The sequence below is a fragment of the Rhinolophus ferrumequinum genome, chromosome 11 (assembly GCF_004115265.2).
Source record: "Rhinolophus ferrumequinum isolate MPI-CBG mRhiFer1 chromosome 11, mRhiFer1_v1.p, whole genome shotgun sequence".
NCBI classification, from domain to species: Eukaryota; Metazoa; Chordata; class Mammalia; order Chiroptera; family Rhinolophidae; genus Rhinolophus; species Rhinolophus ferrumequinum.
In genome coordinates, this window is record NC_046294.1 from 72,430,480 (window position 1) to 73,007,195 (window position 576,716).

Genomic DNA, 576,716 nt, shown 5'->3' on the forward strand with positions numbered 1-576,716 from the left:
CAGAAGAGATATGAACTATTTCCAAGAAAATAATCTGTAGGATTGTGTGCCTGGCTGGTTATGAAGAATAAAGGGGAAAATGAACCACATGAGAATGCTTCCTTTGACTGAGAGAGAATAACTGGAAGGCAGTCTTGGTTTAGAGGTCAGAATAATGAGTTCTGCTGTAGACTTGTTAAGTTGAAGGAGAGCTGACTAGAGGAAATGTTCCTATGAAGGCATGGACTGTATAGCAATACAGATCTGGGAGCATCAATATAGCGCAGAAGGAAGGATAGAGGCTAGAGTGGATTAGCTCTTTGGGAAGACTATAAAGAGTAGAGGCTGGAAAGTCAAAACTGAGTCTGAGGAAATGCCTACAGCAACAAGTCAAGAAGAATGAGAGAAGCTAGAGGAAACAGAGGCATTATCAAAGAGCTGGGCATAATGCATAATGGAATACATAATGTCTTGGAAATCAGAACAGAGGGGAAGTTTCAAGAAGGAATAGGTAGCCAGTGATATCAAATTGGAGGGCATAGAAAGTCATGGAAAACAAAGATCATGAGAGGGCTTATGGATTTGTGTGTGTGTATGTATGTGTGTGTGTATATATATTATATATATAACACATTATATATATGATATGTGTGTATATATATAATATATACAATATATAATGTTATATATGTCATATATTATGTTATATATGTCATATATATTGTATTATATGTTATATATATGTGTGTGTGTGTATATATACACATATATACATGTGTGTGTGTGTGTATATATATATATATATATAATTCTTGACTTTTGAGAGAACATCTTAAGAATATAAAAACAGAAACCAGAGAAGAGAGTGCTAAGAAATAGGTTATTACTGACCCCTAAAAACATAAACGGTTTTGTGACTAGTTTAATTTATATATTTTTAAGAGTTTAGAATGCAAACCACCGTTCACTCACCAGACATCCTGAAACACTTCTTTGTGTTCAAGAATAAGCTGCCAGATTTTGTAACAGAGACCAAAGACCACATTAAACAATTCTCTTAAAACCTCCAAGGTTGAGAAAGCTGTGAAAATCTGCATAGGAAATGTTTTTAGAAGCTTTCCCCATCTTCCATTCCTGCTTATTGAGAGGAATATTTGCAGTCAGTTGTTTTTCTAAAATGATGTCTGCATTCTGTTATTGCAACATGCAAAAAGGCAGCTGGTTGCTTTCTTCCTTTTTGTGTTTGTTTTTAAGTAACTCAGACCTGAAATAGCCCAACTCTCTAGCTATGGCTTCATAAGCTTCTTAAAGTTTTAGAAAACACCTAAACTCTTATTTATTCATTCTAAACCTCTGTATAAACTACTTATTGCTTAGAAATATTTACTTCCTAGATATCATTCAGGGAAATGAAGTAGATGTGTCCAAAAACTGTTTTAAAAATCCTTTTTAATTCAACATTTAATGAATTCTATATGTGCCAAACATTATGCTAGTTTCTGAAAAGATGAACGAGTTCCTGGCCTCAAAGAGTTTTCACTTCAGTTGGGGATAACATAGACTCTTTTTCTCCCATGGGAGGACATGTGAATTCCAAGAGCAGATATGAAGATGTGTTAAGAGTCCCAGCTCAGTTTATCTCAGGAGAGTGAGTTAAGGAGACCTCACTGATTTCTTATATCAGAAAAAAATCTCTGCGCACCATTGCTCTTCCCTGAAAATTACTTTGTCATTACAATTAATAAGTGGGGGTGTATTGAACAGGGTAGAGAGCCAAGGGCTCTATAAAAATAAAAAGTCTTTCTCTTGATTAGGGGTATGGCTTATACTTTGTTCTTTTCACTTTGGAGTGGACATTAATGATCTTTTTCACTGCTTACTGGGAACCTAATTATGATTTCCTCGAAACTATTGTAAAATTGTAAAATAAAGATTATTAAAGGGAGCAGAGAGATTTGAATGACTTTATCTAAATGACCAACACATTCCTGCTTTTAAAGAACTCAGCTCAGTTCACAGATGATTTTATTTCCCCCTACCTTCTGAGGGGAAATTTCAAGCAAAGGAAATCTGCCAAATTAATAAAATATTTTTTCAACATGTTTGATGTTTTCAACAGCAAGTCCAAAATCTTGCCAGGAAGTTAATTCAAAATCTAAATTTACTGTGTACCTTATTTTATCAAATAATATTTAGAGTTGGTTGTTTTGAAATGTCCAGATACTTTTTCTTCTGACAGTGTCTCTTCTTCCCCAAATACTAATTCAGCCATTCAGCATTTGAATATCAATGACTATATGATTCCATGGCATATTTCTAAATTTACACCTTTTTGGAATTGAAAATGTTTTTTAAAGGTTAAGTTTTATTCATGCACTACATATTTTTAATTTATTAGCATGTTGCAACTTCATACTTCTGAGAATCTCTTATCTTTCTGTTCTCAATTAGGAGGTACCATACAATCTTTATATAGAGGTCAATGGCAGAGAAAGAAATTGTGTCCTACCTTCTTGGTAGAAGAATGTTTGAAAATTCAAGGTACATTAGAAATTTCACTAAAATGAAATATTTAGTTCACGTGGGGCTACCTTGCTTTTACTTCTTACATCCTGTTAGTTCAAACAGATCCAAACTGATTGTTCTCTAATTGCTCCATTTTTGTTTATTGAGTCAGATAGACCAGGGATTATATACCAGGTGCTAATGACTCAAAGGCCAATTCAGGAACTCACAATTGACTTACAAATTTAGCCTCTATAGTGAGATTCTGAGCTTAGTGAAGGCAAAAACTATTTTAAATGTTCTCTGAATTATTTCCTCTCCTGAATAACTAGCAGGGAATCAGTACTTAAAGGAATAGAAGAGTCATATGATTGGGGAGCTAAGAGGGACTTTATATTCAATAGAAATATAACATGATCCCCGATGAAAATCACATATGTAATTCTAAGTATTCTAGTTTTCACATTTAAAAAGCCAATAAAAGTGACATTAATTTTGATAACACATTTTATCCAAGCCAATATGTCCAAAATATCATCATTTCAAAATGTAGTCAATAGAAATTATGAATAAGGTATTTTGCATTCTTTTGTTGTACTAAATTTTCACAATCCAGCACATGGTCCATCTCAATTGAGGCTAGCCACATTTCAAACGCTCGCTAGTCACATGTGGCTAGGGGATTTCATAGTGGGCAGTACAGGTCTAAGGTCTAACTTCTGCACTTTACAGATGAGAAAACAGATCCCAAGAAGTGAAGTGATGAACCATTTGATGAACTGAAGAGAAACACAAGAGAGAAGGAGATTGCATAACCTGAAATCACAGGATTTCCCTACTGGGAAAATTGTGATGACTTTTCCCACTTACTAAGCTCACGCAACGCTTCTCTTTTCTCCCTTAGGTATGGATACCTTAACCCAGACCGGTCTGGGTAATGATGATGAAGTCTCTGCCTTTAAGTATAGGCAAGCAACTTGTTCCCAGGAACTGACTGAATTTGTCCTGCTCCACCCACAGATGGGACAGGATCACTTTTTTTTAAAAGATTTTATTGGGGAAGGGGAACAGGACTTTATTGGGGAGCAGTGTGTACTTCCAGGCCTGTTTTTCCAAGTCAAGTTGTTGTCCTTTCAATCTTAGTTGTGGAGGGTGCCGTTCAGCTTCAAGTTGTTGTCCTTTCAGTCTTAGTTGTGTCGGGCGCAGCTCAGCTCCAGGTCCAGTTGCCAGTTTTCTAGTTGCAGGGGGCGGAGCCCACCATCCCTTGAGGGAGTCGAGGAATCGAACTGGCAACCTTGTGGTTGAGAGCCCACTGGCCCATGTGGGAATCGAACCGGCAGCCTTCGGAGTTAGGAGCATGGAACTCTTAACCGCCTGAGCCACCGGGCCGGCCCAGGATCACTTTTTAATGACGGTTGTCCTGACCAGTCTCCAGATATGCATTCTTTGATATACTGACTAACTGCTTTAGAAGATAAATACAATTTCAAAATACTCTCTATATGAAGGTCTCTCTTGCCCCTGTGAAGACAAGATTTCATCTACTCCTGTTCTCTATCTTGCTCTTCAGCCAGTCAAATCAGTGAAGTCAGTGGTCAGAAAGGTAAATGAGAAGTTTCCAAAAGGCCATAAAGGGCAAGGTGGAGGTATGAGGTAAGTTCTTGCTTTTTAGAATTTATTACTCTGAGAGCGTACGGACAGGCAGCACCTGTCTGGGGCAGAAGAGTCATCTTTAAAGAGCCACCCCAGGTCGGACCCTGTGCCTGGCACTGATGAAATCCTGGCACTGATAAAGGATCCAATTTTGCTTGACGGTGTGATAAGTGGAGTGAGCCCAAGCACTCAAACTGGGATAAGGTAAGGGAGTACTACTGGGAACTGAGAAGAGCAAAAATTACAACCAATGGTATTTGTTTTCTGCAGAAGCCTTTCTAGAAAATGATTTGTAAATGTATTGACAATAAGATTAAGGTGTAAAATTTAACTGGGAGGCTATAAATTCAAAATATCAATAGACCATAACGCATGATTTGGGGAATTACAAAATAATCACAGACCATTCTGATGATTGGTAAGGAAGCTGGAGAATAAGAATCTGTCCACGATCTTGGTGTTTCTCTACAGCATTGACACAATAAATCAGGTTATCGCCACTTGATGGCAAAACCATCTCCTGCCCCTGACATACACACAAAATATAGATGTCCAGCTACATTTCCTAAGATTTCAAATTCTTATTCACCTAGTGAACCCAGTGTAAAGATGACTTTTTCTCAGAAGCCTCCCCAATATCCTCAGGACACAGGTAAGACCTGTATTTTATGCCCTGCCTCCTTCTGTCATAGTACCTACTTTACCACAATGGACTTTCCATCCTCCCTGACTGTGGGTGAGAGTCAACTGGTGAGATTTTAAAAATTATTAAAGCAAGGATCCTTATACTAATTAAAATATAATCTTTGTGGGTAGAGCCTGCCCTATCATTGGCATTTTGCTGAAAACAGAGATTAAGTCAAAATCTACATTCAGAACAGAGAAATATAATGGGACTCTCTGTCCCCCACACTTCCCACCATTGCCCTTAGCCCTAGGAACCCTGGCAATCAGGGAAAGGCCTATAGATACTGATATTTGAAGGGTGGGAAGAGGCAGAGGCCAAAAAATAAAAAAATTAAAAAATAAGCAGCTGGCTGAATACCCTGTGGGCCACCAATCAGCCTATTCACACACAAAGCTTCTAATCAGCTTCTTAGTGCCTCACTCTTAAAAATGAACACAGAGCCAAGATGTGCCCAATATTTAAGGAAAGGGTCTAACGAAAGCTAGGAGCCTAAATCTACAAAGGACAAAAAAATTTGAAGAAACAGACAATACAGAAGAAAACTTGAAGAAAAAAATTGTAATGAAAATATTGAAGTTCTCAGAAACGTATGAGTAGTTATTATTGAATTCATGAAACAAGGAGTGGATGTTAAGAAAAAGAAGGAAAAATTAAGAAAAAAATTAGGAGATAAAAATATACTAAAGTATACATTAAAAGACCAATAGAAGAATCAAGAGATAAACTCTGAGGACATTTCCTAGGAAATAGAACAACAACAACAACAAAAACAACAAATCATAAACATAAAAATTTATGGGATCAATCCAGGAGATCTGCCCAAACAAACTTTCTTCTCCAACAAGTAACACCACACACACACAAAAATCAAAAACCTCTTCATCCTTCCACACTACTAATTTTACCTCATAAATGTCTCTTTAATTCATATTTCCATATCTCCTCTGCTAGAGGCCAAAGACATTTTAACTTTGGAAATCCTGGGCATTTTGACTTTCAGGGTCCCCATCCCACACCATCTGAAACATGTAAAAATGCACCCACAACTTCCTAAAATAATATTTCTCTCCATGTACAAGGATAGTTTTTTCAATAATTTTTTTAAAATTATTTGGCTTGGAGTAACACTTTTTCGTTGGCTATGATTTCTCAGCAATCATTTTAAAACTCTGCTCGAGTGAGAAAATCTGGTCCATTAATTGTTTTTGAGAGCAATGAAAATTTTGCACTGTTCCATGAAAATTAATTAAATGGATGACAATGTCCATTTTGTAGAAATTTTAATTAAAGAAATCAATTTTTATTTTTGCAGTTTTTCATATTTTAGAGAACATCCTTTTCTTTCCAATTCTCAAACATTTCCATCGGTCTTGGAACAAATCATAGATTCTCAGCATTGTTCCCATAGTGTCAGACAGATCAAGTCATCCTTTGGGTCATTGCCATAACCTACCCCTGGTCTCTGTCTTAGGGACTTCCATCCCGCCTCCAAACTTGTTAGAGTAATTGTGTACCTTTTTTTTGTTTCAAATTCTTTAATGACATCCACACAAGTAACTTCCTTAAGTACCTAGCTTCTGCTGCCTTTTCGTCTTCAGCACTTACCCTCACCCCCCATGGCACTCCCACCTAAGTGACATAGAATTCTGTTAAAAGGTCAGGTTTTATCTTGCCTGTGTGTCTGTGTATGTAAGGTTTCTGCTGTTTGGATTATACTCCCTCCTCCCCAGTTATTGCTTCACCTAACTCCAATTTTATTTCTAGAACTGATCATTTTTCTTACTTCGAAAGTGTGGGTTTCCTTAGAATAATTTCTCTGTTATCATACTTATATGATTATATTGCTGTTTTTATTTGTTGGCATGTCTATCTTGTCTAATTAAGCCAGCAAGGCAAGAATTATATCCATTTCATATCCCCAGCTCCTAGCAAAATGCTTGGCCCTTAGTAAGTATGAAATCAATTTGGCTGAATGAATGTTTAGAACAGCAAAGTACAATTGATATTGCAACTACCTGATCAATTGTAGTTACTGGCTATTATTCTATCCAAAACACATCACAATTTCACTGCAACAGAAACAAAAATTGAACTTGGAACAAAAAGCCTCGGTCTAGTCTTTGTTTTGCCCTTCTCTAGTTAATTGATTCTAGAAAATCTACATGACATTTCAACCTTAGTTTTTCTCACCATTTCTATAAAATTAAGATGATGTTATCAGCCCCACCTATTTTACAGAGGTGACAAAAAATCAGATGATTTTTTGTGTGAATGCACTTTGTGAACTTTCAAGTGCTCCACAAATCTAAGGCCCTACAATGACTAAATTGGTCACGTGGTGTCCCTGTGAATGATGACCATAGGGGAAGGGCTCCCGCAGGTCTCTCAGCATATTGTACTTGCATCTCTCCCTTAGCAGTAGGGGCAGCACTCCTTTACGTGAGGGACTGAGGAATAGGGCACCGGAAACCCCAAATCCCTAGAGCACATCATTCATTCTGGGCTAATGAAGACCTAACCATAGGAGTAAGGCCTCGGAACAAACAAAACTTGTTTCCCTAGATGACAAATTTATAACCTGCAATAGATTAAAAAGTAAGTCTCCAGCTTGAAAAGAGATTTAGTCATTAGAAGAAAAATAATGTACAAATATGGTCGTTGGCAGAAAGCTTAACTAGTGGAAACCACATTGCCCACGAAGTGAGGAGACCTGTGTGGCCTTGCTGCCCCCAGGCTTGCAGAGCCTCAGCTGTAAAACAGCTTGGCTTGGGGGAACCCGTTTCCCTTCTGACTCGTCAGTTCCATGATCCCAAATGTCCTGGGATCTAACAGTCCTGCCCAGCATTGCTTAAAATTTCCCAGGAACTAGCAGAGCATAAAGTGGTTTTATGCTCAATTGAGAAATATAAAGATGGATCTGTTCATTGTGGGCAGAAAATCACATCATTTCTGACACAGAAAGAAGACAGGGTAAGGAACCAAGCCAGAGCAGTGAGTCTGAATTGCCAAACCAAAAATGATTTTCCTCTTCGAGGTTGGAAGCCAAGCAGTTAGAGGGAGTAATATAATGGTTTCTCACTCCCTTACTCTCTGCCTTTTGCTTTATTATAATGATGCTTCTCCCAGACCACCTCAAAGGTGAAGGTAAAGAGCCCTAACTTGTAACTGAGGCTCTCTCAGTTACAAATCCTCCCATAACCCTACATAAGTCACTTAATCCCTCAAAGTCTCAGTTTCCTCAATTGTAAAATGGTTGAGTTAACCAATGAATAAATTTGTTAATAAACTAGGTGAAAAGCAAGGGACAGAGATCATTAACAGCAGCAGTAAAGTATAGTATGGATCATGTCATCAGGATGTAATTTTTATTAATTCATTGAACAAAGATTTATTTATTATGCCAGGCATTATTACAAGTGCTGTAGATATGGGATACAAGAGAAGAAGAAGGAAGGGGAGAAGGAGAAGGAGAAGAACAAGTAAAGAAGAAAAGAAGGAGAAGAAGGAGGAGGAGGAAGAAGAGGAGGAGGAAGAGGAGGGGGAGGAGAAGGAGAAGGAGGAGGAGGCAGCTATTTCTGCCTTCTTGGAGCTTAAATTCCTGTCAGTGTAATGGCAAATAAGGGAAACCTCGTCTGACAGACAGTGGTGAGTGCCATAAAGAAAAAGGGAAGGGAAAAGACCTAGAGAGTCCAGAAAGGGAGTGGAAGTGTAGGGTCTGCAAATACCTGAAGGAGGAGAAGGAATGAGCCAGGGCTGTCAGAGAGGAGAGCTTTCCCGCAGAGAGAACAAAAGCAAGCACCAAGGAAGCCAGGAACCATAGGAGCACTACTGTGGCTGGAGCAGGTGGGCTAGGCAGAGAATAGTATGAAATGGGGTCAAAATTAATGAGACAGATTGTATAGAGCTTTGTAGGACTTTGGTTTTTACTCAGGACGAGAGAGGAGGAATTGGAGGATTTTGAGCAGAGGCATATCTACAACCAACTTAGGTGTCAAAAAGAACACTGGTGCAGTGTAGAGAACAGACTATAGGGAGAGAAAAACTACAGCAGGGAGAGTAGTTAAGAGATTGTTATAATAAGGAAAGATGATGATGCTGGGATCAGGATGACAGCAGTGCAGGGAGGGAGGGAGACTGGTCGGATTCTGTATATTTAAAAGAGCCAACAGAGTTTGTTAACATCGTAGATTAGATGCATAATCTGAGAGAAAAAGGAGTCAAGAACAACTTCAGTTTTTTGGGGTTTTTTTGGCATGAATAACTGGATGGAAGGGGTTGGCATTTACTGAAATGGGGAAGACAGCAGGAAGAGAGGGTTTGAAGAGGAAGATTAAGGGTTTATTAAGTTTGAGCTGTTAGACATACAAATAGAGATGCTGAAAAGGCAGCTGGTTAAGAATACTGGAGTTCAAAAAAGAGGATGCCAGAACTAGAAACATACTCGTACATTTGGAAGCTTTCTGTGTATAGATGGTGTTTAAGGTGATAAGGCTAGAGGAGATCACTAAGAGGAAAATGGGAGAAGAGTATTAAGAATTGGAATATGGAACATTTAAATTTAGTGGTCAGCAAGATAAGAAGGGACCAGCAGAGGAAACTGAGAGAGACAGATGAATGAGGAGAGTGTAATATCCAGGAAGCCAAGTTAAAAAAAAAAAAAAAAAAAAGTCTTTCAAGGAAGAGGGATTAGTCAATGGGATCAAATGCTGTTGACAGGCAAAGAAAGGTGATGATAGAAAAGTGACTATTGAATTTAGTATGATCATTAGTAACTTAGACAAAAGTTATTTCAATAATAACTTGATTGATGTCGCTTCAAGAGAGAATTGAAAGAGAATTGGACAGATATGGTATACATCACTCTTTCAAGGAATTTTGCTACAGAGGAGAGCAGAGAATTGGGGCAGTAGCTGGAGGGGAAATGGTCAGAGTGCATTTTATTTTTAAGGTGGGAGACTATATAACATACTTGTCTTCTGAAAGCAATAAATAAGAAGGAGGAGGAAGAGGAAAGGAAGGAAGGAAGGAAGGAAGGAAGGAAGGAAGGAAGGAAGGAAGGAAGGGGGGAGAGAGAGAGAGAGAGAGAGAGAGAGAGAGAGAGAGAGAAAGAAAGAAAGAAAGAGAGAGAGGGAGGGAGGGATAGAGGGAGGGAAGAAGAGGGAGGGAGGAAGAAAAAGGAAAAGAAAGAAAAAAGGGAGGGAGGAAGAAAGGAAGAGTAGGACAGGGGAAAAAAAGGAGAATGAAAAGGATAGGGGAAGAACTGAGTAAGTAAGAAAAGGGGAATGGAGAGAGAGAGAGAGAGAGAGAGAGAGAGAGAGAGAGAGAGAGAGAGAGAAATTAATGATGCCCTGAAGAAGAAAAAAAAAGAGAGAAGATGCAAATACCTAAAATCAAAAATGAAATTGGGTACATTACTACAAATCATCAAAAATAAAAAGGATTGTAAGACTTAAAATGACAATAGAGGTACGTTACCATTGTTACTGTCAATTTTACATGATATTCATTGCATTTAAAAAACAACCTAATTGTACATTGCCATGTAAAAATAAAAGGATAAAATAAGACTTTATACACAGAAAAAAAAATTGTAAGAGAATACTATGAACAATTGTAAATCAACAAATTACCTAGATGAAACCGACAAATTCCTAGAAACAAAGAAATTACCTAAACTGATTCAAGAAGAAATAGAAAATCTTAATAGACCAATGACAAGTAAAGATTGAAGAAGTAATCAAAGACCTCCCTACAAAGAAAAGTCCAGGACTAGACAGCTTCACTGATGAATTCTACCAAACATTTAAAGAATTAACATTAATCCTTCTCAACCTCTTCCAAAAAAATAGAAGACAAGGGAACAGTTCCTAACCCATTCTATGAAGCCAGCATTAACCGTGGTGCCAAAGCCAGATAAAGACATCACAAAGTAAAGAAAATTACAGATCAATATCCCTTATGAACAGGTGCTAAGATCCTCAACAAAATACCAAGAAAATTAATCAAAGAGCATATTAAGAAAGTTATACAGCATGGCCAAGTGAAATTTATCCCAGGAATGCAAAAGTGGTTCAATTTAAGAAAATTAATGAATGGAATATATCACATTAATATAATTAAGGGGAAAAAACACATGATCATCTCAATTGACACAGAACTGACATTTGACATAATTCAACACCTGTTTATGGTAAAAATTCTCAGAAAACTGGGAGTATAAGTGAAGTAGGAATGGAATAGAACTTCCTCAACATGATAAAGGGCATTTATTCAAAACCTACAACTAACATCATACTCAACAGTGGATGACTGAAAGCTTTCCCCTTGTAGAGTCAGGAACAAAGCAAGGACGCCCACTTTCACCACTGTTATTCAACATTGTAAAAGAAGTTGTAGCTAGAGCAAGAAAGGAAGAATCAAAATCATCTCCATATATAGAAAATCCTAAAGAAGCCCCCCAAAAGCTAGAGTTAATAAATAAAAACAACAAAGTTTCAGGGTACAAGATCAACACACAAAAATCAATTGTGTTTCTATATGCCAGCAATGAATAATCTGCAAAGGAATTAAGAAGGCAATTCCATTTATCATCACATCTAAAAGAATAAAATACCTGGGAATAAATTTAACCAAGGAGGTAAAAGAGTTATACACTGAAAACTGCAAAACATTGCTGAAAGAAATTAAAGATCTAAATAAATGAAAAAACATCCAGTGTGTGTTCAAGGGTATAAAACTTAATATTGTTAAAATGTAAATAGTACTCAAAGTAGTCTACAGATTAAATACAATCCCTATCAAAATTCCAACAGTTATTTTGCATAAATAGAAAAGTCAATCCTTAAATTCATATGAAATTGCAAAGAATCCCAAATAGCCAAAACAATCTTGAAAAAAAGAACATAATTGGAGCACTCAAACTTCCCAATTTCAAAACTTGTTACAAAACTACAGTAATCAAAACAGTGTGTATCTGCCATAGGGACAGACATATAGGTCAATGGAATAGATTTGAGAATCCAGAAATAAACCCATATTTCTATGGTCAATCGATTTTTGACAAGGGTGTCAAATCTATTCAATAGGAAAAGAACAGGCTCTCTAACAGATGGTTCTAGGACAACTGTATTTCCACATGCAAAAGAATGAAGTTGGACCCCTACCTCACATTATATACAAAAATTAACTCAAAATGAATCAACAACCTAAAAGTCATAAAACTCTAAGAAGAAAACATAAGGTAAATCTTCATGACCTAAGATTCAGCAGTGTATTCTTAGATATGACACCAATAGCAGAAGCAACAAAAGAAAAAAATAGATAAACTGAACGTTATCAAAATTAAAACCTTTTGTGCAGCAAAGGTATTAATAAGAAAGTGAAAAGACAAATTCCAGAATGGGAGAAAATATTTACAAATTATATATATTTCTGATGTATAAGTAACTATATAACTCAACAACAAAAATCTAAGTTTAAAAATGAGTGACAGACTTGAATATATATTTATCCAACAAAGATATACAAATGAGAAATAAGTATATAAAGAGATACTCAAAATCATTAGTCATTAGGGAAATGAAATCAATGAGATACCTCTCATACCTCTAAAAATGGTTATAATCAATAAAACAAAAAATAACCAATGTTAGTGAGGATGTGGTGGGAATAAAAAATGGAAAACAGTTTGGTGGTTCCACAAAATGCTATACAGAGAATGACCATATGACCCAGCAATTCCACTCCTAGGAATGTACTCAATAGAATTGAAAATAGGAACTCAAATAGATACATGTACACCAATGTTTATTGTAGCATTGTTCACAGTAGCCAAAAGGTGAAAACAACCCCGTGTCCATCAACAAACGAATGGAGAAACAGAAAGTGGCACATACATACAATGAATATTATTCAGCTATAAAAAGGAATGAGGTTCTGATACATGCTATAATATGGATGAAAATTGAAAACATTATGCTAATTGAAATAAGCAAGACACAAAAGGCCAGGTATTGTGTGATTCCTTTTATATGAAACACCTACAATAGATGTCAAATTCACAGAGACAGAAAGTAGATTAGAGGTCACCAAGGGTTGAGTGTTGAGGAGAATGGAGAGTTATTGCCTCATGCTTATAGAGTTTCTGGTTGGATGATAAAAAAGTTATGGAAGGAGATAACAGTAATTGTACAACATTGTGGATATAATTACACCACAGAATTGAATGGTTAAAATAGCAAGGTTTGTTATATATATTTACTACATTTTTAAAAATTAATAATGTAATATGCCAAAACAATTGAATCACACACTTTAAATGGGTGAATTGTATGGTATGTGGATTTATATCTCAATAAATCTGTTTTAAAATTAATGATGCAGGAGAGGGGGAAAATTGCTAGAGTCCTGCCCTTGCATAAGCAAGAGAAGATGAGATCTACTACACACCAACAAGGGCATGGCTTAGATAGGAGTGTGGATAATTCATCTATAGTGACAAGGATGTAAGTCAAGGAATATGGACACAAATGCAGGTAATAGATTTGGGAGTTGGGAGCAGGTTTATGAATCTTAGCGGCCTTAAAGGTATTGTCAAGTTATACCTTTCTTACAATGTTTATGTCATTCTGCTTAGTGGACCCTTCCCTATTCTTCTCCTTACCCATCATCACTCAATTGCAAGTTTCTTAAAGGTAAAGAAAATTATTTATTTGTTTTGAATTTCTATAGAACCCAGTATAATATGTTCTGAAAATATTCTGAACGAATGAGTACATGATGGATAAAACAGACAATCGGCTCCCAAGAGTTCAGTCAGCTTTCATCTCACATCTTCAGTTCAGTTCATATTCTCTACTTCTGTGTCACACAGGGCCAAATGTGTTTGTTGATAAAACTTCTTAGCATCTATCCAGTTGTAGTTGTGTGATAGTATTCTCCCATTCCTGTTGTAAAATTTTTTGTTTTTGCAGGATTTTCTGTTCTTGACGGGAATCTCATCAGGTATTGCCCATTGAAAAGAGTGATGTGGAAAATCCCGGAGAAAAAATAAATAACCCAGCCTTTGGAGAACTGGATATCTAGTTGCAGAAAGAGAATACATGAGATAACTTAAAATATTTAGGAATATTATGATGAGCAAATTCTAACTGGCATTAGCTCCAAATGGCTTCTACCCTTTGGGCCTTCACAGTCAGGTGGAATCAGAGAAGACTTCTGGGAGCAGCAGAGTTTTGGCGGGTTGTTAAAAATGGTAATGGATATAGATTTAATCAAAGGAAAAAAAGATCTCACCAAAGTAAACAGCGAAAGCATACAGACGTAATGAGAAAGCCAAGTGAGGGAGAGGGCCTACTGGGGATAAGTAGAATGTAGGTTAAGTTTCTTTTAATAAGCCTGAAAGTTAGTGACTTAATATTTCAAGTTTTATGTCATGACTCTTGTGAACATTTTGTTTTAAGTATAACATATTAAGAAAGTGAATCAAAAAATTATTACTATTCACTACCTACCATATTCACTAATCAAATGGCATAATCCAAGAAATGTTTTGATATACTCAAAGAAACTTACTAAATCTTTATTATTCTGCCTTGTGTTCTTATCTAACTATCGTCACAGCATTTTTTGGAAATGGTATTAGAGCTAACATTTATTGGGTGGTTGCTATGTTCCACACCCTCGTCTATGTAATCCACATGTATTTCAGTTAGTTTTTGCAACCATCCTATGGGAAACTTTATTTACCACGCTTTTCAGTTAAGGGAATGAGGCACAGAGAAAATAATTTAACTGTCTCAAGGTCACACAACAGGTCAGGATTGGAAGCCAAACTAAGTCTGCCTTTCATGGACATGTGACACCTTTCCATCAAAGCAAATTTGTCTGACAAATTTTCCCTCTCAATAGATTCAGTTGGTGAGGCCAATTCATGCAACAAAAACAGAAAATGTAGGGGGCAGGAGAAGAATGAGGTAGGGAAAATTTTCTATACTTTTAGAAAATATAATTACTGGCAAAGTATTACTAAATAAATAGGGTACTGTATATGATAATACCAGATCATTCAATATGAATATCACATATATCTTTTTTTATTTACTGAACTGTCTCAGTTCAGTAAATTTTTTTTACCGGAGAGCTTCTATCATGTAAGCTGGTAGAGGGAATCAAAAGATGCATGAATCAGTTATTGCCTTAGGCATATCTATAGTCTAATGAGAGAGCAAGAATGACAAATAATGAACATTTATCCCAGGCTAACAAAATAAATCCTATTCTTGAGGCATAAATACTGTGAGAAGAATGATTAACTCTGAATGGATGGAGCAGAGAACTTCGCGGAGGAGAGGGCCTTTGAGCTGAGCTTTGGAGGATAAGCAGGACGAACTAGGTTGCAGCGGAGGAAGCAAAGTCTGAGTATGAGCAAAGGGTGGTGATGTGGAAGGTCACAGAATAGTCAGATGCGAATACTGCATGAGTAGAGAAAGGTGTGGAACGGGAGATTAGACAGGCCCTGGAGTTCTGATGATATACGGCCCTGAATGCCACCACACTGAAGCAAATAAGCTTAATTTTTTAGGTAATGGGATTCGGCTTGTGTTTTGAGCTATATATTATGAGCTGTTTGAAAGCAAAAACGTGGTCCATGTCTTAATCATGTCTGAATTCCCAACACCTCATACAACATCTAGAATAAAACACACACACACACACACACACACACACACACACACACACACAGAATGGATGGATGGATGAGGCAGATTCATTACAAGCCTTAGAAGTACAAAGAGTAACAGCATTTAATGATTAAGTGAATATTTGAGCATCAGGAGAGAGTAAAAGATGACTTGAAGTTTCCTAGCACAGATACAAAAGGATGAGCTGGTTTGAAGAGATGAGAAATATTTTAATAAATCTGGCACCCTTCATTTAAAAATGTGGAGGAAGGGGTGGGGACCACACAGCACAGAAGAGACAGAAGGACTCAAAGTTGGTAAACACAACCTGGAAGTTCCTGAGTCTGCAGGTGGGAGTCAGGAATATCATCACTCCGCTGGGCCCGGCAAGCTTCTTCTCGGCTTTGCTCGGGGATATCTGATGAATCAGGGCCCTTGGGCCCAAGGGAAGGGTAGGGAGAGAGGCATTTCCTTCAAAGCTTCCCCTATCCTCTCCTCAGATTTACCTGCTGTGGGGACAGAGCCCCAAAGAGCAGTTTCCAGGCTCTCGGCCTCACATAGAAAGGTGCTGGCTCAGGTACTAAATGGCCATCAACTGTGATCGGATGGCCATCAGCTGTGGCTAGTTGGCCGTCAGCTGTAACCAGTGAGCCATTGGGCACTAATATAACTGCCGTGGCTAGGCTAGCAGAAAATGGGGGCTAGCAAGGAGACGGTGGCTGAGTCTGCAAGCGGCACAATGAGGGTTGAGAATTGTGTTGCTCCTGGTTCCTGTGTCTCCAACCCAGCCGCCAGTGAGAGTATAGTGGTGACTCCCCTACTTATGGCTCCGTTGTTGTTCCTTTTTGGCCTCACCATGTCCTGCGTTCTTGTGTGGGGAGTGGGACCAGAGACCTCGCCTGACACCCCGCACGACACCCGCCTTCCCTATTTGCCTCTTTACTCACCTCCTTGCTCCCCTAACATTACACAGAACCACTTGTGGGGACAGAGCCCCAAAAAGCAGTTTCCAGGCTCTCGGCCTCACATAGAAAGGTGCTGGCTCAGGTAGTAAATGGCCATCGACTGTGATCAAATGGCCAGCAGCTGTGGCTAGTTGGCCGTCAGCTGTAACCAGTGAGCCATTGGCCACTAATATAACTGCCGTGGCTAGGCTAGCAGAAAAAAGGGGGGAGCTAGCAAGAAGATGGCGGCTGAGTCTGCAAGCGGCGCAGTGAGGGTTGAGAATTGTGTTGCTCCTGGTTTCTGTGTCTCTAACCCAGCCGCCAGTGAGAGTATAGTGGTATGACTCTCCTACCTATGGCTCCGTGGGTGTTCCTGTTTGGCCTCACCATGTCCTGTGTTCTTATGTGGGGAGCGGGAACAGAGACCCTGCCGGACACCCCGCGTGACACTTGGCGTAGTCGGCAGGATCCCCTGCACTACACACTGCTACCCCACCGGCCCACATACCTGGGGAAAGAATCAGGCTGGGCAGAAATGTCCTTTTAGGTTACACAGCTTCTCCTAAATTTTATCATATTCTGTCTTGTTTTTCTGGAATTGTGAAAGTCTGCATAGATTACCGTACTCTTTGTAGGAAAAAGGCCAAATATATATGTATCTGAAAAAATGAGGAAGGGGCTTTACTTAAGAGAAAAGCTATTAGCAAAAAATATGGGAAGTGATATACCGACAGTAATACTCTGTTAAATTTAACTGTTTACCCGGAAAAACATTTAACAAAGGGAGGCTTATGTGCAACATAGAGATCGCAGAGAGCCCCAACCCAACAACGACTTGTGGTGTTATTTTGGCAGACCAGGCTGGAATCTTGCCTCTGACACTTATTATCTGTGTGACTTTACGACAGGTAGTTAACTTTTCTGAGCTTCAATTTTCTTAGCTCTTTAATAGTTATTAAACATCTCCCTCCTGATGTTATTGTGAGGATTAAATAGGCTGACTCGTATGAAGTTTTCAGTGCAACGTTTGGCATGAGTAGGTGTTCAGAAATGTTTGTTCATCCTTTCCCTTTGTAAGCTGATTTACCGCAAGCTGGGTCACTCAAGTGGATACATACAAAGAAAGAAATTAAAACAATGCTTGCAATTTATGGGTAAATGCAGACAATATGAAAATAAAAGGGATTAGGGCACTGAATACAACGAAATGAAATACCGGCTAGTGACTAGCATATAGATTTCAAATATCTTTCAAGTTGCTCTTGTCATGCCCTCCTTCTCTGGCTCTCCCCCTTGAACTCTAATTATTAATCACACTTTTTAGACCTCCTCCAAGAGGGAAGAAGAAAGGAAATTCCAACCAACAGGCACTGGCATGCTTGTCTTAATTGGAATTTGGGGATAGGATTGCTAAAGTCACCTAAGGATTTTGCAGATTTTTTTCCCACCTTGAGACTACAATAATTATGTAAAAATCGATGATTGTGTGCATTTTAACCTCCACAATTACATTTTAGCTAATGGAGCCTTTGCTACATTTAAATACGGAAAAAACAGCAAGAGTCTAGTTTGTGGCAAAGCAGTCATTTGGGGGAAAACTTTCATTTTAACCCATTCTCCACAACCTTCCCAGTTTTCCTCCCCTCAAAACCTTTTATCTCTTCTCTGCATCTTTCAGCTAGTAAGTCATAGTTCTTTCTTTCTATATTCATTAATTTAACAAGTACTTACTAAGTGCCTACTATATTCCAGGCACTTTTCTAGGCGCTGAGGATTCAATATTGAGTAAAACTAAGTCCCTGCTCCATGGAGATCAAGAAAGGGGACAGAGAATAAGCAAATAAACACATGAGAATATAATTATTGATAATGATAAGTGGGAGGGGGCTACTTCTTTAGCATCATTTTTATAGACTCCCAGGTGTCCCAGGCTACACGATGGCACCACGTGTCACTGCCCTGTCCTAGTCAATATTTACCAGAAATTGGAGCCCAGATATGCAAATGTAAGGTGTGACGCCCCCACTATCAAATACCATCCGATATCAGTTAATCCCAGAAACTGATATGAGGGCTGGAAACTTTACAAGTGAATGTATATTATATTTATAATTGGAAGACAAAAATTCAAGCTTATGTAAAGAAAAATCGGAATCTAGTACACCAAGATCTAAGAAAAAGGTAGTGTTTCCATGCCGTTGATGCTAAAGTGCTCTCAGTGACTGATGACAAAAGGAGACAGGGATAAGCTGGATACAAAAATGAATGAATACCCCAAACTCTGAATGGGAATAAAATCTTGACATGAATCTACATCAAATTTCTCAGAGGAGCATCATCACACATAGAACAAGATTTCCACACCAGGGAGAGTGAAGATTTGGAAAAGTTAGCAGAGAGAAGCAAAGGAAGAGGTCTAGATAATCCAACAAATTAAATAATTGGCAATCAAATACTTGATTTTAAATCAACTAGTAACAGCTTACCTGGGAATCGAGGCAGTATAAAGTCAAGAGCATGTGTCCCCAAGACAAATAAGGGTTCAAATCCCACCTCCATCCTTTATTGGTTGGATGACCATAAACAAGCTTTTAATCTTTCTATGTTTCACGTCCCACATCCTTGAAGTTAGAATATAATGATGCCTACTTGACAGTGTTACTAAAATGATCATACAAAAAATTTTGCAATGCCTAGAACATAGTAACTGTTAGATGAGTAGTAGCAATTATTATTATTATTATTATTAAAAGTTTTTAGCCTCATGACTTCAGTTAGGATTTTAATAGTCTTTTTAGATGACATCAATATTAATATGATACATTCTTGTGATTCTTAATATTGTTTAAATTAAATATATTTTAACAAAAGTATTGTCAGCTCACTTAAGAGATATTATAATATCCAGATAAATCATAAAAAAGAAATCTTGAAAGTCATAAGCATTTCACTACTTAAATCAACTAGTATAAATATATATGCATATATTTTTTACATCTTTACATAAATCAACTTATAAAATGGAGTCATATTATTCATACTGTGTTATAATTCACTTTTTAAATTTAATAATGTAGAATGAAGATTTTCACACAAGTATTCTTCTAAAACATTATTTTTAGTGGCTGAATTACATTCCATTATATTAAGAAACATATAGCCAGAGGCCTCTAGTTGAGCATTTTAGATTTCTATAAATTATTAGGTGAGAAGAAAAATCTTGTAGATAATCTTGGTGCACATACTTAATATTTTTAAGTCGATTTAATATTTACTTTAATATTTTTAAACAATTGATATGAAAGTTTTTGCTAAAACGATTGCAAATTTTCAAGGTCTTGAAAACATATTGCTAAATTACCTGTCAAAAGGAGGTGACAGTTTACAGTCTTATCAGCAGTGTGTAAAAGTGGTCTTTCTCTGCGTTTTCAATCATGAATTATTTCTTTCTATATTGTTTGTCAGTTTGATAAGTAAAAATAATATGATGTTTGAACTCAGTCTTTTACATTAATAAGGCTAAATTTTTATGTTGATTGGCTACTTGTATTTTTTCTTCTGTATATTGTTAGTTTAAATCTTTTAGATATTTATAAATTGGAGTATTCATCTTTTTCTTCTAAATATATATGTTTTTATATATTAAATAACCTTTTTTCTGTCTTACATGTTAAATTATTTTAGCCCAATTTGTCATTTACTTTTTTAAAAAGATTTTGTTATATTTTAAAGTCAGGTTAATTGAGATATAATTTTAAAAAAGTGAAAATTTCCCTTTTCTATAAATTTTAACCAAAGCATACACTCATGTAACCATCACAATAAAAATATAGAAGAGTTTCATCACCCTCAAAAAGTTCGCTCTTGCTTCATCTTCCTCCAACCCTTCTCCCTCATAAACAGTAATTTGTTTTCTGTCCCTATAGTTTTGCCTTGTCCAAAACGTCATATAAATGAAATCACACAGTATGTAGCCTTTTGAATCTGTCTTCATTCACTTATCATAATGTATAAGATTTATCCACATATCAATAATTGTTTCCTCTCCATTGTTGAGTAGTTTTAATTCTATACATGTTCACAGTTCCTTGATCCATTTACCAGTTGATGGATTATTTCCAGTTTTTGGTGATTATGAATTAAAAAATAAACTCTCCATAAACATTAATATAGAAATTTTTGTATAGACATGTTTTCATTTCCTGTGGTTAAATACCTAGGAGCATGAGAAATGCCTAATGAATTTTATAAGAAATGCCAAACTGTTTTCCAAAGTGGTTGTTCCATTTCGGATTCCCACCAGAGAGTTCCAAATGAGTATGGGAGTTTCATTTGCTCCCTGTGCTCGACAGTACTTACTTGATATTGTCAGGTTTGTTTTCTTTTCCCTTTTCTTTCCTTTATTTTTTATTTTAACCATTCTAATAAGTGTGTGCTGGTATCACATTGTGGTTTTAATTTGCATTTTTCTAATGAATAATGATATCGAATATTTTTTCATGTGTTTGTCATTCTTACATCTTCTTTGGCGAAGTGTTTAAATCTTTTGCCCATTTTTAAAATGAGATTGTTTTCTTCTTCAGTTATGAACATCTTTTCACATTCTACATGCCAGTTCTTTTCCAAGTATGTGTTTTGCAAATATCTTTTTCCCAGTCTGTGACTTGTGTTTTCATTCTCCTAACAGTATCTTTTCAAAGAAGATAAGTCTAATTTTTATTAGGTCAAATTTATCAGTTGTTTCTTTTACAATTCATATTTTTTGTGTCTTGTCTAAGAAATATTTGTCTATCCCAAAGTTGCAAAGATTTTTCTCCTATGTTTTTTTCCAGAAGTTTTATGACATGAGGTTTCACATTTAAGTCTATAATCCCCATTCAGTTCATTTTTGCCTATGGTGTAAGGAATGAGCCAAGGTTCTTTTTAAGTTTTTTTGGCATTTGGATATCCAATTGTTCCAGGACCATTTGTTAAAATAGACTATCTTCTTTCCATTGAATTACCTAAACAACTTTGTAAAAAATCAATTGACTGTACATGTGCAGATCTTTTTCTGGACTCTATTTTTCTATTTATCTCTGGGTTTTTCCTTTTGTCGATATCACATTGCTTTGATTACTCTTGATTTATAATGTCTTAAAATCAAGTAGTGGGTATTCTTTAACCTTGTTCTTTTTTAAAATTGTTTTGAGTATTCTAGTATTTTTGCTTTTTCATATAAATTTTAGAATCAACTTGTAGAACTTGTAGATTTTATAAAAATAGCATGCTGGGATCTTCTTTGGAATTAAATTGAATCCATAATTCAGTCCTGGGAAAAATAATTCATCTTAACATTTACATAGGTTTTTTTTTACCCTCTCATCGGAGTTATGTAGTTTTCAGCACATATTTTGTTAGTTTTATGTAGGTATTTCGTATTTGTTGGTGCTATTGTAAATAACAATTTAAATGTTTCCCATATTTATAATATTTTTGCTTTTATATATTTACTGCAATTTCTATATTTTATGTGTTTAACAATGCTACATTTGTCCTATATGTTACCAGTATTTTTGCCCCGTTTGCCATTTACCTTTTAATCATGTTTATAGCCAATTATTTAAGTATTTTCATTCATGGTTTCTCCTTTTGTATAAATTTTTTATACTTCAAGTAACTTAAATTGTTTTAATCTATATGATGTCATTTTATCTTTACGATAACTATAATAACTACAAAAAGGACACTATTATTCCTCTTCTACAGCTTATTACACTGACATCAAAGGGTTAATTTCTCAAGGTTACACAGTTTGTTAGAAGCATTGTTTAAACTAGACTCTTAGGGACTCTGATTCTCTTATAAATACTTTTTACAGATTCAGCACTCAAGTAGCACACAGTACGAGGTATAATCACTGAATATGGTGAATGTTTAAATTTAAAAAATGTATTATAGTAAAAGACACATTGCCATTAATCCTCCTCAAAATCCTCCCCCTGACTTCGAACACGCTTATCCCATCATTCTTGCCATTTTCTGAAGCAGTTCTGGAAGTCCTCTTTCGTGAATGCTTTTACTTCATCCTCCATCACGACAATGCTCTGAGTCACACATCGCTTCTGGTACAGCAATTTCTGTCAAATTAAAAACATTATGGTGTGTCCTCATCCACCTTATTCACTGGCTCTGGCACCCTGCAACTTCTGGCTCTTCTGAAAGTCAAAATGATTCAGGACATCAAGGCAGCCAACTATAGCACAACTAAAGACACTCATGAAAGAGGACTTCCAGAACTGCTTCAGAAAGTGGCAAAAATGATGGGATAAGTGTGCTTGAAGTGAGGGGGAGTATTTTGAGGGGGATTTGAGGCAATGTGTCTTTTACTGTAATAATTTTTTTTTAATTTAAACTTTCACCATATTTTTTTTCATATCTCATATAATGGGAAAAACAAATAAATGAAATTAATAAAGTTTCAGTGGTAGGCTAAAGGAAGTACAGTACTTAACATCTTATGTGTGGTCAGTTCAGTACTAGGTGAGATTCTAAGCGTGTGCCTAGTAGGAGATGCAGTCCCTGCATCACATGTTAATGTAGTTTTTGATTATGGCAGAACTTATAGGACTGCATTTTATGACTTCTTTTGCATTGCTTTCTGGATTTTCTGATTCATGTATTTTTTTCCTACTAATTGAAGACTAAGAGATTACATCCTGGCATATAGCAACCACCAGATTGGGGTAAGCAAATATTCTAAGTGTAAATTCATACATTTCTTAAGTGAAAAATAAAAAGCAACACTCCAAATAACTCAAATATAAAAGATATTATCATCATGGACAAACTTTTGGAAAAGTTGGCATGTGTATCAAAATGTAATACACTATTAATGGTACCTATGCATGGACTTCCAGTTAAAGATTATTGGTAAAATATATAAACACATATAAAGAAATGCAGCTACTGATTACTTTCAGATTAAGATCACATTAAGCCTTTAAGAGAATGACACATATTCTCCACCCCAGAAAATATTACTATTTATCAAAATACAGAAAATAGCAGAGTACTGTGTATCTGATTTCAGTTAAAAAGTGGCAATTTCCTTAAGCTAAACACAAGTGCTGATCAATGGCCCCATTTAACTCTATTCCCAGAAAATTAGTCTAAACCAAACCTGCCCTCTCTTATGACAAAACCTAAACTGACTCAAGAGGTAAATGCTGGTGGTAAATAAGTCAGAGTTCACAATGATTTAATAGAATATTCTTAGTCTTCTGAGGAAAATAGAATTAGTCTTATAAAATATCACAAATCATAATTATTAAGAAGTGTCCTACTTGGATCTTTGTTGGTTATTCAAATTGTAATAAATCCTCTAGAAAAAAAAAGGCTCTCCATCTGAAGACCACTGACCCACTCATTTGTTTAAATAGAATTTAAACAAAATGTAGTAGTATTGGTTGCAGAGATTTTAGGTTTGTTTTATTTTCGTAGAAAGAAAATATGTTTCTTTCAGCTTTTTTTTTTTAAAGAAATTTTGAGATACAAAATTTTATTTAACACACTTTATTCAATTTTGATCCAAAGAAGGGAAGAATCCAGGTAGAAAAGGAGAAGGATAGGATAGGTGAACTAAAGATAAAAAGAACAAATTCTCAATAATATATTTAGGAAAAACTGTTTAACTTGAAAAGATTGATTGAACCGAAAAAGGAGCAGAAATATGGAGCAAGGAAGGGAGAGGAAAGTGTTGGAGGAGAGAGTACTTGCACAGATGTACAGCCCACAGGGAGGCACACATGGTAATTAGGTAAGGAGACAATGAAGCAAACGTCTAGAAAAACTAATTAAACTGAAGGTATGTTAATAGTTAGGAAAGAAATAGGCATTAACTATAAAAAAGTATGAAAAACTTCACTAGAATCAAGGTGTATTAGTGGATCTAATTTCCTTCTATAACAGGGTTATTATATCAGTAGATCAAGGTAATAGTTCCATTGACTTAGGATGTATCTGACAAACTTTCTCTTGGTATTTTTATGAATTAAAAATGAAAACAAGGATGATGTCATAGAAATGGTGGCGTGAGGTGAGCCTCTTGAACTCTCCTCTGGAATTTACAACAAATTGAACAACTATAATTCCAAAAGGACTCCCTGTGCAGCAGATAGGCAAGACTAAGAGAGCTGCAACTGGAGTCATCTAAAGGGGTAAACAGAGCCACTGAAACACATAGGTCCTGAATCTTATGCAGGAAGAGCTTCAGAACTTCAGAAGGTTTCCACATCCCCCAAGAAAAGTGGTGCCCTGAGACTCAGGCAACCTGCTCACAGAGGAAAAGCCCACCTTCCAGGGAATTGCTCCATTGTTTGAGAAGCCAGAACAGTGCAGAGAAAATATAACACTACAGCATGAGAGAGACTAAAAGGCTGCAGTTGGAAAGAAAATAAAGCATTCTACGAACACCTACTTGAACGCAAAGGAAGGACATCTTTTTACCAACCTGTTGAAGGACCCACTCCTGTAGATGCCTAGGAAGAGAAATAATAATTCACTAATTGCCATGAATAACCAAAGTAACAGGGCAACTAAGAAAGAAAATGAAAAGTCTCCAGAAAATGAAGTTAAAGACATGGAAACATGTGACTTAAATGACAGAAAATTCAAGATTGCAAGTTCTGAAAAAACTCAATGAGATGCAAGAAAACACAGACAGGAAATTTAATGAACTCAGGAACACGATCTACGAAAAAAATGAACATTTTACTAAGGAGATTTTAATTTTAAAAAAGAACCAAATAGAATTTCTGAAGATTAAGAACTCAATAAAAGAAATGAAAAATGAAATAGCCAGCTTGGGTAATAGAGCTGACCAGATGGAGGAAAGAATCAGTGACATTGAAGATAGAAATCTGGAAATGACAAAGATGGAAGAAGAGAGAGACTTGAGAGTTAAAAGAAATTAAAGAACTCTACAAGAAATTTCTGACTCCATCGTAAAGACAAATATAAGAATGATGGACATACCAGAAGGAGAAGAAAGGGAGAAGGAAACAGAGAGTATATTCAAACAAATAGTCAATGAGAACTTCCCAAACATGTGGAAAGAACTGGATCCTCGAATCCAAGAAGCAAATAGAAGACCTAATTACTTCAATCCCAACAGGCTTTCTCCAAGGCACATTGTATGGACACTGTCAAAAACTAAGGACAAAGAAAGAATCCTCAAGGCAGCTGGGAAAAGAAGATCATAAACTACAAAGGAAAGCCCACTAGGTTATCATCAGATTTTGCAGCAGAAACTCTACAAGCCAGGAGGGAGTGGATTCAAATATTCAAACTATTGAAAGAGAGAAATTATGAGCCAAGAATAAAATATCCAGCAAAGATATCCTTTAGATATGAAGGAGGAATAAAAACCTTTCCAGCCATACAGAAGCTGAGGGAATTTTCTAACACATGGCATGCACTACAAGAAATATTGAAGGAGGCTATTCAACCTGAAACAAAAAAACAAAAGAATAAAAAACCATGAGTGATATTACAAACAGACAGACAGAAACACAAAATGGCAACTCCTACACCAAATAAAACACTATACACTTAAACATAACATACAGGGTAAAGAAGGAAAAAAAAAAAACAGAAAAAAGGAAAGAGACAACTTGCCACTGCAGCGCAGTTATCAACTCACAGTATAAATGGGGATTATTTGTGACAACAAACATAAAAGCGGGGGAGAGTAAGGCCTGAACCAGCATAAGAGAATGGAGAAAGTAAGCATGCTGAATAAAATGGAATACTCTAAATATGAAAGTTTCTTTTACATCAACTTAATGGTAACCATTCAAAAAAAAAAAAATCCAGAACTGAAATAAATACATAATAAAAGAGAAACAGAGGGAAAAGAATCATAGACTAGCACTACACTGAAATAATAGACAGCAAGAAAAAGGCAAAGAAACAATGGAAACACAGTCCTACCAGAAAACCAAAGATAGAATGATAGGAAATCCTCATATATCAATAATCACCCTAAATGTAAATGGACTGAACTCACCAATAAAAAGTCACAGAGTAGCAGATTTGATCAAAAAATTAAAGCCAACCATATACTGCCTCCAAGAGACACATTTCAGCTACAAGGACAAATATAGACTCAAAGTGAAAGGGTGGAAATTGACACTCCAAGCAAATGGTATCCAGAGAAAATCAGATGTAGCCTCACTGATATCAGATGAAACAGACTTCAGGATAAAAAAGGTAACAAGAGACAAAGACGGATATTTCATTGTGATAAAGGGGAATATATAACAAGAAGACATAACAGTCATCAATATTTATGCCCCCAGTCAGGGAGCACCAAAATATACCAAGCAACTACTAACAGAACTACAGGGAGAAATTGACCAAAACACAATTATAGTAGGGGACATGAATACATCATTGACAGCTATGGATAGATCATCCAAACAGAAAATAAATAAATAGCAGCCCTAAATGACACATTCGATGAAATGGACATAATTGACATTTATAGAGCACTTCATCTTAGAACACACAGAGTATTCATTCTTTTCTAGTGTACAGGGAACATTCTCAGGGATTGACCATATATTGGGAAATAAAACAAGCATCAGCAAATTTAAGAAGATTGAAATAATCCGAAGCATATTCTCTGATCACAAGGCTTTGAAAAGGGATATCAACTGCAAAAAGAAAGTAGGACAAACCACAAATATATGGTGATTAAACAACATACTTTTAAAGAACAACTGTGTCAAAGAAGAAATAAAAGGAGAGATCAAAAAATACATAGAAACAAATGAGAATGAAACTACATCCTACCAAAATTTTTGGGATGCAACAAAAGCAGTTTTAAGAGGGAAATTTATGTCATTACAGGCCCATCTCAAGAAACAAGAAAAATTCCAGATAAATAACCTCACGTTACACCTTAAAGAAGTAGAAAAAGAAGAACAAATGAAACCCAAAGTCAGCAGAAGGAAGGAAATAATAAAAATCAGAGCACAACTAAATGAAATAGAGAATAAAAAGAAAATAGAAAAAATTAATGTGTCAAAGAACTGGTTCATTGAAAAGATTAATAAAAATGACAGAGCCTTGGCTAGACTCACTAAAATAAATAGAGAAAAGACACAAATAAACAAAATAAGAAATGAAAGAGGAAGTTATCACAGATGTCACAAAAATACAAAGGATCATCCAAGAATACTATGAAGGACTATATGCCACCAAATTCAATAACCTAGAAGAAATGGACAAGTTCTTAGAAACATATAGCTTTTGGGGGGTTAATCATGAAGAACTGGAAAATCTAAATAGACCGATCACCAGTAAGGAAATTGAATCAGTTATCTGAAACATTCCCAAAAGCAAAAGTCCGGGACCAAATTGCTTCACTAGTGAATTCTACCAAACATTCAAAGAGGACCTGATACTGTCCTACTCAAACTCTTCCAAAAAATTAAAGAAGAGACAATACTTTCTAGCTTGTTTTACCAGGCCAACATTACACTGATACCAAAACCTGCTAAGGATAACACAAAAAAAGAAAATTACAGACCAATATCTCTGATGAATACAGATGCAAAAATCCTAAACAAAATTCTAGCAAAACAAATGCAACAATGCATTAAAAAGATAATACATCATGACCAAGTGGGATTCATCCCAGGAGCACAAGGATGGTTCAATATACGCAAATTAAACAATGTGATACACCACATAAACAAAATAAAGGACAAAAATCATATGATTATATCAATAGATGCAGAAAAAGCATTTGACAAGATACAACATCGATTTATGATTAAAACACTTAATAAAATGGGGATAGAAGGAAAATATCTTAACAGAATAAAGGCCATATATGACAAACCCTTACCAACTATCATAATTAATGTTGAAAAACTGAAGCTCCTTGCTCTACGTTCAGGAACATGACAGGGCTGTCCCCTATCACCTTTGCTTTTCAACATAATATTGGAAGTCCTTGCCAGAGCAATTAGGAAAGAGCAAGGAATAAACGGCATCCACATAGGGAATAAAGAAGTTAAATTGTCACTTTTTGCAGGTGATTGATGCTGTATATAAAAAACCCTAATGACTCCACCAAAAAGCTATTAGGAACAATAAACAAATACAGTAAAGTTGTCAGCTACAAAATCAACATACAAAAGCCCATTCCTATATACTAACAATAAAATCTTAGACAAAAACAATTAGAAAAATAATTCCTTTTGTTATTGCAATAAAAAGAATAAAATACCTAGGAATAAACTTAAACAAGGATGTGAAAGACCTATATGCTGAAAACTAGAAGACATTTTTAAAAGAAATTAAAGAAGACACAAAGAAATGGAAAGACATTCCATGCGGATGGATTGGAAGAATCAACATAGTTAAAATGTCTGTATTACCCAAAGCAACACACAGATTTAATGCAATCCCAAAGGCATTTAAAAAAAATAGAGCAAAAATCATCAGATTTGTATGGAACCCCAAAACACCCCGAATAACCAAAGCAATCCTAAGAAAAAAGAACAATGCTGGAGATGTCACACTTCTGGACTTCAGCTTGTACTACAGGGCAACAATAATCAAAACAGCATGGTTTTGGCAGAAAAACAGACACAAAGATCAATGGAATAGAAATGAGAACCCAGAAATAAACCCACATAAATATAGACAGATAGTTTTTGACAAAGAAACCAAAAAATATACAATGTAGAAAAGACAGCCTCTTCAATAAATGGTCCTGGGAGAATTGGAAAACCACATGCAAAAGAATGAAACTAGACTGCTATCTGTCACCATGTACCAAAATTAATTCAAAATGGATCAAAGACCTAAGCATAAGACCTGAAGCAATAAACTGCATAGTAGAAAACATAGGTACTAAACTTATGGACCTTGGGCTCAAAGAACATTTTATGAATTTGACTCCAAAGGCAAGAAAAGTAAAAGCTAAAATAAATGAATGGGATTATATCAAATTAAAAAGATTCTGCCCAGCAAAAGAAAACATCGACAAAATAAAGGGACAACCAACCGAATGGGAGAAGACTTTTGCAAACAACGCCTCTGATAAGGGGCTAATGTCCAAAATATATAAGGAACTCATACAACTCAACAACAACAAAAAAAACCAAACAATCCAATTAAAAAATGGGCAGAGGACCTGAATAGACACTTCTCCAAAGAGGACAAATGGCCAATAGACATGAAAAAATGCTCAACATCACTAATCGTCAGAGAAATGCAAATAAAAACCACAATGAGATATCACCTTACACCAGTTAGAATGGCTATCATCATCAAGACAAATAGTAACAAGTGTTGGAGAGGCTGTGGAGAAAATGGAACCCTCACACACTGTTGTTGGGAATGCAGACTGGTGCAGCCGCTATGGAAAGCAGTCTGGAGGTTCCTCAAAAAATTCAGAATAGAATTACCATATGACTCTGTCCTGGGTTCTACCCAAAACATCTGAAAACATTTATCCCGCAAGACATAAGTGCTCCAATGTTCATTGAAGCTTTATTTATGGTGGCGAAGACATGGAAACAACCAGTGTCCTTCGATAGATGAATTGATAAAGAAGTTATGGTATATATACACAATGGAATACTATTCCGCCATAAGAAAAGATGAAATAGGACCATTTGCAACAACATGGATGGATCTTGAGATTATAATGTTAAGTGAAATAAGTCAGACAGAAAAAGTAGAGAACCATATGATTTCACTGATATGTGGTATATAAAACTGAAAACAACAAAAGAACAAGACAAACAAATGAAGAACAAAAACTCATAGACACAAACAATAGTTTAGTGGTTACCAGAGGGTACGGAGGGAGAGGTGTGGTAGATAAGTGTTAAGGGGTTTAAATATATGGTGATGGAAAGAGAACTGACTCTGGGTGGTGAACACACAATGTGATATATAGATAATGTATTACAGAATTGTACACCTGAAATCTATGTAACTTTACTAACAATTGTCACACCAATAAACTTTAATTTTTAAAAAAAAGTAAGGCAAAGGGATTAGAATGTACAAATTGGTAGTCTCAAACAGTCACGGGGATGTGAATTACTGTATTTGAAAATATAATCAATAATGTTAAAACTATGTATGGTGTCAGATGTGTACTAGACTTATCAAGGAGATGACTTCATAAATTATATAAATGTATAACAACTTTGCTGTATACCTAAACTAATATAAAATAATATTAAATGTCAACTATTATATATATATGTATATATGTATACATATATACATATATATATAAATAGGATGTAAAATACAGCATAGGCAATAGTCAATGCTATTGTAATAACTACCTATGGTGTCAGAGGGATAGTAGACTTGTTGGGGTTATCACTTTGTGAGGTGTGTAAATGTCTAATTATTATGTTTTGTAAAACTGAAACTGATAAATAAAAAGTTAAAAAAAATGTAAGTTAGATGTTGGCCAAGTTAGACGGGTGGATATCTTTTTGAATAATCATACCCAAAGCATATTACTAAATAGATTAATGTCATTTCATCCATTCATTCTACAATTATAAACTCCTATGGAGCAGCTACTATTTGCCAGGCACTATGTTAAGCCATAAGGATACTAAGAAGACTGAGCTAAGGTCACACAATCTGTGAAAGGAGATGCAGTTCTATTAACAATAACTGCAATGAACTTCAGTAGCTATGAGACTAATCAAGATTAGAAGGAAATCTTTAATGAGAAGAAAAGACACTCACAGGGCACCAGTTATATCTTATTCAACATTTTACTGATAATGTATCCAGTGCCAGAAAGTACTTGTTTATTACTTTTGCAGATATCATAAAACTTACAGAGGTAGGTATACATTGGTAGGTCAAAATAAGAAGTTAAATAAATTGCAATGGCTGAAGTGATGGGCTAAAACCAAGATGAATTAAAAAGAAATTCACTATCCACATTTAGGTTAAAAAAAAAAACAACAAATAAATAAAGGACCTGGAAGACCTAACTTGATAGGAGCTAATTTGAAAAGAACCTGACTCTTAGTCAAACACAAACTCAACATAGTTTAGCTGTAAAATGTAATAGACGAAAACACTCATGTAATTTAGGGTTGCATTATCAAAGTAGTGTATCCAAGTCAAGGGCTGTTAGGAGTCTACATTCTGTGCTGGTAAAAATGATTCTGCAGTGTGGGGCCCAGTTGTGGGGCACACATGAAGGAAACGTTCGATACATTAGAGAGGATTCAACAGCAAGCAACCATTTTTATATGAAAACCATCCTTTTTATATTTAAAAAAAAAAATGTGTAAGGAAATGGAGCTCTTTAGTCTACAGAAAAGATGTAATGAGACATGTCATTTTTGTCTTTAACAATGAATAGAATTATTCTATGAAGTTCCAGAAGGTGAAATAGGAACCACTAAGTTTTCTATTGGGTTTTATTCTTTGCAAAGAACTGTCTTATGCTTTATAATTTCGTTCGCATGATGACCCTAAAAATTAAGCAATGCAGGCACAAACAATTACCACTGTTTTACAGCTGAGGAAAGAGATTCAGAAGGTTGGGGCTTGCTTAAAGTGAAAACATTAGGATCCAAATCCCAATGTCCTGATCCCAGACCTATGCTTTCGCCATAATTCCATGCCACCCTTCCACTTAGAAGCAGATTTTATCTCAGTATAAGGAAAGCCTTTCTATAATAATAATAAGGGCCACACAAGTATGAAACAGACTGCCTCACAAATTAATGTTCTCCATTTCCCAGAAAAAGGCAAGTAGGGCTGGAGGACTTTGTACAAAGGACATTTTGGAGGTGACTTCTATTCATAGAGATGGTTGCACCAGGTGATCCCCAAATCCAATCAAATAAATGGTTATCATGGGGAAAAAAGAGGAAGGAAGGAAGGAAGGAAGGAAGGAAGGAAGGAAGGAAGGAAGGAAGGAAGGAAGGAAGGAAGGAAGGAAGGAAGGAAGGAAGGGAAAGAAGGAAGGAAAGAAGGAAGGGAAGAAAGAAGGGAGGGAAAAGAGGAAGGAAGGAAGGAAGGAAAAAAAGAAGCTTTGAAAGATTCAAGGTGATGTTCATGAGTCATCCATGGAATTCATTCATTCATTCAGCAAAGATTCACTAACCACTTACTATGTAGTACTAGATCCTGAAATAGTGATAAGCATACCAGACTTGAAAATAGAAATCTTGGTTGTTAAGTACTAGTTCACTCAGTTATCATGTTTGCCTTTTTGGTTTACATTTTCCCATATGTCAACTGAGGATTATAAAATCCACCTCAAGAATTTTAAGAACTGGATGAGATAATATTTCTAAAGTACTAAGCACATAGTAGGAGCTCAATGAATATTAGTTCCCTTCTCCCCTTTAAGTATGAGGTGGCATGAAGGTCCTTGGAGATTGTTTGTATGAACTGAATATGACAATAAGACAGGGCCAGGATGTAGAAAAAGTGAAATGCAAGCAGAACATTTCTTGGTGTTCACATTATCTAGCTGATCTGAGAGTGATAACTCCAGCTTAACTGAATAAGAATAGGATAGTATTTTAATTCACAAGCCTAGAGTACAACATGCTCTGAAACTTTATTTGAGCTTAAATTCTCAATCTCAAATTTATGTTTTTTAATTGATTTTTGTACATTGTTCAGCGAATTGTACTAATTTCTTATTCTCAGAAAGAACTGGAGAAAAGGACATATTTGTCTGTTGGATGCTCTTATAGATGAAATAGACACAGGAACCTTGTTTTGTAGTGACTTATGCATCTAAAACATTATCCATCTAAACATAATTATAATCAGAGAAAAAAATCATTTACCTAAAAATAAGGAATTTTCCACATAGTAGATTTACCAGTTACACATTTCTATTTTGAAAATTGAGCTTCTTGGCTATATCTAGAGTGGTTTAGGATGTAACATTCTGGATAATTTTGCTAACTTCATGTTCTGGTTAGTAACAAGAAAACATCAGGAGACAATGGCTCAGCTGATTATGAAAGATTTTTCGTTGGTACATAAACTCACCCAGCTATGGAAACCAAGTTTGTAAATAAAAACTTGCTCAGCCCTGATGAGCCAATCTTCCAGAAATAAGATTGGGTGAAAGCTTGTTTTATTTTTTCCCGTTTTGCTTTAATATGTAAATTAAATATTTATCCAGTTCTCACTTTAAATCATTAACAAAAACTGAATTCTTATTGAACACAGAATTGGTTGAATCCCATTCATCTCCTACTATATACCCGGAGGGATAAAAGATACCAAAGAAATATAAGTAAATCTATACTTAGGTGTTTTCCGGTGTTAAGAATATATATTTAATCCACATGAAGCAGTTAAATAGCAATGTAAAATGTGTTTGATGTTTATACCAACAAAAATTTACTGTGTACCTAACCTATGTTATGCCATGCATACACATCCATGAAAAACTTATGGATGGGGGAGGGGGAAGGTGTCAGGTATAGACAAATTTATAGTTAAAAGTATAAGATGGGTTTCATTAGAGCTTAGGACTATGGGACTATTAGGAAGCTATGGCAAGATAAGATTGTGTGTCTGTGCGCGCGCGCACACACGTTGCTAGCTGTCAGAAAAAAAAAAAGTCTTATTGAGCCAAGCAATACTCTATCTGAATAGCTTGACAACTACATAATGCAAAATTTAATAAGAAATGTAAAATACAAATTCACTTTCTAGCATATTAAGAAGCAAAACAACAATTCTCAACTCCCAAGTATCTAAGAATTACCTAGAATCATACTAAATGCAGACTCCCAGCTTCACACCAAGACCTTTTGGTTTGGTAGGTTTGGAATGGGGCACTAGATTCTTCAGTTTAAATACACTAGGTGATTCTGATTTAAATGTTATACAGATCTCATTTTGAATTATTCTTTCAAGGGAATAAAAATTAGAAAGAATGGGACATAGCTTCTTCCATCACAGACTCCAAAGACTTAAAACTCTTTGAACAAAAACACATAAATTCCTTTAAAATTATTATGAAATAAGTAACTGTTCTAAAAATCAAAATAAATAATCGTGATCATTGTCACATTTTCTCCTTTTATTTCATCCAGATGGTAACATCAACAGCAGAAGGAGTGAATTAGGATCATCTCTCTAAGAGAAACTTTCTGACAAAAAGAATATAAATTGGACGGTTGAACGAATTACTAGAGAAAAGTAGAGAACTTTTTTCCTGGTATAATTAGGTTATGACTACATGATATCAAAACAACCATTTGATTGAGGTAAGGTGATTCTACTTATTGAGTATTTCCTAAGGAGAGTCTAGTGTGGGTATAACCCTATTGTTGGCAGTGGGGAGAGGAGACAGGGTTATTCCTGAGTGCGGTCCATTGAGGAACCTGAAACATCACCTTAGATAAAATATCACATGAAACACACACACAGGAATCAATTAATGTATGGTATAGACAATAAGCCTTGAATTAGTTCAACAAACCTTAATGTGCTCTCAATTGATCTAGGAAAAGAGCAAGGGTTGGAACTGAAAGGGTAGATAAAATTTGGATTGTTAGAAACAAAAGGAAAATAGTATTAGCAAAAGTATGGCATATTATTTTATCTCCCAGGCTGCTAAACAACAGGCTAGGTTGAATTGAGCAGCTGTTTTGAGATCACCAAACTACATCTTTAGCTTTTAAACAATAAAAACCAGTAAAAAGAAAAAAGAAAAAAAAAAAAGGCAGTGAGAGTAAGGATAATAAGATAGAGAGAAATAAAGGGAAAAATAAATATCCACGTAGAAAGAATAATTTCTAGTGTTAGACAGATAACACATTTCCTCACCGAATACGCAGGGTTTATTTAAAGTCATAATCAGAAGAAAATACCAAACATTTATTGAGCACTTAATCATGTATCAGACATGATTCTAAGCACTTACATGTATTAATTCCTTTAATCCTCTAAGAACAATGCGAGGTAGGAAATCTTTCTACAATATCATCAAAGTTACTGAATAGCCCAAGACCCTCTAAAACAAGGAGATTGAAATCAAAGATTAATTTCATTCGGTCATTTCCAATACTTCTTGTTTTTGTGCATCAGAGAAGTTTGCTTTAGGAAAATATCCCTTATTTTTCATGAATAGTGTATTCAGTCAGTTGAAATGTGAATTTTTAAGAGTTACAATTGGGAAATGTTATTGAATATTAAATTGAACATTAAATGTTATTGAATAGTAAATACAAACTACATATATTTGTCTATGTACATATTTAAAATTATTAGTATTGATAAGAAACATAGTATATACACATATAGCTCAGTCTAAGAAAATGAGAAGTCAAGTAATGTGGAACAGAAGAAACACAGAGGCCAGTATCAGAAAGCCACTTAAGAATTTAATAAGCAAGGCCAAACAGTAAACTAGTGACCTAATTGACTTGTTACTGATACATCTGATCTATTAGCGTAAGTGCAAGATATCTAGCATAATCTTTCATTTATGGTAATAGCTCAGATCTATCAGTAACAAGTCAAGTGGGTTTAACAAGTCAAGTGGGTTTAAGAATTACAGCTTCTATTACTTAAACTTCCCAGCAGTTCAGAAAAATCAACAGATTTTTTTTTTTTTTTGCAATTGAGTTTTCCTGTGACTCTTTTGGATAACATTTACAATTCCAAACATCGCTAATCTTCTCCCAAATTTACTAAGGAAAACGTTAGTGACTTAAATGCAGATTCCACCCTTGTTTAGTAATTACAAATTTCCCTCTAGCATTAGCTGGAAGGCCTTTCTGGAAAAGTAGTTTCCCCATATATACCACGCAAGTTGTCTCATTGACTGAATAGGTTCAAATGGCTTTAGAAGTTAGTTAAATGGTCGGTAACGTGGAACTCACCGTTGTAGACAATTTTAAAGTGACATATTCATTAGACTAGTTTCCAAGCATGTCTAACAATCAATAATTTTGGAATTCTGTAAATTCACAATTAGTTACATGCATTTCACCTAGTTTATATTGCAGTATTGATGTTAATACCATTTAAAAGTACTGAATAGCATTTTAGATTCTGTAGAGTGCTTTGCCATGCCTTATCTTATTAGGACCTTATGACAAACCCTGGAAATCATCCAGGCAAATCATCTGGCTCCTAATCATCATCTGGCTTCTAATCAGAGCTCTTTCTACAGCTAATAAATAAGGGTTATGAGAAGGCAAAGAAAACAGGGAACTGTCAGTTATTAATGGACAGACTCTAGTTTATAGTGAACTGGTCTTCTCCAGCTTAACTTTTGAAAGGATCAGACCAACCCCACAAAATAGTGTACAAATCCCCCTGTCATATTAATGTAATTCACCATAAAAACATGAACAGATCATTGTCCTGGAAGTATAGAGTTTAACATTTAAAAGAAGTACTTGATTTCTGCTGATCTCTCATTTACTTTCAGATATAATGGGGAGTTTTCTGGATCATTTCTATTTTTACAGTAGTTGAGTAATTTTCTAAACTCGCACGTTAAGTTGAAGGCTGTGTTACTGCTAGAATCATCATGGTTTTCTCTTCCTATTTGTCATTCTTTCCATTAATTACTCTCGGAAATTGGGTTGTAGAGAATATACAATTTTCCAATAAAGTAATACAATAGTATTTGTTCATACTTCTGAAGTACTTCCTGTTTTGTTTTGTGTTTTTTTTTTCCATTCTGTATATATGCATACATAGAAAGTCTGAAGAATTTGCTCATTTTCCCTTAGCCCTACTGGCTTCTTTCATGCCTTTTTCCAATCAAAGAAACAGGATAGACAACTCATAGCACTTATCGCAATAGTTGGTGTCATTTCATTTGCCATTATTTTTTCCATTATTCCCACACACAAATTATACTCCCTATTTCTGTTTCACCTATATCTTGACCCATTCAATAACTACCACCTTTATCTATAGGCATTTGCTTAGATAAACTAAGATGTGGAAGGTATGGAAGGTATTTGTATTTTAATAATTAAAGAAGATAACATTCTAAGTAGTTCTGGGCAAATTGCACATAAATTTATACAAGGTCTGCATTAAATTATAGCTTTTAACTTTTAAGAAAGCTTCTATCACTTTAAAACATAACAGAGTGTTTCTAAATAATCACCTTTAAGTCTTACAGGTAATTAACTTTTTTATGTTAAGGAAATATATTTCATGAGTGTTAGCTGGACCTTGAAAATGAAGTTACCATACCATAAGCACAATCAATTATATTAAAGACAAAAAAGAGGCAAGCATGTTTAACATAGATAAGCATAGAAGACAAGAAGAGGAAGAATGAAAGTGAAAAACAAGCAAGAATGTCTTAGAGAGCTATCTCAGAGAAGGCCAGAAGGCAAAATAAAATTACTTAGGTCCTAATTCAGTTTCTCTTTTCTCTGTTAATGTGAATGGAAATCAGAAATTAAAAGAAGGCATTTCAGGAACAAGGTGAGTAACCAATCCTCTACATCCTACACTGGCTGTATCTCACCTGGAGTTTTATGTTTCTTTTTAGGTTCAATATTTCAAGAGGATTCAAAGGATTATGAAGTACATTGAAGCAATAGTGTTTTCATTGGTTCATCCATTAATTAAATTATTCTTCAATAAACACTTCTTGAGCACCTACTGTGTACCATAACCCATATTATATGCTAGAAAATAGATTAATTCATTCATTCACTCATTCCTGCATGTCCATCATGTTCCAGGTATTGTGAACAAGTCAGTTAAGGTCCCTGCTATTGCAGCCCATAGAGATATGTTAGATAAAACAACAACTTAAAGTACAGTACAAAAATCACTGCAATAAAGGGTGTATAAAACGAAGTAAATCGTCTATAAAGCACAGAGGACAGAGTACAGGATATGGCAGGAAGAGGAAAGGGTTTTAACTGGGACTTGAATGAGTAATTCAGTGTATGGAGAAAAGGAGGAAGGGTACTAGATGCAGGAAGAAGAATGGCATGTGCAAAGTCACCAAAGTGAAAAAACACAATCAGTTTACATCAGGAACAAAGAGTAATTTGGTCATAGTAGAAACTGTTAAAGAAACTAGAATTTTTTTAACCTGGAGAATATTACAATGTGACATGATGCCATAGAAAGTGAGAGAGGAAGTTGGGGACTGGGTGAGGGTGAGGAAAGCCTTCCTAGGAGAAGTAAAATCTCCTATACTGGGGGACTGCCGGGTGGCTCAGGAGGTTGGAGCTCCGTGCTCCTATCTCTGAAGGCTGCCGGTTTGATTCCCACATGGGCCAGTGGGCTTTCAACCGCAAGGTTGCCAGTTCGATTCCTCAAATCCCGCAAGGGATGGTGGTCAGCGCCCCCTGCAACTAAAGATTGAACATGGCACCTTGAGCTGAGCTGCCACTAAGCTCCCGGATGGCTCAGTTGGTTGGAGCGCATCCTCTCAACCACAGGGTTGCCGGTTGGACTCCTGCAGGGGATGGTGGGCTGTGCCCCCTGCAACTGGCAACGGCGACTGGACCTGGAGCTGAGCTGCGCCTCCACGGCTGAGATTGAAAGGACAACAACTTGAAGCTGAACTGAGATTGAAAGGGCAACAACTTGACTTGGAAAGAAAAAGTCCTGGAAGTGCACACTGTTCCCCAGTAGAGTCCTGTTCTCCTTCCCCAATAAAATCTTTAAAAAAACAAAACAAACAAACAAAAAAACTATACTGGAATTAAGGGTTTCGAAGGATAAGTGGAGAGTTAGCTAGCTGAGGACTTTCAAAGTGAAGAAAAAGGCATATAAAGGAAGAATGCATTTGGTAAATCGCACGTAGTGTAGTGCAATGCTGTAATTGTACTGTATCTGTATCTCAGCAGTTGACAAAATCTACATCATAGTAATTTTCATACATCATGTAAATATACCAGGTAGATAAACTACTCACTAGCTGAATGGTCCCTCCCCAGGTGTAAAGAGCAATAATTTGATGTAGATGGGGGGAAAGATTTTAATTGGCTTTGTCTAATTTTACTTATGAGATCAAAATAAAGCAAAAATATAATCTGAGGGAGAAATAGCTTAACAATGACTAACAGAATTAATAGATATGAAGATTTAGTTAACCACAAATTCTATGAGAAAAAGTAAAGCAAATTAAGGCTACTAATTAAAGATATTGTAGAAGAGATACAAACCTGAAGATTTTTCACTTTGAGAATCCATAGTCGTACAAATGAGAGTTTTACCAAATGAGAGGCCCAAGTGACCAGAAAGAACACTGAACTAGAAAGAGAATTTCTAAATTCAAGTCTAGATGTGTCATTTACGATCCATTCAATCTTGGGTAAATCTTTCGGATTCAGTTTCTCAGTCTCTGAAGAGAGAGGTTTGGACAAGATACTCTATTAAATTCCTAGTTTAAAAAATAAATTTCAAAATACTATTAGCTTTCAAGTATTTGACATTTATCCTTATATCCCAGTTCCTAGGCCACAGTAGGTCCTCAAAATATATGTATTTCCTGAATGAATGAATGAATGAATGAATGAATGAATGGAGTGTTACTGTTACCTCTGCATAGTGAGTGCTCCGTTGTATTCTATGACTACCACAGGCAGCCGTGGTGGAACAGGTAGGGAAAAACATCTGCTGCACCGGGTTGAAATAAAAATTCTTATTTTAAAGTTGGCCTCTCTTCCTTCATTTGGAGGATGTGCACAATCAGCAAAGAAGAAAGTATACTCCTTTATATAACCTTTATTGACTTTCTTAAATTACAAAAGTAGTACTCGTATTACGAAATATACAGAGAATGAAGTAAAAATTAAGACTCCTGCTTAATCTGTCACCAAGAAGATACCATTTTTCCTACTTTGGTATATAGCCCTTCAGTTTTTTTTTAATCTATACATTTATTTACATATACACTGGAGTAACCAGTTGTACATTCTACTATAAAACCTGTTTTGATAATACAGCATAAATTTTTCAAGGCAGTGTACTCCACTGTATAAATATACATACTATAGTTTATATAACCAATTTCCTATAGTGAAGCATTTAGGTTTTTTCCTTTTTTCCCTATCTATAAACTATGTTATGATAAAAATCTTTTGCAAACTTCTAATTCATTATGTAAGATAAATTCCTCGGCATAGAATTACTGGGTGAGAGGATATGAACATAATTAAGGCTTTTGAATATATCTTCCTAAATGCCTTCCAGAGAAGTGTCTGACCATTTATATTCCCTTCAGCAAAATATAAAAATTCCTGTTTTCCTGTACCCTTATCGACAATGGGTATTATTATCAAGTTTAAAAAAATTTGTGTCAATTTGGGAGGCAAAAATGTCATAATTGTTTTAATAGGCATTTCTTGCTTTAATTTACATGCACTTAATAACTTTAATAGTAGATCAACATGAAACATAGGGTTGTACTGGAATGTTGGCCATCCAGCAGGAAGAAAACTACACAAAAGATAAGTATCTTACACAAGCAAAATCATTTATTTATCTGTTCATCTTCATTTATTCATTCATTCAATTTTTTGAGTGCTTCCCTTGTAGTACTGTGGATAGTTCTGAACACTGGAGAAATCAAAAGCAAAAATACACAATCCCTGCTCTCAAGGAGATCACAATTTAGTTAAGAAAACAGATTTGTAAATTATACATTAAAATACAGTTATCAACACTCTAGTAAAAGTATATACAAAATTGATAGTGGCTCAAAGATGGACAGCAAGGAAAGACTATTTCTTAAAAAATAATCAGATCTATAATGAGGGGGAAAGCTCCCAATGACTACAGGATATTTCACAGACAACAAAGGTGCTGCAACTTTTGGACATAAATCCAATCTTACATCATAAAGTTAAATACCATGCTTACTACTACCAATTCATACATTCAACGTTCAAAAAGAATCATATTTCCCGTATTCAGCTGGTGGACTGTCGACTTTTATTCAATTATTGTGTAACATAGACAGGCCAATATAACCATCTTATGACCAAAGTTAAAACAAATTACCAGTTAAGGAGGGGAAAAAAATGACTCAGTAAGATGCGAGCAGTTAAAAGCAAACGAAGCATCCATCCTTCCGGAGGAAGCTTTTAGAAAAGCTTTTCTGCACGGTTAGTCATCTGGTTTGCCTTTTTCAATAAATAAAGCAGCAACCTTCGAAATAACGTCAGCATGAAGAGCTCATGACTTATTCACCTCTGACATAACTTTAGAGTCTCATAGGAGTTTCCAACTGATCCAAAACGTCTTTCTCCTGATCATGACATTCAGTGGTTTCATATATTTACTATTCTTCCCGTACGAGTTAACAAGTTTACTGGCAGATGCAGGAGCTAACATACCAGCAGCTCTAGTCTTCTCATTAGTCCATATCACTTATTCTTTGTGATTCAACAAACATTTATTTGGAACCCACTGCATTAGGTTTTACTTAGCATTTTATAAACACTTGGAAGTACAGGTTCAACATGCACATCAGCCTTACCTCCACTTCACAGAAGAGGAAAAGGGAGCTATGGTAATCTCAAGGCCACATAGCCAGTGAGCAGCAAAACAAGGACTCAGAATACAGATCTTCGCACTCCAAGCCCAGGACTTTGTCTACATTATGCCTTCATTATTGGTCTCCTTGTCACCAGCCTCTTTCATCTCCAACTGTCTAATTCATATTCTTAAACAAATTACCCCCTACCTTCATCAAGTCTCACTGGCTCTGAGAAGCCGGTTTGACCATTTCAGTCCACAGAAAGACATGTTTTCATGTTACTCAGCTGGAACTAACTCAGAAAATGCTTAGTGGGATCTCTGTCTTCAATCATGAAATAATTTCTGCTGTCTATTTAGAAGACACTGTGCCAGGTTATATGAGACTACTCTGGTACTGCTCAAACTTAAGTTCTATTCAGTTATACAAACATTTTTGACAACCTACTGAGAGTCAGACACTATGCTAAGAGTTGAAGACATGGTTTCTTCCTTCAAGATCTATTCTAATGGGAATGTAGATATATACATTTTTTATGTACATTTGTCCATTTATTCATTCATTGATTAATTCAGTAAGCAAACTTTAATGTACTGGCCATGTGCCGCCACTGGGCACAAAAAGACAAATGAAACATGGACCCTGTTTTTCAAGTACCTTGCAGTTTAGGAGAGATGAGAGACATATAAATGTTTTCATTCATTCAATAAACATCCGTTAAGCCTTTATTGTGTGGTGGACACAGAATGGAGAACACTTATGACTAACATGATCCCTGCTCACGGAGCTGTCTCCCCTTTGAGGATTATAATCCTTCAAAGGTAGAGACTAGGAACTTTACGCTTTTTTTTCTTTTTAATTTATTGGGGTGACAATTGTTAGTAAAATTACATAGATTTCAGGTGTACAATTCTGTGTCACATCATCTATAATTTACATTGTGTGTTCACCACCCAGACTCAGTTCTCCTCCCATCACCATATATTTGATCCCCCTCACCCTCATCTCTCACCCCCCACCCCCCTTACCCTCTGGTAACCACTAAACTATTGTCTGTGTCTGAGTTTTTTTGTTTTTGATTTTGTTTTTTTTTACTTAGACGTTTATCATTTATATCCCTCACACTGTGGACACCCCTCCCCCATCCACTATCTCTCTGACATCGCACCGAGCCATCCCATTTCCACTATCCCCACTCCCAATGCTGTACTCTGCCTCTTGTAAATGTATACATACCTATATATACATATATATATATATATAATTATAGTTGGCATTCATTATTGTTCAGCTTCAGGTGTACAGTGCAGTGATCAGGAATCTACATCTTCCCTGAGATGGTCTCCCAATGGAACACGTGTCTATCGGATACTCTACAAAATCTTTACAACATTATTGATTACGTTCCCCAGATTAATTTTCAAAACCCCGTGGCCATCTTGTGGTTACTGATTGTTTTCTAATCCCCTCACCTTCCCCCTTACCCCCACCCCCCTTCCCATCTAGCAACCCTCAGTTTTTCCTCTTTGTCTCCAAAACTGTTTCTGATTAGTTCATTCACTTATTCTTTTCTTTAGATTACACATATAAGTGAGATCATATGGTACTTATCTTTCTCTGTCTGACTTATTTCATTTAACATAATGTTTTCTAGGACCATCCATGTTGTTGCAAATGGTAAGATTTCTTTCTTCTTTATGGTTGCGTAGTACTCCATTGTATAAATGTACCACAGTTTCTTAATCCAGTCATCTACCGATGGGCATTTCGGTTGTTTCCATGTCTTGGCTATTGTGTATAGTGCTGCAATAAACATAGGAGTGCATAAAGATTTTTGAATTGGAGTTTTGTTTTTCTCCGGATAGATACCTAGGAGTGGAATTACTGGATCATAGGGTAGTTCCATTTTCAGATTTTTGAGATACCTCCATACTGTTTTCCATAGTGGCTGCACCAATCTGCAATCCCACCAACAGTGCACAAGCGGAACTTTACTTTTTTTATCCTGTGTAATAAGGGGCCATAGTGAAGCTTCAGCTCGTAGACATTCATTCATTCATTCATTCATTCTTTCATTCTTATATCTATTCCAAAGCTCTCTTGGCATTTCTTTCATATCACTCCCTTTTAGAACAACTCTAGATAATGAACCTAAAACGGAATTATCATAAACTTTATAGTTCTAGTATAAACATTTCCAATGATGCTTGAAATATATCTCATCTTATCCCATACTAAACTGTCAACCACTTTTTGGCTTTTATACAAAGAATGAAATAGAAATTTCTAGAGATTCAAAGTTTTCTCCATTACTTTGTTCACATGTTTGATAGGCCATGGTGCTAATGTGGAAAGTGGTTTTCAAAATGTGCTAGTGAGAAAGCTATGGCTTCCTTTGAGGATTCTCAGAAGTGATAGTGGTGAGTAGGGAGGTCTTCAGAGGTTCGTAGTTTAACCAGATTGTGTCAGTTATCTTTCTTTTTAAAATATTTGTATATAAGGAAAACTTCTTTTGGAAGAGAGTCTTGCTACTTAAAAATATTTTTAAACAATTGGTTTAAGAGAATCAAACAATGTAATAAGGCATTATAGTATTTTGGCTTTATAATTTTTAGTATTTGTATTTTTTAAATAATAGAATCCTTCCTAGGATGTCAAATTGATCCACTTTTAAAGATAGCTATAGCAGCTAATTTAGTGAGCACTTATTAGTTGGTGTAAAATGCACTCTAAATTGATTATCTCATTTAGTTATATTTAATATCCCTTTGAAGAACTCTTTCACTATAGTGCACCACATTAATAGAGGAAATAAACCAAATCAGTTTATATGACTGACATTAGAGTAATTTCCTAAGAGATTTGCAATTCTAAATGTATTATATCCAATCTAGTGAATCCTTTTTTATTGCCATTTATTTATTACATTACATTATTATTATTTTTTGCCATTTATTACATTTTATTACATTACTATTATTAATTATATTTTACTATGTAAGTACGCTTAATGAACACAAATCCATCCTACAAAGTCCAAATGATCTGTTTTTCCAGGCAGCAGTGTAGCTATTTACCGCATGTATTATTTCACTTCACCCTCAAAATAGTCTTACGAGGTAAGGAACATTATCCACATGTTATAGATAAGGAAACTGAGGAACTGTCATGTAGGGAGCTTAAAGGATTGGGGGAGCAGAAGGACCATGTGTGGGCACTTTCTGGGTGAAAAGTGGGAAAAATAGAAGGGTGCCTTCATTTTGGAAAGCTCATTTCACCTCAAACTTCTCGATACAAGCCCGACAGGAAGAGTTGTCCATCTTACACATTTATCTTATGTCACCATTTCAGTGACCATAAAAAGGCTAGACCCACCTCCATTCTCTATGGATGCCAAGAGGTTATTTCTACTAATTACTCTTGATCATGGGGATAAAGACTATTAAAAAGAGGGGTGGGAGTAAAGATGGAGGGTTCGAATCATCTCCATAACCACTGTTAGACATGTTTGTTAATAGAAGCTCCTCCCAAAGCATGAAAAGTGTGAAAAGATGTTTACAAAGGCCCCAATTCCCCGAGTCTGTTCTTATTTTTTTCCTCTTTTTTCCCCTGGTCATTTATTCAGAAACTATAAACTAACCTAGGTACCAGGCACTGGATGGGCACTTGGAGGTACCAAAGATAAGTGAGTTGGGATTTCTATTATTGAAGGAAAAAAAGACACAGCACAATATATTAAGTGCTATATGATGCTATACCAAATTTTACTTAGGCAGAGACTATATACGTATTACTCACCTTTGTAGCCCCAACTCTTATTGCAATTGATAGCCCAAAGTTAACAACTCAATACATTTCCTAAATAAATGTTTTCATGCCCAAGATTTCTTCTGACAGGCTTCAAATTCTCTTAGGAGCATATACTGTAGACCTTCTATATCAGATCTTAATATAGTTGTAGTAAACTACACTTGAGTTTCCCTGGACTTCATATGCAAATGTATATTAATATCAATTACCAGTGCTAGATATACTAAAATCAACCATCAGCCTTATATTATACTTTCCTAGCAATAAAAAATATAGTAGATAGTAAACTTGTTGCTTGAGAAACAAGTGCATTCATTCACTGGGATTAAATATAGGAGCTACGTTTGGCTACTAATTCCTTTACTGCTTTTCACAATCTAAAAGCAAGTCTGCCCTCTAGTGCTACAACTCTCAGATTAAATCAGAATAGCAATTTCCAACTTCCAGAAAAAGACTGAGCACTTCAGATATATTTTTTTAAAAAATAACTTTTTATTTTTTCAATTAGTTATCACGTATGTTTCAGATGTACAACATAGTGATTTGATATCTGTATAACTTATGAAGTGATCACCCAGATAAATCCAGTACCCATCTGACACCATACATAATTATTACAATATTGACTATATTCCTTATGCTATACTTTACAACCCCATGACTACTTTGTACCAATTTGGACTTCTTAATCTCTTCCCTTTTCACATATCCCCCCAACTTCCCTCCCACATGGCAACTATCAAAATATTCTTTGTATCTATGAGTTCGTTTCTGTTTTATTTTGTTGTTTAGATTCCACATATAAATAAAATCATAAGGCATTTGTCTTTCTCTGTCTTACTCCACTCAGCACAATACCATCTAAGTCCATCCATGTTGTTGCTGGTGGCAAAATTGTATTCTCTTTTAATGGCTGAGTAATATTCCGTTGTATGTATGTACCACCTCTTTATCCATTCATTCATTCATTCAGAGACATCTAGGTTGCCTCCATATCTTGACTATTGTAAATAGTCTCACAATGAATATATGAAAGCTCATGTCTTTGAAGTAGCGTTTTGAGTTTCTTCCGATAAATACCCAGAAGTGGGATTATTGTGTCCTTTTTTGTCTCGTTATAGCCTTTGGTTTAAAGTTTATTTTGTCTGCTATAAGTATGGTTATCCCAGCTGTTTTGTTTCCATGTTCATGAAATACCTTTTTCCATCCCTTTATTTTCAGTCTGTGTGTGTCTTTCAATCTGCAGTGAGTTTCTATTAGGCAACATATTTAAAGGTCTTGTTTTCTTATCCATGCAGCCACCTTATGTCATTTTTTTTAAATTTATTTTTAATTAGTTTCAGGTGCACAAGACAAAGTAATACTTAGACGTTTATCATTTATATCCCTCACACAGTGACAACCCCTCTACCCCCATCCACTATCCCTCTGACATCACACACAACCATTACATTTCCACTGTCTCTATTCCTAATGTTGTACTCTGCTTCTTGTAAGTATATACATACATATATATATATACATATATACACATATATATGTATACATATATGTGTATATATATAAAATTATAGTTGGCATTCATTATTGTTCAGCTTCAGGTGTACAGTGCAGTGATCAGGCATCTACATCTTCCCTGAGGTGGTCTCCCAAATGGGACTCGTGTCTATCGGATACCCTAAAAAATCTTTACAACACTATTGATTATGTGAGAAATTATTAATTTCTCAATTAATTATGTTCCCCAAATTAATTTTCAAAACCCCGTGGCCATCTTGTGGTTATCGACTGTTTTCTAATCCTCTCACCTTCCCCCTTATCCCTACCTCCCCGCCCATCTAACAACCCTCAGTTTTTCCTCTATGTCTCCAAAACTGTTTCTGATTAGTTCATTCACTTATTCTTTTCTTTAGATTCCGCATATAAGTCAGATCATGTGGTATTTGTTTTTCTCTGTCTGACTTATTTCACTTAACATAATGTTCTCTAGGTCCATCCATTGTTGCAAATGGTAAGATTTCTTTCTTCTTTATGGCTGCGTAATACTCCATTGTATAAATGTACCACAGTTTCTTAATCCAGTCATCTACCGATGGGCATTTCGATTGTTTCCATGTCTTGGCTATTGTGTATAGTGCTGCAATAAACATAGGAGTGCATAAATATTTTTGGATTGGAGTTTTGGATTTCTCCGGATAGATACCTAGGAGTGGAATTGCTGGATCATAAGGTAGTTCCATTTTCAGATTTTGGAGATACCTCCATACTGTTTTCCATAGTGGCTGCACCAATCTGCAATCCCACCAACAGTGCACAAGCGTGCCCTTTTCTCCACATCCTCACCAGCACTTGTTGTTTGTTGCTTTGTTGATGATAGCCATTTTGGCCAGGGTGAGGCGGTATCTCATTGTGGTTTTTATTTGCAGTTCTCTGATGGTTACTGAGGTTGAGCATTTCTTCATATGTCTGTTTGTCATCTGTATGTCCTTTTTAGAAAAATGTCTCTTCATATCCTCTGCCCATTTTTTAATTGGGTTGTTTGTTTTTTTGGAGTTGAGTGAGTTTTTTATAAATTTGTGATATTAACCCCTGATCAGATATATCATTGGCAAATATCAGTTCCCATCCAGTAGGATCCCTTTTTGTTTTATTGATGGTTTCCTTTGCTGTGAAAACACTTTTTAGTTTGATGTAATCCAACATGTTTATTTTTTCTCTTACTTCCCTCGCGCGAGGGGATATATCAGTAAAAATCTTACTCCGGATAATGTCTGTGAAGTTGCTTCCTATATTTTCTTCTAGGTATTTTATGGTTTCTGATCTTACATTTAAGTCTTTAAGCCATTTTGAATTTATTTTTGTATATGGTGTAAGGAGGGTGGTCCAGCTTCATTTTTTTGCATGTGTCTGTCCAGGTTTCCCAGCACCGTTTATTGAATAGACTATCTTTACCCCACCATAAATTCTTGCTTCCATTGTCGTAGATTAAATGGCCATATAGGCATGGATTTATTTCTGGACTCTATTCTGTTCCATTGATCTATGTGTCTGTTTTTATGCCAGTACCATGCTGTTTTGATTACTGTAGCCCTTGTAGTATAATTTGATGTCAGGTATTGTTATACCTCCCACTTTGTTATTATTTCTCAAGATAGCTGAGGCTATCTGGGGTCTTTTATGGTCCCATATAAATTTTAGGATTATATGTTCTATTTCTGTGAAAAACGTCATTGGTAGTTTGATAGGAATTGCGTTGAATATGTATATTGCCTTAGGCAGTATGGACATTTTAACTATATTAATTCTTCCTATCCATGAACATGGTATGTGTTTCCATGTATTTGTATCTTCTTTCATTTCTTTCTTCAGTGTCTTATCATTTTCTGAGGACAGATCTTTTACTTCTTTGGTTAAATTTATTCCCAGGTATTTTATAATCTTTGGAGCAATTGTAAATGGGATTGCTTTTTAAATTTCTCCTTCTGATGTTTTATTGTTGGTATATACAAATGCAACTAATTTCTGAATATTAATTTTCTATCCTGCTACTACACTAAATTCATCTATCAGCTCTAACAGTTTCTTGGTGGAGTCTTTAGGGTTCTCTATATATAGTATCATATCATCTGCATATAATGACAATTTTACTTCCTCCTTACCAATTTGGATGCCTTTTATTTCTAGATTGCTATGGCTAGAACTTCCAGCACTATGTTGAATAGAAGTGGAGAAAGTGGGCAACCTTGCCTTGTTCCTGATCTTAGGGGAATGGTTTCAGCTTTTCCCCATTGAATATAATGTTAGCTGTGGGTTTATCATATATGGCCTTTATTATGTTGAGATATGATCCCTCTATTCCCACTTTCTTAAGGGTATTTATCATAAATGGCTGCTGGATTTTATCAAATGCTTTTTCTGCATCTATTGATATGATAATGTGATTTTTATTTTTCATTTTGTTAATGTGGTGTATCACATTAATTGATTTGTGGATGTTGAACCACACTTGCATACCAGGGATGAATCCCACTTGATCATGGTGTATGATCTTTTTAATGTATTGCTGAATTCTGTTTGCTAATATTTTGTTGAGGATTTTTGCATCTATGTTCATTAGCGATATCGGCCTATAGTTTTCTTTCTTTGTGGTGTCTTTGTCTGATTTTGGGATCAGGGTGTTAGTGGCTTTGTAAAAAGTGTTTGGGAGACTTCCCTCCTTCTGGATTTTTTGGAAGAGCTGGAGGAGAATAGGTGATAATTCTTTTTTGAACGTTTTGTAAAATTCAACTGTAAAACCACCTGGTCCAGGGCTTTTGTTTGTTGGGAGATTGTTGATTACTGATTCAATTTCCCTGGTGGTAATCAGTCTATTCAGGTTTTCTGTTTCTTCTTGAGTTAGCCTTGGAAGGTTGTACGCCTCTAGAAAATTGTCCATTTCTTCCAGATTGTTAAATTTGTTGGCATATGGTAATTTCTTAAAATTTTTTGTATTTCTGCGGTGTCTGTTGTCACTTCTCCTTTCATTTCTGATTTTATTAAATTGGGTCCTCTCTCTTTTTTTAAATGAGTCTGGCTAAAGGTTTGTCAATTTTGTTTATCTTCTCTAAGAACCAACTCTTGGATTCATTGATCTTTTGTATTGTTTTTCTGGTTTCTATTTCATTTATTTGCGCTCGGATCTTTATTATCTCCTTCCTTGTGCTCCCTTTGGGCTTATTTTGCTGTTCTTTTTCCAGATCCCTTAAGTGTGAAGATAAACTGTTGATTAGTGATGTTTCTTGTTTCTTTAGGTAGGCCTGCAATGCTATGAATTTCCCTCTTAGGACTGCTTTCGCGGCATCCCATAGATTTTGGGTCATCGTGTTTTCATTTTCGTTTGTCTCGAGATATCTTTTGATTTCTTCCTTGATCTCCTGCTTGACCCATTCATTATTTAGTAACATGTTATTCAGCCTCCATGAATTGGTGTGTCTTCCAGTTTTTTTCCTGTAGTTCATTTCTAATTTCATAGCACTGTGGTCAGAGAAGACAATTGGTATGATTTCAATTTTCTTAAATCTATCAAGACTTGTTTTGTGGCCTAACATATGGTCTATCTTGGAAATTGTTCCATGTGTGCTTGAGAAGTACGTGTATTTTGCAGCATTGGGGTGAAATGCTTTGAAAATATCGATTAAATACAAGTGGTCCAACGTGTCATTTAAGGCTGTTGTTTCCATATTGATTTTCTGTCTGGAAGACCTGTCCCTTGTTGTCAGAGGTGTGTTGAAGTCCCCTACTATGATAGTGTTACTGTTGATCTCTGTCTTTATGTCAGCCAGTATCTGTTTTATATATTTAGGTGCTCCTATGTTGGGTGCATACATGTTTACTAGGGTTATGTCCTCTTGTCGGATTGATCCCTTTAATATTATATAGTGCCCATCTTTATCTTTTAATATGTTCTTCATTTTAAAGTCTATTTTATCAGATATAGTATTGCAACTCCAGCTTTTTTCTCATTTCCATTTGCATGAAATATCTGATTCCACCCCTTCACTTTCAGCCTGTGTGTGTCTTTTGTTCTGAGGTGAGTCTCTTGTATACAGCATATACTAGGGTCTTGCTTTCTTATCCACTCAGTCACCCTATGTCTCATGATTGGAGCATTTAATCCGTTTACATTTAAAGTGATTATTGATAGGTACATAGTTATTGCCATTTTTAAATTTGTAGTTAGGTTGTTTTGATCTTTCTTCTATTTACAGAAGTCCTTTTATTATTTCTTGCAATGCTGGCTTGGTGGTAATAAATTCCTTTAGCTTATTGTTTTCTGGGAAGCTCTTTATCTCTCCATCAACTTTAAATGATAGCCTTGCTGGATAAAGCAATCTAGGTTGTAGGCCTTTGTTTTCCATCACTTTGAGTATCTCCTGTCACTCCCTCCTGGCCTTCAATATTTCTGTAGAAAAGTCATTTGATAGTTTTATGGGAGTTCCCTTGTATGTAACCCTCTGTCTTTCTCTTGCTGCTTTTAGGATTCTTCAAGCTTTGCCATTTTAACTATAATGTGTCTTGGTGTGGACCTGTTTGGGTTTATCCTGGTTGGAACTCTCTGCACTTCCTAGGCTTGTATGTCGGTTTCCTTCACAAGGTTAGGGAAGTTTTTGGACAGTATTACTTCAAATATGTTCTCAATCCCTTGCTTCCTCTCTTCACCTTCTAGTATTCCTATGATGCGCATGTTGTTGCGCTTGATGTTATCCCAGAGGTCTCTTAAACCATCTTCATTGTTTTTTATTCTTTTTGCTTTCTGTTGTTCTGTTTGGGTGATCTCTGCTAACTTGTCTTCTAAGTCGCTGTTTCAATCCTCTGCTTCACCTAACCTGCTGTTAATTCCTTCAAGTAAGTTCTTTATTTCGGTTGTGTTCTTTAGTTCTAACTGGTTGTTTGTTATGATTTCTACATCCTTCTTTATGTCGTCTCTAAGCTCCTTAAACATTCTTATCATCAGTGTTCTGAACTCTGTCTCTGATAGGTTGGTTACCTCTGTTTCATTTGGTTCCACTTCTGGAGGTTTCTTCTGTTCTTTTATTTGGGACATGTTTCTTTGTTTCCCCATTCTGGCTGAGTCTCTGTGTTTGTTTTGATGTATTAGGTAGATCCCCTAGAGTTCTTAGTTCTTGCTGGGTTATCTTATGTAGCATGTGTCTTTTATATTTGACTTGCACTACTTCGTTCTTCTCCTCTACGCATGCTCCAAAGGTGACTCTTGTGTTGTGTGTATTGTCCTGTTAAAGAAGATCTTTAATTGCTTTTTGCTTGTGTGTAGGTGGGGTTAACTTCTAGGCTGACTAGTTGTGAGACTTGGCTCTGCCCACCGCAGGGTTTTCTGCTGCGTGAGGGTTGACCGCTTAAATGTGGTTTGGCCTCTATGGGCTCTTGTGCCTGTAGAGAATTCCCTCTGGGTGTGTGACTTGTAGGTCAAACCCCGTAGTAGTCTGGTTTGGTCTGGAGTTGGCCTCTGGATATGTTGAATCTTGTGCCTCTTAAGCTGGGCCCTGATAGGGCAATTTCAGAACAAAGCAAATCACCAAGCACAACAACAACAAACAACAAAGAAAAAATCAAATACATTCACATGTAAAAAATAACCGACAACCCCTACTCAACACAGGCAAAGATATCAAAGATATAAAGACAAAACAAAAAGCAGCGTCAGTCTTGGCTTAAACCCACCAAGTAATCTCCAGGTTGTTCTCTGCTGTACCAAAGAGTCCCCTGCGTATTGTGCAGGCAGAGCCAGTCACCTAGTGCCCAGAGTGACGTTGGGACTGCAGATTTAGATGCATGGGGATATAGATGCAGATTTAGATGAGGGGTCTGGATGGTAGTTTTTACAAAGTCAGTGCAGTTTCTGCCCTTGCCTGCACATATGCACACTGAGAGTAGCACCACCAGCCCTGTGTTCAGTTCTCCTGAGTCTTAGGGCACTTCTTCCGTGTGTGTGTGTGTGTGTGTGTGTGTGTGTGTGTGTGTGTGTGTGTGTGGCGGGTGAGAGATTTCTGAGCTGCTGAAAGCCAGGAGCTGCGTCTGCCACTTACTGCTGATCCCTGGGAGTGCCTCCGAAGTTGTACTTGCCCCACGCTAGGCAGGCCAGAAAGGGTGGGGGCTGAGGATGGAGGGGTCTTCTCTCTCCCAGCCCAGCTGTGTCACGCTCTTCTCGCAGGCCAGAAAAGGTGGTGGCTGGGGGTAGAGGAGTCTCTTCTCTCCTAGCCCCGCAAAAATCACACTCTTCCCAGCCTCTTCCCTGGGTCAGAGCTGCCTGCCAGTCTTCCCAGAGCCTGAGCACTAAGGCTCCTCTGTAATCTGACACTCCTCCTCAGTTCAGGGGCCAGTTTAAGTCTCTGGAAGGGCGGGGGTAGGATTGGAAGAGCGGGGGTGGCGGGGAGGGGCCCAGGTATGCAGTTTGTCCTTTTTCTGGCCTAGGGCCCAACTGGAGGTCCCAGCTGAGGTTATTGCCTCAAATGCTGGACATGCTGCCCCCTCGGCAGGAGAGATCAGCTGTGGGATGCAGGGAAAGAGCCCACCTCCTGGCTTTTGTGTTCTCTGTTCTGTCCTGGGATCCCCTGCATCTCTGCAGCTGGATGCCGGCTGCGTTTTCACCGCCGCAGATGCGGGCCGCGTTTCCATAGCCGAAGTTGCGGGCCCCGTCCCCACAGCCACAGGTGTGGACCACATTTCCACCGCCACAGATGTGGACCATGTCCCCACTCTACTCCCTTCCCTCTTCCCCTGCTCGCCCAATTTGCCTGCCTGCAAGTAATCCTTGCACGAGTCACTTAGCTGTTCTGCGTGATGAGCAGAGTCCTTTGATGGGTTGTATGTCCCGTTTGTGATAAGATCCGGAGAACTCAAAAAGTGCGCCCCGCTGCCGCCATTCCTATGACGTCACTCCACCTTATATCTTTTGATTGAAGCATTTAATCCATTTACATCAAAAGGAATTGTTGATAGATATGAAGTTATTGTCTTTTTATTATTTGTGTTACCTTTTCTTAAAATAAATCCTTCTAACATTCCTTGTAATACTGGTTTGCTGGTTATTAACTCCTTTAGCTTTTTCTTGTCTTGGAAGTTATCTGTCCTTCGTCTAAATAACCTTGCTGGATAATCTTGGTTGTAGGTCCTTGCTTTTTATTACTTTTGAGTATTTCCTGCCAATCCCTGCAAAGTTTCTGTTGCGAAATCAGCTGACAATCTTATTGGAGGTCCCTTGTAGGTAGCTAACTGCTTTTCTCTTGCTGCTTTTAAGATTGTCTTTAACCTCTGCCATTTAAATTTTGTGTCTGGTATGGGCCTGTTTGGGTTCACCTTGTTTGGGACTCTGTATTTCCTGGGCTTGTATGTCTAGTTCCATCACCAGTTTAGGGAAGTTTTCCGTTATCGTCTTCAAATAGGTTTTCAGTTCCTTACTCTCTTCTCCTTTTGGTACCACTGTGAGAATGTTGGTGCTTGATGTTGTCTCAGAGGTCCCTTCAACTATCCTTTAAGATTTTTTTTTTTTTTGCTGTTCTGATTGGGTGTTTTCTGCTATCTTATCTTCCAAATTGCTGATTCAGTTCTCTGCTTCATCTAATCTACTGTTGATTCCCTCTAATATATTTTTAGTTACTGTATTCATCTCTGACTGGTTCTTTATTTTCTATCTCCATTTTTATGTTTCCTATCTTTCTGTTGAAGTTCTCAATGAGATAATTGAACATCCTTATAACCAGTGTTTTTTGAACTCTACATCTGGTAGATTGTCTTCATTTTTTCTGGAGTTTTGTTTTGTTCTTTCACTTTGGACATTTCTTGGTCTTCCCATCTTGGCTGCCTCCCGGTGTTGGTTTCTACATATTAGGTAGGGCTGCTATGTCTCCCGGTTTTAGTAGAGTGGCCTTATGTAGGTGTCAGTGGTGCAGTCTACCTGAGTCGGGTGCTGAAGGTGTGTCTCTTGGGTGGGTTGTATGTGCCCTCCCAGGTAATAGTCTTAAAATGTTAAACTGTATTATCTTAAAAAACAAAATAGTATTCCTCCTTTAAATCGGCCATCTAACTCTACATTTCCCTTGGGATATCTAATAGGCCTATTTACCATAACATGTCCAAAACTAAGCTCTTGATTGTCCCCCCTCAGATGCTCTTCTCAGTCTTCCCCATCTTAGTAAATGGTCACTTCATTCTTGGAGTTCTTCAAACCAAAAATCTTGGAATCATTCTTCACCCTTCTTCCTCATACCCCACATGCAACCCAGGAGCATATACTATTGGCTGTATCAAAATATATTCAGAATCTGACACTTACTTCCATTGCCCTCAGCCTCATTCTAACTATACCATTTCTTATCTGGATTACTGTATTACCCTAATACTACCTACTTCTATCCTTACTTTAATCAGAACACTAATAGCTTCCCAGCTCACTCAATGAAAGTCTGTCTTTTTAGAAAGGCCTACATGTCTATGATCACCTACAACCAGACACGATCATTACTCCCAATCTCTCTAATCTTACTTTCTAATACTGGCTAATACTCTTCTTGCTCATTATAGTCAATAATGATTTCCTTGCTATTTCTTGAAAACACCAAGCACACTACCAACTCAGGGCGTTAGTGTGTAATAGTCTTTCTGCTCTTCTCCCAGATATGCATGGCTCAATTGTTCAATTCTTCAGATCTCTGCTCAGTGACACTTTATCAATGTATATTCTACTTAAAACTGCAACACCATACTCCATACATTCCCAAAACCATTTCTTCGCATATTTTCTCTTAATAACCTTGTTACCATATAATAAACTATATATTTTACTTACCAATTAAAATGAAAATCCCGTAAGGGTCAGAGAAACATCGTCTATTCTGTGCTCTGCTATATATTGAGGCCTAGAACACTTCCTGGCATATAGTAAGATGCTTGGGATTTATTAAAATATTTAGTCCAAGAGGAATGTAAGTCTGATTATAAAAGTAAACAGTAGAATAAAACAGGAAATCCAAAACATTTCAGTTTATACAAGATGGAAAAATTTGTTGAAAAAAGAGAACTATTTTAACTAATTGTTTTTTATTCAAATATCAAGGTGTATTCATTTAACATTTACTATTTGTTGTGTATACATCCCTGTTTGAACTTCATAACAATACTGGTACGTATTATTATCACTATGTTACAGAAGATAAAACTGAAGATGACAAAGCTCAAGTGACATGTCTAAAAGTGACATAACAAGGATGTTGCAAAGAGAAAACCAACTAAGGTTTCTCTGAAATACTTTTTATAAACTCTCTCAATATTCAAAGTAATTTCAAGGAATGATAAATATCCAAAACAGGTAAGGTTTCTACATTTGTAGATAAAAAGTACTGTGTATGAATTTGTTATAAGCCATTTCATTTGCATGACAGAATAATATAGGTAAAATACTCAAGGTAAACTAACTTCACTTAATTCAATATTCACAAAAATTAATTTTGCTAAGTTTAATAAGTTAATAATACTGTCTCAAATCAAAAGTTGTTCAAATAAGTATTAAATAGTCTTGCATCTTTCATGGTTCAAACTCAATTGGTAGCAATCATATGAAAGCAAATTTTCTTTTCACCTTCATAAATGTAAAAGACTTTTATCCACAATCTTTTTTCCACATAGAAAAATAAGTTAGGGATAATATTCAGTAACACTCACACACACACACACACACACACACACACACACACACACACAGAGTTTGGGGTAAATCTGGCTTTGTACATATCCATTTGGCTTATTTTTGTTAGCTTTTAAAAATAATTATAAGTACCATTATTTGAATATTTCATAATATCCACAATTTTATCTTAATACTTAAAACAATCCATAAAGTATGTAGAACAATTTTCATTAATACTTTAAAGCTAAGAAAGCCAAAATGCAGAAAGACAAAACTTTAAAATGATACAATTTAGGGAAAAACTAAGAATTTTTTAATAAAACTATTTTACCATAACTCGCCCATTTATGGACCACAGATCCATAAAAATAAATACAACAAAGCTCCAATAATATTGGCATTGTAAGACAAGATCCATACTCATATTAAAGTCTAACCTTATTACTGGATCTATTTTAAAGAACATTTAACACATGGTAAATCAGAATCCATGCAAAAATGAGCCATATTATAAAAGGTTCTAATAAATTACAGACAAGCACACAGAATTTAAAAAAAAAAAGGGTCAAAACAATAACAACTGGTCTAGGAAAGGAGCAAAGGGAAGCACTATCTGTACAGGGTACAAAAGATTGTAAGGTGGACATAGCAAATTTATCACCTTTTATTAAGATTTGCGTTTGGGAAAGGTAAATAAATTGTGCTTTAAAAGAGCTAAAGATTTGCTCCAGTGAAGTATAATTTCACTAGAACAATCTCTACAACTAAAGAGTGAATTAATGATAATTCACCTAAGGCTTGGGGTAGAAATTCATCTTTCCACGATCTCTAATCTATACAAATGTACCATAAATTAGACTGCTTTTTGGGCTTTCACATTTCTACTCACAGGAAACTAGGTCTTGCTAACAAAAAAGGACCAAGTCTTAAGCAATCTTTTTTGTATGGTTGTTACCAAATAGTTACGGAATAAAACTACATTCATTAAAAAATTATATGATCCAGAATATTTAATAAGTCAGACTACCCTTTCCTATTGAGGAAATCAATGAGATTTTGCTATTATTTTGCTTCTTCTGAAGAGAAAATGAATCTTTCTTGAAACGTTTCCTTGTAATGATTTCCAGTATCACTCAAGAAGTAATACTTCCTCAAGAAGGTAGAAGTCCTCTTTAAGAATAAGGATTCCCTTTCAGGAATAAGATTAAGAGATAATTTTGCCTTTTCTTAGTCTAACAAAAAATGCATTTAAATTATGTATTAAAATGTCCCCAATTTATATGATGCTTTAGACATTTGGTAAGCATATGATATACTACAAAACTTTAGCCTATAGGAGCCTTAAAAGCCCCAACAGAATTTTATCAGACGATGAATTATTATCACAACAGTTTTAAGTACACTTTTATAAAAGAGAAGTAAAACATATTAAGTCAACATTCTAGTATTTGCTTCTCAAGCTGAGTACACAATAAATTTCAGAGAGTCCTTTCATAATTTCACATTACCAATTAGGCAGAAAGAACATGTTCTGTTGAAGAAATACTTAGTTCAAATTGGGTGTTTCATTGCTAACGTGCTTCATGTTCTGAATCTAAGCTATGCTACAAAACTTGTATGCCTTAAGAACTAAAAATTCTACTCTCCTCTTCCCCTCACCGCACAAAATGATGACAAATATTGTTAAAGATAAATTTTTGGTTCACTAGATGAAAAGGCATTTGTATTTCAGAGAAATACTATCGGGTCAATCTAACATCCCCATAGAAGGCCCTCAAATTTCAGTTTAAGAAACACTAATCCAGAATATTTCAAACAGTAAAACCCAAATCAACAAAACCTATACATTATACATAAAAATACCATTACTGTCAAAATGTTTTATGTCAAGAATTTTACCAGCAGCATTTAAAAAACAAAAAATCATTAGACAATAAAAGATAAACACTGTAACAGAGATAGATCAGCATACAACACACCAGTTTTTATCTCCAATTCAGATAAAACTACTATGTTAACCTGAATTCCTGGCAATCACCTAAGCATACCAGACCTTGTTAAAAATTACTGGCTCCGAGGGGTGGAGGGACAACCTCTCTATCCTCTCACAGTTGAAAGCGACACCTGGCTCTACTTTCTTTCAGTAGTATTACATTTGTATGCTATTCTATAAGTAGCAAGTCATTTCCGATTATTAAAGCACCATTGAGTATTTCATCCCATACAAAGGAAATAATTCTGAAAAGTTTACAACAGGATTCCTGGGAAGGCACTTAAAGCTAACTAGTTAAAAGAAGATCCACAACAGTCAGGAGACTTCTTCTTCATAGTGCAGGCTCCATAATACTGTCCTCTTTGCTTGTATCATTTAAGCTCTTGATCCTAAGTTTCCCAATAAATTAAATGCTGTTCAAATATAAATTAGGAAAGGAAAGACAAGAAGGGATAAAGCCACATCCTGACTGATGAGGAAGAAGAAATTTGCCTCCAAAGTAAGAGAATATTATGACTCGATGGAGGTCTAAGAGAATTAGGAGGAGCAGGAGAGTAAAGCAAGCATGGCCTGAGTAGGACTGGGCTCTTAAGGGAAAAGGGTAAGTTCCATTTCAGTTTTCAGATTCAAAAAGTCTTAAAGGTATCTTTGGATAAGTAAGCCAAGTAAATAGTTTTCACATATTTTATTTTTTTAAAGGTCATCTATAAGTTTTGAGTGTTCCTTATTTGACTCAAATAGTGAAGATGACAAAACCATTACCATTATTAGTTAGTACAGGCTACAAAATGACAGCCTGTAAGATTTCACCTAAATTACATGTTTTAGAATTAAGCAAAAATGGGCCCTACTCTTCAGGTTCAAAAGTTGTATCTTGGAGAGAAGAGTCAAATTATAAAGATTCAAATGTCTAAAAATCTAAATGCTTTACCTATAATAAACTTGATATTAAAATATCATTTATGATGTTAAACCATAAAAATCTTTAAAATGCTATTCTCACTCAAGTAATCAATACTGAAAACCAATCGTTAAATAAATTCACCATCAAAAATCAACCTTTACCTCAAATCCCAATAAAAAAGTCCTTATTATGGAAAAATATTCTATTTACTTCTCTCCATTCGTACAATGAAATTAGGAATGTTACTGAGGTTGTGACTGGATTGTTAATGTGAACAAAGTTTTCATATCACTGGGAATTGGATGGTGTGAAAAAGAATGTACAAACAGCCCTGCTGCTAGTCCAAAAATGCCTTTTATGTGAATTAGAAAAGGCTGCCCTTTTCTCAAGGTATGTTATTGCCAACAGTCAGAAAATTGTGATAATTAGCAACACTGTGACTGTAATACTGTAAATGGCACCCTTGAGTTGTGTGCAATTATGTCCAGTTTTCTCATGATTCCTTATTCTATTACCTTCTTGTCCTATATGTATCTTAACTAAATCTACATCACAGCTAAGGTTCTCTTAAGACAAAAATAAAGGGGAGGAGAGAGGGGAGCCTGGACAAACTCCCTATATCACAAAATGACAGTTAAAGGGATCATACATATACCACTAATAACAACAATGATACAACTTCAAAATTTTGGTCTTAATTCACTCATAAGGCTGTAATTTGTCTGATTCTGAGACTACTAACATATGAATGTTGCTCTTTCAAATATAAATGGAACTTTTTAACTGACAAAATACAGAAAACTTAAAATTCACATTAAGAATATATATGCAATGCTGATTTATGCTTATCGACAACTAGTTAATGGTTAGAAAACAAAATAACTGAACATCATCTTTCCAATTCTAGCCTTTTCAGATAAACTATGTGCATAAGACCTTGGCAGCTTTCACAGAAAACCAGAGCTGAAAGTTAGAGCACTTCCAAAACCCAAAAATATATCAGTTGCATCAGAAAATCATTATCCCAGAAGTCAAGGCCAAGAAATATTCTTCCTAATTTTGCAGAGATGAATACAATAAGCCATACCATCAGCAGACTATATTGCCAAATACTAAAATCGTTTAAAATCTTTAAAATTCCACAAATTCATGGTGAATAGAACCTCGGAAATTCAAGAATTAAAATTTACAAAAATAAATACCACTCTGACACTCAAGGGACATCTTCACTTAAGGCCTTTGTCACAAATCTGAATCTTTATTGTTCTGAAATAAAAGTTATAAACATAACTCAAAACAAAAATTTCAATATTCAGTCTCAGAAGAGGTGTGGCTCAAGGCCCATCACATGTAACAAGAAAACTTCCTTTAAAAAAAAAGGAAAAAAAAAGTACTATGAGAAGTCTGTCATATGAATAAAAATGCACCCTTTGGATTTTTTTTCCCCTCATCTCATTAGCTTGTATACACGTAGGAATCAAAAGGTTTGCATTTTCTTCACAATAGTTCTTGCTATGATGTTTGACGGACCTTTTGCCATTCCACAAATTCATCAAGAAGAACAGGCCCTAGAAAATAAAGAAACAATTTTTGTTAGAATTCAGCGAACTCATTTCTCCAACTATAAAACAAACTCCCCACAAGCTCTGCGATGCTGTTAGGGCACTGACCCTTCCCTTTTCGGGTGTTTGGCTTCTAGCCTCCGTCTTCTACTTTCTCAGTCTTTTCATTTTCGACATAAGGGACTTTACACGATGGGTATTTGTAGCAACTTCCTTCTCAAGGTTTAAGTGTTCTATGAACTCTTCAATAACTAAATCAATATTAACCTCTCCCTTTTCCTAACTGCCCACAGCCATTTGCCATTTAATAATTAAACAATCTGAAAAGTTTTAAATGTAGCACTCCTATGGTACCTCACCAAGAAGTGTGTAAGCTTGTTGAAGGAGTAGCCATATTAGAGACTTACACTGTTTCAGTAATAGGACCTAGTATAAGTCTGAACACAAAGCAAATGCCTAATAAATATCTGACCTAAGAACTATTCTAAAAAGATATTTTTATCTCGAAGGGTGTCCAAACTCATTTATCTACAGAAGCCAGGTAGGCAATTTAAATGAGTTCACTGTTACTTCTTTTAAATGTAAGAAAACTCATTGACACAAAGGAATATGCTTGCCCTATTTTTATTAAAACATACAACACTGTGGTAGTCCCTATTTTTCTCTTGCTTTTGACAAACTAAGAAAAACAGCAAACAAGCACAATAATAAATGGCAACTGAAAAGCAACCTAGCTGTTGACATACTGTGGGACCAGCAAACTAGAAATCAAGTCCAACATAAGCCACTACTTGGCTCCAGCCACTAATTCCTATGACAGAGTAAAGGTTTTAGAAAAAGTTTTCAAGTTAACATCACAAAGTTTTCCTATAACAGCTGATGTTTTGCTTTCCTATTGTTTTAAATAATGATTGCACTTTTCTTCCATAGGAAAATGTCAGGAAGGCAGAAATAAAGAATTTTTTGTAGATGTAGGAGTTATAAGTTAAATTAAGCTTTAAAATGTTCTGTTACTGAGAAATTGAAAACATTTCATTTATCGGCAAAGAATTTATAGTATTGCTCAATCTAAACTCTCTGTCTACCTTCTACATCTGCCTCTCCCACACTTCCCACATGATTAAATAATAAAAGTTACTGTTAGGAAGTTTAAATTCTTTACGGTAATATTACACAAATGCATATTCTCATTTAATAGTTTATATTTTTTATTTTCATAGGAAAACATACTTACAAGCACCATCTTCATCATAGTTACTAAGATCAGCATGGACTGTTCTGCTGAATTCTAATACATTGTACCACTGATCTTTGTTCATAACACGATACTTTGATTGCTGTAGAAAATTATATAAATACTTGGATTACAGAACAAGCATTAGTTATTAGGGTTTGACTACAATAAATATAGTTATAACATATTTTATAATTTTGTCTGTCTGAATACATTTATTCCTCTTTTAATTAAATTATTCGTGTTTCTAAGAGAATCCTTAGGGACATTTACATGTTAATGTCACCAATTTATTTTTTCCTTTAATTATCGTTAATTTTTGAAGAATAACAAGGGTCTTAAGGGTACTAATAATAAGGTTATACTCAATAAATTTTTACCTATGTACATACTTGTGTAACCACCAATGATACCAAGATATACAACATTTCTTATATCCAGCAAGTTCCCTCGAGCTGCTTCCCAGTAATTCATTTCTTTGCATGAGATTTACTATTTAGCTCCATTTTGAAATTGGCATCTTTGGACGCAGTGGGAGGGTATAAGGTGTGAGTTCAAATCCTACTTCTGCCACTTAACTGAGTGACCTTAGGAAAGTTACTTAACAGAACCCATTTCCTCATCTGCTAATGGGAATAAAATGTAATTCAAAATGGTGGTATAAAATATGTCAAACACCCTCCACATAACAAGTTTTTGAAAATATGCAATTCTCTCAGTTCCCTTTAGAAGTAAATAGTTTTACATTTTACAATTATATTTACTTTTGCTAAAACTACTAATAGGAGGATAACATTCATCAAAAACATCTACCTCATTAGGCTTAAAGAGTTAAGTGTGCACAGAACCCATTCATATGACCTTTTCATACCATTGTCTCTTATCACAAGCTTTAAGCAAAACTACTCTGGGGAACCTGCTATGATAAACAACCAATTTTATGAGAAATTATTTTCAAAGCAAAAAGCAGAAGCACCTGTAATTCAAGAAATGTTAAGAACTATGCAAAATCAAACAAAGCAAAAACAAAAAGAAAAAACCAAACAAATCTAAAATTAAAAAGGCACCAAAAAACAGAGAAGACCAAAGAAAGCAATGGAAAAAAACGAAAAACATTATCTTCTTAAAACCACTTCTTACAGTAGGTGCTATGATGAACCTTCTAAAAGAATATTTTCTTCATAAATTCAGCATACATTTTTAGTAGTCAGTACATTTAAGTACACCATGACAGCTACTCTCATATTTATGGATATAAAATATTAAAAACTTTATTTGAATTCTTTAGATTGAACCTAAGTAAAAGTTTTATTACAATTGGTTCTCATGTGGATTTCAGCCTAAGACCCTGTGTAAGAGAAAAAAAACTGATTTTTAGAAGCTTGAGATTCGTGCACAAGCATAAATCTTCTCCTGCCAAAAACCGAAGAAACTATTTCTTGAAGGTTTCTTTTTCAATGAGGGGCGGGGAGGATGCAAAGGATGGAACTAAAATAGTTTATGTAGAGAATATTTTAATGACCATAAACTTGTGTCTAAAGATGACAGCAGTTATGCACAATTTTAACAGAAATTTTTACCACAGATTTTTGTAAAACAGTGCAGTATTGAAAATCTACTTGTTTACCTTCAATTAAAGTATACTTTCAATCAGATTAAGTTGTAAAATAATATTTTCAAAATAAAAAAAACATACATACCTCTAGGTACTGGTAAAATACTGAAAACAGTGGCCATGTCCTCCCAAGCAGAAGAGCTAACATAGATTTAGCAGTATCAATATCAAGGCTTCTCTGATCTTTATCCTAAAATATAAGTAAAAAATTTTTCCTAAGTGTGGACTCAAGATAAAAAAAAAAAAAAATTTAAATTACAAAACATGGAAATTCCACCTACCCTTGCAAAATCAAAGGCGTATCTGTAGATATTCTTAAACGAAGAAATATCATTCAACTGTGAGCGCAAAAAGTCAAATTTGTTCTGTAACTTTTCTGTGCAGTCACACCTTAAATTTAAAAAATCAAACAGATTATATCATCAAGAAAATTAAGTAAGAGCATCTTTAGCGAGTTAGATGGAAAGCACTAAGAAAAAAAAGTGAGGGCATTTATGAAGTTAATTTGAGTTTAAAGTTCTCTGATATAAAATTTGTATAACAAACTTGTTGCCTTATCTACCAATACAATAAAAAAAGAAAAAAGAAAACCTGGAACTCAATGAACTCACTCCAGTGACTTTTCTTAAAAACATAAAAACTCAATAAAAAACTCCAATTAAATCACAAAAGTCTCTTAAAAAGAGATGTATTAAAATGTGCTTTTACCACATATAAAAAAAACACCAGAACAAATGATGTTAGTCAGGTTCTGTCACATATTTCATTGGAGAGCTCTTAGGCACCAGCTTGGTGAGAGATTATTGGTGAATGGTTTTAAAGTTTAAGATATAACATCGAGAAAATTAATACATTATATTAGTGGTTCAGTCATAAATTCAGTTTCCTACATTTTTAGTGAACAAAAAATCAAGGTAAATCAGTGGCAGCACCTGACTTCGAATAAGGTAACATATGCCAAAGAATGCTAACAAGTTACACATGGTATTTCTAAAGACAAGATTAAATATAAGAAGCTAAATAGATGGAATGCTCAAAAATCTTTACTGACTTTGACTCTCACTGGGTTAACATATTCCACTATTTAGCAAGAAGCAAGGCAGATGAAGCCTTTCATAATTAGCCCAAATCTCTTGTTACATCTCCTGCCAGGTCCCAATATTCTTACTATACTCTAGTTACATTTCACTTACCATTCCCAAATGCCACAACTATGTTTTAGTACATATCATTTTCTTCTACCTGAAATTCTGTTCCAACATTTTCATTAAATATTACTCATCAAAACTTCACTTGAATTTTGCCATCTCTGAGAGACCACCTGACTCCCTTCAATCAAATTAGTTGTGCCATCACTGTGACCCAGTTCTATCACTCAAAACTGAATTTCCATACTCATCAAGTAGTATAGACACATAGCATTCTCAGATTTAACTAAGACTTTCACTATTCCAAATCAACAATGTGACATGTAGTAACTTCTAATTTTATTAAGGTGTAAGTATTTTGAATAAATTTCTAATGTTGCATAAATCTTGCATTACCAGAATAAGTCAAATTTGGTCCCGTTACCTGTAAATACATTGCTAGATATTTTTGCTATGTTCCTACATAAGATTGGCTTGTAAATTTCATTCTTTCACATTCTCCTTGCTAGTTTTGATAACAAGCTTCTAACATAAGCCTCAGGGAAAAATGAGTATTGTCCTTTTTTCTGTTTTCTAAAAAAGTTTACTCAACGTTGGAGTTAGCATTTGTACAAATTCAGCTGAAAAACCACCAGGGTCTTTTCATTGAGGGAAGAAAAGACTTTTAACTATGAAATCAGCATTTTAAATGGTTATAGGACCATTCAGACTTTCCATTTCTTTTTTAATCAGTTTTGATCATTTACATACTTTTCTGATAATTTGTTTATTTCAAACAATTTTAAATACATTAATTAAAATACAACATTTTCTAATATGCATTATAATGTATTTTAGCCTTTTATTTTCTTGGCCATCTTACCAGAATTTCTTAATTCTCTCAATTATAGTTTTGTCTTTTATTTTACTAATGTCTGGACATCTTTTTATATGCTTCTGCCTACTTTCTTTGGATTGATCCTTTTCCTAACTTCTTAAAGTAGGTATTAGTTCATTTGGTTTCAGGCTTTTTTTGCCTTTTAAGGCGATAGATTTTCTTCTCAGTACAATTTAGCTTCAGCCACAGTTTGGTAAGTGTGATTGCTTTAATTATTCACTTGTAAATGATGCCTTGAGGAGTGATTTCAGAGGAGGGATAGGGATAAAAGTCTTACTAGAACAGGTTTAAGAGAGAATAAGAAGAGAGAACTGGAGAAAATATATATAGACAAATGCTTTCAAAGAGTTTGGTTCTAAAAGGGGGCAGAGAAAAGAGGAACTAAGTAGAGTGGGATGAGGGGGGCAGAAGGTTTGATTTTTTTTGCTTTAATAGATAAAAGAAATAACTTCTGCTTCCAGGAAGATGCAGTAAATGTACTTTTCCCTATCTCTCCTGCTAATTCAACTAAAAGCCCTCGATGTTATATATAAAACAAGCATAAGAAGACTCTGAGGAACAATACAGTGGTGAGTTCCCAGGGTTTTCTTTTTGACTCATCTACCCTAGATTGGGGCTAAAAAAAGTCAGCAAACCGGAAATGCCAAGGGGAGCAGACAAAGAAAGAAATACCAACAAAAGCCTTCTTTCCCTGTAGCCAAAAGCAAGGGCAGCCTAGAAAGACAACACATTTAGGGAAAAACCCACTCTTCTCCAGTCAAACACCATAGAAAAAACTTTGGCTCAAGCCTCTCCAATGCCAGCAAAGACTGAATGGGGACCTCAATGGTCCACCCTCACCAGTATATGAGGCCCCATCTCAACTCCTGCAGTGTCAATGGAAACCACATTAGGAACACGTAACTTCTACTCCCACTAGGTAGGTAGAAGCAGCCAATCCTCCTCTGCCCTGGGGTACTGTCAAAGGAGGACTTGTGAAGAGCCAGGGCTTTGACCATCACTGCAGGAACAAGGCCACCTAGTACTGTCACTGAAGACTTTGTGGGGAACAAGAATGTATCAGTGGAGCCTAGTGGGAACCTGGAACTGTCATTCCTGACAACAGTAATGAGGACCTCGCTCTGCAGATGTCAACGGATGAAGAGCAGGGGCCTTCAATTTCTACCTTCACCTGGAAGTAATGAGGCCCTCATTTCTCCGGCCGAAGTGGTGTTAGAGGAAGCTAGCTAAAACAGAAGATTTAAATAAGATCTAGAGTTTCATAATATAATACTCAAAATTTCCATGTTTTAATTAAAAAAAAAATCACTCGTTATACCAACAAACAAGATCTCAAAGAAATGCAAAATGACAATCAACAGATGCAAACAGTGAAATGACAGAGATGTTTAGAATTATTTGACACAGATTTTAAAGCAGCTATTATAAAAATGCTTCAATAGTCAATTATGAACACAATAAAACAAATGAAAAGATAGAAAGTCTCAGCAAAGAAACAAAAAGTCTAAAGAAAGATATGTAACATAAAAAAATAACCAAATGGAAATTTTTGAACTGCAAAATACAGGCCAGATTTAAGCTCTAATGTATCAGTAATTACATATAATGTAAGAAGTCTAAACATTCCAATTAGAAGACAGAGATGGGCAGTGTGCATATTAAAAAACAAAACAAAACTATATGCTATCTAGAAAGAAGAAACTGATTTCAAATATAACAATATAAGGAGATTGAAAAATATAGGCAGTAAAAAATGGAAAATGACATACTGTGGAAACATTAATCAAAAGAAAGGAACAACTATACGAGTATTAATACCAGCTAATGCAGACTTCAGAGCAAAAAAATTATGGGAGCAAAGAGGAACACTAAATGTGTATGTGTCAAACAAGAGTTGCAAAATATATGAGGCAAAAACTAATAGACTTCAAAGGGAAAGTAAACAAATGCAATTATAGTAGTTAGAAATTTCAATACCCCTCTCTCAGCAATAGATAGCACAACTAGACAGATCATCAACAAACATGTTGAAAAATTCAGCAACACCATAAACCAAAAGGATCTAATTGGGAATAATAGAACACTCCACTCAATGACAACAAAATGCATATTTTCAAGTGCTGACAAAACATAAATCAAGACAGACATATTCTGAGCCACAAAACAAAACTAAACAGATATAGAAAAACTGAAATCATATACAATATGATCTTTGCCCACAATGAAACCAAACTAGAAATGACAGAAAGATAACAGCAAAATCTCCAAACACTTAAAAAGTAAACGACAAAATAATCCACAGGTGAGAGGAAGTCTCAATGGAAACCAAAAAATATATTGAAATGAATGAAAATGAAAACACACCATACCAAATTTTGTAAAACACAAAGCAGTACTGAGAGGGTTATTTAATAGCACTAAATGCAACCATCAGAAAAGAGAAAAAGTCTCAATCAATAATTGAAGCTCCTAACTTTAGAATCTAGAAAAAGAAGAGCAAAATAAACCTAAAGCAAGGAGTAGAGAAGATATGGTATATATACATGATGGAACAATATTCTGCCATAAGAAAAGATGAAATAGAGCCCTTTGCGAAAACATGGATGGATCTTGAGATTATTATGCTAAGCGAAATAAATCAGACAGAAAAAGTTGAGAACCATATGATTTCACTGATATGTGGTATATAAAACTGAAAACAACAAAGAAACAAGACAAACAAACGAAGAAACAAAAACTCATAGACACAGACAATAGTTTAGTGGTTACCAGAGGGTAGGGAAAGGGGATGGTAGAAGAGGGTAAATGGGGGGAAATATATGGTGATAGAAGGAGAATTGACTCTGGGTGGTGAACACACAATGTGATATATAGATGATGTATACAGAATTGCACTCCTGAAACCTATGTAACTTTACTAACAATTGTCACCCCAATAAACTTTAATGTAAAAAAAAGGAGAAAGTAAATAATTAAGAGCAGAAACCAATATAATTGAAAACAGAAAAACAAGAGAGAAAAATCAATGAAACAAAGAATTGATTCTTTGGAAAAGATCAATATAACTTATAAGCCTATAGCAAGAATGACAAAGAAAAAAGACAAAAATTACCGATAGGAATAAAACAAAGAACATCATTACAGACTTGCAGATATCAAAAGAATATAAATTTGACATCTTAGATGAAATGGACCAATTCCTTAAAAAACAAAACCTACCGCAAACAACACAATGTGAAATAAATCATTTGAGTAGCTCTATAACTATTAAATAAACTGAATTCAAAATTTTTAAAACTTAAAAAAAAAAAATCTTCAGATATTTCACTGGAGAATTCTACCAATCTTTAAAGACCAACTCTGGACAACCTCTTTCAAAAAATAAAACATAAGGAAAAACTTCCCAATTCATTATATAGCCGGTGCTACCTTGACACCAAAACTAAAGACTATTAAAAAAAAATCATCACGAGAAAAAAAAATTGTAACTATATACAGTAATGCAAGTTAACTATAGACTTTTTGTGATTATTTTGCAGTACATACAAATATTGGATCATCACGGTGTATACTTGAAACTAATATAATGTTATATGTGAATTATACCTAAATAAGTAAGTAGAAAAAAGAGGGGAAAAAAAGAAAATTACAGACCAATACTCCTTATGAATACTAAATATTAGCAAATAGAATTCAGCAGTATATAAAAATAATTATACACCATGACGAAGTGGGATTTATTGCAGGTATGCAAGAACAACTTAATATTCAAAACTCAGTAATCACATTACTAACAGGCTAAAAAAAGAAAAACTACATAATTATATGATTTAATGCAGAAAAAGTTTAAAACATTTAACATCGATTCATGTTAACACTCACAGAAAATTTGAAATAGAAGAGAACTCCTTCAACTTGATAAAGAGCATCTACAAACAACCCACAGCTAACATACTTAACAGGAAAAGGCTGATGCTGTCTTTCTACAATGGGAAACAATGTCCACTCTCACCACACTTACTCAACATAGTGGCAGAAGTTCTGGTCAATCCAATTATGTCAAGGAAAGGAAATAAAAGACATATAGACCAAAAAAAAAAGAAATAAAACTGTCACTATTTCCCTATTTTATGTCATAATCACATGACGATTGCCTAAGCAGAAAATCTCTGGAACACACGCACACACAAACCTCTTAGAAAAAGTGAGTTCAGCAAGGTCATAGGATACTAGACAAACATACAAAAATCAATTGTACTTCTATATATTTGTAATAAACGTGCTGAAATTAAAAGTACAATACTACTTACAATGGCTCAAAATATTTAGATGTAATTCTAAGAAAGCATGTACAGGACGTGCACATTCTAAACTACACAAAACTGATTAAAGAAATCAAATACCTAAAAAAATGGGAACATATCTATCTTCCATGTATTGGGAGACTCAAATAGTAAAGATGTCAATTCTCCCCAAATTCACATGGAGTTTAACCAAAATCTCAGTAACATTTTTTGTAGATGTAGAGATGATTTTTCTGAAATTTTTGTAAAAGCAAAGGAACTGGAATAGCTAAAACAAAATTGAAAAAAGTTGAATCAGTCTACCTGATTTCAAGACTTAGTGTATAAAAGAATATATACAATGGGGAAAAGACAAGTCTCTTCAATAATGTTGTTGGGAAAACTGGACAGATACATGTCACAAAATGGAACTAAACTACTTTCTTACACCATATATAAAAATAAAATCAAAATGGATTAAAGATTTAAACTAAGAACTGAAGAAAACCATAAAACTTCTAAAAGAAAACATAGGCAGCATACTCTGACATCATTCTTAGCAGTATTTTTTTGAGTAAGTCTCCCTGGGCAAGGGCAACAAAAGCAAAAATAAACAAATGAGACTACATCTAACTAAAAACTTTTTGCACAGCAAAGGAAACCTTCAATAAAACAAAAACACAACCAACTGGAGAAGATACATGCAAATGATATATCAAACAAGGGGTGCATATCCAAAATATATGAAGAAATCAGCCAACTCAACATCAAAAAAGAAAAATCCAACTAAAAAATGGGCAGAGGACCTGAAAAGGTATTTCTCCAAAGATATACAGATAAACATATGAAAAGATGCTCAACATCAATAAATATCAAAGAAATGCAAATCAAAACCTCAATGAGATATTACTCCACACCTGCAGAATGGCTATTATCAAAACATTAACAAATAAGCACTGGAAAGGATGTGGGGAAAAAGGGAAGCTTTGTGCACTGTGGGTGGGACTATAAACTAGGGCAGACACCATGGAAAAGAGTATGGAGACTCTTTAAAATATTAAAAATAGAACTACCATATGACCCAGCAATTCCACTTCTGGGTATTTACCCAAAGAAAACACAAACACTAATTTGTTTAAAAGATACATGGAACTCTATGTTCACTGCAGCACTATTTACAATAGCCAACATATGGAAGCAATCTAGGTGTCCATCAATAGATCAATGGATAAAGAAATGACACACACACACACACACACACACACACACACACACACAGAGAGAAGTATTACTTAGCCATCAAAAAAGAATGAAATCTTTCTCCATGTGACAACATGGAGAGGCCTAGAGGTATTATGCTAAGTGAAATAAGTCAAAAAAAGACAAATACTGTATGACTTCACTTATATGTATAATCTAAAAAAACTAAAACAAATGAACAAATAAAACAGAAACAGACTCATGGAGACATAGAACAAACTGATGGCTGCCAGAGAGGAGAAAGGGAGGGGAACACATGAAAAAGGTGTAGAAGAGGTACAAACTTCCAGTTATAAAACAAAGCATGAGGATGTAATGTATATAGGGGACATACATACATATACAGCACAGGGAATATAATCAATAACATGGTAATAACTATATGGTCACAGAAGGTTACTAGACTTATTGTGATGATCACATTATAAGGTATATAAATGTTTATTCACAATGTTGTATATCTGGAACTACTAATAAAATATGTTAACTATACTTTAATAATAATAATAATAAATATTTGGTATATAGTACAGTAAACCAGACTGTGTGGTATTGGCAGAAGGTTAAGACACAGATCAACAGAACAAAGAACCCAGAAACAGGCCCATAAAAATATGTCCAACTGATTTTTGACAAAGATACAAAACCAATTCAATGGGGAAAGAGCTTTTTGAACAAATGGTACTAGAGCAAGTGACATCCATAGGCAAAGAAATAAACTAAAATCTAAGCCTCACAGCTTTTTGAAAAATTAACTCTAAATGCATCACTAATTTAAATATAAAAATATAAGCCTCGAAAAAAATAATAAAATTCTCAGGCTGTAGGACTAGGCAAAGATATCTTCGACTTGACACCATAAACAAAATCCATAAAAGGAGAAATAAATTGGACTTCATGAAAATTAAGAACTTTCACTATGCAAAAGTCCTTTTAAGAGGATGAAAACACAAGCTACAGAGTGGTAGAAATTATTTGCAAACCACATATTCGATATAGGACATATCTAGAATACAGAGAAGATTCTCAAAACTCAACAGTAAAAAAACATCCGTTACGTCTCTTAGCCACTCTTTCCTATTGTCCTCAGATATTGTAGGTCACTGATTCCTACTTTCTCTACACCTATCTCCTTTGTACCTCCTCCATTGAATTTTAAATCTTTTATATTTTTCACTTTTAGAAATTTAATTACTTGATATCCAATCATGAGACCATTCCTCTTTTTACTTTAAACACGTTAAATGTAGGTTATTTTTTAATACTGACATTGTGATAATTCAAAATACTAGTCTGATTCTAAAGCCTAAAATCTGTTTCCCAACATGTTTAGTGATTTTTCATTAAGTAACGATCACTGAATTTTTTTCTGCAGAAATTGAGGCTTCTGTTTAAAATGCATTCTTGTACAGAACTGCTTCCACTACACACATGGTAGTACTGCTTACTTGGGACAATTCTAAGATACACTTTTAGCTTGTGTCATACAAATAATGAATGCCAGTCCTAAACCTGCAGGACCAAAAGCTTGTGACTAGGAATTCTCTCAGAAGCCCCTTACCTCCGATTACATGCAGAACCAAGTCAAAGCAATCAAGTCGCCATCTTTAGGGTGGGTTTGGCATCAATGACCTATTGTGGGCATTTTTGATCTGATTCTACCTACTCAAGATATGCAATTTGTTTCCTGTTCCCAACACACATGACAGATTCACAGCCAGACCCTGACTGGGAACAGGTAAGCATCCTCAGGGTAAATGCCAGCTCCATCGATCCTTACGGAATCACCATCTTATCATTTCTGGCCTCTTATTATTTTCCTTAATTTACAGTCAAGTCCAGGTACGCTTTTCAAAACCTATTTTTATATTTTATCCAACATTTAAGTGTTTTACATGAGAAATGGTGTATTTGCATTTAGTCTGCCATACTGCCAAAAATGGAAATCAAAATTTAAGTTAACCTTTGTCTGGGGGCTAGTTCTTTGTATGAATGAGCATACAATATGTTTCATGCAGAAACAAGAAAACTTATTACTTATGAAAGATTTATTAATATCTCAATAAGTGGCTTCTAGTGGTACAAAAATTCTTCATTAAGGGAAAAATAAAGCTTTAGTGAAAGCTGAAAATGCAATTAACTTCTACTAGAATGATACACAAAAGAAACAAATTCTCAGATTCTATACTACTGTAATGCTGTTTGAAAATTCGGACACGAAGCCATCAAGATCTCCAGTTATTAGCTGAGAATGCTCAGAGGATATTACATTTTGAGCAACTAGTTACATGTACTCCCTTCCTTGTCACGATTTAAAGAAGGGGGCCTCATTTTCTAAAGCTTTGTAGTTCCTGAAGCAGTGTTTTTCACTTTTTTTTGGTAATGTGACTCACATTTTCACACAAAATCTCAAGCAGAATCCTAATAGACTTGAAATTCAGGAGGGCAAAAAAAGATCAAGGATGCCTCCCTACATTTAGAACTTCTTCCTCTCGTTACCACTAAAGTTTGAAAATCATTCTCATAGCACAACACAGGGCCTGACATGAAGAAGCATTCAAACATTATTTGTTCAATAAAAATATGAATACCAAAAATAAACCACAAAGTAGATGATATGTTTATTTGATTATAAGTTTCAAAATTCCTATCTGTGGAAAGGTTACTGGGAAATTGTACTTAAAACAAAAAATTGTAGAGTGTGTACGTTAATGACTGACAGGTCACTAAGGAGAAAACCCAAGAAATTACAATCTTTTCCAAATATTTTATATTCCACAGGTAGACAAGGAAACAATATTACTTAGGATGTGATCTTAATAGGCTTAAGACAGAGATAAAGTGAAGAATGAAGTTTCAAGTCAAAGAGACTGGTTAAAATTCCAACTTCTTCATTTGCAGCCATGTGGCTTGAGGCAAGTTACTTAACGTTTTTTCAGCCTTAGTTTCCTCATTTTAAAAGGACAACAACATTAACAGACAACCCGTAAGACTCAATGAGTACACGTGTTAAATGCTCAACGTGTTTCCCCGAAAATAAGACCTAGCCGGACAATCAACTCTAATGCATCTTTTGGAGCAAAAATTAATATGAGACCCGGTCTTATAACAAAATTATTTTATTATTTTATTATAATATAAATTACTTTATTATAAGACCGGCTCTTATTTTACTATAATAGAAGACTGGATCTTATATAATATAGTATAATAGAAGACCGAGTCCTATATTAATTTTTGCCCCAAAAGACCCATTAGAGCTGATTGTCTGGCTAGGTCTTATTTTCGGAGAAGCAGGGTAGCACAGTTCTTAGCATGACATGCTCCTTTTGAGGCAAAGGGTTTAAAAATCACCTACACATTGGAGGCTCTCTCCAAATTACTTCATACCATCCCTAATGATCTATTTAAATCTTTAGCAGAGAAGGAATCTAGTAGATCTAGTAGATTCCTTCTGACAATATTTTCTAGTTGGAGAAGAGTGAAAAAAAAAAGAGCACAAACTCCCACATTTGTTACCAACATCATAAAGACTGAACATACCTAGCAAACAGTGAATATACCCAAGCTGTCACTAACTCAATACTTACATCTAATCTAGCCCCCAAATAGACTCAGAAGAATTAATAATGTCAATACCTCATAACCTGGCAAGTGCAGAAACACTATTTCCCCTGAATTAAAAAGAAATGCATACTTAATTATCATGTAATGGAAAGTAAGAAATCGTTTTTTTTGAATTAAAAAAACCACACTTATTTCAGAGAACACTGGCACAATGTTACCACTCTCCAAGGCTACTGTAGTGAGAATCAGTGGAAATGGGTTTAAATTTCAACACCAGGGCTTGGAAATTAATTTCCTGAGTACAGGTATTCCCCACTTTTTGAAAGTTCGCTTTACACCACTTCACTTTTATAAAAGACCTACCTAGCACTGTTTTTGATAACCAAAAGATAGCCAGAAGGATTTTTGCTTTTAACAATCAGCCAATATTTGTTTTGCAGCAATCCTTTAGAAGCATTGTGTACACCACACAGAGACAGTGGCACCACCAAGCTCCTTTCCCAAGAACTACACTCAGCATCTCAGCATTAAGTTGCAATAGCTTTGAACTGTGTATGTGAGCACCTGTGCTTTATGTCAATTTATTCTGTGCACCCATCAGTAAGATGTGTCATAAAGTATCAGAAAAGCCTGAGAGAGCTCGTAAGGGTGTTAATGCTTAGCATAAAACGGGACATAAATAAGTGTAATTGGTATGATTTGATAGGTTATTTTCTGGCACTGGGAATGCTCAAATTTTTTTCCATATAAATTAATGCTAATTGCTTCTTCATTTTATCCCATTTCGGCTTACAAAAGGTTTCATAGGATGCTCTTCTTTTGGATTGCAGAGTAAACCTGTATTAACAAGGGAGGCTTTCAAATTCCTGCTTCATTCAAGACCTTTACAATGAGAAGAAATTCTCATTTATGTATTAGATCTAACTGAGGCTCTCTTTTTTAATTAGTAAGTCCCAATGAGTACGCTTTGACACAGCGATGTGTAACAGGAAGATTTTTATTCAAAAGTTCTGCATTTAGGACTTTCTCTGAATCAGGTCTATCAACCAGAACAACACAGTCCACCTCTGGGGTTATTTGGAAATGTGGAGGTGGCATTTTGAAACTGTCATGATGACTCTGGGGGAGTACAGAAGAGAAGGATACTCATGGCAATTAGCAGTCAGGCCCAAAATGCTCAATGACTGACAGGCACACACGCTATGTACCCCATCTACCCCCTCTTCCATGAGCACCAAAAAAAAACAAACAAACAAAAAAAAATCGTACAAATGCTCCCCATTCCTCCCCCCACAAAGAAAGTCAAGCCAGACAATTACCTCTAATCTTCAATGTCCATGGCTCAGTATGGAGACCTGGTGTACAATTTGAAATCTACTGACAGGCAGCTTAGTTACTAACATTCTTGCCAGATGCTATCTTCTTGCCTCTTTTTTCATGATCATAATCATGAACAGTCTTTTCAAAGTTCTGGACTCACAGTTTTCTCCACCATCATGGTATTTCACCCTTGCTCCAACACCAAAGCTAACAGATTTGAGAAAAGCTCTCCACTCTAGTAAGGTATGCCTGAACAAAAATTTGCAAGTATCCCTAGAATCTTGAGTCCATAGATGCAAGGAAGATACATATGCAGTATTCTGTATGTAATAGCATATATGCAACTTAATGGGGAAAAGATCCACAGTTTCCTAATGTTCTCAAAACAGTCTATGACCTTAAAACATTAAAACTACTGCTCTATTGAAAACTATCCCAAGAAACTTTGATGATTCCTATGCTAAAAATTGCTGATGATTTTGCAATATCTATAACATATGCTTGAAACCCTCAACATGTTAGCCAAAGCCCTCCACAATGTAGCCATTATCCCAACTATCAGGAATTTAAACCTATTCTGTCAATTTTCTTCATGTACCACTGATTTTAACAAACCAGACTACTTCCTTCAAACATGTTTTCCTTTCTCAAAGCTCTGATCACAATTTCCTCTTCAGAAAAAACATTTTCCTACATCCTCAACCATCAAAATTCTAATCATTCTTCAAGGTCCAGTTCAAATGCCACACCTATAAACATTTTCCTGTCTACTCAGCTAAAATTAACTTTATTAGCAGCTGTGCTTCCATAGTATTTTGTATTTTTAATCTAGCACTTGTTACATTCTACTTAGATTTATGGTTTTAGCATTGTAATGCTTTCCCTACCGTATTAGAATGTAACTAAAGGGCAGGTGCCATGTCTTATGCCTTAATTGAGATCACCAGTAATTGGCACAGTACCTTACATAATGGAGGTGTTTAATATAAACATCTAAATTACATTCAATTTGAAGGGAAATTTGCGTATTATTAAGCAATGATGAAAGCTACCTAAAAAAAATATGGCAATTACATCCCCTAAAACTTAGAAAATGGCCATTCTAGTCCAGTTATATACAAATTCATATTATATATATCACAAAAGAGAAAAAAAGTTAGTTTTAGGAAGTTTGTATGAATAAATACCCTTAAAATAAAGGAATGGAAAAAGTATTCTGAAAACTTAAGCATCATACAATTACAGATTTTAATTAATCATGATTATTATAGTCCCTCTCCTTGACCATAGTATGTTTCAGCTACCAGAGTGTTTCTATTCTTTAGCAGAGCTCTCCTTAAGTTTTCTAAGGGTTAAAATGAATTAATGTGAAACAAGTGATAACTACATTAAGATAATTTAGGGACCACTAAATAACTATGCCCAGGTTAAATTATATCCTAAAAATAATAAAAATCTATAAAGGGAATCAACTCTGTGAAGTTTTACATTTTATGGTTTTGTCTTATATTAAACCAAGTATACTAGCCAACTGCAAATTTAAAATTTTAGACTTACATAGATTCTTTTGTCTCTTTAAATTTTATACTATTTTATTCCTAGCAAGTTTTTTACAAGATTCAGGAAGTAATAAGACTTAGCCAGTTGAGAAAAGGTACTTTACATAGCTGACCCTTGAACAACGTGGGTTTGAACTATATAGGTCCATTTATATGCAGATTTTCTTCTATATTGGAAAAATTTTTGGAAATTTGCTTACTACCATGGAGCAATCACATCAATTACACTAGGCTACCATAAAGCCATCACATTGCTGCTCCTTCATTATCAATGCATTAATTGTTATACCTGTAAATATGAATTTTTTCACATTATCTTTTCATTTTTGATGTCTAATGTTAGTAATACACAAAACATCCAGTGTTTTGTATCATATAAGATAGTCTCGATGTATGTACTGACAGACAATTCATCTTGTAAACAGATGACGTAAATGTATGGCATGGAGAAATACAGTTAAGGATGGTAAATGTACTTTCTCTTACTTCTGTTTTTCTTTATTCTAGCTTAGTTTGTTGTAAGAATACAGTATATAATACATATAATATGCAAAATGTATGTTAATCAACTGTTTGTATCATCAATAAGGCTTCCAGTCAACAGTAGGCTATTGGTAAAGTTTGGAGGGAGTCAAAAGTTATACTCAGATTTTCGACTGCACGGGAGGTCAATGCCCCTAATCCCTGCATTGTTCAGGGGTCCAGTATGCTTCACATAGCAATACAGAGCGTGGGGAAAAAGCAACTATTTTCCCAGTCAAGTGTGCTTGCCTAATTCGAGTAGCACCAAGGCTCTACAGCAAAGAGGTCTAGGCAGATGGGCAGGAGATAATGAGTGAAACAGAAATTTCTAGGTCAAGTTTACGTGCTAAATAACTGCTTTTATTTTGTATAGCTTGTGACCTTCCTATCGGAAAGATGTGCTAATGAAAAGTATGTTCATGGATTAGTCAATTTCTATTCTTGGACCCAAGGCAATTTCCTGCTAATTATTCAAGAGTAAATATTAGAAATACTTTCTGTACAAACATTTCTGTTATACAAAGGCTCTTTATATCAAGTTATGCAAAAACGTAAATTAGGACTCTAATTTAGTTTAAAAATATACAAATACTTGTGAGCTGGAATATTCAAAAAAAGCAGCATACCAAAAAAAGCAGTAAGAGTAGTACAAAAAGCAGGTATAATGCTAAGTAAAATGTCTTAAAATAATAAGCCATGTTACAATTGATATACATTTCAACGAAACAGACTGAGCTATGTGAAAACTAGTTTATGCCCTTTGCATACTCTTTTGTATATGTATTTTATCTTTCTCTAAAAAGGTAATTAAAGTTGGGAAATAGGCCAAAGAATTTGGGAATTAAAATTATTTTAATTTGGCATGTTATGTATGACACCTAGATAAATGAGAGAATCCAGTCTTGGTTGTAAATACTATGATTTAAAAAGTTAATAATGGCCCTCTATTTTATAAAGAATGCTAACACATATGCAAAAGAATGATGTAATAGGAAGTATAGTATGGTAGACTGGTGATAAAGAAATTTAAATTCTAGGCCCTAGCTCTGCCACAAAAGAGCTATGCAAACTTTAGCAAATATTTTCTTTACCTTTGTGAGTCTCAGATTCCTTATCTCATCTACACATAGTGAAAGTGAGAGGGTTGATTTTATACTCTATTCTAGAAATTATGATTTGGTTCACATGAGCACAGAGTTTTACCTAAGTATAATCTGTATATTAATGCTGGTTAAAAAGGTGAATTACAAAGCATTAGACACTGAAAATTCAAATATGAAAATTTAAGTTCTATATGAACAAATATAATTAAAAAAATAACCAAGTATTATGAAATTTAAAGACAGGCAAACAAAGAGTAGAATAGTTAAGTTTGTTAATAAACACATAATCACAACAGAAAAATCACATGCCGTTTTGGCCTCAAAAATATTATAAATTAATGATCCCTTTATTTTAGAATGTTGATAATTAGTATAATCCTGCATGAACATTAGGAACATGATACGATGTAAAATTAACACCTAATTACTAATTGATTCTGAAACTAAGCCCACTTTACTCTGGAAAGCCAAAATCAAATTATTTTTATAAAGAAGCAATTCTATAACTTACGAAAGTGTTCAAAGGCAGCTTCCTAAACTGAAAGTATACAACTGTAAAATGGCTAAAGGTTGCAGAGGAGCTACAGAACATTTCTACTTTTGTTCTTTGTGAGATTCATTTGGCAAAAAAGAATTAATAAAAGTGTCATGTAACTCTATCTTCAGATTTCTCTTTTAAATCAAGTATAAAATTGAAGAGGAGAGAGAGGAGGCCTCAGAACTTAGGACTACCCAAAGAACAAACTCCTTAAATACCATGTTTCCCCAAAAATAAGACCTACCCGGACAATCAGCTCTAATGCGTCTTTTGGAGCAAAAATTAATATAAGAATGCGTCTTTTGGAGTTAAAACTAATATAAGACCGGGTCTTATATTAATTTTTGCTCCAAAAGACGCATTAGAGCTGATTGTCCGGGTAGGTCTTATTTTTGGGGAAATACGGTAGTAGAATTCTATATTCAGAGAAGGAAATCCCTTATTGCTCAAACAACTTGTGAGTAAATAACTTTGATCATGGACCTCTAATTCACCCACCAAAATAGTCAATGAATTTTAATAGGAACATCCTGAGGTTCATTCTTAAACAATATGGAAAATGGGATAACTGTCCATTTGCCAAGACCACAATATATACTTTGTCAAACCTAAAGTGATTGTAATAGACCAAACCAATTTGATTATATAATGTGAAACCTTACTCCTGAAAATTATGAAGCACAAAATATCAATTAAGATCTTCAAATAGGCCATCAAATTTGTTTTTTAAAAAAATATCTTACTGTAATGAAGTCATCCCTTTTAACCATTCTTCCTTGGTAAAAAATCCCATGCTTTCAGCCTCCAATTTCCACGCTAAAACTAACATAATAATCTGGAAAGAACAGAACATAAAGGATAGGGGAAAAGTCAGCATAGAGATAATAATGTCTATATTTATCATGGAGAGCATTTTTATACAACTATTTCCATCTTTCAAATATTAAAGAGTACAACCTTTGGAATTATTAACTATAAAGAAATTTAGGTGGGCCAATTTCTTAAAAGTAAAAAGTTCTAACAGTTTCTGAAGGTAGAATCTCTCCCACTATTATAATACAAATGACATTTGTATCAAGAAAGAGAACACATGTCTAATTTAAATTCATTAAAAATAACCTAAATGAACATTTACAATAAACGTGGAGAAACAAAATCTTCATATAAGATAGAAGTGTCCAATTTTTAGAAATTTATGAATACACTATACCCCACTTGTATTCCATTTTACTTAGAAATAAAACATACATTTTCAGGTTCAACACCAATGTCTTCACAAAATTTTTCCATTCCTTCTGGCCCTACAACTTCATCAGGACCTTCAAAGACAAAAATAATTTATGTAATTTATTGTTATAATTTAGTATCAACATAAAACACAAGCCACTGTGCTAAAGGCATCTATGAATATACCCTAACTTTTTTGCATATTTGCAAATTTTAACTTTGACATATCTTTGATAAAGTATAAATATTTGCTATGGAATTTAAAATTTTTGAAATGTTCTTTAAACACCGTATTATAAAATGAAGTTAAGACAATAAAAAATGAAGCAATCATTAGTCTGTACAATAACTTGAACCTATCCATTAAAAAATACATTTACTGAAAGCCTTCTCCAAAGAAAATTTTTGGCAATGCATGAATATAAATAAGCATAAGGTTTGAGCTTCTTACTCTACTAGAATGTGCCAGTACCAACCGACAATTCAAGACAATAATCAGAGGAGAATATCTGTTTAGTTACTAAAACAGAAGGTCATTTATTACTCTCTGGAAATATACCCAAATAAAATTTAATACTTTAAAAAGATACATTGTGAAAATAATGACTTAAGAAAATTACTACATTCCAAATTCCAGAATGAGGTATTTTCCTTATCATCTTGGTTCTCAAATAGACAGCAAAGCATTAGTTATATCATCTTAACGTAGAAAGAAAGAAAAGTTTAAAACTTCAGTTAGCTTGTCTGTCATTTGTCCAAATATTAACGACATTAAACTTATTTCTTATTGTTCTCCCTCAGTAACACTAAATGTAAGTCAACACACTAATTCTCATTCTTTTTATGTTATCAGAGTCCCCAAACATAGTAATTACTTTATTGTTAAGTCTTTTTTGTGACCGGGTAAGAGTAAAACAAATTTGTGACAACATGGATGGACCATGAGTGCATTATGCTAAGTAAATAAGTCAGACAAAAAAAAGAACAAAACAAAAAAATGAACGCATAAATACAGAGAACACATTGGTGGTTGCCAGAGGTGGGGCTGGAGTGTGGGTAAAATGGGTAAAGGTGGTCAAAGGTGCAAACTTACAGTTATAAATAAGTCCTGGGCTGTATTGTACGACAGTGACTATAGTTAATATTACTGTATCGCATATTTGAAAGTCACTAAAAGTGTAGACCTTAAAAGTTCTTATCACGCAAAAAAATTTTTTGTAAGTAGATATGGTGACAGCTGTTAATTAGACTTATTTTGATATATAATAAACATATATCAAATTATTGTGTTGTACACCTGAAACTAATGTTGTATCTCAATTTTTAAAAAGACTAAAACAATATGAAATATGATAGAAATATGTTCATCACACTTGGCTTTTGAAAATATAGTCTTGAAATATTGTTAAAGTAGCCCTGAGAAACTTGTTTTCCTTTCTTAAAGACTAAAAATACTCCAGCGTTATAAATCATAGACTAAAATGCTCAGGTGGCATTTTATATCACCATGAATTAATTCACAAGTGCAACATGAAGGCAATGTCCTTAGGTTTTTCTGAATAAAAGAATGTAGCCATCTAGCATGTGGCCATTATATTCTTGCTGTTTCAGATGAGATATAGGTTGCTAAGACGACATGGTCTGAACCAAGATCCTTCTTAAACTTTTCAGTTAAATCGGTATTGCACTTATTTATGCAGTGAGATGTTAACAGGTGAAGGGGGGTTGATTTATGAGAAACTTTCATTTCCTAATTTATACTTGGAGGATTTTTTTAAAAGGAGAACGTGTTAATTTTGTAATTTAAAAAAGCACACATATACAATAAAGGTATTAAAAAATATAACTGAATATGCATCATTATATTGTATGTAGCTTGAAAGTAAATATCATATAAAAAATTTAATAAAGACTTTTTTTAAGGCACGATAGGAATATATTATAAATTTTCATATGCAATAAGAAAGCTGACCTGCCCTTGAAGCTACCACAATTAGTAATTAGAAGACAAAGTTGAAGAATTATGTCAAGAAATATGTTACTGTTATAAAATATAGCCTCCCTAGAAACTGTGGGATTAGTGGTTAAAATTAGATTAGAATCAAGTTAAATTATGTTATATAAAGGTATATAAGATACATATAAGACCTTTCTGTAAATGTTAAGTGACTTTCCCAAAGCAAAGCAAATAGTAACAGATCTAAATCTAAAACAGGTCCATACCAATGTTCTTTTCCCAGGTTGCATGTTAACGAATTCTTCTTGAAACATACTCTTCCAATAAAACTACTTCCAGAGTAAAACCTCTGGAGCTGAATTTAACTCTTCCAGACAAAAAAACAGGTTTCCAATTAATATAAGAAGTTATGGAAATATGTTCACTCTATAAGCTGGATACTTTATCAGAACTATGCAATTCTATCCTTTATTTTTGATTCTTTATAACACTTTAAAAGTGCCTTTTCACTTTCTATGCTTTTGTTTAGTAATATAATGGGCCCAGTATATTACTGAGTCCTTGCTAATTTAAATATCAGTCAAGATGAGAGGTCTTGTGAAAGAGCAAAACCATCATCAGGCTTATCACACATGACCTATAATATCATGTTAACAAGATTAGTGGTGAAACAATTTAAAACTAAAAAACAATCAGTTTTTTTTTCAACAACCATAAAGAAATGTTCACAGCTATACTTGCAGAGCCTAAAACTACGTCAGCCCTACCATGTTTCCCCGAAAATAAGACCTAGCTGGACCATCAACTCTAATGTGTCTTTTGGAGCAAAAAATAATATAAAACCCGGTCTTATTTTAACATAAGGCCTTATGTTAAAGAAAGGTCTTATATGTATCTTATTTTAACATAAGATCAGGTCTTATATCATATAATACTGGGTCTTATATTAATTTTTGCTCCAAAAGACGCGTTAGAGCTGATGGTCCAACTAGGTCTGAGCTCAGGAAAAACAACCATGCTCAATGAATGACACAGCACTTTCAACATGAGCTACATAGGAGCTACACTGTTTATTTTGGAACAGTATTGCAAACACATACAACCAGTTAATCTGATGCTGTAATACTATTACTCTTTTAATAATAGCTAACATTTATTGGGTTCTGATTATATACCAGGTACTACTGTGCTAAGTGCTTTTAAGTATGTTATCTCAGTAGGCACAATTATTATCTCCATTTTAATAGGGGACATTCCCATTTTACGATGAAAGTTACTGTTCATTTGGCAAATAACTGGTTCCTCTTTATCAATTAGGTCTCTGCCCATAGTAACCTCTAGAAAGATCTTTCCTAATCACTCTATTTGGAAGTCCATCCAAACTTTCTGCTTTCTATCCCTGCACCTCACCTTTTTATTACCTTTATAACGCTCCACAATCTGTAATTATCTTGCCTACTCACTATTCACTGTATATCTTCCCGTTATAAGGCAAGTCCCCCAAAGGCAGGGATCTATCTTAGCATGTTCACAACTATATCCCCCCACTTAGCACAGTACCTGACACACAAGTGCTCAATAAATATTTATTGAATGAATCGTTCAATGAATGACAGAAGATAAGTCAACCTCAAGTGCACTTACTAGTATTTTCTTTGCAAAAGGAAAATTAGTTGCCACATACATATTTTTTTAAAAAATAAACATTACAAGATAATAATAGTTAAAAGCATGGGCTTTATAGTCAGAATGACCTAGGTTAGAATCCTGCTTCTTGTCATTGTATGATCTTAAGTAAATTACTTCATCTGGCAGTTTTCTCATCTATAAAATAGGGATAACACTGCTTACTTAACAGAATAGTCCTAAGGAAAAATTTTATAATTAGCATAATTTTTGAAATAACAATAGTAATTATTATGATGGCTATTACAAAAATGGTAGTATAGGAAAGAAATGTTTAACTAATTAGAATCTCATGCTACCCTGGAAAGTCCCTAGGAGAGGTAAAACAAATAAGCATGAAAGTAAAAAATAAAGACTAATTAATTTTATGGTATCTAGTAACCTTCATAAGTAAAATAAGATGAGTGACCTTTCGATTCTGTATCATGCAAATCAGTAAAACTGGCATTTTGAATAATGGGTCAACATTTTAAATGGAGGTCAGTAAGAAAATGAATTATCTTCATTTAATTTGGGTTAGCGGTTGTCTTGGGATGTTAATAATAGCAATTTTTCTGGTCTAGAAAGAATCTGTTCTGTTACTACACACAATTTTTAAATTATACTTTTGGGATCACTAAGCTGATTCCAACAGTGAAATTACTGTTCCCACCCCACCCCCAAGTAGTCTTAATACAGTTAGCCTAAACTTATATCTCAAGTTCAGAATACACTAGAGGCCTTAACTTGATTAGTGCTACATATAAGACAATGACTGCATGTACCCTGTTTTATTTTAAACACTCTGAGAATGACAGTGATGAAAGAGGAGAAGAAAAGAAAAAAACAGGGAGGCACGTAAGGGAAAGGAAACAAGGGGAATAAAAAGAAAGAGCGAGCTTTAAAATCAGTAATTCCAAAAGACCAAAACCATTCTAATGGAAAAAAGCTTTTTTTTCCATATAGGCTTGTAAAAAAGTTAGTAATAAGTGGGAAACAAGTGTTCTTTTTCATATATTTGCTTAACTCTTCAGCCTCATCCCTAGCTTTGACTTTCAGCCCACACTAGGCCTAGAGCTTTACATCCAACACGTAACATAGTTTAGCTTAAGTTAGCTTCTTCAAGAAGCCTTCGCTGACACTTCAAGTCTGGGATACATATTTCTTCTATGAAATTTCACAGCACATCTTCCTAATACAGCATTTATCACACTGTATTAGTAACAGTGTGTTTATTTTCTTCTCGAAGTTAATAGCTAAATAGCAATTATTAAAGGGTAAATGTATTGTACAATTATATATCTGAGCTTTAAATCTTTTACTGTCTTCCAGAAGTTTCAGAGAATGTCAGTTTCTGGTTCAGAAAAAATTCAAAAAAATACAGAAAAGAAAAATAAGAACTATGTATAGTAAAAAAAAAAATGTTTTAGCACATACTTTGTTTTCCAGAATTCCAACTCTACTTTAGCCAATAGATGTAAACCAATAAGTGAATCTGTCTGTTTACAAATTTTATTAATAGTAAATGAGTTTCACTCCTCCCACTAAATATATATTGAATTATATATTTAAAGACATAACCTGAAACAGCACCAAATTCTTAGCCTACCCACAATCCCCAGTATACAGCACTAACACACAAAAAGCATGAAATAAATAATTTGTTAAATAAATGAACCAAACCCCCCCCCAAAACAATCAAACAAAAAAAACGTTTTAAAGCATGTGACTGATATCTTCTTATATTAATTTCATTACCTGCATACTCATAAAACCAAGCCAGGCACTTCTTGCTTGAAAAATGTTCCTCTCCACTTATTAGTCTAGCAGAGGGTTGGGATCTGCAATAGCTTAGAAAACACACAAATACCTAAGAATTTTATCATCTCAACTTTTAGTGAAATGCTAGTTCAACATAAACTACTTCAATTCAAACTTAACAAAGTTTTTTTTTTTTTTTTTTTTTTTTTACACCTGGTATTATAAGAAAAAATTAGAGTTGTTAAGTATTTGCAATTTGGTAACAGTAGTTTATACATTAAAATTTCTGGCTAACAAAACCCAAATGTTACTTTGCTCACCATCAAATTCCAAAAATATCAACTACAATTATTTCCCCAGATTTCAAAAGTTCAACCTAATGGTGTCAATGCAGGACTGGTAATTGGAAAAATATAAAACTTTAGAGTGATTCTTATTCTGAACTGCATAGACATTATATTTGCGTATAATAGATACACATTTGAAAACAGAATCTTACAAAGTATATTTTGGTACTTAATTTAACAATTTTCAAAATAAAATTATATGTTAAGAGCTGTTTATCATCTACCAAGGTTAAACAGATATTTAAAGATAAAAGATGATTTAGGACCTAAGGGTATAATTAAATTCCACAGATGAAAAAACAAACAAAAAAACCCTAAGAAATAATCATAGTACAAATAATTGAGCCAAAGCTATTTAATCTGAATCTATTTATCTTTTTCATAAAGTCATTTAAAGTGGAGAAGTTCACAAATGGCCTCTAAAATTTAATAAACTTCCCAAGGAGCTTGGTTAGTTACACTACAACAATGACATAGAAATGCTATAACTTCTGCAACTGAGTAATGTAATGAAAAATAAGAGTACCATATTTAAAAGTCTAAGATGATCAAGTGTCACTTGAATTCTAATAATGACTGCTCAGCTTTTTTAATGTGCTTAATTTAAATAATTCTGATTCATTATTTACTTAAGGTGACTCAAAGTTAGAGTAATAAAAAACTAATCTGCATGTTTCATAAAAATTGAAGTCAGTGGAGCAACCACGTCAAATTCTAGTGTGAGTTACCAAGGGGTATAAGAAAATAGCATCATCTTTCACAGTAATAACTCAAACAGTATACTTAGGCTCTTATTTCCCAAACAGCGTAATGAAGGAAACAAATCCAACTAATTACAAAAAGGAAGATGCAGACTAAATAAGTCACCAACCTCACGTTTTAAGCCGATCTCTCTTTAAGGAGAGTTGTATAATTATCTCCCCTTTATAATGCTGGCTACAGTCTTCTTTTAATGGTAGCACGTGAAATCGTCACACCAAGTGCCAACCACTGATACAAAGACACCCAATAAGGAAATTTTTAAAAACCCACTTCTCACACCTAAATTACTGCAACAATTCTTTGCAGCATACACTGTTGCTGTGATACCTCAATGACATGATAAATGGGATCAAAGGGCTGTATCGACAATTCTGCTTTGTTTTCTTTTTTCTCCATGGCGACACAGGGCACCACAGCTCTCAAATTATTAATATTTATATTGAGAGCTAACAGCATCCTGAATGCTAGAAAACAAAACGCAGGTAGGGCCTTTCCAACTCGGCACATCGGGACTTGGCGCAGGTGGAGGCCCTGCACTTCCAGAAAAATGGGGCTCCTACGATTTACAAGGCCTCCTGCTGGGATCCTCCGGGTTAGACCACTCCAAATACTCAATGTGGAGGCCAATTACAGCACGGGGAGATTTCCTTTCTGTCATTACCATGGGCAGCTGCCAGGTCAAGATTTCTCATACTCTGCTTCTTCCCCCACACTCTACAAAGAAATTCTAGAAGTGACCCTTCGGCGTATTGGTACTCACTTCTAGGTTTGGAAAGAAGGCGGGGAGGGGTTAAAGGAGCAAGGGGGTAGGGGAAAGAGCGCAATCTACGTACGCAGCCTATTCCCCCCCCCCCCTTCAGGGCACGCAGACTCCAACGTGAGGCTCTCCTTCCAGTCACGGCACGGGCGCCAGGGCTCCCACACCACGAGCACGAGGTGGAGTCGGGCGCAGAGACTCGCGGTGTTCTGCCCTTACCCCCTGGGTGTATGGGGGCCGGGTGGGGGGTCGCCTCTCCCCAGCCCGAGCCTCCTCCTCCTCTCGCCGTCCAGCAAAGGAGGAAAGATCGAAGGGGAGTTGGGGTGGGTGGGGGGAGGTGGTACCTGGAGATTTTACACTTTTTAAGGCCTCCGTCTTCCGCCACTGCCGCTGCCACCCCAGAGGATTTTCTCTTCTTCTTCACCGGCATCTTCCGCCCTCCCCGGTAGGGCGGGCAGGGGAGCCGGGGAAGGGGGTCGCTGTCCACTGAAGACTCCTCAGTGCTGGCACCCGGTTCCCAGAGACAGCAGCAAGCGTAGCAGCAGAGTCGCCAACCCGCAGCAGAGCGGCCCAGGCTGGCCACCGGCCGCTCCCAGGTTTCCTCCTCGTCTTTCTGTGCTCGAGGAAGGGGGACCAAGCCTCGCCGGTGGACACTGCGGCTTGGTTACACCGGGAAGAGAGAACGCGGACAGCTCAGCACCTCCACCAGTCACAGATTCCAAGAGCAAGAGGCTCAGCCCGACCCGGATGCGAATCGCCAAAGGCCGGAAGTGACGCCAGCGCAGAGCCGGTCTCCGGGAGGGGTGTGGGTCTGGTTGCTACCGGCAGACCGGCTCCCATGCTGCACAAGGCTGTGTAGCTGCCGCGAGTGGAGAAATCGGGTTTTGTTGGCTGATTGACGGCCGTTGGTTGTCCAGGGTATCCTAACTTTTCTCACGAAACTTCTACCCCGCCCAAATGCTGGTAAGTCACCTCCAGATAGGTTTTAGGAAACCACTAATATTTTGCAGTTGGCCTTAAAAATAACCGGGTAAAGCAAACCAACTTTCACTTCTGAGCTCTTCAATTCAGTAACCTGACGTTAATTATTATCCACCCCTTAAATGCATGTTCCTTTGTGGGCCGGCGATCAGCCGCAGACTCTCCCACCCCTTCTCTGTCTTCCCTGACCTCTGTTTGTCACTTTTTCCTTTATTAAAACTTAGCTTTCCTATTTCTGTTGCACAGAGCTTACCTCTCAGAAAAGCGACAGTCGTTGATAGGTGACCTAGTAAAGAAGAATTTGGGGGATATTTCAAAGGGCCTTCCCCCAGACTTGATTATCCAAAACACTTGTAATCACTCCACCTACACTTCAGTGAAAATATTGTTTATAAATAAAGGTTGTCGCATGGGTTTTGGTGAGATGACCTCCACCTTGGAATTCTCATCTGGCCAATCTGATTACCATATTTCTGTAGTGCCATTGATTGGTTCAGAATGGACATACATCAAGTCAGGCCAATGGGTACCACTGACATGAAATTGAATCATCAGGAAGCAACTTTATTTCCTATGGACTTGAACCTGAGAGGATGTGGAGAATAAATCCAAAACTCAGAAGAGACCAGAATCAAGCAGAAAGAAAATCCAAAACATGATTTTATGATGTGAGCCCTGAATCCCTGATGTGCCCTGGAAATTTGTTAACATGAGCCACTAAATGTCACTATTTTGCTTATGCAGTTCTCTGATACTTATAACCAAAAGAACGTTCTTGAATGCTGTAAATCTTAAACCCAGTTGAAAATGCTTGAGACCAAAACATCAAATCTGAATAAGATCAAGTCTAAAAAAAATACCATCTGTAAGTAGAGGACAGAGGAACATGTTAATACTCAGTGCAATCAACAAGATCTAAACTGACAGAAAAACCTGCAGGAAAAATGGTCCAGATTCTGCAACAAATTATTAGAAAGAGAGAGAAGGAAATTTTAAGGGATATATCAATCACTCTTCATGATTCTTTGAATCTTGAGTCAAACAATTTGAACGATATTATGACATTTGTGAGACAATTGGAAATTTGAACACTAGCTGAATATTTGATGAAATTCTAGAACAAGCAAAACTTATCTATAGGACAGCATATCACTGATGCTTGGGAACTGGAATAGGGTGGTAATGGAGGGAGAAGACTAAAGTGGCACAAAGGCGCTTTTTGGATAATAGACATATTGTATATCCTCTATCTTGATTGAGGTGGTGGTGTATATACTTGTCAAAGCTCATGAGAAGCGCAACTCCCCTTCCCCCAAAAATCCCATACATACTCAAAACAATGACAAGACACTATTAGAAATAACCAATCTTACTTCTTCAAGAAGTGAATTACAAAGCTAAATATCCCTTTTCCCAAGCAGAACAAAGGAAATGGAATAAACATCTAAATGATGAAGACAAAGACCCCAGAGGTCAATGTTCAAAGGATATTCTTCCAGAGAGCAGAATCAAGGCTGAATCACTGGGTAAGGAACTTTTATAATGCCTGTGTGGCAGGATACCTGCATTGCTATGGCCCAGTGGCTATTGCACATCTTTTCTAAGTAGGAATGTTTATTGTGGTTATCACGTCCCTTCTCCGTTGTTGTTTATTGTACAAGAGAGAAGAGCAGATAATTGTCTCTTAGTTCATAGACCACTGGACCATGAAGAACCACTTCTAGACCCAAGGAAGAAGACCCAGCACACCTGGAGATTCTGGAGAGTCAGCTCAGTGCAGTGACTGGACAGGAGACTACTGGCATCTATAGAATTCTCTGAATCTGTTTCTGGTATTCATTCATTCATTCCGTTGTTCAAACAATATTTAATGATTACTTAAACCAGGAACTGTCCTGGGTTTAGAGATATAAAAGGCAGGTGTGACTCCTGCATTCATAGAGTTTAGAGTCTGGAGGAGGAAATCTATGCAGCCTAATTGCATTTAAGAGTGCTTTATGAACAAATAATAGGGTCAGTAATGTATGCTTGTTACTCATAATAACGGGACGGTGATTTCCAGGGTTCTGTAGATCATTTTCTTCATTGCCTCCTCTGATCAGTACCTACTGCCACCACCATATTATAGTAAAACAAGACCGGTCTTACATTAATTTTTGCTCCAGAAGATGCATTAGAGCTGATTGTCCGGCTATCTTATTTTTGGGGAAACACGGGTATGACAGAATACTTGGTTGTGTAGGAAAATTTTTTTAATGAAAATCATGAGAAGGAAAGGGAGAGAAACTTACATGTTTTAGCAGAAACTTATGTGTCCTCGTTTCAGATCCTAAAGAAGGTAGTGACTTTAGGTAAGACTCATAATTTCCTTTATCTTTCATTTATCCTACTGTTACAGAGAAGGATATAGGAAAAGCAAATATGCATTTCTAATGGCAATGGACACATATTTGTACCAAATAGGGCGGATGGCAGAAGGAATGAGACTGAGCCACATCGTTCGTTGTGTCATCTATTTGACGTGTTGAGTATACACGTGTCCCTTAGCTTTTGGGGGTTATAGAATGAAGCGATGAAACATATCTCTTAAAATAGTTGTATCTGTATCAAAATGGTGCCCTAAAACGTGTTAATTTATATATTTTACACATTGTTTATATTTTCTTAACACCTCTTTAAGATACGGCATTTCTACTTGCCTGGAAAACAAGCAACACAGAAATTAAGTGACTTATGGGATGCCACATGTTATTATAGTCCTGAATCCATACAAATACTTTCCTTTCCATACATTACCATTGATTTTCAAAACAACTCTGTAAGTCAAAATTTTGTACAATATTTCCATACACATAAGCCTTGAGAGAGAAGACTCTTAGAGAAGAGAACAGTAGAACTGGGGTATGAAAACAGGACTTTCTGTTATGGAGCATCAGTAAAGCCCACAGGAACTTCTAGTGTTTTCGAGAAGCCCAGCAATGCAGATGTATGTAACCCATGCCATGTACCCCTTACATCCTAAAGCAGTGTGCTAGAGCATAACAACTGACTGGGAACTCAGCCTGACTGGGAACCAAGCTGAGGGAGTAGTCACTCTCCATTTCCACCCAACTTCTGGTAATGGGGCTTTCCCTTCCATATCATTATAACCTTTTTTTATTCAATGACCCCGTCTTTATTTTTCAGGGATCTTAACCAAGTTCTCAACCATTGAAAACAGGATTGTCTACACAGGGCAGTTTGAATGGGATTCAGCAAATTCTTAGGCCATGATTAAGCCTTAGGAAAATCCATAGGTGACATGTAGGCAGTTACTGAAGTCCCTCATTATTCAGCATGAAGTTGATTAGCTCACATGAATGCAGCAGAGGCAGCAGAGGCAATGACTCATAGAATGGCAGTAAATGATCTGCAAATAGTCTTCATTTACTTGGCACCCACACTGCTGTGGTCACTGGCTATGATGTTGGTGTTTTGTTTTGTTTTTTTCCCTTTTTTATTTTATTTTATTAGTTTTAGGTGCACAAAACAATATAATAGTTAGACATTTATCATTTATATCCCTCACAGTGACAACCCCTCTACCCCCATCCACTATCCCTCTGACATCACACACAGCCATTACATTTCCACTGTCTCTATTCCTAATGCTGTACTCCGCTTCTTGTAACTATATGTAATATAAAATTGTAGTTGACATTCATTATTGTTCAACTTCAGCTCCAGGTGTACAGTGCAGTGATCAGGCATCTACATCTTCCCTGAGGTGATCTCCCTAACGAGACAAGTGACCATCGGATACCCTACAAAATCTGAGTCTGCTCCTTTCCATGTATCTTTGCAGATTTTCCCCCTCATCTCTAGTTTCACAGAGATCTCTGCCAAGTTTGAGCCCTATCCAACTCTTGAACCCTTGTCCTAGCCAAGATGACTTTCAAGTGTTACAGCATAAACTCTGCTCTGCTTCTTTCAGGGCGTACTTATAATTTGCAAGAGACTTCTTGTCTCTAGAGAAAATATGGCTCATGAGAATCAGAAGTTTTGGCTTTCAATTGCGTTTTGATATCGTGAGGTTTCAGAACATATTTTAAAGAAAAAACTAAACTGTTTTACATTTCTTATTTAGCAGTCATAATTCTTGAGGCAATGAAAATTGACTAAGGGTCATGAGCAAGAATGTGCAGAAAAGAAAAGCACAAAAATTTTTTGAAGATATTTTCTCTCTATGGGCTAAACAACCAGGAAATTATCAGACATACTTCACTGAACTCTTACTACATTCTCTATGCAGCTAAAGTTTCCATCTGCACACCCTTCTGGTATAACCTAACACCTAGGACCAACTACATGATTTGTGGAGCCCAGAGCAAAATGAAAATGCAGAGTCCCTTGTTCAAAAATTATTTAATACTCTGTGAAAGCAGACCATTAAATCCAATGCAGGGTCCTTCTAAGCATGAGGCCCTATTCAGTTGCACAGATTGCATGCTTGTGAAGACAGCCCTGTGCACACCTTAAAAGCAAATCAAGCCCTGAGTGACCTACACGTTCACTCAGTGGAGCTCCAGGTTTCTGTGTCAGAGTGCTATGTGTTCTAAACGTCATTCTTATTTCAGAGACACAGTAAGATTACATTTCCCACCTCTCTTGCAATGAGGAATTGCTATGAAAAGCTCCTGTGTAAACCCTCACTCTACCTACCAATCAACCAGATTCAAATAACTCAGGAGAGAATTCAAACATCTTAAGGAATATTGGAGCCGTAAAATGGAGGAAGTTTAAATCCCAGAATCATCACCTGGAATACTGCCTTCCAAATACTACATTGAGTGGTCAAATGAAAGAGAAATAAAATTCTATTATGTAAAGCCACTGAAGTTTTGGAGTTGTTTACGTTTTTTTGTTTGTTTGTTTTTTGATGTTCTATTCTCAGCAACTGGTTGTGATGTCAAAGCATTATTTTATCACAGAATTTATCCAAAAAAAGCTAGCCTGTGAAGCAGAAAGCTCTAATTGCATGTTATTCAACAATCATGTAAATAAAAATGGAAATGAAAATAGAAAATAAAAGACTTAAAATAACAGGTATGTGACTATATTAATTAATAGTTGTCACTTTACATCAGTGGTTATGTGTTTTTAAAAAATGTTAAAAAGCATTTAGTTACAGGTCTAAGCGAGACTGTTTCCTGAAAATAAAAGGTAAACTAGACCATGCACACAGAAAAGAAAGCATCAAAGCACTAAAAGAATAATCATCACTATAGAGAAAAAGATTACCTATTAATATGTTTTGAAATTTTTTAATACTAAGAACCTAGCATATTTCATTACAGTGAAATGCAAAATTGAAAGTACTATGATTATCAAACAAATCACATACCATATTTTGCCATGTATAATGCCCTCCCGTGTATAATGCACATCCACGTTTTTGGCCCAAACTTGTAGGGAAAAAAAATCTTTCATTTTCTTTCAAAATTTTTCAATTTTTGTTTATTTAATTTTACGTACTTGTTTTTTGTATTATAAAGGAATTTTAGCATTTATTTTTTTTAACATATTATGGTACAAGAAATATGTAACAAATAATTACAAAACACAAGAACAGATACAAGGTACAAGAAATTTTATGTACCAGTAACAAATTTACGATATTTACCCATCATAGAAAGCCAAGAACTCTTCATCATTGCAAGTTTGTGGTAAGTTCAACAAAACCAATTATCGTATGCCAGGGTCTTATTTTACATACGGATATCTTTATTGATTTCTAGAGTTACACTTTTAACTCATAAACATAAATAAAAGAATTAAAAATATTTCTATAGATACGGAATTAGTACTATCCATTATAATGCGCACCCTTGTTTTCCCCTCACAAATTTGGGCATAAAAGTACACATTATACACGGCAAGATACTGTAATTTGGTATCGGTGCAATAGACTTCATTAAAACAGCATTCTGTAAAACATCTTTATGAATTCATGCCTACAGGGCTTGGCAGTTTTATGTAAATTAAGAAATGGCCTGATTGTGAGATGGGTGGGTGAGCATATGCCCTATCTGTAGCAGTCTAGATGGACTAGATTAGGCCAGAGCAAAAATGAAACCAATAGCTCTGTTATTGAAGACGACAAACATTTGTTTACTCGCTCACACTAAATATTGGATAAAGATCAGTGGGATCTCTGTTCGTCATTAGAGCAGTTACTATCTAGAACATTGGTGACTATGGCAGAGAAAGAAGAAAAAGCATAGTTTATTTTGCTTAGTCCAAGCAGAATGTTTTCTCCTCTTAGTTTGAAAGGTGTTAGAAGGTATGGTCATTAGGCCTGCTCCCAAATATTCTACAGTTCTCTCTTTTGTGCACAAGGTACAGTTGCACTTACCTGCTCACTTGCAGTTAGATGTGATTATATGACTTCCTTGGCCAATAAAATGTGAATGGAACTGATGTGCAGAAATTTGAAAAGCTAGTATATGCTCTATCACATGATTTCTTTTCCCTTAATACCAATGAGGTAGATTGTCAAAAAAAAAAAAATGTGACTATTCAAGAGAACTGTTGTATTAGGTAATTATAAACCAAGGCTAAAGAAGTAGAAACAATTTTATCAAGAAGTATAAAACATTACAAAACTATACTTAACAATTCTCCCAAGACTGGTAATCTCTTTTTTTTTTTTTTTAAGTTTATTGGGGTGACAATTGTTGGTAAAATTACATAGATTTCCGGTGTACAGTTCTGTATTACATCATCTATAAATCCCATTGTGTGTTCACCAACCAGAGTCAGTTCTCCTTCCATCACCATATATTTGATCCCCTTTACCCTCACCTACCATCCCCCTCCTCCCGTACCCTATGGTAACCACTAAACTATTGTCTGAGTTTTTGTGTCTCATTTGTCTTGTTCTTTTGTTGTTTTTGGTTTATATACTTCATATCAGTGAAATCATATGGTTCTCTGCTTTTTCTGTCTGACTTATTTCGCTTAGCATTGTAATTTCAAGATCCATCCATGTTGTCACAAATGGTTCTATTGCATCTTTTCTTACCACCGAATAGTATTCCATTGTGTATATATACCACCACTTCTTTATCCATTCATCTATCGAAGGACATTTTGGTTGTTTCCATGTCTTGGCCACCGTAAATAAAGCTGCAATGAACATTGGAGCACACGTGTCTTTATGTATAAACGTTTTCAGATTTTTTGAGTAGATACCCAGGAGAGGGATTGCTGGGTCATACGGTAATTCTATTCGTAATTTTTTGAGGAACCTCCACGCTGCCTTCCATAACAGCTGCACCAGTCTGCATTCCCACCAACAGTGTATGAGGGTTCCTTTTTCTCCACAGCCTTTCCAACACTTGTTACTATTTGTCTTGTTGATGATAACCATTGTAACTGGGGTGAGGTGATATCTCATTGTGGTTTTTATTTGCATTTCTCTGATGATTAGTGATGTTGGGCATTTTTTCATACGTCTATTTGCTATTTGTATGTCCTCTTTGGAGAAATGTCTCTTCAGGTCCTCTGCCCGTTTTTCAATTGGGTTGTTTGTCTTTTTGTTGTTGGATTTCATGAGTTCCTTGTATATTTTGAATATCAGTCCCTTATTGGAGTCACTGTTTGCAAATATCTTCTCCCATTCAGTTCTTCTCCCATGCCTCCCATTCAGAGGCAACCGCCTCTTTATTTTGTCGATGGTTTCTTTTGCTGTGAGAAGCTTTTAAGTTTTATATAGTCCCATTCATTTATTTTAGCTTTTACTTCCCTTGCCTTTGTAGTCAAATTCATAAAATGCTATTTGAACCCAAGGTCCATAAATTTAGTACCAATGTTTTCTTTTATGCAATTTATTGTTTCAGGTCTTATGCTTAAGTCTTTGATCCATTTTGAATTAATTTTGGTACATGGTGACAGATAGCAGTCCAGTTTCATTCTTTTGCACGTGGCTATCCAATTCTCCCAGCACCATTTATTGAAGAGGCTGTCTTTCCTCCGTTGTTTGTTTTTAGCTTCTTTGTCAAAAATTATCTGTCCATATTTATGTGGTTTTATTTCTGGGTTCTCAGTTCTATTCCATTGGTCTATGTGTCTGTTTTTCTGCCAATACCATGCTGTTTTGATTATTGTAGCCCTGTAGTACAAGCTAAAGTCAGGGAGTGTGATAACTCCAGTATTGTCCTTTTTTCTTAAGATTGCTTTGGCTATTCGGGGTCTTTTGTGGTTCCAAACAAATCTGATGATTTTTTGTTCTACTTCTATAAAATATGTCATTAGGATTTTGATGGGGATTGCATTAAATCTGTATATTGCTTTGGGTAATATGGCCATTTTAACTATGTTGATTATTGCAATCCATGAGCACGGAATATCTTTCCATTTCTTTGTGTCTTCTTCAATTTCTTTTAGAAACGTCTTGTAGTTTTCAGCATATAGGTCTTTCACATCCTTGGTTAAGTTTATTCCTAGGTATTTTATTCTTTTTGTTGCAATTGCAAAAGGAATTGTTTTTGTGTTTCTTTTGCTGTGATTTCATTGTTAGTATATAGGCATGTAATAGACTTTTGTATGTTGATTTTATAGCCGGCAACTTTATTGTATTCGTTGATTGTTTCTAATAGCTTTTTGGTGGAGTCTTTAGGGTTTTCTATATATAGCATCATGTCATCTGCAAAGAGTGACAATTTAACTTGTTCATTCCCAGTTTGGATGCCTTTTATTTCTTTCTCTTGCCTGATTGCTCTGGCAAGGACTTCCAACACTATGTTGAAAAGCAGTGGTGATAGGGGACCGCCCTGTCATGTTCCTGAACGTAGAGCAAAGGGCTTCAGTTTTTAACCATCAATTATGAGATTAGCTGAGGGTAGGTCATATATGGCCTTTATTATGTTAAGATATTTTCCTTCTATACCTATTTTATTAAGTGTTTTAATCATAAATGGATGTCGTATCTTGTCAAATGCTTTTTCTGCATCAATTGATATAATCATATGATTTTTGTCCTTTATTTTGTTTATGTGATGTATCACATTGAAGGATTAGTGGATGTTGAACCATCCTTGTGCTCCAGGGATGAACCCCACTTGGTCGTGATGACTGATCTTTTTAATGCACTGTTGTATTTGATTTGCTAGAATTTTGTTTAGGATTTTTGCATCTGTATTCATCAGAGATATTGGTCTGTAGTTTTCTTTTTTTGTGTTGATCTTACCAGGTTTTGGTATCAGGGTAATGTTGGCCTCATAAAATGAGTCAGGGAGTACTGTCTCTTCTTCAATTTTTTGGAAGAGTTTGAACAGGATTGGTATTAGATCCTCTTCGAAGGTTTGGTAGAATTCACTAGTGAAGCCATCTGGTCCCGGACTTTTGATTTTGGGAAGGTTTTGGATGACTGATTCAATTTTGTTACTGGTGATCGGTCTGTTTAGATTTTCCAGTTCTTCATGGTTCAGCCTAGGAAGGCTATATGTTTCTAAGAACTTGTCCATTTCTTCTAGGTTATTAAATTTGGTGGCATATAGTCCTTCATAGTATTTTTGGATGATCCTTTACATTTCTGTGGCATCCGTGATAACGTCCCCTTTTTCATTTCTGATTTTGTTAATGTCTTCTCTCTTTTTATCCTAGTGAGTCTAACCAATGATTTGTCAATTTTGTTAATCTTTTCAAAGAACCAGCACTTTGTCACATTAATTTTTTCTATTGTCTTTTTGTTCTCTATTTCATTTAGTTCTGCTCTGATTTCTGTTATTTCCTTTCTTCTGCTGACCTTGGGTTTCATTTTTTTCTCCTTTTCCTGGTTCTTTAAGGTGTAACGTGAGGTTATTTATTTGAAATTCTTTTTTGTCTCTTGACATAGGCCTGTAATTATATAAATCTCCCTATTAAAACTGCTTTCGCTGCATCCCAAAGATTTTGGTAGGATGTATTTTCATTGTCATTTGTTTCTATGTATCTCTTGATCTCTCCTCTAATTTCTTCTTTGACCCGGTCGTTCTTTAAAAGTACGTTGTTTAATCTCCGTGTATTTGTGATTTTTCCTGCTTTCTTTTTGCAGTTGATATCCAATTTCAAAGCCTTATCAGAGAATATGCTTGGTATGATTTCAATCTTCTTAAATTTGCTTAGGCTGATTTTATGTCCCAATATATGGTCTATCCTTGAGAATGTTCCATGTACACTAGAAAAGAATGTATACTCTGATGTTTTAGGATGAAGTGCTCTATATATGTCAATTATGTCCATTTCATCTAATGTGTCATGTAGGGCTGCTATTTCGTTATTTATTTTCTGTTTGGATGCTGTATCCATAGCTGTCAATGATGTATTTAGTCCCCTAGTATAATTGTGTTTTGGTCAATTTCTCCCTTTAGTTCTGTTAGTAGTTGCGTGGTATATTTTGGTGCTCCCTGATTGGGGGCATAAATATTGATGAGTGTTATGTCTTCTTGTTGTATAGTCCCCTTTACCATTATGAAATGTCCATCTTTGTCTCTTGTTACCTTTTTCACACTGAAATATGCTTCATCTGATATCAGTATGGATACACCTGATTTTCTTTGGATAACATTTGCTTGGAGTGTCAATTTCCATCCTTTCACTTTGAGTCTATGTTTGTCCTGGTAGCTGAGATGTGTCTCTTGGAGACAGCATTTGGTTGGGTGTAGTTTTTGATCCAATCTGCTACTCTGTGCCTTTTTATTGGTGAGTTCAATACATTTTCATTTAGTGTGATTATTGATATGTGAGGATTTCCCGTCATTATACCTTTAGTTTTCTGGTAAGGCTGTGTCTCCATTGTTTCTTTGCCTTTTTGTTGTTGTCTATTATTTCTGTGTGGTGGTATTCTATGATGTTTCCCTCTGTTTCTTCTTTTATTACAGTATATATTTCAGTTCTGGATTTTTTTTTGAGTAGTTACCCTTACGTTTATGGAAAAGAAAGTTTGATATTTAGAGTATTCCATTTTCTTCAGCACGCTTACTTTGTCCATTGCCATATTCCGGTTCAGGCCTTTACTCTCCCCCTTTTTATGTTTTGGTTGCCACAAATTGTCCCTGTTGATGGTGGTCGAATAGCCTCCTTTAGTATTTATTGTAGTGCAGGTCGTGTATTAGAAATTTCCCTCAGCTTCTGTATGTCTGGAAAGGTCTTTATTCCACCTTCATATCTAAAGGATATCTTTGCTGGATATATTATTCTTGGCTCATAATTTCTCTCTTTCAATAGTTTCAATGTTTGGTTCCACTCCCTCCTGGCTTGTAGAGTTTCTGCTGAAAAATCTGATGATAATCTAATGGGCTTTCCTTTGTAGGTTACCGTCTTCTTTTCCCTGGCTGCCTTGAGGATTCTTTCTGTGTCGTTGATTTTAGACAGCTTCAATACAATGTGCCTTGGAGAAGGCCTGTTGGAATTTAGGTAATTAGGTGTTCTATTTGCTTCTTGGATTCGAGGATCCAGTTCTGTCCACAAGTTTGGGAAGTTCTCATCGACAATTTATTTGAATATATTTTCTGTTCCCTTGTCTCTTTCTTCTCCTTCTGCTATGCCCATTATTCTTATATTGCTCTTTCTGATGGAGTCAGAAAGTTCTTGTAGAGTTCTTTCATTTCTTTTAAGTCTCAAGTCTCTTTCTTCTTCCATCCGTGTAATTTCCAGGTTTCTATCTTCGATGTCTCTGATTCTTTCCTCCATCTGGTCAACTCTACTACCTAAGCGGCTATTTCATTCTTCATTTCTTTTATTGAGTTCTTAATCTCCAGAAATTCTATTTGGTTCTTTTTTAACATTTCAATCTGTTTTGTAAAATGCTCATGTTTTTTGATTGTGTTTCTGAGTTCATTAAACTGCCTTTCTGTGTTTTCTTGCATCTCGTTGAGTTTTTTCAGAACTGGAATCTTGAATTCTCTGTCATTTAAGTCACATATTTCCATATCTTTAAGTTCCCTTTCTGGAGACTTTTCACTTTCTTTCTGAGCTGTCTTGTTGCCTTGGTTATTCATGGCAATTACTGGTTTATTATTTCTCTTCCTAGACATCTACAGGAGTGGCTTCTGCAACAGGTTGATAGGAAGAGGTCTTTCCTTTGTTTTCCAGTACTTGTTGGTAGAATGTTTTATTTTCTCTCCTACTGCAGCCTTTTATTCTCTATCACACGGTAGTGCTGTTTTCTCTGCACTATTCCAGCTTCTCACACAATGGGGGGATTCCCTGTGAGACGGGCTTCTCCTCTGTTAATAGTTCGCCTGAGTCACAGGGCGCAGTGTCTGTGTGAGTATGCGGAGAGCTTTTGAAGAAGAGCTTTGAAGTTCCAAAGCTCTTCTTGCACCAGATTCAGATCCTGTGTGTTTCAGCAGTTCTTCTTACTCCTGCAGGGATCCACTCAGATAGATGGGGCCAGAGGCGAGATGAGTTGTGAGAGGTGGCCCAGAGCAATGGCAGCGACCACCACCATAGCCAGTCCTGCTTCCGCAGCTCCCTCCCCTATGCCAGAACTAGTTGGGCTGTGAATCTTTGTCTTTGGTCCACAGTTCTCAGAATAGCAAATATTCTTCTGTTCTTTTGATCTGACACTGCTCCTGTTCCGCTTCTAGCACTGGGCAGGTGGGGGCGGCACGAGCTCTGGGAGGATAGGAAGGGGGCGGCTAGTCTCAGTGCCTAAGGCTTCCGTTCTCTGCTCGGCAGTGAGGGCCTAAACCACCGTTTTCAGCCTTCTTCCCTCCGTTTTTTCTCCGTGGTCTCTGCTGTGAGCGTTGGGTTCAGCCGTGTTATATGCTGCCCCCTGAGCCCTGTGGGCCATAAGCGGAGCCCTAGCAGTCCGAGTTCTTCCCTCTCCCGCAGCTGCGGTAGCTCCGGGATGCAGCGAACTCGGAGCACTAAGCTAGGTCTGCGTCCTGCACCCGCGCGACTCTGTCTCCGCACTTCTCCCTTCCCTCCTCCCCTGCTCGTGCAATTTTCCCACCTTTAGCTGAATTCAGTAGTGCGCCTCTTCATCTTGCCTGTCTGCTGTGCAGGGAGTCCTTTGTGGAGTTATAGTTGTTCCATTTGTTGTAAATTCCAGGGGAGCTTTACAGAGGCTCACTTCACGCCGCCATTTTGATGTCATCTGGTATTGTCTTTAAAAGAGGAAATTCAGAGTACAATCTCTGCCATACCTCCTGCCATTAATATTACAATATATCTAAAATTAACACTGATACTTAATTTTTAAATACATAATGGAGCACCAGCATTCAAATAAATAGTATTTAACATCTGATAAATTAAAAATATGTGAACTATTTAATCATAGTGTCTGTATTTTCTCACAATGAAACAAAAGTACAATCAGCAAGGAGGTCCACACTTTGATTTTGTTCTCCTCTAATGTCTATTTCTGGTTCTCTTCATTCTGGAGATTGGGGAAAATCATCCACACATGATCACATTTCTGGCCTATTCCTCTACCTTCTCAACCACGCTGAGGATTAGTTGGGGGAGAGAGGTGGGCAGAACTGCAGATGAAAGAATTATGTTCAGCTGTATGTTATAAACCAACTGCTTTGCTTACATATCTGCTTTCTTTCCCCCTATATTTTCAGTGCACAAGTTACAGCTGCACTTACCTGCCCACTTGCAGGTAGAATTGACTGCAGGAAGAATTGGTTCCTATAATGCAGAGTCTCTGGTCCTGCTCCCTGCCGGTGGACTCAGAATATGGTGAGGCCAAAAAGGAACACCAATGGAGCCATAGAGAGGGGAGTCATACCACTATATTCTCGATGGCAGCTGGTCGAGCCAGAGAAGCAAACATCCGCCAGTACCCCAACAAGGGGTCTTCCTGCACCACAGTCTCGCTGATGGCCAGGCAAGACACAGGAAGCAAACATCCGCCAGTTCTACTACATTGTGGTATGTTCCCAAACAGTCAAGCGGTCCATCAAATTAGGGATGGAAGGTAATTCCCCATAGTCCACAGTCATTTCCCAGGGCTGTGTGTTGGCTTCACAATGTGTGCCCTCTCCACAGGGCAAAAGCTCCAAGTCCTCCCCAACCTGGGGGTGAGGGACGACCTTGACTGCACTGGCATCTTTCACCGAGGACTTAGTAAGCGTTTCTTCCTGGGACTACAAGTCCCGCACCCGGGCTGCCTCAGCAAGCACTTCCCAGCCCATACGGCTGCAGTGATCTTCGCTTTCTCTGGCCTATGCTCGTTGGAGAACTGTCCACGTCTTTCTACCCCTCCATGGGGGTCCAGCTCTCTGGAAGCTGCACGGCTTTTCCTATACTGGTCGGAGAACTGTCGAAAGTTTTCCCACCCTTCCATGGGGGTCCCACTCATGAGAACAGCAGCCACCGGGCACCACTCAGTGTGTGGGGGCCACATGTCCTCCTGCCCAGGGGCAGATGACTTCATTACCTGACCGGGAGAACCCTGCTCACTGCGCCATGTGTCATGCAGTTCCCGCTCCCTGCCCAAGAATGCAGGATATGGTGAATCCAAAATGGAACAACAACGGAGACATAGGTAGGGGAGTCATACCACTAAATTCTCAATGGTGGCTGGTCGAGACACAAAAGGAAACATCCGCCAGTACTCCAACAAGGGGCCTTCCTGCACTCCAGTCTCACTGGCGGCCAGGCGAGACACAGGATGTAGGATTAACATGATCCGCAATCCAGAATCCGCTTGCTAACCACACTTCCTAGTTGCAGTCTGCTTGCTAGCATAGCCACATGTTGTGCAGGGCCTCTGGTTCTGCTCCCCACATAAGAACTCAGGATATGGCTAGGCCAAAAATGAACACCCACGGAACCATAGATAGGGGAGTCACACCACTATATTCTCTCTGGTGGCCGGGTAGGACACACGCAGCAGTAGCCACATGATCCGCAAAGTCTGCCATTCACTTCTCTGCCTGCCAACCAACCAACCAATCAATACAGCCCCGCAGTTACATCAGTAGCTAATTAGCTAACTGGTTACAGCTCATGGCCAACCAATCACAGTTGATGGTCATTCACTACCCGAGCCAGCACCTCCACACGCGAGGCCGAGAGCCTGGAAACTGATCTCTGGGACTCTGTCCCCACACCACGGCAGTTGTATTAGTGGCTAATGGCCAACTTGTTACAGCTGATGGCCATCTGCTACCCGAGCCAGCACCTTTCCATATGAGGTTGAGAACTGCTTTCCTGCCTCTGTCCCTACAATTCCCTATTAGACCCAGACAGAAGTAATGGTCAGCACTACTCAGTGACTTAGGAAGAGTCAGAAAAAGTAGAATTTCATTTATTCTATAGGGACACATAAAGAGGTTAATATATTTAAGTATTTGCATATGAAGTGGTTCAGAACAGGGCCCCCCAAGATGTAATACTTTGGCATGTGGATTATTTTGAGCTGAAGGCAGTGGAGACCCTGTGGGCTCAGAAGAAACTTCTGCCTCTCCCTGAACTACCTGGAAGAATCTAAATTGGGGGCCTTATCCATAATAAGAGTTATTACCAGGAATAACATTTTTATGACCTATCCATAGGGCAGGGCAAACTCTTAATTACTTAACATCTGCTCTTCTTATCATTCTGTGAATGACCTTCCCCTCTCTGTAGCCCTAAGTCATCTTATCTCATCCTTAGCAAAGAATGGCATGTATACATCATTTTCACTTTCTGTCTGTGAACCTCTCATGTTTATGGGGCCTCTGACTCTCTTAAGTATGTGGGCTTCCCATACGTACATATGTAATTAAACTTGGTTATTTTTCTCTTGTTAATCTGTCTTACGATTATTTAATTATGAAACCAGCTGGAACCCTAGAAGGGTAGAAGAAAATTACTTTCTCCCCTACAAGTTGAACACTAAATGTCATATTTGAATGGATATTTTAATATACTATTATTGAAACCTGTAAATACCATGCCATAGTGTAAGTTTCATCTTTTGTAAGTCTGAAGAAGAGGTTCTGAAATGACATTTTTTCATATACTGCCCCCCAGTACTGTCCAAGATGATGATTGATTTAATATGAAAAATGATATAACAATTCTATGGTATTTTTTTCTTTAAATTGAATAAGAGTATAAAGAGTATATTTAATAGGGCAATATCTTATAAACAACATTATCTTTCATATAGTTTGCTTAATATCTGTCAAATATAATGGATAAAAATGAAAAAAAAAAAACCACAACAAAAACAAAACTTTTTCCTCTAGTCACTTTCATGGAACTCACACAGATACTTTAGAGATCATCTAGAACAGTGGATCCCTCAGGAAACTTGAGACATTTTCAGGTGTCTGTGAGGTCAAGCTATTTTCACAATAATATTAAGACATTTTTTAACTCTTTTACTATGCTCTACATTTGTATTGCTGATCTAAAAGCAATGGTGATTGTGGTAGGCAGAATTCTAAAATGGTCCCTAGGTTTTCTTATATAACTCTCTAACCTTAAGTGTGGGTGAAACCTGTGCATATAATGGGATATCACTCCCATGCTTAGTTGACTAATAAGTTGACTTTTGAATTAATAAAGGAAATTATTCATTGGGCCTGATCTAATCAGGCAACTTGAAAGGGAAGGGGTCATTCCTGTTATATGATATTTGAAGCACAAAGGAGAGTTGATGTGTGAGGAAGTTCTCCATTGTTAACTCTGAAGATGGAAGTGAAGAATGTGGTGGCTTCTTGTTGCTGAAAGTGACCCCAACTGACAGCCAGCAAAGAAATGGAGACCTCAATCTTACAATGGCAGAATTTAATTCTGCCTCAACTATATGAGCTTAGAAGAGGACCCTAAGCTCCAGATAAGAATTCAGCCTGGCCATTATCTTGATTTAAGCGTCATGAGACCCTTAGCAGAGAACCAGACACGCTGTTAGCAGATTACTGATGGACAGGACTGCAAGCTAATAAATGGGTGTTGTTTTAAGCCACTAAGTTTGTATAATTTGTGATGCAGCAATGGAAAAATCAATACAGTGTCTAAAACTACTGGCATCTTGGCACACATCAAGGCTGGGGTGCCAAACTGTTCTAGTATTCATCCATTCTTCACCTCTATCCAATCACAGAGATTCCAGTTTCACTTTAGAATGTCCTTGAAGAAGGAGCAAATATTGACTTTTTATCTGCTCTCAAACCTTCAGTACAAGTCATTTCAATAATCTGAATGATGAAATTAAATATGCATAAAGCACTTCTGTGGCATAGTGAAGTACAATGGTTGTCCTAAAGAAAAGAACCTGTGCGGCAGAGTTGTGATCTAAACTAGCAGCTTTTTTCATGGAATACCATTTTTACTTGAAGAATATTAAGGTTTAAGTATTTGTCAGACATTTTTCTCAAAATTAACAAAATAAGCCTATCATTTCAAAGAAAACCACTGATGGTATTTGTTGCCAATTATAAAATTCAAGCTTACATGCAAATATTAGAATTCAAGCTTATATGCAAATTTTGAATTTTGGAAAAATTCAAATTCTTTACTTAGTTTGACAACCTCTCCATACATATAGACCTTTTCTTGTGAGATCAGTGGTATATTAACAACTGTGATTTTTTTTTGGTATTGTAAAATGAAATGTATCAACATTTAGAAGCTTTGCATGATGGCTCAGTGAATCAATTATCTTCCAAAAGACTAATGCATAATGTTAGGAAATTATTCATTAGTAGAAGATCCAGAGTACAAGATAGTGTACCTGGGATTTTAATGTAGCTGAGTATGAAATGGTGATTGATATGTTTCCAGATTCCAAATTGCCAGAAATCTTAAGCAGACTTTGGACTTCCACAAGATATGAAATTTGACAAATGTTAAGAAACTACTTTTAAGAAACTACCACTTAAGGAATTTTAGTTTAGTAACAAAGAATATTCGCAACTATTTGAAAAGGCTATTAAAATTCTTTTCCATTTTTAAACTACATATCTGTGAGACCAGATTTTCTCCATGTACTTCAACCAACACAACATATTACAAGAGATGAAATGCAGAAGAAAATAGAGATTCTAGCTATCTCCTACTAAGGTGTAAATTAAAGAGATTCACAATAATATAAAATAATGCAACTCTTCTGATCAAATTTATTTTTGTTTTTGGAATTATAATTATTTTAATAAAATATGTTATTTATGTTAACAAGTCATAGACTTTAAATAGATGAATAAATATTTTTAAAAGTCTCAGTTTTGATGTCTATTAAAGTAGATATTTATAGAAATAACATACAGAAACAAATTTTGGAAGTCTTCAATAATTTTTTTTCTTTAAAAAAATTTTTTTGAAACACAGCCATACCCATTTGTATATACCATGTTTCCCCGAAAATAAGACCTAACCAGAAAATAAGCCCTAGCATGATTTTTCAGGATGACATCCGCCTTAATGCGTCTTTTGGAGCAAAAATTAATATAAGACCCAGTCTTATTTTCCGGGAAACATGATAGGTATGTATTGTCTATGGCTGCTTTGGGGCTATAAGATAGCACTGAGTTGTTGAGACAGAGACCATGTGGCCCTGAAAGCCTAAAATATTTACTATCTAACTCTAATAAAAAGTTTGCCACCCCTACTGTATAGGCTAATGTAATATCACAGTATTTGAGTGGTGTCATTTTACAGCTTGTATGTGCATAGTAGAAATACCATACAAAACCAACACATAATATAAAGAGTAGACTTTCAAGAAATTTAGTCAGCTCCCTTCTCTATCCCAGCTACTTAAATGTCTTCTACTTACTCAATACAGCAATTGTCTCTAAGATAAAAACTTTAAATCATTATATCTTAACTCCAGAGAAGAGCATTAGTGGTCCAAGATAATTTGAACTATGTTCAAGTTCTTTCACTTGTAATATCTATGTTTCTCTTGATTCACGCTCCCATACCTCTGCTCCCTCCTGGATCTTTTCATGGTGTTCTCTGAAATGAATACTCCCTATATCAGCTTGCTAGGGCTGCCCTGACAAAATACCACAGACCAAGTGGCTTAAACAACAGAAACTTATTTTCTCACATCTCTGGAGGCTGGAAGTCCAAGATCAAAATGTCTGCAGGTTTGGTTTCTCCAGCAATTTCTTTCCTTGGCTTGTAGATGGCCACTTTCTCACTGTGTCCTCACATGGCCTGGTCTCTGTCAATAATTTTTAAAGTATAAAAAAAGCTCTGAGAAATGCCAATACAGACATACTTAGGAAACTGGCTTAGAAAGGTTTTGTCCCTAGTCCTGCTCACATTACCTGTCTTCATGCCACCTGCTGGCCAACTGCTAAATCAATGCCCATCCTATTTTTTTTTTTTTTAAATAGCACCCTACTGCTTTTATCAATTACTCTATTGGGTTGCGTGGTCTAAATTACTGTAATAAATAGACTCACACATGTATAATATAAAATGGCTCAAACAGTAAAGGAATTTCTTATTTAACAATTGCTGATTCAGGATGGTTCTGCCATCTTTTGCAGCTTTGTTACCTATGTTCAATTGGCAAAAGGTAAAGGTACACTCACTTTAAAACCTTGCCTTGGAAGTATCGCAATTACTTCTGCTCACATTCCATTGATGAGAATTAGTTAATGGGCACACCTGGATGTTAGCCATCTATTAGCTGTGGAAGGGGAGAATGGATTTCGGTAGTTGGCTGCCTACTGCTGTGATTTAGTACCTAGAGATTGGTTCAGAATTGGATTGGTTATGAACCTTGGTTCTATAACTTACTATCCTGTGGCCTTGTGTATTATTTATCTCTGAGATTCCTCTTTACTGAAGTTAACTTGGGTAAAGGGGCCTTATCTGTCTTGTTTTCCACTCCATGCTTAATTCTGGATATACCACAGTGAACGGGGTACACTAGATTCTTACCTTCATAGGATTTACATGTCAACTGGAGTTTCTGTTTCTTGATATATGGGTTAAACTTGATTCAAACACTCAAATTTCATGTCATGTGGAAGTCCAAAGTCTATATAAGTTTTCTAAAAATATCTGAAAGCATGACAGTCTCATAATCTCATCAGCTTTCCAGACTCATGTTCCTAGATGTGTTGCTCTTTATTCACCACATTGCCACAGATGCTAAATACATCCGTTTCACACATTCCCACAAAACAACTGACCTAGACTAAGCATTTGTGGGTAATGTAGACTCCCCTAAGGACTTTGGGAAGGGTCTTAATGCTCATTGCAGAGCACAAATCTCCGTATCCTCATTAGCCATTTTTGCTTTTAAAATGCTTTTTGCCTACCCATTCACCCTGAGCTCCTGTTTAGATTTTTTCCATCCAGTGGCCAGCATCCCACCTCACTGATTCCTTTCCCACCTCTTGGATTATTTCAGGAGAATTTCAATTCATTTCCTTTTATAATTTAGAGCATTTTAGCTCTCTTTAGTTCCCACTCCCATATCTTAATATGCTTGGTAGATAAAAAGACTCTAATTCCCAAAGAATACAGTTTTAAGAGGAAGTTGTAATCATTGAATGCAAATAAAAAGTCTGTATATGTTTGTGTTCCCTAGGCTGATGGCTCAATTCAGGGCTGGGATGATGACTGATCAGACTAAAAAACCTGAGGCCAGGACTCTGTCTCCAGGGCATAATTCATTATTTGGCACAAAGCAGCACATACTAAATATTTTTAGTAGATAGTTATTGAATTCAGAGTCTTTGATGAATATTGGGATAAATGATCAGCAGTTTAGTAGTTTATAGTGATGCTATGGGTTAGAAAATGGGGAAGCTTGAATTCATTTCTTTATTTCCTCAGTGTTTTGTTGTGCTTGTCACAACAAACAAGTATCAATGTATGTTTTGGTATTTTACAAATGTGGCTTGTGTTCTGGTAATGACTGAGATGAAACATTGGTGGTTAAAGTTTTCTGACATTAATAATAGTTTAACGAAATAAAAATAATGGTGGGAAATTAACCAACACAGAAAGGAGCAGAGGGAGATTGAAAAAGAAAATTAGCATTGCATTGAACTCGTATTTTTTATTATTCTCTTTAAAAAACGATTTTTATTTCGTAATCTCTTAAATTCTCATTACAACCTAGATAGTATTTCCCCATTTTACAGATGTGAAAACTGACGCTGAAAGAGTGCTTTGCTAACGAGTGCAGGTAGACAAGGAGCACTAGAACCCAGTCCTCTTAAATCTGCGGTATGGCTGCTGCCCTTGAAAACTAGATGTATCCCTTCTAATTAAGCGTTATGAGAAACCAGTAGAAAGAATAAACGTCAGGTTTTGCTACCTAACACAAACTTGTCCGAATTCCTTGCAATCGATGATTGCGGCGAGCAGCTAAGGGACTAGGAGGTGGTCGATCGTCTCCGAGAGCTTTGCGTGCGCGTGCCCGATAGGGTAGCGTACACTGCGCGTCGGCGGCGTTGCCGCCGTATTACTCCGTCGCCATAGCGACTGCCCTGGCAACCGCCAAGCTCTGCGGGCCTCCCCGCGGGCTCCGTTTGGACGAGCTCCGCTCTTCCCTTTACTTCCCACCGGGCTGTTTTTCTTCCTTCCCTGTTTCCTGCCCTCCCTCCCTTCTCCCCCTCTGCACAATCATGGCGGGCGGAACCGAGGACGTTCGGAAGCTTTTCATCTTCACTACTACCCAGAATTACTTTGGACTGATGTCGGAACTCTGGGGCCAGGCACTGCTGTACAACAGTCCTGAAATCAACAACTTTTTGGATGATGGGAACCAGATGCTCCTCAGGGTGCAGCGATCCGACGCCGGAGTCAACTTTTCCAACACGGTATGGTTCCCTGCACCCCTGCCCCGAGCTCCCTTTATGGCCTCAGTCTCAGCCCGAGGGATGTCGGGTGCCTCTTCAACCTCCCTCGTCGGATCCTCTTCTGGAGCCAAAGGCTGTCTCCGCCCTCGCTGAACTGTTCTCTCTCTTGCTGTAGCACGTAGTTTCAAAGCTTGCAACAACCTGACCAAAGGAGGCTACCTGTCCCCACACCTGAGCAGAACAATTATATTCTTTGCTAGATTTTTTTCCTCCTAAAGACAGATGGGTTATAACAAACAAACGAACAAAAACATCCCCGCCCCCAACATTTACCTTATTTAGTTATTAAAAAGTATTTTTTTCTCCTCTTTTTGAGTTTTTTTTTTTTTTGAGGCCGGTTTTAGTGTATCTTTTCTGGGTTACAAGGTAAGTTTAAATGTGCTCGAGGGAAAGATTAGTTAGGGATTCAAATCTTTTACGAAATGATACAAACTTTAAATTATTTTTTGATGTACAATATGTGATATATTGATTTATTTATTGTGCTGCTACCTCCCCTGGCAAGATTGCTTAAAAAATGGTTGCATTTACTATTAGGATGTATATATAAGTTAACAAATATATATGTTAGTAAGTTAATATATATACGAGTATTTGGTATGTATACCATGTACATATATATGTGGGTGTGTATATACCGGTGGTGCCAAAAAATGTATACACATTTTAAGAGATGTTATCTATACTCAAGCAGTAGTTCGCTGTAATCAGAGGTGTCTGGATGCTGATGGTAACCACTTTGAGCACCTCTTGTCATTGCAGAAGTCGAACGTGACTTGTATTCATCTTTTGTTAGCGGTATATGTTGAGTATTACAATTAATAGTTTTCCCCTTTCTTAAAATGTGTATACATTGTTTTGGCACCCTTTTGTATATGTATATTCTGGGTAATATTGAAGATGAAAAGCTTCCGAATGTCCCTGGTATATACATATTACAGGGGTTCAGTAAAAGGATGAAAGATAACAAATCACAAACATATTTTTAAACCTCTTTTTTGGTTGTGCACCCATATCTCTACGTGTATTGGACACAGCCAGCACTGAGTGCATTTTTGTAGGATGATTGAATCATTCACCCTATTCACTGAATCTTTAGTCTTGGATTTAATTCAATTCTATTCAATAAACTTTCATTTTGAACTTAGTATATGCAGAGCACTTTGCTACGCTTGCAGGTTTACAAAAATATAAAAAGGATGGAAATCATAGCTAATATTTATTGTCTCTTTACACTGTCAGGTACTGTTCTAAGCATTTTATGCGTAATGGCTCATTTAATATTTACAACAACACTGTAAGATAGAAACGATTTTTATTTCCTAAGTGTTAACTACTCCACTTCTTTAATGGGTAGTGTAATTCAGAATAGGACTCCCTACTTCTGCCTTCCAGAGCCTCACTCCAGTGGCCTACAATGACATATACTCACAAGTTACAAAATTAGGGCACACTGTTGCAAATGCCACTGAAAGTTTAGATAGAGTGTAATGGGGAAACAAGATAAGGAGTGGTTTGAATTTGTGAAAATGTATGTTGGGTTCAATATTGAAAATCGAAGCTATCACTTTTGAAAGTGAATGCCATTACTAGTAGAGCCCAACAATGTATTAATATTTTATTTTTAGTCATATTCCACACTATAGATTTTTAGTCATATTTGAAAATGTTTTGTTATGTCTTAAATTGTACTTTAGATGTCTGAGAGTTAGCATGATTTAATTAGTTAATAAATTAACAAATATTTATTGAGTACCTAATTATGGTATAGGTCTGGCACTGTCCCAGGTGCTGGGGATAAAGCCATGAACACATCAGAGTTTGTCTTCAAGGAGTAACATTTGAATGGACAAAGATAGGTTAAACACATACACGCAGATACATAATGTGACATAATTTTGAGTGTTGGTAAGTGCTATTAACACTAAAAATAGTATTAAAGTAGTGATGGAGGTGGCATAGGGAACAGTATGAAACTAGAGTAGGAGGGAATATCTGTCTGGATTAGTGACCTTTGAAGTGAGATTTGAATGATGAGTTTATAGGCATACATAAGATTTAAGGGAAGACTGTTTTAAGCAAAAGAAATGGTAAGTACCAAGGTTCTGAGCTGGGTCTCACCTTGGTTTCAAGGGGCAGGGAAAAAAAAATCCAGAATGAATGCTGAAGTTTAATGAATGTCCAGAGAGTGTGGGGAGTTACGTCACAGGCTGATCATTGAGGACCTTGTACACCTGTAGCCAAATGATCCTTTGCTTTAATTCTGACTTTGGCGAGGACAAAGCTTATTGTCCTGATTGATGCTTTAGGGAGCCTTGGCCAGTGGATATAGTTGAAGTTTGGTATTACCATACCAAACAGAGTATGGTAATCGAATGTGTATTTTCGAATTTTCTCTTTTCAGATAGGTAGGAGGAGGAAGTACAAGGGTATGTACTACTTAATTAGTGAATTTTTCAAATCTACAGATCTGCAGCTTGTTATCCCACTTGCTTGTAATTGGAATAAAATGATCATACTAGCAATATAATGCCATTGTGTGAAACTGATAGTTTCATTTTCTGGAAAACATAATGATTGGGATAAAAGAAGGGGCAAGTATCATCTATAAGCTCACTCATCTATAAGGTGTTTTTCATACACAGCAGTGAACTTGTTTGAAAGCTTTTTAATGAATAGACATCTCTTCCTGGACAAAGAAATAACAACTGCGAAAATATGTATATAATGCAAACACTTTTAGACGGTATACTTTTCAGCTAATGAAGTAATTTCTATTAACTGACCTATTTTAAACATGGTTGCTTTAGTGAATTCCAATTTAGCTCATTCAGTTTCAATTTTAAATAACCTAGTTATATGACAATTTAATACAAAAGTTTGATGCTCAAATAATTGGAAAAAATTTTGGTTCAGGTAAAAATGACTTTTGGAGAGACAACTAAGTTCATTTTGATAGTTTTGAGTTTATGCACAACTGAAAAAACATCTTTTAAAATGGTAGTTTCAGGTAAGAGGGTAATTAATTACCATCCTTGTTATAGAATTTCTGGAGTAGAGTGGAGAAGTATACTACTTATCAGTGTGTACCTGGGGCACACAGCTTTGATCTGAATCTGGCTGGAGTGGAATAGTTAGCAGAGTATGTCATCAATATTTATAGTGCTTTCTGTTTATAAATCACTTATCAAAGTAGCTTTATATTACAATCACATGTAAGTGGGGAAACGTTTTAAAACCCCGGTATTCTTAAGGAGCAGAGATAAGTTGGTTATAATATATAATTATTTTAAAGTAACTGTTTTCCCAAGGGGTAAAATTACAGTGATACATTTGAGGGAACATTTCTTTCAAATATTAACTTTTATGAAGATAACATTAAAAATCATTTGTTTTATCACTTTAGATTGATTTTGCTGACACAAAAGATAAAGTGCTGGTGTTTTTCAAGCTGCGACCTGAAGTAATTACCGATCAGAATCTGCATACCAACATTCTTGTTTCATCTATGTTAGAATCACCTATAAATTCCCTTTATCAAGCAGTCCGGCAAGTATTTGCACCAGTGTTGTTAAAGGTAAGTTAATGTAGCCGTATGGTTATTGTTTTTTTCTTTTGCCCTCACCCCCCCCAACCCTCCCATCACCCGGTTTTTTAAGCCGTTGTTTCTTAGTCTAGTTGTGTGGGACACAGCTCCCTGGCCCATGCTGGGATTTTGAGCCTTGCTCTCCACCCCAGCTGGGGCAGTCGGTTGCCAGTCGTGCCAGTCGTCAGTCGGCCGCTCACAGCAGCTCACAGCAGCTTTCATCGGCTGCCAGCCTCTCACGATGGGTCTCGGCTACACGCCGGCTGCTGGCCAGCACGGCCACTGGCCACTCATAGTAGCACACGTCAGCACACGGCAGCTCACAGCAGTCCACGGCAGTCCACAGCAGCCCAAGGCAGCACACAGTAGCTCACACAGACCTCTGGCTGCTCACAGCAGCTCAGCTCTAGGGAGAGCCACTGTTCACAATCTTAGCTGTAGAGAGCGCAGCTCACTGGCCCGTGTGGGAATCGAACCGGCGACCTCGGCGTTAGCAAGGTGCTCCAACCGCTTGAGCCACTGGGCCCCCCTGGTTATTGTTTTATTTAACCTAGGTTATTTGGATAAATGTTTTCATAAATACAAACATAAACATTTATTTTATTTACTGTTAATATCATTAGTATTTTAGTTTTTTAATTAAAACCTTAAATTTAAAGTAAGCTTTGTTGACAAATACAGAAGTTGGAGAAAGGTATAAAATGCATTCCACCTCAGCTTTTACATTGCGATAAAGACTTTTTTCTTCCTTATGAAATGTAGGTAGTGTCAGGCTTTGAGTGAAATAGGTGTACTTCGACTTAGTTCTTTGATTGTGTTTTAGGAGCCTGTTGAATTGACAAGCTTTTGATCAATGTTTGCTCTTGTCTGTTTTTATTTAGGATCAGGAATGGAGCAGAAACTTAGATCCCAAACTTCAGAATCTTTTAAGTGAACTAGAAGCTGGGTTGGGTATAGTTCTACGAAGATCAGACACTAATTTATCAAAATTGAAATTTAAGGAAGATGACACACGAGGTATATAACCATAGCTTAATTACAGAAAGTCAAAATGATTGTCTTATTAGTACATTAGAAAATATATTTCTTCAAAGGTTTCTTTCCACACTTTTGTATCTTTTTTGAGCCTAAGCTTCTTTTAAATAAATAGATGCATATGGATTTGGAGAAGAGGAAAATGTAATCTTTAACAATGGTCAGTTCATGGAAATAGAAAATATAATTGAGTTTTGTTATTTGCAGTAGTTATGTTCTGTAAAGTCACCGTGAACACTGAATTAGCGAATGCTGAACCACAGCTCCTAGGGGTAATACAGAGTTAGGTTCCTGTGAGCCTCGGCTCATAACATTTTTGTCAGTTGCTCAGCACGTAATCTTGTTATATGTGCGTTTCTATTTAAGGACACTTTATTTAATATATATTGTTGATTCATCAACATTGACCTCATGGCCAACAGCACTGTAACTGATGCCTGAATGAAGCTTATCTAACACAAGTGTTTTCTCTGTAAGGCTCAGCACAGTATGCTTGTGCTTAGGAATACTGGACAGCGCTTCAGCTCTATGCTCGGGGTGCATTTTAAACAGCAAAAGCTCCAAAAGAAAGTACAAAATTGTGAAAAATATGCCACTAAATAGATTACAAGTAGGACTTATTTACTAGAAGATAGGAAACAAGAAGGCAGTGCCTCTTCCCAACCTCAACTTGGAGTTGCCCTAAGTGTAGGGAGACTACAGTTTTCACTGCTCTGCACATGTCCGCAGAGGACCACAAAAAGCACTGCGAGTATTGATTTTAGGTTACAAATAAATGTTAGCAAGTAAATGAATTAAATGTTAGCAAGTGGATGAATTCCTCAATACAGAATCCATAAACAATGAGGATTGAGCCTAATGGTGTCCTTTGCAAAGATAATAGGCCATTGACTTTTATTTTAAAATGTATTTTATCTGAAGGTAATTATAGCTTTATTGTAGCTATAGATAAATTATTATTCATATGAACAAGTAATATGAAGTGCATGATATACACAAATCATTATTTTAAAATAGTAGATACACAGTTTTATTCTTTGCTTGAGAAGTAAATTAGATGTTTTTTGAATTCCATAGACCCAGAAAAAATAGTGCATTTATTTCCAGCATGTGATTAGCCAACTAGAGATTGTCTAGTTCATCGGGAAATTTAAAAGCAAATTTAAAAGTAAAACTATTTTAATTTGCTTATATTTTGAAATTGAATTGCAAACATTTATTGATTAAATTTTAATCATTTCCAATTTGGGTAATATCCAATATCATGATGCATTTTTCTGGAATTAGATTTAGGAAAACCTAGTGTTCGAGCAGCAAAATCATTGATGTAAGAAGCAGATTGACAGTTCAAGTATGAATGGTTTATTAAAGCAAATAGCAGTCAACCATACTGAGCAATAAATTTGACATGAAGAATAAATTTGGTGCTGTTATTGTTTCCAGTGGATTTAAGTAAGAACTTTCTGTTGATAGAAATTGCAAAACTTTGTATGTCCTCAGAAAAAAGGACTGTGTATATGAATATATGAAATATGCAAAATCAGTGTAATGAACCAGATAACTTTATGGCTTTTCATTTTCAATTGATACATTTTTTTTTTTTCCCTTTTCACTTTTTCAGGTATTCTTACACCAGATGATGAGTTCCAGTTTTGGATAGAACAAGGTCATCGTGGAAATAAACAGATTAGTAAAGAAAGAGCCAATTATTTTAAAGAATTATTTGAAACAATCGCAAGAGTATGTGATTCATACATAGTTATATATTAGGCTTTTGATAAAAGTACTTTAGGATTCCATTTTTAATAGATTTACCTCTGTTTTAAAATCATTACTTGATGGTTTTGAACAAAATATGTCCTTCATATATAGCAGGGTTTGCCTAAGGTGTGTATTTAACATGAGTACAACTTAGAAATCCAAACTTTTAAAAAAGTTTAATCTTTAGTAAATATTTTTTTCTCAAAACATAATTACTGTAGTAGATAGGGGGAAAAATACTAATACACTAACAAGGTGTATTTATGGAAATAGTACGTTCTTTTGAAAGAATGTTCACTTTATTCAAATTAGCATTTTGAAGTGATGTGTAATATAAAAAGTCTTAGTTTTATATTAATCCTTATTTGATTGGTTATTCCTTGATGTATCTATGGAGAGATTAAATAAGTGACCATTCTAATTATGGTTATAAAAAGTCTTTTTTTCAAAATGAATAAATAGTAATTTTCTATTTATTCCCAATAATATTTCAATAATATAATGTTAATGAAGTGTTTGAAGTGATTTTAAGCTTTTTTTGAAACAGTGATGAAATTACTATAAAATAGTACCTTGTACTATGATAGTATTGGTAACTTTATGCAGCGCAGTAAATGAATAACTATGTCATCTACAATGGGAAGGTATACATGGTGATAAGTCTTTCTGTATTAGGTAAATAAAAGAAATGGATCCACATTTAAAGAAAATTAGGCCAAGGGTAAAATTAAATAAATAGACTTTTTGCAATTTATATTTGTTATGGCTTTCGTGAAATTTATGTTTGTGAAGGAACTGACAGTGTATTTACGTGAATAAGAAATATATCATCTGGTAGAAGGAGGAGAAAATAATATGGCAGATACTAGAATTGTAACAGAATTGTGAAAAAGTCTGAGAACATTTTAACTATATTGCCTAAGGTATGAATTTGATTATGTTTACAAATGAGTGTGTTTTGGTTTTAGGAGTTTTATAACTTGGATGGTCTGTCCTTATTGGAAGTGGTTGACTTGGTGGAGACGACTCGGAATGTTGTTGACGATGTCTGGAGACAAACAGAACATGACCATTATCCTGAGTCACGAATGTTACATCTCTTAGATATCATAGGTACTAGCAAAGAAATCAACTTGTGAAATTTTGGAAGCCTGTCTTATTTTGTTTTCTTTTTTTTTTCCTTTAAGTCCTACTTAAAATGCTCCTTCATGTAATAATTGTTGCTTAAAGTAAGCCTTAAAGCAAATACAGGATTATTTAAATAGACAGTTCAATATAGTTGGTTAATATAAATCATATGTGTCAAATTCTTTGACCAGTAATACAACTAACTTTACATAGATTTTTAGGTCCCTATGCATGAATTAATTTAGACTTTATTTTGTAATGAACTGAAAACTTCTTTAATATTATATTGGCTTATCTGTCAATATTAAAAGTGCCAATACTTTTTGACCCTCTCGTTATTATCCTAGGAAATATTAGACAAGTACATAAAGGTGTATGTGTAAGAATATTTATTGCAGCATTGTTTGTAGTGTAAGAGTAGAAACAAATAGCAATTGAGAAGTGGTCACATAATGCTACATCCATACAGTAGGCTCTGCAGCCTTTATAAAGATGTACATCTTTCACACTTGAAAGATGTACATGATGTATTTATTGTGAGATTCAAAAATACTTAACGTTTTTGAAAAATATTTGTTATGGACATTTCTAGTTTAAGGGTGTGCCTGTGGTATTTCATAGATCCTTAGCTTGCTAATTTGTGTATTATTTTAATTTTGTCACAAGCATGTACTCTATAATTATTTTGTAAAAAGACATGTCCATTAAAAGTTTGCTTTATGTTTTATTAGGTGGTTCATTTGGAAGATTTGTTCAGAAAAAGTTGGGAACTTTGAACCTATGGGAAGATCCTTATTATCTTGTGAAAGAAAATCTGAAAGCTGGTATTTCAATTTGTGAACAGTGGGTGATTGCCTGTAATCATTTAACAGGTCAGGTTTGGCAGCGCTATATTCCTCATCCATGGAAAAATGAAAAATATTTTCCTGAAACACTTGACAAACTTGGCAAACGCCTTGAAGAGGTATCATTTGATTATCTGGCTTTTTGTCTTTAAGTGTGAAGTAGGTCCTTTCTTGTTTGTGAATGGATTTTGTAATTAACAAGCACTACACATCTGATAGAAACCATTTATACTTTTGGAGAGAATAAGAGTTAAAGTTCATGTAAGATAATTTATGGCATCATTTGGTACAGTGCCAGCTGCACAGTGGCTGTTAACTAAGTGCTGGTTTCCATCTCCTTTCTTTGTCTTTGGTGTGTGGCTGTTCACCTCGTAAGTTGTGAACTTCTATTTTAGTCTCCTTTGTTATAAAAAAGATAATCAACCCACTTGGCCATGTATGGAAGCTGCAAGACATTCTCTTGGCTATTGAAATGGTTTTTAATCAGGGACAGCTTTTTCGGGGGTACTCAGTGGAAATATTTGAAACAGCTGCTTAATTTTCGTAAGTTAAAGTTTCAGTATAGGACTTAGATATTTAGCTTGAAGGATTAGGCAAAAATGAGAATATGCAAAGATTGCATAGCTGACTTTTCCCTTTTCTGCTTAGGGCAACTGTACTTCTTTGGGGATTTTAAAAAAATATTTTTCATCACGAAAAATCTCAAATATACATAAAAGTAAAATAGTATAATGATTGCCAGTGTATCCATTACTTAGTTTCAATAGCCATTGACATTATTCAGTACTTATTCCATCTTTGTTTCCCCAGCCTTCCTTTTTTATTGGAGTATTTTTAAAGTCAATACCAGAAATCATATACTTTCACCCTAAAACAACCACGATACCACTATCACATCTAACAAAATTACAACAATTTCTTAATAGTATATTGTATTAAACAATGTTTAATTTTTCTCATTGTCTCAGAAATTTTTTTAAAAGTAGGTTTACTTCAATCAGGCTGCTTCATAGGTGGTACTATATATTTTTTTCTCACTTTTAGTTTGATAAGTGGGTTCAGGTATGTTTAGCCTGATCCATCTGTTACAATGATCTACATAATTTTTTTTCTTAGTGATTTTAGCAGCTATTGATGATCATGAAGGGTTGCAAAAGGGTGATTTTCTAATTGTTCTTTCTGCATTTGTTAGTGAAGATGGAAGAACTTTTTGTCATCAATTTTTTAGTTACCTTGATATTATAGTTTGTATAGGAATGGCAGTATAGACAATTGCTTCTTTCCTTTTATTTAAAACTTTTTAGAACAATGAATAAGTTAGTGTCATAGTAAGTTCTATAGGCAATCAATGAAATGTTTTTTAGCAGTGAATATGAACCCATGAGTTATTATAGTTTATGTATTTCCATTCATTGTACTTATATTCAAGTTGTTTCATGTTTGGGCAGTGAGTGCCCCCTTTAAGTTGGCTCCTATGTCGTTTTGACATGAATCCAGTATTTCTTTAATAATTTCCTTACTTCCAGGCCCCCCAAAATATACCAGCCCATCTTGTACATTTTCTGTCTCATTCCTGGAATTAGTCGTTTCTCAAAGAACCTAGTTCTTTTTAGTGAAAATGGTAGTTATCAATACTTTTAGGCCTTCTCAATAAGGATTATAAAATGGTGTTTTTGCTTTTAGCAAGAGAAAAATAAATCATGAATTTGTACTGATATTTCCAATTCAAATAGATTATAGTGTTTTTACTTAACCTTTTGGTTGTTATGGAAATTTTAAATGCAAAATACAATGATTTGTTTTTCAGCTCTCTGTAAATTATACATAATAGAGTTGTTAACCTATCATTCCATTATCAGAAGTGAAATTTAATGCAGAATTATGAAAATCAGAATTACTGTATTAAGGAGAGGAGAGATGTTAAAACTTCATTTAAATGAGCTTTAAGCATAGTTTAAAAATAGTTAGATTTTTACATATTTTCACTAGATTTGAGCACACTGATAGTGTGATGTTACAGTATATGCCTTTGAATATCACTTTATTGATGAGTAATAACTCTCAAAATTATAGTTTCAGTTTTATTGTTAATTTCAGAAACCTAGTTAAAGAAATTTTTGCCCAGTGTCTTTCGATCATAGACCTTTCAATCATAGACCTGTGCAGATTTATTGATTTAAATAAATTTGTTGTTTTAATATTTTATATTTTAGGTCTTGGCTATTAGAACAATTCATGAGAAGATTCTTTATTTCTTACCTGCTAGTGAAGAGAAAATCACATGCCTGGCTCGAGTATTTGAACCTTTTACTGGCCTGAATCCTGTGCAATATAATCCATATACTGAGGTTGAATATATATGTGTTTCTCTATAAAATTTTTTGTTTGTGTTGTTCTTTTTACCAGCAGATTTAAAAAATATTGCAGTCTAACAATATTGATAATTTGTTTAGCCTTTATGGAAAGCTGCAGTGTCTCAATATGAAAAAATCATTGCACCCACGGAACAAAAAATAGCAGGAAAATTGAAAAATTATATTTCAGAAATTCAAGATAGTCCACAGCAGGTAATATATTGAAATATTTCACTTTTAATATTTCCCTTAATGTTGTCACGCAGCATCCTACCCGTCTGTTCCCTCGTACCTACCCCTAAAGAAAGGAGAGTCTGTGAGACTAATCCTTTCAGGGACTTTGCTTCACCTTTGTGCTTACACCTTATGTCTCCCTGTTTGGCCCAGGGGATGGCTGGTCAGCCAATGATGGGTAAGATTCCTGGGGCTGGGGGTGGGATGGGGGGACAACCCAAGCCAGGCGCAGCTGTGTGGGGACCAACAGGAGAACCCATGGGGTTGATAGAGGTGGGCATAGACCCCCCCACCTTCCCCCCAGCTAAGGAGAGCTTCTGCCTCTGTGGCTATCTTCCTTCCCACAACCTGCTTGGGAAGAGATTCAATGATGTGATAATAACATTTCTCCATCTATTCATATCAGTAAGTTTCAGCATAAAGGTTTTGTCTGTTGGGGAGATACATCCTGAAACTGACAGCTGAGGGGTGCCGCTGCTTGCAGGCAGGGGTAATTAGTTGGAATCAGTTTCTTAGTATAATGTGTGAAATTCACAGACTTTGGAGGAAACAATGTTGCTTTCTTGTGTGTGCATCAAAAGGCTCAAGGAGGCATGTTATAGGGCTACTATGCTGTGAAACCATTGGTCCCCTGTTTCATAACTTTCTTGATTTGTTTCTGAACGCTTCGCTGCCCCTTCTAACTCTTGCCGCCCCTTTTGCCGGAGCAAAAGCCCCTTCCCTTTTGCTCACTGCGTGGGTTGCTCCGGATGCTGTGTGAAATTCACAGACCTTGGAGGAAACAATGTTGCTTTCTTGTGTGTGCATCAATAGCCACAAGGAGGCATGTTTTATGGGTGACGGCTGTGAAACCATTGGCCCCCCTGTTTCATAACTTGCTTGATTTCTGTTTCTTAACCCTTTGCCACCCCTTCTAATGGTCCCCTGCCGCCCCTTCTCCTTCGCTCACTGCCTGGGTTGCGCTGGATGCCACACCTTAAGCTATTTTAGGAGATGCGTATGTATTTACCAAGTTGATCCACTTGGGATGAACATACACTTATTTTATTTTATATCAGCTTCTTCAAGCATTTCTGAAATTTAAAGAGTTGGTGAAGCGTCCAACTATAAGCAAAGAATTGATGTTAGAAAGAGAAACTTTACTGGCAAGACTTGTGGACTCAGTTAAAGGTAAAAGTTTATCAGAGATTACAGTGTTTGCCTGAGAATATTTTTATGGGTTACTTTTTTCTTTGTTGTATATACGAGTATACCATTTATGGTTAAGACTACATTTTATGATATCTATCTGCTGAAGATTAATTTCCTATTTCTGTTACAAGTGACAGATTGTTTTAATTAATTGGTTATTTTCTTTCTCTGTCTCACTTGATATGGTAAGGGACCAGCTCTTAGTATTTTTCTATCTACAATATTTGACATAGTGCTTGGTATATAGAAGGCATTTAGGAAATCTTTGCTGAGTGTGTGTAATCATTTATTTGATTTAAATTTTATAGATTTTCGATTAGACTTTGAGAATCGATGCCGAGGAATTCCTGGTGATGCATGTGGACCACTTTCTGGCAAAAACCTTTCAGAAGTTGTCAATAATATAGTTTGGGTTCACCAGTTGGAACTAAAGGTATTTGTTTTTAATAAAAGTTGAAGAATACTAATTGTAAAATGTGCTAAATTAATGTAGAAGGCACTCTAGAACTGTAGTGAAAACATTAAAAACCATTCTCTATTTTCCTTGGCATGTCCATCTAATTTTCATGTGACATGTAAAATTCTGAAAAGATGTGCTGAGGAGATTCTAATGGTTCTACTCATTCCTATATAGAGATAATTATCAAATAATTTACCATTCCAATTGTAGTTATTCCAGTTAAGTGTCCTTTAAAAAATATTCAAGAGAAGAAGCATCCTTTACACTGCATTAAAAAAATCCTTTGAAAATCTTTTGAAATGTATCATTGCAAAATCTTGGTAGTTGGGAAGTATGTCAACAAGTTATGTTTATATAAGTAAATCATTTTAGGTTGAAAGGTAGTTAAAGGAAAGGTAAAAGGTAATTATGGCATTCATTGCCTTAGGTAGTGGCAGCAATTTATAGATTTAAAGGACTATTATTTTAACATTGTCAAAATTGATGTTAAGACTCTTATGTATTTACTAATCAGTAGGTGGTACAATGTCTTACGTGTAACTCGTATATTGTTGGTTTTTATCTGTGATGAAGACCAAGGAAGCAGTCCTAGAACTTTATAAAGGCTAGCATGAGAGGGAGAGGGAGTTCTACTTAAAGTTGTATTTTTGATTTTTTATTTTCTGGAATATTATGCTTAATTTTCTCAGTCAGCTTTCCAAGGTGCTACAATGTTTTTTGTGCAGTTATGGAGGCAAGGCATTTCTCTCCTTCAATTGCCATTCAAATTGGCCTAATTATTGTTTGAACTATTAACCAGAGCATTTAGCAAAGGACCCATGACTACTTAACATGTTTAGGAGTATTGCTGTATTCTTGGAGATTTGCTGAACTTTCCTTCTTACCTTTCACATTATTATGCCTTTTATGTGTTATCCTCTGTGTTTTGCTATACTGAGGTTGTATAATTCAGAAACAAAATAGGGGTTGAGATTTTTATATTCACTGGCAAATCTTCTATTTTACTGTTTATAGTTGAATGGGAAAATAATTTCTGAATCACAGATCAGAGAAGGGGGCTTATGTTATGCTAATTTTGATAGATTTTAAATAATAAATGTTCCCATAATTTGGCTTTTTAAGGTGAATGATACTATCAAGATAGCAGAGGCTCTTTTGTCTGACTTGTCAGGATTTCGATCTTTCCATCGAAGTGCTGAAGATCTCTTAGACCAGTTGAAGCTATATGAGCAAGAACAATTTGATGATTGGTCCAGGGATATTCAGTCTGGGTTGTCTGATTCTAGATCTGGTTTGTGGTAAGTATAAATAGACTCAAAAGAGAAATCTACACAAGTCTCTTTTTTTCCTATGTTATTAGTCCATATGACAACATGGAATTAATCATCTCTGCTTTGCCCTTTCTTCAAAGGTTGCTGCTGCTCCTTAAAATGTTTTTTTTTAATTCCGTGTTTCCCCAAAAATAAGATCTAGCTGGTCCATCAGCTCTAATGGGTCTTTTGGAACAAAAATTAATATAAGACCTGGTCTTATTTTATTTAATACTATATTATTGTATTATTTGATGTATTATATTTTATATTTTGTTTTGTTTTATTTGTTTTATAGGTTTTTTATTTTATTTGACATATTTTGTTTTATTTTATGTGTTTTGTTTTTTTATGTTTTGTTTTGTTTTATTTGTTTTGTTTTGTTCATTTGTTTTGCTTTTTATTTGTTTTGTTTTATATAATTTGTATGATTGTTTTATTTTTTGTTTTTTTATTTTGTGTGTTTTTTTATTTTATATGTTTTGTTTTATTTTGTATGTTTTATTGTTTTACTTTATATGTTTTATTTGGTTTTATTTTATGTTTTATTGTTTTGTTTTATTTTGTTTTATATGTTATTTTACATATTTTATTTTATGTTATTTTATTTTATATATTTTGTTTTGTTTTATATATTTTATTTTATATATTTTATTTCATTTTATATACTTTATATATTTTTTTATATACTTTATTTTATTTTTTATATTTATTTTATTTTATGTATTTTATGTATTTTATTTTATATACTTTTAATATATTTTTACGTATTTTTTATATATTTTTGTATTTTATATTATATTGTATTACATTATATTACATTGTTTTACATTGTGTTACATTATATTATACTATATTATATTATGTTATATGTTACCGGGTCTTATATTACATTAAAATAAGACTGGGTCTTATATTATATTTAAATAAGACCCGGTCTTGCATTAATTTTTGCTCCAAAAGATGTATTAGAGCTGATGTTCTGGCTAGGTCTTATTTTCAGGGAAACATGGTATAACTTCATGTCATTGAACTCTTTCCCTTTCTACTGTGTACCTAAAATATGAGAGATGTTCTAGGCTAACTAATTAAGTAGTTAACTAATTTTGGAAAATACGCACAGTTTTATTTCTATAGTGCCGGTGGTGATCCACTGTATATGATAGCATACCACAGGATGAGACCTGCTGTAAAGAAGCCTATTTAACTTTGTTCAACCCAGGGTTTCCCATTTGGTGACTAAATTCCCTGACTCCTGTTGCTTCCTCCTCCCCCTGTAAAACCCATTATTGTCCCATAGAATCAGTGTGTTTTGGAACATATTTCGGGATATGCTGGTATGTAGAAACTCATTTTGGAGATTAGTTTCCAATAAAGGCAAAAAGGGTCATAATAATTTTCTGGCAGGCTTTATTTATGTTTATATAGGAAAGTTTAGGTTAAATATTTATGCCATTTTAAAGGATGTACTTTTTAGTACTCTTTGTTTTATGTGTTATTAAATAGGCTGAATAGATTTGTTCTTTTTCGTTTCAGTAGCTTACTTTCTAAGATCTGCAAGTTCTCTTAATTGTGAAAGTGATTTAAAAGAATGAAAATGATATAAATATGATCTTGAAAGCAAGTCATGAAAATATAATACTTTATTCTTAATTTAGCTCAACATTTTTACAATCAGTGTGGACTTGAGTCCCCTAATGTAAAATTTGCTATTGTAGCCTTTACAAGAAACACAAGAAAGGACAGTCCTTAGGTAGTGAAACAAAGAGTAATGAAACATTTGACTATCACTCCCCCTACCATTTTGATATTCATCATTAATCCTGTAATAGAAGGTATTTAAAGAACAAGGTAGGCTAAGTAAAAAAAAATATATATGTTTATATATATATATATATATATTTATATAAAAGCAATTTATATAAAAGCACTTTTTAGAAAATCAAAACCTTTTCTCTTTATGGTGGATATGCAAGTTTTGAGTCTTAGCTGTAGGTTAAGGGATAGATTTTTCTAACTTCAAAACTGGTTGAAATATTGTTGTATTTTAGATATTACAATTTATTATCAAGATCCTAATTGCGAGATACTTTGTGAAAAAGATAACTTGAAAATTATAATTAACTTGTTTTACTTTGAGTTAATGTTGTATCTACAGAAAAGTTGTAAAAACTGGTGTTTTTCATCAGTCAGAAGAGTTAGAACATAAAACTTAAAAAATTATTCATTTCTGGGCCGGCTCAGTGGCTCAGGCAGTTGGAGCTCCATTCTCCTAATTGCGAAAGCTGCCAGTTCGATTCCCACATGAGCCAGTGGGCTCTCAACCACAAGGTTGCTGGTCCAACTCCTCGAGTTCTTCAAGGGATAGTGGGCTCCGCCCCCTGCAACTAAGATTGAACACAGCACCTTGAGCTGAGCTGCTTCCCAGATGACTCAGTTGGTTGGAGCGTGGGTTCTCAACCACATGGTTGCCAGTTCAATTACTCGACTCCTGCAAGGGATGGTGGGCTGTGCACCCTGCAACTAGCAGTGGCAACTGGAACTGGAGCTGAGCTGCGCCCTCCACAATTAAGAATGAAAGGATAACTTGAAGCTGAACGGCATCCTCCACAACTAAGATTGAAAGGACTTGGGAAAAAAAAAAGTCCTGTTCCCCTTCCTCCCCAAAAAATCTTTAGAAAAGAAAAGCTTTTAAAAAAAACTATTCATTTTGTTTTGTAGTATTGAGGCTAATAGTCAAATTATGGAATTGGATCCTAATGATGGATCATTAAAAGTACATTATTCAGATCGATTGGTGATTCTTCTGAGAGAAGTACGTCAGCTTTCTGCACTTGGTTTTGTTATTCCTGCCAAAATACAACAAGTTGCAAACATTGCACAGAAATTCTGCAAGCAAGCGATTATTCTTAAACAAGTAAGAAATTATGTTTTTGAAAACATGTCTATTCTGAGTTCACTGCATTAGAATATTTTAAGGGCTCTGTTTTCTACTTTTGATTTTTTAAGTTAATAAAATAACATCATTAAGTTGTGAAATTATGGTTTGCTAAGTGACTAAATTACAAAATTTGCTTTGTAAACTATACAGAAATTTATTAATTTAAGGTATTATTATTATTATTGCTTTTTCATTTTAAAAGCATTTAGAAAAATAGAAGCTTGTTTTCTCTTTTTTTCATGTTACTTGCATGGGTCTTGAAGGGCCTTCTAATTAAAGGGTCCTCTGCCTGCTTTTGAGGGACAGAATCTTAGGGAATTACCAGGCTGATAAACTGGTCACTGTTTTTGGTCATTTCCTTGGTCTGCCTGTTCAGCACATTGCCATCTATCATTTACCTGTTTAAAACTATTATCACATCATTGTCTATCTACTTATCACGTACAAAAGGCCCTTCTTAATTATGCCCTAACTAACCTTACTGGTTGTGACCTTCCTCTCATATTGCACCCTATGCTTGAGTAATACAAAAACTTGGCTCTTCTATGAACATGTCTCCATGCACTGTTATTTGTTCCCTCTTATTAGAAAACTCAGTCGTCTTTTAATTCCCAACTCGCATTTCACTTTCTTTGTTGTATCTTCTTTTAGTCGATTGTTCCAAATTCTGTGTGCAGTGTGCAAATCACTCTTTTTTTTTCCCCCCATTTTTTTCTCTCATTTCATTATTAGATATTAGAGGGCAGGAACAGTATCTTGTATATTTGGACTTTCACTTACTCTCTTATTTAACTGAGCACCTTTACCGCCAGTCACAGTGTAGTGAGGATATAAAAATGAATACATTACTATCATACTTTGGTGCAGGTTGTCCCAGCCTCATCCCTTTTGACATTTTGGACCAATTCTTTTTTGTGGGAATGGATGCATTGTAGGATGTTTTTAGCAGCATCTCTGGCCAGTAGCATGTCCTGATAATCAAAAAAATCTCCAAACATTGCCAAATGTCAGCTTGGGTGCAAATTAACTGTGGTTGAGAACCATTGGTCTACTGGGAGAGAGCACACTAAACACTGAGTTCTCATTAAGTAGGAAGCTCCTAGAGATGCCTTATTTTTGCTGTTTCAATTAATCCCATTACTGACCTAACTGGGGATTAGATTACTAACAGTGCCACACAGATAGTAAGTTATAAAACTGGGACTTGATACCAAGTCTCTCTGACTCAAAAGCCCATGTTTATTCTATTACAGTTCATATAGTGATGACAGATATGTTATCAAAATAGAAAACAATATTTGATATATTATGGATGTTCAGAAAATCCTGTGAAATCATAGCGGTGGTAATTTTCAGTTATTTTCCTGGATAGTGGTAGAGGTATCAGATAAATCTTTACTGAGGAATGATGTTTGATGTGAGTCTGGAAGAGTATACATATGTTTTCTCAAGAGCACAGGGGTTGGGTGGGTGATAATTTCAGATAGAGGTACTACATACTCAAGAGCGGAGAGACTTGCTCTCTTTTGTATCCTAAGTATTTAGTCTAACACAATAGGAGCTCAAGAGATGAGTGAATGGACATTTAATATTTGTATTTACCCCTGGACGAACAACTGGGAAAATCTACTTATATATACCTTTACTTATGAGCAGATATTTAGCTAGAGTAGGGAGTATGAAGTAGGATGTTGGATAGATAGCAGTAGGATTGGACTGTTGTAATAGTACATGTTCTGTTGTTTCTGGTTTTTCTCATTGGGCTTTTTCGTGGACTGCTATTGTGGTACAGAATAATTAGAGTGGGTATCCCCCACCAAATAAACCGTATTTTAATGCATATTAGTGGAAAGAAGAGGACTCTAAATATTATTTAAATACCTACTCTGTGCCAAGAATTCTATGCGGTGCTGGGGATACAAAAATTAAAAGATAGTCTTCCTAAACTCCTTAGGCTCTCTCGACAGTATCCACTTATCTTCTTCCCAGAATCTCTCCTTTCTCCCCAGCAGACTTGACAGTGTCCTGTTCTGTCTACCACTGTACCTTGTAGGTATCTCTATTTTCTGATTCACTGACTAATTCAACAGACATTTATTGAGTGCCTGCTATTTGCTAGGTATTGTTCTTGGAGCTGTCACTCCAGTATGGGAGACAGAAAACAAAAACATAGACAGATGAGACAGTGTTAGGTAGTGATCAGTACTTTGAAGAAAAGTAAAATGTAGTAAAAGGATTGTGACAAAGACTGCTATTTTATACTGAGTGATCAGGTTAGGCCTTGATGAATGTTTGAGAAGAGACATGATAATAAAGTGAGTAAAAGAACCATGCACATATCTGGATGAAGAGTATTGCCGTCAGCTGGAGTGAATGACATATACAGAGTTCCTGAGAAAAGACTCACTTGGTGGGTTAGAATAACAGCAATGAGGCCAGTCTGGTTGCAGTGCAATGAGGGAGGGTCTTGTGGTAAGGCTAAGGTCCAGTTCATGTAAAATGTTTGTGCCAGGTAAGGACGTGGATTTTGAATTTGCATTTCATTCATAAGTGTATTGGGAAACCATGGGAAGGTTGTAGTTTAAGAGTTTGGGGATTTTGGATTTTAATCTCAAATGTATTAGGAAGTCATTGGAAGGTTCTGAGTAAGCAAAATATGTGATATGATTTATGTTTAAAAATGGACCACTCTGGCTGCTTTAAAGGCTTTGCAAAGACAACAGAAGGCCCTGATTGAAAACAGAGGGACCAGCTAGGAAACTGTAGCACTGGCATTGTCAAGAGAACAGGCTGCTCGGATTGGGGTGGGATGGATGGAGGTGGGTGAAGTGGTTGGATTCAATATATGTTTTGAAAGTATATAGTCAATAGACTATATATATGGGATACGAGAGAAAAGTAAGGACAACCAAGTTTTTTTGTTTTTGTTTTTTGATCTGAGAAATGGATAAATCATTGTGTCATACACTGAAAAAGAAAGTAGCAGGTTTGGAGAATTGCAAGGATAGATTTCAGTTTTTTTAGCACTTAGCATGCTGTACTGGTTTCCTCTATGTTCCCATATAAGACTGTACTTCTCATTCCAGGGACTAAGTTTTATAATCTTTGTTTGATCAGCCCCCAGGGCATGACTTAGCAAATTACAGGAACTCAACACATATTTGTTGATTTTTGTATAATAATACATGCATAAATGCAATAATGGAGATGAAAAACAATTTTTTTAATCTTAGAATTGAGAAAAGTTATTTCCATTCAGACAGTTAAAAATGAAATAAAATTAAAAATTAAGTGTGCTATTTATTATTGATTTTTGCTAATTGGACTTTTACTTTGTAGGTGGCACATTTTTACAATTCTATCGATCAACAAATGATTCAAAGTCAGAGACCAATGATGTTACAATCTGCCTTAGCATTTGAACAGATAATTAAGGTAAATGGACTTTTCATGTTATTATAATTATATTTTACATGTGAAGTGTTTCTTATTTCTTAGTTTTTTAAAATACCTTCAGCTTGATATAGCCATTGATCTAAGGCTATATTTTGTTCCCCAATGACTTACTTTTAACAAGTAACATTTTTTTCCAAATGTAGATTTAAATGGTTATAATATTTCACATATTTTGGTGCTGATTTTGATCATTTGAATTAGTATGTATAATGTACAATTTGTATGCCATTACATTTACTTATTCACTGAAGTGTTAAGTCCTTATACACAAGACTCTTTAGTGTTCTTCCATCACCTCCTGATTTTATAATTTAAGATTATTTGCTCTTTATCTGTGCTTATTGAAATATCCACACATATGAAATTAGGAAAACCTAGAATAGTTTTTAAACTATATGTCACTATGTGACTGCTAACTTTTTGAAATCTACATTTTTAGTCTTCATAAACATGAAATATTTGAGAAATTATGTAGAAGAGGAATATACTCTTTTATTTTATTTAAAGATAAATAACTAATTGTGTCAGGGTCCTCAAGACTAACCCCAGATTCTGTGATATCTTAGAGGACTCACAGGACTTGATGTAGTTGTACTCACTCACAGCAATGACTTATTACAGTGAGAGGACGCATAGCAAAATCAGCAAAGGGGAAAGTGCATGGGGTGAATACCTGGCAAAACCAGGCGCGAGCTTTGAGTCCTTTCCCAGTGGAGTCAGTCACACAGGGCATTTTTGATTCCCCCAGCAATAAGTTGTAACACAGTGAAATGCTGTCTTACTAGGGAAGGTCATTATCAACTTAGTGCCCAGGTTTTTATTGGGGCTGGTAGGAATTTTCAGCCTAGTGGGTATCAAAATTCCATGTTCCCCGAAGAAAATCAAGTGTGCAACATATGCTATATTGTTTAGGTACAGTCAGCCATTCTTAAAAGTTAGGGAGTGGGAAGCCTCCCAAACTCCAAGTACCCAGATGCCCACGAAGGTCCCGTCTTTTAAGCAGGTCTTTTGAGGGATAACAGTCAGACTTTCTATGTTCGCTCTTTCCTGCGTACTAGTTCTCAGGCTTAAAATCAACTAGAAGTTTATATAAATCTACATGAAATCTCTATATAAAGTTATATGAAACCTATAAAAGACTTGCAGATATTATTAAAAACATGTTTTTTTCCTATTGCTAAAGCTCAATACGAGTTTATTATAATGGAAAGATTCAAAAATAAAGGTAAACAAAAAGAAAAAAGGTCTTATAATTGTACCACCAAGAGATGACCATTCTTAACAGGCCATTTCAACTGTTTTCTATGCATATTTATAAGTGTACTTTTGGAAATGGGATCATACTTTATTATTTTGATCTTTTCACCTAATATATAAATTGTTTTCATTGTAAACCTTTAGAGCCTTTTCTAATAAATGTATTCAAAATAATACCTTGATATTTCTGAAGAGGAAACTTATTTTGAGAAATTGGGTTGTGAGAATTTAATAATTATATTTAACATGTTAAATTAGACCTAGTAGTGGATAAAAAGCTAAGATAGGGGGAGAGAGAACACTAAGATTCTCTCTAATTCTCTGGCCACGGACTATATTGTAGAATATTGGAAGGCAGGGACCCTATTTTCATACCCTTAAGCAATACAACAGTAAGTTGTATGTAGTAATGATCAGTAAATGCTTTTAAACTGATTCACAGAGTATTTTATTGAATGACTTAGGGTCATTTACTCATCAGCTATTTGAGGGTCTACTGTATTCCAGCAACTTGCTATGCCTTACTCTTCAAGTGAAGTATACCGGTAGCTCTTTACATGTGTCTCACCACTCTTTCATGTGTTTTAAGTATTTCCTTTACGTAGGTAGAGCACCACATCAGATGGTGTTACATGTTTTTGCTTCAGTCATCAAATATGATTTAAGAAACTCACAAGAAGAGGGTAGTTCAGCTCTGCCAACATTACCTTGGCAGTGGAGAGTACTGCCTGCTTTTGCCAATCAGGCGATGGAAAATCAGCTTGGCCCCACTAAAATTGCAGAGTTGTTTTTCCATTGGTGGTGACTGGAGCTGTGTGTGTATTGCTAGAATGGTTTTCTGTTGTTAGGCCCCTGTTTTCCTAGTCCTTGGGTTAGAGGGAATAGGCTTCTTGTCCCTGTGGGTAGTCCCAGGTTCTCCAGTGCCCTGTCCTGGATGTGTGGGAGACAATAAGGAGAACCAGGTGCCTTGTTCCTCCATTCCCGAGGGTTGTGGGCTGTCTGTCTGCTTTTTGCTACCTTTCATTCTTCCAATGCTTATTCGTTATGTTGTGTCCAGGGATTTTTACTTGTCAGAGAATCTGAAAGGAATGGGGCTACTCAATCTTGGCCATATTGCCTTGTCATTTGTAAAATGGAAAAATTAGTATATGCTCTTTTTATTGCAGGTCGGTGTTAGGGATAATTGGACTTGTGATGCAGAATATTGAATATTTTGGAAAAAAGAAATACATTTAAATACTAAATGTCATTTATTCTACCGTAGAATTCAAAAGCAGGAAGTGGGGAAAAGTCACAAATTACTTGGGATAATCCTAAAGAATTAGAAGGCTACATTCAAAAACTCCAAAATGCTGCTGAACGACTTGCTACTGAAAATAGAAAACTGAGAAAATGGCATACTACATTTTGTGAAAAGGTATACTTTATTTATAAAATTGAATAAGCCATGAATAATATTATTTAAAAAGTAATTAGGATATAATTTTAAATAACTTCTTATTTGGAAACAATTTGAGCCTTAAAATGTAAAAATAGAACAGAGTTCATATTTACCCTTCACTCAGCTTCCCCTGTTGTTAACAACTTACATACCGTAACCGTAGTACAGTTATCAATACTAGGCAATAGACCATTTTTCAATTTTACAACTTCTCCACTAATGTCCTTTTTTTTCCAAGGATCCAGTCCAGGATCCTACTTTGCCTTTAGTTGTTGAGATTCAGTAATCTCTTCCTCCACGATCATTCCTTGTTTTTCAGGACCTTGAAACTTTTGATGAGTACTGGTCAGTTATTTTCTGGAATCTCTCTCAATTTGGGTTATATGAGATTTCTCATGATTAAATTAGGATTATGCAATTTTGGCAAGAATAACACAGAAATGATGTTTTGCCTTTCTCAGTGCATTTGATCAGGTGTTGATATATCTTATTTGAGGTTAACCTTGATCACTTGGCTAAGGTGGTGTCTGTCTCCTTTTTTCCACTGAAAAGTTACCATGTTTAAGGTGATACTTTGAGACTATGATGCTCTTACTTTTAACAGGTGGTAACTCTTATGAATATTGATCTGCTTCGGCAGCAACAGCGTTGGAAAGATGGACTACAAGAATTAAGAACTGGCTTAGCAAGTGTAGAGGCACAGGTAGAATGTGTTTTACTTTGTGTCTACACTTTGAAATACAATCATTTCAGAATGTGAATGTATGAATCCATGAAAAGTTCATCAGGTTTATTTATAAATCTTTATTAATGAATTCCTAATAAATTTAGAATTCGACTGAATTATGCATCAAGAACATAAATTAACAATGCATTTACACTTAAAAATATAAAAAGTTTCTATTTGTCTTTCAGAATGCCAAATCCCTCAATTCAGAGTTTGTAGTTTTTCTGTCTTGGTGCTTAAATATCTATCATTTGTTAGTTTTCTTTTAGGTGATTGTGACATATATACACATATGTAGGTAGAAGCCTCATGATTAAAATAACCATTTCAGAATGTTTTTCTTTTGGGGGGCAAAATTTCAGTTCTATGCACACTTTGATGTGAAATGTTGCATACAAAAGTGGCTAGCACAAAGCCTGCTACATAATAGGTGGTAATGGGATTTTGGTTGAATATGAGTTAGGTCTCTGACACATTTACATATATTTTTCAGTTCTTAGAACTTAAGAAAAAACAAAAATTAAAGTATTAGAATTCACATGTTTATGGATATATGGAAGCAAAAGAGTATATAAACTATACTGAACATTTTCATATTTTAAATTTAACATGTTTTTAAATTTGCAATGGATTATTTAGGGAGTTGAAAATTGTACTTGATGGGGATTTTTGAAAAAGGATTAAAAAGTTCACAAAAAATTGTTCCTGTTACTGTTAAAATAAAATCCAAATATAAAATCTATTTCGTATTAACTTGATTTAAAAAATTCTACTGATCTTTTTGTATTCTATTTAGAAACATGAAAATTAGAGATTTTCGTATTTGACTTTATTATATAAACTCTCATACCAAGTAGCAATTAAGGAGTTACAAGTTTTAAGACATTTAAAATAAGTTTTTTTATTGCTTATAATTTTGCTGTATGTGATATGAAAGCATCAAATGAAAGCCCATTCTACTACCTAATCTTAAATAAAAATGTGAATATAACACATTAGGGATTCCAAGCAAGTGACATGCATGCGTGGAAACAGCACTGGAATCATCAACTGTACAAAGCTCTGGAACATCAATATCAGATGGGCTTAGAAGCACTTAATGAGAATCTGCCAGAAATAAGTATTGACTTAATGTACAAGTAAGAGTTTTTGTAACTCAGTTTAATTTTCAATCTATAATTTTCTAATAATTTATATTTTAAAGTTACTTATTTACTTTCAGACAAGGACGGTTACAATTCAGGCCTCCTTTTGAAGAAATTCGGGCTAAATATTACAGAGAAATGAAGAGATTCATCGGTATTCCTAATCAGTTTAAGGGAGTGGGTGAGGCAGGAGATGAAGCTATTTTTTCTATTATGATTGATAGAAATGCAAGTGGATTTCTGACTATTTTCAGCAAAGCAGAAGATCTCTTTAGAAGATTGTTAGCTGTTTTACACCAACATAAGGTATGGCACATATAGTTTTCCATCTTTCTATTATAATATTTCGTCTGATTTATTGAATTAGTATTAAATGTACAAATCAATAGTTTATCTTGTTTGGCATAAAAGAAAAATATGGCAAACCAGAGAGCCAGAGTTGAGGATTGTTATACAAGCTAGATTTAGGCCACAGATGAGAAAAAACAGTTACATTAAAAATCTATTTTCTGTCTTTGACTATATGAAAATTGAGAAACTAGCTTTTAAACATTTTTTTGGCAACTTGGAATGTGACATTGTTGTGTCAATTTTAATTCCTTTCAGGAAAGTACATCTTGTTCTTCATTCTTTGGAGCAAGAGAAATCCTTGGAGGGAAGCCTTCAAAGTTAATGAAATCGAGATGATTTAATATCTTACTTTTGCTTAAGTGCATCATTACTAACTGACTCCAAAGATAAACTCTAATTGCATTCATTGCTCATTTATATTGATCCTGAGACTATGACTGAGACTTCGACCAGTTTCTTAACTGCCACTACAATGCTTCTATGCATTTTAGATTTCTAGAATCAGTTGAATCTGGATACCTTCAGATTTGTAGCCTGTCGTGGCTCTTGGCTTTAAAGAAGTGATTCTATCTTTGTGTACATCAAATTTGAGAACAGACTCTAAAGAAAGGGTTTTTTCAGTCTCTGCAAAAAGCTTTTATGATCACTGTATTTTTATGTAAATAATTTTTTGCTATCCTTTAGACTACACAGTAATGATTATGTTTACATACTTACATTGAAATTAACTTAAATGCAATAATTGCCCATTTTTATTGGTTGGACACTAATATTAATATTTATTAATAATTGGACCCTAATCTTTAAAATGTTAATTTAATAATATTTTTCATTCTTTGACTAGGAATGGATTGTAATTGGGCAAGTTGATATGGAAGCTCTAGTGGAAAAGCATCTTTCTACCGTTCATGATTGGGAGAAAAATTTTAAAGCACTGAAAATAAAGGGAAAAGAAGTAGAACGACTTCCAAGGTATTAGAAGTTAAAGTAGTAGTACTTATGTACCCTAACAGTTTTGCTGTGGATAGTAAGGGTACTCTTCACTTAGTAACACCGAGTCAGGTTAGTTTTTACCTGCTCTAGAGCTCAGCTATGATACTTGAGGATCATCTGAGTAAAGCATTGTTGAGGCTAGAAGTTTCCCTTCTAGAGGCTCTGTTGGCTGAACCTGGTTGGATGACTAGATTGAAGGAAGAGGCTTCTATCCAGATGTGGCATGAGGATCTAATATATCATATGCATAGGCACAGTTTAAGAAGGGTAAGCGACTGTTGAGAGCATACTAGGATATAAAAGTAATGAGATGTGACTTTCAGAATGCCCCGGGAGGCACACAACACAGTGCTGCATCTCGTATTGCCCTAAATGTGGAGGAAATCCTCTGAGGGGCTTCTCACAACCCAGATACTTGAGAATATATTCCCCTCACTATCTGAAATTCGTATAACTGGAACCACTCTTTAATAAGCTCGATGAAAGGCCTTGTTTAATTGTGCATATATTTATAAAGGTTAATATCACTTTTATTAATTCATTTGTTGATTCTTTCAATAAATATTTTGTGAGCATTTGTAATATATATAAACTTGTCTTATGGGAGTATGAAGATGACAGAGTACCTGAGATCAAGTTGTTTGCTCTCTGATAGTACAATAAGTCAAATATATTGGATGATTAAGTCAAGTACATACAGGGGTTAAGGGAGTGGATTCTGGAGTAAGATGGCTCTTACCAGCTGCATGACTTTGACAGTCAGTTGAGGTAGACTCGGTGAATCTCAATTTCCTCAGCTTTAAAATAGTTACAACTATAGGGGCAGCCGGTTAGCTCAGTTGGTTAGAACACCATGCTGTTAACAACAAGGTTGCTGGTTCGATCCCCACATGGGCCACTGTGAGCTGCGCCCTCCACAACTAGATTGGAAAAACTACTTGACTTGGAGCTGATGGGTCCTGGAAATAGACACTTAAAATAAATAAAAGTTAAAAAAAAATACTTACAACTATAGTATTTATCTCAATGTTTTGAGGATTGAAAATTTTCATGTAAATTACTGGCACAGGATAAGTTCTCAATATAAATGTTAGTGGTTATTAGTTGTTATTAATATCAGTTAGAATAGTCTATATTCCATATTAGAGATTGAACTAAGCTATGGAGATGTATAAGATGATGACATCCCATCCATTTATTGCATGAAAATCAGGGAATGTTTTGTTAAGATAGAAATTCTTGGACTAGGATTTTGACAAGTAGAAATAAGAATTGGAGGTTAAAGCAGAGCTTCTCAGGAGAGGGATTTGTATGCTGAAAACAAGTAGTTGGTTGATTGAAAATTTGATTAGAGTTAATGTTTTATTAGAGACTAGAGGAGATTCTCCTGGAAAGGGGTAGATAGGTATAGATTTGGGAGAGTCTCACATTCTAAATTAGGGAATTTTGATTTTATTCATGTCAGAATGGTTTGCTGTTGAAGGTTTCTAAACAGAAGTGTGTTAGTATCAAAGCTGTACATCAGGAATATTAATTTGGAAATAATGACTTGTATGGCTGAATGAAGTGATTAGAGGAAGAGAGGTTAGTTGGCCATCATCCAGAAGACTAGTAACAAATTGTTGGTACTCCAAATGGGGTGGAGGAAATATGAGGTATTGAGAGGTCTTATTTGTGGAGGCAGATGAGGAATGAGGGATTTCTTTTTTTAAATACAGAAAAGTGCAATGGCAATTGCTGTTAAGATTTGATGTTTTGGACATATTTGTACATACACTTGGAATATTTGGATCATATCATATGCTGCTATTTTTAGTTAACACTATTTTAATTAATATTTTGCCATGTTATTACCTAGTCCTCAAAAACGTGATTTTTAATTGTATACATGTACAATAATTTATTTAGCCACTCCTGCATTTAGTTTGTTTCTAGTTTTTCACTATTTTAATTGATACTTTGATCAAGATAGTTGTGTATAATCTTGGAGTCTGCCCTGAAAAATTTCCTTAGGATAAATTCTGAAGGTGAAGTTATTAAGACAAAGGATATGCCTATTTTAAAATTACTTGACATATAATTGGCAAATTGCTCTTCACAAACGTTGCATTATTTTATAATCCTACCAACAGTTCTGAGAGTTCTCTTTGTCCACATGATTGAAGATAATGAATTAACAATTCATTAAAATTTTGTCAATTTGATAGGTATAAAATAGTATCTTATTGTTTTATTTTCTTAGTATTTAATCTATATTCACTTTCTGTTTTTATTTTCTTACCCTTATCGTTATTGTCTGTACTTTGCAGGATAAATTTGTTTTATAAATATTTTAAAAATTATATGCTGTGATAAATAAAACTTGTAAATATTTATATATATATTCATGTTGATACTTCAGCAATTCATAATTGCTGCATTTTTTTGGTAAACTCATACAATAGATGTTAAAAACTACAATATTTATAACAAAATCATTGTTTAATGAAAAGCTTTATAATAGTATGGGTAAGGCATTTTTGCTAAATGAAATCTAAATGTGCTTAAAGATCACAATTGAGTTAAATTTTGAAATGTATTACACAAAATCACGATGTTATAATGATACTATTTTCTCCTAATTAGTCTTTTTTGTGTCAAAATTGTCCATTGGCATTTTTCAGTGCTGTCAAGGTAGATTGTTTAAATATTAATTGTAGCCCTGTGAAGACTATGATTGATGATCTCATCCAGAAATTATTTGATATGCTTGTTCTTTCTTTGAAGAAGTCCATCCAGGGTAAATACACATTTTTAATTTTTATTTTTACTTAATTTTATATAGAGATTCATGTACTTTGATAGTTATGAAGTATGAATTCCAATAATGGTTAAAAAAAAATATATATATATATAGTTAGTTAGTTTCAGGTGTACAAAACAATGTTATAGTTATAAAAACCGATATGGAGAGTATTATGAATATAATGTGCTTGAAATTATAACTTTAATAAAATAGGAAAGTTCATGTTCAACTCTTAAGAGGTCTAAAAATGAAGGCATTTTAATTATTTGCAGTCTGAGCTAGTATCAGTTTGTTGCATATTTTACTGATTTCTCAGTATGTAATACAGTAGGTAATTCTGGTATTATGTGTTTCTCCTTATCTCTTCAAATCACTACTATTTTCCAAAACACTACACTTTCTTTTTTCCTTTAAACTGAGATGTTTTAGCATAATATTTAAAAGACTGAAAATGTTCCTAATTTTTAGTAAAATTTACTCAGAATGAGTGTATTTTCACTTTTCACTCAAAATGTTTAAGTGTAATGTGAAGCAACTAAACTTCCAGAGAAGAAATTTGTTTACTTATTACACATTTTGAAATTATGTTGTATGAAAGCAAATGATAATTTAGAGTTTAATGTATTAGATTAACACTCCTGATTTAGAAATTATTTAACTGAATAATTTTGGGGTAATAATATTTCTTATGTTTCAATGTTATCTATTCAGCTCATTTACATGAAATTGATACGTTTGTTACTGAGGCTATGGAAGTCTTATCAGTTATGCCCCAATCTGTGGAAGAGATAGGTGATGCAAATTTACAATATGGTAAGCTACAGGAACGGAAACCAGAGGTGAGAATCACAAAGTAAATTTTTAAATTTATTTTTACTGTACTGGATATGTTTCAATTAGGTAATTTTTTGTGACTATTTAGAAATATCATATAATTCCAGTATTATAAGGAAGTCTATATAATCTGGTCAAATTTTATCAGCTCATGATTGGACTCTTGATGGTATGTTGGTATAATGAAACAGTAACAATAATGCTTATTATTGGCTTCAGAAAAATTTGCAGTCTATTTTATAATGTGGCATATTAGAATAAGACTAAACTTAAAAAAAAAAAAATCATGCTGTTAACTTCCAGGGTTGTAATCTGAGGATGCTAACGTATGAAGTTGGAGCTGAATTACAAATTCATTCTCTCTCTCTCTCTCTGTCTCTTTCTCAAATATGATGGAAGAGCTCATAATTAGAGACAAAGGTGAAACAGTGGTAAAGATTCATAAACAGTATCCAGAAGGCTAGAGCCCAGAATAAGCAAGCCAAAAGTTTCATAAAACATATTATGGATGATTTTAGTTATGTTTGGAGGAAGGAGGAGAAATAATTCAAATCAGAATACAAACTTTTATGTGTCCCTACTATATGATAAACTTAAAATTAGTAAGAGAGTTTAAAGATGAGTTGAATAATATACTTTCATGGAGGAATTACAAAATTTGTAATGATATGATAGGCATAGAGAGAGTTTAAAGGCAAATAAAATAAAATAATGTACTACTTCTTTATTAGGAATTAACCAAAGAAGTAACGGCATTATGAGCTGTGGCAGTTAGAGCCTAAGCACAGACGCATTCATTTGTTTATTTACTAGACAGGTATTTATAGATTACCTGATAAGTTCCAGATATTGTGCTAAGAGTTGGGGTTGCAGCTGTGAACATGCTCTGTTTTTATGGAATGCACATTTGTGTGGGGATGGGAGGAGGGGAGGGGAAAGGAGGAGGGAGGAGCAAGAGAAATGAGAGAAGGAGTATGCCCACTTAGGGAAGTGATCCTTAGGGTGGGTAGTCATGGAAGACCTTCTCAGAGAGATGACATCTGAACTGAGATCTGAAAGAGATTTGGGGGCAGATTATTCGAAGTAGAATGAATAGCAAATACAATGATCTCAAGGTAGAGAAGGAACTTGGTGTGCTCAAAGAAGAGGTAAATGTAAATATTGTCAGGAAAGTTAGTTACCATGTTTCCCCGAAAATAAGACCTTGCCAGACCATCAGCTCTAATGTGTCTTTTGGAGCAAAAATTAATATAAAACCCGGTGTTATATTATTTTATGTTGTATTTTATATTTTATTTTACATTTTGTATTTTATTTTATATTTTATTTCATATTTTATATTTTATATTTTATTTTATATTTTATGTTGTATTTTATATAATATTTTATATATTATATTTTATATATTTTATGTATTTTATAATATATCACATTATATTATACATTTGTTATGTTATGTTATATTATATTATATTAACCTGGTCTTATATTAAAATAAGACTGGGTCTTATATTAATTTTTGCTTCAAAAGATGCATTAGAGCTGATGATTCAGATAGTTCTTATTTTCGGGGAAACATGGTATCAAGAAAGCCATAGTATTCAAGGAAGAAAGTAGTACGAGGTGAAATTGGAGAGGTGTGCAAAGGTCAGATTATGAATGTACTTGTACATGATCATAAGGAGTTTGGACTTTTTTCTAAGTATAATTAAGTCCTTAGAGGTATTTAAGCAGGGGAGTGACACAATGTGTTTCACATTTTGAAGCAATTACTCTGGCTGCTCTGTAGAGACTGGATTGTAGTAGCAGAGAGTAAAAAGTAGGAGAGAGTCTAGTTAGTAGGATATTGCAATTGGTAGATAAGAGATGATAGAAACTTGTACCATGTGGTAGCAGAGATGGAAAGAACTAGAGAAATTAATGATATATTTCAATGTTAAAACCAAGAAGATCTTCTAATGCATTCGTTAGAGGAGGTTTAGAGATAGAAATAAACATGTCTCTAAGGTTTCTGGCTTGAGCAACTGGAAAGCTAATGATATTAGCTTCTTTTTACTGAGATGAGGATGACGAGAGAAGGACAGTGTTTGGGGATTGGAAGTGGTGGGGACTGAGATGAATGTCAGGTGGAAATTGAATGAGGAATATGGAATTTAGAGTAAAAGTAAAGACTAGAGGTATAATTTGGAAGTCGTCTTTATATCTATGATATTTAAAGCCATGGGATTGGACTAAGACCATCTGGTTGACAGCAAAGAGTAGAGGGGATAGGACCAGGTTTAAACATTCCAAAATTTAGAGTTCTAGCACAGGAGATTGAGAATGAAGTGGAAGGAGAAGCATGAAGCGTTATCATCACAAAAACTAAGAGGAATAGATGTTGTATGCTGGGAACCACATGAGAGGCAGGAAGTGACAGGAGACAGTACAAAGCGCTAGATCAGTGAGCCACATTAAGGATCTTGGGCTTGATTTTGTGGATATTGGGAGTTATTGCTGGGTTTTTAGCAGTAAGATGTTACAAGATTTGCTTTGATATGTCTCCCTGTTGGTATATATCCGGATTTGAAGGAGTAGGAATGGAGGCAGGTAGACTAGGAAAGTGTTGTAAAGTGTTTACAGGCTAACCCAAGTTCTGTTACCATGTAGGAAATTAGAATCCTACTCTATTTTTTCTCCTTTCTTACTGATTTTTATAATACAGTGTGGCTTCTTGGTACATTGGTTTTCTCTGTTTCTCAGATGGAACTAATCCTGCCCAGGGATTGCCAACTGGCTACTGAGATATATTTGAAGAAATTTTTTTGTTATTGTTGTCTATTGTGTATGCACGGTGATTTTTAAAAAAATCTTTCTATGGCTATTATTGCTTTGTTGATTAGTAAAAACACGGATATTTTATTAATTTAAATGACACTTGTTTTATAGTGCTTTAAAAGGCTGAGAAGCAATTCAAGCATTTTAGCACCTATTGACTTACACCCACACTGTTGAAAAAATTACTAACTATACATGACTCAGGGCATTTCAGGTAGAAATTGAATGTAGGAACTTGATTTTACTTATTCACCTGTCTGTTTTTTACATACCTTTTTTTCATGACTTTCCCTTCTTTATTAAGTAGGATAATTTAATTTACTTGTGCTCTTAAGTCATCATTAATTTCAGTTCCTTTTGAAGCATCTTTAGCATATTCTTAGGTGTGGAACATTTATAATAAGAACTTCGAACAGCTGTAGTATTGTCTTTATGGATTCACGGTTTCATTTAGTCTCACATTACCACTTTTATTATCTTTTAACTCCTGATGTCAGGGTGCATCAGTTGAGTTTGTATATAATAATAAGTAAGCATTAGAAAGTTTATACCCAGGAATTTAGCAATTATTTAAAAGCAAGACTCTTGATTTTTAAGAAGCAAATCATGAAACAATAATTAAAATAAATGGAATTTTAAGAAATTTGTTAAAATAGGTTGTTTTAATGTTTTTTTGTTACCCTTTAGATTTTGCCCTTATTTCAAGAAGCTGAAGATAAAAACAGACTTTTACGAACTGTGGCAGGTAGAGGTTTAGAAACAATTAGTAATCTGAAAGCTAAGTGGGATAAATTTGAGTTGATGATGGAAAGTCACCAACTTATGATTAAAGATCAGGTAAGAACTTTTTAGTCATTTTGTTAAAATGGATACTTAATTTTTTCTCAGTTAAGGGTTCTTATCTTTATTCCATTATAGCTTAGGTTTATAAGAATTTTATATTGCTGGTGAAATTAACCTCCAAGTACTTGTGTATAGTAGAACACTTTATATAATGATCATTTCATGTAGTTTATCTTCACTTCCTGCTATTCAAGAATGCATGTGTCATTATTTTCATCCTTTCTTATGAATGAATATATTTACTGACTATCTGTGGTAACTTTTAAGGGTACAAATTGGAAGTTGCACGTATCTATTGCACTCATATCCCATTTGACAAGAACTTAGTCTTATGTCCTTTAGCTGCATGGGAGACTGGGAAATGCCCTCAGGTAGAACAGCTGGCAGTCATTGAACATTTTTTTTTTTTTTTAAATCACATCACCTTCTGATAGTTGTGATGGGTGCTCTTAGTCACATGAATTAGTTCTTAATGATGATGTTTGCAGATTATCTCTCATTGTAAATTTATGGTTTAATTTTAAGCTTTTGAATTATTTTATTGCATTTGAAATCAATAATTAAAAACAATCTGTTGAAAAGTTGGTATTGAGGGACGACCGGTTAGCTCAGTTGGTTAGAGCGCGAAGCTCGTAACACCAGGGTTGCTGGTTCGATCCCTGCATGGGCCAGTGTGAGGTGCACCCTCTACAAGTAGACTGAAACAACTACTTGACTCGGAGCTGATGAGTCCTGGAAAAACACACTTAAAAACAAATAAAAGTTAAAAAAAAAAGTTGGTATTGATATTTTTTCACCTTTCAGTAGCAAATGTTGGAAATAAAAATGTGAAAATAAAGTGAGATTTTATTCTGAACTAAATGATATAAACTCTATTGGCTTATAGATTGAAGTGATGAAAGGAAATGTGAAATCACGTCTCCAGATTTATTATCAAGAATTGGAGAAATTTAAAGCTCGTTGGGACCAACTAAAGCCTGGTGACGATGTTATTGAAACTGGCCAGCAAAATACCCTTGATAAAAGTGCAAAGTCAATAAAAGAGAAAAAAATTGAGTTTGATGATCTTGAAGTTATAAGAAAAAAGCTGGTGTATGTTTTTTCTTTATCATGTACATAAAATATATTTATATATGTTACCAACTTCACTTTGACTACTTTGTAAAAAATGCATATTAATGAATTTAGAAGAGCCCATGCCTAAGTAAAATTCTCATGTAAGGTAGACTTTATCCCCCACTGTGTACCTCTATTATCAGATACACATTGTGCAACACACACACACACAAACACACACACACACACACACACACACACACACGGAATGCACTTAAGTAACACTGATATTTGACAGTTTTTCTTATTTAAAAATACGATGTTTCACTATTTTTTTTTTTCAATGTATATATTTTTTTTTACTAGTGATGATTGCCATCATTTTGGACTAGAAGAGCCCAACTTCTCTTTGGCATATAGCATCTCTACAGACATTGAGAGCTGTGCACACATTTGGGCCCTTTATGAAGAGTTTCAGCAAGGATTTCAGGAAATGTCCAGTGAAGATTGGATTACTTTTCGGTTGGATTCAAAAACAATATTTAGATTTTTATAGTTTGGTAGTGTTTGTTGGGGTTTAAGTTTCAAAGTATATTTCTGGTATTTGATAGGACTAAGACGTATCTGTTTGAAGAATTTTTGATGAATTGGCATGACAGATTAAGGAAGGTTGAAGAACATTCAGTAATGACGGTGAAATTACAATCAGAAATTGACAAATATAAAGTAAGATAGTTTTACTTATTCTATTTAAAAAATATTTGGAACTTTTATGTATCTTTTATTATGTAGTGACTGAACTGTAATTTTAGTTTATATATTTTTACATTATTCCATTACATGAAAAAAAATAGGAAGTATAGAATAAAGCATAGAAATCATTGGTATTTCTGCTACCAATTTGAAAGAAGTTAGAACTAAAAAATATATGGTAAAGTTATAAATCAGAGTATTTATACTTCCTAGCACAATTTAATATATGAATTGTTTAGCATATCTAGGATATAAGTCTATCCTAAAATAAAAAATATAAATATTTTAGGTCATGTTTTAAATATGTTAAGCTACAAAGGGAAATTTGCATGTGTTCATAGCAATGTTTAATACAAATTTTCATACCATTCTGTTTAAGAATATGATTTCAAGATTGTTAATAAGATGATGGAGTAATTAAAATTTTTATACCTAATAATCATAACAGTAAATAATAATTTTCATTTTGCTTGTATACATATGTATACTATTTGTATACATGTTTCTTGTTTTTATTCTCATTTAACAGATCGCAGTTCCTATCTTGAAATATGTAAGAGGAGAACATCTTTCTCCAGATCACTGGCTTGACCTTTTTCGTCTACTTGGCCTTCCTAGAGGAACTAGTCTAGAGAAACTAGTGTTTGGTGATCTTCTCAGAGTAGCTGATACAATTGTTGCCAAAACTTCAGACCTTAAAGTAAGAATCACTTTTAGAAATATCTCATATATCAAGCCTTTGTTATATTTTGCTTTGTATTTTGTTATTTAAATAAACCCCATATTAAATTTGTTTCTTCCTTTGAAATAGTGACAGTGTTCCACTGTTACATCATTCTTTTATTAGTAATACTTTTCAATATGTCTAGCACTGTCTAAGGGGGTATAGAAACAATATAAATCCCTTTTTTGAGAGAGAGAAAAAAATACAAAATTAAAATTGTCTTACTTTATAAGAAGGGAGTCAGCTTTAATCAAAAAGTAAACAAATACAAATCATTTTACATATAATACATTTAAAATCATGGCATATGTTATAAACAGAAGCTAAGGGATACAAAAATCCAGATAGCCAAACCAAGAACCAATTTATTAATCAGATTTAGAAAAGGTCTCAGGTAAAAGTAAAACTTGTCAAAATTCTATCATAAGTGGCAGACTTTCTGTGTTGTGTTCTGCCCATTCAGTGTAAAAATAAAAGGACTCTAGATATCAAGTTGTTTTGTTTCCTATCTAAAAATGTATATTTTTATGTTTGTTGATAATCCTGGAGCATATTTAGATAATCATGAGGTTATAAAGCGCAACTTCTATAGAAGATAACTTCATGGGATTGCTAACCGCTTTAGATGTATCAGAGCTTGCAATTAAGTTACAATAGAATGTCTGAGGTCTGCAAAACTTTAAATACATCAGATTGTTTTGTGTCTTGTGATGGACACATGAATTTTATTTTTAGAAGTAAAAAGCATAAGGCAGAACTTTGTATATACTTTGACCATGTGAACCTAAATACTTAGTATCTGATATCCATTGATACATTAGCCAGTAATTCTCTTTTATTACATGTAAAATATATCCACTTATGTTGGTTATTTTTTGCTAATGATGAAAAGCCAGATAAAAATAATCTTTTAAAATAGATTTCTTATAGTTTATTTATATGACAATTAATGTTGAAGTAATAAATATGGATATTTTGTGTAAAATAGGATTTAAATAGTCGGGCACAAGGTGAAGTTACAATCAGAGAAGCTTTACGTGAGCTTGATCTTTGGGGAGTTGGAGCAGTATTTACATTGATTGATTATGAAGACAGCCAAAGTCGAACCATCAAGCTGATTAAAGACTGGAAAGATATAGTAAATCAAGTTGGAGACAATAGATGCCTTCTTCAGTCCTTAAAGGATTCCCCTTATTATAAAGGATTTGAAGATAAAGTGTCAATTTGGGAAAGAAAACTTGCAGAATTAGACGAGTACCTACAGAATTTAAACCATATTCAGAGAAAGTGGGTGTATTTGGAACCCATTTTTGGCCGTGGAGCATTGCCAAAAGAACAGACACGCTTCAACAGAGTTGATGAAGATTTTAGGTCAGTACAACTACAAAAGACATTGACACATATGGAAGTTTTTTATTCATATTATGAGGTCCTTAATACAAGTTAATTACTTTTAGATTATTAGTATCATCTGTGTATTTAACCTCTTTTTCTACTGGATCCTTCTGAGAAGTTATTTGCAATCATTCAGCAAGTTACTTTTTGAATCATTTTGGTCTGGTTTCTGTTTTTACTACTCTAATACATATGATAATATATACTAATAAACTAATAAATATATACATATAGGTATATAATATATACCTAATATTTCCTAAAGTCACCAATTACTTTCCTGTTGTAAATTTGATGAGCATTTTTCATTCCTTATTTTACTATATCTCTGACTAATATTTAATAGAATTGAGCATTTCTTCTTTTTTGTAAAGTCTCTTCCCTTGGCTTCAGTGATACTGTCCCCTCCTGGTTTCTCTGGCTCTACTTTAGTTCCTAGTCCTCAGCCCCTTAAAGCCTTTAGATGCGGACATTCTCAAGGTTTCAGCCTTAGGTTCTTTTCTCACTTTATATTTCTCCTGAGGTGATCTTAACCTCCCTAAACACCTGCTGTCTTCTATTTGCTGATCCCTCCTCAATTTGTATATCAAGCCTATATTTCTCTTCTGAGCTCCAAATATGCTAAGTATCTTCAATCAACATGTCAGAAGTAAAATCATGACTTTCTCCCCAATCTCTTTTCCCACAAATCTTTTTCAGATTTCTGTCTCTATAAATGGTACCACCTAATTACTCAAAGCAGAAATGCGATGGATATCTTTGACATCTCCCTCTCCTTCCAAATCCATTGTTAGCAAATTCTGTTGATTTTAACCCACTTAATAGATCTTAATTTATCTTTTATATGTCTACTTCTGAAGTACTTTTGTTATCAGTAATTTGTATTACTGCCCAACCTTCTGACTGATTCTTGTCTTCTCTATTCAGTTTTCCATACAACAGCCAGTCATTTTTTGAAAATGAAGTTTCTTCACTACTTTCCTTCACTGCTTTAAGTAAAACTTTCAAATGGTTTCCTACTGCTCCATGAATAAAGAATGATCTTTTTGTCCATTTCTCTACCTTTATGTGTGCTGTTCTCCTTTTTGTTTTAGTGACTTTAATCGTTAGTTTTTCAAACATACCAAGCTTCTTTCCAGGGTCTTTGCCAGAAACTTTTTCCTTCCTACTCATTGACTTTTTCTTTTTATTCATCATTTAGACCTGAGCTGAAATTACTTCCTCAAAAGAATCATAGGTTAGGGGTTGCCCTATTAGCCACTTTAAAAATGCTTTGTAATTTTCCTTCTTAGCATTTATCATAATTTTATTTAAATATTTTGAGAAATTATTTAATTTTTTTTCTGTCATTGGACCATTATTGTCATGAAGTAGGACTTAATATTTATTTAGTGAATAAGTGAAATAAGAATTTGTAATATGGGAGGTTAAAAATGATAATGGAATAATATTAATTTTTAGCATTACTTGTTAGAAGCATAATGATGTATTGCTGTTATATAGTGTTACATCTAGTTTGTTTTAAGCAGGCGAAAAAAATAAATATCTCAGTATCTGTTAGTCTAAAAACTGTAAAGTAATGTGAAAATGGCGTTTTTTTTCCTTCTGTAGATCAATAATGACTGACATCAAGAAAGACAACAGAGTCACAACGTTAACTACTCATGCGGGAATCAGAAATTCTCTACTAACAATACTTGATCAGCTTCAAAGATGTCAGAAATCATTAAATGAATTTTTGGAGGCATGTTTTAATAAAAATCTTTATATAATAAAGTGTAAAGTAATTAGCATTATTTGAAAAACAAAGGCTATTCTTTTTGTTTTACTTTTATTAGGAAAAACGCTCAGCCTTTCCAAGATTTTATTTTATTGGTGATGATGACTTGTTAGAAATACTGGGCCAGTCTACTAACCCTTCAGTGATTCAGTCTCACCTTAAGAAGCTGTTTGCTGGTAAGATTCAACATTTATTCAACAGATATTTATTGTTTCATCTATCTGCCAGGCATAATGTTAGGATCTTAGGTAGACTATTGAATAAAATGCATGTCATGCACTTAAAGAACCTAAAAGTTCAGTCGGGAAGATTAACTAGTAAGTTGACAAATAATGACAATTCCTGTGGTTGATATAAGTACATGGTGTTATAGTTGCATCTTTGACTGCATTTAGCTCAGTTTTGGGGCATCATGAGGAAGTTGACTTCTAGTGTGAGATCTGAAGAATGTATAGTTCTTAGCTGGAAGAGAAATGGGGAGGGAGAGGGAATAGACCATGCATAGGCTTGGAAGCGAAGGAGAATATGCCCCCTTCATTACTGAGTGTAAGGTCTCCTGAATGATGTCCAAGCAGAGATACTCAATTAGCATTTATTGTCAGAAGAGAGATCGGTATGGAGAAGTAAAATTGGGAGTTATTTGTATATAGATAATGATTATTTTATGGAAACAGGTAAGATTGGTGAAAAGTGTAGAGTAATCGTGCTATATACTTTGATATTATTGAATCATTTTCATTGGGTAATTGCAAATGGAATTGGTTTGTTACAAAAATAATCGTGATTATTTTTTTCTTAAAATATTTCATTTGTTGGAAAATAGCTATATTTCTCAAATTAAGAAGTAAAAAATTAAAAATTATCATCATCTTCACTTATAATCAGGGATCAGCAAACTACAGACCCACAAGCCAAATCTGGTTCCTGCCAGTTTTCTTATTTTAAATGAAGTTTTGTTGGAACGCAGTCATCCTCATTGTCTATAGCTGCTCTTGTGCTACAAGCACAGAGTTGAGTGATTGACACAGAGACTGTATGGCCTGTAAAAACCTAAAATATTTACTCTCTGGTGCTTTACAGAAGTATTTTCTAACCGTTGTATATCTGAAGCTTTAAGGTGTTTATATTTGTAACTGTGATTTGGGCTATAGGAGGTAGTGGAAAGAACTCTTGAAATCAGAAGGCTTGCATTTAAGTTCTACCTCTATTTATTATTGAGTTATTAATTAATTATTACCTCTCTGAAATTTAGTTTCCTTCTTTAAATTGAAAATAATAACTTACGGGGTTTTTCTGAAGATCAAAATTAGCTAATGTGTTTAGGGCTTTTTAAAATTAAATTTGTTTGCAAATTTGGGGGAAGGGAAGTCCTATTTGCCCTCCTCCATTTCTCTTTTTGTCTCATCTTATAAGTGGGATCATCAGTATGTATTCTTATACACTCAATAATGTCTGGCTTTTTTGTGTGTGTGCTTATCATAATGTTTCAAGATACTTACAACTATATTTTATTCCTTTTAATTATTGAATAGCATTTCATTGTTTGAGTATATCACAGTTTGTACATTCACCTGTTGACGGGCTTGGGTCGTTTCCAGTTTTTGGTTATGAGAAGCTGTTCTACGATATTATATAATAGAATTAACATAATTCTATTGCATGGTAGTATGTGAAGTATGCATTATGTGGTAACCATATATGATAGCTAATAATTATGTTTGATAATTTTGCATTTAAATTGTTGCTTTTATATTATAGGTATTAACAGTGTGTGTTTTGATGAGGAATCAAAACATATAACTGCAATGAAATCTCTAGAGGGAGAAGTTGTACCTTTTAAAAATAAAGTTCTTTTATCAAATAATGTAGAGGTAAGGAATTCTTTTTCAAGTATGAAAATAAAAAGAATTCACTATGTGAACTTAGTATAAAAAATTATTTAGTCAATTTGTAGGGTAAAGTTGAGTAATTTAGGCCTTTTAGGAAACTCATATCTTTTAATAAATGATTTGTTTTGTTAGGGTCAGAATGATAGGATATTTCAGAGAATATGGAGTTTTAGTCTTTGGAAGGCAGCATGTAATTATGAAAATGGCCTTTATGTTGGAGTCAAAAAGAATCGAATATTAATTTTAGTTCTAAAACTTACTAGCTATGTAACTTAGAATCTCAGTTTTCTTATCTGTAAAGTCAGACTCTTATTGTTGCAAAGACTTTCTACTGAAAATTTAATAAGATTACTGGCTTCAAGTACACTATATAGTGTTTGGAACATAAGTACTTAATAAGTCTTAGTTCTCTTTTCTCTTTAAAATATGAGTTGTACAAGATGATTTAGGTGAACTAGTAAGCTTGAAACTAATGCAGTTGTAGAACAACTATGATTAGTTGATTCCTCAGGACTGGAAGTGAACTGTCAAAGGTCTATTACAGGTATACAGCTAAAACCGAGTAGCAATAGGTTACATCACATTGAATTTTAATTTCAGGTTCCAAAATTATCCTCCAACTAGAGGTCAGTGGCCATGTCTTATAATGCATGTTCTATACAGTTTAGCAAAAGGCCTATTCTATTTAGACCGCAACATTTTATTGGATATTGAGCACATAAATCAGGTGATTGAAAGCATAGAAGTTTTAAGTAGCTGCCATGTTTGGTGAAGAGTTTTGTTGTTTTCTGTTTTGTTTGCCTTGTCATTTTGTTGGGACCAGATGAACAGCAAGAGGAAGAGGTTAAGTTTTAGCAGCTGGGCTAGAGCAGTTTTGCCAGCAAAGGAACCCTGGAACTCTAGAAGCTCTTGTGATACTTAGCGGAGTAGGTGTCTCTGTTGCTTTGTGCAACAGAGACACTCTTTAGTGTCAGTGGCCTTTGAGCTTGGCAAATGTTCATGCTATTTTTAATATTGGAAGGTGCTCTAAAGATCAAAAGAAAAGCTAGAACTTAAAGGTAAAGTAAGTAATGATGAAAAGCTGTTTAAGATTGTAAGTTTTATCCTTACATTTTATTGGAAATGATACTCTTTTAAAGTTAAGTAGTGGTTCATAAATACTTATTGCTATTTTTGTCAATTATCATTTCAATTAGTTAACTTTTATTATTTTATCTATAATCAACTGAGTGAAGAGAATGTATTGTTTGACCTTGAAACAAAATTAGTTTTATTTGAAGAGGCAACTTAACTTCCCAGATAATATACTTCATCCTAGTGAAGCAGTCTCTTCCTATGGTTGCAACTTTGTGAATATGAGATCACCAGGATGGCATGAATCAGGAGATTTAGCTAGTCACTCTGATTTATTTGCTCAACTATCTAGTTTGATTTGTCATTATGATGACATGAATGGGTTACTTTATAAATGGTCATGTGATATTATATAGATTATAATAGTGATAGCTAACCAGAACTTTGTGAGTTTTTACACTTACCATTATGCTAAGAGGTAAAAAAATATTTTCTCCAAATTACGTAAATCATTTATTGATTAAATAATTATATACCGTACAACACATCTTGGGATGTGAGAGTCTATAAGAAATTATAATCCTTCCTCCTGAAGTAAAAGAATAGGGTCAGTCAATAGATTACATATCTGTTTTATGACTTGTATATATTATTTTCTCCTTTTATTTCCAGACTTGGTTAAATGATTTAGCCTTGGAAATGAAGCAAACTTTGAAACATTTGTTGACAGAATGTGTTACTTCTGGACGAAGTTCTCAAGGTGCAATTGACCCATCCTTGTTCCCTTCACAGGTAAGGGGGCTTATGTCTAGAATATAGGTAGGCATGGTGTCATGGGATGACCCCTGACCTAGAGGTCAGAGGGCTCAGACATCTGGTATCTCTGGTCTCCCTTTATCTTAACAGTTGACACTGACAAATTGCTTAACTTCTGAGTCTCAGTTCCCTCAACTGTCAAGTGTGAGGGAAGAACTGCATGTTAGGAGGTTCTCTTCTATCTCCATTAATTTGGTGTAATTCAAGCAGAAAGCATGCTGAGATTCAAGCAACCCAGGCTGGTGGGGAATACAATGCGGAGGGAGAATCAGTCATGTAGTAGCTTTCTGGTTCCAGATGATTAGTACATCATTGATGGAAAGGCACGAGATCTATAACCCTGTCCCTGATCCCTACCATGGAATCACCTAAGAGGTTGGAGCTGACAGGAATTTAGCAGGGTGTTAATGCAGGTCTGAAATATGGTCACAACACTGAACTAAAATTTGGCAGGGAAGCTGAGAGCATGGTTACATGGTGGGTATGACAGATTGCTGCAGCTCAGTGTTAATAGGAACTCATTCCTGAAACACTGGATATGAGATATGTATCTAACAAAACTTGCTCAAGGCCTGGAGCAATAAGTGTAGCAATAAGTGTAGCAATAAGACTTGTGTTAAGTATTCTATCGTGTTCAGGATTTGTTTTATTGCTGGTTGAGACTAACACTACCAGTGTAGGTCATCAGGAACTTTAGTTCTTAGGGACCATGAAAGGTAGATGGTCCCTAATCTAGATGTTGTGTGATTCTCACAGGAATGTCTACCCAACTCCTCAAAGTTATTTGCTTTTCAGATTAAAACATTTACTAGCAATGGAACAGTTTTTTATGTTAGTTTTTTTTTAAAGCATGAGAAGTTAAATAGGAAGCTTAGAACATTTTAAATTCTTAGCTGTTTTATCATTCATGTCATATGCATCTTTTAGCATTTTGAGTCAAACTGAAATATGTTTTTAAGCTTCTTGTTAGGTTCTGAGGAAAAAATAAGAGAATCATCAATGAATATCAATGCCATTGTAGAGTCAGAGTTAAGTTGCTTTATTCTGGAAATATTTCCTAGTACTCTGTCAACTTTAAAATAGGATTTAAATTGACTTAGAATAAAAGACACAATATTAAAAAATCTACACAAGTAAGAATTACAAAATAATTGGATTGGGGAAATGACAGTTGTATCAGGAGGTATGCTGGGAGATACAAGCCAAAGAAAGCTGCTGGATTTGAGCCTGAAACTTACCACTGGGCTCTTGAGCTGTCAACAGTAAAAATGTGAACTACTGACAATGGAAGTAGTGTTGACCCTTGAACAACATGGGCATTAGGGGCACTCACCTACCGTGATGCCGAAAATCCACTTGTAGCTTTTTTTTTAATTAAAATTTATTGCGGTGATAATGGTTAGTAAAATTACATAGGTTTCAAGTGTACAATTCTGTAATACATTGTCTATGTATCACATTGTGTGTTCACCACTCAGTCAGTTCTTCCATCACCATATATTTGACCCTGTTTACCCTCTTTTACCATACCTCTCCTTCCTTACCCTCTGGTAACCACTAAACTATTGTCTGTGTCTATGAGTTTGTGTTTCTTTATTTGTTTGTCTTGTTCATTTGTTGCTTTTATACTTTTGACTCCCTCAAAATTTATCTGGAGTTGTCCCTCTGTATGCATGGGGGTTTGGTTCCAGAACACTCCCCATCTCCCCCCTCACTACCCACTGCAAATACCAAACTCCATGGATCCTCAAGTCCCTTATATAAAATGACATAGAAACATTATTTTTAATCCATGGTTGGTTAAATCTGCCAGGGATATGATGTTTCGACTACATATTTATTGAGAAATTTCCATGTATAAATGGGCTTGCACAGTTCAAATCCATATTGTTCAAGAGTCAACTGTAGTCTATTATCTACCAAAGCAAGGGATTCTAGTTCATTAGCAGTTAATGCTAAGAAAAATTTATGTCGAGCATTTTCATAAGGGGATTGAATAGTATAACTCGTCACATGGATGTCTGGTACAGGTTACTGTGTACTGTTAATTCCATTTTTTAAAGGTATTTTTGTAAGGAACTGAGAAGAAACTTTCTGGTCTAGGAAGGAGGCAGCTTGGTAAAATTGAACGAATCTGACAGACCTTGGTTCAAATTCTGCTTTTGCCAGTTATTCTCTGAGTGATTCTTTTTGACAGTTACTTAAGAGGGTACAATAATTCTGACATTGCCAACTCATTTTGAAAGTTAAATCATATAATGTTTGCAGAGCGTCCTTAGTGACCATTACATTTTAGGTAATTAATAATGTTAGTGCCTGCGCAGATGTCTTAATGGGAGGGTGACTTGAGAATTAGCTAAGCCTGTACTTTGACTATCATTTCTGTTAGCTTCTCACATAAATTGTATAGCAGACTATAGAAATTTAGATTAGTGACGTGTATTTATAATACAGAAATCCAGAAGTATTGCCTGAAAGGAATCCACGTGTATTGGTATTAGTTGGGAGGTGGCAAGTGAACATTTTCATATGAAAATCAAAGAGCAAAGTCTTTTCACAAAAAGCAGATTTGGATCTGCTTAAATGGTTCACCACCTATCTGATTAAAGAAGCTGGTGAGTTTTTTACTACAAAGTATAGCAGATAACTGTGCCCTGAAAAGTCACTAATTGGCTTTATCTTCCATAAAAGAACCTTAATGTGATATTTATACAATGTTTTAAGTTAGAACAAATAGCAGCTTAGCATGCTATTATAAAATATATATGGATAACTAAGTTAATCTGATAGAGGCATTTGATAATTTTCATATGGATGCTGAAAGGTATGTATCAGAAAAACAATCTGTTCAATAGTAATTGGTCAGTAGGTTTAGTGTTTTTATGTGATGATGGATCATGTTTTTAGTTTAGAGAATATTGGTTTACCTTGTACATCCAAGAACTGTATCAAATTATTGTAATATAAGTTTTCAAAGGCTGGTTTTTAAATGTATAATTTACTTTGTTAGTAACCTTGCTCTATTGGTACTATTACAGAAACCTGTGTGAACATTTCATGTTTTATATAAATATAAAGGTATCTGTCTTGATCTATATATAGCTAGTTTCTGTTTATGAGTATTAGACTGAAAGATTAAGACCAATCTTAATTTAGGATAAAATTGGAATTTGAAATTGTAGACTACAATAGTATACTGAGAGATTATTTGGGAATTCTAGAAGATTATCCTTTTATTAAATAGAATGCATCATATTCTGATATCTTTGCATTGTACTGGTTAAAAAAAAGGCCATTTATAAGGAGAGTCAGGAAGAAAGTACAAAGTCCCTTAGGTTATAGTAAGCTTGGGGGTTCTAGCACCAGTAAATAGGCCTTTAGAAGAGCAGCAGGAGATGGGTTCTGAGAAGTAACCTTGGGGTACATCACACACTGTTTTTTCTGTGACTGTATTTCTCTATTAATATTTGAGGGCCAGTAAGATATTCAGGTAGAGAGATCCAATATACAATTGAAAATTTGGAAAAAAGATGCCTTTCCTTAAATTTATAAAATATTTCTAAATAAGTTAATCTTTAAAAAATACTTTTTCTCTTTATTCAATAGATATTATGCTTGGCAGAGCAGATTAAATTCACTGAAGATGTAGAAAATGCTATCCAAGATCACAGTCTTCATCAGATTGAAACACAACTAGTGAATAAGTTAGAGCACTATACTAACATTGATACAAGTTCTGAGGATCCAGGGAATACTGGTATGGAAAAATGTTCCATTTCTGCCTACTTCTCAGTTATTTGAACATTTTTTGGTATTCTATCTTAATTCATTTATTGTTTTTGACTATCATCTATCTACCTATCTAATCTATCTATCTTGCTGGTTACCTTAGACATTACAATATACATACTTAACTTTTATATTATACTTAAAATCAATAGTTTACTACTTTAAATGAAATGTAGAAAACTTATCGTTTTATAAGTTTGTTTATCCTCCTCTTTTTATGTTTTAGTTGCCTTATACCTACGTTGAAAACTCCATGGGATTATAATTTTTTAACCATCAAATATATTTTAAAGGACTCAAGAGAAGAATAGTCTATTACATTTACCTAGATGTTTACCATTTATGTTGCCCTTCCTTCATTTTGATGCTCTGAATTTCCTTCTGGTATCATTTTCCTTCTGCTTGAAGTACTTCTTTTACCATTTCTTTTAGAGCAGGTTTATTTGTTGGCTATGAATTCTCATAGGTTTCCTTCATCTGAGAATATCTTTATTTCACCTTTATTCTCTTTATGTGAATTGAGATTTTTTTTGATTGTTTGCATGTTGAATGATTTTGGATTGTATCCTGGACATTTTGAATATTGTGTTATGAGAATATGGGTCTTACTTAAATCTTCTAGATAATGTTGATATTTTTCTATTAGCAATTGATCATGTTGGGTTCAGGCAACAAGTTATAGCCAGCCTTCTGTGGGTTGTGGTTCCAGTGTCAGTTTTGTTTTCAAAGTCTGCAATACTATAGAGATGTGTCTCACGTATGTGCCACCTAGTACTTAGTTCTCAAAGGTTTTGTTTTGATGTTTAGGATGAGATTTGCACAGCTTGGGAGTGAGCTGGAGTTTATAAACGAGTTTATGAACTTGTTTTATCCAATCTCCAACCTCTCCACGGTCTTCCCAGTATTTTGTAGTTCCCTTGGGCTCCTATTTTGGTCCTCTGGCCAGAAAACTGAGGTTTCCTGGACTCTACTCTCCTGCACACTTTCTGTGACCACACTCATGTCATGGGCCAACCGACGGGAAAACAGAGAGAGAGATAAAGAGCATCTGGGGTTTGTCCTACTCTTCAGGGATCATAGCTCCTCTGATTTCAGAGAACTGTTCCCTTTCTTCATAGTTTTAGGCATTTCTGGGTCTCAGTTGCCAGCCATGTAGCTGTCAGGACACTCCTTTTCTGCTTTTCAAGTTTGAGCTAGAGGCCTTCTCTTAGAGCTCTCCCTGTCTACAGCAACTTTGGTTTCTGGCTGCATTGGGTCCAAGCCTAGGGACACCAGAGGGGGAAAAAGGGAAGATAAAGATAAATTCACTACTGGTTTGGTGGTACTTCCAATTTTGATCTTCCTGAATTTGTCTAATACTTTTCACTTTTCAGAGTTCTAAGTAGCAGTTCAATGCATGTTGTCCGTGTTTTTCATACCTGCATTCAGAGGTAGAGACAGGTCAAAGTGTGCTTATTCACTTGCATAAGGAACTGGAACCCCTCTCCTACTGAATTTTGCTGCCTTAGTTTTCACACTCAAAATTCTTACTTCTTACTTGTGGATTTGATAGTTTTTTGGTTTGCATGATTTATGTTATTATACCATTCAAGTGTGTCATGCAATTACCATTTCAATTCATTAAGAAATCACTCATATACGTATAATCATAAAGTATATAAGTCATAAGCTACCGTTTTCTCCAATTATATTTATTTGTATATAGAATCTGGCATTCTGGAGCTGAAACTTAAGGCACTAATACTGGACATCATTCATAATATTGATGTGGTGAAACAGTTAAATCAAGTCCAAGTTCATACAACTGAAGATTGGGCTTGGAAAAAACAAGTCAGATTCTATGTGAACAGTGACCACACATGTTATGTTCAAATGGTGGATTCTGAGCTTCAGTATACTTACGAGTATCAGGTATGACATGTGGCAGCAGTGTTTTATTTTCCAGTTAGAAATTATTTACTTTAAATGAAATTTGCTATTGGATGAACGGATTATTTATATTTTAGTTGTAACTTTCAAGATTTTTTCTGTGTTACTGTGTTCATAACATCATTGTGAAAAAGATGTTATATTGGAAAAAATAAAGTAAATTCTATTTGCAGAAAAGTTAAAATAATGGCTGTTGTACTGAATTCTCTAAATGTACCTTTTCATGGACTAGTATTTATATAGAATTTAAAATGTATCTTTAATTCAACCAGAATTGAATATAGACAACCTCAATGGAAGCAATTAGGTTTGTGCCTCCTTGTACAAGGCCAAAATTAGTGCAATTTGGAATATGCTAAAATGTGTTTGCTAAATGTTTTCATGTTTTGTAAGGTGAAAGAATTGTCAAACAAATAACCTAACTCATGTAACTACATTCAAAAAAATCCAGCGGTATCCTCTTTGCCTTTACCCATCGTAATGCATCAATGATCAGAATATTTTGGCAATTATGTTAATAAGCATATGTCTGGAGAGTTGCCAGCTGACTCTTTCAAAAAGGAAATGTATTTTGAGACCCAAATCTGTCTACCTAATTAAGGAAGAGCTGTATAAACTGCAGATGAAATTGGAATTTGTTTTCTCTAAAATTTAGTAGAAATTTTGAGAATCATTTGATAAGTTAAAATTATTAATTTTCATAAGGAATTTTTCAAATTAATTACACTTCGAGGTCTCCAAGGTAATTCTTATTTGTGAAGCTAGTAAGATTTAAGAAAAAAGTTTACATAAATTTTAAATTAAAAAATAAAATGTGGTTTTGTATTTGATTATTGTATAATATATTTTTGGATTTGTTTGCCTTACAAGTATATCTTTGTACCATTATCAAGAACTTAATAGATTATTTGGAAAACCTAACAGTATATTAATGAGGCTAGAATAAACTGCATTCTTGAAAAATAGCTAAGTTTAATTCTAGTTTATGCTTTAGAAAATTTGTTTCACTGAAAATATTTTGGATATTTTTCTGTGTTAAAACATTAATCTTTTTGTTGTCTTTTTAGCTTTTTAACTAGAATATCACACTACATACATATTTGAATAGGACATGAATAATCATTTTATATTTCCCCTCTATAGGGTAATGCTCCCAAGCTGGTTTATACTCCATTGACAGATAAGTGCTACCTAACTCTCACTCAAGCCATGAAGATGGGACTTGGAGGGAATCCTTATGGACCAGCTGGAACTGGAAAAACTGAATCAGTCAAAGCTTTAGGTGGACTTCTTGGAAGACAAGTTTTAGTTTTTAATTGTGATGAGGTAGAATAAATAATTATCAAACTATATAATTGTGTGCTAGTTATATGTTTGAATTAGTTTTTATGCACTTATATATGAAATACTCTATTTTAAAACCACTCTCCTTTTAAATCACTTGAAAACAGAATGTTTTATTTGAAAAGTATAATGGAAAGAGGTCCCAAAATTTTTCTAAAGAGAATTATTGTAAAGAAATAATTTTAAATACAGAATGCAGATTTAATGTGAGGGTTTAGAAAAAAATGTTTTTAGTAAGGAGAATAGTAAGTAGAAAAGGAAAAATCTTAAATTCATTTAAAATACCATTTTTAAAACATTTTGAGTAGTATTTGTAGTTTGACTTAAAGAATAACCAAAACAAAATCTTGTATTTATTTAGTTCTGTGTGGTCTTAAGATTGCGTTCCATGAATTATTTTGTTTATTTCTTGAAATTACCTAGGGTTTTGAAAGATTAGCTATTTAATCTCTACTTAAAAAAAGAGCAAAATAGGCATAGTTGGGTGAAATGATTACTTTAACCAGTAAATGACATAAAATATTAAATTATAATTAGAGTCTTCAGTTATTTTTTAATGAGTACACTTTTTATTGTTATTTTTAAGGGCATTGATGTGAAGTCAATGGGACGAATATTTGTTGGTTTGGTGAAGTGTGGGGCCTGGGGTTGTTTTGATGAATTCAATAGACTGGAAGAATCTGTACTATCAGCAGTTTCGATGCAAATCCAGACAATTCAAGATGCTTTGAAGAATCATAGAACTGTGTGTGAACTACTTGGCAAGGAGGTATAGAATATGTTGGAAATTTAAAGATTAAAATATTATATAAGACTGCATTACTCATACTCAGGCAATATTCTATCTTTATTTCTCCTAACACCCCTGTTTCTAATCTGTGACCAGTGTGTTAAACCTTTTTACTTGTGAGTTGTCTCTGAGTTTTCTCACCCTCTTTTGGTCTCAATCTACCATGCATCTTCCAACTACATTGAATAATTCAGTTTTAATAATATTTGCTAACATTTATTGAGCACTTGCTCTGTGCTGACACTGTGCTTAGTGCTTTAATGCATTGTCTTATTTACAACTCATCACAGTCCTTTGAAGTAGGTTCTATTATAGTAATGATGAGCACACTGAAAGTTAAAAGAATTGTACAGTTATCCTCTTATCCATAGTAATATTGTGACAATGCAAGTTTTTCTTGGTAGGCCAAGAAAGTAAGACCAGTTCTATATTGTTAACATGTTCTTTACATGATGTTTAACCTCTTGAGAAATTATTAAGTTTTTACCTCTCTGTCATCAAAATATGTTTTCTTCCACATTCATTTTTTCTTCTTTCTTTCCTCCTCTTATAAAGAAAGAGTGGTTCTTTCTCTCAACCAATGCTAATCTTTCCACTTATACTTTGGAATCCGCTTCCCAGGGACCTCCTCTTACTGATGGCCTCTACCATGGTTTTCACATTCCTTCCTCTACCCATTCCTCATTGTCTTTCAAATATAATCACACCTCTTCCTTCTTAATAATATGTAATATGATACTATGTAATAATACTATAATATATTGTATTTAATATAATTAAAACATGAGCAAACCTCCCCTTGATTCATCTTTTTTTCCAACCACTACTCTTTCTCTTTTCTTTCATTTATAGCCAGGTTTTTCTTTTCAAGGTATTTCTACATCCTAATTGTCCATTCATAGTTTGCACATTTCTAATTTAGCTTCTGTTCTTGGTGGTTTGTTGAATATGCTCCTCCTAAATACTCTTGTGACATTGTGTTCTACCCTATGATAGCATTTATCACACGATGTTTGCTTCTTTGTGATACCCAACAGACTATAAGCTCCTGAAGGACATAAACTATTACTGACTTTAGTTCAGAGTTGTGTTGTCTCTGTGTGCTTAGCAAAGTGCCTAACACAAGGAAGACTTACAGTAAACAAGTTGAATGAATGAATAGACTAGTTACCATCTCTTAAAGTTTTAGCCTCAAAAAACTGATAATAAGAACCTCTGTAAAGCAGTGTAGTTCCTAAGAAGTTTATGATATGTTGAATAAGGAGATGGTTGGCACATTCGTGGTTACTTTTTGCTAAGGTACAAGACTTATGTGTAGAAACATATCAATAAAATTTTATTGGCAGTGTGTTTTATATTTACAGTTTCAAATATTTGACACCTATATTTTAAATTAATATTTCAGGTAGAAATAAATTCTAATTCTGGAATTTTTATCACTATGAATCCCGCTGGAAAAGGTTATGGAGGAAGACAAAAACTGCCTGATAATCTCAAACAGCTTTTCAGGCCAGTAGCCATGTCTCGTCCAGACAATGAGCTTATTGCAGAAGTTATTCTCTATTCAGAGGGCTTTCAAGAGGCTAAGGTATTAGGCAGGAAATTGGTAGCTGTCTTCAATCTATCTAGGTGAGTTATCCTGTTTTAAATGTTTTTCTATTTTGTGGTTTCCATGATTGATTATGGTTATTAGTGACCATTTTTCACATTTGTCCAATTTATCTATTCAGTGATTTTCATATTGTGTTCTCAAGATGTTGATAGGAAAGATTTTACTTTGAATAATAAAAACATCTGGCACAAAACTACTTGTTTTTCCTAAATATTCTAAATCTTATCTCACTTTTTTTTCCTGCAAAATATTTTTATTGGAGGGCTCCAGCTAAAGGATACTTACTGATCTAATTTGCCAGCTGACCACTCAAAGCCTACTGTTCATTGCAGGGAATCTGTCACAATTTTTCCTATGTTTAATTTTTGATAATAGAGGTTGACTTTTAGCTTCTTTGGGCAACCTAGAATTCTGGTCCATATCATTTTAAAAGATAGTGAGAACTGGAATGTCAGAGACTGAGAGCAAGATAAATTAATTAAAGGTGTTAGGGATAAAGGTAACAGGTAATTGTCATTTAGTATCTTCATTAAGATAATTAGCTAGTTCTTGAAAAGTTTATCCTGATCCTTGAGAACCATCCATCTTCAACATTTTACCTGAGTGATCATTTTGTGTGATTGGTTCTTGTATATAATTTTAGGGAATATCAGTACTCATTTCTATTAGTAGTTATATTCTATTCTTTGGATCTGATGATAAAAAGAATTTGTGATAGCTATTTGATGCTTTCTGATATCCATGTTTTTACTTAAGGGAACTTTTGACACCTCAGCAACATTATGACTGGGGTTTGAGAGCTCTGAAGACGGTTCTGAGAGGAAGTGGAAATCTTCTTAGACAACTGAAGAAAACTGGCGTTAAACAGAAAGGTATGATTCATTATTCCAAATATAATCTTATTTTTTAAAATCAGCTTTAATGTAGAATAGTTTGAGATTTATAGAAAAGTTATAATATAGAGGGTTTCTGAACAGCCTATACCTGGTTTCTCCTATTGTTAACAACTTACACGAATATGGTACATTTATCACAACTAATGGAACAATATTGATACATTATTTTTTAACTGAAGTTCTTACTTTGTTTGAATTTTCTCTCGTTTTTACTTTCTGTCCTATTATAATTTTTGAATGTGCATTAAATATTAATTAGTTTTGGTATAATAGGAATAGGAATAGTCTAGGCCATTTGTTCTCGATCTTTAGTGTACATTGGAATCACCTGGAAGCTTGTTAAAATACAGACTGTTGGACTCCATTCTCAAAGTGCCTGATTTAGTAGTTCTGGAGTAGAGCTTGAGAATTTACCTAGTCTTAAAATGAGAACAGAAACCTTAGAAAAACCCAGGGATTTTTCTCTTTCAAAGATACAGTGTACCAAACAAAATAAGCCTTGAAAACAACTTAAAAATATGAAAAATACCCTTTAACTTACAATAATTTTAGGTATACAGTAAAGTTAGCATCTCCAATGTTTCATCTTACCATGGTACATTTGTCAAAACTAAGAAACTGACACTGGTATATTACTATTAATTAAACTCCAAACTTCATTTTGATTTCACCTGTTTTATTATTAATATCCTCTTTCTGTTCCAGGATTGAATCTAGGGTAGCACATTGTGTTTAGTTGTCATGTCTTCTTAGTCTCCTCTGCTCTGTGGCAGTTTCTCAGTTGGTTTTTCTTTCCATGACACTGACAGTCTTTTAGGATTACTAGTCAGATATCATGTAGACTCTTCCTCTATTGTTTTTTTTTTTTCCTGATGTTTTTCTCATGATTAGACTGAGTTACAAATATTTGGAAAGAATACCACAGAGGTGGAGTGCCCTTCTCATCACATCGTATCAGTGATACCACGTGGGACGTTCACCACGTGGGACGATACCACATAATAACCACGTGATACCTCTGGGGACGTTCACCTTTATCACTTACCTTAGTGTTTGTCAGGTTTCTCCACTGTAAAGTTATTTTCCCCTTTTCCTACTCTACTCTTTGGAAGCTAATTACTATATCTAGCTTATCTTCAAAGTGGGAAGGCAAGGATTAGTTCCACCTCTTAGAGAAGGACTGTTATTTGAAACTCTTCTGTAAAGATTTGTCTTTCTTCGCCATTTATGTATTTATTAAATCATTTATTTAGATCACTGTGGATTCATGTATATTTATTATACTTTACCACTTTTTCCTCCATTTATATGAAATAAATTATTCTCCCCACCCATGGGTCTGTGCCTTCATGAAAGGCTGAATATTCAGCTTCTTCAGGTTACTATTAAAAATTAAGGTAAAACACTATGAAAATAAGACAGCATAGCAAAAAGGACTACATGAAATTGCTTATTTTGACTCTAAAGTATGCATCTTAAAAGGAAGCTACTTTAGCTCGTAGGTGGGCATGTGCCAGGGCAGATACCGTTATTTGGTGAAGTATGAAATAACTATTTTTCAACTGTCTCTCTAATGATTTTTAAGAGATATTTAAACCATACCTGTAGTATATAAAGACTGCTTAGCTATGAGTTCAGTGCATGAAATAAACTCTAGTTGCAGCCAAGTCTCTTTATATATATATATGTATATATGTATATATATGTATATATGTATATATGTGTATATATATGTATATATGTATATATATGTATATATGTATATATATGTATATATATATATATATAAACTTAAACATAGAAATGTTAAGCAATTATAGAGAAATACCGACTAAAAATAGTTTCTTGCCTTTAGTATGTCTTACCAATCAGCAGCTAATAACCTTGACAAAAATAAGAATCTGGCAATCATATTAGTGTTTATGTTTGGTTTAAGAATGGGTTTATGAACCAGTTTTGAGCAAGGCTGATCGAAGATTTTTGCCCCATTTGTTAGTTTTTAGTCGTATGACATAAAATCTCTGGGAGGCAATATTGGTATATTTGATGAGATCCTTGAATCTGGAATTAGTTGATTTGGTTTTAAATCCCAGTTACATAATACTTCTGTGCTCTTTCAGGTAAGTCATTAAACTTTTAGATATTTAATGTTCTCATATGCAAAATTATAATAATAATACTAATGTTTTCTTAGTTCTCTTACTTTATACAGTATTAAAAGGATCCCATCAAAATGGTAAAGTACTGTGCAAATATAAATGATAATCATTTTTTTTAAATTGAAATCTGAGGATACCTGGGATTCAAATTCGATGGAAGAGAACTCATGACTCTACTTAGTGATACTTATTTTTTCAGCAGTCAAAAAGATAGTGACGTAAGCCTGCCAGTTCACTTGATAGCATATGTCTTTACATGCTACTGAATTTTAGTGCATCCTTTAGTTACTAATAATGTATATCAAGGCAGTTAAATACTATTTTTATAGTCATTGAATTCATAACTAGTAATTTTAAAATGAAACTTTTTCTCTAGTTAATGAAAATCATATTGTGGTACAAGCATTGAGGCTTAATACAATGTCAAAGTTCACATTTGCTGATTGCACTCGGTTTGATGCACTGATTAAAGATGTGTTTCCTGGAATTGACTTTAAAGAAGTAGAATATGATGAACTGAGTACTGCGTTAAAGCAAGTCTTTGAGGAGGCCAATTATGAAATCATACCCAATCAGGTAACTATCAAGAATATTTTATAATATATTGATCCTTTTTCCTGGTTAATTCCTTATTATCTTTATCCTTTATCTTTCAACTTACCTTTCATCTTTCAACTTAAATCTCACTTGCTCAGGGAAGTCTTCCCTGATCTTCAAGTCCAGATGAGGTCCCCTCCCTATGTTATATATACTTATTCAATGTTTAATTGTAGATTTGATTAATACTGATTCTCCCTCACCAGATAGTAGACTCCATGAAAGATGGGATCCATGTTTATATTTGCTCACTATTTTATTCCTAGTGCCTAATACAGAGCCTGGAACATAATAGATCATATATATATACATACATATATATATACTATGAGTACCAAAAAATGTATACAAGTGGACACTTTGGTCAACGTTGCTCAAGAAGTAATTTGCCGTAATCAGAAGTGTCTGGACGCTGATGGTAACCACTTTGAGCACGTCTTGTAATTGGAGAAGTCAAACGTGACTTGTATTCATCTTTTGTTATTGGTATATATGGAGTATTACAATTTTAATATAGTTTTCCTTTCTTAAAATGTGTATACCTTTTTTGGCATCCTCTGTATGTACATATATATGTATATATGTATATATGTTTGATTATTCTTAGTTTCATTTTGACATTTCATAGAAGTTCTTTTTTTTTCCTTAACTTTTATTTAAGTGTGTTTATCCAGTACCCATCAGCTCCAAGTCAAGTAGTTGTTTCAATCTAGTTGTAGAAGGCGCAGCTCACGGTGGCCCAGGTGGAGACTGAACCGGCAACCTTAGTGTTATGAGCACTGCGCTCTAACCAACAGAGCTAACTGGCCGCCCCGAGAAGTTCTTTTACTAAGTGTTTTTATGCAGCACAAATACATGTTCAAAATGAACACTTTTTTCACAAGTTTTTTTTCTTTTTGAGGGAGACAGGATATAAATGAACAAGTGAAAAAATAATGAATGTATTATATTTGAATGAATGAGTGAAGAAAACCATGAACATGTTGTATCAAATAACTTGGAAAACATGCATGTTTCTTTTAAAGAAATCTTGGATTTAAAGACCACATAGTAAATACTCATATGTTCAGATTTATTTATGTGTATTCTTTTATTTAAGGCTTTGTCTTCCACTGGAAAAAATCAAAGGCCTTTATTTATATGTTTAGAATAGAATAACTATGATGGAATGAGAGCAGAATTGTGTATGATTGTACACTATAAATGATACACAAACATGTTTCTTTTCTACTAGATCAAGAAGGCTTTGGAATTGTATGAACAGTTATGCCAGAGAATGGGAGTTGTTATTGTTGGTCCAAGCGGTGCTGGAAAATCAACTCTTTGGAGAATGTTAAGGGCAGCACTTTGTAAAATTGGCAAAGTAGTAAAACAATATACCATGAATCCCAAAGCTATGCCCAGACATCAATTATTAGGCCATATTGACATGGATACAAGGGAATGGTCTGATGGTGTTTTGACAAACAGTGCTCGCCAAGTAGTTCGAGAACCTCAAGGTTGGTCTTTGTTGTGTGATTCATTGTTTACTTAATTTTAGAGGTTAAGGTCTTATCTATAATGCTGTTCTTATCTTATACATGACCATAAACTGCTTTATAATGATGTACATTGATATTTTACTTTGGATAAAGTAAAGACGTGCTATCATATTGACCTATACTCTGTAGCAACTTTGATTATAATAGAAACTCAGAGTAATCTGGGTGAATTGAAATCCACCACTAGATTAATTTACTGAATAAATATAAAATCTTTGACTGCTGAGTTGATATCATAATGCCTCATAAATAAGCAAGATGACAAAGTTTTATTTAGGGTTAAAATTGGTATGTGTGCGAACACTTTTAGTTCATCAGTTTGAATACAGTGATTTGAATGATTTTGAAAGTTTATGTCATAAAATAGTAGATTCCTGGTCTAAATTTTATGGTTTGGTGTTTAAGAGAGTTTTGGGCCAGGATCTGAGAAGACTTGCTACTTTTTGTTAGATCATAATTTAATTATAATTGTTATTTTAAGCCAGTGAGTGAAAGGTTTAGAATTCTAAGATACTGAAAGGGATTTTCAATGTAGCCTTTTCTTTTTCAACATAGTCAGTAATATTCCACTAAGTACAACCACTCTCATTTTAGGAAGGATGGATTAAAAAGGTTTTTCTTATAGAAAGGCTTGTGTACAAAACTTGTTCACTACTTCTCTTTGAAGTCACCTTTTTGTGTATCAAATAAATTTGACAGTGGCAAATTTTTGTATTTCTCATACAGGGAACTAAAGAGTGGGTTTCCTATATTTTCTTAAAGAGATACTACACAGCAAGCATTCATAGATTCTTAGGATGTGGTAGAAGACAAAGGTCTGAAGAATGTGGGAATAGAAATAACTGTCTTACACACCTTGTTTTCTTTTAGTGAGATTTCAATTCTGTATGTATATAGATAGAGCATTATCATGGGATATATAACTCGGTCTTTGGCCAGCTGAGCTAGGATTGTCCATGTGTTCTCTAGCACATTTGTAGTACAAAGTCGCATGAAAAATTTCAACTTGTTCAACTTTTTGTTCTTTATTTTTCAGTTTTAGAAATATAAAATAATACTTATGGAAATTTCTTCTAAAGAATGAGATAATTATTTTATTCCTTATTTTTAATTATTATCACTGCATACATTTTTTATTTTACCTCTACTTTTATGGTTTGAAAATAGATGTCAGCTCATGGATAATCTGTGATGGTGATATTGACCCTGAATGGATAGAATCTCTGAATTCTGTTCTGGATGATAATCGACTACTCACAATGCCCAGTGGAGAAAGGATTCAGTTTGGCCCAAATGTTAACTTTGTATTTGAAACTCATGATTTAAGTTGTGCCTCGCCAGCTACAATATCTAGAATGGGAATGATCTTTCTAAGGTAAACCATAAGAGCATTTGCATATACTATATTAGAATATTCTTCAAGTATTATTTTGGTTTCATAGCTGAGTGAAATAAGTGTTGTATAAATAATATATAATTTGTTTCCTTATTTTTGATTAACTTATTTTTTTTTTGGTCTGTTAATTCATTCAGAGTTCCTGTATTATTGCAATTTAATTGTTTCAGCAGTTTAGTCATATCACAATTACTAAATAGTTATTTTTTTTTGCTTAAGTGAAACAGCAAGTATTTAATTTGTTTTCTTTTTTCTATTTTATTTAAATATTATGACTGAGTTCAGGGAAGTGAACATACTAGTTATGAGCTAGAGGCTAAGTAGCAGTATTTTAATTGTAGAATCTTGGATTCATAGAAATTTAGGACTAATCTAGGTTTAAATAATGGTCCAATCTTTTATTTTACAAATTGGAATCTCTTTACTTAATGTTTTCTTTCTTCTTCAGTGTATTTGGAAGAGGTTTAAAGAGCAAAAATGAATAATAAACTAATTTTAGATACTATGTACAGTAGTCACATAGCAGAACATGGACATTTAAGCCATTTTTTATCGCTCAAAATGAGTAATTAGAATATTTTCTTTTACTTTTCGAATTCATGTTTTAGAATTTGATATTTATCAGTCAATATAAAGTGCTCGACTCTTTTAGGGCTATTTCAAGACATTTTAGGTGTTGTGTGACACATGATAGTGTTATTAATTTGGTTCAAATTTAGTTTCCAAAATTAATTAATTGCTTACTTTGATAGTATCGTAGAAACTTTATATTAAATTTGTCATGAACTCCAATTAATACTTTGAGGTATTAATTATTAAAAATATAAGATAACACTGGGTTTATAGCTTTTGTAGCAGTAACTCACACAATTTATCTTATTTATTCCATGTATTCATATAATCTTGTGAGAAAAATAGGATAAAAGATTATAATTAAATTTTAAAATAATTATTGAATGCTTTTTATGTATATGACATTACGTTAGGCATTTTAGGAGAGAAAAAACAAGAAAGGTATAAAACAAATACTTATGGAGAGCTTATCTTTATGGAGTGTACCTTCAAATAGAGGAGATAAAATAAATAGAACAACAATTATAATACAAAATAGAATAGAGCTAAAATAAGTGCTAAGTAGAATGCCATGGATATTTAAGAGAAACAAAAGACCGCATATCGCTATAGATGTTTGAAAATTCTTGGTGAACCAAATATGTATTATGAGAGGCATAATGAATACATATGATTTCATGTAAAATACTAATACGCATTAATATTTTTAGTTGCTGTTTGATTAGTTTGTACTTTGGTTTTAGGTTTCATTCATTTCTTTAGTACATATTTATTGAGCACTTGGCTATGCAGTAGGCCAAATGAGGACCTTTTAATAGTGAAAGCGAATGCTATTAATATTAGTTATTCTGGGGCAACTGGTATAAACCAGGATCGTCTTGGACAAACCAAGATGTGTAGTTGCCATAGGCACTGAGGAGATACCACTGACAACAGTCTTTATTCTGAAGGAGCTTAGAGTTTTTTGTTTGTTTTGAGCCTATCTAATGTAATTGGAATATTTACCTTTAATCTTTCCATTTTCCTTTTCCTTGTTAGAATGGATAGAAATGTGAGAAAAATTCAAGGGCTCAGTTTTTAATAGTGTTGCTATGAAACAATGTTAGAAAAGGAAAACTGACAAAATTGTGAATTATAAATTGTCAATTCTAAAATTATTAATTAAAATTATTGTCAATTCTAAAATTATTAACCTGTGAGTTGTTTTAACTACAATTTTTTTGTAATTATGTAATATGTAATTTTGAATAAGATGTCAATATTATATTTAATATCAATCATTGGAGGTTAATCATATAATTAATGCTTTGCTAAAATTGTATTTTTTTTTAAATTAAAGTTTATTGGTGTGACAACAGTTAGTAAAGTTACATAGATTTCAGGTATACAATTCTGTGTTACATCATCTATAAATCCCATTGTGTGTTCACCACCCAGAGTCAGTTCTCCTTCCATCACTATATATTTAAGAGTTGTATTTTACTTTAGGAAGATTTTCAATAGTGTCATGGGAATTTGTAGTTGGCTTTTTTGGGATAGAGAAAAATAAAAAAAAATATTTTTGAAGATCTGTATTAATATGCAGTTCAGGTTGAACTCTAATGTGCATTTGAATCACCCAGGGATTTTGTTAAAATGAAGATTTTGCTTCAGTAGGTATGGGATGGGATTTGGGATTCTGTATTTCTAACAACCAGATCATACTTTGAGTAGGAAGGGTTTAGTCTACTTTTTGGCTAACCTGTGGATATGTAATCCTTCCTTAATTTGTATTTATAATAATGTAGATGAAGTTTATTTGCTTTATTTTACAGAAAATGATACCTTTAGTTATGATATACATGTATATGTATATATATATATACATATACATGTATAGAAGTAACTAATGTATACACACATACATATGTGGAAGTAACTAAAGTCAACTCTTGTGTACTAGCGGACACATGTTTAGAATAATGTTTACTGGAGCAGAAATTTGTTTTGAATGTAAATTGACAATTCTTCTTAAGTAATTTCTTATGTGTTTGTTTATCTGTTTCAGTGATGAAGAGACAGATCTTAATTCTCTGATAAAATCTTGGTTGAGGAATCAGCCTTCGAAATACAGGAGTAACCTGGAAAACTGGATTGGAAATTATTTTGGAAAAGCTTTACAATGGGTTCTAAAGCAGGTAAATTAACCATAATATTTCATAATTAATAATTTAGGTGAGAAATATAATGGTTAAGAGTGTCACTTCCATATAGATTGCCTTTTAGTAGAGCTCTGCCAGCACATGGGGGGTAGTAAGAGATAGATGTTTTCATTGTTGTTCCTATCGATCTCTTGGCATAACATTTTATTATGTTAGTCTTAAAACACTTTAATTCTCCCATTTATAATATCTTGCTCTGCTTACCTAAAAATCTTGAATGATGGAATGACTTTCTAAATTTAATTGCAAATCCATCTTGTCACATTTTACTATGTCAGTAAATACATATGTGTCATGCTAAAAACAATGTCAAGGTACTACTAAAGTAGAAAAAGGATGGTCAGTTATTTATAATTTTATTAAAACATTTGTGTATTTAACCAATTTATTTAATATCTACTATATGTCAAGCATAACACTAGATGAGACTGTGAGAGGTGAGCATTAACAGGACAATCCCTTTTCTTAGGATGGGTTTGTCTATTGGAGGGAAATGACATGAAAAAAGATAATCACAATATAACAGGAGGAAGAGAGTATTACTGTCTTCTAGGAAAGTTTTAAAAAGGAGATCACACTTAATTTTGAATTTGAAGCATAAATAGAAGTTTAACATGCAAAGAAGACAATAGAGGGCTTTCATATATTCTACATATTTTCAACTTTTCTTGGTTTTTCTTTAATGTCATTTCTTTTATGAAAAATGTAAACATAAAATAGAGGAAATAAATAGCAATGAGGTGTTTTTTTTGTAGTATTTGTTAATCTGAACTTGATGTAGAGGTCAATACTTTGGGATTAAACTAGACAAAGAAAAGTGGAGATCTCACTTTAGTTTCTTAACCTTTTTCTTTTCTGACTTTGTAAAGATGGAAGATGGAGGAATAGGAAATTGTGGGAAATGATGCAAATGAGATAGTTTTCCCTGGAGGTCTTAGGGAAAGAACAACTCCCATCAGCCCTCAGTCTGACTGAGGTGTCGCCTTTTGCTTCTGCAGCAACATACAATGTCTTCTAGCTATTATAATTGCTTACATTCAACTATGAGGACCTTGAGGGCAAGTACCAAGACTATCCTACTCCTTATTGTGTCCTCAGAGCCAAGTATGGTGATAATAATAGTGAAAGAATGAGAGTATATATGCTCAGTTCAATACCTGATGCCTAGTTTGTAGCACTTTTTCAGTTGATACGTTGTTACTTCATTACTGTAAAACATCCAGAGCCTAACAAGGCTGGAAAATCCAAATATATTGAGGCCATCTACTTGCATGCTGTTAATGTTAGAATGAGAAATATAATACTAGATGGAATATATTGATATATAGGGGTTTGTGAGTGTAGAAATGGTGACAGGGTAAGATTATTAAGCCGTAGAGTAGATACTAAAGATTCAGTTAGAAAATAAACTGATTCTGTCTTGAGGTCAGTTCCCTGTTATTGTTTGAAATTTTTTTTATGTGTTGAGGGTTCCTTCTTTCTTATTCTGTACGTTGTTCACCATTTTCAGTTTCTGAGAGATATACCACAATGGATGTTTTGGTCAAATGCTGATTTTATTTGTAACTAGAGCTTTGCTTTCTTGTATTAATTTAGCAAATTAGACATTCTAGAAGGAAATATGTGGGTTTCTTTTATCTTGCCTTTAAGAGCCTAGAACTCTTAGCATGGCCTAAGCCATCTCCCTCTTTCCTGCTCTGCCTCCCATTTCTTTATTCTCATAAAAATATTTATTCAGGCAGTGGTTTTTTAAAAATGCAGATTGGATCATTTTACATTCTTAATTAAAAACACTTAAAAGGCAGTGAAAATAAAATTGGCACTCCTTACCATTGCCTGTATAATTCTACACATGCTGGCCCTTGCCTGCCTCTCGGACTTAAACCACTCTTCGTTTGCTTACTCAGGCATAAGCTTCTTTTAATTCTGTAACTATACCAGTGGCTTATCTATGCATATGTTGTATTCTCTTCCTGGCCTGATAGATCTCATTTTTCAGATATTAGCTTCAATGTCACCTTTTTCAAAGAGGCCTTGAGCCTTCAATCTGAGTTACCCTTTCTCAGAACATTCTGTTCTGCTGCTCTGAAGCTCTTACCACAACTTGTTAACCATCTCCTTTACTAGACTTGAATTCCATAAAAACAAGTAGTACTCTGTTTAGATCACCCTTTCTTTTCAAATACTTAGCATCTAATACAGATTCTAATGCATAAATACTTCCAGATTAATGAGAATCCTTTCCCCTCCTAACTCCTAACTTGGCAGTTACACAGGGCCCCAGAGGACCACAGATCAAAATCATCTACACCACCTCAGCCCAAAAGTTTCATTTTAAAATCTGCGTAGAGAGAAAGAACCAAATGCTTTTTCATTTACACCTGCTTTTATTAGACTTGCTTGTCCAGTGCTGTCAATCAAGCCCTTGCCTCTTGCTTCTTTTTTAACAGCAAAAGGAAATGAACTATTCTTTTCATACCAGTGCTCATTGATTTACCTTTTCTTTTATGTGTTTCAGGTTTAGGAAGTAAACAAATCATGTAGCTATTTGAGGACTCTAGTGCTTATAACTAGAAATATACTATTTTGTTTTTTATGATTACTTTTTATTTTCAAAGTTTGTATATATATTGAATGAAATCTAAACTTTCTACAACTAAATAGAGGAATAAATTTAAAGGTGATCCTTAGAAAAGACGTATGAATATCAATCTGTATGGTTCTAAGTTAATATTTGCCTTTTGTCTCTACTATGGATTTTAATTAACAGAATGACTATGTGGTGGAAACAAGTTTGGTTGGGACGGTGATGAATGGTTTGTCACATCTATATGGATGCAAAGATCATGACCAGTTTATTATTAACCTCATAAGGGGCCTGGGTGGAAATTTGAACATGAAATCACGTTTGGAATTCACCAAAGAGGTAATGCATATTAAAAGCCTATATTCAGTCAACATTTTTCTGTAACTTTCATCGACTTTTAATTGCCAAAATACAGTGACTTATAACTGGAAGGTATAGAACTTTTTAATTTTGAAATTGTGTTCAGTATAATAATAATGGATTTATATACATGTACATACATTCATATGTATACTTATTTTTCTCTTTTGAATTAGTTTATGATATAAAATTATAGTTTAATAGGCTAAAGTTTGGAACATGTTTTTTTGTTAGACATTTTTGAACCTACTTAGCTATATGAATAAATATAATTATTTCATTCATTTTAATCTTAGAATAATATATTTTTTACTTATTTGTTTAACCAGAACAGTTTTAGCAGTTAGGGTGCTAGGATGGATTAATCATTATAAATCTTTCCTTAAATACATGTAAAGGTAAAACTGAATTCTGCATATTAAGGGATTTCTTCCTATTGGCCTCTGTTGAAATAATTGAACATACATTCCTTTGAATTGGCTCCAACATTATGTTTCTGCATTTCTATCATTTTGTTCCTTTTTTGATACCATCATTTATTGCTTTCTGTATTTGGTTTACATTTCCATGGTCATTCTGTTGCCAGATAATTCTCATTGTTACCAATCAGTGCCATATATATGCTGCTTTTAAGCAGACATTCTCTTGCCAAAGTTCGGAATAAAGGTGTTGAAGAGTAGCACAAGAGGCTAACTCACTGCTTTACTCTTATATCTGTGCAAATAACAGTTCTCAGAGTTAGAAAGATGAATAACTGGTTGAGAACAGTGGTGATATCACTGGACTGGGCACAGAATATGGTGGAAATGAAATGTTAGGATTCCTGCATTGTGTAATTTGTAATTTAGTGACAAGAAACTCAATTAAAAGGTAAATATATTTGTACCTTGGTGTATATGTAAACTGGATGACATTTATTTGCTTAACTGATAATAGAGAATAATGCTTGAGATAAAATGTTACTTTAATTCCCAGGGATAGTAGCTTTTGTGTATGTGAACTTTTTTTTGAACTAAGATGTTTCACTTTGGTACCTTTATTTTAAAGAGCTACAATTTCACATGCTCTATTTGGAGTATGTGAAAACCTATCACGACTTTTTCCTCTTAAGGTTTTTAATTGGGCACGAGAATCCCCTCCAGACTCGCACAAACCAATGGACACCTACTATGATTCCAGTAGAGGACGATTAGCATCTTATGTGCTGAAAAAGCCAGAAAACTTGACTGCTGATGATTTCAGTAATGGCCAGCATCTCCCAGTCATTCAGACTCCAGACATGCAACGAGGTCTAGATTATTTCAAACCTTGGTTAAGTTCTCACACTAAGCAGCCATTTATTCTTGTAGGACCAGAAGGATGTGGCAAAGGGTAAGAGCCGAAAAATATTGGTTGAGGTGCATATTGTGGATTTATGCTCGTTTCATCTTTTAAAATGATTTAACAGCTTTTGTTACCTTTCTTTTGGTTAGCCCTTTTCATGAAGGACTCTTCATTGTCACTACTTGTAAAAATAATATGACTATTGAAAAGAATATGTCATATTTTCTGCCAGGTTATGTTTTCTCTAATGGAAAGAGAGCAATTTGAGAAGATACTTATACAAAGAATCTATGCATACAATCACACAAAGAATGAATACCTTAGATATACTCACAAATTACTATTTGCTTTATTTATAAAAAAATGAATCTTGAAGTTAGCTGTCTATTTTAAACTAGCTTTTAATTAGTTACATTCAGCCTATTTTTAATGCCTACTGAGTATAATTTCTGGAAATAAAGGATACATGGAATATTTCACATTCCTAGCAGTAATTTAAAAATTCTGTAAAATCATAGTAATTTTTTTTAACTTGGAGAACTTAGTGTCTTAAAATCTCTCCTTCCACTAAGGGGAAACAGTTGATGTCTTTTATATATACAAGGTTGGAAAATTAAGTTCGCGAACTCATCCTAAAAAAAGTGCTACATACTTCATTGCTGAATATCACTACAGTCACCTTGGAAGTACTCCCCTTTGGGAAGCTTTGCACTGATGCCAGTGCCTAGTCCACCCTTCAAAGCAATTTGGGAACTCTTTCCCTGGAATGGCCATCAGCTGTCGTCGTATTACCCTTGATGTCCTGAATGTCATCAAAATGTCTTCCTTTCAATATTTCCTTTATCTTCAGGTAAAGAAAGAAGTCATTGGGGGCCAGATCAGGTGAGTAGGGAGTGTGTTCCAATACAGTTATTTGTTTACTGACTGAAAACTCTCTCACAGACAGTGCAATGTGAGCTGGTGCGTTGTCGTGATGCAAGAGCCATGAATTGTTGACCAAAAGTTCAGGTCGTCTGACTTTTGCGCATGCAGCCTTTTCAGCACTTCCAAATAGTAAACTTGGTTAATTGTTTGTCCCGATGGTACAAATTCATAATGAATAATTCCTCTGATGTCAAAAAAAGTTAGCAACGTTGTTGCAACAAATTCATGAACTTAATTGTCCACACCTCGTATATACTTTACCAAACAAAATTATTTCTGTGAACTTTGATTTTTTTTTTCACTGAAGGAGTCCCAAGATTTCCTTAAAATGTGAATTAATTTTTTTCTAGTCTAAACGTTAGAAAATTACCTTGATAGTTATGGAAACCATATTCATGTTTACCATCTTCCCCTTAAACCTCATCATTCATAATTTAGAAACTGAAATATTTATAAAATAGAAATTTTTGTATTGAATATAAAATATTTTATTGATTGCATTCTGAAAGTCAAATGTCATACATCTTTCATAGGATGCTGCTCAGGTATGCCTTTTCCCAGCTTCGGTCCACTCAAATTGCTACAGTTCATTGTAGTGCACAAACTACATCTCGACATCTCCTGCAGAAATTGAGCCAGACTTGCATGGTTATTAGTACTAATACTGGGCGAGTGTACAGACCAAAAGACTGTGAAAGACTTGTTTTATACTTAAAAGATATCAACCTACCCAAGCTTGATAAATGGGGGACCAGTACTTTGATAGCTTTCCTGCAACAGGTGAGTCTTATCACTTGAAGTGTTTCGAAATAATTGGAAACCAATTTAATTTCATTAACTTTTCTTATAGATAGAAAATCTTCGGCTTTCTTCCTTAGAGGCAGCTCCATCTAGCATGTCGTGGAAATTAAACTCTCGTAGCATCTTAGTCTTGTTCCAGCGCTCCTTTTTTTGATTGTCCTCCCTTTAGAAGGTAGTAATACATCAAGTTGATAAATGACAGGAAGAGTAAAAACAACCTTTATTCTATACCTATTACATATCCTTTATTCCTAAAAGATGGAGGAAAGCAGAAGCTGAGAATGGTGCTGGAGTTGGGGAAGTTTTTGCTGCATTTTTTTAGGTATTCATTCTTTGGAGAGCAGTTAGACTTCCCCAGTCATGCCCCTTTCTGGCTGCTTTAGCCTCGTAATCTCCCTCTTTGCCTATGTAAGTATTGGAGACCATACATTTTCAGTCAGTGTGGAAGATTTTATTTTTTTATGTGATTTGCATCACATTAGAAACTATATTCTAAATTAGAGCTTATTATGCTTACATAGCTTCAAATTTAGCTTTAATATATAACTACAGAATATAATAAAATATTTATAGAAAGAAACCAAAAGTTTTTCCTCACACTTTTTCTTATTTCTTTTCACTTTTTTTTAGATAATTGCTGGTGGATTTATACTATCTGGAGAAAAGCATTTGTATAATGAGGATAATTCAGCTAACGTTGAACACAGTCATGCACAGTGTTATTTTTCAATGATATAAGAACTTAGAGTAAATTTTAATCTTAAATTCTTGAGTTAGGTAGAGGATGATGAATGCATTTAGAAACAATTGAATTTTATGCAAACATATGTCATGATTAGAAAATCCTAAGCATTAAACTTTTACTCCTAAAATTTATTTTCAAATAGGTATTGACATACCAAGGATTTTATGATGAAAATTTGGAATGGGTTGGTTTAGAAAACATTCAAATTGTGGCTTCTATGTCAGCTGGAGGAAGACTGGGAAGACATAAGCTTACTACCAGATTTACTTCTGTTGTTCGTCTTTGTGCCATAGAGTATGTAACTTAGCTTTAAATCTTTGTGGTTTTTTTTTGTTTGTTTGCTTTGTTTTGTGGGAGACATCTTATATATTTGCATTTTATTAAAGGTATCCATAAATGATATTTCTTCAAAATGTAGACTCCACAAATAGTCAAACTAAAGCTCTTAATTTTTTTCCTGCTGTTCCCAAACTGTAGGCAATAATTTAGGATAATAAAGGCTTTAATCAGCACTTTTTGTGTATTAGAAATAAAATAGAACTGTTTTGTATTGTCTCTGTTCTAAAATGTCAATATCAGGAATCTGAATGGTAGATATTAGATTTAAATGTTTTATGGATTTCATAACACAAAAATACTATCCAATGTTATGAATGTGACTAAAAAGAGAGTTTAAATCTGAACAAAGTAGAGTTAAGTTATGTTAGTGCCTGATAGCATTACTCCTAGTGTATCCATCTACATGGTCCATCATCTTTACAGGACTTCTGAATTTCATGGTTACGACACTGTTTCCTTTGTTACATTTTGCCTTATAAAATCTTGTTTTTATGTTTTCGTGATAATTTTAATTTCTTTCAGAAATGTTACAGCCACCACTTAAGTTGTATGAGATAGAATTTAGTTTTGGAGTTTGATTTTATTTTTTGTATTAGTTCTACTTTTATAGTTGTGAGATGGATTACTGTTCTCTATACAGGCTATACATAACTCAAAATGCTTTATCATAAGCAAAATTTTTCTTTTTGCCTTTTCTAAAGATCAGTGGTTTTTCAAACAGTTATGTGTTTTGAGTAATTTCATTGGAATCCTCTGTTACGACCCTCAGTATTTCACAACAGATAGTTAGGGATCTAATTTGGTTGAAATGAGAATAGGGACCTTACCCCTTGGGTAAACCTTGGAGGGTATCTAGGTCTCAGAATGGCACAATTTGAAAACCATTGCTCTAACTTAATATTAAAATAATAATTTAGAATATTGATTTATTTCAACTTTTTTCTTATATGCCCCTTTTTAGTTACCCAGAAAGAGAACAATTACAAACAATTTATGGAGCATATTTGGAACCAGTTCTACATAAAAATCTGAAGAATCATTCTATTTGGGGTTCTTCATCAAAAATTTATCTCTTAGCAGGATCTATGGTACAAGTGTATGAACAGGTATAAATTCATTTACAGTATATTGTAGTTTTCATGCCTATTTGTATCATTTCCGAAGTATTATCTTTAATTTTGGCTTGTGTTGATGCTCAGGCTTTCTTTTCCTTTTGTTCACTAGACCGTTTTACTAGAGAGTAAGCTCTGTGAGGGCTGTGCTCTGTATATTTTATTCACTGTTATATTCCCTGGAACAGTTTCAAATTGCCATTGAAATATTGACTGAATGAATCATGGGTGGATGGTTATTCTGCTGTCAGCTCAAATTTAGCATATTTAGAATGGAGTTCTTCTTCCCAAAACTAGATCTTTCTCCTGACTTCTATTAGTTTCTATCTTCCAGGCTTCAAATCCTAAAGTAGTCTTTGACGTTTACTTCTTTCCTGTTACCTGTGAGGAAATATCTAATATATCCTTTCTTGGTAAAGTGAGATAATACTTGAAAATAGGCATTAAGGATGCCAGAAGACACTTATTGTGTACGTTATCTTTCCAGGGTTAGTCCTAGGGATGCAAAGATGACTGAATCTCTTTGGAATTTCAGTCTAATGAGGGACCTAGTCATATAAATAAATTATTAATACAGTGTGATAAGTATAACAACAATATGAACAAGTTACAGAGAAAAAAGAAGAGGGAGTAACTGTTGTGTGTGGTAGTTAGTTGCTAAGGAGAGCGGTAATATGATCCGAACTTTGAAAAATGAATAGAAATTCACAAAGTGGCTGGAGATGAAAGAAAGGTCTTCCTAGGTGAAGGGAATATCATGTGCAAGTTATGCAAGTGTTTGTGGAAGATGCATTTTGTAAAATTGGAGTAGACATGGGGAAAGATGAGTTAGAGAACAAGAAATTCCTTATATATTTTTTTCTAAATTAGTGCCAATGTTCTGTGATCAAGGCCCGAATAAGAGCGGTGGCTTCGTCCATAGAGAGGAAGGGGCAGACTCTTTATGGTTATATATTTGAGGAGCGATGCTTAGATTATGTTAAAATTCAGTGGCTTCTTGAACATAAGACAGCTCGGTGGTTCCCGACTTTAGAAAGTGGGTCTTACCTAGACCTATGAGTGCCCTGGAATTGCAACCACTATTTTATAAAACTTAGGTTTGAATTTCTTTCTTTAGCAGTACTTTTTAGCCTTTTATTTATTTTTTTGCCATGGACAATCTTTGGCAGTTTGTTGAAGCTTATGAACAACCCCTCTTAGATAATGTTTTTAACTACATTAAATGTAATCTACAAGATAACTAAGGTTATCAATTACTTTGAAATGCAGTTCCACCTGTTGGTAGAAATTGGCATTCCTGTGAGTCTAAGGTGAACGAAAACTTTATAACATGATTATACATTTAAGAAAGTAGAGCATTTATTGTAATTTTTTTTTTTTAGGTGCGGGCCAAATTTACAGTTGATGATTATAGTCACTATTTCTTTACTCCTTGTATCCTTACCCAATGGGTTCTTGGCTTATTCAGATATGATTTAGAGGGAGGTAAGTTTTGCTTTCCTGAGTTCAAATCACTTATTTTTCTTTAGAATGCCACAGGGTATCTGTGTTTGTGTGCGTATATTTATGCTCTATATTGTTTGTAATGGATACATTAAATGAGTATTGTAACTGTAGTATTTTAAAAACTGTAAGTAAAATAACATTAAATTTAAACATTAATATTAAAATTATTTATTATGCTGTCATATAAACTATGAGTATCACAATTAAAACATGATTTTGGGAAAAATGAAGTTATTATTCTTTGTAGCCAAAGCATGCGTAATATGCTTTTGGGATTGTTGTTTTTATTGACCAACTAGAGATAGTAATGCTTAATGTACACTTTAAATAATCAAAAAACTTACCAACTTATTAACAAAATAAATTTAAACTTTTTTTCTCTTTTCTTCTGTTTATCTGATGCCAAAATTATGGTATGTAGATTCTCATTCTCTATTTCTTTCTAATATTATGTTGAAAATGACTATTTTCAAATCATTTGAATTTTATTACAATTAAAGAAAATTTTGCCTTTTTTAGGATCTTCAAAACATCCACTAGATTACGTATTAGAAATTGTAGCGTATGAAGCACGGCGCTTGTTTCGTGACAAAATTGTTGGTGCAAAGGAGCTTCATTTATTTGACAGCATTTTAACATCAGTGTTTCAAGCAGATTGGGGCTCAGATATATTAGACAATATGGCAGGTAATAGAGTTTATATAAATATATAAATGTTATGAGAACTTTACAATTGTTTTTCGCACTAGTAGCATAATTTCATATGTCTAAAACTTTGGATAATTTTAATGTTACTTTTACTATAAGGAGCTGCTCTTTTTTGTTAGAGTTCAGTAATTATGTTCCCAATAAAATATGATGATGATAATTGTTTTCTTGGAGAAAAAGGGGTGCTGGCCATAGTGTTTAACATTTTCAATTCAAAATTGTATTTCCTGAAAGATTTTTACTAATAAAGTTTTTTAAATAGTTATAGATGTATGAAACTTAAAGATTATTGTGAAAATCTATAGTCAATTATAATGAATATTTCATGAGAGTAATGACCATTCTCATTCCTGTCACTGCTCATAATGTCATTAGCACAGAGTTTCTTACATATTCTTACCAGCTTCACCCACTGTTATGACAAACAAAGCATGGCAACATCCAGTCAAAGCAGCTGTGTCGCATTTGCAATTATTACTGCTTACTAGCAAGTTTGCTTTTTGAAAACTGCTGTGGAAGTAATGCACGTGATGAAAATCATCATGGTAAAAGGGCTTTTGATAAAAGAGGACCACATTATGGAAATATTTCCTAATAAAACTGCTTTCAAGCTACAAAATGAGTTTCTATTGTATTAGAGTGTAAAGCTAGGCTTCAAAAATATTTCATATAGTGCATTCTATATATGGTGCATTTCTAGATTTGATATTGGTCCCAGGGTCATAATTACAAAAACCAAAAGGAATCTTGAAGGTGAAAGAATGTTGAAATTGATAGAAGTAATTTTCTAGGTGCTGCTTGAGTTTTGGAATCAGGAAATGATTGCAAGAGAACCTAAGGTAGGATGAAATGCTGAGAGAAGCCTGCTAATAGCAGAGTTGGCTTGATTTTGAGTGAGGGTCTATGTCATTGTGGCCTGTTTAATGGCTTAGTGTGGAGAGGCTTTGATTCTTAAATGGTGCTTTTTCCATCTGAAAATTGAAGTAGCAGTGTCTTCTTGCAAAGAAAGTAGCATATTTTGGGGGCGTTAGATAGTATCAGTGTCTTATTGGGTATCCGAATCATTCAGAGTTTGGTATCTTTCAGAATCTCCTATGTAGGACTCAGTAAATGCCTTTTTCCCCTCAGTATTTTATTTTTAAATAAAGGATTGTACTTTAAAAAAGTATATAGGCTTGCTGCTATATGTTAGATATAGGCATATAGGATTTTCATATAGTGGAGTATTAACTTATTAAGAAAAATTTAATTTTGGAGACTTAAAGTAGATACATTCTTGTGTTCAAGAAACTTGTAAACTAATGGCAGATACAGATAGGAAAGTCCTTGCTTGCAGTGATTACTATTGCTGGTGTATTTAGATGCCATGAAGATTGATGCTAATAGATGTTAAACTGGTAATTACAATAGAGTATGAAGTGTTTTACCATTGATACAACTTTTCTGAACACATTTGGTGTAAATTCTAGATATTAAGGGTGTGGAGAGGAAGAGACTGATTCTTTTTTGAGGAAGTTACTTTGAAACTTTTCAAAATAAGTTTTTTATTTTGAGATAACTGTAGATTCACATACAGTTGTAAGAATTAATGCAGAGAGAGCAATCGCGCCTTGTATAATACTTGGTTTCCCCAGTGGGAACATCTGGCACATTCTAGTACAACATCACCACCGGGATATTGACAGTGACACACTTAGGACACAGGGCATCACCACAAAGATCTGTCCTGTTGCCCTTTCGTGGCCACACCCACTCTCCTCCCATTCCCTGGAAACCACCAATTTATTCTATTCAATTCTGCCATTTCAAGAATCTTGTTTTCACACAGAATAATACTCTGGAGATACATGCAGGTTGCGTGTTTCAGTAGTTTGCTCCCTTTTATTGCTGAGTGGATTTTTGGAAGAACTACCATTTCTTTAACCATTTACTTGTTGAGGGACATCTGGGTCATTTTCAGTTTGTGGCTATTAGGAGGAAAGCTGTGATAAACATGTACAGGTGTTTGTGTGGACATACATATTCATCTCTCTGGGATAAATGCTCAAGAGTGCAGTTGTAGGGTTGTGTGGTACTTGTATGTAGTTTGGTTTTCTTCGCGTTTTTTTTTTTTTAAACCGTCAAGCTGTTTTCTGGTGGCTGTATCATTTTATATTCCCATCAGTGATATATGAGTGATGGAATTGCTCTGCATCCTTGCCAGCATTTGGTTTTGTCACTATTTTTTTATTTTAGCGTTTCTAATTAGTGTGTGTTGATATGTCATTGTGGTTTTAATATGCATTTTGCTGACAGCTAATGAAGTTGAACATATTTTCATGGGCTCATTTGCCATCGTATATCCTTTTCAGTGAAATGTCTCTTCATGTTTTTTGCCCATTTTCTAATTGGATTGTTTTATTTTTTTACTGTTGAGTTTTGAGAGTTATTTATATATTCTAGATACTAGTCCTTTGTCAAATATGTGGTTTGCAAATACTTTCTCCCACTTTGTTGCTTGTCTTTTCATCCTCTTAGTAGGGTCTTTCATTGATAAAAAAGGTTTTAATTTTATAAAGTCGAACTAATTTTTTATTTTTAAGGGTCTTTAGGTGTGAAGTTTAAGAACTCTGTCTGGTCCTAGATTCTGAAGGTTTTTTTTGTAAAAGTTTCGTAGTTTTATGTTTTAATTCATGGTCCAATTTGAGTTAATTTCTATATAAAGAGTGAGGTTTAGATGAAGGCTTATTTCTTTGCCTATGGATGTCCACTTGCTTTAGCACCATTTCTTGAAAAGGTTATCTTTCTGTCTTGAATTGCTTTTGCATCTTTGTCAAAAATTAGTTTTGTTGGTCTGTTTCTGGGTTCTTTGCCAGTAGCACACAGTCTTGATTACTGTAGCTATATAATAAGTCTTGAAATTGAGTAGATTCATTCCTCCTGCTTTATTCTTTTTCAAAACTGTCTTAGCTATTTCAGTTTATTTGCTTTTCCATATAAATTTTACAATAATCCTGTTTATGTGTATAAACAATATTGCTAAGATTTTGTTAGGAATTGCATTAACTCTATATATGGGTTTGGGGAGAATTGACATCATTATTTTGAATCTTCCAATTCATGAACTTAGTATATTTGTTCATTTATTAAGTAGTCTTTGTTTTCTTTCATGAGTTTTGTGTAGTTTTTAGTATACAAGTCCTGTACATATTTTGTTAGATTGACACCTAAGATTTTAATATTTTTGAGCAATTATAGAGACTCAAACTGTGTTTTAAAGGCTGAAAATATTAAGTGAAGAAGGTAAAGGAAACAATATGTAAAGAACCAAAGGCTTAAGAAAGCCAGAGCATATAGTGAAACGGAGAGGGAGACAGGAGATTCAAGCAGTCAGTGGAGCCAGATTGCAAAGGGCCTTGATTAGGGTATGGTGTTTGTTTGCTTGCTTGTTGGCAGTGGGAAGCTATATGTCATATCAGAGTGGTGTGGAACAATCGGACTTTGTTTCTGCGTGTGTTACTCTAGTAGCAGTGAGGATATAGTTGAGGAGGTGGAGACTTGTCACAGGGATACAAGTTAGGAGGCTACTGCAATAGTCCAGGTGAGAAATGATGAGATGTAAAGATAATGAGTTCCATATTATACAGGTATTTGAATATTTGCAAGCTTTTTGAGTGTCTTTTGGGAATGTACGTAAAGTTTATCAGCTCTGTGGAGGAGGCAGTCATATTTGTCTTACTCAGTACTTACCTCTAACAAAGTACAGTGTTTAAATACAGGTGTGTGATAAATAAGTGTTTAATAAATGCATGCATGAATTATATTCTATTAAGCAATTGGAAATAATGGGACTAAACTAGAGCTTGGGAGACTTTCCCAAGGGATAAGTACTGAATGTGTTTTTTGGTATATAGTTGATAATTTAATCCTCAGAATAAGATTACATAATTCAAAGAAGTGTTTAGAATTCAAGAATAGCAGTCTGAATTTGATCCCATGGAAAATAAACATATAATGGATAAATAGAAAACTGAAAAGAAGTGGTTGTGGCTTGGTGAATGTGGTCGTATAAATCCGAGGAAAAAAGCTTCAATAAGGAAATGCACACAGTCATGCTGGAGTAATGACTGCAAAAATGATTTGGATTAGTGCTGTGGCCTGCCTGGCCAGGAGGGCTTGGCCTGAGGCGGAAGGGCGAGGAGATTGAGAAAAGACCGGGAGACAGGAAAGGTGGGATTGGGAGGTCCATTATCCACGGATGGCGGAGCAGTGGCACAGTCTTTATTTCACACACAGTTTTTATACAGTGTTAGAACAGTTGTTTATACAAACAAGTATTAGCAGAACAAGCAGGTATCAGTAGAACATTTTGTTTTGTGTATTGGCCAGTTTGTATGTCTGGCTGCATTAGTGTTATCTTATACTTTCTGGGAAGATGTTGAGGCCAGGCTTCCCATGGGAATTACCTTGCAGGCTACAAGGCCCTTGTCAGCTTACAGCCAGCTCCCTACAGATTAGGGCAATATAGAAGATAATGGAAGAAAGATAATGAGAAGATAATGGAAGAAAGATGAGAAGATAATGTAAGAAATGTGATGGTAAATGAGAGAAAAGGAACATGAAGTAGCTTGGGTCTGGGGAAAGTAAGGCTGTTGTTGAGCTGGGCATATGACAAGGAGGGTACTTGATGCAGCAGTCTCCCAGAGGAATTGGGGCGGGGGGAGTTCAACAGAATGGTGAACAGATTTTCCTTATGTGGTAACAGGAACATTGCTCTAGATAAGTTTCAGGGAGGTTTGTGGGATTTTTGTTGTCTAATTAAAATTGGGTTATTTTATTTTTTTTATTTTAGAAGTTAAGGCTGTTGGTGGTATTAATAAGTTTATGTTGTTTCTCAAGGAGGGTTTTGAGATTATTTTATTTGCCAATTTTATATGTTGTTTTTAATCTATAAATTTTATATAGTGATTTTGGAGAAGGATGAGACAAACAGAGTAGAAGGGGGAAATAGTAGGGGAAAGAAAGTTAGAAGGAAGCCATTTTGTGGGGAGGAAAGAGAAGTAGGGTGTAAACATAAAATAGGGATCCCATCAGTTAGTTTTCAGGTGGAGTCTGATATAGCAATTTAAGTCTTTGTTGTATCTTCACTGATCTTATTGATCTTCCAAGGCACACTTTAATTTATTGTTGCCTTTCTGGGGATAATCTTATTTGGACTGATTAATTTAAAAATGATTTAGTGAGCAATGTATTTACTGATGCTTTCATTACAAATAACACATATAAAACAAAATATCTTTTATTTCTACAGATAGTTTCTATGTTACATGGGGAGCCCGACATGATTCAGGAACAAGGGCAGCCCCAGGACAACTGTTGCCTCCACATGGAAAACCACTTGGAAAACTAAACTCTGCAGATTTCAAGGATGTTATTAGAAAGGTATAATATGAATCATGAATTTAAATTGAGATTTGGTTAATGATTATAGTCAATGTTTAGAATATTTATTGCAAGCTTTTTGAGGACGCGGAGTAAAAGAATATAGAATAAACAAAGTTGGGTTTTATCTTTTAAAATTTAGTTATTTGTGGCAGATCTAATTAGATACACATGTACTTACACAGATATATGTGAAATTGCTACGATTTATGTTGGGAGAAGGTATCTGATGTTGGAAATATTAATGAGGGTCAATGTTAATTGGGAAAACATCCTAGAGCAGTGGTGTCAAACTTTAATGAGCATCAGAATTACCTCCAGAACCAGAACTGTGCTGATTCCTGGGTTTCATTCCAAGGAAGTCTGATTCAGTAAATGGGACTCAAAGAATTTGAATTTCTAACAGGCTCCCAGAAGATGTTGATACTGTTAGTTCACTGAAACTTTGGTAGCACTGTCCTAGAGAATTTTTTTTAAGTTTAACTGTACTAAAAAAGAAGAAACAATATTATATAATTGCTTTGAGAATTAATATTTATATTGGAAGTTAGTGTGGATTTTATGTCAAGAAAAATTTTTTATGGTCTGGTGAACATATTGACTTGCCTGGTGCTGATATGGCAAAGTTTGGGGATGTTCAAAGGTGCTAAGCTCTGTGGTCTGGTTTCTTCTCTCTCTCCCTTCACTCCATCACGTAGTTCCTGGCCCGGCATAATACTATCTGTGTGTGGACTTTTGATTCATTCCCAAGCAGTGCATAAGAACAAGAGTTGACAACAGATTTTTAGGCACTAAGTTTCTAGCGTTTTGGCATTGTTTATGGTCTGTGTACCGTGGCTTGATTTGTAACAAATGGTGAAATTTGAGAGCTTTTGAAGTTTTTATAATTAACTTGCTGTCTCATATTGCTTTTTACTGCTGGCTAGTAATGATGTCCAAAAGTAACCGAGTATTGTGGACCTTGAACTTCTTTGACGTCATATAAGTCTTTCCTTCGAAAGTGGTATAAAGATGGATTACTAGATAGATAAAATGTAGAGGGTGAGATGACAGGTATTCACTTAACCCATTTTCTAGAATGTATCAAAAGTTAATACCTTAATCTAGTTAATTAACATTTTTATTATGTAATTGGGGCTTATATTCATTGTAAAATATTCTTTGTGATTTTTTAAAAGGGTCTTATTCATTATGGACGAGATAACCAGAATTTAGATATCTTACTTTTCCAAGAAGTCCTGGAGTATATGTCTAGAATAGATAGAGTGCTGAGTTTTCCTGGAGGTTCACTTCTGTTAGCAGGACGCAGTGGTGTGGGTCGTCGGACCATCACTTCTTTAGTCAGTCATATGCATGGAGCAGTGCTGTTTTCTCCAAAGATTTCCAGAGGATATGAACTGAAGCAGTTCAAAAATGACATCAAACATGTGAGTTATTCACAATCTTTTGCCTCATTTGGTTTTAAATCACAATTAATGTTATTCTAAAAGCCTAAAGCCCTTTAAATCTCAGATATACAGTCTTTATTTTAATTTTGATTATTTTTCCCATGATTAGTAGAAAATCGTATTTTTAAGTACAGACAGGAAAAAGATTTCATTCCTGTTAGGATTTCTAACTTTCAGGTATCCCAGAATGGAATGTTAGATGGATATGAAAGAAACAGAAGGAAGGAATTTATATAGAACATATGTGGGCATACAGGCATATATAAAAATTATCTTGTAAGTTATATTTTACTGTCCTAGCTGTAAAATAATTAAAATTTCCTCCAAATAGTATTTGTTTATGGGCTGGGTTTACTTTCCAAACTATATAGCTAACATTTGATTTTCAATTTTGATTACCCTAAAATAAATAAATAAATAAATAAATAAATAAATAAATAAATAAATAAATAAATAATATGGCTTAGTTTACATACAGAATGAAAGTTTTTAACTATGGCAAAAATATTCAATAGGTACCAAAATAAATTTTTTTATTGTGCAGGTGCTGCATCTTTCAGGTATTGAAGCACAACAGGTAGTTTTACTTCTTGAGGATCACCAGTTTATATATCCCACATTTTTGGAGATGATCAATAGCCTTTTGTCTTCAGGCAAGTAAATGGTTTCTTTTCAAAGAAAATGAAAGTACCTACACATGCTTAGATCTGGAGAATTTAGAGGATTGTTTTTATAAAACCAAGATTGAAGAATATGTAAAAATGATTGATATTGAATATTGGTGGATATACTGAAAAATTGGTCCTCTCATTCACTTTTGGTGGGACTGTTATCTGTTATAACTCTTTGGGAAAGTTATCAACCAGTACTTACTTAAGAAAGGTGCCTTGTCCTTTGATAGAAAATTCTATTATCTGTAGAAATTTAACCTACAGAAATAAAAAAACTAGTATGTAAGGAATATGTAATATAATTTGCAATAAAAATTTTGATAAAATCTCACTGTCCATCACTACTGGAATGTTTTTATAATTATGGTATGGCCTTAATATGGACATATGAATACAGATATATCCCAAATATATGATATCTCATATATCCCAAATCATGTTATACTTCTGTTGTATCTGGAGCCGCCTGACCTTTTCGATGGTTTCCTGGGAAGGATTCCTGCAGTTTCTCATATTTCTTCCTTTCCTGAAGAATTTATGCAATTTATTTGAATCTCTTTATAATGAGTATCACTGTTAGTAGAACTGGTGTGTTAGTGGCATAGTTTTCAAGTTAGACCAAGAGTATTTTGTGACTTAAGTACAAAATAAACCTTGTTAAAAGCTAGTTTCAACTGTATGGATTGTGGAAACCCGAGTTCACCTCAGGTTTTAATAAATATTTCTTTTGTATCATGCGATGTAGGCTTTGGATAAAACATTCTTTTCTTCAGAATTCAACAGTTTTGGTTGAAGAAAACATTTAATTTATAATATGAGGTATCTATACTTTAGTGCCCAAAAGAGAAGTACAAACCAGGAATCTAGTTAGCTGAGTGTTAAGTTGATTTATGTTAAAGGGTTGAGGGGTAATGGAGTAGTGAAAACGGTAGTGCTTGAGGAAGCTTGAAGTGTTTGTGGTCTTTTTGTGGGATAACCTCTTTTGATTTTTAAAGTGCATATTTTATTCTTGCATATTGCTAAAGTTGTCACTAGATGGAGACCTTGTTCATTTTGGCTGAGATACATTAATAGTCCAGCTCTAAAGTTTTGGGTTTTTTGTTTGTTTTGTGAAAGCAAACATCCCGATAAGCATTAACCCAGTAATTACTGTTTTTATCTTAACATAAATTGGTCTTTATTATCAAGATATAACTGGAAAAATCATGAGTAAACTTAAATTTTGGCAAAGCTAAATTTTGCCAATATTTTTGGCGAAAAATGTATTTGAAAAATAAAGAGAAAGTACTCAACAGGCCTTTGTCTCTTTTTTCTATTTCAAATTCTTATTCTCTGTAGTGTATAATACGTAAATAGAGCCAGCTTTCTTTGTTGAAATTACAGAATGAAAAGTATCTTGATATGGCTGCAACTCAGAGAAAGAAATAGAGCAGATACTCGTATATATGTGCATGTGTTTGAATATGTACAAGTGCGGGGAATGGCGAGTGGTCTGATACCTCTTAGTTGAGCCTAAAGAAAAGTAGGGATCAAACTGTGATTGGCCCTACATGAGTGCAATGCTTTGGATTAGAAAAAGAATTTTCACCTAATCTTATAGTTTCTTATGAACTATAAATATATTGGTTTAACAGATATTTATTAAATAGCTGGTATGTGCTAGACCCAATGCTAAATACTGGTTTTAAACTAGATTTATACTGTAAAAAAGAAAGGCATGGTTCAGTCCCTCTATCAAATGCTTGTAGACTTTTTTTTTTTTTAAAGTTTATTGGGGTGACGATTGTCAATAAAGTTACATAGGTTTCAGGTGTACAATTCTATAATACATCATCTATATATAACGTTGTGTGTTCACCACCCAGAGTCAGTTTTCTTTCCATCATCATATATTTGATATGCTTGTAGTCTTAATCAACTTTATTTGCCTTTCATGATTCTGTTGCATATCACTAGTCTGTGGACTAGTTCTCCTGATAATCTAGAACAAGTTCGTTCATTCATTCATTCATTTATTTAACAAATGTTTATGCTCCAGATGCTTTGCTAAGAATGCCCTAGGGTAATAATGAACATGATCAAATATTTGTCCGCTGGGACTTCAGAATCGAATTGGGGAGGCATTAGATTATTAAATGTTGTGATAGATGCTAGACAGTGATGTATTTGGATGTTATGTGAAAAAGAGTCCTTTACTTAGCATATCGGTAGTCAGGAAAAGCTCATGGGCATAGCAGCTGGCCAAGTAGTATCTTGAAGGAGAAACAGTAATTTGGGGGAAGATAAGGCAGAGGAAGACTGTGGGTATATACTACAGGAAGAGGGAGTATTTCATTATGTTTATGGAACACAAGAAGTTCATTGAGGCAGAATACAAGGTTTGTGGCGGAGGGGTGAAGAAGAACCAAGAAAGGTAGATAAATGTTTAGATTATGAATTATCTTGAATGGTTTGCTTAGGAATTTGAATTTTATCAAATGAAGGGAACAGATGTAGATTTGTGAGTAATATACAGGTGACAGTATTTGTGTATTTTTGGAAACCAAGATTGAATAAGGACAGATTGCTTAAATACAAAAATAGAAAAAAAAACATTGTGTATGTAAAATGTGTTTTGAATTAGTATACTGCAGCTAATATTCAAAAGAAATGTAATGTTCTGTAGGTGAAGTTCCTGGACTCTATACTCTGGAAGAATTAGAGCCCTTGCTGTTGCCGCTTAAAGATCAGGCTTCACAGGATGGTTTTTTTGGACCAGTTTTCAATTACTTCACATATAGTAAGTGACATATAATTCATTAATCAATTCAAACTCTGGTTCATGCGGAATAAATATTATTTAATTTGCCTTATTTTCTATAGATTGCAAAGATATCTTAAATCTTTAGTCCAGTTGGTAATTTATACTTCTTTTTTTGTGGAGCTTTCAGGAAGTAACGCATAAGTAGCCTAAAGGCTAACCTATAATAAAAACATGTTAGCAAAATTTTAGCAAAAGGGAAGCATGAAAGCATGGAATTGTTCTCTGGAATATTTACTTTGCTACCTTTGTTTTCATGTGGTAAAATTAGTGCTATACCTCCTATCTAGAGAATTAATGATCTGTTTATATTGTGCCAGACTGTAGATTTTTAAAAAATGAAAAAACCTGTTACTATTACACAAAAACTGTTTTATGTGCACTGTAGATATCTAAAATCGAGTAAGTAAAAAAATAAGTCAATAATAACACCACCCAGACATTATTACTACACTTATTTTCTTTTTTTCTTAAAGAACATTATTGATGAAATAAAGTTGTTAAAGAGCTTCCTTCTCGTCTCTCTCCTTCAAGTTTAGAAGGAAATTCTACCATACCTTTAAGAAACAGGTCATCTCAATGCTGTTTTAAACTGTTTTAGAACATAGACAGTAAAGGAAGTTTCCAAATTCCTTTTTATGAAGGAAATACAACATTGATATTGACACAAGGAAAATATATTTCTTCTAAAAGTAGACCAAAGATCAATTTGTCTTGTGAATATTGAAATAAAAATCCTTGAAATAGTTACAAAATAGAATCAAGTATCACATTTGAAAAATAACATACAAAATAGCAATATAGTATATACACCTATCTTCTTCATGAATATCTTTCTGGATCTTTTTTGTTAGTATGTGCGCGCACACACACACAAACACAAGTATTTTTTAAGCAAAATAAAAATCATACTGTAATACTGTTTCATAGCCTGTTCTTTTAAATAAATAGCTTCTACTCTTTCATTTCAGAAAATTTTAACCTCATAAATCGGACCCTTTGTAGGTTTTCTCAATTATTATTGTTGTAATATTCCATAATTATAATTTTCTTACATATTTTTTTTTAGGAATTCAACAAAACTTGCATATTGTCTTGATAATGGATTGTGCAAATTTAAACTTCATAGTTAACTGTGAGAGTAATCCAGCATTGCATAAGAAATGCCAGGTGTTGTGGATGGAGGGTTGGTCAGATAGCAGCATGAAGAAAGTAAGTTTAAATTTAAATATGGAAATCAAAAAATAAGCACATTTTCTTTTTGAAGTTATTGATTTTCACAGCTTTCCTTTGGTGTTTGGTGTAATATTGCCTTAATTGTGGCATTGAACATCTTTCGTATGTTTGAAAATAACTCTGTTTTCTTCATACCCTTGTGTGATAGTTTAGTTGTATCTAGAATTTCAGGTTGAAGATTATGTTCTTAATTAAGGACCACAGAAATATTTATTGTACCTTAAAAGTTTTAGGCGCTTTTATTAACTAGCCTATCATAGGCTAGCTTATAATAAAAACATCACAGTAATAATTTTAGCACTTTTTTTAAATTAAAAAAGTTAATTCATTAAAAAATCTGTCATTGCTATGCTATATGTTTGGAGGGGGATGATTTAAAGTGTGAACTCAGCACCATCTTAACTGTAAGCCTCTTATATTTCTTGATTTGGATAAATAATAATTTTCCATATTGTCTCTTTGATATTCATATTCTCAACATTCATTTGTTTGTTTTTGTATAATAGAAGTACAGATTAATAATGTCTATCATGATTTAGAGGAAGGAGTGTAATTTGGGATAATAGACAAAGTTTTACAGATAAGATGGTATTTTAGTCAGATTTCAGTAAGTAGATAAAGGAGAGGAGAGTTATTCTAGGTTAAGGAGGTCACAGAACAAGAGCCATTCTTTGAGGAGTAGTAATTACTGGGTGCTTAATATGTGCCGCAATTCTATATGTTGGGGATATAGCCAAGAAAAAACAGAGAAAAGTCCCTGCCCTCGTGGAATTTACATTCTTTGGGTGATATCTGGGGGAAAAGCTCTGTAGATAAAGATTCTGAAATAAGAGCATGACTGATGATTTTGCAGATTAGCAAGAAGCTAGTTTATAACAGTGATTAATGGGGAGAGCAGTTGGAGATGAGGTCAGGGAAGTAATAGGAGAACCATTAGGGTGGAATTTGTAAGCGACTATAAGGATTTTCCCTTTCCCTGGGAATAAGTAAGGGAGACTTTGAAGTGTTTTGAGCAAAACTGTTCTAATGTTTTAATGGAATTACTCTGGCCTCTGGGTTGAAAATAGACTATAGAGGTCAAGGGCTGAAGCAGTAACAAAACTCTCCGAACAAGAAGGTGAGAGGAGAAGATGGGTTACACTAGGCTGTAGTGGTGGAGGTGGTGAGAAATGGTTGAATTCTGGATATGTTTTGCAGTGGAAACAAGAAGATTTGCTGACAGATTGTAATAAGGTGTAAGAGAAAGTGAGGAGGCAAGGATACTTCTAAGTATGTTGACTTGAGCTGCTGGAAGAATGAAATAACTGGCAACTGAGAAGGGGGAGACTGACAAGAACATTTTTGAGAGAAGAATGTGAGGCTTTCAGTTTTAGATGTGTTAAATATGAGATACCAGACAACCAAAGTTGCAAGGTTGGGGAAGGCATTTGGATATCTGAATCTGGAGTTCAGGGGAAAGGTCAGGCATACAGATAAAAACTTGGGAATTATCAAACTATAGGTAAGTGGCATTTAAAGTTTTGAGATTGAATATCACCAAGGGAGTGAGTGTTGACAAAAGAGGGAAGAGATCCAAAGACTGAACCCTGGGACACTTTAACATTCCGATATTGAGACGAAGAGGAGGTACCAGGAAAGGATACTGAGAAGGAGCTGCTAGAGCATAGGGGAAAACATGGAGAGTGTGAAGACAAACGAAGCCTACAAGCCAAGTGAAAGCAGCCTTTCAAAGGAGTAAGGAAGGATTACCTATGATACATGAAAGAAAATGAGGCCTGGAAATGGATCACTGGATTTAACAACACAGAGGTCATTGGTGACTTTGATGAAGCAGTTTCAGTTAGTGATAGTGGAAGGATCCATACTGGAATACATTTGAGAAAGAATGAGATGACATTATTGGAGAGAATGTGGTCATCTCTTTTGAGAAATTTTGTTACACAGTGGAAGGAGGAAGTGGATAAAAAGTGTTGTTTTTTTTTTAATTTTTAGTTGGGACAAACTATAGCATGTGCACGTGCTGTTGGGAATACAAAAAGGAAGCAAAAAGTATATGTTAGAGGAAAGACAATGAAGAATTGCTAGAGCACTATCACTGGATAGTGGGTAGCATATGAGTCTAGTGCAGAGATGGAAGGATTAAGGATTGGTTTTTGCTTGGAGAGTGGGAATACCATCCATAATAACAGAAAGGAAAACAGAGTACAGGGGCACAGGTCCAGGGGCAAGTGTGGTATTGGGAAGTTTTGGATACTCTTCTGATTGTTTCCATTTTCTCTGAAATAATTGAGAGAAAAGTTGAGGGAACAGAGTTTGGAGTGTTGAAGAAATGTAAGAGGACATGCGAAATAGTAGTTTGGGAGGGTAAACGAGTGAAGGTTTAGGAGAAAGAAGTATGATAGCTAGGTAGCATTAAAGGTTCACTGGAGGTTAATGATCATGAAGTTCAGTTGAGGCCAATCAGCATCTTGTGTGTGTTTTCTCTAGTCACATGTGCACTCAAAGGTGCAGACCTCCAGTAGGTGGAGACTTTCATTTAAAGGCCAAAGGAGTTGATAAATTACAATAGGAAGATGGTGAATGACAATGTAAAGATGGTCAAATTAAGAGATTGCAGGTTTTAGTGAGGTCTGAGGATTATTGAAATAGCGAAGGGAGTGAGCTAGGAAGACAGGTGTGTAGTGGTAGAAGAGTGGGGTGTTTGAAAGTAAGATTATGGAATGATTTTGGTTATTGTTAATGACAAGGCTTCATGATATGACTTTGAAGTGGGGGTGAGTGGCTGAAAAAAAATTTGGTGGATAAGATAACAATGAGAGGAATTCAAAGAATTGAGAGGTGAGGGTGTTAATAGGAATTAAAGCATTGATAGACCCATTCAGTTCTTTTTAGAAAGTGCCATTTTTATCCCCAAGGAGGGAAAGTGAAGGCAAAGAAGAATGTGGGAGAATGTGGGAATTTGCTAATGGAGCATGTTGTTTAAAGGTAGATTATTGCTGCCCATCCCCACTCCCACCCCCTACCCGTATTATTTGTCAATTATACTTCAAAACTTTACTGACGTATAATTGACAAATAAAAATTATATATATTTCAAGTATACAGCATGTTTTGATATACATACATGTTGTGAAATGTTTCCTACAATCAAATGAATTAACAAAACGGATAGTTTAAAGAAAATGAGTTTCAGAGAAACAAATTTCCATTGATTTAAAAGTGTAAATTTAAAATATTCTCGCAGAGACTTTTTAATTTTTTTTGAATGGTTTGTTTTATTTTAAACTTTATACAGATGGTGTCATGCAGTTTTTGATACTTTGTAACTAGATTTTTACACTTCTCATCATCTTTTTGGAGTTACCCATGTTTACATCTTTAACCCTGTTTATCATTTTCATTGCTGAATTAGTCCTCCATTGTATGCATATATGATAATTTGTTTATGCAGTCTAGGCTTAAGTGTTTCGTCAGAAATCAGTGAAGGTGTTTGAGAAGGAAAAACAAAACATTCTCTGGGTCAAGAACCATAGCACTTTCAAACTCTCCATTTTAGTTAAAGAATCTTTTGGCTTACATTTTATTCAGTTTGAGAAATTCAGAAAATGATTTTTTTGGCCTAATTATCTGGATTACTTGTGCTTCCTCTTGCTATTAATGTTAACTACATTAGGTGAAAGAAATCGAAGCTTTTTGGCTTCATAGTTCTACTATTTTAATTTTCTTTTCCTCGGGAAACTAAGTTTTTTTTTTATATTTAAAATAGTAATTTGGTATATTTAGAATTAATGGTTGATATGTGTCAAAATCTTATCTGGGAAATAATGTTTTCTGAAAATGGATATATTAATTTTTTTCTCCGTGTCTGGAAAGAATCCTAGAATAAAAGTGCAATTGATACTGGGGATTTTTTTGTGTTAAAAGTTTTTAACCTCTGGTATGTGATTTACTTAAACTTTTTCATACTGAATTGAGGTTTAAAGAAATGCTTTTCCTGTTTCAGATACCTGAAATGTTATTCAATGAAGCAGATAGTGAAGAAAAACATAGCGACAAAAAAAGAAAAGAAGAAAAGAAAAACAATTCAGGTATTTTGATGAAATTGATTTTACCTGACTTTTATTTTTGGAATGGTCATTTTCTAATGTTATAGATCTGTTAAAAATTCACAGTGATTATGAATTTGAATAATGCTAAAGTAACTAAATGCTAAAGTAATAATGCAAAAGAAGTTATATTTCTTTTGATGAAAACTGAACTTTAAAGTCCTCTTATTTTTAAATAAATGTTTATGTCATTGCATATAAGAACTAACAGAATACCTATTGTATACCTATTGTTTGAATTTAAGAAGTTAAAAGTTACAGTTTGACACTAATGATCTGAAGGGCCGAGTTATATTGTTTAGGTTCTTTGGCTAGTAGTCTCATTTTTCATATTACTGTATCACTTAGATATGTCATAGCACTCAATTTATATGTGAAAAAGTTTTATCATATTTTTTGAGTATGGACATAGTATTTTCTTACCTATTTATTCTTATTTTCTCCAGTTCCAAATTAATTTTGAATGTAGTCTATATATTTCTTTTATACTATAGCATGTTCATTCATTGGTTTTTATAATCATCTGATCATCAAATATTTGTTGAACTTGTTTTATATTAGGTACTGGACTGGATATTAGAGATTTAGGAGTTCATAGTCTAGTGATAACAAAAATTATGGTATATATAAACATAAAACTCTGATGTAGCCTTATCAGTGATTGTAGAAGTTTTATGAAGTACTTTGGAAAGTAAAACCTCTAACTGGCAGATATTGTAGTAAATGGACATTGTCCAGACAGGCAGTTTTTGGAAGGATATTCTGGTTAGAGTCACTAGCATGGAAAAGGCTTGGAGAAATAAAACAGACTTTTATGGAACTATAAATGGCTTAACAGGCTGAAACATTGGATGTATAAATAGTAGAGTACTACATGAAGAAGCAAATGCAGGCAGGGTCAGGTAATAAAGAGTCTTCCATGTCATACTCAGGGATTTGGATTCTAACTTGTAGGTGATACGGAGTACGAGATTTTAGTAGAGATGTAACCAGAGTCTTCTTTTAGAAACAAAAATCTCTGGGTCCATCCCTTTCTTAAATTACTGGAAAATAGATTGATATAGGGAAGCGCCGAAGGCAATTGAATCACTGTAGAAGGTTATTGCAGTAATTATCTAAAAGGAAGGAATGGACTTGGGGAGAAATTAGGTGGTAATCTAAACGGGACTTAGTTATGTAACAAATGTGGCATGAAGGGAGAAGGAAGGAGTGAGTAAGGATGTTTCTCAGCGTTCTGGCTTAGAAAATTCATTAGAAGTTGATTTTATTAACTGATGTAGGGAATACAGAGGGAAATAGAGACAATGAGAGGAAGATGATGTGTTTGGTTATGAACATATTCTAATATGGACATATTCTTAATTTTTTGGCTTGTTTCTCCCTGTGTCAAATGAGAGTGGATAAGTGTTACTAGGTTTGGTATCTTTTTCATTCAAGCAGCTTTTATTGAGCGTACTTTTGGGTTACATGTATTATGTAGTTCAAATTAATTTATGTGATAGGGCAAACTGTAGATTTATCTTTCTTGCAGCAATAAAAGTGTTCAGGGGAACACATAAAAATGAAAGGATAGAGACAACTGAAATTAAATAGTTCAAAATTCATAAGGAAAATGGGAGCTGTGAATAGATGTCTATGAATGCCTGTCTACCTTTAAGCAAAGATGGTATCTCAGATTTATGGTTATATAGCTGGAAGAATCTGGTATGAATTAAATATAATTAATATTATTTTCCCTAGTTCTTAATGTCTCATACATATATTAAGTCATTTTTGTTTTCTCTTTCTAGTTGATCCTGATTTTCTAAAATCATTTTTATTAATTCATGAATCTTGTAAAGAATATGGTGCTACACCAAACCGATATATGACCTTTTTACATGTGTACTCTGCCATTATTAACAGCAAAAAAAAGGAATTATTAAAAAGACAAAGTCATTTGCAGGTAAGAATGTTGGTAATCTTGAATTATTTTATCTAGGTATAGGGAATAAGGATTATGTATATTACAGTCCATGTTTACCTGTGGCATATATTTAGTATAAATAAATAATGTACTCTATTAAATGCCTTAAAATGCTTTAAAACAGTGTCACTTACCTATCTATCTATATTGCCCACTAATTTATGGTAATGGTTTTGTAATTATTTTGATTCAGTGGTTATTCCTTTCCTTCACTGGATGGTATTTGTGTGCTTTTTGATAACTTACGGTGTTATCTTTAAAAGTCTCTTTCACATGATAGCATTTTTAGAAATTTAGAAATACCTATTATTAGTTAAAACATAATATCCAAGATTATGCTTTACAATAATCTTTAAAATTAAAATTGTATTCTATAAAGAATATTTTTGTCCATTCACTTCACTTGGTACATTCTGAACATTTTTCTTTCTATATTTCTATAATTAATAGAGCTTAAACTTAAATGTGGCATTAAAATGCCAGATTTAGAAGTTGTCAGAGAGCATTTCCTCTCTAAAGTTCTAGATTCTATTTGTTAGAATAATGAATTAGAATTCATCTTAATTGACAAAATTATCTTTATCCTTGTTTCCACTGATTCACTTTCATTTATATTAAGCCACTAACTATACAGGCTTTGGGAGGATTAATTTCCCGGTTTAGTTCTCTGTGATGCTGTGGATAAATCACTTAAACTTGCTGACTTGCAGCTTGATTGGGTCTGTGGTGGTTTTGTGTGTGTTAGATAAAGTACATATGTAAAGAACCAGCCTGATGACTGTCCTCTATGTTGGGGGCTCAATAAATATTGGTTACATTTCTTTTTTGCCATTACTATCTCCTCAAATCTCGACAAACACCCAACTCGTATTATAGAAGAGGGAATATTTTTCATGTCCATTCCTTGTATTATCCATGGGCAGTGGGATGGGGTACCATAATGGCCAGGGTCAAATGACCACCCAGCAAACAGGTAAGGCATTTTGAATGATAGCTCACCAGAACCATATATGAGGTAGTCTCTTATGAAAAAGGATAGGTATTGGACAGACAAGTTCAGTGTTATCCAGTATCAGAAGAATGGCCCTTGGGTCTTTTAAACAAGTCTGTGTGACTGAAAATGGAAAAGGTTTACTGAGCTTTTTCTTGATTTCTGTTTCCTCTCCCATCTAATGCAGTAGATGAAAACCTCAATGTTTAAGCTATCAAATATGGGTTGATCTGTTCAGCTTTATTGTGATGCTTTAGATTCTGTTTTTATTTTAAGCCTCTGTAGAGTCTTTGATCACATCTAAATGAGTGTAGAATTGAATAAATCATTATAATTAGCAATAAGAAAAAAACCTAAGTTCACTTGTGCATGTTTTATGTATACACATTTACATTTTTTGCTTGATTCTTTCTTAAAGGCTTTATTTACTGTGTGTATAAAAATTCCTTTTTTAAAAGCAATATTGCCAGTGAATATTTTATTGATGTAGGCTGGTGTATCCAAACTAAATGAAGCTAAAGCCCTTGTGGATGAACTGAACAGAAAAGCTGGAGAACAAAGTGTATTACTTAAAATTAAGCAAGATGAAGCAGATGCTGCCCTTCAGGAGATCACAGTATCAATGCAGGTCAGTTTAGAGTGAGCACAAAAATGTTAACAGTCGGGCGACCACTTATATCTGACTGTTAATCAGTGTGAAAAAGAACATTTTTACCTATGTAATTTAAATATATTGCTTTTCTATGCTGAGTCGGACTGTTAATATTCTATACGTGAGCTTTTGTAGAAGAGTATGGTATTTTCCCATATTGTTTGAAAATCATAACTAATTTATCTAAATCCCACAAATATAAAAATATAAACATTTTAAATTCATATAGATTTGTCTACAAGTGATTTATTTGTTTACCCTCTGCAAGTTAAGTTGATGTTTCCTATTATTTTTCTTAAAATTATCTTCTTCAGGCTTCAGTGATTTTCCCTTCCTTTGTATTCTCAAGATTTACCAAATAATTTCTTATTCATTCTGTTTATACTTTCATGAGCTTTTTAATATTTTGACTGTGTTCTCTTTGCCATTGTCTTTCTTTTATTAAACTCTTTTAAAGGAGATTTTTCTCTGTTCTTTTTTTGTCTAGGTATTCTTTTATGTTTTCATGCCCTTTCAGGATGCTCTTGCACGTTGTCTTACTTTGTACTACCAACTACTACCTACTACCTACTACCTACTACTACTACATACTGCCTACTACCAAATCCATCTTTTTTGTCCTTCAGCACTAATCCCTCTTCTGAGCTTCATACTCAAAGACCTAATAATCTGTTAGACATGTCTTCTTGGAAGGCCCATGAGCATTACAATTTGAAACAGGTTCAAAACTGAACTCATAATTTTCCTCTCCTGTTTCCTTGGGTTATGGCACTACAATATTGCTAATTATTCAAGACAGAACTTAGACTTCTGTTCCCTCAATTCTTACATCTAATGAATCATTAAATTCTGTTAGTTGTACCTCCTTGATTATGTCTTAATATTTGCCCATCTCTATGTTGGTGACTATTAACCTTACTTCAAGTGTTATCCTTCTTTTATTTAAATTAACTAAAATCTTTACAAAACGAATGTAAAGCATCTATTTACACGACTTTAAAAAGCATATATCTCAATAAAAGTAAAGGGCACAAAAATTCTTAAAAATAATAAAGTTGGAAGACTTATGATTTAAAGACTTAATATAAAGCTACAGTAATCAATACAATGTGATATTGGTATAATGATACACACAACTATAAATCGTTGGAACACTGGAGTTCAGAGTAGACTTATACATACATAGCCAATGATTTTATACAAAAATGCCAATTAAATGGGGAAAGGATAGTCTTTTATTTCTTTTTCTTTTTTATTAAATTTACTGGGGTGACATTGGTAATAAAATTATATAGATTTTAAGTGTACAATTCTATAATACATCATTTATATATTGCATTGTGTGTTCACTACCCAAAGTCAAATCTTCTACGGTCACCATATATTTGACCCCCTGAACCCTCTTCTACCTCCCCCCTTGTTTGATTTTTTTGTTGTTGACTTGTATGATCTGCTTACTCTCAGGTAACCGCTAAACTGTTGTGTGTGTCTACGAGTTTTTGTTGATCTTGTTCATTTGTTGCTTTCAGTTTTATATCCCACATATGAGAGAAATCATATGGTTCTCGACTTTTTCTGTCTGATTTATTTCTGTCTGATTTATCTCAAGATCTATCCACATTGCTGAAAATAACAATATTTCATCTTCCTTATGGCTGAGTAATTCTCTATTGTGCGCGCTTGTGTGTGTGTGTGTGTGTGTGTGTGTATGTGTGTTTATGTACGTATGTGTGTGTATATATATATACATATCTCACATCTCCTTTATCCAGTCATCTATGGAAGGACAATGGTTGTTTCCATGTCTTGGCCACCATGAATAATGCCGCAGTGAACAATGAACATAAGGGTGCATATATCTTTATAGAAAATTTTCAGATTTTTTGAGTAGATACCCAGAGGAAGGATTGTTGGGTCATATGGTGACTATTAAATTCTTTTAAATTTTCCTTTTTTTAAAATTAAAATTTATGGGGTGACAATGGTTAGTAAAATTACATAGGTTTCAAGTGTACAATTCTGTAATATATCATCTACATGTCACATTGTGTGTTCATCACCTAGAGTCAGTTCACTGACCATCACCATATATTTTACCGTTTACCCTCTTCTGCCACCCTCTCCCCCCTTACTCTCTGGTAAACACTAAACTCTTTTCTGTGTCTATGAGTTTTTATTTCTTCATTTGTCTTATTCCTTTGTTGTTTTCAGTGTTATATCCCACATATCAGTGTAGTCATAAGGTTCTCGACTTTTTCTATCCGACTTATTTTTCTTAGCATAATAATCTCAAGATCTATCCATGTTGTCACAAATGGCATTATTTCATCTTTTGTTATGGCACAGTAGTATTCCATTGTGTATATATATCACAACTTCTTTACCCAATCATCTATTGAAGGACACTTCGGTTGTTTCTATGTCTTGGCCACCATAAATGAAGCTGCAATGAACATCAGAACACATATATCTTTATGGATAAATGTCTTCAGAATTTTTGGGTAGATACCCAGGAGATGGATTGCTGGGTCATATGATAATTCTATTCTTAACTTTTTGAGGAACCTCCACACTGCCTTCCATAGCAGCTGCACCAATCTGCATTTCCACCAACAGTATATGAGGGTTCCTTTTTCTCCACAGCTTCTCCAACACTTGTTATTTGTCTTGTTGATAGCCCTTCTAAAAAATGGGCGAGGACCTGAATAGACATTTCTCCAAAGAGGACAATAAATATATGAAAAGATGCTCAACATCACTAATCATCAGAGAAATGCAAATAAAAACTGCAATGAGATATCACTTCTCACAGGTTAGAGTGGCTATTCTTAATTTTTTGAGAACCTCCATGCTGTTTTGCATAGTGGCTGCACCAATTTAAATTCCCACCAGCAGTATATGAGGTTCCTTTTTCTCTACAACATCTCCAACACTTGTTCCTTCTTGTCTTCTTGATAATAGCCATTCTAACAAGTGTGAGGTGGTATCTCATTGTGGTTTTGATTTGCATTTCCCTAATAGCTAGTGAAGTGGAGCATCTTTTCATATATCTGCTGGCCATTTCTATGTCTTCTTGGGAGAAGTGTCTGTTCAGGTCTTCTGTCCATTTTTTAATTGGATTGTTTTATTTTTATTGTTGTTGAGTTGTATGAGTTCTTTGAAAATTTTGGTTATTAACTCCTTATTGGATGTGTTGTTTGCAAATATCTTCTCCCATTTTTTTCGTTGCCTTTTTGTTTTGTTGATGGTTTATTTTGCTGTGCAAAAGTTTTATAGTTTGATATAATTCCATTTATTTATTTTTGCTTTTGCTTCCCTTTCCTTTGGGGTCAAGTTCATAAAATACTTCCTGAGATCAAGGTCCATCCACAAGTGTAGTACCTATACTTTCTTCTATGTATTTTATTGTTTCCAGTCTTATATTTAAGCCTTTTATCCATTTTGAGTTAATTTTTGTATATGATGTCAGATAGCAATCTAGTTTCATTTTTTTGCAGGTGGCTTTCTAAATTTCCCAGCATCACTTATTGAAGAAACTTTCTTTTCTCCATTATATGTTTTGGCTCCTTTGTCAAAAATTATTTGCCCATACATATGTGGATTTATTTCTGGGTTTTCTATGCTGAACCATTAGTCTGTGTGTCTGTTTTTCTGCCAATACCATGCTGTTTTGATTATTGTTGCTTTGTAGTATAAATTGAAGTCAGGGATATGATACATACCTCTGGTCTTGTTCTTTTTTCTCATGTTTGCTTTGGCTATTTGGCATTTTTGTGGTTCCATACAAATCTGATGGTTTTTTTGGTTCTATTTTTTAAATAAATGCCATTGGGATTTTGATGGGATTTGCCTTAAATCTGTATATTGCTTTGGGTAATATGGCCATTTTATCTGTGATGATTCTTCCAATCCATGAACACAGAATATCTTTCTATTTCTTTGTCTTCTTTAATTTACTTTAATAATTTCTTATAGTTTTCAGTGTATAGGTCTTTTACAGTTTTTAAGTTTATTTTATGCTTTTTGCTGCAGTTACAAAAGAAATTTTTTTCATTTCTTTATCTGAAGTTTCATTGTTAGTATATAGGAATGCAGTGGATTTTTGTTCATTGATTTTTGTATCCTGCATCTTTATTGTATTTGTTTGTTGTTTGTAATAGTTTTCTGGTGTGGTCCTTAGGGTTTTCTATATAAAAAATCATGTCATCTGCAAAACATGACAATTTGACTTTTTCATTCTCAATTAGGATGCCTTTTATTTCCTTCTCTTACCTGATTGCTTGGGGACTTCCAATATTGTGTTGAATACCAGCAGTGAGAGTGGGCATTCTTGTGTTGTAAGGATAGTCTTTTTAAGAAATGGTGCTGGAATATTTGGTTATCCATGTAGAAAGAAAAACAAACAAACAAACAAACAGACCTTTACCTCACAACTTCTGTGAATATTAACTTCATGTGGATCATAATCTAAATGCACAACGTAAAAGTATAAAAATTTGAAAGAAAACAGAGAAAATCTTTATGATGTTTGGTGAGGAAAAGATTGCTTAAATGAGATATCAAAATAGAAGATGAAAAAAATTGATAAATTGGACCTCATCAAAGTTAAAAACTTTTGCTATAAATTGAAATAAATTCTGAAGAAAATGAAAGGGCAAGTCACAGACTGGGAGAAATAATCTACCAAATGTATATACTATCTGATAAGTGACTTGAAACCAGAATATATAGAAACGCTTGTAACTTAATAATAAAGCAAACAATCCAATTTAAAAATGGTCAAAAGATTTGAGTATATCCTTCATGAATGAAGATATATGAAGGGTCAGTAAACATATGAAAAAAATTCTCAGCATCATTAGTTATCAAAAAATATGACCCTTTGTTTTCAGTCTGAGGACTCATGCTAGTCCTTAACTGAGCTTGGTAATCCCAAATCCAGAGCTTCTTTGACTTAGTTTCTCTGAGAAGTAACCTTTTGCCCAGTCTTCCCCTAGTGAGGTAGGGAAGTGGTATCACTCCAAGAACTACATATTTAAAAAAAAAAATATATATATATATATATAATATATATATAATATATATAACAAATAAAAATATATATATATATTCTGTCAAGACTTCAAAAAGCATCACTTATTCTATAATTTTCTTGTGACACATACAGCATTCTTTTGTAGAGTCTTCTGATTTTAATTCTGAACTGAATTTCTTCCTGCCTGGTCACAGCTGCCGTCCTGAGATCATTCTCCATCACTATCTGGTTTACTCCTTTGTTTCTATGAAGTCTATCCCCAAGAGATTCTTGAGAAAGGATACATCTGAGATAAACTTTGAGATTGTACATATATAAACATACTGCTCTTTCCTTAGTTGGGTGCTCGGAATAGTATTCTAGGTCAAAATACATTTTCTTCAGGATATTGAAGGCATTGTTCTATCTTCTAGCTTTCATTGTTGTGATTGAAACACTCAAAGCTATTTTAATTCCTCATCCTTTTGAGATGACTGTTCTTTTTACTCTCTCTTGAAATCTTTTAGATCTTTGTTTTCCTTGTTCTGCAAATTATGATAATCTGCCTCGGTTTAAGTTTATTTTCATTCACTGTGTCGGACTCCATGTAGATTTTTTGCACCTGAAAACGTTTCTTCAGTTCTGGTTATTTCTTATTCTCTTGATAATTCCTTTCCCTCCATTTCTGTATTCTTGCTGTTTATAATTCTTATTATTTGGACTTAAGGCTTCTTGTTCTGGTTTTCTATTTTTCTTGTTTTCTAACCATTTTTCTTCTCTTTCTGCTCTCCTTTCTTCAAAATTTCTTCAATTTTATTTTTAAAATTTTTTTACTGAGTCTTTTATTGCTGCTATCATTATTTTTCAGGAGATTTTTTTAAACCTCTAAATTTTCCTTTTGGCAGTGTATTTTGTTTGTTTGTGTCATTGTTGGCAGTATCCCTTCTTAGCTTGCAGAGGATAGTTTATGAAATTCCCCTTTTTCCCAAATATATTTTTCTCCCTACTTGATTTCTTCCTTCTTAATATTCACAAAAGAAGGTTTCTTTTTATGTTTGGTCACCTTTATTGGAAATCTGAATATGTATTATGAGCTTCACAAGAGGATTACCTGGACTGATGCGAATCACGTAATGAAAAGATTTCACCTGATAGGTCAAAATAAATTCATTGGCAGATTGGACATTTTCAAAAGCAGTAACGTTTCCAGATAATTGATGGTTATGTACACATTTAGTGTTTCCAAGATAATTTTATTGAGTACATGACCTGGTAAGTAATATATCAGAAAATCGAATGTGATTTTCATACTGTAAAACTTTGGCATAGTTTTTTCTGTAGGCATTTTGGAACCAAACTAACCTAAGTATTTATTTAAAGTAGCCAGCCATTTTTATTGCTAAAGGGTATCTGTCAAATACTTCTTACCTTTAAAGAGTAAAATATGAAAAAAGTGAAAGCTAGATAAAGCATAATGCTGTTGATAATTGTATATTTACAAAAAGGAAAGTACTATGTGTGCCTGTACTCAGACTGGTGAACATTAGTAATGCACAGTGACCGCTGTGCTACTCATTTCTCTTGGATGTTCTGAGAAGACATTTTCTATGACTGTAGGTAATCATATGGCCTGACAGAAGAATGAGTATGCATCTCATAAGTTAATTGATTTTGCTTAATTATAAATAGCAGACATCTCCATTTGTTATTTGGTAAAAAAAATATACAGTCTGGAGACACAACTTAAATATCAAACTGTGCAACTTCTAAAGCTTGCAACTCGAGACTTGTGACATAAGGAAAGTACAAATTAAATGCTATAAGAAGTTAGAATAGGGATAACTTCCAATTGGAGGAGCAAGTTAATAGAAGAAGGAACATATCAGCTAGGTGTTTAAGGAAGATTTTGATGTGTGGAGATGCAGAAAATACTTTTCCCTATTGAGAAATGGTAGCAGAGATACAAAGGTAGAAATGCTGTAGAATGTAGAAAATTCCATTTGAGCTGATGTGTAAGGTACCTGAAGTTAAGAGTGGGATACAAGGAAAAGTTGGTTGTTCAATAATTCTCAATTTTAGATATAGATTGGAACCACCTTGGAAGTCTTTAAAAATATGTCTGCCCTAGCTGACCCCACATTAAGTGTGTCAACATATTTGGCAATGGGACACTAGACATTTGTTTTTAAGCTCGTTGAACGATTACAATATGGTTGAGAACCACTGTTGTAAGGACTTTAGAAAGGTTTCTTGACCAATTTCTTCTTTGGTTTTTCTATTAGTATAAATAAACCTAATACAAACATTTATAATATTCAAGCATTTTTATACATGTGGGACCCTTGATTTTGCATTAATGAGCAAAGAGTTCATGTGTTAATAATATATAATTTAGTGTTCTTTGAATCTTTACTAATGTTGGTTCATATATTTGCCATCATATTATTGTCATGATTTGAACTATTTTGTCTAAAATAAATTATAGAAACACAAACATCTAATATACTATAATTAGTCTCTAAGAATTATTAGTCTCTACAACTAGAATTATAGAAGACTTAATTTTTAGTTTCCTTATTTATGAAATGAACATAATAGTACTAACCTCTGTGGGTTGTTTGTTGCAAGTGTTAAATGTATTATGATTATTTTCTAAATTATACATTTCTGAATTGTTTGGTTTTTATATAATAAGCATTATTGTTTTGCTATTCAAAAAATTAAAATAAAGCATAGGAAGTTTCTGAAAGTAAATATGGAGTAAATTATATCATTGGTTTCCCAGGGATTTTGGGAACTCATGTCAGTTAACATTAGAAAAGCGTTTAATAGAAAATGTTATTTTAAAATAACTTTTATTTTTGGTTATCATGCTTTTAAATACTGAGTGCATCAAAATTGATTGGAATGCCATTTAAATATTTCTATAGGATGCTAGTGAGCAAAAGACAGAACTTGAAAGACTAAAGCACAAAATAGCAGAAGAAGTTGTTAAAATTGAAGAGAGAAAAAACAAAATTGATGATGAATTAAAAGAAGTACAGGTAAGTTAAAAAAACACAAACATTGTAAGAGTATTTACCTTTTGATTACCAGTGTGTATAGTAGCTTAAACATTATTTGCTCAAGTTATTTTCTAATAGTATTTTCAAATGTGGCTTTAACCATGAGAAGTAAGTAAATTAACTGATTAATTAAAAATAATCTTTTGTTTTCCATGAACCATGTTGTTTTGACTGTGGAGTAAAAAATGCATTGTAGGTAAATTAAGACAATCTCTGGAGGCTGTTTTTCTTCAGACTTGACTAAATTAGCCCACCTAGTCTTAGACTATAAAGAGCCTCTTGAAAATGGCAAATTGTCTGAAAACAAATTAGATTGTCCAGATTAGACTGTTGGTGTTATGGTGGCAAGAACTCTTCTGCTTTCAACTTGAACATTTTATACTTTGTGTTTTAAAGCATTTTGACATTTGAAGAGAAAGAGTATTTGTAACTAGAGTCATTTTTATTAAAATGACAGATATTCAATAATTTGTAAAGTGTTAATGATTTTTCATATATATTTTTTGAAATAAAAATGACCTTTTTGTCTTTTAGCCTCTAGTCAATGAAGCTAAACTTGCAGTCGGAAACATTAAGCCAGAATCTCTTTCAGAAATTCGCTCACTTCGTATGCCACCTGATGTAATCAGAGATATTCTTGAAGGAGTTTTAAGGTTGATGGGTATCTTTGATACGTCTTGGGTGAGCATGAAAAGGTAAGTTTTTGAATATGTGAAAAATGTGACTATTTCATCGAGGAATTACACATTCCTTTGTGTTTTTAAATATTTCTTATATTGTTTTTCAAACTGAACTTCATCTGTCTACCTGGTTGTATACTTTGCCCTGATGTTTCAAGATACATTATGTAACGATATATTGAGATCTATATTTTCCTGTCTCCATAAGTGAATGTTAAAAGTATCAAAAGAAGAGAAAAAAAAAGCCTTAAAATCTTTAAGAATGTCTCAATAATATAATCATTTATTTAGTCCTCACACTGCACAGAGCATTGTGTTGGCTGTGTTTACTGATGAAGAAAATATAATCATTGTTCTCAAAGAGCCTTATACTCTTGGCAGAAACAGAGAGACAGCAAGAGTGAGAGCTACATAAGTAATACAAGAGAGATGTAAACTAGAAGAAAAAGGCTGAATATTAACTAAATATGCAACCATGTAGCTTCAGGTTTCACATTATAGCAATGCTCTTGTGGTTTGTTCTGATATTCAATTCCATTTTAGGATTTAATTCAATGGTAGAGTCCTTTTTTCTATCTGGAGGTAGGAGAGGAGGTTTAGGTTTAGGGGCACTTTAAAATACCTTTCTAAGAAAAGAGAAAATTTTCTTGCATATCCTAGACCATATGAGTACCCAGTAGCTCACATAAACAGCTGTAGGTAGAATAACAGATGTGATTCCTTCATTTCACTGCTCCACGTTATTCACAGAATATTAGGAAAACTGTTGTGCATCTTTTTGGAGTTCCTTTTTGTTAACTGTAAAAAAACATGGTTAGTCCATTAGAAGCTTAAAAATCTCAGTCACTTATTATTATTATTTTTTTGTTGTTAGCTAATAGATTAAAAGTATTGCATACACCATTTTGTTAAAAGGTGAAAGATTTATATGATCTGAAGAGAAACCAGAGTATACGATTTTGTTAAGTTGATATTTTTGTTGGAAATAGCAAATTTTATTTAACGTCATTTGAGATAATATGCTTTTAATTTTAGTTTCCTTGCAAAAAGAGGTGTGAGAGAAGACATAGCAACCTTTGATGCACGAAGTATTCCAAAGGAAATAAGAGAAAGTGTTGAAGAACTTCTTTTTAAAAATAAAGGATCGTTTGATCCAAAGGTAATTTTTAACAGTTATGCCATAAATTCTATTTCCATACAATATAATATCTTGTTTATTAAAATATGATGACTTATCTTTAGCAATTATTTAGATTGCCTAAAAAACTAAAAATAATAAATAAAAATAAAAAAGCTATAGGTATTATATGTAGGAAACATTCACCAGCAGAATTAGATAAACTAGAATCCAGGTTGGGAGATGTGTGCAAGTTTATTATCATAAGTGGAATTAGAATCTTATTATCTGCTGTCAGTGATGAGTTCCCACTCTGTCAGTTCTTCTCTCTAACTGGCCTGGTATGCTTTTCTTGTATTTGTCATATAATAACAGATATCTGTCTTGGGATATTTGTATCTCATTTCACTGAATAGTTTAAATTCCATGATTCTGATTCTGATATTTTTTTAGAACCCTTGTTCAGAATACTGTGTACATATTCTTTGACATTAATAATAGCAATGGTTTCAAAATTGCTTTTATCTAATAAAGATGTATCTCACGAATAGAGAAAAAGAACTGATGCTTGAGCATTGTTGTGGACAGGCATATATTTATTCTAAATATAACTGATAAAGTACTTATGTTGCAAAAAATTACCTTTATATTACAGATTTTATATAGTTCCAAAAGTTTTATTTTGAAGCAAAAAGTAGAAAGTATCTTAAGATAGTAATTCATTTTATTTTAGTTATGAACCAAAAACTTCATTTTGGAGGATATGTTATAGAATAAATGCTTAAGTAAAATATACTAGCATTGACTTTGCTGAAGTTAAGTTAGGATGCTGGATAACTTCTGCTGGGTTTTTCAGAGTGCTAAGCGTGCCAGTACAGCAGCTGCTCCTTTGGCCGCATGGGTTAAAGCTAATGTGCAGTATTCCCATGTCTTGGAACGAATTCGTCCTTTGGAAACTGAACAAGCAGGATTAGAATCGTAAGTGAGAGATAAAATATAGACAATTTTTTGCCCTGTATTTATTTTCATCAATGTGCTGACTTTTATCTTATTAGGACTTATTTAGGATTTATTTCTTGTCTTTTCTAAAAAGGCAGCATGCCTTTCTGACAACATGCAAACATAAAATGAGACGATTAAGTACAAATTAAATGTTAAACAGGCTAAAAAGAGAAAAAGCAATTAGAAGGAGATGGATAGCAGAACCAACTCACTTTTTTTCCTACCATTATTATGTCATTGGAAGGATAAGTCGGTAGACATTCCTTTGGAAAGAGCTGAAGTTTTTTAAAGGAATAATGTTAAAGTACAAACAGTAGATTTTGGAAATTTAAGGCTTTTATATGTGTTTTCACCCAAACAAAGATTTGTTAGCCTGTATTTGTTAGCCTATATTTTTAGCACTCTAAACTTCTTTATTTTCTGTCTAATTATGTGAAATTTTTATGTTAAATTATTATTTTGACTATATAAATATTTTGCACAGGTGAGACATGTTTTATGAGTATATTTATTGTATACCTTTCTGTTATTCTTTATTAACAGTTGCCTCTTTTTTTCAATTGACTTTTTGGTTTACATTTCACATTTTTATCCACGGTCATCCTGTCAGAACCTAAAACGTTCAGAATTTATGTGTTCTATTTGATTTTTTCTTAGCATTATACCTACTAGAGCCTTTTGTCCTTCTGTTCCAATGTGGAGTAGTTCTTCACTAGGCCTGCTGATTACACCTATTATTTTGAGGCTTCTCTTCACCATTTTTTTGGGGATTACCTTTGTTTATTCTGATTGTATTCTTTTATTATGGGTCTCTGCCCTTCTCTTTCATAGTTTAGCCCTTCATTTTTCTAGAATGCATCTTCCACATTAGCGTCCTAAGAAAGGGTAAATGTGATGAAAAATATTTTGAGATCTTGTGTGTTCAAAATTATCTCGATTTTACCATTGTATATGATCAATAATTGGGCTGGGTTTAAAATACTAGGCTAGAAATAGTTTGATCTCACAATTTTGTAGGCATTATTCTATTGTAGTAGTTCTCAAAGCGTAGTCCCTAAACTAGCATCATCATTGTCACCTGGGAACTTGTTAAAATTACTCATTTTTGAACTCCATCCATACTTACTGAATCAGATATACTGGGGGATGAGGCTTTGCAGTCTGTGTTTGGAAAAACCCTCTGGTTGATTTGTGCAGTGCACAATTGCCCGGAAGTATGCAGCAGTGTGGACTGGCCATCTGATAGCAACCCCTAAATATTTGTGGGTAATTTGCGGGGAAGAGGTCAGTCATTTCTGTAGAAGAATCTTCATAGCTTTTGCCAAGGGTGTTGGTAGGGAAGGACGGGAGTGGTGAGGGGTATAAATTTGACTTCCAGGATTGTATTAAGCAGATAGTCTACCCTCAGTGGGGGAAGGAATCTGAGATGAAACTCTTTATACTATTAAACAATCCTCTGTATTTAGCTGTTATCTTCGTTTACCTTCATTTACCTGTTTTCTACATTACCTGAGAATTTTAGAATTCTTCTTTGGCTTCTCTTCCTGCAGACATTTGACTTTTAACTCTTTGTGTTCTGGTATGTCAATTATCACCTTTCAAAATTTTATTAAAATTACTCATTTGCGATACTACTCTCTTTCGTTCTATCTATCTTGTGCATGTATATATTTTTTTATCCCCGTGGTTTCATTTGGTAGGGTTTTAGAGGGGAATAGAAGATACATGACTATTTACCATTTTTATCCAGAGATCTTCACACATAACTGTTTTTAAATAGAGACCCCTGAAAGTGGTTTGGTTAAGTCACAGAATACACTTCAAAAAAAAACCAACAACTCTATTAAATCTATTGGGGTGACATTGGTTAATAAAATCATATAGTTTCAGGATCCCATTGTATAATACATCATCTGTGTATTGCATTGTGTATCCACGACCTAAAGTCAGATTTCCTTCTCTCACCATATATTTGACCCCCTTTAACCTTATTCCTCCCCATCCCCTTTTCTCTTTAGCAATCCCATTATACCATTGTCTGTGTCTACGAGTTTTTGGTTTTTTGTCTTATTTGTTTGTTTTTTGCTTTCAGTTTTATATCTTATATATAAGTGAAATCATATAGTTCTTTACTTTTTCCATCTGACTTATTTTGCCTAGTATGATATGCTCAAGATCCATCCATGTTGTTGCAAATGGCAGTATTTTATCTTTTCTGATGGCAGAGTATGTAGTATATATGTACCACATCTTCTTTATCCAATCATCTATCAAAGGACACTTTGGTTTTTTTCCATGTCATTGCCACCGTGAATAATGCTGCAATGAACACAGGGGTGCATATATCTTTATAGAAAAATGTTTTCAGATTTTTTGGGTAGATACCCAGAAGAGGGATTGCTGGGTTATATAGTAACTCTATTCTAAATTTTTTGGGAACCTCTATACTGTTTTCCATAGTGCCTATACCAGCTTACATTCCACCAGCATTGTACAAGGGTTCCCTTTTCTCCATATCCTCTCCAATATGTTACTTCTTGTCTTCTTGATAATAGCCATTCTAACAGGTGTGAGATGGTATCTCATTGTTGTTTGGATTTTCATTTCCCTAGTAGCTAGTGAAGTTGACTATCTTTTCATATATCTGCTGGCCATTTGTATGTCTTCTTGGGAGAAGTGTCGGTTCAGGTCTTCTGCCCACTTTTTAAATTGGATTGTTCTTTTGTTGTTTAGTTGTATATTTTTGATATTAACCCCTTATCGGAGGTGTTCTTTGCAAATATCTTCTCTCATTTGGTTGGTTGCCTTTTTGTTTTGTTGGTGGTTTCTTTTGCTGTGCAGAAACTTTTTAGTTTCATATAGTCCCATTTATTTATGTTTGCTTTTACTTTCTTTGCCTTTGCAGTCAAATTCAAAAAATCCTCTCTTAAGATGAAGGTCTATAAGTTTGATACCTATGTTATCTTCTACGTATTTTATTGTTTCAGGTCTTATATTTAAGTTTTTGATCCATTTTGAGTTAATTTTGGTACATGGTGACAGATAACAGTCTGGTTTCATTCATTGGCATGTGGCTTCCCAATTTTGCCAGCACCATTTATTGAAGAGGCTTTCTTTTCTCTATTATATGTTTTGTCTCCTTTGTCGAAAATTATTTGCCTATATATGTGGTTTATTTCTGCACTCAGTTCTGTTCCATTGGTCTGTGTGTCTGTTTTTCTGGCAGTACCATGCTGTTTTCATTATTGTCACTTTGTAGTATAATTTGAAGTCAGGAAGCATGATACCTTCGGCTTTGTGCTTTTTTCTTTGGTTTTCTTTGGCTAGTCAGGTTTTTATTTTTTGTGGTTGCATCCAAATCTGATGATTCTTTGTCTTATTTCTTTAAAAAATGCCATTGGGATTTCATTACATCTGTATGTTAATTTGCGTAATATGACCATTTTAACAATGATGATTCTTCCAGTGAACACAGAATGTATTTTCATTCCTTTGTTTCTTCTTCAATTTCTTTTAATAATGTCTTTTAGTTTTCATTCTTTCTTAAGTTTACTTCTAGGTATTTCATTCTTGTTGTTCAAGTGCAATGTAATGACAAGTGGGGAAAAGAGGAAGGAGGACATGCTAGAGAGGGGCTAATTGATTTATTTATTTAGCAATATTTAATCAATTTATTTAGCAATATGCAATAGCAAAAGACAAAGGCAATTCAAACAAGGTGCTAATGACAGCAAGTAAAGGTGGTTAAGACTAAACTATATACACTGATAATAATGTCATGTCAAAGGAGTGCACATACATACAGGCTTAAGAGATCCCAACATATGTTTACTCTTGATCAAAAACCACTTGGTTAAATACGCAAGTAACATCAATAAGGAGTATCCAAAAGCAATAATAAACTCTATAGGATAGCAACTATTACAGTAGATGCCAAAAGCTCACCAAACAGTAGGAAAGACAACACTGGAAAGGTCAGGAATCAAAACCTTACCAGGTCTGTAGCTGAGAGAAACTTAGGCGTCTCCCACTTCCACTTGCTAGTTCCCAAGAATGCTGCTGCTGTTGCCTTTGCTGTTGCTGTTGTTGTTGCTAGAAGTTAGGGCGTCTTCTGATGCTGCAAGCTACAAGGTGCATACAAGCTCCCAAAGATGCTAGAATGATGACAACTTGCCCACAAAAGGGGTTTTTGCTGTCCATTGTGGCAAGTTCCGATCTCTTACTCTGAAACAATCCAATCCTGAAAAGCAGTCCTGAAACAGCAAATCTTCTGAATAGCAATCTCTTGAATCAGCAATCAATCCAATCATTATGCCCCCTGAGGTCTGTCTTATATATCTCTTTAGGTGCGCCCCAGAGCCAAGTTTGTGTTCCTGCCTCCCCTGTCAAGGAATAGCCAGTTCGGGGAGGGTTTGGCAGTTAATGATAAGAACATTGCACATTTGGCTGATGAAAATAATACCTACTGTTCTCGCCTGGGACCTTTGGAAGGCCCAAGGCCTTCCAAAGCTTGACAATGTGCCAGTCACATCATCCTGATATAACTTAGCTACTTCTTCACTTCATCTGCGGATGCAGGCGAAACAGACAGAAAGCAACATCATCTCACATCTTCCCTGCTGGGAATGAGACAGAAGGGGGAATTCTCTCAACCCCAAACCAAGAATTTTCTTAACTCTAACCTAACCCTCACCTCACATGCAGTAACAGACAAAAGCTAATAGACAGAAGTTAACACCAGCCAATGAAGGCAAATTTTCCTCAACTTCTTGCCTATAAAGTGCAAAAGGATTTTTTTCTTCATTTCTTTTTTTGAAATTTCATTGTTAGTATATAGGAATACAATGGATTTTTGTACATTGATTTTGTATCCTGCAGCTTTACTGTATTTGTTTATTCTTTCTAATAGCTTCTTTCATGGAGTCTTTAGAGTTTTCTATATAAAGAATCATGTGATCTGCAAAAAGAAATAAAAACAATTTTATTTCTTCATTTCTTATTTGGATTTTTAAAATTTCTTTCTCTTGCGTCATTGCTCTGTGTTTCCCAGTACTATGTTGAATGACAGTGGTGAGAGGGGCATCCTTGTCTTGTTCCTGTTCTTAGAGGAAGAGCTTTCAGTTTTTCACCATCGTATATAACATATAAGTTGTATATATATAACCAAGGGTTTGTCATATATGGCCCTTACTATGTTGAGGTACTTTCCTTCTATACACATTTTATTGAGTGTTTCATCATAAGTGGATGTTGCATTTTGTCAAATGCTTTTTCTGCTTTTATTGATATAATCATATGATTTTTGTCCTTTGTTTTATGTGGTGTATCACATTGATTGATATTTATATGTTCAACCATCCTTGTATCCCTGGAATGAACCCTATTTGGTCATAATCTTTTTAATATATTATTGTATTTGATTTGCTAGTATTTTGTTTAGGATTTTGGCATCTGTATTCATCAGCGATTCTGATCAACAGTTTTCTACCAGGTTTTGGTATCAGAGTAATGTTGGCATCATAAAATGAATTAGAACTATTGCTGCTTCTTCAATTTTTTGGAAGAGTTTGAGAAGGATAGGCATTAAATCTTTGAATGTTTGGTAGAAATCACTCGTGAAGCAGTCTGGTCCTGGACTTTTACTTTTTGGGAGGTTTTTGATGATTGTTTCAATTTCTTTACTGTTGGTCGGTCTATTTAGATTTTCCAGTTCTTAGTGATTCAGTCTAGGAAGGTTACCTATTTCTAAGAACTTGTCCATTTCTTCTAGGTTATTGAATTTGGTGGCATATCGTCTTTCATAGTATTCCTGTATGGTCTTTTGTATTTGTGTCGTGTCCATCCTAATTTCTTTTTGTTCATTATGATTTTGTTTAAGTCTTTTCTCTTTTTTCCTTAGTAAGTCCAATCAGAGGTTTGTCAATTTTATTAATCTTTTCAAAGAAGCTCTTTGTTGCATTAACTTTTTCAGTGGTCTTGATTGAATTCTGCTCTAATTTTTAATATTTCTCTTTTCTTGTTTTGAGCTTAGTTTGTTCTTCTTTTTCTAGTCATTTAAGGTGAAGTATTAGGTTGTTTATTTGGGATTTTTCTTCTTTCTTGAGATAAACCTGTAATGATATAAACTGTCCTCTTATTACCGCTTTTGCTGTATTCCAAACATTTTGATATCTGATATTGTCATTCTCATATGTCTCTATGGATCTTTTGATTTTTTTTTCTTTTATTTCTTCTTTGGCCCAGTCGTTGTTTAGAAGCAAGTTGTTTAATCTCCACATATTTGTGTTTTTGTTTCTTGTTTTCTTTGGGCAATTGATTTCCAGTTTCAAAGTATTATGGTTGGAGAATATGCTTAGTATGGTTTCAATCTTCTTGAATTTTTTGAGGCTAGTTTTGTGTTCCAAGATACGGTCTATCCTTGAGAATATTCCAGGCACAGTAAAGAAGAACAGATAATCTGCTATTCTGGGATAAACAGCCCTGTAAATATTGATTATGTTCATTTGGTGCACTATGTGATTTAAGACTGATATTTCCTTACAAATTTTCTGTTTAGATGATCTATTTCTGTCAATGGAGATTTAGGTCCTCTACTATAATTGTGTTTTGGTCAGTTTTTCCCGTTAGTTCTGTTAGTAGTTGCCTTATGTGTTTTGGTGCTCTTAGAGAATACACTTTTAATTTTAGTATTTCTTTCCTATCAAATTCTAAGTAAAAGTACTATGACTACTGAATTAATGACTGTTTTCATTGTCATTTATTGCTGCATTTTATTGATATCTAAAATAGAATGACTTTTATAAAAATGAATTATATTTCAGAAATTTGAAGAAAACTGAAGACAGAAAAAGGAAACTAGAGGAGCTTCTTAATTCTGTTGGTCAAAAAGTATCAGAACTCAAAGAGAAGTAAGTTAAGTTTAAAATGTGTTTTGGATATTTAAAAACATACCTCAACTAGTTTTTGAATTTTGAAAATTTTAGTTATTATTTTAACTTCTTTTCTTCATTTATTACTCTAAAATTGGGAAACATATAAATAATATATTGGGGGTGGCTGGTTAGCTCAGTTGGTTAGAGCGCAGTGCTCTTAACAACATTGTTGCTGGTTCGATCCTCATACGGTCCACTGTGAGCTGTGCCCTTCACAACTAGATTGAAAAAACGACTTGACTTGGAGCTGATAGGTCCTGGAAAAACACACTTAAAATAAATAAAAGTTAAAAAAAATTTTTTTTTAAATAATAATATAGAAGATTTTCCTTTTTAAAAAAGTTTTTTTTGAAAGGAACAAATATATTTTAAGTCTCCAATGGTATAGTTATCACTGTACATACAACGTCGGACAATTAAGTTCGCGAACTCATCCTAGAAAAAGTGCTACATTCCTCATTGCTGAATATCACTATGGTAACCTTCAAAGTACTCCACTTGGGAAGCTATACACTGATGCCAGCACCTAGTCCATCCTTCAAAGCAGTTTTGGAACTCTTTTTTCTGGAATGGCATCAGAGCTGTCATTGTATTACCCTTGATGTCTTGAGTGTCATCAAAATGTCTTCCTTTCAATATTTCCTTTATCTTTGGGTAAAGAAAGAAGTCATTGGGGGCCAGATCAGGTGAGTAGGGAGGGTGTTTCAATATAGTTATTTGTTTACTGGCTAAAAACTCTCTCATAGACAGTGCCATAAGAGCTGGTACGTTGTCGTGATGCAAGAGCCATGAATTACTGGTGAAAAGTTCAGGTCGTCTAACTTTTTCATACAGCCTTTTCAGCACTTCCAAATAGTAAACTTGGTTAACCGTTTGTCCAGATGGTACAAATTCATAATAAATAATCCCTCTGATATCAAAAAAGGTTAGCAACACTATTGCAACAAGTTCACAAATTTAATTGTCGCACCTCGTATTCATATATATATATGTATGTATTCCCAAGCAATAGAAAATTAAACGAGGAATTGAATGCAATGAGTTAATGCTGATAGTTTTTATATTTGCTATTCCCATTTGTTTATTATTTTGCCTTTGAGATTTTAAACTACTTTATTTCAGATGATGTTACTCTATAATGTTCCATGAGGGTGATCACATTTTAAAAATCTATCCTTTTTGTACTTTTTGGTATGGAAAATATTCCTTTGTGCAAATATTGTACTCAAATTTAACTACCACCTACAAATGTTCTTAATCTTTAAACCTTTCATGTACCTCTGAGTTCCTGTCATTGCTATTTAGTGTAAGATAGAAAATATTAGTATGGGAATTATTATAAATGTGAGAACATTGTCCTTTAAAAAATGTGTAGATTGGAAAATGGAGAATATAGTAGTGTCCCTATCCACAGGGGATGTCTTCCAGGACCCCCAGTTGATGTCTGAAACCATGGATAATACTGAAGCCTATTTTACTATGTTTTTTCTTTTATGTACATATCTATGCGAAAGTTAATTTATGAATTAGGTGCAAATCGATATTCACAATAAAGAATAAGAAAATGGAACAATTATAACAATATACTGTAATAAAAGTTACGTAAATGTGGTCACTGGTTTCAGGGGATCCCTTGTTGAAGTCTTCACATATACTCGTGTTTTCTGGTATAACAAGTTATTAATTGGAACACATTTTCTGTTCATGTCTTCTACCCACAAATTTAATGCCTTTTCCATCTTAACTAAGCACTTATCATGCACTGTGGCCATGACTTTTGCGGCTTGTGGTGCAACAGCAAAAACTAGCATGAATTTCTTTCTCCTTTTCTTCAATTTCATGCGTAGAAGATTAATTCTTGGTAGATCTAGCAACTTCAGCATACTATTTTTTTTATTATTAAATTGAGAACTTTCACCTTTATACTTAAATGAAGCATTATGTGTCTTTTCTTTGGCATATCTGACGTACTAGCATCAATACTCTTGTGCCTTGGGGCCACTGTTAAGTAAAATAAGTTTTACTTGAACAGAGGCACAGTGATAGTTTGGCAGTCGATTTGATAACCCAATTGAGGGGTAACGCATACTGCATGGATACATTGGACAAAGGGATGATTCACTATTGGGGCATGAGTGGAATGACATAAGAGATCATTACAGTACTCAGAATGACTCGCTATTTAAAACTTATGAATTTTTTAGGTCTGGAATGTTCCATTTAATAGTTTTGGACCTTGGTTGACTGAAGGTTACTGAATCTCTAGAAGGCAAAAGTAGGGGGGGGCTACTGTATGCTATTAAATACCGTACAAGTTATCACTTGCTTTCCGTTTTGTGAAACTAAAACATACATTTTTTCAAGGGCTGTGTTACATTTCCTTTGTTTTGAAGAAATACAAATTATTGTACCCAGAAAGAAATTCATCAAACTAAAAACTACGTAATGTTTCTCTACATAAAGTCAGGAAATAATTATCTCCATTTATATATATTTACTTTATAAAGAAAAATACTTACAGAACCAAAATGAAAACCTCAAACTTATATTTAGTGTTTTCAATATCCTTGAATATTTTTTGTTATAAACATAGGAAAGAAATCACATCATTCTCTTCCAGGTATAATTAGAGAAGTATAAGAAAAGTATTGTATTCTTTTTAGTGTCATATGTTCAAAATTAGTACATAATATTCATCTAATTGTCAATATTTACTGAGTTGTTAGCATATGGTAGCAAATTTTGATTCAATTTACAAATCATTTGCACATTTGTGAAGTGTTGTACTAGGCACTTTACATTTTTATCTTTTCTAGTATTTAAAAAAATACTGAAAGGTGGATATTCCTCCCTTTTGCATATGAGGAAGCTGAAGATTAGAAAAGTTATTTTTGCCTCAGTTAAGCAGCTAATAAATGACTAAGCTAGCATTATATTCTAGATTTGTCTAACTACATAAAATTCCTGTACTTAATCACTACACAATACTGCAATATTTTGGAAGGATTATTATGAAAACCTTTAGAATTATCTTTTAATTTTAAGTAAAACAGAATGGCATTTTCCATTTTAGTCATTATCAAGAATGAATTAATTCTGGTTAATATGTGGTTATTTGTTATGATCCTTAAGATTTAATTGAATTTAGATTGTGACGGTCTTTTTTTCTTGTATATTTATAAAGAATAAGGGAGTTAAAAAGTAAACATGATGTATTAATTTTTAAATTCTAATTTGAGAAAATTAAGATGTTTGCCATTTTTAATACAAGTTGTACAGAAATATACAAGTAAATTCAATTCAGCAAATATTTATCACAAAACCATGTACAAGGTGTGGTATAAATTTTTTGAAGTGAATAAAGGTGAAGTCTGTGTTTCTAGATCTAGAACAGTGTATCTAGTGGACTTAAGAGATGATGGAAATGTTCTGTAATCTTTGCTATCCAAAATGGTGTCCACTAGCGATATGTGGCTATTGAGAACTTGGAATGTGAGTAGTATAACTGAGGAATTGAATTTCAAATTTTATTTAATTTTCATTAATTTAAATTTAAGTAGCCACATGTGGCTAGTGACTACTGTATCGGATCTCTGAGTTCTAGAGTCTTATGTCTAAGGAAAGAAAGAATAGGGCACTTAAAGAGGCAATAAAAGTGTGCTATAAGGTGCATAGAGCTTAATATCAGAAATACCCATATATGACTTTTAGATCCTCTGGATTTTTGATGAGAACTGTGCAATAATCTGTTTGATTTGTTTCCATATCCTGGTTATTTTTTAGACACTTCCATATATGTTGAAGGACTAAGTAATCATGTGGAATATTACTATTATATTTAGTAAAATGATAAATTGCTACAAATATTTTCTAAGGAAAATAACTTAAAAAGAGTTATGAACTTTGATGAATGGACATATAGGGAGAGTATACACACACACACACACACACACACACACACACACTAGACTAGATATTTGAGGTGAATTTAAAAATTTTATATAATTGATTTGTAGATGTGTGAGCAAATTAGAGTGAGGCAGGGATAAGGAAGGGATGGAAAGTATTCTAGGTAGATGGAACATACTGAAGGAGGGCACAGCAGATAAAGGATAGAACATTTTCTGAGAATATAAGATTATTCAGATTTTTATGTATAATTTTGTTGGACTGGAATAGAATGAAATAAAACTGAAAAGATAGAGTGGCTCAATGTCACATAGAGAAGTTTGTACAGGGGATTAAGGCCCTGTGAGAAAGCTACACTTCAATTATCTGTATATATAAATAGATCGATACATACCTTGTTTCCACGAAAATAAGACCTACCCGGACAATCAGCTCTAAGGCGTCTTTTGGAGCAAAAATTAATATAAGACCTGGACTTATTTTACTATAATATAAGACCCAGTTTTTATAATATAATATAATATAATATAATATAATATAATATAATATAATATAATATAATATAATACTGGGTCTTATAGTAATTTTTGCTCCAAAAGACGCCTTAGAGCTGATTGTCCGACTAAGTCTTGTTTTTGGGGAAGCAGGGTATATATACTATCTATCTATCTAGCTAGCTAGCTAGCTATCTAGATGTATATATAGCTCTCTGTATATATGTTGGCATATGTGTCTGTCTTAATGATATTTTGACACAAATATTATCAGGGTTATTATTAAATAAGTTTTCGTATAAATGTTCACTTTACTACCTAAGGATAATTTAATCAAATCTCTTAAATCTCTTTGTCTTTAATTAAATTTTAATGTTTTCATAGATTTCAGAGCAGGACTTCAGAAGCTGCCAAACTTGAAGCTGAAGTAAGCAAAGCACAAGAAACAATTAAAGCTGCAGAAGTCTTAATTAATCAGCTTGATAGAGAACACAAGAGATGGAATGCACAGGTTTGTTTGAGAGACTGAGGCCATAAAGGGGCTTCCTTTAAAATACAGGAAACCTATAATGTGACGTATTTGTTTAAAACTATATAAAGGAGAGAAACTGTATAACTTTCAGCTGGCTTAAAAATAAATGATTTAGATATTAATGGCTGTTATATAAATTAATCTTTAAGCAAGGTATCTTTATATGAATGGATTTTGGACAAAGCGACATACTCTTTTAGTTATGTTTTGTTGTGGGGAAAGACAGGGATGCAATTAAGTTGATGGAAAATTGAGAGCTCTTTAGAGATTTTTTTTTTGAACTTACCTTTACCAGGACAGTAATTTAAGATTTGACACTGTTAGCCATTTACTTCTTTTTGAAATACTTTGATTTTGCCTTTGTTCAACTGTTGTCTCTTGTTTTTCATTTGTTTTTCTTTAACCAGTTAGACTCCTCCCCTCACTGGATTTTTCTTACCTGCTCATCCAATAATATTTGACTGCCTTCAGTATTCCCTTCTTCAGCTCCCTTCTGTGCAACTATTCTGGGGTTATCCAGTCTTAAGAATATTAGCTATACTATGATGCTGAGTAGAGCTATATTTCTAGACTGCTAAGTTTTAAATTCGTATTTCCAACTACACTTTAAATATTTGCATTTAATTATCTTGGGAACTCAAACATAGCATGTCTAAATTAACTTATTTTTTTTTTCTTATCCCACATGCCGTTTATTTCTTATAAGGCATCTTTGTTCTAGGCATCAAAACCAAACAAATGTGGTTGTCTTAGACTCTTCTGTGTTTACTTGTCATATCCATTTGCAAATAATTTCTCATGTTTGTCTTCTATCTTTAATGTCAATCCTTTTCTATTTTCTCTTGAGTTCTCCTCATTTGTCTCCCTCCTATCTGAGCCTTTAATTGGTTCATTCTTCATTTGTCAGCTTAATTGTCTTTCTAAAACTAAGTCTGATAACATCACTGGCCCTGTTTAAACACTTTCAATGGCTCATTATTGCCACAGGATAAAGTAGACGCTCCTTTGAATGGCATGGGACACCTTTCACAATCTTTCTCCCTCCAGTCTACCTCTCTCTTTTTATTACTTTGATATTGCTTCTCTTTCTGCTCAAACTTATGTGTTAGCCACACTATGCTTTAACTAATGATTTGCCATGCTTTTTATTTGTTTTGTGCTTTTGCTCATACTCGATCTTAATTGTATTTTATAAAATGGTGCTAATTCACAATATGTATTTAACTGTGATTGGGATAAAAGTTCTGCTTTTATTAAAATCATTTGGATCTCTCAATGACAAAATATGTTCATCTTTACAATATATTAGGATTTTATACATTTGTATAATACCAACATGGTGAAAGGTGGTGTTGATATTTCTATATTTTGACAATTGTATTCAAGTCAGATTGACCATAGATTACTTTAAACTCATAAATGATTATTTTCCACAGTCAAAACTGTAAATTATGAAGGTGTTGTTATTATTTCTTTTCCATATTAAAACATATCCATACATCAGTCTCTTTCTTTTTTCCAGGTTATAGAGATAACAGAGGAATTAGCTACTCTTCCGAAAAGAGCTCGATTAGCTGCTGCATTTATTACATATCTTTCTGCTGCTCCTGAAGGTCTGAGAAAAACCTGTTTGGAAGAATGGACCAAGTCAGCTTGTCTTGAAAGTTTGTATATAGTTATTCATTAATTTGAAATGTCACTGTACTAAAAATGCATCTTCTGTTTTTTGACATTTTACTTTTTAATATATGAAAAATTTTCTTTAAGTTAAAAGGTACTATAGCTACTTAGATTTGCCAAATTCTGCAAATGTTCTGAGAATTGTTTTCTCATAATGATTCTTCTAGTGCTAAAATCACTCATGAAACTGAGACCACTGAATTATTTTTTGATACTGCATGAATGCAGTTAAACATTTTATTTCTTTAATTTTTATAGTAATTTCATATCTTAAGATGAGATGCAGGAACTCCAAAATGCCTTGTGAATTTTATGGTTTTCACAAACTATTATAGTTATGAAAATCCATTTAATAGATGAAATATAAGTTAACTGAGTCCCATTTATTTGCATTTTTTTACTGTTTGAGCTGATTTTCCTCTTCTGGTGCTAAATGGGGAAGAATGGATTGAATATTAAGAATGGGCACAGGACTTTTGTTTGAATATTTTTAAATAGTTTTATTCCCTTTCCTTTGTCAAGTACATGATTGTTATAGTGTTACTGATATCTTTACCTTTTCAGAATTTGATTTGAGGAGATTTCTTTGTACTGAAAGTGAGCAGTTAATTTGGAAAAGTGAAGGTCTACCATCAGATGACCTTTCCATAGAAAATGCTATTGTTATCTTACAGGTAATTAATGAGTTTTTGTTTTTGCATTAGAAGTGTTTCTCTTGAAGCTTCCTCCAAGAAGTACCTTCTTCAAATTCTTAGGCTTTCACAGTTATTACAAAAACGTGAATATTTTCCTAATGAATATCCCTTTATGATTCATTTGGTGAATCTGTAATTTTCAGTATAATTTATTTTGTAACTTACTATAAAAGTATAAATGAAGTGGGCATTATTTTGGTGACAAAATATTCTAAATTGAACTCCTTAATGGTAATAGAAAAATTCTAGGAATATCTGCTTCACTTGGTTGTATAGTTCCTTCATTTAGCGCAAATGATTTTATATTTTTAAATATTTGTTTTTTTAAAACAAATTATACAAAGTGAAGATGTGATCAGTTTGGTGGTGTAAGTCAGAATGACCATATACATATTAACCTTATTAGCACGCAAAAAACAAATTCCAAATCAGGTATACAAACAAATCATTTCTTTGAATGAAATTTGTTTTTACCTATAAGTTGGTTTACCTTTCTGTTAATGAAACTTGGAAGATAGATTTTCCTCCTTGAAAATGTGATTTTTTTTTTCTGTTCTTTCTATCTCAATAGTTTATACTCTATAACAGCCGTCTTCTCTGTAACCCCTCTCTCTGTCCACATACCATTTCATACCATAACTCCAGTCTTAAAAAATAAACACTAAGTATTCCTCTTTAGGTAACATAAGCATAATATTACAAGATTTGTATTGTGGGCTCTGTTCATTCCTGGGTAATTTAGTTTGAGTAGTCCAATTAATCAGCTAATAATACTTTGGCTCATGACATTGGCATCTTACCAGTAGATAAGTTGCTGACCACAGATTAAACAATTTTGCCTTCTTTAATTTGATTTGTCTTGTTCTTTCTTTTAAACATTTTTCATTATTATTTTTTACACTAGAATTATAAATCTAGAACTCTAAATGTGTATGTAAATTAATTCATTATGCAGTTCTGACAAGTTTGTGAACTCATCCTAGAAAAAGTGCTACACACCTCATTGCTGAATATCACTATGGTCACCTTCGAAATACCCTCCTTGGGAAGCTATGCACTGACACCAGCGCCTAGTTCCCTCTTCAAATCAATTTTGGAACTCTTTTTCTGGAATGGCCACCAGAGCTGTCATCGTATTACCCTTGATGTCCTGAATGTCATCAAAATGTCTTCCTTTCAATATTTCCTTTATCTTCAGGTAAAGAAAGAAGTCACTGGGGGCCAGAGCAGATGAGTAGGGAGGGTGTTCCAGTAGAGTTACTTGTTTACCGACTAAAAACTCCCTCACAGACAGTGCCATGTGAGCAGGCGCATTGTCATGATGCAAGAATCATGAATTGTTGACGAAAAGTTCAGGTCATCTAACTTTTTTCGCGCAGCCTTTTCAGGACTTCCAAATAGTAAACTTGGTTAGCTATCCAGTTGGTACAAATTCATAAAGAATGATGATCCCCCTGATACCAAAAAAGATTAGCAACATCTGCAACAAGTTAGCAAACTTAATTGTCAGAACTTGTATTACAGCGAACTATGCACTTTTTATCATATTGCTTATTCCTTCTCCAAGGTTTTGTAATAACCTCTTCTTCCCTTTTCAGTAATCTAAGAAAGCAATCATTTGCAGATTTTAAAAACACACAATTTAAGTATTCTTTTTTTATTCCATAAAAAATCAGGTATGTGAGCCTTTAGAAAAAATACATTTATCAATAATTTTTATTTTTTATTGATGATAATTTAATTTTACTGATGAAAATACTTTTGTATTCTTAATTATGTTTCATGATAAATATAGGAAAAAATTGTTCTTGAAATTAATTTTAATAATAAGATTAGATTTACAGTATTATACATTTTTCTTGTGAAGACATGTATTGAGTATTTGATTTTTATTGTATACAGACCGCTTGGTATCAAATTAGTTTTCTTTAAACCACTTAGAATTTCTGAGATTACTTTTCCTTCCTGCCATTCAGTGTGTGCTGAGGAAATGCAAACTAATTTAATATTAGTCTAAAGAATAATTATAGAGATAAATCACAAAGGGAATTGTTCTTTTCCAATAAACCCCAAATAAATAATAATAATAATCACATATATATTTATATTCTATCTGTTTTGTTTATTTTATTCTTTAGATTCCACATATCACTAAGATCATATGGTATTTGTCTTTCTCAGTCTGACTTACTTCACTTAGCATAATACCCTCTAGGACCATCCATGTTGTCACAAATGGGAAGATTTCATTCTTTTTTATGGCAGAGTAATATTCCATTTCATGTTTTTTTATGGCAGAGTAATATTCCATTGTATATATGTACTAAAATTTCTTTATCCAATCATTTATTGATGGGCATTTTGGGTGTTTATATATCATGGATATTGTAAATAGTGCTGCAGTGAACATAATGGTGCATATATCTTTTCGAATTAGTATTTTGGATTTCTTTTGATAAATACCCAGGAGTGGAATTGCTGGGTCATAAGGTAGGTCTATTTTTAATGTGAGGAAACTCCATACTGTTTTCCATAGTGGCTGCACCAATTTGCAATCCCATCAACAGTGCACAAGGATTCCTTTTCCTTCATATGCTCACCAGCACTTGTTGTTTGTTGATTTATTGATGATGGTCATTCTGACAGGTGTAAGATGATATCTCATTACGGTTTTTATTTGAATTTCCCTGATGATGAGTGACACTGAGCATCTTCATATGTCCATAGGCCATCGGTGTGTTCATTTTGGAGAAATGTATTCAAGTCCTCTGCCCATTTGGATTGAATTGTTTGTTTTTTTGGTATTGAATTGTATGAGCTTTTTATATATTTTGGATATTAACCCTTTATCAAATGTATCATTGGTGAATATCTTCTCCCATTCAGTAGGATGTCTTTTCGTTTTGTTGATGGTTTCCTTTGCTGTGCAAAAACTTTTTAGTTTGATTTAGTTCCCTTTGTTTTTTTGTTCGTTCCCCTTGCTAAGGAGATATATCAGTGAAAATGTTACTAAGGGTAATGTCTGAGAGTTTACTGCCTGTGTTTTCTTCAAGGAGTTTTGTGGTTTTGGGTCTTATATTTAAGTCTTAATCCATTTTTAATTTATTCTTGTCTATGGAGTAAGAAGGTGGTTTAATTCTTTTTTTTTCTTTTTTTGCATATATCTATTCAGTTTTACAGCACCATTTATTGAATAGACTGTCTTTACTCCAGTATATGTTCTTGCTTCCTTTTTCATAAATTAAATGACCATATAGGCATGGATTTATTTCTGGGTTTTCTATTCTGTTCCATTGTTGTGTGTGGCTGTTTTTATGCTAATACCATGCTGTTTTGATTACTATGGCCTTGTAGTTTAGTTTGCTATCAGGTAGCATGATACCTTCAGCTTTATTCTTCTTTATCAAAATTGCCATGGCTGTTCAGGGTCTTTTAGGGTTCCATATAAATTTTAGGAGTATTTGTTCTAGTTCTGTGAAAAATGTCATTAGGATTTTGATAGAGATTGCATTGAATCTATAGATTGCTTTGGGTAGTACGTCCATTTTAACTATATTAATTCTTCCTATCCGTGAGCACGGTATATGCTTCCATTTATTTGTATCTTCTTTAATTTCTCTCTTCAATGTCTTACAATTTTTTGAGTACAGGTCTTTTATTTATTTGATTAAATTTATTCCAAGGTATTTTATTTTTCTTGATGCAATTGTAAATGGGACTGTTTTCTTAATTTTTCATTCTTATAGTTCATTATTGGTATATACAAATTCAACCTGCTACATTGTATCCTGATGCTTTACTAAATTTATCAGTTCTAATAGCTTTTTGTAGAATCTTTGGGGTTATCTGTATACATTAGCATGTCAGCTGCAAATAATTACAGTTGTACTTCTTTCTTTCCAATTTGGATTCCTTTTACTTCTTTCTCTTGTCTGATTGCTCTGGCTAGGTCTTCCAGTACTGTGTTAAATAGCAGTGGTGAGAGATAGCGTCCTTGTCTTGTTCTTGTTTCAGATTTTCACCATTGAGTATGATATTAGCCCAGCGTTTGTCATATATGGCCTTTATTATGTTGAGATGTGTTTCTTCTATTCCTACTTTACGATGAGTTTTTATCATAATGGATGCTGGATTTTGTCAAATGCTTTTTCTGCATCAATTTGATCATATTTTTATTTTTCATTTTGTTGATGTGGTGTATCATGTTGATTGATTTGCAGATACTGAAACAACTTTCTATACCAGGAATAAATCCCTCTTGATCATGGTGTATGACCTTTTTAATATATTGCTGCTGAATTCGTTTTGCTAATATTTTGTTGAGGATTTTTGCATCTGTGTTCATCAGGGATATTGGCCTATAATTTTCTTTTTTTGTAATGTCTTTGTCTTCTTTCAGAATTAGTGTAATGGTGGTCTCTTCGAATGAATTGGGAGCCTCCCCTCTTCTTGAATTTTTTCAAATAGTTTGAGAAGAACAGATGTTAATTCTTTTTTGAATATTTGGTAAAATTCACCTGTGAAGCCAACTGGTACAAGACTTTTGTTTGTGGGAGCCTGTAGATTACTGATTTGATTTCATTAATAGTAATTGGTCGCCTCAGATTTTGTTTCTTTTCGATTCAACCTTGGAAAATTGTATGGTTCTAGAAATTTATCATTTCTTGCAGATTATCCTGTTTGTCAGCATATAGTCTCTTGTAGTATTTTCATAATTTTGTGTTCATTGTCATTTTTCCTTTTTCATTCCTGATTTTATTTATTTGGGTCGTCTCTTTTTGTTGATGAGCCTTGTTAAAGGTTTGTCAACTTTGTTTATCTTTTTAAAAATCCAGCTCTTGATTTCATTGATCTTTTTGTATTTTTTTTTTTAGCCTCAATTTTGTTTATTTCAACTCCAATCTTTATTATTTCCTTCCTGCTACTCCCTGGGCTTTGTTTGTTGTCTTTTTTTTTTCTTTTTCCTAGTTCCTTAGATGTAAAGTTAGATTGTTCATTTGAGATATTTTTTTCCTTTTTCTTAAAGTAGGTCTGCATTGCTATGAATTTCTCCCTGAGGATTGCTTTCACTGTGTCCTGTATATTTTGGTTTGTTGTGTTTTCATTTACATTTGTCTCGAGGTATCTTGGATTTCTTCCTTGATTTTGTTGTTGACCCATTCATTGTTTAGTAGCATGTTATTTAGCCTCCCTGTATGTATGTGTTTTTCAGTTGTTTTTTTTTTTTGTGTGTGTGTGATTGATTTCTAGTTTCATACTATTGTGGTCACCAAAGATGTTTGATATAATTTCAATCTTCTTAAATTTATTGTTTTGTGGCATAAGTGGTATATCTTGGAAAATGTTTCATGTGCACTTGAAAAAAATGTATATTCTGCTGCTTTGGGTTAGAAATGTTTTAAAAATGTCAGTTAAATCCATCTGTTGTACAGTGTCATTTAAGTATGCTGTTTCCTTGATTTTCTTTCTGGAAGATGTGTTCATTGGTGTCAATATGTGTTAATGTCCCCTCCTATGATTGTGTTACTTACTGTTGATCTTTCCCTTTATGTTGGTCAATATTTGTTTTATATGATATATTTAGGTGGACCTGTGTTGGGTGCATAGATTTTTACTAGGGTTATGTCCTCTTGTTAGATTAATCACTTTGTCATTATGTAATGTCCTTCTTTGTCTCATTTTAAAGTCAGTTTTGTCTGATATAAGTATTGTTAACCCAGCTTTTATTTTCATTTCTGTTTGTGTGAAATATCTTTTTCCATCTCTCTACTGTCATGCTATGTGTGTCTTTCAATCTTAAGTGGGTCTCCTGTAGACAACATATGTATGGGCAATATTTTCTTATCCATTCAGCTTTCGTTTGTCTTTTGATTGGAGAATTTAATCCATTTACATTTAAAGTGATGATTGATAGGTACATAGTTATTATAATTTTATTCATATTTTTGAATCATGCTATTGCCTTTGCCTGAAATGCTTTTTCACCTCTTTGCCAAAGTCCCGAACGAAGTATCTTTCTTCGTTTGACTTACATTGCTTCCTAGCAGATTCCCCTAACTCCAGCTCTGATCCTATATTGTGTCCTCTTTGTTTATAAAATTTTTATTTTTTGCTGTTTAATTGTATGTGAACTCACTAAAGGGTAAGGGAATATATCTTGTTAATTTCTGTATCACTCATTGTCTTACTGTAGTAGTTATACAACATATAGTAAGTAGTGAATGAACACATGAATGAATAAAAGCTTGACAATTTTGGATCTATTATAATTTGGTATATGTAGCATTTTACTACATTTAATCACGAAATAAAACCTAAAATATACCTTAGAGATTTTTGTCTAAATCTCTTTGGAGAAATGTAAGTAAATGAACGCAAACTTTTAAGTAATGTGAAATTCTTAAGCATATTTTCTCTGCTGAAACCATGATTTTCTTAATCTTTATCGTCTTTTTTTTTTTTTTTTTTAACTGCATCAGATCATTGGTATGAAATCATGGGTAAGAACTTTATTAAAAATTTAAAATAATTATTTTCATCGCTAGGCAAAATCTAGTAGACTTGTGAAATGTTTGCTATTGAATAGTTACATAAAATAAGATCCAAAATCTCGGTGTAGTATATTGATAATACTTAAAAGCATATTTACTAACTGTGGGGACAGAGTCAGGAGTGCAGTTTCCAGGCTCTTGGCCTGACATGGAAAGTTGCTGGCTCAGGTAGTAAATGGCCATAAACTGTGACTGGATGGCCATCAGCTGTGGCTAGTTGGCCGTCAGCTGTAACCAGTGAGACATTGGCCACTAATATAACTGCCGTGGCTACGCTAGCAGAAAATGGGGGCTAGCAAGAAGATGGTGGCTGAGTTAGCAAGAGCTGATTGCAGTTAGCATGGCGGATTGCAGTTAGCACGGCAGATTGCAGCTAGCACGTGAGGTTGGATGGCAGAGAGAACTGGACGCAAGTTGCGGATAGTGGGGCTCCTGCTTCCTATATCTCCAACCCAGCCGCCAGGGAGAATATAGTGGTATGACTCTCCTATCTATGGCTCCGTGGGTGTTCCTTTTTGGCCTCACCATATCCTGCGTTCTTATGTGGGTAGCGGGACTAGAGACCCCACATGACAGCCCGCGTGACCCTAGTCATCTCATTTTTCAGGGAATAGCAGATTTAGTGATGGAACAGTAAGTAAAACCTCCAGAAATAGATGCTGGGTGAAGACCATATAGTAGTTTGACACTGTGGGAAGTGTGGTAGTAGTAGACCATTTGGGTGCAAACAAAAAGGGGGTGCATTGTCTGTAGAGAATTTTGAAACAATAATAAAGCTGTTTAAAATTCAGTCAGCTCTTTATTGTCACCATGTGCTGGCAATTTTAAACAACGTTACTGATAAAATGCTCTTTGCCCTTGGGGCAGATGGTCCCCCTTATTCTCCTCCTTCTTGGTATATCACTGAAATAACATCATGTTCTTATTAGAACCTCATTTCTAAGTCTTCATTTCTCTTTGACATTCATGCGTTGTGTTATCCCTATAGCACACTATATATATTTACATATATTTACATATATATAAATTGGCTTCCTTTCACCTGCTAAGTGGCATTGTGTATGTAGGGCATTTTCACTGGTTTCTAATTTCCTACTTGTTTCAGAGTTCAATTAGTGTAAGGTATTTAGTTCATTAAATCTTAATATATAACCTACAGAATTTTCTCTTCTTGGATACTTCTTTGGTAATATTAACTATATACTGCTGTATAAGAATCAGTGTCTTAAATATAAGCAATTATATTGATTATTATTTCAGCAATACTTTTTGTGATTGGGTCTTACTTGTCTTTTAAGGCCTTTATGGTTTATTCAACCAAAAATATATATAAAGTTAGGCAATAGCTTGGTTGTCCAGAGCTCTTGCTTACTATATTGTTAATATACATTGCCTGTGTTACTGTGTGATAAATAGGACTGTACTTACTGTGGTTAAATTGAATTAGCTAATATTAATTACTGATCACTCTAAAATTTTTTAACGTGGCTAAAAACTGTACCTTTAATTTCTCCTCATGGTTGAATATTTATATTCTCCAAAGCATGAGAGAAAAACTCACTCAGTAATTGATTCATAATTTTTAGGAAATTATTTCCATCTAATAAAAGCTTATAATCTTTTTTCTGAACTAGAGTCGAGTGTGCCCATTTCTTATAGACCCTTCTTCCCAAGCTACAGAATGGTTAAAGACACATTTGAAAGACTCGCGTTTGGAAGTTATTAACCAGCAGGTATGTATTATAATTTAGATACAGATACAGACTAGTAATGGCATCTTATGGTGAAAAGAACTCTGGGTCTGTAATCAGAGAACATAGTCAAATAGCTATAACTTACCTGGTATGGGACCCTGGGAAAGAAATACAATTCTCTTAGCTTCAGTATTCTAATTTGTAAAGACGAGATTAGAATGTATATTTGTTTCCTTTTATGTGCAGGGTGTTGATCTAAGCCCTGGGAATTTAATTGTGAGTACAGTGCCTGCCCTCATGGAGATGACAGTCTAATAGGTTAGAGAGACAATTAATAAGCATTTACCCTAAATTATGATTAAAAACACAAGTATAAGATCTTATAGAAAAGTTAAGAGTTACTAACTTAACTTGGAGAAAGCCTCCTGGACTATTAGCATACTTGTAGTTTCTCTCTGTGCCTCTTACAATTTCCTGTTCCTGTAACTCACCATGAGAATCTTTGATGTGTCCTAAGATTTAACATATTGCAGGGAAATGTATTCATAATCTTTCGAGTAGTGACTTTGCACTGTCATATTTATCTTGCCAAGGAAATTATTTTGGCCAGGTTTTTTTTTTTTTAACATAAGCCTAGAGTATGATTAAAATTTGTAGATATTCTTGGATAATTGAAAAATGACCTCTTGAAAACATACCTCACTTATAAAATGGGGATATTTCCCTCATTTGTGTGTGTTATTAATAATTGTAAATTGGATAATATACATAACACTTTAATGTCACATAGTGTCACTATGGTCACTTACAATGTCACATTATAGTCACATATGTATAATATATATAATGTAATATATATAATATATATAATATAATATATAATATATAATATATATGACTATATTATATATATGTACACACACATATATATATATATAGTCACATTATAATGTCACTTATAGGAGATTTAATAATTATTACCTCAAGTGTTTAATTTATTTTAACCACAGTTGGAGGCCTGGAATGATATTTGAAACTATTCTTTCTTTAGCCAGAAAACCAGAAAATTTTGCATGGTTATAGAATTTTGTGTAAAGGTTCTTTTCACCATGATTAGGCCTATTACACTAAGAAAAGTTTACTAGAATTTATCATCTTGCCTTTCTTCTTCCATTCAGTCTTTGACTTTGAACATAACAAACCAAAGTAGTTCTTATTAATAGTTGGGGGAGTCATTGCATATAGAATTAGGAAATTTGTTTCTAAATCAATTTGAATTTATAGTAGAAGATTGAAAAAGGCTTTTTTTATTAATGTAAAATTTCTTATTTTTCTTAAATGTCTATTTAATTTTTTTATGAAAATTATTTGATAATTTATCCAATGAAAATGATTCATCACCAAGTACTTATAACTAGAAAAATAATTGTAACTAACTTGAATGGCTAGCATACATATTTTAAAATATTCATATTATTCCTTTTAATATTTTCATTCAGTATTTGTAAGGGCCTTTGTAAATATTAAGGAAATAAAGGAATTAATATGTATTCTTTTTTCTCTTAGGATAGTAATTTTATCACTGCTCTTGAGTTGGCAGTACGTTTTGGGAAAACGCTTATTATACAAGAGATGGATGGTGTAGAACCTGTTCTTTATCCATTACTGAGACGAGATCTGGTTGCTCAAGGTAAATATTTGACAGTTTCCAGAGAGTAACTACTTTTAAAATTGCCGAAGTAATTCACATAGTAACTAACTGAATTTTTTTGTCTTGCCACTGAATCTGAGGAAACAGAAACTTTTTTGGGAGGCTAATGATAATGTCCCAATAGTAATAGCAAGTAAACAATATTTTAAAGTGCCTTTATAAGAAGGGACACTGTGTTGGGGTCTCCAAGGCTATTCTTGGGTACAGTATTTTATTAGGAAGACTCACAGGACCCAGCATAGTCACATTCATGGCTAAGATTTATGGCAGGGAAAGGATGCAAAGCAAAGTCAGCAAAGAGAAAAGGCGCATAGGGTGAAGTCAGGAGCCATGAAAACAGGTGCAGGCTTCCAAGAGTCTTCTTCCATTGGAGTCACACAGGATATGCTTAATTTCCCCACGACGGACTTGTGACAACACGTGTGAAATGTTGTCTGCCAGAGAAGCTTATTAGAGACTCAGTGCCGAGAGTTTTTATTGGGGCTGATTTTATAAGCATATTCTTCTTGGCATGCAGCAAAATTCCAGACTCCTCAAAGGAAAGTAGGTGGTCAGCATATACCACATTGTTTGTACAAACAGTTTAAGCACAGTGAGCCACTCACTCTTTTGTGATCTGGGAATGGTGAGAACCCTCTCAAAATCCAACTTCTCAGATTCTGGTTATGGGCCCACCTTGTAGGCAGGCCTTTCTAAGATTAGCCGTTTTAGGACTGCTAAGTTACATCTTTTCTGCTCAGACACCTAACCCAGACTTTGACGATTAGAGAGTAATGTTCTTAAACTATAAGTGTGTCATGCAAGTTGTATACAGACACATACATAGATATGTGCTTATACATGTATACATACATATACTTACACCACACACATTGGTACCACTACAAGATAAATAGAAAATTGGAGAAATTGGGGCAAAGCCAAGAGAGAGCAAAGTGTGCATTACTCCCTGATCACCTGTTATCCCACAAATGAGTATGCTTGGCCTGGCAGTGGTTGATATGTTGTGAAAAGAACTCTAGTAGTGGGGCTTTTGTCTTTGTAACCTTCTAGAGTTCAGTCTCTGGTCTCAGCCTGTTCTTTGCTAGTGCTGACTCAGGTCTGTTGAGCTAGCTTTTGCTATGCTATTTTCAAGGAGGCCTAGAAATGAACATTTAGTGCCATTTAGATTTGACTTTCTTGACTCTATATTCTGGCACTTGAGGGCTCATTAAATATAAAACCCCTGATTGGTGTCATGTTTTAGCAGTATCTGTGGTATTGTCTGAGAATGGGTGTTGACGAGGTCCGGGAAGTGGTATATGGTGAAAAGAGATATATTCCAAATCATGATTTGTTCACATTATGAACCACCACTATTCCAGATGGTTGTGCAGGGCTGTTTGAGTCAGTTTATTTTATAATTAGGAAAGAGACTTAATGTCTGCCCCTACCTTACGTTTTCTACCTTCCTCCCAGGGTTGCATACATCCATGTCACATTAGTGGAAGCCTGTGTATACTTCAGATTGTCCTTTTCCAGAGTGTTGCGTTCCTCGTGAATTGCCATTTTGTCATCATACGTTTCCTTTGGGGACAAAGGATGGTTGTCCTAGAACCAGATAAAACAGAGTATGTCCAATGTCATTTACATCCCAGTGCCCTTAATCTAAGCAGCATGAACTGCCTTTCTACATACTGAGGTCAAAGCAAGTACAGATAATAGGAACAGAATATGCTTTTCCTCCTCAAATTGATGATGTTCAAAAATCCCTTCAAATGTGTATTGTACAAAACGAAGAGCAAGGTTCAGTTCCTCCTCCTGCATGGGTGTGCCTAATTGCTCCACCCATGCAGAAGTAGATGTGGCCATTTACAATTAGTCAATAATTGAAGACAGCTGGTCAGTTAGCCATGTAGCTGTTGTTAAGATAGAGGTGGTATAGTTGGCAATAGTTCAAGTTTTACTAACTATAGATGTCGAAAGTATTTTTCATTAATATTCTAGTCCTTTATGGTTCTTTCATTTCCATGTTGGGTTTGAGTATGGATCCAGGAATTATAGTAGAGATGAGAGCTGAGCATTCTTGTTTTTTTTTTTTTGTTTTTTTTTTTAAGTTCAGATGCTTCACTTTAGGCATAGTTGCTTCATATGGGCATGTATATGTGCAACATAAAGATTAAGTTTGTGATTAATTGTTGTACTTAATTGGGTGTGTCTTTGGTAGCCCAGTTGAATCTGGGTGGCCCAATGGCCTGAACACAGCCAGACTAATGGTTCTCTAACAGGAGGGATTTTGTCCTCAGGTAATATTTGGTAACATCTGGATACATGTTTGGTTGTCACGGCTTGGGAAGTCTATTCCAGGGACATCTTAAAATGCATAGAGCATCTCCTCACAACAAATAATTTTTCAGCACAAATTGTCAATGGTGTTGAGGTTGAGAAACTCTAAGCTAGCTCACTAGTCGTGAGCCATGAATCTCTGTACTGATATATTTCACTTAGTCTCAGCATGGCATGCTTTATAGCCAAGATCACTACTCGAAGTCAGCCCACTGTATAAAATATTCAATGCTATAGATTGCTAGAAATGTTTCCCATGGATAGCAGATGACTGTAACATTCGATTGGATTTGCTTATCTGTGAGATTATTTGTAGATACCTGTAATTCTGTTCATCTGGAGGATATAGGGATCAAAGGCAAAGATTGATTTACAATCGCTTGAGTTATTATACTTCCAAAGTTGCCTCTTGCAACTTGGTAGAGCTGCCATTCAGACCTAGAGACGTGTTTATTGACCAGATAAATAGCTTTAGTAAAATTTACAGGTATGAATATGGTCCTTCCACTAGGCCAAGAAGGTATTCAGTTGTTGGTTCTCTTTCTTTGTAGATAGTGGTTGTAAAGCCAACAGTTTATCCTTGATGGACTGTGCGATGTCTCCTTGGGCAATGTCAATTTGGTTATTTGGGTGGCAGGGTTTTGTATTTGTCTTCATTTAAGTCCCGTTCATCTTTAGTTAGTTAGGCTTGAATAGTATTCAATACCATTCAGAGTGAGCAGTTTCCTCAGTGGAGACAATTACCAAAATGTTATCTATGTAATGTAGTGTTTCTGCCTATGTGGCAATTCACATGTACTGAATTGATCTAGTTCAGGTGATAATATATTTCTGAAGAGTTTGGACCTGTAAAAGTATATACTACATACAACAGATAAACTGAATTTGGTCTTCATCCCAAAAGAATATAAATAAGAAAACATGCTAATCATTGGCAATGTCCAAGTCTCCATACCAGCTATGCAGCTGTGGTAGCAACTTTGTAAGTCATTATGTCAGGCACTTGGGAAGCAGTGGTGGCCACTTCCTGGTGTAAGTTTCAGTTGTAGTAGACTATTCATGTAACATTGGTTTCCAAAATCAAGGCAGATAAAGCTGTGTAGTACCCTTGCCTGGTACAAAAAGACTTGTTTCTTTTTCATTTTCTGGCATGATGCATTTCAATATTGGTAGGATTTGGGTACACTTTATAGAACGAGCTTGCCTATATCTTCAGCTGATTGTTATAGAAATCATCAAGGCATTACAATGAATTTATCCAGTTAATACATCCTTACATACAAGCAACCCAAATGTTCATATCTATTATACATGCTGACCAAAAACTGTGTGTGTGTGTGTGTGTGTGTATGTGTATATATAATATATATATATGTATATTTACATATATATATAATATATGTATGTTCAACCCTGGTTCAAATTCAGAAAAAAAGATTATAGACATGCAAATTACAACTTCCTCTGGAAATAGAGCAGCAGATAAAATCTTATACTTGTGCCCAATCATTCTGTCTTCAAAGTTCCTTAACCAATAGTAAAGATTTTGTGTCCTGAAGAAAAATTTTGGTCAAAATTAACTCCATCATAGGTTAACTCCAAAGTAAATTAAGACTTTTTATAGTTGGACTGTAAAAAGAATGTGTTGGACTTCATAGTTCTGTATCTGATATTTTCTAAGAGTAGGATATAGGACTTCTATCCAAGGGGCTTTTTTATTTTTATTTTATTTTATTTTATTTTTTTTTTAATTTATTGGGGTGACAATTGTTAGTAAAATTACATAGATGTCAGGTGTCCAATTCTGTATCACATCATCCATAGATCACACTGTGTGTTCACCACCCAGAGTCAGCTCCCCTTCCATCACCATACATTTGATCCCCCTCACCCTCATCCCCCACCCCCCAACCCCCTTACCCTCTGGTAACCATCAAATTACGTTCCCCAGATTAATTTTCAAACCCGTGGCCATCCTGTGGTCACCAACTGCCCTCGAATCCCCTCCCCGTCCCTCCCACCCCCCACCCCTCCCGCCCATCTAGCAACCCTCAGTTTTTCCTCTGTCTCCAAAACTGTTTCTGATTAGTTCATTCACTTATTCTTTTCTTTAGAATCCGCAAATAAGTGAGATCATATGGTACTTATCTTTCTCTGTCTGACGTATTTCGCTTAACATAATGTTCTCTAGGTCCATCCATGTTGTTGCAAATGGTAAGATTTCTTTCTTCTTTATGGCTGAGTAATACTCCATTGTATAAATGTACCACAGTTTCTTAATCCAGTCATCTACCGATGGGCATTTCGGTTGTTTCCATGTCTTGGCTATTGTGTATAGTGCTGCAATAAACATAGGAGTGCATAAAGATTTTTGAATTGAAGTTTTGGGTTTCTCCGGATAGATACCTAGGAGTGGAATTACTGGATCATAGGGTAGTTCCATTTTCAGATTTTTGAGATACCTCCATACTGTTTTCCATAGTGGCTGCACCAATCTGCAATCCCACCAACAGTGCACAAGCGTTCCCTTTTCTCCACATCCGCGCCAGCACTTGTTGTTTGTTGATTTATTGATGATAGCCATTTTGACTGGGGTGAGGTGGTATCTCATTGTGGTTTTTATTTGCATTTCTCTGATGGTTAGTGAGGTTGAGCATTTCTTCATATGTCTGTTTGCCATCTGTATATCCTTTTTAGAAAAATGTCTCTTCAAGTCCTCTGCCCATTTTTTAATTGGATCGTTTGTTTTTTTGGAGTTGAGTTGAGTGCGTTTTTCATAGATTTGTGATATTAATCCCTTATCAGATATATCATTGGCAAATATCTTTTCCCATTCAGTAGGATCCCTTCTTGTTTTATTGATGGTTTCCTTTGCTGTGAAAAAAACTTTTTAGTTTGATATAATCCCACATGTTTATTTTTTCTCTTACTTCTCTCGAGCGAGGGTATATATCAGTAAAAATCTTACTCCGGGTAATGTCTGAGAAGTTTCTTCCTATATTTTCTTCTAGGTATTTTATGGTTTCAGATCTTACATTTAAGTCTTTAAGCCGTTTTGAATTTATTTTTGTATATGGTGTAAGGAGGTGGTCCAGCTTCATTTTTTTGCATGTGTCTGTCCAGGTTTCCCAGCACCATTTATTGAATAGACTGTCATTACTCCATGGTACATTCTTGCTTCCATTGTCGTAGATTAAATGGCCATATAGGCGTGGATTTATTTCTGGACTCTCTATTCTGTTCCATTGATCTATGTGTCTATTTTTATGCCAGTACCATGCTGTTTTGATTACTGTAGCCTTGTAGTATAATTTGAAGTCAGGTATTGTTATACCTCCCACTTTGTTCTTATTTCTCAAGATTGCCTTTGCTATTCGGGGTCTTTTATGGTCCAAGGGGCTTTTTTAGATAATAAGCCATTTATTTTGAACTTTTAAACAAAGTTATATCAAAATAATACTTGCATGGGTTACAAAATCAAGTAGTACAGAAAGGCAGTAGTGTTTTGTCCCTCTCCTCCTCATGAGTAGTCCTTTCACCAGAGAAAACTAGTTGTTTTTCAATTTTAACGTTTTGTTGAAATATATATATGTATGTGTGTATGTATATGTAAATACCTAGATCAATGTATAGAACTTTATCAGCACTCCAGAAGCTCCCTTATTTACCACTGCCTGCAATGAGTGTAACCACATTCCTGACTTATAATGACATAGATAAGTTTTGCTTGTATTTGCATAAATGAGCAGCATCTGACAACTGTGGGCTGGGCGCTGGCCTGGCTCTGATAGCTTGGCTATTTTGTTCTCCTGTTGTACATAAAGCATTTCTCAGCACCAATAGCAGACAGGTTACTCTGACCGTAATCATGTCTGAGCACAAAAAACAAGAATGCTTTCCATATCACAAAAATAACCCAACATCTTTCTCTCCCTATTAATTTGAGTGACTTCTGCTTTTTCAAACCAATATTAACTTAGTTTTACTCCATTTCTCTCACCTTCTGAAAATTATTAAGATGCCAATCATAGAATTGTCTGCTCTTTATGATAGCTCTCATTCCCCAGCAAAATCACACTTTGAACCATCCCCAAATCACCTAACATATGTCCAAATGCTATAACGAGCATCTCAATACCTTCTTGTTAAGACAATGCACAGTTTCCATGATGATCTATCTTTTATTGAAAATGCTAGTAAACCTGAGCTAAGGCCCTTTCAGCATTGGATTTAATTTGTTTTGTTTGTACTCTGTATTTTGTGTATCTGTCAGCATTGGTTACGCTGTATTTTTTTTTCTTCAGGTGTTTGTCCGTTCATCCAAATTGTCAATATGAATTGGTGTATTTTTTTTATAAGTCTCATAACTTTTTCATTTGTTTTGTAATACTGTCTTCCTTTTTCTTGATATTAATTTTTCTTATTTGATCAGTCTTGATGAAGGTTTATCAATTTTACTAGTTTTTAAAAAATACCAACTTCTAACTGTGTTGATTTTTCTCTGCTTTTATTTTTTCACATACAAGTATATCTCATTTTAATTTTGATAGAATATTTTCATTAACAATCATGAAAAAGATAATTGCTTATTATGCTTAAAACAGTATGTTCATAAAATTCTTTTTAAAAATTAAAGTGTAGATGACATACACTATTACATTAGTTTCGGGTGGACAACGTAGTGATTCAACATCTGTATACCTTACGAAATGATCATCACATGTCTAGCAATCTTCCACACCATACAACGTTATTATATTACTGATTATATTACCTATGTTGTAGATTACATTCCCGTGACTCGTTTGCATTTTTAAACTGATTTTTTTCTTTGTTATTTCATTTCTGTTACTTGCCTTAAATTTCGTTTGATCTTCCTTTTTCTAGATTCTTGAGATGGAAATTAAAAATATTGGTACTCTTTTCTTTTTCCTAATGTATGCATTTATGTCTATAAGATTCCCTCTAAGTCCTTCTTTAGTTTCACACCACAAGTTTTGATTTCTTTGATTCATAAAATACTTAGCAATTTTTGGGTGGTGTTTAATTTCCAAGCAGTTGGAGGTTTCCTAGTTACCTTTTTTGTTATTGATTTTTAGATTACCTCCATTGTGGTCAGAGAATTTATTCTGAAGCGTTCAGTTTTTTTTTAACCCTGTTGAAGCATTTCTTATGCTCTGACATTGGTTAATTTTCATAAATGTTCCATGTACAATTAAAAATTATGTGAATATTGTTCATGGTTGTTTTAATTTTTCTAAAGTCAATAAAGTCAAATTTGTTAATTACATTGTTTTCTTCCATGTCTTCACTTTTTTTTCCTGTCACATATTGAAAGAATATCTTCAAGTCTCCATTATTTTGAATTTGTCCATTTTGATTTTAGTTCTGTGAATTTTTGCTTTAAATATTTTGGAGCTATGTTTTTAGATGCATACATATTTGGAAACGATTATCTTTCTGTTCTGTTATTTTCTTTATCATTATGAAATACCCTTCTTTATCTCTGGACACGTCTCAAGTTTTTAAGTCTGATATTAGAATGGATGCAATAAATTTTGGTGGCTATAGTTTGCATGGTAATTCTTTTCCATTCTTTTACTTTCCATTTTCTATTGGTCTTGTTTGTAAAGCATCTCTTTCAAAGCAGTAATATCATTTGGTTTTGCATTTTCATTTGACATGCAGTCTTAATTTCAATAATGTAATTTAACACAGTTAATCAATTCATGCAATAACTGATACAGTTTTTAAGTAACCTGATTTTTTCATCAGTTTTTTATGAGTTTTTAATGGTTACTCTACATATGACAATATACATCTTTGACTTGTTATTTTAATACAAATAAATACTTTGCCAGTTCTTCAGTACTGTACTTTTAACTCTACTCTGCCTGCCTTTGCATTTTTGTTGTGATGCATTGTCATGCTCCACATGACATTATAATTATTGTTTAGAATTGTATTTATACATTTTTACCCTTTCTAGTGTTCTTAAATTCTCCCAGCATTTCCATCTGGATTATTTTTCTTCGTCTGATGGGTTTACTTTTGTATTTCATTTAGTGAAGGGCTAGTGGAAGCAGACTTTTTTTTCATTTATTTTTGAAGGATTTTTTTTTCCTGTCTGACATAGAATTCTGGGTTAACAGTTATTTTCTTTAGCACTTTAAAGTTTTTATTCCATTGTCTTTTAGCATATGTCATTCCCATTGAGAAATAACCTGCTTATATTATTGTTGCTCCTTTGTAAAGTGATGTGTCATTTTTCTCTGGATGCTTTAAAATGTTTGTCATTGATTTTCATTGATTTGACTATGATATTCTTAGAATTGAGGTTTTCTTGCATTTATTCTGCGTAAGGTTTCTTGAATCATTTCTAGTTATTGTAGAGGTATTACTTTGGGGGTTTCAAATTATATTTCTCTGATGATGATTAAAGTTCAGTAGTATTTTGATTTTTCTTGACATTTGTATATCCATTCACAAAGTGCTTATTGAATTCTTTTAACATTAACTCAGAGTTTTAGGTAAAATTTTAATACCTATTCTGGTATTCTTAATAATTCTTTAAATTGTTTTTCTTAACCTTTGAAAATATGTATTTTGTACTTAAAAATTAATTATTTGTTGTCCATCTAAAATCATAAGTTAGGGATATAATTGTTGATTCATTTCTCTATGTATGTTGTATAATGAATATCATTGTCTTTTATTTTAGAATGTACTCTTTATAAGGCAGAACTTTATATTTCCTAATTTAACTTCTTGTCATGAATTACCTGTATATGACAGTCTGAATAAATCCTTTTTGATATTATTAATAAGTAGCTCTGCCATTACTCATATGTTGATAATCCTAGGTTTTTGCCAGTTCATTCTGTCTTCAAGCATTCCATCCTAAATACTAGTATAATAAACAGTATTTAATTGATGAATTTCAAACTAGAGAATAATATATAATTGAGTACTTTTTAAAATCTGTAATCAATCATTTCAGAAAAATTTGGAATATGAAATATATAGTTAACATTAAAACCATACTGAATGTAAGTAGATACTCCTTTGATGCTTCAATAATCGAGGATCATCTTAATGAATATTATTTATAATTGCTTACAAAAGTGCCAGTTAATGAAACATTCTGGTTAATAGTACCTTGGGTATCCTAACTTTTGCTGTCTTTTGGACTCGTTTGAAAAGCCTCCAATACAAACTATTTAGAAATATTAGATTATACTTTTTAATATCATATAGCAAATACAGAATATTCAGGTCAACTAATTGTGTCATTTAAAAAAATAGGACCACGTTATGTGGTACAAATCGGTGACAAAATTATTGACTACAATGAAGAATTCCGCCTTTTTTTGTCAACGAGAAACCCCAATCCCTTTATTCCACCTGATGCAGCTTCCATTGTTACTGAAGTTAACTTCACTACAACACGAAGTGGATTACGAGGACAGGTATAGTCAATCGTAATGTACCTTAGAGATCTTTTGTAGTTCTGCATACTCATTAGTTATTTTGAGTGGGAAGCTATTTTATTAAACTGATTAGCTTAATCTTTTGAAAATGTACTTGCAACCTAAGAGTAAAGCTTTTGGGTTTGTTACATGTATCGTTTGTATCAGACTTGTACATTTGTTGCTAATGTCACATTGCTGCTTCTTCTAGTATAACTTTAATTTTAAATCTATCTCTGTCATATATGGTAGAATTCAGGAGATGGAAGGAATATAGAGATTAAGAACAGCTACTTTATTTTTTTAATTGTAAAAACTGAAGTTTAAATGTGAAAATTTCATTTAATTGACCTATTTAGCTAGTTGAGAATCCTTGATTCCCAATCTAACATTTTTCCCCCCACCAGAACATATGCATCTTTGAATTCACTTCATCTGTGTATGGTTATTTACTGCATGAATTTCAAAGTAATTTTTCATGTCCAGACATTTACTTACATAAGCTATCACTCATTTTTCCCCCTCTTTGAAGATATACCTGTTGACGTTTTGAGTATCACCCTATTTTTTACTCACCTAATAATAATAGATTTTTCGCCTTTGATTTATAATAGGCATATATTTGCTACAATTTTTACTTTACTGTAATTTAAAAACTTTTCTTTCAAAATATTTTTCTTACCATATTATATGGCTTGCCACATGTATTTTTATAGACAGTATCTTTTGACTTATTTGATGATACTTTTGCTTTTTTGATGAAACTTCTTATAAATAAAACAATGGACAGATTATTCAAAACTTGGCAGAATTGTTGAAATTGCTCCTTCTATCTAAATGCTCTCCATAATAATTGCTGAAAGGGGCTATTTAGATTTTACTTTAACAAAAACTAAGTGAAGATGCTTGTAGAGCAGATTTGGAATTATATAATTTATAACATGCCAATGTCATTCTCTAATTTATAGTTTCAAAATTAAGAATTTAGCATAGCATTTTTAAAAACAGCTTTATTAGATTCAATTCACATATCATACAGTTCACCCACTTAAAGTGTACAATTCAATGGTTTTCTTAGTGGAAGTTTGGGTCTTATGGTAACTCTATGTTTAACATTTTGAAAAACAAACTTTTCAAAAGTGGCTGTGCTATTTTTCTTTTCCACCAACATTGTATGAGGAGTGTACCACTTTCTCCACATTCTGCCAACACTTGTTAACTGTTTTTTTAACTGTAGTCATATAGTGGGTGGGAAGTGGTATATCATTGTGATTTTGATGGTATAGTATATTAAGTGAGATAGCTCTTATTTTTATGTGAATACTTACCATTGAAAAATATTAGCTTCCATAGTTTTTGTACATGTAATCTAATTTTAGAACTAAATATTCCACATTGATATGTTAAATCATGCAATTTCTTATACTTGTCCTATAATGTTTAACATTTTTTCAATGGGTTTAACTATTTGTTTTGCCTCTTTTTTGTAAGAAATAATTGTGAAGGTGCCTCATATATTTAAGTTGAAAGAATCAAATTAGGTACATACGGTAGTATCATAATACTTGTAGCTTTTGGTCAAACATGGGCCTGTTCGTGGGAAGTTTTTGTTTTGTATTGTTTTGTTTGAACCTGTTGCTAGAATAAACTTGACCTTAAATATTTTTTTTTTTTTTTTTTTTTTTTTTAGCTTTTGGCTTTAACTATTCAGCATGAGAAACCTGATTTAGAGGAACAGAAAACAAAACTATTACAACAGGAAGAAGATAAGAAAATACAGTTAGCCAAGCTTGAGGAATCTCTTTTAGAGGTAAAATTTAGTTATTCGGGATAATTTTTTTGTATTACATTTTTTTCTTTAATGAATCAAAATTCAAACAAAAAAGTAGATATCTTGCAATATAAGAGCTTAAGAAGTAATATTTAAGGTAAGTAATTTTTAACTAATACTGTCTTTATACTGGATTATTTCATTAATAATTATGTTACATGCTCATAATTTCAAGAAGCATTAAAAGGTAGCATGCAATTACGACTTAATCTATAACTTTAAGTAGTTTTTTAAATTAGATTAATAAAATTAATACATATGCAATGCTTTAATGATATAGTATCGTATAATGATTTACTATATCATACTTATAGGCTATAAAGCAGGGGTGTCCAAACCTGTTTCAACCTTTTTTACCAAGGACCATAGGCGGCAAAATACACAAACAGCCCGGCCACTCACTCGAGGTGAAGAACATATTGCCTCACCTGGTTTATTTAAGTAAACTAAATATATTTTTGGAATTTGCTGCAGGCCAATTAAAAATGAATTGTGGGCCGCAGTTTGGACACTCCTGCTATAAAGTGTTGAAATTCTTGATAATGTCTTCATAAACATTATCAAGCTGATTATAGATACTTTGAGCTTCCTTTAATTGATTATTTTAATGTGTATAATAATGTTAATATGATTTTGTTATTTTTTTCTACAGACACTTGCCACATCTCAAGGCAATATTTTGGAAAATAAGGATTTGATTGAATCTTTGAATCAGACAAAAGCAAGCAGTGCACTTATTCAAGAGTCACTTAAGGAATCTTACAAACTCCAGATTTTCCTTGATCAAGTAAGTATTCCTTTGTGATCTTATATCATGTGTTCTTAAACTTTTATGTTAATGTGATTAAAATGCAGAATCAGGACTTCGGGGAAACAATGATTGCAAAAATAGAAAGTTATCCAAAATACCAGAGCCTTTGGTCTGATTCTTATTATAGAGAAGGTGATGAGATGTTGCGGACACGAGGATGAGGTCGGTATACCCTGCTGGGTTCTACTGATTTCTGGCATAACATTATCTAAAGCTACAGTTTTGCACCGAAATTAAAAATGAATGCTAACGCATCTTTGTCATTCTTGAAACTTAAGACACGTTAAATACCTCAATTACAAGAGCTATAAGCTACTTTTTCCATTAAAAACACTTTTTCCCCCTACTTATCCTAGACTATGTGAGTATGATGATCAGAATTATTTTCTTACAAATGATTAAAATCCTTTTTCCTTTTTTTTTTGGTGTTTCCTTTTGCGTAATTCCAAACCCCTATCAGTACAATTTATCTTTTCCTCCTATATAATTTAGTGACTAAGCTTTGCTTGAAGAAAATCAGACAACCAAGCCGATCAATGTTACTATGAATTTGCAGGCCTCAAACTGACCAGGGCCATCACTGATTTCGTTTAATTCTTTCCCATTCATCTCAATAACTTTTTCAGATTTCCATTTTAGTAGTTTTCAGCCCTTACTCAAATTTTACAATTTCCTATTATTACTTTCTTCACTTGGGAAAGAGCTCTGTTGAAACCAGGGTAAGAGCAAACGTATACTTGATTCCAATGCAGTCACCTACTCTAAACTTGGCAGATGTCATGCCTGTTATTCTACGTCAAAAGCAGTTTGAACTTCCTGTGCCTTCTTTCTCTGAACAGGCATCGCTGAGTCACAAACATAATTTTACCAATGTCATATTTGTAATCCTGGTGCTTTGATCAGAAAGACTTAGAGAATCTACTCAGATTTCCATTCAGAATCTTGAGGCCATTTAATCCTATGATCCTCTCGTTTGTATCATCCTATACCTCCAGTCAGAATGAAAGCCCCTGTGGTCATTGGGTCTTTCTATGCTTATGTTAAACAGTGCTAGGTACTTTATTATCTTAATATGGACACCTGGTAAAGTCTTCTTTCGTTCCCTCAGTGTTCTTGTTGACACCAGTCCCACACACTGGATTCATAATTCTAATTTTTGTCTACTGAAGGAATAGCCTAGTAGTGCCATGCCCTCTTGCATTACCTAAACTGTTTCTCTTTTGAAATGTAAAAATGCATCATTTATTCTACTCACAGCTGTTTACCATTCCGTTTCACTCTCTTTCCCCTAATACAGGTGCTCTCAGTCCTCATTAAGATCAACCAATGAACCACTTCTAACTTTGTAATCTGAGTTGTAGAGAAGTATTTAAAATATATTTCCCTCAGTTTCATAAAAATAAAAACTAGATCATTCTATTCCTTTTAGTTATAAAATTCTATGATTTGTCATCTTTATTAGTTGGATATATGTAGGAATATAAAGCTGTGGCTAGCTATGTGCATAATGGTCTGTAGGTGGCAGTAAAGCACTAGTTCTGAGGTGTTCTTTTCTCCCCAACCAATGATCCACAGGAGCGGGATGCCTATCTTCCTCTGGCTGAGAGTGCCAGCAAGATGTACTTCATTATCTCTGACTTGTCCAAAATTAATAACATGTACCGTTTTAGTTTGGCTTCATTTCTTCGACTTTTCCAGCGAGCTCTACAAAACAAACAGGTATGCCATTGGTTACCCTGTAGCTGAGACTGAATTAGAGAGATCACTTTTGAAGGTTATTAATCTATAATAACTATTTCCTGAGAAAATTTGTTTAAAATTATATTTCAGAAGACCACATGTAACAATTTTAAACTGTATTAAAAGAAACTAGCTCCTTAATTGTAGTTTATATTCTTAACAAACTGTCCCCATGTGACAGTCTTCTTAATAGGAATGATGTATGTTTTGAGTACAAATTAATAAGTAATAGATGATCCTTAAAAAAACAGATGATTCAGTAAGGTGTAAAGGTAAGAAATTATCCACATAATCCCATTACTTGCGGAAAATGACATTTAAAATTTCATTGTATATCCTTGTTGTTTGCGACTGTAATACGTGCTAGTTATTGTAGGTAATGGGGATATAAGACTATACACTACTTGTATTGGGTTATATTCTAATGGAGGGAAGGATATATGAAACGATATAAATTGCTTTAACCAAAAGGTATCATACTATCTAAAAAATTATTAGTATGTTGTGGACAACTTTCATGTCAATAAATATAAACCTACACAATATTTTTGAGAGCTTGTGACACTATACCATACTTTATTTAACCACCTCCTACATGGACATTGATCTGGTTACTTGTGCTGAATATCATGACCCCGAAATTTGGCAGATTAAAACTGTTTTTCATAAGCTCATGAGATCTTCCTTATACTTATGGATTCGATGGGGAATTTGGTGAGGGCAGAGCAGGGATGGCTTATCTCTGCTTCTTAATGTCTGGGACTTCAGTTGGGAGGACTTCAGAGTGGGATTTGGGGGATAGGGAGGACTTCAGAGAGGGATTCGCCTGCATGTCTGGTGCCTGGGGCGGGAGGACTTGATGACGGTACTGCTGACTGCTGCACCTTTCCATGAAGCTTGGCTTTCTCACAGCACAGAGTAGTTGGATTTCTCATATTATACCTAGGGGCTCTAAACATGTGTGTTGTAGTGAACATGGCAGAAGGTGAATCGCCTTATGTAACCCAGCCTTGTGTCAGTATCATTTCTGCTGTATTCTGTTGGTTGAAGCAGTCACAAACATACTCAGATTCAAGGGGATGGGAAAATAGACGTCACCTTTTGATGGAAAGGGTATCAGAAATTTGGGGGTTATGTTTTAAAACATCTACAGACATTTGTTAGGTTTTTCAGTGTTTTGCTTCTCCAGTTATTTTCTTAGTTAAATTCCTAGACTTGGATAACGGGGGCAAAAATGCACATTTGTCAGCTTTTACACAAATATTGTCTAATTATCCTTTGTAAATACATGCTATTGGTGTATTAAACTGATGCAGTGAGAGTGCTTTTTTCTATCTATACCTAACCAACAATAAATATTGCATATCTTTGAATAATTGTCCTATTCGGTAATTGAAAAATATTTCATTGTATTTGCAAGTCTTTGATCATTTGTACGATAAATATCACTTATAAGATAAATACAGGATTATTTTACATTTGTATTTTTTGGTGAATTTTTTTCTTTTACATTCTGTGATATTAATATAAAATTGAGTTCTAAGAGACTTAAATATTGAGGACATTAAACCTCAATATTTGTCATATGTTATAAACATTTTGAGTTTATTATCTGCCTTTTCACTTTATTTCTAAAATATTTTTATGAGACAAAATTTATCTACTTATTCTTCATAGTTATTGTGTTTGGTATAATAGTAATATGGGTGTTTTTTTAAGTTATTTTTTTAGGGGAGAGTAATGTGTTCTTTTAGTTAATTTAGGGGAAAATTATATTCAAGTAGGTTTACTGAAATCTGTTTTCTGAGGAACGATTATTTATTACTTATTACAGACTCAGTATGTGTCAGACATTTTTCTAGGTGTTTGGATTTATAGCAGGGAGCAAAACAGGACAACAATTCTTGTCTTCATTTTCATGGCTACTTATTATTTTCATGAATGAGTTATTTCAGAAAATTTTTATTTGATTATATATGATGATTACATTTGTATTGATTTTTTTTCATTAATGTATTTCATTTGAAGTTGTTTATACATTCAAAATTGAAATAAAACGGTACCTAATGAAGAGATAGTGCTTTGGGGGGTAGGTTTTATTAACAAAAATCTGTCTTCAGTCATGGTAGAGAAGACAGGCATTTCTGTCATTAATATTTATAATGCCCTTTAGACAAACATCGGGTTTCTAGAGGCATGGGAAAGACAGAAGAATAAATAATTGTAGTTTGGTCCTTAGTGTTTAAAAAATATTTTTGAATTTTAAAGTATGTTAAATTTAATCAAACCATTTATAATATTGTACTGATAGAAGCATTTTTACACACACAATAAAGGAAAACCCAGAATGGAGTAAAGTCTGTGAGAGTTGGGTCATGATACATGGTATTACATAATTCACTATGTCAACAGATAAAACTAAAGAGTCATTTGTGTTTACCTTTTTTTACATTGAAATTTCTTGTAGATTACTTAGAAAGAACACGTAATAATTTCATTTTAAATTTCTTTTTATCCGTAGTCAAATATATTCATGTTAAAGTGAAGTGTCTCTAACCTGGTATGAGAACTAATAAATAAATTAGAAGTTCTAACTAAACGTAATTAGAATATTGATTATTTTATACTCTTTAGGAAAGCTTACAACTCAGTATCTCCTCAGTAACAATAGTTCTGTGAATAACACTGATGTTTGTGTATGTGTGTGTACTTGTGTGTGTACATTTGAATTTATGTTAAAAAGTAATATAATCTTATATATGTAGAGTAAAAATCTTGCTTTCCAATGTTTTGAAAATCCACTGGATCTTGTAGATAACTTTATTCTGTCTCACAATAGAGTATCTTTTAGTGGATCCAAGTTTCAATTTCACATGTGATCTTTGTTATAAATAGTGAAATGAAGAAGAGTGCTTGCCATATGAACTGTAAACGATGACCTCTTGGTTAGAACATGCTACTGAAAAGGCCAGGCACCTGAGTTTGATGCATCTAAATGCCAGTTCATGATGTTTTGTACCAATTTCACACACTGCACTGCTCATCCTGGATATGTTAAAGTGAAACTTAGAATTATTTTACTAGGTTTTTTTTTTTATTCTCGTCAATTACAGTCACAAGGAAGCAAACAAATTTAGTTTAAATATTATACTTGAATTGACTTTGTCAGGCTTGTATTCTCCACATACTCTTTGAAGTGAGATATAAAACTCATATTACACTTAGGGAAGAGACCGGCTTTTACAATCTCCTTCCCTGTGTCTACCCCAAGCCATTTTTCATGAATCAAAGGAAATAGCCATTAATGATATTCTTTCAAATCATGGCAATCATGTACAATGGAAATACAGGATGGAAATATGAAAAAATGGAAGTGTAAAAAATTATGTAATGGAAGTACAAAAATACTAACGGTGTGTACGAATTTTTATAGCACCAGTATCAAAATTATTATTCATCTTTATTCAACTTGAAGAGCATGGTTTAAAATTGTTTAGGTTTTTATATTGAGGGTGAGAAAATTCTTTATAGGGTAGTTCTGGTCATACTGTTTTGGGGCTGGATTGGTAATTATAATAGAAGCAATGAAGTGGTTTTACCCCAGATTGATGTTGTATTTTTAATTCCAGTAGGAATCAAAGTGGTATAGTCACATTTAATTCATATTATGTTAGAAATTGATTATAATTTTTATTTATTAAAAGTTTTATCTCTATCAATAAAACCCCAAAATTCAGTAGAGTAAAATTGAAGATTTAATTGGCCTTATTAAATGATTCATGAATTGGATAGCATCCCATCTAACAAGTCGAAGGGCAGTCTGAGGGGTTATACAAAATGGAAGGTTTTTATCAGAAAAAGAGTAGGCAAGGGGGCAATTAGCAAAAGAAAAAGGATTTTTTTTATGCCTAGACATCGTCTTTTTTGGAATAAGGGACTAGGATAGTTTTTATTATGCAGGTTGCCTCTTTTTCCTTTGGAGGTGTGTGTGGGGGATAAATAGGGCCTGAGTGAAAGATTACTGGTGCTTGACCAGAAAATTCTAGACTGGTTGATTAAGACTGCATTTCTAGTGAAGATTAAAACTGCAATTAGGACAGATATTGTATAAGTATAGGTTTGGTATCATGGCTTTTAGCACAAGTGACGCTGTTTGGAACCTATGCTTTTCTATATGACAAGTCTATACATTAAAGAAAAATACGTCAATTTTTTCAATTGTGTTAAGAGTATAAGTTTAATGCACTTACTTAATTAGTACTTGAGTTTGGCCATCAGCTTTGAGTCTTGAGAAACTATTTATAAGCGTGGTTAAACTAGGGGGATACCTTTTAAATGTTTATAAATTCCCTAGTGGTTTTTTAACTTTCAAATTGTAATCTACAGGATTCTGAAAATACAGAACAGCGAATCCAGTCTCTTATCAGCTCATTAAAACATATGGTATATGAATATATATGCCGTTGTCTATTTAAGGTAAGAAATGTTATATTTTTCACATATAAAATACTACCTGACTCTTGATTTAATACAGTATTACATTTAAATTATGTAATTCTTTACCTACTAGAAAGGTATTGAAATTGGAATTTCTGATATTTTCCTAGAATAGTATTCATTACTATCTAGAATGTCTTGCAGTGCTTTGGAATGTGGTAGGGAAAAAAGTCACAAGTGAAGAAGGGAGAGCAAATACTGGATTAGCTGACCTTGCTCTGGTCATCGCAGTAGCCATTGAAAGAGGAAGCGATAATGGATTATGTAGGTCATTTTGTAGCTGGGTTTTCTCAACCTCAGCACTATTGACATTTTGGGCCACATTATTATTTGTTGAGGGGGGCTGTTGTGTGCATTTTAGGATCTTTTGCATCATCTCTGGCCTCTGCCAAATAATGCCAGTAGCACTTCCTTTCTCTCAGTTGTTACAATCAAAAATATCTCTGGACATTGCCAAATGTTCCCTGGGTTGGGGAACAAAATTGTTTTCTATTCCTGGCATTAGGAAGTAAACTAATGCCTGATTCTGAGTTAGAAATTTGTCATAGACATCTTTATATTATAAAGGTCCCAGTAGAATACTCAATGGATCATATTTTAGAAAGTTTTGAATATTATAGAAAACACAGAGGCTTTTCATTTTGGAATTTTTAAAAACATCAGTCTTTGTTAGCTTGAGATACATTGAAGTAGAGCTTCGTACAGACAAGTAAGTGAGAGAAATAGAGTTATTAAGGTCCAATTATATAGGCTTCTTAGAAAATCTTGAAAAAGATGTAGTTAGTATATTTTTTAGTAAGTGTTAGTAACTTTTATGATTAGAGTGATATTGTTGAGGATCGTTACTTGAGGCAGAAAATAAATCCTTCAAAGTGCCTTTCAGCACTTTGACAATGGACATTATTGGAAGTTCAAAGAATTATAGTTGAGCGTTTCTGCAGAATTCCTTCTTTAATGAAAATGGTGGATTTATATTTTTTGTTTTAAAGGTCTTATAGTTAACTATCATTCTAAAAATCATCTGTTTGGCCCTCAGTTTTAACTTGTGTGAAATGAGGAATTTCAAGCAAAGATCATTCCATACTAAAATGTTATGATCTTAGATATGAGGATGACATAAGAGTAGAATTTTATGTTATAGATCTCATATATTGGTAACATTTGTATAATGCATTATCTCATGTAATACTTTAAAATTTTATTACACAAACAAAAGTTAAAAAACATTTTCTGAGTCTCAAACTTTATGGGACTGTATAGAAAAAAAATCTTAGAGTCATTCACCCTCTCCTCCAGGTTTTACTCCTTCATTAGAGGAAATCAGTTCTAAGTTTGATTTGTGTCTTGTATAACCCGTTTCCTTTCTCTTCATATTTATACCAACAAATACATATACTTTTACATTTTCCTTACTATATATTTTGTTCTGTTGCATCTTTTTTTGTTGCAATAGCTCCAGAAGATCTTCCCATAAGTATAAATATGTTAACCTCATTATATTTAGTGATTGTGTGGTTTTCCATAATATGTTTATTTGCTGCTTTAACTAGTACTTGATTGGTGGATATTAGACTATATATATTTTTTGCTATTATGAGTGACTGTGAAGTCCTGTACTGTATATTCATCTTTATGTACATGTGTAAGTAGGTATTTCTATTCAGTAGATTTCTCAATGAAAATATAGTGCTGGTCTAAGGATATAGAACTTTTGAAATTTTGTTGAATATTATCAAACTGCCTTCTAAAAGTTCTTTACCAGTTAATGCTCCTGTCCACAGAGTAAGTAAGGTACCTCCTTCCTTGCATCCTTGTCAACCCTGGATATTATCAGTCTTTTTAATTTTTACCAAGTTGTGGTTTAGAAATATCATATTTTTAAATTTCTTTTCTGTATTTTTATTAAAGTTGTTTGTTTTTACCTTCCTTATTTGTCATTTTTGTGTATTTCCCATATTTATCTATTTTTCTTGGTATTTTAATGAATAAGCCTTACTTTATAGAATAAGTCTACTTTATTGTAATTATTGTTTTTATATTTTATTTTTTAATCATTGGATTTATTTTTGATTTCTATATTATTTAATTTATATGATTTGTTTTTAAATGTAGGTTTAATGTTTTTTTATTTTCTAGTGAATATATTAAGGATATAGTTTCATTTTAGTCACTCTTCTAATAATATATTTAATGCTTTTTTACTCTCCTTTAAGACCGCTACACTAAAATAAGCTGTGATTTATGAAAATATTAGAGTGCTATAGTTACTTTAAGATGCCCCAAATCCCTTTTGAAAGTAATGTTATAAATACTATTTTTGAAAAATATTTTAAGTTAAAAGATACCATAAACTTTTTCTTTCAAACATTAGTAGTACTTTTTTTAAAAGGATGTTCCATAATTCTTTATTAATAACATGCATATTTATGGACATCAGTTAAATCCAAAATTTTAGTAGTTTTGCTTATTATGTGTTTCTTGTTTGTTTCTAACCTATGTATCTTTACCTTGGTTTATATATTATTTTATTTTTATTTATGCAATATATTTACTGATGAGATGTAAATCCTTATGTCATATATTTTATAATGTAATTAGGGAAGGATATAATAAGTATTCAGTACTAAATGATTTAAGACATCAGTGAAGTATAGCAAGGAATACTTTTAAGTCACTTTACCTTTTAAAAATATATGTAAGTTAGGGTAAAGCCAGCATTTTGTTGCACTAGGAGAGAGCTTGCAAGGCTTAATGTCCTTAACATTTTAGTATCCAGTTGGGTACTCACAATTTAGTGCACAATTTGGTGCTAAAAATACCCAATTGGTATTTTCATTGCTTATCTTAAGTAATACTTTTCTATTGATTGAGAACAGCTAAAATCATTAAAACAAACAAACTCCCAGAAAATTATGGTTTATAATTCTTAAGACATGTTTATAATTGACGATGGAATATCTGTTTTCTAAAACTCATGTTTCTGTATGAGTAATATTAAACTTATTCAACATGAATTCAGCATTCCATAGAATGAATAAAAATTCTGAAAGCACATTAATTGTAAAGCAATGCAGTACATTTCTCAAGATTTAGCAGTGTAATCTTACTTAGGACGGAACCAGTTTCATATTTTAGTGAAACCTTTTTGGGTTTTTAGCAGTCTGTATCCCATTAAACTGCCAGAGTTTCTTATTTTATGTCATATTTTATTCATTTATTTATTATTATTTTTTGTTATTAGTTTCAGGTGTACAAAACAATGTAATAGTTGGGTATTTATACCCCTCACAAAATGATAACCCCTTTTTTTCTTGCTGATTTTGCTGTTGTGTTCGTGACAGCAGTATGGCAACAGGGGACTCTTGAACTAGAGAGAGGATAGGATTATTAGTATTCGCATTGCATTGAAGTGAAAGCAACCTGACCTGGAGTAAAAACTGATTGACTTGTTTTGTAGCAGATAATTTAGACTTTTGATTAAGTAACCCAAATGTTGAAAACTGTCTAGCAATTTCAGTTTAGATTATTGACTGTGTCATTTTTTTTAAGAGATCAAAAGTATTTCAGTAACCTAAGTATTTTAGACAATGATAGGATAAGTAACGTATTTGGTTTTCCCAAATTTATGATTATAATAAAACTATGTACAAGTTAGTACCTTTACATATAATTTCTTCATCCCAGTTTATTGTTTGGAATAGATACAAAATAATGGAAGTTGTTGGAGTGTTAAATAATTTCCAACTATATAAGGCAAGACTACAGAAAAGGATGGGAGAGCATATATTCTTCCTGTCCCTTTTCTCTTGTAAGTGTGATCCAAGAGAGATCTGAAATGGTATAGGAAGACTGGTGAGATGTGACTAGAAGTTTTTTCACTCAAATTTTTGGTAGGTTTATGCCTCTGCAGGTCAGCTTGCCCCTCCAAATGAATTTGCTAGTTGATTGAGTAAAATTCAGATGAATGTTATGTTTTAAAAATAAAATAATAATAGCTTATCATGATTGTATTTATCTTACAAATCATTTAATTTGGAATCTGATATTTTTTTCTATCGAAATGTGTTTTCTTATAAAAGTGTGGGTGTTTCGAAATTTTATAACCTGTGGCTATTAAAGTGAATCCTGGTAATTTAGATAATTTTTTTCTGCTTAGATAACTTTGAAACTTTTTAGTATTATATCCAACCCTTTTGATTTTTCTGGAAGTTTTGTTGAATGTGCATAGAATTGTTCATTAAAATGTATGATTTAACTTCAAGCACAAATTTGAATACTCAAGTTCTATGCTATATCAACTTCCTTGAGATTAAAGAAAGACTTCTTCATATGGTAACATTTGCTTTATATTTTTCATTGAACATATTTGAAAGTAATAGATACTGTGGAGTAGAAATAAAAGGAACGAATGAATTATACTTTCTATTGCTTCTTAGTCTCTGAGAATTGTGGAGTCTATAGAATATTTTTGAAATACATTTCCCTTCCAATATTGTGTAGTTTATTAATTTACTGTAAAGCAGATAGTTATATGTCACCTTTTAAGACTTACAATGTTTCAGACACTGTGTAAGTGCTTTACATATATTGTGATTTAATGCCTACAACATTCCTATTATATAAGGAGGAAACCAAGATTTAGAGCTAATAACCTTTCTTTAGGTTACCCAGATGAATGGTGGAGCTGACATTGAAACACATTTGGCTTGATGCTGAAAACTTCTTACTAATAGGATGAGAGTGAAACAAACAATTATATCTGGAATTGTGAACTTGATCTCAACTCTAAAGTTGACTTTAAGATTCCCTCATATTGTATTAATTCTGCTCTAATAGTTTCACTGCTTTTGAATATTTACTAAAGTATTGTGATGGCATGGAATGTGTGGCTGACTCATCCCACCTAGTAGTTTACCATCTGTTAGTGGTTTTTCTAGTTAATTATATAGATGATCATTTGAAATTTTCCTTATTATATATACCTTGATATTAAAGTATTTTGTAGCAGAACCTAAGTATGCTGAGATAAATTAACATTGAATTAAAACACTTACATTTTCTGATTTGAAAAGTAGTGTAGATCAAGGATGTTAGAGGTAAAAATACTTTGTCAACTCTGGATATTGACAGTTTTGTTCTTTGTTTTTTCTGAAATAAATATTCAGAAAAATCCTTAAGCTTGATTTATTCATTCTTAATTTTACTTCAATTTAATTGAAAATAATGCTTTCTCTCAGTCTCGCAGTAAATTGTGTTCTTTTATCCTTAAATCATCATTGTCCTTCATTATAATATTATTGTAACTATGGTGTTACTATGGCTGAAAGGACTCATTGGTCCAGCTGGGCAGTAACGCAGCTGCCATCAGCAGCTTCTGTCAGCCATGTCTAGGTTGGAAAACATGAATGAAGATCCCAGTTGGCCTGGCTTAGGTCTATGGCATCCCTTGTACCATTATGTGTGGAGTGATATAATGTCATTGGCTCAACTGTGATTACATGCTTGAGGTCAGGATGTCTTCTGTGACCAAAAAATGAGGAGAACGGCAACTGCCATTACCCATTTATTGACTACATATTATGTGGCTATTTTTTGTCTACATTTTGGAGTTTGGTCCCAGTAATAATTAACAATTAGCTCACTGATTTGAGCTAATCTGAGAATCATAGAGTAGCAGAGCCTTGCCTTATTTCCATTAACACTAGAGACTACTTTATTCTTCCTCAGATTGGAGGAAAAAATGGCTCAATAAATAATATTGTGTGTGAATTTGTGTATATGTACATGTAATAAAGAATCATTAAGTGATAAAGCCTTCAAAGTAATACATTTATTGTCTAATTTGTCTTCATTATTTCCTTACCTTAGATGAAGGCTGCTATTATAATCATGTTAAGTATCTATTAATTCATAAAACAAATATCTTAGTGGCTTATTCAGCTAGTCACAGTTCAATCCCAAATCTGAATTCTGACCTTCTAATACCTAAGACCATTGTACATCTCCCCAAATGACATGCTTTGCTTTTTATAATAATTTAAGTCAGATGGTAGCTATTTCATTGCTTAATCAATAGATATTTATTGAGCACTTGCTGTATGTATACACAAACATACACAAGATAATCCTTCTGTGCAGTATTCAATATATTGCATCTCTCCTACTGAGGGTGATTTTCTGGCAGGCAAGGAGTGTACTTGCTGGTAGTATTTATAGGAGGATCTTTTTAAATATCTTAATATCCATATATTTATCTCTATAATTATATACACATTAGATATAAATAAAGTATTTACAATATGGGAAAAGCTAAATAAAATGTTTAAATTAGAACTTGGTAGGAAAGATGGTGCTTTACCAAATGGGTTGTTTTTTTGTTAGTAAACGTTTACTTTTTTTTTTTTTTTTTTTTTACAGAAATGATACAAGCTTATTTTAGAAAGTTTAAAAAATAAATATAAGTACCTAAGGAAAAAGAAGAAAACAACCTGTAATCTCAAAAATAAATCACTGATAAGAATTTTGATATCTTCCAATTTTTTTGCAGATACGTATCCATATATGTTTATATAAACATATTCCTCCTCCTTCCACATATGAATTATGCTATGTATTTTGATACCAATATTTTTCATGATAGACTTTTGAACATTTAGGTTGTTTTAGTTTTTCCTCCATTGTAAACAGTCTTGCACAGCCTATCCTTATTTCTTATCCAGGATTACATTCATAATCCCTTTACATAAATTTCTACAACTGAAATTTCTTGATTTAGGGGTATGCATTGTTCACGAGCATGTAAACATACACAATGACAAATTGAGGATTACTAATGCAGGAGATTGATCTAGTTAGTATTGACTGACTCAAACCTCACCATTGGATTTCAGCTAGTTAAATAAATCTGTTTTATTTTTAATGAGATGTAAACAGAAATTAATCCTAGCACTGTCTCTAAATATTTTAGCACTTCGTTTATACACTCTACCCCCAACTTAGAACTGTTGTTGTATGTTGATGTTATTGGAATAGTCATTTTTCATATTGATAAAAGAAGATAATTTGAAGACAATACAGATTTTGTGAATGGAAATTCAAGAACTAAGCTTTTCTGGAACCACAAATTCAGAGAAAAAGCAAGATAAAAAAAAAGAAAAAGCAAGATAACATCTGTTATTCTTTTCAGGCTGATCAGTTGATGTTCGCTTTGCATTTTGTTCGAGGCATGCATCCTGAACTTTTTCAAGAAAATGTAAGTGGAAGTAAAGGAGGAAAATGTTTGAGTTAAACATAGTAATTTGGACGGATTTATGGTTAGATTAGAAATTACTTCAGGCTAGAAATTATATATCAACCTATTAATTTTTTGCTAAGTTAGAAATTTAGTATAAGATGATGATTTCCAGTTCTACTCCCCTCTGGGTGGGAGCAATATTCTGAAGTGATACTGTGTTTCCCCGAAAATAAGACTGGGCCTTATATTAGTTTTTGCTCCAAAAGATGCTTAAGGGCTTATGTTCAGGGGATGTCATCCTGAAAAATCATGCTAGGGCTTATTTTCTGTTTAGGTCTTATTTTCGGGGAAACACGGTAGTAAGTTTCTCACGGTAGTAAGAAAAATGTAAGTAACTTACCCACAGTGCCTAGATTTTTCTGAACCCAAGTCCACGTACTCAGGACACCAGAAGGGGTCAGCCTTATATCCCTGGTCTAAGCAGTGGAACTGATAAATATAAAATATGTAACAATATGGGTACAGCAACATTATTTATTACCACCTTCACTGACTTTACAGCAGGTGAAGCAAGAAAGAGCGTAGGCAGTTCTCAGAAGCTTCCTTGAACCTGCAGATGTATGTTAATCTTTTAATGTATAACTTATCTTCTTTGTCTGTGACCATTTCTGGGCTGCCATATATCCCCCTCTCAAATTGGAAAAGAACTTCCTTTAAGCCAGAGCTAATTAATCCATCTGGTGTGCTTCTAATATTCTTTAAAAAGCATTTGTAAATGATTTTTTCATTATTATTCCATTATCATAAAGTGAGAATCCATTATTTAGGGTGGGAGAGAATATTTATGTGGACAGTGCAACTCTGACCTAGTAACCTTTGACTCCACTTGATCAGATTTTAATTACTGTGTTTCCCCCAAAATAAGACCAGGTCTCATATTAATTTTTGCTTCAAAAGACACATGAGGGCATATTTTCAGGGGATGTCTTGGTTTTTCATGTACAACAATCTACATTTATTCAAATACAGTCATGTCATCTTTTGGAACATCGTCATAATGTACTAAATGCGTCCATATGGCTGACGATCTTAACTGGGGCTTATTTTCGGGGTAGGTCTTATTTTCGGGTAAACACGGTATGTTCTGGGTTCCCCTCATTTGAATAGTTAAAAGAATGTAGACCATTCCTCATGCCTATGTTTGCTCTTTGTTTTCCTCTACCTCCACATGCTCTGGCTGAATTGTATAGTTTCTCCTGAATTTATTAACTTGACCCCTTTTAGTTCTGCTATTAACTCTAATGCCTTAACTTCCTCCTGTATAATGATTTTCACTATGATGAATATGTTTCACACTGGATAAGACTTAAAATTATCTGTTTTTTCCTTCTGGAGTATAAAGCAATTATCACTGGGAAAGGAAAACATTTTTCTTTGACTTACATATAGTATAATAATCATTCATTTTTATTTATTTGTAATTGTATAATTTAAATGTGAAGTGTGAAGGGTCAGGGTGGGTGGAGGCATGAAGTGTGTTGCTTTGGTAATTTTTCCATATTGCTGTCCCATTTTAATATGTTTTTGCTTTATTTGCTGACCAATATGTAATAAATTATATAGTAGTGCCCATTATTTTCTGATTGGGGGGACACAGGGTGAAGATACAGATTTTTTTAGAGCACTAGATTTCATAACAGTTGATGAATTTTGATTCTGTGGATTAAGAAAAAAGGGAATAATGGCAATCTTCCAACCTGTTAGAAAAGATAAGTTAATGGAACTACTTTTTTCTGTTTTTTTCCAACATACACAATTTTTAAACCTTTGGTACACCTTATTGCTTATCTGGAGGAATAGCATACAAGTATAATAGGAAAAATTAGCAGGTAGTGACAAATGCTAATTGAACATGACATTTACGTTTTCAGATGTTAAGACTTATATATGTATAGTGGGTGCCAAAAAAATGTATACACATTTTAAGAAAGGAGAAAACTATTAAAATTATATATACTGATAAAAGATAAATACATGTCACATTTGACTTCTGCAATTATAAGAGTTGCTCAAAGTGATTACCATCAGCGTAATTTTAATACAGTTTTTTCCTTTCTTAAAATGTGTATACATTTTTTTGTCTCTCTCTCTATATATATATGTATATATTTACATATATAAAATGTAGTTCTTTTGTTTTAATAAAATTATTCTTAGTAGATTTCATATTAATGTTTTATGTTGGTACATGAACTCATAACGTTAATGTACTAAAAGTAGGAAGTTGTGAAAGTTGTTTTTCTTGCCTTTTTTTTTTTTTTTAAATGTGTCCTTAGAAAGCTGAATTATAAGCCATCTTATAAGGATGGATATAGGGAAATTAAGAACATTTTAACTGCATAGTATTTTTATGTTTTTTGTGTTCCTCATATTTTTATTCAATAGGAATGGGATACATTTACAGGTGTGGTTGTTGGAGACATGTTGCGGAAAGCTGTAAGTAAAAATAACAAAGTTATTTTACTCTTAGGGAAAATAGTTTGGCCTTAGACTTCATGAAATATAATTTGCTTCAGAGGAATTTTAAATTATTGAATATGTCTTTAGAGAATATGTCTTTGTCTCTATTGACCTTTTATAAAATGGACCTAAATATATGTTTTGTCCTTGAAGACATATTTTTTTTTGAGAATATATTATTTAAATAGTAAGAAATTATTATAGTTTCTTTTTTTCGGTATATACATTTTGTTCCAAGAACACTTTTGTAATGCTAAGAAAATCAAATCTTGTATTATAACTAGGAAAACTTTCCTATGTAACTGACTTTAAAAATTACTTTTTAAAACTTTTGATAACTATTCAAATTTAGCTTTTTGTGTAGTTATTTTCTTCTGTTTAAACATGTAATGGATAATATTATTTTTCAAAGGAATGTCCCCAAACTGTAATGCAAAACTTAGATTGTGTCTGAAATGTAAGATGTAACTAAAGATAATATAATTTTATGGCAGTTTCTTATTACATTTGAGTTTTTCTGAAGTTTTACAGAAGATTAAGCACAATGAAAATGAATGCAACATTTGTCTAAATGGTTGTATCTTATGTAGAATTTCATATTGATTTGTAAAATACATAAAAATAAAGAAATAATACATAGAATAAGCTTTAAAAAAACAGTGTTATAAAATTAGCTAGTCAGTTGTTGAATTTTTTTAAGTTGGAATTTTACCAACTATACCAAGGAAAATAATTGCTCTTATTAAAGGACTCTCAACAAAGAATACGTGATCAACTTCCATCTTGGATAGATCAAGAAAGAAGCTGGGCAGTGGCCACATTAAAGGTACTCCTTTTCTACCGTGAGGGATATTGAAATTTTTCTGTATTGAGTTATTTCTGTTTATATTTTTTTATGTGCTACTTATTCATACTCAGTGTTGATGTTTTTGTGAAGATGACATAAAATGTCTGGGTAAAAAGGTATCAAAGAACTATTCTGATTAATCCTTTAATGAATTATTAATTATTTGCATTTTTCATTCAACATACACATCTTGAATCTCTGCATTGCACAAGATCCTGTGCTGTATACCCATAGGGACTATAAACATAAATAAATAAAAGGTCCTGTAATATGATAGGTGGAAGCCTTATATATACAATAATTCAGGATCGGTAATGAGGTCCAGTATACTTATGTTGAAAAGAGTTTCAAATTTTCATTTTCACTTCTATTCATCTTTTAAATATCTCTCATACTCGATTCTTCTCTAGGCTAACAATCACTCTCTTAGTTTTGGCTTTTGCTGTTTAACTGGATTTAGAACGTTAGTCCCTGCTTCTAATCTCAGATTTCTCCATTTTATTCTATCCTTTATGTTTTAAAGTTTACTTAAAATAGTGCCCTATTTAAAACCTTTTAATGGTTTCTTATCACTCAAGGATGAAGTCCATAGTTTTTTGGATAACATATAATTTATCCACGATCTGCTCCTTACTTGCCTCTTCAGTTTTACTTCCACTCCATTCCCTCAAAATTTCTTGTATTTGCTGGTTCCCTTATTCCCTCACCTGGAATGCCCTTTGACTGTTTTGACTGTAAAATGCCTGTTTTTTAGGACTTACCCAAAGCATTACCTCCTATATGACTTTTTGCCCGATTTCTCCATTCTGTGTTTCCTATCAGCATATATCTTGAACATTCGTATATCACAGCACCTACCGTACTAATACAAAATGATTTGTTTTCTGCCTCTTCTCCTAGGTTGTAAGTCCACTGAGATTAGGATCCTTGCCTTATTAAACTTTATTTCCCTAACAGTTAGTGTTAAACCTGACTAATTTTTCCTTTTGTTTATTCAGTGAATGCCTGCTATATACCAGATGTATGGACAATTTTTGTTAACTACTTATTTTTTTGAACAAATTAAAATTATGACTAGACAAACTGATGGCATTCTTTTGTAGAGTTCTCTATATATAGTATCATGTCATCTGCATATAATGACAATTTTACTTCCTCCTTACCAATTTGGATGCCTTTTATTTCTTTCTCTTGTCTGATTGCTGTGGCTAGAACTTCCAGCACTATGTTGAATAGAAGTGGAGAAAGTGGGCAAACTTGCGTTGTTCCTGATCTTAAGGGGAATGGTTTTAGCTTTTCCCCATTGAGTATGATGTTAGCTGTGGGTTTATCATATATGGCCTTTATTATGTTGAGATATGGTCCCTCTATTCACACTTTCTTAAGAATTTTTATCATAGATGGCTGCTGGATTTTGTCAAATGCCTTTTCTGCATCTATTGATATGATCATGTGATTTTTATTTTTCATTTTGTTAATGTGGTGCATCACATTAATTGATTTGATGTTGAACCACCCTTGCATACCAGGAATGAAAATCCCACGTGATCATGGCGTATGATCTTTTTAACGTATTGCTGAATTCTGTTCGCTAATATTTTGTTGAGGATTTTCACATCTGTGTTCATTAGAGATATCAGCCTGTAGTTTTCTTTTTTTGTAGTGTCTTTGTCTGATTTTGGGATCAGGTTGATAGTGGCCTCGTAAAAAGTGTTTGGGACTCTTCCTTCCTTCTGGATTTTTTGGAATAGCTTTTTTGAATGTTTTGTAAAATTCGCTGGTAAAGCCATCTGGTCCAGGACTTTTGTTTTTTGGGAGCTTGTTCATTACTGATTCAATTTCCCTAGTGGTAATCAGTCTATTCAGGTTTTCCATTTCTTCTTGAGTTAGCTTTGGAAAGTTGTGTGCTTCTAGAAAATTGTTCATTTCTTCCAGGTTGTCTAATTTGTTGGCATATAGTTGCTCATAGTAATTTCTTAAATTTTTTCGTATTTCTGTGGTGTCTGTTGTCACTTCTCCTCTTTCATTTAGTTTCATTAAATTTCATTTCATTAATTTGGGTTCTGTCTTTTTTGATGAGTCTGGCTAAAGGTTTGTCGATTTTGTTTATCTTCTCTAAAAACCAACTCTTGAATTCATTGATCTTTTGTATTGTTTTTCTGGTTTCTATTTCATTTATTTCCTCTCTGATCTTTATTATCTCCTTCCTTGTACTCCCTTTGGGCTTATTTTCCTCTTCTTTTTCCAATCCCTTAAGTGTGAAGATAAACTGATTAGTGATTTTTACTGTTTCTTTAGGTAGGCCTGCAGTGCTATGAATTTCCCTCTTAGGACTGCTTTCGCTGCATCCCATAGATTTTGGGTCATTGTGTTTTCATTTTCGTTTGTCTTGAGATATCTTTTGATTTCTTCCTTGATCTCATGGTTGACCCATTCATTATTTAGTAACATGTTATCAGCCTCCATGAATTTGTGTGTCTTCAGTTTTTTTCCTGTAGTTGATTTCTGATTTCATAGCACTGTGATCAGAGAAAACAATTGGTATGATTTCAGTTTTTTAAAATTTATCAAGACTTGTTTTGTGGCCTAACATGTGGTCTATCTTGGAAAATGTTCCATGTGCACTTGAGAAGAAAGTGTATTCTGCAGCTTTGGGGTGAAATGCTCTGAAAATATTAATTAAATCAATTGGTCCAATGTGTCATTTAAAGCAGTTGTTACCATATTGATTTTATGTCTGGAAGACCTGTCCCTTGTTGTCAGAGGTGTGTTGAAGTCCTCTACTATGATAGTGTTACTGTTGATCTCTGTCTTTATGTCAGTGAATATCTGTTGTATATATTTAGGTGCCCCTATGTTGGGTGCATAGATGTTTTCTAGGGTTATGTCCTCTTGTTGGATCGATCCCTTTATTATTATATAGTGCCCATCTTTGTCTTTTAATATGTTCTTCATTTTAACGTCTATTTTGTCAGATATAAGTATTGCAACTCCAGCTTTTTTCTCATTTTCATTTGCATGAAATGTCTTACTCGAATCCTTCACTTTCAGCTTGTGTGTGTCTTTTGATCTGAGGCGAGTCTCTTGTATACAGCATATTCAAGGGTCTTGTTTTCTTATCCACTCAGCCACCCTATGTCTTTTGATTGGAGCATTGAATCCATTTACATTTAAAGTGATTATTGATAGGTCCATAGTTACTGCCATTTTTTTTATTTGTAGTTAGATTGTTTTCATCTTTCTTCTGTTTACAGAAGTCCTTTTAATATTTCCTGCAATGCTGGTTTGGTGGTAATAAATTCCTTTAGCTTATTCTTTTCTAGGAAGCTCTTTATCTCTCCTTCAAATTTAAATGATAACCTTGCTGGATAAAGCAATCTAGGTTGTAGGCCTTTGTTTTCCATCACTTTGAGTATCTCCTGCCACTCCCTCCTGGTCTGCAATGTTTCTGTAGAAAAATCATTTGATAGTTTTATGGGAGTTCCCTTGTATGCAACCCTCTGTCTTTCTCTTGCTGCTTTTAGGATTCTCTCTTTGTCTTTAACCTTTGCCATTTTAACTGTAATGTGTCTTGGTGTGGACCTGTTTGGGTTTATCCTGTTTGGAACTCTGCACTTCCTGGGCTTGTATGTCGGTTTCCTTCACCAGGTTAGGGAAGTTTTCAGATATTATTACTTCAAATATGTTCTCAATCCCTTGCTCTCTCTCTTCACCTTCTGGTATTGCTGTAGTGCACATGTTGTTGCGCTTAATGTTATCCCAGAGATCTCTCAAACCATTTTCGTTGTTTTTTATTCTTTTTTCTTTTTGTTGTTCCATTTGGGTGATCTCTGCTAACTTGTCTTTTAAGTCACTGATTCGATCCTCTGCTTCATCTAATCTGCTGGTAATTCCTTCAAGTGAGTTCTTTATTTCAATAGTTGTATTCTTTAGTTCCAACTGGTTCTTCATTATGATTTCTCTGTCCTTGTTTATGTCGTCACTAAGCTCCTTAAACATTCTTATCATAAGTGTTGTGAACTCTGTCTCTGATAGGTTGGTTACCTCTGTTTCATTTGGTTCCAATTCTGGAGGTTTCTTCTGTTCTCTTATTTGGTACATGTTTCTTTGTTTCCCCATTCTGGCTGACTCTCTGTGTTTGCTTCGATGTATTAGGTAGATCCCCTAGGGTTCTTGGTTTTTGCTGGGTTATCTTGTGTAGTATGTGACCTTTATATTTGACTTGCACCACTTCCTTATTCTTCTGTGCGTGTGCTCCAAAGGTGAGTCTTGCGTTGGGTATATTGTCCTGTTAAAGTTGATCTTTAATTGCTTTTGGCTTCTCAGTTGGTGGGATTGACTCCTAGGCTGACTAGTTGTGAGACTTGGCTCTGCCCCCAGTGGATGTTCTGTGCTTGAGGGTTGACTGCTCAAATGAGGCTTGGCCCCTATGGCCTCTTGTGCTTGTAGAGAATTCCCTCTGGGTGTGTCACTTGTAGGTCAAACCCAGTAATATCCTGGTTTGGTCTGGAGTTGGCCTCTGGGTGTGTTGAATATTGTGCCTTTTGGGCTGGGCCCTGGTGTATGGCAATTTCAGAATAAAGCAAATCACCGATCACAACAATAACAATAACAACAACAAAGAAAAAACCAAATACACTCACATGTAAGAACAACCAATAACCCACACTCAACACAGGCAAAAATATCAATAATACAAAAACAAAACAAAAGAAAAAAAAGCAGCGCCAGTCTTGGCTTAAACCCACCAAGTAATCTCCAGGTTGTCCTCTGCTATACCAAAGAGTCCTCTGCATCTTGTGCAGGCAGAGCCGATCACCTGGTGCCCAGAGTGACCCTGGGACTGCAGTTCTAGATGAGTGGGCCTAAGGGGTCTACCTGGTAGTTTTTACAAAGTCAGTGCAGTTTCTGCTCTTACCTACACATATGCGCACTGAGAGTAACACAACCAGCCCTATGCCCAGGTCTCCTGAGTCTTAGGGCGCTGGTGTGCGTGCGTGCGTGTGTGTGTGTGTGTGTGTGTGTGTCTCGGGAGATTTCTGAGCTGCTGAAAGCCCAGTGCTGGTCTGCCACTTGCTGCTGACCCCTGTGTGTGTCACCACAGTTGTAATTGCTCTGCCCTAGGCCGGCCAGAAAGGGTGGGGGCTGGGGATGGAGGAGTCTTCTGTCTCCCAGCCCAGCAGTGTCACACTTCCCAGCCTCTTTCCTGGGTCAGAGCTGCAAGCTGGGTCTTCCCAGATCCTGAGAGCTATGGCTCCTCTATAATCTGACCCAAACTGATGGCATTCTTGATTGAATAAGTCTACCACCCGATTTCTGACCTAGAAATGATTAGATTAGTTAACATAAAGTAGAAAACAAGTAATCAATACCTATTGATAATTGGTTTCCATTCCTTTTTTAGTAATACATATTCATATGTACTTATATTGGCTAATAGCTCACTATATATACTTATTTTTATTTTTTAGATTACTCTCCCCAGTCTGTATCAGACCCTCTGCTTTGAAGATGTAGCTCTGTGGCATACTTTTTATCATAATTCAGTGTGTGAGCAAGAGTTTCCATCTACTCTTGCAAAGAAGGTTTCCTTATTTCAGCAGGTAAGTTACCTAAATGCATACAAGTATTTAACATTTCTCTTGTCATTCAGAAGCCATTTAAATGAAAGCTCTGCCTTTGGGTGTCATGTATCCATAATGTGGTGCATGTGGGGAAGGGTTTTCTTGCTTTTGTCATCTTCTCCACACAGTGAAATCACTGGCAAATTTATGAGTAGAATGTCTCCCACTGTAGCTTTTCTTACTCCCCTCCCTCTGACTGATCCAAAGGTGATTTGGCTATAGAGAAATGTTTTACAGAAAGAAATTAGGGTATAGATTGTACAGGTTCTTCACTCATTTTGCAAGGTTCTATCTAAGGAAAATATATCATGGTAAGGAAAAGGGGATTTTTTTCCCCCATTGTATTTTAAAATAGAATGATGAATGATGAAATCTATTGATGGGTTCTACCCAGTCTTTTGGGGAGGCAAAGGGCTTAGAATTGAAAAACTACAGGAGTTGATACCGTGTTTCTCCCAAAATAAGACCTAGCCAGACAATCAGCTCTAAACTGTGTTTTGGAGCAAAAATTAAGACTTGGTATTATATTGTATTATATCATATTATATATTTTATATAAAACCCCGTATTATGGTAAAATAAGACCGAGTCTTATATTAATTTTTATTCCAAAAGACGCATTAGAGCTGATCGTCCAGCTAGGTCTTATTTTCAGGGAAACACGGTACTACAGAAGTGACGTTTCCATTTCCTGGAAGTGGTTCTGTCTCCTTTGTATCTCCTTAGTGAATTCCAATTTACTGGGTATGTTTAAAAAACAAACAACCAACAACAAAAAACCCTTTATTTGAAAACATATACATGATTCAGCATAAAAATTCTGATTTGAAAATTTTAGGCAAGATTTGTGGGCCTCTGTTTTCCTGTCATCAGGAGTGCCTGACGTACTTATCCTATTTTTTCCTGGCATTTGGCAACTTAGTAGATCCTGTAGAAGTAGTTAATCCTCTGACCATTACATGCTGATGTTTACTTTTGATGATAGGTTTGAGGAAGTAAATGGACTTTAGTAATATTTTGACTATTGAAGATTTGTCTTTGGATATATCTACTGTTGCAGTTTGAGGCATAGTAAATATTGTGTAACAGTGATGAATATTCACTTGTTTTAGTAACCAGTTGTTTAATTAATTAACATTAACTGTTGTTTAGGTAACAAAGTTGTTGTGGGAACATTATTATTTAAAAATACCCTGAACTTTATTTTAAGGTTCTTGTGGTGCAGGCTCTCAGACCAGACAGATTGCAAAGTGCAATGGCTCTATTTGCGTGTAAAACTCTGGGTAAGTGTAATATTTTTCTAGAACTAGACCACTGACCTGAATTATTTGTTTTTAACTTACATGTTATTTTATGCTGAGCTAAATTTAGACGATTATAGGTCTTAGTTTTTGTTTTTTCATTTTACTTACTTTACAGTCTCTACCTTGTTTAAAAAAAAAATAATTCTTTGTGTTGGATATGATCATACTTAATGTATTAAGTTTGATGCATAATTGACATCCTATATTTAGTTAAGAAGTTTGAAGTTTTAAAAATTTTCTTATGGAAGCACTTTAGACATTTAGACATTTGTCCAAGATTAAGATTTCAAAGCAGAGAATCAAACATTTGATTTAGACAATGTAAAATGTACAGATACCATAGTCTTAGGGAAAAAAAGCCTTCAAAATGAGTTATTTTTGCTCTAAGACAAACAAACAAAAAAGAAAATTTGTCTTCAGATTATAAACAAACTGTGCAATACATTTTTAAATGTATTTCAGATATTATGATCTGAAGAATTAAAAGTTATTAATACTTATTTGGAAATAATAACTTATGCCATATTTCCATTTGCACAAGAAAATTTGGAAAAACTATGTTAAAAAGAAAGATTATTAAAAGTATTTTAGTTGAAGCATAGAGTCATCCAAGAATAATAGATCTTTACTATTCTGAACTGCAGGAGGTTTTAGAAATATATTGGAAATGAAAAGTCTGGCATAGTTAAAATAGTATGCTGACAATTTTTTCTAGAAATCCTTCATTTCTATTTAATTTTTCTAGATATATGTATATGAAATTTTATACTGAAATTGTTTATTAATTGTAAATTATGAATATTTCAATGAAGTAAGCCTAACGTGAGCCAAGATGTTAGTGTCCATGGTAAGCAATGCTTATGAGCTTTGTTTTGTGACTGAAGAGTTTAACGTGTTGCCAATTATAAACACGTATTGAGGAATAACTGTCGGCAGGTAATACATTTGAAAATCAAATATTCCTATGTTCACCCCTTAAGTTAGCTGATGGACGTAGCCTTTTGCTGGCATTTTTGAAAAAATGTTAATAAAACCAGAAAGGTAGACATTCTTTATTTCTTACCAACAGAGCTATCTGCTACCCGCATTGGTAGTCATATTCATTCTGCTTCCCCTTCTGTTACGTATTAGGAATGAATGCCCTTGCTCCAACTAAAAGCCAACCCATTTATTCTGTGTGTGTGTGTGTGTGTGTGTGTGTGTGTGTGTGTGTCTGTCTGTGTGTATTCCTGCCATTATCCTCTTCTCCTGCATTATCAATTTCTCCTTCTTTACTGAATCATTTCTGTTGGCATACAAACATTTTAGTATCACCTGTGTTAAAAATGCCTCCCATTGCTCTCATTCTATTTCTTTCTCTTTTTTTCCTATTTCTGTATTTCCTTCTGCAGCAAAACATGCTGAAAGTGTGTCCGTAATCAGACACTAGAGTAACCCGTTTTCTCAAATCTCATTCTGTCTTTAACTCATTCTGTTTGGACTTCCATCCCTAAAGTTCCACAAGATTGCTCTTGCTACGATTGAGGCAGAAGGGTTATCACTTTGTGAGGGGTGTAAATGTCTAACTATTTCATTGTTCTGTACACCTGAAACTAATTTAAAAAAGAGTCGAAAACTAAATTAAAGTGATGGTTTGAAAATAAAGAGATGGACCAAAAAAAAAAAAAAAAGTTAATGACGTCTTCTTCCATATTGCTATCTGTGCTTTTGTTTTATTTGATCCCTCAATAAAGTTTATTGTTCCTTCTTTAAACATTCTCCACTTTCTTCTCTTGATTTTTGTATTTCTTCTTTCATATGTCAACCCTTTTAGGGTTCCTTTTCACTTTTCTTTACTGGCTGCTTTTCTGCGTGTCTTCTGAATGTTGGAGTAGTCTTCAGTCCACTGCAGTCTTGTTCTGTTGTCCCTTCTTTCATTATTACACATTTTCTCTTTAGGTAACTTCACCCAATCCTCAGCTTTAAATGGCATCGGTCAATGTATATGAAATTTTATATGTCTATGAAATAGACATATACAAATATGGTTGTCTTTTATCTCTTATATATCTTTTATCTCTTATTTCTATTCCTGACTTCTTCCTAGAATTCCACAGATGCATATATTCACATACGTATTTGATGTTTTCATATAACGTTACATCACAAATTTAACATGACCAATACAGAACTTTTGATTTTTCTATACTAGCATCTACTCAATTATGCAAACCCAAAACCCAAAAGGAATCCTTTTTCCCTTTTCCTTATTTATATACATAATCTACAAGCAAGACCTTTTACTTTCAATTCTAAAGTGTACTCTGAATTCATTTACTTTTTGTCATTACTACAAACGTAATGTAAACCACTGTCATCTATTACCTCAATTACTGCCATGGCTTTGGCTCTATCTTCAGAATATATCCAGAATCCCATTACTTCTCACACCTTCACTGCCATCTATCACTTTGTTCAAGCCACTATCATATGAGCAAGATTACTACCATTCAGACATCTTTTTCCCCCACTTCCAGTTTATTCTCAACACAGCAGCCAGAGTGCCTTTGCCAACATGTTAGATCATATCACTCCTCTGTTCAGACTCACCTGATGGTATCTCATCTTTCTAAATCCTTACAGTGTTTTACAGTCTTATTTCTTCTGGTCCTTTACTTCCCCTCAGATATAATCTGCCACTCTCACTCTTGATCAATCTTTCCCAACCATACTAGTCTTTTCCCTGTTCTTCTAGTGCTTCAAGTGTGTTTCTACAATCCCAAGACCTTAGTATTTGCTATTCCTTCTTCAAAGAGAGATCTACCCTCAATTACCTCCATCACTTCTCTGCTCAAATATCATCTTTTCAGTGAAGATTTCCCTGAACAAACTCTATAAAAATAACATACTCTTTCCTGAGCTCTCTATAGCCTCCTTTACCTTATTTTCCTCTGTACCAATTATCACCATCTGACATATTGTTATTAATTTGTTTATTAATTGTTTGTCTCCCAACTAGAATATAAGCTACATGAGGGAACAAATTTTGTTTTGTTCACAGTTGTGCCCCAATGACTTAAACAGCTTCTGGAACATAGAGCACTATAATTGTTTGATAAATCAATGACTGCCTTCCTAATTGGTCTCCCTACTTTGTTTCTTGCTTCTCTGATCTCTCTCTAGAAAGCTGTGTAATCTTTTGAAAACTTAAACCAAGTCACTTCTGTTTTTTGCATAAAATCTCCAAAATCTTCTCAAAACACTTAGAATAAAAATCTATATTTCTTATATAAGCTTACAAGGCCCCACACAGTCTGGCCTCCGCTTACTTCTCAGACCTTATCTTGTACCCCTCTTGCTTGCGCCTTGTGCATCAGTGGGCAAATCAGCCTAGGACCTTTGCATATCTGTTTGCTCTATGTTTTTCCTTCTCTCTCGCATATTAAGTTCAGATGTTAACTTATTACATTACATTTTCAGAGATGTCTGTCTGGGCCATCTAATAAGTATCAGCGCATCAACCTGTTTTAATTCTCTATAAAGTAACACTATCTGGTGTATTTCTGGCTTACCTGTATATTTATTACCAGTTGATGAAACTGGATGCAAGTTTAAGTAGAACAAGGCAATTTTCAGAGAGGTTTTTTTTTTTTCCCCAGAGCATTTTTAAAGAGTCTATTCTTTCCTCATCCATTTAGTCTTCAAAACTATGCTTTTTGTGTCACATTGCACATAACCTGTTTTATTGACTTCACAATTTGGCTCTACCTACTCTTTGGAATACTTCAGTTATGGTATTATTTCATTTCCAGATTAAATGACATTTAAGATTTAACAGCATTAAGTAAAAACCTCATGATATTCGTATATTCAAGTTCTTTGAAAGTGTAATGTATTTCTAAAACCATACTCTAAGCAAAAAATATGTATACTGGTGTATGGCTAGACGACTTTATTTGGTCAAGTGGTTTTATTAATACAGTTTTCTATAAAATTGGAGTTTTTATTATATGAATAAGTTTTAAAACTTCAAATTGAGAATTACAAGCACTTATCTCTGTAATCAAATTTTAGAGATTTGATTGCAAATGTAATTTCTTGAGCATGATTCATATGGAAAGATTTTTATTAGGTTTTAACAGTCTTTTTTATAATATGTAAACTTAAAAATAGTTACTTAAAAAGATATGGTTATGAAAGTAATTTTGATATAAAGATTTAAGTTAGTAGGCAAGCCTCAAAACTTCTAGGCATGCCGCTTTAATATATTCCTACAAATCAAACTTTATGTACTAGCAAAATCAACTACATTACTTCTTAAAAATAGCAGTTACAAGATGCAAATGTTCTGATTTCTGTAATTCTGATTTAATTTTGACTCTTTTTATTAACTATTCTGAGCAAGCTATTATGCTTTGTGTATTGTGGTATTATAAGACATGTTCTTGGAAGGTGCTGCAATAGCTACTGAAATAGTAACTTCTTAAAAGTTTTCCACCAAAAAGCCTTGTGGAGCCTTGCAATTTTCCTAGTTTTACAATCCTCTATTTTCTTATTCATGCTAGCAACCCATCCTGTGCACCTTCCTTCCATAGCTTAATCTGTTTTGTGAAATCTGTGTCTAAGAGGAAAGGAAGGCCATAAGGAAATGTGTATTCATTTTCTATTGCTTCTGTAACAAATTGGCACAATTAGCAGCTCAAAACAACATCTATTTATTATCTCACAGTTCTAGAGATCAGAAGTCTGGTGGGCTCATCTGGTTTCTCTGCTCCAATTCACACAAAGTAAAATCTAGGTATTGACCATCTGGGCTCTTACTGGGAAGCTCTGGGAAGAATCCATTTCTAAACTCCTTCAGGTTCCTCACAGACTTCAGCAAACCATGCAGTTGTAGGATTGAAATCCCATTTCCATTTCTGTCATTTGGTGTCCTTCTCAGCTTTTAGAGGCCATGTACATTCTTTGGTTTGTCCACCCCTTCCACCTTCTTTAAAGCCAGCAGTGGCAGATTGATTCTTTTTCATGCTTCACCTCTCTGATCTCTCCCTCTGCCTCATTTTTCCTGCTTTTTTCTTCTACTGCATCTCTTTGACTTTGGCTGGAGAAAATTTTCTGCTTTTAAAGGCTCACGTGGGTGGCCGGTTAACTCCGTTGTTTAGAGCGTGGTGCTAATAACACCAAGGTTGCTGGTTCGATCCCCACATGGGCCACTGCGAGCTGTGCCCTCCTTAAAAATAAATACATACATACATAAAAGTCTCACGTGATTAAATTGGTTCACTTGGATATCCAGGATAACCTTATTTTCAGGGCTGTAACCTTAGTTGTTACATCAGCAATGTCTCTTCAGAGCAGTACTTACCAAAGGATAGAAATCTTTAAAGCGTTAGTCTTTGAATTCTGCTTACCACAAAATATTTGACTTTTTTTGTTTCCAGGCTTGAGTAGTATTCCATTTTAAAAGAGTATTTTCCCATTTAATTGGTTAATGTATATTCAGTTAGATAGTAGTTGTTGATTATCCTTTTTTGTTGATGTTTGTGGTACATTTTTAGAGTTGTCTTTTCTCTCCAGTAAAGGAAGAGTAATTTCGTACACCTGATGCTTATTAGCCTCTTTGTTAGGAAGGATGAGATGAATGAGGAAACATGATTAGGTCGGTGCAAAACTAATTGCAATTTAAAAGGTTAAAAATAATTGCAAAAACCGCAATTACTTTTGCACCAACCTAAGTATTATATCTGCCACTTGTAATAGTTTGATATTAATGTTCTACTTTCTTTACTCCCTTGCGTACCTGAAAAGCGCAGCGGTTATATTTGTTCCTTTTTAAACAGCAAATTATTTCTTTTTTATTATCTTAGTATTTTATCTGAGTAAAGTAAAATACTATAAAGGTTTAAGTTGTTTCTTTAACTTTTTTAGTTCTTTTTTTCTTTTGAAAGAAATTATATATTTTACAGATGCATAGTAAAAATACAATATCCCAGTGATTTACAAGTAGTTCAACACTATGATAATTTATAATGCAGTGAACATTTTGGGCTCTGCAATTTTATTGAATAATTTTGAATGATCACACTGACAGTTCTAATGGTATCATGAGTCAAAATTACTTGGGTTAATAAAACCAATGATTATATATAGACTCAGTACTCTTAAAATGCAGTGGAGATTTTGTTGGAGTTTTGTAGGCAGTATGGCTAACATAACATGAGTGCTTCACCTATGTTGTCTTAAATGGTATAATTTTCATGATTTTTTATCTAATCAAAAACGTTCCAATACTTTGAAATGAGTTAATGAACATATATTCATCTCTGTGGAATTTTGACTAGTAGTAATAGTTGAATTTATGCTAGAGTTTGGATACAAAAAGGTGGACAAAACAGAGATGATTCCCGCCCTTATGCAGTTTCCAGTTTACATTTGTTAAATTAAGAAATGATACAGCAATTTGCATTTAAAGTTTTTAAAGACAGTTTCTGTTTGGCATATGTTTTCCAAATAAAACATGTTTTAGTCAGTAGTCATTTATTTGAAAATATATATTTTTGATATATCTTTACCACATAATACATCTATTAGAGGTCTATGAGAAGATACAGAGAAATAAAAAGATAGACCCCTGTTATTCCATCATCATTATTGGCATTATTGAGATCATCATTATTGACATTTTTACATATACCTTTCTATTGTTTTTAAGCACATAGATGTGTATACATTACAATATGGAATCATGTTGTCTATTCTGTTGAGTAATCTACTTTTCAGTAAATCATCACTTTTGTAACTTCAATTCCATTATAATGCTATCAGAAACTCCTCATTCAGACTCCTTAATGTCTTTTCCCCTAGTTTTTAATTGATTATCAATGGCTACATTGAACGTCTTTGTACCTACTTCTACATTCACATCCTAAGTTATTTCTTAAATTAAGTATTATAATTTAAATTACTGCATCAAAGGTCATGTACATTTTTAAGACTTCTGCTACATTTTATCAGACAGTGCATTTAATTGGCCTAGAATGTTTATTGAGTTTATGCATAAATAAATGAATGTTTGAATGAAAATATTTCTTATTACATTGCCACAAGTACATAAGAATTATTTTCCATTAGGTCTTAAAACAGGATGATTGTTAGCAATTCAAATTCAATTGAAAATAAAATTCATATGTTATGCTTCTGGAAGCAATTCATCAATTTTAAGTGGCTGTTGGGGTAAATTTCACCTGGTATTAGGAATATTTCTGCCCTTAACAATTCTTATTTATTCTCATGGGCTGTTGTTAAGTATAGAAGGGAAGTGGTTCAGGTGTGAAATTTGTCTTTTTAGGAGGGTCATCTAGAAATGACTTTTTGGACCATCTTGATGGCATTTAATTCATATTTTAAAGTGTTTGCTACAGAAGTCCTTAAGAATGTCTTTTTCCTACTATTTTAGAATTTCTGAGGTGCAATTTTGTCTATTCATTTCTACTTTGAGGATATAGGGAAGCCTTTCTTGTCTCTGTAGTCATTCTGTTACATTTTACTAATCTTCTCTTTTAACTCTTGTATCATACTCTTCTTTTTAGCATAATTCAAACAAGTATATTTTTGATTATTAGTTGAATTGTGTTTTCTTTAGTTTGGCTATTACTAAATATATTAATAATGGAAAAATTCAAATTTTGGTAGACGAGGTTTAAATATAATTTCAAAATTATTATTTCTTGCCTGTATAGTACTTTTCTAGCTTGTGAAGAGCTTCAGAGTAGAAAAAAGCACAGATGAATTGTGTTGAATACAGATAACAGTTAGTAGCTGGGTAGCCTTTGACAAGACATTCAATTTCTTTGACTGTAAGTTTCCTTATACATAAAATAAACTACCTGGTATAATGCTTTCCATAGAATAGGTGATAAATAAATGGAATCTATTTTTATTATGATATTCCATTTTGCCCTCAAATGACCTATGGATTGTTTTATCTCTCTTTTACAATGTAGGAAACCAGGGCACAGTGCATTTTAGTGATTTGCATAGGGTCATTCAGCTAACAAACATACACTGAGAGCTATATATTTCTGTCTCCAAACTAAGCATTCTATACCACTTTTACTTCTCTTAATGCTTGGACATAAGAAAGAACTTTAATTCTATATCGTAACAGTGAAATTGTTTACAAGATCATGTGGAAATCTGATTCCCTATATACATGGCACAAAGTAAGAGCTCTGTTATATATAGGAAGGAAAAGCTATATCGATGGATGGTTGGACCAGTCTTCTCTTGTAGGAAGAAAATTGTGTATTAAGACCACAATCCTGATGGTGTGTTTCTTCATCTGTTAAATGTGGTAATCAGATCAGGGTACCTAACTCATAGTGTTAAAATAATTAGACGATATCACAGATGTAAAACATTTACAAAAATGTCTGACATCTTAAGCATTCAACAAATGATAGTTATTACTACTATGTGCGTGATTTTAGAGTATGGAAACTTGAATATATATGGGATTATAATTCACTTAGTTAATCTCTATTATATATATTATGTCATTAGTTTTAGTAGACTTTTTTTGATTCATGTTGCTTCTTCTTTTTAATTTCTGTAATATATCTTTTAGGATTGAAAGAGTTGTCCCCACTTCCTCTAAATCTCAAACGTTTGTACAAAGAGACACTAGAAATTGAACCCATCTTGATAATTATTTCCCCGGGTGCTGATCCTTCTCAGGAACTTCAAGAACTTGCTAATGCTGAAAGAAGCGGAGAGTGTTATCACCAGGTTAGTACATTTTACCCTGCAGTTTTTGCTAAAGCTATTACTGTTCCTCCCGTACTTGAATCTATTAGTGAAACAGACATTTTTGTTGTTGTTGTAGTAAGCTGAATAATGTCCCCCAAAAGAATCCACCTCCTGGTCCTCAGAACCTGTGAATTTGTTACCTCACATGGTAATAGGAACTTTGCAGATGTAATTAAGTTAATCTTGGAGAGGTTGTCCTGGATTATCAGGTGGGCCCAATATAATCACAAGGGTTCTTATAAGAGGGAGACAGAAGAGGTTGAGAGAAAGAAGAAGATGTGATGACAGAAGCAGAGGTCAGAAAGATGAGAAGATGTTACGCTGCTGGCTCTGAAGGAAGAGGCCATGAACAAAGAAATGCAGGTGGTTTACAGAAGCTGGGTAAAACAAGGGATGGATTTCTCCTAGAGCCTCCAGGAAGAGCATAGCCCTTAAGTACTACCTTTATTTTCAAACTAAATTCCTTCATTTTAGACCAGGGGGACTTCCAACCTACAGAAGTCTGGTAAGATAATACATTTGTCTTGCTTTAAGACTCTAATTTGTGGTAATTTGTTATAGCAGTAATAGGAAACTAATATATTTGCTTACTTTTTAAGAATAATTTTAAAAAATGTATTTGGATGCTTTTATAGTAAGTAACAGCAGTATTTACCTGCAAAAACTGAAATGAAAGAAATACATAATTTTTTTCAGAAAAATGTATCTAATATACTAACATTTTTTCCTGAGGTAAATCTAGGAGCTTTAGTTTGTTCAGATTACCTTTTTCTCAATTCAGTTTGCATGCAAGTTTAAAAATGTAATTACCCTGTTTGTGACAACTGACTAAATAAAGCTTTTTCATTGGGAAAATAATTAATAATGATTAAAAAAGCAAACAGTTCACAGTAACCAAAAATGAAAAATAAGAATATTATAAGGATCATAAATAGAAGATAGCAAAAGAGCAGTGAGACTCAGTTTTACAGGTTTTGCACAGTCTAAGTCTAGGGAATTTCATTCAGTCCTAGTTTTGGTATTTTAACATATTCATTAGGACAATATTCAATTATCAATAAAGTGTCTTGAGGAAGGAGAGCCCTTTTCTACAGGCAGTATCTGTTAGCAGTGATCTTGGCAGAAAGATAAAACTATATGCATTCCTGGTAGGTTTGACTATTTAACTTCTGGAGTTTTGTGCACTGGACTTGCTAAATTGTTTAATATAGTGACACCTTTAAACTTGGACATATTTATTCATAATTTTCCTGTTGTTTAAAAATGTTGCCATGCTGAATATGTATGCTAAGGATAATAATACATTCTTAATGTAAAATTTATTTTTTAATTCAAGAAACTGGTGTGGTTTGGGGGTGCTGTGGCTAACCATCTTCTTGACATTTTCCTGTTGTGCTTAAAAAAAATTTCCTTATAGTAAGTTTCTCCTAGGTTTTCATGAACCTTTAAGCTGTTTTCACACAATTTATGCCTTATGGAAAATTTTGAGTTGCCTGTTTTTAGCTACTATTTCAGTTCAACAAAACATTTATCCTTTCTTTTACTCTGTGTTGTACATTCCTTCTTTTTATTTTTTTGCACTTTAATAAATGGCAAACTAATATGTGTATTGAAACAATTAAACCTGTATTTGTTTCGTGCCAGGTTAGACCTTGAAAACTTTTTAAAAAATCAATATATAAGTATTTGTTACCTGTTTTATTGTATGTTTTAAAATGCAGTGAATTAGATATGGTTCCCACTCTGAAAGACTTAGTAGTCTGATTGAAAAACAAAATCAATACTTGTAAAAGTCAACTAAAAATAATGAAATGGTATTTTGTATTCATTATGAAAAAAGAAATCATTATGGTTTGAAGTAATCTATAACAGTTCTCTTCAAAATGTCTTGACCATGTACCCAATAAAAAAATCTGAGCCAGGACTCTCAATATATGTATACTTATAAATTATATACATATATACACTTTGCAGATATAGCTATATTGATATACAAGTATTACATAAATTATCCTTAAAAAACATGGAGTAGTTTAGACTTGTTATGGTAAGTAGACTCTTGACTAAAACTTTTATAGAATCTTAGATTTAAGTAGTCACCTGGTCCAAGCATTTAAATAATAGGGAAATCTCATTTACTGAATATAGTATGTAGGGTCTTTCAGCTTCTACTTGAATACTTTCAATGCTTGGAATTTTTTTGTTGTATAAAGTGGCCTGTTCTACTTCATGAATGTTCTAAGTGCAGGTGGGCTATAAGGACTGAAAAAAATTGGTTGGAATTCCAGTGAGATAAGGATTCTCATTCCCCCTTCCCCTTCATTTTCTCCCCTTCCTCCTTCTCTATTTTCTCCTCCCCGTCCTCTTCTGTCTGAGAAGCAATAGAGGAGCAGAAGGCTGCGTATAAAATCCTGAGGTTCACCAACATGTTAAGATTTGCTAGGTGATTAAGGGCCAGGGAACGACACAGTTCAATAATTAGACCAGTAGCTTGAGAGCCAAATATGTTCTCTCTTTGGAGAAACTAAAAGAGAAGTAAATTTCAAAGTATTCAAGACTACAGTTATAAAAACCATTTTTAAAAACAATCTATGTTTGAGAGGGTAAGAAATACAGGAAGTAGTGAGCTGAGGAACACAAGACTATTCAATAATTATTTATACTATTCATAACTTGTAAACCTGTAATGATAATATGTTTTTAATAAATAAAAAGTATAGAGTCTGATATTACTTATTAAAAATTGAGAACCCTGATTACATGTTACAACATTTTGTCAGATTTGTTGTTTTAGTTTTGTTTTTTATTTTTATTTTTTCAGGTTGCCATGGGTCAAGGTCAAGCTGATTTAGCAATTCAGATGCTAAAAGAATGTGCTCGCAATGGAGACTGGCTCTGTTTGAAAAACTTACATCTTGTGGTATCTTGGCTGCCAGTTCTGGAAAAGGTAGATTCAAATAAATGTGGTGCAAATAATATCTAATATACTCAATTCAGCAATCTCCAAGGACCATGAGTATTAAAATATGTCATTCATTATTTATGATTTTTTTGAAACTAGTATTTGATGAGAAATCATTTAAAATCTGTTAAGTATTTTCTTCTTAAATATGTACATTTGTACAAACCAAGATGGATCTTTTAATAGGAAGTTTATAAAAACCTATTTTTTAAAAGCATTTATGGAAAGCCAAGAAATTATTAATCAGGATTGAAGGGAGGCTTAGAGATTTTTATTCAGAAGAAAAGTAGTGAAAAGCTTTCAGGGATTGTTGAAGATCTGTTTATAACATTACTTTCACTTTATGCTCTTGTTCTGTTTACCTGTATGGGGAGAAAAGATGTAGAGGAGTGAGAAGGAACTGTAGAGCTTCTAGGTGCTAAGGAAGCTGGGATGTAAACTGAAGCAACCATATCCTTTAACTCAGTGGCTCCAGGATGAAAATAACCTTAAGATAGAACAAATCACTGGGTAGGTTTTCAATGCAAACCTGGATTTAAGTCCAGTATTTATTTAAGAAAAGATGTATGGTGTTGGGTAGTTAGAGATGACTCTGAAGACAAGATGTTCCTTGAAGGCTCTGTGTGACGCAGCTAAGTGTAGAGGGGGTGAATATCATGGTTAGTTTCAGAAACACAAGTAGAGACATAGTGGTGGAGACGTTCATGCCTAGTACAAGGAATGAAGATGTCCTTGAATGTACTGGAAGTGCCAGGCAGGACAATGTAAGGAAAAGGAGTTAGAGGCGTAGGAGAGGGTGAGGTTACGGAATACCGAGAACCATGCAGAAGAGCTTGGAATTTTTGTCCTAGGACAGAAAGTCGAAGAAAGTCCATAGCATCGGAATTAATAACTCATTCATTTACTCTCACAGAAGTATTATTCAGAATAGAACCAAACAGAATAGAATTTAATTATGAGAATAATTTTAGACTTCTCTTTTAGAGCTATCAATATTTTTAGAGTTATCAATATTTCTTATCAATATTCATTTATTCTACAAACCCTTGCTGAGTACAGAAAAAAGCTTGGAACTGTCCTAAGTGCTGGTTACATAAAAAATTTGTACCTGTTTGCTAAGAACTTAGTTCAGAAGAGAAAGACCACATTAATAATTAATATGTATGTGATTAATACTACAGAAATTTACAAAATATCATCAGCGATTAATTCCGCTTGGGATTGTGGTAATGAAGAGTTGGAGAAGATGTTCCCCTAAGATACTATATTTTAACAAATGAGTTAGAATTTGTCAGGTTATAAAGAGAGAGTAACAGACAAAGGAATGATTATAGACACAAAGCCATAAAAATTTGAATAAGTGACTATAAAGCATACAGTGTGGACAGATGAATTGGTGTGGCGAAGTTTTCAATTTATATCGTAGGCAATAGGATACACTAAAAATTGTCAAAGGAATTGATAACACTGTGTAACTCTTGTGGAAACATGAATTGAAACTGTGAGAACCAGAAGGCCTGAAGAAGACTGGTAGTTTAGTCATAGCAATTACAGTTAACACTTCTTTTGTACTTACTATGTATCAGCCACTGTTTTAAGTCGTTTAAGGTAGGTACTATTATTACATTCTTGCTTAGCAATGGTGTAAGTAAGTCATAGAACCCAAGGTCACGTAGAAATAAGTGGCAGAATTTGGAGTTTCAACCCTGTTGGCCTAGCTCTAGGTCCAAGTTCTTATCTATTATACTGAGCTAGTAAGAGAAGATGAATATTTAAAGGAAATAGGATCAGAAAGTTAAGAAATATATCATAAGAAAAATTACTTTGTAATAACATATTTATAAAATAGAAATTTGTGTCAATATTTAAGTTGATTTTTGTTGTTTTTATCAACAAGGAATTGAATACTCTTCAACCTAAAGATACCTTTCGTCTTTGGCTCACTGCAGAAGTTCATCCCAGCTTTACTCCTATTTTATTACAGTCAAGTTTGAAGATAACATATGAGGTAAGAAGATTTAAAACATGAATCACTATTTGTGTAAGTGCAGTAATCTCTACATGCCTTCCAAAACTCTGTAAACAGCCGTGTATTATGCAAAACTTCCCTGTACATTTAGATGAGGTATATACATAAATCGTAGCATAAAGTGGTATTTATAAAAATACATAGAAATTCTCCTTTCGAAGTTTAAAATAACTGGTGTTATTTACTTTTTTCTTTAGTCTTTTCACTGAATTTCCTGTTTCTTTATTTTTTCTTAATGTTTTCCTTATATTTTTTTCTTCTTAATTTTCCTTGGATTTGTATTTGCTTTTGTTCTTTCTAATTTCTTATGTTGAATCCTTTACTGGTTTATATTTACTTGCATTAATATTGAAATTATTTTTAGTCTCTTGAAAGAGTATATCTTTGGCCTTATCTCATAATTTGACATATTATTGTTTTCATTTTGTTATTTTTCAAATAGTCTGTATTTGTGTATGGTTTTCTCTGTAATTGTATATGATTTATTCATTTAGGATAATTGTTAGTAAACTGACTTTTAAAAAACTTTTAAGTGGTTGTTCAGTTTCCCATTAATGTCATGTTTTATTGAGTAGTGCTCAGAAAATGTGGCCTATTCTATGTTAATTTTTTGTAAATGTTTCATCAATAAAACATTTTCATTTTAAAAGTATAAATTTGGATATGTACTTAGTAAATGAATGATATTTTTTCTTTTACCTTTAAACAAAAAAGTTTTTATTTAAGTAAAAACAGAATGAAAAGGATTATAAAGGGAATGACTATTCTTTGTAGCAAACATTCTTAAACTACTGACTTGAATTATTCTTTTTATGTTAGAAACCATGTCTGTAAAGTACCTCAGTGATCATATAAGCTTACTTGGTTATGATGAATTTTGTTGGATTACAGGTTTTTTGAAAAATACTTGGATTTATAATTGTTATAAACTGTTACCGTGTTTCCCTGGAAATAAGACCTAGCCAGAAAATCAGCTCTAATGCGTCTTTTGGAGCAAAAATTATATGAAACCTGGTCTTATATAAGATCTGGTATTATATTATATTACATTAATTATCTTATTATACCCAGTCTTATATTATTTTATATAAGACCCGGTCTTATTTTACTATAAGTAAATATTTTTAGTAAATATTAAATAGTAAATATTTTTTACTATTAAAAAATATTAATTTTTGCTCCAAAAGACTCATTAGAGCTGATTGTCCAGCTAGGTGTTATTTTCAGAGAAACACGGTAGGTAGAAGGAGTTGGAAACTAGTTTTATATCTATACATTTTGAAGTAACATCATAATAAAATTGAAGTCAACTTGGTAACGGTATAAATTTTTCTTCATCAAAATATGTTCTTAAATGTGTTAAATATTGATTCATTTTATTTTTAAGATTTTAAATGATATGATGTCTCGTTATTTTTGTTCTGTAGTCACCTCCAGGTTTGAAGAAGAATTTAATGCGTACTTATGAATCTTGGACTCCTGAGCAAATTAGCAAAAAAGATAATATACATCGAGCTCATGCACTCTTCAGTTTTGCATGGTTTCATGCTGCATGTCAAGAGAGAAGGAATTATATTCCCCAGGTATATAAGATCAATCTTGGATATATTCTAAGTCCTACATATGTTTTATGTTAGAATATTTTTACAATTTGGTAGAAATGGCTATGATTACTTCATAATTTGGCTCATGATTCATAAATTTATATCTCTAATTCAATCTTTTCTGTAAATTTTCTGGACTATATACAGTGATCTAGTTCACATCTCTTTGAATTAAAGTGTTTAAAACAATGTGTGAACCATCATAAGCCCTCAGTTATTGTTAGGCATCATTTTTATGGTTTTAGATCTCACAGGCATCTCAAAGTTCCCCATACTTGTTTTTTCTTTAGTATATCCCTCTCAGTAAAAGGCATCGATATCCATTTACTTCCTCAAACTAGAAACCTAGGAGTTGTTCTTGATGGGTTTTTTTGTCCCTTAGTCTCTCTACCTAATTCATTATCAAGTCTGATTGATTCTACTTCCAAAACATAATTCAGATGTGTACATTTTTCTTCATTTTTCCTAAGTCTCATCACCTTTTACCTATACTGTTGGAAATAGCCTTCCCACTCTTCTGGCTTTTTCCATTTAACAGCCAGAATTATTTTTCTAATATATAAATTTGATTATGTCATTGCTCTCCTTAAAATCTATCAAATGGCTTTCTATTGTATTTGGGAAAAAATATGCAAATGTCTTACCATGGTCCAGAAGGAAAGATTTGCTATCTCTTCAACCTCCTCTCAGGCCCCTGTTCCCACTTGTCCCTACACTTCAGTCACACAGGACTTTTTTATGACCTTTGACTTCATCAAGGTATTTTTCAGCATAGGCCCAGCTGTTATTGTTACTTGAGCAGTAGACCACATTCTTCCGTTGCCGTGGTAGCCCTAGTGCCTAGTGCCAGTGTTCTCCCTGCTGAATGCCTATCTAAGCTGCCAATCGCATTATTCTTTCCTCTTTAAATTCTTCCCTTCCTCATTTTTCTTCATTGTCTAGGGGTAATCTCTCTTCAAACTGCCCTGTCCACCTGCCTCCCTTTTAGCCTCTCTCTCTATTTCAGTTATGTATCAAAATACAAGCATAGAGTATGGAGTTATAGACTTGGGTTTGAATCCTGACTCTAGAATTTCCTAGCTTAATAAAGTGCCTTTTAAAAAACTTTTAAGTGGTTGTTCAGTTTCCTATTAATGTCATGTTTTATTGAATAGTGCTCAGAAAATGTGGCCTATTCTATGATAATTTTTTGTAAATGTTTCATCAACAAAACATTTTCATTTTAAAAATATAAATTTGGATATATACTTAGTAAATGAATGATTTGGGGGGGCTAAATTAAATTAACCCCAATTTAATTTACCCCCCAAAATAAATGAACCCCAATAAGCAACAATTTCCTCAGCTGCATAATGGGAATAATAATCATGTTTGCCTATGTGGTGAGGATTAAATGAAACTGTGTATGTTTAGAAGTGTTTCACACAGTGCCTGGCATATAGCCTGCCAATAAATATTTATCAAATTCATGAAATAGTAAACAGTAGCAGCAATGTTTTGTTTCATATAATTTACATACTACACTTCTGGGGAGGGTATGCTTATGTTCTCATTTTACAAAATAGGTCAGTGGATCTCAATGGCAATTAACTTGCTAAAGGAATCACACCTAAAAAGCTATACAGCTTAGAAATGGCCAGGCCCACTTTCCTCCTCTAAAGCCTTTGCCCCTAATCTTCTGACATCTGTCCTTAGACTAATGGATCAATTAATCATGATGAATACATGAATAGTGATTAGTGATTCACCTTTATTGAGAAAAGAAAAATTATATTTTTAAAATGAAATTGATTTTATTTTTTATCACATGATATATGCGCATAGTACAAATTGAAAAGTTACAAAAGGTTTACAATTAAAATTTAGTTTCCTCCCTTCTATTCCCCTGCCAACCATTATCTATTCCCATGCATCAACTATTCACCATTTTTGGGATGTCCTTCAGAGATACTACATAAGTATACAAATTTACTTTATGTATTTACATGCACACATAATGTTCTTGAACTCAGATAGCAGCACATTACAAATACAGTTCTGTATCTTGCTTTAGTAACCAATGCATTTTAGAGATTCTTAAATATTAGTACCCATTTAATATCTAATTTTAAAATATTATTTGTTTTCATTATATTAATATACATATTTTAAGCAGTTTTATATTATTAGGTAGGCGTACATATTATTTTCAATTTTTGCTATTACAAAATGCTTGCCTATACTTGACTCATTTAGCTCTTTTTCATGGTGGCCAATTCCTAAATGTGGAATGTTGGGATCAAAAAATATATGTACTTAAAAATACATAAATGTTGCCAAAAAGTTCTTCATAGAGAATACAGCAATTCATATTCACACATACAAAAATATTTGAAAATGTCCCTTTTTTTGACACTGTAAGTTTGCTCTCATGAAAATCATAAAATTGGAGGAAAAAGGAGACAAAATAGAGAATACCATTGATTGCTAAGGAGACCATGTCATAGGGATATGTACTTCTGAAAACTCTCTATTTTACCTCTTTTCCTCGTTCGGTTTTGCTTTTTTTTTTTTTTTTCTCAAGTGCTGACTTTCAGAACTAAAGATCCACTACTAATTCAACTCAGTTTTTATTTCTCGTGTTAGTAAAAGATTATATTTTGCTATTTTTTATTCCAGTGTTGTATTTGGTTGCAGAATTAACTTCCTCTATTTTACATATGTATATTGTACTTCTAATATTGTACTTTATGTAATATCAGTTTTGTTTCATATTTGTTACTCTTTGACATCTTGTGTTCTTACTAGATTGTGAGCACTTGATAACAGGATTTATCTTATTCATATTTATAAGAGCACTTAACACAGTGCCTGGGTTTCCAGCTGAACTAAATAGGATTTGATTGGCTGTGTACAGAACCTCTTCACAATTTACAACATTATTTTGATAAGAAATGTGACATGAATAACAAAAAATACCTTTCAAAATTTTTGTGTCATAATTTAAAAAATCACTAATTATCCAACAGTGTATCAGTAACTGTGGTATACAGAATACAGTTCTTACAATGTTAGAATTAGTATTTCAGTTGGAAATTGCTGTAAGTAACATTGATAGCAACAGTCTTGAGAGTTTTATAAATGTTGATTAATATATAAGTTATGTAATTTTTGTAACATTTTGCAAATAAAGTCTAATAGAGTGATATAAGAAATGTTACTAATAAGACTTTGCTTTGAATTACTAGAAAATTTATTAAACTATTACAAGGAGCTTTGCTGATGGGTTATATCATATCCCTTCCAACTCCCATTACAGATCCCATTACATGTATAGTATAACGTGTGAGTGAAGTTGAAATGTCTTGTTTTTACAATATATATATACTATTATTTTGAAAAATAATTATCCAAATGTTAGTGATCCCCAAATTTATATATACAACTCAGACTAATTCTGTAAGGTCTAAGCTTATATATATATATACAACTATTCATTTGACCTGTCCATTTGGATGACTGAAAAATCCTACATATTCTGGATCTAAGTAGTAGAACATAAGCTTCTCAGGAACACGGATTTTGTATTTTATTCATTTCTGTATTCTCATTGACCAAAACAGTGTTTGGTATATAGCAGGCACTCAACAAATTTTTGTTGAACACTTTTGTTCAGTGCTCTCATGCTATCCCTTTCCAAACCTTGTATTCTTTTAATGTTCCACTGATCAATGAATGACGCAACCATCTATTTGAATAGTCCATGAGCTTAGAAGTCATTCTTAACACCTTTTTTTTGTATCGTCACCCTCCATTACAGTTCAGTACAAAGATTCTTTGATTTTATTATCCTAACTATCCATCTACTTTCGTCTTTCTATGTATTCTCCCCCCCACCCCGCCAGAGTGACTTTCCATTACCTCTTAGATTAGATCAGGTCAGATCTTTTTCTTATATGTACCAAGTGTTTCTTTCCATCACACATATTACAGTTTGTAGTTGTATGTATATTTGAGTGATTGATTGTGTTCTTCCCACTCTTCTCTTCCCCCCACATTTGACTAAAAGCTACATGAGGGCAGAGATTCTTTAAGTTTTGGTACATTCTTTTATTCTCAGAGGCTGACATATAATACGTATTTAAGAAATGTTTTTATTGTATAAAGCTAATTAGTTACAGTTAATGGAAGCTCCATAGAAATTATTTTTAATTGTTTCATATATTCTCTATAGAATATAGATCTCTATGAATGTTCTTTCTATACAAGCATTGTATCTATTAGCTGTAGGTTTATATTTTATTTAGTTCAATATGAATGCTTTGTGGGTCCTATGTACAGACAATAATGCTCTATGCCTTTGAGCGTTTAAAAATTTTCTTGTAATATTTCTGCTTTCATGTTTGTAGACAAAAGCCACAATTCTTTTTTATTGCTACTTTTATTGGGATGATATTGCTTAGTAAAATTATATAGGTTTCAGATGCATGATTCTATAATACACCATCTGTATATTGCATTGTGTGTTTACCACTCAGAGTTAGGACTATCTCAATGTGTATACAGTACGTAGACTCAAAATTTACTAGGCCAATTTGTTCTTTCTCTGACTATATTGCCACATACTTCAGTGATAAAAACTTTTGTGGTATTATAAAATCTTTTTCATGCTGTGGAGGTAAATAAATCTCTTTTTAAAAACTACTATTACTTTAGATTTATTGCTTATTTTTATTAAAAATTCTTGGGATTATCTTTTCTACCATGTATTGAACATCGTTTTTAAGACTGTAAGGGCAATGATGCATACATATATGTATATTTGAACACTGCTTATAGTTCTCTAATATTCTTAAAATTTGTTTTGATAGGGATGGACCAAATTTTATGAGTTTTCTTTATCAGATCTTCGGGCTGGGTACAACATTATTGATAGGCTCTTTGATGGTAAGTCCTAATGATGAAAATTTTTATATTTGGTGTTAATGAAAAATATTTTTCTGATCTTAACAATATGGTTTCTTCAAAAGTGAATTAATTTCCTTTCATAAAATTTGCTTTTTATTTTGTGGTTTATATCCTGACTGCCATGCTTTTGGTCTCTGAGAGTTCTTATCAGTCATGGTCATTGTTTTTGATATAACTCATAAGATTTCTAATTGATCTGTAGGTAGGAAGCAAAAGGCTAGAAAGACCCTGTTTGTACTTTGTGGGTTTAAGGAGTTTCAGACTTTAACTGAATTATTCAGTTCTTTCATGGGTACTGTTAAAATTCAGGAGGGTGGTAGACTAAGGTCAGTAACAAGGATCTGTAGAATCACAATTATATGATTAAGCAGGTATCAGGAATCACAGTACAGGTAACAGATTAAAATAGAGCAGCGAACAAGACCATATAATCTGATCCCTGGAGGCCACCAGCTCTCTGCCTCGTGAAGACAGGAACAGTCCCTGAAGTTTATTTTGCAGTGCCAACACAAAGGGAATGCTAGTGTAGAGCAGTGTCCCCTTATACTTGAAAGGAATCTCAAGCTTGAAAATGTCCTAAACAGAACTCTTGATTCCCATCTGCCCTCTCCGACCCTGCAACCCTGGTAAACCACCATTCCCTGAAGCTGCCCAGGTTAGTAGATGTCACCACCATTTGTAAGTTGTTCAAGTTCAAAGCCTATGAATCACTGTGGATTCTTTTCTTTTTCTCATCCTTTGACAGTTTCTATTCCTTTCATGTCCAAATCACATCATAGTTCTGTTCACTTCTTTCAGCTTCATCAAGCAATAGCTATAAGTACCAAATAGTATTCCAATTTAGTTTTTTATTTAATTTTTTTAATTACACATCAGAAAAGAGCACATGTGCAATTCAATGAATTTTTCTAAATTGAACCTATGTAACCAGCCTCAAATCAATAAACAGAGTATTACCAACATTACAGAAGTACCTGCCCTATTCCTTTCCATACAACTCGACATTTCCCCTTTCTGTGCGGAGGGTAGCCATTTTTCTAATTTCCATGAGCTGTTGTTTTCAGTGTGACACAGAATTTTTTGGAAGATATCTACTAATACTTTTCCTTGCAGAGAAACTTGGTAATCATCCAAAATGCTTTTGAACATTTATTTGATTTTTATAACACCACTATGAGGCAAATATTATTAGTGCCCTTTTAAGATGAGGAAAACAAAGCACAGATGTTGAATGATTTGTTTATTAATGTATTTCAAGATTGTGAAGTAAGTAATAGTATCACATGATTTTTACAAACATATCACCTTATCGAACTTTTGTGAATAAGAGGCAGATGCTTTAAAAAATATTGAATCTTATGGTAAAAATATAACAATATAACCTTATTATTATAATATTTCCTGATAGTAAGAGACCTCTACAGAGGTAGAATTAAATGTAAAAAGGATAAAAAATTCTAATTATAGGGGACAGTTGATATAGAGATTATTTGCTATGAGACCTAGAACAAGTTTCTTAACCTTTAAGCCCGAGTTTCCTGATCTATAAAATAATAATAGTACGCACTGCCTCAATTGATTCTGTTTTTGGGAAGTTTAGAGAGAAAAGCTACATGAAGCATTTAACATTTAGTATATTGAGTAAGCTATCAATACTTGTTGACTGTTATTACTATTGCTGTGTTACAATTTATGTTCTGTTCACTTGCTTTTATCCTAAACAAAATAAAACTTACCTTGAGAACAATGGATATAAAAAGAAACAATATTTTCTTCTAAAAATTCTAGAAAATATTTCCAATAGTGGCTGCTTAAAAGGTACATTTTATAAGTTGAAAGTTACATTGATATTTCTGATGTTTCTATATGCCCTGCTGACTACTTATGAATGAATGGCATACATAGTAGTGTGTTATTTACTGAACATCAAGGCAGAACTAGAAAACTGGTGAGTCCTAATGAAGTCCCTTGTTATAGCTACTTAGCCACTGTTGATAGTAAGATATCAAGCAGGTAACAACTTTAATGAGACTTCCACCCTGTAGGTGCCCTTGTTCTGCAGGAGGCAGCCTATATCACTTGTTTCCCAAGGCATATAGTAGCATGCCATCAATCTGTGATTATTTCTGAGTGGTATAGTAATGAAATAGAACTCAACTAGTAATGCTAGCAGTGATGTTAACTAGCTGTATTTGTGTTTCCTATATTTACTGCAGACCTGAGATATAATTTTAACATTTTAACATTGCCATTGCCACTGAACTGTAATTAAGAGGAAGTCTCTGTTGCAAAATAAAATCTTACAGAAAAGTTCCATGTGGTTTTTTATACTACATTACTTTTTTATTAGAATAGAAAATGGACAGTTGACTATAAAAATCATGACATTGTAAAGACTGTAGTATTTGCATTTCTCTGATGATTAGTGATGTATGTCCTCTTTGAAGAAATGTCTATTCAGGTCCTCTGCCCAATTTTTAATTGTATTATTTGTCTTTTTGTTGAGTTGTATGAGTTCCTTATATATTTTGGATATTAGCCCCTTATCGGAGCAGCAAAGGAACAAGACAAAGAAACAAAGACTCATAGACGCAGCCAACAGTTTAGTGGTTACCAGAGGGAAAGGGGGATGGGAGATATTAGAAGAGGGTAAAGGGGGTCAAATATATGGTGATGAAAGAACTGACTCTGGGTGATAAACACGCGATGTGATACAAAAATGATGTATTATAGAGTTGTACACTTGAAACCTATGTAATTTTTCTAACCATTGTAACCCCAATTTTAATAAAAAAATAAAATAAAACAAAAAAAGAATAAAAAGACTATAATATGTGACGGTGTTTAGTAGAGTGTTCCTATTGATCAGATTTTTTTGTGAACTGAGTTCTTCGTCATTGTGTAAAATTACATTTTGAATACATTCTTCTAAGGAATTTCCAATTTAAGGAGCCAGTATTGTGTGGCAGATAAGAATATAGCTCTGGTTTCAGAGTACCTCATTTCTGTTCAGATCTGCGGAATTATGCGATTTACTGATTTTTGTGACTCAACCTCCCTCTACCTCAATTTCTTCATCTGTATAATTGGATAATATTAATAATTCTTTTTGTTAATAAGGCTTAAGTGAGTTTATATATGTAAAAAAATTGGGAAATTTTACTTGACTAAATAATCTCTCAATAAATATTAACCATTCTGTGATTATGTTAATATTAATTGCTAATATTAACAAGTATTAATGGGCATTATATTAATATTAATGAGCATTTTAAGAAATGATTTAGCTGAATTAAATATATTGTTATATCCTATATACATACTATATAATGGGAGCCAGGAATATAGTTGATATTTTAGAATTATTTAAGAATATTTGTAATATCTTAGAAATGAAACTAATCAAAGTGTTTTTTAAATTATAGGTACCAAAGATGTACAGTGGGAATTTGTACATGGATTACTTGAAAATGCTATTTATGGAGGACGTATAGATAACTATTTTGACCTTAGAGTTCTTCAGTCGTACCTGAAACAATTTTTTAATTCTTCAATAATTGATGTATTAAACCGGAGGAACAAAAATAGCATTTTTCCTTATTCGTTATCACTACCAAAATCCTGCAGCATTTTGGTAGGTAAAATTAATCATTTTCAATCTATTACCAAATGATCTATTACTCGAATCATTTTTATATTGCTAAGTATATGTTTTTTATTTTCAAATGCACAATTTTCATTTACAAATATCAATTACTTATTATGCCAATTTGCAGCCTGATTCTCTAAATTCTAGTTAGGTGTCTGACATGCTTTTGGATACTTACTGAAGATTGAGATTGATGACAACAGGATATCGGTAAACGTAGCCAAAGAATATTTTTAAAATATAGGACTGCTGTGAAGATCTGCAATGGGAGAAGGTGCTGCTTTCTAGTAGGCATAAGAGTGCTCAGACATATTTAATAATAGGAAAGAAAATATATTTAACAAATGTGCATCCTCACTTTCTGGCTTATAAATTTAAAGCAGTTCTAAAATATATAATAGGGATTCACTTTATCTGGCTTTCATAGCAACATTTTTGTTTATGTGTATTTTAGCCAGTTGTAGCTTTTTCCTTTGAGTCATTTTATAAAAATCTCCTAAAATGCAGTCATCTTTTCCAGAAAAACTGAACTTAATATAGCCCAAATACTTTAATTCTAGTTGATTTTACCACGAACTTATATTTGTATAAATGCCCAAATAATTTTATTATGTAGAGGATAACAATTATGCATTTCTTCATGAATTACAAAGATACACATATCACATTTACATACTTTTCTTAGTATTGTGCCTTTTTTCTCTCATTCAAAGATTTTTCAAGAAAATTCATTTGTTTTAGTAACAAAATTGTCAAAAAAACAAAAGCTTAAAAACCAATATTAAATATATTATTCTTCTATCTTATGTATTGTTATTAAGTATTCTATCTGTTTTGTTTTTTAGTATCTTTCATTCATTTATTCATGTATTCAATAATTTGCTTTGAACATAGGCTCAGTGATAGCCCTGTCCCAGATACTGTGGATCCCATGAGTTCACTTTCTATTGGGAGAATCTTAGAGTGACTGCGTAAGCAGATATATCACATAGTTATTTATTACATATTTATTTAGGAAAGCATACTCTAAAAAGTCTTCTATCTCTGTTGAGGTTTAAATTGAAAAATAAAAATCACACAGAAAAGTGTACATCATAAATGTGCAATGTAATGAATTTTTATACGTCGAACACGTGAGTGTAACCAGCACTAGGATCAAGAATCAGAACGTTAACCAGCTCCGGAGAAGTCTTCATTTCTCTTCTAGTTACTACCTCCCCATAAATGATACATTATCCTGACTTCTAACCGCTTAAGTTAGTTTTGCCTGTTTTTGTACTTCATGTAAATGGTATCAGTTGTTATGTATTCTTTAGTGTCCAAGTGAGGATAAATCAGTCAGTCTGGATAATGTAGCTGTTATTTAGGAAACATGTCAGTGTTAGTCCTAGGCAGAGAGAAGACTCATGCTGGGCTAGATGAGAAAATTAGCAGCCATTTCAAAATGAACAAAGCATGTAAACACAAAGAAAGTAATAGTTTTAAATTTATAGGATGATTTCTGAGAATTTCTGAGAATCAGTGGTTAGCTTTGATTGAGTTGGAAGGAGGAAGCCAAAAGTTTTCCAGGAAGATGAGAATACACACACACACACACACACACACATACACACACACACACACACACACTCTTACATATACATGTACACACTTAATAAATACATACATATATACAAGCTTATACTTGCATATACTCTAACTTACACATACATGTATGTTTATACATATATACATTGTGATTGAACACCTTTAGGGAATTTACAAATATTGAGTTTAGGATAGGAACAATTTTAAAGAACGGCATAGCATGTCTTTCCAAAATTTGACATATTTATAGATCCTGGGTTTCCTGGAGTCCAGCGATTTTCTTGGAAATACTTCAGAGGCAAACAGCCAAGGATGGGAAAGGATGATGGCGTGAGGGGAGTAGAAGATGAGTGTCTTTACCAAGAACAGTTTTTCCTACTTCAGCAAGAATTGTTTAGATGCATATGCAATACCTGCCTTAAAATAACTTGTCTTTTCATGAAAATAAAACAATTTCCATCTTTGAGCCAAACTGAATAAATCCTCTTGTTCTGCCCTTAGTTGCCCATCTACTCATGAGTAAGTGTTCACATGCATGCTTGACAAGTCATGTCTTTGCAATGCTTACAGTAATTCTAGGGATGAAATGATAGTATTAACAGTACATTTCATCATACCTCATTAGCAAACTGAAGACAAAGTGTGGAATTGTTCTATGATAAAGTGATTTACAAAGCAGTGCTTGCATACCAGAGTGTCAGTGTATGTAGGTTTCTGGGGTTTCTATAAAAAAACAAAAAACAAAAAAATGATCACTGAAATATAGATCTTGATATAAGTAGAACTGCTCTCTGGTAGAGTACAAGAAAAATAATTACTGGGTTTCCCTGAAAACATCTAACATACTACCTTACACATAGTAGGCATAACCACACAAATATATTTGCTTTAATAAATTCACGGTTCCTTTGAATGTGGAAAGTTAGGGTAAGAAAATATAGCATCGAATAAATTAAGTATGAAGAAGTAGTAATAACAGAGACTAATTTCTCACAGATAAGTGATTATACAGACTGAAAGAGATTTACCTAGAAAATGTAACATATTAATAACTAATAATTTAATACTTCACAATATTCATTCTCTCTGATTTCAACAGTTGTTAAGTTCAATCTTTTTTGAAAAACTGTTTTTCACTTCTTTATATTTAGGACTATCGTGCTGTCATTGAAAAACTTCCAGAGGATGACAAACCTAGCTTCTTTGGTCTGCCTGCCAATATTGCTCGCTCATCTCAGCGCATGATCAGTTCCCAGGTAACCTAAGAAAAGATCTGCCTTTTAGAAAAAAATGTTGCTACTGAGCCTAAAAGAAACAACAATATATTTTATTTAATACTACAGACCCCATAAGCTTTTATTTATAAATTTTATTTAACACAATAGATTCCAGTCTTACCCTAAATAATGAACCAGATAGTTCTGTCTTACTACATTTGTTAAAATAAGTAAAATATCATTGAACACTATCAATTTCATCCAAAATATATTTGTTTTACTCTTGTGATTTATTAAGGTTACTTTAAATGTAATTTATACAATTAAATATATGTCCCTAAATTTAATATTTTAATCACAAATACCTGATATATATAATTTGCATTGCATATTTGTTTATAAAAAATGTTTAGTATTTCATATGATTTTACTCATGATTGAATGGTATAAAAATTAGTAGAAGGATTTTTAAATTATTGAGACATAGAAAAATGTGAGCCATGAACAATATATATTTTAGTTTCTATTGACGCCAAATAATGAAGAAGAACTCACCTTTATTGACCTCTTACTGTGTACTTGAAAGTGCTTTACATTCAGAAACTTATTTAGTCTTCAAAAACTCTGTGAAGTAAGATCCATTATTTTTTCCTCTTCAATAGATGAGGAAACTGAAATGTGGAGAATTAAGTTACTTGCCCAAGGTCATAGAGCCAATTTAATTTCAGGCGGTCTGAGTTAAAGACATGGCCTCTGCCCCGTGTGCTACAGCTACCCCTCAGGCATAAATGTAGTGCTAAGCTACGTGCACCAAATGATGAACAGTTACATAAGGCTCATTGTGTGGTCAGTGTAGTCTTGTAGCTCCTAACAATTTACTTTTGGTAATCTATAGGTATTCTAGTTAGATTATATTATTCAGCTGCACAGTTTCGTATGTTTTGCTATTTTAGCCATTGCTTATAAAATTGTGTTTACTCCATTGACTATATTCTTCATTAACAATTTTAATGTTTATTCTCACATCTTTGTAAAAATGTTTGAGTATAAATATATGCTCATTTTCATATGTGTGTGTGTGTGTGTAGGTGTAAATGTTCTCCGGAACAGATACGATATTAACAACTTCTCTTACCTATGCTAGCTGAAAAAACCCTTCAGTTTCTTTTCTCTTTTTTCATACAAAGTGTTGTCAGTCCATGAAAGTATGTGAAGTTCTGTATGTCTCTTAGCTTGACAAGATATATGATTACACTCTTAAGTATTTCCCTCCATGCATTTTAGCAGACCTGAAATAATTATTTTTCGTACCTCCACCAATAACATATAAGACACACACACACACACACACACACACACACACACACACGCGTGAGCATGTGCACCAGGTGTGCATGCATGTGTGTTAGTAATTTTAGAACAATACTTAAACAAAAAATGTTAAAAGACTTAAAAGGTCATTAAAAGAATAAAAGGTTATTTCATGGACTCCAAGCAAGGATTTACTCTGGAAACCTTATCAATATAGTTTCAGGAGTCTTGTCTTTAAAGCCCTGTTATTAACATAACATGGCTTTCACAATTTCTAATCTCAGTATCATTTAGCTTCTGAAAAAAATCGGATTAAGCGCAGTTTGGATCCCATGTCTGATGAAGGGGGATTGAATAACAGAATAGATAAAGCCTCAGAGACTTTGGGGAAGGATACAGGATGAGCAGTGTGCAATGCTCAGCATCTTCATCTTGTTGAGAGGCCTGACACCCACCTACATATATAGCTTCTTTTGCTTCTGAACCATGTATGACTGCCATTGACAAGAGCCCAGAGTGTGAGGGTCATGTTGGCACTGAGAAGTCATGGCCCTACTTTCCCACCAATCGTCTATTACATTTTAGTCCATAGGTCCAGGTGCATGCGAACATGCAGTCCCCAGTGTAAGTGGAACCCCAAGGATCAGGGATTTTACAGCAAATAAGGCAGACAAACATTCCACATTTATCTGAACTGTAGTTTCTAAGAAAATAGTTATGTGGGAAGACAGACTCCAATGTCATTTCCCCGGATAGTTCTTAGACAACCTACGCTTGATATTTGCTTTTTACTCACTCAAGTTATTATACCAAATAATTCTCCAAAATTTAATATGATCTAATCTCTACTATTTTGTCTTGCTTTGGTATTTAAATTTTTATAATTGTTTATTGGATGAAAAGAGGATTCCATATTTTTCCTAAAGTTTTTTGTTGATACATACTTTCTTAATATTTCTACTTTAACTGTTAGTCTATTTTACTGTTTATTTAACTACTTAAACATTCTTAATTATAATTTTCATACCTAAGCAACTTTCACAGTGCGTTAATTATTGCAACATTTTTTTCATAATTATAAACATATATATATATAATCTAACTAACAAAGTTTCTATATTTAGAGCATATTTAGAGATTTTTCACTGCAAGTCACATTTGAAGCCACATTTAGAATGATCCCCCTTATTTGAAAGTGAATATTCGGAAACGAAGAAGCTTGAATGACACTGAGTAGATTTTAAAAACATTGTTAACGTGTACAAGTTCAGGGATGTGAGAATTGATGTTGCAGTTGGTATTTGATGATTTGACATTTTAAAGGCCAAGTCTAATGCCAAAGGTGAATAGCCAACTTTGTATGAATATGAAGGCTGAAAATGAATCGACTGCATTCATACCAGGCAGAAAGTACTAGTGGTGTTTACTAGAAGCATTAGTGGTACTTGTGTACAGGGACTATGAGTCAGCAGTTATCAGCATATTTTTTTTTTTGTAAACTCTGCAATATACATTCCACATGGTGTTTTCATACACATCAGCTCTTATACCATCCCTTTCTTCTTCAACTCTTGCACCAAAATGTGAAAATCAAAAGGAAGAGACTGTGGGTTTTATTTTTGAAGATGGGAAGAGGAAGAGATCAATTTGAAATATTAATTTGAGGTACCCATGGAATATTATTTATTGGGAGTGTCCATGTAATATCTACTTGGAAATGTTTTATAAGAATTTGGACTAAGTAAACACAGATAATTCAGGTATAGATTTGATTTAAAAATTATTTGACAATAAGCAGCACAACTGTGAGACATGAAGCCATGGGAATCAGAATTTATTAGGGAACGTTGTTAGGGTGGGAAGGGAAGATACCTGAAGGTAGAAGCCTGAGAAATACCTACATTTAACATGTGTTTGGAACTGGGAAAATTTTCTTTTTTTTTTAAAGATTTTATTGGGGAAGGGGAACAGGACTTTATTGGGGGAACAGTGTGTACTTCCAGGCCTGTTTTTCCAAGTCAAGTTGTTGTCCTTTCAATCTTGGTTGTGGAGGGTGCCGTTCAGCTTCAAGTTGTTGTCCTTTCAGTCTTAGTTGTGTCGGGCGCAGCTCAGCTCCAGGTCCAGTTGCCGTTTTCTAGTTGCAGGGGGCGCAGCCCACCATCCCTTGCGGGCATTGAACCGGCAACCTTGTGGTTGAGAGGACGCACTCCAACCAACTGAGCCATCCGGGAGCTCAGCGGCAGCTCAGCTCAAGGTGCCTTGTTTAATCTTAGTTGCAGGGGGCGGAGCCCACCATCCCTTGCGGGACTCGAGGACTTGAACTGGCAACCTTGTGGTTGAGACCTGGAACTGGGAAAATTTTTGAAAGAATCTTAGCAAGAGTGAACTGCAGTCAAAAAATAATCCAAAAATCTTTAAATGAGAGTTTCAAGGCCATGGGGAGGTTGGCAATGGTTTTTACAGGAGTGGAGAGCGAGGGCTAAGTGCTAACGATTGACTAGAGTTAAAAATAAGTCACAGGCCTTGACCAATTTTTCAATACCTCTTACAGAGCTATATCCTTTACCAAAAATGAAAAGTGCATACATTCACTGAGATACAAATTCACAAGATATAGGTGATTAATGTAGGAAATTTGGCACTGACCAAAACCTGGGTTTCTGCCAAACAAACTTAAGAGGAAAAGATGAAAAATGGTAAGTTTCAGGGAAAAATTGTTATTATTCATGTTGGAAGAGACTGATGCATAATTTTCCCCCCAATATTCTGTTACAGGATTTTGGGTTGAGTAGAGAATGTATTTTTTGCAGCAATATCTGTTTGCTGATTGTACCCTAGTACTTTTCACTGTGTATTACTATAACATTAAAGACCTATTTTACATTTAAAGCAACTATATAAATGTAGTTTGCTTTAGTTGATTTGTAGACAAAATACTTTTTAAATATTTCTATTAGCTTTTTTGGTAGAGGCTTTTCAAAGTTTCTTTGTTTACCTCATTTCTGGAACTACCCTTGCCACCACATTTGCTCATTTAAATATTTTGTTCAATATTCAGTCCAAAGCTTATTCTCTCCCTGAAGTATTTGTATTGATCATCTGGCATTTTTCTCTTTTATGTATGTTCAACTATCTGACATTAATTGCCTCCAGTGTAACTTGACATTGGAATAGCTTTTGGCAGTGTAGCGATGAATAAAAATAGTTCCTGTCCTGAAGTAATTCAGTCTATTTGGGAAAATAAGTATGAAAAAGTACCTCTGCAATGTAAGGAATAAAATAGAAGCATGTTTTCTGGTAATTTGAGTATGTATCTTGTGAATTTGTATCTCAGTGAATGTATGCACTTTTCATTTTTGGTAAAGGAAAAAAAACATTGTAATGAATTAGGAGATATTTTTTTAAATGTTTGCACAGAATTTGTACAATTAAGACAGTGTGATTACATGAGAGACACTTTATTTTTTTTAATTTTATTGTAATTGACATAGCAGCTTATATTAGTTTTGGATGTTCAGTACAGTGATTCGACATTTATATTCCTTATGTGATCACCAAATAAGTGTAATAATCATTTGTCCTCATACGAAGTTATTACAGTAGTATTGATTATTTTCCCTATGCTGTACATTACGTCCCATGACTTATTTTTTTTTAATAACTGAAGGTTTGTGTCTCTTAATCCTCTTCATGCTTTTCACCTGATCTCCGACCACCTATTCCTTGGCAACCATCATTTTGTTCTCAAATATGAGTCTATTTCTGTTTTGTTTTATTTGCTCCTTCCTTTCTTCCTTCTTTTTTCCTCCCTCCCTCCCTCCCTCCCTCCCTCCCTCCCTTCCTTCCTTCCTTCGTTTGTTTAGATTCCACATATAAGGGAAGTTGTATAGTATTGGTCTTTCTCTGACTTATTTCACTTAGAATGATACCCTCTAGGTCCACCCACGTTTCACCTAATGACAAGATTTCATTATTTTTTGTGGTTGAATCACATCTTCTTTATCCATTCATTTATTGATGGACACCTAATTTGCTTTCATATCTTGACTATTATAAACAATACTGCAGTGAACATAAGGGTGCATATATCTTTTTGAATTAGTGTTTTCGTTTTCTTTAGATAAACATGCGGAAGTGGAATTGCTGGATCATATGGTAATTCTATTAGTTTTTTGAGGAACCTCCATACTTTTTTCCATAGTGGCTGCACCAATTTACAATCCCATCACCAGTGAACAAGGGTTCTCTTTTCTCCACATCCTTCCCAACACTCATTTGTTGTCTTTTTGAAAATAGCCATTCTGACAGTTGCCAGGTGATAATCTCATTGTGGTTTTGGTTTGCATTTCTCTGATGATTAGTGATATTGAGCATCTTTTCATATGTCTGTTGGCTATCTGTATGTCTTCTTTGGAGAAATGTCTTTTCATGTCCTCTGCCCATTTTTTGATGTTGAGTTTCATGAGTTCTTCATATATTTTAGGTATTAACCGTAAATCAGTTATATTATTTGAAAATATCTTCTCCTCCCCAGTGGGTTGTCTTTTTGTTCTGTTGATGGTTTCTTTTGCTGTGCAAAAGCTTTTTAGTTAGATGGCATCCGATTTGTTGCTAAGACCAGTGTCAAAGAATTTACTGCCTATGTTTTCTTCAGAAAGGTTTATGGTTTCAGGTTTTATATTTAAGTCTTTAATCCATTTTGAGTTTTTTTCCGTGTATGGTGTAAGAAAGTGGTCTAATTTCATTTTTTGCATTTATCTGTCCAGTTTTTCCAGCACCGTTTATTGAAGAGACTGTCTTTTCCCCGTTGTAGATTCCTGCCTCCATTGTCGTAGACTAATGGACCGTATAAGCAAGAAATAATTTCTTGACTTTCTGTTTTCTTTTGTTGATCTATGTGTTTTTGTGCCACTGTCATACTGTTTTGATTACTATAGCTTTGTTGTATATTTGAAATCAGGGAGTGTGATATATTACACCTCCAGCTTTCTTCTTCTTTCTCAAGATTGCTTTTGCTATTTTGAGTCTTCTGTGGTTCCATATACATTTTAGGTTATTCTAATTCTGTGAAAAATATATTGGCATTTTGATAAGGATTGCATTGAATCTATAGATTCCTATGGGTAGTATCAACATTTTAATGATACGAATCCTTCCAATGTATGAGCATGGTATATTCTTCCATTTATCTGTATCTTCTTCACTTTCTTTCATTAGTGTCTTTATAGTTTTCAAAGTACAAGTATTTTGTCTACTTGGTTAAATTTATTCCTAGTGCTTTATTTTTTAATACAATTGTATTCTTAATTTTTCTTTGTAATAATTAATTATTAGTAGATAAACACCACTGATTTCTTTATATTAATTTTGTGTCTTGCAACTTTACTGAATTCATTTATTAGTTCTAATAGTTTAGGACTTTAAAACATTGAAATATCTTTTTTTTGAAAATGATTTAAAAGAGGTATTTTTCAATGTCACTTATTTTGCCATGGCATTTCTTTGATTGAATATCCAATAATAGTACATTATTAGTGTCTTTCAGCATTGTATGATTTATTTCTTTAGGTTAGTATTAGCATTTTCTTTTTAGAAAGAAGAAATGAGGGACTAGAAGGAATAAGCAACTTGCAAGTTTATAGGAGGCTAATAACGTGTTTTTGATCTCTTAAATACTATAAAATTTTCATTCCAAAAGTTTTTGCATCACAGAACTGCATGCCTTGGTTTATGTGAAAATTTTCAGTTAGAAGCTTTTACCAGATTCAAAAGTAGAAGCAGGAAAAATGTGGAAGTTTTTTGGAAATTATGATAAAGGAATGAAGGAGAAAAATATGATGTTTTGAGGGGACAAAAAAACAGCACTGATTATAAGACATTAGCCGCAAGTAGGAACATATGAAATTAGAAATTGGTTTTTAGAATCGCTTTTGTCTCAAAACAGTTATATAATTTTTCTATCACTAAAATTATGTGTAATATTGTGTACCAATCCAGCCATCATATTACAGACCAAGCCATGTCAGTCAGGTAGCTTTACTTAGATCTCTTTTAAAATTGTGATTTTTGTCTACTCCTATATATTGTTATTTAGGTTTCAGGGTATATCTATTGTCTTCTTCTTACTCCATGTTTATGATGATCTTATGATGATGATGGTAATGATGATTTTGAAATTCATCACGCCTCCTGTACTAGGCTTTATGCTAAGCACTTTACATGCATTGTCTTATTTAACTCTCAAAATACCACTGTGACATGGGTGTTATTATTGAACTCATTTTATGGTTGAGGAAATTGAGGCCAAGGGAGGTTACTATGTTTTCCCCAAATCACACTTTTAGTAAGTTAATAAACTGGGACGTAAATATGTCAGTGAATAATATTTCGTGTATGCATGACACAGTCATACATCAAGAGTAAATCATTGAACTTGAGCTTTATTTTATTATAGAAGTCAGTAGCTTTTCTCCATAGAGGTTTCATTTTACATATAGCCTCCATTTTATCAGGAGAAAAAAAGTCTTTGCTATGCAAAAGAAATTAGTAGAAAAAAAATTTTTTTTTTTTTGCATTTCTATTACCTGTTGACCTAGGAACTAAGGTTAAATCTTAATTACAAATATGTATTTTAATGTATTTAACACATAGGGAAGCCTGGGAGATAAGTAAATAAATTAATGAAATTCAAAAAATTAAGAAAATCTAAATGATCATGACATTAAAAATAAATATTTTGCAATTAAATGAACAGCCTATGAAGTATCTTAACCCATGTTTACAGTGGATCCTTCAGAGCATTGAAATTGCCTTAGAGCTTGATTAAAAGAGTCTTTATGAGCAAGTAAAATTCTGTGCGAAAATAATTAAGGTTGGTATTTCACAAAACGTGCCACTTCAAAATTTTTCAAAAGTGCCATAATGATTGTACGTTAAATATTCATTGAAGACAAAGTAGAATTTGTATCCATTACTGATCTGAATGCTGTAATAACCTGGATATCTTAAACTCATAACGGTATTTTAAACTCTTAGATGGTGAGGCTGTATAGAAGTGCAGCCATCATAGCTACTGCCTAGCTACAATATTCTAAATACAACAGCTAAACTTGCATGGATGCTGATGGAGATCGGGGAGTTGCTATGCTGGAACAGACAAACTAATGGCATAAAAAAATAAATTATAGTTGTAAATCAAGTGAATATGAGGAGTGAAGAGATCTCATAATATTTTTAAAGATTAGGGATTTAAAATTCCGACCAGAATTTGCGTATTAGGTATGTAAAACCAACAAGAAACTCGAAGCTTTAACCATATTTGTGAAACCTTAAAGTTAGAGTACTCATAAAACAGTCAAAGAAGCAAAGGTTATTTACTTTATTATTTTGAAAGCTGCTGTGCTCAAATAACCATATGTGCTTATCTGCATCAGTAATGCTCAGCTGCCATCTGTATACTGTATTTCTTTATGGAATCACTTCATTCAAAATCTTGGCAGTAGTCTCTAAGCCCTAAACTATCCAAATAATTCTATTGCTTTCTATTTCTTTTTCCCAGATTTGTCTCCATGTCATTGTAAAAGCAATAGTCTCACACCTTTATAGCTTCTTCTTGCTTATCTTTCCCTTTTTAAAGTTAACAGTTAAACCACAATCACAGATGTAGATTATTTAAAGTGATCATCAACCTAACATAATTGTCTTTGTAGCTAAGTTAAACCCTAGAAAATACCTCTCAGGGAGCTGGTGTTGGCCACTCACGTGAGAATTATCTGGGAAGTTTGTTTAAAAGGTAGTTTCCCAAATTCCATCCGAGATCTATAAAGTCAGACTATTTAAAAGTGGGGCTTTGGAATCTGTAGTTTTGAGTGATTCTTAGGCTGTTCAATTTTGAAAACATCTATACTAGAATTACAAAAAACTGCAGATAATTCCTTATTTTGAATTCCTAAATGACATGAAATCTGCATATCAGAATCTTTTTTCATAATCTGGTCAAAACAAAGTCACATTCTCACTTGACTATAGACTCAGAATTTAAAAAAAAATTTTTTTAAAAAACCTATTAGCTGCTAAGGTATTATACTGCTGGAACAGACTTTAGAAATAATCTATTCAAAATTTTAGAGAAGCGAGTGAGTTCCTATTGTATGCTGGGGAGCAGTAGGCCCAGCATTATAACTCTGGTTTCTTGAATTATTAAATTCCACCCCCATAGAAAGTTGTCTCCAAGAATTCAGTTCTTTAAGAATTTTTTTTTCTCAAATGAGTAGTTTTAAACTGAGGGATTTCCTGAATTTGGTAACTGCATGTTTTACTCTTCCATTTAAAACCAAACAAAAGAAAACAAGTAACAAAAGTGTTTTCTTTGTACTGAGTTTGTGATTTGGTTCCATGGCCATAAGGAAAAATATCATATCATTGAATATCATATTTAAGATTTTACTCTTCAAAAATTTCGAGCTATAATTTTTAGTAATCTCAGGGGTTTGGTCAAGTTCAATTCTTAAAACAGTCCTAACAAAACCACTTCTTTACTTTAAAAATCAGTGAGTCTTTAGAGCAATCTGAGATAATTGCTATGAAATTTTGGTGCAAATACTTCTTTTACGCATCTAGACTTTTTTTCTGAACCTTGCATTATTCGGGAAAAAGTCTTAGAGGTCATTTGAATCCATTTTTACAGAAGCATTTAAATCTTTCTATAGAGGTTTTAGATACAAGCAAATAAGACTTGGCCTCTGGGGCAGACTTCCTTATTCTTAGTCCAACTCAACCCTATCCAGGAAACAAAGTGTCTCTCTGAAGGATGGACATTTTCATATTCTATACATAGTAATAGCAATAGTCGATTTCCTCCAGTCACTTTACACTTAACTAAAAAAACATACATTACAAACGTTTATGAACACTTCTATTCAGGACTGTTACCTCTTTTCCTTGCTCGCTCTTGGGCAGCCCCACTGGCCACACTTGCCCTGAGGTTCTCTTAGAGCCTGTGTATGTGCTGTTTCCTTTGCCTGGAGCTTTTATCCCCTAGGTATCTGGATGGCTACTCTATTCCCTTCAGGTCTCTAAATGGTACCTTATTAAATAGTCCTTTCCTTACCATTTATATAAAATAGCAACTTCCCTAAACAGTTAGTATTGCTTACTCCCCTTAACCTGATTTGTGTTTTCCCATGAGATTTATGTACATATGACTTATGGTTCCTGTAGGACCTGTATATGTTTCTTTAATTTTGAAATTTTTACTCTTCAAAATACATATAAAAGATACATATAAAAGACTATATATGTAGCATTAATATATAAATAAAACATTAAGAGCGTGTTGATATAATGAAGCCCATGAACCAATAACAACCCAAGACCTAGGATATTACCAACAACTGATGTGATTCTCTTCTATCCCATCCTTTTGCCTTTTCGTTGAAGGAGCCACCATTCTGACTTTTATAACTTTTTTTAAAATAATTTTGTACTTTTTTAATGGTTGTATTACATGCATGCATGCACGTGTGTGCATACACACGCACGTGCCTAAAAATGTATTGTTTCGTTTGCTTATTTTTGAATTCTATAAAACAGTATATTGCATGTGGTGTTCTAGAACTTGTTTATTTCATTCCATATTATTTTTCTAAGATTTGTTTATGCTACTTGTTTAGCTACAGTTTTATTTATTATTATTCCTGCATAATATTTCATTATGTAAATATAACACAATTTGTTCATTTTGGGAGGGGTTATCACAAACAGTGAACATTTGTGTGCATGTCTCCTGCTATGTTTTTACAAGAGTTTTTCTAAGGTCTATATTTAGGAATAGAATTGTGTCAGGTTGTTTGTAAGTGGTTGTGTTAATTTATTCTCTCACCAGAAATGTGTAATATCGACATTCTTTTATTCCCACCAGTGCTTGGTATTTTTGGATGTCTTCATATTTGCCAATCTAGTGGGTTAAAATAGTATCTCATTGTGTTCTTAATTTGAATTTTTAACTACCAGTAAGAGTGAACATTGTTCAATATATTTATGGGCCATTCCTACTTTTTTAATTGGAGGGACAGCAATGAAACGTGGCTGAAGCACAATAGAGCAGGAGTGTTGTGGGACGTGAGGCTAGGAGGTAGCCGTGGTAAAGGGGACTCAGTAACATCGAGCCCCGGGAGTGAGCCATGGCCGTAACTAGATCACTCTGGTGGCATGTGACGGGCTTGCAGAGAATTGACAATAGGAGGTGGGATTTGAAGCAGAGAGGTAAGTTAGAAAAGAATTGCAGTAGGCTAATGCTGTTGCTGAAAAAGTGTAGCAGGTTTGGGGAGGCAACTATTAGTGATCAAATTCCTTATTAGCTTTAATTCTTCTGTGAAAAGAAGTTTTATACAAGTAACATTTATTTTACTATAAGACCTACATATTTTTTAAGCACTAGCTACATACTCACTTTTTTTTTTTCTACACATTCTTTGATGTTCCATAACTTTATTATTTTTCCATGGACTCAATAGCAATTTCATAGCAAAATTCTTAAAATATGTTATATTTATTCTTAAAATGTAACAATGATTTTTCTATTGCCAAAGATTTGAGGGTTAATTTCTGATGTAATAATTTTAGTAACATTGCATTGAATGGCTTTTATGAACTCAGCAGCTGTGGTTACTTATGCTCAGCAGCTGCAGTTATTCTGACTCAAATGGTTTTTCATCAGTTATTAGAGAAGTCACAAGTTCCTGCTAAAATCATTTGTTTTAATCAAACATTTCAAGATGCTCTTTTTCTCTCAGATATTCTTCTGTTTGAGTATATTAACTCATATTTCAAGAATATAGTTATTAACTACAACTTTGCCAATAGCACCATCAGCAAAAAGAGGTAATACGTACTTTTTTACATAGTGTTTTAATTTCTGACTTTTAACTGCAAATCAGGGTTGGAATAGTTGTCACATTTTGAGTTCTATGACCATTTAAGACAAAAGCAAGAAGATTGAAAAACATTATCAGTCTATTTAATTTTGTAACATACGTAATGATTTTATATTTATTACTTTTAAATATTTATAAGGAAATACTAAGTTTACTCATATTATAAAACTGAGATTTTATATTTATAGGTTATCATTTAGTAAGAAATAAAAATGTCTCTTAGTTTGAAAAATGGCGAATACAGGGAAAGAATTAGGCATCTATCTTACCTTTCTTTTGTGAATTATAATTCATGGTAATAAAAGAATGGACGAAAGAAAGTTCTTTGTTGTTTAATTCTAGATAATAAATATAGAAAGAATGATGGAATTTGAAAAATCACTATTTTACAAACCCAATAAAATAATTGATCCATAAAATTATTATCAAAGATTGAAACCATTAGAAGGTTCATGGAAAAAATGTGCAAGCAAAGGATCAGCTGTTACCTCTTGTACCCAGTGATCAATCTGTATCACAGGGAGGAGGCATTCAGATACTATGTGCCCACTGATATGAAGCAATATAAAATACAATTTCCAAAAGTACTTTAAAAAAAAAGTGAACCTCGTGACAGATGGTTACTAGACTTAACCATGGTCATCACTTCACAAGGTATATGAATGTAAAATCACTAAGTGTATGCCTGAAACTAATATATGTCAACTATACTTTAATTGAGAGACAGAGTAAACGAGAACATTGGTGACTATTTAAGGAAAATAAGGTGCCCCCTACAGATAGAAAAAGTGAACCTAATCAAAACTTTAGAACTAATGTCCCATTCATGGAAAACACAAGGGCTAAAGGAACAAATTAAATGACATCGCTGGATCTAAAATGTGGGACATTCTGCAAGATAACTGATTCAGTTTTATCAATAGGGTAGTGACATGCAAAAATAATACATGCTCTGTATTAAAGAGATTTATAATACAGAACAACTACGTGACTTTTCTATGGGTACTGACAGAAACAATCCAATGTAAACAAAATTTTGAGACCATCAAGGAAGTGCATTTATGGACTGGGTATTATATGACACCAATGAATTCTTATTATTTTGTTAGATGAAACTGTAGCATGTGGTTATGTCCATTTTTTTGAGATACATACTAAGTATATAGGAGTTCAGTAACCTGTGGCCTGGGATTTGTTTTAAAAGACTTAGGAATCATAACAACAAAGTAAAAGAAAATAAATTAGGGTTTGAGGAAGTAAGTATGGGAAAATCTTGACTATGGTTGAATACAGGTGATGGATATCCTTGTATACCTTTGAAAATGTTCTTGATAAAACCCATTTTTGTGTAGTTTTGAAAATGGTCATAGTAAAATTAATTTTACAAACTTCAAATAAATGTGACGTTTGTATGTGTCTTCTTGACTCTATTACTCAGTTTAATTTAGACAACTTTTAGTACTTTCCTCAAAAAAATTCTTGGTGGGAGGAGCATGCTGCTACCATGGTAGGTGTTGAAAATGAGCCCTTCCCAGTGAGAGCACAGGCATGATAGGCACTGGCCCCAGCCTGTGAAGGGGACTTAGTGCATCAAAGAGGTGGTTTCCTTGCCTCTCTTGGAGGCAGTGGCACTTGAAGCAAGTTCTAATTCCTGTGTAGCACCCAGAACCAAGGCCAGTGATGATAGTCAGGGAAGCTACAGCCGCTGTGTTCAGTGGCAATATCAACTTTTCTTAACTTTTTCCCACCAGAATAAACAGTGTTTTTCCTGGCCCTAAAGCCCACTTTTTCACTTTCCTGGTTATTCTGTGAACTATCTTTGTTTTAATACTTACTTTTTCAGTTTTTACAGCTTTATTGAGGTTAGTTGACACTTAATAAACTTAGAGTGTATGAGTTGATAAGGTTTAACATATGACATATTGTAGGAGGTGTGATCAAACAATGCAGTGAGTATTTAAATTAAAAAAAATTGTTACAATAAAAGAAACATTGCTATTAATCTCCCTGAAAACATTCCCCCTCTCTTTGAACACTTATCCCATCGTTCTTGCCACTTTGATGCAGTTCTGGAAGTCCTCTTTTGTGAGTGTCTTTAGTTGCACTGTCGTGGGTGCCTCAATGTCCTGAATCGATTCAAAACATTTATCTTTCATGGTCATTTTGACATGTGTGACACAGAGCGTTGTCATGATGGAGGATGATTTACAGCACACTTTAAAATACACCTCCTCTCAACTGTAGCTCACACCCGACTGACTGCACCGAACAAGTTAAACCTTGTCACTGGCTGGTACTAAGGTTCCACAGGCCTCTTCCCATATTGAAAATCCCCGCCTTTCCGTTGGATGGCACTTGGCAGCAGCATTCACCATATTTTGTGATCATAACAGAAAGGCTCCATGTCACACAGAGCTTCTGGTATATGGCAGTTTCTGTCAAATAAAAACATTACAGTGTGTCTTCATCTACTTTATTCACCGGATCTGGCACTGTGTGACTTCTGGCTCTTCCCCAAAGTCAGAATGATTCAGGACATTGAGGCAGCCACGACAGCACAACTAAAGACCCTCACGAAAGAGAACTTCCAGCACTGCTTCAAAAAGTGGCAAGAACGGTGGGACAAGTGTGTTCGAAGCAAAGGGATGTATTTTGAGGGGGATTAATGGCAATGTGTCTTTTACTGTAATAATTTATCTTTTTATTTAAACATTCACTGTATGTTTTGATCACACCTCGTATGTATACCTGTGGGACCATTATCACATCAGATAGCAAACATTTCCATCGCCCCCAAAAGTTTTCTCCTTTGTAATCACTTCTTCTTGTTTCCCTTCCCCTATCTCAGGCAATTACTGATTTCTTTTTCGTCACCATAGATTAGTTAGCATTTTCCATAGTTTTGTATAAAAACGATTATACAATTAAGCACTCTTTTCTGTCTGGCTTCCTAATTATTATAAGATTCATCTGCATTGTGTGTATTACGAGTTTATTCCTTTTTATTGCTCGTTCGTAGTCCAGTTTATGGATGTATGACAATTTGCTTTTCTTTCTCTCATTGAGGGATATTTACATTCTTTCCAGTTTGGAAGCTACTAAAATTAAGTTGCTATGAACATTTGAACATTTTGTGTCTTTGTATAAGCATATGTTTTTATTCCTTTTGAGCAGATGCTTAGGAGTATAATGGATGGATCATACCACAGGTTCATGTTTAGTTTTTAATTAACTTCCAAACTCTTTTCAAATGTGGTATATAATAAATATTTTTTAAATAGGTAAAAGTATTAGAAGACTTGAAGTCTTATATATGTGTTTTTATTGGTGTGTCTGTGTAATATAATGTATTTATATATTTTCTGTCCACCTTATTTGTACTTTCATAAATAACAAAAGTATAATTTTACTCTCAGTGTAATCTTAATCTGAAATGGGATTATTAGATCCACTAATTATACAAAGTACAACAAAGCATCATAATTCCATATCCTCAAGGCAGAGATGGATCCAAACATTTCATATAATTTAGTAATTCCATGTCTGAGTTATTTAGTACTAACCAGAATTATATATAAAACATTAATATATATGATTTGTAATAGTGTTCTGTTTGTTACTTCAAATAATACCTCAGTATTTGAAAACTACTATATTCACTAGTGTTAGTTAAATTTAAACATCCTTTAGTGAGAGATAAGTTCATTCTGAATTTGTTAATGTTGAAGTTGTACCAGCTAAGAAATCTCCTGAGATTTATTTTCAAGATTTTTTTTATATCATATTGCCTTGGGAAAATGATGATGTGAGTTCTTAATATGGTAGAGTAACTATACATTTCACTTTTGAAGTTCAGTGAAATCTCATCACACAAATCATCAACATGAATTGCAGTTTGGTCTTGTGTGTGACTGGCATAAATATTTTTATTGAAAGATGTGGGAGACATAGAGAAATATATGCAGCATATATTAACATTAAAAAGATAAACCTTGGGATAGTCTCCTATATCTCACTTTAACATGTTAGTTGTACTGTTTCATTTTCGCAGTATGTGAGATTTAATATGGTTTTTTATATCCTGATGTGTTTTATAACACAAATATATTCTACCTGGCGAACCCAGAGGGAGCATAAAAATGTTAGCGGATAGGTGATGAAATTATTGACTAAGTAAACTCAAGGGCTCCCAAATAACTATTGAGAAAGGAAATAATGCTTAAGCTGAAAACAAAGAATTTATTTTTTCATGAATTTCTATTCATTTAAAATACACACAAATGGAAAACTATATAGTGTGAATATATAATAATAATTAGCATATAAATTTCATTAATTATTTTGTTTTTCTGTAAATTGTTATACAGTTGTCTGCCCTTATTTGCTTTTTACTTTTTGTGGTTTCAGTTATCTGTGGTCAACCATGGTCCAAAGATACTAAATGGAAAATTCCAGAAATAAACAATGTATAAATTTTAAATTACTGGCTATTTCTGAGTAGTCTGATGAAATTGCACACTGTCCCGCTCCATCCTACCTGGGATGTGAATCATCCCTTTGTCCAGCGTCTCTACACTGCAGACCATCCCAGCTTGTTAGTCACTTAGGAGCTGCCTTGACTAGTAGATCGACTGTCACAATATCACAGTGCTTGTATTCTAGTGACCCTTATTTTACTTAATAAATTCAAAGTGTAAAAGTGCTAGTGATGCTGGCAATTGGAATAAGCCAAAGACAAGCCATTAAAGTACTTTCTTTAAGTGAAAGGGTGAAAGTTCTTGACTGGTATCAGAATTCACCTACGTAGGTTTCTAGATTAACTTGGCCTCTTTGACTTTAGCAGTCAAAGATTTCTCTCAATTTCCCTGACACTTCAGTTTTAAATTTTGAAAGTTTTCTGTTGATGTTGTTCATTTATAATTTTAAATGTACTATGTTATAAAATTTTCTCCATTTAGTCTGCCATATTCCCTGAGACAAAAATCTATTATAATTGACTCAATTTCTTTGACAGTCCATTTTCTCATGTGTAAATTGGGAATAAGGATTTATTTCTAAAACATATATTGCTTCTCATTCCCAGCTGGATTGTAATGGAGGTGACTTACAAAAATATAAGGGATATGTTAGTGTAAAATCAACAGTTGAGGGAATCAGTCAAAAAGAATATTAGGAAGGGAAAAGTTTATGCCAAAAGAAGACAATAGCAACAAAAACTCATGCTCCAAGGTTCTATAAATTTGATATTGTTAGATGAGAAACTTCTCTATATGCTTCATAATATCCAAAGTAAAAGCAAAAATACAATTGTGTATAAGAACATGGGAGAAGTGATGCAAATATGTTGTTCATGGGAAATTTCATCCCCTTTGATAAATTTTAAAGGAGTATTGCAGTCACGTGCTGCATAATGACATTTCCATCAGTGATGGACTGCATATACCACCATGGTCCCATAAAATTATAATGGAGCTGAAAAATTCCTATTGCCTAGTGCCATCATAGTGTCAGAGCACTATGCATTACTCACGTGCTTGTGGTGATGCTGGTATAAACAAACCTACTACACTGCCAGTCTTATAAAAATATAGCACATGCAATCGTAATTGTATAAAAGTATAGTACATATAGTATGTAATATTTGATAATGATAATAAATAACTATGTTTCTGGTTTATTTATTTACTATAATATTTAACCACTAATTTAGAATGTATTCTTTCTACTTATAAGAAAGTTTGCTGTAAAGTAGTATGCTATATTATACTGGCAGCAGCCTTATGTATCTCGTGTTTATTGTCTCTTGATTGCATCACTTTATCTTGTGCTTGACTTAATTTGGTGGTGTTTTGTACAGTAGTAGTATGTTATACAGGCTTGTAGCCCGGGAGCTATTGGCTAGACCATATTAGATTTGTATGTACACGTTCTAGGATTGTAGTCGACTATGTAATCTAGGTTTGTGTAAGTGCACTCTGATGTTCAGGCAAAGACAGATGGTCTAACGATGCATCTCAGAACAGATCCCGGTTGTTAAGCGGTGTAGTGAATAAAGTCGTTTTTGTACTGTACTGAATAAAGTATTTTTTGAAATGGTTTAAAACATAAATAATGGAAAGATACTGTATTTGTGCTTTGTAAAAAGATAAAATATTAAGATTTTGTAAAAACAAAAGAAGGTCCATCATTATAAGTTATAGCCCTAGTCTCATAAAAATACTTTTCTTATTTATTTGAAGTTCCTTTTTATTACCCTCTGTTCATTAAACATTACAGTATATTATATATAATGATACTATTATTTAAAAATGCAAGCCTCAATTGTTATTTTTGTAGGATAGAAAATGACCTGTTTGGGGCTAGCAAAGATTTTATTCTTAAAATAGTTTTTAACATCATGTATGAAAAAACATTTGAACCTTTTTTCCTTTAGATATCTTTTTGCATTCTTATTTGTTTTCTGTCACGTTTGACAAATTTAAACACAAATATGTGATAGGAAATGTTACTAGAGTTAAAATAGCACCACTTCTGACTACCAACTAGTGAAGTTTTGTGGTCTAGCAAAGCTGATAAATTAGGTGTTGCGTAGGGTTCAGCTAGAGCAAATGAAAATAATTTATCAGAATAACAAAGAAAATGAAAAACTGAATTACCACAGGTTTTTCAAGATTATAGAATGAATCAAAAATTCTAGAAGTTGAGTTTAACAGCATGATTGTGAATTTTTAACAATTAAGTAGTGCATTCATTTTGAAAGATTTATAGCCCTTGTTATATTATGAACTTTAAAATATAACCCAACAAATATGAAATATAGCCCAATTTGATTTTTTTTTTAATCTCAAAAAGTAAAACAGAAAAGTAGTCAACGTGCTGTAAATGCTGATGTTTAAAATACTGGCTTAGGAAAACATGCTGTTTTTTTCCGATTTATTTTGTTTATGTCAGATAAACAGTGAAACAGCACAATTTTAATACTTAATTGAAATATTTTTGAAGAAGAATCAGTGGATACCTCATGAGTTTATACACACACAACCAATATCTACAATATAATGTTCTGCATACTTGGTGACTTTCTGGATCATTCTTAGCACATGATTAAGAAGGTTAATTGATATTGAAATGGGAGTTATTCAACACTATTTTAGAAAAGAAAATGTCTGAAATAAGTGAGACAGAAAAAGTCGAGAGCCATATGATTTCAGTGATATGTGGGATATGTTCCTTTGCTGAAAGCAGCAAAGGAACAAGACAAAAGACACAAAAACTCATAGACAGAGACAATAGTTTAGTGGTTACCAGAGGGTAAGGGGGGAGGGGGATGGTAGATAAGGGTAAAAGGGATCAAATATATGGTGATGGAAGGAGAACTGACTCTGGGTGGTGAACACACAATGTAATTTATAGATGATGTAATACAGAACTGTACACCTGAAATCTATGTAATTTTACTAACAATTGTCACCCCAATAAATTTTAATTAAAAAAAGAAAACAAAAAAATAAAAAACGATAGTCAAGAACGCAAAAAAAGAAAAAGAAAAATAGAGAGGGAAGGGATGGGAGGGGAGGGGCGAGGCAGGACGAGGCAGGGAGAGGCGAGGCCAGGAGAGGAGATGTGAGGTGCAGCTGGGCAGCCTGGGCCCTGGCGCTGGCCTGAGTGCTGTGCGGAGCCCACCCACCTTCCAGCTGCAGCTGCTCGCGCCCCTGTCCGCCAAATGGATGCTTTCCATTGCCGCCTGCTCCTCTTCTGCTGCGGGGCGGCCTGCGTATTTTTAGAAGTCAGTTACCCGGGAAAAATGACTTCTACTCGTTTTAACCACCATCTGAGGATCCTACCCATAGAGGCGGGAGAATCCGTGTTCCCCCAGCTCAAGTCTGGCGCTCATGTCTGCAGGGTTTGTGGCTGTTTTGTCCCCCAAGCAGGCTCTAGATGTCACAAGGCACATTACTGCAGTAGGGAGCATCAGACTCTAGACTGGAGATTGGGACATAAACAGGCTTCTACACAATCAGATAATTTGGACAATACAGTTCCAGACCACGATTTCCTTTTTCCAGAATTTGATATACTAATAGAAACAGAAGACGAGACTATACCTGAAGTTGCTGAAAAAAATGAATCAGATTATAGGGAGCATGGGGGAAGTACTTGAGGAATCACTGGATACCATGACAAAACATGAATCCAGGGAAGATAAAATTTTCCAGAAGTTTAAAGCTACAGTAGCCCTGGGGAACAGATTCTCAGATATGGCAGAGGGATTGTCCCCGTCTGGATCTCTGGTGAAAATATCCCTTGCGAAAATGATATTTCAGATTGCCCCTGTGGTGCCAAGAGAATATTTGAATTCTCTTCCAGTTCATGCCTCAGCTGCTCAGCTGTCAAAGGATGACAGACTGGGCGGGAGTCTTGATTGGGGCACCCTGGCCTTCTTCACCGGTGCTCACAGCTGTAGAATGGGCGCAGGTTAGACAGAGGAATTTATTTGGAAACGAGCTATAATAGACACACCTTAAAGACAACGTCGTAAAGCCTTAAAAATGCTCATAATCTCTTAGACCTTGCAATTCCAATTTTTAGGACTTTATCATAAGGAAATAATATTACCAGAGATAGAGCTACAGAGTTGTTTTAGATATTGTTTACGAAGTCTAAATATTAGGGAAGCAGACATGTCCCGTGATAGGAATTTACATAAATTTTGGTGTATCTGTACAGTGAAAGGATGTGCAGTTTTAATGATACAGACCTATAATGACACCAAATAAGATAAAGATCTAAATTGACACCAAGATACCATTACAGATGGTATTCATAGTATGATCATAATTTTTAAAAAATATTTGTACATGTGTAAGTGCACAGAAATAAATCTGGAAAGATACACACTATGTGTGAACTGGTTAGCTATGAGCGTTGGGGCTAACTGAAAAGATCTTTTTACTTGTATGTATATTTCTTTAATAAAAATGAGTCATGTTCCTAAAAATAATTGAGAAAAAGGAAAAAAAAAATGTGAGTGAATTGATTTGGATTATGATGATTTTAAAAAGCTGATAAGATGAAGTTACAGAAGTGAAAGCCCTAAATAGGGAAAACTTTTTTGTCTTACCTTGTTTTCACTAATTGATCTATATGTCTTTCATTGATTCTTAAATGTACAGGAAACATTAAGATGACAGCAAGTTAATATAGAGCCTTAATACTCACCGTTTTTGATTATTTTTACCAATTACTTAAATTGTTTTACTGTTTTATACATTTTGCTATTTAAAATCTTTCCTGTCATTTCATCTTTTGGCAAAACTTTTATCAGAATTTTGAAATTTAAAGCAATCAAGCGGGAAAAAATTGGATTTCAGAAATGAGCAAATGGAGACTCTAGGAGGTTATTAATAATAGATAATTAGAGCTTGCTGGCTAAAGAATCAATTTTTCAAATAAGAGCCATTATAATATGTAATTTTTACAATAGTTGCACAGTTTTAAGTTCTTGTGTTACTAACTTAAATACATTAGTAAAATGTTAAGCCCAGTTAACAGAGATAATGGGATTAAAACTTGTTTATGTTTGGTCTTTTTTATAAAATAAATATGGCTATTTTTATACCTATGCTATTTCTCTCTGAAGTCATTTTTATTTATTGCTACTTATTATTTTCTTCATTCAGGTTATTTCACAGTTGAGGATCTTGGGCAGATCAGTAACAGCTGGTTGCAAATTTGATAGAGAAATCTGGTCTAATGAACTTTCTCCTGTCCTCAATCTCTGGAAGAAGCTAAACCAGGTTAGTAGTGGAATATTCTTCTTATTTTTTTTCCTCCCTATCCTTTGTTTTTCCAGTTTTATCCATGTTGGTAAAATTTTGCACTGAACTGCCCTTCATATATACAATATCCTGTAAAGAGAAATAATAATGTAAGTAGCTCAGCCTAAGAAGCAATGTCACCAGTATAATTTTTCTTATCCTAGTAATGTGCTATGTCATCTTCTATACCTGCAACATATTTTGCTTACACCTTCCCTTCTCTCTCTCCTTTCTGTAAAGTCAGTGACAGCTGTTAAAGGTGAAATGTTTCAAAGGAATCAAAGTGCTAAAGAGAAACAGTTTATCAACTGGAATTGACTTGTTTTTATATTGTAGAATATATTGTAGATTATAAAATAGTTGCTTGCTCAATAGGCAAAACCACTAGAATATTATGATTCTTATTCTTATTGAATAAGGATTTATTCTCTGGAATTAAAACTATAACTTTGCAATTCATATGTTTAATAGTAGTATAAAAACGCCTATATGTGAGATTTCTGACTATGAATTCATGGCCCTGATTGCCATTCTTTATACCAGTTCATATTGAAGTTGTTATTCTTTACCCTCTGAAGGCTGATTTCTTTGTACCACATGTCTCAGGTTTTTCTACACCAGAATACTTTCTGGGTTATTTGTTTGTTTGTTTTCAATATGCCAGCTACTTTTTAACATTAGTATCTGTTCTTATGGTTCCCTCTGCATGGATCTACCTTCCCTGTAATTCAGTTGGATGACTTTTTTTTTTATATACCGTACTAGTCTAACACAAATACTACTTTATGGTTTGCCAGAGATATGCATTGCAAACACTGTGGCTATAAATATGAGTACACTAGTGCCCTGTCCTTTAGAGGCTCACAAAGTATTTAATACATAGGTTCCCCGAAATGATACATGTAAGAAAGTATCGGTCTAGATGCTATTTTCATTTTTTTTATTACATGAGCCTCTCTTTATTTATTTTTTACTAAATTTATTGGGATGACATTAGTTAGTAAAATTACATAGGTTTCAAGTGTACAATTCTATAATGCATCATCTATATATTACATTGTGTACTCAGAACCCAGAGTCAGTTCTCCTTCCGTCACCATATATTTGATCTGGTTTATCCTTATCTATCACCCCCGTCCCCACTTACCTTCTGGTAACCTCTAAACTATTCTCTGTGTCTATGAGGTTTTGTTTCTTTGTTTGTTAGTCTTGTTCCTTTGTTGCTTTCAGTTTTATATACCGCATATCAGTGAAGTCATGGTTCTTGACCTTTGCTGTCTTATTTCGCGTAGCATGATAATCTCAAGATCCATCCATGTTGTCACAAATAGCAGTATTTCATCTTTTCTTATCGTAGAGGAGTATTCCATTGTGTATATGTACCACTTCTTCTTTATCCACTCATCTATCAAAGGACACTTTGGTTGTTTCCATGTCTTGGCCACCGTGAATAATGCTACAGTGAACACCAGGGTACATACATCTTTACGAATAAACGTAGATACCCAGAAGACGGGTTGCTGGGTTGTATGGTAATTCTATTCTATTCTTAATATTTTGAAGAACCTTCATACTCTTTTCCATAGTGGCTGTACCAGATTACATTTCCATCAGCAGTGTATGAGAGTTCCTTTTTCTCCACAATGTCTCCAACACTTGTTATTAGTTGTCTTGTTGATGATAGCCATTCTAACAGGTGTGAGGTGGTATCTCATTGTGGTTTTGATTTGCATTTCCCTAATAGCTAGTGAAGTTGAGTATTTTTTCGTATATCTGTTGGCTGTTGGTATGTCTTCTTGGGAGCAGAGTCTATTCATTTTTTAATTGGATTGTTTGTTTTTTTGCTGTTGAGTTGTATGAGTTCTTTATATATTTTGGATATTAGCTGCTCATTGGAGGTGTTTGCAAATATCATCTCCCATGTGGCTGATTGCTTCTTTGTTTTGTTGATGATTTCTTTTGCTGTGCAGAAGCTTTTTAGTTTGATACAGTCCCGTTCATTTATTTTTGCTTTTACTTCCCTTGCCTTTGAGGTCAAATTCATAAAATCCTCTTTGAACCCCAGGTCCGTAAATTTAGTACCTATGCTTTCTTCTATGCAATTTATTTTTTCAGGCTTTATGTTTAGGTCTTTGATCCATTTTGAGTTAATTTTGGTACATGGTGACAGATATTAGTCTAGTTTTATTCTTTTGCATGTGGCTTTCCAATTTTCCCAGCATTATTTATTGAAGAGGCTTTCTTTTCTCCATTGTATTTTTTTGTCTCCTTTGTCGAAAATTATCTGCCCATATATATGTGCATTTATTTCTGGGTTTTCAATTCTATTCCATTGGTCTGTGTGTCTGTTTTTTTGCCAATACCATGCTGTTTGGATTATTGTGACTTTGTAGTACAAATTGAAGTCAGGGAGTGTGACACCTCCAGCCTTGTTCTTTTTTCTTAGTAGTGCTTTGGCTATTCTGGGTCTTTTGTTACATGAGCCTCACTTTAGTAATCTCTTGAAAATTCACTTTTTCTTGATTTCCAATTTAATAGTTATTTCTTTATTATACAAAGCAACATGGGAGTTGCAGAATTTCTAATTGGAGAAGATTATAATTTTCCTTCCCAAGATAAAACTCATAGTTTACTAAGTTATGTTTTCAGTTTAAAGAACATGTTTGTAGAATGAGATTATTTTCCATGGTATATAATGTCATTAATAGGACATAAGTTTGGAATTCCTGTTCAAGAATCCAGTAAATGCAGTTTGTTAAAAGTTCCCACTAGGTGGAATGTTTATATCCTAATGGAGCTAACTATTTCTTTTCTGGTGAATAGGTTGAAGAGAATTTATTTAGAGACTTTGTAGAGAACTGTTTCACCAGGGCTGCTATGCAGCTAGTTTTTACTTCCACAGCCATTCTACTTGGTTCCAGCCAACCTCTGCTCTGAACTGATGGTCCTTATGTCTGCTAGTAGGGACCTGGCAGTAAAATGTTTCGAATGCTCATCACTGATCTAACACAGTATAAGAATTGGCTTCTAGTGCCAGACTGATGGGTTCAGATCCTAGCTCCAGTACTTACTAGCTCTGTAAATTAGGAAGGTTACTCAACTTCTCTGTACCTCAGTTCTTTTATCTATAAAATGAAAATAATGATAGTGTTTGCCTCACTGGAATCTCATAAGGATGAAATAAGTTAATATGTATAAAGCTTTTATAATCATGCATATGTGAACATTCTCTATTCGTTTTACTTTTATTGAAGGTACGAGATTTATAATATATGACCACTACTTGATTTGCCCTTTTTTTTAAGCAAATTATTATTTTTATTTATATAATTATATATTATTCAGTCATTCAGTCAAAATATTTTAATTGATCACCTAATTTGTTTTAGTGGTTTTATGCTAGAGACTGTGTTGTAGGCAGAACAGTCATGGTACCTATTCCGTGGAATTTACAGTTTGTAAGAGAGACCTTTTAAAAATTAAACAAGTAAATAAGCAAATAAATACATTATTAGAAATTATTTCAAATGCTGTGGAAGGAAAGGACAGGTGCTATTATAAAGAAAAAGAGAGAAGACCTATTTTGGACTGGATAGTTAGGGAATGCTTGCTTGAGAAGTGGAATTGAATCTGAGACGTGAGCAATGTGAAGACGCTAGCCAGAGTTGGAGGGGAAGGCCATTCTGAGCAGAGAGGACATCATGCCCAAATTCCCTGAGAAGAGAAAAAGCTGGCACATTCACTAAACCTGAAAGAAAGTCAGTTTGATTGGAGTATCGAGACTAACGGATAATGTGCAATGAGATCAGGAGGATAATTAAGATCGAGTGAGGAGTTTGTATTTTACTCCAAGTGCAGTGGGAAACCACGAAAGAGCTTTAAGTGGTAGAGGAGCTACAATCCTGTTTACAGTTTCAGAAGATCTGTCTGGCTGCTGTGTAGAAATCAGTTTGGAGTGAGATCAAAGAGGAACTAAGGAGAACGCTCAGAAGGCTCTTGTAGTTGTCCAGTAAGAGTTAATGGTGGTAGAGCAGGAGAGAAGGGCTGCGTTCGAGTTAGATGTTGGAAGTATTAAAGAACCTAAACATGGATTCGGATGTGGGGTTAAAAAAAAAACAACGGATGTGTAGGTTTTCTGGATTGAATGACTGGGTGCAAGTGGCACCATTTTCTGAAACAGGGAAGACAGGGAGACAGTACAAATTCTGCATGGGTAGGAGTACAGTAGATAGTGATGCTTCAGAGTTGAGCAAGAGTTTAATTTTGGACATCTAATAGATAGTTGGATATACAAGGTGGAGCTTAGAAAAGGTGTTTGGATGTGTGATATAAATTTGGGACTTATTAGCATCTGGGGAACATTGAAGTAATTAGAAAGCATTATATCATCTGAAGGGGTGGGGGAGAGAGAGAGAAGCAAAAAGGCTCACTAATGAGCCCTGAGGAATCCAACATATAGAGTTATTATCAGGGAAGGAGTAACAAGAGTATTAATGAGGGGAAACAACCAAAAAGTCAAAGCAAGACCACAAAGGCTGTGGTATCGTAGAAACCTTGAGGAGAGAGTCTTTCATTATGAATGGAATTGGTAACTATGCCCCGTTGCTTCTGAGAGGGTAAGCAAAATGAGAACAGAATTGGTCATTGGATTTTCAGAATAAAAGTCATTGGTAACCTTGACCTTGACAAGAAAAGTTTAGGTGGAATGAGGAGACTGGGAGTTAGGTTTGAAAGGCAAACTAGAAATACGAGACAAGGAGGTTGAAACAGTATGTATAGACAGTTCTTTCTACAAATGTGCTACAAAGGAGAGTAGAGATATAAGGTGATCAAGATAAGGGGCCCAGTATGTTTTTTCTTAAAGATGGGAAGTACTGGAATGCTTATTGGCTAGTGGGAATGGTTTACTAGAGGAAGTAGTTGGAGATGCCTAAAAATTAAGGAAAATTTTATTTTCATGAAGCCAAAGACTCACAGAAACTCATAAAAGATAACAGTATTGATTCCCAATTTAATAGGAGTTTTGTTTTCAAATAAGGACCTTAAAACTCTATAAGGTAAGCAAGAAAATGTCCTCAAGTAGCAAAATACAAATGCCTGGCCATTTTAAGTATTTTGACATAGAATGCAAAAAGGCAATGGCTAAAAAAAATCAAATACATAGTTAAATTTTTTATAAACAACCTTTTGTAATGCTAATGCTTATTAACAACACATGTAAAGAATCTAACTCAATATATATACTTGACTTTTAAAAGGACAAAATTTTAATAGCTTGAGTAGATTCTAAAAATTGAAGAATCTTAAATGCTGAGCAGAATGACTAAATAAAACAGAAAGGATCCACTGGCAAAATAAAGAATATAGGAAGCTTTAGATATGAAGGAGGAATAAAGACCTTTACAGACATACAAAAGATGAGGGAATTTTCTAATACACGACCTGCACTACAAGAAATACTAAAGGAGGCTATTCGACCAACATCAACAGGGATGATTTGTGGCAACCAAAACATAAAAAGGGGGAGAGTCAAGTCCTGAACTGGAATATGGGAATGGAGAAAGTAAGCATGCTGAAGAAAATGGAGTACTCTAAATATCAAACTTTCTTTTACATAAACTTAAGGGTAACCACTCAAAAAAAATTCAGAACTGAAATATATACTGTAATAAAAGAAGAAACAAAGGGAAACATCAAAGAATACCACCACACAGAAATAAAAGACAACAAAAAGGCAAAGAAACAATGGAGACACAGTCCTACCAGAAAACCAAAAACAGAATGAGAGGAAATCCTCACATATCAATAATCACCCGAAATGTAAATGGACTGAACTCACCAATAAAAAGGCAAAGAGTAGCAGATTGGATCAAAAAACTAAACCCAACCATATGCTGTCTCCAAGAGACACATCTCACCTGCAAAGAAGAGCATAGACTCAAAGTGAAAGGGTGGAAATTGACACTCCAAGCAAATGGTATCCAGAGAAAATCAGGTGTAGGCATACTGATATCAGATAAAACACACTTCAGGGTGAAAAGGTAACAAGAGACAAAGATGGACATTTCATAATGTAAAGGGGACTATACAACAAGAAGACATAACAGTCATCAATATTTATGCCCCTAATCAGGTAGCACCGAAATATACCAAGCAACTACTAAACTAAAGGGAGAACTAAAGGGAGAAATTGACCAAAACACAATTATACTAGGGGACCTAAATACATCATTGACAGCTATGGATGGATCATCCAAGCAGAAAATAAACAATGAAATAGCAGCCCTAAATGACACATTAGATGAAATGGACATAATTGACATTTATAGAGCACTTCATCCTAAAACATCAGACTATACATTTTTTTTTCTAGTGTACATGGAACATTCTCAAGGATAGACCATATATTGGGACATAAAACTAACCTAAGCAAATTTAAGAAGATTGAAATCATACCAAGCATATTCTCTGATCACAAGGCTTTGAAATTGGATATCAACTGTAAAAAGAAAACAGGAAAAACCACATGAAGATTAAACAACATACTTTTAAAGAATGACCGGGTCAAAGAAGAAATTAGAGGAGAGATCAAAAGATACATAGAAACAAATGAGAATGAAAATACATCCTACCAAAATTTTTGAGCAGCAAAAGCAGTTTTAATAGGGAGATTTATATAATTACAGTCCTATCTCAAGAAATATCCCAAATAAATAACCTCATGTTACACCTTAAAGAACTAGAAAAAGAAGAACAAATGAAACCCAAGGTCAGCAGAAGAAAGGAAATAATAAAAATCAGAGCAAAACTAAATGAAATAGAGAACAAAAACAAAATAGAAAAAATTAATGTGACAAAGACCTGGTTCTTTGAAAAGATTAACAGAATTGACAAGCCCTTGGTTAGGCTCACTAAGATAAAAAGAGAGAAGACACTAATAAAAACAAAATCAGAAATGAAAAAGAGGAAGTTATCACTGATGCCACAGAAATACAAAGAATCATACAAGAATACTATGAAGGACTATATGCCACCGAATTCAATAACCTAGAGAAATGGACAAGTTCTTAGAAACATATAGCCTTCCTAGGCTGAACCATGAAGAACTGGAAAATCTATACAGACCAATCACCAGTAACAAAATTGAATCAGTCATCCAAAACCTTCCAAAATGCAAAAGTCCGGGACCAGATGGCTTCTCTAGTGAATTCTACCAAACCTTCGAAGAGGATCTAATACCAATCCTGCTCAAACTCTTCCAAAAAATTGAAGAAGAGACAGTACTCCCTAACTCATTTTATGAGGCCAACAGTACCCTGATATCAAAACCCGGTAAGGACAACACAAAAAAAGAAAACTACCGACCAATATCTCTGATGAATACAGATGCAAAAATCCTAAACAAAATTCTAGCAAATCGAATGCAACAATGCATTAAAAAGATTATTTATCATGACCAAGTGGGGTTCATCCTAGGGGCACAAGGATGGTTCAACATATGCAAATCCATCAATGTGATACATCACGTAACAAAATAAAGGACAAAAATCATATGAATATATCAATTGATGCAGAACAAGCATTTGACAAAATACAACATCCATTTATGATTAAAACACTTAATAAAATAGGTATAGAAGGAAAATACCTTAACATAATAAAGGCCATATATGACAAACCCTCAGCTAATCTCATAATTAATGGTGAAAAACTGAAGTCCTTTGCTCTATGTTCAGGAACACGACAGGGCTGTCCCCTATCACCTCTGCTTTTCAACATAGTGTTGGAAGTCCTTGCAAGAGCAATCAGGCAAGAGAAAGAAATAAAAGGCATCCAAATTGGTAATGAAGAAGTTAAATTGTCACTCTTTGCAGATGACATGATGTTATATATAGAAAACCCTAATGTCTCCATCAAAAAGCTATTAGAAACAATAAACGAATACAGTAAAGTTGTTGGCTACAAAATCAACGTACAAAAGTCCATTGCATTCCTATATACTAACAATGAAATCTCAGAAAAAGAAATTAAAAAAAATATTCCTTTTTCAATTGCAGCAAAAAGATTAAAATACCTAGGAATAAACTTAACCAAGGATGTGAAAGACCTATATGCTGAAAACTATAAGATAGTTTTAAAAGAAATTGAAGACACAAAGAAATGGAAAGACATTCCATGCTCATGGATTGGAAGAATCAACATAGATAATAAAATGGCCATATTACCCAAAGCAATATACAGATTTAATGCAATCTCCATCAAAATCCCAATGGCATTTTTCAAAGAAATAGAACAAAAAAATCATCAGATTTGTTTGGAACCACAAGAGACCCCAAATAGCCAAAGACATCTTAAGAAAAAAGAACAGTGCTGGAGGTTTCACACTCCCTGGCTTTAACTTGTACTACAGGCCTACAATAATCAAAACAGCATGGTATTGGCAGAAAAACAGACATGTAGACCAATGGAATAGAATTGGGAACCCAGAAATAAACCCACATAAGTATGGGCAGATAATTTTTGACCAAGAAACAAAAAACATACAATGGAGAAACGACAGCCTCTTCAATAAATGGTGCTGGGAGAATCAGAAAGCCGCATGCAAAAGAATGAAACTGGACTGCTATCTGTCACCATGTACCAAAATTAATTCAAAATGGATCAGTGACTTAATCATAAGACCTGAAACAGTAAACTTCATAGAACAAAACATAGGTACTAAACTTATGGACCTTGGGTTCAAAGAGCATTTTATGAATTTGACTCCAAAGGCAAGGGAAGTAAAAGCTAAAATAAATGAATGGGACTACTATCAAAAGCTTCTGCACAGCAAAAGAAACCATTGATAAAATAAAGAAGCAACCAACTGAATGGGAGAAGATTTTTGCAAACAGTGCCTCTGATAAGGGGCTAATATCCAAAATATACAAGGAACTCATACAAGTCAACAACAAAAAAACAACCCAATTGAAAAATGGTCAGACGACCTGAAGAGACATTTCTCCAAAGAGGACATACAAATGGCAAATAGACATATGAAAAAATGCTCAACATCACTAATCATCAGAGAAATGCAAATAAAAACCACAATGAGATATCACCTCACCCCAGTCAGAATGGCTATCATCAACAAGACAAATAGTAACAAGTGTTGGAGAGGCTGTGGAGAAAAAGGAACCCTCATACACTGTTGGTGGGAATGCAGATTGTTGCAGCTGCTATGGAAGGCAGTGTGGAGGGTCCTCAAAAAATTACGAATAGAATTACCGTATGACCCAGTAATCCCTCTCCTGGGTATCTACCCCAAAAATCTGAAAACATTTATACGTAAAGACACATGTGCTCCAATGTTCATTACAGCTTTATTTACGGTGGCCAAGACATGGAAACAACCAAAATGACCTTCGATAGATGAATGGATAAAGAAGTTGTGGTATATATACACAATGGAATACTATTCGGTGGTAAGAGTAGATGAAATAGGACCATTTGTGACAACAGGGATGGATCTTCAGATTATAATGCTAAGTGAAATAAGTCAGACAGAAAAAGCAGAGAACCATATGGTTTCACTGATATGTGGTATATAAATCAAAAACAACAAAAGAACAAGACAAACAAATGAGAAACAAAAACTCATAGACACAGACAATAGTTTAGTGGTTACCAGAGGGTAAGGGGGGTGTGGGGTGGGAGATGAGGGTAAGGGGGATCAAATATATGGTGATGCAAGGAGAACTGACTCTGGGTGGTGAACACACAATGGGATTTATAGATGATGTAATACAGAATTGTACACCTGAAATCTATGTAACTTTACTAACAATTGTCACCCCAATAAACTTTAATTAAAAAAAAAAGAATATAGGAAGCATAGCGGCAAAACAGTTTCATTTTTATGATTTTTTTAAAGGGCCAAGGTAACTAATTCATGACTTTTATTTGTTACATCACTTTCATAATTGCTCCGTGGAACATTTTAATGACCATTGCTTTTTACAATACTTATCCAGTAATTCCAGCTTTTGTGTTATATTGGTATTTGCATTTGTTGATTGTCTTTTTTTTATTCAAGGTGAGATTTTATTGTTCGTGGTATGAGTAATTTTGGACTGTACCCTGAACATCTTGAGAATTATAAGATCCTAGTGTCTATTTATGTTTTCTTTTTCCGCATGTAGTCAACAATTCAGGTTCAGAATGTATACATCTTGGTTCACTTCTGAGTTGTTCCAATGTCAAGTTAGTTTATAGAGCCTCTGGCAGTGCTGTTCTGGTCTGCTTCAGTGTGTCTTACCTGACAGAACTTCCCCCACCACCTGTAGAGCCAGCTGGGGAGAGGGAATGACACTTGTCTTTACTGCAGTTGCAGAGTAGAGGTGAGAATTCCATCCCCGGGCACTGCAGGTCGGGAGCAATGGCTCTGACTTCAGGAAGGTGTAGAAGTCAAAGCACTGCCCAGAGTCTCCTCCACCTGGGATCCCTCCTGCTATGGACAGGGGTGATTCATGACTTCACAAAGCAATTCACCTCTCTCCCTCTCTCCCTCTCCCCCTCTCTCCCTCTCTCCCTCTCCCCCTCTCTCCCTCTCTCCCTCTTCCTCTCCCTCTCTCCCTCTCCCTCTCCCTCTCCCTCTCCCTCTCCCTCTCCCTCTCCCTCTCTTTCACCTTTGTCCCTCTCCCTCTCCCTCCAATTGTAGAATCTTTTAGATTGGTAAGCTAAAAATATCTATGGACCTTTTGCAGTTTAGTTAAGTTAATAATAGTAGGTTACTGGAGATCCCTAAAACTATATTACATAAAACCCAGAAATTTTAACTCTTTATTCATATTAGGCTGAACAAGTTAGGAATCCATTAAGAATATAGTAAGTACTATATTCAGATAAGGGCCCCAAATACATTTGTTGATCAAATTAAAATTTTAAAAAGGTGTCAGTGAGTTTAACTCACTGCTCAGATCTGGGCTTTTTTGGTTTCCAACCTTCAACCTTGTTTATGAGGCTAAAGGAGGGGAATTGAGGTAGCAACTATATAGATTTAGTGCCACAATTCTTTCTCGTACAGGGGAAATTTTAACCTCTTCCTCCTTCAGAAGATTTGATCTTGCAAAGATTTTGTATTCTATCATTTTTAAAACCTATATTTGGATTTAAGTGTTTCAGCTGTGTTCAAATTGGTTGAAACTAAAGAAAGAAGTAAGTAGAGGTCATGTATTTGGGATTAGTATGCAGCTCTTATGAATCATAAACTAGTTTTATCGTAATCTTTAACAGAAACAGATAAGAATAAACTACTTCAATTTTTGTGAAGTTGTCTTGAGTGTAGGACAGTAGAACTGGGAATAGGGTATCAGAATTCACATCTTTGGAAAGGGGAATATTTATCACTTGGAGATACTAACCATGTTTAAACTTCCTGTTTTGCAAAATGTACTCATAGAACTGGGCGCAACTGGACATGTAGTGTCTTCTCAGATGGTGTCAAGAAATAGAAGGATTTGGAAGAAATAATGCAAATAAAATGATGATGAAATATCCTTCGATGTCTTTCTGGATTAAATATAAAGATTACCTTCCATTTCTAAGATAGGATCAATGTGGTATCTTAGAATAGCAAATTCCAGTTCTTAGTTGTGTGTGCGAGCGTGTGCTGTGTATGTGTGTATGAAAGAGAGAGCATGGTTCGAAACTAAAAATAGACCTTGGTAATCTCTTACATTCATTTATTTTAAAGTAAAACACTAGAAAATAAAGCAAGACGTACAAGGACTCAGTTTAAATTTCTTTTATAGATAAAATTTTAATGTAGGAATGTGAATGCTTTCTCAGAATGAAAAGGAAAAATTTCCCACTTTTTCCTGCTAAAAGAAAATGTGTTTTATGTAATTTTCAGTTGAATATAGCTTTATCATTGTTTATGTAAAAACCATGTTGCAAGGTAATATAAAGTTTTATTAAAATAGGACAGAAATAAAATACATGTACCATTCTTTCTTAAGGCAGTTTAATATAGTAAAGCATGGGCTATGGAACTCCACTGCCTGGTTTTAAATTCTGACTGCCACTTCTAGATGTGACTGCGTATTTTGTTTAAGCTCTGTTTTCCTACTTGCCTGCTCTGTGAAATGAAGAAATAGATTGTTGTAATGACTAGATTGGTTAATACTGAGTACTTAGAGGTGGGCCTAGCCCATGTTCAGTGCTCAGTAAATATTAGCTATTATTAACGCAGATTTTAAAGATAATATTAGGATGAAATTGCCCTAGGGTCTCTATATTTTGGAAATTTGGTATCCCTTTGATAACTAAGCAGAGAATCTAGAAGAGTAGCATAAGCTTTCTAGTATTTATCTTGAAGATGTAATTAACTAAGAAGCTTATCCTAATAGATAAAAGAATAGGTAAATGTTAAGTATATTGGGTCACTTTAGAATCCGAATTAAATTGTACATGCAGAGGGTTTTCTATCAAATACTAATAAAATTATTTTAAATTAATTACTTTTCTGGTATAATAACGAATGATTAATATGTGGGTTCTGGATAAAATTTATTACTTATAGTGAGTTTTTCTATTTTGCTTCCAATGTACAATATTTTATATATATTTATGAGTGTCGGAATGCAGATTCATGTGTGCTGCGTTAAAAAAACGAGGTGTTTTTTTTTTAAAATGTGTTTCATGATTCTTATAACTTATTTAGAATACTCATTATTCTTATTATTGTCCCACTAAATCAACAGATTTTGAAAGGAAGTCGTAAATAATTTTTGATTGAATCATTCTGAAAATTTTTTTTATTTAGTTTTGAAAGTCAGAAATCCAGCAGACCTACTCTCATTTTTATCATGTCACTTAAGTGTTCTATTTATAAGATAGAAGCTTAGTTTTTTTCTTTATTTTGTTTAGTTTTTTTGTTTGTCGTCGTTGCCTGTGTCAAAAGAAAAAAGTTGCATAAAAAGTGTCGTTTCACAGAGTATTAAATTACTTCCCTATTTTTATAATAGTAAAAACTATAAAAATTAGTAACAAAATCTGTGGTGTAGGAACACTAGTCCTTTTAATATCATTAGCATTAAATAAAATGTTGCAATAGTGCCAATAAATATTACCTTTATTATTGTTGTTGTTATACTGTTTTTATTTTTATTATTAGAAAATAAAGTTATGTAGGTTTCAAGTGTACAATTCTGTAATACATCATCTATAAATCCCATTGTGTGTTTACCACCCGAGTCAGTTCTCCTTCCATCACCATATATTGGATCCCCTTTACCCTCATTTACTACCCTCCTCCTCCATTACCTTCTGGTAACCACTAAACTGTTGTCTGTGTCTATGAATTTTTGTTTCCTTATTTGTTTGTCTTGTTCCTTTGTTATTTTCAGTTTTATGTACCACACATCAGTGAAATCATATGGTTCTCGACTTTTTCTGTCTGACTTATTTCGTTTAGCATAATAATCTCAAGATCCGTCCATGTTGTCGTAAATGACACTATTTTATCTTTTCTTATGGCAGAATAGTATTCCATTGTGTATATATACCACATCTTTATCTAGTTATCTATCGAATGACACTTTGGTTGTTTTCATGTTTTGGCCACTGTAAATAAAGCTGTAGTGAACATCAGAGCACATATATGTTTATGGATAAATGTTTTCAGAATTTTGGGGTAGCTACCCAGGAGAAGAATTGCTGGATCCTTTACTAACCATTGTCATCCCAATAAACAAAGGAAAAAAAAGAAATACTGATAAACACTACAACATGGATGAACCTTGAAAACATGCTAAGTCAAAGAAGTTAGTCACAGAAGACCACATATTGTATGATTCCATTTTTTATGAAATGTCCAGAAAAGAAAAATCCCTAGAACAGAAAGTAAATTTGTGGTTGTTTAGTGTGGACAATGGGGGTAAAGAATGAAGGGGACTGGGGAATCTTTTTAGGGTGATGAAAATATTCTAAAATTGATTATAGTGATGATTGTACAATTCTGTGAAAATAATAGAAATAATATATTGTACACTTTAAATGGGTGAATTGTGTGGCATGTGAATTATATCTCAATAAACATGTTTTTTTTTTTTAAAAAAAAGAAAATAAAGTATGTTTAATTTACCTTTGGATAGATAGCAAAATCAAGGTACAGAGAGAATCTACTTGAACTTAACTTTCCATTTTATTGTCTCTAATACTTCTAAATCCAGATATTTATTGTATTATCTTCAGTAAAGTATAGCAGAGATTAGACTACCAGAGATTAGACTAACATATAATCTTAACTAAAATTTAATAGCATTTTTATTGAATGAGTACATCATTTTTATTATTTTGGTGATATTTACCGGTATTAGAGGGAAAAAGTCATTTTGTTATATAATTCCATTTTTAAAGTCTAAAACATAAAAATAAAACTGACTCTCTTACATTCTTACAACATTTAATACCAGTATGAGTATACAAAACACAAATAATGAATTTTTTCTCCTTCATATCGTGGGGGAACAATTGCTTTAATAATTTGTGAGGGTCCTTTATTTTTTTATAGGATGGGGTCATTGTTTCCTGTTCTTTTCTTGCAGATATAGGCACATACAGTTCAGAAAGTTCTAACTTCATTAAAATTTAACGCTAACTTCTTTGTCTTTTAATTTTTATGACCCAAATATTTAAAATGGTCGATTTCAGTAATTCTAAGCATTCTTTCTATGTCTCAAGCCCTGTCTCACCCTGCTTCCCCCCTACCATGCTCAAATCGCTTCATTTCATACAAGCAATAAAACATATGTATTGGTAAATTTATGAGCATTATGCCTTAATAAAATATACCAGAAATCACTTTGTTGTTGTTGTTTTGTTTTTTTGTTTTTTGTTTTTTTTAATTTTCCTTGTGAGAGTGAATAATATATGTGAAGTTCCCTGCTTTAAGTTTTTTCACTCTGGGAAAGGCTGCCTTACCTTTCTCTAGTTAAGGAAAGGGTTTTCCTGTTTGTTTAAAGAGAAATGTTTTCACTAACTCAGGAGCAAATACGTAGCCTTTGGGAGACTAAGTAGAGAGAGGTTTTCAGGCCATTGTGATGGCTAGGACTGCTTACATACTTCAGATTATTGTTTTCAAGCAGAGGGCTAAAAACCAAATAAATATAATTTAAACACTGCTTTCAATGTGGAAATAGCATGTGAATCGTTGACAGTTTTCTCAGTGCTCTGAAAATTGCATCTCATTAAGAGGAAAAGAATCAGTGGTATCTGGCTCAGAGGGAGTAACCTCTAATTTAAGGCAATTCCAATACATTATTTTAAATTGTTCTTCGTATACTAACATTTCTGAGGACTTTTACATCTGAGAATATCTTTATTTCATCGTCACATTTAACTGATAGACTGCTAGTATAGCTACAGATTCACTTTTAGCTTCCTAATTCTTTCCCTTGAACTCGTAGAAAATATTACTCTTAACTGACTCTGGGTGGTGAACACACAATGTGATATGTAGATGATGTAATACAGAATTGTACACTTGAAACCTATGTAATTTTACTAAGCATTCCCACCCCAATAAACTTTAATTAAAAGAAAAGAAAATACTGCTCTTAGAAAATATTTGTCTTTTTATTGAAGTTTTAATCTGATTCTTATTTTTTAAAACTGACTTTTTTTTCTCTAGAATATTCTTTCTCTCTGCCCTCCTTAAATTTTATCATTATGTATATATACTGGTGTGGATTTTTTTTTTTTTCATGTATTCAGTTTCATAGTCTGAGAGTTTACAATTCCAAAAGCCAGACTTACCACTTATAAGTGTTTCAGTCTGTTCCCATACCAGCTGGACTGCATGCATGTAATGTCAAGTACCCTGCTGTCTGTAGCTGGTGCTTGATACTGCTTTTTTTTTTTTTTTTTTTTTTTTTTGTAGCCCTGACATGGTGGACAATGATCCATTCAGGATAATGTGAAAAGTTTGCAACCAAAAACTCGCCAGCCATAGTTACTTTATCAACTATAGGTTACCTTATCCTCCACTTAATAATTATCCAATACCTTCTGTCTCCCAGATGTTTTCCATTCTTGTTGTGCCATCTTCTGGGTTCAGTATCCTCTTGTTTTGTCAAAGACAGGATTCAGAAGTGTGAGATAGTTTGCCATTCTTTTGCCAGAAACAAGCACGACTTTTTAAACTTCATATGAACATATAGATTCTTTTAAAAGTTATTATATTAAATTCATAATGGCCTAAATAATCTATCAAGTATGTTACAGTTCATCCTGTTATACTGTTTTGTTTTTATCTCTCCTATTTCTTTCCTGAAGCCATTGCCATAATTTAGGCCTTTGTTCTTTCTCATGTGGATTATTGCAGAAAACTAAATTTGACTCTCCTTCTAATATTTACTTCCTCCAAATCATATTTCATATCATTATCACATTAATTTTCCTAAGTAAAATTTTTTCACAGCACGGCTCCACATACAACCTTACTTCCAAGCCTCTTCCATAGTGAGGCAACTTTCAATGTTATATAAACAAACCATGGTAGATTCTGTCTATGAGGATTCGCGAAATGCTATTTCTTTCTGGAATTTTCTAACTATGCTAAATTAATAATGGCCAGATAAAGTCCCAGCATCTTCCAGAAGCCTTCTCAGCTGTAACTCATTTACCATTTCATGTTTCTCTAGTAGTAGTTTATAACTTACGTAGTAATTCTCACAAAAGTTGTGTTTTAAACTAGGTAAGTTAATATATGGCACTTACATGCAGGAATTCTCTTATTTTGGAGAGTATTAAAATTTATGCATGTAAATGTTTCAAATGAAACAACTTAATGTCACATTCTAGTTTAGAGATTTTTATAAAATCATTTTTATCAGGTTATGGTTCAGTACTAGCTAAACTTAAAAGAATAATTACACTTAAACAATGAAAACAAGTAAAATTTTGATAACAAGTAAATACTAGGGAGTCATCCAAGTGCTAATCTTTTCCCATTCAATACCTGGAGTCTTTAGGATTTTCTATACATAATTTCATTTCATCTGTGAATAGTTACAGTTTTACTTCTTGCTTTCCAATGTATATGCCTTTTATTTATTTTTCATCCTAATGAAAAATAGGACTTCTAGTACTATATTGAATGAAACTGGCACTAGTGGACATTGTTGTCTTGTTCCTGAGCTTAGAGGAAAGGCTTTCAGCTTTTCACCATTGAGTATGATGTTAGCTGTGGGTTTGTTATATATGGCCTTTATAATGTTGAAATACATTCCCTTTTATACCCCCTTTTGTCATACGTCGCATTTTGTCAAATGTTTTATGCATCTGTTGAGATAATCATATGATTTTTATCCTTTATTTTGTTGATGTGAAATATCATGTTGATTGATTTGTGGATGTTGAACCATCCTTACATCCCTGGAATAAATCCCAATAATGAATGTGTATGATCTTTTAATGTATGTTGCATTCAGTTTGCTAATATTTTGTTGAGAATTTTGCATCTACATACATCAAGGATATTGCCTTATAAGTTTCCTCTTTTGTGGTGTCCTTGTCTGGTTTTGGTGTCAGGGTAATGCTGATTTTGTAAAATGTATTTGGAATGTATTCCATCCTCTTCAATTTTTTAAAATAGTTTGAGGATAAGTATTAAATCCTTCTCTGAATATTTAGTAAAAGTTGCTGGTGAGCTGTCTGGCCTAGACTTTTGTTTGTTGGGAGGTTTTTGATTACTGATTCAAATTCATTACTAGTAATATGTCTATTCAAATTTTTTTATTTCATGATTTAGTCTTGGAAGATTGTATGTTTCTTATATTTCTAGGATTTTGTCCATATCTTCTACGTTATTCAATTTATTATCATATAATTGTACATAGTAGTCTCATATCCTTTGTATTTCTATGGTATCAGTATAACTTCTGTTTCTGATTTTATTCATTTGAGCCCCCTCTCTTTTTTCCTTGGTTACTCTAGCTAAAGGTTTTTGTCTGTTTTGTTTATCTTTTCAAAGAACAAGCTCTACTTTCATTGATCTTTTATGTTGTCTTTTTAGTCCCTATTGCATTTATTTTTTTCTCAGACCTTTACTATTTGTTTTCTTTTATTGATTTTTGGGCTTCATTTGTTCTTTGGTTTCTAGTTCCTTTAGATGTAAAGTTAGATTTGAAATTTTCTTTTATTTAAATGTAGGGCTATATTGCTATGAACTTCCCACTTAGAACTGCCTTTGCTGCCTCCCATAGATTTTGTTATGTCATATTTCTGTTTTCATTTTTCTCTTCGTATTTTTAAAATTTTTCCTTTGACTTCCTTGATGTCCCATTGATTATTCTGTAGCATGTGATTTTTACTTGCTTTCATCTTGATTTCTGGTTTATACCATTGCACTTGATATGAAAAGGCTTGATATGATTTAGTCTTTTTAAGTTTGAGACTTGTTTTGTGGCCTTACATGTGATCTATCCTGGAGAATGTTCCATGTGTACTTGAGAAGAATGTGTACTCTGCTGCTTTTGGATAGACTGTTCTGATACCTATTTATACATATATAATTATATATATTATGTTGTATTAAATTATAGTTATATCATATTATATTATGTATTACAGTGTTTCCCCGAAATTAAGACCTAGCTGGACAATCAGCTCTAATGCGTCTTTTGGAGCAAAAATTCATATAAGACCTGGTATTATGCTATTATATTATATTTATTGTATTAGACCGAATCTTATGTTATAGTAAAATAAGACCGGGTGTTATATTATATTATATTACATTATATTACATAAGACTGGGTCTTATATTATAGTAAAATAAGACCAGGTCTTATATTAATTTTTGCTCCAAAAGATTCATTAGAGCTGATTGTATGGCTAGGTCTTATTTTTGGAGAAACACGGTATGTTATATTACAATACTTGTATATATTATATGTATTATATAAAGTCCACCTGAATTAGTGTGTATTTAAAAGCAGAGTTTCCTTATTGATTATCTGTCTCAATAATCTACCTATCAATGTAAATGGGATGTTGAAGTTTCCCTATTATTATTGTATTGCTTCCAATTTCTACCTTTAGACCCATTAATTCTTACTTTATATATTTGGGTGTTCTTATGGGTGCATATATCTTTATAAGTGTTGTATCTTCTTGATAGATTGACCCCTTTGTTATCATGTAATGTTCCTCATTGTCCTTTATTACAGTTTTTGTTTTTAAATCTATTTTGTCTGATACGAGGTAGTTACTTCAGCTTTTTCTTTCATTTCTGTTTCCATGGAATATCTTTTTTCCATCCCTTCACTTTCAGTTTATGTGTGTCCTTCCTTCTGAAGTGAGTTGCTTACAAACACTATATGGCTGTGTCTTCCTTTTTTTATCCATTCAGCCATGCTATATATGTCTTTTGATTAGAGTGGTTTCCAGGTACCTTCCAAGTAATTATTAAGTATGTGTTTAATGTCATTTTCTTAACTGCTTTCTATCTGTTTTTGTAATTCTTCTCTGTTCCTTTTCTTTTTCTCTTCCCTGTGTTTTGATTGCTTTCTTTAGTATTGTATTTAGATTTCTTTCTCATTTTTTTTGGTATTTATTATGTTTTTTCTTTATGGTTACCATGAAGTTCACATATAACATACTGTGTAAATAACAGTTTGTTTTAAGTTGATAGCAACTTAAATTTGAACACTTTCCAAAGCTATTTGTTTTTACTCCTTCTTCCTCACATATTATATTCTTGACGATATATTTTATATCTTTTTATTTTGTGCATCTCTTAATTATTGTAATTTTTGTTACTTTTACTACTTTTGTGTTTTAACCTTCCTGTTTGTTTTATAAGTGATTGATTCACTACCTTTATTACATATTTACCTTTTCCAGTGAGATTTCTATTTCCATATGTTTTCTTATTTTTACCTAGTGCCATTTCTTTTCAGCTCAAAGTCCCTTTAACATTTCTTTCAGGGCTGATTTACTGGTGATAAATTCTTTTAGCTTTTGTTTATCTGGAAAACTTTTGATCTCTGTTTCAATTCTGAGTGATAACCTTGCTAGGTGTAAAATTTTTGGTTGGAAGTTGCTCAAAAGATATTCCTTGTGTAATAGTTAAGTTTTAAAATATCCATAACCTTTTGCCCCCAGCCGTTCCGTAGTCAGATAAAATCTCCTTTGAATACACTTAGCTTTTTAAAGACAAAATGAACTTTGAAATATCAAAGCCATCCTTCAGAAGTACATGATTCAGTCAACTGTATTTACTAATTTTAAAAAAAAGCTTTTCTTATAATAGTTGACTAAATATATGACTGTCATCCCTTGTTAGTTTCACCAAAAATCATACAGTATAGATGTTGCAATTTACTCACGGTGATTTTAGCTATAGTTGAGTTAGAAATAATACTTAATTTGATATTTTTTGTCCTAAGATTCTATAACACTAACATGTCATTACTGCTGTTAAATCTTCTTTATATTTTGTCGTTTTAGAATGTGTAAAACATCTACACTTTTTTTTAGAGTTAGGGTTATTTTACTTTATTTTTTAATAAAATTTTGTGAAGGTCTAAAGGAAATAGATCATATTATAAAAATATTACAATATACTTTGCAATCTTCTGCTATGTTATATTTTTCCCATTTGTTAATTTATTATAGTTATATAATATATTATGTAATACATTAATATAGGTTATATATAATACAGTTTGCATCACTATTTTTAATTTTTTTCTTCACAGTGTTTTTCACTTTTCATTAATCAAACACACTTTGAGACACAACTATATACTAGTTTTCACTCTGTTCTTCTGTTCTTATTGCTGAACTTACAGGTTTTTACTTGAAGTCTCTAGCCAACATTCTGCAATAGAAATGTAATGTAAAACACAAATGGGAGTGATATGTGTAATTTTAAATGTTCTAGTAGCCACATTTAAATAAGTACAAATGAACAGGTGAAATTAATTTTAATACCATGTTTCCCCGAAAATAAGACCTAACCAGAAAATAAGCCCTAGCATGGTTTTTCAGGATGACATCCCCTGAACATAAGCCCTAATACGTCTTTTAGAGCAAAACTTAATATAAGACCCAGTCTTATTTTCGGGGAAACACGATAATACATTTTTATTTAACCTGATATGTCTGAAATATTAACATTTCAATGTGTAATTAAGTAAAAATTATTAATATGATATTTTACATCCTTTTTCATATTAAGTCTTTGAAATCCAGCTTGTATTTTAAAGTAACTATACATCTCTCGACCATTGTGCTTACTTGAACTCTTCTTGAATTTTAAGTATTCTTGGTCATCACTTTCTTAAATAAACCTTTTTAAAAGTTCAGTCCTTGTCTTGGATTATAGATAAATGGACTCTTGCTTGAATGATCTAAGTTTGGGTGTTTCTGTTCTATAAAGTAATAGTGAGGACAGTGCAAATTAGTCACATCACTCAATAGAATGGATAAAAATCCATAAAATCTAGTTTTAAATAAAGTAAATTATTTGCTAATCTTGCTTAGTATAAGATTAATATTTGATAAATATTTATATACCACATATTATCCACATCCATAGATGTTGTTTTTATATAAGGAACTATGGAAAGTCTATAACCCAAATTTTATGTCCATTTTATTAGTTAGTTGATTTAGGTCAGAGATGTGTTAATGTTATTTATTGAATGCTCTGATTCAAATAGTTAATTCAATTTCAATTTAAGGGGTAATCCACTTAATTTTGGTAATAGTATACTTTTATTCTCTTCTAGATTCAATTTTGAGGTTACCACGAACTATTTATTTTAGTGTGTACATTATTGTACATTTATGTGTGTGTTTCAAAAATGATTTCAGCAGCATTAATATTTAAAATATTAATAGAAATAGAAATAAAAACGCCTAAATATGAGTTCATAGCCTAAAAATCTGTCTTCAGTTAAATTTATTTAATGGTGATTTATTTAATGGCAATAGGTATCCTAGATCTTATTAGATTATTTATCATGCTGCACAGATGAACAGGAGACAGTGCTCTAGTAGAACATATGAATGTGAGAACTGTTAGAACAAAGACTGTGACAACTGTTAGATCCTGTTAACTTGAACTGTAAACATAATATTTAGAGAAAACTGAGATTATAGATAGTAGGTAAGAGAACAGAACTTCCCAATTTTATTTCTTGACAGTTCTTTGACACTTGAAGAATACTATTAAAATTAATTTCCCCCCCTTTAACCACTTAGGCTGTTTAGAAACAACTGAGATTCTTGAGGTTTTTTAAAAATAATTTGAGAGGCCCTAGAAATTCCATATATCAGAGCTTCTCTTATTGTATAGATGTAGAAATAAATACTAATATTTACTGGTCTTGAGTACAAAGTATTTAGTGTGGTTTTATAATATATATGCAGGTAATTTTCAAATTAAATGTCCATTGACATTTTATTTCAAAGCCATTATTTTGCTCTTTTTGTAGTGGTGAGTGATAGTGTAGCTATTCTGCTCTCTTTTCATTGACTTACAGTGTGCCATTCTTTACACTTTTCCTACTCTATAGACCACTGCTTCTCAATTTGGTTCCCCTTTCTCAATTCCCACCCCCTTATCATTTAAATATTGGTGAACTCCAGAATTCCCTTCCTGTGTATTTGCAGGTTTCATAAATTTAATCATTCGTAAAACAAGCGTATTTCAAAACAGGTTATAATAACAACAGGTTTTATTAACATTTGAAGTGTTTTAATATATTGGTGATTTATGTTACTTTCAGTAAATATGACATATTATTCTTTTAGAATTCAAACCTGATTCATCTGAAAGTGTCTCCTCCGAATGATCGACAAGAATCTCCAATATTATCATTTATCGTTCTTGAACAATTTAATGCCATTCGCTTAGTACAAAGTGTTCATCATTCTCTTGCTGCTCTCAGCAAAGTCATCAGAGGAACTACCTTACTGAGTTCAGAAGTACAAAAATTGGCAAGTGCTTTATTAAACCAAAAGGTAAGCTAATACTAAATATATGTGGTTTTATTTCATTATTGTAAGTAACTCTCCCATCATGTATACATTTGTCAGAAGTCTTATTTTAATAGTAATAGAAAACGCAAGTTAAACTAGCATAAGCCGTATACAAATTAATTGGCTGGTGAAGGATCCAAGGGTAACTAGCATTGTCAACTTAATGCAGGAGATTAAAATTGTCATTAGGATCTCAACTTGTATTATATATATCTACCTGTCTAGCCATATTGTGTATGTGTGTGTGGGGGTGCTCCATGTTGCTATCACTTTCGGGCAAGTCCTCTACTTGTGTGCATAGTGGTATTCTAGTAGCCTGAGTCTTATATCCTCTGAGTTCCAAGTCCAACAGAAAAAACACCTGTTTTCTGGTAACTCAAGCAAAATTCTTGGGATTGGCTTTGATCCAAACTCCTTGGCTTGTGTTTTATGCTTAGTCCCATACTAATTCTGGGCAGGATGTGCAAAGCTCTTATTGGATAGGGCTTCAGCCAAATGCCCCTTCAAGGAGGTGAGTATGGATTCAGCTCCGTATGTAACACATATACTGCAAGTGAGGGAAGGATGGCTACCCAGTAGAAAATCAGGTAAAATCAGATACTTTTATCTGATAAAAGGGAAATCAACATGTCTCTTGCTGAATAATTGGACCATTTTAAATGATAGTAAAATCCATGTATTTCAGATCTATTAGACAGAAACAAAAAATAAATAGATTTATTTACTTTAGCCATGAATATACTCGTGGAGAATATACTCGTAAACCTTACAGAATGTGGCATCTGGAAAATATTTCACTGGTGCTCTAAAGGAATTTAGAAAGAAAACAGTTTTGTGGGTTTTTTTCCCCCTTCTGTTTATCCTCAATATAGAGAACCTGATAGTCAATCTAAAAGTCTTCTTCGTTCGAATATAAAAGATAGCCTTCCTAGAACTTCATATATCTTACTAACATAAAAAAAGATTTGTCTTAATCAGTTCGGCCTGCTATAACAAATTACCGTAGACTGCGTGGCTTATATAACAAACATTTGTTTCTCACACTTGTGAAGAACATGGGAAATCCAGATCATGTTTCCAGTAGATCTGATATTTGGTGAGGCCCACTTTCTGGCTTGCTGGTGGTCATTTTGCTATGTCCTTTGATACTCGTATAGCAGAGAGGAAAGAGAGAGGAAGCAAGCTTCTTATGAGGGCACTACTCGTACATCAGGGGAGTTTCACCCTTATGACCTAATTACCTCCGCAAAGCCTCATTCACAAATATCAAGGATTAGGCTTTCAATATATGAATTTTGGGGTACGCAGAATTTCATTCCATCACAGTATCCAATTCTTTTCCAAAAAGACCTGCTCTAGCAACCTTATGTTCCGTTTTTCCTTTACCTTGAAAAAAATCTCAGCTTTGCATTGTTTACTGAATTTAAAGTTATTTTATATATAATTATTGTTATTAATCAACTGCAATTATCAGAATACTGCAGTATATATTATTGTACTATAAATTGGAACTATTTTTTTTAATTTGAAGTAGAAACATTATCAATCATGGAAGCTCCTTTACACAGTGAAGAAACCACTGGGAAAGCAGAACTTTAAAGAACTTTACATTAATTCATTTAATCATCACACTAATACTACTAGATGGTACTACTGTTATCCCCATTTTATTGTGACAAACCTGAGGCAAGGGATGTTAAATAATGTAATTGGAATCACACGAAGAATAGTTACAGAATCAGGATTTTGGGAATTATTTAAATTTATGTATCAAAAGGTAAACACTCATAAGAGTCTATTTCTTTAAAATGAACTATATCCTTTATAATAAGGGTAAAATGTATGGTATAGGCTATTTAGGAGTAGAATAACAATAATTTAAGAACATGACTTGTGGAGAAGAGATCACCAAATCCAAGTGACTGGTATACAGTGAAGTGTAGTAAAATTGCAGTTAGATCAGATTTTGAGGTCTTCAAAGCCAAAGAAAAGAGTTGAGATTAAATGCTGTAGACAATAAGAGCCTTTTTATGTAGAAGTAATGTAGCAGCATGGCTGGGAATGTGGCCTCTGAAATAGGTCTACCTGTTTGAATCCAGTTCTACCATTTATAGCTGTGTGACCTTGGGCAGGTCACTTAAACGTCTCTAAACTTTACTTTTCTCATTTGTAAATAGGAAAGAAAAAGAAAAATCCCTACCTCATGGGATTGTTGGAGAATTAAATTAAATCATGGATAAAGTGGTTGACACATAGACAGCACCCTATAAATGTTAGTTATCTTTGTTATTGTTACTTTAGCAGAATTTCATTATGTAAAGACTAGCTCGTAGAGCATTCATCTGGTAACTTGTGCAAAATGAGTGTGTAGAAGTAGGGATACCATGTAGGTTACTTTTTATTCATCTCAAGAGGTGGTTAGGGCCTTTAATAGGATAGTTCAAGAGGGTTCTATGTGATATTAATAAAAAACATAAAAGGTAATTGGCAAACCTGTTTTTTGTTGTTTGTTTGTTTTGCTTTTGTTAACTATGTGGGTGACCTTTGGCATAAACACTTGAAATAAATGAATAATTTAAATTATTTTCTATGATTATAATATAATGTAGCTTCCATTAGATCATATTGAAAGATAAAGAACTAATTCAGTTTTACTATAGGAAACACTTTTCTTGATTAACACCAAAGGGTGATACTTTAGAAAGGGGTCAAGTGAATAGTCAAAGAAATTCTGAGAAAAAGGAACAAGGCCATAGTTTTCATACTCCCTGATTTCAAATTATACTACAAAGCAACAATAGTCAAAACAGTATGGTATTGGCAGAGCACCGACCAATGGAACAGAATTGAGAACCCAGAAATAAACCCACATATATATGGACAAATAATTTTTGATAAAGGAGCAAAAAACATACAATGGAGAAAAGAAAGCCTCTTCGATAAATGGTGCTGGAATAATTGGAAAGTCATGTGCAAAAGAATGAAACTAGACTGGTGTCACCGTACACCAACATTAATTCAAAATGGATCAAAGACCTAAATATAAGACCTGAAATAAATTCTGCAGAAGAAAACATAGGTACTGAACTTATGGACCATGGTCTTCGGAAGGATTTTATGAATTTGACCTCAAAAGCAAGGGAACTACAAGCAAAAATAAATGAATGGGACTATATCAAACTAAAGAGCTTCTGCAATTGTCAGAGAAATGCAAATTAAAACTACAATGAGATATCACCTCACAACTGTGAGGATGACTATCATCAATAAATCAACGAATGACAAGTGTTGGCAAAGATGTGGAGAAAAGGGAACCCTAATGTACTGCTGGTTGGATTGCAAATTGGTGCAGCCATCTTGGAAAATAGTATGGAGGTTCTTCAAAAAATTAAAAATACAACTAACATGTGACCCAGGAATCCCACTTCTGGGTATTTATATGAAGAAATCCAAAACACTAATTCAAAAAGATATATGCATTTTTATGTTCATTGCAGCATTTTTTACCATAGCCAAGGTATGGAAGCAACCTAACCTAAGTGCCCATCGATAGATGATTGGATAAAGAAAGGGTGGTACATATATATGATGGAATATTAGCCATAAAAAGAATGAAATCTTACCATATGTGACAACATGGATAGACCTAAAAGGTACCATAAGTGAAAGAACTCAGACAGAGAAAGACAAATACCATATTATTTTACTTATATGTGGAATTTAAAGAACAAAATAAATGAACAAACAAAACAGAAGCAGACTCATAGATACAGGGAACAAGCTGATGGTTGTCAGATGGGAGGGGGTTGGGGGCGCAGTGGAAAAGGTAAAGGGATTAAGAAGTACAAATTAGTAGTTACAGAATAGTCATGGGGGTGTAAAGTAACGCATAGGAAATACAGTCAATAATGTTACAACAACCATGTGTTTCCCCGAAAATAAGACATAGCCGGACAATCAGCTCTAATGTGTCTTTTGGAGCAAAAATTAATATAAGATCCGGTCTCATTTTATTATAAAACCCGGTCTTATATTATATAATGTAATGTAATATAATATAATATAATACCTGGTATAATATACCCAGTATAATATAATTAATATTACATAATATAATATAATACCTGGTCTTATACCCGGTATAATATAATTAATATTATATAATATAATGTAATACTGGTTTACTATTTATATTATAGTAAAATAAGATGGGGTCCTATATTAATGTTTGCTCCAAAAGACGCATTAGAGCTGATTGTCTGGCTAGGTCTTCTTTTCGGGTTAACACGGTATGTATAGTGCCAGGTGGGTACTAGACTAATCAAGGGGATGAGTGCATAAATTATATAAATGTCTAAGCACTATGCTGTACACCTGAAACTAATATAAACAATACTGCATGTCAACTATAACTGAAAAAAATAATTTAAGAAATGAAATAAAAAGCTTTTATACAGCAAAATAAACCAACAAAACAAAGAAGCAACCAACTGAATGGAAGAAGATAGATGCAAACAACACCTCTGGTAAGGGGCTAATATCGAAAATATATAAAAAATTCATACAACTCAACAACAAAAAAAAACCAAACAGTCCAATTAAAAGTGGGCAGAGGACCTGAACAGACACTTCTCCAAAGAAAACATACAAACTGCCAAGGGATATATGAAAAAATGCTCAACTTCACTAGCTATTAGGGAAAATGCAAATCAAAACCACAATGAGATAATACCTCCCACCTGTTACTAGAATGGTTATCATCAACAAGACAAATAGTAACAAGTATTGGAGAGGCTGTGGAGAAAAAGGAACCCTTAGACACTGTTGGTGGGAAAGTAAATTGGTACAGTCACTATGAAAAACAGCATGAAGTTTCCTCAAAAAGTTAAGAATAGAATTACCATATGACCTAGCACTCCCTCTTCTGGGTATCTACACAAAAAAATCTGAAAACATTTATCTGTAAAGATATATGTACCCCAGTGTTCACTGCAGTATTATTCACGGTGGCCAAGACGTGGAAATAACCAAAGTGTCCTTCGATAGATGATTGGATAAAGAAGATGCAGTACATACATACAATGACATAGTACTCAGCCATAAGAAAGGCTGAAATACTTCCATTTGTGACAACACGAATATTGAGATCTTGAGACTATCATGCTAAGCGAAATAAGTCAGACAGAAAAGAGGAGAACCGTATTATTTTACTCATACGAGTCTGTGGGATATAAAACTGAAGGCAACAAATGAACAAGGCAAACAAACAAGCAAAAATTCATTGATACAGACAATAGTGGTTACCAGAGGGTAAGGGGGCACAGGTAGAAAGAGGGTAAAAGTGATTCGATATATAATGACAAAAGGAGATTTGACTTTGGGTTGAGGACACACAATGCAATATCTCATACATGATGTATTATATAATTGTACACTTGAAACCTACAGAATTTTATTAACCAATGTCACCCCAATAAATTTTAATTAAAAAGGGGGTCATAGATTTTTAATTCTTTATAACATTCTTCGTCTTCTCTTGACCTGTTAAATTCTGCTAAGTATTTCCATATTTGGCACAACGATAGGACCTGATGACTTATTTCTTAATTAAAATGTGTTTATGTAGGATGCAGACTATCTCATTATTAATTTATTAAATTATTATGTACTACAGTTTAAATTAAGAACTACAGCCTCTGAAATACCACTGTTTTTGAAACGTTTTAATAATTTGCATGAAAATGAATTTGTATAAATTTTTCAAAGAATGAAAAGTGTGTTTTGCAAAGCAAGTTTAAATTATATCACAGATACTATTTTTGGAAATATTTCAGGGTGTTTGGTGAAACTCCAATGAGATTAGGCTAACTTTCACTAAAAGAAGATCAGTAAAATAGTTTTTGACATTTACTTTCTAATGAATTTTACAATAAACTGTGAATTCAGTACTATCCCATTTATTTTCAGGATAAAACATTAAAAAAATTTAATGTTTTATTACAGTTGAATGTGACAAGTTCTGTGTTATGTGATATGATTTAATGTAATTTAGGAAATAGTTCAGTACCTGACATTTTCTTTACTGGTCTGACATGATTGGAGTAGGAATTTTCGTAGAGAGAATTATAACTTATTTCATTCTGACAGTTTCTGGTGATCTACTGAAACTTTTTTTTTGTAAAAAGTCACAATAACAATTTATTTGTTAGAGACAATGATATTGTAACATATCGATATTTAACTTTTTCATATTAGGATATAGATTTTAAATCATAATTTAAAACATACAACAAAAATTGAGAAGATTCAGTGCTTCATCTTTCACTAAGGGAATTACTGTTTTGTAGAAATTAATAGATTATATTGCATTTTAAAAAATATATTTTAATAGTACCCCTTGTAAAGCAAATATACGCATTAGTCATACATTTTAATTTGTCCTGATGTGCTGAGTAGTAACACTAAATAGCTATTTAATTTTTTTAAATCAGAGAGTTCCTCAACAATATAGTGAAATTGCTAGTGGATCCTAACTTTAAAAAAAAAATAAATTTGCAAACAACTGGTTTTTAACCTTGTTTGGAGTTTGGATCACTGACACCTTTGAAAATTGAAGGAGAAGAGATGTAATTTCTTAAAATATGTGTGTACACACACACACACACACACACACACACACAGAGCTTTAGTATATAACTTCAGGACATCTAAGATTTAAGATCCCCCCTGCTAGAAAGGTTATTCCTTTCATTCCTGTCTCTGTTGTGGCCTTATATATAGCATTGTTTCTCAGAGTGTGGTCTCCAAACCAGTAGCATCAGCACCATCTGAGAACTTCGTAGAAGTATGAGTCTTTGGGCCCCATCCCACCCTGCAGGCTGTGTTTTATCATGCTCATGAGATGGTTCAGTGCATTCTAAAGCTTGACAAATGTTCTGTAGTTAGAATTCCCATTTAAAGGGCGTTAGCACCAACCACATTACCTTTCTGCCATCTCCAACTCCACTTTATCAACATCTGTGATCTCCATCATTAATCTTCAAGTCTTTGGGGAAAACAAAAGATGTTAATTATTTTAAAATGGTAGAGTTTTTGTTTCTTCATTTGTTTGTCTTGTCCTTTGTTGTTTTCAGTTTTATATACCACATATCAGTGAAATCATATGGTTTTCCACTTTTTCTGTCTTACTTCACTTAGCATTATAATCTCATAGACACAGGCAACAGTTTAGTGGTTACCAGAGGGTGGGGGGAAGGGGATGGTAGATGAGGGTAGAAGTGATCAAATAAATGGTGATAGAAGGAGAATTGGCCCAGTGGTGAGTGCACAATGTGACATATAGATGATGTATCACAGAATTGTACACCTGAAACCTATGTAACTTTACTAACACTTGTCACACCAATACAGTTTAATTAAAAAAATACATAATAAAATGGTTGAGGACTCCATCTTTTCTTAAAGGCCCTCTTTTTATTAAATTTATTGGGATGACACTGATTAGTAAAATTACATAATTTTCAAGTATACAATTCTATAATGCATAATCTATATATTGCAGTGTATGCTCATCACCCAAAGTTTAGTCTCCTTCGTCACCATATATTTGACCGCTTTTACCATCTTCAACTTCCTCGAACCTCCTTTCCTCTGGTAACCATCATACTGTTGTCTGTGTCTATGAGTTTGTTTTGTTTGTTCATTTGTTGCTTTTTTGTTGTATATCCCACATGAGTGAAATAGTATGGTTCTTGTCCTTTTCCATCTGACTTATTTTGCTTAGCATGACAACTCTCAAGATCTATTAATGCTGTCACCAACGGCAGTATTTCATCCTTTCTTATGGTGAGTAGTATTCCATTATATATATGTACCACATCTTCTTTATCCATTATCTATCAAAGCACACTTTGGTTGTTTCCATGTCTTGGCTACCATGAAAAATGCTGCAATGAACATAGGGGTACCTACTTGTATATCTTTATGAATTACTTTCTTATTCAAATTTTTCTGGTAGGTATCCGGAAGAGGGATGCTTGCTCTATTCTTAAATTTTTGAGGAACTTTCTCATACTGTTTTTCATAGTGTCTGTACCAGTTTACATTCCCACCAACAGTGTATGAAGGCTCTTTTTTGTCAACAACCTCCCCGACATTTAACTATTTCTTGTCTTGTTGGTAATAGAAAGCCCCCCTCTTTCATCTACCTTCGTGCAAATAAGTGCTTAGAAAAGTCACACCTAAACTATTTTACCAAATGATAATTATTAATATAGAATAATTTGTATTTTCCATTGGAATAAAGTAATACCTTATGTTTTATATGACACTTTACCAATTATAGGGCACTTTTGTAATCCTTATCCAATTTGTTACTCTCATCATTCCTCTTCTACTTAGATTAGAAAACTAAAGCTGAAAGGAGTTGCTATCCCTGATTATGTGTCAAAGCACATACTGCAGTCCTAGATCACTGTTCTTCCCACTTCATCTCTCATTGAATATTTTGTTAATTTAATCATGCAGCTAAATGATAATCATTGTTGTAAGAGGTAGTTATTATCTATGAATCGACTGAACTCCACATACTCATCTCCGAAGTCCTATCAAGTGCTGGAGTGGAACTTCCCTACCTTCTCATATCTAGCTTCACTTACAGTCAAAATTCAATCATATATACATACTCGTACAAATAGACATCATTTCCTGTTGATCCATGTAAGAACAAAGGTGCCTGTATAGACTCCAGACTCCCTAGTCTCTCGGAATTCTCCTTTATTATCCCTAACTTAATATTATCATCATGCCAATACAAGAGACTATACTGTCTCTTTTTTTAGCAGAGTTTTTTAACTCCAGTTTTCATTCTTTATTCGTCCATTTTCATTCATTGGCAAATGGAATTAGAAGTACACTGTTGTAAGACTTTCATGCTTACATGAAGTTTTATTAATATTACTTGAAGGTAGACTGTAGTAAGTTAAAGATGTGTACTGTAAATCCTAAAGCAACCAATAAAAATACTACAGAGATATGCATAACGAGCCAATATATGACATAAGGTGGTAACATACTATTTACTCAATTAATCCAAAAGAGAAGTCAGGGAAATAGAGAAGTCTGAAGTTACCAGTATTAGGAATAAGAGAAAGGATATCACGTGGTTCCTACAGACATTAAAAGGATAATAAGGGAATATTACTAACAACTTTATGCTCATAAATTCGACAACTTAGATGAAATGTAAATTCCTTGAAAGACACAAAATACCAAAGCTCATTGAAGAAGAAATAGATAAGTATCTATTAAAGAAGTTGGGTTTGTTATTTAAAACCCTTCCCACAAAGAGAGCTCCTAGAATTTACCGGTGAAGTTTAACCAATATTTAAGGAGGAAATAATACCAACTCTGTGTAAACTCTTCTAGAAAATAGAAGAGGCAGAAATACTTCTCCACTTTTTGTATGAGACCAGCATTGTCTGGAAACAAAATCTAACAAAGACATCATCATCATAAATCAATGGACCAATATCTTTCATGAACATAGACACTAAACTTCTCAAGAAGATATTAGCAAATTGAATCCAACAAAATATAAAAATGGATAATACATAATGACCCAGTGGAGTGTATCCTAAGAATACAAATTTGGGTTAATAAAAATAACCAATAGTATTTACCATTTTAATAGACTAACAAAGAAAAATCATGATCATCTGAACAGACATAGAAAAGGCATTGGACAAAATTCAATATCCAGTCATGATAAAAACCTTCATCAAATCAGGAATAGAAATGAACATAATAAAGGGCCCCCATGAAAAAGCGACAGCTAATAAAATAGTAGAAGATTGAAGGCTTTCTCCCTAAGATCAGAAAAACGGCATTGAGGTCCCTTCTCACCACTTCTATTCTGCATTGTACTGAAGGTCCTGGCTAGTGAAGCAAGTTAAGAAAAAGAAGTAAAATCATACAGATTGCAGTATATGGATGATGTATTATAGAATTGTATACTTGAAACTTATATAATTTCATTAACCGATGTCACCCCAATAAATTTAATAAAAGCCTAATAGATTGGAAAGGAAGAAGGAAACCTATCTTTATTTGCAGAGGATATCATCATCTACTTTCAAAGTCTTAAGGAATCACACAATAGCTCTAGAGCTAGTAAGAGAGTTTAAATTTAGTGAGGTTGTGGGATGCAAGGTAAATACTTAAAAAATTATGTGTATCCTGGGAACAAACTTTTGTAAATTGACATTAAAAATACCACTTGCTGTAATATCAGAGAGATGATGTATCTTGGGATAAAGTTGAAAATAAATGTGTAAAACTTTCCTACACCCTGAAATCTACAAAGCATTGACAAGTGAAATTAGAGAAGACCTAAATAAATGGAAATATGCAAGGAAAGAGGTATTCATGGATCAGGAGACCCAGTGTTGTTAAGATGTTATTTCTTTCCAAAATGATCTAGAGATTTAACACAATCCCAATCAAATCCTCTGCAGAATTTTTTGTAGGGTTTGACAATTTGATTCTAATATTATTGTTTGTGTTTCTTTTTCCCAAAATTGCAAAGGACCTAATGTAGTCTAAACAGTTTTGAAAAAGAATAATAAAATAGAAGGTCTTAATCTTCATCATTTCAAATCTCGTTATGAAGATATAAGCAGTGTGATACTGGCAAAAGGATGGAAATACATAGCTCAAAGGAACAAATAAAAAGTCCAGAGATAGACCTACAGATATATGATTAATTGATTATCACCAGATATACTAAGGCAATTATATGGAGAAAGAAAAATCTCTTTAACAAATAGTACTTGAACGATTGAATACCCAAATCCTCTTCCTCTCCCACCAAAAATAAAAGCCTACACCTATATCTCCAAACATATACAAAAATATCTCAAAATGGATCACAGTAATGAAAATGAAAAATAAGCCACAGACTTAGAAAAGATTTGCAAGACATGTATCCTACAAAGGAACATGTATCTAGAAATATTATTTTCAAAATCACAAATAAATAAGGAGAAGACAAACATCCCAATTTTAAAAATGGGAAGAAGAATTGAATATACACTTAATCAAGATGATATACAATGACAAAGAAGCACATGAAAAAAATGCTCGGTATAGTTAGTCATTAGGGAAATGAAAATTAAAATCACAATGAGAATATCAGTATATAGAAATCAGTTGGATTTTTGTACAAATAACAATGAATTCTAGTTTATAGCATTTATAGTATGCACAATGAAATTAAGAAAGCATTTTCGTTTATAATAGCATTGAAAAAAATAAATACATGGGAATAAATTTAACAACAACAAAAAAAGAGCAAGACTTGTATATTGAAAACTGCAAAACAGCATTGAGTGAAATTAAAGACAAAAAGAAATTAAAGACTGAAATAAATGAAAGCCATCGTTAGGAAATGGAAAAGTAACTACATGGGTACAGAGTATTTTTTGGGGGTGATGAAAAAGAATGTTCTGGAATTAGTAGTTATGGTTGTACAACCTTGTGAAATGATTAAAACCCAGTAAATTGTACTCCTTAAAGGAGTGAATTGTATGGCATATGAATTATATCTCAATAAAAAAAGTTTTTTTAAATCACAATGAGACAGTACTACACTCCCACTAGAATGACTTAAATTAAAATGACAAATTGTATCAAGTGTTAACATGGAAGAAGAATCTCTCTTAAACTACCGATAGTTTGGCTTTTTCTTAAATGTAGAAGAAGCACTCTCTTAAACTACTGATAGTTTGGCTTTTTCTTAAATGTAAAAATACACTTAGCATATGAGCCCACTATCCCATTCAGGGGTGTTTACTCAAGAGAAGTGAAAACATATGCCCATACAAATATTTATGAATGTTCATAGCTGCTTTATTTTTAATCAAAAACTGTAAACAACCCAAAATTTAACACGAAATGGTAAACAAATTGTGAAGTCTCCATAAAATGGAAAGTTAATCAGCAATTTAAAAAAAATTAACACTGGTTTATGCAACAACATGGATGAATTCAGTGTTGTGCTGGCAAATGTTAAGCCTGATCTGCATGTGCTGAGTTCCATGGTATAAATACATGGCTGATTTCAAATGACCAATGCAAGGCTACTGAATGCAGTTGAAAAGAGCTGCCCGTTAGCACACCATTAATAGTATTCCCAGTACATGGTACAATAGATATGCATAATCTCAAATACGTAGATAATAAAACTCAAAATAATTAGAAAATGATGCGGTTGGGGTACTTCTTAACTTTGTTTTAAATAAAAGTTATTTAGTTGTAAATTCCTATAGTTGTAAATAATGACCAACAATTGGCTTTCATAATTCATAAAATTTTCAGAATCAACTGTCAGGAGACTTTACAACCTGGTCCTATTACATCATGGATAAATCTCAAAATCATTATACATAGCAAAAGAAGAAAGTTCAAAAGAAGTAATTTTTTTATTTATTTGATATATAATTCTAGAAAATTCAAACTTATTTTTCCCAGCTTCATTAAAGTATAATTGATAAATGCAAACTAATATATTAATAGATCAGCAGTTGCCTGGAAATTAAGCTTTTGCTGTAGGTCTGATGGATTATAAAGGGAAATAAGGAAACTTGAGTGTGAAAATATCGTTAGTAGTTTTTGGTTATATTTTAAATTCACCCTACACAAGTTTAAATATTATTCAGAGCCGGAAATGAATGTATTATTTTTAATTTAGGAATTATTTACCAAAAGTTAGTGTAGTTTTGAAGAGTATATACACATTTTTAAACACACGTGGACATAAACATAGTCTGTTGCTAAATTAATAATTATCCAGTTTGTGTTTTGATTAATAGCTTGTTAATTTGACATCAAAAGTATAACAAAGTAATGGGCTGAACCCAAGTTCTTTTGTTTCACCTGATGAAATTGAGTGATTAGTTGAATTAGTGCCCGGAAATTACTGTTGAGACTGACCCAGTGATTGTTTCATGCTTTCTAGATTATAGTAATAACCACTTATTCCATGATGATGTGAACAATTACTGTTGAAAATTGTTACTCCATTTTGCATTAGTAACCATTTCTAGTTTAAATTTTAAACAAAAATATATAAATTTGTTGATGTTGTCTCATTTAATATGATTGTCTTGACAAATAGAGAAATCGAAACTGAGTATTACTAGTTTTGTACTGTTTATAGATCAATATTAATGCAGACCTTCAGAAACCATTTACCTCTGTTCTTGATGTGAGTTCATTTAAAAGCTATGATAAAATATTGATACAAATTATTTTAACCTCAACATGCCTACATACAGATTTACATATACACATACAGTTAAGTTTGTCGACATAATATTGGCTTAAACGAACATATTTCAGAAACAATGCAGAAATAATCCATAAATTCTTAAAATCTCAAGGAATATAAAAGCATGGAGATTTGTTACTGAAAAGTATATGGAAGTAAATTTCACAGAAGTAAATGTACAGTCAGTCTGTTTTCATATTGATCATTTACCATGAACTGTCCACACTATGGCAGGCCTTGGGATACAAAAAATGAATAGTACATGATCTCTATATTCAGTGAGCTGAATATGGATAATCAAAAATTATTTAGCCCACAGTGCTGGCATAGCAGAAACTCAGAGAAGGAAACTGGTTTCTTCTTTTTCTTTTTCACCTTTTCTAATGAAGTTATGTTTTTTAATTGTGGCAAAATACACGTAACAAAATTTACCATCTTAACCATTTTTAAGTGCACTTTCATTAGTATTAAGTCATTCACACTGTCATACAGCCAACCTCCAGAACTCTTTTCATCTTGTAAAACTAAAACTCTTAACTCATCAAACGTCTCATTCTCTCACCATCCAGCCCCCAGCAACTACCATTGTCTTTCTGTCTCTATGAATTTGACTTGACTCCTCTGGGTACCTTATATAGGTGAAACTACAGTATTTGTCTTTTCACAACTGGCTTGTATCACTGAATATAATGTCCTCAAAGTTCATCCATGTTATAGCATGTGTCAGTATTTCTTTCATTTTTAATGCTGAATAATATTCTATTTATGTATACACCACATTTTTTTTTATCCATTCATCTGTCAGTGTACACTTGGGTTGCTTCCATCTCCCCCCATTTTTATAATTTAGTGTAACCCCTTAACAAGTATTTCACAATTTTTTACATGAAAACTAAAGTTACATATCCTGAGAAAGCAAATAATACTAGTTTCTTTGAGCAGGGAAGACACAAAATAAAAATTTTATAGTAAGATTCATATTTAAGAAGAGAATAAGTCAATTGAATAAATTTCTTGGATCTAAAAGTCCTTAGTTTTTTTCTGGTGCTATTTTATAAATTCTGTCTCTGTACAAGAAAATTGGAACCTTTGGAGCCAAGCAAAGGTCTTAGTAAGATTAAATCGAAATCTATTGTAACTTTTATCACAAAAATATTGATCTTCTGAGTTGTACTTCTTATGTATAAATGGTAAGGATTCTGTTTTAAATTGTTTTACTCTGAAGCTATCTTTATCCTTCTGAAATATAATCATCTAATTATATGTTTGTGAAGTAGATTTGGTTAAGTTAATTAGTTGTATAAAGTTGTAAATTATGGCTAGTGTAGGAGTTAGTGATAATTTGTAAAGTATACCTATTAATCGTTTCATGTGAAATTGAAAATACAGTGAACTCACTGTTTTTCTTTTTTCCTTTTTCCCTTTGTTGGTTAAATGATAAACTGAATCCTTTTCCCCCCTACACACTATAAAAGCCCAGTGCATCTTCTAGTGTTTGAAATGAGTAGCAATGACAGTGCCGTCTCCCTGTTTCAAGTACTGCAATAAGCTTGAATCAAATGAAAGTTCTGACATTTTCAAAACCTTAAATCCAGTGGTAGTTAAACGTCAGCAGTCTGCTGATAATGGATTACTGGAATCACACGCATCTTCGAGGATCAGCACCTTATTTTTGTTAGTGGGATGGTGGTGTCTGTCAGTAGTATAAATAATTTGTGTATATATATATATATAATATAATTACACTAATAATTCCAGTAATATAAATAATTACATTATTAAATGGAAAAGGGAGGAGTTGCTAAAAGTAGCCCTCTTTTTCAAGTTCATATAATAAACATATTGGGGAGTGAATTTAAACCTCCAAGATTGTACTAGAATGTTTTCTTGTATAAGTCACTTCACCTTTCTCTACCTCAGTTTGTAAATGTTTACAACGGGGGTCATGATTGTATCCACCTCAGAGGGTTGTTGTATGTAAGTGTGTTGACATAAGTAAGTGCTCAGGGCAGTGCGTACACATGCACGTGCTGCAGAAGTGTTTGCAGTAGTTATTCTCAGGTGGGTCGTCACTGATTCATGTCTATTCTATATCACAGTTTCCTAACTGACTTTCCTGAGCAGTTTTATCCCGCTAATGCCTGTTCTCCCTCCTTTTACTAGAGTAATCTTTCTAAAATCCAAATTTGTTTTACTTCACTGGGTAAAGTTTAATTTAGTGTTATCATTGCTTTCCAGATTAAACTCCTTAATATAAATATCCAAACACTTCCTGAGCTGGTCCTTTAATTCATCAGCCCAATTCTTTCATGTTTTCTTTATTGATGCTCCTTCCTTTTCCTGCCGTCTTTCTGTCTTTTTCTTTTTACTGTTTGTTTTTTTGGGGGGTTTTTTTGAACAGCTTTATTCAGTGAAAATTTGCATACCATAAAATCACTCATTATAAGTGAACAATCCAATAGTTTTTACGTAAGTTAATAGAATTGTGCAACCATGATCACAATTCAGTTTTAGAACATTTCCATCATCCCCCAAAATTCTCTTGGGTCCATTTTCAGTCAGTAGTCAGTTCCAGCTACAGCCTTAGGCAACTGGGTTTTACATTTGGGACTGTGATCCACTTGAAAAAAATTTAACAACTTTTTGAGACACAACTCATATGCCATAAAGTCCATCCTTTAAAAAGGTGAAATTTAGTGGTTTTAATACATTAACAAAGTTGTATAAATACCACCATCTAATTCCAGAACATTTCATCATATGAGAAAGAAAGCCCATACCCATTAGCAGTCACTCCACGTTCCTCCCTCCCATCAGCCCCCAGAAATCACTAATTTACCTTCTGTTTCTGTGGATTTGCCTATTGTAGACATTTCATATAAATGAAGTCATACAGTATGAGGTCTTTTGTGTCTGGCTTCTTTCACTCAGCATAATGGTTTTAAGATTTATCTATACTGAAGCATGTATGAGAATTTCATTCCTTTTTTTTTTCCAGCCAAATAATATTTCGTTATACGGATTTACAACATTTTGTTTATCCATTCCTCATTGATGTTCACTGGGTTGTTGCCACTTTTTGGCAATTATGACTCATGATACTGTGAACATTTGTGTACTATATAGACTGTTTCTCTTTTGAGACTCAACTCAAACATTATCTCCACCAGAAAGCCTTTCCTGGCTTTTGCCCGTACACTGAGTTTGGATTTGGTGTACCCCCTGTTTGTGTTTCACGAGCACAGTGCTTGTCACGATCGGGGAACTTACTGTATTGTCGATGGCTCTCTCTTTTCTTTTTGATTCCCCCCTCTTGCAGAAGCTTTTATGGACAAGAAGTGTGTTATAACTTCCTATCCCCAGAACCTAACAAATGATTTCCAAATAGCAGCTATTTAACAGATGCCTGCTGAGTAATCAGTTAATTGATACTTGAGTGAATGAACAAATGAACGATCTGCTCATATCCTGTTCTTCTTCTGTGACATATTTCATGAAAAGCAAGGGATAGCAAAAATATGTTGCGGTTAGGGTTAGACCAGGGTTCAAAATCTTTACCATTTAGTAAAAAAAAAAAAAAAAAGGTTAAATAAACCTACTATAACCCTTAGTTTCTCCATCATTATAATTTTAATTCTCGATATATAATTTTCTTCGGTTGACTCTCAAATGGTGTAATGTATGTAGAGCACTATAGAAAAGTAAAATATGTTAAAGGCAGTATTGATGCTGACAAACGGACTCTAGAGCCAGGTTGCCCAGGTTCACATCCTGGATTTGCCATTTACCAGCTCTGTGATTTTGGGCAGGCTGTTCTCTTTGTGTCTTCCATTTTCTCTTCTGTGAAATGGAAGTTATAATGCTACTTGCTTCTCAGGATTATTGTCAGGACTATATAAGCTGATGCATATCAAGCAGTCAGCACAGTTACTAACACATAGTAAGCACCCAATAGCTTAAAAAATGTTAGCTTAAAAAATTCCCTTCAGTTCTTTCTACCTTTGTCAAAATGCAATGTTGTTTTCAAAGCTTAACAACTATCTCTTTTATTAAGTCTTCCTTGATTAAATCATTTGTCCTCTCAACTCCAGATATGATATATAACCCATTATTAAAGCACCACAAGGTATTTTAGCTATGTACTCCTTTATTGGTTCTTTCTACCTTTGTTCTATTGCTCTGTAGGGTAAAGGCTATATTTTATTTATCATTTATTCCCCATAGTCGTATATCTATATCATGTCATATCACACTTATCATATCACATATATTATAATTCTCTACATAGAATTTAACGTATGTAATATTCTTCTTATAATGAATAATAATATATTTTTGCCTTTATCCTTCAGTAAAATATAAGCTCTATAATACCAAGGACCTTATAGTGCCTTCACATTGTAGACACTCACTTGGATTTGGTGTCTACAATGGTGTCTACAATGTCTGAATGGATGAACCTAAGGATTTAACCAGTTACTGAATGAATGTGTTACACCTGACACTAATGTTCGTAACTCGCTTAGTTAACTATTGCTGCAAAATAAATTGCCCTAAAACTCAGTGGCACAAAACAACAAAACTTATGTCATAGCTTCTGTGGGTTGAGAAGCTGGGTGTAGTTTCACTAGGTGTTCTGTCTCAGGGTCTCACACAGTCTGCAGTCGGGTCTGTCAGGGGTGCAGTTATCGCAGCTTCCAGGCACCCGTGGGCTGGCTGCTGGCAGGTCTCAGGCCCTCACTGACTGTTGACTGAACACAGCAGTTCCTTGCTACATGGGCATCTTCATAAGGGAGCTCACAACATGGGAACTTTTTCACTTAGAGTGAGCAAGGGAGAGAGTAAGAGAGAGAGCTAGACAGAAGTCTAGAAGGATTTTCTAACCTGATTTCAGAAGTGGCATCCCATCACTTTACACATTTTTTATCATTTATTTTTTATTTTTTGTAAAAGTATAGTTGACCTACAATATTGTATTAGCTTCATATGTACAACATAGTGAATCAACATTTATATACCTTACAGTGTGATCACCTGGTATGTCTAGTAATCAACTATCAAATGTTGATAGTGAATCAACATTTATATACCTTACAGTGTGGTCATCTGTCATCATTCAAAGTTATTACACTATTATTGACTCCTCCCTGTCCTGTACATTACATCCCTTTGACTTATTATTTTATAACTAAGTTTGTATCTCTTATTTCCCTACACCTTTTCACACATGCCCCCACCTCTCTCCCTTCTAGCAACCGTCAGTTTGTTTTCTGTATCTTTGAGTCTATTTCTGTTTTGTTTTGTTTTTATGTTTTGTCTTTTAGATTCTACATATAAGTGAATAGGGTATTTGTCATTCTATGTCTGAGTTTCTTCATTTAGCATAATACCTTCTAGGACTATCCATATTGTTGCCAATAGCAAGATTCCATTCTTTTTATAGAACATTATTATATAAAATCTCACAACTTCTTTATCCATCCACCTATTGATAAACACTTAGATTGCTTCCATATCTTGGCTATCGTAAATATGTAATATTCTATATGTTAATTTGACGCTTTTTAAATTGCAGTGTCCTCTCACATGGCAGAGCAAGTGGGAAGGCCCAGAAGATCCTTTACAGTACCTTAGAGGTCTTGTAGCTCGGGCTCTTGCAATACAGGTAAGACTAAATTATTAGGTAATTGCTTTATGTGACTGTATGATTATTGTATTATTGGCAGGTGTATTGAGATAGCCTTTTTCCTAGCAACTAGTGAGAATATTACGATTTTGTAAATAAAGCACCACATGTTTATTTTCCATTTTGTTATCTGTGTTTCATATAGAATTTTTTAAATGTGTGTGTGTGTGTGTATACACATATACACACATATATACACATACACACTATATATATATATATATATATATATATCACACCATATATATATGGTGTGATCACAAAATACGGTGAATATTTAAATTTAAAAAAACTATTACAGTAAAAGACACATTGCCATTAATCCACCTCAAACTCCTGCTTGCTTGGAACACACTTATCCCATTGTTCTCGCCACTTTCTGAAACAGTTCTGGGAGTCCTCTTTCGTGAGTGTCTATAGTTGCGCTGCCGTGGCTGCCTCGATGTCCTGATTTATTTTGACTTTGGGGAAGAGCCAGAAGTCATACAGTGCCAGATCTGGTGAATAAGGAGGATGAGGACACACCATAATGTTTTTATTTGACAGAAATTGCCATATACCAGAAGTGATGTGTGACACAGAGCGTTGTCATTATGGAGGATGAAGTAAAGACACTCATGATGAGAAGGGATGCTTCAGAAAATGGCAAGAATGATGAGATAAGTATGTTTGAAGTGAGGGAGAGTATTTTAGGGGGATTAATGGCAATGTGTCTTTTAGTATAATAATTTTTTTCATTTAAACAGTCACATCTTTTGATCACACCTCATATATATATATGTATATATATATAATATATTTATATATTCTTTTTGCTTACTGTTTTTTTCCATGATTTTTGAGAATTTAGAGAAAAATCTACAATATAATATAGATTATATAGAGGATAATTGAAATTGATTTGTAACTGTGACACATTTGCTTTAGGATTTGTATCTCCCCCATGGAGAGTTGCTTTTTTTCTTTTCTTTCTTTCTTTTTTTTTTTTTTTTAATTGATCGAGTTTTTTTCAGAGTGATCCAATCAGGTAACTGCAGAAATATTGAATAGGATAAGGAATGATATAGAGGGAAAAAGGCAGAGTGTTTTGTTTTTTTAATGAAGAGCAAATGGTACAGATTAGTTGGTGCATGCAGTGCACCCCTTTTCCTGAGGTTTTGTATTGTCACCTTGCCACCTTTTTCCTCTGCTTGTTGCACCTGCTTCACAACGTTTTTTGCCACATCAGCTTCATGAGTAATTTGCCACATAAGTGATTTGATCACAGTCCTTCTAGATGCAGCAGTCTTCATCCACGCTCTTGTTTGAGTGGTGCACATACCTATCAGCGTCTTGAACCTTGTCGTCACTCATTACTGCTCTGCGTAAGTGTACGTGTCACTCTTTGACCACAACCGCATTTCACTCTTAACATCTCGCTCGCTTAGACCTTCCAGATTCTTCCTGCTCAGTGCTCTCCCAGTCTGTCACTTTCTGTCCTGATCTGGCTCATTTCAGCATGGAATCCGTGGCACGTAACTTTAACCATTCTCTTCCCAGCATCCTCAGTATCCTAACTGATTTTCAGTCATGCTTCATCCTTCCCAAAAACCATTGAACTGGTGTCAGTCTCTCTCCATACCCAAGCCACTGAGCCTGCTAGTGACACTTCAGATACAAAGGGCCCCCTATTGCATGAGCACTGCCCTGTATTCCACAGTAACTGTTTCAAACCATCACTACTTTTCTGAAGACTATTCTGTCACTGCCTCCCCTTTCCCTTAGCAGAACACCTTCCTTTTCACTCTACACAGAAAATGCAAGCTGTGAGATACGACCACTTGAAAATCCCTACCCTTCTCTCCCACCCACCTGTTTGTCTGAACCCACCCTCATCATGTTTGTTCTAATGCAAAAGAAATTAACCTTCTGCTGGTGAAGGCTCATCCTTGGAGCTGTATACTTGATTCCGTCTGCTCTCATCTCTTTAGACACTTCCTCCAGAGGGTCTTCCATTGTTCTTCTGTCTTTTCCTCTCTTCATACTCTATCCTGCCAACCTACAAATGGAACTCCTTGAAGGGGTCAGGACTAATCTGAATGTTTGGCTTCTAGCATGACCAATCTCTGGGTTGTTGGATTATTGGAGGAGAAATTACTGGATCAGAAAATGAAGTTAAAATTAGCAAGTGGAGGTTAACCAGACAAAGACTCTGAGCTACTCTTTCTATCTACTGTGTGTATGCCTGGACATAATCTGTCAATAAATGCCAAAAGAATGAAGAGAAGGAAAGACAGAAGGGAAGGAGGATGGAGAAGACAGAGAGAAAGGACAAATAGTCCATCAGTGTTCTGAAAAGAAGATAGAAATGTTCTGAAGGGCTTGGTATGTTATAATTGCATGGCTGTGATAATTTATCACTTCATATTTTTGTCAGGTGTTTGCTTTAGGTTATTTTTATAAAGGGCAGAAACTTTTATTTGCTGGAAGTGTAGCCTATATTACACTGTATGTGTAAGTCCACTTAATGATTGTGCTATGTGCATATAATGATGTATTGTTCATACTGAAATTAATATTTAAAACAATTTTACATGACTTATTACAATTTTTCTGGCATGATTATTCATACTAAGTATATTGAATACTAGTCATTAAAATGGAAAACTTTTCTCTTAAAAGCTTTACAGGTGTTTAATCGTTACGATAAAATATCCTCCGAACCCTCAAATAAATTTCAGGCTTGACCATAGCTTGTCGTCTAAGCTTCCAACCATGGAATATGTAATATTACTTACTTCTGTCACTACTTACGGATTTTTTTCATTGTTTTGTTTTCCTGCTTTAATATTTTTTCAGTTATAAATGTACAAAAATATCCACCTCCCTAAGGTAAACTTGAATGTTTGGGATTCACTTTCCATCTATTTAAGGGTCTGCTAGGTCTTTTGTTTTCATAGTATGTGCATTCTCTATAGTTGCATATCCAGAGCAGCTTGTGAAGTTTAGAAGGAATAATGTAGTTAACTTGGGGGAGAACAAAGAGATGAGAGCATGGGTGGACAGGGAGGATTAGAAGTCCTATTTGCAAAGATCTGTGAAAATGTCATCTTTTGGTTTCTTATGAATGTATAATGATCAGACTGAATCCAGACGTGCACAGCAGCTTGAGCCCAGATCCAACCATAGTTAACATCCCAGAGCCTTTCATTTTAGGGTATAACATACAGGGAAACGGAAGAAGCTACTGGGAATGTCATTATAGTGCCTCTTCATTACCGGGGTTTTGTACAAATAACGACAGACTGACTGGGGTCAAGGGTAGCACTCATTTATTTATTCATTACATCAAAAATATTGTAAACAGCTACTTTTTGCTAGGTTCTGAGTGAAGTACTGGAGATAACTATGGTTAATAAATTGCTCAAGTGAATGAATCTGAAAAATGTAAATTCTGCCTCAAAGAATTTACATTTGTCACATTCATTCACTTTAGCAATTAAAAATTTTATCTTGGTGCCTAACACTGTGCTGAGGTTACTGAATGTAGGATGATAAACAAAATAGACATACAACATGTCCCAAGGAATGATCCTTACCATTTATCAGAAAAGATAGACAACTGAATAAACAACAACAGTAAGAGCCAAAAGGAAGTGCTTTGGGAGCAAATAGCAGGAGTAGCCAACCTACAGCGGAGCAGGGAAGGGATGCATAAGTTGAGAACTTGGTAGTAAGAGACCAAGGAAGGAAGAGAGGGAAGACTGTGCCAGACCAGACGGAGGCCAGAGTAGGGAGTAAGCCTTGTGCTTTCAGGTAACTAAAAGCACAGCACAGAGCACAAAGGGGCGGGGGTTGGGGGCAGTTTTCAGAAATTAGGCTGCAGGGGCAGGAAAGGCCCAGTCATGGTATTAAGTTCAGGAATTATATTTGATCCTAAAGGCAAAAAAGAACCGTTGCAGGATATTAAGGAGAGAAATCAGAACACGTTTTAGAGGGATAATTTTGCAATATGGAGAGAATCTTAGTCTACTGGTTGGCATAAGGTCTAAGACTCCTCTGAATAGTAATTTAGAGAAAACCAGAGAACCCTTAGGTACCCAAGAAATCTCCAGAGTGTCTTGCAGGCAGCCTGGCATGCATTCTCTTGTCTCCACTCTAAGAACTTTTAGAGCAAGGACTTTCTTCTTTTTTTTTTTTAACTTCTGCTGTAATTCCAATACCTAGCTTACTGCCTGGTGAATAAATGAGTGAACTAATGAATGAACCAATGAAGGGCCTAGATAGCTTATTGTTCTATTGGGACCCTAGAATTACTTTCCTGGCTTCAACTTTTCCTGCCTTTTCTTCAGAAATAACATCTTCTGACAGTTTCTTTGGTTCTTGATTTTCACTGTTCAAACGTTTTCCCATTGACCTACAGAATAACCCCTGTAGCACATCTCCCCCATAGATTCTGATTCTCTTATTTTAAGTTCCAGCATGTTTTCTATCCAGTTCATAAACCTTAGTGGTGGCAGCATTTGCCTTTGTTCCTCTGTCTTCATATTCTCAACTTCTCACCGTTGAATCCCTTGTCTCTACACCTGTAGTTTGTTCCAGCCTAGCTCCTGAATGGATTCTGTCTAAACTAGGAAATATGGAATTTTTTCTCTAGTACCCAGTTAGGCTTCGGTATGCTAAACAGACCCAATTCTAGACATGTTTAATGAACTCCTGAATGTTTCGTCATTATACTTCTACTGCCAACCAGACTTGGGCAGTGCCATGTTTCAATGGCAAGCTTTCATGCTGATTTTTTAGGGCTGAGCTTCTGCTTAGGTTCCATGTGTTTCATTTTAAAATTTATAGTGACTTGAACTCTACTCAGTTTTTTGACCTAACTGAAGCCAGTGGCTGGTACCCTTGCATACTACCAAATCCTGCCACCCTTCCTTCTTATGATGGAATCTTGTTGTTTATATAAACTATTAGGAACCTTGAATTCTGGGGCAATCTAAGCAATAAATAGAATTAGCTGTTATTTTTAATAAATGCCATTCAGCATGATATACGAACTACTTTGAGTTTCATCAGGAAAGAAAGATAATTAAATAAGCAACAATAATCAAAATGATAAAGGAAATACAGTACGATTGGAGGAAATAGCAGGAGTACCGCAACCTAGAATCATTCAGTGTTATCTTGTGTTCCCACTGTCCCCAAACTGGTCCTTCTGAATTGAGTCTCAATGAAGACTCAGTTGGGCACCGTGTATTAGATGGTACAGTACCCCTTCTGCCAGCAGATGCTAATCTTACATTGCTTCCTTCCAACCCCTCCTATCATGCTATGCCGGGAAGCAGGTTTTTTCCTAGTATAGGTGTCAGCCCTTATATTAGGCTGGTGCATAAGTAATTGCAGTTTAAAAGGTTAAGAATAATTGCAAAAACCGCGATTACTTTTGCACCAACCTAATACCTCCTTTAGTCTTGTGTTTCCCTGAGATTCTTTTTAGATGCTGCTTCCTGTCTTTTGTTCAAATTAATGTTCAGGCTTAGTTTCTAGAATGTCTGCTTAGATACTTGTTGTTACTTTAGCCACATACAAGTATTGCTTTTTTAACTTTTTATGTTGCATTTTACTTCTATTGCCCACTTCAAAAAGACTGATTCACTGAAAAAGAAATCTGTTAGACTCTAGCTCTTACTTCTTCCTCTCTACCCCTGATTATCTCCAAGGAGTCAGAATGGCATTTCTAGATTGGAATTATGCCTCAGTATACCCTTTGTGGGTCCATCTAAATAGCTCTTCTCACTTCTCTAACAGTAAAGTGTACTAGTTATCTAAATTTGAGCTTCAGATCACTTTCTTTTCTTTCAGTGCACCCTTCAAACATATATTCAAACTTTTGAAATGATCCAAATAAGGATAGGAAAAGAAAATGAACATTTATAAGAACTGAACACCTATTGGTTGTCAGGCGTACATGCAATCTAGTAATATTTATAATATATGAGGTGGATATTATATCCACTTTTTCAAAAGGTGGGAAAAATAAAACCTCAAATTCAAGAGTAGTTAATTAAATAGTTGATGAAAACGAGGTAACTCACCCTGAAATGTTCTTTCATAATAACATGCTGGAGTTTTGATCACACCATATAACTCATCAGCATCATTTAGAAAAGAAAAACACTTCTTCCGCCTTGAGACCTTTTGATAAGTTGTCCTACAGGTCGCCATACACTTCTGTTGTTGTCTTCTTATCTGTCTACTTCACTGTTTTTCTTCTCACTCATCTGTAACGCTGGACTCTCCAGAGCACAGTCCTCTGACCTTTTCTATCTCTACTGCGCCCATAGTGATCTCAGGACTTTGAATCCCGTCTAAACTTTGATTATTCTCAGGTTTATAGCTCCAGTCCAGTCCTCTCTCCGAACTCTCTGGTACAAACTCAGTATTTTCATTTGGGTGTTTAATAATAGCATCACAAACTTAATATATTCAAAACTGAACTTTTGCCCTTTATCAAAAAAACTTGCGCTACCCACAGTTATTCCCACAAAAATTAATGGCAACTGTATCCTTTTTATAGCATGGTCCCAAAGTCTGGGAACCATTGGTAGCTCTTCTCCTGTCATACTCTGCATCCATTCTACCTGAAAAATTATCTTACCTCTACTTCCAAAATCTATCCGGGGACACTTCTCATCACTTTCCCTGATACTACCTTGATTGAAGTCATTATTAATGCAGCTGTCACCTAACTAGGCCTTTGTTTCCTTTCTGGTTAGTTCTCAACTCAGGAGTATAAATGTTCTGGTTAAAGTATAAGTCAGATTATATCACTCCTCTTTTGGAAAATTTCCCCAAGACTTCTCATCTCATCCAGAGTAACAAAAATTTACAACCACCTACAAGTTAGGATCAGGCCCTTTAGCCCTCTGATTTCCTCTCCTACTTTTTGCTCCTTCATTTACTCTGTTCCAGTCATACTGATCTCCTTGCTATTCAGTGAACAACCTGGCACAGAACCTCTTAGGAACTTTATTCTTGGTGTTTCCTCTGCCTGGAATGCCCTTCCCCAAAAATCTGCAAAGAAGTTTCCTTATCTCCTTCAGGTCTTTGTGCAAGCATCACCCTCTCAGTGAGGGCTTCCCTGACCAGCCTATTTCAAATTGCAAACCTGCCCTTCCTTGATACTTTACCCTCTTTCCCTTCTCTGTTTTTGTCCATAGGCTGTATCTCCGTGGAATATTCTATATGTTTTACTTACCAAATTTATTTTCTGTGGATTCCTCCACTAAAATGGAAGTTTCATAAGGGCAGAGATTTTTGTGCATTCACTTCTCTATCTAAGCATACACAACAGTTGCTCACAGAAGTAAGTTTTTCAATAGATTTCTGTTGAATAAATGAATGATTCAGTCGATCTTAGGGTTATTCTCAAGCAAACTGACATAAATCTTTCATGTTTCCCAATCATGATTTACTCTCCCAAGGTGTATTCTATAGTATCCATGACATATTTCTGATGTTTTAGCTTCTACCTAAATCTATCCAATAAGCATTATAGTTTATACTATGCTCCACAATCCGCCATTTGAAGACTTGGATTTTTTCTTAATATCCCAAACTTTAAAAGTAATCTTAATAAAATTACAGTTTATTTTTTATTCATTTTGGGGGGTGTCTTACTTTATTTTTGAAGGTTCTTCAATACTTTGCATTCCTGAAGAAGGAAACTATTTTCCTAATTCATCTTAGTAACTCGCATAGTCCTTAGTACAGTGTTTTCATAGTAGGTACTCAATAAAATTATTCATAGGATGACTTACATAAACAAAATTGGAAAAGTAGTCTGTTTGTAGTCTAACAGACGGCATCCCTATTTTTATATATTATACTCAGCTAGAGGAGCTACCTATTTGGATATATTTTATTCATATATTATTCATTAATTTATTAATTCATTCAGTGAATATTTATTGAGCTTTTATTATGTGCCAGCCACCTCTCTAACTGCTAGAAATACACAACAGAGAAGAAAACATGAAACTCCTGCCAACACCTGACCAAAATCCTGAGATTTAAGATTAATATACAGCCAAACTTTAAACTTCATTATCACCATCATAGAATGAACTTAGGGTTTATATATCTGAAATTTTATCCAGTAAAATACAGCTATTACTACAGAAGGAATGATACAAAAATTTAGGAATCAAATTCTGTACAGACACAGTAATTTTCAACATTGTCAGCTGATAAATTCTGCCTATGGTCAACTGTTTTGCACATTTGGAACACTGAACAGTAGTCTGCGGTCTATGGTGATCTGCAGTATTATAGAAGCAGTCCTGTAAGCCATGCTGTTGGTACTGCTTGCAGAAGATAAATCTTCGTTCCAGAAATGTGACGATACAGCAACATAATTGGCTTCCAAGATAAAATCTTCCCTGAATTTTCATCTGTATCTCAGCTTTTATCACATGCATACCAATTTCATCCTCCTCCTGGAGTAGCATAATAAGAGGATCTTTGCAGAAGAAAACATGTAGAGAATGCTTAAACTCTTAGGACAAGTTTGTTTTTTTAAATAATCAGCAGGTTCTAGGAAACAAACTACTTTACCTGCAAGTAAACAGTGAGTCTGTTAGTAGTATAATTTCTGCTGCGTTGTTGCCCTTATTTTCAAAATAGTTTTTCAAAGCTTTCCTTGGTTCATGCTATCATTTTTACCAGTTAAAGTCTGAACATAGTTCATTAATATATAACAAGACAATTGCAAGGTGTCTTCTATGTCGTATAGTTTTGTCTTTGGCTGACGAAGAACAGCAATAGTGTTTGACAGTGTTTCTGCTGTAGTCATTAAGTCTGTCCTATCAAATACTGTTATTATTTCTGAAAACATAATGGAAGATTGTAAACAAAACATTGTGTACTTTTAATTCCCAAATCAGTCATAGCCTTCACTACATTTGTTGCATTGTCAACAATAATTGTATGCTGATATTCCATTCTATAATGTATCTACTATCAGATTCACTTTGTTGATAGCTATTTGCAACCAGAAAACTTATCAAAAGCAAGGAAAGCAGTGATTGGTTTCATTGTTAATTTACATATTAACACTTCAAAAGAATTCTGGGATATATATGCTTATCTAATTGTGTATTGCACATAATTTTGAAGTAGACAATGTAATGATACTACCAGTGATACTAATTTGTTTGTATATAGTAAAATAATTTAGGAAACTATATTTCAGGAATATGTTTTTTAGGAAGAATCTTGAACATAAGATACATAACTTGAACAAATTTCATGTCTTGTAAATAAGTGATCATCTAGATCAATGATCTTGTCAAGCCTATTTTTTTAACCTTCATGGATTCAAAACCTCAATAAAAAAAATTGTTCCTAAATAAGCATTCTTTAAGTGAGAAAATAAATATTTGATGTATCTATTTTTTCTTCATTTTCTTTTTCTTTTTATATATGGATTGAAGTTTATTTATATTGGATATTTTTTTGAATGATAATAGAGGGTTTTTTTCCTCTTTGAGAAATTTTGAGATGGGATAGATAATTTTGAGATATTCCATTCTTAATTTATACTCACAAGATAGGGAGTATTCCCAACTGGATGTCCCTTTGAAGGACTTATAGTTAAATAGAATTAAATAACCTATAATTAAATTTTGTTCTTAAAAGTAATTTTATTCAATGTTACCAATGCAAGTATGTCAAACAATTTTACAAAGATCTGGATTTCAGCATAGTCAATTATGTATATACTTTGTATTAGTTAAATTTTTGGTACATATTTCTTCACTATAAAATGTTTCTAACATTATTCCTTACACTTACCTACCTATTGCATTCTCTGTTAATATTTGTATTATCAATCTGTTTATTTATTGAACTCTAGAGTTCCTAATTTTGTTATAAACAGTTTTTACAATCATTTTTTTAAAATTTTACTCTTGCAATAATAAATACATCCTATAATTTAGACTAAAATGATTTTAACTTATCAAGTACATGATGGGGTAATTTTCCCTCCAAGTGGCATATAAAATACCCATATATGCCCATATTATTTACTGTATATGATAGTAAATAATCTAATATTTAAAATAAATCTAAATGTCATGCCTTGTTGATGTTAATAACATTGTTACACTTATTAGATAGGGTAGTAACATTTGTGTTTATACAAATATTTATAATATTCATTTCTAGGATGTCAGGACAGTTTTAAAGTAGGCATTTATTTATTGGGCCTCCCAGAACGTGAAAGCAAGTAAAAGATCTTGGTCAAATATTGAAGCTCAACTGAACTTTATTTCGAATAAATATCAGGATGCTAGAAAGAAAACTGATGCAGATTAAAGGAGCTAGAGAGTGAGTTCGAGAGGGTAACACTTTATTATGAGTGGTCAGGTAAGGCCTCTCTTCATGAGGCAATATTTAAACAGAGACTTAAATGAAATAAGAAAGCAACCATGATCATATCTGAGGAGAAAAAATCTAGGCAGAGGGATCAGCAAATGCCAGATCTTTGAGATGGGAATGAGCTTTGTTTGCTTAGGAACGAAAAAGGAAGTCAGGGTCGCTAGAGCATGACATAAGGAGCAGTGCTACTGGAAATGCGGATACATGGGCCACCAGGCACCATGCTATACGTTCATGAAGACTTTGGTAAGAGACTTTAAATTTAGTCTGAGTGCACAGAAGTCAGTGGATGATTGAGATTAGGGGAGTAAAAGATTATTCTGTTGGTGTGATGAATAGACTGTAGGAAGGAAGAATGGAAGCAGGCTAATCCCAGTGAGGTTATGATGGTGTTACGGGTTAGGGTGAGGGATGTGGCGCTAAAGAAATGGAAGATTTTGACATTGGAACTGTGGATTTGGCTGTGGGACATGGGAGAGAGATGTGAAAAATAACTTCAAGGTTTTGGTGAGAGCAATTGGCTGAATCTTTCACTGACTTGAATGGTACTCTTGATAGAGCAGATTTCTTAGGGAAGAGGAAGATGGTTTTACAAATTAAGAGTTCTAATTTGAACATGTTAAGTTTAGATACCTTTTACACGTCATGGTGACAATGTTACAGAAGTAAGTGAAGGAGAGAGGTTGGAGTAAACGATTTAAAATTGGGAATCATCAACATATAAAGACGGTCTTTAAAATCATAGAATTGACCAAAGAATGGGCAAAAAAGAGAATTCTCCAATATTGAGAAATCCAGAAAAGGGGTGAGCAGTCAGTAATGAAAACCAAGTGGTACTAATAAGGAAGACAGAAGAAAGACTTGAAGACTGGCGATGAAAAAGCCAAAAGGTCAAACTCATCAACTGTGTCAAATACCATAAGTGATGTTAGATAGTTTTTCTAGGGAGTTTTGCTATGAGGTGGCACAGATAAATAAGATAGTAGCTGGTAGAGAGAAGGACCAAGGGAGTGTTTTTAGTTTAGTTACAATTATGTCTGGTTTTTAATATGGGAGATATTTCTCCATATCTGTATCCAATAAATACGGAAAAATTAATGATATAAGAAAAAAGGAAATAATTTTAGGAGTGGAATTCTTGGAAAGATAAGAAAAAATAGGTCCCTCTGCATATCTGGAAGAGTTAGCCTTAAATAGGAACTTTGACTAATCATAAATTATAAATTACAATTGATCATTAGGAAGGGACCTATAAATAGGGTGGACTTGATAGATCCCTGGTTTGCCACACTAAAAATTAAGTACTGTGCAAAAGGTCATTACTAATAATCTTGTTATGATTAGTTATTACTAGAACCTGAATGGTAGTTCAGGTTCTGCATGAACCCTGTTTCGGTTTAACTCATGCAACTTAACTCATTCCTCTTTTTGGAAAAGTCAGTAAAATAACAAAGACAATCAAGTTTTATTCTCCAAAATTTTCTCTGCAAGGTCGTAAAAAAAAATCACAGGATTCTATTGAAAAATAATATTTCCTGTGTCAAACATTGAGCCTAGAAACCTCAAGTTATGGTTTTGGGTTTTTTCAAACTAAAAAATACCATGTTTAGCTAGACTTTCCAGTATTTTAATAGGTGGATATATTAAGGGTAGAAAAAGAGTAAAGAGTTCCTTTTTTAAAGGTAAGATGAAGGTATATTTTGTTTCTAACCAGTTAAGAGCATGTATATGAAGTCAATAAAGTAAACATGCTATGATAGCAAAAATCATTTCATTTAAGACATTTCTAGAGGGTAGTTTTCCTCAGCTCTTTTGTTCTTATTTATTTATCTATTTATTTATTTATTTTGAGTCAACTAATATGAGGGACCATTAACAGAACCCAATTAGAGAGTGGTTCAGATTTTAAAAATTAGATCAGTCGACTTTATAGTTAGGAGAAGTAAGCCTTCTGGGTATCTATCATGCTCTTACCAAATTCATATTAGAAGTTAATTTGTCCCTGAATCTGTATTCATTACAAAACCACGCTAAGACTTTCTTCTTAAAAAGTTTATTGTAGTTATGTTTTTGTTTTTTAAGCACTGAGAAATGTGTAACATGCTTTCAATTTCATAAGTACCTAGATTTACTACTAGTGTTTTGTTTCTTTTGGATATATCATTAATTTGGGTGAAGTTTTTTTGGTTTGTTCCTTCCCTGTTTTGATAAAGATTTGGGTTTTGGGTTTGTTTTTTTGGGGTTTTTGATACTTTTGATAAATGTTTTTGCCAGATATTTTTGGCAATCCACATTATAACCAATAAGTTGGGACCCAAAGTACTGGGAATTTTTGTTTTTCTTTTATATGTCACTTGCAATAAATATTCAGAGAATAAACTTTAAGATAGCAGCATTATAAAAAATGCCTAACAAATAATAGATCATTTATAGAATTTGAAAACCCTTAAGAAATGTTATTTTCCATCCCTTTGGAGTAAGATTCTGTACTCACTCTGCTAAGGGTTAAAATAGGAAGAAAACACTAACATTATGTAGAAAAATTAGGATATTAAGTTTAAAGAAATAGTAAGAAAAGGGGGGAGATTATTATATTGTCTATAGTTTTTTCCACTGAAATAAATACAGATGTTCATGTTATGTCTATATTTTTCTCCAATATCATTTAGCAATATCAAGTTCTATTCATAAATTAGTGTGTGGAGAAATTTTCTAATCTAGTTACTACTGTTTCTAATATGATCTCTTATAAGAAGACACCTTATTTTTTATGGCTTCAGACTTACTGCTAACCTATCATTCACATTCTGTAAGATGGTTAGCATCTTCATGGGGAAATTAGGATGAAGAAAGGTTAAATTACCATAAAAACAAGGTCTCATTTCCAAATACGATTTCTGTACCTTAGGAGGGGAAATTGAGTGAGTAAGAAACCTTATCCAGCCTGCCAGGGAACCAGATCCACATTGGAAGAGGGTAGGGCAAAGAGAAATTTCTTGTCGTCTAGGCAGCTTTCAGCTATCTCTAGATGTGATGGAGATGAGATTGTCCAAGAACATCAGAATTTATTTAGGAGCATATCATGTTGAAGATCCTCTCAAAAGCCGACATTTAACCTCTCTCAGACTTGTTTGGTTGAGATAAATTGACTGTAAAAGGGGAAATGAAAATTAGGTTTCTTAGAGGGTATGCTTTGAAAAAACCCTCAGAAAAGCAACACCAATGAAGTCCTTACTTTATGAAAATTTTAACCAATTCCATGAAAAATAAAATACAGCTGTTGACTTAGCTTAACCACAGATTTTTTTTTTACTTTCTTTATTCCTATTAATAGCATGTAAAGCTTTCTATATAAAGGTAAATTATATTTAAAAATTAGTTGTATTAAAATGGTAGAATTAGGGAAGACATCTTTGGTATAGTGGTATTTGAACAGAGACCTGAAGAAGGTGAGGGGATTGCCCTTCATAGGTCCCTGGCAAAAGAGAGTTTCAAGCTGAGGGAATAGCTAGTACCCTGAGCCAGAGTTTTTTGAGAAAGTGAGGCCGTTGAAGTAAAGTAAACAAGGAAAAGGTGGTCAGAGAAGTCAAAGGTTAAAATGTTATGGTTTGGGGGAGGGAGGTTGGAATTGGGCTGAGCAGGTAATGAAAGCCTTGGTGCTATTGTAAGGACATTGGCTTCTACTGTGAGTGAGGTACATGTGATAATTCTTATATAATCATGTTACTATGTTACTAAAGTGATGATGATTATTATTAAAGCCATAATTTTACTCATTGAATTTAGTTTTGCTCAGCTTAAACCCTTTCCATAAATAATATTAAAATAAATCATTAAATAGTATTTTTAGAAGTTGATAATTTTCAAAGCTACCCAAAATTATCAGATTGGATAAAACAAAATCCAACTGTGATGGCTATTAGGCAGTAGGACTAGCACTTTAAATACCTGGAGTACGATGTCTGTTTAAATATAAACACACAAGTAGGTTAAAAGTAAAATGATGGAAGAAGATATATTATGATAACACTAATCAAAAGAAAGCTTGTGCAACTGTATTTATATCAAGCAGAAAAGGTTTCAAAGCAAAGAATATAACAAGGGTTAATGAGGGTTATTTTATGATAAAGTAATTAAGTCATCAAAAAAAGACATGACAATACTAAACTTTTACATATCTAATAACAGAGTTTCAAGCACAAAAAGTAAAAATTGATAGAACTGTGAGGAGAAATAGATATATCCACAACTAAGTTGGAGATTTCAAAATACCTCTCTCAATAATTGACAGAATAAGTAGACAGAAAATCAATAAGGATGTAGAAGACTTGAACAATATTATGAGCTAACCTAACTGATATTTATAGAACATTACAGCCAATAACAGCAGAATATACATTATTTTCAAATGCACATAGAATTTTACCAAAGTAGATCTATGGGTATATATAGATCGAACTAGTCTCGAATAATTTAAATGTATTTAACTGCACAAAGTGTTCCTTGACCACAATAGAATTAAGTTAGAAATGAATACCAAAAAGATTTGTAGAAACTCTTCAAATATTTGGAAATTAAATATCTACTCTTAAATAACCCATGGATCAAAGAAGATACCAAAAAGAAATCTAGAAATTAATTTAGCTAAATATGAGTAAAAATCAAAACAACACATCAAAATTGAGAGATTCTATGAAGTCAATGTAAATGGATAGCAGAAACTTAATGGACGGAATATTAACTACAGTGTATTCAATACACGTTTTAAAAAGCTCTCTAAAGTTGATAGACAAGGTAACCTTATTAATGGAGTATGTGAGGCAAAAAATTATTTTTTTAAGGATGGTATCGTCAAAATGATAAAATCTCCAGGAAACTGTTCAAACTCAGTGTTGATCTCGTGAACATTAGACAGATTTTACATTTCATCTCAAAAGTCTATTCAAAGATAACTTGAGGTTGAGACTCAAAAGACTAAAAACATGGATGAGATTGCTTAGTTTATTTTTCTCCTATGTTTATATAATATACCAAGATTTAAATAATGATGATATAAACCCAGGTTTGAGTTTAGGAAGAAATTAGATTCAAGGAATACTTAGTAGTACACCCTATTCTTGAAGCTGGTATAACAAACTCTAGAAAGAAATGTTTTATTTGTCTTTAATGATTCTGAGGTTTCAATTGCAATATAATTTCTGGTAATCTACCTTTCTGATGAGCTTCAGTTTCTTACTATCTATTCATCCAGGAATTGAGAAACTTGTTATACCTAGGGTTATTAACACGCTAATAAGTTTTAATGTTTTGTTTACTCCAGTCAAAACAATGACTAGAAAGTTACTTATTTTTATTCTGGATATATTAGATTATAATTCTGGATGAGTTTATTCTCAGACCCATAAGCCTCTATATTTAAACTGAACAATTTTGAAGAAAAGATGAAGGAATATAAAAGACACATTGAGAAGAATGATTGCCGAAATTGTTACCTTAAACACTTTTTTCCCAAGGAACGCAGTGCATTAAAACGAAATAAAATGGCATCAGTTTATTAGTGCATTTTATTTTATACTAAATAGTTGCTAGTACATGTGAATGAAGACAGTCATTAATACGCTATTGGCCAGACCCAGCTGAAATGATATATTTTGAAATGCTTTCTTCAATATCTGTTCTATGTATTCAAATAATGTTTTTACATAACTGGGTTCATACTATGTATACATTTTTATATTCTAATAAATACGTTAGGTTATGAACATTTTTCAGTGTCATTAAATATTCTTCAAATACCAGTTTATGTTATGTAATTTTGTATTGTATTGATGTACGATAATTTAATTAGCTTATTTCTATTATTAGCTAATTTTTATTTTCCCTATTCTATAATTTCTATTATTATGCTTTTAATTTCTTAGTATAATAAATAATTTTTAATGAGCAAGCTATGTATAATAATCTCTTGATTATTACCTTTATATTTCAAGAAAAGGAGTTACTTAGTAAAATGGCTGGAACATTTTTAAATCTTGAACATTTTTAAATCACATTTCATCAAACTGCTCTATAGAAATACTGTACCAGTATACACTCCTGTCACAATTTTGTCCATGGTTGCACACTTACCAACATTTGCGCATGACCATTCCTCATTCTGCTATTCCGATGGGCTAACAACATCTTATTAAATTTTATGTAATATTTATATTTTATAAATATAAAAACTTAAAGTTTTTAAATTTGTATAACTATTAGGGATGATCCTATCTTACATGTTTCAAGAAGCATGTAAACAGTTTACCATTGTGTTAACATTATTAATTCATTTTCTTATTTGTGGAAAACTGTAATATTCAAACTTTAATAAAGTAAAAATCTGATTATCTGCCACACTCTTAATTTTTAATTAATTTGAACACATGCATACATTTCTGGCAACAACTCTTTTGGAGTTTTTTAATTCAAAATTAATTTTAAGGATCTTAATGAAATAATAATGTAATTTGAAATACTTATAAATCTTTTTCAAACAACCGTTTTAAAATAACAGAAATATTACATACAATAAAAAGGGTCATGCAAGCATATTTGTTGACTATGTTTAGGTAATGAAAATAGAAGGCAGATAATACAATGAAAATATTTGATAGGGAGTAATCAGTATTTACTAAGCATAATTTTAAATTATTTCATTGCAGATAGATACTTTATGAAGTGTTATTATAAAGGATAATGTCCAAAAAGAAATAATTACACTGTGTTAAAGAGATCTCTTTTTAAAGTGTTTTCTACTTTTAAAATCAACATATCATCAATCGGAAGGGAGGCAAATTGGAACATTTTTGCGACAAAGTGGTAGTCCCAGTCAAACGCATTAAGATAAAATCCAAACTCACCAGCTTTGATGATTTTAATTTCTCCTATTCTAGACCTAGTTGATAGATGTAAATGCTTGGGTGGATAACAGAGTGTTACAGTACGTGAAACACAGACTTTCTACACCATTGTAAATTAACACAATTTTTCCTAGACTGTTTATAAGGCATGCAAAATGAACTACTTCAGTAAATGACAATTCTGCAAGTTTTTTGTAGCTAACATTACTGTGGTATCATCTCTGTACACCAGCTGAAATAACAGACTGATTCAGAAATCATCAGTAAGCTATCTATCTCTTGAGGCCCATTAGCACCTGCAGGAAATATTACAGAGAAACAAATTACTTAAGGTTGCCTGAGTTTATTACTTGGCTCCAACACTTACTATGTGGCCTGGGGCAGGACCTTAAGCTTACCATACCTCTACTTCCTCATTGAAATGGTAATATTAATACTAACGTTTATGCTGTAGTAAGCATAAAATTGGTTAATATATGGAGAGCATATAGCGTTGCACAAAACTTCATGTTGTTTTTATTTGTTCCCAATGGCAATTTTTACTATACCCATTAAACAGACTTTATGATGATGTTTATTTCTCCAAGTGAAGTGTAAGTCGATTTACAAAATGGCAGATAAGTACAAAAGACTACTTAAAAACACCTTTAACAAAAAATTATTTCTTCCTGGACATTATCCTCCACTGTAATACTAGATTCAGTAAACTGGCAAATGTACTGTCAAATCTGGATCTGGAACACCTGTTCAGTTTGCATTGCCAAGACTTGGGGTCCCTGGAAGTTCTGGAGTTAGACCTGGATGCTCAGTTATCTCCTAAGCACACTTTGAGAGGTGGGTCGTTACTAGGAGAAGTGCTGACCCAAACTGAAATGCCATATATTAGATTAATTTTCATATTTTGGATATTTTACTTTGAGTAGATTTTTACCAACAAAAAGTTGTTCAAGGAAGCTTTTTTTGTGTGATGGATGGATATTATGTCAAAAACTGTAACAGATCTCACAATGTACAGTGGACGTCTTTCTTTTTTTCCTAGACACCATTTGACAGCATTTGGAAGCTGCCTTTCTCATTACAAATGACTTTTGCATAATAATTTTTAATAGATTTCTTTATCTTTCCAGTTTACAAAGTTTTAAAATGTGTGTGTATGTGTGCATTTTTTTTCTCCTTTAGAGCTGGGTAGAGAGAGCTGAAAAACAGGCTCTTCTCTCTGATACACTTGACCTATCAGAACTCTTCCACCCAGACACATTTCTCAATGCTCTTCGCCAGGAAACTGCAAGGTAATTAAAATGAAATACTTTTTTTTATTTGTCCATGAGGTAATTATACTTTGCTTTATTCACTACTGATCACATTGCCTCAGTTGTCAAGAAATAAATTTATTGTTGAATCCAGATAGTTGTTAACTAATTAAAAGGCTAAGTATTTCCTAATACTTGACTCTTAACAACACAGTTTACTTTTAGTTTAAAAATGCATTGCTCTTAATTATGGTGGGTTTATTAGAATTGAAAAAGGTAAAATTTAGCGTTTAAAGTTTCAATCATTTATTGATTTAGACCTTTTGTGCCCGGTATGGTAGGCAGAAGTCAAATGGAGCTAATTAAATGTAAATGAATTAAAATTAAATAAAATTTAGAAATGTGATTTTTTTTTTTTTTTTTAGTTACACTGGCCACATTTAAAGTTCAATAGTAGGGAATCGTGTTTGATAGTTAAGATAAAGTTCTTTTTTGTAACAAATTTGGATTATCATAACATATGAAGTCTATAATTTTTAACAAGATAAAATGGAAAAAGACATTTCTAAAAATATACTGGACAAAATTTAGTTGTTTAATGATTCAGGGGGATTTTAATTTGTAGTGCCTCAAGATATAAATATTAATATTTCAGTTCAGCTAATAAACATTAATTGAACACCCATCATATGCCTAAATTTGAGGATGATGGTCAAAATGGAGGATATAAAAATAAAAATGAAAGGCCCTATCCTCAAAGAACTTACCCAAGTCTTGAAGGGGAAACTGACATAACCAGTTAACTTTAAAAATGTATTTAAATAAATAGGAATAAATCTATCATCTCTTATTCTTCATATTTTACTTCCTGAGGTTTATTTCTGACATTTGATGCTTTACTTTTACAGGACAATGAGCTGTTCTGTGGATAGCCTTAAATTTGTAGCTTCATGGAAAGGTCGACTGCAAGAAGCAAAGCTGCAGATTAAGGTATTAGACTAATTTTAAATGTTTATCTGAGTCTAAAAATTATATTATTACTAACTGTGATGAAAAGATTCTGTTAACTTCAGTCTCAGTCACCTATCTTTATATAGTGTAAGATCTGCAGACATAGATTGTATTACCTATATGAAAAATCAAGATTTAGCATGAAACAACTTGTACGAAATATAGCCTTTTCTAATGCAAAATAAGAATCTGAGGGATACACATATTTGAAAATGTAACTTTCGATAAAAAAATGATACAAATCTTGAAGTTATATTAGGTTACCTTTTCTAATAAATATTTACTATACAATAAAGTATGTATAAAATGTAATATATGAAAATAGACCAAATCTTATCCTCAGGGAATTTACAATTTTGTGAGTACATTGATTCACTGTTAAAAGTCAAGCCATCTGTGTTAAAAAATAACCAAGCCATATTTTGCAGTATAAATATTCCTATCTAACTTTCCTGTTAAAAATCCATTACTTTTATAATAACGGATAATAACAGATAATCAGTCAAGTGTTGATGACAAAACTAATTAAAAGGCTATAATAGAAATCCTTTGCCCCAAAACTCCAAACTTAGTCCCTGTGAGTAGCATTCTCTACCATTCTTCTCTCCCATCCCCACACATAGAATTGTCCTGTTAACATTTTTCCTGCTGCTAATATAACACATTGCATGTTGTAGTATGATTACCTGTATACACCCGTATTAGTCTGACTTATGAGACTATAATGTCATTGAAGACAAAGACTGTCTTATCTATCTTCAGATTCCCAGTATCTAGTCTTATGTGTCACATATAATTCAATTTTTTAAATAAATTAGATGTAAGACTATAATTCTTTAGCTTAATTAACCTTAGGCAATTAACTTCTCAGTTCTAGTTATTAAATAGAAGTTCGTTCCATTTAACTAACTTCTCAGAAGCTCTAGCTCCCAGTTCAACAACTTTCTTTTCACATCACTACTACTCTCTGACATACTGCATAATTTATTGTTTGTTTGTTGCTTGTTATCTATCTTGCGCCACTGGAATATAAGGCCATGAGTGTAGTCATTTTTTTCCGGTTTCATTGTCAGATATCTCAAACAATTGCACACAATAAGTACTCAGTTACACCCTTGTTGAATTGTTGACTCAAGGGCCTACAATGGGAGAGAGACACTCTAGTAAGTAATAATTAGCATCAGCTATAATGGTATGTAGTGTGCCAGAAATTTGACCATTAAGAATACACTAGATCTTTCTCTTTTGAATATAGATTGCTACAGCATTCTCTCATTGAAGCTGAAGGAATTAGAAAGGTTCTCTTTCGTATCTTTGCATTTTATTTTAACCTTAGCCTCTAGCCCATAAAGAGAACTCTCTTAGCTATTACTGGTGGTCATACACTGTTGCCCAGTTGTTAGGGAGAGGAAGGGCACACATGACAAATAATCCAGGAACCACGTACTTTACCTGGTTGTGTGGTCTCTAGCAGCTGTGAACCACATATAATATGTAGTATCATTACGCAGTTATAGTAAAAAGCAAGGGAAAGGAGTTTTATTCTGTGTCAAGGTGTGTTTATATTTCTAGTACTATATTGCCCCTGTTTTTACAAATTGGGAATAAAATTATCTACAACCAGAAAATCTCAAGGTTATACATTATGTTTTGTAGATGGTGAGAAAAGGTGGACAGTTAGTAAAACAAGATGCTTATCTTAGTTCTCCAAAAAAGAGCCATGTGACTTTCTTAAGCAATTAATGGAGCAGTTTAAGCCTTTGTTTCATTTATCAATGGATTTAAATAAATTCGTTGACACATTTATTACACGTTTATTACACGTTTATGTGTGTAATTTTTATTGTTTCTCACAATTCAATTGGGATTAGGTTTTATTAGGCAATTTTTATTTTTTAATTAGAAACAAATGTTTTAATATAAAGTTTTATACTTTTACCCAGATAAAGCAGAAGTCTTCCATTTTTCATTTAGCATTCAGAAAACTAAAATATTCAGTGGTAATTATATGCGTACTTAGGAACACTATAGGTTTAATATACTTAAAATTTTAAATTAAGAAGCCATCCCTGCACATAACATTTAAGGTAATCCAGTAGAATTTTTCATCTCTTTGGCTCCTCATCATGTCATCTATAAAAGCACAGTTTCTAACTTTCTTACCTGCAGTTTCCAGGAGTGTTTGTTAGAGAGGAAGTCTTTTTAAGCCCCTCACTATTTGCACTTGGCAAAATCAGTAAGTTAAACAATCCACTTAGGTTCATATTCATCATATTTTCAGCAAAAGTATTATTTCAGTAGGAGACCTTTGGATTTGAATTATATTTTAATTGTCACTCTAGAATTTAATTCGTTTGGAATTTTTCAATATCTGTCACCCCAGACGGAGTTAAACCAGTGAAATGTTCAAGTAAGGCTGTATTTCTCAAGTCAACCAATGCCTCAAACTCTCTCGAACTATTTGAGAGACATGTATGTATATTGATTTTTAGATCCGGAACGTGGCCCTCTAAAGTTTCCTTACGACCTTTATTGATTTGTTATTTGTTAAACAGAAGTTGTAAAACTTGGTAGTGGAAAATGTATAAATCAACCTCCTGTTCAGCTTGCATGTTAGATCTTGCCCAAGTCTGTGAGAAGATTGCCCTGGCAAATCTGGGCAGCTCCCAGCTCCGTCCTTTACTATTGATGCCATCACACACAAAAGGCAAAACCAGTTTTCTTCCTTGGCAAATCAGGCTTAGTAAATGTATTCTGGCTTGTTACTAACACACAGTTCCCTAGGCTACCTGGAAGCTGCTGCTCCTTTGGGACCTGGGAGAGTCGTATAGCCACTTACGCTTGCCAGTTGACCCCAGCTGCTTCGTGCCAGGCTAGTCTGCCCATGCACCAAATGGTTATTATACTGTTCATATTTCAGTGCCCTTTCTCATAGAGCTTATCAGGAAATGGAAGCTAAAAGAGTAAAGAAATTATATACATAGACATTTGAGGTTTCTTAAGGAGAATGTGCTCATCAGAATTAGAAGTTAAGAGCTTTAGAACATCCTCCCTGAATACGTATGAGCTGCTGGTTGTAGCTTATCAGCCCAGCAGTCGAAAACCTACCAGAAAATGCATGCATACATACATACGTACGTACATACATAAAACCCAAAAAACAAAACAAAAAAAAACCCTTAAACTATTGTGATTAAGACATGAAATGAAAACATAAGAATCTCAACTGACCAAGTATTGGCAAGGCTGTGGCATAATGTAAATTCTTATATGTGACAAGTAGGCATATAGATTGCAGAATTACTTTGGGGAATAATTTGCCAATATCATGGAGAATGAGAATATGCTTCAGTCTAGCAATTTGATCTCCATAGCTAGAGATAATCATGCAGAGGTGTATAAGGAGACACTTAACATAATGTTTATTGTAGCGTTATGATCATAATTATATGACTTAAATGTTTATTATCAGGAGAATGGATAATTTGTTGTGTGTTCATACAGCAAAATATTGCAGTTTTTAAAAATAAAAGAACAAAATGGATATCCTTAGACCAATGATGAAGGAAAGGAATAGGTTGAAAAATGGCACAAAAAAGTATGTTACCCATTACATACAGTTTGGAAACATGAAAAACAATACTATGTATTGTTTATGGATACATACATAATTTAACAATCATGTAAAACTAAATTCAGGATAATGACTAGGTCAGGTGAGAGCAGAAGAGGAACTGGAAAGGCAAGTTATATACAGAGGACTTCAGCTACACCTGTAGTGTTTGCTTAGAAATGTGGAACAAACATGGCTGTATGTTAAAGTCTGGTAAAAAATAACTGGTAGGAACATATAAGTTTAAAAATATTTTTATGATTTTCTGGGTGTTTGAAATATTTTTTTAACTTTCAAAAGGAGTGTTCTGGCAAGTAAAGCCATATAATAATTTATCAAAATAAAACTCAGAATTTAACATGAAATTCACTGTTAAATCCAAGTTAAATTCATGTTAAAGTCAGAAATATGCAAGAAATTCAACATCATGTATAAATAAATTAATGGCTTTAATTATGTTTTCAGTGAACAAAATCATTACTGTTACTATTACTAACCTTGTTTGAGGTGAGAAGCTAATAGTTGAGTAAGATTCCATACTTACGAACAGCCCTTTCAAAATAGATGAAGTCTTGGTAGTTAGCTATTTGGAATATACTTACGCAGTGATGGTCGGCCTGATCCACACTAGCCCTTTAAATTGTAGTTTTGAAACTATAAACAAAACCAAATTTTTTTTTTTTTAATTTTCAGATATTTTAGTCGGAGGTTCAAGTGTGACTGACGTTATTTGAGTACAGATTTTTTTCTTTTTGGTTTTATGATTTTATTCTATTTCTGTTCTGTTAAATTGAAAGCTATACATTTGTAAGCAAAAGAATAATTAGAGGAAAGTATATTATGACAAGAGATGCACCTTTAGATGCCTTTCATTTAATTATTTGCATTCAACTGAAATAGTACATTTGTACAGATGTCAAGCGGCAGTCCGAACAATATGGTTTTTTCAATATAACGTAAACAAGTGAGCTCTGATCTCAATAATTATTTCTTTGCATCTAAGGGATATGTGTCATGTACAGTAAGGCAGAAATGGCTAACACAGACTTCTAATAAACTTTTAGTAGAAAGTATGAAGTTTTACTAACAATTGTCACCCCAATGAATTAAAAAAAAAAAGTATGAAGTATGCCCTATAAGTATATATGTAAGTGTAAATAGCATTTTAAAATGGTTTATCATTTAATGGTGAAAAAGAGAGTGGAAATACAGCATTGATAAAATTAGAAAGCATGCTCTAACACATGTAGTTCTGTAATATGTAAATGAAGTGATAGTATAGACTCAATCTAAAATAAATTTGGAAAATATTGCATATTAAATATTATAGGCAAAAGTTCTTTTGACTGGAATTATTCAAATAACTTCCGCTCAAACCTTTATTTTGCCTCACTTAAATGGATACATTATATAAAACAATTCTGAATGTCTAGAAATTAGAAGATGGATTACATTAAATGAACAATAATAGCTAACACTTATTGAGCATTTACTATATATAGCAGGCAATTTTCCAAGTATTTTAACTATACTGTTAGAGGGGAATTCTTATTTCTCACTCCTGTTGTTTTCTCCTGTCTAGAGGGAAATTTAGTAATGTGGATACTTGTAGACTCTCTCTACCTTCTACCTTACTTCTCCCTTCGCAGAAAAGGAGCCACTTTATCTGATTATGAGTTTGGGTCAGGAACCCAGAGCTGAACAGTGTGCCTTCCATTTGTGCTTTGTTCTTGGGTCTGCACATTCTTCTCTGCTCCTTCAGGGTGGTCTGCACTTGGTACAGCTGGTTCTTTAGCTTAGTCCACTTGTAACTACATGTCAAGCCTGCCAAATTCTTGAGTTTAATATTAGGAAGACTATTGCCTGGAGATCTGTTATATCTTTCAAACTTTTTTTTTCAGTAATAACGGTAATATTTTGACCCTTTCTGTTTTTACTCCTTTTTTTAATGCAAAACTCCAGTTGGAACAGGGGTACCAGTTGTTGATACCACTCCAATCCCTGATATATTTTAGTACATAAACAATTGGATATTGCTCATTCTTATGTTCACATTTCATTTTCAGGAAGAAGAATGTCTTTACTTTAAATTCTGCAAATTTACCTAAATTCCAAAATAGGGTAGTGATAGAAGATATGGAGAGAAAAGATTTAGAAGATGTTTATTAGAAGTGACAAGACCTGGTAGTTGATGGCATGTGGCAAGTTTGGGAGCAGGACCCAAGAATGTTTCCCAGTTGTCTGATGAAGCAACTACATGGCCAGTGGTGTCAATTACTGAAATAAAGCTCCAGAGAATAGTATTCCTGACCCCTCCCACCTCCTGGTTGGAAGAGGGAAGTGATGAGTTTATACCTCATATTGACTATGCATATTACATAGTCAAGTTGTGACACAATCAATAGGGACTACCTTTATCAATTTCTGTATAGACTCATTGAGCTTAAAATTTCACAAAATTTCTAGACAAGGCCTTATTATCTTTTCTAGAGGGTTTCTGGCACTGAAATTAGCAGGTACTCTCTAAATTTTAATTTACATTTTTTTTCAAGGCCAAAATACTTCAACTCTTGAAGCAGCCTGTATATCATCACATCAGTAGTATAGTAGAAAAGAATATTGAATATAAGGATTAAATAATTCTCTTTTTATCCCAGCTGTTTCATTATGAAACAATTGCTTATTATTTCCATGGTGCAGCAACCTTACTGTAAAATTTGCTATTCAAAACTATTTGTCAAAGTGTATTCTCCGAGTTACCTCCTCCAACCTGAACCATTCCCAAACTATAATATAGCTGAAAATGATTTTAACTCTTCCATCTTAAAGTGTTATCTTGAATCTAAATTCTGTATACTTTCATTTAGAATGTTACATATCAGGTACAATGTAATATTTATAAGATTTTTTATATTATTTATCAATTTCAAATTATGAGAATATAGATGTGGCTCTGAATACAAATACTGACTTACATTTGTTGCGTTTAGATAAACTCAGGGTAGATTAAAACTGCAGAAACTAAAAGAATGAACACTTTTAAAGAAAAAAATTGAAAGTATGTTACCAAAATAATTATATTTACATAATTTCTTAAATATATGTTTAAAAAACATATATTTATACTAAGGTTACTTCAGAGAAAGAGATTAACTCTTTCTACCTTTTTATTCTTTTTTAGGTCTGTATGGCATGTCAAGAATTTTTGCATTAAATTCTCTGAACTTTTTTCAGCTGTTTAAAAAATGATGCCAAAATTCCAATCAGGGAACACATGTTCTTATTCTCTAATTATTATGCTTTTCTTTCCCCCTCCTGGAGAAAGAATAACTTTTTGGTTTTCGCCATTACATTTCTGCTACTCTAATGCCAAGGCACCTGCAGTTATATAACTGATTATATTTGTAAGTATTTTTGAACTAAAATTTTTGCTAAAATCGAGACTCATTCTAAAGGAAATTCACAGTGAACACTAGTCTGGGTCTCTACCTTTTTTATTCTCATATAAAATACCATAATTTTTGTTCTCATATTATTTGGAATACATAGTCACAATGGAAAGTGTTGACTTTGTTCTTAAGATATCATATCATAGTATAGATATCATAGTACATATTTTAATGGTTTATGTGTTTTTATGGCAGATCAGTGGCTTATTACTGGAAGGATGCAGTTTTGATGGAAATCGACTTTCTGAAAATCAGCATGATTCTCCTAGTGTATCATCAGTTCTCCCTTGTTTTATGGGCTGGATTCCACAGGTAATATATTTTGAACAGGTACAAGTTTTAATTTAAACGATTCGTTCTTAGATTTTTATCTTTTCAATCAGATATTCTTGACTTAAGCATTTTTGTTTACTTTCTACTCTTACATGTACTTAAACAAGTTTACAGTCAAAATATTGTGTCCTTTATCATTTTTTAAGGTGAAACTGACTCTGGGTGGTGAACACACAATGTGATATATAGATGATATATTACAGACTTGTATACTTGAAACCTATGTAATTTTACTAACCATTGTCACCCTAATAAATTTTAATTTAAAAAAATGTGTAGGACATTTTTAAATCTTCAATTTGTTACGGAAAGAATAACGTTATAGTTTTTAATTTCTACTTAATTGATAGTCTAATAAAAAACAAGCCTCTAATGAAAATGTTCCTATTATACAACAAATACATTCCTGTTTTTCTCAGCAATGTGCTAAATGCTTTATATACTTTACCTCATAGCAGCCCTGCAAGGTGGATATTATTGTTCCCATTTTCAAATGAGGAAATTTGTGCTCATATAGATTAGATGACTTCCCCAGTCAGACATGCAGAAATTGACAGTATCCAGATGTTAATACACATCTGGCTTTATATCATACCATATCACTAGGCTGCTGATAGATGGGAAAAAAAAGTCTTGACAAAGAATTATTTGGTTAACTTTTCCCCTTTTAAAACTTTCAATCATTGAAAGACCTTTCAACAGTGAAACTTGGGGGATATTTACCTTTAAGCTAGAACATAATTGTAGGTGAAGCACATAACTTTTACTTAATATAATCTTAAAATGTAAGTATGAATATGTGAATAAACTTTAAAGTTTTGATTCTAGATCTAATGACCAACAAAACTTTCATATACTGCTTTTACTACAAGAAAATGAGTTTTCTCATTGGGAAATAGTACCTTGAATTTTCCAGTTACTGTAATTCTATTTATAAAATAAAAATCAAGAGCATCGGAATATTTTTAAATATACAACTAACAGAACCAGCAAAAATTAGCAGCCATTACTCAAAGAGCTAAAAGAACATCCCCTAACTTAAAAGAGCATACATTTCCATGAAGTTCCCCAATTTCCCCCTATATCAGCTTCATTTTCTTTAGTATTAGAATGACATACTAGGTACAGAAGAGAGAAGTTGAAATAATCTTTATTTTACTTCAGTCTGGCTATTAATTCCTATAAGAAATTTCTATCAAAAATTTGTGGATTGTAAACATCAAGTATGTGAACTAAATGGAAAGTTACATGCAAAAGTTAAGGTTGGAATTTGCTAAGGGTTGTAACCATAACATATAAAGTTTTATATGATGATAGAGACGAATTTAAATGAATCTAAATGACATGAAGTGTTAATTTTCTGGCAAACAAAATTAAAACTCATATAATTACCATGATAGGAAAGAAAAGTAGGACATATATAAACTTAAGGAGAAATCCCAGCAGTAAAAACAGAACGTGAAGAATCACTGAGGAGGCATAAATGCCAAAGAAAATGACCTGGAACAACACCCACATAATTGACCACAAACTGCATGCAAATCAGGAATGTAATGTTAGGAACAAAGCCAGGCTGTTAGTGGGTTGTATGAAAAGCAACATGACATTACAAGGTATTTATCCCTCCACAATGTTTTACTTTGTGTATTATTTCTATCCAATTTTATTACCACACTTTAAAAAGTTTGGAATAGAAAGCAAAAATAATTTAATTTGAAATATAGATCATATAAAGAGAGGTAAAATGAATTGGAGTATTTAGCCAATAAAATAGATGGCTAAAAGGTAACCTGAATTTTTTATTGTTTTTATAAAAGGGATTTCCATTTAGGCTTTTGTATATGAAAAAAAAAAAAAAAAGCTTAGGTTATTCTGAGAACTGCAAGTATGGTACATCTGGAAACGTCTGGTGTGTATGGAGGACTGGTAGGGGATATGGGTAGGAAGGAAGGCCAAGACCAAGTATGACAAGCCACACAGCCATGCCAAGGAATTGAGACCATCTTAGGAAGCGATACAGGAAGCTATAAAGAATTTAGAACAGGAGTGTGGTAAGATCAGATTTGTAGTTTGGGAAAATCAGCCTAGCAGTGAGAGGGTACTCGATTGGCCCTGGGTGAAATACAGTTACACTTGCCTTTCATAGTGATCCTATGAGTTTGGTAGAGCAGGTTTACTCTCTGCTTTGTTGATGAAAAAACTGAGAATCAGGTAGTCTCACAATGCTATCTGTAACAGTTGAGCAATAATAATTAGGATTTATTGGTATTGATTATGTGCCAACCACTGTGCAAAGTATTTAAAATACAAGATATTTAGGCCTTTCAAAAATTTTTGAAATAGGAATTGTCATCTCCATTTTAAACTAAGAAAACTGAAGCTTCAACGATGGTGTAACTTGACCAAGATAGCATATTAATAGTAGGCAACTAACATTCAAATCCAGGTTATGGCTCTTAAATCTTAGGCCTACTACTGAGCCAACCTAACAGTATAAACTAGTTTGGAAAATTCCAGTGTGCTGTTTTTGTGCCACCCATAGCCATGTGAGCTATGAATGCTTTTTACATTTTTAAATAGTTGAAAAAATCAGAAGAAGAATATTTCATGACATATAAAAATTATATGAAATTCAGATCTCAGTGCACATAAATAAAGTTTTGTTTGGAAAAGCCATGCCCATTTATGTAGACGTTGCCTATGACTGCTTTCAGACTATAACAGCAGAGTTGAGGATTGAGCAGAGACCATATGGCCCACAAATCCTAAAATATTTGTTATCTGGCCCCTTGACAAAAAAGTTTGTCAACTCTGTTTAAACTATTAAACCTTCCAACTTCTGCTTAATTTTTTTTTTTAGGTCAGCCATAAATGGTTTTAGTAAGTTTTACAGAAATGGGGGGAAGAGGTGAGACATCAAAATTTTAATACATTTTTACTTAAGAGGGAAGGAATCAGCATAAAGTAGAAGGAAGCATCAATATCAATTTATGTAAATTACTAAAAAGAATTACTTTCCATTTACTCCTGTGGCTACTTTATTTGCAAAAAGTACAGAATCCTTTGATGAGCTGGGATGAAATAATGCAGTTCAGAATTTTGGTGACTAATCCCTTTTAGGCCAGAAGAGAGTTTTTTCACAAATTGTTTTCACAACATTATCTGACACCTAATAGTTCTGAGTAGCTTCATTTCTGCCGAAACATGCTAAACAACCCAGGCATTTGTACAGCATTGCTATGAGGTAGACAGCACCTCCATTTTTTAAATAACTTTTTAGGTTGCAGAAGATTGAAGGACTTCTTTGACAGTTATTTATATTCTTTGTTACGTATATGACCACATAGTAAAACATTCTAAGACTTTCACTGGAGGGGAAGGGAGCTCTGCCATTGTTTCTCTTATAAACGCAGTGTACTTTGCCACTTAGCAAAATTAAAATTAGAAATTCTCAAGGACAATGAAAAGTACAATGCTGGTGAAAATATTTTCCTAGTATTTCTGTTTATCATTATCTATGTGCACTAAGATAATATAACCTATACTCAACGTTGTTAATTTAGACATTTATCATATATGATGCACATTCTTTAAGTTGTTCCAGTTCCAGCTCATTGCTGGTCATAAAATTAATATAAGCCCAAATTAAGATTTCCCTAGAGGATTTTTGGAATAAAAAGCATTCTCTTTCTCCAAAGCATTTCCCAAGAAAGTGCTCTATACAACAATATATCATAATGGTTCTCTGTGAAAAATTGTTCAGCAAACAAATTGAATAAACACAGTATTCCCTGCCCTTGGAAATTCATGATGTATGTATTTGAGAGTATTAACAACTCTTGAGAAACCCCAAAGATTACCTAACACACAACTTTTTCATGCACCTACACCCCACCCTTCCTCTGGATCTACTATTCCACATAAGACAGTTTGGGAAATGCTGCTTTATGTGATAGAACGGTCTGAGGTGATGCCCAGTTCTGACATTCCACAGGACGTGTTTGCCTTTGTTCTACCTTTTCAGTAAAGATGCTATTTAGGGTTCAGCAGCCCCACAGTAACATAGGCGCCCTGAGCTAGCCCAAACCCCGTAGGCCCAGACTTCCCAACAGGCACAGCAATTGACAATTCAACTTCAGAAACAATTTCACGTACAGGGAAAATATGACTATAAAATGATTCCATAAGTCACTCACAAAAATAGCCTTCATATTACTTTTATATATATTAAAATATTAATCACCATGTATATCAGAAGATATATGCTGAAAACTGTCTTGTATGAACCATGGTTGAAAAATAATATTTAATTAATATCTTAAGTATTTTTTTCTTAAGGACTTATTATGGAAGCAGTTTTGTTAGCCTCATATTATGGAAAACTATGAGGGTACTATTTTTCTACTAAAATAAATTTTAAGGAGTAGCTAAACATTTCTTGACAGAGCAAATTCTCAAAATATTCATTGTTGGCAATTTGTCGTTTCCTGTTTTGAGACAATTTATTTTTTCCAGAGTTGCGTTAATTATGCCACTTTTATATAGATTAAACGTCTGATTTTCTAGCATCTCCTTTTCTAAAAAAGAACTGTTCCTTGAGTTTATTCATAAACATTCAGAAAGCATGTGTTAGAATAAGTTAGGTGGACTTTATGCATAAACTGGTGTGAAATATATTTTGGTTTACCTTCATACATGTTTTATAATAGTGAAATTGAGTTGAAATTGGTCAAATAGTTAACATAATTAACCTAGGTAATTTTGTTTTCTTTGGAGGGTTTGTTTATTGTTTGATTTTCATTTTGTTATTTTCTTTGGTTTGTTTCCTAAGTAATACCTAATATCACCATTTGCCTTTGTAAAATGCTTTGTCTTCATTCAAATATTAGCCTACTGCCTGCTATTTATAGTACATGTGGACTTTTAAGTTACCTTCCCACGGGCCTGGGCATGAGTATGACATTTCAAATGTTAGCCTCATTATTGACTGAGCTAGGTGGACCACTTTCTAATTTAATAAAGTAGGATATATGAACACATTAACCATTTTAGATGAATCATATACAGATTTTTATTAAATTTTATTTACATAAAGCTAACTTCCTATATGTCATGTAGTATTAATGTGAATTACTTGAAGTCTTCCTAGTATCTTTTATTTTTGCATTAAGTGAGCACTTAATATGTTTGTCAATAGTTATTAATAAAATTTTAATTTCATCCAAATATTTCAGCCCAGGAGGGCCTTTTACTTTGTTTGTTAAGAGAAACATATTAAAGAAGGAATTATAAGAATTTAGTTCAGTTAAACCACATTCGTGGAACTTCCAGTTGCACAAGATACTGTGCTAACAGTGAGAATGCCAAAGCACTTAGCTTGCTACTTTGATCATTTATTTATTGGTGACCTAAGAGTAAGTCCATGCAACTATTTTTTTTTTTTTTTTTTTACAGAAGGTTATAGCATTTACCGTTTAAGAGATTTTGAGAAATGACAAGCAAAATTTTAAGGAGCAACTGTGTGGGGTGTTTTGCTTTTAAAACACTGTAGGTTTTGATAGAAATATTTGTACCTTGCTTTAAAACAAAACAAAAAAAAGCCTACAACCAAAAGCAGGTTTGGAAGGATTTGGAAATATATACAGAACTAATACATTGACAATGAATATGCAAAGAATGAACTTTGCCTTTCTGTTAAGTTCCTAATTTAAAGGAAAAATTGCTTGGCATTAAAATAAAGAAAATAGAGAAAATCTCCTGAATAGAAAGGAATAGCATTGTAAAACATTTCAATCCGATGTTTCTATTTTCATTTTTGACCATAGAAGTTATGGGAAGCAAAGTAAATATCAGGTGGTAGAGAAAGATAATTTAAGACCTTTCCTGGGATTATAAATAAGTATTCATATATTCAGACTTTTCAGTCCGACAAGTATGTAATGTTTGTCTGCTATTTGCTAAAGAATTTAAAGGCAACACCAAAAGAAAGCCTGTACTATGTTATTAACTTCAGGAAGTTATAAAAGGAGTTACGAAAATCACAGGATTTTCTGAATCCTAAAGCTTTGCCATTTAAGCAGTATTGGAGAAGAGGGAAGCGATTGGGCAGTGACTAATAAGATGGTTGAAAATTCTCTTTATATCATAGCCTGTATTTTTCCTGAGGCACAGCTAGGGTTCATTTTCTCTATTAATCCTTATTAGATTAACATTCCCCAGGGTAGTATTTTGTTGTCTAATCATTTTTCTAAAAACTATATACTATATATATGGTGTGTATGTTGTTTCCTAAACTAAAATTTAAGCTTCAAAGATTATTTTCTCTATTTGAATATACACTGATACAATTATATTAGTCTTATCATTCTAGATACAACATTAGCACATAAAATACTATTAAATGAATGGCTGAATAACTTACAGAATCATCAGTACAAATAGAAAAATTAGAAAGATTCAGGGCAGATGGTGTTTTTATTTATTTGGGCAATGATTCTCCATGAAGAGTCAATTTTATGATGTGTAAAGCAGGATAAGATTTAGGAATGTTAGGAATGAATGTGTTTTAGAAAGGACTTAACTGATACGTATCAAGGACCAGAAGAGTCAGAACAGTATTTGAGTGAGCAAGTGAATGAGGGAGGGACCGAGGGAGGAAGGGAGGGAGAAAGTGAGAGAGAGAGAGAGAGAAAAGCATTGAGAAAGATAAGAGATATTTCATATAATGGCCACTTAGACTTAAAAAAATATTTTTTCTTCAAGGAAAAATTTAAAACACTCTATTTTCATTATTTTCATTTCTCTCTATCCTAGCACCATCTGTGTGACATGTAGTGAATGCTAAGAAGTTGGGATCTTTTGAGAATTAGTAGGAAGAAAAAGGCAGGTGTGTTCAGTCCAAAGAATCAGAGCTATGTGGATAAATAATACTTTGCATTGAGCTCTTTAATGTATCACTGATCTTCATTATCTTGTTAGGTAGATACGTGTTTATCTCCTTTTTGTAAAATGGAAACTGATGCTCAGAGAGTAACCTACTTAGAGTCAGGAGCTCCTAGAGTCCAGAGCCCCAAAATGATTTATTTCCATAAATGCTATTGTCTTCTATTTTGAAAAGTAACAGAATAACAGTATTTAGGTGCTAATATTCATATGCCAAACATTTTTCAACTGTATTATCTATGGAGACTGCAACTTCCTAACTGGGTTACCATGGTAAATTTTCTATGACTTTCTGATTTGTCACCTGTAAAATTTTTGAATGAGTGTAACTTTTCACTTCCACTCCAACTCTAAAAAATAAATAATAATCCATTAGTTTAATAAAATTATATAAGTGCAGTGAAGACAATCCTAAATTTGAATTGGAAATATTAACTTATGATTTTAAAAAAACATATATTTCTAAGCTGTCTGAAAAGTCTTAGGAGAATGATAGATCATTTCTAGTACCCAGATTATGATTACTAATACCATTTCTCATTAAAGAAACCAAGGATCTTCAGAGTAATGACTAATTGATTTCTGGGACAGGAAATCCAAAAGACGGGGTTGTAACATATTGACGTGCTAGAAAGCCAGGAAGCTATTGCAGATGGCAAGGAGGAACACATTAAAAAAGAACAAAAACCTCAGGAGCCAACTTAAAAGTTCCTACTGAACAAGGATTGACAGTTTAAACATCAATAAGATAATAACATTGGATTGAAGCTCATCAAATATGTTTAAATCCACCAGTTCATAGTGTCACTTTTACAAAGGAGGCATTGGGAATCATTGATCACCTTTACAGTATACTAGGGAACAAATTCTTTATTTTGGAAACACAAAGGGAAATTGGATAGCATTTAGCATTTCTTCAGACATTCCTATATGAACTGTCTTTTATGGTAATCAAAAAATTGATAAGTAGAAGTTTCTTTATAGATATATTCCTGCCTGGAAATAAAGAAGGAATGATAGAGTTAAATTATCATTTGATAATCTTGAATGTACCGTGTTTCCCTGAAAATAAGACCAGGTCTTATACCGTATTTCCCCAAAAATAAGACTGGGTCTTATATTAATTTTTTTTGTTGTTTTTTTTTTTGTTTTTTTTGTTTTTTAATTATTTATTTTTTAAAATTTATTGGGGTGACAATTGTTAGTAAAATTACATAGATTTCAGGTGTGCAATTCTGTATCACATCATCTATAAATTACATTATGTGTTCACCATCCAGAGTCAGTTCTCCTTCCATCAACACATATTTGATCGCCCTTACCCTCATCTCTCACCCCCCCCAACCCCCTTGCCCTCTGGTATGGGTCTTATATTAATTTTTGTTCCAAAAGACACATTGGGGTATATTTTCAGGGGATGTCTTATTTTTTCATGTACAACAATCTACATTTATTCAAATACAGTCATGTCATCTTCTTCTGGAACATCGTCATAGTGTACTAAATGTGTCTGTCTGGCTGATGATCTTAACTGGGACTTATTTTCAGGGTAGGTCTTATTTTCGGGAAAACACGGTAATAATGATCTACAATGGCTCCTCATATCTAAAAAGAGAGACAACCAGAAAAGTATGCCTCTTGATGGAAGTATACAGTACCACCTATGCATTTTCTTTTGCCAGAAATGAAATTGAATCTGAGCTTATCTCCAAATCCAGTTTACAAAAATGTAGAGAACAGACGAACATGATACCATGGAAATGTAGCCAACAAAAGTCAATGTGGGAAACTTTTTGGTATAGTCTCTTCATCAATTTGCAAAAGAAAAAAGGAAAAACCTATAAATTTATAAGACATAAGAGACATAGCAAAATGCTAGCATGGGCTTTATTTGAATTATGGTTCTAATAAAAATATTTTTATTAAATGTATTGGGGTGACATTGGTTACTAAAATTACATAGATTTCAAGTACTCATATAATTCTATACTACATCATCTATATATTGCATTGACTTCGGGTGGTAAAAACATTTAAAATGTTACGGAATAATGAGATAATGGATATATATATATATAGTATTGTTGATATTTTATAATGTTAATATGTTATAATAGTATCATGATTATATTTTTATGTTTTATTTCTAGCCATATATTTATAGATTAAATTTTCAAATGTGTAGATTTTGTTCAAAACACTACAATACTTGCAGCTGTGGGAAGATTATTAATGAAACATTGGCCGTGGGTTAATTATTGCAGCTAGATGATGAGGCTTTATCATGGTAGTTTATTTTAAAACATTTCATAATAAAATACTAAGTAACACTTATTTGAGAGGGTTTCGTGTTTGTCTTTTTTGTTGTCTAATCATCAGCTTCAAAACAGTATATTGCTGTATTTTAAAACAAAATTCTTTTTAAACAGGGTTCATACGGTCCATATTCCCCTGACGAGTGCATATCCTTGCCTGTTTACACAAGTGCTGAACGGGATCGTGTGGTAACCAACATCGATGTTCCGTGCGGAAGTAGCCAGGACCAGTGGATTCAGTGTGGAGCAGCTCTATTTCTAAAAAATCAGTAGGATCTAATGGCAATAAAAACTGAATTAGCAAAAAGAAACATTGATTACTTGAGTTTTACATAAACTATGTGGTGAGTCTACATTGGAAACGTTAGTTCAGAATATTAGCGTACAGTTACCCCATGTTGTTGATCTCACTGGGTTTTTATTTCAGTGGGTAATGACAGCACAATATACCTTTTAAAGTAGTACTTAATGAAGTTAATGTTAAAAATGGAGTATTCCCTTTATAGCATTAAATATTCCTGTGAGGCTGTTCACTCTTCCACTGGCTCAAAAATTTGTTTTAGGGAAGATGTTCAAAATAGTGTATTTAAGGAATCAGTAAGAAATATTTTGTCTACTGTGCATAATTATTTAATAAAATATAAGATAATCATTTTTCAAGTGTTAAAGCTCTATTTTTTTTTCACACGACGAACCACAGTTTAATCATTTTTTAGAATCTTTTCCAAAGCCAATGGGTGGTATGTGACCAACATATAATAACAATAATAACTAAGGCTTAGATAGCACTCACTGCACCGTGCTAGGCACTGCTCCAAGTGATTGACTGATAGGTAGGTAGGTGGAAGGATGCCTCAGGAATGGATATTACATTCATGATGATGTTCATTTTACTCATGAGAATAATGAGCAACTGGTTAAGAGACTTGCTCTCCAATAAATTGGCAAAGTGGCAAGGGAGAAAACTCACTCTTTCAGCTCTCCTTCCCCTCAAGGAAAGAACAAAGTCAGCAAAGCTAAATTCCCTCGCACATGTCATCGTGGAACTGAGTATGCTAAAAAGGATGAGCAGGGATTTTCAGCACCACATGTTGATCAATTCTTCAGCGTGACAAATATTTGCTACAGCAGAGTTTCTGCTAAAAAGGTAAAATGAATTGACAGTACCAACAAAATACTTGTTACATTATATATTTTCACTGAAAAGTTACCTCTGTAAAACTTAAAAAGAGAATATGGGGGGGAAATGTTTTGAAGTGTGAACTTAGCTCTAAGAACTGTCACCTACGCTTCCTTCAAACACCGAGTGCCCTCTGCATGTACAGCCTGTTCTGGGGCCCGCAAGGGTTTTCTGACACTGTCTCCTCCTTCTTCACTATATTAAAGGAATAATAAAATCAAGGCCACTTTTTTTGTTGTTTACTTATAAAGAACACTGAAATATTTAAAACACACATATATATGTAGTGTTTATATACAGTATAAAGAATAAGAGAATGCATCCTGTAGCTAAAACACAGCTTAAGAAAAAATATCACTAACACCGCGTAAGCTCCTTGATATATTTTCAGTATTTCATTTCGCGCCCTCCACCCAAGACAACGATTACCCTAATTTTTATTTTTATAATTCCTTTGCGTTTCTTCATAGTTTTTCTAATAGGAATGAATCTCTAAATATTTCATATTTCTGCTTAACTTGAAAAATATTTGCTTCTAATCTTGGACTCGCCCTATCACTTTTACACAATTTTTATTTTTATGTAAATGGTGTGTATTTTGTGACTCTTTTTTCAGTCTGAATTGACCAAAAAAAATTTACTTAGCCAGTCTCCCCTGGAGGAGCATTTGGATTGTTCTGGTTTTTTTAATACGACAAACTATGCTGCTGTAAACATTTTTAGTGAGTCTCCTGACATGTGTTTATAAGACTTGCTCTAGAATAATACACCTAGTAAGGGAATTGCTGAGTCTCCAGTAGGTAAATCATCAACTTAATAAGATAATGCAAAATGATTTTCCAAGTGATTAAATGACTTAACACATATAAAGCACTTGAAAGAGTGCCTAGCACTAGTTTTATTATAATTATGATTAGTAATGCGGTTGAACCAATTTATAGTCCCAGCCGCAGTATATTTGAGTTCTTGTCGTTCTGCATTCTTATCAATACGTAGCATTTCTGCAAATCTGGTAGATAAAATGACAGTGCATGGTAGTTTTAATTTGCATTTTCCTGTTTACAAAGTTAAGCAACTTGTGTTTATTGTCCATTTGTGACTTTTCTTTTGTGAAATGCTGTTTTTATCTTTTGCCCAATATTTCCTATTGTGTTGTCTTTTTTTATGTTTTATTTTGATGAATAAAAGCTTTTTACTTCAATGCAGTAGCATTTGTAAACCTTTCCCCTGCTTTGTTTTCCTAGAACAGGGTCATTAAGATGACATAATTGTTTCCTTACAGTTTCCTTTTCCTTTGTGTTAGTAGAAAGACCCAAACAGCAACCTTAAGTCAGATAAAGCCATGTGCAAATCCAAAATTCAGTTGCATGTCATTTTCTATATCTGTAACCATTACATGATGCTAAGAAAATGAAAGGATGCAAGAGTCCATCAATTTTTGTTAAAAGAGAAATGAAAACTCTTAAGAGAGCTCTAAGCAGACTTTTAAAGAAGACTTTTAACAGCTTCACGCAAACACGTTTGCGATGTTTCTGTGGGGATCGGCTTTGGGGAAAGATTGCTGATGCATGGTTTTAAAGCCAAAAATCACAAATTGCTTCAGACCCAAATTAGGCTTAGAAAAAAGGGTTATGTCTAGAAGGTACAGTGACGTAACAGGCTTTGCATAATCATAAATTCACTAACAATCTGTTTTGCTGCTAATTCTATTCACTCTTCTAAGAAACGATTGCTTGATTCCCTAACCATCTATGAAACCCATCCTTGCCTAATCAAATCCACTCCTGCTCAAAGGATATGGATGAAAGACCCGTATTAGACTTCTCATTGAGTCCATTTTATTAGTTTTGCTACTCATGGTGATTATACTTTTTGTTAATATCTAATCCCAAGTGACTTTTGAAGCACCCTGCATTCAGTGGATATTGATTGGTGCCCACAGCTGAGAAACAGCAAGATCTAGAAACAGAAATTGGATATAAATGCAGAAATCAAGAAGGAATTTTACAGTGGCTGTATACTGGTTGCACAACAGAGTCACTTGCAGAACTTTTAAAGAAGACCTGTGCCCGTGTCCTGTTCCCATCTTGGATCAGCAAAGATGGTTCCCAGTGCTTGTATTTTTAATAAACTCAATGAGTCCTCCTGTGCTCCCAGGATTGAGAATCACTGGAGTATTGGATAGGTAGGGGTCACAGTTAAAAGTGTAATGGGTGACAAAAATTAACTGGTTTGAAAGTGGTAAGAAAATTCATCTTTACATCACACTAGGAAGACTAAGGAGAGAATACGCCAGGCCCATGCCTCTGAAATAAAAAGACTGAGGAGTTTTAGGAAGGGGCATGTAGAAGATTCATTTGTACGTCTTTCTTTTTCTTTTTTTTTCTGAGTTGCAGTGTTATGTAATTCCCCTCCACTGATCCAAAACTTTAGCTAAGTTTGTTACACATCCTTGAGTAGGTGTGCTTTTTAAGAGAGAGACCATCAAAGGTTTGTCCAGTAGGGTCACAAGTTGTAGAAAACTGACACCAAGCACAGGAGCAGTAGTTGAAGAAACAAGAACTTGGAATAAAGGAGAGTTGGGAAGTCTCAGCACCCTCCTTATCCCCTTCCACGACCCCCCAAGAATACCTAGAAATACTGATTAGAAAGCATATCTTACTCAAATAGCAATAAACAGCCAAACTCAATAAGACTTTTTAGTTATAAATACCGAGTTTGGAAATATTATACAATTGAAATAACAATAAAAATGTTTCAACTTTTTCTCTCAGGAGAGAGAAAAATTTATAAACCAATAAGAAATGTATTTCAGCATTAGCTAAAATAAAAAAGAATCTCGGTCAAGATCAAATGAAAATCAATGTTATCTTAATACAATTTTCTCAACTGAAACCTCAACTTTCCTAGGTTGAACTGCAGGGACAAGCTCTGGTGAGATCTAAAGCAAAATAACATGATTAATTCTTTTATTAGTAATATGGGGGTTAGATTGAGCCTGTTTATGTCACCAAATAACATTCAAATCAGCTCTTTGGTCCATATTTTACAAATAGCTGTCTAAATATAAAATAATTTCATTTTTATACTACTTAACCATTTTTGTGTCATAACAGAAAAGTTTAAAGCTTTTCAAATGGAAAGCCATGAGCATTCATGAGGATCAAGGAAACACCAAGTGAGAAAAGAGGAGTGATTTAGAGAAAATGAAAACGAAACGAGTGGATCCAGACCATATTGAAAACAAAGCCATTCTAGGATTTAGATAGACACCAAGGTTAGCAATCTGCCAGGGAGGGCAAGAAAGAAGAAACCAAAAGTTGGGGAGTGTCAAAAATAGGTGTGAAAAACATCACTGATGAGGTGACATTTGAGTCAGTGCAAGTCTGCCATGCGGATGAAGGTGTGTATATTGGGGTGGGAGGTACTGAAGGGAGTGGGGACAGGCATAGGGACATTCCATCACCGCCAAACGAGAGGCATGAAAGTCATACCATCCCTTTGTGAAGCAGTTTCTGTAGCGCCTCTGTCTTAGGTTCCTTATGTTATATATTCCCCTACATGCATAATTCATGGCAGTACTTAGCACAGCAGTGTATAATAATTCATTTGATGACTGCTACCGTGTTTCCCCGAAAATAAGACCGGGTCTTATATTAAATTTTGTTCCAAAAGACGCATGAGGGCTTATGTTCAGGGGATGTCCTCCTGAAAAATCATGCTAGGGCTTATTTTCCAGTTAGGTCTATTTTCGGAGAAACACGGTAAGTATGGAGGAAGCTAAGATTTCTAGTTTGCATGACAGGTGCTATTTCTATCTGAAATAGAGTATTTAGAAGAAGCAGGTTCAAGGCTATAAGAATCTGGCTTTGGACATGTTGATTTTGAGGTGGCAGTGAGGGATTTCTGTGTGTTTAAAACACCAAGGAAAGTGGGACCTGGGCCTCAGGAAAGAGCGTGGACATCACTGACGATCAGTGACAGTTAGCAAGACCACCTGTTTTCAGGAGCTTGGTCAAAGAAGAGCCAAAGAAAGAGACTGGGAATGCAGCAGTAGAGTAGGAAGAGAATTAATAGAGCATATTTCTCAAAGTTGTCTGTGGCCTCAAATGTATCTACGTTACTTGTTTAAAAGATCAGATTCCTGGGCCCAGTGCAGACCTTCAGAATCAGAATCTCTGGGAATCAAATTTGTGATGAACTTCACAGGTCCTGACAGTCACTGTAGTAGAAAGAAGTGTTATATAAGCCGAGGAGAAAATATTTTCAAGGAAGACGTGGGTAACATTTTGGAATTCTATAGAAAAGTCAAATGCCATAGAAAAGTCAAATAAAATTTGGAGTGAAAACTGGCAACTGGATTTTGCAATTATTTGATGATTGGAGTCCTTAGAACAAATGTTGTCAAACAGTGAAGGTAAATGGCTACATTGCTTTCTAGAGTGTAATCCCTTTTTTTCTGAAAAAGAAAAAAATAATTTGAGACTTTTACAAATATATGTCTTTCCATTACTTTTTAGAAATTTCATTTTTATTCTATGGCATTGTTGTGTCACAATCTCCCTTAAGAAATGTCAAACCTATTTCCTCTAGTCTTGTAGATGTTAAGGTACCTTTTTTAAAAAAAAAATCACTTTGCAATATATTTTCTTTCGTTTAGATCAAAGATAAGAAGGATTTCTTTTTCTTAAAGATTAAGAATGACACTAAAATGTGTTCTGATGCTAGAATCTGCTTATTATTTTTCTTCTGGAACCAATTTTAGAAATCAATTTTAAGTTTTTAAGTTTTCAGAGTATTTTTAAGTTCTGGAAAGTTTTCTTCAATTACACTGTTGATAAATTTCTCCCATTTGTTCTGTATTCTCCTTTAGGAAATTCAATTAATCTTGCGTTGCTTCTTTGTGTACTGTCTTCTATAACTTTGTCATCCTCTTGAATTGTCTTTTTTTTTTTGTGGTCTGTGTACGTTCACAGAGTCTATTTTCTGTTCCATTAATCTGTTTTTGAAACATTAATTCTACTACTCATGATTCCAGTGAGTATTTGTTTTATCATAGAATTTGTCCTGATCTCTTCTTGTTTCATAACATCGCTGCCATCTTCTATCTCCCTGGAAATAGATTATAGACCTTCTCATTGGATAACATGCTTCATTCTTCTGTTGTGTGAGGACAACCTGTACGATGGATGAGAACTGGTTGAAACACAGATTTGTTTCTACGACCTTCTGTGCCTTTTTCATTGCCACTGCATCGTAGGGGTCAGAGTGCTTTTTCTTCCTTGCTCATACTTGCTCTACTTTACTTTGATATTCTTGGCTAATTGGCCAGGGCCCTGGACTCTGGTGGGGGAGGCTGTGCTGGCTGAGGGAGCCTGAAGTCCAGCTTGCACCCGGCTTGCCCATCTGAGGACTCGGGTGGAGTTGCAGCCCCTGGAGAAAGAGGAACTTCTTTCTAATTGTCACAAATATTCTAATTCTCACAGTGCTAATTTAACAGTGGCTCTTGTCGGCCTTGTGGAAAACTGCTTTAAAATTTCATTCTTCTTTTGCTTTGAGTAGAAGACTACACATTCGAGGCTGGACTTCCCTACAAGCTGTGTGGTAGCAGATCAATGACCAGGAATAATGGCAGAAAGCCACTGACTTCCAAACCCTTTACCCGCTCAACTGTCAATCACGTGCTTCCTGCAGAGGCACACTTTGTTTTCACTTTGTTCATCTGTTTCAAGAAATTTGAGGAGCATTTAAAAAATAACATCAGTTGTTCTTTATAAGAACACTAATCTCATTCATGAGGGCTCCACCCTCACGACCGAAGCATCTCTCAAAGGCCCCACCTCTTAATACCATCCCATCTGGGCATTAAGGTTTCAACATACGAAGTTTGAAGGGACACATTCAGCCATAGCACCGTAATAGACAGAAAGTAGATAAGCAGTTGCCTGGGGTTCAGTGGTAGTGGAAGGGTAGAAAAATGGAGAGTGATTCTTGATGGGTACAAGTCTTCTTTTTAGGATGATAAAAATGTTCTGGAATTAGTAGTGATGGTCCCATGAGTCCTTTGAATATACTAAACCCACACAACTGTGCACTTTAAATGGGTGAATTTTGTGGTTTGCAAATTATCAATAAACCTGTTAAAAATGGATCATGGATATTTCAAAGGTCATTACATATAAAACTAGTGCATTGTGGTTGCAAAAGAATATTCTACAGTCTACATTTAGTGTAATTTATCATTCCTATGTAAATGAATGCATGTATTTTCCAGTTTTCTTCTGATAATGCTGTAGGTGTATGTTTTTCCTTCTCTAAGTTAGATAACTACAATTAAAATTGTTAAACCAAATTTCATATACCTATTTAATTTTAATAGATGCTGCCAGCTTAATTTACAAAAAGAAAATACCCTTATACCAATAGTAAATGAGACAGTTCATTTTCTTATAACTTCAACCAGCATTGGATGTAATCAATCTTTTTAACTGTTGCAAATATGGTGATCACAAGTAGTCATTATTGTTTTAATTTGCATTAAAAGACTGTTAGTGTGATTAAACACATTTTCATATATTTACGAGGTAGTTGTATTTTCTCTTCTGCACATTTTCATTTTTAATACTTTGCTAGATATTTTACTAGGTTTTCTTTTTTAATCTTCTTTACTAATATGAAGGGCTTCCTGATATAGTTGTGCTTTCACTCTTTGCTTGTCGTATATTTTCTAACTATTTTCTTTCCCATTATCACTTTTGTTTTTGGCTTTGCTCATTGGTCTAGTGTCATATGAAAAATTTCAATTTATCAACATTTTGCTTTAGAGCTTCTGGGTTTCCTGTCTCACTTGAGAACTATTGTATCCTCTTCATCTCAACCCTCAAGGTAATATTAATAGAAAAATTATACTATATTTTAGTTTCATTTTTTACAGTTATTTAATCCAAATTTTTGTATATGATGTGGAATACATGTCTAATTTTTAATTTACCCAGAGGGTGCATTCCTTTACCCAGTAAGCAATAAATGTAGCCTTGTCTTATCAACACGTTGGGCTGATAATATTTGAGGGGAAGGCATTCAACATCACTAAATCCAAAGACTGAGCCCCAGTCTCCATTTTCTACCATCTTTTGGCTACATTTAACACACTGATCTTATTTTTTTTCTTTTGTTCACTTGGCCTTAGGGATACCAGAGGCTTTTGTCCCACCTCACCGACCCCTCCTTCCTAGTCTCTTTTGAAGAATGTAACTTCTCCCAACCTGTGAAGAAAAAGTAGGATTGCCAAGCTTAGTCCTCTGGTTTCCTCTCTAGCTAATGACTCCCAAATTTATCCCTTGCTTCTGAATTCCAGATTCATATTTAATGTTTCCTCAACATCTGTCTTGAATGTTAGAAAGTCATCTAATGCTTAAATTAAGATCTTGATTCTGACTGAACTCACCAACTGCTCCCCCAAAATTTAAAACAAACAAACAAAAAAACCCTATTTCACCCCTACGTGCTCCATCTTATAAAATGTGCCATCATTCACTCAGGGGCTCAGTCCAAAATCTTTGGAATCAATCTCCTGATTTCACTCTGTCTCTCAAACTCTCAAATCCCACATCCAATCTATAAACCAGTCCAGTTGGTTCTGCCTTCAAAATACAAAACAATCCGACAACTTTTCACCATCTCTAACAGTTAGTCCAAACCACCATGATTTCTCTTTTCTTCTGGAATGTTGCAGTAGATTCCTAAATGGCCTCTGCATTTCCATTCTTGACTTCCTAGGGTCTACTTGCCACTACAATTATAGTGATTCTTTTACAAAATCAGTTGAACCGTCTTCACTCACCCAGCCCCAGGAGGTTCCCATCTCGATCACAGTAAAAGCCAGCGAAGTGTGACATTTTCTGACTGTGGGCAACGTTCCCAGCTTCCTCATCTATGATTCTTGCCCATTCTTACTTCTTTTCTTGAAGCGTGACAAGATTCACCCACCTTTGTGTTATGGTGCTTGCTTTATTCTGGTTCAGAAATACCTTTTGCTCAAATATTTGCAAGCATTAACCTTTCCCTTTGCTCGGGTCTCTGTTATATATCACTTCCTCAAAGAGGGTGTTCTGACAAGTCTTCTTTTTAGAATGATAAAAAGTTTTATATCCCACACATCAGTGAAATCATATGGTTCTGTTACTCTACATTTTCTTAACATGCTCTGTTACTCTACGTTTTCTTAACATGCTCTATTTTTCTTCCTAGTCCTACCTGGTAATACTTCTTATATCAGTTTGTATATTTTGCTTACTGTCTGCCTCACCTACTAGAATGAATATTCCCTAAGGATAGACTTATCTTGTTCTTTATTGTATCCTAGTACCGAACACTTAGTACACACTCACCAAATAGTTTTTGAATTGATTTATTAATTTACAAATTGTTGGTTTGAATAATGTAGTTAACTGAAATGTCAATTTTTTCATCCATTAAGTTACTTAGATTTGTTTCTGGACATTCTGACCTGTTCCGTTTATCTATTTCTATCTATTCCTGAGTCATATTCTTTTGATGACTAGAAACTACTGATAGGTTTCATATTTGGCAGGGTAAGTCTCCTTTGACTATTTGGATTTTTGTAAATTTTCTTGTCAAATATTCCATATTGATTATCAAATATGATCTTTATTATCATTTTGTACAGTTATATAAAATATACTTTTGGAATTAAGTTTATATGTTAATTGAGAAAGACAATAATTTCTCTTAAACATTAAATCTTCCCTTTCAGAAATATACCACACTCAGTATATTCAGGTCTTACTAGTTTTATACATTTCATAATTTTTCCTAGATATTTCAGTAGTTGCCACTATTGTATGTGTATTTGTTTTTTATTTTATTAATATTAACTCTTGATTTTTAAATTCTTATTCTTGTATCTACCTAGCTTAACAGTTTTTTTTTATTAGTTCTAATAAGTTTTCTAAAAATAAACATTTTGTCTTGGAATGACTTTAAGTTTATAGAAAATAAACACATCCATATCCGGTTTCTCCTACTGTGAATCCCTTACCTTGCCATGGTACCGTGTCACAACAAAGAAACTAATACTGACTGATACATTATTATTAATTAAAGTACAGACTTTATGTGGCTTTCCCTAGTTTTTCCACTAGTGTCCTGTTCTGTTCCAGGCTGTTATACAAGATAACACATTACATTTCGTCACCATGTCTTACTTTCCTTTGGTCTGTGACTCCTTCTCGTTCTTGTCTTGTTTTGAGGAGTATTGGTTAGATATTTTCTAGAATGTTCATCAATTTGTATTAGTCTGTGATTTTTGTCGTGATTAGGTTAGGGTCAGGACCCTTCTAATCATATCCTCCGGAGGTACATGCTATCAATATGACGTAGTGGAAGTGACCTTGATCAGATGATCAAGGTAGTGTCCCAGGTTTCTCCACTGTAAAGTTACTCTACCACCCCCACTTTTCATACTCTATTTTTTAGAAGGAAGTCGCTAAATCCAGTCCACCCTCAAGAGGGAGGAGAAATTAAGCTGCCTCTCCTTGAGGAGAGAGTACAGACCTTACTTGGAATTGTGCTATAAAGAAGATTGTTCTCTTCTCCCTATTTGTTTATTTATTCATCCAATTAATCATTTACTTATATAAAAATGTACTCATGGATATTTATTTTAGACTTTGGGTTATAATACAATGGTACACGATTTTGTTGATCACATGTCCGTTTTAGCCATCGGGAGCTATTTCATGTTGGCTCCTGTCTCCATTTGATATGCCCCCTCTAACAAGTATTTAGCTGAGTTGTTGGGATTTTGTTACATGTACAATCACATAAACTTCAAAGAAGTACGATTTGCCTCTTCTGTTCCTGATGTTAATGGCTATCTCTGTGTTTACCTGCCTACAAAGTCTACAAAGTTTCAATACATCCTAGTTTCCGGTGTTGCAGATGAGAAATTTGATGCAATTCTAATTCTCTTACCTTTGTAAGTAACCAGTTTTCTCTGATTGGAAACTTCTAAATTTTTTCCTTTGTCTTTGGAGTTTAAGAATTTCACTAGGATATCTAGGTATGTGTCCTCTTTCACTAATTTTGCCTATGATTTGATATGTCTGAAATCTCAACGTTTTTCAGTTCCAGAAATTTTCCTTCTATGTACTCTTTGAGTATAGTGTATATACTGTGTGTCTTTGTACTGCCAAGCTTCTACTTTCCTACATTAGATTTTCTGAATCTATTCTTTATGGCCTTTATCTTTTCCCTCATGCTTTCTATGACTTCTTCTTTATACTCTCTGTTGTGGTATATTTCTTCTGTCTGATCTTGCAGAATAGGATAGTTTTCAGCAATGCCCATTCTTTTTTTTAATATCGCTCTTGATTTCTTCAAATTTAAAAATATTTTTTAAACTTCCCAGAAACCCTTTTATGTTCCCTATTTGTATCACCGTAAGGAGTGGTTTTTATATTGTTAGTATAGTTCTCTTCTGTTTATTATCTTACTTCTGATTTTGTAGGAGCCACTCGTCCTAGATATTTGGTGCCCTTTCAGCGTCCTTCCCCTTAATTTCCTTACTAAGCTATTGTCTCTGGGCTGCAAGCCCACCCTTTCTATTCTTTCTCTGTGAGTTGGGCTTGGGCCTCCACATGCCACAGTTTTTCCTTTGCCAGGTGGCTCCCTGTTCAGTTTTGCCAACAGGGCATGAGAGGGAGACTGCATGACTGGGGTAGAGGAAGGGTCACACTTACTCCTGCGTGTTTCCTGTTCTCATCAGTGTGCTCCCCAGCAATGTGTTTTTTTCTTGACAAGGGCAGTTGGTTTAGTAACTGTTGTTGGTTTCAGATTTCAGTTTTATTCACACTCCCAGAATCCCTCTCATGGACCTCTCACAGACTCTAGTACTAACTAGATAATGCTTTCCTCCCAGCATTTTTGAGTTCCATTTCCACAGCGCCCCTCTATCAGCTTTTATGTTGAATCATATGAAATTGCTGGGTTTTGAACATTTTGATCTAAAAAGAAAGCTATTTTGTACAATTTAAATCAGTACCAGCTCCATTATTTGTTGAGCCTGGTGCAAAATGAAAATAATGAGTCCCTTTGTTAAAAATATTATTAAGAATTATGCTAGGTGAAATAAAAAAAAATTATGCTAGGTGAAATAAGTCAGACAAAAGTCGAGAACCATATGATTTCTCTGATGTGTGGGATATAAAACTGAAAACAACAAAGGAACAAGACAAACAAACAAAGAAACAAAAACTCATAGACACAGACAACAGTTTAGTGGTTACCAGAGGGTAAGAGGGGAGGGGAGGTGATACATGAGGGTAAAGGGGATCCAATATATGGTGATGGAAGGAGAACTGACTCTGGGTGGTGAACACACAATGTGATATATAGATGATGCATTACAGAATTGTACACCCGAAACCTTTGTTGACCATTGTTACCCCAATAAATTTTAACTAAAAAAAAAAAAGAATTGTGAGACGATGAGAGCAGAGCATTAAGCCAAGCATGAGGCTGTTCTGAGCAGGGGCTGCCGTGCGACTGCTTAAGTCACACTCCCATGAAGCCCGGGTTCAAACTAATAGGTTCTCATAAGCCCAAGCTCTTCCCCTAGTTCCCCTGGCCCTATGGAATGGCAGCCGCCTTAGGTAGTCTATCTCTCTGTTATTTCTGTCTTCCCTTATTTGCTATTTTGGTTCTCCAATACCTGTTTTAAAAATTCTTCTTATTAAATTATGTTTACTACAATAATCGGTATGGTTTCTTTTTCCCTGAGTGGACCCCAACTGGTCCCTCTTGATTTTTTTATGATATTTATTTGACCTCTCCTATCTGCAGTTGTATAAACAGGAACACCTCTGTTAAGGTGGGGGTGGTGTGAGCGTTTAGGGATATCAGGAAAGGATATCAGGCAAGTCCAATTGTTTTTCTTTTTTTAAAATATTTTTTTAATTTGGAGCATATTGGGGAACAGTGTGTTTCTCCAGGGCCCATCAGCTCCAAGTCGTTGTCCTTCAATCTAGTTGTGGAGGGCGCCCCTCACTGGCCCATGTGGGAATTGAACCGGCAACCCTGTTAAGAGCTCGCCATCTAACCAACTGAGCCATCCAGGCACCCCCAATTGCTTCTCAATGACAGGAGGTCAAATCATCAGACACCTATATATCAAGACATATTTAAAACAGTTTTTAAAAAATAGGATTCAACTACATCTTTGCTCTCCCCTAGCTCAGATTTTAGTATTCTGTGAGCATGTCTTTTCTACAGAAATTGTTCTACCCAAATGTAGATTTTATGCTTGGTCAAGTTGTGTTGACATTAAATTTCAGTGTATGTATAAGACTAACAACATTACAAACTTTTAAAAGACCTAAAAAAATCTCTTTACATGAAACACCACGGTTATTCTAGAGGGAAACAACAGTACTGTTAGCTGCTTGTGTTGTGTAGGGCTAGAATGCAATATTTGATTTCGCTCTTAAAAAGAACGTTTACTTCCAGAGCTTTAGATGGGGTCTGTGTTTGTTGCTAAACAATTAGACACATGTTGGCTTGCATCCCATGCTAGCCCCACGTTAATCACAGCCTGTTGTAATTTAACTGCTGATTGTTTTGAAGGATATGGAGAGTGCATCTGTGTTCCAATGAATCCCATGCATTCAAATTGCCCTTAAAACAGCAGAAGTTAAGTCAAGGCAGCTAAAATGAGGCAGCTCCATACCTGGGAACCCTGATATGCATGAGCATAACCCCCATATGGATGTTCTTGGTGGGGACATCTTTTTATCTTGTTAGCGAGCACACATTAATGCAAATTTGAGAATGAGAAGTTATCATCATTAAAGGCAATTCCCTTTCTGAGCTACTTACAGAGACAGACCATATCACGTAGCCTTTATAAAACTGTAAATTACATCTGATTTGAACTTCATTTGAAACTCCAGAGTGTAAGAGAACTCTGAATTTTCCATTAAATACAAAAGCTTAAATGAGAATTCAGCACCCAGGAGACAGCTGACTGACAATTCACAATCTCAGTGAAGCTTGAGTGGGTACACACCAGCACAGTTAATCAAAACTCCACTCAGCTGCCAACTCTTTATGCATTCGTCAGAGCCCAGCAGAGAGCTTTCGGGACAGAAGACTCGTACTCAACACTTCAGCTCTGCTTTCCTTGACACTCCAAGACGATGAGTGCATGACAGATTTCTGCAGCCCAGTCGCTGGACCAGCATGAATAGACGCTAGAGATGACAAGCAAATCTGTGACATCAAGTGTCACGGCCTCTTGTTCCATCAGAACTGGTAATGCTGCAACTGAGGTTATTGGAGTCATGTGGATTGGGGAGAAATATTTTGTTTCAAACATCTGTCAGAAGAGAGAATGAGTCTACTTCTCACTGACATTTATAGCAGAATATCTATCAAGGCTTCACAAGCCAACAACATCTACAACTCCCTGACGCTTATATTCACAGTGTGTGTGTTTACTTTAGGAAAATAACCAATATCTTTGTTCCTGGTCGTATTAAATCTAAAGTCTACCCTGAGCAAACCTTTCCCTACAAAATTTTACCTACAAAACTTGACCTACACGCAGATATGCCTATAATATTGTCCAACACCTTTAAAAGCATCACCTTCTTCATAAAGTAAATGCATATTGCCTTGTAACCATATGAAAGTTGCACATCCTCACAATAATTTTTTACTTGTTTAAACGTAAGACCACCAGATTTTTGTTTTAATGGAATAGAAGGATTCAAATGAAGCAAGCATGTACAGATTCAATTGTACAGTTAGTTTTGCCCCGACTCTCTGTTTGCCTTGCTTCGTAACCCACTTATGAGCAAGTCCTGTGTGTCTTGGCTGACAATAAACTTGCCAAGGCTTTATTTGTTTGTCTCGGATTATGTGTCCTGTTAATGTCTTACTGAGCTGTAAAGAAGTGCCTTCTTCTCAGCCTCACTTTAAATTGATTTTTGAGTACCTATTGTGTGTGGACAAGGAGCTTGCAAACTATTGAAGAACACATAAATGGAATTACTCAAGCTCTTTCTACTCAGATAACGGATATTAAATCACCACTTTAAAACACTATTTCCATGGTGGGGAAGCTCTTTGAAAAAAGAGTCAATGTGGCAAATACTAAAGTACCTGAGATTGGGTTGCCAAGGCGAGTTGATACAAAGGTAAGAGCTCTCAAATGTCTCCACTGCTTTTACCGAATAGGAACTGCCACAGCTGGAAACACTTGTGAGAATATTTGCCGCATCCTTTCAGGATGTGAGCGCTTCACTGTGTGTCCCAAGGGAACTTGTGCTAGTTGGTTCATGTTCTGCCCTTTAATGTCCATCCCCTCTCTGCCTCCCAGTTTGTAGAAACAATGATGCCTCGTTTGAATAGTATTTTACGGTTTTCAGTGGTTGGATCTACTTTTGAGGCAGAGTCTGGATTCAAAGCCCAGCCCTGCCCCTTATCAGCTATGTCACTTTGTACAAGTCACTTATCCTCCACGTACCATAGTTTGCGTGTTTATAAAATGGTGATAATATCAGTACCTATGTGATAGGGTTGTTTAGAAATCAAATGGCATGTAAAAAGCACTTTGAACAGTACCTGGCACAGAGTCTTATATACATCGTAGCTATTAGTGTTATTTGATCCTCTTAATAAATCAATGAGGTAAACTTGAATAATTACGCTTTTAGAACGAGGAGACTAAGGTTCAGAGATGTTGAATAAATGCTTCCAAGCTCATTTCTAGAAAGTGTCAGTATCAGAACCAGAATCTGGGTCTCCAGAGGAGAGAATGTGGGGCGAGAAGCTGACCTGGCGGGGACAGACTGCTCTGGGGACGACTCGCCATGTTTTCAGCATATCATTCTGTATTCTCTCCTCTCCTTCACTGTCTGTAACCCTTTGGTCAAATATGACCTGGTACAAAGGGCTGACATCCTTTTTATGGAAGCACAAATGTGCTACACCGAACACCTGGGTTCTCCTGAACTAAAGGCACAAACCCAAGATTTTAGGAAGACATTTAAATATTAAATCTGTGGGGTGTTAAGTTCCACATGCACACATCCCCAGGTTATTCAGTCACCAAAGACTGAACAAGGATGTGTCTTTTCCCTGGGCTCAGGAACCCTCTGGCCTCCCTGCTCTGTGTCTGTCCTACAGCTCTCTTATCATGCCTGGAACTCTCTTGAAGTACAGTTTTCATCTTTCCGGGGCGTGTCATTGTAGGTTTGTGTGAACACAATGAGCTGTCCACACTAGCCTTCAGCCATCTTCTTACTCTCTTGCTTGTAGCTCAGCTCACCCCTTACAAAAGCCAACACTGCTCTCAGTGAGGTGTCCTGGGAAGAATAATATAGTGTCTCTGCTTTGGGTGTTTCTCAGCCAAATCACTCTCAGCCATTCTGCTGCCCCAGGACCTACAGTTCTAATGAGTAATATAGTCTTAATTTTATTACATCAAGAACACAACACTCCAACCAATTGCTCTAAGCCTTGCATCCTTTCTTTCTACTTAAACGAGATTAGAGTCAAGACAAAGGACTCTATATTAACTAGTGAAGGAAGAAAAATAAGGTGCGTTTAGGTTTTTAAATGTTTTATTTTCTTTTACGGTATTTAGTTATTAAGGTCCTATGCTAACACAATTGTAAAACATATTCTTTGCCCTCTGTTACACTGTACTTGGAGGGGTGCCAGGCTGTGGTGCTGTGATAAACAGCAGCAAGACTGAAAGGTACTCTCCATCGTGTGGGATAAAGTTCACAAAACATAATGATTGGAGTCATTAATTAATTACGCGTTTATTATTAAGTGTGTCTTATACAGAGTGGGAAAATAACATCACCGACACTGGGAGGACATGAGCCAGGATATGGAGAACACAGAACTGGGCCTGGAGTTGACACATCTCGATCATTGTCACTTGTTTCATGTGTATAGTCATCCTACTCTGTTCCCACAACCACTCTGCAAGGCAGGCAGTGTTATCTCCATTTCACAGAGGAGAAAATGAGTGATGTATTCATGCTTGCAAAATTATAAAGCATCCGAGTTACAGTTCCAGTTCTTTCTAAGGCTAAGGCCTGGTGCCTTACAAGTGGATGCTGCTGCAATCTGAGTGGCCCTGGCTGGTAAGAAACCAGAGGGAAACACTACTCCTTTGTCTCTGTGGGTTTGGTCTTGGTGGAATTTTGGTAGGACATAAAATTGTGGGATATTGCTTTCCCATCAAGATTATTAGGAGCAGAAGGGAGGGGTTAGCAAATGGCTTTGACAGAGTGAAAATGCAATCGAGGGCAATGTATAGTTTATAGGAGGGATTTTCAACTGGCCATTTACAAGACTGCATTAGCACACAAGTGCACACAGGCACACACACAAATATAGATATTTTTAAAACCCTGACTTATGCAGGAAATCGAATGAAAAAAAGTTTTCTTCCCTACTGATGCAGGAAAATGTTCATCCTAATTTTGAGTTATTCCATGCTATGGTTCCTCATACATCTTACCACCTCTAGATCTGTATTAATTTTTCCTCTTCCCTTCTTCTCTTCATTCAGTATATGTTTGTTCAATACTTAATATTTGCCAGCCATCAGCAGATTTAGATGAGTCAGCAGGATCCTCACCCTCAGGCAGGCTGATTCCACCCACTCTTCCAGAACTTTACCATCTTTGTCTATTACATTTCTTCCTCTGGTTCAGGCCTCTCTCCTACCTCACCAGATACCCATAATAACCCCCAACATGGTCACCTGCCTCCATAGTCTAAATTTGGATGTTATCATGTCCACTTTCCACTTGGAAACACTTAACGGCTTCCTACTGCCTAATGAATTGAGTAGAGACTCCTTTTTGTGCCATTTAAAGTTCTCCTCAATCGGTTTCTGGCTTCTCTTTCTGTATCAACTTGTATAATTGCCTTTCTCCCTTTTCTGGAATCCAAAAGAAATGCTCTTCCACAAGTCTATTTTCTCCTTCTCCTCTACTTTACCTGTAAAAATTGTGCGGTGGCAGTTCCGATGTTACCTTTGATCTTAAAAGTCATGTATCCTCAACCAACTTTCTAGCCCTTATTACCCTCTGTTGTGTAGGTAGTACTACGTATGTGTTCTGTAATAGTTAATGGCAGTACTATGTGTTCACTTTATCTACATTATCTCCTTTACTCCTATGATAAGACCATGAGGTAGGTGATTTATTCTGTCCATATCATATGAGGGAACTGAGGCTTGAAGACATATTAACAATATAGGATAATACAGACATATATCCCAAAATAGTCTCCTCTCAGACTGAGTTCTTACCTTGGCTTTTGGACAAGTAACTTGTTCAAGGTCACATCGCTAATGAGTAATGCTGCAGAAATTTGAAGCCAGACTGTCTGATTTCAGAGTCTGAATTGTTTGATCACAGTCTGACACTCTAACTATGCTGTGAGTGCCTGAGTTAAGGTGTTGACTTACTTGTTTCTAAATTCTTAGCACGAAAAAGAAAACCGACAGAATGAACGGGTGAAATGGAGTGAGGTAAAGTTTGAGTGGATTCAGAGTGCTGGAAAACTTCAGGAGACGTGAAAGAACAGGTTTAGGGTAGATATGTCTCATTCTTGACCTTGGTAGTTTCTAAGTGAGACGACATTTTGGCTTGTAAGCAAGAATTCTGGGGCAAACGGACATGAGATTTAACTTCCCAAGTTTTTATTAGTCTGTCAGTATTACATGACCCAAAAGCCAAGGTTTGAGTCCTCTGGAGAAAGGTTATTTTTGACGCATCACTGTGCTGAGCTGTATTGGCACCACACACCCTACAAGCCTTCTTTCTTCTCAGGCCCTGCTTTCAGCAAGTCCAGAGGACTCTAGGAGTGCCATATGTCCTGTGGACTTGCTGAATTTCTGATCCTGAGAGAGCATGAAAGTTGGACAGCTGAGGGCCTCTCCTTCCTTCCCCCAATCTGAAATGAGGCCTGAAAATTGGCAAAGTAACCCTGACAAAGTTGAGGGAGACATCGAGAAAAAGACGAGTACTTTTCTTTGTAAAAGAGCTAAAACAAAAATTGCCTTAATATTAACAATACACAAAACTTTATTGGCTGCCAGGAATGGATAGGTTGCTTTCTGTTTCATTAGAAATATTCAAGATAAATATCTTAAGTAACATAAAATTGACAAAAAAATTTAAAGGTTCTAAATGGGGAAATATGCATTTGAACCATGCCTTTGAAATGTGCCTGCAAACCACTGTTAGACTCAACTCTGGGGAATCCATAGAGGAAAGAAAATGTATACCACAGGAAAGAATAGAATGTGCCTTTTTCATGTGATGACATTAAGTGCCTTAGGTAGATTATTCAAACTGGGCCCTATTTTACTATAGCAGATACTAAGTAATTTATCTAAGTTGTGGGTGTATTGTTAGAAATTCATCACAGAAAATGTAGTATAGATCTTCTTTTAACCTTTTCATGTTTCAAGAATGGAGGTATTCCATTCTAATCCCTTTAAAAACGGTCCTATATGGTGTTATACATTAGCAATTCCATTTGTAAAGAATTACTTTGAAAGAAAGAGTAATTGTATAAAGAACCACAGAGTTTTAATATAAATGACTGCAATGTGGTATGTGATGGTGCGAGTGGAGTGGAGAAACGAATCAGTATTGATGGGTTTCTGAAGTGGTAGAGTGGTGAAGCCAATAAAATTATTTTTACTTATATTCAAAAATATTTTAGGGCGGCCTGCTGGCTCAGGAGGTTGGAGCGCTGTGCTCCTAACGCTGAAGGCCGCCAGTTCGGTTCCCACACTGGCCACTGAGCTGCGCCCTCCACGACGAAGACTGTGAACAATGGCTCTCCCTGGAACTGGGCTGCCGTGAGCAACCGGAGGTTGGTGTGAGTTGCTGTGTACTGCCATGGACTGCTGTGTGATGCCGTGGGCTGCTGTGTGCTGAAGTGTGCTACCATGAGCGGCCGGTGGCCGCGTTGGGCCGCCGTCAGTGGCCGGCAGCCGTGAGTGGCCGGCAGCCGTGAGTGGCCCGCAGCCGGCGAGAGCTGCCGTGAGCTGCTGTGAGCGGCCGACCAATGACCAATGACCGGGGACCGACTGCCTCAGCTGGGTGGAGCACAAGGCTCATAATACTAGCGTGGGCCAGGGAGCTGCACCCTACAACTAGACTGAGAAACAATGGCTTAAAAACCAGGAGGCAGGGGCAAAAGAAATTGCTTTAGAGTTAATTCTTGAGTTGAAACCATTAACAAACAAACCCTACCAGCATGCTATGAGGTTGAACATCACAGTTTTTAATTGGGAAACAGAATAGCATAGTGGTAAGAAAGCAGGTTTGGAATCGGACTAGACTTACCAAATCATTATTTGGTTAAGTATTCCTTAAAATAAATACTCAATCTTTAAGATTTCTTTTTTTCTTTTCATTGCAAGATGGCCTCTTGTTGTTTGACGGTGGTGCTGGAGGTGGGGTTACTGTGTGCTCATGATGCACTCTGCGTGCATTCTCTTACTTAATCCATAACCTTATTCAGTGTCGAGTTTTATGATCCCCACTTAACAGTTTAGGTGTCAAAATATGTGCAAGACAGTTCATGAGTACTACAAAACATTTTTGAGAGAAACTGAAGATGGAAAGACTTTGTATTAAGATGCCAAATCTCTCCACAGATCTTTAGATACAATGCAGTCCTAATCAAATATAAGCAGGATTTTTTGGTAGAAATTTAAAAAATTCATCCTAAAACTTATGTGGAAAAATCAAAAGATTTAGAACAGTCTCAACAAGTTAAAAAAAAAAAAGAACAAATACAAATGTTGGAACTCATATTACTTGTTATAAAGATGTAATAAGACTTGTTATAAAGATGTAATAATCAAAATAATATATGTGATGACATAAAATAGATATATAGATCATTGGAACAGACTACAGATCTAGAAATAAACATTTAAGTACACAGTTCATAGATTTTTGAAAAAGTCATCAAGGCCATTCAATGAAGAAAGAAAAATATTTTCAATGAAAGCTATGGGACAATTGGACAGTGATGTAGAAACAAAAAGATCATTGACCCTTACCTTTCTTTAGGCACAGAAATTAACTAGAAATTGATCACAGACCTAAATGTAAGTGCTAAAACCACAAAACTACATAAAAAAACATAAGAGCTATTTTTCGTGGTTTTGAGTGTAGCAAAGATTTTACGAAAGGGCACAAAAACTTGAACTATAAACTAAAAAAAGTTCTTAAATTGGATTTCATAAAGGTTAAAACTTTTGCTCTTCAAAGACACTGTTATGAAAATAAAGAGACAAATCTTGACTTAAGATTAAACACTTCAAAAGCATAAATTTGACAAAAGACTTAAAAAACACATAAAGAACTCTTACATTTCAATAACAAAAACAAATTACCCAATACAAAAACAGATAAACTGAACAGACACTTCAATAAGTAAGATGTACAGATGGCAAATAAGCATATAGAAAAATACTCAACATCTTAGTTATTAAGGGAATTATGATTAAAACCATTAGAATTTCTCAATTTAAAAGGACTACTCAATTGTTTTTAAGATAGGAAGTACTTAGGATTCTTATTATATAAACTGATAGTAAGTACGTAAAATGATACCACTTTGGAAAACATTTTGACTTTTTCTTAAAAAGTTCGACAAACCTACCAAATTACTCAGCCATTCCACTTTTAGGTATTTATTCAAGCAAAATGAAAACACATGTTCACATATAAACTTGTACTCAATTCTTTATGGTAGCTTTATTTGTAATAAGCACAAATTGGAAATAATCACGTGTCTATCAAATAGTGAAAGGATGAATTAATTCTGGTATATCCACACAATGGAGTAATACTCAACAACAGGAATGAACTATTGATACATGCAATAACATGAATGAATCGCAAAATCATTATGCTGATTGAAAGAAATCATACCAAAAAGGATATATGTTTTATCTGTATGTTTCATTTACATAAAATCCTAGAAAATGCAAACTAATGTATAGCGACATAAAGCATACAGTTGTGGTTGCCTTGGGTGGTGGTGGGGTGAGGTAGGAAGGAATGGATTTAAGGGGCAAGAGGAAACTTTTGGGTACAATGTATATATGTTCATTATCTTGAATGTGATGATGGTTTCACAGTTGTATACATATGTCAAACTTATCAAGTTATACACTTTAAACGTGAAGTTTATTGAAGCTCACTAATTAATAAAACTTTAAATTTTTAGAACAAATGATTCATGATAATTTTGTCAAAGGCATATTTTCTAAGTCTTTAAAAATGAATTTGTGTTTACATGATTAATATTAACAAGTTTTCTGCCTTTTTTCTTTAACAATATAAAACATTCCTAGTATCATTATAAATTCTCTACAAACATTCACATTGAAAGAATCATAATGTAAATTGTATTAGTCACTGTGCCAGCACTGACTTCCAGAACTGCTTCAAAAAGCAGCAAGAACGATGAGATAAGTGTGTTCAAAGTGAGGGGGAGTATCTTGAGGAGGATTAATGGCAATGTGTCTTTACTGTAATACATTTTTTTTTAAATTTAAACATTCACCATATTGTTTGATCACACCTCGTAAATATACAGTGGTGAAAAAAAGACATGATCTTAGCTCTCACAGAGCTTACGATCTACTGAAGGAAACAAAAATATATGCCAGCAATTTGATAAGTTTTGACAATTGTATGTCCATATGAGCATAACCCAATCAAGATAGAGAGCATTTCGAGGTGGCTGGATGGCTCAGTTGGATAGAGCGGGAGCTCTCAACAACAAAGTTGCCAGTTCAAATCCCACTGTGGGATAGTGGGCTGCGTCCCCTGCAACCGGAGGTTGAAAACGGCAACTGGACTTGGAGCTGAGCTGCGCCCTCCACAACCAAGACTGAAGGACAATAACTTGACTTGGAGCTGATGGGTCCTGGGAAAAACATACTGTTTCCCAATAAAATCTTAAACAGAGAGAGAGAGAGAGAGAGAGACAGAGAGAGAGAGAGAGAGAGAAAGTTCTTCATGCCCCCTTCTAGTCAATCCCCTTTCCTCATAAGTAACAACTGCTCTGATTTCTATAGTTGTAGATTAGTTTTGCCTGTTCTCAAACATCATGTGAACGGGTGTATTCTCTTACATTATCTACCGGTCTAGCAGTGTTGTATTCTTTCCCTTTAGCTGGTGCACTAACCTCTATGACACCAAAAGTAACACACCCAGTCACTGCACCCTTCTGTTTCACTCTTTCCTCCCAAACTTCAGTTCCACACACACAGGAAGAGACCAAATATATAGATATGCCCTTCACAAGTCTCTAAGCTAAAGTCCTGCTGTTTGCCTTTCTGTCTCGTCCTGGGTGAGCTGGCGCATCTTAGACTGGAAACTGTTCTGTGAGCAAGTTGTTAGACTCCACATGCAACAGGAAATGTACAGAAGGTTTTGAATCATTACCTATACCTACAGGGAGAGAGCAGCAGATGTCATTTGAAAAGGGCCTGATTACAGAACATGTTTGCCGACAGTGTACCTGATTGGCATCTGTGGCTTTGCAGCCAGACCATCTGTTTTTAGCTAATGCAGCCCCAAGTGCGGTGCGTAACAAAGTGAGGGTCAGGACTGCTTTGTTCAAGTCTGTGCATGGCTCCTGTATGCTGCCTCCGGCTAGGTGAACAGTTGGACAGCCACTGCCGGGACCATGAGGGCAGGGGAAACTTCTCTACCAACGAAGTGGGTCAGAGATGAGCTCCATTTGTGTATTTCTAGGGGGTATCAAGTATGGAGGAATGCAGGGTGAGAGCACTATATAAACAAGTGGTGAGAGTTAGTAGTTAAGAAAAAATGGTGTTGCACGTGGGAAGAAGGAACTTTAAAAATAAGAGAAAAATCAAGATGGACTCACAGGAAAAGAGGAAGACAGAGACATAAATATTTACGATTCTGGGGCAATGTTTCACCATTTATACAATGGTGACTTTTGCACGTCCAACTCACTCACAGCTCACGTACAGTAGGTTTGCTTATAATACACTAAAATATTACACTTTAAATATACTCAACACACCTATGGATTTTATAATGATTTTCTCTTATCCTGTACCCCCTGAAATCCTGTCATCATGCCAAGGCCTGGGTAAGATTCCTGGTACATTTAAACAATCTCTCTACTTAAGCTTCAGAGTAGCTTATTTGACAAATTCCATGTTACCCTTGCCTCTACACAATGTATGACATAAAATTTGCTATATCAAATTTGATGCAATTTAGAAATGCCCCCAAAGGGCCATTGTTTGAGAATAGAGCAATATTTCTCAACAGTGCTTAATATTTAACCTTTTTTGACAAACACAAAATATCCTGTTCATATTATTTGAAGTTTAAAAATCAATTAGTGTGATTAAAAACAAAGTAACGCCAATTTTAGAGTGTGCTTCTTAAACTGCACTCCCAGCCAGCCCAGCAGTTCCTGACTCGATACGCAGTGGGTCTAAGTAAGGCACCCAGTGACAGGTATGCTTTCTCCAATTTAAGTTTTAGCATTCCATGCTAGATTAAGCCTTTATATTTATTTTTTGCTGTCTTAATAAATATACTATTTAAAAAAAATACTATATTCTGCGTATGTATAGCTTTGATCTTTTTCTTAGATTAAAGTATGTACTGTCATTCAGAAGAATCATAGCTGAAAGAGGTTTACCCTATTGAAGTCAAAATACCCAATGTTCCCTAAATACTACCCCCAGTTGCAAATATACTTTATGGACTAATCTGCTGAACTTACGGTGTGATTATGGAATGGCTTTCTGGGTCCTCCATATTACAGGCTTCTGAACACCTGCCCTTTCACACGTTGTACTTTGATACCCAACTACCATTTGTGGAAATTCAAATGTTGGCCCTCAGCTGATAAGCATTTTGAGCTATCACGTGGTTGATCTCTTTGTTTAGCAGTATTTGTGCAGTTATCTGGATATTTCAATGCCTCTTGCCCTATTATTTTATTAAAATAAGTGTACAAAGGGAGAAATGAAATGCTTACCCTAGAATTAAAAAGCATAGTACTTATAAACTCAACCTAATTGAGATCATTAGATGAGCTGAAGTAGTGACTTTTTAGCCTCAATTAGATGCTTAATGAATTCGGCTGGCTGACTATATTAATTATGAAGAAAAGGAACAAAATTAAAGTTTAGAAATAAGTGAAATGTTGGAAATGCGTGTTGAAGATTGTTTCTAAAAGACAAGGCATTATTAAGAGCTTTATAATGTTTTAGTTTCATAGAAAAAACTTAAACACTTTGACTTTCAGAAAGTCACTTGTTAAATATATTTTAAGGACACGTTATATAACAAAGATGGGAGTTGCTTGTATATCTTACTCTTTAAAAAGAAGTCTAGGCAGCCAGAACCTAATTTGTATGCTTGGTATATAGCATCGTTTGCATGACACATATAAATAAATAGATGGTGTCAGCACTATATTTTCCCCATGCTAAGAGTACTGTTCAATATATTTAGCAATAGATATAGACATACCAGTGCTATTGGTTATATTGACTTCAAGAGAAGAAACTTCTTGAGATGAAACTATAGTGTATCTTAAAGATGTCTTAAAGCCACAATATAACTATTGTATTCTGTAAATGCTTAATAGAGACTGTAAAAGAAGACTAAGATAGCCTTGTGTTTGGATCTTTACAGATGAGCATATTTCAATCAATTCTATACTATAAGAATTTGTGATTTTTAATCTAGTCTCTGTAAATGTATTTTTGGCTATAAAACTTGAAATGTTTCTCTTCTCTTTGCATGATTTGGCTTTATTAAGGGGGTCGGTGAGTCTACAATGACTTCCTCTTTTCCTGGAATCCTAGACGCTACTTCTCCTGACTCTCTGTCTCCATTCCCATAGACTCTTCATGTTCTCCAAGTCCTGGGCTCTTAGCTCTTCCTAATCACAATGTTGTTACTGCCAGTTGATTTCACCAACTCTCATCCTGTTTCCAATTTCCACAAGGCTTTAGAATAGGAAGATCGTGGCCATAACATTGACTAGATAGAAGTTTGGTTACCAAAAGTAACTTATCAAATGGGAATACTAACTGTGATAGTTAATTTTATGTGTCACTTGACTGGGCCATGAGATGCACTGATGTCTGGTCAAACATTATTCTGGGTGTTATTGTGAGGGAGGTTTTCAGTGAGTTTGACATTTAAATCAATAGGCTGAGTAAAACAGATTGACCTCTCTAGTGTGGTGGGTCTTATCCAATCTGTTGAAGGCCTGAAGAGAACAAAAGGCAGACTCTTCCCCAAATAAAGGGGATTTCCTTCTGTCTGAATGCCTTGAGCTGGGATATCAGTTTTTTCCTGCTTTTGGACTGAAACATTGGCTCTATTTTGGTCTTGAGTCTGCTGACCTACCTACAACATTGGCTCTCCTAGGTCTCCAGCTTGCTTACTGCAGCTCTTGGGACTTCTTAGGCTCCATAATTGTGTGAGCCAATCCCTTATAGTACATTTCTTTCTATATGTTATACATTCTACTAGGTCCTCTGGATAAACCTAATACACTAACATTGACAAATAGAAACATTTTATGCACTGAAACTGACCACAAATCTGGAACTTGGAAATAATAACACTCATTTTATTTATATTAGAAGTTCGTTCTAAAGCCCGTGACTCTTTCCCCCTGCTCCTGCATCCACTGCTCTGGGCATGACTAAAAACTTGTTCTGGGCCACAGTAACCAATGAGCCTTCTACATGTAGAGAAATTCCATGCTTTTACCATGATGTCACAGAGGGCAATGCAATGTAAGCACCACAGAAGGGTAGTTGAATTCAATTGCTCTCATCTTGAAATCAGAAACCACATTCCTCGTCTTGATAAGTACCTCTGCTGGGCTCTAGGCTGGAGCTACCTTGGGAGTGATCAGAAAATTTACCTTCTATTGATCTCTACCTACACCTGAGATTCCTCAGATGACTGTGTGACATTCAGGCATTACTACATTTTTGCCAGAAACATAAGTTGGTGCCATGTTGTAGACAAACACATGTAGACAAGTGGAATTTTCGAGGGAGACACTTGAACACATCACTTTTTAAGGTTTTAAGGGAGTTCACATTCCTCAAATGTATTGGCCTCTTATCTAGTCTTCCAAGACACGGAAGTTATGACTTAGTGTGACTGTTGTAAAAGAATATGTTACAGATTCATTAGGAGATACAAAACTGTATCCTTCTTCAGCTTTTTAGGTCAGACTGATAAATACCTCTCACAATAAATGTTTGTTAAGCTCAATTTTGAGACTTTAGTTTCATCTTTGATTCATCCCTTTCATTAAGTGATTTCAATAGTTATCAGTTCTATTGATTTTTTTTTTCTTCTAAATTACTCCATGTGCCCTTTTATTCCATTTGACTCTGTAATGAGTAATAGTGGCCAAAGGGTTTAAAAATATGCCTGGACAAGTAGATCCTGTGGTTAAAATGGCGAGACCAGAGACCATAATCTGTGTGTGGGAAGTGAAGAAGAGTGGGCTTAGCTGGTTCAGTGGCTATATCCAGTCACACAGGCAGTTAGTTCCTCATTCCAGAATAATCGAAATAGGATAACTAACAGCTTCCGATTACAGCTTCTAGGAAAATAACCAACCCTGATTCTGTGGTTTCCCAAGTTATCTCTGTCTCAAAGGCTTTTCTGAAATCCTACAAATAGAAATCTATAAGTAAAATGAAATTAAAGAGAAAAAGGAAGACATCTTATTCAAAAACTCGATTGCTAGCTATAGAAATCACGTTTTAGGTCTGGCACAGCGTCGAGCACAGAGTGGGGCAGACATAATTAAGACCCACTTATAAACTCTCTTTGTGTGCGCAGTTTTATATATACCCGGCTCTCATTTTAATGTCACGTAGGCCTGAGATTTGGTGCTTATGATTTTATAGAAACCATTTCCAGGATTGATTTGTTTTTTTATTGAACTAAACTAAAAACATGAATATTCAATTAGTATAGAAAAAAAATGAGCCTCCTCACAAACAGCTGTTTGGTATAAATTAAAAAGTTATTCCTAAATCATAAAAAAAACCACTTGAGCTTTATATGATTGTAATGAAGTCCAAAGCTCTATCGAGCACCCAAATTTAATTTATTAGTATATGAAACTGGCAATGTATCAAGGATGTTGATTAATTAACCTGATTTTTTGCAAGCTGGGCATGGGCTATGAGTGATTTTCTTTGACAATTTACATAAAGATTGCAAAAAGAAGCCGAGCTCTGTGATCTGCCCTAGTCAGAAGAAGCTCAAACAGAACCTGTTTTAATTATGGTAGTGTGCACTGTCCCGCCTCCCATTTAATTCTTCTAATTTACTCAGACATAAATGGAATTTGGAAACGTTCAGGATCTATAAATTCTTCATTTCTTTTCTTTCATCTCTTGTTTGTACTTCAGATCATCCAAAAAAATGAATTTAATTAAAAGTTTGACACAGCTTTGGTCATCACTAAACAATTCAAATGTCAATCATATGGAAATGGAATCCTTTTTGATGAATAAATAAGGCTAATATTTAAACATTTGAAGACCTTGCAAATTCCAGGACATGAGTGTGGCAATGATTCATTCTCAAGTGGTAAAAATTCATTATCTTCAATTAAACACTAAGATAATGCATATTAAACTTAGCAGAAGAGCTAGAGATGCATAATGAAATAATTTCTTTTGTCATCTAAATAGTTTTCAGAGAATTACGCAATGCCTTGCCATTGATACTTTGTCTACTTAGAGGCACAAGTTAAATGGAACATAGTTTTTGATTTGAAATCGTTGTCTAATCCATGATTACCAAATGAAGTTTAAATAGCATATGGAATGTGAAACAGAACTACTATATCCTGTAGATATATCATGGATTTTATTTTCTAGTGGTTTAGATTTCCATCTTATTATTCAGTATTTTATGTTAATCTCATTTCCCTTCTCAATCCAACTCCATCACCAAATATTAAAATTAACCAGAGAAATTTTAGCTCTGATAATTGATCCAAAAAAGTCTAAGGAAAGAGGTACAAGGTGTTTTCTGGCTTATCAGCCTTTCCAGAAACAAACATGGTTCCAGAACGATAGGCTGTGTCAGTAACAGGTGTGATGGTGGTGGTGGTAGTGGTGGTGGTGGTGGTGGTAGTGGTTGTGTGTGTGTGTGTGTGTGTGTGTGTGTGTGTATGTGTGTGTGAATTCAGCATGCTTCTTTTGGAAACCTTGTAACATGCTGGGCAGAGGTGTTACATATGGGCAACAAGTTCTCTCCTTAAAAAATTCAGTGCCTAGTGGAGACAGTTGATTGACCTAGAATGTAGAATACTGGTCCACAATGTCTTATATGCAGTTCTTAAAGCCTATTTATTTTCCCTATTTATAGTTTGCTTAATGTGAATATTTGTATATTTCACAGCTGAACTATTTCTGGTTTTAATTATAAGGTGCTGTTGTGGACCCAACTGCAAATTTTATGTAATATCTCTTATACATACCACATCACCTTTCTAAAATATGAAAAAGTATAAGTTCTAAAACACATTTGGCCCTACAGTTTTTAGATAAGAAGTATAGGTCTGAGCAGCATGGTAAGTGATGCACACAGTGTTACAGAACAGAAAAGGGGGATACTAAACCCAGATGTGGGGGGAGAGGGTTGGGGCGGAAGAGGAAGTGACACATGAGATGTCTCACGAAGATCAATTAGAGTTAGAATTGGAAGACAAATGGGAAGGGGAAGAGGTTCATTCCAGACAGAGAATACCTCATGTGCTAATTGTGGTGAGGTGGTGAGAGAGAACGAGAGAGATGTAGGTCAAAATTCTGATTATCCATTGCTGTGTAATACACCATCTCAATATTTAGTGGCGTAAGACAACAATCATTTGCTTTGCTCATAAATGTGTGAATTGATCAAGACGTGTTGGGGAAAGCTCATCTCTTCTTTATGTGGCATCAGCTGGAGCAGTTCAACTGGGTCTAGAGAATCTGCTTCTAAGAGGACTCACCCACCTGGTTGGCAACTGGGTGCTGGCTCCTGGATAGGAGTTCAATCAATAGAGGCTGTCAGGTAGGCAGGGGCCTTGGTTCCTGTCACCCAAATCTATCCATGGGACAGCTTAGGCTTCCTCACAGCATAGCAGGTGGGTTTAAGAGCAAGTATTTCCAAGAGTCAGGAAATTGAAGTTGCTATTCTCTTAAGTCTCGGGCTCAGACATTGGCACATCACTTCTACCACATTCTACGGTTAAGCAGTAATAGAGGAGAAGGGACATAGTTCTCCTCTCAGTCGGAGGAATGTTGCAAATTCATGGCTATCTTTAATATTCCGCAGTCAACCTGATTGGACCTTAAAATAGGACGGTGAAATAGAATCAGTGGGGGGTGGGGTGAGGGAATGAGGGAAGGCTATTTTGTTATTCCACAGATTCAGCTCTACCCCAAGAAAGTACATCTCTAACAGAAAAAAAGAAAAAAAAGAGCAAAATAACAGCAGTTGTACTTCACGTTGCTTCCATTCTTATGGCTAACCCTCTCTCCCTTCCATTTCCATTCCTGCCGTCCACATAAAAAAATGAAAAGGCTGTTATGAGGTTAAGACACCTTTGAAATACCAGAAGTAATACCCCTGGACGCAGGTATTACTCCTCAAGAGAGCACAGCATCTTGTTAATTATCCTGTGATCCAATCCCTGCCTTGCTTTCCCCACCTTCATGCCATCTTCCTTAAATTCCCTCCTTAATTCCAAATGCATAAACGAAACAGCAAGACTGTCATTCTCCAGAGCATTTGAGATCTTATTCCCCAGCATATGTTGTCAGTTTGGACTCAAATAAACTTTCATAAAAATTCTAAAAAAAAAAAAAAAAAAAAAAAAAAAAAGAATGGAGATGGAGAAAAGGGAGGAAATTGTTTAATCAAGTTTGGGAAAGCACCTAGAGCTTGAATCCCTTACAGTCCTACAGTAGAATAATTTCATAGAAGGCCAGGGTAAGTGGGGTATCCAGGAGACACGGTTTGCTCCAGCCAGCCAGTACCAGTTTGTGAGGGCTGATTATGCATCTCTCTCCCCAGTTCCACATTCACTGATATCACATTGGTAGGCAGAGTCACTCTAGCTATGGTGGGGATATTTATACCCCACAAATTGGCACACATTATGAATCAGGGCTTTTTATTCCCTCCAGAGAATGAGATTTCCATCGTACTGCTCTATCAGCCTGACCATGGCCAAGGAGCTACAGAAAGCAACACAAAACAGAGTCCTGCCTTTGGAAACACAGTTCAGCTTTCTGAGTGACTGTTACTTACCGAAACAAAATTGAATGTCAGAAAGAATAAAATGTTTCAGTGTTGAATGAACAGCCCTGACAAGGATAAATTAGGTAAAATAAAAAAGTGGAGAGGCAATGGTACAGCCATGATAGAGGTTAAAAACAAAACCCATCCGGGTTGCAGAAGTGGCTGAGGAAGTACTGGGTGGAATTGCTGTAGGAAGGGTGGGTATGGCCTTCCAGAGGTTGGGAGTGCAGAATGCCTGCTTACTGCCACTTACAGGTACACTGCTTGGAGCTAGGATTTCTTTAGGAAGACAGACCAGGCTCTTCTCTCTTTCCAATTTCCTGGAAGCATACAACTCTTAGTTGCATCTTTCCCCCAGGTGTCCTTCGCTATAGGAGATTCTTCCCATCTCATCCCCCTGCTTAGAAGGAGGCAAGAGAAGCTTTAAATTAACATTGTGTTTCCGTGAAAAGAACAAGATTGCATTTGGAACACTAGTCACTTCCAGCTAAAAAGAACAGCTCGTAAGCTGTAAACCAGGAACTGCAATGTCAAAACAGATTTCCAGGCGCTGGAAGCTTTAGCAGCCCGAGTGCTCTCTAAGCCAATTGGAAGGAAATTGCACATTTCTGCATTAGCAGAGAATCTGGCTATGTTCTTGGGGTCTGGAGAAGGAAGCATTACTGTGGATAAAGATAAGGGTTTTCACTTAGGTGATATTGTTCCGAAAAGCAATTACATGAGTATTTTTTTCTACTTCTGCTCTCAATAGGCCTCAACTCTGTTCCTTACTGATTACAGCAGCATTTATCAGCTGGGCCACAAATCTTGGCATTCCAGTGAATATCTCCATGAAAAGCCATATTAAATAACACTTGTTTCTCCAAAAACAACTCTGTTACAAATAAGGCCATATTGGGAAGCGTTAAGCCTCCTGTTTTTCAGTGTCCCTCTGGCATGGATCTTATAGTCTGCATCTTAAACTAAAAATTTGCAGATTCTTGCAATTACTCAGGAAATGTGGTTAAACCTTTTCCTCCTTCATTCTCTCCTTCATTCCGACACGTAAGAGGATGGACTTGATTGCAAAATCCAAGCTAATGCATTTTAGATGCAATGTTTTTATGTTTCGGTTTCGCTGCAGGAGAAACCAAGGGGAAGATATCAGGGCAGCTGAAAACAGAATGGCAGAGACTAGTTGGGGGAGAGATGATTTGGGCGGTGGATGTGTTGTTAGAAATAAGGCCACTTCAGGAATTTAGAATTGGCCTCCAGGAATAATAGGACATTTGCAGCCTCCCATCCATGTCATCAGGGACAGCTGACCTACCCTCTTTCTCTGAGTCATTGGTGACAAGTCTGAACATTCTACTTAGCAGGACACTTGAGAGGTGAGGGTAAAAGGAGAGGTGAAGACCTCACCCCCATCCTCTTCTCTGTGACCTGGGACATAGGGCATGTTAGTCAGGCGCATGGAAAAGAAGGTGATTGTTTTTCCTCGGAGGTAATGGGTTAGAAAGGACACAGGTTTTTACTGAAGTATAAACTCTGTCCAATTCACGGTAGCTTAGGACAGAGCGAGAAAGGCTCCTTCCTTCCCCCTCTGAGAACTTCTTGGCTCTGCAGTCTGTTTCTGTCCTGAGACCACCCATCCAGTCATCTGGATCCTTGCTGAGGTAATGGGGTTCACCTGAGTTTGGTAATTGCCAAAGTTTGTTTTATAAGTTGTGTTATGGGATAATGTAAAAGTCACTCCCCAAATCAGATTTTCAAAAGAAAACATAATCACTCGCCTCTCTGCGTTGTATGCACCAATGGAGGCAGGTGCAGGGGCAGGACTGCCTTGGACCAAGAATAGAGAATTACAGCAGAAAATCTGTATGGAATACTAATAACCAAGGAGCAACATGCAAAAGAAAAGGAAGCAGTGGTGTGTCCAGGGATTTGTTATCTGTGCAGTGTTTTCTGGAAATGCTTGGGAATTCAAAAATGGTGACAAGGTATTTTCTCTAACCTCTCAACTCCAAAATAAGAAACTTGAAGGAGGAAAGAATGAGGGAGAGAGGGAGGGAGGGATGGAAAGAGGGAAGGAGAGAAGGAGAAAGGAAGGAAGGAAAGAAGGAATGAAGGAAGGAAGGAAGGAAGGAAGGAAGGAAGGAAGGAAGGAAGGAAGGAAGGAAAGTAGACGAAAACCAGTTTTTGTTTGTGTTCAACTCTTGGATGGAAAATACCAGTTTCCACCCATCATCTTGAGACAAAACTCCAATTAGAGGTTAGGAACCACAGCTCCTCTAAGTATAATAATTTCTCCATCTAAAAAAGAAGTAGTATTTCTTGACTTCCTGCCACAGTCAACACATAATTGTATTGTGCTAGTTGAGTTGTGAGGCTGACCCCCACCCAGCACCACAGAGCAGGACCCCTCAGTTCTGAGGAGTGAGCCAGGTCAGCCCAGGGGAAGACTTTCTGTGGTCGGTCTTTTATACACAGAAGAAATGTTCATAGTTAGAGAACAGGGCTTCAGGGATCAAGCAGCTATTTATTTAACAATCTTCATTCAATAAATGTTTATTTTGTGCCAGCATCATTAATTTAGGGGGAAACAGTTTTGGTTGGTTAACCCTCATGGCGGAAGAATGTAAATAGGAAGTGAGATTTTGAAACGAGACAGAATAGTATATACAATGCTAAGAAATTTGGAATTTAGGTATAATCTTCCTTTTTACCTTGCTATCTACCTTTTCTTCCACCAATACTTTCTGATGTCCCATTACTGTGCCAGCAAGGTAATATGGGTCGCAGGTGGAGTCACTGAAGGGGGAAAGAAAGAAATAGCAGTTGGAGAGAGAAAGGAAACCAAGGGATAGCGTGAACATTTGTGTTAGACATCAAAGAGAGGTTCAGTGGGAAAAGGTAGAGGCTTGTATTGGGTGATGGATTCTATAAAAATTGGTCCGTAAAGGAAATTTTAATATTTCTGTTTGTAAAATCCAAACACTGAATTGCATCACCGTCTCAGAAAGTTCGTAGTGCGAGATCAAAGAAGTTGAGACAGAGGGCTAGTGACAGTGAATATGGCTAAGAGATGCTGCCAGATGACATGTGTACAAAACCACAGGGTGCTGTCAGCATCGGCATGAGTTTAAGGGTCAAAGAGAGTTTTGTTAAATAGTGAGGCAGGATGATTGCAATTAAACCAAAGTCAGGCTAATTTTTGCTTTATGTGGGAAATAGCTATAAATCTCATTTGATGCTGTATTTTATATCTTAGCTGTGTTTGAAACGTTTTAATTTTGGGAAACACATCAAAATAAATAATGGCATTTGTTGTAAAAACAAAACAAAACAAAACCAAAACCAAAAAGAAACCCACAGTACAACCCATTTAAAAAACCCATTAGTAAAGCCACAGTAAAACTTCAGCTATTTTTTAATTCCCCATTTATTACAAATAATCTGATATAATGCTGAATATAACTCCCAACTACAAAGAAGTATGTTTTGATAATCCAGTGGTTTGCATTGTTTTCATAAGCAACGACAATGAACACAACTGTCAAGGTTTATCCCTAGTAGCTTTCATTACTTTTACTTTGAGTGTTTATTGTTTTACTACTGTGTGCAGGTGTGGATTTGTTTTTATTTTTTTCTGCTCAAATCTTGGCAGAAAAATGTTCCTTCAACTTAGGACCCATACTTTCCATAACTTTTGGAAATTTCATAGCTATTATCTCTTTGAATATCACTTCTCTTTCATTTTGTCTATTTTCTTTTTCAGGAACTTCAGTGTGTGTGTGTGGATAATTAAATATAATGAAAATAACTTTTTCATTACATTTTCTCAATCTTTTAACTTTTCTTCATATTTTTATCTATTTCATGTTAGATTAATATGCTCCTTCTAATTCATTAACTCTCCTGAATTGTATTACTGTAAATACCATTAAAGGTTGGTTTTGATTTTTATTTATAAAATTTCTATTTTGCTATTTTTCAAACTGCATATTTTTTCCATACTGCCCTGTTCATTCATATGATTTTTATTTCTTCCTTTGTCTCTTTGAACATTTCAGCATACTTATTTTAAAGTCCTTTCACATAATTCATTTTCAGATCTTGGGGTACCTGGTCGTGTGCTTACTTTTATAACTTCTTATTTAAAGCTGTAATCTCCTGTTCTGCCTAGTTATCTTTTCTGGAGGTGTGGAGCTGTAGGACTGTGCTCTTAGCATGTTTTGAATTTGCCCCTGCTTGGGGCCCATAGACTCCCTCTGGCCTGGACCATACTTTAATTTTGTACTAGAAGAGAAAGATTAATTCTGACCATTTATCCATGTGCCTTGATGCTGTGAAAGTCAGGCCTTAGCAGAAAGCTTAAGTTGGTAAGTTTACTTTTTAAGAGAGATATTTTATAATATCTCAGGGATAATTATCGTTTTTATCAAGGCCCTGATTTGATAGCGAATGTCCAAGTTCTTTTCTTGGGTGGCAAACAGAAGTCTTCTAGGATCCAGTTCACATATGGACCAGCATTGTAGGACTGCTGTATTTACACAGATAGTTCAGTTCCATGGCCCCATAAGCAAGGGACACTTACTCCTGTCAGGTGGTCCTTATAGTTTAGGCCTAAATCTCCTGTTAGGGCCACAGCTTTGATGCTGCTTATTTCTCTGGCTTTGGGTTTCTTCTTCATTTCTGGTACCTAGATATTTATTTTTCTTAATTTTGACCTCAGTACTATATTTAATTAGGGAGGGCATTATATTTTATTTGGAATTATTATATTTGAACACTATTTTAGCCTCCCAAATTGACTGGACTGTCCTCTGATGATATAATCCTTAGATACTGAATCATTTAAAATATGCTTGATGACTGATGACTGCTGTTTTGCTCCACACGCCTTTACTTAAGAAGTCACTCTACCAATCAATAGATCAATTTAGAGCCTGAATCGCATCAGACACTCCCCTCAGAAATGTGTTCCCACTTGTCATCAGGGGGAAAAAATAACCTAAAGAACCTATATATAGATGAAAAGTCTGTGTTTGTTATGTGATATTCTATAAGGTACTTCTTACCTGAAAGCACTTTCAAAACGATTATCCGTTCACTGGCTTTTAGCTTTAAGTGTGCATCTCACTATCCTTATGTAATAAGGAGGCCAGAGGCGGGATAAACCTGAGGCTGATTAATTCAGAAGTTTAATGATGTCATCAGGGTCCTTGGTGTTGGGGTTTGTGGAGAAAAGAAAAATTTCACTCTTTGGTCCTCATTTGAGTTTTTAATTAATAGAGATATCCTTGGGAGTAGGACAAATGGAGACACATTTCAGCTTTAGCATTTATTGATAGAGACGGTGAATGTGCCTTGGATGAGTGACGGTCATGGGTTCCTTAACAATGGGCGTGAGATAACACAGCCTTACTGCGGTTCACTAGACAAGCCCAGGTCATGCTGGCCCAGGGGGGTAGTCACTTCGCAAAATGAGGAAGCAGAGCAGAATATCCCACTACTTTGTAATTTCACAAATTAACTTGATTGGAGCAAATCAGAACTTATTCAAAACACCTACAACATTTTATACTTAAAAGTATAATTGAAATATTTAGTTACTTTGTACTTCAGTATGTTAATATTTCTGAAAACACATTTGATTATTAAAATATCCACCTCTAAGCAAAGTAAACACATTCAACATCCCTTCTTTCTGCATATCTTCTGCTTGAGTGCTAGAGACAAACAGATTAAATTTGGAGAGGCTCGCTTTTCCGTTTTAGTTGAGGATTTCTTTTTCCTGTTCACATAAATGAAAATGAAGACTGATGAATCATGTCTTCTAATCAAGACCCATGTCTGAGATTGTTGCCCTGACTTTCGAATATTTGTGTCTGTGCAAATTCAGGTCTCAATGAAGCAAATATAAATAGTATATAATATTTTCTAGGAAACAAAGGTTTTGCCTAGTGAAATCTAGGAAATCAGCAGCCAGACAACTTCCATCTCTTTGACTTACAAACTTTCCTGCAACAAATTTTTAAATAAGTTTTCTTGTGGTAAATAATGTTAAAGATTCCCAGCTCTTTCTGGAAACACTAACAGCATAGAAAACATATAAAGTTTTCTGATAAATACTGATGTAAATGCACTTTGAGACCGTCTGCCTCTCTTCCGTGGCACCTGATGATATTACAGTGGTGGCTGGAGAGGAGAGTAAATAGAAAGATCAGTTTTCTTTTTCATAAAACTTTCAACTTCAAAAACATGGGATAGAGGCAGATGGCAAGACTTGGTACCAGAATACCAGTTAATCAGAGAACACTGCACATTTGGGAACCAGGTCTTCCTAAGGAGAGCTGGGTTCAGATCCCAGCTTGTCAGGGCAAAGTCATCTTGGTTCAATTGAAGCCCCAAACTCTTAGAGCCAGCCTGAGTTAACAATTTCGCATATAGGGATGATCCTATATTTAGAGGGCCACAATGTTAATCGCAAACATATCCTGAATAATTTTATGCAAGTCACTGTTCTAGGTGCTTTCCATTTATTAACCCAAAGACCAAAGCCATGATTTGAAACCACATAGCCATCAGAAAGGCCATAAAATCATAATATCTGAAGTGTATTCCACAGCTGCCATGTGCTTTGTTTAAATATGCTTTGTTTAAATTATATCACGTGCTTTACACACATTATACCATTTAATCCTCAGTCAGGTATTTAGTTGTCAATAATAGAGGCTAGCTCTGACTTCACAGAAAAGGATGCTATTAAAAAGAGGTCTACCATTTTGATATACCACAGAGATATTTAGAGGGTTGGAAAACCAGGCGCAAGACTTTGCTACTTAGAACAATCCCCACACCACATAAACTTCTGATAATTACAATCACAGCTACTGCTACGAAAACTAGGTTTGGGTCACTAGCAACTCCTATGCTAGAAAATGAAATTTACAGCAGAGGCTCACACCATTAATGTCACTGCCATTTCTGTTTCATGAAACTTCAACAACTGCTGCATCGCCAGTTCTTGGGAGAATGGAAAGACAGTGGAGAGCTGACATCATTTGGTTCTATCCTTGCTGCAAAGATGTTTAGAAAAATAACTATCTAGCATTTTCGGCTTCTACCTAAGGAGACAGTTTTTATTTCCTACCAACTTATTAAACCAAGGAAAAAGTTCAGAGAAATGACAAATATCCACTCAGTGTTATTTTGCAAGGAAAGTTATATTATCCTCATTTTAATGGTTTATGGGACTAAGATCCTGAGAAGCTAACTGTTTTAGATCGGGTTCTTGCAAACAAACGCCAAGGTGGAAAATTTTGTATAGAAGGTTTATTAGAGAGTACTCTCAGGAGATACATTCTGAGGAAATGAGAACAGAATTGAGCTGAGGGAAAAGCTAACCATCAATGCTATCACCACAGAGGCCTGAATCCTATATATACGGAGGATCATTGCTGGGTGACAACAGATTGTACCAAATTAAGGCAAGGGGGCTAAGCTTTGTATCTCTGGATAAGCCAGTCTCTGACCATGGGCTGCCTTTTTGATGGGCAAAACCTCAGATGAAAAAGTTCCCTTGGTTGACGGGAAACAAATTGCTTTTTAATAGCAACGAAATCATCAATTCAATACTAATTCCCACAAAAATATTAGTAGAGAAACAGTGCTGTTCATCATCTTTCTTCCTATGGTATAACCTACATGAAACATATTTAAATATTTTAAAAACATAGTATTTGAAACTAAAGATAGACTATTCAAATGTTGTTGAGGACGTGCAGAAATTGGAGGCCTCATACATCGCTGTATGAGAATGTAATATAAATCGGTGCAGTTGCTTTGGAAAGCCTGGCAGTTCCTCATACTGGAAGCCTGGTAGTGGCCCACCGTCTCCCTCTCCTTCAGCGAGTCTAATGATTTTGTATTATTTAAATCCCTTTCTACTGAAATATCTAGGGCAATTTTAGTTCCATGCACTGATATCTGACTGATACAACTTGTAATGCCTAGAACAAGGGTGCTAATATTACTTCTTCAGGTAGACCCCTTCATTGGGTTCTGGGTATTACGCTGTGAGGAAAACCGATCATTGAATCCACCAGATAAGGGTGACCAAAGTGGAAGAAACTTGAAACCATGCCAGTTGGCAAACGTTCAAGGCACTAAACAATATTTATGAGGAGCATAATGGCTGTTTTCAAACACTTTAAACATCCTATGGATAATAGAAGAACTCTGTACAACATAGGATTAAGTAGGACAATTTGGGGGACAAATGTAAGGAAGAAAGTTGTGGTAGTCAACTTGCCTTCCCAGGCCTTAAGACTTCCATTGCAGAAGGAATTAAATCAGAGGGTGGATGACCACTTGGTGGAAAAGTCATAGTGGGGACCCAAAGATTCTGAAGTGAGCAAGTGTTACCAGATGATCTTAAAATGGAGATAGCAAACCAAAAGCTCATGGCTAAATCTGGCCTACATGATGCTATAGGACAGATGGATTTAGTTGTCAAATATATGTCATGATTCACATAAAAATCTGAAATTTCAGGTTTTTTTAGGGAAAAAAATTCAGTTAACACTGAATTACAGTAACACTGGACAGCGTTTACATCTGGCAACAATTGGTGTGGCTAAGAACAGATCGCTTCCTTTACAAAGAGCAAGCACCTTCTATTTCACCACAGTTCCAATATTCCCAACTGTTTTGACTTCAGTGCACATCTTTTATTTATGCTACCTGCCTGGAATCTGAGTTTCCCACCTCTGGATCCCCAAACCTAAGATTCTCTGATTCTTTGATGCCATGATTCAAAGTCCAGTTCAAATGTTCTCTCTACTACGATGCTTTTCCTCCTCACTCCAGTTAAATGCTTACTTTCTTCTTTGAGCTCCTCTGGCTCATAAGGCATTTACCACAACTTTGAGTTTTTTCTTGCAACTTTCCAATAAGCTAGTTATATGCTTGAGGCCAGAGGTCTCACATAGAAGAAGCTTCTATAGATATTTGTTCAACAAATGTCCTGCATTGACTCTTAATGCTGCCCTTTGACAAGCTGATTAATTTCGCTGCAGGTTAGAAATAGCCTTTTCTACACAAGGGAAAAGCTTGCCTGCTTTCATTTTAAACTGCAAAGTTTATTTTTGAAATTGAGCTTTATTTCCCCCTTGAATTCTAGAATCTTGAAGCAAGTCTGAAGGAATAGTTTAAGTTATAGACTATGGAACATCATAGTTGTTAGTCATTTTACTAGGCATCATCAGAATGTACATTTGTCATGCAAACCTATAAACTGCTTTCTTTCCTTCCTTGAGAGATTAAGACTTAAGACTGCCTAATCCTTTATACCTAAAGGATCTGAATTTACATCTGAATTTATAATTGCAAATCAATTTCAATATTACTGTTAGACATTATTTCTCAAATGATTTCTTTTTACCGGTGAACAGTTTGTTATCTTTGATTTAATAGGGACTATTAAGAATAATAGTACTAACGCTTGGTAATATACCCTTTAGATCATTAATGTAATATTGACATATTGAATGTGTGAGCTTTTTCCAAATACTAGTTTCATGGAAACCCCTAAAAACACTTCATTAAAGAATGGATCACAAACTTATATGATATCATATGCAAAATAGACTGAATCACAATATTTTTGAAGCTATAAAATCTTTTTGAAATGATACAAGAATTTCTGCTTCTGAAGGTAGACTATTCCATTTATTCTGGAAATTACTTACCACCTTGCTTCTTTTAAATTATACAGTTAAAAAAAGTCTAGCTCCTAATTGTACTTATACTTCGGAAAAAATGGAGATGCCTAGATGTCCCAAGAAGTCGCTGAGTAACTGGTCTCTCCCACAAAAGATTGATTTATGCAAGGAGCTCCTCAGCAGTAGCTTGAGATCAGTCCTTGTGCTATAGGCTTTCAGAATAGCCCTTATAGTAGCAGTTGCCATAATATGTGAGGAATGTATAAGAGAGGAATACTTTTTTGAGGACAGAGTGGAGTACTAGTATTATTGCCACTGGAAGAGACAGCTATGCTCAGTATGAACATAGAGGCAACAAATGGGTTAATTAAAAGACAAAAACCCCAAGGAAATAAAGTTAAGAAAGAGAAGTTAAAAATTCTATGTAGAAGTTTTCAACAGGATATTTCATCATAAAATCAGACTAAGACTTTATAAAAAGTAAAACACTAGAAAAAAAATCTTGGAAATTTAACACACATTATTACCTCTTTGCTTTAAAAAACCCCAAAACTTAGTATGTGATATAATTGCTTGAACAGAAAACAATTGTTTCATAATCATATTTGCAATCCATAAATGAAGAAGAGGAAAGATCAAGGGCAGATGTGTAGGCCATCTAAGTCAGCCTATTCTTTAAATTGCTTTCCAGAAGCCTTGTCCAGTGACTACCACTTACTTCCCATTGGCCCAAAGTGGGTTATATGGCTACGTTAACAGCATAGGAAGCTGAGAAATGTAGTTCCTAGACAGGCACATTGTCTACCACAGTGTAACAGCATTCTGGTATTAAGAAAAAGGGAGACTAGCTATTGGATGGGTGAAGAGCAGTATCTAGTACTGCTAGATACAAAGTAGCAGTATCTAGTATATATATTTAATTCAGACTGAACCATATATATCACTGAGCCAAGAACGTCAGCTTAAGTGAGTCATACTGCAAACACTGAATGATAAAATAGTTCTTTTTAGGACAAAATTAATGCATCAGCATTTTGTTAATGAAACATAAAAATTATTGTTCTTTTTTTTCTGTTGTTTAAATGAAATACTTGGCTCAATTCCAGTTTTAGAAATAGGCCTTAGAATTGGCCAATTTTAAATTAATTCTGCTTTAGTAACATTTCATAAAAATGAATATAAATCAGAACAAAACCTGTAGGGTATATACCAGGATTCAAAATTTCTTTACAAAAACAGCAATGCACCAGTAACCACAGAGCAATAAAGAAAAATTACAAAGGTATATCACAAGGGAAGAAATAATGGAAATCATTAGAGAATCAAAGAGCAGAAAGGTGCCAAGAGAAGATGGATGGCTCTACAATTTTATCATAATTTTCCAAAAAATTACAATAATCCGCAACGTAGTGAAACCATTCAGTAAAGTTGCCGATACAGACCAATTATGCTCCACAAGAGATGAGATGAATCCAAAGAAATTAGTTGGGACATAGACACATTCTGCCAGTGAAAACTTTGAGTGGTGATTATAAAATATTCTTCAGCATGGAGTAATCAGTCTAACTAAGGTTACAGACAATGAAGCGAAACTTTCTTGACATTCTAGCTTTAGAAAACACCATGGTCACTGTGGCTACAGAAATTCTCTGTGCTGTCTTATAGTAAAAGCAGTTGACAGAGTGATGAATTGCTTCTTCCAGATTCTCATGGGTAGGTGTAGGGGGAGAAAGCGACCATTCGTGCGAAGATTAGAGATATTATTGGACAAATTCATAGGGTATAACTGAAAATCCTCATGGTAAAAGGAAGAGGGTAGACCAGCTGGCATTCCAGGCATGACTGCTATTTCTGTGTTTACAGAAAAACATCCCAAACAAAACCCTAATCAGTGGATCCACTTTGGGGATGAAGAGTGCCATCAGTGAAGTGCCCAGGAAGATGAAGCTGCCGACTCTCCAGCTGCAGAACAGAAGATGCACTTCTGCTGCTTCATGAGGCCAAGTCATTCTCCCACTTTGTCCCATATGTATGGAATAGGGTTCTCTCAACACGTGACTAACTCGAAACGTGAGTAGAAGTGGCATGTGTTGATATATTGCTTCTGAGAGGAAGTTTTAATTACCATTGTGAAACCTGCGACATTCTTCTCTTGCCATGTTGATTGTGGAGTTTGGAGATGGTGTTTCTCTCAGCCTGTCTCTGGCTGACCACAGTGAGCAGAGAGCCCCTGCTAATCCACATTGTGCAAGTAGAGGGGTTTCTTTGTTCTGTAGCATAACCTCCTAGCCTATACTGACTGATGCATTTCACATCAAATCATTTAAATTATTTATAGTATTGTTCATAATCTGTAATCTCTTTATGTGTTTAGTCTTTGTTCTCTGCTCTTGAAATACAACCTCTAGGTGGGCAGGGAGCTTATCTCTCTTGTTTACTGTTATATTCCCCTGAACCTAACATATTATCTGGAGAATAGTAAAGGTTCAGTAAATATTTGTTCAATAAATAAACACAATCTTTAAGTAAGAAACAAGCATCCCTAAGCCAATGAACTAACATTTCTTAAATGCCTTAGGTATTTAGAAATCCTAGGCACATACCTATGTCCACATTTGTAACACTTAGCATCTGTGTGACCTCGGGGAAACTACTTCACCTTTTGTATGGGTAATATAAGTAAAACAATGAAGCATATTAATGAAGATTTCCTACAAAAATTGTTACAAAATAGACATCCAAGATAATGTGTGTGAATGACAAACTTTATTTTCTATTTTTCCTTGTAGCTAAATATGGTTATGTTGTTATGGTTTGGGTAATGAGATGTAAGTTGAAATGTTGTGTGGGACATTTGGGAAGATGGCTTCAAAAGTAGGAGGCAAACTCTCTTCTTCCTGCTGCCTAGAATATAGATATAACGGGTGCAGCTCTAGCTGCTACTCATCCCGTGAAAAGTGGAGGCTGGAAGCCACACATGGTGGAGCAGTAACTAGGAAAAGTTGAGGTCCCTGATGGTTTTGTGGAGCTGCTAATGTACTAGTCCTAGACTATTAATCTTGGACAGTCTGCCTTCAAACTTCATTTCTATAGGAGAACAAAACCTTTACTTGTTTATGCCACTGGAGTACTTGTAACTAACAGATAAATTAAGTTTCTAACTGACATGCTCCTGTTTATGTTGATAGTCTATTTATTTTTCCCAGTTGAGAGTCTGTTTGTAGGCTTTTGTGTGTATGCGTGCACAAGAATGTGCATATGTGTACTTTCATGGTAAAATATTTTTATAGCAACATTTTTTTTCACTTTTGTACCAAGTTCTCTGCTGAGTGAAATGGCAATATATCAGATGGTAATGAGTGACATAAACCTAGACTTCTTATTGTACCCTTGTTGCATTTATTCATTAATTCATTCATTCTACACATTTTTACTGAGAAATTGTTAAATTTCTAAGTTCTAAGCACTGGGGATCAAAATTCAATACTTTGCCCCTACTCTTAAGGATGCCAGAACCTAAAGATAAAAAGTACAACTACCGAATAGCTGTATGATGTAACTAATGTAACCAACAGACTATAATAGGATACTCTGGTAATACAAAGAAGGGAAGTATTTGCACTGAAGGGTTAGAGACTGCAGCGTATCATAAAGGAGATTATAAAGTAGATGGCACTGAAATATTAAATCAGAGGTTGAGGACTGTCTTCAACACAGAGTGAAGAGAGAGGACAGAGTATTCAGAGGACTATAAGGAGTCAGAACATGACATGTACACTTTCAATTGATGAGATCAGAGTACAAGTACTAGGTGAGGACAATTAAGGATAAAGATTTTTTTTCCTGGTCAATGCGGAGCCATTGGAAGATTATAGAGGGAAGGGAAGAACGGATTTGGTCAAATTTGCATTTTAGAAAGATCAATTTATTGGTAATGTAGAGGAAAGATTAGAGGTGGATTATCTTAGCAGATAGGAGGCCAGTTTGGAAATAACTAAGAATATAAGAGACTGAGGAAGACCGAGAGAGAGAGCCCGAGGAAAGAAATAGAAGTTGGGAGGAGGGAAAGAACTAAGAGCTCTGTAGAATGTGGCAGATACAGGGCTTTGTGGAAGATTCAATGTATGGGAGAGATGGCTAGAGTAATAACTGGATCTCTTGCTTGGAATAAATGGTGCCATTTACCAAGATGGAGAAAGCAAGAAAAATTCAAACATAATGGGGTTAGAGTAGGATATAGAATTCAGTCTCTTGCTTCAAGAAGGAAACTGCAACAAAAATTACCACCATATCTTTCTTCCCTCACTCATTTATTTATTGTTCTCTATGTTTTTATGTAGTGAGCTAAAATGGAAAACTCAGGCAAAGTCTAAGGATTGGTTAATATCCACTAAAGGGAACAAAAATAAACACATTCACGAACTGTTGTTTACAAGTCAAACAAACAAGATAATTGTTAGTAGAAGAGATTATGAGTTCAGGCCATTAGTGTCCATTATTCAAAGTTAAATTGTGTGTGTATTCTGTAAATCTTTAATTTTTCACCTGAGGAAAAAAGTTCAGCCTACATTTTCTACCGCAGAAAACTTAGAGCATGACTTAAAACAAACTAACAGTTGAAAGTAAGCAGAAGCAGTGGACTAAGGGATTTATTATCTGCCATGTAAAGTTTTGGTTATTAGTCAGAATTCAGTAGTTAGTAGTAATGTAATGGGCGACTTGATTTGGTGGACTTAATTGTTTTTACTTGCTTTTCTTTTTTTAAATAAGTTTCAGGTGTACAAAGCAACATAACAGTTAGACATTTACACCTCTCACAAGGTGATAACCCTCCTGCCCCAAACTACTACCCCTCTGACATCTTATAGAACTGTTACAATATCCTTGACTATCTTCCTTATGCTGTACTACCCCTCCCGTGTCAACTATAATTAACAGATACACATATGTGGTCATGGACTTAATTGCTTTTAAGTAAAGAAGCTTCCATTCAGAAGTTGCCAGCTGGCTGGTCTTCCAGGTACTGTTTCTAGAGGTTTCCCCTGGGCATGGACCTCTTTGTTATGCAGGTGTGATAAACAGGCTCCTCTCTCCCTAACACTCTTTTATGTTCTTGGGTAGGGAATAAGCAATCGATTTGGTCCTTGACATCTCCTGGGAGAAATTCCTGTAAGACTCAAATCCTTTACTTCTGAAATGTTTGAAATTAATCTTATAAGAAAATTTCTGTTCTATTTACAAGCTCCTGATGAGGTTGAAAGAGGAAAAAAAAAAAAGTCCCTAAGAGGAAACTTTCCATATCAGGTGGATCCATCTTAGTCTTAGCATCTTAGCTGTGATTGTGTTCAGAAGAAGCGTAGTTTTGGTGGTTGGTAACTGTACTTTAGGCTCCAGCCATTTTGGCACTGCAGCTCCCTTTGTAAGCAAGCTGGATCTGAATATATGTAAGAATAAATTAAAAGCTAAAATGTGGAGAACCATCAAAAGCCTCAGACTTGCAATGGAACAGACGGAATTACTGAAGGGTCAATGATTCAGATTGAGCAGGGACAACAGGTGAAAGTGGCAGAATAAAAGCAGCTAGAACAGTAGACTGCTTAGACTCTTTATTCTATCTTCCCGAAGCATTTGGAGATAGAACAGCCTCCTAATAAAGATTAAAAGACCAAAGAGTAAGCACTGACTGGAAAATGTTTTATTGCCAAAGAAGGAGTCCAACACAACACAATGTACGTAATGGAAGATGAGGCTGGGGAGGAAAAGTTGGGTAAGACTTTTAAAGTCAAAAGGTCACCAACCCCCTGTCAGGGTTGGTTTTTCAGGAAACAGACTCTGCGATGGAGATTTGTGCTCAGGTGGGTCACTGGGGAGAGCTCCCAGGAGCATGTAAAAGAACAGGGCCAACAGGACTGGCTAGAAGGAGAAGTTGAACCGTGATGCAGCTCACGGAGAGGAGCTTAGAAGCTGAGATGCTTCGCAGAGTTCTGCCAAATTTAGACTGGGGGCTGCGTCTTTGTATACCTCCCCCTGGTCAGTTCTTGAGTGTGAGTTACTTCAGGGGAAAGTGCGTGCACTAAGAAAGAGGCAACTGTCTTCCTGGGCAGGGACTCAGCTGTGAGACAGCAGCAGGCAACCCTCTGCGTGGAAGGAGAAATGAGTGCTTTTGATCCGTAACGGAGAGACCGAGGCTACACAGTATGTCAGCCACTACACCACATCAGTCTCACTTTAGAAAAACTATGGCTGTGTGTTGCTGATTGCGCACTATTGGTTAGACTTGAACATTAAGTGTCTGACTGAGGAGAAGAGCATCCATCCACCCATCTGTGGAATGCTCACCTTGGCCATGGGATCCAGTCACCTCTGCCACACACCGGAGGTGCCTGCTTAGGTGTTCCGACATCTAGGTCTTCTGTTCTGTGTCAGCAGGCTGGGAGACAGGTCAGAGTGTGTCACATCTTTCAATTAAGTTACCATGGTTGTTGGATAATTCTCAAAAGAGAATAGACCCTGGATTTTCTACTAATTTGGTCTATGAAATCTTGACTGGTTTGAATTTGATTAAATAAACATGAAAGATAAGACAGGCTGTTTATTTAAAAAAAAAAAAGCCCAAAGCATATCACATAACTTGTAATATTTCATGTGACTGTGTAAATTCGCTGAGATATTTACTATTTCCTCTTTAGTTCTGTTATATTCTCAGGCACTGAAGTCTAATTCGTCTAGTAGTAGTTTTACCTAAGCACTAACTTATAGTAATTCCTGAATATGTGTTCTGGGTTCCAAACTCGTGATAATTCTGGGGCTTCTCTACTTACCCCTACATTCCGAAGTCTCTGAGACTAAATGCTTCACAGTTGACAAGATGCTTTTATAAATTTCTTTGATTGTAAATTTACATACCATATTTGAATATGCAAAGAAAGTACAGCTTCGGTATTTTTCATAATTCATCTAATCATTTTAAGAAGCCCTTCTTTATTGGGTAGCAGATGGGAGTGGATACCAAATTTAGTCAAATTCATTAAACTCAGTTGCTAACTTAAATAGCATCTGATACATAATTCAGTCTCTTTGAGATAAGTCTGTATTTATGTTTCTCCCATTCCTGCTTTTTTTCCATGTGAATCTGGGAATATGAAGGAAAGGGCTTATGTGACTACATGGGGACAGGGAAGAGGAGCAGTCCCAGCGCTAAATGCCTAGGTCCCGTAGCTTCTTGGTTCCCCTAGGCTCAGGCAATGCCATGTTTCCTCTGGCCAGTGATGTCCTGCTGGCATCTGATGGTTAAGTCTGTAGCTCATGAACTCAGGAGATTTTCTTTATTGGTTGAGTCAGATCCTGACAGAGTCAAAACCTAAGGATTCAGTCCCCTACCTGGTCCTGGCTTGGGGTGAGTAGTTCCCTAGTATCCTGCTGTAGCTCTCACCTGGGGGCCACTTGTTCTTTGTACTGCCACCTTTCCTTCCAGGTTCACCAGTCAGCATTGTCTACTACTCTCCTCATCTGCCTCAGAGCATGCAAAAATTCTGGATCCCCTTCTATATTACATAGGAATTAGGGAGATTCTGATTACATCATACTTCTGTTTTATTCTGCTTTGGCTGCTTAGCAAAGTTTGAGTCCTCAAATTTCTTCTCTTGCCATTCTCTATTCACTCCCTAGGTGATCTCATTTAGCACCATGGTTTTAAATATCACCTATAAACTAATGGCTTCCAAATCTGTCTACATTCGAGACCTTTCCCTTAGACTCTTGACTTGAATAACCAATTGCCTGCTCAACATCTCCTCTTGGGCGTCTAATGGGACTTTTAAACTCACATGTCTAAAATGGAACTCTCTATTTCCACCCCCCAAACCTACTCCTTTCTTAGTCTTCCTCAACTCAGTAAATGACACCTTCACTCTCTCAGATACTCAGCTCGATATGTTAACATCATCCATGACTTTCTCACACCTCACATCCAATTCATTGGGAAATCTTTTTGGCTATCCCTTCAAAATACATCCAGACCCTGTGTACCTCTTAACACTTTTCCCACTACCACCTTGGGCCATAACACCATCCCCTCTCCTGGATTAGCTTCATAACTGGTCTCCTTGTTTCTAATCTGAATATAAAATCTACCGTCAATATAGCATCCAGAGGGATGTTTCTTAAAATGTATGTCTTATTATGTTATTATTGTATTCAAAATTTTCCAAAGGCATTTGCTATTTCCTATGCCTGACACCCTCTTCCCCAGATATCCACATGGCTGTTCCCTCATTTCCTTTAGGTCTCTGCTCAAATACCACCTTTTAGCAAAGCTTTTCATGACCATTTTAGTGGTCACCTTAGAATGGCATACCCCTCTCTGCCAACAACTCAAAGTCCTTGCCCCATTTTACTGCTTTACTTCTCTTTGTAGCACTTATCTTCACAGACCTCTTCCCTCAACTAGAAGGTAAGATCTGGAAGTGTAGGGACTTGATTCTATTAACTACTTTATTTGCAGTGCCTAGAATGACACCTGGCACATAGTGAATGCACCATGAATTTTTGGTGATAAAATCTCTCTATTATATTTCTTACATCATAATATAAGAGAAGCCCAAGAGCTTTACAGCATTGCCTTTGTTCCAACCCCCTTTTTTGTGTCTCTCTGCTTGACGGTACTAGCAGAACTTTCTAATGTTTTCTAGTGAGCAGACAGAGGAGATTGTTTTCCTCCCTTCTTCCTTATAGTCTATGGGTTTATTTTTTTTTTTTACCATCTGAGTTGAGAGGAAAGTAGGACAGTACCTTAATATTGCAAATTCTAAGCTGTATAAAACTTGGTATTATTTTAAAGTTTTAACAAAAAGTTAAGTTTAGAACAATTCCCAGAACTGTTTCTATAAACACACTTAGCTGTGACTGATGTCAAAGAGGACATAGTTTGTTAGATTAGATTTAGGTGTAAATTTTGGGAAAGAAAAAGGTAATAATCATACTATAACTAACCATGTTAAAAGCTACTATTTGTTGTATTTTGACTTTATGCCAAAAACATATATATTACTGTCACACGGGAGACCCTGCTCGCTGCGCCATGTGTCATGCAGGGTGGCATGCGGGGTCTCTAGTCCCGTTCCCCACACAAGAACGCAGGATATAGTGAGGCCAAAGAGGAACACCCAGGCAGCCATAGGAAGGGGAGTCACACCACTATAGTCTCACTGGAGGCTGGATTCACACGACGTGTGACCTGCTGTCTGCTTTTCTGCCTGCCAACTGATCGACTTAGGTTTAATAAGGGGATGAGCTTGGCCGGCTGGCTAAATTTTTTCCACTGTGCCATGCTGCAGACACAGTTGTCTTCAGAAGGCTGTTGACAGCCTACTTGTTTTTGAAAACTATCTGCAATGCTGTTTGAAAATGATCTTGAACACCTTTCAAAGAAACATAGCAGAATAGCTTCCTATATTGTGAAGTAAAAGAGCCCACAATTTTTGTGACTTTGTGTGTCATCAAGTCTAGGATTATGTGCTGGCTAATGACCATATTGCTTCACTGATTATCGTGATTATTATAAAAAGATCTTTCATGTGGAACAGTGAGGCTGCCCTTCGGCAGAAAGGAGAGTGGACAACACAGTAAGTACATCACCATGGGAAACGAGGGACCTGCCTCTACCCCAAGCTTGTGCAGAAGCAGCAGGACAATGAAGGGAGAGGAAAGGTAATTACCTATGTATGAGAGATGACTGCTGGAAAAACAGCCTCCCCACGGTGGTTAGAATCAGAGTTTTCTGACCTCCACATTAGCACAGTGGGACTTACTGCCAATCGCCTGAGGGGGAAGCTACATCTTTCACGTTGGTGCTCACGTCTCCATGGTGTTTCTTAAAAGTCTTGCAGGGCAGTCATCCATCAGGGGTGGCACTGACTATGCCCATTCATAACTGAGGCCTGTTACCTCAAGTTACATTGCATTGCTTCTCTAAAGGCACATAAAACCTTCATCTCTTTTAGTGGGTGCTATTGACCTACTTAGGGATTTCACACACGGCAATACTTTCATAAAGGTAGCCTGCTCCTTCTTCAGGTTGTAAGCTCATGCCAGCCAAACCACAAGCTAGGAGAAAATAGGCTCAACAAATCACTCTTTGCAGAGATTGGAAAATCACATAAAGACGTGATTCGTTAACATTCATAGGGTAGAAAATAGTATCTATTGTTTGTGTTTAGTTATCAAAGCAGTAGAGAGCTCTTCCTGTAAACGAGGTGTAAGTGACCTCCAAAATCATTTTCAGGTGTAAAATCCCTGCACACTACACCCTTTTACCTGATTAATATCAATTATACATGCTACAGTACACTTCCCCAGAACTGCTGGGCTGTGGATGTATTTATTATCATCTCATTTGAGAAGGAGGGCCGTGATTGACAACGATTCGCTTTACAAGTCCCAAGTGATGTCTACTTTGGTTTTTAATTGGGGATGTTTGTACAACCTGCTTCCTATTCCTGCTAGATTACTATGAGTTGAAATTCTCATAAGTGTGGAATTATGTTTCCTCAGTAACGTCTTGGGTCTGCTGTGTGCCTCTAGTGATGACAAAATTTGAATATTCTTAGCCTTATGGGGTTTTCACACATATGAGTGGCCAACTGTAATTCACTGTCATAAGTGCTACAGTAGATTTACCAACAAAAGGCAGTGGAAGCCGGGAGGAGGCCCATAGGAGCTTGACTGAGAGAAGTAACACTTAGGTTGGCTCATGAAGGATGAGTAGGAGCTTGACAAGCACAGAGGAAGGAGAGAGGAAGGCATTTTAGACAGCATGAATAGCATACGGAAAATTTTGGAACAGCAAGCCCTGTTTGGAAAACGGTGATATTCTTGAGTTATCTTTATCATGTTACTCTCTCCCTAGTTGAAGCTTTTTGTTTTCTTGAGTTATGTGGAATTTGAGGTGTCATTTAAACCCTAACAATAGTTACATGGTACTATGGTACGGTAGATATTAGGACAGAGGGAGCCATGAGGTTTACAAAGAGCAAAAAGCAACTTCTGGGTGAGAGTTGAGTTTTGGAAAGAATTCTCTCCTTGCTCTGTGACTCATTGTCCCCATTAATAAAATAAAGGTATCAATTGCCCTCCATCTAAACGTCATCAATGAGGGAAAAATGACAGGGGTCCAAATTAGTAGATTAATACTCCTCCCTGGGGGCTCATGAATGTTTCTCGGGGAAGGAGAGGCAGAGAGAGATGACTGGGAGTTCTTATCATGGCCTCTCTGAGATGTACAGGCCCAACACCATTTATGTGCGCTTTGGAATGTGCTCCATTTACATGGCTTTGGGAAAAGACCATCTCCCTCTCACAAAAATGTTGGGAACCTCCACATATGGTAAATGCTTGGAATCCCTTGGAACTCTACGATCTGCATATTATCCCTTTATGTGTACTCTCAGACGATTGAGGGTGACTAATTTTAGAAGAGAAAACCATCAGAAAAATACATAAACAAATCTTCAGTGTCTTTCAAATGATTAATTTATAAGTTAACGTGAGCAAATTTTACATTCAAGAATAAGAGCAGTTCTCTAGAGGGGGAGAATAGTTCATTACCACACAATGGAAGAAAAGGAAGCGGAGTAGAGAGAGGGAAACTATGAAATCTGTCCCAGGGTCCAGCTATGGCTTTAGCTTTTCCCTGGATGTTCTATGATACTGGGATAGAGGTTGACATTTTTCTGCCTATTTTCTTTGCCATAAGTAAATTCCGTATTCCAAAAGCTCTAACAAGATAACTCATGGGGAACTTACGGAGCCTCTTCAACAATGCTCAGAGACACAGGCTATAAGAGAGCAAAGAGCTTCAGCCCCCTTCAGTAAATCAGCAGACAGGACAGCAAAGAGGCCTTCCTTCTCACCTGCTTCTTATCCATCCCAGAGTGCTGAGCTTTGCATTTCGACAAGAAGACCACCTCAGACTGAAGACTCCATTCTTCTTCTGGTTCCCACCGTCCAGTAAATAGTTCTCACCCAGACAGAGACAGAGCCTTAAGGCTTAGGGAGGATAGAAAAATCTACCCAGTGAGGTGAGCCCCTTGGTTTCCATGAGCCTTTTCTTACACGGAAAATGCAGGGCCCCTACTTTCTTGAGTGAGAGGCAGCATAAATTGGTCATAAAATCATTGAAGAAGAAAAATGGTAAGAAAAAATAACTAATTTACCTGATTTATGAAGGTCATTAACAACCTACTAGGATGTTCTGATTCACTTGAGACAGTAAATTTTATGTGACAAAGAAAACAATTTAGAAAAAGTAAGTGGGAGAATGCAAAAAAGCAAACATTTTGCTTTCCCCTTGTCCTCACATCACATCTTCCTCATTTCTTCCTGTGGAAATTCCTACCCTTTTCTATCACATATTCCTTGACTCTTTTCCAGGTTGAAATTGAGTCATGCTATCTTATCCTCCATTTGTACTGATGGGTGTGACTCAGTTTTCTCCACAGTCTTGTGGTTTGGGTTTTCAATTTTCTCGCTGTATCTAATAGTATCAATTATATGCTGGCCAAAGTATGACTTTGAAATTAGATGGGGTCTTTCCTATTAAGAGAATTTTCTTGGTTCTGGCCCCTCTAACTGAAAATAACAAAATCATGCAAAAATTGCAAAACTGAAGATTATTTGTCTCCACGCTATTCTTTCTCTTCCTTTTTCTTTTTCTCCAGATATAGCATCACTTAGTCAGTGAATTGTATGGAACTTTAGTGATCATTTCATGTGATGTTTCCCTAAAAGTCCATTCTAGATTATACAAGGTATGATTCTAGATTGCAAGAAATTATTTAAAAATTTTTAGTAAATACTTATTTTACTATGCATTATAAAAAAGTTAAATAGTGCAAGAAAACCATGATTTCAAGACTACCACTGTATAGGATGACTATGTGCATGGACACGGCAATAATTATAAGGTTCTTGTGGATGACCACAGTTTGGGAAAAAAATTGACTCACTTTTTTCTTTCAACAGCTGGGGAAACTGAGACACAGAAGACAAGTGACTAGTTCAAAGTTGCACAGCTAATTTCTAGTAGAACTGGAGCTTAAACTCAGGATGTAGTACTCATTATCTACTTATTTGCTCCCATTTCTCAAATGTGTAACATTTTTCTTTGTTGTACCCACTAATCAATAACTTTTTGTATTGCTAAACCATACATTTAATTTCCATGCATCAGATATAAAAGTATAATTTGGGGAAAATATTTACTATATCTAATGAAGAGTGATTTTAAAGGCGTTCCATGTGGGACTTGGCTATGAAGTCTGAGAGTCGTCATCAGCTGGCAGCCCATCATGCCTGTAGCACGGATAACCCCCATAGCATGCTTGTCAGTCACTCGCTGGATTGCATCTACAGTTAATCAAGGAAAGAAGACTTTTTTTAAAAAAAATTAAAATTTATTGGGGTGACAATGGTCAACAAAACTACATAGGTTTCAAGTGTACAATTAGGTAATACATCATCTATATATTGCATTATGTGTTCACCCAGAGTCAGTTCTCTGGGGAGAAGAATTTAACAAGCATTTTGAATACCAAAATGGGATATATTTTCTGTGAAATAATATCTACATTCATTCTCCCTATTGCTCTTTTTCTTCCATAATTTTAAACCCTATATCTCTGCTAAAATGGACTACTAACAGTAATCATAGCTACCAGTCATTAAGGTCTCACTATATGCCAAGCACTATTCTAAGTGCTTTTTACTCATAAGTAAAATGTTTTTACTCACCCAGTCTTCATATTATCCCAATAAGGTAGGTCCTATTTTATACCCAATTTAAAGATCAGAAAATGGAGGTACAGAGAGGTGAAGCAACTTGCCCAATATTAAAAATCAAGTAAGAATGCTTTTACCCAGGCAGTCTACTCCACCATCCACACTCCTGGTCTTGTGTTCACAACAAACAAAACAATCTTGTCCCAAATCTTTAAAAAATTTCTTTACAAATGTTTATTAGCTTACACATTGTGATAGTACTGAGAAACTCAGTGTATAGTAGATGATAAAACTTGTTGTAAAAATGGCTTTGTTATCTAAACTTCATGTAGTGTGTAAAAATGCTGTCACATAATTTGACAAAGTCCCTTAAAGAGGATTATAAAGGGGCTGGAAATTGGTAGGGTTAATTAAGAAGTATTTATGCAAACTAATTTCAAACTTAGGCAAAACAGAATGGATGAAGGAAGAAAGTGCAATAAGAAGTATGAGTCAGAATAAAAAAGAAACAATAACTTATAATGGTAATAATAATTAGAGCAGCTACAATGTGTTGAGAGCTTAATATGTGCCCAGCACTGTGTTGCATACTTATTTATATATTTAAATTCTCACAACGACCCTTTGAGATATGTCAGCATTCAAGTTTTACGGGTGAGGAAACAGACACTCAGAGAGGTCATGTCACGAATCCCTGCATCCCAACTGGTAGTAGCAGGGCTATGCTTTGAACCCAGGTCCAGTTGTCACATTTCACCTCTGTATCCCTGGAAGCTCATAGAGCATTTCTGGCAGGTGACACTGTGTTCTTTTGTTCTGTTTTGGGTTTGAGTCATGAGAGAAAAACATACTGAAAAGTTTTCCTGCTTGGATGAATAGTTGACTCTCTATTTCCTGAGTTAACAGGGGTAAGGAGGCCTTGGAGGGCACCTCAGCAAGAATTGCTTTTAGAAATCTCCTAAATAGCTCTAGCTCAAAATGTATAGTGCCACCTTCCTTTTCCTTTTGACATTCTGATTCCTCAAAAGTGTCACCCAGCTCCACTAATCACTTTTTTTCATAAGTGAGAGGTGGGTCTGGATATCGTTTGCTGAATTCAGAAATCAAATTTTGAGGATTTGATATAGCAGAGGCATATCGGGAGAAAATGGTCCACAGGAGGTAAAGGCTCTTCTCCAAGGGGTGCTCTAAAACTCTCCCGGTCAGGGCAGCCTCTCTGAAATTGTTCACGGTGACAATTGTGAAGGCAACATATTCAACTAGATGTTTGATTCATTTGGTAAAAAAAACAAAAATCCACAAATTAAAGTACTATATAAACATTTTGTACACAAACAAGAAAAGTCCAACTTTCCAAGAATAGCCCCTTTGGTGTTTGAAAAAATAGTTCCACCTTAGATCCTTAGTTTGAGTTGAGAGCTGTCTCTTTGTAATTCTGATTCTGACCCACATATTCCAAAGTGGACTTTCAGAACCACAGAAGTCAGTTTTGTTTCCCTTCTACATGAAGGCCCTTCACGTATTTGAAGATAGCTCTCTTGTTGTCTCTGAATTGTCTTTTAAGGTTAATCAAACTTTCCTTAAAACTTTCTTCTTCCATGAAACAATAATAAAAGGATACTTCTTCCAGAAGTTTTAGTGTCCTAGATAAACACAGCCAAGTACGTTTCTGGTTTAAAAAATAGCAAATGTGTGCTACCATTAGGCCTGTTTAACACTAGGCCTGTTTTCTCTCTGCAAGGCAAGCTTTAGGACGATGATAAATATTTGTCTAAACTGTGCAGCTGAGCCAGATGCAAATTTGCATAATGGCACTCCAGGTTATATGCTGCATGGTAATTACTTGTTACTTGTAACTTGATACAGCTGGAATTTTAGCAACACACTCATGACTGAACATACTATCAGCAAACCAGGAGCCCTCAGCATGTTTCCTTGTGACCTTCTTAAGTGAAGGAAGAGAGAAGATGTGGCAAGAAACAGTGGGAAGATGTTTTATAAGACTTCTCCAAGGTCACAAATCTATGTGATTTCAAAGAATTTCTAAGAGTGGTACAAAGTATTTGCTTACAGTACAAATGTTTTGATTTTATCAGTCCAAAACTTCTGGGGCTTTGCCAAGACTGATTCAGCCAGACAGATGAGGGAATTAGAGGAAGAACATGCATTAAACACTCATTAGGTGTCATGCCCAGCAGTGGTTGCACAAAGGAGAAATCCAGACTGGGCTAACCAGGCTTCTTGCTCTTCTAAGAAGCATTTGTCTCGCTGGGAAGAAACTTCCTCAGAGACGAGTTTCCAACACGGTCCTACAGATCTAAGGAAGTTGAGCAAATCAGACTGACAGATTTGAACAACTCAAGTAAAAGCTTTGTGTTAGGTTCTGGAAAGAAGGAAATGATTAAGACGTTCCTTGTTACTGCTTTCTTTTTTCTTTTTGTAACAGTCTTTTGGATTTTGAAATGATCTACATTGCTGTGGTATACATAAAAACTCCTTAAGTTCGATGGCAAGGAGTGATGATGCAATGTCAAGTATAAAAGAGGCAAATCACAAAGCCTGCTGTGAGAGCCTGTGTAGAGCAGTGGGTGGAAAAACATAGCTTGTAGTCTGAATGTGTGCCCCACCACTCGCCTCGGCCCATCTTATAACCTACCTGGGCTCCAGTTTTCTTAGCTTTGACATGGAAATGATACACAGCTCCTACTTCATTATCAATGAGATACTGAATATAACGTGCTTCAGAGAACACCCGGCCCCTAGTTCAAATTCAATATATATCAGTGATTAAAGTGGCATCTATGCTATGCCAGAACATTGTGAAATTCTGATTTCTGTAAACACTTGGAGTGAAACTAGAAAAGCCAATGGAAAACAAACAGTTGATTAATCAATAGGAGAGGACTTGAAGAGATCTATTGTGGGGACAGAGTCCCAAAGAACAGTTTCCAGGCTCTCGGCCTCACATGGAAAGGTGCTGGCTCGGTTATTAGATGGCTATCAGCTGTGATCAGATGGCCACCCACTGTGACTGGGTGGCCATCAGCTGTTACCGGTTACCCATTAGCCACTAATATAACAGTCATGGCTACACTAGGGGGTTGGTTGGTTGGTTGGTTGGCAGAGAAGCGGAGGGCAGATTGTGCATCGTGTGGAGCCTGCTTCCTGTGTCTCCAACCCAGCCGCCAGCGAGACTATAGTGGTATGAACCCCCATACATGGCTCCGTTGGTGTTTCTTTTTGGCCTCGCCATATCCTGCTTTCTTATGTGGAGAACGGGACCAGAGACCCTGCATGTTATCTATGTTTCAATTTATCTTGAAAGAATGTTTGTGTGATAAGTATAGATCATAAAATAAAAACTAAAATTATTAAAGAAAAGTGATCCTAAGCAGAAACCTAAGAAAGTCTCTACCCTCAGGGACTTCCTGGCCTGGTGGGGGAGATGTAATTATGAGTGCACATTTTAAGGGTCATCAGTAAAAGCTACAACAAAGAAGGAAATGATGAACTCTGTGAGATTGGGAAGGAAATGTCCAGAAATATTTCCTAGAGTCAATTCTGTCTGAGATGTAGTCTGAAGTCGCAATAATGGTGACAAGGTCAGCAAAACCCTTGCGCGAGGTGCTCTGGGGTGTATGTGAGGATTTGGGTGCTACATGTTGGTGCTGGATTGTGGAGAGTCTTAAATATCAAGCCAGGAAGTTAGTACTTTGCTATTTACTCTGTGAGTTTATTCATCCAATACTTTTCTTGGAAAATATATATGCTGTAAGGGTGCATTAGACATCCTGACATTTTCTTTGAATGATTAATTTCTCAGTATATTAAGAAAATCCAAGCATGATCATGTTTTAACTAAGATGATTTAAAAGAACAAGTAAAGATATGCTAATCGGTAACAGTAAGAGACGTGTTATTTTATCCATTTTGTGTGGATTCCGGAAGTGAGAAGGAAGGGCTGTGACCTTCCGTGACATCGCTGCCAGCAGCATCCCCACTGGGAAACTGGCATAACCAGAGAGCTTTCACACTTCTGGAGAAAGTTGAAAAAAGGTAAAACATTTGCAGAGCAAAGTTTATTTCCCCAAACAAATCAATTTGTCTGCAATTACTGATATAAAAAAGACCTGGCTCTTCCACCTACAAGTGAGCTAAAGTTTCAGTGATACAGAATGCCTCAAACATGATGCTAAGTGCAGTAAATTCATTTCATAATACACACCAAGGAGGTCGTAGGACTTGAGATTGGGAGGCTTGTTGGAGGGAACCATGTCTTTTGGCATGAGTGGCTAGCTACAGAGATCTGGCTCTGTCATCGCAGGTCTGTGTTACGTTCGGTGGAGTCACAGGGCAATCTGAGCTTCAGGTTCCACAAAGGTAGAAAAGAGGATTGCAATAATGCTTCTTCTACGGGGAACTCTTGGAGACTGATGGAGGAGACTTTCCCGCTGCTCCCTACTTTTAGGAATTGAGCTGGGATCAAGCAGTGGGATGGGACCCAATCTACCTATGCCAAGTCACAAGCCTTTTTGCATGGTGATCATCACATAGGAAGATTCTTCAGTTATCCTAAGTGATAAGCATTCTCATGAAGCCGGGGTGCTGTTGGTCCATCTTCCATTTTTCCATTTCTCATGGGAAAATGACTCATGGTACTTACTAGCTGCCAGATGCTATTTTAAACACTTTACATGTGTTAACTCATTTAATAAATCTTATACACAATTTTTGAGTGGATATTATTGTCTCTATTTTCCAGATGAAGAAACTGATGCATGGAGAGGTAATCTTTCATGATCATACAACTAATAAATATTGGATTGGATCTGGCATTTAAATCAAGTAGTTTTTCTCCAGAATCAATGTGCCTTCATCACCATATTACATTGTCTCTCTTAGAGCTGTGGGTTCTTTCCTTTATTATAATAAAGGAAATAGTGTAAACTCTCCTCCTCAGTGCCGAGAAGCAATTGGTGGGTGAGAGAAACTATGACAAACAAGACAATGACCCATCTAAAGGGGACTTTTTCTACTCAGATCAAGCTATTGGTTGCCATGGGATGTTCCTGGCTTAATATTGCCAGCACGATCTTCTGATTTTTCAATAAAGGCCAGAATTCAGAATTTGAAAAAGTATTCTATTGGTTTTTAGATGCTTCAAAGTAGTTACAAGATTTTAAGAACTCAACACATGCCATCAGTGGTTCACAGGACAACAGTCGGTGGTGTTGGTTGAGAGGCATTAATAACATCATGGTTACAAGTCTCTGCAGCCAGAATTCAAGTTCAAATGCCTACCACACACTTATGAATAAGTCAATTTGCTTTGTCTCAGTTCTCTTATCAGTACAATGGGGCTTATGACACAATGAGGATATATGCCTCAAATTATTGGTATGAGGATTAAATAAGTTAATATAAGTAAAGCATCTGAACAGTGTTCGGCACATGGTAAGCACTCTATTAGTACTTACAATTATTAGCTTTTATTATTATCTGCTCCATGACATGATATCAGTCATTCACAATGGATGAAGAACTTACATAAATCTGGGTGACAAGTGGATTAGAAAATAAGTTAGCTTTCTTTGGAGAATATTCTATGCAGCCATCAAATGACTAACATTAAAAATTATCAACTTTTAGGATGTTATTACTTTCATTGCACTCCCATTCTAGATTCTACCTCAATTTTCAACAAAAGGAACCCAGAGAAAATGATTTCCTCATAAAAATAAAATAAAAACTAAAGTTTCAACTTTTATTTCTCCTTCTAGTTTTTTTTTTTTAATTGTATTTCCTCTGAGTGTTTTTTGGGGAATAAAATTATTAATAGAAGAGGGACTAAGACAACCTTTTAAAGTGGCATTTATGGGGTTTCCACAGTGCATAGAGAGAAGTACTTGATCCTGTAGGAAGTAATAAAGAAATTAGATAACTTTTTCTGGGAAAAAAAACTGAAAGGAAAAGAAGAGAAAGAAAAATTCATCAGTTTCTGAATATGACAGTAATTAAACCCATTAAGCATTTACCAAGAACAGTGTTCTATATAGATGACATGAGGATATGAATCGGAGTCAAATAAGGTTCTAAAGATTTCTGCAGTGGTTCTCAGTCTTTAATGTGCTCAAGAATCACTTGGGAGCTTGTTAAAATGTAAGTCCCTGCACCTTATGATGGAACACCTGTTAATTTAGGTCTGAGTGGGGCCCAGGTATATGTTTATATTAATCAGAACACTATATCCATGGGCTGTGCTTTGAGAAACACTAAAATAAGAGCTTCAGGTATTAGAAAATATGGTTACCTACCCAACAACTGCCCCTTCTGCCTTTTTAACTAAAAGATTCTCGAGTATTATGGGCCCTTCCCCAGTTCATAGGGATGAATATTGGTTTGATCAAACCAGTAACCATAATTCCATTTCCTTGCTAGGCATAGACACGAAATGTCACTCTGGTTAATATGATAAGATGGCAAGTCTGTGGGAAAGCTTTTCACTCTGATGGAAGAGGGAAATACACCAAGCCACTACTAGTTTTTTTTTGTTGTTTGTTTCTTTTGTTTTGTTGTTGTTGTTTTGCCTACATGAAGCTATATGGGGAGATAATACGTGTAGCTACTAAGGCCAGATTCTAGCATAAGCAGAGTAGACAATGCATTGAGGAAGATGGAGAAGAAAGAGGAAAGAGATACGTGTTCTTGTTAACATTATTGATAATTAAAATAACCTTTGAAATACCTTGCCACTGGACTTGTTGAAATAATAAACCTCATATAATTTCAACTACTTTTCAATAGATATCCTGTTATTTAAAGTTTAGAGCACCTGCATGATACAAATTTTGTTCCAGAACGCCATAAGGAACAGACCATAAAACATAGAACTTGCTGAATGAAGAAGACAGAATGGTGGACAGTAATGGCTATTTCAATTGGAGAAGTTATATAGTTGCAAAATATTTGCTGCAACTGCTAGTTGTTTCTTGGGGTGCAGGTTACATTCTAATCTGGCTCTAGTTTAGGGGAAATGGAAGGAAAAATTCAGTGTATGGGGGTTTTGGCTGCTTATAACTCCTTCAGTAAGGTTCTACAAGAAAGAGACAAACTGTCTAGATGTGGCCCCTGTGAGAACAAAAAGAAAGAAAACAGGTTTTGCTAAGAGAGGCATTTTATGCCCATAGGCTGAAAACTGAGTTGGCTGAAAGTCTTTTAATTTGAAGTCTTGCAGCACTGGAAAGTCATTTTCTACCCCCAAGCGAAAGCTAGTTTATGAAGGAGTAAGGAAACAGGAGACTTATCAGAAGATAAAATTAATAAGTTTGGTGCCTCAGGCCTCTTGCAAATATCCCCCATCACTAATTTTTTCCAAGTGCAAGAGACGCAAGCCTGTCTGCAAAGATCAAGTAAAGGTGGGAACTTCTCCAACAAAGACTATGCTTTTCATAAGTCTTAAGGCAGAGGTCATTAAACTAAAGGAGAGGAAAAAGGTCAGGTAGCAGAGGTCAAAGGACAACAGTGGATGGGAGACAAACATTTCAAAAGTAGCAACCATGTTGAATCAAAAATATTACCTGTAGTTGGTAACCCATTGAAAATACTGGAAGCATCCGCCAAGATTGAGTATCACTTTGTGGCTAAGAAAAACCCGATCCTGGCTGAGAACACCTGAACGATCAACTTCTAAGGCAAATTTCAGACCTCTAAGCCTGAACCAACATGAAGTGGGTAGCTGAATCCTTCCAAAAAGCTGTTACATATCGCTCACCTCAGATGTGATCAGGGAGGATGAGCCATCCAGAGGGCAGAACCCAGCTTTCCAGATCATCTGTCCTGGAAGCTGACTATGCCGTTTGGGCAGTGTCCTCATTACTCCTGTCCAGATAGTAGGGATGTTTGCACCAGGGTCTCTGCATTGTTTCTCATTTTGTCCCTGTCCAAATGTAAGTTTCACGACAGTTTTCTTCCACTTTTCCCAGTGTACATTTGTGTGTTATGGGTAGATAATTTGTCCTTTGGCCATAGGATTACACATACGGAACCGATCAAGAAAACTGTGCATCACCCAGATGTCCAGGACCTGCAGCCAGGTGGAAAACTTGGCATTTTCTCTCTTTAGGAAATGGAAGAATGGGTGCTAGTAAGTGCGAGGCTATTATTTTTAGCACAAAGACTGGCACGTATGGGTATTGGGCCGCCAAAGGAGACGACGTGGTAAACTTTTGTTGAATACCCAACAGTTCCTTCTGCCTCCTGTTACTATGGACCACCTTGTTTCAAGACCTCGATTTTCTTCCGGTATTAGGACTCGATATGCTTCATGGGGCTTCTCCCCAGCCTCCAGGATGGGAGCAGTCAATTTTGATAAGACTAAGCCAATCATGGCAAACTCATTATCAGTGGCAGTTATTATTTTAAGGGTGGGCTCTTGGACAGCTGAAAACTCTCCAGAGAGACTTCTGGAAAAGACTTCCCTGCCTACAAAAATGAGATGTATGCAAAGAAACCTCCCTCAAATCCCTCCTCTTTTGGCCTCTGAAAGGCTCTGTGGAAGGAGAGCTTCAGCTGTGCCAGCACTTCACCTGGCCACCATTGGAACTACTGACCCAAAATGACAAAGCAGAAAAATGGGTGGCACTCAGGTCCCAGATGACATTGTAAAGCCTCTGAATGAGACTTGGATTATTGTGGCCTCTGATGTCCTATGGAATGAGATAATGAATGTTTGGTGCTTAAGTTGTTGACTGGGTTTCCTGTTACTTGCAGCACTGGGTGTCTGAACAAGTGAGAGAGATAAGAGCTTCCTTAAATACTACATATAAGGCCTGCATGACATGTTTGTTTAGCATTCCATTTCTTGAGTCAAACGTCTGATTTTGAAGCCGGATTCTGCCACCTAGTAGGTTAAACAAGTTACTTAAACTTCCTAAGTCTCAGTTTCTTGGTCTGTAAAATGGAGACAATAGAAACCTACTTGATAATATTGCTGAGAGGCACGAGATAACGTACGTGCAATAAACATTCAATAAATGTTAGCAGCTTGTCACCACTATCTTATTGATAAATATTCTAATATCACCCAGAAGTAGAAGCAGTTGCTAGTGTAGCGTTCCAGCACTCTGATTTGGAGAGAGCATCTGCATTTTAAATAAAATAAAACTGCCATTTATTCCAGGCTTCAATGCATCAGAACGAGGCTGCTAAAGAAAGGCAGGAGCAAGACTGTTTTGCTGCAGTGGAACTTTCTCAGCCCTGCCTTCTGCTCAGCATTGCAGGGCTAAACAAGCATAGAAGCCTTCCACAATTATCCAGGTGGCTCAGTTGGAATTTGTGATTTCTTGCTGATCTGGTAATTGATGGAGAGAAGGAGATGTCTGAACAGGGATGCTAAATTACTTTCACCATGGGAATAGATTGTGTTGGCATTACTGTTGTTATATTTATTTAAACCACATAATCATTGTTGCCATTCTCTCTGCTCCTGGGAATTGGATGTGTTTCTATTTATCCAGGACGGTGCTCCAGGTATTCATGGAACACGCTGGAGAGTCAAACCCAATCAAGAACCGGGGATGAGTTGAACATAAGGGGTGGCCCAAGCTGAGATACAAGGGGAGGGGACATTCTCATATTATATACAATTCTCACATATTATATAACTCCTAAAAAAAACTAGATTATGAAGTCAGAGCATATTTGTGTGAAGAAGACAAACATGAATTCAGTATAAGTTGCTAATTTATTCCATATGGTTCTCTGAAACTGTCCTGTACCTGATCATGATGACATTTTATTTCCACCAGCACTTTCAGACAGGTTGCAACAGTCTGTCTCCAACCAGCTGAGAATTACCAACCTCTTATCATAGCCCTATATCTAACATTGGAAACTACAAACCCAGTTTCTGCTTCAATTGCCCTTTCAAGTATGAACCTAAGCTGAGCAGATGTTGTGGGGGTGTTGGTGGAGTGTGTGTGTGGGGGGGTGTAGGTAACTGATTTCATTCACAAAAATCTTAGGTCATTACTTTGGACAAGTTGCTTCATTTTCCTGTTGTCTCCTCATCTCTAAAATGGGGCTGTCAGTGCCTTTGCCATGGAATTGTTGATAGAATCAAAACTGCATAAAGAAAAATGAGGCTTGTGTTGGTTGCTTTGTTACCATGTGATCTATAACTGGTTAGGCAGATTACAACCAAAGGGGTGCGGGGCGTATGTTCCAGAAATGTATACTAAAAGTATAAACTCTATGAGGTGTGAAACATTCACATTGAGGTCCCTAAGGAGCTCACCACGGACAGTTTTATTTTCAGAGTAGTTAAAACTGAGGTGCAGTGAAAGACCTGTTGTATGTATATTTAAACAGATTGGACGGAGAGCAACGGGTGACCAAACAGTAGCGCACTTCGTGAGTCTCACGGGCAGATGCTCCCGATTACAGGGCTCCGTGTGCGCATGAACAATTAGAATCACTGCGCACAGTAGAGGCAGGACCCATCTTTGGTACTTCCAAGTGGCCTTGGTGACAAAAGACAGGGTGTGGCCTTCTTTCTGTCCCTTGTATCTGGACTTAATTTCTCTTGCCAAATATTGGCCTGGGGGGATGTAAAATCCTCTTACCTCCCCAGCTAATTTCTAATCATCTTTCACTTCTCAATAATATAGGTGATGCCCTCAGAAGGTTATCCTGACCCCATGCCCACCGCATTTCTGGGCCAGACGTTGCCTGTGTTCTTCCAAAGGATCCTGTACACCATTGATGCACTCTGTTACTCTTCTGTTGTTGCCTGCCCACTCATATTCACTCCTCACAAAACTGTAAGCTTTTAAGGTCAAGGGCCTGGGCCAGCCTTGTTGACCACTGGGCCCTAGAAACAGCCTGACGCACAGGAAGTGTAAGTATCTTCAGCAAGAATGCATGACAATGAATATCTAATTATTGTGGCACTCTGAGGTTCTATCTCTGGGAAACACGTTCGCTTAAAAAATGTCCTGTGCGACGTTTTAAAAATATACAAGAGTAAAATGAAACCCTATATAACCCTAATACGGATGCAACCATTATCAAGATCAAGATTTACTTCATCTATCCTCTTTTGTAGTTTTGCTGCAAATCCCAAATCTCATGTCATTTTTATCCTCAAATATTTAGGACGCCTCTCTAAAAACACGATCATTTTCTTACTTAATCACAATGCTTTTAGAACACCTAACATAATCAACAATTTATTTATGTTATCTATTGCTTAGTCATTATTTGAATTGCTCTGATTGTCTTAAAAATGGCTTTTTCCAATTGATTTATTCCAATTAGAAAAATAAAAAAGGTCCCCCATCGTCTTTTGGTTGTTACGTTTTTAATTCCCTTCTACCACTTTTTTTGTTTCATGCCATTGTCTTATTGAAGAACTGAATTTATATTGCCCCGGAGAATGTCCCTATTCTGGATTTGTCTATTTGTTTCCTTGGAGTGTCACTTATTTGTTCGTTTAGCCCCATATATCCTACAAATTGGAAGTTAACTCTAAGGGCTCAGTAAAATTCAGGGTCAACTATTTCCAGCAAGGATATTTCACAGGTGGTGCTTCATATTACATCATATTGGGAAACACACAATGTTTGAATATCCCAGAGCAGTATTTTGTGCAGGCAACTGGCTTTATTCAACTAGTCCTCCACTGATAGACATTTTTGTTTTTGTTTTTCAATTGTTTGCTATCACAAGCAATGCCACAATAAATAACCATGTTATTCTTTCTGACAATATGTCTTTAACAGGGTGTTCTAGGGATGAGACTTTTGTTTCTTTGATGCCAATTTACATATATATATATATATTTTTTTTTTCCATGGCTGCTTTAAAAATTATCTTTCTATTTTTGACTTTTAGCAGTTTTACAACGTGCCTTGGTGTGTTTGTCCTGTGTGGGATTAGAAATGCTTCTTGAATCTGTGATTTGATGACTTTTGTCAGTCTGGGAAATTCTTAATATCACATTTGCAAGTATTGCTATGCTCATTCTCTTCCCTTCTATCTGCAACTCTGATTACCTTTATGTTAGACCGAACTGTATCTCTTATCTCTCTTATGTTCTTGTCTGCCTTTTTATTATTTGATTTCTCTGTACCTCATTTGGGATATTGACATTTGACTCATATTCCAGTTTATTAAATCTCTATTGAACCATGTCTAATATGCTTTTAAAAACACCGTTTGTATTCTTAATTTCAGTTATTGCATTTTTTTTAGTTCAAAATGTCCATTTGATTCTTTTTAATACTTCCTGGTTTGTTGCCCCAATTCTCATTTTTTCTTTTTTCTTTCCCTGAATATATAGGCATAGTTGTTTTAAAAACTGTGCTCACTAACTCCAATATTGGAGCCTTTCATATGTTTCTTATGCTGTTTATTATTTCTCTTGTTTGTTTACAATATCTTACTTCTGTGTGATTTGATATATAATAAAGTAGAATTCATTATGCATGAAAACTTGTAGAAATAATTTGAGGTTCTGGATTACAGTATCTTCCTCCATAGAGGATTTGCATTTCCTTTGGTCAGGTAAGTAGGGGCAGACGGGAACCTGGGTCACCTTAATACAGTTTAGAGGATTTGAGATGGTTCAAAATTAGGCTTCAGTCACAACACAAATATATGGTTTTTCCTTATTTCTAGGTGGTGCCCCTGGGTCCCAACCTAAATCCTGAAGAATTTGCCAGAGTCCTTTCAACCTGTTGGACCTTGGTTCCAAAATTTCCCCACGCCCTGTTTGACCATCACACATATAACTTAGTTTCTCAGTCTCTCAGCCACTTGCTCTGGAATCGACAGGTAACGGGAAAAGCAGGGTCCACTGAAGGACTGACTCTCTTCTCCACGTTTTCTTCGTTTTCCTAATTTTGTTACTGTCATTTTTTTTTTCTTTCGGTCTGCTTTGTTGTTTTCAGTGTATCAAGAATTTTACAAAGATTAAAAAAAAAAGAATTTAAAATATTTTCTTCATATTTCCCAGTTGTTTTTCCTGGAAAAATTGGTCTAAATGTCCTAGCCTGCTGTTACTGAAAACAGAAATACACTCACTAATTTTTAAAATGGAAATTATTTTAATTAGTGAGATTCTACCTGTAGTTTTGATACCTATTTCTTAAATTTAAATGTTTGGTCTATATCTGTGCATCCCCGCAGTGAAATTACCTACTTCTCACAGATCGTGAAGGCTTCTAGGTGACTACCTGAGTTAAAGGCACTGCTATGTCCCTGAGAAGATGTTGGTTGCCAGTCTTTCTCAGATCTGTATAATATGACACATTTTAGGATCCAGTGCCAGGCTGCACAGGTCAAAGTTTCATATCAGTGTAAATAAAGTTCCTAATAACTGCTTTGTGAAACTCTGAAAATCATACATATTAAAGGTCCCCCAAAGGACAAGCCCATTACACTACCTGTACACCTGAGAAGAGAAATATGTCCTTTCTTATTTTATCAAATATTCTGAAACTTTAAGTAGTAGATTTTTGTTTTTGCTTTTGCGTTTTGCCTAAATTAATTATTGTCCCTATGCTTGAGAAATACTGTTTTGGACCATGTTTTCATTCAGCACAAGTGAAAGGAATTGCTCGTGGTAAATGGTAGAGAAATGCCAAGGCCCTCAGATTGGATCATGGCCAGGCTGTGTCTGGAGTTAGCTTCTGACATGGGGTTGCTAACTGATGCATTCCCACCATCTCACTTCTGGGTTCTGGGTTCTGATTTTCCTTTTACCTCCATCATTGCTTAGTGGAAAAATCTTGGGCTTTGGAGTCAGAACATCATGAACTCCTCACTCTACCTCCTGCCAATTGAAGATGGCATTGATCAAATCAGTTGTAAAGACTGGGATACCCCAGAAAGCAGAACATGGTATCTCATCACTGGTTCATCTGCTCATACAGATGCTATGTTGATATTCACCCTATTACTATTTAAGCAGAAGAAAAAGATGTGGAGAAAGTTGACAGAGTAAAGAGAAAGGGTAGTGGTGGGGCTTTCTGCTTATCCACTCACCATTTTGTGTGTACGCAGGATACTAGAATTTCTTATGTCTCAATCAGACCCTATAGAATATAGCTGATGAAGAACGATTTTGCCATCAAAGAGAGGTGGTTTGGGGACCAGGAGACCCCAGCAGCCAAAGGCCAATCACTGCACTGTAGTGGTGTCAGGACAGGAAATTTAAGGAGGTCTGGAGAGGTCAGGCTGGAGCCAAATCTTGTACTACTTTCTATGTAATGCAGAAGTCAGCTGAAGGACTCTCCATACTCACACCTTTCCCCAACCATACCACTGGGGAAAGCCACCTAGAGGATATTAATGGCCTGTCATGCTACCATAAAACTCAGTCAAAACTAATATAGAGGACAATATCAGTAGCTTTTGAAATAATGGGAACACGCCCCTTTTCTCTCCCCTTTAATATTTTGTATGAGACCAAGGAGGACCCTGGTATGGAAATGTTTTAAAATGTCTCTGGTGTTGCTAATGAGAAACTGGAGTTGAGAACTTCCAAAATCCTATAAAATTGGAAGAAATGTGTTTCAGGAGCAAATCGATATCGTTCCTCCACTTCAAGGTAAGGGTAAGAAAGGAGGAACCAACAACCAGACCATACCCCTTTATAAGGGTCACGTTCCTCAAACTTCACGTCTGGCCATGTGGGGGAAAGTTTGCCTCAATGGAATTTTAAATTGAAGCTAAAATGTTTTGTCTTTCGAGACCCCTGGTCCTTTGCAGGATGTGAAAGCATTCACAAGACCCAAAAGGAATAGAAGGTAGAAAGTTTATTTAAGAGAAGCACTGGCAGAGGAGTTGCCAGGGGTAGAGTCCAGAGCACACTGCTGCAGACAACTGCCCCTGACTTCCGGTTAGTTTTTTCTTACGTAGGAAAGGGTCGGTAAATTTTCTTACAGCAGGAGATGTGGCATCAAACTCAGAATATTTGACGTATATACTGAGGTCATTTGATTGACATATGCTGGTTATATAACTGGTTTCTTTCTGCACATGCTCTTACCCAGAATACATACAGAAAAACCCTTGGGGAGGGGGTACAAGCCATAATGTTCATTTTGTTTTAATTGTATTATAATGAGTCTGTAGTTCAAGCTATGAGCAGGCTCTAGCAGTCTGCACAGGTGCTAAAGTCTAGCTAGTTTCAGTTGGGGTCTTATCTCCTCTTTCTAAGGGTGTTTGGACAGAAAAATTTATCTTTGGGGGATGAGCCTGGGCGGTCCCTGGGGAGGGAATGCAGGCCTGGGCAGTCTCCCTCTGGCTCACTTTTATTAACTTTTTTTCTACCTCATCATAAAATAACTTGGAAGTTGATATTTTCTGCATAAGGTATTATTAGGAGATTTACCACCATGCTGAGAGAGGGATTCAACACAGCATTTGTGGGGAGAGTGATTAAAGAAAAATACAACTGTTTCATGTTTACATACAACTGATAACAAACCAGATACAATAACAACCTCTAGCAGAAAGGAAAATCCCATAATAAAATTCTGACAAATTTTAATAGTACAATTTGGAGAACTTTATATGCTATTCTCTCTGGAATAACATCCTCCCCACCCCCAAATCCTTCCCTACCCTCAATATTACAAATGAGTAATAGAAAAAAATTCAGGGATCAAGTTCCACTTTGTTTTGGGTATATTCTGTGTATTGTGATTTAATAAAATCTGATAATTTTAGCTCTCTCCTGAGAACAGCTTCATTAATTTTGCTGCAAGCTTCCTTTCTCTCAAATATCGCATTTTACATTTGTAAAATAACTTACACATCATCTCTCTTCCTTGTTACACTCCCATTTTCCTTTGCCTTTTGAATTTCAGATAAAGTACTTATAATTCACAAGTTTCTTTCTCATCATAAGGAAAAGAACAAAGCATTAGCCTGCAGGAGACTCTTTTGTCAGCAGAAAACTTGGCACCCTTTGTATAAGGGACACCTATCTCCCAGGTGAGACATATTTAATTAGCCTGCTCTAAATCCTTCACTCTTCTAAGATTACTTCTTAAACTTCAACTGTCTCAGCATGGCCATTCATATTCACAATGGATACTATAATCTCCTGGGCATTCAAATTTCCTTTGCTAAACCTCAATGTTTGAAAGCAGAAAGCCTCTGCTTTTACATCGTTGTCAGGTTCTGTCTAAGGGTAATACTTCATTTTAATAAACTTTAATTGCTACATTAATCCAGTTCATTATCCATGTTGATTGCCATTTACTGTTCTTTTAAAAATCTTTCCATCTGACTCTGTGTACGCGGTCTATAAACAAAGGCAGCTGCTGAATTTGTTCAGACGATTACCATTTGGATGTGCCATCTACCTTTTGTTCCCAAATTAATTAGGGCAGATGAAACTGCTTACTTTGCAATTGACAGAGCTGGTGTCTACTCAGGAGGGGAATTACAGGAAGTTTATTATGTTACTTTCAGAATGGCCCTTCCAACTCAACGTCGTAAGTGTGTTTTCCAGGTCTGGTCATGATCAATTATTCAGAGCCTATTGTTTCTAGGTGATGCTAGATCAACTCCTGATGATATTGCTCATATCATAAATTCTCTTTCTCTTCCCCGGAGTAACTTAGACCCTGGGGTTAGGGAATTCCAGGCCATTCTATCTGATTTGAAATATCCAAACTAAAAGCCGCTACACACATGCTTACTGAAGGGGATTGCAAATGTGCCTATTGAAGGTCACTAAGGACAATAAGCTCTCTTAAAAGGGATTGTAAATTATATTTTGGACAGCAATCCTTAGAGGACTATTCCGTTTAATGAAGTTTATTAAAAATAAAGGCATACAGAACTAAAGTCATGGAGAGGGATAAAAACTCCATAGTAACATTTTCCCTTCAGGCATGTTCAAGTGATAGCCTTAATCAGAAGAATCGGGGTTCAGAGAGTACTTTTCCCCTTTACAGACCAATAAACTTCCGTAACCCTCATGGTACTCTAGTGTCACGCAGGGTTTTAATAGGATCTCAGAAGATTCTAACCATAGTTTCTTAAGTTACTCTTAAAATGTGGATGGAAATGTCACTTATTGGCTTATAACTTAGAGATTTTATGTTGCTCTTTTTTACCCCTTTCCTCATTTCCTTATTTTTTTGATGGGACCCCACCTTAAGGCTTGATGAATATGACGAGTAGGGGAATTCTGAGCATGTGGGAGGCAACAACAACAACAACAACAACAAACCAACAAAAAACAAACAAAAACAGGCAAAGCAAATAAGAGTATTGAAAAGAAATATCAACTCTTTTATATTTTTATCGGTTTGTCTGTGCCATTACAAAATTGCAATTGTTCTCGATGGAGAAGCAATAGTATATGATGCTTCTAAAACTCTAAAACTTTTTCACTCAGCCTTTGGAGAAGCAATCTAATTCTCAGACAATTGGTAATGTATGATGTTCTTTTGTTTTTCTTTTTATCTTATTATCATAATCTTTCTTCCTTCCCCTTTCTGTTAGCAATATACTGTGCAATGTAGCCACCTAGCAATAAAGGACACCAGAGAAAATTTAAATGTTATATGACCGGCTCCTTGGTTGACATTAACTTGTCAGGGCCCAGCCCATTGTTACATATGGTAGAAATTTCACTCATTTTACTTGCCAAAAAAATGAAAGAACAACATTCAGTTGTGAATAAGTGCTGGGAACCCTGGGAAACCCCATCCCCCATCACCGCTTGAAAAAGAGAAGACGTTGGACCAAAAATGCAAAAACCTATAACTGTGTTCTCATCTCAGGAGAAAGGACTAATGGCTTGTTAATTACTACATATTTGAATTGACAAATAGGTTTCTCCGTTTCTTCTCTTTCTAGACAGTTGGTCATGGCTGCCTGAGTACTATTTTAAGAAAGGTGCTTAGAGAAGGTCAGGGCTTAGCAGGAAATAATATAATTGGTTTTGATGTTTGTGATTAAATTCAGAAGGAAAGTCGGAGGCCATGTGTCAAGTAATTGCTAGATACCATTAACACAGCTTTCTTTTTATTGTTTACCCTTTAATCAATTTCATAATTCATAGTTCTAGCTCCTCCGGAGGGCAAAATGAATCCTTCATGGGTCTTAAGTCTCCCTGAAACTCAGCAAAGCATTAACATCCCAGATACTGCAAAGAGAATGTTCTGGAACATTGACAATAGGACTTAGAAGGCAGACAAAGTTTAAATCTTTTGTATAGGTATAAGCAGTCCAGGGAAACAGCACAATTACAGGATTTGGGAGATGAGCTGAAACGTGAAAGAGGGCACCAAGTGGGGTGACATGTACGAAAATGGAGTATAGTATGGGTGAAAATTTTTGCCTAGGGTTGGCCAACACTGATTAAAATAGAAAGGAGGGAAAAAGAAAAAAAAATCTCTATGTTAAAGCTGTTTCTACTATGAGAACAGGAACAACAAATAAGTGGAAATACCTGAAAGAAGATTAGGTTGTTGAAAATTCAGTGAGGTGTTAAAAAAGGAAATCATTATCAGGTAGAAGCAGAGTACCTTTCTCACTAGCCTTTGTCCACGCCAGAGGTCATCTAAATTTTCTGGATTATTTGGTAAATTTCCAATGGCTTGCATATGTCACATCAATCATTCTATCTTTTCTTTAGAAGATGACAAAATGCTGGGACTCTCTAATATTTTTAAAAATCCAATTTCTTCTAAAGATTTTGTTTAACTTAAACTCAATCTCAGAATTTATTTTTATCTCATAGTATTAGTTTATACCTTTTATATCTATAGCTATATGAATATTGAGGGGAAGAAGAGCTTGTTACCCCCAAATGTGCCTTATTTCAGATATTGATTGTTTTAAGTTGGTTATTTTTAAGAGACAAAAAAATAGCTCAAGAAGAACTTTTGACCTTCTGCCCAACTGCCAAAAAGAATTTTGATAGAGGACCTTTTCCAGGAAGGGGGACATCATCATAAGTTAATATGAACAAGTGTGTGATAAACCCAGCAAGGCAAGTTTGATCAAAGTTCTCTCTGTGGCCCATTGTTAACGATGGCCCAGCAAAAATTTGTTTACCTAATTTGCTTTCCATTTTTATGTGAATTACCTTTCTGCCCTTTGAAGTCTCAAACCAGTACACCACCATCTCCTTAGATCAAGGTGGCATATGAGCCCCAACTGCCTGATTTATCCTCCGGTTTCATGTTCTTATGGAACCAACATAGGTACATACATAATAAACTTGTTTATTTTTGCCTGGTCATCTATTTCGTGTTAATTTAATTATTACACCAGCCAGAAGAACTTAAGAGGGTAAAAGGAAAATTACTTTCTCCTTCGATATGAAGAATAAAACCACTGCAGAAGAAAAGAATGTGTTCAATTAGAATTACCATTTGTCTACTGTTTACTCAACTTATTTTGAATGAAAAATAAGCTCTACTGCCTTAAGTTACCAAATATATGTAATACAGCGCATCTTGAATAATACTTATTACGGTTTTCATTGCTACATAATAAACCACTTGAAAACTTAGTGGCTTTAAACAAGGACATGCATTTCATTCACAAGTCTGCATTTGTGCAGTGCTCAGTGAAAACAACCTGTCCCTGCTCCTCTCAGAGTCGCTGCAGTGGCTCAAAGGTTGGAGGCTGGAATCTTCTTCAGGCCGCATGTGTCTGGCGCTCAGTGTTGGCTGTTGGCTGGGATCTCAGCTGGGGCTGTTGCCAGAATACCTATGCATGATCTTTTCATGGCTGCTTGGCTTCCTTACAGCATAGTCGTTGAGTTCCAAGGGCAAACTTCCATGCGGACCAGGAAGCGAGCTGGAGAAGGTGGAAGAATGTTTTGTGCCTTAGCCTTGTAAATCACATAGCATCATTTTTGCTGTAGACACAGACTCACTCAAATTCAAGAGGAAGAAATGTAGAGCCCATCTCTCAATGGAGGAATGTCCATTTCACGTTGTAAGGAAAGCATGAGGAATGGGATATATTTTCTATCTTTGGAAAATACAGTAAATAGAATCTGCTGCAGTACTAATTAGGGAAGATGGAGAAAATAAGCACTCCAATAATTTTATGGCTCAGATGAAGACTCTAAAATAGGAAAGACTGAGGCAAATGACTTAGGCCTCAAGTTATCACTTCTAACCAACATCTAACACTCAGCAGGCAGTAAGTAGACTCCTCCCATCCCAGTTTGTTAAGTCCTGTCTTTTCTAGGGTGTTACCAAGGGCCTTGTTAAAATTAAACCAAAGAACTAAATTTAGTTTTGTTCTCATTTAAGATGAATTTGTTTAAAAATGTCTTTTAAAGCACTAACCTTATTATGTCTGGGAAATATTTTATGAATTATAGAATCTGTTTTAATGGAGTATGAAGTAACATGGAGAGATTTGCTTGTATTTCATAACTAGTAATAAATCCAGTGCCTGTCAATTTATTAAGGCATAATGTATTAGCTGTGTTTCAAAATAGGGGAGAAAGGGACGCATAATAATTAAAAAGCTTTTCCAAGTTCTCAGTTTATCACAATGGTATAATTAAATCTACATGGGGTCAGTAACCAAAGTGACATAGGTTCAAAACTTGACTGGCATGTTATAGTCATGACATTGAAAATAATCACAATAGTTAACATTTATAGAATGTTTATCGTGAGCCAGATATTTTGCTAAGAATTTTGCATGCATGATGAAATTTTTTCCCCAGCGATCCTAAGGTCAAGACTATGATTATCCCCATTCACAGAGGTCCCACAGTAAGTAGTAGAAGTAATGTTAGAACATATTTGACTCAAACTCTTACCTACTATGCAAGTCCCTCAAGTTCCCTGCATATCCTCGTGTATATGAGAGGGACATCATTCCGACTTAAAGGAGTACAAATAAGATCCCGTACGTGAAAAAATGTAGCACATGGCAGGCACTTAAATCCCAATTTTACTTTCTCTTTAGGGGTCAAGAACTCAGTTCATAACCTGGATGGCCTAGGCCCTAGCTATTCCTGCGTGATTTAAGCAATGTCTGTATCTTCTGTAGTTATAGATGGCCAGGCCTGGAAAGGGCCTTCGATATCTAGCTCTGCAGCAGAAGAAATCTGAGGTTTAGAAGGTCAAATGACTTATCCAGTCCCAGAGCCAGTAAATGGCAGATCTGGGATGTAAATCCAAAATCGACACTCCGCTTGTGTGCAATGCCACCCTCTCGTTTCTTTGACAATTGTATTTTAAGAACACGAAAAAAATAGGCTCACGATTGAGTACCTAAAATTTGCTGACACTTCGTGTTTTGTATTGATTTTATAATTTTATTTAGTGTTTCATTAAACAATTATTAGTAATGCGCATTTATATGTATTTACAAATGCCTGAAATTAAAATTTCATGTCATCCTCAATGATTGTTAAGTCGTTAGTAACTCACCCCACTAGGGTTAATTATTATACCTAATAACACTCATGCTGAAAACTCCTGCTTAGACTAATTACTCTCATAAATCTCTTTAGAGAAGTGTAAAATTCTCATTACTTCAATGATAAAATAACTAATCTTTGCTCCTTGTCCCTCTGAGATAATAAGATTGCCAGGACTGCTACAGTTGAATGATGTTTTAAGGTAATTAATAATGCTACAAGAATTGAAGCTCTTAGACAGCTGACAATGACGCCTGGAAATAGGGTAGAAATTTTGGAGCCAGCAACAGGGAATGTGGAGTGTCAGCCTTTATATTTTTTTAAGGGATTGCTTTTCATTTAGTCTGATTTTCTAACCGTCATTGTAGAGGGAGATCCTTGGCCATGGTTGTTAAATTTGCTGTCACCTAAAATGGCACGGTTTAATTTTTCATTCACTCATTTACTCAACAAACACAAATAAGCACTGGGGATAGAACCATGAATGGAGAGACACTGTGATTCCCCTCTCAGGGCTTGCAGTTCAGAAGTCAGGCAAGTAAACGGAGAATCCAGATGTTGTATGACTTGGAATGATTTCGTGTGACTGAATCTTACCATGGACTTCAGCCACTGCCAATGACTACACGGCCTAGTCGAATCCCCCAGTTTGTCACTCTAAAAAAGGAGTCATTAACTTTCGGTACATCCTGTGTCTCTATGCAGTCATTGAAGTGACCATTTATGAAACCACACCTGTTATTTGATCAGAGAGGTGAATATAAAGAATGGTTAACCAGATACAAAGTTGTTAGCAGGTAACTAAAGGAGTGAAAACAGAACTCAGAGCATGGCAACTGCAGGAAACAGCTATGACTCCTGGGGATGAAGGAACAAACAGGTAAAGGATTGGGATCATTAAACCTTAGAAGCTTTGAGGACAGGCCCTGTGGACTCTCCAAGGCTGAGGGCACAGCTCAGCTGGTACTATTGTCCCTCGGTAGGCATGATGAAGCTGTTCCTACAAATGTTGGAAAAAACAAAAACTGATTCACCTGCTGCTAGAAACTGCTGCTACTAAGACGGAGAACATTCCTGAGGTGACTCTAATAGTAACAGGAAGACCACAGGAAGTGCACAGGAAACATACAGAAAAGCTACAAGAGTTGAAGCTCGTCAGTTCAATTCTTTGCCAGATTGTCAGTCTTCGTCCAACGACCCCTACTGCAGAGTCTAACAAGGGACAAGCTGACAAAGCAGAAATGTGGTTTTCTGAATGCCAGCTCCAGCATCAGAAAGGAGAGTACTCAAGGGTGAGCTAGAACAAGAGGCAATAATTTAATAACTAGGAAAAATAAGAAGCTATCAGAGAGGCCCCTGGACTCTGTTTTCCACAAAACCCCAATCCAGTGCCTGAAAAGTACTCCCTGGACTCTTTCTATATAGTTCTGTGAGGACAGGTACCCCTCCAATCGGGGGAGGGAAGTCACTGGGAGACAATCTACCTGGGCTTTGTTATCCTGCAGTCTTTGATACTCCCCCTCTTTATGAAGGGCTGATATAAATATAGAGATTTGTGGCTTCTTGGCCCATATATCTTCATAGGAAATATGGTGTGTGAGGTGTGATCACAAAATATAGTGAATGTTTAAATTAAAAAATAAAAATTATTACAGTAAAAGACACATTGCCATTAAGCCCCCTCAAAATACTCCTCCTCACTTCAAAACCACTTATCTCATCATTCTTGCCACTTTCTGAAGCAGTTGTGAAGTGTCTTTACTTCATCCTCTGTTATGATAATGCTCCGTGTCACACATCGCTTCTGGTATAGCAATTTCTGTCAAATAAAAACATTATGGTGTGTCCTCATCCACCTTAGTCACCAGATCTGGCACCATGCGACTTCTGGCTCTTCCCCAAAGTCAAAATGACCGTGAAAGGTAAATATTTTGAATCACTTCAGGACATTGTGGCAGCCACTGCATCACAACTAAAGACATGAAAGAGAACTTCCAGAACCGCTTGAGGAAGTGATAAGAATGATGGCATAAGTGTGTTCGAAGCGACGGGGAGTGTTTTGAGAGGGATTAATAGCAATGTGTCTTTTACTGTAATATATATTTTTTTAACTTAAACATTCACCGTATTTTTTTTTTTTTTATTATTACATCTTGTATATCCAAAGGTGCTCCCAGACTCACTGGATTATTCTGTTTTGCCAATACTCTGGTAAGAGTTATGATGGGAATACACAGTTCCTTTACTTCCTACTAAGGGAACCTCCAATATGCCTTTTTACTCAAGATTGACTGAGAAATTGGTGATTGGCCCAGCTTCTGGCTGCTTTGTTTTTGGAGGTGAGATAGGAGGTGCAGTTCTGGGAATAAACTAGAGATACTTGAGGATGGATTTTTTTTTTTTTCAGAAGGAAGGATGAAAAGAATGGATTAGGTTCAGCGAATGACTCTTTGAGGGAGAATACAGATATTATACAGTAATGGTTTGCATGTAGTTTTTATACACTTGTTTTTAAATATTAGAACTTTGCTGGGACTGCTCAAGAGATCAAAATTTAAAACGCTCCAGTACAATACAAGTAGCATAAATAATCACAGCTATGCAACACTGTAGCAGTGTGTCTTACAAAAGCATCTGTAGTAAACATACTAGTCATAAATTGGCCCTTCAGTACCATGTAACTGAGTAAAATTATTTACTGCTCTGAGCAGGCTCTATTATATTTTCTTGTATGCTTCAGATAAACCACCATCCTTCCTTGGTGTCAGCCTGATACTGCGCTATCTCTGGTATCCTGTTCACGGCGGGTTGTACTTCGCTCCACATCTGCCTTGCTTGAGACACGGTCTAAAGCACCAGCTCACAGGTAGCACCACAATAGATAGTTTCCTTGGTTGTAGAAAAAATAAATTTTACATACGAATAAAAATTTTAGTACTTCTTACATATTTTAGTTTACAATATGAAGATGGGTAGTCAAGACATTTGTCCTAAAATAGTGCGTGACACAGTAGGTCCTATATATGTGTAGCTTAAAAGATATTAACATAGTTATGGTTTAGGAAGAGACAATGGCAGTTATGGTGTGTCAAGGACAGGAGGAAGGGTAAGGATATATAACCATTTTTCCAATTAAGTCCCTCGGCCCAATGATTTGATGGTAACTTTCTCCTACTGGCAAACACTCTTATGTGGAAGTGATTCTAATGAAGCACTTCTAATAAGTTTGGTTTTGAAATATTAATGTCAAGGCTTGCAAAATTCACACAATGATGTGATCCTGTTTGGGATATCACTGCTTAGAAATGAGGCAATTGTACTGAATAATAATCATGTTTTGTTTGTAAATCCTCGAGGGCCAGACCAATTTAACAGATTAAAGTAGAAGCAGCAGATGGAGTCCCTCCTAACGACAGTCTTTCTTTGCTCTAGGTTTTCAATTATTCACACAAAACTGTTCTATAGCCCAGACCTGTACTGACCAATAGACACCAGCTATCTGTGGCTTTCTAAATTTAAACTTAATTAAAATTAAAAATTCAGGTATTTAATTGCACTAACCACATTTTAAGTGGTCAATAGCTACATGTGGTTAGTAGCTACCATATTGGACAGTAGATATTAGGACAGTCCACCCAAAATTATATCGGAGAGCATTGGTTGGTTGTACTTATAGTCAGGAGCACCAGTGTTTGGTCTAATTATTTCTAGAATTTTTCTAATAGAGGCATGTCTACATTAAACCAAGATAGAGAGGAAGGAGAGGTAGTAATTATTTTCTTTCCCTATTGCCATGTTTAAAAGAGAAAATGTCTTAATAAATTAATAAAATGTCTTAATAAATTAATAAATTTTCACTATTATTAATTATAGCTTGGCTGGGTGGGGTGGGCAGGCTCATGGGTGAGTACCTCTAGAGTACCTAGGATGTAGAAGATGATGGATCCCAAGAAGTCCACCCAGCATTCTCTTGTCTGAAGATTATATAACTTCAAAGAGGAGTACTGAGAGTGAGTTATGAAGATTTCCCAGGATTCATGACACATTTATGTGTAACATCTACTCAAGTAACGCATCTTACAGCAGTTAGACGCTCAGTAGGTGTTTTCTTGTTAGGGACAGCAATCACTGCTGCATCTTCCAGCCACATGGGAAACCACCAACGCCCTGCTATAGAAGCCCTTGAAAGTCCGAGCAATCAGTGGCCACCTCTTTCCCCATATTCATCACATAAGGTTCTCAAGAGCTTATTATTTGGTACTGACTATGCCTCGTATGAGAGGAAGGCAATGATCACTTACTGCGCATCCACCAAATGTCCCAACAACCTGGACAGGTAAGGAATCTGGTTTTCATTTACGGATTGGAAACTGAGGCTCGTGAAGTTAGAAATTTGCCCAAGTTCTCATAGCTAGGCAATTAATCGAAAATTTGTTAAAAAAAAAAAGGGGGCGGGGGTGTGGAGCGAGGGGTAGGGGGGAGGTACAGGGGAAGCTTTAGCCCTCTGTATGGAAGCAAACTGTGCCACTCCAAAATGTGTCTCTGGGGGTATGAGTATTATTTTATTTAAAAAAAAAAAAAAAGAAATCAGGAAGAACCTTGACTTTCCCACTTACCGCCTGAAAGAATGTATTTAGAGTGCTTGTTTCAAGAAGGAAGCTCTCACCACAGATAACTATATTATAATATGAGCCAGGTGCGGTAGGGGGGACAGGGCAAGGCCTAGAGATCCGAGTCCACTCAGTGTCCCATTGACTCTGCCTGGTCCAGCAGACTTTTGTTTACCAAATATTTGCTTTTCCAGGTGGATTGCTTTCCTGCCCTTCCCAGCCCCCAACCACTACCCACTTCTCCTTAGCTCAAGATGGCATGTAAGCCTCAACTGCCCACCTTGCCCTTGGGTCCCGTATTCTTATGGAACCCTTGTATGTATTTACATATGCACATGTATTTAAATTTGGTTATTTTCTCCTGTTAATTTGTGTCATGTCAATTTAATTCTTAGACTATCCTGAAGAACCTAGAAGGGTAGAGGAAAGCTTCTTTTTCCCTGACACTCCCATACCGCACAATCCCCAGATGTCCTGAGCAATTTTTCTTAGGGATTCAGACCTCCTTGTTCTGCTACCAGTTGGTTACTTTGAGACATCTTATATCAATAGATTGAGAATAAGCACCTTTCAAAACCTGAAGAGATCATATGCACAAAAATGTTTTCCAGGACCATTCTATTCCGCATAAACACTTAGCTTTAAGACATAGAGCGTGCCAATAGAAGCAGCTGTGTCGGTGTTTGGCATGTTAATAGATACCTGTACAAAAAATGAACTTGGAGAAACATTACTTCTCATTCCATCTGCCATTTACAACCTACCTTTTTTTCCCCCTAGGTTACAAGAGAGTTGTTTAAAGCCAGTGCTCTGAAAGAAGCCTTTCTGCCCTTCTTTAGAGGCCAGAGATCACATTTTTTTTCCTAAGTTACAGCAACCACTAACCAAGACTGCACAAAAATCAGAGACATAACAGCCTGAGATTGACATGCTGCCTCCATTTACCATGCTCTCAAGCTCCACGAATCCTCACATAGAGCAGAGAGACTGCAGACATCACAGGAATGGAGGCTGCCTTCTCTTTGAAGCTTATGTTTTGTATCTGCTGTGGCGAGGACAATTTTGCAGACCTAACAGTAAGCACCAGCTTCTCTGTGTACCTTTGCATGTCTTTGTAGCTCTCATTCTAGTTTCAGATACTAAAATCATTTTATGTGAAGCAGAATAAGACACCAAACAGTTTTTCTTAGACATGAGGCCGTCATAAATGTCAAAATGAGTTAAAGATCCCTGGAAAGTTTTCTTACAAGCTTAAGATCCATTTTCTTTTTCTCCTAGTTTTTGAGCCCAGAACTCTACATGTGTATTTCATAAAATATGATTTTCCTTCCTGACCTGTTTCTGAAAGTTTGCCTTTAATGAACTTCTGTACAATTGAATAGTTTAGTATTACCCATGTGGCATGTGTCTGAAAAATTTCTACTGAGCTGTAATATAAGATGTTGTATTATTCAGCAGACACCGCTATAATTCCGTCAGCTTTGTATAGTTAAAAAATGAGAGCTAGAAAAGTAATGAAATGCATAAGTAAAACAATAACATAATCTGTGCAAAAGCTAATTTGCTAATTTGATATACAGTAAATGTAATATGTTTTGATCGGATTGAAGCATATTATGCAGTGCCTTGTGAAATTTTATTTGCAAAATTAATTTAAATTGTCTTGGAACAGAGCTGACTGAAGGACTCTAATCCAGGGTAGCAATAATTGGCAAAAGTGTAAGAGCAACATTCAGTCAGCAAGAGAATAAAAGCCATCAGTCTTGGCAGACTGAAGAAGGTGGTGGGTTGAGGAAAGAGGAAGGGAAGGAGGGCTTGTGACTTACGTAAATGTCACAAAGAAGCTAATGGTGAAGCGGAATCCCAGCGTTTCATTCTCCCTCTATCCCCAACCACAACCACATCATTTCTTGTTTGCGTTTTGGAACAGATAATGGAAACCTGTTCTCTTTACCCTTTTCACTGTCCACTGTGGAATTGTTCCACACACCATCCAGCCACTGGATCTCAACCCTACCCAGCGCCCAGTGTGGGGATTCACATACACCCGTCCTCTCATAACCACGCAGCCCTGACAAAATCTCCAACCTTGCTTGAGGAGCTTTTCTTCCTTAGGATTAGTAGTAACTAGGACACCAATTTTACTCTTTCGTTTGACAAATACTTATGAGTGCTTTCTAGTGTTAAGCTGTATACATAGTATGCTTCTATATTCTAAGAGCTAGGTGTACAACTGTGAGCACAACACTGACCCTATGCCCCAGTGCAGGGGGGATACAGGTATTTATAACACTGTAGGTTTCCCAGCCCAAGAAAACCACCCTTTCTCTAGATAGACATTTTGTGAACTCAAGCCCTCAGAATCAAAGGTGAAAGTAAAGAATTTCAAGGACCTTTTCTGGGTCCAACAGGGAACATAGGGTATTGCCTGAGGCCAATACCACCCTCAAAGTCAAGCAAATACAACACCACAGAGGTAAGTTAGAGATTTTCTGCTTGGTAAGTGGTGATTTAGAAAATTGAGACATTTTCAAGGACATGACCGTTAATAAAATTACTTGCTTTGTAGCCCCAAGAGGTCCAGACCCAAGTCTCTTCTATGCGTCCTGACATTGTGGTCACATGTGACCACCCATCACTACTGACTCTGTCAAAGGATAACAGCGGCATATGTTAGATTTCAATGCAGAATCACCAGATCCAAACATCTGAAAAGCATGTAAATTGAAAACACATTTGTGTTAACCATTATTTAGTTTCATTAGAGAATGATTGTTTTAAGCACACTCCACTCCAGTCATTTTGTGGCCAGAGCAGGGCCTCATGAATTGTAAAAACATAGCCCAAGAGACATGTTCCACCTCAGGCAATATTTTGAATTAAAGTAACAGAGGTCACAAAGCTCTGATTCACCATAAACCTTATGCCTTCTGTGCAGGAATTTTACATGGTAAAAATTTATGTCTGCTATTTACAAAGGCAGTTTATGAATTTTACCCAATTGACATATTCAGGCTCAGCTATGTTGCAGTCTACATTTTAACTTTTGATGATCAGAGCTAGTAAATAATAAATAGCCAAGGTCAGTTTATGAACAATTGTTAAATACACAACTAAACCCACCACGTTCTCAGCAAGTGCTTAATGAACATTCGTTAGTAAAGCACGCAAAGTCTCAGGCATCAGATGAAGCTTCCCTTCAAGGATCTGTACAACTAGTAGGACCCAGTTTTCTTCTGGTCCCTCACTGGTGTCCTGGAAGGTAGAAGGGCTTTCATTCAAGGTTTGTGTAATGAGTGCATTTTCCAGACTTGCACAGAGAACTCCACAGCATCTACTAAACCCCCAATGCTGTGACCAGGATCTCTTGAAGGGAGAAGCTTGAGATGGGCACAGCCTGAACCAGAGTCTCCATCAATGTCCTTCTCCTTCTGGCATCACCTCTCCCAAATAACTCTTCACCTAGGAACATAGCCCCAGAGGAACCTGAGCAACCTGAAGAAGAATCAACTAGATTGGTGAAAGGTTGAGCTGCTCTGCTCTGGAGTAGGGAGCTAGGCAAAGTGGTGAGCTTGGAACTCTTCTGTTCCCCACTTAACCCATCAGGGACTATTTCCATCTCCCTCCAGCTTTGTGTGTCACTGAAGGAGATGGGGGGAGGGGTGTAGAGACACAGTCAAAAGAGTTAGGGCTTCAAGGATATATGTGGTATGACAATTAAATTTGGGAACTTTTTGCAACGATATTGCTAACCTTTTTTTTAATATATATATCAGAAGGATTATTCATTATGAATTTGTACCAACTGGATAAAAAGTTAACCAAGTTTACTATTTGGAAGTGCTGAAAAGGCTGCATGAAAAAGTTAGGCAACCTGAACTTTTTCACCAACAATTCATGGCTCTTGTATCACGACAATGCACCAGCTCACATGGCACTGTCTGAGGGAATTTTTAGCCAGTAAACAGATAACTGTATTGGAACACGCTCCCTAATCACCTGATCTGGCTCCCAATGACTTCTTTCTTTACCTGAAGATAAAGGAAATATTGAAAGCAAGACATTTTGATGACATTCAGGACATCAAGGGTAATACAAGGACAGTTCTGGAGCCATTCCAGAAAAAGAGTTCCAAAATTGCTTTGAAAGGTGGACTAGGTACTGAAATTGGTGCATAGCTTCCCAAGGGGAGTACTTCAAAGGTGATCATAGGTGACATAGCACTTTTTCTACGATGAGTTCACGAACTTAATTGTCTGACCTCATAGTTTAGGGACTCTACAGGCAAAGAAGAAAATAGGAAGGTGGGTAGCTATACTACTGGAGAAGGGTAAGAAACCCTTGTGGAAGGCAGAGCCCAGAGAGACAGGCTCACAAAAAAGCTAAGACTTACTCAATAGATTATAGAATACGCTTCCTCCTCTCCATACTAAGTCGGTTCTACTGTAATAACAGTGGATTACAGCTAAAAGAGCCGCAAGACACAGACTCTCTGAGTAGAGATGTAATGGCTCATAAAAGTGATGTTACATTTAATATAGGCATAAGCATGGTTTGATACTAGCTCTGTTTCTCTGTGATGATTCTCTCAGCTCTGCCCTCTCCACTATATTGGCTTCATTCTCAGGACAGCTCCCTTCATAGGGGCAAAGAGGCTGCTGCAGTTCCAGGATTCACATTCTCATCCTACATAGACCAGAAGGAGAGAGCGTGTTTCCTCTGCTAGCTCTCTGAGAAGAGCAAAGGGATTGTCTTTCTAATAAGCCCCCAGGAAACCTGCCTAAGTTCATCGGAACAAATTGGGCCACATGCCCATTGTGACCCAAATTGCCTGCCCAGGGGAATGCCATGCACTAATTTACTTAAATATGGGTTTCTGGTGGCAAGAATTACAGGACCTTCATTGGGTTACATGAAGGCCATTCCTAAAGCTGGAAAAGGGGTTAACGATATACCAAGTACATGGTGTGTTGAGAGATAACCAAATAAAGCTCTGGGTGCTCTTAGGGAAGGAGGTGAGCAAAATGGATGGAGGAAATGCCTCAACACATGTCCACTATACCAATAAAATACACAATTTAGTCATTTAAAAATGCTGCCACAGGTTTCACTGGATATGGATAGATAAAGGTACTTTAGATAAGCCAAACTTCAAAACAAATGACTCCACAGAACTCTAAGAATATCAGACTCAAACACTACATTCCACAATAATAGATGTACCTGTAAAGATTAATAGCATTATTAAGAGAACGATGAGTTTTTTGTTAAAAATATATAAGTACTTCAAGAACCTTGGACAAACAGCACCAGAATAAAATTTTCTACCATGTACAAGTCCCTCAGGAAAGATATATAAAGCCATTGTATAGTCGAACCCCATGTAACACTCAGCAATGTGGGAGCAGGTCAAGTACGTGTATTGTAGGCATAACATAGATGTCTTAAACTTTTTAAGGGATGTGCAATAGAAGTTTACAGAGTCCTTACACAAGACTTTGTGTTTTTTTCAAAGGTTTGTTTAGACAAAGATTATATGGAAGAGCGGAGGATGACTTCCTTAGGAGAGGACAGGAAGAAGAGAAACTGAAAGAATGCAGATTTCTTATCCGATGTTCAAATGGGACCAGTCTCAAAACAGAGCTCATTCTTACTTTATGGATTAGTACATATTTTTGGATGTAAGGCAAGGTCAGCATGCACCTGAACGTGAAACAACACAAAGATCGCCACAGAACTCTGCATCATGGAGCTTGGAGACCTTTGCTCGTACTGAACTTCTGAACATTTGCTCAGGCCTTGAAAGAAACCAAGTTTTACTACTGTCTGTCTCTCCCCTCAGCACATTCTTAAAGGTTTGGCTCAGGAATCACCTCCCTCAGGAGACTTCCCCAAGGCCCAGGGCATTTCAAATGCTCCCCTTCTTCTTGTCCCTTCATCACAGCACTTGCCGGTGTCATGTGGGCTATTAAAGTGTCTCCTCCCCATCTACAGGCGGAGCTTCTCTCACATCAGCACTGAGCACAACCGCACATAGTAAATGCTCAATAAGTATTTGTTGAAATGAATTGGTGAAATGGAATAACTTTAGTTTTAATGCCTGCTGCATTTGAGGGCTTACTGGGATTATTGTGTCTGATAGTATTGACTCAGCATAGTCACAGTATTATGACCAATAATCCTCTCCTTCCCTTCCTTTTCTCCCCCTTCACCTCACCGTACCCCTCCTTTCTTACACACAATGACCATTAGAAAATTCTAAGTATATCTGAAAACTGATATTTCAAGCTATTTGACCTTAGAATTTTGGAGATAAACTGCTCCATTTGGGGAGCTACATAAAACATTCAAGTCTGAGAATTTTTGCCTACGTATTTTTGGGCTGGCACCTAACCTGCAGTAGCTGTGCGTTTCCTGAAGCACTTGAAATTTCTTAATGAATCCAGTGTTCGCATGCATTTGAATTGTAACTAGTGTCTAACAGCCTAGTCAGCTTCGGCTCAACTCCCAGCTCTGCCTCTTACCAGTTGTATGACCTTGAGCAATGGACTTAACTACTTGATGCTGTTTCCACATCTGTAACAGAGTTATTGTAAAGATTTAATGAGATAACAAATAAAAACATTTGGAATGATGCTACGTGTAATAAGTGTTCCATAAACGTGAGCTTATAGTTTTATTATAAAGTAAAATAACCAACTTCACACCACACTCAAAGTGCCATAATTTTCAAGTGATGCTTGTATATTATAGTGTTATTTATGCTGACACTTGAGTCATTTATATCTTCAGGCTTTTTTACATTCAGATCTTTTTCACCCTGTTCTTTCCTCTCTACACGCACTTAGATGGTTGCTTAACTTTATTCATTAATTCATTCATTCATTCATGGCAAAGCTGCATATCAAATTCTTCCCTTTGAGTTTTCTGTCAGAGTGCAATCTCGCCCTGTCTCTGCTTTCTCACTGCTACCCTGAGGGCTGTCTGTCACTAGTACTTTCCCAGCTCCCATTAAAACTGAAATAAAGATTCAAAGAAGCCCTTGGTTAGAGAGTGAGACAAAGATTTGGAGGCATGACAGCAAGGTTGGATGCATACTGGCTCATTTAATCCATACAACAACCCAATGAATTAGGCATTGTTATTATCTTTATTTCACAAATGATGAAATTGAGGCAAAAAGAGATTAGGTAGCTTGACTGATGTCAAACAGTCAGGATGTAGAAGAATTTGAAATTCATTCCAGGTGGTCTGGCTCCTGAGTCCTAGAAGTATTCATGGTCCAGTTCAAGGCACTGGCAGGAAACCGGTAACACGTGTAAGTGTTAAAACACAAACTCAAAAATGTGCTATGGGAGCAGAGAGGAAGAAATGGCTAACTAACAGGGGAAGGAGCAAGGAAATGTCATCAGGGGCAGGGCCAATGGATTGTCCAGATGGAGAGGGCCATGAGGACAGAGCTGCAAGAGCAGTGTGTGCAAACACTTGCAGGGGTGTAAGTGCCTGGCTCTGTTTGAGGAATGCCAGAGGAGTTGTTGGGATGGACCCACAGAAGGACACACTGGCGGATGCTGCCGCGGACAAGGCTGGAGTGACAGGCTGGACGGAACTGCCTTATGCACTACGCTGAGGGCTTCAGATTTTCTCCTGTAGGAAATGGTGGCACAGTGAGGATTTTTAAAGCACGAGAGAAGCGTAATCAGATTTGTATTTTGTAAAGAACTTCCTGGCACTGCAGAAGAGTAAGGTATGAAGGTATAGACCATGGCTAAGTATGGAAGTTAGAGGTTGTTGCAGTCATCCTAACGAGACATGATAAGGGTATGATTTAGGGCAGTGGCGGTGGGCACTGGATGTTAAATGTTATCTTGTTGATTAGAGCTCCTGATACTAACATGTCAGTTTGAATTCTGATTCTTTACTAGGAGATCCTGACAGATGTCCGCTATGTTTCATGTATAAACTTGATATATATGCTTGTGATGACTTCACCTAAATCAATATTTAAATACTTAACAAAAGGGACAAAGGGATCTGTGTGTAAAATTGTCTTCTAATTTTATATCAAATTCTTCTTCTCTCCACTGGGAAACTTTGGAATATGAACACAGAATCGATCTACGAGGTCTGCCAATTAAGTTCATGAACTCATCCTAGAAAAAGTGCAACATGCCTCATTGCTTAAGATCACTATGGTCACCTTTGAAGTTCTCCCCTTAGGAAGCTATGCACCAATGCCAGTGCCTAGTCCATCCTTCAAAGCAATTTTGGAACTCTTTCTGGAATGGCCATCAGAACTGTTGTTGTATTATCCTTCATGTCCTGAATGTCATCAACATGTCTTCCTTTCAATATTTCCTTTATCGTTGGGTAAAGAAAGAAGTCATTGGGGGCCAGATCAGGTGAGTAGGGAGGGTGTTCCAATACAGTTATTTGTCTACTGGCTAAAAACTCCCTCACAGACAGTGCCGTGGGAGCTGGTGCATTGTCGTGATGCAAGAGCTCTTTCGGAACCATTTTTGCACACACCTTTCTCAGGTCAAGATTTTCAGTTAAGATATTCCTAACTTAAATCTTCAGTTAAGATATTCCTGTTTCTCTATCGAGGTTTACTTGGTCTGCTATGCTTTTCACAGTCAACCGATGATTTTGATGCACAATTTGATGAATTTTTGCAATGTTTTTTTATCAATTCTGCTTGTTACTGGCCGCCCTGACCCCTCTTTATCAGTGAAGTCTCCCCTCAGAAAAACATTTCATCCATTTGTGCACTGCCATTTTCTTCACGGCATTACCCCCATAAACTTGGGCTAACATGTCCCTGATTTCACTTCTACTCTTTCCAAGTTTAACAAGAAATTTAATGTTTGTTCTTTGCTCTAATTCAAGCTCAGACATTCTCGCGATGGCACACAAAATCATGCAACAACAAAAATGAACGCCACTCAGCAAGACACCAGCACACGTCAACATGAACACAGCTGTGAGACACTGATACATCAAGGTTATGAAATCTTACCGAGCTGTTTGTATAGTACTGCCAATATAAATGCACGGTGACAAGTTCGCGAACTTAATTGTCAGATCATGTATTTTAAAGTTTCTAATCCTTCCTGAGATGTAGCCCCTTTTATAGTCTCTGACCCTAAAAGCATGCCTAGTTTTTCTCTGAAGTGTCTTTCTGTAATCTTTTCTACAGACAAGAGACAAGCTATGTCCAAGTTTCTCTGTCTTGCTCCAGAATTCTTCATATATTGCTTCTGTGGATGACAATAATGAACAGGTCTACAATTATATTCAAAGTCCTGCTGTACATTCTATCTGGACCTGGAGTCCAATCCTTAGATAAAGCAATTAAGTGCTATCTCATTATGCCTTATTACTTTGAGTTTTATATACCTCTGAGCCATGTTAATTTGAGGAGAATTTTGTTTAGTGGGTAATTTAAAAGTAAAATGGTAACAAGTAATTTCCTTTTACCATTGTAAAAAATACAGGAGAATTTTTCAATCATCGATTTCTTTCAAGATTTCTCTTATCTCTTGAATTAAAGACTGGATTTGCAAGAACAGAAACTCAACCCGAATTACCTTAAGTCTTAGGGAGATGGCTTATAACCTGGAATGGCAAGGATAAAACTTATTAATGGCCATGGTAACTGGGCACTCAAAAAACTGGAAGCTGATTAAAAAATAATAGCTCTGACACTTTCATGTCACAAAACACTTTCTTCTTTTGGATTAGAATTAGGAAAAGATGAACATTTATGTTGTATATTGGTTTAATATAATTTCAAATCTACTTGTTTACGACTTAAGTGACACTATTTTAATCCACTTGTTTATGAAGACAAAAAAGAAGTTGCTTTTAGAAGCAAAGCAGGGTTGCATCATTTAATGGGGACGTGACTTTGGGCAAGTTACCCAATGAATCTGTTATTCAGTTTTCATATCTTTAAGATACGGAGAGTAATAGTACCTTCCTCGCAGGGTTTGTTGACTCCTGACTTCCTAAAAATACCACACATATAATCTTTTGTTAAAGTAGAGTCAAGTGCATTACCCACTGCAGGGGGAGAAACATCACTTTGAGCAAATGATCAGAAGGGAAAGGCCAAGGAAGAATGTTTAGAAGGTTTCTGGTTAGGTTAAACTGGTCTTTCAATACTAGTACCTGACAGGTGTTAGATCAAGTTCCAAATATAGTTTTGGATTGGTGGACATAAGGGAGAGTTTTGAAGTACATTTTAATGGGTAAACAGATGTTTGACAAGGAAGGAATTTGCAGAGTTGAGCTACCTTTTGACCTGAGAAAAGAGCTCCATTCCAATTACTCTGTGACACCTAAATTTGTGTCGCATGATTCAATTAAATTCTGACACTACTTGTGTCAACAGAGTAAAATCCTGTCTCTCTGACTCTATCTTGTTCAAGCCTACTTTATTCCCAGGGTCTTTGGGCTAATAGCTTCTGCTTAGTGTTGTATACAGACAAGCTAATCATTAGAGGAATGTGCTCTGGGTTTGATTAGATAAGGGAAATATGCATTGTTTATCAAAGATTTACAGAAACCTGTGACCCTGACTGGACTCACATCAACTAGCACAACCTTCCTCAGACCTCTGCCGGTGCCCGGATGTCTGCATTGGTCAATCACTTCTTGCCTTTCCCATTTCCCCTTCGCCTCACATACAAGAAGCCTGAACTCTGTACTTTGGGAAGATGGATTTGAAGAACCACTAAGTCTCCCATCTTCTCAATTGGTGCCTTCTTGATTAATACACTGGTTTTTCCTTACTCGAAACTGATGTTTTGAGTTTTGGCCTTTCGAAGCATCAGGCACATGGACTTTGGACTGGTAACACCTGGAGTTACCATAGACCCCACACGTTAAGGGCAAAAGATTGCCCCCACTTCAGACACCATCTGCAAGTCTCAGGTATCTCTCAGGCTATTTGTTCTTCTGCCAGGCTGACTGCAAATATGGGAGTTGCCAAATCTCCTTCAAGTTTGATAATTCACTCGAATGACTCCTAAAACCCAAAAAGCATTGTACTTAAGAGTCCTGGTTTATTATAAAGAGTACGAACAAACAGCCAGATGAAGGGATACATAGGAAAAGGTGTGGGGGAAAAGGATAGAGTTTCCATGCCCTCTCTGGGCACTACGCCCTCCCAGCACATCAATGTTCACTGATCAGGAAGTTGTATTAATCTCATTGTTCATGGGTTTTTATATGGAGTTTCATTACATAGGCATGATTGACTAAATCATTGGCTATGTAACTGAACTCAATTTTCAGTCCTTATCCCCTCCGTGGAGGTCTGGCGGTGGGGCTGAAAAGTCCAACACTAATTGTGCAGTTGGCTTCCTTGGTGAACAACTCCCAACCTGAAGCTGTTTATAGCTCCTCACAACCTCATTAGCATAAACACAAGTATGGTTGAAAAGGACTCATTATGAAGAGCAAAAGACATTATTATCACTCAGGAAATTCCACGGGTTTTAGGAGCTCTGTGCCAGTAACTGGGGACAAAGAATATATATATTTTTTATTATACGATAAGCACTATAAATCTTGATTAGCTATCTGTGGTCTGGAGAGGAGAGCTAGTTGAGCAGTCTGTTCAAATGAATTTTAAGGAAGTTTCTTAGACAAACAATAATATTATTTACAACTTTACCTTCATGGGTGAGGATTTCCTAGAATAGTTAAGTAATGTTAATGGAGACTCTTAGTTCTTGATCCTATTAATCTGTGTGGTTAATGCAATCAAGAATGTTTTCTCTCCCAGGTTTTATCAGTTGAACTAAGATAATACATTTCAAGTGTCTAGCAAAAATTAAACATTCAAAAAATTAGCAATGTGAATCTATATAAGATAAAAATAGGGGAAGGTAGAACAACTATGAAACAGTTGTTATATTTCAGGAGAAATGTGTCACATCCACGAACAGCATTCATGGCAATGAGGATGGACAGGAGAGTGGTAACCAAGATATTCAGAATATAGAACTTAAAAACTTTATAAGAGATTGAATGAGACGAGTAAGAATTGGGAGAGAATGACTACTGTGGGCAGATGATGTTGCTACTTACCAAGATACACAGTGGAAAAGATGGAAGAGATTTTGAGGAATGAGTTTAATTTTGGATACGTTATATTGTCTGGAGAGGGCAGGAATGAGAAGGCACCTATATTTTTAAATTAATAAATAATTGGATGTAGTCTTAGCTGGGAGATAGCCAACTCAGAAAGCAGTTAGAAACACTGAAGTTTGGGATAGTGGCAGAAACTGGAGGTCAATGCAGAATAAAGACTAAAAGCTACAGGCCCAGTGGACTGTAACATCTGTCCTTACCCTGACCTTCTCCAGGATACACGTGGTATCTAAGGGCTAAAGTTGTTAGTGCATTGAGACTTACTCATTTTATTAATTCAATGAAACTAGTCAGGTACCACCATGGTAAACAACCTTTCTTGTAAACCCAGGTAGGGAATTTCCTGATCCGAGGCCGAACATAATGACCATAAATTAGTACCTTGAATTATAGAAGAATGTAGAAACTCTAAACCAGCCCTTCACTGAACAACCACAGGAGCCCTAAGTGTCTGCAGGTCTCTTTCTTTCTAATGCTCAGTTTGAAACTAATTTCAATTACTGATTAAAATAGTCATTTCCTCTCCTCTACTTGGGTGCTAATGACAACATTCATAGAATTCCATAAATTCCATCAAATGTTGGGAGTGTTGGAGCTGCAGAATCAGGAAAAGCCTTCCACTCAGTACTGAAGGACACAGAGCTTATGTTGGGTAGGAAAAGGATGCAGGGAGCATGTTGGAAAGTAAGGAACTATTGTGGTGAGGTTTCACCACAATATATTAGCTGACACTATAGCTCAGGAAGAAAAATGTGTTCATTTTTTAAACACTTGCTTTAAGATAAAAGCCAGGAAGCTTCAAATACTTTTATGAGCCTTTGGAATACAATTCAAAATTCTCAAATATGTTAAAAGAGTCCTGAAAACCTGGGGTTAAGTACAGATGGCTTATTGAACTCTGAGTCTTGAGTAAAGCAACTCGTGGCAACTTTCAAAATTCAGTGTTTTTCTGCATACTCCCACAGGCCCAAGGTCAAAGCAAAGGGCTTCAGTTTTGTTACCAAACCCAAGTTCATGGGCCCAACTCTTCCAAAGGCCAAAACCCAAACTGTCAGAATTTGAAGTCAGGAAAGACTAATTAATCAAGAAGGCTCCAACCGAGAAGGTGGAAGGCCTAATAGTGCCTCAAATCCCTCTTGCTCGTTGGACTAGGTTAAGGGTTTTTAAGGGGTGAAGGGAAACAGGAATGTGGAAGTGCTGATGGGGCAAGTTTTAATTGAAGGACTTTGGAACTTGTTCATTTATGGTAAAGAGGCGTCAACACTGGATCTTCCTGGACAATGGACACTTTGCTTTTGAAAGGATTTGGATGTTTATGTTCCAGTTATGTCCTTGTCCTTTGGTTCTGTGTATGTCAGGAAGTGTGAGGTGGGAGAATTTGGTTCCGGGTGCCACTAGAGGCCAAAGTTCTCTCCTCTGTGCGTACTTTGGCTGCATGTCTTGCAGTTTTGGTCTGTTGTCTCTAAAAACTACTCAGTGTCCCATTAAACAGGATGGGACCATTTTGAGCTTATTCTGTGGTTACAGTCTGAGGTCTCATTTCTTTCTGTGCATTTTGACTTGTCACTTATGATCAAAGTTAAGGTGGTAGTCATGCTTAAAGATCTATATGACTTTTAGAAGCATTGTCTGAAAATTTTTAACTTAACTTTATTATTGTTAAAGTAGTAGAAAGAAGATTGGTTTAAAAGGCATATAATATGAAATTAATTTTAACATTTATCCAACCAACATGTTTTGCAAATCTGTGTGACACTGGGCTTAACTTTTGTGAGCCTTGATAATTTCTGCATAAAATGAATGAGTTAGACTAGATAAAGTTGAGGGGGGAGCAGAATACATCATCCCAAAATGTGCCACTTTGACATGGGAATTGTTTTTAGCTGAAGACAATTAATACCTAGCAGACTCGGGAAAAGCTTGTTTACCTCTCTCTTAACTGCCTAAAAGAATTTTGATATGGGGCCTGTACCAAAAAGAGAGCTATTACCAGAGATAAGATTTTTATATCAGAAAGACTTATCTACATGGCATGGTGAGCATTTGTTTACCAAACATTTGGTCTTCTCATCTTCCCGTGAGCTGTCTTTCTCCACTTTAAAGCCCCAGACCCTACCCCCTTCTCCTTAGCTCAGGATGATAATACAAGTCTCAATCACTGTCATGCTTTGGAGTCTTCAGGTCTCTTTGTGGCTCCCATATGTATATAATTTAATTTGTTTTCTCCTGTCAGTCAAATTAACATGAGATAGATTATTAGACCATCCAAACAACCTGAAAAGGAAGAAGGAAAAAGTTTTCCCTTTAATGTCTGGGTTTTCCCTTCAATGCCCCCAAAATGTCTGAGTGCATTCTAGCTCTAATATTCTTTTATAAAATTAAAGATGGGTTCTATCAGGGAAAAAACAAAACTAAACAAAAAAACCTCACCACATTCCTACTGGACTGCATTTCTCTCTTAAAAAATTAAATGTCACATATATAAATAAAAATGGTGTAATGATGAAACATTAATTAAAAATAACAAGGCAGCAAGAGCGGGGCTATGGGGATATATGGTACAAGGTGACAGACGCAAGATGTGCAATGAAAACAATTCTTCTAGTTTTAAGGATACTGTTCTTACATCTTAAGCGGTAGCTTAATTTATACATTTCTTGTGGTTGGAATTCTGTTAAGGGAATAGTGGGGATTTTTGTATAGATTCTCTAAACCTACCAAAGCCTTGATAATGAGACGGAGGAGAATATTAAATAGAGCTGAAGCTGAAGTGAATATCAGGAATAATGTTTTGCTTAACCATATATCTTCTTTTCTGAACCATTTTTCCATTTCACTGAAAGTTATATAGCCAAGTTGTACAATAAAAACTATAAATGTTTATTAAGCATGAATATGTGCCAAATACCATGTTAAGTGCTTTAAACAATTTCTCACATTAAGTTCTCACAGAAATTCTATGAAATAAGCACTGTCCTCACACTCATTTTACAGAAGAAAAAAACACTTTGAGTCCTCTTAAGTAACTTGCCCAGAGACACACTACACAGCTAGTAAGTGTCAGAATTCAAATGTAGGTTTGTTTGTGTCTAAAATCAGAGTTCTTGATCTTGAAAGGTAGCAGGCTACCACGCCAAAATATACCGCTTTGGAATATTGATTTTTTTTTTTTTCTCTTGAGTCACTTGAAAAACAGCTAATACAGGGAGAGGCTTTCTCTGAAATCCTTTATCTGCCTAAAGACAGATCCTCCAAAAGAAACTCAATTGTCATAGATCTCCTTCCCAGGAGTTTCATCAATCAGGGAAGATTGACTCTTATCACAGGAGAGAAGACTAGACCACACTTAAACTTTGTCACAAACTATCACACCTTTTATCTATTCTCCTAAAAGCCCATTTGTCTTTCCTAAAAATCATTTATTCTCCCCTAAGAGGCCTACATCCTCCATCTCCTACATTCTTCCTCCTCTTTCTCTATTAAGATGACATATAATTCTGACCTTGAAGAGTTACTCATTTTTTGCTAGGTACGTCCTATGTATACATGAAGTAGAAATATTAATAAACTTCTATTTGTTTTTCTCTTGTTAATCTGTCTTTTTTCAGGCGGCTCAACTAAGAACTCAAAAGGGTAGAGGGAAAATTATTTTCCTCCCCTACAACCTCTCTCATATTTCCTACTCTCTCTTCTTTGTCGTTCCATGATAACAATTAGTGATGACTCAAAGTGGGAAAGGCAGCAGATCTAGGTATAACTTACAGGCACAGTTCTTAAGGGAACCTTGCAAATATTTCTTGGCTGATATGTGTGTGAGTTGACTTCACCACAAAAGAATTCCTGCGGGAAATTTACTGACTAGAATTTTACTGTTGGTTTAACCCAATATCAAATATGAACATTATTTTACATAATGAACAGCATGTGAACTTCAGTCCCAGTCTGTGGTATGGTCTGCTAATGTGCCTATATCTATCTCTTCTTCCTATGTGCTCACCAGTTACCTTTCTGATGTACTCATCCTACATCTAAATTCATGAAGTACCTCTTGCCTTTATTGTGGATGCCTCAACCTGGCCAGTCTCTCTTAGTCCTTTAAAACCTTGTAGAACTTATGGTCCACATATTGGGCACATATTGCATACTGTTTTGGATTGGTATAGCTATATTTACTCTATGAATTGTTTCCCACTTTAATGAAATCCCTTTGATGGCAAGAGCCACATTTTCTGCTGTATAGTTTCTGTAACACCTAGCAAATGTTTGACTTACACTAGAATCTTAATAAATATTTAATGACAGTAATAATCTTGTGTGAAGCAAATCCAATCACTTTCCACTAGTGTATCTTGAAACTAAAGGAATTTCAGAATAAAACATCTTCTCTAATCTATCTGTAATATTGGAATTAAAAGGCAGTATAATATTAAAATCCTAAAGACTTTCATTTGAAGATATTTAAAACAAGGAGTTCTACATAGTTTCAATCTACGGGTGAAAAGACACTTCTCCATGCTCAAGCAGATTCTTACCTTCATCACTCTGACTACCTCTCTAAATGCCTTAAAACAATTCTGGAAGGTCTTGAACAAAATAATTCAGTACAAACTTTATTAACTTTCATTATCACCAAAGTGTGTTGGGAGCTACGGGGGACAGAAGACAGTTATCCATTTACTCACTGATTTATTCAACAACGATTTATTAAGTAATTGTTACATTCATAGCTAAGTGCTATGGTTACAGAGATGAAAGTTTAATGTTCTGTTTTAAGGAGCTCTTTCCCTAGAGGCACGTAAACAATATATGTGATAAGTGCTTGACAGATCTGTGAACAGATAGACAGGATGCAATGAGAGAACAGTCATTGGGAATCAAAACTGGCTGCAACATCAGAAAGTTTTGATGAAGAGAAGGAGTTTTGATGCGAGAAGGACAAAGAGCATTCTAATCAGAATATAAATAAAAATTTGACCCTGGCCTTCAAAGTTCCTGCAGTCTAATGCTGTGTTTATAAACGTTTAAAATAAATTGAAAATCTTAGAGTTAGTAAAGCATGGACAGACATTGAAGATCTCCCCTCAAACTCCTCTTTCAACAGGGGTGGAAAGTGATGATCAGACAAATTTGGTAGGTGCTCAAGCTCTCACAGTCAGTTTGCAGAAACAAGGCAGAAATTGGTCCAGCATATGGCCACATGGCATTTTAGACTTATCTTTGTTCTGGGAAAGTGGAAGGTGATTCACTTCTCAACCATTATGTTTGAATGTGTGGTACAGCATTTCAGGTGTAGTTAGGGGATCCTTGTAGTGGCTGGTTGGAGTTCTGGGAGGTGAACTGTTAAGATATAAAAGATTGATTCCATGTGCATCTGGCATGTTAGCTGTGTCTCTGACCTTTGAAATTTGGGTAAGTTTTCCACAAATCAACTAAGTAGATAATTCCACACCTCTCCTCAAAAGATCTGAAAACTCTTGAGGTGCTCATAGCCTCATGATCACCTGCGGCTGTGAATTTCTACTTCCTCAGAATTAGGGGTCATGCCTGCATCTTGTTTGCCCTGGCTTTGTTCTACATCACATTGAACCAAACTATGAAATTCAAGTCTTTCCTCAGTTTCAATAAAAACAAAACAAACAAACAAACAAAAAACCCACTCACAAGGGCTTTATGTGAAGCTGACTATGCAGAAAATTTGGAATTGGGCTGGTTGCAGAGGAAAGTTTTACATCTCAGCAATATAAACAACCACAAATTGAGCATTAGACATTTCTGTGCATACAATTCCATCAGCCACTTTACTGCTGGGGCTGTTAGTTTGCTGTTTCAAATGATAGTTTCTGCTTAGATTGTTTCTCCATTTCCTTTTTCCAGTTTTACATCCTTGTCTCCTCTGATCCTTGAATCTCTATTCTTTTCTCATGCAAATACCATATCAGTACAGGCAGGCCTGAAAGCTATCAGTGAGCACCTGTATCTCTCTGTCTGAGGGTCTTCACTGGTTATCAGAGCCTGCTCACCCATATGCCCGTGCTCTGTCAAGCCAGAGGTGCTGAGGAATATCCCCTCCTCAGACAACCCTCCACCAGTGACTGATGGATATCCATGTAGAGATATCCCAGGTCCCTCAACTCTTGGGTGGAATGACTCTCAGCCTGTGTTCTACACAGGCTCTTACAATTCCCCAGCAGATTTAAGCTCCAGTGGGTAACACATACTGTAGTTGATTGGTTTCCTTCCCTCCTTCTCATCCCATTCCCTTATCAGTGTTTTAAGAGTCCGCCTCCCAAATAAGCCCCTTGTTCCCAAATCTTTGCGTCAGGGTATGCTTCTCGTATAATCCAAAATAAGATACCTCTATCCTAAGGTTTATAAGTTATTTCTCCAAACATAGCTTTCTCCCTAAAAGAAAAAACAGTTTTCTCTCTATATACATAGGCTTGTCAGAAAGGTTCCCTCCCTCTATATATATACTTATCAGAAAGGTTTTCTAAAATGATTGACTTGTTTGGGGGGAGGTTGTTAAAAGAACAAGGACTCTGGAAGTATCAATAACCAAGGCATGCTGATTTATCCTGACTTTCTCACAAAGATGGCATTTCATTTAAAGCTTCACTACTCTTATGCTGGGAATTACATCTAGCAAGAGATAAAGACTTTAGTTGTTGATAAGGCCACTAAGAATATAATTTGAACTGTACTTCTCAAGGAAGTCTATTTTAATTTCAAGGTGAAGTTTAAGAGTCATGATTCTTCTCAGCTTTATGATAGTTTAGAAAATAGTAACTTGGCATCTATTATGTGTTCAGTACTATGTAAGGCCCATGGAATATAGAGATGGAAGAAATACATTAGGTGCCCCACAGGTATTCACATACTAACGGAGTAGATAGACTTTAATCAGATATTTTGATTCAATAAGGTGAGGGCTCTGCTAGAAAGATGCCTAAGCACTATGGAAGCAGGGTGTTTGGTTTTCGCAGGAAATGAATATTTAATGATGGCTTGTTGGATAAATGGAAGAACAAAATGAAGGTCATCTAGCATATAGATGACATTTCTGGACTCTCCTAGACATTTCTGAAATTGTCCTGGAAAACCTGTGTCAATACTCTTTGTGGGCAGAAGTCAAAATTCAGGTCTCAACATCTTAGTCAAGGATGTTTTAGAATGTTAAAACCAGGAGGGACATAGAGGTCACCTAACTCACTCAGTGAGAAATAGGGAGGTTATTTGAATATCCCAAGGTCATATCGTAAAATCATTTAGATCCATACCCTTTTATGTAAAGAACATTTCCCATATATACCACACACACACCCCACGACCACCACCACCACCCACAAGTACACAAGATCAAACTCCTATCCTTAATCTAATAAGTGGAAAACTCAGATTAGCAAAATATAGTGTTCCATTTTCTTCTGAAGTTTCCTTCAATTTCTCTAGGGAAAAGGAAAACTAGTACAAATGAACCATTTAAAGTATTATGAGACTAATGTGTGACACAATGGAATTGTATGTAGACTAGCAGACCAGATTGTTCAGAAAACTCCACAGATTACTCTTGTAGGAGGACAACTGCAAAATTGCCTTTATGTTGAACAAGACACTGATTCAAATTTTCAACTTTTCAAGGAATTTACTATTTATTTTTCAATGAATTTCCCATCATAAAATTTCTAAAATAGAAAACAAACTAGAGTTTTCTTTTTCAGTTAATTTAAAAGAGAGAATGTAGTAAAATTTTTAATTAAAATTGCAGCATTTGGAAGTATCGAGGCTAATAATGCACTCCATTGGGAAGGAAGCTCTTTCCAGCTTTTGAAAAGAGAAATAATTGTACTATCAGCTTCTTGTGAAGACATGTATTGACAGTAGTATAAGATGCTTTTAATATTGATTCTCATCTACTTGAACAACTGGCATTTTGCTTTCAAAATGTGATGGAACACTGATAAGACAAGTGTAGGCAGACATATGGTCCAGGAGGAATGATCTCATAAGGCTTTCAAAAATGGATGGGTTGGGGAGAGGACAAGCTTTTTCTTCATTTGTGACACAAGAAGACAAGAGTTAGAGCTTCTTAAGATGGCCCAAGAGTTTCCCTAGTAAATAACTTGCACAATATGCATACCAAAGTCTAGAAAAGGTTGCTCTTTTCAGAAGGTTTACAATATGAAATCTAAATGGAATGGAAGCAGCTGACCTGATGAGCACCAAGTGAAAGATGAATGTGTGAGTCTGGCAGTAGAGACACCAGGGGTTAATATACTAATAAAGTAACCAATTTTGGCAGAGTGGAGTGAACATTACTTCCATGACTGGAAGTAATTGCAGATGATGGTTTAAAAGGTTTCATTTTTATGTTTGAAGTGGTAGCAGTGTAATAAATCACGTCTCTAAAAATCAGAATTTTTTGGAGGCAGCAAGTGGCAAATCCTGAGTTTGAAAGTTCATGATACCAGGAGGAGGTCAATAGAGATAGAATACAAATACCCAGAAAGTCAGAATCTGGCCCTATTTATTCTTTTATTCCCACTAAACTGTGCCTGGCATATAAGTAGATAATAAGCATTTTGATGAATCCATTTAATAGTTATTGAGTGCCAACCATGTACAAGACTCTGTGTTGGACTGAAGATACAAAAGAGTTTACATTCTGGTAAAGAGAGACATTTAAGATGAACTATTACATTAAACGCAGTGAGAATGTGTAATAGCAGACTACCGTGACTAGTATACCTAAGAAGGGTATTAGCAAAAAAATGATCTGAGCAGGCAGATAGAGAAGTCTTTATGGAGGAGAAAATTGTTGATCACTTTCCTGAAGGAACAATAGGATATCACCAGGTAAATAAGAGGGGTCAGAGCATGCCAGACAAAATGTCCAGAGGCACATTTGCATGGTATACTATCTCACGTTTGGAGAATCACATATTGTCAAAGAGAAGAATATAAGGGCAGAAGAGTACTTTTGGCAAGACATATGACTGAAGAGTTAGATGGGAACCAGATCATGGAATTGCCTTGGTAGGTGAAGTTTGTTGCTGAAGTTGAACCGACTAGCTTGCCTTGCTGCATCATGAAACTTTGAATACTTTCAAGTCTTTTGTGGCTTGCTGTGTTCTGATGGGTCATTTTAAGAATTTGGAGCTGTCAGGTTGCTTGGAAAATATAATTCAGATGGTGGGAAGAAAGGAGTGTTGGACTCTGGGCTACCGAATCCTTGAAGGAGATCTTAAAAATACATAGTGAACTTACCCTAAATAAAAATGTTGCCTGACACTGCAAGACAGAGGGAAGGGATATTAGGCCAATAAGTATGTTCTGATATGATGCAATATAAATTTGTCTCCCCAAGTTACATGGGAGCTTTATCATTAAGAAAAAGCTCAGGGTGATTTTAGAGGGTTGTATAGTGTTCAGCTAGAACCTCAGAATGTGACCTTGTTTGGAAGTAGAGTCTTTCCAGATGTGTTTAGTTAAGATGAGGTTGTACTGGATTAGGGTGGGCCCTAAATCCAATGCCTGATGTCCTTACAGGAAGAGGGGAGGACATACAGAGAGACAGAAATAGCACAGCAGCCATGTGAAGATGGAGGCAAAGGTTGAACTAAAATAGCTTCAAGGAACACTAAGGATTGCAGAAAGCCACGAGGAGCTAACAGTAAATTGCTCCTGCAGTACTTCTAGAGGAATGAACTTTACAGAGAGATTAATTTTGGATTTCTAGCTTCCTGAACTATGAGAGAATAAGTTTCTGTTATTTTAAGACACCTAGTTTGTGGTACTTTACCACAGAAGTCTTAAGGAACCAGTACCATGATAACATTTTAATAATTTGAGAAGCTTAATAATTAGTCATCAGGAAATCTAGTATATTTTGCATTCCATCAATTAGGGGATTTTATCAAACTATATTTCAGCTTTTAGCTACTGATTTAGGGAGGTGGTGAAGCTTAGAAAATTACTTCTAATGGAAGCCTATAGTATTTAAGTTTTCTTGATGTTTGTTTTTAATCTATCACAGTCTTATATGCTAAACAGATCTGCTGACAACAACTAAACATGATGAATAAAATGTTTAAAATATATATTAATGAGCCAGCAAGATGGTAAGGAATCCTTAGATTTCGATAGAGTGAACATAAAGCTCCGGAAAGGCAAGTTATTTCTGAAATTACCTTCATCCTGTGACATCTGCCAAACCTGGTAACCTTGACGTCCTAGTTTGATGGCTATAAAGGGTACAGGGGGCAGAAAACAAAATATAGCACCCACTCAAGATGATGACTCAAAAAGAAGACCACCTCTCTTCCACTACCGCCTGTAATGCTGAGAATCCAAAGGACTACAACTACAGTGAAAGTATGAAAAATAAAGCCATTTTTTAAAGAAAAACTGAGGCATTTTGTCACCCATAGGTTCTTTAAAAAAAAAAAAGGGAAGAATAGTAGAAGGTAAGAAGTAGAAAGAAAAAAAATCTCAGATGGGTGGTCTTAATGAAAGATGGGCTGATATAAAGAAAGAGTTTAATATGTTGCTATATCTAAACAAACATTGTATAAAAACAATAGGGTATCATGGGCTTAAGACAAGATAGAATGCATAGAAATATTAATGTGTATTTTGGACAGGAGGTGATTGGAGTTAACATTTATTAACTTTAGACTTTATTATGTCTATTAAAATTTCTGGAAAAATCACTAAAAGATTAGAAAAATTACTGCATAAATTCTACGATAGTTGGGGACAAAAATGAATGATTCAAATAAAAAATCAATTAATAGCACTGAAATCTAAGAAAAGGAAGTAGCAAAAACACTGCAAATAGCATAAGATAAGGTGGTGGAAATAATATTAAGATAACAGGTTACAGAAAAACGAAAAGGGCTAAGGTCAACGATAGTAAATGCAATGTGGTATTCTAAAATAGAAAAAGGGGTTAGACAAAGAACAGCAGAATAAAAAATTTAGGGTTTTTTGCCCACTAATGTCAGTGACAAGAGAATCACCATAATTCTTTGGTGAAATGTCATAAGGGAAAAAAACCTGAAAATATGTGATATGATCCCCTCCAAAAAAAAAACTCCCAGTAACAATAGTCTGGATAGCACTACTTATTTATTCAGGAGCCTGTGGGAACATAAAGTGTGGGGTCAGAGACTGACCTAGTCTGGAGGTTGAGGAAGAGACTTCTTGGAAGAAATGGGATTTATGCTGAGTTCTTAAAAGCAAGTGGGATTAATTCAGGCAAAGAGAAACCTTTACTACTCAACTCTGAAGGGGACAATCCCCAGGCTCACAAGTTCGTTTCTCTTTCTCTGGCATCAGGAAAGCTGGGGGCACAGCTCAGAGTGAGCCCTATACATCAGGAACCTGGGAGAACTGGCCAGCACTAAACTCCCTTGCCTTTCACTGTGAATTTATAAATCAAAGTATTTGTCTCATTAATCTCATGTTAGGGAGAAGAGCATGAAAATGAGTTGATCAATCAGGACTTTGTTTCCTAGCAGCTGATTATAATCATACAGACACATACCCCTGATTGAAATTGTTGATGATTGAAGACTAGATAGTTGAAGCCTGCTGGTCGCATGGAAATTTAATCAAACGTTTAATGCAGTGAAAAATGCATTAGGCTGTGAGGCAGTGGACCTCAGTTCTTGTCTCCCGTTCTGTAACCAGCTGTGCATTTTAGGGCAGTTCTTGTCATCTCTGTGCCTCAGTTTACTCATCTGAATATAAAAGGATGGGGTTGCACACTCGTATTCTGTTAGACCCTTTAGAGCTAACTAACATCTGTCTTCACTAGAGGGTGCCAAGCTCCCATGTTCTTTGAGTATTTGATGGTTGGGCAACTGATGGCAGCTATATCATGGTAATAGCAGTAAAACTAGCTGGCACTCACTGACTCCTCTAGGGGCCAGGCAGTGAGCTAGATACTTCACATACCTTACCTCTTTTAGTGCTAACAACCCTACGAGGTGGATACCATTCTTGTCTTCATGTTACAGTCAGAAACTTGAAGCAAAAGGAAGTTAAATAACTTGCCCAAGGTCACAGCTCACAAAGCATGAAGCCAGGGGTGGACCAACCACACGTGCTGACTGCATATGCCAACCACGCACAGAGTGCTTTGCTGAGGAGGCAGAAAGTGTAAGGAGTGAGACCATCACTGATGGAAAGAGGGAAACAGATTAAGAGGTAAGATGGGCCTATGACAAACTTCGTATTTCAGTTTGGCTTAAGACAGGCCATGGCAGGGGAGCTACAGCACACATCTCCAAGGGGCATTATTCACAGAGGGCAATGGATGGTGAATGGATGCTCTGGAGGTGCGCAATATGGTAGCCCTGGGCGCTGGCAGGGTAAGAGGGACAGAATTCTCACTCCTCCCTCTTACAATCCCCTCACCCCTTTCCTCTCATTGCTGGGATGAGACCCAACCTACTCTACATTTATTTGAAGAGGAGGTGGGAAGTAGGAGGTGGGACGTGGAAATCAACATTCATAAAGAGAAATTTTTAATTTGTTTAATACCGAAGAGGAAGTATTCTAAATTTAAAGTTCAGGAAAGGATTTCCATATTAATGCCAGAGACACACAATCCCAATAGTTTCAGACTCATTGGCATTAATTCCTGACCCTTTTTTCTCTCTGAAACACTGGACTTCTGAAGATGTATATAAGCTCTAAGCTCGGTTTGTCTTCTTTCCCCAAGAAAATGCTGGTCTGACTTGCAAGGTGAACTCGTAGAATACCACAGAACCTTCCCTCTGTAGTTTCCAGAGTTTGCTATGAGCATAGATCTTAAACATTTTATATTAGCTGTCAAAAGATTTAACTTGAAGAAGAGGTGACGTAATAGGATTGCTGGAGTGTTCAGATGATTGTACTTTTGTCAAGAGGAATATTTATGATTTGCTTCTGCACAAAAATAGGAAGGGCCTCTTACCTATAATCTTTGAGGCCCTTGGGTGTGGGGAGCCATGATTTCTTGTTATTCTAAAAGCCTTGCAGACTGGCTCAGTTTATGATTAACTTGTTTCAGCTTCTAAGGCATTATCTCTGCCTGTTCCTGGAGGGTGCTTGCGAGCTTCTGAGAAAGTAGGTGGGAGTGACCGGTTCTCGGACACTGAGGACTGAAGACTAGCAGGATAATTGGTGGGCTTTGTCATGAGATAATGACTTTGGGAAAGTTTCAAGGATTTTGTAGTTTGTATGTAAAAGTTATAAATTTACTCTTAATGAGATAATAGCATTGAGGTTTGTTTAGTAGTTTCTGCTTTTCTGTGTTTTAGGTAAAAGATAACTTTCTGTGATGTAATGCATTCCTTTATCTGCTGACTGTTAAAACTGCACGTATTCTTAGGGTATATAAACGGTGGTAGTAAATAAAGCCGGTGCTTCAGCATCACTGGAGACCGGCCGCATCATCATAATTGTGAGTGTCTTTATTTAATTCCCACTCCCCCTTTCAGGTTCTTCGTTGATTCGTGGCTGCTGGTTGGCCACACTTGGGAAACCACTGTCCTTTGCCCAGTTACACTGGTTTAATTAGAGCCAGTTTTCTTGAGGATATTCTGATCATATCATGCCTGCTACGTCACGATCCTGTTGAATGAAAAGCCTTATGCAGCTACCTTTGTAAAAAGAAATATGATTTACATAATTCGATTTTAAAAATAATATGAATAAAAAAGAATCAATTATCAGAATTATTCATTCATTCATTCATGTATTCATATACTTATTCTTTCACTGGTAGTTCCACTAGTAGAACATAGAGATTCAAAGTAGTAGGTATAGAATAAGAGCTGGACTTCAATCCCAGCCTGTCACTTTCCATGTGACCTTGAGCAAGTTATTTAATCTCTTGAGCCTAGGTCTCCTGATCTGTAAATGAGATTGATAATAATACCTATTTCACAGGATCATTAGGAGGATCAAATGAAATAATGATATAGTAAAAACTCAAAAAATGCAAGCTACTAATATTAATAAAATTATACCTTTATATGTCTCAGAGCCAAGCTCAGTGAAAAATATACAAGTTCAAAAATAAAATACATGTATTTTATTTCCATCAAGGCTCATTTCTTATTAGTTTGGGATTCTGACTAGCTTAGGCTATGACATTTTAAAAAATACATATTTTTTTACTTTTCACCACTAATGAAGTACTTTCCACTCCTGCATAGAAAAATACTGAATAATCCAAATTTCTTCTACAGAAGAGGGAATGAATCCCCTCACTTGCCTTCACTACTGAATATTCTTGCAAAGCTAAAACTCCTCTTCAGTGCTGACCTAGGCACAGTGTAGCAAGAGGTCAGATGACAGCTTGTGTGTGGCCTCTTATTTGATTTTCTATTCATGTTGAAAAGATGTAGAAGAAACATCATCTTCCAAGGTTGTAAAGATGGGAAGAAGGATTAGAGGAAACTCACTGCTTCCTGCAGGGGCTTCCATGTTGGCTTCTATTCTGAATGGTGATTTTATCAGTTTGCATCGAGCATTGTCTTGAACTTTAACACAAGCACTTTCACCAATAATACGCATGAACTAAGATTTATTGAGCTCTGATTGTATTCTGTGTATGATGCTAACATCTCTATAGACATTTTCTTATTCAATTCTTGTATTAACTGTACCAGATAAGGAGTAGTATTACCTGTGCAATGGGTGATAAAAAAAAAAAAAAGATTTGGAAAGGTTAATAACTTTTTTAAAATCACACCGTTCATTTACCTATTCATCAAATTTACTGAGTGCCGAAACCTGGGAAGTGCTCTATGGGATACAAAGATGTGACAGGTGGGCTCTTTATCTCCTGGAAGCTTGTAGTTTAATGGCAAGAGATGAGGTACACATAGAGCAGCGTAAGCCCTACAGGATAGATGGATGCCATAGAAATAAACATTATTCTTTGGTATTCTTTCTCTCTATAGCTTGTAAGTAAACCATTGTCTCTCAGAGACATGTGCCTTTATATATGTGACTGTTTCTGTTTAGACTGTCTTTCCCTAGTCCCCCGTTTCTTCCCCTCACTAAGTCCCACATGTGCTTTGAGACTCAGCTCAGAGGTTATGTCTTCTAGGGAGTCACTCTTTAATCTGGGTTGGTTCTCCCCATCCGCATTCTCATTCTGGTCTAGGAAATTCTACAAAGTAAAAGTGTTTGCAGTTCATCCAGGATGACAAAACTGTTTGCAGGTTAGCAAATCTGTTACATAGGTTTTGAGTGGCTTTGAGGGATAGTAATTAAAAGATGAGATGACGAGAGTTAGATGCTAATCCCACCTCTATAACTAGAACTAGTTTTGTAATCTTTAACTATTTAACGTATTTAAATTTCATAAAATGAGTACAATAATGGTAATCTTATCTATAGGCATTTCACAAGACAGTTGTGATTTTCAAATCAGACAGTATGTAAATGGCTTGTTAGCTTAACTTTTTTTTTCACTTTAAAGAGTTATTCTTTATTAGTATGATTTTTGTCACATTTTGTTTTAGGCAGAATGAACGGGAATTACAAAGTGGGCCTTAGCCTCAAAGAAACAAAAGAACAAACAACACACTCTATATGTGTATATTCCTCTCTCCCTATTTGGTCTTATAAGTTATTTCACAAGAGCTCTGTGCAATCTTGTTTCAGATATCTCAGATGATAATTCCTACATTACTTGCTGGTAATCTCAGATGTATGTTAACTGCATGAGCAAGGACACCACGTTTATTTACATTTGTTTTATTAATAAATTTAGTGAAGTTGACAATATTTCTTCCTTTTTCTTTTACATATTTGTGAAAGAGTACATAGACGGTAAGACAATTTTGGAGCGATAAAATGAGGCTCTGAAATGAATTGTCACCTCTTGGCCCCCTGAACAGATGGCTGATTCAGAGACGCATGTAAGAAGACACCTCTGGGGAAAATTTGCTTGTTCTCGGCCATTTAACAACAGTTACTGACTTAGTCGTCGACCAACTCTATTCTTGGTCGTCCATTGAATTTTTTGGCAAGACTTCCCAAAGGAAATGAAATGGAAAATAGTGAGGTAAGATTTCTAAGTAACACTTATATTAATTTTCATAGTGTTTTCACATCACAAGTGAGTACTGATGGAGAAATAAAATACTCTACTTTTATATAAAAGCACCATTTTCATCATTCATCTTCAGTGGATTGTTAAACCAGGGGCACTCATTCAGTAAATTCTTAATTGGTGGAAACGGCCACTATAATGACTTGTATTTGAAAATTTGGGGATCTTCGGAGAATTCAACCAATATTCTTCGCTTGGCTATCACTACAGGAATAATAATGCATTACGTGGATTTTAAAACTGGTTTAAAAAGTTTGCCTTCATGTATTTCAGGGAGGTGAAATGAATTTGCTTACAAAGTTCTGTGATTATCAAAGAGGATATGCAGTGCTGCCATGCACACATCTAAAATCAATCTCACAGTTTAAAAGAAAACGATAAACTCTTTAACAGCACAGAATATGAATGTATAAGAAAAATATATAAAAGTGTGGCTGCAGGTAGCCTCTTTTTCCTGGGAAACTGCACTGGTTCTCTCACATTTATAAGCCATCTTGTAGGAAAAGATATGCAGGATGAAATAGATAGTAATTCTTAGGGTCTAAGAAAGGGAGGAAAAAAATATCATAGGACTTGAAAGAAACATCCTAGTATCTTATCGAGGAATTAAATTTGAGATAATGTGAGTATGTCTTAGATTTCATGCACAGGTATTTTTTTTCTACTGAATTACTAAAATAATCTTTTTATAAGTTGGTCTTGAAGCATAGAGTCCAAAGAGAGTCTTAGAGTTAAGCTCCTATGTATAAAGGGACTGTGCAAAAGACATCGTGATGGCTTTAAAGAGAAAAGTGCAAAAGTTATTTTATTTTCTCTGTCTTTTGCCAGACAAGGTTATATTTCTCAGTCATGTCTCCCCACACCAAACTAAACTACTTGCATGAAGCGCTAATGAGATCCTGAAAGAAATAAACAATGCAATTTTATATTCAGTGTTGAAGATTGGTGAATTTTAAATTCTGTCCTTATCATATTGAACAATGACCTTGAGTAAATTGCTCACTTCATCTTGCATGTCATTTCTGCAACACAATATAATGGGAAGCGAAGATATCAAATATGCACACTTTATTCTGCTCTCAGGAGGAAAAGGCTGCCTTCTCTGCTGAGCCCACATGGAAACTTACTTCTCAACAAAATTGACTAGAGTAGGCAGACAGGATCTATTTACTACTCCTGATATAGAGGGAAGAAAATTTGCTTTGAAGACATACAGTCTTGAGTTCAAATTTCTATAGTTTACCAGCGATATAACCATATGCTAGTTTACCTAACTTTTGACTGTCAGTTTGATTTATAAAATAATTCTTGCTTTATGGAGTCATTGGGAGAATATAAAAAGAAAAATGTACTTAAAATGTCACCAGTAGAAGTCACTCAAAAATAACAGCTGTTATTCCTGTCTATGAAAGTAATTTAGTTAAACATTCATTGGATGTTTACCTTGTACAATGCATCAGGCTAGGCAGTGAAGTTAGAAACATTAAGATAAACAATCTTCTATCCATGCCTAGGAAAGAAAAAGTTTTGTGAAAAACACTTCCTCTTACCACATGATATGATTAATTTTATGTGTCAACTTGTCTAGGCCACGGTACCCAGATTTTTGACCAAATTTCTTCGGGATGTTTCTATGAAGGTGTTTTTTGAATCAGATTAATATTTAAATTGGTGACTTTGAGGAAAGTAGATTACCCTCCATAATATGGTGGGTCTAATACATTGAAGGCCTTAATATAATAACAGCTTGACCTCCCTTCAGGAAGAGGGAAATCTGCCAGCAGAATGACTGACTTTGGACTCAAACTGCAACTTGAATTGCTGGTTCTCCCAGCCTGTGGCCTACACTGCAGATTTTAAACTTTCCAGCCTCTGCACTCATGTGAGCCAATCCTTAAAATAAATCCTTCACTATGAACATATAAATAGATACAGACATAGATCTATATTGATGTGGATACACATATACACACCTATAAATATATATATATACGCATACATATAGACATCCTATTGATTCTGTTTCTCCATAGAACCTTAATATATGTATTTTGAAATTTTCTATTCTAATATCTATTAGAATTTTCTGAACTTTGGGGAAAAAATTGCTGATTGAGTGTCACTAACTTGGTTTCATGACCCACTAAATAGGTTGTGACCTGCAGTTTGAAAAACACTGAAAAATGATTCCCTTCCATTTAAATATTGTACTTATATCTCCCTCCCCCAAATTCTGTTGCAGCCTCATCTTAATGACATAAAACGCAACCTTGATCCACTATCTTTGGATAAAACATTTTTGAATGTGGTAAATTATCCTCAGAAATTTTTAATTAAAAAATATTTAAATTACAGTTAACATAAAAATATCAGAAGTTTTAATATACTTTTTTCCTCAACTGGAATAATTTTCAGAGATAAAGTATTCAAGGATTTACTTGTCCTTTCTTATTAAATATGGATCCACAAAGTTAAAAGAGTCACCCTTGTTTTTTCAATTGCTCATGCTGATTTCCTAAAGTTACATTTCCCACAAAACACATTTTTCATCTTTTTGTTACTTCTAAAAATTAAACTTTGGAACTTCTTCAGCCTTCAACAGTATTTACAGAAATATACATTTGCAAAAGTAAAATGATTACTCCCAATGACCAGAGCTGGAACAATTTTAGCAATAAAGTATGATGGATTATAATGTAAGGTACAAAATAGTCATGGGTCCATATTGACATAAATGGTTGAATAAATACATACATGAAAGAGATTATTCTTCCTTACAGAAGAATTCCAGATAGGTACGCCTCCCCTCCAAGAGGTGCAGCTTAGCTCCTTTTAACCTTCTCTTATGCCCCACCCCCCATACTCCAGCCCCATTGACTGAGGGTTGCACTTAATGACTTGCTTCCAAAGAGTCGAGTTTGGAAAGGGTTGAGGAGTGAGGGTAACTCTACAGTAGAAAGACCTGGAAAACATTATCTCATCCAAGTGATCATCAAGGCCCACATCATCAATGATGTCATGTTGATAGCATATCCTCTTGACATGATATGATGAGAATGGCACCTTATTTCTAGTCTTTTATCCCCAAAACCATGATTCCAGTATAAACACAAGAAAAACATTGAACAAAGCTAACTGAGTTCCCATAAAAACTGACTAGTTCTCCTCAAAGTTTTCAGGTTAATGACAAGGAAAGTCTGAGAAACTGTCACAGACCAGAGAAGGCAAGGGAGACATAATGACTCAATGTAGTGTGGTACTCTGGATGAGATCTTGGAACAGAAAAAAAGACATTGAGGAAAAATTCTTGAAATCTGAATAAAGTTAAGTTCAGTTAATAATAATGTGCCAATGTTGATTTTGTTAGTTGTGATAAATGTACCATGGTCACAACAACAGACAACAAAAGACAACAATAGGGGAAACTGGGTAAAAGTGACGTGGAAATCTTTGCACTAACTTGGCAACTTTTCTGTAAATCTAAAACTATTATAAAATAAAAAATCATTTTTTAAAAATAAAAGTTACATGAGCCACAGAGCAATATAATAAATGCAAATAGGACATAATTTGAAAGTGTCTGAAAGTAATGAGTGAATATCTAAATTGGTCTTGTACTCCTTGTGCTTTGAGGCCTAGGGAAGCAATCCTTTGAGGTACAGTTGCTCTTGAATATCATGGATTGAGTTTTAAAGACTATTGCATATCAGATTTTATACAACATTTTATTGAATAAAGTTGCTTATTCTATTAATGATGTCAGTATTTTAATAAAATGCATCAGATCAATCATTTTATTGCTGATCTTTTTCAGAATCTCTTTAAGATAAAAGGAAAGTCAACAAGCAGTATATTATTCCAAAAATAAATACTTGATTTTTGACTCAAAATAACAGGTGCTAATTTTCATCTTATTTTAGATTTCATTTGAATATTACTCATCTATTGTAAATTTGTGCTGAATTCTTACTGAGTTTTTCTAGGAGGAGGAAAGGGAAGAGTTGGCTGTGGGATAGGAGGACATCAAAACTGTCTTACCATACCTAGGCTTTCTATTTAATGGCATCCAAAGAGTCATCCAGTTTGAGAGGGATTATCAAGACTTATATCTTTGATTTAGCCACTTTCAATAGTAAATGTTCTTTCTTCCCTGAGGCATTGACTGTAGACATTTCTTATAGTAGAAAAATCTCTGCATGCTTATTGCAGACATGAATTGCATTAGTTGTTTTTCCTCTAAACTTCCTTTTACCATATTGTTACTAACTGCATCAGTCCGTGTAAACTAATTGCTGTAACATAATGTAATCTCCAAGTTTTTATGGTTAAATATAATAATGGTTTATATCTCATTCCGGTCACAGACAATGCAGGTCATTAGGGGTGGAAGGTTTGTTCTATTCAATCACTCAAAGACTTAGGCTTCTTCCACCTAGTGGTTCTGCCCACATTGCTTTGGGCAGAAGTAACCGTCATGGCATCATCACCTAATTGTAGGGCCATTTGGTACCTGTAGTATAGCTGGATGACCAGGAGAAAAAGAATGGGTTTCCCTTGGGATGGAATTGCAAGGTAGATGGAATATTCTTACGGCAGGCTCAGCCAGCCTTGTATTTAGATCAGGAGACAGAGACCTCCCTTTAGTTGAGTGAAGTGGACACCAGACCACATGGGGTTCTAGACTAGTGGTACGAATATGTAAGTATTAGGTTATTGGGTTTGCTGTAGTCTTACTTTTTCATACAAAGTTGGAGGAGCCTATGTAATTTTCCAACCAATCATATCTTGAACACTATTCATCTCTCTAGTGAAAAATTATGCTAATTAACATAAGGGATGTTAAAAGTAATTGCTCTGGTATTGATTAGATGGTAGTGGAAGTTCTTACAGTAGCTTCTGGAATGTGGATTGGGATTTTTAAAATTTTTTAATTACAGTTGACATTCAATATAATATTAGTTTCAGGTGTGCAGCATAGTGGTTAGACATTTATATAACTTATGAAGTGTTCCCCCCAGTAAGTCTAGCACCCACCTGGCAGTATACATAATTATTATTGACTGTATTCCCTATGCTGTGCTTTACATCACTATGACAATTTTTCAGTTATAGTTGTCATTCAATATTATTTTATATTAGTTTCAGATGTGCAGCATAGTGGTTAGATATTTATATAATTTATGAAGTGACCCCCCCCATAAGTCTAGGACCCACCTGATACTCTACATAGGTTTTACAATGACTATATTTCTCATACTGTACTTTACAACCCTGTGACTATTTTGTAAATATTAATTTGTATTTCTTAATCCCTTCACCTTTTTCACCCATCTTCCCAAACCCCTCCTATCTGGTGTTCATCAATTTATTCTCTGTATCTATGAGTTTGTTTTATTTGTTTATTTTGTTTTTTAGATTCCACATATAAGTGAAGTCATATGGTGTTTGTCTTTGAGTTATTTCATTTAGCATAATACATTTTAAGTTCATCCATGTTGTCAAAAATGATAAGATTTCATTTTTTATGGCCAAGTAATATTCCACTGCATATATGTACTATGTTTTCTTTATCCATTTGTCTATAGGCAGACACTTAGGTTGGCTATTATAAATAATGCTGCAATGAACATTACTGTGCATGTTGGATTGGGGTTTTTCAAATGCTAACTAACAAAGCCTGGAGTATGGACTTCTGATTAATGTACTTTAGATATTAACTATTCATTTTTATGTGATGATAAAGTTAAACACAGATTATATATCACATGCTAAAACATCTGAAAGTACATTACAGACAATATAATAAGTTTTTATTATACATAAAAATGTTTATTTTTTGAAAACTTTTGTAACTTCTGAAGCTCTGCTTATATTTGATAATGATTTTCTTGCAACTTCTATGATGCAGCAATGTCTTTGGTAGGCGAGATGCTAAGAGATTAAGAGAATGTACTAGAGTATGACAGGGGTGAGCTGAGGATAGCTAAGGTCAATTCGGATTATATGGTGCAAATTGAAAACCCGAAACTTCACTGATGGATTTCACAAATACAGAATGTTTTTAGTAAAAGAGCTAAGGTGTCTATGCCAGGGTGTGAAAAGATTATACCTTTTTTTCCCCCTTCCCTTCAGAGATGGTCAGACTTATTTACTTGTTCTATAGGGCTTTTTGAATGCTTCAAGTGTTTTGTCTTTCCTTATGAGTAGCCCCTTGATTCAGCTTAAGGTAGGAATGTGACTCTTTTACATCTTTCTTCTGGTGAGGTCATGTGTCTGTTAGTAGAGATAGCTAGGAGCAGCATTTAAATTCTATCTTTCCAAGCAAAGTATGTGAACCTACATTTTTAGCTGATATTTACCAATATAACCTAGAAAGTCTGTCCAGTTCTCCACTGCACAGACACCAATGGTGTGTAGGTAAGTGTTAAACAGCTCTCTGGGGAAATAAAATTAAAAGCCTTGATTTATAGTGTTTTCAGATTTCTATGGTATAAATATTTCCTCTATGGCCTACTTCATGCTACTAACATGTTGTTAAGGAACATACAGCTGGGAAGAAACATGCACATTCAGCTCTCATAAACCAGCTAAAGGTGGCTCCAGTACACCACAAAGTGGTCCATCCCTTCTGCAGATGGGCACTGAAGAGAGATTTGGATTAAAAGTGCCACATTTTACAGTTTACTCTCTATGAAGAGGGTTGCCATAGTCGGTCATGAAGGCAGAACTCTGTATAGGTCTAGGCTACTGGGCCACTTATATTGGGGAGACTCATGCCCCAATCTGCACAGCTGTCTAGTGTGGAATAATGTGGCAGCCCTAATGTGGAATAATGTTATTTAATCAAATACCAAGAGTGGGGGAAAAAAAAATTCTTTCTTCATGAAATAGCTTCTAAAAAGAAGAGGAATGCCATTCAAATTTAGGTTTCGTTGTTGTACATCTTGATGGTAGTTTATATGGCTACTAAAATGACCATTAAAGCACACTGCAAATTATATCATTGCATATAAATACTCAATAAATTTCTGTGGATCAAGTCCAAAATCCCACTCATTTACTTACAAAAATGATCGCCTCATTTGATATATCATACAAATTATGTTCCAGCATTAGGAGCCGGCAGTCGAAAGAAATTTGTCTTTACACCTACCTGCAACTTTATGACTCAATTTGCATGCCAGATAACACCTTGTTTACAGATTAACTTCCTGGAAAAAATTTGTAGACTTTAGGATGACCTTAAAATGTACATGTTTAGTAGGAAACACTTATACACCATATGTTGCAGGCAACATGAAGCTGAAACCAAAAAAAGAAAAATCACAAGTAAGCTCAGCTTAGGGCAAGTTCTAGAAAATTCAGTATCCGTGGTTCGCATAAACTTAGCTAAGGAGTTGATTGTTTACCGTAACAGTAGGAACGATTCCTTTAACACCTTAGAAATATCCTTTCCAATACGATCTTTGCAGAAAAACCGGAAGAAGGGATTGGAATTGTTTGGCGCATGCTTGATAGAAAAACTGAAGAAGTAATTTCTAGAAGCTAAATGTAACGCTGGCATGGTCAAATTTTGTGTCCTTCCGATCTTCCTACTTGTCGTAGCCAATGTGCATTTCCCTGGTTCTTCTCCGTTTCTTGAGTGCTCTGGGACGTTGTTGTGGGGAGGAGCTTCAGGGCTGGTTTTATTGTTTCCTACACCACCCATGTGGATGTGATGGATCTTGAGAGAGCTGCATACACAGGCAGCCTTGACCCCACAAACCCTGGGCTTGTGCTGTGGGTCCTGGCAGCTATGGTGGCGAGCACTGATTTTGCCACTTATCAATGATCTTCACCCCCAACTGACCCTTGAGAAAACCACTTTCTTAAACTTATATTTGCAGTCCCAAGATACGTTTTTATTCTTCATGTTTTCACAAATCATGACAACAATTTTAATGCCATTGCTAATATCACAATTTACCTAATGCATTTTCGATGTCCTTTTTAATTCTTCCAAACCAGTGGAAAGGCGAGATAAAAAGAGATTTATAAAACTTTCTGTGTATTATGTTGCCTCCTAACTGAGTGGTTTATTTTCTTGCTAAGTGGTCTTAACATTTATAGTCAATCGTCATCAACAGATAACACATGAAACGGAAACTTCAATTTCACATTGCAGAGGAGGTGATTCTGATTTGAATGTTGTTTATCACAGAGAATATGTTACTAAATCCAGTTTATGGGAAGATTATGCCATTTAATTTATTTTGAAAGAGAAGAATATGCTTTCATGAGAAACTGTATTAGCTATTGAAAAAGCAATGTAGCAGTCTGTGCAGTTTCCAGGAAGCACAAGCACATTGTATTGACAAAACAAGCCAGATTTTTTTCCAGGCTGATCTATTAGAAAGAGCAGTGGACTGATAATTGAGGCTGAGTTCAATGCCAGGTTTTGACAGTAACTAGCTGTGTGACTCTAAGGAAATAGCCATGTAACCTCTCAAGGCCTCAGGTGTCTTAGCTATAAAATGCAGTAAAATCTGGGAGACACAGTTTTATAAAATCTTATGATCAAGAAAAGTGGTTTTCATTATTCTAGCTACCCTGATATCAGCAGAGAAAATGAAAATGGCTGCAGTAAAGTCATTGTGCGGAGAGCAAGAGGGAGTAGAGTTTCCTTTTGGGCTGATTCAGAGGGGTGTGTGTGTGTGTGTCGGGGGGAGTGGTACGTGTGGTACTAGTTTGAAGATCCCCCAGGATCTGCATGATGTTTAAGAGTGGGGATTATGGGGTTAAAGCTCACCCCATAATCAGTTTATGGACATGTCATGACATTCAGTTTACCTTTACAATGAGAACTATGTAATTCCAGGAAGCTAAATTAATTGGGGGGAAAGGACTGAGCTTTGATCACTCTGGGGTCCTTCTGAAACCTTTTGATTCTATTTCCATTTCTTCACTCCCACTTCACCTCATTCAGGACAGTCTGAGAACTGTCCTACCTCTGGAAGTGTCTTCATCACCCTGCCATTGATATTGACCGACTTCATTTCTGTCAATCAACAGTTGTATTTTAATGACCACCAGTGATGACTGTAACTAAAGTGTAAGGTGTCTTTCTTTCAAAGAATCTGATTGAATTCAAAGAATAATGTGGAGTACCTTTCATATACAATCGGCTGATGGATATGAGCATTTGGGCAAAACCCTTCCAAACATACCTCAGAGGACCACGTGGCAACTATTAACCACACTGATGGACATTTCTAGTTGTAGCTACAGTTCCACAATCCATGTCAGTTCAATTTGGGGGTGGAGATGGGGAAATCAGACAAACCACTTGGTTGTATCATGCAGAGCCAAGAAACAACTGAATGATTTATCACTTTTATACTCATTGTTTAGGCATCACATGGATAGGGCAATAATCGGTACTAAAATTCATCACTGCTCTTCCATAAAAATATAAATTCTGTGTGTGCCTCTCTACTCTTTCAAAAGTACATATCCTAGACTTAAATAAAGGAGGAGCTAGTGGGGCGGGCTGGTAGTAACCAAATTCCCAAGATGGGAGATGCAGCCGTACTTTTTACCCCATAATGTTATTTTGATTTTATTATTTATTTTATTAAGAATAATTGAGGAAATTGCAATATATTTAAAATGTACAATGTGATGACTTGATATACATATATATTCTGAAGGGATTCCCATCCATCAAGTTCATATTCATCCACTGGCAATCTCAACTCCATAATTTTTTTTAGGAGGGAAATGATAGGTCTCTATTCTTTTTACATTTTAAAAAAGTTTTCAATTAGAGTTGACATTCAACATTACGTTAGTTTCTGGTGTATAGCATAATGATTAGACATTTTTAGAACTTACAAAGTGATCCCCCCAATAAGTCTAGTACCCACCTGACGCCATACAGTCAACTCTATAATCTTTATAACATTTCCGTTTCTACCAAACACATTCTTAGGTACTAAGCATCATGCTAAACTACGATAGGGGATGATTTTAAGGTTATCATAGGCTAGCCTCCTGCTCAGTGAAACAATCTCTTCTATAACATTTGTCTTCTATTAGGTTGGTGCAAAAGAAATTGTGGTTTAAAAGATTAAAATAAAAATTGCAAAAGCCGCGATTACTTTTGCACCAGCCTAATATTTGAGTTAGCCATGCGAATGTGGCTATATGGCTAAATCTAATTTCCAACAGCCTTTCAGTACATGCCAGGGCACAGATGAGGGCAAAAAGGACTCTGGGGCAACCACTTAGATGGGGCTTTTCTAGAGTTTCTCACTTTGAGGCAGGTAGGATTTGACAAGGCAGGATGGACTGGGGCGGGTGGGTGTGGAGGCCAGGACTGGATCCCACATGGAGGGGAAGACCCACTAGAGGGACAGGCAAGAGACCTGCGGAAACCACAAACAGCCCTGGTAGCACAGGAAGAAAACCTTTCCAGGGAACGGGAGCCTAAAGCAGCGCTGGGGTGTACATGACTCTCCTTCCTCTGACCCAGCACTCCATCCCCACACAAGGGCTAGTTATTTAGATTCTGCTGCAAAACAACAAACAAAAAAGTACTGGACGGAGTTAGACAAGGAAGACTTGTGGTAGAGATCAAGATTATTGCAGAAAAGTTGAAAGACTGAACTCAAGTTCACTGAGAACAAAGACAGAAGAGTTTCTAAGTGCAGGGCGAGCTGGTGGAGGATTACTGGAGGAGATAAAGAAGGAGGTTGGTCATGTGATTAGGCTATCTGTGTTTGCTTAGCAAGTTAGGAGATGAAGCCTGGGAGATAAAGGTCCTAGCTTCTTGATGATTCCATTTCAAAGGGATGGCTTCCAGGTCCTTGAGAAAGACATTTCTGGGTTGTTAAGCTGGTAGGAGGCTGAATCTTGGGACCAGAGCAACTCAGCTAACTCCACGCACAGGTGGAGTGAAGGTTCTCCACAGCAGGTCAGGTTAGATCAGAATGAGTCAGTCTGAACCAACTACAAATTAAGGGCCTTGATGATGACTGTTTAGCAAAGCTAGGGAGTGAAGTGTGCTAGGTAGATTTTTGTTATTAAAAAATTTAAAGACAAAATATTTCCAAGAGATGAAAAGACACAGGCTGTGGTCATGGCACTAAGTTTCTTAAGTGAGGAGGTCAAAAATAAAATTGCTGGATTGTGAGCCTAGAGTCCTTCTGGTTGTGTCATTCACTCATCTCAGCTGAGTACAACACAAATTTGAGGAGTCCCCCCTGTGCAAATAATTGCACTGGGCCCTCAAAGATAGGAAAGTGGGTAAGGTAGTGTTCCATCTTGTGAAGAGCTCCGTCTAGTCCAGTGGTTCCCAAACCTTTTTGTGGATCAGAATTATCTGGGAAATCCCTTTCAAATCTCCTTTCCAGTAGATATTTTCAGGCTGTTTGGGCTGGGTCAAGGGATTTTGTAATTTTAACAGCTTTCTTAGGTGATGCTTATGCACCTCATAAATCTTCAGTCCATAAGCAGGAGTTTGGATATCAGTAAGCTCATCCGGTTGAACATTGATATTATCTAGGAAGATGGAGAGAAAGCCTGAGCCAAGGGTCTACTAAACGCATTTGGGTGTCAACTAGAGGTCAACAGGGGACTTTGAACAAGAATAAGGAGGAAGATCACTGGCTGGTTTTGAAAGGGGGTGTGAGGGTGGAGAATTGTGGAAGGCAATAGTCTGGAAGTCACAGTACGATTCCAAGAGAATAGGCCACAAGACACAGGCAGCTGGAACACAAGTTATCACCATTGAAAGGGCTATAAGAAAAGCCTCATCGTCAGGGGAAACCAGCTTCATGGTGGTGAGGCATGGGCTTTGTAGGAAGTGTTTTGACAAGATTAGCAATGTGGAGAGTGACTTTGAAGGAAAAAAATAAAAAGTATAAGGGAGGACACCAAGAAGAAAGGGCCAGGATGGAATCAGCAGGCACAACGTAGGCCAGAGAAGATGATAGACTAATTGACAGAGAATGACTTTGGGAGAGAAGTCTGCTCCTTGCGTCGTCCCTGTAGAGTATTGAGCTAAGAGAGGAGAGTGATTACAGCTACAGACATGATTTTTCGGTACTAGGTATACTACCCCTTCCCTCGTTAAGCACATCGTTTACAGAATTTTTCTTAATGAATCTGCAGAAGTGATACTGCTTTCCCAGATATCCCAGCAGATTTGTTCCAAGGTATGAAAGAGACAAGACAATTCTCCCTTGTAGAACCAAGACTATGTCCTGTCACAATACTTTGAAGGGAGTTGATAACTTTCCATGGAGAGGAATAATAAAGCTGCATTATTTTTTAACACACTGTTTTTCTTGGTAAAGCTAACGGGAGGCTAGAAAACAGGGGATTTTTAGGGCAGTGAAAACACTGTGTGATATTATGATGGATATGTCATTATACATTTGTCCAAATTCATTGAATGTATCAACCCCAACACTGAACCCTAAGGTAAACTATGGAATTTGGGTTGTGACGGGTCAATGTACTTTCATCCTTTCTAATAAACATTCCATTCTGAGTGAGTGATGTTGGTAGGATGGCTATGCATGTGACGGGGTAGTGATCCAGGTTAGCTAGCATGTCCCTAGGTACACAGGGAGGTCCCTGGTGGAATAAACGAAAGAGCCATATCCTAAAACTCCAGGTTTTGAAATCACTCCTTCCGCTCCAGGACATAATGTAATAAAGCCTTGAGATTAATCATAAAATTCCTTTTGGCCTGACAAATGGAACAGATCTGAGAGATAAAAAGTGGGTTACTTTGCTAATTCCTCCAGGATGGGCAAGCAGAACAAACCTGGTAGACGAATTTCACTAGAAGGCGCCAGTTCCCTTCCTCAAATAGTTCCCTTCTCCAAACTGCTCCCCTTCCCCAAGCAGGCAAGGGAAGGTATAAAAGAGCTTTTGCCTCAGTCATGGGGCACCCCCATTCGGGACGCCCTCCCGCTCGGGAGCTACAACCTCTTCTCCTGCCTCTAATAAACTATCCTCTTTTTAAAACTCTTTGCCTCTACTGGGTCAGTGTTTCCATTCTTCGGTCTCACGGGACACGATCCCTGCCTACACCCAGAAACTGCCGGCAGATCCATCATCATCTACATGATTTGGGGACTCACAGGAAAAATATTCGTCCATCAGTGGTGTGTATTTGGGAAATCTCTGTACCTCCCTCTCAGTTTTGTTGTCAACCAAAACCTAGTCCTAAAATAGAGCAAAGGAACTTTGTCTGCAAACCCCCCCCTATGTCTTTAGAGACTTTCTACACACTTGTGGAGGATTCATCGTTATTAATACTTAAGCAGCTTTCAAGCACCTGGGCCCTTTGCAAGTTCTAGAGAAGACTGAGTACAGGAGAAACTGCAACGGCAAATCAAGATTTAATTGACTGCCTTTCTGCCATTATTTTCCTCTTAGCTGCTCCAGGGCTATTTGTGCAGACATCTCCTGGGGGAGTTATCTGTATCCTCTACAACAGCATAATGACACCTTCCTGCAAGGAACTCTTACCAATTTGATGGTTCAGCCCAATCTTCATTATTCTTTCTGTGGGATGATTAGTATAATTGGGATTTTTGTCCCCTGCCAGCAGTAGCAATAAGATCTACATATAAATATGTGATTCATGATTTATGGTTTATAGTCATATCAGTACAGTGGTTAAGGACATGAGCTTGAAGTCAGAGACTCAGCTTGCATTTCAGGTCTACTACTTCTAGCTGTGTTACATAGATTACGTTACTTAATCTCTCTGAGTCTCATTTTCCTCAATGGTAATATTTAGGTGTGATTGGGCCTCCTTTTTCTTTGTTGTGAGGATTAAGTGGTGTGATGCATTCAAAATGCTTAGCAAAGTATACTAGTGTTTTAAAAGTGGTAGCATATCTTGGCTTTACTATTTTCTTATATAGCTGTTTTTTAATTATCTAAATAAGTCTTACAGTAAACTCATGTGGCTGGAATGATAGCTCTAGTTTGTGGATCACTCATAACCGAGGCAGGAACAGATAGATCTGCCTTTATAAAAAAGAATGAGTATATGTACTTTTAACATCTTATTTCTGAACTTATTTCAGTCTGGAGGCATAGAATTAAGTTAAAAACTCAGGAAAGATCTCCAATAACCACCCTGTCCCCAATCTCGTACATCTGAATTCTAACATATTTCTTCCATCCGCTAAGCCAGGACTCACCTACATGTTCCGCCATTTTTTTTAATTAAAAAATAATTTTCAATTACTGTTGGCATTATATTATAGTTTCAGGTGTATAGCATAATGGTAAGATATTTACATAAGTTATGGAGGGATCTCCCAATAAGTCTGATACTGAGTCTCCCGCCTAGTTCTTGCAGGGTCATTGTTTCAAAACGGATTCTGCCCTGTTTCAGCAGACATGAGTCCCCACTGTGGTGATCGTGGGGTCATGGCTATTATTGTTATACCCCTTGTTTTGACAAGCGTACCTCTCAAGCCAGCTGTGTAATTTATAGAAGCCAGTGCAAATGAAAATGAGGGCTTCTTGTTCAAAAATTAAGAATTTCAAGATAGAGACAACAGAGTAGTAACCCACACCCGGAGCCCTCTCACTACAGGGACTGAGTGACTCCACATGGTGGTCATCCAGGAAGCTGACCTTCCATTTAGCTAAATTGTAAAGTGGTTCCTTTGATTTGAAATAGCTCACTTCATTTATTAACCCTTTCATTTTCTGGCAGGATAATCTCAAGGACTGGAATAGCTAAGGGCCCAGAAAATACCCAATAAGAGTGACCACATATGCTTCTCCTATGAGGACAAAATCAGCATCATGTCGTCAACTCAAAAGGTAACGGAAGAGGGAGAGCCAAAGAGCAGGAATACGAGGAATTTGGAGATACTATATTCTGTCCAGTAAAACCATTCTCTAGCGTTGGGGCTGCCTCCCAAATCCCAGCAGGACAAGTGGAATCAGAACCTAAGTGAACACCAATGTGTCTCCCAGATTTCAAGCCACGAAAGAGAGGGGTTGATAAAGAAGGATGGAAAAAGAAAAAATCAGAAAGTTAACTTAGACCACGGCCCTTGTACCCTAAAAAAAGGCTTTGTATAAAATAAGTCCCCAACGAGGCCAGTGTTCTACAAATGGACTAGAGATTCTGAATCCTTCCAGAAAAAGTTTGGATGGCCTTGGGGCAGAAGGTAGCTTAAAGTAAGCCTGTTGAAAGCACCAGGAGGAGAATGGGCTATATATATAAATAGCCTCCCTCTAATGTGGAGTATTTTGAGTCAGAATAGGAAAAGAAAAGAGGCCATAACCTTTCCTGTCAAGGATGGGAAGGCTATTTTTAAGAGATTATGCTAAAATTAGAACTGAAGCAGAGCCAACCCAAGAAGGTCTTTGTGCAGCCTTCCATTGTAAGGGACACTGAATCCACGAAAGATAAGTGACCTTCCTGATGAAAGTGAGGTTAGTGCTTTTATCCCAGGCTCTTAGCAAACTTACTTCATCTCTGAGTTTGCTCCATCCCAGGTTTTCCCCCAGCCCACAACAAGCCAAGTAAAGGAAGTGTGGAGAAATGAGACTCACCTGAAGAGGTAGCCTCTAGCATTTTATCAGCCCAAAGTGGTTCTCTAGACTCGGTAACAAGTTTAGCTTTTTCATAGTAAAAGGAAAGAACGTTGAGTTAGTTGCCCAATTTTGACTTCTTGGGCATATTTTCTAAATAAGAGTGAGACGAAAGGAAAGGGGACTAAATTTAGGCGCCTTATTCATTTTGCTTTTCTTTCCCACAGCCAAGCAGCAGGAAATTCCTTTTTTCTCAAAAGGGCCAAAAACAGAAAAGTAGGGAGAAACAGACACTGACAGAAAAGAGAAACTAACAGATAGTCTTGGTGCCCATCCCACTCCGCAGGCCCACCCCACCCTTCCTTCAGCCAGCAGCTTAAAGACCCAACAAGCCCTGTAAGTCTTGCTTAAGTAAAAGGTGAGAGAATGTGATTGGTCAGAGTTGAGGCCCTGATCAGCTGGAGCCAATGAGCTTCTTGGATCTATGAAGCCAGGAAAGTGGCAGCTGAGAACCGGTGCTTTTTTTTTTTTTCAAAGTTGAGAGACTCCCTCCCCTCCACCGCCTAATGTGCACTCCTTTAATTGCAATATGGTAATTCACCCTTCAACATTTATTAACAGGATTCAGAAGGAAAAAAAGTTGCAATTGTTAGAAACGGGCTAACATCTTAAATTTGATAGTAAAGAAAATAAGCACAATAGTGATATTACCTAATTCCACATGAAAACAATAAATATTTCTTTCCTTTAATAGTATAGAGGAAAAGCTAAGTGTGGGGGCAGAGTCCGAGAGAGCAGTTTCTAGGCTGTCGGCCTCATGTGGAAAGGTGCTGGCTCAGTTATTAGATGGCCATCAGCTGTAATCAGATGGCCACCCACTGTGGCTGGGTGGCCATCAGCTGTTACTGGTTAGCCATTAGCTTGCCTGGGCTACGCCAGGGGGTTGGTTGGGTGGCAGAGAAATGGATGGCGGATTGCGGCTACCAAGTGGGGTGAGCAAGCCCGGATGGTGGATTGCGGATCCTGTGGATCCTACTTCCTGTGTCTTGCCTGGCTGTCAGCGAGAATATAGTGGTATGAGTCCCCTTTCTGTGGCTCTGTTGTTGTTCCTTTCCGGTCTCACCATATCTTGCATTCTTGTGCGGGGAGCGGGAGCCAAAACCCTGCATTACACCAACTCCTGTCACTTTCTGAGTGAGCAGAAACCAATGCCAACTCCTTTTCTTGGTGGGGTCTCTTCTTGCTACGCTTGACCTCCCTCCAGAAACATGTTCAGGCAAAACAAGACTGTAGTTCGTGGCCATTCAATCACTTCCTGGTCTCAAATGATCTTCTAGATGGCTGCATTTGACATCAAACCTGCTTTTCATGTCTTAGAGTTATTCTCATAGACACATCTTTATCCTGAGTTTTGTGCTTAGGAAAATTGGTGCAAGCTCTAATGAGGACAGCTGGAGTGCACATATTATTTTTAACCTGACAAAACCATCTTAGTAGAAGAGTGCTTATGCTGCCGACAGAATATTCATAAGTCTTTTTTTGTTGTTGTTTTGTTTTTGTTTTAAAGAATGTTGGTTTGGTAATTATAGTGCAGGTAATAAGCTTAGAAAGGTAGGCAATAGTCTTTTTTTTTTTTTTTAGTTTCTTTTTAATTACAAACCCACAGAAAACAAAATTTACCATTTTAAAATGTACGTTCAGTAATATTAAACATAATCACATTGATGTGTTACAGATCTCCAGAACTTTTTATCTTACAAAACTGAAACTCTATACCTGTGGGGACACAGCCAGGAGTGCAGTTTCCAGACTCTCGGCCTCACGCTAAAAAGTGCTCACTCAGGTAGTAAATGGCCATCAACTGTGATTGGATGGCCATCAGCTGTGGCTAGTTGGCCATCAGCTGTAACCAGTGAGCCATTGGCCACTAATAGAACTGCTGTGCTTATGCTAGCAGCAAGTGGGGGCTAGCAAGAAGATGGTGGCTGAGCTAGCAAGCATGGATTGCAGTTAGCATGGCTGATTGCAGCTGGCAAGAGGGGTTGGTTGGTTGGTTGGCAAAGAAGCAGACAGCAGATTGTGGATAGTATGGCTCCTGCTTCCTGTGTCTCAAGCCCAGCCACTAGCGAGAATATAGTGATATGACTCCCCTATCTATGGCTCCATGGATGTTCCTTTTTGGCCTCACCATGTCCTGCGTTCTTATGTGGAGAGCAGGAGCTGAGACCCTGTGTGACATCCTGCATGACAATACCCATTGAACAACACACATTTCCTCTACCCTCCAGCTCCTGGCAACCAAAATTCTACTTTCTGTTTCTATGAGTTTACTCTAGATACTTCATATTACTGAAATTATACAGGATTTGTCTTTTTATGACTGACTTATTTCACTTAGTATAATGTCCTCAAGTTTCACCTGTGATCTAGCATGCAACAGGATTTCCTTCTTTTTAAAGGCTGAATAATATTCCATTATACTTATTCCCATTTTTTCTTTACCACTCGTCAGTTGATGGTAGTATTTGGGTTGTGTCCTCCTGTTGGCTATTGTGAATAATGCAATGAACATGGGTGTGCAAAAATCTCTTTATGTTTCTCTCCAGTTTCTTTCATAATGTGGAAGAGTGTGTAAGCAGAATTGCACATTGAAAAGTATTCATACTTAATATAGGCTTGTAAGTTACAAATTTAGAAATACATTTGTTTTCAATGTATAAAGCTCTGTAAAGCAGAGGCTCACTTATATTAGTTTCAGCTGTACAACACAATGATTCAGTATTTGCATATATTGCAATATGATGACCACGATATGTCTAGTTAACTTCTTTGATTTCACAGTTACACAACTTTTTTTTCTTGTGATGAGAAATTCTAAGATCTACTCTTAGCACTTTCAAATATGCAATGCAGTATTATTAACTATAGTCACCATGCTGTACATTACATCCCCATGACTTATTTATTTTATACTGGAAGTTTATACCTTTTGACCTCCTTCACCCAGTTCACCCACCCCCAGCCCCTGCCTCTGGCAACCACCAATCTATTCTCTGTATCTATAGCTTGTTGCTTTTATTCCACATCTAAGTAAGATCATATAGTATTTGTCTTTCTCTAGCTGAACTAGTTCACTTAGCATAATGCCTTCAAGGTCCATCCATGTTGTGACAAATGGCAAGACTTTATTTTGTTTTATGGCTGAATAGTATTCCCTTGTGTGTATATATATATACCACATCTTCTTTATTCATTCATCCATCAACAGACACTTAGATTGTTTCCATATCTTGGCTATTGTAAATAATGCTTCAATGAACATGGGCCTGCATATATCTTTTAATTAGTGTTTTCATTTTCTTACAATAAATACCCAGAAGTGAGATTGCTGGATCATAAGGCAGCTCTAATTTTAATTATTTAAGGATCCTCCATACTGTTTTCCTTAGTGGCTGCACCAATTTACAATTGCACCAACAGTGCATAAGGGTTCCATTTTCTCCATATCCTTACAAACACTTGTTATTTCTTGTCTGTTTGATAATAGCCATTCAAACACATGTGAGGTGTTATCTGATGGTGGTTTTTATATATATCTGTTGGCCTTCTATGTCTTTGGAAAAATGTCTAATCATATACTCTGCCCATTAAAAAAATTTTTTTTGTATTGAGTTATATGAGTTCTTGATATATTTTGGATATTAATCTTTTAGTAGATATATGATTTGCAAATATTTTCTCCCATTCAGTAGATTGCCTTTTAATTTTGTTGACTTCTCTTGCTGTGCAGAAGATTTTAAGTTTAATGTCATCCCATTTGTTTATTTCTGCTTGTCAACTTTGCTTTTGGAGTCAGATCCAACAAAATCATAGTCAAGATTCATGGCAAGGAGCTTATTGCCTGTGTTTTCTTCTAGGAGTTTTATGGCTTCAGGTTTTACATTTAAGTCTTTAATCCATTTTAATTTTTCTGTACGGTTTAAGAGAGCAGTCTAGTTTCATAATTCTGCATGTGGCTGTTCAATTTTCCCAGAAACATTTATTGAAGAGACTATCCTTTTCCCATTGTATATTCTTGGCATCTTTGTCATAAATTCATTCACCATATATACATGAGTTTTTTTCTGTGCTCTCTATGTGTTCCATTGATATGTGTGTCTATCTTTGCATCAATACTGTGCTGCTTTGATTCCAATAGCTTTGTAATATAGTTTGAAATCAAATATAAGTGTGATGCTTCCAACATCTTTATGACCATTATTTTGAAATCTCATTCAGTTAAATCACTCATGTCCATTTCATTAAGCTCTGTTTCTGGAGATTTTCCTTGTTCTTTTGGTTGAATTTTATTTCTTTGTTTCTTTATTTTTCTTGACTCTGTTAGTTTCTACACATTAGATAAAAGAGGCACCTCTCCCAGTCTTGACAGAATGGTCTCATGTAGGAGACTGACCTTCTCAGTCAGACCTGCCCAAGGTCCTGGGTGTCTCTCAAACCTTTGTGATTGTCCAAGCTTCTTTCTTTGTTCTTGGTGGCTCTCAGTAGTGGAGGGTATGCCCAGATCCATCCATTTTTCCAAGGGACAGGTTGCACTCAATACTTAGATAAAGGCTGGTTGGAAGCCAGATGCTCAGACAGTAGCTGGGAAAGTGTGTTAAGTCCCTTCCAGGGAGAAACTGGGAGGTCGGTGTTTTTGCCTGCTCAGTCTGCACTGGGCCCCAGTATAAAGCCAGGGGCAGGAGGTGGGAGGAGGGAATTGCTCCTGAGCCTCTTAAGAACTGCTTCTTTGTTTGCTTTCTCTGTAGAATTCCTGAATGGAAGCCCTGTTGGCTACCAGATCCAGGTGATCTCGGGGACTCATCCCATGGGTGTCAGCCCCAAAGGCTGGGGCACAGATGTGTGCAAGGCTTCTTCCAGGGAGACACTGGTGACTTGGAGGGGGTCAGAGTGAGGAGGTGGGGGAGGTCTCAGAGAGCTGTCCCTATCCCTGGGGAGGATAAAGCTAGCCCCTAGATGTGTGCTAAATTAGAAGCCTGAGTCTCCAGCAGCAGCTTTTAGAGTATGCAGATGGACTTCTGGACTCCTTCCAGGGAAAGACTGGAAGATGAGTGTTTTCACCTGTTTGTTCCCTCTGTGCTGAGCTCTGGGGCATAGCCAGTTGCTAGTGCTGGAGCACCCAGATAACTGTGACTGGTGCAGTGGTCCTTGCCTCTCTTGGAATAGAAATGAAGAGAGTGGGCAAAACAGTTTTGCAGAGAAGAAGGTTTATTAAAGCGAAAGCTTAATGCATCAAGACAGCTCACTCTGAAAGAGAATGGATGTGGTTCCCCGAAACTTATAGACACCGCAGTTTTATGGGCTTCTGGGTTTGGAGGCCACTCCTTCCTCGTTCCCTTTCGCCCTTCCCAAAGTATGTTGAGGTGGGTCCTACACTGCACCGGTGCAGTGTCCCTATATGCTACTTCATGCGTCGCATGTCACATTAGCATCTTAAATATCCGCTTAGGGGAGTGTTTATTTGTTTGTTTGTTTATGTATTTATTCATTTATTTCTATTATAATGAAGGGCAGCTCATTTAACTATAGGGCAGCTTATTTAACTAACATGTAGGTGCGACTTCAGAAACTTTTCCTGAGCTTGTTTATCTCTGCTGTGATTATGGTTCTGTCTGCTCATTGGCTGACGGATATAGTAGCTTACAGCTGTTACCCCAGCTGCCGGCTCCACCTACATGACCACCCTATGCCATCACTGACTACGTAACAACTGCTTCTTTGTTTTCTATAGTCTTGTGTGTCTTATGGACACAAGCCTCAGTGATTTTCAGAGGTAGGTGTGTTGGGGACACATCCCTTGGGTGGGATTCTTAAAAGTTGGGACACTAAATGTAGCATGTAAGCCCTTCACTCCAGGAGAAGCTGGGGGTGGGGAGTTACCTTCTGATTCTAGGACACTGTGCCATGGTGAGAGTGTGTCTCAGTCTTTCCTAGAGTTTTGACCTAGCTACTTTCTCATTTTTAGAGGTAATTGCTCTGTGTGTAAATTTGGTGTGTCAATTGGAGAAGCAGAGTTCAGAAACCTACTATGTGTCATCTTGGTCAGCCCTTCTCTTCATTTTTTTAATCAGTTAGGAATTCACGGACAAAACGGAAACTGGTGGCCATGGAGTATGGCAGTTCTGACTCCCTTTGAAAAATTCCTGGAGCATCACAGCTTGGATGCTCTCGTCTCTGCCTTTCCTGTAAGCTGCTGGATCCAAGTCTCAGGGCAATGAAGTGAGTTGCCGAAAGCCTACTTCCTCTGGGGAGAGTCTCTGCTCCCTCTACCCCTCTTGCAGAGTTCTGCCTTTCTCCTCTGTGGTTCCACGACACCTTTTACAAACAGCTGCTAGACCATTCATCCCTCTATGGTCTAACTGTACATTTATGTATCTATGTCACTTACCTAGCTGTAGGCTTTTTGATGAAAAAATCATATCTGAAGATCTGTGTTTGCTACAACATACAAATCCCAATATTTATATAGGCAAGAAAGGGTATCCTGTGGTTTAGGAAGTCTTCAGAATGACTAAAATAATACTGTCTGAATTTGGAGAATTGCTTGGAGAAGTGGCCTAGGCAACGGTGTAGGCAGGGAGTGGTATGTAACACTTTAGGAGGCAGATGACTCTAGAAAAAGACATCCCTTACTTTCCATCCTCTATTCTTGTGCTTTTTCATAACGTACAGATTTTTCTCCCCTCAAGGAAGTATTCAGGTAATGTTAATGTGAATAATACCCTATAATTGAACACACATTTTTTTCACAAAGAAAAAGAACAAAAATTCTACAATTCTTATCGAGAATTGGATGAAATAAGTTATCCCATTTATGTATACTGCTTCACAATTTTAATAACTCAGATTAAGCCACGGTCTTTGTTGAAATATAATTAAAATTGCAAATAAGCAGCAGCACAGAAATTCTACAATGTCAGAGGGACACTGGCTCTGCCAGGAAAAAAAAAAATCCAAGTTTCTCAGGCCATTAATCTAAATGACAATGACAATCTCCTCTGAAAATCCTTATTCAAATAAAACCCTAAGTATGGCAATCTTTATATTTATATGTGTTCCAAATCTCTGTAGGTCTATTCTCAATGGTAATGTCATTGCTATGACAAAATTAGTATTGAGGTTATACATAGTATGTACAAAATTAGCATTAGTAGTAATAATAGTTAAACTTTATTGAGAGTTTACAATATGTCAGGCACTTTAAACATTTATATGCTACTTCATTTAATCCTTGCAACTCATTATATATGTACCAATTTATACTCTATTTCACAGACCTGAAAATAGAGGTAGAAAAATGTAAAGTAACTTGCCAAGGCACATAACTTATATGTGGTAAAGTCAGGATTTGATTTTAGGCCAACACTATCTAACAGAAATATAACTCCTCTCATGAATCTACTTTATTTGCCTTTTCCTTTAGTTATTGCTCCATTTGTTTTTTTATTCCCAAACTTATCAAAAAATGTTGTTTTTACTCTTGTGTTCACCTTTCCCTGAATGACCGCGTCTACAATGCCAATCCAATGTGGGTTATGTCTTTTCTTAATCTCTCAGCTGCATTTGGCCCAGTTAGTCACTCCCTCCTTAAAATGCTTTCTTAACTTAGATTCTAGGTTATAATAATCTCCTGATCCAACTCTTACTTTACCAACCACTCCTCCTGGATCCAGACACACTCAGTCTGTTCCCATAGAGTCCATTGGGCGTGACTGGCCAAAGGATCTATAAAAATAAAAAAGAATAAAGAGTCAGGCTTCTTGTGTACTTTGCTTATTTCTCCAAATTAAATATAACTTCTAGGCAGGAAGAAACCTTGTTTTAACTTGTTCCCTCTGCACCCCAGTCACTATGCTCAGCACGCTAAAGGTATTTGAGAAATATTGTTGAGTAAATGAACGTGCAGAACTCTTAAGTAATTTTATTATGTATCAAAAGACATAAAGAGTTTCTTTACCAAAAGACATAAAGAGTTTGAATGAAAAGACATAAAGAGTTTCTTTACCAAAAGTCCATTGGAATCTTTTAGCACTCTGTCTTTGCCTGGTTTATTCTTTTGCTGGTCTGGGGATGACAATCTTAAGTCCCTTTTGCCTTTTCAGTGATTGCTACTGGGTTACAATTTAAAGTTTTGGGCCAGATGCTTCTTTTAAGCAATCCCAGGGACACACATTTGATGCTAGGTTAACTTATTATGCTTTGTGGTTGAAGTGGCAGGAGCTTCTCTGCTGCAGCCGTCCTTCTGAATATGAATAAAGCATCTGCAATTTTATTAACTTATAGCAGGGTTATGTATGACCACGAGAAGAAAAAAACACACCAATTGTTCCCTTGTGCACTTTTAAGCAAGTATGAATAGAAAACAGCGTTGGGGCATGAGTGACTTAAATCCCTGAATTGGTCTTTGCCCACGATGTTTGAAAGAAAGTCATAACTATGTATTCATTAGAGGGACTATAAAATAGCAGGGTGTTAAATTTGCAACCCACAGGCTTTGTTATCAGTGATGCAGAGTTTATTATCTGCTAGTTCATAGCTGGTTTTAATAATTTGGAAGCTTGTTGCAGAAAAAATAAATGGATTCCATTTGTAAAACTTGCAATTATGAATGCAGTCAATGCTTTTAGCCATCCAGATACTTATTTATACATGTCACTCAATGGGGCAATTTGAAATTCTGGATAGATCCTATGGCTTAAAGTAGAATGCTTCTCTATAGTTCAGTCTTTCTCTACCTCTCAAAATAGGACAACCATAGGCTTATCCATCTGCTTTATGTTACATGAATCACAGATAAGGAGATAAGAGTTGTGTGTGGTTTTTGCTAAGACTGACCTAATTTATTAAAAATAATGTTATGAACTCCTATTGGGTAGAAGTTATCTGAAATAGAGCTTTTGTGGACAGGGGAGGAGAATGAATAAGATAATTCCTGCCACCCATAAGTTTAAAGAGGCTTCAGTGACACAAACAGGGGGTTCCCTGTGGAGTATGGAAGTGATTTTAAGACAAGGCTTCGTGAACTGATGGCGTAGGTCTGGGGTGGACTCAAAGCACCCCCACCTTCACGACACTCTCCCTTGGTCTGGTTTTTATCAATGGCCCCCTCACTATGTGAACCTAGGTCTGTCACAGTAGTTCTAAGACAACCCACGGATAGAGATTGTGTCTTCAACCCTTTCTGTTCTATTGACCAACCTTTAGCATATTGTAGAAATTGCAACAAAAATTGCTGTTGATGACGTGTTTAGGTTCTCAATTTCTTTAACAGAGCATTTTAACATGGTTTGAATGGCCATAGGCAGAGTCTCACATTGCATACTTTTGTTTAGTTTCATTTCCCTTTTTATTTTCCCCAAAAGGAAGAGAATGTTGGTGTTCACTTAGAGCTAAAGATTAGGTACTGGGCACTGTGGCTGTAAGATATTGCCTCTATCAAATAGCTCTCGGATATCGGCCTCCTGCTTTTAGACTCATCCGAAATGACAAACTCTCCAAATTACTTGAAAATAGCCACATTTCTTTCGCAGACATTTATTGGCAATTGTACCCTCTCGATGAAAAGGACATATTGAGAAATGAACCTCAATGCTTGGTTTTATTGTTTACTTTAAGGTAAATGACTCAGTTTGGAAATTATAATGGTGTGAATATAATGTAAGCAGTGGGTCTTACTCTGAGCAGGTTTATGTAGAAAAGAAATTATGCTTTTAAAAATATTACTGGAGAGAAAGATGCAATAGCATAGAAGTCTCCCTTTTTTTTTTCTTTTTAATAATGGAGAGATTGGAGTCAGACAACCCGGAATCTTGTTTGGGACCTTGAATGAGTAAGCTATTCTCTTTGAGTTTTAGTTTTCAGTGTATAGGATTGGTGTGAAATTAAATTTAAGATGGACCTAGAGGAAAAAGTACATGAACATATTCTGTGGACTGGCAAGTTCTATGCCAATACAGAGTCATATGTAGACTATTTTCATGGATTTAAGTATATCTCCTTAACTCATGGCCTCAGAAACTTCAGCCAAATAAGACTGACTCCACATAATTTTTAAAGATATACATTTTTATTGAGGTATAATTGACATACAGTAAGTCCTATGTATGTAAAGTATACAATTTGCTAAGCTTTGACATATATTAAATCATCACTACATATCTGTTACCTCGGAAAGTTTCTCATGTCCCTTTATAACCCCTTTTATGTCCGTAGGTTTGGAAGGAGTGCATCCTGTACTAATCCCCATGTCTTGACTTTTCTAAAGTGTGTTATTTTATCATGTCTTTTATTTAATTTGACCCAAATTCGATTATGATACTTTAATTCACAGTATCATAATAATTCATCTGTCACAGAAGTTCTAGACAATGAGTTTTATCCTTCTTTTCAGCATTAACAGGGGTCTTAATGGTAATTATGCAGGTGAGTTTTCTCAAAGGACATTTAATAAAAGATGAGATAATGCTCAGAGTGTGAAGGCATAATTGACAGATAACTTGCAGGACATTTCGTCCTGTCCAAAACATACACAGAGACATTGGGTTCACACAAAAAGCTCCTTGAAATTTGGTCCTGTGCTAATGTCCATGGAAACATTGGTCCATAGTTAATATAAACCTTGCTCTTCTGCAAGCTTTGAACCCTAATCCATCTACCTAACTGCATGTGCCATGGCTACCAAGACAAGAAGGGTTGTTATTAATAATACAACCACAGCACAATTATTGGATCAATGAAACATAATTGTATTTTTTTATGTATTAATCCTGTAAACCCTAGGCATTAAATAAATGTCTGGGCTATTTGAACCCAGGGACATTTTCTATGTATCCATGTTTTTGAAATGATCAAATAGGCCCATGGATGTTTTGAACAGAACAAAATTTTAAGGACTATCTGGTATCACAGCAATCATTTCATACACGTTATTTCAATGATACAGGTGAGGATCTCACTGTAATAACTATTTCAGCATCGGCAAATACATGTAAGATGCTACCCTAAAGGACTTTTATTAATGCATCAAATATTTATTAGCACTTCCTATGTCCCATCTTCTTTTCTAGTCACGGGCTAACCAGAGAGGAAGCACCCAGATGCTTATATTCAAGGATTTCGCTCAGATGCCACAAAGGCCACAGACTTTGACCTTATTCCCTGTAAGACCACAAGGGATTCCCTATGGGGAAGCTTCAGGGCTGTGGACTAACAGCCCAAGAGAAACTGGGAGGTGTTATTCTTTAATCTGGATTTATGTTCCCCATCATCCATTCCTTTTGTGGCCAACATATTATTTATTCTAAACAGAAATTTAATCAGTATCAACCATATTCTAGAGTCATTTTCATATCCAAGCTGGGCCAGTTTATATAAATAAATAAATGATTAAGAATCCAAAGCCAAAACTCACCTAAAATAGCTAGTCTAAGTATTGTGACTTTCTCAAGATGCTGCTCCTAGATGACTTCTGGGGCCAAGGGAGGTAGAACTAAGTGAGCCCTCAACATAACTTTAGGGGAGTAGAAAATGATCATTTATGGTTAAAATGGATGGTTTGGCTGTAAGAAGGGACTCCAATGGCCAAATCCACACACTGGCCAGTTTCAGCTTCATCCCACAGCTCCAAAGTCAGGCTGCCCCAGAAACCAGGTTGTTGGAGGGTATCTGTAACTCATGTATTCTGAACCCCAAACACATAAACAGCAAAGGGCTCACAGCCCCAAAACAAGACATAGTTTTAGTTATAAAATGGCAGCTCTTGAGTCCAATTGCCACAGATTGGAAGATTGGAAATAACCAGAGAGGAAGAGTGTTTGAGTCTAGAGTACATCCCCTACTCAGCCTCTAATTAGAGAGGTGTTTCCTCTTCCCTTCCTTTCCTTTCCCTTTCCTTTCCTTCCCTTCTTTTCCCTTCCCTTCCCTTCCCTTCCTTTCTCCCCCTCCACTCCCCTTCCCTCCACTTCCTTCATTTGCAGCTAAGCAGAAGGCTTTCAGAGGAATTCAGGGATTCATTCAGCAATGATAACAGACAAGGGATTTCTGATCACACAATATGTGTTGGTCCTTGAGGATACAGGAATATGACAAGACAGATGGGGCCTTGGTTCTCATGGAACATTCTAGACATAGAAGACATGTGAAAGTAAAAATCTACGTAACAGATTATATTGATGCTGTAAAGGAAAGGCAGAAGTCTTCTGAGAACATATAACAAAGTTAATCTAACCTCAAACAAGATTAGAGGAGGCTTCCATGAGTAAGTGATATGTGAGCTGATATATAAAGAATGGATAATAATAATAGCTGACATATTCCAATTTACTGTGTGCCAGATATCATTCTAAGTGCTATACAAGTATTGTCACATAATCCTCACAACCACCCGTTAAGGTGGTAATAGAGGTAATATTTATAGATAAAGAAACAAGCTCAGCAAATTTAAGTAAATTGGACAAAGTACACAGCCAATAACTGGGGAGCAGGACTGAAACAGACAGTCTGACTTAATAATATATTATTTTAACCAGTAAGAATTAACTATATGGAAGCTATGGGGGACCAAAAAAAAAGAAAGAAAAAAAAAAGAATAAAAGGAGTTTCAGACAGGTCAATAGCATGTGTAAATGCCCTGTGGTGGGAGGCAGCTTGGTGTGTTAAGAAACAGAAAGAGGTCAGTGTGGCTAGTGCACAGAGAAGTGGAGAGAGATGAAGCTAGAGATGTAGAACAGGCTCCAGACCTCCCAGAACCTGAGAGCTCCAATTAGGGAGTCCCACATTTTGCACCTTATGTGCTGTGTGCAATTGGAATTAGAAACAGAAATAGCAGCAACAATGGAAAATGGAAATTACCTTTTTATCTCTGTTTAGTTATGGCTGAAAGCAACTGGGTAGTCTTTGAAATTTGTATATTAATAATACCAGAAAACAGACACATTAATGTAAGACACAGACAAAGAAAACTGGAATCAAGACATAGAGCCAGTATGGCAAAGACATTCTGGAACAATACCAGGCTGAGGACATTACCAAGACGTTCCTGGCTAAGGCTACCCTCAGTCCTCAAAGGAGGGGAATTTAGCAGCTAAGTAAGATGGAAACTTTCGTGGTAATCATCTACCCAAATCTGTAATTTGACATATAAATAGATGTGTGATCCGGCAACTTCTAGTAAACTGCCTATGGTTTATTTTATAGATGGGATTCACTCCTCTCAACCGATCCTTTCAGTAAGCAGTGGAGTCCTGAAGCAGAAGGATAGAAGTGCCATGACGGTCACCTGTCCGCCACCCACTCTCCAACGCTCCCACTGGGGCATCCTGGAAGGCACTGACCCTCATGCACTCAGATGTGTCCTGCGCAGCCTGCGGACCTGCGTACTCCAGCAATGAGCACTTTAAAGACTCTCATTTTTAGCTCACAGGAAATGACTGCAGAGCATTCCTACAGAAAAAGCTCAGCTTACTTCTGACCTTTTCCCTCTCCCCGCCTCCATCACTCACAGGCTATTTATGTGGTGATGTATTCCTTTGGATCCTTTATGCCCAGGAGTCCCGGTTGATCAATCCAACCTTTAGCTTTCACTGATTTGCTTTGAAGGGACATCAAGCTTAAACGTTATCGCTATTCCACACGCTTAACACCAGGGGGTGATCAAAGCACATAATATTAATGACCATGTCTCCAAAACGGAGCTCTAACAGGAAGCACAGGAGAGCTGGACTCACAGAAATTCTGGTCAATATAGCATAACATGTCAAGAGCCTTTGCAACGGCGCTGCAATGTACAAGTGTACAAGTGCTCAGTAAAATTCTGACAACCTCAGTGGAATTGCTGCTTAATGCCAAAAGGAAGACAAAAATGGCATCTCAAACAGAAGGCAGGAAATAGTCCTACCGGGTACCACACACTGTGGGGTAATTTACAGGTGCCATTGGAGCCCAATATTCCTTTCCTGGTAGCACACATCCTTGCACACTCATTCATGTGTTCTTTAAATCTATTAATCCCTACAGCAACTCAAGTGCCAAGAATTCTTCAGGCCAACATTATTTGTGACTCTTGTGACTCTCCAATTCTTGGAAATGCTCCCAGGGCATGCACCTCTTGAAAAAAACGTGAAAAGAAGAAATTCAGTGCAATTCTCCAAGAACTACTCAGTGGCTGCAACAGGCACAGTCTGTGATTGCCTTTTAATGTTGGAGATGCAAGTGACTGCTCCTTCGGGGCTGTATTTTTCCATTAGCAAACACCAATCTCCTTGTACCACTCCGAGTCTGAAGCAAATGTGTTTAGTTAATTTTCTTTTTTTCCTTTGACTGCAAAGCATCAAGAACATCACATCTTTTTTGGATCATACTCTAGTGTTTGAGGCAAGGACATATGGCTAAACATCTTTAGTGAAAGTTCATGAAAGTTGATTTCTTCTTACACTAGGTTATCTGAGCCCCTAAATAAAATATACATATATACATACATACATACATACATACATACATACATACATATGTGTCCAAAAGCCCTTCAGCAAAGGGACTGCTTGGATGGAAACAAACTACGAATTCCTTATTTTCTCTTTTTTTTATGAAAATAAATTTTTAATTCAATTATGGCATAATGAATGAATTTTCTTAGTAATATGTTCTTTCTAGAACAATGGTTCTCAAAGTGTGGTCCTGTGACCAGCAGGGTCAGTGTCACAGGGAATCGATCAGAAATGCAAATTCTCAGGCCTCACCCCTAACCTACTGAACCAGAGATTCTGGGTGCAAGGCTCTACCATAGGTGTTTTTACAAGCCCTCCATGTGACTCAGACAGCTGCTAATGCTTTAGAAACTTTTTTCTAGCTCAGCATCCATCTTTTAGCCTCAAAATTGTGTTGTAGCAGTGTTCTATGTATACTAGGGTGTAAAGAGTTATATTAGAATAGTGGTGCAAAGGTCTAATTGCTTATCTTCTTTACCTCCACCCCCAACTTTTTGGTAACTTAAATTTATCAGCTTTATTGCGGTATAAGTTACATACCAAATTTTACAATTTTATAAGTCACTCACCAATTTTTAATGTGCTATGCAATGGATTGACAAATTTTACAGTTGCTTCCTTTCTTTACCAATTTCCATTGCACAGTCTCCCCAACTGTATCAACATTGTTTGTCTCCTGTCTCCTACTAACCTCTGAGCAGAATTCTTGAGGACAAAACTATGCCTTATTCATCACTGTGTTCCTATCCTTCGACCAGACACAAATAAGAAACTTCATAAATATTTGCTGAAGAAATGAGTGAATCAAGCTGGGTAAATGAAAATAAACCCATGGGGAACGCTAACTGGGTTGTAGGTTGTGGGTAATAGGTGGGGCCAAGAATTCTGCAAAAATGTGAGGTCCAAAGTGGAGCTAATTAGACTAGTGGTGGAATAACACCCGGGCAGCATTGGGCGTGATAATTTTTTCTCTGATTATACCTGCATCTGTGTGGAGACACTGTTCTGTCAGTATTCCCTCAGCCTTCCTTGGAGGTCACCTACGGTCAGTTCCCTTTCAGGCTGAAGCTTTTCCTGTATCTCTCTGCTTTAGGGCATTTTCTGGATTGTCTCAGTCCGCAAGTGGGTCAGCACACAAGTGTGGGGAAGTTAAAACTCCAGGAGCAATCTTTAACCAGTGAGGGACGTTGTTGTTGGAGAAATAAGCCAGCTTCCTCGTCCGTCAGTGGGAAGTTCTGAGGTGTGCTCCACACACGTTCTTAGCAGTTTCCGGGGGATTTGAGTCCCAGCTGCCCGCATCAGTGACCCATTCATTAATGAATACTTCATTGGCTCTCCTTTATTTCTAGCCTCTACTTCCAGCTTCCTCATGGTACTTCCTGGGATCACCTTCTCAAACTACTTACACACAAATATTTGACTCTGGTTCTGCTTGTGAGGTAATCCAAACCAAGGCAATAAAATTAATAAATTTGCTTTTTCTTGCTCTGTGACCTTGAATCATTTACTTCAATCTCTAACAATGTCTATTTGCTCATTTATAAAATAGGAATAATACTTTTTTTTAGGACGGTTGTACCAAAACCTTATTGAGTATTGACAGGAATTCAGTAAATAATAGCTATTTCTTGATAATATGCACATCTGACACCTTGCTTCCCTACAAAAATTTCTAAAAGGAGAGGTCCCCACAGAGATGACTGTGTATCAGTGCAATTTATGAAGCATTGGAGGGTTAGGTGGGTGAGAGAATGTCCAGGAGCCAGCTCCACAACCTTCTCCGGTCGTTCTCTGAGTCCTGTATGTTCTATAATCCCCAATTCCTTTCTGAGAAGACCTAGGACCCCACATGGAGACAGAGGGGGGAATTTCACTGCCTCAGGTCTGCTCACCAGGAATTCACTACCACAACAAATACTCACTGAGTGACTACTATGGGAGGTACTTTTCTAGGTGATAGAGAAACATCAGTGAATAAATCAAAGTTCCTGCCTTCAAAGAGCTTACATTCCTGTGGCAAGTATGTGGATTATTAAGAAATGAAGAAATCAATAATGATATGGGAAAAAGACAGGGCTTAAAAAAGTAGAATGTAGGATAGGAAGGATAGGGAGTGATGGAGGTGGGGCATGGAGGTACTAATTTTTATAGAATATTAGAAAGTTGTCTCTGATAAGAGCATTTTTTTTCCAGCTTAATTGAGATATAATTGACATATTACATTGTGTAAGTTTAAGGTGTACACCATGATGATTTGACACATATATATTGCACTATGTAATAATATGTCAAATAAAATACTGAATAGGCATACATATGAATTTGAAGTTCAGGATAGAGGTCTGGGCTGTAGGGAGAAGTCTGGAGTCAGAGCATAGATGGTATGACAAATCATATGATTAGATGAGGTCATTTAGATAGTGAAAGCGGGTAGAGGAGGTACCATGACTGGAACTAAGTCCTGGGTCACTCTGAGGTTTATACATGAAGAAAAGGTAAAGGAATCAAATCTACAAGTTGTTGATTCATTTTAAGAACTTTACGTTTCTTGGGTGCTTTCATATTACTGTTTGAAAACTCAGCCAAGTGATTTACAAAGAGCAACATCCACTTGAAAATGTGTCCGTGGTGGGACCTTCAGCAGAGCCTATCTTAAAATAACACTTGTCATTCTAGGAAGGCAGCCGGTGTGTCAGAAACTGCCAGCCATGCGTTACATATGTATTCCCATGAATAAGCAGGGGTAGAGCAGGGAGACATGATAATTTTTTCAAGAAGACCAGGGTAGCGAAAAGAGTGTTAGCTTTCAGAGTATTCCCCTTATAAAGCAACATATGCACTTAAATACCACTTATTTCAGTGTGTCGTTTTTCATATACTATTTTGGGGATGGTTATTGAGTAACTAAGAATTACCAAAGAAAATCAGTATCTAACTCTTATGGGTGACATCTGCATTTTTATTGTGGAGATATATAGTTATTTGACATTTTAACCATTTTCAAACATACAATTTAGTGGCATTGGTTACATTCACAAAGTTGTACAACCATCATCATTAGCTCCAAAATTTTTTCATCACCCCAAACAGCAAGTTTGTAACCATTAAGCAATAACTCACCATTCCCCTCTCATTCCATTCCCTAGTAACCTCCAATCTACTTTTTTTCTCTATGCATTTGTCTATTCTTGATAATTTATGTGCGTGGTAAATACAATATTTGTCCTTTTGGCTTTTTTCACGGAGCATAATATTTTCAAGGTTCATCCATGTTGCAGCATATACCAGAACTACATTCCTTTTTATAGCTGAATAATATTCCATAGTATGTGTATACCCCATTTTGTTTATCCACACATATGTTGAGGGACACTTTAGTCATTTCTACCTTTTGGCTATTATAAATAATACTGCAAAGAACATGGGCATACAAGTGTCAGTTTGTGTCCCTATGTCCTTTCGACTCTTTTAGGTATACCCCTCGGAGTGGAACTGCTAAGTCATATGGTACTTCTACATTTAGTTTTTTGAGCGCTAGCCAAACTATTTTCCACAGCAGTTACACCACTTTGCATTCCCACCTGAAATGTATGAAGGATCCAATTCTTCCACATCCTCACTAACATTTATTTTCTTTTTCCCCTCTGACTACAAACATCTTAGTGAGTATGAAGTGGTGTGTTATTGTGGTTTTGATTTGCATTTCCTTAGCAACTAATGACACCGAGAATCATTTTATGGGCTTATTGGCCAATTGTATAAATTATTTGGAGAAATGTCTATTTATATCTGTTGCCCATTTTTCATTTGGACTGTTTGTTTTAAGTTGTAGTTTTTTATATATTCTGTAAATTAATACATTATCAGACATATGGTTTCTAAATATTTTCTCCTATTGTAGAGCTTGCCTTTTTACTTTTTCATTAATGTATTTTAATGCATAAAAGTTTTAATTTTTATGAAGCTTAATTCATCTATTTTTCTTTTGTTGTTTGTGGTTTTGATGTTATATCTAAGAATTTATTGCCAAATCCAAGGTTATGAAGATTTAGTCCTAGGTTTTCTTCTAAACATTTTATGATTTTTGCTCTTATTTTTAGGTGATTGATCCACTTTGAGTCAATTCTTTTATGTGGTGTAAAGTAGGGGTCAAATTGGGTTATTTTGCAGGGCAAAGCCAGTTGTCCTAGCACAATCTGTTAAAAGAGACTATTCTTTTCCCATTGAATGGACTTGGCAACCTTATCAAAAATCAACTAGTTATAGATGTACAGCTTTTTTTTTGGACTCTCAATTCTATTCCCTTAGTCTATATGTTTATTTTTATATCATCAACACATTACTTTGAATAGTATAGATTTGTAGTAACTTTTAAAATCAGAAAGTATGAGTTCTCCAACTTTATTCTTTCTTGATTTTTTTTTTTTTACTATTTAAGTCCCTTGCAATTCCATGTGAATATGAAGATCAGATTTTCCATTTCTGCAAAAAAGCATTGGAATTTTGATAGGTATTACACTGAATATGTAGGTTACATTGGGTTGTGTTGATATTTTAATATTAAATCATCACATGGGATGTCTTTCCACATATTTACATTTTCTTTAACTTCTTTAAGCAATATACATATATATACATACATACATATATATATATATATTTTTTTTTTAATTAAAATTATTCAAAACATTGAAGCAATGTTTTATAGTTTTCTATGTATAAGTCTCATATCCTTGGTCAAATTTACTTCTAATTATTTTATTCTTTTAGATACTATAGTAAATGGAATTTCTGTCTTAAATTTCTTTATTGATAGTGTATAGAAACACAACAGACTTTTGTGTGTTGATCTAGGACCTGGTAACTTTGCTGAATTCATTTATTAACTATATATACCTTTCTGGTGGATTTGTTGGGATTTTCTGTGTATAGTATATGTCATCTCTGAATATAAATAGTTTTATTTCTCTCTTTATTGTTTGGATGCTTTTTATTTCTTTCTCTTGCCTAATTTATTTGGTAAAACTTCCAGTGCCATGTTGAGTAACAGTGGTGAAATCATGCATCCTAGTCTTTTTCCTGATCTTAGTGGGAAAGCATTCAATCTTTCACCATTTAGTATCATCAGCTTGAGCTTTTCATAAGTGTCCTCTATCATGTTGAGGAAGCTCTGTTTTACACTCAGTTTTCTGAGTGTTTTATCGTGAAACGGTGCTGGCTTTTGTTAAAATGCCTTTTCTGCATCAACTGATATGATCATATATTTATTTTTCTTGGGTCTATTCATGTACTATATTACACTGGTTGACTGTTTTATAATGAACCACATTTGCGTTCCTGGGATAAATCCCACTTGGGCATGGTGAGTATGACTTTAATATGCTGTTGGATTCACTTTCCTAGTATTTTGTTGATAATTTATGCATCTATATTCATAAGGGATAGTTGTCTATAGATTTACATGTCTATAGGTATATTTTTCTGGCTTTGGAATCAAAGTGATGCTGATTTTATGGAATAAGTAAGGAAGTAGTCCCATCTCTTCTAGTTTTTTTGAAAGAGTTTTGGGGAAAATTAGTGATAATTTTTATTTAACTGCTTGGTAAAATGCATATTTGAAGGCATCCAGTCCTAAACTTTTCTGTGTTGAGAAGTTTTTGATTATTGATATGAAATCTTTCGTATTTTTTATATCAGTATTTGTGTCTATAAAGTTTTCTTTGACTACTCCTTTTGCTGCATCCCATTTGTTTTGGAATACTGTGTTTTTATTTTCATTCACTTCAAAGTGTTTTTAAATTTCTCTGTGATTTCTTCCTCGACTCATTGGTTGTTTAAGAATGTGTTGCTTAACTTTCACATAGTTGTGAATTTTCCAGTTTTCCTTCTGTTATTAATTTCTAGCTTTGTTATATTGTGGCCAGAGAAGACACTCTGCATGATTCAAATATCTTTAAATTTATTGAGGCTTGTATTGTGGTGTATCAGATGGTCTAGTATGGTGAACATGTCATGAACTTGAAATAAATGTGTATATTGTTGTTGTTCAGTGAAGTGTTCCATCTACAGTCAATCTTCATTATTCATAGATTCTATATTTCCCAACTAGCCTACTCACTAAAATTTATTTGTCATCCTGAAATCAATACTCATGATGCTTTTGCAGTAGTTTGTGTACATACACATATTGAGAGAGGTGAAAGATGTGTTGCCTGAGGTGCACGTTCCCAGCTCAGTTTGAAGAAGGTGATGCTCTACCTTCTTGTTTCAGCTCTCATACTATAAACAAGTGTCCTTTTTGTTATCTATTTAGTGCTATGTTTTTCATATTTCTCTGCTTTTCATTGGTGATTTTGCTATTTAAAATTGCTTCCAAGGATATTGCAGAAGTGCTATCTAGTGTTCCTAATTGCAAGAAAGTTGAAATGTGCCTTACAGAGAAAATGGGTGTTAGATAAGCTTTATTTAGGCATGAGTTATATTGCTGTAGACTGTGAGTTCAATGTTGATGAATGAACAACACATTAAATAAGGTGTCTTTAAACAGAAACATACATAAAACAAAATTATATATTTATTGGTTGATGGAAATGCTATTAGTAGAGTCATGCATGACCCACATCTTGTATATCTCTTAAGAGTAATGATTTAATATATGCTAAATGAGTGTTCATTAGACATAACTACTGCAAACACACAGAATCAATTGTATGTCTCTTAGGTCTAGTTGTTTTATATTGTTTTCAACTCTCCTATTTCCTTATTAATCTCTGTCTAAATGTTCTGTCCAATATTGAATGTTCTCTCCAACTATTATTATAGAACTGTTTATCTTTTCAATTCTGTCAATGGTTGCTTCATATTTTTTGGAGCTCTGTTGTTTGGTGCTTACATGTTTATAATTGTAATATCTTCTTGAAGAATTGATCCTTTTTGTCAATATGTAAGCTCCATCTTTGTCTCTTGTAATAGTTTTTGGCACAACATCTATTTATTCTGATATAACTATGGTCACCCAGTTATCTTTTGGTTACTATTTGTATGGAATTTCTTTTTCTTTTCTTTTTTATTTTCAAGTTATTTGTATCTTTGGAACTAAAGTGAGTCTCTTGTAGACGCATATAGTTGGATCATTCTTTTCTTAATTAAAGTTCATTGGGGTGACAATGGTTGTAAAGTTACATAGGTTTAAGGTATACAATTCTGTAATACATCATCTATATAAGACATGGAAACAACCAAAGTGTCCTTTGATAGAGTGGATCATATTTTTTAAATCCATTTTCCAATCTCTGCCTTTTTATTGGGGAATTTAATCAATTTACATTTAAAGTGATTACTGCCACTTTACTGTTGTTGTTTTTTTCTGTATGCCTTATAGCTTTAATGGTGGGTATAAACGAATTTTTGAGCTCAAAAAGAAGAAACAAAGAGGAAAAAGGCCTTACAATCCCCCCCCCAAAAAAAAGCTATCTTTACAAATATTATAACAAAACCCTATTTAACCTTTAAGCAAAACTAGTTTTAAAAGATGCCCTCTGTGATCTCAAGACCCATGAGGCTTTAGCACTATGGCTTACTACCCCCTAACTCATTGGTTCTAAAAGAAAAAGCTGGAACTAAAAGATTAATTTTTACCATTGTAATTCAACAGCATCTAGCCACGTAATTTTCAAATGTCCTCCCTTAAATTAATATATGGCATTTCTAATGGGCTTTGTGTGGGACCCTTTCATTTTCTCATTTTAATGGAGACTTGCATATAGCAGATAATACTCATTAACTACATGGCCTTGAGGTGCCTTAATACATTCCTAATGAAGACGTCAACCATTGGCCTTCATTTACATCTGTAGACATCCGTCTTTTTCAGAAGGTCAAGGAATCTTCAATAGTCCTAAGCAGGCTTCTTTATTCCTTCTTCAAAGACTTTTTCTTTCTTAAATCACTCTGCAGTGCTTGAGCATAGAACAGTTCTGCTCTCTCTAAGGACTCCCAGAATAACATAGAACCACCGCTACACTTTTACCCATATAGTTATCTTTGTGATGTATTAGAAATAGAACAAACAAATAGAACAAAAAACTAACTGAAACCATTTTCTTTTTGGTCACAGACATGAAGTCAGCCTGGAGAACAGGAATGAGATATTAGCCTTTTGCACTAGAATAGCACACACACACAAAATAAATAACTATTTTTTCTTAAGAAACAAAAAACAAAAAAAGGAACAAGCAGATTCCCTAGGTATATAAAACATAAGACATGTAGAACTACTCAGTTTGAAATTATAATAAAGGGGAGGTTGTGGGGGCCTGGAGCTGTGGCCCTGCACCTTAGTCTTCATTCCACAATTCTGCCTACCAGTAGTTCTCAACTTTGGCTGTACATTAGAATCACCAGGGAATTTTTTTTTTAAAAATCATTGTTGCCAGTCTTTTAAAATTATTGCCAGACCAATAAAAATAGAATATGTGGAAGTAGGCAGAGGCATTCATATATTTGAAAATTCCCCAGGTGATTTCAATGTGCAGCCAAGGTTGGAACCATTGCAAAGAAGAAAGAGAAGCCATTGAATCAGTCTATTTTTTATTTGACTGTAGTCATAAACTTTCTTTCTGCCATATCGAACGACTAGGGAAGGTAGAAATAGTTAGATAGCTGAATTAATATAATTCCCTTTGCTTGGCTGTCATTTCACAAACAACAGGGTTAGAACAGACAGAGAGCTTTTTTAGGTTGTGAAAATGTTAGCAGACTTTATTTTTTAAAAATAAAACAGCCCATATGTTTGGAGCCAAGTAACTTGCTCTTTTGTAATTTGACTCCTGAGGAGAATATTTTTAGGAGAAAATTATGCCAGAGGTCAAAAGAAAGAGAAAAATAAAAAATTAAACCATTCCCTATTTTGAAAAGTTAAATGATGAGAGAAAAATCCATGGGGAATATCTCATTCTTCTCATTATGTCTACCCTCTATTCTATCAGGAGAGAACAAAGGAAATTAATTAAGAGGCTCTCTGTAGCATCATTAACAGAGATAACTTTTTTTGTCTGATTATGATTTGAAGAGATCAAAATGTTGCTCCCTCTGAAGATCAGAATTGTAAAGCATTTTTCCCCACTCCATTTCAGGGAGCTCTCATTGGACTTATTTGGTGTTTTTGAGCTGAAACTACTTAATGGAATTACATATTAAAAAATCAAAGGAAGAATCAAAACACTGTAGAAACTACCACAGTATAAACTAGTAATGAGCATATTTCAGAAAGAAAAGTTCAAGTTGGTTCAGTAAAGATATGACATTCAGTAGAAAATGAATGGATTGAATAAAAATAAAGAGTGATTTCCAAATGAAAGAGACTTGAGGCTATTCTAATTTTTAAGGTTCTTTACATTTTGCTTTAAATAAATGAATTTAATTCCTGCAAAGCAATCCTTACAAAGAACTATCCTTTTGTCCTTTTTGTGCATATTGAGAACAAGTAGAGAAAGGAATCCTGGGAGGGGAATTTCTGTTCCTACCCAGTGAAGTCAGCTGGTAAATGACTTCTTAACTCCTAAGCTCCCTCTCACCACAGGAAGAGCCAGCCATGGCCATATTTTAGAGCGCACCATGAATGAACTAAAGTGTTGATGAAGGGTGAAGACGGCGCAGATTCTGCCAGCAGTGATTTCTACTTCCGTGTAGCGATTGCCTATGGAACTTATTTCACGTCCTCAGTAACCTCTCTTTTCTAGCCATTAGAAGCCACACTGTCAAAATTGAAATAAAATTGGCTTTTCCCCCAAATGCCTTGTAGGTTTCCTATTACTTAAGCTGTTTGTATTATGATCATTGAAACATGTCCTCAGGAATCTGGAACAACCACATCAGGCAAACATTCTTCATAGCCACAGACATAGCCTGCACTATTAGGTTTGGGGTATGAAGAAAAAAGAACATCTTTAACCAAGACCAAAATGGCAAATTATATCATAAGGAAAGGAAAGGGGGTACTAAGGGAAGGGGCAGAGAAGGGGAAGATAAGTAACAATTGATTGAGAATTTTTCAATCTGAGGTGTGGTTGAAGTGTGCTTATGTATTTATCATCAATAAATACATGAAGGCTCAGATGGGTTAAGAGACTTGTCTCAAGTCTGTTCTGCTAGAAAGTGAGGGAGCTAAAGTTAAACCTTTCTCCCTTGGGCCCCAGATTTCTTGTCTTTTGCATCATGTCACTCTGCCATCCCACAGAAAACAAATACAAAATGAATGAAATAAATATGCAAAACAAAAAGCAAATTACAAGAACACACTATACCTATTCACTTTAACTCTTCTCGTCTGCATGGTCTTCGATGTCTGGCCACTTGCCACACATGGTCAAAATACACTGCTAGATGTGTCCATTCACCTTTCCTGCCACTAGAGCCTTCAATGTTGTCACAGGTCCTCGACATACAGAGCCTTCCATTGCTGTGGATATCCTTTGGCCTCCTCACCTCCCCGAGGCTGGAAACCATCCTCTGCAATATTGCAGGAGCTGCTTTGCCGCTGCTAACTCTTCACAACTTCCTCAAGGCCCAGGGCTAGAAGGGGCTCAAAATTTGGATAGTTCAGTATACAGAAATATCCAGAAGTGTTAGAGTGCTGGAACTGAGTACTCAGAAAAGTAAGGCATTCCAAGGGGAAGATGTAGCTTCAAGCATTAGCACTGCTCAAATAAAAACATCTTTGATCTATTTAAAAATCCAGAATTTTAGAATAATTTCCGGTTTTACAGTTGTTATGAGAACTATTTTACTCACATTCCAGTAATATATGTGACCACTTATTAAAGACTTCTGAAGCTTTTATATGTATAGAGCTGATATTTTCTCCATAATGACTCCGTGGTGAAGTCTCAGCTACATTTTTAGATGAAGAAATCAATTCATAGAGAGGTTACACAATTGCCCAAATTCTCAGTAAGTTGTAGAATGGACATTCTAACCCACGTCTGTCTGTTTCCAAGTTTACTGTTGTACAACTGCACCTCTGATAACAGGTAAACTCGATGTATGTGGGCTAAGCCGATAAATTTCTCCCCACTTAATTTTATTTTTTTCTAGTATCTTTTATTTAACAAAAATAAGATCATAGTGCTGTGCACATTGTTTTTTAAATATAACATAACTTGAAGAACTTCCTATAGCAGCAATACAGTCCTACTTCATGTTTTAATAATGAATGTATAGCTTTCCATTATATGGATATAGTTAATGGATCTCGTGTTGATGGACGTATAATTGTCTTCCAGTTTTTTTGTTATTACAAACAGTGCTGCAGTGAACTTTCCATTTAAAAAAAAAATTTTATTAAATTTACTGGGGTGACATTGGTTAGTAAAATTATATAGGTTTCAATTGTACATTTCTATAATACATTATCTCTATGAGGTTGGGCAATTAAGTTTGTGAACTCATCCTAGAAAAAGTGCCAAACACATCATTGCTGAATATCACTACGGTCACCTTGGAAGTACTCCCCTTGGGCAACTATGCACCTATGACAGCCCCTAGTCCACCCTTCAAAGCAATTTTGGAACTCTTTTTCTGGAATGGCCATCAGAGCTGTTGTCATATTACCCTTGATGTCCTGAATGTCATCAAAATATCTTCCTTTCAATATTTCCTTTATCTTTGGGTAAAGAAAGAAGTCATTGGGGGCCAGATCAGGTGAGTTGGGAGGGTGTTCCAATACTGTTATTTGTTTACTGACTGAAAACTCCCTCACAGACAGTGCCAGGTGGGCTGGTGCATTGTTGTGAGGAAAGAGCCATGAATTGTTGGTGAAAAGTTCAGGTCATCTAACTTTTTCATGCAGCCTTTTCAGCACTTCCAAATAGTAAACTTTGTTGACTGTTTGACCACTTGGTATAAATTCATAATGAATAATCCCTCTGATATGACAAAGAGTTAGCAACATCATTGTAGCAAGTTTGTGAACTTAACTGTCAGATCTCATAGTATCCTTTTATTTCAGCCTAAAGATTTCACATTAGTATTTCTTGCTGGGCTGGTCTACTAAAGATGAGTTCTCTCAGTTTTTGTTTATCAGGAGATGTCTTAATTTTTCCTTCATTTTTGAAAGACAGTTTTGCCAAATATAGAATTCTTCACTGAGAGATTATTACTATTGGTATTATTATATTTATTTTTATATTCCTTGAATATGTCATCCTACTGCCTTCTGGCCTTCATGATTTCTGATGATAAATGGGCTTTTAATTTTATTCAGACTTCCTTGTATGTGATAAGTCGCTTCTCTCCTGATACTTTCAAAATTCCTTTTTATCTTTTAACAGTGATTACAAAATGTCTAGATATTGATTGTTTTGAATTTACCCTACTTGAAGTTTGTTGAGCTTTTTGAATGTGCAGATTAATGATTTTCATTAAATTTGGGACTTTTGGGCCTTATTTCTTCAAATCTTTTCTCCTTTTTTTCTCTGTCTTGTGGGACTCCTTTACATATATGATGATACTCTTGATGGTGTCATACAGATCTCTGAGGCTCTGTTCATTTTTCTACATTTATTTTCTTTCTGTTCATCAAACTAGATAATGTTAACTGACCTGTCTCAAGGTCACTGATTCTTTTTTCTTTCAACTCAAACTATTGTTGAACCCCTCTAGTGAATTTTTCATTTTAGTTAGTGTACTTTCCAATTCCTGAATTTGTATTTGATTCTTTTAAATAATTTCTAACTCTTTATTGATATTCCCTGTTTGGTGAGAACTTGTACTCATACTTTTCTTTTGGTTGTTAGAAATAGTTTCTTTCAGCTCTTTGAACATATTTAAATTAGCTGATTTAAAAAAATGTTTGTCTAGATTTAAAGTCTTTTTCTAGTCCAATGTCCAGACTTCCTCAGGGAAAGTGTGTCATGATTGCTTTTTTTCTGTGCGTATAAGCCAAACTCTCTTATTTTTCCACACATCTTATAATGTTTAGTTGAAATTAGCCATGTTAAATAATATACCCTGAGAACTCTGGAGGTCAGATGTCCCATCCTCCCCAGGCTTTTTTGTTATTGTTGCTACTTGTAATTGTTGTTTGCTTAGTGACTTTTTCAAATAATTTTTGAAGTTTGCAGTATTTGTTGTGTGTGGCTCCTGAGGTTTGTACTTGGTTAGCTTTGTGGAAAGAGATTCTTGTAAACACCTGCAGCCAATAAATTTGTGGAAAGAGATTATTTTAAACACCTGCAGTCAATAAATTTCCCAGTTTTTCCGGAGAGGCCCTGTGAACATTTTGGACCACTCTTTAACACTCAGCCAGGTGTTTGACAATTCTACCTTAGCCTTTACCTGCTCCTTGTGTCACCAAGGGTTATGAGCTTAGGGACTTCTCTAGGGTTTTCTAAGTATGTGCACAACTCTGCACATGTGTGTGGCATTCTAGACTCCCAGGAATATGTCAGAGCTCTTCAAAGCCACTCCTCTGAACTTTGTTTAAGCCTTTTGGTTAGCGTATTGTTTGTCCTAACTGTTATCCACCACTTCAGATAGTTTAGAAGTTAATCAACTACCATTAGTTGTTTTCGACAAATACCCAAGAGAATAGGCTTGGTGAGCTCTGTGTGAGTCAGGTTAAAACAAAACAAAACAAAACAAAACGGCCTTACATGGCAGGGGGAGGAGGGTCTTCCAAGAACCACCAGACAGGTCACATAATGAAAATCCTCAGTAATGAGATTTTGAAGGTGCTCTAACCACATTCTGCCCCATCCGATGACTGCCAGGCTATGGATTTTCACCATGTGAGGGCTGATGATATTCAAGGCTACTGTGGAGCTGGAGAAAGAAAGATGCAATATGATAAGTTAACACTTCACAAAGCTTGCTGTTTTTACTAACATTTTGTTGTATTTCTTCAATATATTCTCCCTGGATTATGGAAAGCCTTTTGTTAATTTTCAGAGTTATAAAAAAAAAGTATATTCTTATAATGTTTGCCAGTTTTCTCATTGGTTATATGGAAGAGGATTTTTAAAGGTCCTTACTCTGCCATTTTTACTGGTATCGCTCTCTCTTAACTTTTTAACTTCTTTACAAATATTATTCTGAGTTCAAAACAACCACTTTATAAGTACACTTTTGGATGCTTTATTTTGTTATTGGGGAGGATGTAAAAGAGTTCCTGTTTCACTGCTCACAATAATAGAGAGCTGGGCTAGTTTTACTCGTAGTCACAGAAATGTCCCCCTGTGCTTTGTAATTTGAGGATCATTACCAGGTTCTGCCACCTCCAAACCTCCTTCTTACCAGCTTGCCACCATTGAACTTCCCACCATTACAGCCACTAAACTATAAGAGCACAGAGATCTGGACACTGCCTAAAAGCCTCTTGGAATTTCACAATATCATGAAGCCTTCCTATAAACACTCATCTGCTATTAGATGAACTGCTTGACTGACACCTTGGTCCCTGTGATGATAAAACATCACAGAAATATCAATATGCAGGAGGGAGTAACACTTAGCATGTCTAAGCTTTAATATCCCAGCAGTGGTAAGGTAAAACAGAGGTAGTAAAGTGAGATGGAAAACTAAGAGGTGGGTCTTGTCATTTAAAAACCTAACCTCAAATTTACCCCACATGACTTTGCAATATTAATTAAATCACATATCTGTTTTTTCAGTTTCACAGTCTTTACTGGCAAAATGTATAAAACAATCCTTGCCCTATAGGGTTGCTGTGAGGATGAAATATGGATGGTGTTGCCTGGTACAGTACCTGACATAGAGGCAATGCAAAGTGAATGTTAGTTGAATCTGGAGGTCCAGATCTGATGAGTAAATAGGGCAGCATTAGGCAGAAAGAGGACAGGAAAATCTCTGTAATTGAGGAAAGAGTGTGTAATAACTTATTTTGGACTGTAAGCTCCCAAAAGGCCACAACCTCACTGTGGGGACAGAGCCAGGAGTGCAGTTTCTAGGCTCTCGGCCTCATGTGGAAAGGTGCTCACTCGGGTAGTAAATGGCCATCAGCTGTGATTGGATGGCCATCAGCTGTGGCTAGTTGGCCATCAGCTGTAACCAGTGAGCCATTGGCCACTAATATAACTGCTGTGGCTACGCTAGCAGAAAATGGGGGCTAGCAAGAAGACGGTGGCTGAGCTAGCAAGCGTGGACTGCAGTTAGCACAGCGAATTGCAGCTAGTGAGGGGAGTCGGTCAGTTGGCAGAAAAGCGGACACCAGGTCGCACGTCGTGTGAATCCAGCCTCCAGTGAGACTATAGTGGTGTGACTCCCCTACCTATGGCTCCGTGGGTGTTCCTTTTTGGCCTCACTATATCCTGTGTTCTTGTGTGGGGAGTGGGAGCTGACACCCCGTGTGACACTCACTGTCTAATTCATTGCTAAATCACAGAGCTTAGTACAGGAATTGACACACAGTAGATGCCCTATAAAATATTTGGATATCCTTTTTGTTTCTTGGATCTCCAGAAAACAAGATTCCACAATCTCCATCAGTAAAAACTCAGGCATTTAATAACCCTGTTAGAGACTACTTCCCAAAGCTTTTCTAACTCCCTGTTGTTGCAGCTAGAAACCATTTCATCTTACTCAATTCTCAGTGCAGTTCCCACTGTACTTGAAAGGTGTGTTTCTTCGGGCTTAGCTGTTGTTAATTTTGAGTTCCTTTAATAATTAATATCAGACCTCACTCTAACCGAGCTGATAGACAGGCTCTTTTGCCACTCCTCTTGCTTTATAATTGGCACCTTGTGAGCTGCAAACTGCACAGTGCAAATGAGTTAAATATCAGGCTTTGGCTGACATTTCCTTGTTGATAAAATTCAGCAAGCTCAGCCTCAGGAATGTTCCAGGAAGAACTACAGAAACAGTGCTGACTGAAGGAATAAAAATGTTCCTATAATTTTTTTCCCCCTGACATCTTTTCAGTTGCACATTCAAAGGGATAAAGTAAAGGGTAGAAGACAGTGCTTCCCAAGTGAAAAGATAGAGGTTTATTATTGACATTGTAAATGGTCAATATTGTGAATTTACAAGACAGGTCTAGCATAGCCTCTTCAGAGCTACACCAAACAATGATAAAAATCAAGTCTAGAAGGATGAACCAAATATTTATTTAATATTAATCTGAGTACCTGGCCCAGCCACAGCAACTCCTAGAGGCAGAGTTAGATGAAGACTGAATGCATTGTGGGAAATTATGACAATTGTGTCAATAATGAAATGCCATAGACATAGACAAGAAGAATGCAGAGCATTAGGAGTATAGAAAAAAGGTTCAGAAGCAGAAATTTCTCTTGTATGCATGTGTGTGTGTGTGTGTCCATTTCACCTAAATTTTATCAACTGTATGCTGAGAGAACTACGTGGCTGCTAAGAAGAAGATAACAAAAGTTCAAAGTCAAGTAGATACTTACAGGATTTAAATGCAATGTCACCATCAATTTTAATTAATTAATTATAGTCGGTATACAATCTTATATTGTTTATATTAGTTTCAGGTCTCACCTTCAATTTTTAAAAATTGTGTTTTAGGTGAGTGTCCTAGTAAACATGACTTTCCAAATATTGCGTGGAGCATAGTCATACTAGAGCATAGTTGTGCATCTGAAATATATAAGGCAGCTGGCATTTTCATTTGCTAAGTCAATCGACTCTAGCAGGAAAGAATAATCCTCCTACAGAGAAGGGAGTAGTGCATCACTGGGAACAACAATACAATGTACCATTGCACCTCTGTATTAGGATACTTTTTAATTAATTGCTAATTAGCTATCAATTAATTCATCGTAGCTCAGGGAACTTTCTTGCTGTTCTCTGCTGAATGAAATTTCCTGTACTAATCTAATCTAATGCCACCTGGTTTCATATTAGTGACAAAATACAATGACCTTCAGGCTTCTATCCAAGAATTTAACTCCCTTAGAAGTGTTTATGCTTATTCTCACCCAGGTACACAAATAAATTAGCCCCTGACAGATACCAGAAAGTGTTTTCCTCTCTTCCTGCAACTCCTACTTGCTGACCTCCCCTGCCTCAGAGCACTTGAAGAAGTCTCATCATTTCTTCTCTGCCACTGCCTACCCTGTATGCCAAGGGAGTTGGGTCCACCCACACTGCTGTACCTCCAAGACCAGGCTGGAGTTGGGCTCCAGAGAATGATGGGAGAACTGTCCCCTCCTAGCTCTGTTACTGCAGCTGGCCCAGGACCAGCACTTAAATATGCCCCAGGTTCCATAGAACCTTTTACGAGAACTTATTTGCCAGCTCCTTCTTTTCACTGTGTGTCAAACTCAGCCCCAGCGATTTGGGGCTTCCCCAGCTGCATGGAGTTTTGGGAAGTTTTATGTGGGTCATTGGGCACAACCATGGTGCTATTGCTCTGCCGATGTCTCCTGTACCTTAGAATGCGAACACACTCCCTTTTTCCTCTTCTTTACACATCTTTTGCCTGTGTTTGTTTTTCCCATGCTTTCCTTGGCTTCCAGGTGTTGAAAGATATCGATTCATTTTTCTGGCATGTTTTATTCCACTTCCCCTACTCCCCCCGCTCCCTCCCCCCATGTAGTGGACTTGGTGGTTGATTTCCCAATATTGATTCTATTTGTTCTTCACTGAGGAGCAGCAATGTGATGAGGGGATTGACCTAAGAGTAATCTAATCTATGCTGCCTGTGGTGGGTTTATATGATCTTGTTCTGGGCAATGTGATAGAGGAGAGTTTTGCTAGAAGCTGCTGGAAAAGGTCTTTCTTGCTCTTGAGAGAATGTCAGGAAGTTATTCCTCTCCAGTTTTTTTTTTTTTAAATGTTAACTTACTTTATCAGTTACAATTGACATGCAGTATTATTTAATATTACTTTCAGGTGTACAACATAGTGGTTAGACCTCTATATAATTTATGCAGTGATGCCCCTGACTAGTCCAGTTCCCACCTTGCACTATACAGAGCTGTTGCAAATTATTACCCATATTCTGAATTCTATACTTTACATCCCATGACTATTTTGCAACTACCAATTTGTATTTTTTAATCCTTTCATCTTTTTCACCCAGTTCTTCAACTGTCAGTTTGTTCTTTGTATGTATGAGGCTATTTCTGTTTTGTTTGTTCATTTATTTTGTTCTTTAGAGTCCACACATAGGTGAGATCATATGATATTTGTCTTTCTCAGTCTGACTTATTTCACTTAGTATAATACCCTCTGGGTCCATCCACATTGTCAAAAATGGTAAGATTTCATTCCTTTTTATGGCCAAGTAATAGTCCATTGTATACATATACCACACCTTCTTTATCCAATTGTCTACCGATAGGCATTGGGGTAGATTCCATATCTTGGCCATTGTAAATAGTACTGCAATGAACATAAGAATACATATATCTTTTTGAATTAGAGTTTTGGATTTCGTCAGGTATCCACAAGCAGAATTGCTGGGTCATAAAGTAGTTCTATTTTTAATTTTTTGAGGAAACTCCAAACCATTTTTCCATAGTGTCTGCACAAATTTTCAATCCCACCAACAGTGTACAAGTGTTCCCTTTGTTCCATATCCTCCCCTATACTTGTTGTTTTTTGATTTATTGATGATAGCAATCCTGATAGGTGTGAGGTGATATCTTATTATGGTTTTAATTGCATTTCTCTGATGATTAGTGAGGTTGAGCATCTTTTCTTATGTCTATTGGCAATCTGTATGTTCTCTTTGGAGAAATGTCACTTTAGGTCCTCTGCTCATTTTTAACTGGATTGTTTGTTTTTTTTTGTGGATTTGTATGATTTTTAAAAAAATAAATTTTGGATATTAACTGCTTATCAGATATATCATAGGTGAATATCTTCTCTTATTCTGTAGGCTGCCTTTTCGTTGATAGTTCGCTGTGCAAAAATTTTTTAGTTTGATTTATTTCCACCTGTTTATTTTTCATTTTTCTTCCCTTGCCCAAGGAAATATATCAGAAAAAAATATCACTGAAAGCCATGTCAGAGAGTTTACTGCCTATGTTTTCTTCTAGGAGTTTTATGGTTTCAGGTTTTACATTTAAGTCTTTAATCCATTTTGAGTTTATTCTTGTAAATGGTGTAAAAAGGTGGTTCAGTTTCATTTTTTTGCATGTGTCTGCCCAAGTTTTCCAACACTATTTATTGAATAAATTGTCTTTACCCCATTGTATGTTCTTTCCCTCTTTGTCATAGATTAAATGACCATATAGCTGTGGGTTTAGTTCTAAGCTCTCTACTCATATTCTGTTCCATTGAGCTATATGTCGGTTTTTCTGCCAGTACAATGCTGTTTTGATTACTATAGTTTTGTAGTATAGTTTGATACCAGGCAGTGTGATACCTCCAATTTTGTTCTTATTTCTCAAGATTTCTGTAGTTAATTGGGTTCATTTGTTGTTCCATAAAAAATTTAAGATTATTAGTTCTAGTTCTGTGAAAAATGGTATTGGTATTTTGATAGGGATTGCATTGAATCTATAGATTGCTTTTGGTAGTATGGACATTTTAATGATGTTAATTCTTCCTATCCATGAACACAGTTTATGCTTCCATTTATTTGTATCTTCAATTTTTTTCTTCAGTGTTTTATAGTTTTCCAGGTTCTTTACCTCCTTGGTTAAATATATTCCTAGGTATTAATGCAATTGTAAATGGGATAGTTTTCTTAATTTCTCTTTCTGATAGTTCATTATTGGTGTATAAAAATGCAACTGATTTCTGAATATTAATTTTGTATCCTGCTACTTGACTGAATTAATTTATCAGTGCTAATAGTTTTTTGGTGGAATCGGGTTCTCTAAATATAGTATCATGTCATCTGCAAATAATCACCATTTTACTTCTTTGTTTCTAATTTGTATATCTATTTTTTATTTTTCTTGTCTGATTATCATGGCTAGGACTTCCACTACTATAGTGAATAAAAGTAGTGAAAGTGGGCATCCTTTTCTTGTTCCTGATCTTAAGGAGAACGCTGTTAGCTTTTTCCCATATAAGGTTAGCTTAACCCCATATGAGGTTAGCTGTGGGTTTGTCATATATGGCCTTTATTATGTTGATGTATGTCCCTCTATTCCTACTTTGATGAGAGTTTTTATCATAAATACATACTGAATTTTGTGAAACGCTTTTTCTGCATCTATTGAGATCATTATATGATTTTTTCTTTCATTTTGTTTATGTGGTATATCACATTAATTGATTTGTAGATATTGAACCAACCTTGCGACACAGTAATAAATCTCACTTGATCATGGTGTATGACTTTTTAAATGTATTGCTGTATTTGGTTTGCTAATACTTTGTTGAGTATTTTAGCATCTGTGTTCATCGGGGATATTGGCCTATACACTTTTTTTTTTGTGTGTGTGTAATGTCTTTGTCTAGTTTTAGAATCAGGGTAATAGTGGATACATAAAATAATCTTGGGAAATTTTCCTCTTCTTGAATCTTTTTGGGATAGTTTGAGACAGATAGATGTTAATTCTTCTTTGAATGTTTGGTAAAATTCACCTGTGAACTCATCTGATCCTGGACTTTTATTTGTTGGGAACATTTTGATTATTGATTTGATTTCATTAGTAGTAATCAGTCAGTTCAGATTTTCTGTTTCTTCTTCGTTCAGTCTTGGAAGATTGTATATTTTTGTGAAGTTAACCACTTCCTCCAGATTGTCCCATTTTGGGGCATATAATTGTTTGTAATATTTTCTTATACTCTTTTGTATTTCTGTGGTGTCTGTTATCACTTCTCTTTCATTTCTGATTTTATTTATTTGTGCCCTCTCTCTTTTTTCTTGGTGAGTCTGGTTAAAGGTCTATCAATTTTGTTTGTCTTTTCAAAGAACCAGCTGTTTGTTTCCATATATATATATATATATATATATATATATATATATATATATATATATATAACTCTATTTTGTTTATTTACACTCCGATTTTTATTATTTCCTTCCTTCTACTCACTTTGGGCTTTGTTTGCTCTTCTTTTTCTAGCTCCTTTAAGTGTAAGGTTAGATTCTTTATTTGAAATTTTTCTTGTTTCTTGAGGTGGCCTGTATTGCTATGAATTTCCCTCTGAAGACTGCTTTCGCTATGTCCACAGATTTTGGGTCATTGTGTTTTCAGTTTGTTTTTTTTTTTTTTTTTTTTTTTTGTCTCAAGGTATATTTTGATATCTTGCTTGATCATGTTGTTGACCCATTCATTATTTGGTAGCATGTTATGTAGCCTACATGTGTTTGTGTGCTTTTCAGTTTTTTTCTTGTAATTAATTTCTAGTTTCATACCATTGTTGTCAGAGAAGATGTTTGCTATGATTTCAATCTTGTTCAATTTATTGAGACTTTTGTGTGACCTAACAAGTGGTCTGTCTTGGAAAATGTTCCATGTGCACTTGAAAAGAATGTATATTTTGCTGCTTTGGGATGAAATGCTCTAAAAATATCAATTAAATCCATCTGGTCTAGTATGCATTTATGGCTGCTGTTTCCTTGTTGATTTTCTGTCTAGAAAATCTGTCCATTTAAATGTCAATGGGGTGTTCAAATACACTACTATGATATTATTACTGTTGATCTCTGTCTTTATGTCTGTTAATATTTGTTTTATATATTTAGGTGTTCCTATATTGGGTGCCTAAATATTTACAAGGGTTATAGCCTTTTCTTGGATTGATCACTTTATCATTATATAATGTCCTTCTGGTCTCTTATAGCCTTTGTTTTAAAACCTATTTTGTCTGATATAAGTATTGCTACTTCAGATTTTCATTTTGTTTCCATTCACATGAAATATCTTTTTCCATTCCTTTACTTTCACTCTGTGTGTATCTTTCAATCTGAAGTGTGTCTCTTGTAGAGAGCATATACCGGGGGTGCCAAAAATTGGCATGTATACACATGACTTGTATTCATCTTTTGTTATCAGTATATATCGAGTATTGCAATTTTAATACAGTTTTTTTCATTTCTTAAAATGTGTATATATATATTTTTAGCACCCTCTGTATATGGGTCTCTTTTTCTTATCCATTCAGCTACCCTATGTCTTTTGATTGGAGCATTTAATCCAATTAATTATAAAGTGATTATTGAAAGATAGATGCATAGTTATTGACATTTTATTGTGTCATCTTTATGTTCTCCCCCACCCCTTCTTCTTAAAGAAGTCTCTTTAACATTTCTTGTATACTGGTTTGATGATGATTAACTCCTTTAGTTTCTTCTTGTCTGTGAAGCTCTTTATCTCTCTTTCAATTTTACATGACAGCCTTGTGGGTAGAGCAGTTTTTGTCATCACTTTGAATGTTTTGTGCCAATTCCTTCTGGCCTGCAAACTTTCTGTTGAGAAATCAGCTGACAATTTTGTGGGAGCAAACTCGTAAGTAACTACTTGCCTTTCTCTTGCTGCTTTTAGGATTCTCTCTTTGTCTTTAACCTCTGCAATTTTAATTATAATGTGTCTTGGTGTGGGCATGTTTGGGTTCATCTTTTTATGAACTCTCTGTACTTTCTGGGCTTTTATGTCTATTTCTTTTGCCAGGGTAGGAAAGTTTGCCATCATTATTTCTTCAAATAGGTTCTCAATCCCTTGTTTTCTCTCTTCTCCTTCTGATACTGTCATGAGGTCAATGTTGTTATACTTGATTCTGTCCCACAGGTCTCTTAAACTGTCTGCATTTTTAAAAATTATTTTTTATTTTTGCTGTGCTGATTGGTTGTTGTTTGCTACCTTCTAAATTGCTGATTTTATCCTCTGCCTCATCTAATCTCGTGGTGATTCCTTATAGTGCATTTTTTATTTCTGTTATTGTATTCTTCTCTTCTGACTGGTTCTTTTTCATGGTTTCTATGTCCCTTTTTATGCTTGCTATCTCTTTGCTGAAGTTCTCCCTAATTTCCTTGAGCATCCTTATAACCATTGTTTTGAACTCTGTATCTGATAGGTTGCTGGCCTCTATTTCATTTAGTTATTTTTCTGGATTTTTCTCCTGTTCTTTCATTTGGGACATATTTCTTTGTTTCCCATTTTTTGCTGCCTCTCTGTGTTTACTTCTATATATTAGGTAGAGATCCACTATGTCTCCCAATCTTTGCCAGGTTGCCTTATGTAGTAAGTGTCCTATGGGACCCAATTGCATAGTCTCCCTGATCACTTGGGACGGATGCTCCAGGAGTGTCCCTTGTGTGGGTTGTGTTGTGCCCTCGAGTTATAATCAAGCTTGTTTGTTCTTGGCATGTCAGTGGGTGGCATTGACCCTCACACTGATTGGCTATGGGGTTTGGCCACTTCAACAACTTTTGGGCTGCTATCTGGGGATCTTACCCCATGGAGCAAGATTCACCCCGGTGGGCTCTGGTGCCTGCTGAGACCACCTTTTGGGTGTGTCACTTCTGGGGCTAATTGCGTGCTACTATGCTATAGTCTGAAGCAAACCTCCAGATATGTTTGTTCCGGGGCTTATTGGGAGGGGCTCCAGTGCAGGCTTAGGTAAGCTACTGCCTGTGAGAGGCTAGGGACTACCTGGTAGGTGTTACAAAGCAATCTGTGGTTGGTCGCTGCCTGTACTAGACCTGGAGGCAGGTGAAAGGGGCCATTAGAACTGGGCCTAAGGTAGCTCCTCAAAAAGCCTAGGACACCCTGAAGACTGCTGCCACCTGCCAAATCTTGTAAGGCTTAGCTGCTGATAGAGCCCTATAAGATATGCAAGTTGGGTTAGGTGGCATGTCAGGGAGTCACTAAAGTGGGAAGAGTTGTGTTCACCAGGTTAATGTAGATTCTGGTTTAGTGCCAGTGCTGAGCATGGAACTATTCAACAAAAGTTGCAGAAAACACTGAGTCCAGCCACCACACAACTGGGGCCCATGGACCCGCAAAAGTTGTTCAAGGAAGAGTGCAATGTGGGTGGGGCTGGCTGCTCGTGGAGAAATTGCCTCAGACGTTGAGCAAGTTGGGTGGGGCAAGGTCCAGGGAGTCAGTAGGCTGGAGCAAAGAGAGTTCACCAAGCCAATGCTGATTCATATTTGGCCATGTTGGGGAGGCCTCAACACATGAAAGATGGCGCCTATCTGCTGATTGCACAGGCAAGGGTTCTACACAGGGAATATGGAGACTATCCCTCCAATCTTCACTCTAGAGCCACACAACTCAGTCTCTTCTCCTGTATATCACTGATAACTCCTGAATCACTGTCTGTCTTCTGGATCCCAGGGTGAGTGCCTGTAAGGGAGTGAGTTTGTGTGTGTGCATTTTAAGAGTTCCTCTGGGTTTCCCACAGCCTTATGTGCCCTCCCAAGTGGTCAGAATCTCAACTCTTTTTCATAGCCAGATGTTGTGGGGGCTCCTCTTCCTGGCACTGGTACTCAGGGCTAGGGAGCCTGAAAAGGGGCTCGGGTCCCTTGCTCCTCCGGGTGGGGGGAGGATCCCCCACAGCCAAGATATCTCTCCCAATTCTCAACCACCACACGTAAGTATGGGGCCACCCATTCTGTATGTCCACCAGTCTCAATGTAGCTTCATTATATCCTCAGTTATAAAACTTCTGTTCAGCTAGACCTCAGATGGTTCTCCAGGTTGATTGTTCTATAACTTAGTTGTAATTTTAATGTGGTCATGGGAGGAGACAAGCATAGCATTTATCTTCTCTGCCATCTTGGATTGAACCTCTCTCTCTCTTCAGTTTGAACAAGGAAGCACATAGTGGTAAATGCTATGGTGACGATCCTGCAGCCACGAAGGGAGGCAGAGACAGGAAGAAGACAACTCTGTGGATAGTGGAAAACAAAGAAGACAAAAACTTGTGTCTTCCATGACATCAGTTAGCCTGTGGCTCAATCAACTTGAGGCCCACCCTACCTCCAGGTTGCCTCTTTGTCATCTAAAAAATGTACTTGTTCATCGAGCCATTTTGATTTTCCATTCCTTACAGCTGAAGGCATCCTGAATAATGCATTTGTACCCATGCCTTATCTCCTTCCAACTCCTACATGTATGTCAGGATTGAATTTAAGTGTAATTTTCTTGGGATTGCCAGAATCTGGGTTAGGGTCCTGTACTTCTGCCCTCACAGTCTTCAAAATACTGTGTCATTGCTTGTAACAGTCTGTTTCTATGGTTAGAATATAATTATAAAACAGCAGGAACTATTTCTGTCTTCACTAGTATATCACTGTCACAGCGCCAGCCACAGAGTAGATGCTTATTAAAGGCTTGCTGACAGAAATGGCTCCAAGGGCTTCCTCTTTGATGTGCCAGTATCATCATGTTTAGTCATTTAGGCTCAGCTCACCTTCACTGCCAGGTTCCTGCCTCCAGTTGGTTATGGAAATGTTGTTTGTTCTCTTTATTGAATCCATTTTGGTTTCTGGCTCCCATTTTAAGGAATGTCCCTCATCCTCTGCCCCATGCTCCCAGCTAATCCTTCTAGGCTCCTTTGCTGTTGACTTTTCTCACCTTCTAATTGTTCTTGTGAGATCTGGTCAGCCTTTTGCTGTTTCAGCCCTCAACTCTCCCCTTATACCAGCCCCCATAAAGAGCTATGGTGATTACCAATTTTTTTTTTTTATTTCTGAGGTAATTGAAAAATATGAAATAAACAACAAAATTCATATGGGTAGTTTATCTTTTCCTTTAAATCTAATGAAGCCGCAATAAACTAATGAGGTCAACAAGGCACAGATCCTAGGGACCTGGGAGTTTTTGGAACATTTCATCAAGGAATAGTAGCATTATTTTCATGTAGCCCAGATGGAAAGTTGAAGTTATATTGGAAAACAAAAATACAAAAAACAAAAACCAGAAGTTAGCTTGAATCTTTCTCTTACACATGAAAATTAAAAGGCAGCTGCACTGTAACACACTGTCAGACAATTATTGGTGACATGAATTGTGTGAAAAACTGGTATCCATTTTTCCTAGGCTCGCTCTGTGTTCACTGCAATAGAGTTATCAGAATGGTGTTATGAGAATATCCCCTGGCTTTCATTTCTGTATTTATCTTAGAGGAAAATAATATATGAAAATATTTGTAATTCCTACCAAGCATGCAGACTTAAGTAATAAGCAATATCCAGGGCTTTATTTTCAGGAGGAAAACCAAAGTTTTTTTCGTTTGTTTATTTGATTTTTTATAAAATAGGTATTCATTTAGATGAGTAATAATTCTTACCTTCTGTCCAATGCCTTCCATATATCAAAGCTTAACTTACATTATCGTCTATAAGGTTTCTTTTATTTTACCTTTTCACTAGTTACCAAACAAAAGTAGACAGAATCTTATAATAAACTCCCATATATCCATAACTCAGCTTCAACAATTAGCAAAATATTGTCAATCTTGCTTCATTGATATTCCTGTCCTACTCCTCCTCTTTCTCTTATCTGATGCTTTCAGTGAGAGAGGAACTATTGCTAACTCCATTTCTAATTGGAAAATGAGGTCCTGAGAAATTGAAGGATATCCTGGTTACACAGGAAAATCCCTGGTGAAGCTAGAACTTGAGCAAAGGTCTGAATTACATCAGAGTCAGAACCTACACTGCTTCTCAGCAATGGTACCAGATGTGTATGTCAATCATGCACTGATTTATCAATGTCTTGAATGAATCAATAAATCAATTAACTACTATTTGTTGAGTGTGAGTTATACTCACACTTTGCTAATCTCAATGAGAAAAAAAAATTTTAAAGCAGAATCACTAAAAGTGGGTCCCATGAGAGCAATAATTTTTAAAAAGCTTTATTGAGATATAATTTAAATACCATAAAATTTGCCATTTCAACTGTATGATTAAATGAGTTTTAGTGTATTTACAGAGTTGTACTACCATTTATGTCAGTCATTTTTGACTGTTTAAGTCTGCTTTATTCCCAGGGTCCAGAAATAGTACCTGGAATACTACATGTTCAATAAATATTTGTTGAATAAATGGGTAAAAAGTAAGATTTAAGGAGCTTACTGTGTAGTTGGTTAGACAAGATATAGACACATGAACAGTTAGAAAATAAGATAGTTTCTAATAACGTACCAAACTTATTCATTTATTTCTTTATTCATTCAGAAGATGCTTATTGAATGCCTACCCTGTTCCAGGTGAACTTGTTGTTGAAAGTTACATTGTCACCCTGGAAGTTACCTAACAAATTAAAAAATAGGGATTTTGCACTTTGTTATCATTGAATACACTCAGTCTTGAATATCTATGTAAGGAATGTCAATATTGACTTTACAAAAATGTCCTGCTTTTGGCAAGAATAAAAGAATATAGGATACACATTTGTAGCACATGGTCTGGAATCCCTGTTCTAAAGTAAGAGGCATCACGAGACACTATCTGCATCAAGAAGGCTTTTCTAGATATTGGATTAATGTGGGGAAATACTTTAAGAAACAGAAGTCAGAATTTGAAATTTAAGGTCATGAAATAGGAATTCTCAGTCGTACCCAGAGCCTGAGTTTTTAAAATATAATTCTAGCTTTTAAATGAAATAAAATACAATTTTTTTTTAGTAAATAAAATTTGGAAGCATTTGCTGAACTTTTTAGAGTGAAGAGAAAGTAATTTTCATAATGTATAATAATAATTTTAAGGAATATACGTGTCAGCCTATGCTAAAGTCAATTCTTTCCAAAAAATATGAGTGAGTGATTGAAGTCAGACTACAGCTTAAACTTGATCGATCTTTGACATTTGAATAAAGCTTGATCATTAACAGTCTGGAGGTATCCCTTTATTGCGGAGCACATTGTTGTGATACAAAAAAAAAGCTTTATTTAAAAGAAGAAGGAAGAGGAAAAAAGAAAAGGAAACCAAACTTCTCTGATTTTATAAAGTTCAAAGTTCATTTAGATTAGACGTTGGGTAATGGTTTGCCTCTTTATCCACTGGAGAAAAAATAAGGTAGGCCCACGTTGTTTGTGCACCTACCACCTAGACCTCTCAGAAAAAATGTAACCATCAAGTGTACATTTTTGTGGGTTTCTAAATGATCATTACTACAGAAATTATTACAGCCAACATTTTTAGACATTTCTGTTTCCAAAGAAGGAGCAAATGTCTCCGTACATTGTCTGTTTTCATCTGAGTCCTTTAGTTTTAAATTGTCCAACATGGTATCCAAAACTTATCTGAATTTCTGCAAGACATAGAGCAGAGAAACACACTTCCACTCAGCTGAAGAACTCTCAATCTACTTGTGTGGTCAAGCACGGCAGCAGACGCTCTGAAGTGGCACAGTGATGGCAACACAAGGAAGCTGTGCTGTGGGTGATTGATTATCTGGGTTCCCGGGTTACTGGTCGTTGGAGCAACACCATCAGCCAGGAAAGGTCAGGCCCCTAGGGAAGTTTGAGACGACACTTTGAAATTGCTAGACTGTGCATACCCTCTTGTCCCAAGTAATTCCCTACTAATTGTGTGCACTTATTGAGTTGATATATCTTTGGGGACTAACCACCTTTTTATCCTTGGTATCTAAAGCCTTGCCATCAAGGGAGACTATAGAACATAATGAGACAAAGCGCTGACTTGAAGTCAGACAGACCTGGATTTGAAATCTAGCTCCACAATTTACTAGCTTGGGCTCTTAGGGATCTTTTTCAATCTGTGTTAAATAAAGATGATAACAGTATCTATACACTAGTGTTCTTGAAAGCCATACATGAGATAATTATAATATGGTGCTGAGTACATCGTCTCGCATAAGTAAGCACATAACAAATGAAAGCTGTTATTATATTATTCGGGCATTAGTGTCCTTCTCACAAGAATGAATGACAAAATAGGATATTTAATGTCCCAGCAGGCATCCAAGTAATGACAATCAATTCAATTCAATCCATTTTTCTTTTAAACACACAATAAAGTGCTTGAGAAGTGAATATGTCTGTTTCTGACTTAAAAAAAAACCTAAAACCAAAATTCTGTGAGACCAACATACCTGTATTTAGCCATATTATTGATCAGAATATAATTCGGTGGTCTAAAGCCTTGCTAGTTAAAGTGTAGTCTATGGACCATCATCATCATCATCACCTGGGAGCTTGTGAAAGATGAAGACTCTCAGGACCTACTCCAAGCCTTCTAAATGAGAATCTGCATGTTAACAAGATTCCCATTTGAATGATAGACACATAGATGTTTGAAAAGCAATGATCTAATATGTTACAAACAAAGTTCTGTGGTAGCAATTAGTACTGATAGGGAGATTGGGTCTTGCTGATGAGGTTTAATTTATGTTGGATCTTGAAGGATGATAGATTTTGAAGAAGGACACAAAGCCCATTCTAGGATGAGGAAATAGTAAGAATAAAGGCGTGAAATTTTAATTCTCCTTAAACAAGATGTCTAGAGAGAAACCATTATTAGCTTCATAAATTGGGTAGTAGAAAATAAAGTGCTAGGAGATGAGGCTAAAACGTCTAGTTGGTTAACAAATGGTGACATATCTTCAATGCCATGCTACAGAGTATGGATATTCTATATAAAATGAAAGCTCAGATTTTTTGAGTCAGAGGGATGCCATGAAAAGCAATGATTTTATTTAGATAGTGTATGAGGAGATAATATATAGTGTATGAGGAGATAATATACTCGTAGAAGATTGATGGGAGCCTAAAGAACAAGCAGAAGAGAAGCTGCCTAGGCAAATGAATGAGTCTACAGTATAGGGGATAAAAAATTTAAAAAGCAGATCAAAAGACATTTCTGTGTAGAAACCCTGGGAGAGTGAATGGCACTAACAATTGAATCAAGGATAACTTATGTTTATAGCTGAGATGATGGAGTGGAAGACCAAGAGATCAATTGAGCCTGGATCACCAGAGAAGAGGCAGGATTAGAAGAAAGACAACTAATTCAGTTTTGGACATATTTGGTTTGAAGCCACTAAGGGACATCCATGTGGAGATGTACAAAAAGAGAAGAGGGAAGATCAAGGCATTTCTACCGTATGTAGATATAAGTTGAAATTATGACAATGTATGAAATCATCCAAATAATGAATATAGTGTAAGGAGGAAAAGAGACCAGGCATAAAATATTGGACATAATTTAAAACATGATTGAGAAAAGAAATGCCGATATTCATTAACTGTGGGACACTCCTTGTGGACACTTGGAACACACTGTGCCCTCTCTGAAAAATTCCTTTCCCTTTTAAAAATTGCCTTTGATATTAATGATAAGCTTGAAAAGCTCCAGGATTTTTCTAGGTTCTGAACTTTGCTAGGAATTTCATAAGCTCCACCCAGTTCTGCCAGGAAGAGGACTAAGGAAAAACATCACAGTCAAAACAGCCACAGTAGCTGTCCAGAACTCAAGTCCTCAACGGAAACCAGTTTTTGCAACAATAGTAAACTACACAGAATCTCAGTACTTATTTTATTAACTATTTCTTTTGCTTTTTGTGTAGACCCTCACACTCCACTTTTGTCTCCTGAAAGCTTAACCATGTAAATTATTTTTGTTTATGTATGGTGCTTTTCATATTGCAATTTCCCGTCAATTATCTCCTTCATTTCTCCAAATAACCCTGTCAGGAGAGCATTGTTTTTACCTCCATTTTACAGGTACAGCAGCTGAGGCTCACAGTGATTTTTCCCAAGGTCTCATAATTAGTTAGTATGTGGTCCCACCCAGGTATTTAGATTCTAAATTCCATGCTATTTTCCCACTTTGCGCTCTTGCACTTAACTTGTTAATGGGCCATTCATATATGCAAACTCAGTGTCTTAGCCTATTTGGACTTCTATAACAGAGTAGCATACACTATTAGCATAGCTAGTAGACAGAGATTTATTTCTCACAGTTCTGGAGGCAGGGTGTCTAAGATCAAGGTGTCATTCAATTCAGAGTCTGGTGAGAGCCTGTTTTCTGGTTCATAGACAGTCAACTTCTTGCTGTCAAAGTGGAAGGGATGAAGGATCTCTCTGGGGTCTCTCGTAAAAGAGCATTCATCCTATTCATGACTTAATTACCTCCCTAAGGCCCCACCTCTTAATACCATAACTTGGGCAACCAGTTTTCAAGATATGAATTTTAGGGGGACACAGACATCCATACCCTAACACTCAATTTATTTCCTTCATATCAAATAAAATGGTCCAGTTATCTCATCTGCTAGAAACTAAAAAATAAATATATTAATTTTTCCCCTAGCTAGGGAGGGGGAATGTACATCTTCATTTAGATGCTACCACTGCTGTTAACTGCACTCTTACTCCTTGAGGCTACATCAAGGGCATCCTCTATCGATTGGCATATGGTAACCACATAAGGTAAATGGCTAATTGGAAGCAGCAGTGCATATATAGTTATTTTTATCTCCAAATGATATTATAGTAAAAAATAAATAAAACATTTGCTTAGTCAGGATGTCAGGAAAAGGTGCCTCTCATTAGGAACTGCATTTGTCAACTAAAAAAACACTCTTCAGACTCAGGGGTTGTCCAAAGATCTGGGTGATGTCCAAATACCTTAGATGACAATGAGAATTGTCATGCCAATGGTGGACTGGCCATAAAAATCTGTTTATTAAGAAAAAACGTAATATCTTGAGAGGTTATTTCGAGGCACGCTGTGGGGCATGACTTAACCTTTATACATTTTTTTTTTTTTTACTCAAACTAATTCCTTTTTCCACATCGTACTTTTTGATGATTATACCTAAAGAAATGACTGCATACAAAGCTGTGTCTGTCTATATATTTTTAAAATGTGACACACATATATGTGGGAAGAATTTTATAGGAAAGTATATAGTTTTATGTAGAATTACATAAAATGACTGAACCAGGAACTATATACATATAGTTTTATGTAGAATTACAACATATTTTTTACACAAAGTGTTCCACAAGAAGTGATCTAGTGGTAGAGGTGAAACAGAACTATACAAATACATTTTAAACACTTATTATGGTTCAAGAATTAGTTTTATTTTATAAAACAATAATATTCTCCCTTCAACTAAGAGTTCACAATATCATCAAAATATATTATTAGAAATGATTATCACAGCAACCCTGTAAGGTATACATAAGTATTATTGACTTTCTTTGAAGGTAGGTTCAGAAATAGTGAGTAACTCACCTAAGATCATAAAACTCCAAAGTAAGTAATTAAACCAGAATAAGAACCACAGATTATCAGGCTCCCCAATCTTCCCTTATAACCACTAATTTTGCTGTTTTTCTCAAGATTATGTTACACCAGCCAGAACCAGAACTGACACCCTGGTTGGCTAACTCCCTTCCCAGAGCTCTTTTCTGTTTTGTTCTGTTTTCATATAGGTAAACTGAAAATGGAGGTTAGTGTTAGTTTAGATTCCAGACACCTAAGCAAATATTTCCAAGCTTCCTTTTACAAGTCACAGGCTGGGACTCCTAAAAATTCTGTCCGTATGTCCTTTGGCAACATGGAATACTTCCGTTCCCAGAACTCCAAACATCACAGGACTTCCAGGATAAATATCATGACAAGGTGAAGCTCAAATGACCCCAGTAGGCCCATGACAAAGCTGCTGAGGCAGCTGGGCACAGTTCAGTGAATGAAAGCAAGTAGGGAAAACCAGGACTATAAGGAAAACAAATACTCTCTAGAGGAGAGACCTGGCAAGAGGACTAGTGAAGCTGGTTAAGTCCTCTCAATGTGCTGGCCTCATTAAAGTTGTAATGGTTGAACAAGATACAGAGAACAATGCTTGTCCTGAACAGTCATTGATTAAATCCACTCCCACAAATGAGCCAGACCAAGTTTGGCCATCAAGTGGTCACCCAAAGGAAGGAAGGATATGGCTGGAGAGTCACACACAGGAAGTGGACTTATAGTCTAGATAACAGCTCTGGGATTAGGACCTCAATTCTTAAACCTAATGTGTTTATATGTGTGATAAATTTTATGTATATCTCATATATATATTTGTTTGTTTTAAATAAATGTATATTTATTGCAAATGTTTTTCTGTTTTATACCTGTTTCTTCATTTATGTAGAAGTATGGATTACAAATAAATACACACACACACACACTCATCATACACTCATGGAATAGGAAAAAGAAAACTTAGAAATCAGTCAACTTCTCTCATTGTACTCATGAACAGACTAGATCCCCAAAAGGGTAGTTAATTCACCAAGGTCACACTATTAGATTTAGATATTACTAGAAGTAAGGAGTGGAATTCCTTATATGTTCCTGAGCCACGACAAATGGAATCAGGCAAAACCTAGGATCAAATGTCAGCTCTATCAGTTATCTAATCTGGGCTATGGTTTTCTCATTTGTAAAATTAGAATAATAATCTGCCCCTTAAATGGAGTGGCATAAAGATTAAGTGAGGTCATTCATGACAGGCCTGCCTCTCCATGCCTGGGACATACAGGCTGTCAATAAGGAGTCCTCGTTTCTCATCTTCTTACAAAGCTCAGGGCTTTGCAATATGCAATTTCCTCTAAATTTTCTGATGAGCTAATTCATTTAACATTTATGCCACCCTATTTTCAAAATGATTTACAGCAACCGGTTGACTGGAAAGATAGAGGTGGATTTTGAGCAACCCAGAGATAACAGTCATAACCTAGAATGCACCCATGATTTGGGGGTGTCTACATCACTTTTAGTCTTCCATCCTCTATGGGATGCATTCTGTGGAAGGGTCTTGTATCATCGATGATGAGTATGGTTTTTCCTGGTTCTGTCATACAAAGATCAGTATGATAAAGAAAACCCTCAAAAAATGGAATTATTTGTTTTTTCTAAAGCTTGTTTTCAGAATTTTATTTCACTTGACTCAGACCTCCCTATCTGCCGTGATAATTCATCTCCACATTCCGAAGACTAGGAATCATCAATAAATATTTCACCTGTTATACAAGCTCAGAAAATTGCTTAAAGGAAAAGAGGTGGATCTTTCCAAGTTTAATTTTGCTAGTAGTCATATAAGGAATTTCAAATCAGACAAATTTTCTTAAAGATGGGTGTATGTTGCTTCTCATTGCTTGTTTCAATATTTCCTGAAAGTGTTCACAAACGTGTGCACACTGAGTGACCCTGGGCACAAATAACTGATCTCCCCAGAGTAAAAGTGAGAAATGAGTGGATGATATAGAAAAATGAGCAGATAAAAATTCCAGCTAGCCTTGGGTTTGACTTAGTCTTTATATTCCACCTCTTAGTGGAAGACTGTTCTACCTCTTGACTTTTCCTTTTGTCTCATCTTTCTGCCTTTCAGTAGGCTCTGTTTTTTTTTTTTTTCTGTTTCTTTTTTTTTGAATTTTAGTCCTGACTATGTCAGGCATTGTGTTACTCATTACAGTTATAGAAATAGATGTTCCAGCTTTTAAAGTAGCGATAGGCCAGCAGGGAAAACACACACACACACACACACACACACACACAACCATAAACCAGAGTAACAAATCCACTCTTCTCTCACAAAATGAACTACTGAAATAAATTTTCTCTCAGATAGAATTTCTGGTAGGAAGAGACAATAATTACCAGTTGACAGAATGTCCTGGTTTCCTTGGTAATTATAGTTCTTATAGAAATGAATAAATTGACATTCTGGTTTCTAATTAAGTCTCTTGGAGTTCGGTGAATCATTTCCCAAGATCCAATTGCCATGGGGTGAAATGACAAGACTGCAGGACTGTCTGCTCTGCTAAGAAGGAGTTCTGGACCCTCAGTGAACCTAACAAGATGTAGGCACCCACCTTAGGATTGAGCTTGAGGTATTCTCCTCTTGTCTCACATCCTAGCAGCTAGTAAAAACTGCAGTAAGTAGTGAGGGGGGTTGTCATGACACTTTGAGGAAAGTTTCTGATTGGAGTAACATTTGGGCAGAAAAAAAGGAATAAATATTTGTTAAGTCTTTTACTACATCATTTTATGTGCTCACCATAGAGCAGCTATTAATTGCCCCAAATCACATATTTAGTAAGAAACAGGTCTGAAATTTGAATCTAGATGTATACCTGCCTATTTTTCCCCCCAACAAAATTTTTAGTTGATATTCAAGACCTATAAAATTCTTTGTGCTTTTTAGCATATCGTTTCCATATCCAAATGTTCCTTGGAAATAATCAGAAATGTGCACAAAAGATATTAAGAATGCCTATTGGTGTGTTGATCACATATTTTTATTTTATAGTGATAAAATATTTTAAGAGGAATTATATGGAGGCTCTTCATGTAGTAATTTCAAGTTTTCAAAGGGCTTTCATTTCTGTTGTCTTTAATCTCATAAAGTAGTCTGAGTTACCATCATTCATCTTCACAGACAAGCAAATTTCAGCTCAAAGAGATTAAAGAGTATTTGGCTGAGTTCACACAGTGAGATTTGGGACTTGAACTCTGGTGATCTTTTCTTCCATGCTCCTTCCTGACCATTATTCCATCTTTCTTTTTAAGAGCCTGCATGATTGGCCGATTCATTCAGAGTCTCCCAAAAATCTCTCCTATGTAGCCTCCCCTCAGCCAGCCTTCTCCCCCTTTTTATTCCTGAAGAAATGTTTGAAGAATGATGAGAATTGGTCTCCCTGTGCTTACTGGCACCTGTTTATTTTCTCTATTGAAATA

At 35.1% G+C, this 576,716-nt stretch overlaps 2 protein-coding genes, 1 long non-coding RNA gene and 1 pseudogene across 6 annotated transcripts; 3 read left to right on the forward strand and 1 right to left on the reverse strand.

Annotated features, from left to right (window-relative positions):
* Nucleotides 1-61,226: 61,226 nt before the first annotated feature.
* Nucleotides 61,227-89,641, reverse strand: DCUN1D5 (defective in cullin neddylation 1 domain containing 5). 2 transcript variants are annotated; one of them, XM_033120295.1, is made up of 8 exons: nt 89,259-89,641; nt 87,046-87,137; nt 81,687-81,757; nt 81,182-81,273; nt 64,543-64,651; nt 64,347-64,451; nt 62,647-62,749; nt 61,227-61,418 (listed from the first exon to the last, which is right to left on the reverse strand). In XM_033120295.1, exons 1-8 carry the CDS (start codon nt 89,342-89,344, stop codon nt 61,363-61,365), a joined length of 714 nt encoding a protein of 237 aa, XP_032976186.1. In that variant the 5' UTR covers nt 89,345-89,641; the 3' UTR covers nt 61,227-61,362. The 2 variants fall into 2 exon arrangements, with proteins under 2 accessions (XP_032976186.1, XP_032976187.1); XM_033120296.1 differs by lacking the exon at nt 81,182-81,273 and having other exon boundaries at nt 89,259-89,286.
* A 96-nt stretch (nt 89,642-89,737) lies between these two features.
* Nucleotides 89,738-103,677, forward strand: LOC117030290 (uncharacterized). The gene is made up of 4 exons (XR_004424354.1): nt 89,738-89,877; nt 90,142-91,727; nt 94,829-94,980; nt 103,494-103,677. It is a non-coding gene; the product is annotated as an uncharacterized LOC117030290 (long non-coding RNA).
* A 7,640-nt stretch (nt 103,678-111,317) lies between these two features.
* Nucleotides 111,318-402,262, forward strand: DYNC2H1 (dynein cytoplasmic 2 heavy chain 1). Of its 3 annotated transcripts, none has more exons than XM_033120671.1 (90): nt 111,318-111,656; nt 115,102-115,272; nt 116,163-116,298; nt 117,938-118,056; nt 119,046-119,190; nt 119,937-120,169; nt 122,264-122,398; nt 122,504-122,617; nt 123,697-123,808; nt 124,138-124,262; nt 125,412-125,587; nt 128,321-128,516; nt 131,880-131,975; nt 134,518-134,670; nt 135,299-135,397; nt 136,421-136,560; nt 136,644-136,872; nt 137,762-137,889; nt 140,574-140,689; nt 141,407-141,534; nt 145,034-145,183; nt 146,076-146,281; nt 146,612-146,767; nt 146,857-146,971; nt 147,528-147,698; nt 148,711-149,093; nt 150,729-150,861; nt 150,956-151,073; nt 152,656-152,768; nt 154,533-154,652; nt 158,283-158,433; nt 160,171-160,376; nt 161,538-161,720; nt 162,325-162,507; nt 163,934-164,157; nt 164,897-165,012; nt 167,572-167,771; nt 169,027-169,291; nt 170,501-170,708; nt 173,350-173,479; nt 176,274-176,429; nt 177,562-177,821; nt 179,231-179,477; nt 180,386-180,537; nt 181,544-181,688; nt 183,077-183,179; nt 183,720-183,887; nt 189,199-189,329; nt 190,508-190,756; nt 191,322-191,430; nt 194,114-194,227; nt 195,318-195,460; nt 199,488-199,572; nt 201,381-201,535; nt 203,038-203,175; nt 211,144-211,257; nt 211,813-211,973; nt 212,994-213,117; nt 213,932-214,053; nt 220,899-220,985; nt 225,797-225,923; nt 227,467-227,608; nt 228,189-228,298; nt 234,799-234,819; nt 236,505-236,603; nt 238,131-238,254; nt 247,906-248,069; nt 249,760-249,879; nt 250,553-250,687; nt 252,287-252,430; nt 256,838-256,927; nt 264,135-264,200; nt 266,628-266,678; nt 267,451-267,528; nt 273,021-273,152; nt 274,384-274,456; nt 283,083-283,243; nt 286,086-286,211; nt 288,124-288,234; nt 289,683-289,838; nt 294,710-294,785; nt 298,232-298,440; nt 301,194-301,298; nt 323,185-323,301; nt 346,132-346,341; nt 365,262-365,351; nt 383,873-383,982; nt 384,852-384,933; nt 392,212-392,328; nt 401,721-402,262. In XM_033120671.1, the coding sequence occupies exons 1-90, from the start codon at nt 111,462-111,464 to the stop codon at nt 401,877-401,879; spliced, it is 12,945 nt and encodes a 4,314-aa protein (XP_032976562.1). In that variant the 5' UTR covers nt 111,318-111,461; the 3' UTR covers nt 401,880-402,262. The 3 variants fall into 3 exon arrangements, with proteins under 3 accessions (XP_032976562.1, XP_032976563.1, XP_032976564.1); XM_033120673.1 differs by having other exon boundaries at nt 111,334-111,656; nt 183,741-183,887; XM_033120672.1 differs by lacking the exon at nt 234,799-234,819.
* On the forward strand, nt 312,752-322,029 carry LOC117030384 (programmed cell death protein 2-like; annotated as a pseudogene).
* Nucleotides 402,263-576,716: the final 174,454 nt, after the last annotated feature.

Bases quoted from the DNA above. Each gene is read 5' to 3' on its own strand.
- DCUN1D5 (XM_033120295.1), bottom strand. From the start codon at position 89,344: ATGCCGGTGAAGAAGAAGAGAAAATCCTCTGGGGTGGCAGCGGCAGTG. The intron at 87,138-89,258 runs GTACCACCTCCC...GTGTTTTCTAAG, and splicing joins AAAAAGTGTAAAATCTCCAG to CTATTGCAGATCCCAACCCT. The intron at 81,274-81,686 runs GTATGTTTTATT...TGTTCTTTCCAG, and splicing joins TTGGTGTTGAACCTGAAAAT to ATTATTATGTTAGTTTTAGC.
- DYNC2H1 (XM_033120671.1), top strand. From the start codon at position 111,462: ATGGCGGGCGGAACCGAGGACGTTCGGAAGCTTTTCATCTTCACTACT. The intron at 181,689-183,076 runs GTATAAATTCAT...TTTTTTTTTTAG, and splicing joins TGGTACAAGTGTATGAACAG to GTGCGGGCCAAATTTACAGT. The intron at 392,329-401,720 runs GTAATATATTTT...CTTTTTAAACAG, and splicing joins TTATGGGCTGGATTCCACAG to GGTTCATACGGTCCATATTC.